This window comes from Drosophila suzukii, chromosome 3, assembly GCF_043229965.1.
Source record: "Drosophila suzukii chromosome 3, CBGP_Dsuzu_IsoJpt1.0, whole genome shotgun sequence".
Classification (NCBI taxonomy): Eukaryota; Metazoa; Arthropoda; class Insecta; order Diptera; family Drosophilidae; genus Drosophila; species Drosophila suzukii.
The window spans coordinates 16796107-17353110 of NC_092082.1; the positions used below are offsets into that span (position 1 = coordinate 16796107).

General features: G+C 40.1%; 74 protein-coding genes, 1 long non-coding RNA gene and 1 other non-coding gene across 110 annotated transcripts in view; 39 read left to right on the top strand and 37 right to left on the bottom strand.

Moving 5' to 3' along the window:
- The first annotated feature begins 748 nt into the window (after positions 1-748).
- LOC108007495 (uncharacterized) lies at positions 749-3665 on the top strand. The gene has a single exon (XM_017071177.4). The coding sequence runs from the start codon at positions 1114-1116 to the stop codon at positions 2047-2049; it is 936 nt and encodes a 311-aa protein (XP_016926666.4). The 5' UTR covers positions 749-1113; the 3' UTR covers positions 2050-3665.
- Positions 3666-14903: 11238 nt separating this feature from the next.
- l(3)72Dr (lethal (3) 72Dr) lies at positions 14904-16986 on the bottom strand. Its single transcript, XM_017071176.4, has 2 exons — positions 16812-16986; positions 14904-15889 (listed from the first exon to the last, which is right to left on the bottom strand). Exons 1-2 carry the CDS (start codon positions 16973-16975, stop codon positions 15013-15015), a joined length of 1041 nt encoding a protein of 346 aa, XP_016926665.4. The 5' UTR covers positions 16976-16986; the 3' UTR covers positions 14904-15012.
- Positions 16987-17529: 543 nt separating this feature from the next.
- l(3)72Dp (lethal (3) 72Dp) lies at positions 17530-19985 on the bottom strand. The gene is made up of 4 exons (XM_017071184.4): positions 19041-19985; positions 18784-18834; positions 18494-18723; positions 17530-18430 (listed from the first exon to the last, which is right to left on the bottom strand). The coding sequence occupies exons 1-4, from the start codon at positions 19247-19249 to the stop codon at positions 17811-17813; spliced, it is 1110 nt and encodes a 369-aa protein (XP_016926673.4). The 5' UTR covers positions 19250-19985; the 3' UTR covers positions 17530-17810.
- A 142-nt stretch (positions 19986-20127) lies between these two features.
- On the bottom strand, positions 20128-21176 carry Hsc20 (iron-sulfur cluster co-chaperone protein HscB-like protein, mitochondrial). Its single transcript, XM_036814585.3, has 3 exons — positions 20873-21176; positions 20708-20820; positions 20128-20649 (listed from the first exon to the last, which is right to left on the bottom strand). Exons 1-3 carry the CDS (start codon positions 21101-21103, stop codon positions 20262-20264), a joined length of 732 nt encoding a protein of 243 aa, XP_036670480.3. The 5' UTR covers positions 21104-21176; the 3' UTR covers positions 20128-20261.
- Positions 21177-21404: 228 nt separating this feature from the next.
- MED10 (mediator complex subunit 10) lies at positions 21405-22055 on the bottom strand. The gene is made up of 2 exons (XM_017071188.4): positions 21820-22055; positions 21405-21757 (listed from the first exon to the last, which is right to left on the bottom strand). Exons 1-2 carry the CDS (start codon positions 21939-21941, stop codon positions 21478-21480), a joined length of 402 nt encoding a protein of 133 aa, XP_016926677.1. The 5' UTR covers positions 21942-22055; the 3' UTR covers positions 21405-21477.
- A 45-nt stretch (positions 22056-22100) lies between these two features.
- PDCD-5 (programmed cell death 5) lies at positions 22101-23093 on the top strand. Its single transcript, XM_036814586.3, has 3 exons — positions 22101-22291; positions 22560-22680; positions 22747-23093. Exons 1-3 carry the CDS (start codon positions 22229-22231, stop codon positions 22968-22970), a joined length of 408 nt encoding a protein of 135 aa, XP_036670481.1. The 5' UTR covers positions 22101-22228; the 3' UTR covers positions 22971-23093.
- Positions 23017-25040, bottom strand: Tmx3 (Thioredoxin-related transmembrane protein 3). The gene is made up of 4 exons (XM_017071152.4): positions 24802-25040; positions 24506-24744; positions 23826-24449; positions 23017-23771 (listed from the first exon to the last, which is right to left on the bottom strand). Exons 1-4 carry the CDS (start codon positions 24839-24841, stop codon positions 23382-23384), a joined length of 1293 nt encoding a protein of 430 aa, XP_016926641.4. The 5' UTR covers positions 24842-25040; the 3' UTR covers positions 23017-23381.
- A 341-nt stretch (positions 25041-25381) lies between these two features.
- On the top strand, positions 25382-27959 carry l(3)72Dn (UTP4 small subunit processome component l(3)72Dn). Its single transcript, XM_017071168.4, has 3 exons — positions 25382-25632; positions 25705-27538; positions 27744-27959. Exons 1-3 carry the CDS (start codon positions 25496-25498, stop codon positions 27861-27863), a joined length of 2091 nt encoding a protein of 696 aa, XP_016926657.4. The 5' UTR covers positions 25382-25495; the 3' UTR covers positions 27864-27959.
- A 4509-nt stretch (positions 27960-32468) lies between these two features.
- Positions 32469-32541, bottom strand: TRNAM-CAU (transfer RNA methionine (anticodon CAU)). Its single transcript has one exon. It is a non-coding gene; the product is annotated as a tRNA-Met (tRNA).
- A 4570-nt stretch (positions 32542-37111) lies between these two features.
- LOC108007473 (uncharacterized) lies at positions 37112-114432 on the top strand. Its single transcript, XM_070996436.1, has 3 exons — positions 37112-37613; positions 40574-41812; positions 114317-114432. The coding sequence occupies exon 2, from the start codon at positions 40826-40828 to the stop codon at positions 41810-41812; it is 987 nt and encodes a 328-aa protein (XP_070852537.1). The 5' UTR covers positions 37112-37613; positions 40574-40825; the 3' UTR covers positions 114317-114432.
- On the bottom strand, positions 55238-55945 carry dls (daedalus on 3). Its single transcript, XM_036814454.3, has 4 exons — positions 55901-55945; positions 55680-55838; positions 55451-55615; positions 55238-55399 (listed from the first exon to the last, which is right to left on the bottom strand). Exons 1-4 carry the CDS (start codon positions 55943-55945, stop codon positions 55238-55240), a joined length of 531 nt encoding a protein of 176 aa, XP_036670349.3.
- On the bottom strand, positions 56416-57140 carry LOC108007475 (uncharacterized). Its single transcript, XM_017071156.3, has 4 exons — positions 57096-57140; positions 56882-57040; positions 56661-56825; positions 56416-56605 (listed from the first exon to the last, which is right to left on the bottom strand). The coding sequence occupies exons 1-4, from the start codon at positions 57138-57140 to the stop codon at positions 56438-56440; spliced, it is 537 nt and encodes a 178-aa protein (XP_016926645.3). The 3' UTR covers positions 56416-56437.
- On the bottom strand, positions 57534-58234 carry LOC108018332 (uncharacterized). The gene is made up of 4 exons (XM_017085873.4): positions 58190-58234; positions 57977-58135; positions 57755-57919; positions 57534-57695 (listed from the first exon to the last, which is right to left on the bottom strand). Exons 1-4 carry the CDS (start codon positions 58232-58234, stop codon positions 57534-57536), a joined length of 531 nt encoding a protein of 176 aa, XP_016941362.4.
- Positions 58710-59416, bottom strand: LOC108007476 (uncharacterized). Its single transcript, XM_036814455.3, has 4 exons — positions 59372-59416; positions 59158-59316; positions 58938-59102; positions 58710-58877 (listed from the first exon to the last, which is right to left on the bottom strand). Exons 1-4 carry the CDS (start codon positions 59414-59416, stop codon positions 58710-58712), a joined length of 537 nt encoding a protein of 178 aa, XP_036670350.3.
- Positions 59680-60504, bottom strand: LOC118877230 (uncharacterized). The gene is made up of 4 exons (XM_070996839.1): positions 60337-60504; positions 60116-60264; positions 59888-60061; positions 59680-59838 (listed from the first exon to the last, which is right to left on the bottom strand). Exons 1-4 carry the CDS (start codon positions 60437-60439, stop codon positions 59680-59682), a joined length of 585 nt encoding a protein of 194 aa, XP_070852940.1. The 5' UTR covers positions 60440-60504.
- On the top strand, positions 86198-86849 carry LOC108007497 (uncharacterized). Its single transcript, XM_017071180.4, has 3 exons — positions 86198-86257; positions 86314-86631; positions 86694-86849. The coding sequence occupies exons 1-3, from the start codon at positions 86198-86200 to the stop codon at positions 86847-86849; spliced, it is 534 nt and encodes a 177-aa protein (XP_016926669.4).
- LOC139353142 (uncharacterized) lies at positions 88240-90127 on the top strand. Its single transcript, XM_070996510.1, has 5 exons — positions 88240-88251; positions 88353-88670; positions 88733-88858; positions 89589-89906; positions 89969-90127. Exons 1-5 carry the CDS (start codon positions 88240-88242, stop codon positions 90125-90127), a joined length of 933 nt encoding a protein of 310 aa, XP_070852611.1.
- LOC108007479 (uncharacterized) lies at positions 90707-91368 on the top strand. Its single transcript, XM_036814502.3, has 3 exons — positions 90707-90772; positions 90831-91148; positions 91210-91368. Exons 1-3 carry the CDS (start codon positions 90707-90709, stop codon positions 91366-91368), a joined length of 543 nt encoding a protein of 180 aa, XP_036670397.3.
- On the top strand, positions 114340-125846 carry LOC108014683 (uncharacterized). 2 transcript variants are annotated; one of them, XM_036814744.3, is made up of 4 exons: positions 114340-114831; positions 123307-123395; positions 123456-124014; positions 124081-125846. In XM_036814744.3, exons 2-4 carry the CDS (start codon positions 123307-123309, stop codon positions 124897-124899), a joined length of 1467 nt encoding a protein of 488 aa, XP_036670639.3. In that variant the 5' UTR covers positions 114340-114831; the 3' UTR covers positions 124900-125846. The 2 variants fall into 2 exon arrangements, with proteins under 2 accessions (XP_036670639.3, XP_070852536.1); XM_070996435.1 differs by lacking the exon at positions 114340-114831 and adding an exon at positions 123187-123237.
- Positions 121590-123237, top strand: LOC108014682 (protein arginine N-methyltransferase 1). Its single transcript, XM_036814747.3, has one exon. It carries the CDS (start codon positions 121627-121629, stop codon positions 123235-123237), a length of 1611 nt encoding a protein of 536 aa, XP_036670642.3. The 5' UTR covers positions 121590-121626.
- Positions 125847-128114: 2268 nt separating the features above from the next.
- Positions 128115-128865, top strand: LOC108014659 (cytochrome b5). The gene has a single exon (XM_017080821.4). The coding sequence runs from the start codon at positions 128282-128284 to the stop codon at positions 128639-128641; it is 360 nt and encodes a 119-aa protein (XP_016936310.4). The 5' UTR covers positions 128115-128281; the 3' UTR covers positions 128642-128865.
- Positions 128648-133478, bottom strand: elg1 (enhanced level of genomic instability 1). Of its 5 annotated transcripts, XM_065864969.2 has the most exons (5): positions 133238-133477; positions 133046-133137; positions 132288-132983; positions 129727-132198; positions 128648-129150 (listed from the first exon to the last, which is right to left on the bottom strand). In XM_065864969.2, exons 3-5 carry the CDS (start codon positions 132842-132844, stop codon positions 128883-128885), a joined length of 3297 nt encoding a protein of 1098 aa, XP_065721041.2. In that variant the 5' UTR covers positions 132845-132983; positions 133046-133137; positions 133238-133477; the 3' UTR covers positions 128648-128882. The 5 variants fall into 5 exon arrangements, with proteins under 5 accessions (XP_065721041.2, XP_036671154.3, XP_036671156.3 ...); XM_036815259.3 differs by having other exon boundaries at positions 132288-133137; positions 133238-133478; XM_036815261.3 differs by lacking the exon at positions 133046-133137.
- Positions 133479-133732: 254 nt separating this feature from the next.
- Positions 133733-134333, top strand: Trs20 (TRAPP subunit 20). Its single transcript, XM_017071175.4, has 2 exons — positions 133733-133887; positions 133945-134333. The coding sequence occupies exons 1-2, from the start codon at positions 133801-133803 to the stop codon at positions 134275-134277; spliced, it is 420 nt and encodes a 139-aa protein (XP_016926664.1). The 5' UTR covers positions 133733-133800; the 3' UTR covers positions 134278-134333.
- A 179-nt stretch (positions 134334-134512) lies between these two features.
- Positions 134513-136121, bottom strand: SsRbeta (signal sequence receptor beta). The gene is made up of 3 exons (XM_036815878.3): positions 135971-136121; positions 135395-135770; positions 134513-135000 (listed from the first exon to the last, which is right to left on the bottom strand). Exons 2-3 carry the CDS (start codon positions 135767-135769, stop codon positions 134803-134805), a joined length of 573 nt encoding a protein of 190 aa, XP_036671773.2. The 5' UTR covers position 135770; positions 135971-136121; the 3' UTR covers positions 134513-134802.
- Positions 136122-136967: 846 nt separating this feature from the next.
- Pgm1 (phosphoglucose mutase 1) lies at positions 136968-139598 on the top strand. Its single transcript, XM_017071182.4, has 4 exons — positions 136968-137125; positions 137196-137442; positions 138054-139272; positions 139336-139598. Exons 1-4 carry the CDS (start codon positions 137048-137050, stop codon positions 139472-139474), a joined length of 1683 nt encoding a protein of 560 aa, XP_016926671.4. The 5' UTR covers positions 136968-137047; the 3' UTR covers positions 139475-139598.
- On the bottom strand, positions 139552-143611 carry Strump (WASH complex subunit strump). Its single transcript, XM_017071181.4, has 6 exons — positions 143509-143611; positions 143299-143444; positions 143139-143241; positions 140252-143079; positions 139820-140191; positions 139552-139762 (listed from the first exon to the last, which is right to left on the bottom strand). The coding sequence occupies exons 2-6, from the start codon at positions 143418-143420 to the stop codon at positions 139609-139611; spliced, it is 3579 nt and encodes a 1192-aa protein (XP_016926670.4). The 5' UTR covers positions 143421-143444; positions 143509-143611; the 3' UTR covers positions 139552-139608.
- A 572-nt stretch (positions 143612-144183) lies between these two features.
- On the bottom strand, positions 144184-153194 carry Taf4 (TBP-associated factor 4). 8 transcript variants are annotated; one of them, XM_017080847.4, is made up of 11 exons: positions 153039-153184; positions 152257-152513; positions 151494-152067; positions 150163-150324; positions 149320-149943; positions 147806-148366; positions 147512-147739; positions 146215-147105; positions 145984-146157; positions 145792-145917; positions 144184-145696 (listed from the first exon to the last, which is right to left on the bottom strand). In XM_017080847.4, exons 3-11 carry the CDS (start codon positions 151866-151868, stop codon positions 145538-145540), a joined length of 3300 nt encoding a protein of 1099 aa, XP_016936336.3. In that variant the 5' UTR covers positions 151869-152067; positions 152257-152513; positions 153039-153184; the 3' UTR covers positions 144184-145537. The 8 variants fall into 8 exon arrangements, with proteins under 8 accessions (XP_016936336.3, XP_016936335.3, XP_016936337.3 ...); XM_017080846.4 differs by having other exon boundaries at positions 152257-152524; positions 153039-153183; XM_017080848.4 differs by lacking the exon at positions 152257-152513 and having other exon boundaries at positions 153039-153194.
- Positions 153195-153652: 458 nt separating this feature from the next.
- Positions 153653-156863, top strand: IleRS-m (Isoleucyl-tRNA synthetase, mitochondrial). The gene is made up of 6 exons (XM_017071189.4): positions 153653-153866; positions 153923-154199; positions 154257-154461; positions 154519-155712; positions 155773-156109; positions 156165-156863. Exons 1-6 carry the CDS (start codon positions 153702-153704, stop codon positions 156807-156809), a joined length of 2823 nt encoding a protein of 940 aa, XP_016926678.4. The 5' UTR covers positions 153653-153701; the 3' UTR covers positions 156810-156863.
- Positions 156823-159042, bottom strand: IntS9 (integrator complex subunit 9). Its single transcript, XM_017080858.4, has 3 exons — positions 158933-159042; positions 157714-158871; positions 156823-157654 (listed from the first exon to the last, which is right to left on the bottom strand). Exons 1-3 carry the CDS (start codon positions 158939-158941, stop codon positions 156857-156859), a joined length of 1965 nt encoding a protein of 654 aa, XP_016936347.3. The 5' UTR covers positions 158942-159042; the 3' UTR covers positions 156823-156856.
- A 152-nt stretch (positions 159043-159194) lies between these two features.
- Positions 159195-160054, top strand: LOC108014685 (MRN complex-interacting protein). Its single transcript, XM_017080859.4, has 3 exons — positions 159195-159303; positions 159371-159458; positions 159521-160054. The coding sequence occupies exons 1-3, from the start codon at positions 159253-159255 to the stop codon at positions 159880-159882; spliced, it is 501 nt and encodes a 166-aa protein (XP_016936348.4). The 5' UTR covers positions 159195-159252; the 3' UTR covers positions 159883-160054.
- On the bottom strand, positions 160050-166667 carry Zn72D (Zinc-finger protein 72D). Of its 4 annotated transcripts, none has more exons than XM_036816521.3 (6): positions 166536-166661; positions 166204-166301; positions 164653-166079; positions 163549-164049; positions 161513-161703; positions 160050-161006 (listed from the first exon to the last, which is right to left on the bottom strand). In XM_036816521.3, exons 3-6 carry the CDS (start codon positions 166058-166060, stop codon positions 160431-160433), a joined length of 2676 nt encoding a protein of 891 aa, XP_036672416.3. In that variant the 5' UTR covers positions 166061-166079; positions 166204-166301; positions 166536-166661; the 3' UTR covers positions 160050-160430. The 4 variants fall into 4 exon arrangements, 2 of the variants coding, with proteins under 2 accessions (XP_036672416.3, XP_036672417.3); XR_005014328.3 differs by lacking the exon at positions 160050-161006 and adding an exon at positions 162777-162995 and having other exon boundaries at positions 166536-166667; XR_005014329.3 differs by lacking the exon at positions 160050-161006 and adding an exon at positions 162750-162995 and having other exon boundaries at positions 161563-161703; positions 166536-166667.
- Positions 166668-167400: 733 nt separating this feature from the next.
- Positions 167401-170124, bottom strand: ATPsynbetaL (ATP synthase, beta subunit-like). Its single transcript, XM_036816219.3, has 3 exons — positions 169942-170124; positions 169470-169885; positions 167401-169021 (listed from the first exon to the last, which is right to left on the bottom strand). The coding sequence occupies exons 1-3, from the start codon at positions 169970-169972 to the stop codon at positions 167540-167542; spliced, it is 1929 nt and encodes a 642-aa protein (XP_036672114.3). The 5' UTR covers positions 169973-170124; the 3' UTR covers positions 167401-167539.
- A 345-nt stretch (positions 170125-170469) lies between these two features.
- LOC108014634 (uncharacterized) lies at positions 170470-172416 on the top strand. Its single transcript, XM_017080796.4, has 4 exons — positions 170470-171320; positions 171382-171658; positions 171719-171912; positions 171980-172416. The coding sequence occupies exons 1-4, from the start codon at positions 170497-170499 to the stop codon at positions 172038-172040; spliced, it is 1356 nt and encodes a 451-aa protein (XP_016936285.4). The 5' UTR covers positions 170470-170496; the 3' UTR covers positions 172041-172416.
- On the bottom strand, positions 172362-177753 carry ClC-c (chloride channel protein 3). The gene is made up of 10 exons (XM_036815205.3): positions 177315-177753; positions 176274-176652; positions 175288-175454; positions 175032-175235; positions 174344-174976; positions 174069-174286; positions 173444-174004; positions 173223-173386; positions 172956-173169; positions 172362-172892 (listed from the first exon to the last, which is right to left on the bottom strand). The coding sequence occupies exons 1-10, from the start codon at positions 177399-177401 to the stop codon at positions 172802-172804; spliced, it is 2718 nt and encodes a 905-aa protein (XP_036671100.3). The 5' UTR covers positions 177402-177753; the 3' UTR covers positions 172362-172801.
- Positions 177754-178701: 948 nt separating this feature from the next.
- CycA (cyclin A) lies at positions 178702-186206 on the bottom strand. 2 transcript variants are annotated; one of them, XM_036815484.3, is made up of 7 exons: positions 185582-186206; positions 184635-184834; positions 184316-184568; positions 180139-180362; positions 179855-180059; positions 179548-179795; positions 178702-179476 (listed from the first exon to the last, which is right to left on the bottom strand). In XM_036815484.3, exons 1-7 carry the CDS (start codon positions 185771-185773, stop codon positions 179323-179325), a joined length of 1476 nt encoding a protein of 491 aa, XP_036671379.3. In that variant the 5' UTR covers positions 185774-186206; the 3' UTR covers positions 178702-179322. The 2 variants fall into 2 exon arrangements, with proteins under 2 accessions (XP_036671379.3, XP_070851756.1); XM_070995655.1 differs by lacking the exons at positions 184635-184834; positions 185582-186206 and having other exon boundaries at positions 180139-180359; positions 184312-184439.
- Positions 181195-182769, top strand: LOC108007507 (RIB43A-like with coiled-coils protein 2). Its single transcript, XM_017071193.4, has 2 exons — positions 181195-181495; positions 181550-182769. The coding sequence occupies exons 1-2, from the start codon at positions 181370-181372 to the stop codon at positions 182567-182569; spliced, it is 1146 nt and encodes a 381-aa protein (XP_016926682.3). The 5' UTR covers positions 181195-181369; the 3' UTR covers positions 182570-182769.
- A 7022-nt stretch (positions 186207-193228) lies between the features above and the next one.
- LOC108007490 (alpha-ketoglutarate-dependent dioxygenase alkB homolog 7, mitochondrial) lies at positions 193229-195564 on the bottom strand. Its single transcript, XM_070996080.1, has 4 exons — positions 195415-195564; positions 195149-195342; positions 194915-195082; positions 193229-194579 (listed from the first exon to the last, which is right to left on the bottom strand). Exons 1-4 carry the CDS (start codon positions 195473-195475, stop codon positions 194235-194237), a joined length of 768 nt encoding a protein of 255 aa, XP_070852181.1. The 5' UTR covers positions 195476-195564; the 3' UTR covers positions 193229-194234.
- Positions 195565-198471: 2907 nt separating this feature from the next.
- LOC108014658 (uncharacterized) lies at positions 198472-199944 on the top strand. The gene is made up of 3 exons (XM_017080820.4): positions 198472-198798; positions 198859-198894; positions 199152-199944. Exons 1-3 carry the CDS (start codon positions 198574-198576, stop codon positions 199746-199748), a joined length of 858 nt encoding a protein of 285 aa, XP_016936309.4. The 5' UTR covers positions 198472-198573; the 3' UTR covers positions 199749-199944.
- A 189-nt stretch (positions 199945-200133) lies between these two features.
- On the bottom strand, positions 200134-201320 carry LOC118877358 (uncharacterized). The gene is made up of 2 exons (XM_070995866.1): positions 201286-201320; positions 200134-201224 (listed from the first exon to the last, which is right to left on the bottom strand). Exons 1-2 carry the CDS (start codon positions 201303-201305, stop codon positions 200342-200344), a joined length of 903 nt encoding a protein of 300 aa, XP_070851967.1. The 5' UTR covers positions 201306-201320; the 3' UTR covers positions 200134-200341.
- Positions 201321-203532: 2212 nt separating this feature from the next.
- On the top strand, positions 203533-203972 carry LOC108007496 (uncharacterized). Its single transcript, XM_017071179.4, has one exon. It carries the CDS (start codon positions 203571-203573, stop codon positions 203853-203855), a length of 285 nt encoding a protein of 94 aa, XP_016926668.2. The 5' UTR covers positions 203533-203570; the 3' UTR covers positions 203856-203972.
- A 1411-nt stretch (positions 203973-205383) lies between these two features.
- On the top strand, positions 205384-206858 carry LOC108007491 (uncharacterized). 2 transcript variants are annotated; one of them, XM_017071173.4, is made up of 2 exons: positions 205384-205529; positions 205728-206858. In XM_017071173.4, the coding sequence occupies exon 2, from the start codon at positions 205734-205736 to the stop codon at positions 206739-206741; it is 1008 nt and encodes a 335-aa protein (XP_016926662.2). In that variant the 5' UTR covers positions 205384-205529; positions 205728-205733; the 3' UTR covers positions 206742-206858. The 2 variants fall into 2 exon arrangements, with proteins under 2 accessions (XP_016926662.2, XP_065720789.2); XM_065864717.2 differs by having other exon boundaries at positions 205388-205529; positions 205732-206858.
- An 8758-nt stretch (positions 206859-215616) lies between these two features.
- On the top strand, positions 215617-217361 carry LOC118877417 (uncharacterized). 3 transcript variants are annotated; one of them, XM_065864616.2, is made up of 4 exons: positions 215617-215715; positions 215973-216013; positions 216067-216506; positions 216624-217361. In XM_065864616.2, exons 3-4 carry the CDS (start codon positions 216282-216284, stop codon positions 217161-217163), a joined length of 765 nt encoding a protein of 254 aa, XP_065720688.2. In that variant the 5' UTR covers positions 215617-215715; positions 215973-216013; positions 216067-216281; the 3' UTR covers positions 217164-217361. The 3 variants fall into 3 exon arrangements, with proteins under 3 accessions (XP_065720688.2, XP_036672031.3, XP_065720689.2); XM_036816136.3 differs by having other exon boundaries at positions 215643-215755; XM_065864617.2 differs by having other exon boundaries at positions 215656-215755; positions 215976-216013.
- Positions 217362-220130: 2769 nt separating this feature from the next.
- On the bottom strand, positions 220131-322124 carry LOC108014645 (uncharacterized). 3 transcript variants are annotated; one of them, XR_011604061.1, is made up of 5 exons: positions 321949-322124; positions 320244-321837; positions 225039-225667; positions 221321-222417; positions 220131-220457 (listed from the first exon to the last, which is right to left on the bottom strand). XR_011604061.1 is itself a non-coding variant. In XM_036815262.3 (4 exons), the coding sequence occupies exons 2-4, from the start codon at positions 321654-321656 to the stop codon at positions 221520-221522; spliced, it is 2940 nt and encodes a 979-aa protein (XP_036671157.3). In that variant the 5' UTR covers positions 321657-321837; positions 321949-322124; the 3' UTR covers positions 220131-221519. The 3 variants fall into 3 exon arrangements, 2 of the variants coding, with proteins under 2 accessions (XP_036671157.3, XP_036671159.3); XM_036815262.3 differs by having other exon boundaries at positions 220131-222417; XM_036815264.3 differs by lacking the exons at positions 320244-321837; positions 321949-322124 and adding an exon at positions 236747-237940 and having other exon boundaries at positions 220131-222417.
- Positions 244335-245139, bottom strand: LOC108014639 (mpv17-like protein 2). The gene has a single exon (XM_036815272.3). The coding sequence runs from the start codon at positions 245001-245003 to the stop codon at positions 244416-244418; it is 588 nt and encodes a 195-aa protein (XP_036671167.3). The 5' UTR covers positions 245004-245139; the 3' UTR covers positions 244335-244415.
- Sprn (Spermitin) lies at positions 254202-256389 on the top strand. 2 transcript variants are annotated; one of them, XM_017080843.4, is made up of 4 exons: positions 254202-254274; positions 254335-255380; positions 255435-255893; positions 255945-256389. In XM_017080843.4, the coding sequence occupies exons 2-4, from the start codon at positions 254351-254353 to the stop codon at positions 256223-256225; spliced, it is 1770 nt and encodes a 589-aa protein (XP_016936332.4). In that variant the 5' UTR covers positions 254202-254274; positions 254335-254350; the 3' UTR covers positions 256226-256389. The 2 variants fall into 2 exon arrangements, with proteins under 2 accessions (XP_016936332.4, XP_070852539.1); XM_070996438.1 differs by having other exon boundaries at positions 255435-256389.
- CCDC151 (Coiled-coil domain containing protein 151) lies at positions 256601-259098 on the top strand. The gene is made up of 6 exons (XM_017080842.4): positions 256601-256703; positions 256761-257203; positions 257451-258145; positions 258247-258499; positions 258557-258812; positions 258874-259098. Exons 1-6 carry the CDS (start codon positions 256634-256636, stop codon positions 258999-259001), a joined length of 1845 nt encoding a protein of 614 aa, XP_016936331.3. The 5' UTR covers positions 256601-256633; the 3' UTR covers positions 259002-259098.
- On the bottom strand, positions 263547-264887 carry LOC108014641 (peritrophin-44). The gene is made up of 2 exons (XM_036815271.3): positions 264794-264887; positions 263547-264741 (listed from the first exon to the last, which is right to left on the bottom strand). The coding sequence occupies exons 1-2, from the start codon at positions 264798-264800 to the stop codon at positions 263717-263719; spliced, it is 1032 nt and encodes a 343-aa protein (XP_036671166.3). The 5' UTR covers positions 264801-264887; the 3' UTR covers positions 263547-263716.
- On the bottom strand, positions 303543-305854 carry SdhAL (Succinate dehydrogenase, subunit A (flavoprotein)-like). The gene has a single exon (XM_017080257.4). It carries the CDS (start codon positions 305679-305681, stop codon positions 303726-303728), a length of 1956 nt encoding a protein of 651 aa, XP_016935746.4. The 5' UTR covers positions 305682-305854; the 3' UTR covers positions 303543-303725.
- Positions 309257-318822, top strand: byn (T-domain transcriptional activator brachyenteron). Of its 2 annotated transcripts, XM_065864631.2 has the most exons (8): positions 309257-309486; positions 309550-309609; positions 314608-314953; positions 316090-316210; positions 316400-316543; positions 316609-317404; positions 317852-318236; positions 318315-318822. In XM_065864631.2, exons 3-8 carry the CDS (start codon positions 314613-314615, stop codon positions 318622-318624), a joined length of 2097 nt encoding a protein of 698 aa, XP_065720703.2. In that variant the 5' UTR covers positions 309257-309486; positions 309550-309609; positions 314608-314612; the 3' UTR covers positions 318625-318822. The 2 variants fall into 2 exon arrangements, with proteins under 2 accessions (XP_065720703.2, XP_036671161.3); XM_036815266.3 differs by having other exon boundaries at positions 309257-309609; positions 318283-318425.
- Positions 322125-325585: 3461 nt separating the features above from the next.
- Positions 325586-327794, top strand: Rpt4R (Regulatory particle triple-A ATPase 4-related). The gene is made up of 2 exons (XM_017080860.4): positions 325586-326378; positions 326717-327794. Exons 1-2 carry the CDS (start codon positions 325752-325754, stop codon positions 327293-327295), a joined length of 1206 nt encoding a protein of 401 aa, XP_016936349.2. The 5' UTR covers positions 325586-325751; the 3' UTR covers positions 327296-327794.
- Positions 327795-328617: 823 nt separating this feature from the next.
- Positions 328618-330014, bottom strand: LOC118877419 (peritrophin-48). Its single transcript, XM_036816162.3, has 2 exons — positions 329865-330014; positions 328618-329805 (listed from the first exon to the last, which is right to left on the bottom strand). Exons 1-2 carry the CDS (start codon positions 329869-329871, stop codon positions 328796-328798), a joined length of 1017 nt encoding a protein of 338 aa, XP_036672057.3. The 5' UTR covers positions 329872-330014; the 3' UTR covers positions 328618-328795.
- Positions 330015-332825: 2811 nt separating this feature from the next.
- On the top strand, positions 332826-334440 carry LOC118877322 (chondroitin proteoglycan-2). The gene is made up of 2 exons (XM_036815586.3): positions 332826-332939; positions 333001-334440. Exons 1-2 carry the CDS (start codon positions 332918-332920, stop codon positions 334398-334400), a joined length of 1422 nt encoding a protein of 473 aa, XP_036671481.3. The 5' UTR covers positions 332826-332917; the 3' UTR covers positions 334401-334440.
- Positions 334441-335215: 775 nt separating this feature from the next.
- On the top strand, positions 335216-337770 carry LOC136116881 (chitin-binding domain protein cbd-1). The gene is made up of 2 exons (XM_065864472.2): positions 335216-335282; positions 335341-337770. The coding sequence occupies exons 1-2, from the start codon at positions 335240-335242 to the stop codon at positions 337713-337715; spliced, it is 2418 nt and encodes an 805-aa protein (XP_065720544.2). The 5' UTR covers positions 335216-335239; the 3' UTR covers positions 337716-337770.
- A 319-nt stretch (positions 337771-338089) lies between these two features.
- On the bottom strand, positions 338090-363339 carry prc (collagen IV-like protein pericardin). The gene is given in 10 exon segments (XM_070996862.1): positions 338090-338971; positions 339026-339122; positions 345150-345902; positions 346391-346516; positions 346576-347116; positions 347176-350853; positions 350922-351092; positions 351153-351256; positions 351312-351388; positions 354235-363339. Coding segments are annotated over 10 exon segments (15456 nt in total). The 3' UTR covers positions 338090-338167.
- On the top strand, positions 340338-342883 carry LOC108014647 (mucin-2). The gene is made up of 2 exons (XM_065864473.2): positions 340338-340389; positions 340459-342883. The coding sequence occupies exons 1-2, from the start codon at positions 340383-340385 to the stop codon at positions 342822-342824; spliced, it is 2373 nt and encodes a 790-aa protein (XP_065720545.2). The 5' UTR covers positions 340338-340382; the 3' UTR covers positions 342825-342883.
- LOC108014648 (uncharacterized) lies at positions 342849-343731 on the bottom strand. The gene is made up of 2 exons (XM_017080810.4): positions 343624-343731; positions 342849-343569 (listed from the first exon to the last, which is right to left on the bottom strand). The coding sequence occupies exon 2, from the start codon at positions 343498-343500 to the stop codon at positions 342919-342921; it is 582 nt and encodes a 193-aa protein (XP_016936299.4). The 5' UTR covers positions 343501-343569; positions 343624-343731; the 3' UTR covers positions 342849-342918.
- LOC108014673 (uncharacterized) lies at positions 344302-344859 on the top strand. Its single transcript, XM_017080839.4, has one exon. It carries the CDS (start codon positions 344450-344452, stop codon positions 344837-344839), a length of 390 nt encoding a protein of 129 aa, XP_016936328.3. The 5' UTR covers positions 344302-344449; the 3' UTR covers positions 344840-344859.
- Positions 363340-363435: 96 nt separating the features above from the next.
- Positions 363436-364297, bottom strand: LOC108014672 (probable chitinase 10). Of its 2 annotated transcripts, XM_070996450.1 has the most exons (3): positions 364150-364297; positions 363517-364091; positions 363436-363464 (listed from the first exon to the last, which is right to left on the bottom strand). In XM_070996450.1, the coding sequence occupies exons 1-2, from the start codon at positions 364250-364252 to the stop codon at positions 363532-363534; spliced, it is 663 nt and encodes a 220-aa protein (XP_070852551.1). In that variant the 5' UTR covers positions 364253-364297; the 3' UTR covers positions 363436-363464; positions 363517-363531. The 2 variants fall into 2 exon arrangements, with proteins under 2 accessions (XP_070852551.1, XP_016936327.3); XM_017080838.4 differs by having other exon boundaries at positions 363446-364091.
- Positions 364298-366100: 1803 nt separating this feature from the next.
- Positions 366101-367302, top strand: LOC108014670 (uncharacterized). The gene is made up of 2 exons (XM_017080836.4): positions 366101-366256; positions 366323-367302. Exons 1-2 carry the CDS (start codon positions 366250-366252, stop codon positions 367261-367263), a joined length of 948 nt encoding a protein of 315 aa, XP_016936325.4. The 5' UTR covers positions 366101-366249; the 3' UTR covers positions 367264-367302.
- A 169-nt stretch (positions 367303-367471) lies between these two features.
- On the top strand, positions 367472-375719 carry LOC108014674 (uncharacterized). Its single transcript, XM_017080840.4, has 11 exons — positions 367472-367631; positions 367687-367952; positions 368025-370280; positions 370456-370620; positions 370688-370867; positions 370928-371095; positions 371152-371340; positions 371409-371591; positions 371650-371841; positions 371899-372648; positions 373257-375719. Exons 1-11 carry the CDS (start codon positions 367625-367627, stop codon positions 375669-375671), a joined length of 6771 nt encoding a protein of 2256 aa, XP_016936329.4. The 5' UTR covers positions 367472-367624; the 3' UTR covers positions 375672-375719.
- A 1566-nt stretch (positions 375720-377285) lies between these two features.
- Positions 377286-383953, top strand: LOC108014651 (anoctamin-4). The gene is made up of 13 exons (XM_036816306.3): positions 377286-377718; positions 378377-378593; positions 379223-379404; positions 379468-380418; positions 380475-380620; positions 381075-381655; positions 381738-381955; positions 382012-382176; positions 382232-382585; positions 382643-382742; positions 382809-383205; positions 383270-383360; positions 383434-383953. The coding sequence occupies exons 2-13, from the start codon at positions 378416-378418 to the stop codon at positions 383758-383760; spliced, it is 3690 nt and encodes a 1229-aa protein (XP_036672201.3). The 5' UTR covers positions 377286-377718; positions 378377-378415; the 3' UTR covers positions 383761-383953.
- A 208-nt stretch (positions 383954-384161) lies between these two features.
- On the top strand, positions 384162-385511 carry LOC108014660 (tubulin polyglutamylase complex subunit 2). The gene is made up of 4 exons (XM_036815980.3): positions 384162-384316; positions 384378-384545; positions 384599-384861; positions 384949-385511. Exons 1-4 carry the CDS (start codon positions 384247-384249, stop codon positions 385312-385314), a joined length of 867 nt encoding a protein of 288 aa, XP_036671875.3. The 5' UTR covers positions 384162-384246; the 3' UTR covers positions 385315-385511.
- viaf (viral IAP-associated factor) lies at positions 385316-386738 on the bottom strand. Its single transcript, XM_036815981.3, has 2 exons — positions 386589-386738; positions 385316-386413 (listed from the first exon to the last, which is right to left on the bottom strand). The coding sequence occupies exons 1-2, from the start codon at positions 386592-386594 to the stop codon at positions 385697-385699; spliced, it is 723 nt and encodes a 240-aa protein (XP_036671876.3). The 5' UTR covers positions 386595-386738; the 3' UTR covers positions 385316-385696.
- Positions 386739-387243: 505 nt separating this feature from the next.
- On the bottom strand, positions 387244-392099 carry Grip163 (gamma-tubulin complex component 6). Its single transcript, XM_017080825.4, has 5 exons — positions 390991-392099; positions 390782-390935; positions 390352-390716; positions 387967-390296; positions 387244-387903 (listed from the first exon to the last, which is right to left on the bottom strand). The coding sequence occupies exons 1-5, from the start codon at positions 392008-392010 to the stop codon at positions 387675-387677; spliced, it is 4098 nt and encodes a 1365-aa protein (XP_016936314.4). The 5' UTR covers positions 392011-392099; the 3' UTR covers positions 387244-387674.
- Positions 392100-392474: 375 nt separating this feature from the next.
- On the bottom strand, positions 392475-397244 carry Pop2 (CCR4-NOT transcription complex subunit Pop2). Of its 4 annotated transcripts, XR_010654052.2 has the most exons (5): positions 396926-397244; positions 395890-396166; positions 394817-395163; positions 393286-394753; positions 392475-393055 (listed from the first exon to the last, which is right to left on the bottom strand). XR_010654052.2 is itself a non-coding variant. In XM_036814795.3 (4 exons), the coding sequence occupies exons 1-4, from the start codon at positions 396932-396934 to the stop codon at positions 392930-392932; spliced, it is 900 nt and encodes a 299-aa protein (XP_036670690.1). In that variant the 5' UTR covers positions 396935-397239; the 3' UTR covers positions 392475-392929. The 4 variants fall into 4 exon arrangements, 2 of the variants coding, with proteins under 2 accessions (XP_036670690.1, XP_065720815.1); XR_010654051.2 differs by lacking the exon at positions 395890-396166 and having other exon boundaries at positions 396926-397243; XM_036814795.3 differs by lacking the exon at positions 395890-396166 and having other exon boundaries at positions 394336-394753; positions 396926-397239.
- A 266-nt stretch (positions 397245-397510) lies between these two features.
- Positions 397511-402935, top strand: LOC108014665 (sodium-independent sulfate anion transporter). Of its 3 annotated transcripts, none has more exons than XM_036814941.3 (6): positions 397511-397635; positions 399762-400366; positions 400422-400697; positions 401269-401941; positions 402008-402187; positions 402284-402935. In XM_036814941.3, exons 2-6 carry the CDS (start codon positions 399773-399775, stop codon positions 402298-402300), a joined length of 1740 nt encoding a protein of 579 aa, XP_036670836.3. In that variant the 5' UTR covers positions 397511-397635; positions 399762-399772; the 3' UTR covers positions 402301-402935. The 3 variants fall into 3 exon arrangements, with proteins under 3 accessions (XP_036670836.3, XP_036670834.3, XP_070852259.1); XM_036814939.3 differs by having other exon boundaries at positions 397512-397635; positions 402396-402935; XM_070996158.1 differs by lacking the exon at positions 397511-397635 and adding an exon at positions 398962-399111 and having other exon boundaries at positions 402396-402935.
- Positions 402936-403039: 104 nt separating this feature from the next.
- On the bottom strand, positions 403040-462576 carry rols (rolling pebbles). 6 transcript variants are annotated; one of them, XM_036814931.3, is made up of 7 exons: positions 461649-462576; positions 425631-425813; positions 424041-424180; positions 408306-408786; positions 407784-408089; positions 403714-407072; positions 403040-403653 (listed from the first exon to the last, which is right to left on the bottom strand). In XM_036814931.3, the coding sequence occupies exons 1-7, from the start codon at positions 462574-462576 to the stop codon at positions 403336-403338; spliced, it is 5715 nt and encodes a 1904-aa protein (XP_036670826.3). In that variant the 3' UTR covers positions 403040-403335. The 6 variants fall into 6 exon arrangements, with proteins under 6 accessions (XP_036670826.3, XP_036670833.3, XP_065720811.2 ...); XM_036814938.3 differs by lacking the exons at positions 407784-408089; positions 461649-462576 and adding exons at positions 455096-455604; positions 456210-456436 and having other exon boundaries at positions 408306-408783; XM_065864739.2 differs by lacking the exons at positions 407784-408089; positions 461649-462576 and adding exons at positions 455096-455604; positions 456210-456436.
- LOC108005073 (uncharacterized) lies at positions 429884-430320 on the top strand. The gene is made up of 2 exons (XM_017068213.4): positions 429884-430000; positions 430051-430320. The coding sequence occupies exons 1-2, from the start codon at positions 429931-429933 to the stop codon at positions 430224-430226; spliced, it is 246 nt and encodes an 81-aa protein (XP_016923702.4). The 5' UTR covers positions 429884-429930; the 3' UTR covers positions 430227-430320.
- LOC108014631 (trichohyalin) lies at positions 440331-442529 on the top strand. The gene is made up of 2 exons (XM_017080793.4): positions 440331-441094; positions 441474-442529. Exons 1-2 carry the CDS (start codon positions 440453-440455, stop codon positions 442527-442529), a joined length of 1698 nt encoding a protein of 565 aa, XP_016936282.4. The 5' UTR covers positions 440331-440452.
- On the top strand, positions 442937-443756 carry LOC108014669 (uncharacterized). Its single transcript, XM_070996594.1, has 2 exons — positions 442937-443001; positions 443063-443756. The coding sequence occupies exon 2, from the start codon at positions 443100-443102 to the stop codon at positions 443484-443486; it is 387 nt and encodes a 128-aa protein (XP_070852695.1). The 5' UTR covers positions 442937-443001; positions 443063-443099; the 3' UTR covers positions 443487-443756.
- Positions 462577-483775: 21199 nt separating the features above from the next.
- On the bottom strand, positions 483776-505295 carry Sema5c (Semaphorin 5c). The gene is made up of 12 exons (XM_036815590.3): positions 504827-505295; positions 504070-504233; positions 503216-503315; positions 489442-489649; positions 489170-489343; positions 488511-488642; positions 488244-488446; positions 486932-487738; positions 485379-486292; positions 485160-485315; positions 484889-485091; positions 483776-484583 (listed from the first exon to the last, which is right to left on the bottom strand). The coding sequence occupies exons 1-12, from the start codon at positions 504829-504831 to the stop codon at positions 484365-484367; spliced, it is 3285 nt and encodes a 1094-aa protein (XP_036671485.3). The 5' UTR covers positions 504832-505295; the 3' UTR covers positions 483776-484364.
- A 7395-nt stretch (positions 505296-512690) lies between these two features.
- LOC108014661 (uncharacterized) lies at positions 512691-513223 on the top strand. Its single transcript, XM_017080823.4, has one exon. It carries the CDS (start codon positions 512794-512796, stop codon positions 513163-513165), a length of 372 nt encoding a protein of 123 aa, XP_016936312.2. The 5' UTR covers positions 512691-512793; the 3' UTR covers positions 513166-513223.
- Positions 513224-542475: 29252 nt separating this feature from the next.
- vers (versatile) lies at positions 542476-545605 on the top strand. The gene is made up of 4 exons (XM_036815853.3): positions 542476-542836; positions 544515-544900; positions 544965-545092; positions 545148-545605. Exons 1-4 carry the CDS (start codon positions 542603-542605, stop codon positions 545540-545542), a joined length of 1143 nt encoding a protein of 380 aa, XP_036671748.3. The 5' UTR covers positions 542476-542602; the 3' UTR covers positions 545543-545605.
- LOC108011435 (uncharacterized) lies at positions 543116-544340 on the bottom strand. Its single transcript, XR_001767534.4, has 3 exons — positions 544181-544340; positions 543688-544108; positions 543116-543626 (listed from the first exon to the last, which is right to left on the bottom strand). It is a non-coding gene; the product is annotated as an uncharacterized lncRNA (long non-coding RNA).
- Positions 545606-548341: 2736 nt separating the features above from the next.
- Rcc1 (Regulator of chromosome condensation 1) lies at positions 548342-550440 on the top strand. The gene is made up of 4 exons (XM_017076581.4): positions 548342-548433; positions 548494-548552; positions 548625-549323; positions 549382-550440. The coding sequence occupies exons 3-4, from the start codon at positions 548660-548662 to the stop codon at positions 550254-550256; spliced, it is 1539 nt and encodes a 512-aa protein (XP_016932070.3). The 5' UTR covers positions 548342-548433; positions 548494-548552; positions 548625-548659; the 3' UTR covers positions 550257-550440.
- Positions 550441-550988: 548 nt separating this feature from the next.
- LOC108011446 (motile sperm domain-containing protein 2) overlaps positions 550989-557004 on the bottom strand; it is a 6735-nt gene continuing 719 nt past the window's right edge. Inside the window, 6 exon segments of the mRNA XM_017076582.4 lie at positions 550989-552060; positions 552121-552453; positions 552517-552620; positions 552838-552910; positions 555637-555866; positions 556050-556535. Of these exon segments, the coding sequence (XP_016932071.4) occupies positions 551407-552060; positions 552121-552453; positions 552517-552620; positions 552838-552910; positions 555637-555866; positions 556050-556535 (1880 nt within the window). The 3' untranslated portion in view covers positions 550989-551406.

Here is a 557004-nt window from a genome sequence, read left to right on the forward strand (position 1 = left end):
TAATAATCCGACTTAGGAGGTAATATCTCCTTTTACTATAATTGATTGGTTTTATATGGAAAAGGTAAATAATAAAAGAACTACTTGCTATAGAATATATATATAAGACCTTCAAAACTTTGCATTCAATTGAGAAGCTTATCGGGGGTGCTATAAAAATCATTATAGGTGTCTAAATTTATTTAAAAACGTATTTTAAACTCAGAAGCATAATAATTCATTCACAAATACGAGTTTCCTCTATTCACTGCACCTCTTTAGACACCTAAAATTACATTTAAAAAATATTTCCTATTTATAGTTGTTTTAATGAAACCAAGGTAGCCCAGTATCCTCAATATATTATAAACGTTTTATAATATCAGCACAAAGTGATTTTCGGGATTTTTAACAAATATGCAAGTAACTCAAATGCATCATATCCCTTAAAAATACCAGGTATTTGACTGCCTAGAAGCTGCTGGAACCCCGTGCATTGACACCACCTGGCGGCCAGCGGCGCAAGCTCCCGGGGCAGTGCAAACAAGAAACAAAACAAACCAACGGCGGTAAACAAAATTCGCTTCCCGTTTTATTATTAGGCAACAATGCAGGGACAAAGGACGTGGCAAGGAGCAGGAGCAGATGCCTTGCAGAAACGAGAGTCGCCCTCTCTCTGCCGCCCTCTCTCTCTCTCTCCTCTCTCCAAGGACCTCTTTGCAGAGTGCCGGGCGAGGCTATAAAAGCCAGCGGCTTCCGATTTGCCGACTCACAAGCGGCAGGACAACGTGCCCAGTCGGTTCTCTCTCGCTCTCGCTGGAAAATAGAAAACACAAGCAAAGGTAAACAGTGAACAAAGACACCGGTAGGGATAACAAAGGAAGCGGAGAGCATTTCAACCGGAAGCGGAAGTGCATTTGCAGTGCGCTCAGAACAGGAAAATCGCTCATACGCACAACCGAAATTACGCATACGCAGGGTTGGCCAGAAGAAAGGAAGTTAAGAATTAAGTGACTGCATCGCTAATAAGGAAATTACACATACGCACGGTTGGCAGCTGTTGGTTAATAAGGAAATTACTCATACGCCGCGGTGGCCTTTGATGAGGTAGAACTCCCTGGAAAAGAACAAAAGATGGGCACTCCTCATGTCTGCTTCGCCGATGAGCAGCAGCAGCAGCAGCAACAACACAAGACCGCCAGCAATGGTAGCCTGAACAACAACAACAACAACAAACTGGATGTGGGCTACAACAACACTTTGGGCAATGGAACCCCCTCGCCGGGCGGCAGTCTCAGCGTTTCGCCAACGCCGCGCTACGAACGCAATCTGGGCTTCTTTCGGCAGCTGAGCCGCCGCTTCGGCCTGAGGTCGCAGGATGACCTAGTTCAGTCGGATGACGCAGCCAGCGTTGCAACATCGAGAAGTGGAGGCGGTGGAGGAGGGGGAGTGGCCGGGGTCACGCTCCAGGAGGAGGACGCGCACAGTTCATCGACCGACTCGTGCTCCTCGGGGCGTGGCCTCAACGTGGCCCATCAGTCGCGACTGGAGCTCATGTCCATGTCGTGTGCCTCCAGCGAGACGAGCAGCACCCTGGACATCGAGGAGCAGCAGGAGCAAGTGCAGCAACCATCGAAGCGGAAGCCGATAAGCCGGGCCAGTTTCTCGCGTCTCCATCGACGCTCCACATCCTCGCTGCGTCGCGCCTTCGAAAGTCTTTCGCTCACCTCGCGTTCGATGTCCTGCAGCGGTCCCTCACCCCCGCCGCCGGCTGCCCATCCTCCCACAATCGCCAGCGGTCCCCCAGCAGCGGCCCTGCCCCTCAAGTCTGCTCTCAAATCTGCCTCAAATGTGGAACTCCACAGGCAGCAGCAACTACAGCAACACCATCATCCGATGGGCAGGTCATCTTCATCGTCCTGCAGTTCAGTGGCCAAAAGCAAGGTAAAGCCGCCGCCGCAAAGGATCCTGCGACAGCCCGTCTCCTACACATATCTCAAGGGCATGTCCGGTCTGCCGACGCAGCGGGTGCCGCGCAGTTCCGTCTGCTGTCAGTATGCCAGGCGCTAAGGACCCACTACTCAAATCGAAAAGGATATCCAGGATAACAAGGCAATGAGAAGATAATAGAGGGAAAGAGAGTAAGCAGTATCAGGAACCACTAATCAGCTAAATAAGCAATCACCCTTATCCTTTTTTTATTCATTGCTAAAAGGTTATCAAGAAAGAAATTTTAGAATTCATATATTTTTTTAATTTCATAAATATTATTAATTTTCAGACGTTTTTGTTTCATTAGTTCTTTTTAAAGTTACATAACTTGTTTATTATCAATTTAAATTTATTAATAATTTATTTCATATGTATAGCTAGTTTTAACCAAATCTAATATAACTTGGTACTTCAGTTTAAGCCAAAAAAAACGATTCACAATTTGCAAGCATAGCTACCTAAGATTTTAAATTATTTTCTAAAATTAATTAATTAAAGTCCATTTCAAGAAAGTAATATGTTAAGATCCCTAAAAACCTTTAAGTAAGTAGATAAAAGCCCCAAGTAAATGCAATGTCAATGCAGGCGCATCTATTGGTATCATCATCTTCCACTTAACCTCCCCTATCCCAATCCCTGAAATTCATTTCGAAATCTGTGATACAACAATCGTAAACCTGTCCCTGACCTCCCATAAAACCCCTTCCCTTCCAACTTCACCATATCCGAAAGTCTTTTTAAAAAACATCGGCAGAATTGGAAAAGATTTAACAAACATACATGACAAAGTTTTATAAAAATTTGAATAACTTTTGCACTTAATATATATTAATTAAATCGTAGATGCGTAGAATTTGTCAGATATAGAGCCTATATACACACATTTGTCACCGCTTTGATGCTAGATCGAGATCATTCCACGCATACCAAAGACTGTAAACGCAAAAGAAAATTGAGAAGAAATTAAGAAGCTTGATTGAATCGATTGGAAAAGTCACAATAGATTTCCTTTTTGTATAAATTCTTATACAATTCGTGCCTTTATCAAAAAGTCAAAGCAAACAATGATTCACGTAAACAACATTTGTTCCAAGAGAAATCACTTAAGAAGTACGATATGATAAGTTTAAGTAAATTTCCTTTCTAAATGTTAAATGGGATCAAAATTTGTCAGGCATTTATCTATGTTCCGCAGTCCTAACTGAATCAGCCAAAAACTCTCCTAGGAATCACTAATTATTTACTTTAAGACTTTTATTCAAATAAAAATAATAATTTGCCAAAAAGAATTAACACACTCCAAAGATATAATAAACCCAGCACTCCAGTAAGTAGAGTTCAGAAGTAGATATTATATAGCAAGTCTAAAGAAGCCGCGAAACTGACTTAAGAGTATTCAACATATACATTACTTTAGCAGTTATACACATTTACAGTTTATAGAGAAGCATATTAAATGAAATGCAAACCAAGGCCTAACTATATATATAAATGCGAACGCATTGAATCCCAAGCCAAAGCAATAAAAGTTGAAGGATTATACAAAACAATATCACCATTATTATACACATATATACAGCAGCATATACTTATTAATAACTATTTACCTAAGCAGCAAACAGAGCAGCAAAGAATTGTAATCATCTGAAAGGCCAATAGCCACAAAGCAAAGAGAGTTCAATAAAAGTGAAATAATTTACACCAAAAATTAAAGTGTTTTTCATTTTTACCAAGGAATTTTTATTACTCAAACCTAAATGATGCCATCTTTCATTTCATAATATCACCATCACCACGCCAACTTTACCATTTAACCATCATAATTATCGTATCCACAGCAACAGAACTTATGCCCTAATATACTGTCTACTTTATCTCCATCTTCATCTTCTGGTGACACCAATCGAAAAGTTTCTCCATAAAAAGTTGGCCAAAAATAGCCACAAATCAATGGCATATACACATTATGATGATTATGGGGAAACTGCAATTAGGAGAGTCTGGCAAGTCCCCAACGCACGGGTGAACCTCCTATAATGGCCCTAGCATCGAACCTATTCTCCATAATAAATTGTGTCCCAGAAAGTAGGTCAACGATTGAATTGCCATCAAGATATCTCTGTTGCTCCGTTACCACCGCTCGAATTCCGTTGTCAAGACGCTGGATATCTTGACGAGGGGGCGATTCATACTGAATTTATAATGAGTCTGAAGTCTGAGGATGTCTGAAAGGCATTTGATTAATACGATTCCAACCGAACTGGCAGACAATAAATATCGAATAACTCGGGTCCAAAACGCATCACACTGACAGTTTGATTTGACATCGGATCGGTAAGGGGTTCATGTTTCGTATTTCGCATTTTGCAGTGATTGATTTGTGGCTGAGCGACAGATTTCAAATTAATAGCGGATTGCCGCTGGGAAATTGAAACCAAACAATTATCATAAAAATCCATCTGTTTGGCAAATGAAGTTAATGAAATTAGCAGGCCCATTAAATGGGAAATCTCTGGGGTGTTGGGCATTGTTTCTCCCCCATGCCAACTTAATGGCCCATCGAAGTTACAACAGTCACGTAAATGTTGATGTTCCTGCTGATTTGCTGTGTGTTTTTGCGGCTCAACAACAAATTACCGGGCACTCACACACTCAATCATTTAGGGGGCTCCATCGTGACGTGACCGAAAAGTTGATGAAATATGTCAGATATTCGGAATCTAAATATTTTTGCAACCCAGACCAGATCAGAAATTGGCATGCCCACTAGTCTGGCAGTCTAAAAATATCCTTTGACCTAATTCTCGTTGACAGTCGACAAATGCGGGGGCATTAAAGTGAGATAAAAAGATACGCAACCAATTGTGGGACGACTACGATGACTATGGGGCGTATGTGTGATTTTTACAGCTTTGAGTGTTGCTCATACGAGGCGTTGGCAACTCTTTGGTTCGCATTTCCCAGTTTCCATTTCCCAGTTTCAATTTCCCAGCTTGCCAGTTAAAATTGCAAATGCTCGTAACAATAAAGTGAGCATTTCCAGCAGTCACGTAATCATTTTGACAGCATTCAAGTCTAGTTTTTCCCCATCTTTTGTGGTATACCGCCTTTAATATGCCATCCTATCCTAGCAGCTGTCTCTTCCGACCTTGGGGATAGCTATTTTTAAGCATTTAATTGAGTGCCTTGTCTTGGGGGGAATATTTTTAGCATTTTCAGTGCTATTTCAATGCGGGTTTCGCTTGCCTTTCCACCCCAATCTTTTGGTTTAAATTTCATCTCCATAAACGACGAGTGTGTATGTATGGTTAAAGTTCCTCTCTGCTTATTAATAATAAACGGAAATAATTTTTACATTCGTTTCTGCGGTGGAGTCTCGAGTTGCGTCCTTTATGGGACCCTCAAGGTAACGCACGGATTTCATGGTGGAAATCGAATACGGGCTTCCTTTTAACAGGCTACGCGGCATTAACTTCTCGCAGGGAGTTGGGGCCCTCAGCCTCCGACTTTCTTGGTATTACCCCGCCTCTTTCTCCATTTTCTTCTGCGGCTTAGGGCCTCTTTATGAGACGGGGCGTGTTAATTTGCTGCACGCGCCGGGCATGAAATTCGAGGCGAAGGAGGAGTCCAGGAAGCGGTCACTTGTTGCCACTTTGTTGAATTCAATTTAAAAAGTGTAAGAAATACCCTAAAAAATATTAATGGTATAACTAGATTTAATTAAATTTTTCATTGTAAACATATATGCATTTAACTTGAAATTCTATATCCAATAGAATATTTATGTAGTGTTTCAACAAACAACTAAACAAGAAATTTTTAATACCACTTTTTAAAAATATACAAAAATAGGAAAGGTACTTTTTATTGTAAAAAAGAGGTATATTCAAGATAAGAAGTCTAATTTTTCATATCAATTAATTCTTAGATCAATCAAATCCTATCCTATTTTGTACATGTTTTATTACTTCATAATTACTATTTGTCTTCAGTAAGTTCCCTTTCTTTCCTAAATATTTTGATATTTTGGTAAACTGACAGAGTACAAGCTCAGTAGTAAACAGTAGCAAAATAATTAATCTTCTTACACATGAGGGTGGGAAAAAATTGAGGGCACAACTCAAATGCGACAACTTGAAGAACAATCTGAACTTGCGGCCTACTTTGTCAACTTTTTGACTGTCTTTTAGTGGCGGCCTTCACTTGTGGCAGCAACAAGATGGAAAAAGAAAAGCCCTGCATCATTTTCATTTTTATTTCCATTACATTCCCTGCTTATATGACTGCCGACTTCCATGTCAATATTTGCTTGTATCTTGTTTACCTTTGCCATCTCATCATCGGAATGGTACTTCCCCTCCATATTTTTACGCTTGTTCTCATTTTTTATTGTGTATTTTTATTGCTCATGTTTCCTGCTCGTTATCTTTGTTGTTTCTGCCGCTTCTTAATGGCACTCTACCCGTAATTTCATTTTTCAAGTAAAGAAATATGGGGGGCAAAATTTAATAAAATTTTCAAGAGTCCTTTTGGTCTTTCCTGCAACACGTGCTGCTATTTTTAGTTCGAATTAAATCTTCGGCTATTGTCAGTCATGCTTGGAGAGGCATGGGAGAATTTCGGGAGGCAACACTTATGCTAATTTGCACTTTGACCCAAATATCGACCTACGTGAGAACAATCAAGTGGCAGCCTGCCAAATACTGTGTGAAATTGGATGGAGTGCCACTCTATGCGGATCCTGCTCTGATTCTCATTAGATATGCAGCTTGTGTGTCGGTAATTGAACTTAATATGCAAACAAAATGTCTACATTTCAAGGAGTCCCGGAAAAGTAGGCTTCGGAAATTGAGCAGGTTGTTTGGTGATTGATGAGGGGGGAATTTTAAGAACATATTCTTAGTTTACTAAGTAATTAAATAATAAATATTTTAATCATACTGGGTAAGTAGTAATACATAATTTATGCACTTGTTTTGCGGACACCCCAACATCCTAAGATTTAGAGTCCTTTGAAGTGCGTACATCACCCCAGCAACATAAATTACAACTTCCCCCTCAGTAATTAGCCATGTACCTTGGCTCTTTAGGCCCGTTTCCCCTGGGAAACTTTAATTATTTATAAGAAGTGACCCAAAACGAATGCATAAGCTGACATCTGCAGTCAGTTCTCGGGAATAACGAGCTGAGCAAACTACGTGTCTGGACCGGCGGCTGAAAAAAGGAATCCGAAATAGAGGAAAAATAAACAAAACATTTATTCCTAACGCCGTCGAGCGGCCAAAAGGAAGGTAATAGACCGCAAAGCTAACTGGGCCAATGCTCGTACCATTTGTCAGGGCGAAAAAAGGCCTAAAGGTGCGCAATGTGGTCAGAACTCGGGTCCCATGTTAATTAGTCCCCCACATGGGCATAATATAATCCCACAAATTGCTGAAATTATATGTGAGGTAGCTGTACTACTAGTTTAAGCTACAAACGTTAAAAATAAAACCCTTGCAAATTTTTACTGCTCTTTATTACACCCAAAAAAATATTTGCACTGAATTATAGAAATGTTGGAGCTATTGGCGATATTTCTATAAACAAAAAACTATCTATGTCTTTAAAAATTAAATATACAATTTTAAATATTTTGGAACAATAAATATTTAATAAATTTTGTACCTAATAGATTTGGAACCCATGCCCAATTTACAGTTGTAGTTTTAGATACTTCAAATATACTATACAAATTTTTCGAAATTGCAATAAATCTTAAAAATATTTGTTAATTAAGCGTGCTAGACTCTTTTATATTTAAAAATTATACAGTATTTTTTAAATTGATTGTGTTTCAATCCTGTTAATACATATATGTTTAATTTTTAGTTATAATGTATTTGTAATATTTTAAGATATAAGACCATGTACTTTCTATTAATTACGAGGAGTTTTCAAATAAACTGGAGAGGCAAACTGGGATCTTTGGCCCTGTTTTCATTCACAAATCGGGTGATGCAGTCATCGCCGGTCGAAGGTTAACGCCTGCCCTGGAGGTCGAGCGATGACGATGACGTTTACCGCAACGGGAGCTGAACCGAGCTGAGCTGGTTGAGCCGGACCAGGAATCCTTGAGCGGCTCCAGAGAGCACGAGGATTCGAGGAGGAGAGAGAGCGCCCAAAGGACCTTGGAGCGACTGCCGGTGGAACGGATTCCGCTCCTAAAAAGGATTTCATTCATAATTGCCGCAAGAAGCCGTCCAAGTGCCGGATCCAGACCTCCTGGATCACGCATCCTGGCCTCGACCTACTTTCACATAGATTCGGGATGCCCTCGGGAAACCCCACGTTCAAATTGGCAACTTTGTTTGCCTCATTGCTCCACACGTCGTCAGGCATTTAATTCGATTTTCGGGATTCGCTCTGGTTCACTGGGCTAGCAGTAGTTCGCCTTTTATTGAGCCAAGGTCCATGGGAGATGCTGTCAATGTCTGGATGGGATGTGGTGGGGGTACTCCCGCAAAGGTGGGTGCCTCAAGGACATTCGACAAGCGAAATACACAGAACTTGTGAATGAATCGAACGTAATTGCCTAAGTATCGAAGATTTGGCTTTTAGCCTTTAATCGAGAAAGTTATGGCCATGATAATAAAAACCGAAATTAGATTTTGAACTATTAATCTTACTGTTTATCTAAATATATATAAAATCTTATGTTCACAATTAACTTGTAAGTGCCAATCATTTCCAAATATCAATTATGATTACCTAAATATAATATATATATTATTTAGACTAAAACTATTTGTATATTTATTTTGTAAAATTAAATATTTAGGAAGATGATATACGTATAGAGCTTCTCAATAATTGGTACCAACTCCAGATATACCCGCTGCAAAGGAATTGCCATCGAACTAAGCTCATTTACGAGTTATGAAGAACACGTGATATAAATTGCCCCATTGAAAGGTGTTGATTTTATCAGGAATATCAGTGTGCCCTTTGGAGCACACTTATGGCAAATGTATCCCAACTGACGCAATCCCCTTTAATTAGAGAAAGTGCAAGGGCAGCTGCATCGCCAAGTGCTGCATATGAATCCTGGGCGGTAAGTGACGCATGGCAGAGTCATAAAAAATCGATCGATTCCTCGAGGAGGTGGCTTCATATCTCAGATGAATCTCTTTGCCAGCTTCTCGACAGCTTCTCAGGCTTTCAGCTTGCAATTCCCAGCGCACTGCCATTTTATTTTATCCATTCCACGCGCTCTCCGCAAATTGAATTTAAAGCTCAATAATAATCAGTTTATTGCGTATACGACCAGTGGTGCGGAAAGTAGACATTTGCATGGCGGTCAGGGGTCTGGCTTCTGGAAACTGGGGACTGGGTTTCAGGGGTCAAAGGGGTCTAGGATGCTGGATGATCTTGAGTTGAGGGGTGGTTGACGGGGGGGCTGGGTGCCTCTGAAGGAGTATCTTTGCTGTTACCGCGGCGATAAGGCAAATGGCAAGGGCATCTGCGCTAAGCATCGTCATCCGTGCACCTAACGAAGGTTCTCCAAATGGTGACGTCGGCACTGTCTCCATCTCTTTCTCTTTCGGTCTACCCATCTCTCTCGCTCCCACCGTATCTCTCAGTCTTTTAAACTGGGTCAGGGGCTAACAGCTCGTCGCCGTCGTTGTTGTCCTTAGAGTCGTTGACGTTTGTCGGTTGCGGTTTTCCGCCGTCATTTCCACACCTATTCGGAAAACCCCTTTTCCTCCGTCGGAACTTTAAAGCGTCATACACGGGAGATAAAGGAAAATGACATCCCAATAGTCGCCTATATTCTTGAAAATAACACTATATTTTTAACAAAATTAAAAAAATTATAGATCGTGCATTGTAGTACAAGATTTCACCCAAAATTTATGTATCTTTATATTATATTGATCTTAAAACGTATAACTAAATATTTTGAGGAGGGAACATTGCTTTTAACAATAGAATATGTTCCATATTTAATTTCTAAGAGGTTTCTTAAACATCTCATTTAATCAAAAAGTTGTTTATCTATCTATTATACCAAACTTTGCGAATGATATTTATTTAGAAATCTTCAACTATCACATTTAAAATTATTATTATTAAAAGTAATAATTTTTATCAATGGAAGATTAGTAAGATACAAATTATCATTTATTTTAAGTAAAAGATAGGAACTTTCAATACTGATTTTATAGGAAATATCACAAAATCCAACTGATTATTAACCTGCAAATTCATTTTTATTATACATACTTATTTTTATTATACACCAAATATATTATATTTGTATTCCTATGTATCTCTTTTTTATTATAATTATATTTTCACACGCCTAAGAAATTGTTTCCAGTGCAGGTGTGATCAGGCTCGTTCGGACGTGGCCTCCTCATCTTTGCCACCTAATTGAATCGGCTGTGAGTAAGGCCACCGGCGAGGGAACTGCATTTGGTACAGTTTCCGTCCAGCGGTTGCTGGTCTGTATCTCTTTTTTTTTGGTTTATTTATATGCAGGCCACGCCCCCCACTGCCCTCGTGGCATTCATGTTCAGCTGAGCAGTCACCCCTGAGCAGTCACCCCCTGAGCTCCCCCCCTTTCGCACTTATTAATAAACCAAAAACCAGGCAAAACCAAAGGCGTCACTGGGGCGCGTTGTGCCCTGCATATAAACCGGGCTAAAACGGATACTTGCAAGCCGAGACATAAATAAACTGCAGCTAATTTGAATGCAACGGCCTTGAGACCGCCCCCTGAAAGACAATTGCAACAATTTGCATTGTGGCAGGCGGGGCAAGGCAAGGCTAGGATTCTTTCGATGTCCTGAGATCGCTGCAGCCAGAGGTCAGAGCTCGAAGCAATTTGGAATCCTTAAGGACACTTGACCCACTAAAAATTCTAAGACACCAACGACACCTCAACGAGATGACTGATGATGAAGATGAGGCCCATATCCTTGGTCTAATCCTTTCAAGGGATGCGGATGCCACATGAGCGCGGGCTTAACCCAAATACTCGTATGTTTGCAAATAATGAAGCTTTTGTGTTGTTGGCCCGCTGTCGATTGGCCTTCGAACATTGCAAGAGCGCGGATGACGTCACCAGCAGAGCACACACACACACAGTCGAATATATATATATATAGAGCCGAATTGCTGAATGTCACGCCCTGCCTTTCAGGTTAAATTTAGCCAAACGAGAGGCGAGAACCCATAATTGCCGGAGAAATGTAAAAATAAAATGCCAAAATCAGCAGCACCTAATAGGCCGATAGCATTTGGGCCTTCAGCATTTAAGAGGCTTACCACACCACACGCGCACCATTAGACCAAAAAAAAAAAAGGAAAACCCCTCAAAAGTAGGCAACGAAAATGGGCCAAACGACAAATGTTTATGGGCCCAGTTGGAGTCAGAGGCCAACAAAAACAGCGTTTGACAAATGAGCGGATGAAAAGGGCAATTTTAATTGTTAAGGGGGCCTCGAGGGACTCGGGGGCGGCAGATAGTTAAAAGCTCTTTGGGGTGGGGCACTGGGGAGATATGAACTTTGAGTGTTATGGTCGAAATTTCCAATTGAAAACGGAATGAAAATTAAAAATAAGTACAGAAATATTTTTAAACGGAAATAATCCCCGAAGTTTACTGGAACACAAATTTTAACTTACCTATATTTTGATTATATCTTTGTTAACAACTACTTTACCCATTTGTTGGTTTCTTATTACACATCTAAACTTATAGTGTGTATTATCAACAACTATTGTTTAGGGATTATATATTGGTTTTATTTATTTTTAGTGTTTTTTTTTAAATTATAATAAAAGGTTTCATACCTTAATTTATATTGCACATTATTATTTTGAGCCTTTAACTTTAAAAAATTCTCTTAGAAACAACATCTAACTTAGGACTGTATGTAATTTGGGATCTAAATACATAATTATGTTCTTATTTTAAATTACTTAAAATAAGTTATTGGAATATCCTTGAAAAAAATGGAAAATTTTGAAATTATTTTCAAACCTTACTATCTTAAAAAATAATATTAGCAATGCTTAAGTAACCAATCCTTGTTAAAACTAGCACCCAAAATACAATCAAAAACCAAGCAAAATAGAGGAAAAGTTCCAGGTCCAGGAAAATCCTGTCCAAGTCACGCCCATTTGTGAAGTCAGTTGAAAGGATTACCAGAGTCAGACGCACACGCACACAAATATCACGCACTCACACACACTCACTCAGCGGCATTTATAAAAGCTGGGTGTGTATCCTTCAACTGCAGTTTAAATGCCAAATCAGCGTAAATTGTTCGTCTAGAGGGGGCTTACCGCACCACGGCTGGGGATACCGAAGGGGAGGGGATACCCAGGGTGTCCAAAGGACCTTTGGCTTCTGCAGAATTTGTCAAACCGCTGTTGTTGTTGTTGTTTCTGTTGCTGCCTTTCGTAATGTCACTCGACGGCAACTGCAATGTCCTTGCAGCCCGAGTTCATTGGCCCAAAACACCGAGCTGCAGCCTGCAGTTGCGCTCTCCGGCGAGAGAAAGTAACCAGAGATTCGGTAGTAAGAGAGGCGAGAAAAATGGTAGGATGTGGGAGAAAGTAGTAGGGATTGCGAGGATGGGTGAAAGTAGCCATGAGAGAGAGATAAAGAGAGAGCGGGCAAGAAGGCCGGTTCAATGCACGGCAAGTAGGTTATAGAAAGGCAAAAGGCCGGCCCTATAAGAAGCATACCTATGACGTCATTGTGAAAGCCGCACAAACACACACACACTCACAATTCTCACAAGGAGAAAGGTGGTAAGACGAAAGGGAGAGAATCTGCATTTAAGTAAATGTGTGTGTGTTTGTGAAAAGGCGGCTTAATTTTCAGTTGAGAAAACAGAAATATGCCAACTTTTACTTTTAGACTTTGGCCCAACTTTGGCCTACCCCAATTTTCCAACCCCCTCTTCCAAACCCCCTTTTTTTACCCCTGCCCATGTGTGAGTGAGTGTTTCTGCTGGTGTGAATACACCCATCCATGTGAGTGAGTCTATAAAATGGGCACAAGGGCATTTAATGCGGCATTTATGCTGACAATTTTTATTCTCACACAATAACGTAAGTGCGCATAAAGCGAAACAAAAGAATCGCATGTAAATATCGTAGTATCAGGATAATATGCAAATCAATGAGAGCTCGTGTTCGTAAATAGATATTTTAGATACAACTTTTCCATTTACATCTCATTTTAAAATAGTAAACAGAAATATTAAGAACCAGCCAAGAAATACAACATAAAAATGTCAAAAACCATATGTATATTTTTAGCACAAAGGTCTTGATAAATTTTTAAAATTAAAATAAAAATTTAAATTATTTCTAGTTACTAAGAGTTTATATAATACTAAAGATAAAAATCTGACGTTTAATTTTTCAACACAGGATCAGGAATACAATATGTTTATAAATTCAAGAAAGGGGAAAACCAAACCACAACTGTAGATAAAGATATGGCTGGACATTTAAAAATGTAAGGAACCAACATAAAAATCAATAAAACCTTATGATTATTTTAAGCACCAAAGATCATAATAAATTTCTGCAAAGGCCCTAGAATCCATGTATTTTTTAAAAGTTTAAGAAATACTATAAATAATAAATTGTCATAAAATTTTCCACAAATACCATAAAAAAGATTAAGGAAAGGGAAAAAATAGAAGGACAACTTTAATAACAATGAATAAGAATCAAAGAAAAGGCTAGACATTCGCATAGACTCATTAGCATACGATTCTAGATCGAAGAAAGAACTACTCACAATAGAGGGGTAAAGAAAAGGCTATGGAGCGAATAAAAAAGGAAGCCAGACAGCGCGGAAAAGCCGGAGACCCAGACGCAGAGATACCAGGACATAACAATGAGAGTGCCAGCACCTAGAAGCCCCACACAATAATGGACATCAGACAAAAACATGTGCCATAACAGCAATAATTCGTGTTCACACCTCAGACTGAACTTTAACCCCGGGCGGGATGAAAACCTTAATAAATAACCAAGCCAGTGTCCGCCTAATGGAATATTCGCAGGAATTTTTACAAATAACCATAAGCCTGACAGGAAAACATTCCGTTCTGTCATGCGCTAATTATGAGCAGCCTACCTTTTGACGAGCCCCCCGAGTGGAAATTTTAAGAGTTGAAGCACGAAGATGGGCCTGCCAAACAACACACCCAATGATTAGACAAATTCTAAAATTTGTTTCAATTGGCACCCTAGGAAAAGTAAGAAAAACTCTTAAGAAAAAACAAAGGGCCCTAACTCTAAGCATAATTTTTAAGATCATTTTATATTGTGATTTTAATATTACATTTATAAAATCAAATTTTCAAGTTGTTATTATAAAAATGTAACCGTTTTTGTAAACATTTATTATATATTGCTCAATTATTTCAAGTTTCCATTGCCTTAACCCAAGTGCTGTTGACTCTATTCCCACATCACTTAAAAATACATATACCCTTTGCCCAAGGAAGACCCATAAAAATGAACAAAAATATTCCATTTGCTTGAGGGAAAACAGGAGGCAACAGAAAATGGCTTTCCACCATGGAAAATCCTTGAGAAACAAAAAAGGAAAAGCGCGCACCAAAATTGAACGGAAAAGTACAACGTGAAATTTGCATGAGACAAATGTGGAAAAGTACATCCAACTACTTCGTGGGTTGAGCACAAGAAATGGGAAATAGGAAAAGACGAGTGGAAAAGTTCAAAGGATGGTAAAGCCAAAATAAATCTGGCTCAAATCAACAAGTTAATGGATAGGGCATAATAAATGTAGACAAAGTTCAGACATGACAAAACATGATTGGATAAATCTGGATAATACTTGTGATAATAATTTTAGATTTCTATTAATTCTTCCACACATTAAGTATATCCACGTTTTTATTTATTGCTTTAAATACTGTTAATGGCCTGAGTAAAATAAGATACATATTTGAGAACAAACATATAAAATAAATTGAGATTTTGATTCACAGCTTGTGGCTATCACAATCCACCAGTGGTGGTAGCATCCAAACTTTGCACAGCATCCTTGGAATCTTCCGGATAGTCCACGTCCTTCTCAAAAAGATAGCACTGCAGCCAGTTGGAGTCCCCGAATTGACCCGAGAAAACGGGCTGCCAGTTCCAGATGAGGTGGCGCAGCTTTACTTTCGGGCTATCAAATCGATTTCTGTTCCTACGACAGATGTCCACAAATCGACTGCTGAATATCTGGGACAACTGGATTCCCGGATAAGAATGTGCCAAGTGGCAGAGATCCTTTGAGGTAATAAGTTGCTCGAAGGCAGCGCGTTCCGGATGAAACTGGCAGCCAAAAATGGGAAACCGCCGGTGCTCGACAATCGTGATGAATTCCAGTCCCGCAGAATCCTTCTGAGTGGCCAGAGGATGCCAGTCCTTGGCGAGACCACAGGTCTCCAAACTCTCTTTGGTAATACAATAGCGATGTTGGTGACAGGCAAAGGGATGATTTTCCATCTCCCTGGCCGCGGATTCCCCCAAATTCTCAAACAATTTGGATTCATGGTAGTCCTCAGTTAGTTTAATGGGCATGGCCTGCCTCATGGGCTGGCAATCGGTGCGAATCTTGGGCTCTTCGGCGGCATGGACGAGGAGCAACTGGAAGCCCAGACAAGTTCCCCAAACGGGGAAGTATCCATCGGCATCATCCTGCCTTCTCGCCCGTTGATTTCGATCCATGGCCAGTTGGTAAATGTGCTCGGCACTCCTTACACAATCGCTGGTCAGATCCGGGCGGGTTTGCCAATCAGCCTCGTCGATAAAGACCGCTCCCCCGGGCAAAAGGATGCCATTTATCTGTCCCATCATCGTCTCGTAGTAAGCTCTTTCCCTACCGATCCTGTAAGGTAATTGATCGTAAGGTTTTCCTTACTTTTTATATGGAAACAAATATATTTTTATAAAACAATATACATATTTAAATCAGTTTTTCGAGATACCTTTTCCTAGACAATTTTCATTTCATTTTAGAAACTATTAGTTCAGAGAAAGGGGAACGTAATTTTTATTATTCATAAAATGAAAGCGAAAGCAAAAGCGTTTGCCAGCGACAATAAATAAACCTTAAATATTAGCACTTTCTTGCCCCATTCTTTAATCGCATTGCATTCTGCCAAAATACCTTGGCACCCCGCCCAATGAGATAATGAATTCTCTTTGCTCCCCAAGCGTTTGTCATTTAGTTTGTTTGTTTATGCAATTTGTTTATCATTCAAGTGGCGGGGGGCTCAACTCAGCAGATGGGCCTTTTTGGGCATATTTATGAACCAATGACTGGGCCAGATCGATGCACAATCCCCGATCATCTTTTGTTTTGGCTCCCAATTAATATTTCGAATTGAAATCAACATCACCGAAAAAGCCAACAAAGTGCGTACGTGACTTCGGAAGACTAATGCTTGGAATGCGCCAGATATGCCATTTTTATAGAATTTAGGCTAACGCTTACCATATAAATCGATACTATACCCTTCACTTATGGAACCCTTGACTTTTCTTTTAACTTTATAGAAAAATATGTTTTACCTTTTTAAAAAATAAGGTATTTCCTGAAATGTAATATAACTTTCGGTTTTAAAACTTTGAAAATTTAACGAATCGGAGTGCCCCAAAGATCGCAGAGCTCCCATTCTGCATAAAATTCTTATCGCTATAATTTTTACTTGTTCCTGCATTGGCAATTAAAAGGTTATATTACTTCTTAAATTAAATCCCTTCACTTCGAAACTGTTATGATTATTAATAACATCATTTCTACTTACCAAATGGGCACCACATGGGCACCGGATGCCTCCAGATATTTTACATAGGACGCGGCTATATAGCTATAGTACTTCCTACCAAAGTTGTGCTGCAGTCTGGTGGCAATATCGATGCACAAAACGCCAATGGTTGGTGTGTCGTTCAGAGATGCATTCTCCGCCATCGTCTTCTTGGGACTGAAGAGCCGCATACAAACTTAATGTAAACAAACCTAGCAAAATGCAGGGTCACTTGGCAGATGTTCGATAGCCCCAAAACAAATGCAAAAATTTAAATCGTTTTAATACAATTATTGGCCTACTTTTGGGGATGTTGTGGGACTTAAATTGATTTTTCTACGCGGAGGTTTTTTCAAAAAACATTTAGGGCGAAATCCGAGCGATACTTGTATTGAATCTTACGAACATTTCCCCGAATTTTGCTGAAAGAGTTTTCTGTGATGTCCCCGATGCTGTTTTTTCTAAATAAATGTTATCTGAAACAATTTTAAAATCTAACTTTATGATGCTTTTCCCATCATCCCTTTTCATTATGAATAAAGAATATCCGATACAAATTTTAATTTATAAAAATGTTTTATTCATAGATACATATATTATTTGTTTCATAGCAAATCAAAAACTTTAGTCACCAGTTCCTGAGCAAAGACGTATATTTATGTGGCTATCTTTATAGATATTGTTGCTACCCCAAAAAGACATAAATAAAAAAGATATCTACAAAAATTAGGACCGCTCTATATTTAATCCACTTATCAAATAATCTCTGCTTGGGAACTACTACCTATTGAGTCACGTTACAAAATCTTTTAATTTTTTTCTGGTACGTCAATAATTTGAACCACAATCACATTGATAACTTTAGAGATAAAGGTATTGAATCGATCAAAGAACATGAAAACTTAATTCCTTATATAGTACATCGAGTGAGTAAATGAATTCCATTTTTAGACATGATAATCCACGCTTACTTGACAAAAGTTCGTGCAATGCAAACTATTAATTAATTGATACGATCAACAGAGTTAGGAGTAACACACTAAAGAGCGGTAGGATGGTGGAACTACCACCACCTGTTTCAATGATGGGGATATAGGGGCCACTACTGCCACCATCGCCATCGCCGCCCTCATCGGGAATTTCTGGAATTTCCATTTCGGCATTGGTAAACAAATATTGCTGGATGTACGAGGAACCCAAAATTGATGTATACTCCGGCTTATAGTTGTAGATTAAAGTCCTGGCCTGTTCCGTGGCATTCTCAAAGCTCTGATAACTCTTTCTAGCCTCACTCACAAAGAAATCGGCGAAGAATTGACCACTTATCACAGCAGCCGCGGTGTGGGGAATACTCGTTTTGGTAAACTCATACATCGGCTTCTCCGGATGGAATTGTACTCCATAGAAGGGGTACTTTTTGTGCTCCATAGTGGAAATAAACTCTTTGCCATTCAAGTCTCGATTTAAGGATATAACCCTCCAGGTTTCGTTTAGCAGATCCCTTTCAAAGTCCTTTTCCGTATAGCAATACTGATGCCAATGATATGTTACGTTCTCCTTGATCATAGTCGTTACAACATCATCACTAATGGAGGCAAATAGACGGCTCTTGTTGTAGTCTAGGTAAAAATAAATATTTTTAGAATGTGCAACTAAGATAATTTAAATATTTGTAACTATACCTTCTTTAAACTCCATTGGCAGGGCAATTCCCTTTCCCTGGCAGTCAATGCGATGTTCAGTGCCATTGGCCAGTTTGTAAACCAGCAGTTCCATGCCAAGACAGGTTCCCCAAACCGGCATAAAGATTCCCTGATCATTTTGTTCGATGGCCAACTGGATAAGATGTTCGCCTGCATCGGCGTAACCATTGCTCTGATTAAACCAAGTGGCTCCGCCGGGCAACAAAACTCTGGCAAAACATCAATAAATTTAGTTGCGGAAAGTTCCTTGAATTCATATTTATACTTGCCCATTTATCTTGTGCATGAGATCTTCATAGTAACTGCGATTGCGACCGATCCTGTCGAGGGTTTAAGAAAATTGTTTATTAATTGATTTCATGTAATCTTATCAATACAGCGCAATTTCGGTCATGTACTATAGATACACGTGTGTGAAATTCATACTACGAATAGTAGTAATAGTAATAGTATAGTATATAAATAATCTTGGCTTGGTGAAATTGTGTGGCCACGATAAGATCTCTCAGTCTGTCTGCTCACTCACCAAATCGGCACAACTCGGGCTCCAGCTCCTTCCAGATACTTCACATATGAGGCGGCTATATAACTAGTCTTGTTATCGAAGTGCCGCGAGATCAATCCACCGGTGTAAACCTCCTGAGTGAGAACCCCTATGATGGGTGTAGAGATGTCTGCTGAGGCTATCAGCAGAGATCCAATGAGGATCAGCAGGCTGGGCAAGAGTTTCTGCATTTTTGTAAGATCTTTCTTCCTTTCTTCTAGATAATTCTTCCTAAGTCTTTGTAAAGACCTTCTTAATCCAAAGATAAATGTATTTCTCTTTAAGTGATTTGATATTCTCTTTAAGTATTTTGAATTGCAAGATTACGGCTTTAAGATATTATATTAATTGTAATATAAATTAATATTTAAAATTGTATTTATGTATAGATAAGCGTTTCCATACGTTGAAAATTATTTTGTATTTACAAAGATTTCCTTGTGGTGATAAGAGGTATTTTTAGGTTTTGCTTATAGTTTTTAAGAGGTATTCCTGCGTAGAAGCGTTTCACAAGTATTTGGTATCTATAGCCACCTCCTTTACCAAAATAAATCTATAGTTTCCGAAGTGTTCGTTTGTTTTACCATATCAGGTGGTATTGATTATTTCAGACGTATTTCTTCTGTAATAAATTAAACCGGAGGATAGTTCCTTAGTTTTGCTGCACTTGTCCGGCCTCCAGAAAAATTTCCCAGCCAAAAGTCTTGGCTATTCCAATCGCCGTCACCAGTTAATAAGAACTGTCCGCTGGGGCAACAAGCGATTCAAATTTATATAAACCGTGCCGTCTTTTCCGCCTATACACATGTCTCCCAGTCTGTGTGAGTGGGCATGAGTTTGCTATATGACGATGTATTCGTTTCTAGGTTCTTCAGGGGGTCTCCCCCTGGCAACTTGAGTCCAACAGATAGTGCGGCGATTAATTGATTACATTATTTCCAAAGTATTGACCGTGGCACGGGGTGCTCGATGGAAAAGGGGGAAACACTCCTAGGGATCCCATCGAAATCTGGATAAAAACCTGTTCTAGTCATTTGGCCACTAATTAACTAATTGCATCGACCAGAAATGCTGTACCGCGATTTTTATTCACATTATAAAACAAACGAAGTCAGTGTTATTGTTTACTTAACAGCTGATAGATAGCAACAGGTGGACTTGTGTGCGTGATCAGAACCGATTGGCAGATCGATTAATGATTACTCAGCTGCCCAGCAAACTTTGCTGCTTCTGTTTGATGCTGTTCTGAATACTCAGGAGGTACTTCATCTCCACAAGGGTTCCCTTGACTCCTTGAAGGTCTTTCTTTTCGAACAGGGAGTTTAACTTCTGGGACATTCCCTCCAGTTCCTTGATGAGTTGGGCATTTAAGTCCTCCAGAGTTTTGGTGTCCTCTGCATCCTCAACCTCTTCATTCCGTTCCATCATGGCCATTAGGAATTCCTTGTTAAGGGCGCTATTATCCTGGGGCATTTGCTCGCCCTCCAATTGAAGGAGGTACTGACCACGTTCTATGGGAGTGGCAAGGGTCTTGTAGGCCTTGTTGATCAGGGAACTCCAATCCGCGGAGTTGGTTTGCTCGCGGGAAGTTCTGAAAATTCAAAGATTATACATTTTGATTGAATTATATCACTTAGTACTATACCCACTTATTACTATATTTATCAGGATGCACTATGGTCTGCAACTGACGAAAACTTTTTGTCAACTTCTGAGACTCCAATGAAAACTGGGTGGGAAAGCTCAGCAGTTTGAAGTAATTCTACAAAACCTTATGGTTAAATAAGATAAAGAAATTTGGGATATATACTCACTATTCCTGCATTAACATCCTGCAAATGTCCACAGTCTGAACATATCATATTCTGTCTCAAAGCCGATTTATTTTGGCAATTCCAACAAGCCGGTGAGGACTCAACTGAAAATTCTCGTATTTCAGGCAAACGAAAACCTTGAAATGGCACTACATTTTTGGCCATTGGTGTATAATTGGTTGCCCTCACAGCGCTTTTAATGCCACTAATTACACCTCGCATGATTAACATTAAATTTAACTATTTCATCCACAATCGAAACTTTTTAAAATTACACAAGCTGACAATAACAATGAACAGCTGTTTGTAAGCAAGTGTGGCAACCCTCTTAAAATAGGGTTGTAGGGTTTAGAATTATTACATTTTGCTTACCTTACTTTAAAATATTTTAAAAGTTTCTTTGAGAAATACTAAACAATAATAGTTAAATAAAAAACGAATATTAAAACACTCTCAATCAATTTTACGTAAACCCTTTTGACAAATAGACTGACAAAGAGCAATCCACCGTACAAACCTTAGTTAATTCCAGTTTTATGTACATAAGTATAAATTTATTCCAGAATGTGGCTTATAAACTAGGATTCAGGTGGCATATCCTTGAGTTACATGGAGTCTTTGCGGTAAGCGCGATAGCTGTTCATCTCGTTGGGAAAGGTTTTGTACAATTCCAGCAGCAGGTTTGACTTGAACTTCTTGAGGCTCTCGATCTTGCCCTTGACCTCCTCGTTTTTGGCCAGGGCCTTCTCCACGCAATCCTTGGTGTACAGCTGGGGGTTCTTGTCCTGGTCGATGTAGTCGAAGAAAACTTCAAAAGGCACATAGACGTCCTGCACTTGGGAACGGAGCTTGTCGATTTCCTGAAGGCCGGTTACCAAGCTGTTGCTGAAGGTGGATATATATTAGTATACAAAAACATATATATTTTAACGATAAGTGTTTTTTACATTTTTTGGTTGAGAACGTTTTGACCCTGCGGCTGAAAATCGCTGACAATGATGCGGATCTGGCGCACATTCTCGATGAACATCTCCAACTGGGTCTCAAGGTTCTCCAAAGGAGCAGACATTTTCAATGATATTTGACGGTTCCTGTTCCTTGTATTTCCTTTATTTGTTTGTTTTTCTTAGGTGATATTTTAGTTTTCTTCTCCGTTCTTCTTCTTCTCGAAAACACCGATTGACCAGGGCTGCTGAAACGCACTTATGAGTATTATCGATAAAAATAATATACTACGGTCACACTGCTTGACGCACACTTTTTTTGTTAAAAAGTGTGATTTAATTTTTATACAAGCATAAAACTCGGGAATTGCTTAATTTACTGCCATAAATATATTAAAATTAAGAAGTCAGAATGTCGGATGGTGATTTGGATGCCTTACGCGCCCAGCGCATGTCCCAAATGCAGTCGCAATTTGTAAGTAAAGTATTTTGATAGGATCCAAACCGGCTAGGTTCCTCTAGAGAATTCTATAAATAACCATAACTTGGAGAAAATATTTGATACTAAAATTAAAAAAATAATTTAAATATTTAATAAAGTTTAGACTTGGTTACTTTGGTTATTTTTAGTTCTTTATAAGAGAGGTCTGAAAGCCCCTATGAGTCATCTTGTAAGGCTGAGACACCTGTTCCTTTAAAGCGCCATCCTTCAATGACCTTTCACCCTTTCCTCCTTTTATTAGGGCGGCGGCGGTGGCAATGATGCGGAAAAACAACAAGCCCAGCAGGAGCAGATGCGCGCCCAGGAGGAGATGAAGCACTCGATATTATCTCAAGTTCTGGACCAGCAGGCCAGGGCAAGACGTGAGTGCATTGAACCCTTCTAGACCTGATAAAAATTATCTAAGGATCACTTTCTTTTTACCACAGTGAACACCCTCAAAGTCAGCAAGCCGGAGAAGGCGCAAATGTTCGAGAACATGGTCATCCGCATGGCCCAGATGGGTCAGGTGCGTGGAAAACTCGATGATGCCCAGTTTGTGAGCATCCTCGAGAGCGTCAATGCCCAGATGCCGCAGGCCAAATCCTCCGTGAAGTACGATCGCCGTCGGGCGGCCATCGACAGCGATGATGACGAGGACTACGGCTGCTGATCCATCCGAAATCCCGCCCAACTTCTAATTTAAGTTACCCCCGCTCTTCGCATCCGCTAAATCATGTTTATTACTTTTACTAACTTAAAACGATAAAAAAAACAAGAGAATCAGACGCACGAATGCGAATGGATTTCTTTGTGTCAAATGGCGGATCCTTAAGCGGTTTGGAAGTTCTCGCCCAGCGGATATAGGACTAGATTTGGCTTACATTTATATGCGGTGGAAAAGTTGATCTAGGGGATGGGAGCGGGACCTGCTACGACTCCTCATGTGAGATTTTCTTAATTTCGTACTCCTTTTGGTTTGCTATCATTTTAATTTTTGTTTTAGGTTCCAATGACCTTCCTTGGAAATTCGCTTCGAGATCATCTTATTTACTTTCTCCATCAGGCATTCCCTCCTATCCTTTTACTCCTTTTTCTCGTGATCTTCATCTGAATCCTCTTCAGTGACCAAGCAATCGCCACAGAAAATGGAGTACATAATGAGCGAGAGGAATCCCAGCGGCAGGCCGAAAATAACAGTGGTCAGCACGGGATTTCCCAGCCACATATCCCTTAGAGCTCTTCGAACCTCGAAAAGAGCACGATTCAAACGCACGAAATACGTGTCTCCTCCATAGGCAACCGCACTTTCGTTACTGATGGATTCCAGGAACAGATGCAGTGCCTGCGGGGTCATCTGCATGGGATCATCGTCGGGTATGAAGTGGTGTTGAGTGCTCGAATTAATGGCTATCAAATGCGGTGTAGGCAGCTGGTCCAGAATGATGGAATGTGCGATGGATGGCTCACCGATCTAAAATGTAAAACTTCCATTAGTTCATAAAAGACGATATGATATACCGCTTACCCATCCGAATTGGAACTTCTCGTGATATCGCGCCCTGTGTTTCCTTATCACGCCTTCGACCATGTCCCGGAACTCCAGCTCATGGGTGGCTATCTGATTGAGCTTATCCTCCTGCACAACAGCCAGAACCAGATACTTGTTCGTCTTCAGCAGCTGATGGATGTTGAATCGCGTAACCTTCGGGAAGAGCGTGAACCTCTCTACGTTGACCCACTGGAAAACGGTTTCGTTCACTTCATTGGGGTCCATTTCATGGGCCAAGTGCCCATGCGGATAGAAGTGGTGCTGTTCCTCCTTGTAGACTATAACCGCTGGCAGTTTCTCAAAGTCAAAGTGCTGCGCAGCAATATCCTCGCTGGTGGCGTAGAAGAATCCATGCTCCTGGTAACCCTCGGCGGCAGCATAGTATGTGTCCCATACCACGCCCTCCTGCTGGCCCACGAAGATAAAGAAGATCGTATGGGATCCCTTCAGCATGTCCACACTCTCCGTTCGCGTGACTAGCTGAACTGGAGGACCAGACATCCTTAGGGCATAGTCCACCAGTTCATCGCGGCCACGATCTCCGTTGTAGGTGAACTCCATGTTGCCCTTGATGAACATGATGGTGGGGTAGCCACGAACCTGTAAGACAGGATGTATTTATGATGTTTCTAATTACATTAAGATGGAAATCCCACCTTGAACTCCTTTGCTGCCGCCGGATACTTGGTGCAATCCAGGCGACCCACACGCACATTGGTGGCATGAAGTGCTTGGGCCACCAGGGCAAAGATGGGTTCCGTTTTCTTGCAGTAGCCGCACCATGGAGCGTAGAACAGAACAAGCCACTGGCCCTCGTGTCTCACATCGATGAACCGGTCACTGAGCTCTAGAACCCTCGAGGAAATCGCCGTTGAGCCCAAGGTCACAAGGAGAGCTGTCGAAATGGTAAATAATTAAGTATTGCCTGGGGAATCCCTCCTTATTTATTTACCACTGAGGAGGCAGAAGGTCCACACAGAAGTTGGCGACATCTTTGCAACTGCTTTTATTTGTACTTCAATGTGTGAATCTATCGCTTCTCCTCTGCTATATCATGCTTTATGATCTCTTATTTGTTCTTTAGCTTAATTTAATTAGTTGATTGGTTTAATTTTCAGCTGAAAATTATTTTCCTTCAAACCGCTACAACAACAAAAGAAAACATTTGCGAAAAACCACCCCCGCCTTTAGAGTGACCATTTGCTAGAGGTATTAAAATACTGAATTTAAATGATAAGATACAAGATACACTTTAACCCTTTGGGTTACTTTAAATAGTTCAAACACAGATATTTTTAAAATAAAGCGTATAATAAATGTAAGCCTTGGTATTAAATTCTTTTCTATAATGTAGTAACATTCCCTTGCAATTATTACGCTTAAAGTAATTCAGCTTTTTGATTAAACAATTAGGATTATTATGTTCTTTTACAATTTAAATTTTTTGATTTACTAGTATTTAATAGTGGCAGCATAAAGGTTAAGCTAGTATATTTTCCAGTGAATGGCCGCACTCCCGGTTTGTTTACTTCGCGCACTCGACCATCTGGCAACTCTAAGGCACACACGTGCAACTGCAGAGGAACTTCGTTTCAGTTTTTATCGCTTAGTTTTACGTGATTTAATAATTGTTTTAACTAAACACAATGTCGAATATTGCCGAGAAGGAACCCGAGGGCGGGGGCAAGCATCGGTTGCACAATGTCCGCTTCTACACGATAAAACCACAAGGCATTCTCAGCATGGCCTACAGTAAAACGAGCAAGTGCCTCGCTTTGAGTCGGTAAAATATGGAAAAAAAAATGATAAACTAAAGATAACTATGCAGATTTCTAACAATTACACTTCCCTCCAGTCAAGTACCCGTTATAGAGCTGTGGAACTTGGAGCACACCCCCTATTTGGATCTGGTAATCCACCTGCAGCCTGATTCGCCAGTGGAGTCTTTAGCTTGGGCGGGAAATCGTCTGTTTTCAGTGGATCTTACGGGAAAACTGATCGAGTGGGATCTGACAAACCTAAAGCCACGTTACGAGCACTCGCCCACCGGCAACGCCCTCTGGAGTCTCGACGTAAACCCCGCTGAAACGGAAATAGCCGTGGGTTCCGAGGAGGGACACATCAACATCCTGAGCATCGAGAATGACGAAATCACCTATAAATCCCTGTTTAACAAACAAAGTGGCCGCGTTCTCTGCCTTAAATTCGATAAGACAGGAACGAAACTAGTGAGCGGAACCGAGGGATTTGTTCGCATTTGGAATGTCCTCAAAGGAACCACGCTACACACCATGACTCTTATCAACAATGATGTGATTGTCTGGTCCCTGCAGGTCCTGTCCGATAATACGATTATTGCCGGCGATTCGGCGGGATATGTGACGTTTTGGAATGCTGAAAGTGCCACACAGATCGATTCCTCACGAGTTCTGGATAAAAACGTATTCGCCCTGGCTGTAAATGAAACGGAGGATCGATTGGTCTGCAGTGGAATGCAGCCACCGCTAATCCGGCTTTTCAACAAGACCCAGATTAGGCGGGAGGAATCCACCAGCGAGCGTTGGATCAAGTTTCTGCAGCGCGATGTCCACAAACACTATGTGAAATCCCTGGTGCTTATAGATGATCAGATTTTCTCCGGAGGCTTGGATGGTATATTGACTGTTACTTCCAGTGAAAAGCTGCGGGCAAAATTTTCGCAGCATGCTCCCTTACTCAAGGGATGCGTTGCCTCATTGGCTATCAGCGAAAAGCTTTTGCTCCTACGTTATCCCAAAAGCTTGCACCTGTGGCGCTTGGGCTCTGCGGCTTCGGAAGACAAGGATAAGATAACAGGATGGGCACAGTCACTTGGTACCTCGGAAGAACTTCTTTTGAAGCAACCTCCCCAGAAACTTCTTGAATTAAATGTCAAAGGGCCAAACTTCATACAAGCTTCAGCCATTTCACCCGATGCAAACTGGATTTGCTACTCTACCTTAAATGAACTTCGTATAAGGCGTTTGCAGAGGGATCCTCTGCAGGTGCATCGTCTGGTGGAGGATCTCCCCAAGGAACTTCAACCAGCAAGTCACATCATATTCACTAAGCAGGAAAGACTAGCTTTGCTGCATCCTCAAAGCAATCATCTTAGCTGGTTTGACTTAAAAGAAGATCGCGTTGTCTTCGAATATAGCGTCGACTTGAGTGATCATTGCAAAAATACCATAAGCCATCTAGTAGTTTCCTCAGGTGGCGATTACCTTGTGGCAGCAACCTCAGACCAGATAATATCGGTTTGGAACCTACACGGGAAGCAGTACAAGCACCTGCTGAATCTGCCAAGACACCAAGCGCGTACCACAGCTTTATCAATGCACGAGGATCTTCCCCGTATGGTGGTGGCCTACGCCAATGGCCAGATAGTGGAGTACGATCTGGTCGATCGGAAATTTACCTGTGAAACTGAAGAGTACCTGATACCGGGCACCCGGTACTATTGCATCAGTGGTATCAGCTTGGATCCAAGGAATCCCAATGTGTTTCTGGTTCACAATGAAACAACCTTGTATGTTTTGGAGAGGAATGACAATTTTGAGCCAAAGGAGGAAGTGATCAAGAGCAAGACGAAGAAATTATCAAAGGAAAAACCCTCCTCAATTGCTGAAAATTCAAAGAGTTTGACCCTTAAGACAAAGCTACTTCGGCAGGTAAGATTGGGAGTTACTTCAAATCGTTTTTGTTATTTATTCTAAGCCAATTTGCTCGTATAGTATTAAAAAGAGATATAAAAGTTAAATGTAAGCTCGGGGACTAGACATTTTTAACGCTTTCCGACCATACATAGCTGCACTAAATCCTATATTTCACCCATTATTTGCAAACATTTTCTCACCTCTATTTCCTCTTTGGCAGCACCTGGTGCACGTGTCTCGGCTGAGCCCTAACGAACTTGTCAACGTCAGCATTTCGACAAACAATCTGTTGGCTCCGCTGCCGACGCCGTTCCAGCGGAAGAAGTTCGGTACCAAGTAAACTGATTGCTGGAGGATGAGGATGTGGATGGTCTCCACTTAGGTTTACCCAGTAGTTTCCACTTAGTTACCAAATAAAATCAAAAGTAGAAAACAATGGTGGAATGGATTTTTGCGAAGGCTTGCGCGGCTCTGCATTCGCACGGAAATTTGTCAAATGTATTGCCAAAAATTTGTCTCCGCCGTCTCGTCGACGACGACGACGACAATGTCTCCTGGCCCCATTCCCGTGATTTTTTCACAGAGGGGTCTACGTGGATTGTGCAACATTTCGTTTCGTTTTGTGTCGCCGGCATTTACTGTAATTGTTGTTGCTGTTATTTTTTGGTTTTACACTGTCTAGCCAATGTCTAGACAAGTGCATACCACACAGACAGTCGAAAACACACGCACACAGAGGCGCTGTGCGAGGGGGGTTTCGGTGGTCCTGGGGGGCCGTCGATGCACAATTCAACTTTTAGCTCAAAACCTCATTGGCCGGCTGGGTCTGCCGTCGTTCCACCATTGTGAACGGATGGTTGGGTGGGTGGATGGGTGCTCTGATTCTGATTCTCGGCACAAAAAAAAAAAAGTCCGAGTATCCCGCAGCCATATTCGAATGCCAGGAGAGGCTTTTACTTGGGCTGGGTCATGACCACTTTGGGATCAGAAAGGTGATTAAAACTTTGCATTCGCAACTCGGAGTGGAGTTTTACATCAGATGGATTGTTGCATCACGGGAAATAAAGAGGATCAAGAGTATGAAATAAAAATCAAATTAGAAATTGTTTATAATTGTGGAAATTTATAATCTACTTTACTAATTAATTATATGACTTCTGTTATTGTATGCCTCAAATTTTAAAGTGCTGATAAAATAACTTATGAAATTTATAGATTTTCCTATAAGCACCTCTTGTATTTTTTATTATATTTATTTCTTAAGAAAGATTTTTATTAAGTATTCAAAATTCGGTTAGGAGATGTATAGTCGTTTCCTTCTTGTTATGTGCATTGCAATGTGCATTTTTCGGCTTTTGCCATTTTCCTTTTTGCATACAATTTTTTGACCAGGACGAAAACCCCATACCGTTTTCCCCCTGGGTTCTGTAACTTTTTCCGATCCTGACCATAACCGACCGACTGGCTGACTGCGGTTGCGGGGGCGTGTCAGTTTTCGAGGGGCGACAGTTTTCGCCTAGCATAGCGAAGCAAGTGGCGAACAGACATGAATAATGAGTGAATTGAGTGAAATATTCAAACTAAGCACACAAACTGTAAATGCACATATAACGCATACGCAACGTGTGCCAATTTGGCTGGAAACCCCAAACACAAAGCTCCACCCTTGGGCGCTTTTGTCGGCATTAAAACTCACTTAGCCGTTGAAAGGCATGGAGTTTGGGTAAAAAGTTATGCAAACTACGCAATGCAAACTACGGGGAAAAGTCGGGCTGCAGTCGAAGGAAGAAGTCGTGAGAGTCTGCCAAAGAAGTCTAGACAGGCAATGGGCGAAACTTTGGCGGTGGCGAAAAAAAGTTTTCCACATGGGACTAAAACCCATTGAAGGTGTGGTGGAGGACGAGATGTTAGGGAACAATGCCTCAAATTGACATTTAATTGGTTTGCAAATTAGCCAAGAAACGGAGCAACAAAAGCAGCAATCTTCGCATGGGAATTTGCACCTCAAATGCACTTTACACCCCCGCATATTCAGGGATGCAAAGCGGTTTCACAAAAGCAATGTAATTATATGGTTTTCACCCTGGAGAACGATATTTTCAGTCACAGTATCAGGACAAAAAATGTATATAAATGTTTAGTGGTTCTTTTTTTGGAATATTAAATATAAATTTTGATTTCAACTTATTAAAATATTTATTTGATGTATGTATCAATAAACTAGTTTTAGTTGACAGTTCACAAATAAATATTTTAGAAATTTTGCCCACAATACCTTACACAAACAATATCTAAATACTCAAAAAAAAGCTTTTTTTTAAAAAAAACATTGGTTTAACATGATCCTTAAAAAATAACTACTAAATATTCTAGGTAGCATTCAAAAAACCCAATTAAGTGAATTGAAGTTACTTAAAAAAGTGTTTTTTAATTGATTAACCAAAAGGATTAGAAACTAAGATCAATAAACCGAAATTGCCATTTCTGTTCTAATCCTAATCGGATCTCAAAAGTCTCCGTAAATCCTTGTACATTTTATATCCGCTTGCATCCCTGTTAATTTCGTGTGAAACCCCAACCGATTCGAGGTGCTAATAAACAAGGACTCTTGCGGGCTAAATTACAGCCGCTAATGAATGAAATGGGATAAAGCTTAATTTGCATTTAATAATATTAACGCGTGGGGGAGTGCAGGGGACTGCTAACTGCAGGGGGTGCTAATTGAGGCAGGGGCGGGGGCCAAAGGGGGGTAAATGCTCGCATCAGCATAAATCGCATGCGGTTGTCATGGCAGTGGGTTGGGGGCAACCAACTCAAGTCTAGACAGGGATCCATGGGATGCAACAGCAATCGACCAGAGGACAATGTAAGGACAAACGTGTCCTGTCTGTCTGCCAGTCTTTGGGGGGGAGGGGGGTTAAAAGGGGGTGTAACCCAAGGGGTAACTGCGCTCTTGTCTGAGCCATCGTAACTTTTGGCTCAACACAAAACTTGATTGAATTTTATGCTCGCCAACAACAATGAATGAAAAGCAATGGAGGAAAGCCAGCACTTAATTGGTCTGAAAGAAAACTCTTTGGGAAGCCGCAACAAAAACACAATATTAATGAAAGTGCAGCTGTGCAGGTGATGACCACCGCTGAAAGGTCATCTGGGAGCAGGCGAACTCAAGTGCCAGCGCGCCGGCGGGTTCATAAAAATCCCTTTTATGACCAAATTTGAAATATAAAACGATTTTATTTTTTTTCTGTCATGATTTTCATTTATTGACACTCAAAATACTTGGGAAAAATGTTAAATTATCGTTTTTAAGAAAGTTTATAAAGTAAGTATTATATTTAACATTTTATTGATACCCATATCCTATAAAATTATAGTTTCAATAAATGTTGAAGAAGAAAATTATTAAAACCGGTTAAGATTGTTTTATGGCATCAGTAGGTCATATAAAAACTAAAAAAAAATATTTAAATATGGAGAAAGGTATTTTTTAAGGCTATTTGATGGGCTATAACTTGAAGTGCTTATTTTAGGCAAGTTACATTTTAACTGAAGTTCGCTAATATAGAAAAAAAAATTGTTAAATAATATGATTCCATTAAAAAAGGTATGAATACCCATTTTAAATTCGATTTTACCCATAATGCGTTTTTTCCAGCTCGCTTCTAAAATTCCGGAAGTCTATTTTCCTAGTGCATCAGCGAAGACAGGAAAACGTTCATTGAATTTTGTCCTTCGCTGGGCTGCCAAAGGACAAATGCACAATAAAGAGAGATACATTGAACGGGGAGTGCACAAGGAGCAAATAAGGAGCAGTAAGGAACTTAGTTGGGGGCGAATGGCAGCCCCCACAAACACCAACATTTCCTGGCTCGACTGGTGTAAGTTTTGCAGTTTCATTGCACTCGTCGGCGAGTTGAGTCGAGTGCAATGTCATCCCGCACATCCTGGCGGCCACCCACCACCCACAATTCACCCCTCTCCCCCTTTGGAAAATCCTGCCAGGAGTCAACTTGTCAGCCAACTACAATTTACGAGCATTTCACTTCGTTTGCTTCGATTTTCATTGCATACTTTTTGGGGCGGCAAATGAAGAGAGTTGAGCTTGCAGCTCCAGAGCATTTTCCCTCGATTTTGTTGGTGTTTTTGAGTTGGTTGGGAGAGTCCTTGGAAATTGCATTTCATTTCCCGCTGGATTTCACTTAAGACTTAAAGCGTTCCCCCATGATTTTCAGATAGTTGCTCTGTTAGATCGAGTAACTCATAGAATTCTCAGCGGAACTCAACACTGCTATTTTTGCTAGTTAACTTAATTGCTGCTACTGGGTTTGTTTCTATTGTTGTTGTTGCTGTGGTTTTGTTTCCAGATTTATGCATAATCTGATGCTGATGATGATGTTAGCCAAGTTTTTACTGCCCTCGTTGCGGTTTTTCTAGATGTGGTACTTCTGCGGTTTACAGATTTAATGAGGGGGAACATAATATATATCGTAGGTCGACCTTGAGCTGCTCTTTAGATGTAAATTCCTTTTTATAAATAAAAAATATATACAAAATACATTTAAAAGATTATTTAAAGATTTCTTGATTTTTCATAATTGTTGTTTTCTTTACGTGCTTGGTTTGATGAATTGGTAAGCTTCTATTAAAAGATGTTATACTAGAACGACTTAGGGATAAACTCTAAACGATAATAATTTTTTTACAGGTATGTTTTGTATAATATAAGTAATGGTAAAAAAGTAAGAGCATTTACAGTTTTTTAAATTTTTCTGAAAAATATTTTTGATCAATATTTTAAAGTTTTAATTTTGGACGACTTCTTGGTTATATCATCAAGTTTGAAAAATAATGCAGATTTTTTTTAGTCAGAAAATTAATTAATTAGTTTGAACTAATTTTAAATGTTTGTTTAATAAAAAAAACAAAAGGAAAAAAAGTTACATGCCCCGGGTGAGGCTCGAACTCACGACCTTAAGATTATGAGACTTACGCGCTGCCAACTGCGCCACCGAGGCTCTAGTTGAGGTGACATTCTAAGCAAGCAGTATGAAGTCCTGTAACTTCCCGCAAGAGGGAAGGGAAGAGGGAATGCATTTCCAAAAAGATCCATGATTGAAATTCCAATTATAGACACCTGAGCTTGGAATAATGTTTTCGTTCAAACATAAAGTACAGGGTGTTCCATGCTAAAAATGGCCTATTATAATCGAACCACAGCCACCGCAGCTAGAACAACCAATGCAATCATAAAGTGGCAACCGCACTCGCTTCTCAGCCCATTGTTGTTGTTGTGTGTGATTTTTGTGTACGCGCTTCGCTTCGCAAGTTGCAACCACAATTTAATTAAGCCAACAGCAACCGCCCAGGAAGGCGGTGGGGTGAGGTGCGGTGGGGCGTGGCCGATGGACGGCGGGCTGGTAGATTGGACAACATTAGCATTGGAAACATTGTTGTTGATGTCAGGGCAATGTGTTTACTTTCTAGCTCAGAACACTAAAAAAATATTAACAATCATTCGATATTGTTCTTTTTTAAAATTAGTATATGTATTAGGTACAATTTTATTACTGGATGTTAGTTTTCGAAATATTTTATATGCTATACATATATTTGTATTTAATTTGCTGTGTTTTTTAAAAACCCGAGATTGTAACAAATTTAAGAAATTCAAATATTAATGTTAAAAAGCCTTGTAAAACAACAGCGAAATCTTGATTATAATCTATCTTAATTACGACCTTACCAAGCCGAAATCCGCACTTAAAGATATATAATCTTATATTAAGTTTTCTCTAGGTGTACGCCTTGTCCAGAAGTGACCAACTCCAGGCCAGGCTATCACTTTAATAGACACGTTCTCATGTGGCCACCATTTCCTACCCCATCCCTTGGGCCTCACCCCTTTATGGAAAGCCACTCGGCGGCGCCTCCTCGAGTGACCGCAAACAGAAAATGTGGAAAATTACTTGTCGTTGCCTTCCATTTATTGTTGTTGTTGTTGTGGTTTGTTCTAGTCGTCAACAGTTTGCTCCCCCCCCACCCCAAACCAACCACCTTTTTTAACCTATTACCATCTCTTTTTTCACTGCCTTTCCAACTGGTTGTTGTAATAATTTGATTAAATTGAACGCTTTAAGTGATTTGCATTTTAAATTTCAATCAATATGACGTGACTTCCAGTCGAGGCTGCAACAGCGGGACAGGATGCAACTACCGCCAAAGAAAGAGAAGGGTAAACAGGGTTAGAAAGAGACGGAGCAAGAGTAAGGAGGGGGACGTAGGAAGTCTCTGTCTGGTCAACTGGCGCCAGGATAGCGCTCTAATGATGTACAACCATCAACGGGTTCTCCCCAGGTTCCTGCATCTCTCGTTCTGTCCTTATCTATTGCTTGCCATCTCTCTCTTTCTAGCTCTCCAAAGTTTTTTCTGCAGAAAACCATTAACTCTGTGGAAAAAATACAGCAAAAGTTGCGACCAAAGTCAGGGTCAGTTTTAAGCAAGTTAAAACTAAGTTGGAGCTTAGTTATAACTAAATTTAAGCGATAGAAAAGTTGGGTAGATATACCAATATATTTAACAGTTTGACTTCGATGAAGACTATATCTATACCATTAATTCCTATTTAATTTAAATAATTATTAAAATGCTTATAGTTAAAGAAATTTGCTTTTGTTTTTGGTTTAGGTACATATGTAAGTTTATTTTATATCTTGTCTTTGTAAAAGAAAATCTTAAAAAAAAATACAAGGACCAATCAATGCATTTTTCAATGAAGGGTCCTACAGTTATCAAACCCTATTTAACTTCGAAAAATAGTTCCCAAGCATATTTCCCCCTTCACAATCACATTACGTATACGCACTGATGCGCAACTGCAAAAACTCTATTCATTACTTGATTTGGTTCTTTTCTTCCATCAGTAATCGAGCAATAATAATTGCCAGAAAAGTGCAATAAATATCCATCTCCTTCATCGTTATATCGTTGGGCTGAACAATAGCCACACCATCAAATTACTGGCATTGCATTCAGAGATCCTTGCCAGTCGAAATATTCTGCTCCTTTGGTTCTAGTTTCGCTGATTGCATTTTCCACGTCAATGTTGATGTGAATGTTGTTGTTGTTGTGCTGTTGCATAAAGTGCAGTTCTTTATTGTAATTATGTATTATTGTTGTTAGGAGGCTGGATGGATAGCTGGTTCTGCTGGAACATTGAAAAAACATTTAAAATATATTTTAAAAAGATTAACTAAAAAGGCACTAGTAAATAAGAAGCATTGCATAAATATATAGATCAAACTTAAACCTATTGAAGTATTATTAATGCAAAACATTTGGTTTAATTACATAATTTTATTTTTATTAATTTATTTATTTTATTAAATTACTTCCTGTATTAAAAATAATAATGTTTTATTTCCCCCCCCCCCCCCCCCCACATGTTATTACAGAAAATAAATGTACATAATATTGATATAACTTTTGAGGACCCTGTCTTAACACTTCGTTTTATTGTTTTGTTATTACCACTATAGGATAAATATTTTTTATGAAAAAAGTCGTACTTTTTTTCAGTGTATTTTCGTCGTCATCAGCAAGTTTGCTTAGTTTTCTCCCTTGGTTTACTTTTTTGTGTGGCCCGGCATTGTTCTTAGCCAGCCAACGTCGCCGTCTGGCAGTTTCCTGCGCTGCATCTTGCAGTGGCAACTTCCTGATTTTCCCGGCCACGCCCCCTTTCCCTGCACCGCCCCGCCGTGCATTATATTTGCCGAAATGCAAAGTCTAAGGACTTTCGTCTGAGTGGATTTTTTGCCTGGCAGCTCCTTCCACGGTTTCATCATCGTCATCATCATCATCATCATCAGCAGCAGCAGAACCGGCAGTTTCCTCTTCCTCGCTTTCTTTTTGTTTTCTAATTCATGCAATTTTCACATTGCAAAATCTCCTTTTTTTGGGCCAGGCGTTACTTTTGTGCGGTTTTGCGAGTGGAAGATTTTCAGCGGTCGCTGGCTCATTGTTCTTTTCGCGGGGAGTACGAGATAGAGAGCGAGGGAGTGAGAGGATCGGCTGTGGTTGAGGGCGAGTGAGTCAGATGGGCCTGAAAATAGCCAAGAATCCCCACACATAGACTCCCTTTTTGGCGACCCTATCCTCGAGAATAGAGAATCATACTTTACTCCCCGCCCTGCTCATCTTTTGTGATATTTTTGTTGCCGGCTTTTGTGTTACTCAAAGATTTCTCAGGTTATAAGGATTGTGTTTTGGAGATCAAGCTATTGTTAAAGCAGCAAACGTTATAGGTTAGGTTTCCATAATTAAATATTATTTATTATAGTTTTCTATTATTTACAACTTAAATTAAAACTTTGATTTTTTAAAAAAGTATATTTTATGTATTTAGTAAATATAATAAATTTGTAGCCATTTTTTTGAAGACTTTTCAAATATTTGTTTGAGGCATATCAATTTTTAAAAAGGTTCCACTCAAAAACATTATTAAAAAAGGTTATACAAAGTAAAAATTAGTACAAGCTAAAACAAAACTAAGTATAAAAAAATTGAACTTTCAATATAATTTAATCAAGGAAATTTAATTCTAATATTCTGTACACTTTAAAATATTATTAATTTAATTAAAATATGAAATATGAGGGCATTTCCCATTTGGCCCTATCCCCAACATAGCTGAAATTTGTGTTTTCGCCCTGTTGGCCACCTCTGCCACTGCTCCCCCTCCTTCACTTATTTGTGCAACAATTTTGCAACATTCTTATTCTCTATTTGAATACAAATTATGCTGCTTGTGTCTGCGTTGTTCATCCTACTCTACCCCACTGTTAGAGGGTATTTTTGGAACGGGTTGTTGTTCTTGCCGCCGATTCTACGTCTCTCCCGATGATAGCGAAATAATGAGCAGGGCCAGACAGTCGGACGGACGGGCAGACAGACGGAGACAGTTCCCGATCCTCGAAGAGAAAAACATCACAATGCACTCAAAAAAATCCTTAAGTTATCACACATTAGAAAAAAAAACCTATTGAGATTTAAATATATTAAATATAATGAAAATAATAAAACTATTATGCCTAGCAACATTTTTAAAATAGAATATCCTTTTACTTACTACTCATATTATTAATAATATATCATTTTAATACCCCATTTGAAAAATTTGAAAATATTTCTATTTGTGTGGCCCTTCAGGGATACGAGTTTGTAGAGTGGAGACTTAAAAGTGGAGAGGAAATTTGGGGGAAAAGGAGTGGCATCACTTTTCACGCTTGATTTTCCTGCGCCCGTTGTTGCAAAAACAGATGAAGAAAATGCTTTTCAATTTATTTTTAAGTACAAAAATAATTTTGCTATTTTCTAGTTCCTTTTTTTTTCATGCCCGCGAACAACAACAAAATGAGCGGTAAAAATAAAAGGCACGCCTGTCGCCGCGTCGGAGTCTCAGACCGCCCAGCCCCCTTCTATATTCCCGGCCAATGCAGGGATATATATCGTCTATATAGACGCCGGGGCCCGAGTGTGTGAAATATTGGAGACAAACGGGCAGTTTTTATGTTAGCTGCGAAAAAAATCGCATTTAGTTCAGTGCGGCGCAGGTTGGCGGCTAGATCGGATCGGTAAAAGCTATATGGCCATATGCTATCGGGGATTACGTGGATAAACGTGTTTATCTCAGAAGTAAATTTAAAGTTCACCTCAAGTGATTCACATTTTTTTCACTTTTTTTGCAACATTAAAGTATGAAAAACATAAAAATTGGAATACAACCAAAATATTACCTATAATCAGAAGAATAAGAGAGAGAGAGAGGGTGAGAGAAAGTGAGTGAAAGAGAAAGCAAGCCCAAATACTTGGTTGTCATGTGTGAAATTCCTTGATTAGTGTGCTCGATATTCGTGACGTGACACGGGTTCGAAAATCGTGCGTGAAATAGTAAAATAGTGCCGTGATCGGGGATCTCGAGGGGCGATTTGCAGCCGTACTTCCTTCTCTTTTACGTTGGGAAAACTTTTCCTGGGCCGGAATTCTTCGAATTTACGTTTGCTCAATGTCAAATCGAGCGTTCGACTTTCTGGTATGTACGAGTACGAATTTACCCGCTTATCTGGCAAATGCCAATGCTCGCTTTTCGGTGTTTTTATCGATAACAGCCGGCTTTCTGTCGATTACTCGCGAATTCCTGGGTTTTCCCCCAGTTCCCCCTCTCTGCTCGATATGTTGGAAATTGAAAATAAAAGAGTTCGATTTTGTTTTTGCCGGCACAGAAATAAATTCAAGAATGTAGCGCTTTGTTTAAAAATAAACTGGAATGTGTTTGAATTAGATGAAAATGCTTATGTTCAAAGTATTTTGTTGTTGTTTCGGCGTATTGATATGGTTATTTCTATTGCTTTTATTGTTTTATGGTTTTTAGTGTGGTGATTCGCCATTTTCAAAGAGTTTGTGCACAGAATTTCAAAAGAACTAATACGAATTATATTAAATGGTTCGTTTTTTGAGGTCAACGATTTAGAATATTTTATTTTTTAATCTTATTTATATTATATACTAATACATTTTTGTATAACGATCAAATATTTTTTATTATTCGAATGTTCATAAAATAACTTGAGTTAAGAAGCACAAGAAAACATTTATTTTTATGAAGGAGACATTTTATTTGAACTGCCACATTCCCGCGATCTGAGTTTACTTTGTATGGTAATTTCTTTTCATAAAGTCCCGCATTCATACCTTTCATTCCCATCGCATTCAGTCCAGCTGGTGCCACAAAAAAGGCCCAAACAAACTCTGTCTCAAAATGATCTTGACTCACGCAAGCCTTTTGTTTGGGGTCTGCAGTTGGATGGCAGAAAACACTTGTCAGCACTTTATGGCCACATTTCTGGGCTTGTTTTTGTTTTGCATTTTGCATTTCGGATTTGGTCTTCTTTCTTTTTTTTTTTATTAATTATGACTCCGAGTCGGAGATCGTGTTTTTATGGCAAACATAAATTTCGACTTAAGGTCTGAGCCAAAACGGAGTGAGGGAAGGAAAATGAAGAGGCAATCAAATAAATTGCTCCGGCTCAAGAGGGCTCCAAAAAGGGGAAACAGTAGCTGCCGTCGAGGGTCCCCCGATCCCCCGATCCCCCATACCCGACCCCCGTTCCGCCGTCTCTGTCTGTCTGTCTGGGCAACGAAAACAGATCAAACACAAACACCACAGCAAAGGTTGCCAATGATTATGATCATGATCGTGTTCATGAGGAGGATATAGCAGGATGATGACGATCTCCTCCGACACTTGAAAGGAATTTCAATAAAGCGAATAAAAATAAGAAAACATCGGACAAACAACAGAATCAGACGGAGATGATGGGGATGGAGTTGATGTTGATGAGGACGATTCGTCTCCACAATGCGATCCATCTTAATGCTTTTGTTGTTTTGTGGCATCAATCTGTCTCTGACACATTGGGGTGCAACATTGTTGTTGCTCTATCAAGACTACAAAAACAGAAAAGTATCTTAAAGTGATTGGAGCTGATAAAAATGTAAAGCTGTTCATAAGAAAAACAAATATAAGAACTTATGTGGTTTAGATTAATTATATACAAACTCCCAATATATTAGCATTACCAATTATTATATTAAGTTTTTGGGGCAAAACCCTGCTCAAAAAAGCCATCCCACTTCGTAATATTAATATTGTTGATGTTTTTATCTTAGAGCTTATTTTTCATGACTTGCTTGGAGTTTTTTGAAATTTGTTCCTTGTTTATCAAGTTGGGGGAAAAGTAAAGTGCATAACGAAGAAGTTCCCTTCTTTGTGTTCTTGTTGATCTGCTTTAAATATAGAAGTCCACAATGATGATGATGATGATGATAATAAAAACAAAGTCGCAAAGAAGTGCAACATAAATTTCTGCAAAATATTACGCATACGCAACGTGCAACAACAACAATGCCGCAGCATTTGTACATATATTATTGTTGTTCGTGTTGCAGTTCTTGGGGTTATTTATGCCCACAGGGCGATGCTCAGACACTGTCTCCTCCATTCGCGCCCCCCTTTCACCGATTCTCTCCCGCCCATGACTCACTGTGTATTTTCGTCGGGGGCTCGGGAGGAATCATTGTGGGACGGTACGGTGGATACTTTGCAGCAGACTTTGGGACAGACTGGCACAAAACAAAAGCAAATGCAGCTAGTAAACGCGACAACAAGAAAAGAAAATAACAAAACACATGAGCCAAGTGGGCGACCACACAGCATAAAAGCACTGCAAGAAACTGTACCGATGTTGAGTTAATTAGGGTAAAATGAATACATAAGTAAGTTATAGCTCTTTTCTTAAGCGAGTACTAGTCACTTTAATCAAAAAGCCTTCAAAACGACTGGCCAATTCGTATGGAAATTTTCCTTTCATTTCCTTATTGATTGAGGTAATTTTAAGACTTTAAGCTCCAACGTGGTTTTTCCCATTTACATGATTTTTCTTGGCTTACGTATAATAGATATACACGTATTGGATAGCCTAAAAACGTTTAAGAACGTAAAAAGTTATATATAAGTATCAATTTAAGTATAGTTTTTCACTACACCAAAATTCTCTAAAATCGAAAAAAAAGAAAAGAGCGAGATATCTTATAAAATTACTCTTGATAAGAGCGAGACAGCAATATTTGAAACGCTCTAAAGAAGGAAAAGAAAGATGGTGAACATATCAGAGTGACAGAAAGAATTGATACTGATTTTAATCAAAGGTATCACTATATTTTATCAAATTTGATTCCTAAAGAACATGTTTTGATAAGTTTTTTAAATTTGTAAATAAAGAATATAAGGTCTCGAATAAGTTTTATCAAAATCAAAAACGAATTTAATAAAATTACTTCTTTACCAATGTTATTTCTATGAAATAATTTTACAAAACTTGGTAGAATATATAAAGTCATATTATAGTATTTCTATAAAATATTTATTTATATTTTTTGATTTTTACAAATAAGAAAATTCCTAGAATAACCAATTTTTCTCCTCTATTGCAGGGATAATCACCGCATATTGATCGTGTGTTTTGGTCGCAATCGACCATGCGATTTGGGGAATTTCCGGACGAAAGCACGGCGTAAACAATCCGATCGCCGGCGGCGGACGACGCTGTGGCCCCCACGCATGCAGCCAGTGGCGCCGCGGGGGCCCGCTGCACATTGTGGTGGTGCACAGTGGTTCTGGTTGCGATCAGCCTGACGACGCTCCTCCGGCCGGGCTCAGTTTCAGCCTCAGCCCTCGCGGTGCCAATGCCGGGATCGGGGACTCCCCGTCCTCACAACTTGCAGCAGGATCAGCATTCGCTACCATGGTCCTTGGTCATTGGAAAACTAAATCGATTTAAACCGGGAGAACGGCTATCAACGAGCGGTGCCAAGTGTCTGAAATGCCAGACAAGCGTTTCGATACCAAATTCAATATCGAATGCAACTGGAAGCGGCGGCGAAAGTGAAAGTGCAAATGCAAGTGCCAGTCGTGTATATAGTGGTAGTGCAATTTTGTGCAGTGTAAATAGTGCAAATAATACGCGTAAGTTAAATTTAATTCTGAGCAAGTCGCGAGGGGAGCAACTCGCTGTTGGCACAAATTTGCAAAATAAATTACCAGCATCGAGTGCGGATTGCCACTTAAGTCCAAGTGCCGAGACAAATATTCGTGCAACCACAGGTCCACCGCGATCCCCGCCCCCCTGTCCGCCGTGTCCATACAGTCATCTTCGTCGTCATCGGCATCGTCATAGCCAGCATCATCATCATCATTATCCCCATCGTGGTTGTCGTTGCCGTTGTCGTTGTCGTTGTCGCGACGCGTCGCAGTCTGCATCCGCATCGCCCGCGTCTATGCTCTTGCCATATCAAATTAATCAACGTGCTACATTGTTGCAGCAATCTGCAACAGCAACAGCAGCAGCAGCAACAGCAACATCAACTACACATGTGCCCGGGGCAACAACAACATCTCTGCGTGCCGTGCCTCGTATTTATAAACGCAAACGTGATACGGTCCAAACAGCGACCACTGCATCACCTTTGACCCCTCAGCAACAACATCCAACAGTCGCTGCAGCAACATCAGCTTCAAACAACACAACAACGACGCGAAGATCGCGACTCGAGTTCATACTTTACACCGAGGTTTATGAAGTAGAGGAGGATTCGATTTCCCCCGGCGAATCCCATTCAAAATCATCGAACGTGGGCAGCAGCGAGTCCTTCTGGCAGAAATACGGTGAGTAGGTAATACATATATATATAAATGAAAAACAGATACCATTATCTATCTATAGAACATATTAGAAGAAAATATCACACCTTCGAAAAATATACAACTAGTATTTGGGTTTGGTTATTATTCTTATCTATGTATCTAGTATACGTAATCTTAATTTCTAGGTGTACCTACACTTCATAATATAAGTTTTTATAATGGTGTTCCTTTACAGAAAACCTAATGATAATTGGGCTTAAATATTTTATAGATTGGTTGGTTTTTGTGGTCGTACATAGAACACATTTTATATTTAAAATCTATTATATTGATAAAAACATGTAGTTTTCTCTGTCTTTTATACTATACTACCTTATACTACCTTAGTCCTGCATAATATTTTATTCATTAAAACTCATAAATTAAAATATTACTATTTTTTTAAACGAACCAATTTTTATATTCCTAATGATACTTTCCTAATTCTACAACATCCACCACCGTGCTCCTTAGTTCATTCACCTGTCAAAACCAACATCCAAACGCAACAAATGTTCAAAAATAAACGAAGCATACCAATGCCAAAAAAACATACTCCACTTGCATGTCACAATTGTTAAAAAAAGTCGGAGAAAGAATAAACAAAGGGACTGAAAATAAACAACGAATCGCAGCAACAATTGCCCTGAAATGTTCCAGTACCAGACATCATATCTGAACATTTTTATGCCTTATGCGATATGGCATTTGTCGTCAGCGAGAAGGAGGAAGAGAATTGGTAGGAGAAAGGGGGATATATGGATATGATGTGGGATTTTTAACACAGCTGGCTGGTTAACATAATTTTCGTGGGCATCTCTTCTTTTTTTCATTTTTTTTTTGCAATTCAACGGAAAATAAAGCGAACAACGACGGTAAAACGACAGACTGAGGGAGGGAGAGGGACAGAGAGTGAAAAAGAGAGAGAGAGATGGAGATTATGGGGAAGAAGAAAGAATAATGCATCAGCTGTCCAGAATGATAGACATAATGATTATCCAGTTTTTAAGATTATACTAAAAGATTTTATTAAAACCAAACTTTAATTATTGGTTACAAAAAACTCGATTGACTAAAGACTATGTTGATTATTAAGATTGGAGTGCAAAAATATTACTTCTTCATACATTTTGTAATGTTGATATTTTCAAAGTCTTACATAAAAAACCTCTCCTCCAAATGGGAATGCTTTTTAAGATCATTAAATCTTTCTAAAATAAAATATTTTTTAAAATATTATTTCCTAATTTCTGTCTCCTATAATCTAGTTAATAATAAACACAGATAATGTTTAATTACCCATATACCCCTCGATTCTATTCGTACCACTCATACAGAAAAATCGAAAAACAAAAAGTGGGCTGAAAAAAGAAGGCGACAGAAATCAACTTTTTCCAACGAATAAATTTCGAGTTTTCGATAGTCTCGGTCTGCCACAGACAGTGGTTGTGGTCGTCGTTGTTGTCGATGGTTGTTGTTATTGTTGTCGTTGTACTCGTCCAGACGGCAAGATCTGGCCATTGGAGGGGCAAGGGGGCGTGGCAGGTCGGCGCGAGGGGGAGGGGGCGGAGAGGGACGGGCGGACGGGGGAACTGGGGCCATTCGTGGGCTCCAACAGCGTCAGACTGTCTGGTATGCCACTTTGCCAGTGCAGCCAGCTCTCTCTCCATCCCCCTCGCACGCTCTCCGTCTCACTCCCTCCCTCGCTCGCCCTCTCACTCTTCGGACTTCTCCCCGTCTCTGTCTTTTTTGCGGTTGCTGCCTTTGCCACATGTGGCTTTGTCGAAAGATAGTTGTAGTAATGCACTGAAAAAATTATATTCTATGATTAAAATAAACATTTCATATTTGGCTTGTAGTGAAGAGAAAATGTTTAAAATGAAATAAATTGGTGTGTGTAAAAAAGTTATAACTCACTTAGTAAGGAACCTTGCCTACTTTTCGGGGAAACTTCGGCCCTAACGAAAATCCAATAGTGTTAAAACTTGAAAGGTGCAAAGAACTACAAACTAATCTTTTTAGGGCAAATTACGAAAATATATAGTTTCATAAACCACTGTCTAAAATATTAATTAAATTTTTTTAAATTAGGCTGAGACACCTACCTTGAACTTTGATTAAATAAATAAAAAAACACCTAAGACGCCAAAAAAACACAAATGATTTTTAGCAGATAGAAAATCCTACAATATTATATTAGTACATTACCAAGCATTAAAATTTAAAAAGTATACCATTCCAAAAACCGAATATTTAACGAGGGTAAGGGAAAGAAAGATTGTTAAAAATATAAAAACTATATTTAACTTCGAAAAAAAATCCATTCGATTCTAAAAGTTTTATAAGCCTTTACAGACTTTATAAAGACTTTATAAATAAAGAGGACACAGTACAGACTATTTTCTCTTAGTGTAGCCATAGTTTCGGTGTCAGCTGTCTGCCGTCTACCTCTTGCGCCTCTGTGTAGGCGTCACCATCATGATCATCATCATCACCATTCGTAATCATCATCAGTTTCATCATGGCGCTTGGATTGGCCAATGCATAAAATTATACAGAGACATGACATGGTTTTGAATAATTAAACACAACGACGACAACGACATCAAGTCGGACTAAATGGCTGCCAGCAGCGGATACTACGGGCACTTGTATTGCTGGCCAAAAACCAGATGAAGGGGGAAAGCCCCCAGACAGACAGGAATGCAATGTCCTGAACTAACCGCCAAATCACTGGCCGGGAATCTCTCCATTTCCACGTTCCAGTCTCGACTCGAGTTAAACTAATTAAGCTGGTTAATTCACTAAAGCGAATTACAGTTGCCGCCTGGGCAAAGTAGGTTGTCATAAAAGGAGGGGAATGCCTGATTTTCTGTGGCCGGGGGGTTTCAGTCGAGACGTTATGGAAATGTATGTCATAAATTAATTAGAGAAAGATATTTGGAATCCTATTTTTAGCTCAAAACCACATATCATTTAGTAACTTTCTAAATGTTTGGGATGCTAATTTTCTCATAGAGATAAGTCAAAACCACATATTATTTAATTACACTACAGTTTTAGTAATGTCATTTATAAAATATAAAAAAAAAAGTATTTCGTGCTTTTCATAATGTATTATAATATAAATCACTTGTAAATATGTTCTTATGTTTCCTACCGTTCTAAATTGATTTTTAACTATGTTATCTTAAGATCTTAAAATTAAAATTGGTTCAAAGACGTCAAGATAATTACAAAATATGGTTTTCAATAGTGACCCATAATTGTATTCATTAGAATTAGCAATGGTATGACACATTTGCTTTAAAGAACCTACACCTAAAAGCAATCCCAAACTAATCTTTCCCCCAGACATGTGACATATTTTAGAAAAACTAATGAAAATGAACAAAGAAAACTGACAGGCCGGCAAGAAACAAAAGGGCCAAGAGTGAGGGAAGGAAAGATGGCACAAACGACAACGTTGACAGGCAATATTGACAGCCGAGAATTGTTCGCGCAGTTTGGCAATGTTTGCCCAATATCTTGTGGATGTGGAGTCGAGACCCATTGTTGCTGCTGCTGCTGCTGCTGCTGCTGCAATGTTGCAGCTATGCAATTGAGGTTGCTGGTTGCAAGTCGCTGCTGCTGCTGTCGGCTCGTTTCAGTTGTTTGAGCTGTCAAAGAGGTCTGCCCGTCTGTTGTCTGCCGGCGTTTCCTGTTGTTTCCTTTTTGCCGTCTGCAGTCTGCAGTCTAGACACAAGTCAAAGTCGAAGTCGGCTGAGAAGACCTGAACGAAACACAAAAAAGCGGCTGAAAACAAGGCGAACCCCAAAGCTCAGGTGCATTCCCACAAAAAGGCATCGGCGACCTGGAAAGCCTCCGCGTGTGAGAAACGCAGACCAAGAACAAGAACGGGAATGGCAACCAGAACCAGATCCGAACTGAAAGTCGAAGCTATGGCCAAAGCTATAGCCATACCTATAGAGCCATAGGTGAGAGCAGACCAGACCCAGACCCAAACCCAAAGAGCAGACATCGCAATCGACATTCACATCAACTACAACGGCGATGTTGTCTGTTTGTCGTCTGGAAAGTTATGGGACAAAGTTGTCGCTGTCGCTGGCTGTTGCAATGATCTGCCTAGGGGTATATGTGCTTAAAAGTTAAGAACAAAAATAATGTAAATGTAAAAGAATGTAACTTATAACTAACTTATAACATACAAAGCTATTTAAACTTTTTAAAAATCTTTCTCTCACATATAGAACATTTTTTATATAGGATAGATGGCGTGGATACTACGTACTAGGTTTTTTGTATTTTTACTATTTTTCATAAACGTAATTGTAAATCAAACTATGTTCCTAACTATATGTTCACATATAGAACATTTTTTGTAAAGGATAGATGGCGTGGAAACCACAAGGTTTAATATATTTTTAATAATTTGCATAATCATAAATTTTATAATAATATAATATAGTATAATCTGTATTTTATAAAAATAGAATTTAAAAAATATTTAAAAATGGAAGAATGTGAAAAATTCTACCTTCATGATTATATTATTATATTATATTATATATTATATTCAATGATTATATTCTTTCTTTCCCCGCCTATTAGAGTTCATATTGGTATAGTCCCAGTCCACATAGAACCCGAGTGGTATGTGATAAGTCGACTTATTTGAAGTGGAATTTCAGTTACTCTGGTTGTTCTTGGTCGCTATCTGTCGCTCAGTCGCGCTGTCTGGCGTCCCTCCGCGCTGACAGCCTTAGATCAGAGTGCAGTTGATTTATGGCGGCGTTGAGTGGCTTTATGCTCACCTCAAATATGACACAAGGCGGACATAAGACAAAAAGACCCCTACATATGTATGTCCATCTATGTGCGAGCGGGTATGTCCAAGTGTCCGCGTGTCCGCCAAACGGAAGTTGTCCTTTTTGCACCCTTTCGCCGACGAAGGAAACCTTCCCCCTTTGTAATCGCCGGCACTTTTCCGTCCGTCCATTCACGCAACAAGCAAATTGTGGCAATTATCGTGGATGTTCACTGAGGAAAAATATCTTTGAATTTTTATATATGAGGTTTAAAATATACGTGTAGATTATCTGTGATATTTCGGTTTTATGCGTTTATTCTCTGGAGTTCTAACACAAAGTATTTCAAAGTATTTGGTTTTTTTTTAGCACGCTTTAAAATACTGGAAATTTTTTAGAGCTTTTAGTATTGGTTTTCCTGTAGATTGTTATAAATGGATTTTCGTAAAAAGCACTAATTACGAGGGACAAAAAGTCTTAAAGAACTTCAAAACTTTGCGAAGAAGTTATTTATATACTCATAAAACTTTATAATTTTTAAAATATATTATATTTTATTATTGATTATTTAGTTCTAAAGCTTTCACAACTATACATATTTTTATTTTGATCTGCATATAATACCAAAAGTAAACCCTATATTGTTTTTTTAACCCTATATGGTTTTCTCCCAGTGTTTTCCCTGTGGGTACTCTTGCATTTGCCTTGCTCCACATCCAGGGAATAGAGACCGATGTCCACTGCATGTCTGCCCAGCGATGCGTGACGACATGTCGCCCCATACCCGCACCACCCAACCCTCTCACGCCCACTCCCTTTTGTCCATCTGTCAATGCATGTTCCGTTTGGCAAACTTCCCCTAGACACCTCCATCCACTTGCACCCACCGGTGACCCCCTCAGACCCCCTCAGACCCCCTCAGACCCCCTCAGACCCCTCTATCCCGGCGACCAGTGCGCTTTTGTATTGCAATAAATGTAATTATGGTCTCGAATTGTATTCAAAAACACCCATCCTCCACTCCGCCGTCTGGCACATCGTCCAAATCGTTTGGGGATCCCATAAGGTGGTGCCTTGTGGCCTGACCACCTGCAATTTGTGTTTAGCTCTCGGGCATTGATTTTGCCGGCAATCAGGAAAATAAATTGGTTATCAAAGTGAGGCGACCGTAAGTGGATGGTGTGTGGACTAAGCAGTTAGAGGTAGTATTTGTGGATAGGGTTACAGAAAAAGGTTAATGATTGCGGGTGGAAAAGTAGATGAGACACAATGAATAACAAATCAGATTCGGAACAACTGATAGCGATGGTAAATTTATTAAAGTGAAGGTGACTCGTAACACTTATCTTAAATATTTAATAGTTATTTAAATATTTAATATTTATTTAAATATTCAAGTATTATTATTTGAATATTAAAATACGTAGATAAACCTTTTTATCATTTAAAAAAATATAAATTTTTGTTTATCTTAATGTAACTTTATATTTGTTTTATAGCATGCAGCTTAAATGTTTATTTTCTTCTTTATAAAGAATTTATTTGAAGAGTTGACTGCATGAATGCTTTAACCTTTAATTAATGTTCTTTCTAATTAAGTACGAAAGACCTATAAAGCAGAAATAAAGTTTCCTTGTAAAATACCTCATCCTTCTGGCACACCATCTAATCCCTGGCATCCTCAGAGGACTTAAAGAGACTTAATAAAGGTCCTAGCAGACTCCTAGACTGCATTTACCCCCACAATTCCCTGGGGTGAATATTCCCTATTCCCAGTGAGCAATTGGATATCAAAGGCAATTTGCCACATTCTGGGGATTTGGTGTTAAATATTCAATTCCGTCTGCAGCGGACGTCTGCGTTTGCATCGCGTTTCCGTCTTAGTTTCATTTCGTTTCCCATTGCAAAGGCATCATGACGATGATGATGGTGATGCTGGATGCTGGATGCTGGATACTGGAGACCCGAGAACCTACAGGAGGAGCAAAAGGACTGCCAAGTGGTCGAGTCTGTGGCCATTCTCTAACAAACAAACAACAAAACGAGCACAAAGAATAAACTTTTGAATGGTTGAGCAAAATAGGAGAGATTTTGAGGAGAGTTGGGAAAGTGCACAAGCACTCTAAAAAAATAGAGAACCACTTATTTTTTAAATATTATGTATTATAATTAATACGGACCAATGATTTTTTTAAATCGCCCCCTCTCAATATTGATCATTTTATTCTGACGGGGTGTATGAAACAAACCCCACTATAAGTATTAAACCATTTTAGTATTAAACCATTTAGTAGTAAGAAATAATAATATTTAAACTAATTTTCTGGGGGTAAAATATACCAATAATACGACAAAATACTACAAAAATTAAATGAAATTATAAAAGTTTAATTGTTTGGAAATTTTTTTGTAAAGTTTTGAATTGAGTTTAATTTATATACCTTTTTAAGTGGGTAAGTTCCTAATATTTCCACTTTTCCATACACTGAAGTCTACTTATTAATATTTTTTAATGTTCAAAAATTAAAGTTGTAAAAATAAATATTTTTTTGAGTGCAAGACTGTGAAACTGAAACTGGTGTAATGTGAAGCAGATGAAACGGACAGCGGCCAACGAACGAGCGAGACGAACGATTTCAGTCAGTGGGACTGGATGGACATTTGGAGGCGTCGAACGGTGGAGAAAGAGTTTTGGTATGTGATGTGGAAGGGGATGGGAAGGGGAAGGGGTTCGAGAAGGGGTTCGGGAAGGGGTTCCAGAAGGGGGAGGTGGGCAACAGCAGCAGCAGCAGCAGCAGCAGTCTGAGCAACAGAAATTGCAACCGATAATAATTATTTTTATGGAGTCTAGTCTGTGTCTAGACGATTTTTTTTCTGCCTTTGCTGCTGTTACAACTGCTGCTACTGCTGCTTACTTCACTTGCTGTCGACCTGGCCAGTAGCCCCGTCTCTTTCTACCGCCGTCTAGCTATCTCCCTCCTTTTACGGCCTCTCCTCGGTTGACTCCCCTTACTAAATGCTCTGCCAAAGCTACTGTGTCATTGTTTTCGCTTTGATTCCGATTTTAACTGGTAAACTGGCATTTAACTGTTTTTCTGTTGCTGTTTGACAAACAAGACAGACGGACTGTAGGGAGGGGTAGGGGTTTTGGTAAGGTGGAAATGGGGGTGGGGGGCTTTCCAAGGAGCCCGAGTGAGACGACAAAACGGCGACGACTGCCATGAGATAGTGAACGTGAGCCAGGCATGACAGACTCCAGCTAAATGCCACAACCGAAATGGACACAAAAGACAGTCAGTCAGACGAATGGGGATAGTTGGTAAAGGGGGGTTTGGTTAAGAGGGGGTTGGTTAAAAGGGGGCTCGGCCAAAAAGGGGGGTAGACCGGGAAGCAAGTCAGGCACTGAGCCAAACATGCGGAAAAGCCAGGCCAGCCCAGCCAAAAGCAGGCGCTCTACCGTGATTCAAGCCAAAGTTATCTTAAAGTGTGACATTATGGAAACAATATTTTTCTGATTAACCCAAGAGCGTAGGATCTACGTTAAATGCTAACTAAAACTTGTAAAAAAAATTATGTAATATTATTTAAACCTTCTTTGAGGTTAAAGTTACTTTCTGTTAGAATATATACATTTTGATTAATTATTCCAAAACATTAAGCAAGAAATGGATCAAATTAAATGTTTCTAAACTGCATTTTAAAACAAAATGGCTTACATCACAAACTTTTTACATCCCTAAAAATTACCTTAGCATCATGGGAAAAATTTAAGCTTCTCTATTAATTTTTAAAGCATCCCTTTAAATTTTTTGAATATTTTTTTTAAGTCGCTTTTTAAAAAACTTTAAATTTACCTCCCAAAAAACGACCATCCTATCATGAGGAACATTTGCAGCCACTGTAATAACTTTTGAAATAGGCCATTTAAACTGTAATGATTTTATTTATAAAGTTGTTTACCAAAAGTCTTTACTCTTAAGTTATGGCATTTCAAATTTAAATTGTATTTCATAATAATATTTAATTTGAGATAATACGTTTTTCGGAACCCTTCTAAAAAGAGGAGGAAAAAGTGTTTAAGCAAAATAAATCATAAAAAACCTATTTATGGATTTTGAAAAAATATATAGAATTGGAAATTCATTCATTTAAGAACTTGTTATATACTTCCATCATCCCTATGAATAAGTAAAACTTAGGTAACTATTTATTGCAACCACTGTGCCTGGTCTACTTTGTAGCCCCTTCTGCTGACGGCGCTCCATCAACTGCATTTAGCTGTTCGCTTCGTTGGGCATGAGAAAAATGTCACCTCCACAGTCCCGGGTCCAAGGCATAAAGCCCGGGGGCTCGGGATTTGGGGTTCGGGGGCTTGGGACCGAGACAGGGACAATTGTCTGGTGCTGTCCGCTCGTCATTCCGGCATTCAGATGCCTTTTTTGGCCTGCGAGGAGAATATGTCTAGGCGAATATGTCTCTCGACACCTTTCGGTCGGGGCTTTTGTTGTTGCAGCTGCTGCCCCGAGATATTATGTTATTATGGCAATTATAGTTACACGACTTTGGCGGCATCTATGGCATTTTTGGCCCGACGACAGCTTGGCATGTCTGCATGTCTGCATACACATATATCCCCGGGTTTATGCCCCGACTTCTATCCCAGATTCCCGCAGATAAGAGAAAGGCAGGCAGACTGCATTGCAATTACAAACATTTTAATGCAATTAACACACACCTGAGACGGGCTGCAAAAGGGGGGGGAGGAAAAGAGGAGGACCATCTCATTTGCCTGGCTCTTTTGCAATCCGAAACTTCCCAGCCCGAAAAAAAATCAACAACTGCAACAAAATAAGCAACTTCAAAAGCCGAAAGGCGACATTCGGTGCGTGTGTCAGTTCCCTGGGCCAATCTCTTGATGACGCCGCCACCGCTGCAGTTACCTGGTTCCCCTCCCGATCCCCGATCCCTGATCCCCATCCCCATTCCCAGCCACCCTTCACCACCTCATTTGTGAGGTTTTCATTATGCCCTTCAAAGGGGTATGCAAATGTGGCAGAGAGGTTCGTCCATGGTCTATGGATTGTGGATAAAACTCACCAGTTTATGGGGTTTGAAGAAATGGAAAAGCAAAACGATAACTCAATTACTTTAGTACATGTTCTTAAAGTTTATTTTGATTTTGTTGGATAGAAAACTTAGGAGCTACATAGAGCATACATACACCAACCTCATTTTTTTAACCATTTCCAAAGAACTCAAAACTTCTTAAGTAAATAAACACCTGTAACTAACACAGCAGAATGAGTAAAAGTTAAAGTTTGAAAAGTGCGTGAACAAATATAATACTGTGCTTACCAAAACATTAAACTTATGGATCAACTTTTTGTGATCTATTTTAAAGTTACAAGGCCGTAAGAAATTGATACATTTGTTTTGATTCAGGTTTGTTGACCAAAAAGAAAACAAACAGAAAATGTGTTTAAGAAGTCAATTACTTCGTTTATCCTTTCTAAAACTTGAAAAACTAATAGGTTTTTTAAAACCAAAATTTAAAAAAATTTTAAAAATTAAATGAGAAAATTAAACTATGAAAATAGCACTAAAATCGTTTTGTATTACACCATATAATGATAAGTACTTGATATTAAAGTGTATAAGAACCTTCGGATTGGCCAAGTAATCTGGCCTCTTGATTTGCCGCTCCAGTTGTTATCAGTGGCTGTGGCGGAGCGGCAGATACAGATACTCAAAACGTTGTCGTCGCTCGGCGGCCTTTGTAGTTGCCGCCTTTAGTTGCACTTACATGTGAAAGGTGGGAATGGACTCGAGGAGGATCCGCCAAACCCAGGACAGGCGGGGGATCGGGGGCAGGGAACTCCCCTTAATGCCATGTCCAGCAAATCGTTTTGACCATAACCCCCTCACCACCAGCGGAAAACGAGCACAATCAGTTTGCGCTTCATTTCATCGGTTTAATATGCAGCACAAAAAAATTGTTTGTCTTTATTATCGCAGGGGAAAAAGGAGACACACACATCCTGGCGGTATGCACACCCTTTTTTCGCATCGACTGCAACTGTCGCCAGCGGCTTTTGAGGCCTCTGATCATCTGCGGCTTCCTTCGACTTCAGCTGCATTGTCTTGGGTCGTCTTGGGTTGCTGGTTATTGGTCATCGGGTGGGGGTTATGGGTATGGGCTACATTCGTATCGATTCGCGACCACGTCAGAGCTCTGACGTCGCGACGTCAGCCAGACATTCAATAATATTCAAATCACCAGCCAAAAAAACAAATCTTGCGCCAAAAACCATGCAAAAAAATTGGGAATTCAACAAAACCAAGCTGGGATACTCTCTTAAATACAGAAATGAAAAATTAATTTATAGTTAAAAGCTAATGTTTTCAGGAAATTTTTTTAAAAATTTTCCCATTTAACGATAGATATCCATATTATATTAGCTTATTCCTAACTTAAATTACAATACACACAAAAACTTTTTGGTAAAATTGACAAACAGAATAGTTAAGTGATCCCAACCCATTGAATTGTCGATTTGACCAACGAAATAGTTACTCTATTAAGAACCATATATTCACAACTTACCATTTTTTGGTAGGTTTACTATTAATAGTAACCAAAGCAGCAATAAATTACACGTCACTATTTGTTGTTGTTAACCTTTTTTATAGTTACGCAACTATCCGTATTGGTCAATTTATTAAACAATAAAGAAAAGGTGAACTGTCCACCATTGAACTAGGTCTTTATTTTCATAAAAGATTTTGAAAAGGTTTTTAAAAATGAAAATTTAAAAATTGTTACCATAATAAATCTGTAACTATAGGTGTAACTTCTCAAAGAGCAAAAAATGAAGATTTGGAAAATCTTACAATAAAAAATCAAATATTATAAGTGTACCTTTTCTAAGACCTAATAACATCAGCTTACGTTCTGCTAACTAGGTTTATTTTTATCGCTCTTATGACAACATTTTATGCCATTTCGCATTCTACAGGCGCTATACCCGCAATATTTGCTCTCGACGAAGTGTAGCGTATGGAAAGCAAAAGCAAAATGAGGCAATAATACATTTATGGAGCTATCGTCTAGACATTCGGCAATGCCGCCAGTGACGAAAGCATTTGGATATCGGAATCGCAGAGCGATAAAGTGCGACCCCAGAACAAAGCCACAGAAAATAAAGCGGCACAAAAAAGCGTTATCAATGTAATCAAATGATATTGATTATTCACTTCTGTCTGACTGGCCGACTACCTGCCTGCCCAATGCCAAATGTTAATGTTCTCCCGGTCTGCTTTCAGTCTGCCTGCCCCTGGCATTTGTGTAGAATTAATGGCAAATCATTTATAATCCGACAGACAAACAGTCGAAGCCACAAAGCTTCCACCTTGACCGTCGGCATCTGCAGTGTGCATAAGCACAGTTGAGCTCAGATGAATAGGGCTGGGAATTTAGAATATATTTTCTTTAATTTTCTAAACTATCAAGTGATTGTTAACTATTATAGGCCAGCCTATCTTCTTCTAATATGATTATAAAGGATATTTTTCCATTGTATATATAATATAGTAAAGTTGTGCTCAGATGAATAGGGCTGAGAACTTGAAATATATTTTTTAAGTTTTCTAAACTAACATGTTTTTACTTAATATTATATGCCATCTTATTTTCTTCTAATATGATTATAAAAGATATTTTTCCATTGTATATATAATATAGTATAATATTAGTAATTCCATTTTACAAGATTATTGATAAATTTTTTTTGTTTTTATTATTCAAAGGGGTTCTTAAAACTCTTAAAAATTATAAGAATAAATAAAAAATAAGGTCGTCTATTAATACATATTTTTTAAAAATATTTTCAAGCCCAAAGTTTTTGGAGGTGAGCTATTATGTTTCCCCAAGCTGTATATATTATGCAATCCGCCAAAGATTGGGTCTGGCTGAGGAGTGGGAACTAAGGAACTTAGTCAGGCGATTAGCTTCCGTTTCAGCGACTGGCTGTGGATGACTTGGCAGCCTTGATAGCCCAGGGATTTCACTAATCGGCGACCGGGGGGCATGGTGGCAGCCTGAATTTGTATTCTAGGTCATTAGGGGAACAAGAACACCAACAACGATGTGGAGGGCACACGAAAACCATTCCAGAAAACCAAGAACCAGACGGAAGGGGAGCGTTGGTGTCGCCGGGACTGGCAAAGGCATGCCAGGGAATATGTTTAATTTATTATTAATGGTCGGACCCACCTCCTCCTCTTACGCACGTTTCTTGATGAATTATTTTGGTTGATGCTTTCAGACGTTCCTGGAAAATACCTTACTTCCAAAAAATTTGGGATCCGAATTAAATTAAATCAAACAGAGAACAGGCCGTCAAGGAAATGGAAATGTTATTTAACACGGAAAACAGTGCTGCCACTTTGTTCCCTTTCCGTATGAACCTGTCTCTTTTGAAACGGATCTTAATAAATAATATATACAAATTTCTAATACATGAACGGATCATAACTTTAGGCTGCTAAGTTACAGAAAAAGATCAATGGTAATTAAAACATCTGGTTTTCTCAACGACTGAATGTAATTTAATACTCCGATATCTTGACATAAAATTTAACTGAGGCTCTCAAAACACTATTTATACTCCATTCGGTGTAAAGGGCATAGGCACCATTTGGTATTGGTATAAATCGTACGAACTCCTTTTCCAGATTACCGGTAAACAACTTATCTACTATGATATCGTGCTATCAAAATCAATGATTAGAATTAGTAGTTACTGAAATATCTTAACTTACATTATAGGGACATGTGTGATTCATATTGGAACTCCTCTGGAATGTTCTATAAAACATTTGAGCAATTATGTTATCCTGTTTCTTCATAAATTTGCAGCCATCATAGGATAGGTCGGGAAAGAATACTTTGTAACCATTGTCAAAACGCCTAAACTTCACCTTGATCTTAAAGCAACATAAATAAAGTGATTTAATATGAAATAAGTGTGTTGATTGAGTCTCAGCTCACCCAACTTTCAGCAATGGGAAACTTGTATATTTTTGCGTGGATGTTGATATACTTATGAGTTCGGTTCACCGCTTTAATTTGACACGTAGGAAAACTTAAATAGTCCAAATTATACGAACTGCAATTCAGGTTGGTAAATGTCACGTATCCCATGCTGATCTGGATAAAAAAGTAAATCTTGCAAATTACAATATTCGGTTTTAACAATTTTTTCCGATTACCGTTGCCAGAGACATCCATAACTTAACCAGCAGTAACTTCCACATCTCGCTTTAAACTGTTTTCGATCATTGGTTGATCCATTTTATACCTAAAAGGTCATTAATTCGACTAAAAGCCGTAAAAATTTGGGTTTTGCTGTTTAAACCTTTTAATTGCTTTAAATGGTTATTTTTATTGCATAGACTTACAGTTTATATATTTTTTTTATTATTTGACCCGATCTCTAATTTTCACAGATGTTATCCTTTCGAGTATGCCCACACAAATAGTTGAAAGGTTTCCTTTCCTAACTATATAATTTATACAAATTTGACATTAATTTATTTCGTAATCTGTGCAATACAATTGAAGATTCTAAGGATTTCGGATTTTCTTAAACAGCGTTATTATTTTAGTACATTTATAGAACCAATTTTTTGGTTTTAATAACCATTTTTTATTCTTACAAAAAAAGATTGTACATACTTAACAGCATTTAATTATTAATGTTTGATCCCGACTTAATCGTGCAAAAGTTTACCATTATTTTTTATAGTTTAGTTTCGCCCTGGCGTTATTTTTACGTAAAAATTTACGAAAGCACGAACAATATTATAAACAGACCATTCGGAATAAAGAGCATAATCACCATTCATTATTGGGATGTGTTTCATGATATCCGAATCAACATTTCCAGTCCAAAGATGATCAACAATTATGTCGTGCTTAGGTAAACTGTTTGTTAGAACGCCACAGGTACTGCGATTTTTATTTACTTACATTGACGGGACATGTGTGATTAAGGTTGGTACTGTTCTTGTATGTATTATACAACAGTTTTAAAATTGGATTTCCTTGGTGTTTAAGGAACCGGCAGCCATCGATCGTAATGTCTACGAAAAATGGCTTATAGCCATGATCAAGACGCATTAACTTCACCCTAACCTGCAAACGTAAGTAATTTAAATTACACGTTTTCCTATATTTTTTTCTAAACTTACCGTTACATTATCCACTGGTAATTGATAAAGATTCGCATGAAGATCAATGTACTTGTGAGTACGGTTCACAGCCTTAATATAACATTTTTCAAAGTTGGTAAAACGAATATCCTTCGTGCCGCACTTTAGATTGGTGAACGTCATATAACTGAAAATCACCTAGGTTATTGGAACGGGTTTATTTACCATCATTTGAATATTCTCTGAGCTTTACCATTACAGATTGCAAAATAATAAATATACATAGAAGAATTTTCATGTCGATATTCCCCCATGAATTTAAATTTGACAATGTCTATATTTTGGTTGAACCATTTGATCAAATATGGTTTCTTATAATGGGCTGACCCTATTACCAAATGTAGATATAATTATAGATTGCTCATTCATCTAGCGATATTATATGATATAATCAGTTCACTGACAAACAAAATTGTTTAACTCCTACGAGATTAAAAGTATAAATAAAACATTTAAAGTTAAACTAAACACTTATACAAAGTAAAAAATATATAATAATAAAATATAATAGCGCTCAACTTTTTGATTAAGTGTAAGATCATCAAGAATTTGCTCAAGTACTATTGATTTTATCAAAATAAGGTACGTTTTAGCAATTTTCGTTTTAAGCTCGTTATATTTTAAATTCCAATTAATTATTTATTATCCGTATGTATATATTTATAATAGCTCGAACAATATTATGTGCGGACCATTCCGAAAAGATAGCATAATCGCCATTTTTTAAAGGGAGGTTTTTCAAAAGTTCTCCTTCAAGGTTTCCAGTCCAAAGGTGGTCCACAATTAGGTCGTGCTTTATTATTTTTTTTAGAAATTATTTTTTGTTAATTAGCTCTTGATCAAGGTACTTACATTGTAAGGGCATGTGTGATTGAGATTGGAACTACTCTTATACGCATCAAAAATCATTTTCACCATGGGTTGCCGTTGGTTTTTAAGGAACTTGCAAGCGTCAACAGTGACATCAACGAAAAATGGCTTATAGCCATGATCTTGTCGCATAAACTTTACCTTAACCTGCAAGTGATTAGCAATTCAAAGCTCAAGACGTTACGGATATTTATTTGAACTTACTGTGGCATTATCCACGATTTTTTGATAGAGATTTACGTGGAGATCGATATACTTATGAGTACGGTTTACCGCTTTTATGTAACATTTTGAAAAGTTTGCGAACTTAATGTCTTTTGTAGCGCACTTTAGATTGGTGAACGTCACGTGGGTGAGGATCGTCTGGTTGTAAATATACGTTTATTTAACTGAAATTAAATATCCTGGTAATTTTACCGTGAGAGATCCCAAAATTGTTATTACAAGAAGACACGTTCGCATGGTGATCTTTCCTAAATGAATTTAAAGCCAACAATGTTCATATTTTTGTTAATTAGTTTTCACATAACGACCATTCACATTACTAACAATATGAAGGTATTTATGGAGAACGCGTATTTTGTTAACGATATGTTAAGATTGTATCAGTACACTGACAAAAATTTAACCAACTTTGGTCAACATTTTTGTATAGGTTTTAGTTGGAGGAACTCTTTTATATTTGGGGTTTTGTGCAGTTTTTATTGTGATTTAGATTAAAATTTACGTGGATCCCAGTCCAAAGCTTGCCTTAATTAATTGTTTATAAATAAATATATTAAACATTAAACAAAAAATTGTTGTAAAGCCAATTTGAAAAACAAATCTATAATTCAATTTGTTTATTATTTGCAGTAATTTTTGTTGTCTTTTTGGCGAAATACCTAATTTAATCTTCCTTGAAGAAACAAGACTATCAAACCCTCGATTTATTATACTATTTCATTTTATCTGATATTCTAATATATATATTTATAAACGCACGGACAATGTTATATGCAGACCATTCAGTAAAGACGGCATAATCACCGTTTATTATGGGGATGTACTTCATAAGTGCCGTTTCAATATTTCCAGTCCAAAAATGGTCCACAATAATGTCGTGCTTAATTTGTTAATATAGTTAGTAAAATGGCATCAATAAATTTGTAATCGAGTTACTTACGTTATATGGACAAGTATGGTTAATGTTGGAACTATTCTTGTAGATTTCATAAAACGACTTGAGAATAGGTTGCTGTTGATTCCTAAGGAACCTGCATGCATCAAATGTGATATCTATGAAGAATGGTTTATAACCGTGATCGTGTCGCATAAATTTCGCCATAATCTGCAAATTAATAGCATCTTCCAGCTTACAATTTTTCTAAACTTTTTTAACTTACTGTAATATTATTAACTGGTACTTTCAAGAGATTTACATGAATATCGATGTACTTGTGAGTACGATTCACCGCCTTGATGTAGCATTTTTCAAAGGTAGCGAACTTTCTATCTTTTGAGCCACACTTCAGATTGGTGAACGTCACATGGGCTTGGATCCTCTAGGTTGAATAAATAGGTTTACTGATCTACGCTTAATGATCTTTATAGTTTTACCGTTAAGGATCCCAAAATGGTCAACGTATAAAGAAGCACTCGCATGATGATCTGTCCCAGTTTGATTGAAAACTAAAAGTATATAGTATTTTGTTAAATCACTTAAGCTAACGAGTTTTTACCTAATGGCCAGGCACATTAACAGTCGTACAGTTCATTATTACAAAAGTTTATTAAGATCTTGTCTGTTGAGCCATACAAAATTTAACCGCAATGATAATAATATTCACCGAACAAAAATCTATACCAACTTTGTAAAACTTTTTTAAAATTTATTTTCTATATTTACGTATCCATTTATATCAACTTCAATTAGTTATTTTAAAGTAAATATTGACAAATAAACGAGGAATACTCGAAACGTACCACGTCGAAAACAATGCATAATCTCCGTTGGGTACGGGAAGATATCGCAGGAACGCCTTTTCCAGATTGCCAGTCCAAAACTTGGTAACTGAAATATTATGCTAAATTGACAATAGTTAATCAGTAAACCAAAATTGAAAATATACTCACATTATAGGGACAGGTGTGGTTTAGGTTTGTAGCATCGATGAACGTTGAATGTATTTCTTTTAAAAATGTCAATGATCTTTCGTTTGGATTCCTCATATACTTGCAAAAATCGTACTTCATGCTCATAAAAAATGATTTGTACCCATTACCAAATCGCATGGGTTCTAAGTTAATCTGCAGATTTATAATTTTCTTAAAAAGTTGTTTTTAAAAATGTAGAACACTTACCATTATATTGTTTATGGGAAGTATATTAAGCGCTATCTCAAGATCTATATACTTATGTGTTCGATTAACTGCCTTGATATGACAAACTTCAAATTTTCCAAACTTCCTGTCGAACATTTCACACTTCAGATTAGTGAAGCTCACATGACCTAAAGAGCCCTTTAGTGCAAAAGTTAGGATATGACTATATTTTTATAAGAAGTAGCTTACTGTTACCAAGCAGGTTAAGATCACTTTGATCATCCACATCTCAAAAGTTATAACGTAAATGTTCCTTTCGAAACTAAAACTTTCCAAATGTTTAGTTGTACTCTTGCTATGCATTCAAATGTTATGGCACTTAAACATGCTAATAATATTGCTTTCATTAGCTATTGATAACAATCGATAATGGATACTATGCAAAAGGTTTTTGTATTTTTTTGTTAATTAAGTAATTATAAAATGGGGCAACGATAATTATATTGCAAGTAGATTTATTTCGAAACGTCATTTATTTTTAAAGAACTGTAGGCAAACGTTTCAAATTTAAGAATCTTCCAAAGAAAATATAAAGCCATCAGGTCGTATATCTCCTAAAACTGAAACAATCATTATTGTTACTGGTTCAGACACGTTTCTACCAACCTTTTGAATTTACATATTTCTACCCAGACAAAAATAAAAACAAACAAATAAGCAATCCAGACAAAAACTAAAGAGAATCCGTAAAATTAATGTGCCCGCCAAAGAGATGACTTAAGTGAGGACCGGCCGAGAAGTTGGAAATGGAAATAAAACTGGCCAGAAGAAGTAGCAGTCCCGTCCACAAAAATACACTCCAGACAAAACGAATTTTATTGGCCTTCACTTAGCGCTCATAAATTTGTCTGCTGCGAAATCTGCGAGACGAGACCAGAAAGCGAGGCAACAGAAATTAAAAGAATATTGTTTATAGTGCCACGCTTCCGCAGATGTCTGGAACTGGTTCGGAAACAGAGAGTTCGCCTCTCGAGGAGGCGAGAGGCGTTTTGTAAGAGTTTCCCATTAAAATATTGTTGCAGAACACACCAAAACCCAGAACCCAGAGCCCAGATCCCGAATCCCTCCCATTTCTTGTTGCTGCCAGTGGCCGCGGGTGAGTGCCGAACTTCACGCACAAATCTGATTAAAACTCGGTCCCAGTTAATGAACCAATACCCCGACTATTGCCCTTGTCCGCTCCCCGTTCCTCGCATCTCTGAGATGCAGTTCGGGAAGTCTGCATCTGGATGGACAGGGACTGCAGCAGGAAGATGGCCAGCCAGTCGGATGCACAGATAGCAAGGCCTCTAAAAATAGCCAACAGAACCACATGTTGGTCAAGTTTTTCACTGCCTTCACCGGATTTTAATACCCTCGAAGAGGAGGCTACGAGAATTTAACTCAGCGTTCGATTAACAACCAAGAAGTCACTGAGAGATACTTATTTTCTAATTTATATTTAACTTAAAAAAATATATAAAAATATTTATGTTGGTTAAAACAATCAGGGTTTACTAAATAAAATCAATTCGAAAATTAAAGATGTGGCAGGAAGAGAAAATTAATATTCTTTCATATAACTAAAACCCAGAACCAATTAAAAACAAGGTTTTAAAAAATATATATTCTTCAATTTATTAACATTACAGTTTTGATAATAATTAAGACATATTACATATAACTTTTTAACTTTAGTTATTATGTCTATGGTTTTGAAATGCCTATTATTTTTAAATTTCTATGCTTTCGTTTTTTATTTATGTTATGTTAAATTGATTTCTGTAGAAACTATTATAATAAGCTATACGGAAAAATACAATATTAGATACCTGACAATATTAATTTAATTGTTTATTATATTTAACAGCCCGAAAGGTTTAGATTTCAGCTCCTGTTTTCTGCCGGAATAATTTATGTGATATAGTATTAAATAACGAAGCGAACTATAGATAGTCGAAATATTTTAAAATTGATATTAAATAGGGTTAGATGAACAGCCTGAAAGAGCATTTATAACTTCGTTGTAAGGCTCTAGTTTTTCCTTTAGGGGCCCATTTTTTGTTGCCTAGCCCGGCAAATGTTACCCACATCTGTCTCCAGCAGCAGTCGCAGTTTTCGCTGCAGTCCGAGTTCGAGTTCGAGACCAAGACCTCTCTGGAGACCCCATCCCATCCCGAACCACCCCGAACCATCCCATACCATCCCATCCCGAGTCGCCGGTGCAACAGCAACCATCTTTTAATAAATGCGAACGTGATCGCGTTTCGTGCGTCACTGCATGCCCAGACAACTCACACAGGCACACAAATGCTATATGCCATGTACTGGAATATAAAGACCCGACTTTTCGAGGCGTTGCACCTTTGGCAAAGGTGCATTGATCGGGATTGGGATCGCTGTCTGGGCAAGTTTCTTCTGCTCCCCCTGTCGGCCATTGGCTGCGCTTATTTTGTGTACTTTTTTTGTATTCCTTTCTTTTTTTTTTTTTGCTCATTTTGTAAAACGAAATTATTATTGTATTATGCACGCGTATACACATTCAAGTATCCGGAGACAGAGCTTCTTTTTCCCTTATTTTTTCTTACATTTTTTTGTTAACGACGCGTGCGTCGAGAGCCGAAAGTGCGTTCAATGAACGCAGCGCGGAGCAACGATCGGGAATGGGCGTACGATAACGCCGGACTTTGGGGGGATATGGGGGATATTGGGGGCGGTCGATCTGGTGCGACTAACTTGAGTCAGCGGTAATGTATTCGCACGCCCTTGGCATGATCTGGCCATATCATAACTGGCTGGTTGGGACTTTTATGAAATCTCTACGGGGAGTGGGGTGATATGGAGCAGCGTCACAAGTGCTTATTATTAAAATAACATTGTACTGTCCAGAGTTATAAGGTCTGAAAAGATAAACAAGTCATTAGTAATAGCATGTTAGTCATATATATATGTATATATAAAAGCCAAGAGTCTAAAAATTCCATCAAAGTCCGACTGATAAAGAAAGATTGGAAAATAAAACTCAGAGAAAATCTATATGGCTTGTGAAAAAAAACCTAAAACGTATCAAAAAGAATAATTGATAAGAAATTACTAATGGAGTTTAAACGAAGATGTCTAAATGTCTTTTATATATATTTTATGTACTATTTGTACTATTCATATATTTGATATATATGAAAATAAATTACTAATGGAATTCATAAGAAGATGCCTAAATGGCTTTTATTTTGTATGTACTATATATATATATTAGATGTATTATATTTACCTTAAAAATTACATCAAAATTGTTTGTGCAGATTTAGTGGGTTAATAAATTTAATACTAGGTTAATTGCTTCCCACTCATTAAGTAGCGCTGATAGGTGGAATTAATGTCTAGAATGCTGATATTTAAAAGTGATTTATACAGTCACAGTGGCTATAAATGCAGTTCTAAGCGGACTGTGCATTATAATCTATATTATTTGCACTTAATTCAGACACGATAAACCCCAGCTATCAGTAGACGACTCCCGCCAGAGATTCCAATGGTGTTCCATAAAAAAAGGCGACACGTGCGCATTGGCATTTGAAATTTTTGGTTGTGACAGTGGGCTATCGCAATCGCAGGGCAAATGCAGTTCATCGAACGAGAACCGCTGATTACGACCCAGAATCGAGTTGATGAATGGGCCCTACAATCTGGATTGCAGGGAGTCCAGACCCCAGATGTTCGCCCTTCTCCCCCAGCCAGCGATGTTGGGTGCCCACAAATCAGTAAATGAAATTAACTCGCTTTCAATCGAGCAACGTTTAAACACTGTCTGATGGCATCAATCGTGGCCACGTCGCCGACGATAATAATAAACCAATAAAATTAATACAAATTGCAATTGTTGTGTGTGTTGTGGCTCGATTGGCGCGACACACTTCAATTGGTTTGCTCTTTTCAGCTTTTCTGCTTTGCCTTCCTTCTTTTTTATTTGCCTTTTATTACGCACATATTTATTTAATGCAGGTCTGGCTGTCTAGAGGCCTTCCCCGTACTCCCTGTACTGCCCGTACTGCCCGTACTTCCCGATCCGATCCCCCATCTACGCCCATGTCCATGTCCATCGACCATCCTGTCTGTCATGTGTGCGTCTGCCTCGTTGCGTGTTTGTTTGTTTGCTTATTTTATTGTTTGCCCTTGTTTTGCCGCTGCTGCCGGCTGGAGCTATTGAGTGTCTGGATGGGCAATATACAACCATATTCAGAGTCGATTCGGAAAATGGTTGGGAACGCAATTTAACTATTGTCATAGGTTCTAAGGATAAAAGGAATAAGCTGCACATCTTAAAAAGTGTTGGATATAGTACTATATTTATTAAGAAGTGTCTTTTTCAAGAGCTGCATATATTTAATAGTGAAAAATGTCTTGTTTAAGAATTCTCTATTAATTTATTTGTAAATAGCATATCGTTAATGATTTGCTAATACACCCGTATTCAGAGTGCTTCGATGATCTGATGCGTTTAGGAAAAATGTTGGGAACGAAATTTAGAAAATGTCATAGGTTCTTAAAAGAATTGAAGAAACTGCAGAGTCTTATATTTTTCATGTAATATTTTGATCAAGAAGTTTCTTTTTTAATTTATTTTATAAATTTCCTACTGCTAATTAGTTTTTTAGGAGTTAAAAGACTTTTAAATGTCAAAGATTTGGGAAAGCAATTTAACTATGGTTATATGATCTAAAAAGATTTTATAATTTTTTCTACAAAACAAATTGATTACTAATTAATTTAATTATTTTTTTTAACATTTTAAATCGATTTGGCAAGGGCTCAAGACTAAGCAATTTTAAGCTTATGCAAATACATATGTATGTTGCCTAATCATTTAATTTTCAATCATATATGTACTTCTTTTCCCTGAGCACCACCCATAAGTAATCCATTTGAAAGCCTAAAAAAAACTCCAAAGTTGAGGCAAACATAAATGCTTTCCCCCAAAAATAAGTCCTTCCTGGGAAATTGAAATCAAACAGTTTAGCATAAATGCGCATAAATGTCTAAAGCTGTCATCAAACACATTTCTTATGTTGTCATTTATTTTCGGTGCGTATTAAAATAAATAGCAAAGCTCAAAATACACACGCACGCTTGCGAAAATAACTAGGATCCCTTTTTTTTTTGCTGTCGAGTGAGGCCACGTGGTATTTGTTTAGGAGGCAAGAACGCATTTTTGTGGCATAACTTTCGATGTATACCGGCCGAGTGCCGAAAATTTAACGTCATCAACAGCGACGACGAGGGAAACACGTTGCGTATGCTTGATTTTTTGTTGGGCCCACACAATCACGTTACGTATACGCCACCGTCTGCGCCAGACCGGAAGAGAGAGTGGGATGCAGTTAGAACGGAAGGCAGACACACAAATAGAGAGAGAGAAAGCACTCAAATATGCGTAGGCCGCATACATACATACATACAAACTCGGCTGTGTCCTTGAGATTCATTCGCAGCAGCACCTTTCCCACATTTTCCGCATTGTAGGCACTCCAAGTTTATCAGCTGCGTTCAGCTCTCAATTGTGAGCCGCCGGCTTTCTCTTTTTTCCCCGCTTTTCCTCCTGTTTTCCTCCTGTTTTCCCCTATATTCCACCCAACCCCACCTGTTTTCAAACTCGGCTTAACGCGTTTGAAGCGCATATCCTTCGTCGTCATCCTCGCTTATGCGTAGTTAGTTGTCTGCCGCTTTTGTGGCCTAAGCTTTTATTTTATTGTGCCACCCGGCCTCGAACTCCACCCCCACCTACTGCTCCTTGGTCCTTGGTCCTCGTTAATCCCATACTCGTTGTGTCTGGTCCTTCCAAAATGCCGATGCCACAACGCACACACAGACAGACAAACAATTGGTGAGGCAGGTGGTGTGTTAAGGGGGTCGGTAGCTTTTCAGGGGGAGAATGTGGACAAGCTGAAGTCCCCGGTGTAATGTAATTTTCTGGAATTCCATGGAAAACAAGGTAGATTTCAGTCACGCTACCTAAGGCCTGGATTATGAAATACATTCAGGTACTTAAGATATGCAAAAAATGCTTCTCTAATGAATTTAAATTATGTTCATATGGAGTTTTAAATAAATTAATATACGAAGAAAGCTACCAAATCTTTAAAATATGTTGAACCAGCTTAAAACATTTTAATAAAAATAATAAAACAAGCAATTACAACCCAATAAAAAATGGGAGTGGGCAGATGTTCTTTTGATGCGGAAATAATACTAAATAAATACATGGAACTAAATTCAATTTCTTCAATTCAAAAATTAACTACCTCAAGAAAACTGTTTTTCGTTGAGTTTACCTGTCAAAATTATGAAATGGTTCCATATTAATATTTAACAAAATCCTAATAACAGCTAAGAATGTGTCATATGCCAAAAGTGTCTTGCCAAAATATTATAAATATCCCTTTGTGGAAAAACATTTGATATGTTTAAATAGTATATTCGTTGGCAAACTGTTTCCAATATTTTCAATACATACTGTTGTAGTTTGCGTGTGTCATATTTTTAGCCAAAATGATATGCAAAAATTAACATATTTCTTGGCTCAAAGAGATCCCAAAATGTCACTTAAAGATACATTTTCAGACCAATTTCAGGGCATTGGAAAAGTCCACGTTGTCCGTTTTTGTGGCAGAAATGTTTGCTGGCATATTTAGTCTGCGGATCTTGAAGGTTAAATATATGTAAACACACCTTTTGTATATCCCATGGGCATTATGCAGTCGCTCTGCCCCCGGACCCCCGAACCCCTGAACACCCAACGCATCCCCCTCCGCCCCCTCTGCGGCTGTCTGTCTGCGCCACTGCCTGCCAGTTTGTCTGGCAGTTTTGACTTGTTTGCCAAATGGCGTACAAGATATTTATGCATATTAAAACAATTTGCTTATTATGCCTGAATAATTGAGTGAGCACCAGAGCCGGCGAGTACAGAAAACCGTATCTCAATCTAAATCTGAATCAGAGCCCCAAAACGGGGTATGAATATACAGTACATGTCGCTTAAATGCTAATCCATAAATGATTTTCTTAGCATGCTGTCAAAATGTAGTGTAATATGGAGTATGCTTTTAAAATATATTAGAAAATGTATGTTAAATGTAATCAATAAATTAAAAAATATTTTTTTATATACTGCAAAATAGTATAAATAGTATGACATGCTTAAATTTATTTTATACATTATTGAAAGGTTTTTATGTTTTATATGAACTCTAGTCTCTTGCCATTAAAAATATAAGTTTCCTGGATAAACAAAAATAATTAAAACAAATTTTTGGAAATAATTTAATTTAACTTATTTGTGTTTAATATCCCCATGCGACAAGACAAAATGCTACTCAATCGATTTCAATGTCAAATGATATTGAATAAATCTACCCGTATTTCGCAGTGTGCTCCAGATTGAAAAATCTCACAATAAATAAGAGCAATATCTGCTGTGCTGAAAAGGGGGCCCAACGGGTTGGCTACGTAATACTCGCCAGGCATTACATTTGACAAAGTCTACGTCAAACGTCTAGGTCTACATCGATGTCTGGGCGGCGACATCGAAGCGCAAACTTCAACAAAGCGTTAATTAATACTCGCAAATGTTTGCGCTTCGTCTGGCAATAAAAAAGTTAAGCGAGACAACGGACCAGGGCAAATACACCCGCCCCTCTCACCCCTTTTTTTTTTTGGTACCAGCAAGAGTCAGTCGCTAGTCGCTGAAATGCTGAAAAAAAGTAAAATAAAATAAAATAATACAGATAGGGAACAAAGTCCCGTCATAAGTCAAATAAAAAGCGCAGCGGCAACAACTGTGTCGGAAGTGGTGGAGTCATCCAATGAATAGGCGCGCACACAATTTTCCGCAGCTCGCGAAATTATTGTGGGCCAGATAAGCAGACAGGTGAGGGGCGGCAGGTGGTTCGGGTGGTTCAGGTGGTTCAGGTGGGTGGTTAAGTGGGTGGCAGGTGTGTAGGGTCTAGTTCTAACCGCTGGCAAAAACGACGGAAGCTGAGTTACAGTTACATTGCCCACACAATGTAAAGTTCTCATGGCTTGTGTTTGACAACTTAATAGTCGAGGGAGGTTGCTACTCAGGGATCAGAAAATAAACAACTCGAACGTTGCATTTTTCAGGGGGGAAGTATGTATGTATGCTCAAGTAACAAGTATGATAAATAATAAAACTGTCTTGAACTTTAATAAATTTATATTAAAAAACATTATTATAACACGAGATGAACGAGTTTCTTTTGGAAAGTTATAAAGTTAGGGTAATTGGTAGTATTAAAAATGGTGTTCTTAACTATATCAACTTTAATAAAGTTAAAAAAAAAATTATGTCAAAATGATTGATGATGATTTTTTTACTGCACTAAAACATAATACCATTAAGAGCACTTTTAAGAAAATAATTAAAATTCCCCAAAAAATATAAAATTCTAAACTTTTTTGAAGTAACTTAACAGAACATACATAGGTATTTAGAGAATGCTGTTCAAAATAATTTAGTCCATTTAGAAGTCTATATATAAGCTTATTATTTATTCTTATAAAGGCTAAAGTTGTATGAGTTGAGTATGAGAGTTGTATAACATTATACCCTTTTATTCTATAAGTAACTGGTGTGAATATTTGCCGAATCGAATTACAAAGCCTACCGCTTAGTCATATTTCTTGTTGATGCATAAGAACTTTTTGTTTTTATTTACCCAAGTACAGTCCCACATTTGGATTCGCAATCGCAGTCGGGTCAGCGAGTCCGGCCGATCCGCTTGCCACTCGCAACAAATTTTTATTTGACGGCATCAATCAGTCTCCTCACCGTCTGCCCCCAACCTCATTCGCATCCCCATGCCCATTCCCATTCCCAATCCCAATCCCGTTCCCATTTCCAATCCCACTCCCGGCTCCGTCTGGTCGGCTTTTGGTCCCTTTTGTTGCCCCAAAAGCGATCCAAAGTGCAGCGGCAGACGGACTCAGACTCACAAACAGACACAGACAGAAAAGCAGCCGCAGTCGCAGTCATTTTTAATGTCTCGACCCCAAAAGCAAAAAGGGAGAAATAAGAAGGTGGAGTGGTGATGGCAGCCGAGGGAATTGCAGACGTGGTGCACTTGAAGAATAATATTTACCTGCCTCAGGTATTGGTAAAAATATGGCAATGAAAATTCTAAGAATTTAAAAAAAATATCAATTATATATCCTCCAAGAAAATATTTTTAAAGAACCTTATAAAAATACTTCATTTGTTTATATAAAGACCAAAAGCTTATATTCGAAAAAGTATTTTGGTATGGGGATAACTATAGTGAATTAGGATTGTATTTTATGGAAATTTGATCCAATGACCAATTAAATTTTCAAAGTGTAAGTTTACTATTCTATTGAGTAAGTACAATGTCTTCCAAGGAAAAATAACCCTATAACCTATAAACCTTCTTAGAACCTAAAAACCTTATACCTTATAGAAATACTTTATTTTTACAACCTCAAATCAAAAGTTTATATTATATTCGAAAAAGTATTTTGGTATAGTGATATCTAGAGTGACTTAGGATTATGTTTTAAGGACATTTGATCCAATGATCAATGAAATTTTAAGTCTGTATTCTATTGCTATTCTAATGAGTACGTACATTGTCTTCCAAGGAAACATAGCCTTATAAACTATAAACCTTCTTAAAACATATAAACCTTATACCTTATAGAAATACTTTGTTTTTACAACCTCAAATCAAAAGTTTATATTATATTCGAAAAAGTATTTTGGTATAGTGATAACTAGAGTGACTTAGGATTGTGTTTTAAGGACATTTGATCCTAAAGAGTCCCCTTAGGTTTCTCTCAATGAAGTTTTCAGAGTGTAATGGTGGTCGCTTTTCTGCAGACGACGCCGGCAATCATCAATTTCTCAGTGTCGCATTAGTTTTCATTAATTTGAGCGGCGTCGGCGAGGCAAGCAGATGGACCAGTCGCAGCCCCGCCCCCCTCCTACTCCGCCCCCTGTGGGCCAGACAACAATTGCAACTCACTGCAGCGGAGCAACAACAATTGGATCCGCTGGAAGCATTATTGATGCATTCGGCGAGCGGCGGCGACACTGGCGGAGGACGACTGACGATGACGTTGACAGCGATGAGAGCGATGGCAGCGATGGCAGCGACGGGGCGAATGAAGTTGACGTGTGGCGGACTCGATGATCCTGGACAGGAGCAGGGGAGGAGGAGCGGGAGGAGGATAAGGAGGCGGAGGACAGGACAGGAGGCAACTAGTCCGCTGCAGCTGCACGGCTGTCAGGGAGCAGACAAACTCATAAATAAAGGCCACGTAACCAATGGAATGGAAAAAAACAAAAGTCGAAGGAAAAAATATAGGGAAAAGAACAAGAAGAAACAGCCCATGAATGATTGCCAACTAACAGTTTAAGTATTTTAACCCGATGGTTTTACATGATCTTCTTAGTTCTATAAATGAAACCATACATTTTGATTTATAACATTTTTCTGTTAAACGAGGGTTACATTTTTAACAGAATTTCCAATGACATTCAGATGAAACCCCAAAACTGATTTTATAGAATTCAACACTTAAGTTATCGGAACTCGATTTAGACCTGGGATCCCTCTATGAGTTTGTATTTAAATTATCTAACGATATATATTAAAAGTGTTCTTATACACGAGGGTCAAAATGTTTAAACTTTTTCATGTTTGTTTTTTTCGTATTTCAAATGGATTTCAGAATGGGATCCCAAAACTGAACTTCTAGATTCCATAACTTGAGTTATTGGATCCCGATTTAGTCGTGGGATACCTCTATGAGTTTGTGTTTAAATTCTCTAATGATATACATCAAAAATGTTTTTATTTACAAGGGTCAACATTTTAACCCATTTTCATGTTCGATTTTTTCGTATTTCAAATGGGTTTCAGAATAGGATCCCAAAACTGAACTTCTAGATTCCATAACATGAGTTATTGGATCCCGATTTAGACGTGGGATACCTCTATGATTTTGTATTTAACTTCTCTTATGATCTACATTAAAAATGTTCTTATTCCCGAAAGTCAAAATATTAACCCATTTTCATGTTCGATTTTTCCGTATTTCAAATGGGTTTCAGAATGTAATCCCAAAACTGAACTTCTAGATTTTATAACTTGAGTTATTGGATCCCGATTTAGACGTGGGATACCTCTATGAGTTTGTATTTAAAATCTCTAATGATATACAATGAAAGTGTTTTTATTTACGAGGGTCAAAATTTTAACCCATTTTCATGTTCAATTTTTCCGTATTTCAGAATGGGATCCCAAAACTGAACTTCTAAATTCCATAACTTGAGTTATTGGAACCCGATTTAGACGTGGGATACCTCTATGAGTTTGTATTTAAAATCTCTAATGATATACAATGAAAGTGTTTTTATTTACGAGGGTCAAAATTTTAACCCATTTTCATGTTCGATTTTTTCCGTATTTCAGATGGGTTTCTGAATAGGATCCCAAAACTGAACTTCTTGATTCAATAACGTTAGTTATTGGATCCCGATTTAGACGTGGGATACCTCTATGAGTTTGTATTTAAAATCTCTAATGATATACAATGAAAGTGATTTTATTTACGAGGGTCAAAATTTTAACCCATTTTCATGTTCATTTCACGGGGGTACAAATTTTAACCCATTTTCATTAGGTAAAATAAAAGAGAAAATTTCTGAGCTTTTTTCTGAAAGTCAACCGCCAAAAAAATCATTAATCATAATTTAAAACTCCCTTGCCTTATTTCAGCTCAGACGAATAATTCCTAACCGAGACAATTCCTAAAAACTCATCTCAATTTAGCTAAAATTTCGTAATGATAATAAGTATCTTTTTTGGCCCGGCCTAAGCTCAACTTTGACATTTTCATTTTCCCGGAACATCAATCCGTGGGCAAAGTCAGTGGGAGCAGCAGCGACAACGACAAACAAAAAGTGTTTGTAATTCATTTTAACTTGGCCCAAGGGGTCCGCAAAGTATTTCTCAATCGAGATATGGACAGGGGCGCAGAGGGGGCGAACCCTTTTCCCGCCACCCCTGTCTGTCTGGCTGTCTGGCCAGACTTTCAAGGCAACGCTTAAAAGGGGTGCAAAAGTCACTTCTTCGGTACACTTCTCCTCAATCCCAATCTCAGTCTCCCGCCCACCACAAAAATATTGAATTCAATTCCGAAAACTCAGCCGCAGCTTCTGATGCTTTAAATGCCCAAAAAGATGACGATGATGAAGAGGGCTAAAAAAAGTTAAATAATATAATACAAAGGAAAGGAGAAAAGAAAATTGTTACAGTGTTAACTTTGTTGGGTTTTAAGGTAATTGGAAAGTTAACTATATATAGCTTAAATCAAAAATTTTCAACATGAAAATTATTTTAAAAAGCAAAACAAAAAAAATGAAAATTATTAAAAAGAAAAACAACAAATAAAATTGTATAAAACTATGTAGCTAGATTCCTATATTTTGTCTGCTCTTTTAACTTTTTTCAATTTTTAAAATATTTTTCTGTAATTTTCCTTTCATTAAACACGTATAGAAATCAAAAATATTTAAACATTGTCTTCTGAGGGATGGCAATTATATTTATTAATGTCAGTTTCACATTTTTATTGGTATTTTTATTTTTGGTATTCGGTATTTTTATTGGATTCTTTTTGAAAACGAAAATATTCAATGGATTTTAAAAGTATATTTTTTTTGGACTTTGTAAGTAAAAACGGACAGGATCCGTTATATTTTGTTTTATATTATTGATGATAAAAAGTTTCCAGGCTAAAGTGTATTTGTGTATTGAAAGTGTATTAATTTTTTTGTTGTACAGATATTATTTTTAACACTTTTTATTATAAGAAGTCCCAAAAAATCCCCTATTTTGGTAGTTCAAATGGTATAATACCACTGTATTATATTTCGTAAATTTCATTTTTCCAACTCGACTTGCTGAGAGAGGATGAAAATCGTCGCCGGCCTGTCAACTTTCCAGGGGCTGGGGCAAAAGGGGGTGTTGTGGGCAGGAGTTTGGGTCCGACTGGACTCGTTCGTTTTTCAAGGTTAAGCACACACACACACACACAGACCGACCAACCAATACCCATACAGTAGCGCCAAGTGGCAGACGGCGAGCCAGACGAAATCGGAAAGGGGGAGTTTTGGGGTGGTGTGGTTTTGGGGTGTTGGGGGTGGTGCCTCGTTGAGTGGGAGCGCATTTCAGCTTACGCTTCACTTAATTTTCGGGCTATAAATGTGCGACTTTATGTGTGTCTGTGTGTCTGCGTCTATGGCCCGATGTCTGTGTTTGTGCGTTTTGCAGGCTCGAGGGTGCAATATTTTCGACTCTGGATGAGGATGAATGACGCGCCAAAGTTTCGCAACGCCTTCTGGCTTTGTTTGCACTCGCTCGTGTCCTCCTCGGGATTTCTCCTCTTTTTTTTTTGATTTTTTTATTTTTGGCTTTTTTTGGAGTGGTTTGCGGCATTTTAGATTGTCGCCGCCGTCTCCTCAAATTATTTTTATTTTTCAACGTGTTCTTGCGTTTGCCCGCTAAAGTGCGACTTATATGTGATAATGTGATATACTAGGTGAGTTCTTGAGAGTTAGGTGCAAAGTTAGAGTGAGAGGGGCAAATAGTTTAAGAAAAGTTTTAGTTTACTTGCAAAGTTCTAAGTTGTGTGAAATTGATTGATTAAAGTAGTTAAAATAGTTTATATAGTCGAAAAGGAGGGGGGATTCCATTTAAAAAATGCGTTTAGCTGAAATGGGTTACTTTATATTCTCTTTTATAATAGTATTTCTCTTAAATTAAATTGTATCTTCAAAGAATTCTTGTTTTATAATTTAAAACTTAGGAAATACATCAATATTAAGATTTTTATTAAGTAAGGTAAGAACATAGATATCAAGAAGTTAAGATACCTAATTATTTAAATGCTATAAATCAAACTGAAATAGCTGTTTAATAAACCAAGGCTATTTCTTTCAAAATAATGCAATAAAAAGCTATCCTCGAGATGGTAAAAATATGTAAAGTAAGGATAAACGTGGCTTGTCAATTCCCAGACCCATAACGAAAAGTTATGCACTCTCTTGACAGTTTTTAAAGCAATTTTAAAACCGAAAAGACATCTTAAAATTATGGCTCTTAAATTCCCCTTTTCGGTGTGGATCCCACTGTAGTTGAGGCCTCAAGTGCCGCCCGGCCAGCAGCAGCAGCAACAGCAAAAACAATAACAACAATGCAAAATCGGCAATAATAGACGCCGGTGCAGACATCGTCAGACTTTCGTCGCTGCCGTCGGCAGTCAAAGTCATAAACTTTATTTTCTGTTGCCTGCACAAAGGCGCAGCGCACGTAGCAATGTGCGAGAGCGAGATGGCACTCAATGCACATGCGACGAGTGTCTCTCATGCTGGATACACTGCAAATAAAAATACTTTTTTTTAAATTTATTACAGCCTTTTGAGTGGGGTATAAAGAGATTCCAATGTTTCCTAGTTCGGATGAAAATATTACTTTTTGTTTATTTATAGCCATATTACACCTACTTTAATATCAACTTACAAACTGTTTTGTTTTTAAAAGTCTTAGGAACTTTAAGGATATATGCTTATACGTTTTAATAATACTCTTAAGCTGTTTACTATTTTAATCTGTGTTGCTATGTCTTTTAAAAATTAAATGTACTCCTTTTGGAAAAGTTATGACAGTGTCATAGGGCTATAAATATTTAATACATTATAAATAAATATATATATAAATATAATTTAATTATAGGTTATTAAAAAAACTATCAAAAGGGCAACTAATCTTATCATATTTTAATTATTATCATTTCCAATTCTATCATTCTCGAGGTTTAGTATATTTTAATACTTTATATGGTATATTACATGGTATGTTATATGGTATATTACTTACTAATGATAGTAATGAATAATACTGAAAATACTGAATTTTCTTTTGCTAATATGCTAGAAATGTGGGTAATTTTTTCCAGTGAGTCCCTTGTCCTACTCCTGTCGTACCTCCTGGACCCCCAACCCTTTACCCCTCTCCCCCCTGCCGGTGTGTGGGCGGTGGAAACATTTCATGCGTTTTGTAGTCTCAATTCGCTTGCAGTTCGACAGCAGCCGCCAGACATTTTGGGATTGGGTAAGAGCAGCGACAATGCCCGGGGAATGGGGACTCTGTCTGGCTTTTGAGGCCCTGTCTGGTCTGTTTTCTGTTTTACTTTCCTTTTGTGCTTGTTGCTGCTCGGCATTATTGTGTATAATCAGCAGCTCTGATTGTGCTCCAGAATCGGAGGCAGACAGAAAGTTGCTACCCCCTTTCCAACACCCTTGCCGCCAGCCAGATATCTCCCCTAATTAGCTGGCCATTAAACATATGGCCAACGTATTTATCTAGCGGGCAACAGGTCCAGCAATTGAAATTCAATTCAAGTGCCGCATTCTCATTCACATGCGAGACAGTCCAACCCCCTTTCGCAGATAGGGTAGTTAATATCGTGATTAATTTGCTGCGGCCCGACGACCTTCAACCTGCCCGCCAGACACATTTTCCAAATCAAATTTAAAAAAAAAAAAGAAGAGAAAATAGTACAGAAAAAAAGAGGTACAACAGGCGAGAAAAAATACCAAAGTGAATTCCACCTTGGGCCCAGACAGTTAGCAACCCCCTCAAAGGCTGGACCAAGCATTAAACCCATCCGAAAACCGTAAACCCCACCCATTTGCGTCTGCCTGTCTGTCTGGGTTTTGGCATTGAAAAGTTTCCCTAATTTTTTTTGGCTGCCTTTTATTTTTGTTTTGGTTTGTGGTTTGTGTGTAGCGTGTAAAGCTAAATAACTAGAAATGGGTTGATATTATGCTTATAATTTGTATTTTGAAATAGAGCAGATCTTAAAAATACATATTACAATGCAATATATTGACAGATTAGTATTGTTCTTGATGTACCTTTATTTTTAAACATTTTCTTGTTGCTAAAAGGAAACAATCAATAATAATTTTAATCAAACGCTTTGAAAGAACATTAAGAACATAATTCTCAGCAATGCATTTCGATGGTCTGGCTTATGTCAGACTTTTTTACTGGCCTATTCTTAACTGGAATGAAATGTGGCCCGAACCCTTTAAAAAAAACCCAAAGAGGAAGCAGGCCAAAGGAGCAAAAAATGGAAAAACAGACAAACGGAAGCCAAGGAGTCTTGGACATGTGAATGTGATTACATTGAAATTTATGTGCATTTGTAACATGGCAACGTGCAACATGTGGAGCGCTTGAAAACTCTTTTTTTCGCGTTTCGATTGCAGGATGTTTGTCTGCGATTCTTTTGGTGGAGCGCCTTTCAATATCCTGTTGCCTGGGCAATATAAATCTTCAGCTCACACACTCTCAAATGCCAGACCCTATCAACTGGAAGATGCAAGATGCTAATTATAAGCTAGCTGCCCCAAAATCAACTTCATCATCGGCTACTGGGCATGCGCGGCGTTCTCGAAAGACAGAATAAAAGACAGCAAAGGTAAAAACAGGTTATTTTGTGGCATTTAATTCACAACTCTTAATCGCCGGCCAATTAGAATAACAACTACCTTCTCTGGGAAATTTATTAACCATAATGGAATGTCTCTCGAACGTTTATCAATTGATTGCTGGCGAATGCAATTACACGATCCAAACTGGAAATCCCCTCCTGCCTTCAGCCCTTTGACTTTCAATTCAATGTATGCCTCTGTCTTTTTCATTTTTTTTACTTTTTGCATGTCTGGCCGATTCTTTTCGACCCTCCCTCCCTCTACACTGCAACAAAAATAGGCGTCTAAAATAGGGGAATGGGGTTAACTAAGAAAGAGACCGAAAACCGAGTTGTAGCCGCCTTTTCAATTTTGTGGCACGCTAAAAAAGATTTTTTGCACCAAATCAACTTCAAACAAACGACCACAAAAGGTACAAGTACAAAAAATAATTGAAAAATTGTTTTCTGGATTTCATTTTATTCGATTTCAGAATGCCCTTCTATAAAGATTCTACAAAACGTACTCAAATTTAAAGCAAGATATTCATGTATTTCAATATATTATAAACACATTTATTCGGAAAATAATATTTTAAAATATATTTAGGTACTTTTTTGAAGAAATAATTCAACCAAATATGTACCTAAAATAATAATAAAGAAACATTTACCAAACATATTGCTAATACATATATTTTAATAAATGTCTTTTAAATTACGTAGTCGAAGGCTTACTTATTAGTTTTAGGTACGTTTTCTGTAGTTATCATAAACTAAAAGTAGGTACCAAAAGGTACCTTTAAAAAATTCAGAACTTAAAGCCTACTTTTAGGTAAGCATGGGGGTTTTGAAAACTATATAAAAATTAATAAAATAAATAAATAAATAATATTTATAATAAAATCTAAAAAATCGAACTCAAAAATATTTTGTATTTCAGACTAACCTAGGATTTTATAATAATTTTTTTAAATAAAACATTTTATATCTGGTCATGCAACAAATTGTGGTACTTAACCTCCTGTGAAGTGTTTTAAAAAATATCAAAAAATTGTATTGAAACCCTTTTAAGGTTGAAAGTGTAGTGAAGCCTATCCAAAAGGTCCTTCAGAGCGGCAACAACAAATTGCGCTCGGCAGACAACAAGGAAAATGCAGACGGCAACAACAACAGGCGAACGCAAATATCGGCAAGCGACGCTGATGACGACAGCGAGGCACAAACACAGGCACAAACGCAAGCAAATACAAACACAAACACAAACAACCACCGACTGAAGCAGCAGACTTTATGGTTTGCTGACATTGTTGTTGTTGCTGCGCTCGCCTTGTTTTTGTTGCTGTCGGTCTGCAGATGAGGAATACTTTTCAAGGTCACGCATAGAATTTCGGTATTTTGTTTCATGCGTCTGCTGCACACACAGACACACACAAACAACACGAGTGCAGAGCGAGCGAGAGAGAACGAGGCCAGACTGCGACTATCCCTATCCCTTTTTGGCCTAAGCAGAGAGCTTTTTGCACACCCTGTAATTAAAAAGTTAAAGGGTATTCCTGGTTTAATCAAAGGATTCCTCAAAACATTCAATTTGATTATATTTAAAAATAAATCAAAAGCTAATGTAAAGATTAATTTATAATAATTTAACCAAAATTAAATATATATACTTTTTAGGGATAGTTCTCGCATTAAAAGTATTGAGGTATTTGAAAGATACCACCAATCTTTCTCAAGTGTTTATTTTTATTACACGATATTAATATTTTAGAATAATCTATTACAAATTTCCAAATATTTTTTTAATGATATGAAACAAATCTTCTACTTACGAAAAAATATACGAACTACCTTTCACTGGAGAAGTGTTTTTATTGGTTTTATCTTCATTGTTTAAAGATGGGAGCTAGATATCTTAACACTTTCGTTTAAACGTACAAGCTTTAAATAACAAGATACTTTCTTCCTTCTAACATTTTTAATTTTGGTTAGACAACACAGATAACAATGAGCAAAGGTTATCTGAAAAGTTAATTAATTGTAAGGCACAACTATGTCAATATTATGTCAGTTTTATAAGAAGTGGACTACCCAGATAGGAAAGAACGTATATTCACTATTTTATATTGATAAGTAATGGGTGATTCTCTTTTTAGTAAATAAAGTAATCAATATTGAATAAAATAGGGTATCCTTGGGTTCGACTTTCGATATGTATCCTCCGAAAATGTCCATGCATTTTGTGTGTTATATGTTGCATCGATGAGAGCGTAAAGAGAGCCTCTGAGTTTGGGCCGAGCATTTGAATCACTTTGAGGCGTCTGGTGTCTGTGTCTCGCTGTCTGTACCCGTGTCTGTGTCTGACATTGAGCCACTTTGCGACCCGTCGCCTGTCTCCTGTCTCCTGTCTCCAGTCTCCTGTCTGCAGTCCCCGATTCTCCCCTTTTCCCACGGATTCTCCCCATATCGCCAGTCTCCTCCGTCTGGCGGAGAAGCTGTAATCGTGGGCACACAGAAAAAATATATATTCCCATTGGGTCTGGAATAATAAGATTCATATTTCATGTCTAACTTTGTATGAGTCTCGGCATAAGTTTATTATTAGATGATTTAAACTTTGAAGGCCTTAAATATTCTGAAATGGTATTTTCTAGGAATGTAAGTTACTTACATTATTAGATTGGGAAAAGTATAAGATAATCATTTCTCAGAAAAAATGCCATTTAATGTATTCGGTTTTTGGTCTATTAAAACATTGGTTTGTCAGTTCCTTTAAAGTAATTAATATAATATAATACTAAGTTTACACTTAAAAGGACATTTTAAAAAATTGATTTATTTAGCTATTTTAATTTTTACTTATCTCGAAAAGGATGTACAATTTTTCCTGTGCAGGCTAAAGTCGTTATGGGAAAGGGAATTTCGGGGGTTTGTTGGATTCCAACCGAAAAAATTGCCTTAATAGCGCATTTTCGTTGATTTTTTTGGCACTTGTTCTTGTTGCTGGCTGTAGTTGTCCTTGAAGTCGCTCACGTTGCGACTGTCTTTCAATCGCCCTTCCCTTGCAGTCTGCCCTGTATCTCTGTCTCCCTCTGCATCTCGCTCTCGGCATCTGCCTGTCCTTGTCGCCTGGTAGGGATTCGAGTTGACTTTAAGGACTTCGTCGACGCTTGGCTTGTCCTTTATTTCTTTTAATGAGACACTTGTGTATCCTTTGCACAGGAGGTACATACAAGTGTCCTTTTCTTAAGCTTTGTTCGACTTTTTCTCAGGTTATTTTGTCGTCTTCTTTCGCTTCCCGTCCTTAATACACTGCGAGAAAACAGAATGCAAAGTTGTTCTACAAGTACACATTTCTTATCTCATAAAAGTCAAACTATTCCTATCATCTATGTTTATTATCAGTACCTCGATAAAATAAATCTTCCAGTCACAACTGGTACTTTTGCTGACCTTTAAAAGATCATATTGAAGAAGAATTACATATATATTCCAAGTAACGAGTTGGATTTGATTGTATTATAATATATCTTCCTTAGTAGATATTATTTGTTTTTAAATACATTATTCATGTGATAAAAACATATCATTATGCTGTTTCATTAGTCGGCTTTCTCGCTGTGTACCTTTTTCGTGACTTTTTTTGGCCTGGCATTTAATAGGATAATAAGCAAATAGGCTTATGTAAGGCATGGAAAAAAGGACACACATACCCAGCGAGGAGCCGTTGACAATGACGTTACTCTGGAGCGTTAAGGGCAGTGAAAAAAGAAACCCAACAGTCAACAGTTCATCTGGGAGTTGGGGGTGGACGTCGAGGAGGATAGGTAAGTGAGGTGAGTCTCTGCCCTCTGGACTGTGTGGCCTCGCCTGCACTTATCGTAATTTTATGCACAGACCGCAGACGTCTGATCTGCCCCTGCCCCTGCCCCTTCTACCCTTCCACACCTCTGCATCCCCACGCCCCTGGCCACAGTGAGCTCACCTCTCAAGCGACCCCTGGTCCGCCAGCCAATTGCTCCGACTGCATTTTTTTGCACTGCCCCCTTTGGACTCTGAGATTGTCTCGTCAAAAATTGATAGGCTGCTTGCAGATGTGCCCCGATGTTTGTCGCACAGTGGGATGGGATTAAAAATAAAAGGAAGTTTTACAAAAAATTGTTTAACCAAATTATTTAAAATGACTCCGAGAGTAGGTAAAAAAAATTAAATTCGCTTCAATAAAATACCAAGGTAATAAGTAGCTAAGATTAAAAATTGATAAAATAATGGTAATATTATAAATGCTTAAAACAAATACAAACCTTATGATAGAAGTATCTGAATAATATTTATTGAAATATATTTTTCAATAAAAATTAAGGTAGTTTACAAAAATAGTATAACCCTCTACAACCCCTATGATTAAATGGTTTTATTTATGATCTGAAAAAAGAAAATCCTTATTAATAAACGATTTCAAAATTTTAAAAATCAATTTCAAAGAGTTTGTCTCACATTTTTCAACCCATTCCTCACCAGTGTGCATAATTTTTTTACATTGGCTGAGAGGATGGAACGACAACAAATACGTTGAAAAAGCGCGCTGAAAACAAGCTGCAAGTCCCCAATTCCAGTGCCCAGCAACAGCAACAGCAACAGTCCCCTTTCCAGGTCCCGATCCCAATCCCAATCCCTATCCCAGGTCCAAGTCCAAGTCCAGCTGCAAGACCAAGACGGCGTCGTCGCGAGTCCAGCAGACGACTGACTGTAATTATGGCCATGTCAAATATGGTCGACGTTGACGCAGCAGCAACAGCAACAGCAACATGAGGCACATCAGCAGCAGCAATGAACGTTGCATCAGCAACTTCAGCAACATCAGCCGAGATGCAAGTGGATTTCGACTAAAAGCTGCGTCTTGAAGGATGCTCACTTGAGGGAGCAGCAAACGGCGGGCAGCAGTTGATTGATGTGGTCTGGCTGCCGGGGAATAGTCCATGGTCTTTGGGTTGGGCTGGGTATGGGGATTGGTTTGGGGATTGGTCTTGGGATTGGGCCTGAGTCTGGGCCTGAGCTAAGTTAAAGCAGCGATCTTTTCGTGTCGGATCTGCTGTGGGTAAGAGTCCGAGCCTCAGTCTGAGTCTCAATCTGAATCGAGGTCTTCGTTCCTGCCCCATATGGAGCACATGTTGCTGGGGCCTTTGGTTTTTCTCTACCCTTTGCACACAAAAAAGATATGGGTATATTCTCTTAAAATATTACATCTTTTGGGATATAAGTACTGGAAAAATAACATAATATTATAAAAAGATCTATCTAGATATTGGGAAAGCTTACAAGAACCACTGAAAAAATTGGAAACGTTAAGATGATGTTTATTATTATCTTTATCAAGTTTAAAATTTATTTTGTTAACCAATGTTTGGGATTCCTTAAGTTTAATTCAAATACAATATATTAAATGGTTGTAGCTGCAGAAAAAATTGAAGATTTATTAATAATAATATGTTATAAAGTATTTTAAAAGAGAAGGAAGGACATTTTTTTTTATTTTTTAATGAATGCTTGATGGTTAAATATTGATTAATGTTTCGGATATTCTATGAATAATCAATATAGTACATAAGAATTACATGCAATGGTGTAGTTATGTTATATTTATCTAAGTTCTTAGTTGACAGTTCTTATAAATTGCATGGTGTGTTAGTAACTCAAGAGCGGGTGTCTTGGGTATCTTGTAGTCTTAAAAGTCATCCTTAAGGCCTTATTTTTTCCCTTCATTATGGTTTTCTTGTGTGTTTGATTGGACATTGCCTTGATTAAATCACTTTTCAGTCACTGACAGTTAATCAAGGCGTAGGGATAGGGCCAAATGAAGCTGGAAGCGAGCAAAAAAAGGGAAAAAACGCATTTTCAAGGTGCACCATGGGGTGTTCGGTCGTGACTCGTCCTCTCTCCATCCCGCCAGCCTGCTCCGTCTCTCTTTGGCCCCGTTCAGCCGGCCATACCGCTCACTCTCACTGGTTGTCCGGACAACCGACAACCGTCAACGGACAGCGGACAACGGACAACGGACAACCGACGACCGAGGCGACGCCGCCATGCAACTTCCGCCTGCTCCAATTGTTTGCGCATACAAAGAAGCGTCGTCGTCGTCGCATCGCTGCAACTGCGTGAGTGTGTGTGTGTGTGTGTTTGCTGCATGTGTGTGTATGTAGGATATAATCCAAACAAACATATTGTTTTGTCTGCCACGGTCTGCAGTTCTACCCCCGCAGCAGCCCCTCTTGTCCCGCTGACAAGTCGCCCTTCTCCGCACTCCGCTTAAAAAAAAACCCTTCGCGACCCCGTCTGTTGTCGTCAGCGACAACCCTGCCCCCTTGCAACCCCCCTTGGATTTTTTCCTGCAACCCCCACCCCCCTCACACCGCCCCTGTCTGTGTGTCGATTGTATTGGGCTGCAACAAAGCGTCGTCGTCGTCGTCGTCGTCGCCGTCTGAAGTGCATCGCCAGGAGAGGTAAGAGCAGCGGCAGCAGCAGCAGCAACAACAGGAGCAACAGCAACTACAACAGCAACAGCAACCAGCAACATCAACAGCAGCAGCAGCAACACCAACCGAAGCAACAGCAAAGCTCAGCATGCAATTTTTTTGTAGTCGCTGCAATGCACTTGGGTTTTTTCGTTTTCATTTTTTCATTTTTCGTTTTTATTTCGTTCACCCTTTAAACATTTTTTTTTTTTATTTCCTGCCCAGACAGTGGGCAATTTTTGTGTCCAGAAAAGATCGGAATTATGGGCATATTGACTGGAGGCCAATGCCTTTTTGCTGCATTGTGGCGTCACTTCAGTCGGCTTAGTGTCACAGCAAATGGCGACTAACTAGGCGATTTGAAGAGGCTTATAAAGTTATGTTTTTAACGAATCACAAAAAATATATATTATAGGAGTTCCATAATGCGTGGATTTTTTCAAAGAGTTCGGCAACAGTATTAACAATTTTATTTGAAGTTGAAACGGTTTTTGGAACAGTTTAAACATTGTTTCAAAGAATAATGCTAGTTGAAGATCCTTGTTTTTAAATGACAAGGCCATATTTTGTAACCTTCTTTTAAATTTTGTTTTTCCCGTTTTTCAAAGTTATACTGCATTTGCTAAAGCGACTTCAACAGAATCTTTTTACCGAACCCATACCCTTCCGTTTCAAATTGAACTCACTCTATTATAACTATCCCGTCATGAACTCTTTTTTTTTGTTCCATAAACTTTTTCTGTTTAGTGAGACCAGTGCTGCAAGTCATGTGACTTTTTAAAAAATGTTCTATTCTGTTCAACAGCATTAATTATTCCCTTTCTATGTATTACTTTCACCCAAGCTTTGCATGTCTCATTTGTCCTGGCAAATCTGTTCCTTCGCTCCGTCGGCCTCAACGTGTTCTTCTTCATTAAACTTTGCAACAAAAGCACTTTTGTGTCAGTCAGTCCAGCCAGCCGTCTACTAGGGCCACCGGAGCTATACAGCTAGAGCTATTCTCCAGCTCCAGAACCGCTCCATTTTGAAGTTGTCTGCGTCTCAGACACCGGCGACAACAACACAGCGGCAACATCGGCGACAGCAACAACGTGGTGCAGCCTTTTAGTTTAAGTTGTAGTCGTCTGGCCCCGTCCAGAAATGCACTGCGGAAAAAGAGTACAGCTTGTTGAAATATTTAAAAAAAATGTTTAAGTTAGGATGTTATATAAATATTATTATTATAGGTTGATTGAGTTATAAATTGTTCAGTTCAGTTCAGGCCATGAAAAAAAAATTGATTAAACTTCATCGTAGACTTTTCAAATGTATTCTTGTAACTATTTAATAATATTACCTTACCTATCTTTAGGTAAAAAAGTTTATTGATTTAAGATCTCAATAAGGAAAAATTAGTAAAATTGTTTTTTTTAAATATCTACAAATGTGTTAAAAAAAATTCTTATAAATTTAACCTACTTGTTTTGTAGCATATATACCTGTTCTGTTTAAGCTTTTTAAAAGTGAAACGCGGTTCATCTCTATTTTGACAATTTCTGACTATGTTTGAAATCGTTGTGGATTTTAAAATCTGGCGATCTTTAACTGAAGGTACATTTTTTTATAAAAATTATAATTAGTATAATATTAGTATAGATTACGTTTCAATAAAAGATCTCTTTAAAAAGTTAAGACAATTATTTTATATATGATTTTGATCTTATTTTTGTCAGTGCAAAATGCTAAATCGGAGACTGGTAAATGGGAGTCTGGGTCTCTAACTGCGGCTTAAGTAGGTTGGCTGGCTAACCACCCTGTGTTCGGCCCTCAACCACCCACCGAACCGCCCAACCACCCACTGAGCCACCGAACCACCGTGCCACCCGCAACGCCCCCTTTTTGCGCCCTCTGATGTGGCCTCTTCTCTCGCCTTCAGTGCCTTCTGCTTTGTTATTCATATTATCCGGCAAATATTTGTCGTTGTCATACGAAAAATGTCTACAAAACGAACGAAAAAACACACACGCCGGTCGAGACAAGAAAAAGGGTTGCTTTGGCATCGACTACCCTACTCAGGCGCATCCTCATCCCGTCATCCCCACTCTAAACCCATCCCCAATCTCATCCTGAGACAGAGTCGGCTGAGATTCAGATCCACTGCCAGACAGCCGCTGTTCGTGCCCCTCGATCCGCACTAATGGCCGCAATTGTGGGCTGCCTCATCGCAGCGGCTTCATCCCGACCCAAATTGTCTGCAACAATTGCATGTGGATGTGCACTGATTCACCCCTCCTGATAATATCTTAATAGATTCTTTTGCGCCCCTGCCCGGGGGTTCATTTGAATTTGAATTCAGTGCGATTCAGTCTGTCAGTCATTCCATCAATGTCTCTGCGGCTTCCAAAAGGTGTTGTCCAGGGGCCTTTGGCTGGGCTGACTTCTTAGCGTTCGCGTTCGCTTTCTCGTTCCCATCTTCTTTTTGAGGCTCAGGATCTTTCATCTCCTTGTGCAATTTGTATAATGAGCATTTGGCACACAACTCCTTTGACTTTCAGCACCTTATTGTGTCCAGCCATCTGGATTTTATTATAGAAATGAAGGCTCTTCTTTTGGCATCCTCCTCTTGGGTTATTAATTTGATACAGACTTTTTGGAATCACTGAACTGTCTTATATTCATTTTAGATTTTTTAAAAAAAACTTTAAGTGTAGAGAATAAATATAAAAAAGCTCCAACTTCTGTAAAATAACTTTGTCTATTGATTTTAGTTTGGCCTTTATACCATAAACGGTTGCTAATTAATTTCCCATTTGAATTATCTTCATAAATACCTGTGATTAACCAAATATATGTCAAGCCAATAGTTTTGTAAAAAAACTATAGTTATTAAAAAATAATTTAAAAATAAATTATGTAAAACTCATTACATTACAATTAAATGTAATTTTGACTTATAAACTCGAAAGGTTACATATGGGAAATTAGTTTACCATAATACGTTGAAGTCAAAAAAGTAATGCGGAACACTTTAAAAGTAGTTGGTATCCTTACCATTTTTTTAACATGGAGATTAAGTGTAAGTCTAATAAATATAAAATTGTTCTGGTAAATCAAGTATCAACTAATTTACAGGACTCTGTCACCTATAAACTTACAAATGTAAAATGCGAAAGCCACAATAAATCCTGGGTCACGATTAATGAGTGCCGCTTAAAGGCGATCAATAGGAATAAAACCGTTTTTAATTTCAATGCAACTTTTCATCACCCAACTAACGATATTTTAATGGACTATCAATTTTTAAAGAGGGAAAACGGATATAAACCATGGTTGTATAGAAAAAAGATTAATGGTTGCCGTTTTTTAAAAAGACCCTATGATGCCTTGTCCATATTGATATACCGTACATATAAGGATGTTTCAAACATAAATCACACTTGCCCACTTTATGTAAGTATTCAAGTATTTTAAACACTATAATCTTCTTAATTTCTTTGATTTATTGATTAAAGGGGGATATTTTGATAAGAGGAATGCATCTCACAACTGAACTAAATTCCCTTCCGTATCCCACCGGCGATTATATGCTGCAAGTAAATTGGTTGTTCTATCGGAAAATTCAGTTCGTAACTAATGTTAGTTACCAATTTGTTGAAAATTTATTATAATAACAACTTTGATTTTAGTATGGTTGATTTTTTTTTTATAATTTTTGTTAATTTTATCAGCACAAAAAGTATATTAAAAATATTTAATTATTGACACGAGGACTTAATCGACTATGCCATTGAATTAATACTATAAATATCGTTCTTATACTGAACACCATTTAATGGGCATTCACGATTAAAACTGCATGGTCTATCTCTAAAAATCATGCGGAACAATACAATAGTGGTCACTTTTCTAATACTTTTATTTACTAGTGATAGAAGTGTAAGTACTTGATATTTATCGATTAAGGATGAAGAGAGTAGAGTGAATAATATTTATTTTCAAGGACTCCATCATCTTTAGAATGACCAATGCGCAGTGCATAAGTCATAATAAATCGTGGGTTCGGATTAATATGTGTCGCTTGAAGGCGATAAGTCGCAACAAAGTGGTCTTCAATTTTAACGCAACCTTATTCCACCCGACCCCCGACATTAGAGTGAGGTATCGATATTTCAAAAGGGAGAGTGGCTATAAACCCTGGCTGATCAATTTAGAGATCGATAGCTGCCAATTCCTAAGACAACCCTATAACTTCGTTGGTGTTATGATCTATAACTTTTTTAGAAACTTCACCAACGCCAATCACACTTGCCCGATGTCTGTAAGTTGTAATCAAATCGAATAACACTATCCGTACAGTTTTGATACTTTAAAGGGTGATCTCATCGTTAAGAATATGTATCTGACCATTGAACCGTTCAAGGGGCTTCCTTGGCCCACCGGTGACTATTTATTCGCTACGTCTTGGAAGTTCTTCAGGCAGCCTCAGTTCGACGTAAACATAAGCTTTCAATTCATTGAGGATTCATTTTAAATCAAAGTATTCGTACGAGATATATTGATAAATGCTTTTATGTTGATTTTATTATCATTGAAAAGTTAAAAAACTCAAGTGATGAAAAAAATGAAAGAAGAGTAAGGTTGTAATCTACAAAACTTTTAAGTTCGGAAGATAGTTTTTTATACGAGTATGCCTTCTATTGTATCAGAATGGAATCACTATATCTGTCTGTTACTAAATATTTAGTTTACTATAATAAACTTGGGCTTAGTAAAATAATAAATAAATCGAAATGACGTAAAGGAATCAATTATAATTATTACTTCTAGATAACAAAAAATTATTTGTTTTATTTTTTTTTTTGAAAATAACGTTTGACATTCGAATTCGACCTTTTTAAACATTTACCTTTAAATGCCTTATTATTTTAAAATTGGGAACAATATCAATTACAATTTATTTTAAATGTACACATGCGTTAAACGACTATCCCAATTAATTTTAAATCATATATATTTTGAATTCGAAGATCACTTGCGCTTATTTAATGTTAGAACATTATGAGGAACTGTGTAAGATTGGCTTTTCTAGCATTTTTATTCACTTTTCATACAAGTGTGAGTTTTTAAATATTCCGATAACGGAGGCAAAGTAATTGATTTCTAATTTCTAGGAATGTGTCATCTTTAAACTGACCAATGTGGTGTGCGGCAGTTACAATACATCTTGGGTACTGATCAATCAGTGTCGATTGAAGGCAATAAGCCGCCAAAAAATAGTTTTAAACTTCAATGCAACCTTTGTCCATCCGACAAACGATATCGTGGTAAAATATCAGCTCTTTAAAAGGAACAATGGCTATAAGCCGTGGATCATTAATACGAACTTGGATGGTTGTCGCTTCTTAAGGAACCCTTATGATCCCGTCGGCATAATGATTTATAATTTTTACAAGGACTTTTCAAACGTAAATCACACTTGTCCGCTATACGTAAGTTAAAAAAATGGCTGTTACAGTCCTATAAGAATCTTTAATGTTTCTTTTTTCAAAAGGGTGATATTCTTATAAAAAACATGTACCTGGAGACAGTAACTCTGGGACGATTTCCTTTGCCCACCGGCGACTATTTATTGGCAATTACTTGGAAATTCTTCAAAAACCCACAGTTTGCGACTAACGTTAGTTTCCAATATGTTGAGAATCTGATCTGATTCATTATTTTAATTCTATTAACCTTTATACATTATATGGGATACAGTTAATAACTAAGGGTGCCTGGACCGTTAAAGAATGAATTATACAAATTAATATATACCTGTTAAATCGAAAGTTTAAAACTGAAATAAAATAAGTAAACTTAATATTCAGATCTGCAAGCTCTAATGTAGAAAACAACGGAAAAAGAGAAGTCATTTTTAAAAAAACGGATTGATTTTCAGGTATTTCTTCTTCTGGTTTTACACAGTTATTAAATAAGATAGTAATATGTATTAGTAGTAGAAGTTTTAGAATATCGCAGTCTTTAAAACGACTAATGATGTTAGCACTTGAAGGTATACTTTATTATTAGGTAACTTTTCGAAATTCGGACATAGTGTTTTTAGAATCTGACAATTATAATTCGATTGGTTGAAAAAATAGAAATTTAAATGAATTATTAATTAGTTTTATAGCAAAAGTGTTAGTTAAAACTTTGTAAAGGGGCACACATGCGTAAAACGACAATCGCAATTAAGTTAAAATTATATATAAATGTCATTTCAAGTGTAGTTCTGTACATTCAAAGTGGCATCGGCATGCAGAACTTTATAAGAGTGGCTTTCCTAGCGTTTTTTTTAACTCTTCATACCAGTGTGAGTTTTTTAGATATTCCAACCGAAGTGATAGTAATTGGTATTTAATTCTCAGGAATGTGTCATTTTTAAGATGACCAATGTAATGTGCGGTAGCTACAATAAATCTTGGGTGATAATCAATCAGTGCCGCTTGAAGGCGATCGGTCGCCATAAAATAGTGTTCAACTTTAATGCCACCTTTATATATCCGACCACCGATATTTCAGTGAGATATCAGCTCTTTAAAAGAGAGAGTGGCTATAAGCCCTGGCTGGTAAATGTAAACATAGATGCTTGCCAATTCTTGAGGAGACCCTATGATGCCATTGGGGTAATGATTTATAAGTTTTACAGCGAGTTTTCAAACATCAATCATACTTGCCCGATATATGTAAGTTGCACATTTTCCATCTTAAATCCTAAAGTAATCTTTATCCTATTTGTATTCAAAAGGGCAATATTCTTATTAGAAACATGTATCTGAAAACGGAACCACTAAGGAGGCTTCCAATGCCAACAGGCGATTATTTAATGACAATGGTCTGGAAATTCTTTAAGAAACCTCAGTTTGCAACTAACGTTAGTTTCCAGTACGTTGAAGATCTGTTGTAATCCACCATCATTTTTGAGTTGAGAATGTATGTGGTATTATGTCAACTGTACATTTAATTTGTTTCGAATTTATTAGTTGTAAAACTAATTAATACTTAAAATTAAGATAAATAAAAATGAGTATAGGGAAGAATACTCTTTGTTGTCCTTCATTTTCACATTATAATATTCATTAAAGAGGGAAGGAAAAATGCATCAAATTTCACAGTTTGTTGTAATCAGGTAGCTTGCATAACTATCAGATACAATTTATTAATAATTAAATAAAGTATTTTAATAATTATATCATCTAAAATTCTTTATCAAATGAATATGACTAAATGAATTAAACTTCATATTCCACAAATATTGTTTATCAAATATTTGCCATTTAAAACATAATCGCAAACAGCAATTTGTATTTCTCAATATTGATTTGTTCTTAAAATTAAAAAAGCATTACTAAAAACAAGCGTAATTGAAAACTGATTGAAAGGGAAATTAAGAACAGACGATGGATTGAACGATAAAAGCAAAAATATAAATAAAGCATAAACAAATAGTGCTAGAACTCAGTAGTTTTTATTAAGTTTTGAAATCATGAAGTCTAGCCTTAAAATGGTCACTCTTTTGGCCTTATTGTGCATAATAATCTTCAATTCCAGTGTATGCTTTCATTAATATTTCGAATTTATAATCCTATCATTGGAAATTTATTTAACAGAACTCAGTGGTCTTCAAACTCACAAATGTCAATTGCGACAGTTACAATAAAACCTGGATTAGGATTAATCATTGTCGCTTGAAGGCGATTAATCGTCACAAGACTGTGTTCAATTTCAATGCCACCTTTCTCCATCCAACTAGGAATATTATTGTTCACTACCAATTGTTCAAAAGAGAGAGTGGCTATAAGCCTTGGCTCATCAATGTTAGGATCGACGGTTGTAAATATCTGCGTAAGCCCTATGATGCGATTGCAATATTTCTATTTAGTATTTATAAGGACTTTTCCAACATCAATCACACCTGCCCGTTGTATGTAAGTCTGTAGGTTTAAAGTATTAAGGCATTTCATTTGTAACTTCATTTTCTCTTCAAAGGGTGACATTTTCATAAAGGATATGTATTTAAGCACGGATGTTATGCGACTTCCCTTACCTACTGGTGATTATTTATTGGCCATAGACTGGATATTTTATGGAAAGCCTCAGTTTGCCACTAATGTTAGTTTTCAATTCGTTGAAGATCTGGTGAGATAAGAATTTTCCTTTGAAAATTTAAAGGTAAATTTATAAATTTGGTTGGTTAAATGGATTTTGTAAATCGATTTTGGTGGAACAAAGTACAGTATTTAATAAATCTATATGTTATTTATATAATTTTTGATTTTCGTATACTTTTATCGATCATATCCATATCCGTTAAGTGTTGCTTGAGATTGTGGTTCGTCACAAAAGACGGGCAATAACCCGTCATAAGCAGGCTCTTCGTAATAGACCTGTCGCCTCGCCGGCCAACTCCAAAAGCCATCCTCAGCATATGTTAGACATTTATGTCTTGCTTTTCGACACCAGCCAATGGACAACTGAGCCACCACCACACTGAGAAAAAATATGTGAATTTTTGGAAGAGCTAAACATTTATATTGGGTCCATTTGGATTTAAATATATTTAAGTATAAAGTAGTTAGAAACCATTTTTTAAAAAAAATTTGAAATAAAACCATCAATTTAAAATATACGTAAATTATAGTAATAAATTTAGCACCCATGATAACAAATATAAATGTTTACGGCGTACAGCGATCTTGACAACGGTCTTAACTTTCTTTTTATATTAGTTATTTTTTTAAAAATCTCTCAAAAACATAAGAATGTTTAATGGAACTGATGGAAAATACCTGTTTTCAACCGAATTATTATTATTGTTTATGTACAACTCGAATGGATATTAATATTTAAAGAGAATCAAGTCATATATTTTAACTTCCACCTTTAGCTGTGATTTTTTCGCTCAGTGCATGATGCGCCTGCCCACCCCCAGAAAATCCCGACCGCAACCAGCGAACGTCGGCGTTGGCCCTCGGCGACTATTATTACTACATTTACGACCCTGCCGTCTGCTGCGGCTGCTCCCCTTGCCCACTTGCCCCACTCCTCCTGCCTTCCAATCTCCTCCAGCTGGTGCAACATCCCCGCCAGCGGTGTCCATAAAAATGGCATTGTAATGGGTCTTTGGAGGCGTCGCCATCGTTGCCACAGCAGAGTCACTGATTGACACTTTTTATGTTTCAACGGCTGCCGGCAAAAGTTCAATGAGTTATGATTCGAGACCGGGCTCTTTGTATTGGCCATTGTTCCATCTTTAGCCAGTCAATGGAGGGCTTAATGAGCTGGCTGCCTTTGAGAGCAGAGAAAGGCGGCAGGAAATTCATTAGCGCAGTGGAATCTTTGGGGTGCCATTGGCCCGGTGCTTGTGTGTACCTGTTGCATTCGATGATAAATCGATGATAAGTCGATGATAAATCGATAATAAATCTATGATAAATGATCATGACCAAAGCGAAAATCATCTAATAGAGGGAATTTTTTTTTTATAAAATTTTATCTATGTCTAAAATTATTAACACTGCTTGTTATGATTTGTTATACCCAAAAAACCATTGGTAAACGATTCGGTATTAGAGCCTCTTCTCAAATTTAAGAACAAATTGCTCTTATTTAGTAAGTATATTTTATTTAAAAACAAAATTCCTTAGATGTAGATTATTTTTTCTAAATAATAGATTAAACTTCAATTATTAAGATTTATTTTTAGGTTTCTTACAAATTTTATGACAACCATTTTAAGGGATCTGCTAATAGATTTGATCACAACAAGTGATACGATCATTTTTGTTTTCCCCATTTTTCCTGCGTGTGTGTGGTAACGCTTCGATGCATCATCAATTGTGGCAAATTTTGAATGAACTGGGTGAAGAATCGTCTGTTTCGCAATCAGCATCTGTATCAGCAAGTGTATCTGTATCTGTATCTGCATCTGAATCTGAATCTGAACCGATGCCCGACTAGACTCATTGTCTGGCGGCATGTGAGGCGATGCGTTTTTTGTGCGCGATGTGCCAACGCCATTTGCCTCCGCCTTTATTTTTTACTTTTTACTTTACTTTTTTTTCTCGTATTATTATTATTTTTCGCCTCGGCAGGCGGAGTGGCGGTGTCTAAAAATATCAAAAGCAGCACCATCGCATCACATCAAAACATCGCCACATTGCTACATTGGTGCAAGTAAAGTAAGTGCAAACTTGTCTGCGATGTCTTTTGTTGTCTCGCCACAGTCTGCTTATCACAATCACAGCAAGCCAAAAGGCTGAGGAATCAGAATCGGCATCGGCATCGGAATAGGAATAGGTATATGTTTAGGTATAGGAATCTGAATCTGAATCGGTTGGATGTCGCTCTGCCAACGGCAACAATGACTCAAAAGTAGTCTTTTTGCAGCAGCCACAACAATAGCAAGTTAATGACTAACACTCTGGCATGCAGACAATGTATGAGCACTTGTGGGCGATACCCTATATAAAGGCCGAGGAGATCAGGATGCTTCTCTTAGTTTCCTAGAAGTTGGCTAAATTGATAAGCAGCGAGAGTCTGCAGTGACTGCCAGGTGGGAAACCATTGGCAACCAATTAAGGTGCAATTTTTGCAGACAAGCTATCATAAAAAGGGTAAATAATGAGTTGTGCAGTGAGCTACAAGCCATGGAAAAATAATCAGTATCCCGAAAATTATAAAAAGCATTACGTGTTCCAACTATAAAATATTATCAAAAAAATAGTTAAAGAAATCATGTCTCTTTGAGACCTTAACATTTTAAAAACCAAGAGGAAACTTATCACACAATTAAGTTTAATCTTACAGATCAATTAAACAAGATAAACATATTAGTTGTTATTATTATTTTACCACTTTCAGCATTATTCAATGTTTCTAAAAATAAATATTATAATAATAACATTATAACCTTATAAAAAAGGTGGCATTAAAATTATCTTCGTGTAATCCTCAGTGATCTATAAACTCTACAAAGATCTTGAGATGATACTTAATCTCATAACATTGTTCGGTACATTAAGTCTCATATTTTGTGTGGTAAGACTCAAAACGTGCTCAGTTTTGAATAGTTTGAAAAAACCAGTAAATGGCTATTTGACACGAGCACTGTTGAATCGATCGCCTGGGGGATGAGGTAATAGTGTAAAGGGTGACTCTAGTACCCATTACGTATACGACACGTGCACCGCCTCAGCACTGGCTGACAATTAAAAATGCATGCATATGCATCTGTTTTATTTATTTAATTGCCACAATTTATTTATAAATGCAGACAGACAGCTCACAGCCTTGGCACGATCATTCGATCGCATCGAATCCAATCGATCAATCGATCGCCCGGCCAGGTGGCTCAAAGCAGCCGCCAAAAAAAAAAACAGTCAACAGAAAACAAATTGCCACCGCATACAACCTGCAGACCCAGAAATCCCCTTTTACCCCACATAAAAAGTGTAAGATAAGAGATACGTCAGCACATATTAGATTATCAACATAAACAAAAATGTTCCGTCTCGTCGTATGTGTACACAATTATTTTTTTTTATTTGGATTTTTTCCCAACTTTTGGGAATATTCATGGTAGGAAAAAAATGAAAAAATTGTATTCCTTTGTATGGCAAAAAAAAAGCAAACACAGACGAGAGACGCGACCAAGTGCCAGTTTTGGGGGAATTGCGGTTGGTTTTTTTTTTTTATTCATATAGCTGGGTGGGTTAGAGGTGGTTCTGGTGGGGCTGCTTGGGGGGCGGTGGGGCAGGGCGGAGGGCTCCTAGTAACCGCAGGTAGGTCGCCAGACATTGGCATACGTGAGAGACCCCGGCCAGACAATGTTAATTAGCACTTCATGATAAGTTGTCTCAATTGTTGCCGTCGTCGGCTGTCGGCATTTGGCTGAAAAGTGCGCAGCGGGGGTGCTGTAGTTACAGGGGCGGAACATGGGGGGGTGCGGGGGGGGGTTTCAGTCGTTTGAGTGTGGGGAGGGGGGGGGGGGGGGGGGGGTTGCTTGGAGGGGCCCCCAGGCGACACAACACATTCGATTAACAACAACCGGCCAGCCAGCCAGCCATCAACAAAATAACAAATCCGCAGACATGCTAATACATTCGAAGTTTCTATTTTAAAACAAAGCAACAATGTCTGGCAAACAAAAATGGTAATCAACCAGCAGATCTAGACAGTACGGGCTACCCAGTATTTATCAGATCGAGATGAAAAGGTATATCAAGCAATCTAAGCATACGAGTAATTTTGGTTGTAACTTTTATAGATACATTAAAAAAAAAAGTTATTGCAAAAATATTACAAATACGCAGATAAAATTATGACGTTCTAATCTGAGTTGAAAATGTTCTTAAAAATTGAACGAAATTTTTAAGTTAAAAATGTTTTTATTTTGCTTGAATTAAGTTGAATTGGTGGTATTTAAGTACATTGAATGTACAAATAAACTATTAGTTCAGTCCTTACTGTATACTTATCAAAAAGTTGTTAAATAAACTCAATTTAACTTTTCTCTTCTCACCATTTCGTTCTTATATTGATACAAATACACGGTTTTTAAGAACAAATGTTCTCAATTCAAGAACAATGTTCTTAGATAGTTTTCTCTGTGTACCCTTGTATTTTTTTTATTCTTTGGGTCTTTTAGTTAATATATTAGTTATTTATTGGTTTCTCTATTTGTTTATTTGCAAATACACTGTGGACATGAAAATAACAATGTGATAATACTTAAAAAATCAAAAAAAAAATTAAACATTAACATATTTATTAAAAGATTTCATTAAAAGTTGAATCGAGTAAATACACCCTACAATCACCCAGTAATTGGGACACTAATAAATCGTCAAGCCGCGTATCATCAAAAGAATGTCACATGTGAATCATATCATTAAAAATAAAGCCGAAAATGAAATAAAATAAAGCTGCATAAATAAATTTAATTAACGTGCGGTTGCCGGATCCCCTCCCCCCGCCGCGTCCCCCCCCCACCACGACCGTCCGTCTGACACTTTAATTTCTTGGACTTTGCACGGCGGCTCAAGTCGGCAAACAGAAAAACCACAAAAAATCGAGTGACAATGAGCTAACCGAATTTCAGCTTAACAACAAGAAAAGTGAAATAAATATTAAAAGGCAAATAAGAGCGTGACAAATGAAGTAAGGTAAAAAAGTTCATTGTACAAAAGTGAAGAAAAAAAAATACAAAAAAGACAGGCAACCCAAAAAAAAATATTTGTAGATAATAAAAAACGTATCAAATAATTTTACAATTTGAAGAGTAGGTCAAGCTAAGTTTTTTCTTTTAAATAAGTTTTACATTTCTTTTTCGGAAATTTCCGTCTTTCCAACACTGAAATTTGCGTTCGACAGATTTTCCAAAGTAACTCTGGTTCCACACTAGTTCGATAGGCAGGGTTAGCTGAGTGTTGCATATCGATTATCTGCCTTTTTCGCTTTTGACCTGATCAAGTGAGGATTATTCTTTCCTGATTAAAGTATTAACTAAGGAGCTTACGATTATTCTACCTAAATGAAATCTGCAAAGATATCGGTCATCCAGGGCTTTTGTAAAGGTTTTCTTTTACTAATAATTCCTGTTTTTTAAACACAGAAAGTTGTATAAAATATTCAACTACCTAGTTTTAAATTAAGTATCTAATCAGTAAATTATCTGAACTATAAGTTTGTAAAGTTACGGTAAACTATCCTTAATTTTAGTGCAATCAAAGATATTGACCCAATACTTGCTCCGAAATTGCATATTGGCATTTTATTCAGCTTTAATTACAATTAGCTAATCTTGAGTTAGATATAACCGTTAAATATTAAATAAGTTTAAAGTTTAAACATGATACGAAAACATGCTTTGTACTCTTTATTACTATTTTTGTTAGTATTACTAGTTAGTATTATCTTATATTATGTAGTATAAACATGCATTTTTTCTAATGGAAGCTTGTATCAACGAAGATGGTTATGAACTCACTCCCTTTTCCGACGAAACAGTAGCCGGAACCAGTGTGTGCCCCACTTGTAGCAACACCCCCATCTTACGTTGCTGTTCAAATCGGTCGTGATATGCTAATATAAAAATTTTAATAACATTAGTAGTAGTAACTAAAGTAAGCAACAAATTAAAAAAGGGCATTCTGTAGTCTTTTAATCAAAACTACAAAAATTGTGAAGTAATTTTCGTAATCAAATTGCAATTTGCCAGTTAACTTTGCGCTTTCTCTCTCCCGCTCTCTGGCTGCATTTCCTCGCCCTTTCGCCACCACCCCCTCTGTTAACAGTAACATTAACAGCTGTGCGCGGCTCTGGCTTCTCTCTCGCTCGCTCCCACCCCGAAAGCCCGTTCCTTTGCCATCGTTTCGTTCGATTCCCACAAAAGTTTACGACACTCTCTCTTGCGCCCTAACAGCACTATTTTCGCTGTTAAAACGGAGGGAGATGCATATTAGTGCCGTTTTGCGCTCTCAATCTCAAACTCTCACCGAAACTCTCCGACGCTGCGGACGTGTGTTTTTCGCTCTCCGCCGAATGTAGCAACAATAAAAGCCAGCGATCGACAACAACAACGACTGGTTAATGTTTGTGTGTGCTTGTGTCTGTGCCTTAGTTAATTCGAAATCAAATGATTGATTCGACAACTAAATAAATAAATGGGAGTATAGCAACAACAAGGCGGCGTTACGTCATGGCTGTCGCTATTGTTGTTGTTGTGCTGGCATACTTTCAATGCAAATGCTAGTGTGTGCGGGAAAACAATTGTTTTGCGCTTTTCGCCAACGATAATTATTAAAATAAAACGAAAACGCTGAGAGAGAGAGAGAGAAAGAGACAGCAAAGCTTGTCCCCGTTTCAAAGCCACTGCGTTCCAAAGAGAGAGAGCGAAAGAGAGTGGAACAGCCGGAATCGAAATCCAATATTGAATCGTGTGTTTTTACGCTGAGGCTATCTCTCTTTTTCACTGACACTTACGGTGGCTTACGTTTTGCTGGCACTTACGTTTTGTTCGTTGCCGAGAAAAGTTCACCGGGATATCGCTCGAAAAAATTCCAAACTGAGTCTCGCGAACCCCAATTGCACCTTTCAAGCAATTAATAAACGATGAAATTGTACAAATAACTAGAAATACCTTCTTTTGTGTTCGTTTCGTGCGCGCTAAAAATAAATACAACTTAAGCTTGAAAACCCCCAGCAAAATAACAACAAAAAGAGTTAAACATCGGGCAGCAAACCAAACAAAAGTGAAGAAAAATAAATAGCACAAGTTAATAAATAAATAAATAAAGCAAACCACGCATTCAACACACACACACACATAGCCAGCGTTCCTGTACTCAAAAGCATTCCTAATCGCAAAAAAAATAATAACACAAAACAAACAACAACAAGCAGCAAAATAACATCAACAACAACAGCAGAAATTAAACAAATATAACCAGCATATAAACAAATGCAAGAAATTAAGTTTATATCGAAAGTAAAGCCATGTATATAAGTGTTGCTTAGATAAATTCGCCTCAAAGTGTCACAAAAAAGTGTCTGAAAATTACATCAAGTTTAAACAAATTTAGGAAATTTACGCCCTTAATATAGCGCAATTCCTAAATCAATTTTAATCTATAAGATATAAGTAAAACCCATATAATACTAACAAAAATTGAAACAAAATACAAAATCACGTCGAATAAAAAGGTGAGCAAATGGGGAAAAACCTCTTTTTAAGCCGATTAGCCCTAAAAATACAACGTAATTGAACTTTGAAGCTGAAAAAAGTAGTCCCAATATTCGGTAGCCGCACTGTAGGCGCTATCTAATTATATGCTATTCATATTCTATCCGAAATCTGCTCTCTATAAATCGCATTCCGGCGACTTCCTGTCAACACTCACACACAAACCCCAAACAAGAAAAACAATAAAAATTCGTAAAACGAGCAACAAAATCCAGTCAAAAACTGTCCACTGTCCACAGAGATGCAATAAATTCTGAAATCAGCTCTGGTATTTTTTACTAGTTCGCACCAGACGACAGATATCACACCCCCTTGCCAGCGATTCCCTTATCCACAGACTGGAATACGAGAAAAAAAAGTATCACGGAAAATATAAAACATTTGTTTTAGAGCAGTTTTGAATGCTTTTAAAACCCTTTAATATTTTTTGTGGCTGTCATAAAGCATCTTGTAATAAATTAGCCGAGAGGCGGAAAATATATAATTGTTTTTTGGGGGTCAGGAATCTTGAAATATATATTCATTTCATACGTAGTGTGGGGTGTGTCTTTGGCCGACTTTTGAGGCTTTAGAATTAATTCCATTTCACCGAAATTATTTAGGAAACTTGAAAAAGAAATTATGGAAATGACAACATTTTAGTTAGGTAAATGGGGTTTACTGAAGAAACTTATATAAAGTGGAATATAAAAAATTGATACATTACTATTTTCATTCATAACAATTTGGACTTTTATACAACTGCTTTGAAAAAATCGAACACTAAATCTAACCTACAAGTACATCTTTGTTTATAAGAACAGTGTAAATATTTACAAAGAGTTTATGAGCTGTACAAATTCCTTCAACCTTCTAACAGCCTCTCCCTTACTATATTATAAACAAAATAGAACGCAAAAAACCCAAGTTTAATTAGAAAGAACGCCATAAAATCGAGATTTTCTCACCTGGAGCCCAAAGTGCCAGGCTTAGCTTTAGATTAAATCTTCAAAAGTCGGGTTTAGGTTAGGAAGAAAGCTAAGAACTTCCCAGAAGAGCTTTATCTTTTCTGCTCTATCGGAGCCACAAGGTTTTGGCTTTGCTCTGGCTTTGGCTTTGACTATGGCTATGACTATGGCTTAAGGTATGGGATGGTATGGTATAGTATGGTATGGTATGGAAACAAAGGCCCGGGCCATGGAGTTTTGATAGAGGAACCAGAACAGAACAGAACAAAACCAAGTCAAAGTCGCGTGTAGTATCTCCCCTCCCTCTCTCTCTCTGTAGGTGTCTCGCCCCCTCTCTTTCGCACAGCAGTAGGCAAATCACTTCCGTTCAATGAACCCGTGCGTAAGCCAGCTCTTCATCAGCTCTTTTGCTTTTGCTCTTGCCTTTTGCTTTTCCTTTGCCATTGCTATGCTATTGCTATTGCCTCTTGGCTATGCCACACACACACACACACACTCACTGGCACACCACTCACACACACAGAGACACATATGTGGCTCAGTCTCAGTTTTTTCTCTTCGCCGTTTACATACAGATGTGGTTAAAATAATAGAAGCGACTGGTAATTTTATGTTTTAACTTTAGTCTGAGTTTTAAAATCGATATTATCGTTCATTGTAGGATCTTTATTCCTTTAAATATACAAAAAAATAGTCGAGTTCTGGTGATAAATAATACAATTTACATATTTATTTTAATAGATTTTTTCTAAAAAGGTTCTCAAAAAGTCTCTAAAATATTTTTCAAATTTCCAAGATCTGTAAAATAATGGGATATACATTACATCAAATAGTTAAAGATTCAGTAACTTATAAAACGCATTTTTATATCCCTGACTAATTTAAAGAAAATTGTTAAGATGCCCATTTAAATTTACTTAGTAAAGTATACAAAACAGTTACATTGCTTCTATTGTCTTAGGGATATTTTGTATTCCTAACTATTTTAGAATTAATTGCTGAGATGCATATTTAAATTTTATTAGATAAGTAAACATAACAAATACATTGCTTCTATTATTTTTCCAACGACTGTTAAAAATTCCCACACTCGCTGGCATAAAAGTAGAAGAGTTCCCATTGCTTTGTCGTCTTTGGCTTACCTTTACAAATCCACCTGGCCTCCCACCCCGGTTTTTTCCCATCTCCCCCGTCGCCAAGCATAAGAATGTTACGCATACGCCTTGTATGCTGTCACGGAAAATTTGACTCACTTGGCCGGCACATTCCGGGCAAAACTTTACGACTGGCCATTAAAATGGTTATTATATTTTAAGTTACCTCCTCCACCCTTACGAAAAATGCCAAAAATTTTGGCTTAAAGCGAGGCGAAAAAAATAAAACAAATTTTTAATTAAAAGTTCATGGGAAAATCACAAAGCAGGGACAACAGCTCGATTGGCCAGAAAATTAATCGAAAGCTAATTAAACAGCTGACGACATACACATATATAGGGCCTAAATCAAGGTCTTTTGTTTTTGCCATAGTGCCGTCCCTCTCGCTCCGTATATCGCTCATACGCCCCATGGCCGCTTATCAAGCGTCTGGTCTGGTTCGTCTGCCTGCTTCTGCGTCGCTTCTTTGGCTTCTGGACGGAGTGAGAAGAGGTATAGCCAGGCAGCCGGTCTTATCAGCAGAATTCTTTTCTCTCATTCTTTTTTCTTTGTTTTTTTTTTATTTTTATAAAAGACCCAACACAAGCACACAATTTAGAGATACCCATGGACTTGAGCACCTGTCCAAGCGGGCGTCGACGTCAACAGCACTTCCCGCGCCACCCACATGACCACCACCACGAAATCAGCACCACTGAGCACCACAGCAGCAGCAACACCACACTCGGAAAAAATAACACAATAATAATAACGCAATTCCGGAAGAGTCCTCTCCAAATCTGAAGTAGTTTTTAGATTTATAGGAAATACTTTGGACTTTAGAAGTGCAGTTTAGTATTTCTAATATCTCTAAAAACTTCCTTAACTGGAAGTTAGGATTATTAAAAAAAATCTTTATGAAGGGGTCTACATTTTAAAGTTGAATATCAATTTTTTCTTTTTCCTATGTTACCTATTTCCTAAACTAATGAAAAGTAGATCTAAACCTTTAAAGGTGCATTAGGAGTAGGAGTTTTAAATTGACTGTAATTTCTGACAGTGCACCACCATAGTGGCAACACCACCACACACAGCAACCGAGCATGAGATTAGAGAACGGACAGCAACTGACGAACGCCAAGCGACAACATTCCCCAAGGTCATTATTAGTGCTGCAGTGGAGCAGCCCCGGGGGCGGTGGGAGCGGCCAGGGGGTGGGATAGCCCCACTGCAGGCGGGTGGCGACTGATTGAGGAACCTCAGTTCCTTCGATAAGAAAATCGCCCAGCGAGATGACCAGCCAGATAATCACGTGTTGCGGCGACATTGCCAGCTGGTGATTGACTGACCCCCAAAATTTGTGGAGTAATCGTGGGGTTATGGTTTATGGCTTCCAATCTTCCACTAAATTACCACTAATTGTCGGAAGAAGAAAAGATTTATGGAGTGCTATTCATAAGAAACATTTTAATTGTTCACCGAAACACTTTTGATTACTATGACTAGACGTCGGAATTTGTGTGTAATTGTTCTATTAACATTTCCAGTATTACGATTACCAGTAACACTCGATTAGTTAAATTTTTTTGTTTATAAAATCATTAATAATGATGACCCTTATCGAAATGTGGTTTTATACAGATATTTGTAATCTTTAAATTTAAAGAAAATTCCTATTGAAGACGTAGCTACAAATAATTCTAAGAAATATATGTTTTTGAAAATTATTTTTCCTTTTTATGCTATTTTCCAAGAAGTACTTGCCCGTAAAGGGTTTGGCATACCCGATTTATAGCTCCCCCATTTCTACCCTATAAACCGAGCGAATCATTAGAGTTCATAATCAAGTTTACTCACACACAACGAATGAAAGCCCCATATAAAGTCATCAGTTCATTCCAATCGGAATCGGCCTGTTGTCTGGGTCGAAGTCTGAAATTTGCCGTTGTATTTTGTGTCGTTTTTTACTGTTTTGCGATTGTTGTTACTACTTTTTTGTCGTTTCTTCGCCATTTGTCGTCTTTTCCATTGTTTTCGTTGGCGTGACTTTCCTACAGACATTCGTGTATATTTGTACATTTTGATCTGCGTTTCTTCTCTTTTACGCCCCCAGTCTTATCTGGCTTTAACTTTTTTTTTTGATATCCGCCAGACGCGAGACTTTTGCGCCTGCATACATTTTCACCCAACCGCCGTCGGTCCGCTAATAAATGCTAATTTCTGTTAGTTTCTATAAAAAAAAAACCTGGAATTTTGGGGGGCTTTCTTTTGTCTAAAGTCTACACACCACCTTATCAGCTTTGTTCATTCAAAAAATATACACAACAAAAAAGATTTACACAAGCAGCAAAAACACTATGATATTTCCGAGGCGGACAGACAAGCGGCAAAATCGCTAATCGATTGACATGCGGTCTTTGCCTGATTGTTTGAAGACGTCTCAAGAGTCCAGCTGAAAAGTTCACATTGAGATTAAGGGATTCGCAGTGCTGGAGATAGAGAAAAAGAGACAGACAGCTTAGATTAGTCAACAAAAATAATGACAAGTTATGACAGCATGGGGATCAGTCAATAAAAAATAAAGCTCTATGTAAAAGAAATTTATTATGAAATTATGATTATGACAAATTGTATTATAATTTTTATAATGAAAATTATGTAATGAAATGGTTTAATTTTTAGTCAAAAAAGCTCTCTGTTCAATGTATGTATAGATTTTAATAAATTTTATATAGTATAGTATAGTATAGACTTGTGGGCGTAACAATGATTTGCAAATCTGGAAAGTCAAAGCGAAGCTAGATAGACCAAAATTGTTCACCTCAGATAAGTGGTGGAAATAATCAACAAATTGGATTTTGCTGATTATAAACTTAACGTATGTACTTATGCGATTTTTTTTAAATTAGCATATCGATAAGGGTAGTTCCCAAGCCTTTCGTAACATACTTCAGTAGTTCATTGAAGTGTGATGAAATTCATTTTTTTTACTAGATTAGAAAAAGAGGTTTTATAATTAAATTCATTAGTTTTCGAATAAGCTATAGGACCTGTAATATAGGTAAAATATTTTGTCTACAGATTTGGTATTTCTCCTTGAACAACAATCTCTTAACTTTGCAATTAGAAATAACTCTACCTGGAGTTTTTCTAGATCTCTGTATAGTTATTAACCTTTAATATATCGTATCCTAAAAAGTTAGAGAATACCCAAAACGTTATAATATCTTTCTCGAAAACTTCGCCTTGAGGAATCTACGAGTGAAATATGTCTGGGACACAGAAGTATCCGATTACTTTGAGCGACCCTGACTTGTGCCACGTCATGCCACTCAGTCTATATGTCTGTGTGTGGTCAGTCTAGGTTATAGCATATATGGTATATAGAAGGCATTCAGCCAGACAAGAGCGGATGCCGGTCGCAAAAGGGGTGGAGCCCACGGGGGTTAAGGGGGGCACCACCTGATAAGCCCATAAAAAGACGAGTTGGGGCCTAGAAATGAAACGGAAGCTGACTATCGCTATGTGGAGCCGTTCTTATGAATGCAGCAAAATCTCAGACACTTGACTAATACACCCCCCTATATCACTTCTCCTCTCCTTACTATATATTTACCACACAATAACGCGATAGCTAAAGAAGAAGAAGTGAAAACGACAAAAACTCTTCTTCGCTTCTTGGAAATTTGTCTCGACAATCAGCAGACTCCCAAGAGCTAAGCAACATTCTTGGGTTTCGCACACAGTCAGAAAAGAATACAAATTTGCTCATTAGATTTATAAAACTCTTTAGTTTGGTACGTGCTTGGGTTTAAGGTCTTTATAAATATAATAACTTTTAAATGGTTATATATGGTTTTTATATTTAAATCATTTTTATGGGTCACCAAACTAGAAATGGGTATATTATGATAAAAGAAAAGATATAATGAAAGTTTTATATTAAAAAACATATAACATTGAACATAAAACGACATAGGCAATGTTTTTTGGATTGTAAGAGTCGATATAAAAATGTATAATCCACTGCTTTGTATTTTTTTCTCTGTGTACATTTATTTTTTGGCTTGGCAACCGCCCCGTGGCCACGCCCCCCGAGTTAAGCTTAGGGCCACTGGCTGCCTGTGGCCTACATTTCCATGAGGCACGAACCCATGACTTGAAGCTCCCCAAGTGCGACTGTGTGTGTTTGTGTGTGTGTGTGGGGACTTCATCAATGATTTATTTGCGTTTCGCGTGTGTCTGTGTCTGTGTCCTGCTGAAACTTCCTGCTCACGCACACAGCAACACACCCTCCTTTAACCCCTTTCCTAACCCCTCAACCCGCTCGAAAATGTAGGTCAAATATTTATCTTCCGCCTGATATTACGTAAGATTATTTCTGTCTACGGGGCACATGAGTTTTAGTTTTTTTTTTTTTTTTTTTGTAGCAGACAATTAAGGCCCATCATAATTTTCTGGGAAAGGAAATCCCTTCAAAGCGCCGACACAAAAGCGCTAAAAACCCATTTATAATCACCCCATGGCGTCATAGTTCAGTTAATACCTCCCGGCCATATATATACTGTATAAAGGGGGTTTTGATGTCTGGTTCCATCGCGAATCGATATGGAATCGCAATGGAAACGCACACGTGCAGTGGAAACTGGAATTTCTGAATCAATGAGCGATTACAAATGGAACGAAAATGGGAAAAAAAAGCGCTATATGTCTGCTGATAGTGCCTGCAGACAGGCGTCAGCGGGGGGAGTGGAGAAATCGGAGGATCGGGGGATACGGGGTTCGGGGGCCTTGCCACACCGCATAATTCCACGTGCTAGAGCCCAAGCAAAACTAACAGTCGAAATGTTGAAATTTGAAATTCAAATTGAACAACAAAAAGCGGCGGCATTTGTTTCTCTTTCCTTCTTTTTCGCTCATAAAAAATCAAAATAAAATTCCGCACAAATTTATTTTTATGTCTGGCTGTCTCATATAGGCCTCGAAAAAAATTCTTTTTTTTTTTTTTGCTGTTTTGCAGATGAATGATCTCTGAGGTGGTTTAAAGGGGAGGGCGGGACTGTATATATACAAAGAAAAAAGTGTTATTCTGTTCAGCCGAAATGTCGGACACAATTTTCTGACCGCGCCAAAGAGCAAGGGAGCCAGATAGACGGATAGACTGAGAGCCTGGTAAAAATAGACAGACAAATTGTCGCGTCATGCTAAAAACAACAAATAGCACAAAAAAAAAAGGAAACAACAAATTCATTTAAAAATAAATTTGAAAACATTGTCAAATGCCTTTGTTGTTTGTTCTTAACTTGTGCAATGAGACTGGCAAAATACAATTAAAAAACAGAGTGACAACAGCATGTTATGTATGTGCAGAGTCGGCGTCCGGCATTTTAACTTTTGTTGTTGTCAGTTTGTTTTTCCTTTTTGGCTTAGCCAGAAATTTATGGTCTTGCAACATTTGGACAGATTAACTAACCGCCTCCCTGTCTCTTGGGTTATAAATGAGTTGACCCTGCTCGAAGTTGGACGCGCCAACATTAATTTCAATGAAATGCAATTAGCATAGATAGATCGAAATTCCAAGACGCTGGCTTGATTGTCTTGATCTCGCTGCCATTGGCAAAAACTTCTCCGAACCCCTTTACTGTACAGAGAAATACATTTAAGATGGTATAGGGTTTTCATTATATAGAAAAAAACATTTTATAAAATATTTTTCCATCTTAAAATAAACTTAACCTAACCAAAATTTAAGGAACTCCACGCCCTTTTAAAATTTAGAGAAATATATTTTAGATCATAAAGGGTTTTCTTAATAAAAAAATGTTGTGAAGTTTTTTAATCTCAAAATAAACCTAACCTTAAGGTATTTACCAACATTTAGGAACTCCACTTAAAATTCAGAGAAATATATTTTAGATCATATAGGGTTTTCCTTATAAATAAAAGAATTTGAAAAAAGTTTAAGTCAACCGTACATTTTTCAACCCCTAAAATAAACCAATCCTCTAAAAAACCACCAAAATTTAACCCATTTTAAGTTGAAAAAGTTTAAATATTTGTGTTAAATATCATTCAAAGTGGTATTATTTTTTTTTCTGTGTTGCACACACCCCTCTCGGCTTTCATCTTTCAAGTGCTGCCGAGTTTGGGCAAAACGACTTGGATTACAATGGCAAGAGAGTGACTTCAAAGTGGAAGCGCCGACGCTTGTCGCAGCTTACTGGCTATCTCTTTCTAACCGTCTCGCCCCCTCTCTTTCTCCCGAGACTATACCTATCCCATTTGTTTATTTTCTTGTAAGAAAAATCGATTATTGCAAGAACGTAATTATAAACCTGGTTGTAAGAGCTAGCTTATATAATATAGGAATTTCTTAATTAACTCTATCTTTGTTTGTAAATACTTTTAACGAGTCGAAAAATATTCGAAAAATTCAGTAGCCAAATGTAGCGAAAAACCATGCCCAACCCAGACAACGTAATTGCCGGGAAACATTCGGCAAACATACAATTAATCTTGCCCCCGTCTGCCTCTGAATCATGACGAACAAAACTAAATTTTAAAAGCATTCCAGACGAGAACTGGTGATTAACGGCGACGATTAATGAGCTATATGGTTTCGTGGTCAACTAATCTGAAATTCCCAAATTCCCAAATACCCATTGATGCCTGGCATCAGTATATGTATATGCATGTATATAACGCTCAGGTGTACAGGATCCCACAAACTTGCGACTTATCAATCAATTAATATTATTTAAAAACCATTATTAGGCTTTCACTAATCATTTTGTTTGGCCAGAATGGTAAATTAAGCCAACAGTTTTATATAAACGTACGATGGTTGAAAATTATAAATTAGCCACACGCGCTGATATCAATTTGCACGCCTCAACTTTATGATAGGCGATAGATAAAAGCTAAAAAGGGGGATCATAAATAATGGTAACGAATAAATGCCAGTGACGATCGCGATGACAGGACGATGACTGCAGACTGATTGATTGATTGGTATACTAAAGAAAGTTTTAAGTTTCTGATAACGGCTATAAATATGATGAAATTAATTGAAATGGGGGTTGCTTATCTGCAGACAATTGCAGTAATGCAACAACGCAATTCCCTTGGAGCTGTGACCCGTGGCGTATGAGTAATCGATGGCATTACGTATACGCCATGCTAAACGCCATTTATATATATAATACCTATCATTCTGAGCCAGAAAATCACCCGAGCTGAAGAAACTAGAGCGCAGACAGTGCTGTAAAACACCAGCAGTTGACACACTTTACACAGGCTGGTGGAAAATTTGCTACTTGAGGATATATATTTTCTATTGTTTGGGAAATAGGGCCTACAAAAATGAGAGAGAAAAAAAGCACAAAAACGTGGCGAAATCCCTACATGAACTAGATTTTTCGGTCTGAGAGCCAGCCACCGCCCACTTTTCGACACGCCCACTGACCTAGTTATACAGGGTAAGCGGGCGTTGAGAACTACAGTCTCTAGACAGAGGGAACCTAAACCAGGTCAATGAGTCATTGGCCGCAAGCAAACTGGAGGGAGGAGACTATAGTGCAAGAAAAAACTAGAGAATAGAATGGGCAAGAACGTGGCAAGTTAAACATGTGAATCTCCCTCAAAAGGCAATTTTTTGCGTAATATTTCGAAGCCTCTGTCAATATTTGCCAGCCAGAGCGCCATCATCATCTGCAGTGGCGCAGGCAAACAGAACAAAAGTCTACATCAACATCGATTTCTGGGATGCGAGACGGGGGCGGAAGTGGCATAATGGCCAGGCAAAGGAAGTGGAACCGAAGCTAACGTCAAGTCCAAATGGGGAAAAAACCAATCGGCAAATAAACAGAAAGACGGAATCAACAAAAAGTATGACACAATGTTGCAATAAGGCAGGGGGCACAAGACTAAGGGAGCCTCAAAGTGCAGGAGGTGGGTTTAGGTTAGATACTTGGGGAAAAAGCTTAGAAAAAGATACCCAGAATAATGGGTAAATTGTTTAAATAGGATTATATAGGTATCTAATACTAAAAATAAGAGAAATATAAACAAATGCCATAAATGAGTTCTAATAATACTATGGTTTTTTTTTGAAAATATAATCTGACTACCTAGTTTACAACTAGAGACCAGGTAAATACTTTTTAAGTACTTTGTTATATTTACACTCGTGCTTGAGAAGCGCACCTTCTAATGCATCAAGAATTTGCCTGCTCCATTATCAAGTCGGCCATACGAAAAAGATGATGAAATCGCAAACACACTGCGTATACGTAACCGCTGAATTATTGCGCATACGAGGTGTTTGCACAATTTGCCACGTGATTTCCCATTAATTAAATGCGTTTGCAAATTATGAAAAAAAATGCAGTGTAAAATGTAAAAATAAACCAAAGACCAGGCCCAGACAGACGCCAAAAAGGAAGTAAAAAATAAAAATAAAATCAAAATGGGATTCTCTCCGCCAGGTTGTTGTTGGTGGAATGCACTCGCTTCGCTTAAAGGTCAAACGACGTCCTCATCATCATCATCATCACATCATCATCATGATGGGAAAACGCTGCTGCCTGGGCGAGGTCGACGTCGCTGTTTTCTCTGTCTGCGGTTTGTTTCAGTTTTTATTTTTCCCTCTGCGTTTGCTTCTTTGCATTTAGCTCATTCATTTGCATTTTCCCAGCCACTGCCTCTCGTTTTGCCCGCTTTTCCGTCTGTTGCCGTGCGCAGTCTAGTTGCAAACAAACAAAAAATGGGGAAAAATGGGAAAAAAAAAGGGTTGGCCTCTCCACAGGGGAATCGAAAAAGGGGTAAAAACGCTGACGGTAGGTGGCTAAAGAGCGGGCATTCCGACTTTTCATCTTCCGCGCCAGACAACATTGTAATATTTTGCACAAACTAGACAAAAATTGTTGCCAGAAAAATAGAATCAGCTAAAATAAACATAAATAGAGAACCGATTGCAGACGAAACTGACGTCAGCTGATGATGCGGCTGCTTGTGCTTCCTATATAAGGGATGTAGAAATCCCTCTTGAATCAAGGCTAACCAAATGTTACACAAGACGATGAATAAAATCTAAACTGAAATCTATCTATGCAAGATTAAAATCATCTCAAAATGTTTATGATAATATTTTTGTTTACATTTTTGATAAGTTTGAAACCAGTTTGGATTTCAATGATTAGTTCTACTTTTACGATTTCATTCTCGGAATAAAATTTTCCATTTCATCAAAAATTAATCAAATTTGTTTATGATTATTTTGTCTCTTCTAAAAAGTTAGTTAAAAACTTTGAGTTCCCGTTTTATCCAATGCTATAAATCGCACTTAAATTGCATCAATATATCACACAAAATGCCGAGAAAATCTAAACTTTAAGCAACAAAGGTACACCATTCAACTGGATTTTTCAAGTTCAATGTCACCTCAATGTATTATGGTTGTTAAAGCTTATGATAATGCCTTTAGTTAGTTTATGTGCGAGCCGAGAATGCGACGATCCTCGCACAACCTTGACATCCAATCAAGGTGTCAATGGCATTGCCTTCAAATGTTTTTTTTTCGGCCCACTGTACCGGGCTTTGTGGGGTTATTATTATTTTTTATATATCTTTTTTGGTGGGGGGTGGCATCAAGTGCTGCACTTGAATGTCATTAGCGCGGTGATCATAATCATTAAATTGATAACTTTTGTTGTGCGCCAGAGCAAGAAGGAAAGTTGATCGAAAGTGATCTTAAAACGCGCACTCAATCAAATGCAATTGTCATCGCGGTGACACCGAAATGAAAGGACAGGAGATTTGATTATATAGAGTACATTATCTCGGTCGGTCAAGGAACCTAGATGGAGAGAGAGATCGAAACAAGTTCCCCCACAAAGTTTTGTAAGCTTGCCCACTGTCCGTTCAATGTCCGTTCCACTATAAAAATAGCCATGAAAGCCGTTTGGTCGCGGCTATGGATCTCGATCTCTGAAAGTGTTAGCCAACTGTCTGATCCGTCTGGTCTGGCTGGTCCGATTTGATGTGGTTTGGCCGGGTATGAGCTCTATCGCCTGCATGGGATGTATGGTATGGGATATGTGATGTATGGGGTCTGCGGTCTGGCGTTCGCCGATTTGCGTCTGGTGTGATCAATTCAAATATTGAATCTGTATTCGCTCAATTATTTTAGCACTTTTTCAATAGTTGGCGGGCACACGTGCGTCAGAGGTTCAATCAAATGGAAACCGGCAGACAGTCGAACAGTTGAACTGTTGCCAGGTATTCCTTTCTCTTTCTCGGCTTGCTTTTATAGGGTATCAGGTGATTTGTCTCTATATATACATATATATATTTTTATGCATGTTTGTACGGCGGCTCCAGACGTAAACGAAGTCCCCAGACGTGCTCAATCATTTCACCTGCGATAAAAATAATTGCAACAAGCTGAAACGAGCGGCACAATTAAAAAATACAAAATAACGATCAAACTGGGTAGTGATCAAATGAACGCACAGTACCCTCTGAGTCTAATGAAACCGGCTTTAATACCACTGACTAGTTAAACTTTTATCGAACTATAAATGGAAACTTCCTAAGGCTCTTAGAAACAGCAACATTAAATCTTTAAATGACTGAAAAGATAGGAAACTTCCGAAATTGCCATATTATGACTGAATACATTATTGGAATAATAAATCAAGCTCATGTCTTTGACCTTGGCGATAATATTTGGGTTAAACTTTTTCGGGGAAAAAACCGAAGTAACAACGTCATTTCCGTAGATATCAGCTTTTGTCACGCTCCACAGTTCGTGGTACAGGGTAGCTGAGCAGGCAAAAATAATTATCAGAAAACAAAGGCCATAAAAGGCAGACCGAAAGCAAATGACAGCCAGCCAGGTTGAGTCACCTGAGACGGTTGAATCCGAGTGACAACGGCTGGGAATGCGCAAAAGTCTAAAGTGCCACTTGTTGTTGTGTTTTTCTGTTTTTGTTGTTTGTAGGTAGATAGAGGTAGAGGTACCTGTTAATATTAGTTTTCTTTTCTTTTTTTTCCCTGTCTCGCTTGGCTTGAAGTCAGACGCGGAGAAAGAGTCATAGAAATTGTTGACACATTTTAATTGCTTGTGCCTTTTCACTACTACGTACTACGTACATTTTAATTTCAGTTGATTAACTCCAGTCTGGCATTTGTTGATTATAATTTGATCATGTCTGTCTCACTGGCTGGCTACTTGTTTTTTTCCACTTAATATATGTACATTTTCTCTTTTCCATCCCCATCCATCAGTGATCATAAACTAATGAAAACCCAAATATTTATGTTTTCATTCAACGATCGTTGATTAGCAAGAGACAGAGATAGGCGACGTTTACATAGCTGCGTCATTTTCGCCTTGATGAAATTGCGCTGCGGATCGGTGTGGCTTTTGCTTTTTTGTTTGTTTGTTATTTTTGTAATCGTATATCAGACGGAGCGTCATGATATGTTCACTATATGTAGTTGTAAAATCTTGTTGCGCAAGCTTTTCGCGTGTATCTGTATCCCAGTCGGCGGGTATCCGTATCTGTGTATCTGTGTATCTGTGTATCTGTGAGCTTGCTCCGTTACAGGGTCTGCGACCGCGACGGGTGGCCTCCGTCTGTCTGCCATTCTATCAGCAGCGTCTGGCCCGGCCATATCGTCTATATAATACCCATTACTAATTGAAGCGGATTGGCTTTGCCAGTGCTGACTTAAAAATAGCACCAAATATAGCAGGGGGATTTTTTTGGTGAAAGCTGGTAAGGTAACAAAAATAGAACTTGTATTACTAAGATCTAAGATTGTAAGTAAAAGCGTTGAATATCACCTGCGAAACAAAAGATCGGAAATTAAAATATTTCTTTTGGGTTCGGGAATTCCCCTTGGGAATTACATTTATAAGTTTCTTAATTGAAATAAAATGAACTATTAATAACTATAGTAATCTCAAAAGCTAGGTAAATTATAGTTGGAAACTATATTTGTTTTTTTTTGTGATCCTAACTCAAAGGTTCTAAAGATAATCTTTATAAAGATAGGTAATTTACAGTTGGAAATGATATGTGTTGTTTTTTGTGATCCTAACTCAAAGGTTCCAAAGACTGGCACAAAGGATCGAAAATATCATTTTTTCTTTGTGATTTGGGGATCCTTTTTGAAGATTACATTTAGGTATCATTACTATTATAATCTTAAAATATGGTATTTTAATGATCTTTGTTTGATATTTTGTGATCCTAACTTTAGGGTTCTGAAGCTAAAACCAAGTCATACCCCATTTTCCCGCTTTTACAGGGTACAACACGTGTCAATCAATCCCTTCAGTGGGCTTTTTTTTATTTATCGAACTTCTGTCCGCCTACATTCGCTGGCTCGCTCGCACTTACTGCGCCGCGATTGCGCATGTGTGCTTGTATCACTTAAGTCGTCTGCTATCTAGTCTAGACGCAGACGCCCGTATATATGTTATGTAGGCATATATACCCGTACCCGTACCCGTGTGTCCGTCCGTAGACGCAGACATTGCACGGGGTCTTTCTACAGGGCGAAATTATCGAGAGAGTGAACGAGAACGCCGCGCACCTTGTAGATACGGCTAGAAATTCGTGCGAGTATCTACGAAATACTCGTACACCCAGCGACAGTTTCATGGTTTTTGCTCTTTTTTCTTAGACTTTGTTTCTCTTTCATTGTTATTTGGTCGGTGCTGTGGGTAGCATTCGTTTTGTTTCGTTTATTTATAGTAATTAAAACCGTTCGTGAGTGGGAATAAGTTATTTAAATTGTACAACAAATAAGCCGAAAATTAAGAACGAATTTTGTAGTTACAATTGAGTGAATGGGAGATCAAATGTTAGAGAAAAAGTTGAAGGAAATGCAATTGAAGGTGATACTTGTATGCGATTTTAGCTAAGAAAGTAATGAATAATAGGATTTTGGAATGAAAAATAATCATAAAGCAATAATAACTAAAATAAATACTTTATAACTTGTAAACAAAGACTTTTTCATGAATAATACAATAAAGTTTATTAAAGAAAACGATTTAAGATACCAATATCTGATATACAAATCTTTGTATAAAACCTTTTTTATAAATATAAATATAAAATTGTTGTACAAAACAAATACAAAACTAATCGGCTTTATATAATAGACTTTACTTTATATATTAACTATGCAAAACCGATAAATGCACAGAAGAGCCCACAACTAATATTTATTTTCCGCTTGGCAATCGTTTTAGGTCGCTTGTTGCTAATCGCCATTAGTTTATCCGTGTGCCTGGCCTGTGGCAGTGTGTTGGTGGCCGCGATTGCCCTGCGCCGCTCAGCCAACGCAACAGCAACATTAGCAGCAACATCAACAACGACGGCAGCAACATCAACGGCAGCAGCAGCAACAGCAGCAGGAGCAACATTGGAAGCAGCAACAACGCGAAGGATACGGCACAAACGTCGCTCGTCGCAACGACGGCGCAGCAACAACAACGCGGTGCTGTCGTCTGGGATTGGAACTGGGATTGGGATCGGGATTGGGATTGGGATTGGCAACGGGATCGGGCCTGGACTGGAAACCAATTCGGCTCTGGCCCTGCCACTAGCAACACCATCAACATCGGGCTCCACAGCAGCGGATCAGACAGCTATAGCCTCTGCAGCAGCAGCAGCAGCAGCAGCAGCAACAACAGCAACAGTATCCCCAGCAGCAGCAACAGAAACAACAACACTTTTGCCAACCGAGCCGGAACATTCTGTACCCGTAAGTACTTTTCCCTTCGCAAAAAAACAAAAACAAAAAAAGAAAGAAAAACAGGAAAATACGGGAAAGGAAAGAAAAAGAAAAGAAAAAGTTTTGCAACTGCCGATGGGCGGGAAAGTGGGTGGTTGTCTGTCTCTAAAATGCACTCGCCGAAATTCTTAAGGAAAACTAAATCTTTTAATGCACAAATCTCCAGACATTTCAAATCTCGTAAAAATGTTACCAAAAGTATGCAACAAAAATGTTACAAAGCCTTGGTTGGCTTACAAAATATCACTGCCTACTTTTGGGTGGTATAACAGTATTAAATTATTAGAGATTTATGTTTTTAAATACTTTATGTAACAAAATATGATGTTTTTATATTTTAGAATATTGTTGTAAGACCTTTACTTTAAATTTCGGTTAAAATTTCTATGGTCTTTATTAACCTACGATTATTTTAACGATAAGGCCGCAAGCAGAGCTGAAAATATTTTTATGGATATTACGTGCTGAGACTTTTATGTGCGCAATGCTAACTAATTACCTCCTCGACACAATTACAGAAATATAAAGTTTTTCTCTCAGTATAGACATAAAAGCAAGGCAGTCAGAAGACACGTGTCAAAAGTTTCCTTTTTCATCTTTTTTCCGCGCTGCCTTTTGCCATTTTCCTTCGCTCTTGCCAATATCCTATGCATTCCCTTTTGGGCGAAACAGAGAGACAGTGGCAGACAGAAAGAGTGGGGAAAGTGGGGGTGAAAGCGAGAGGGAGCCAGCTCATCGCTCACACTGCCAGTGCAGTAAAAGTCCTTGAAAAGCGGGGGGTGAAAGGGCGGGAAAGGGGCGGCAGTGGGTGGCAGACATGCCTAAATTGCTTTCGTCGCCGCCTACGCAAAAAGTCTTACGTAACTGCGCCTACACCGATTTATTCCCTTTACGACTGCCTCTGTGTCTCCAGTCCCCCATTATTTTTCCATGTGTATTCCAAGTGTTATGCAATGTTTGTTGAATGCATAGCACGTCCTTTTTTTGGCGAGGGGGGAAAGCTCCATTTTGGCGTCTGGCACTTGTGTACGTCTTTATTATAATGGACAAGACAAATTCAATTTCTCCATCAGTGCTTTACTTTGTCTATTTACCCGACTTTAAATGCTTTCCATTTGTCTTTATATTTTATTTATCTGCGCATTTGCCTATTGAATTTGCACTAGAAGCCGGCTTTAACCTTGAGGCCAAGCGATTAACTTCAGCGACAGAAAAAGACAGGGTCTTCAAACAAAAAAAAAAACAAAAAAAAATGACACCCACACACATGTGTATTTTGTGGATTCACGTCGTGGGCTCATTGGGCCAAAGTTGTTAAGGCGGCTTTTCAGATTGTGGTTTTAAGATTTCCCATTAAGGGGGGTTGGGGGGTTTAGGAATGAGGTGGGGGAGTGCCGTGTGGTGCCGCTCCGTGTGACGCCCATTACAAAAGATTAAAGTCGGCAACTTTGACAAATTGTTACTCGCTTTGCTGACATCTTCCAGTGCGCATTTGCTCATTTTTCTCCACATCTAGAATCTTGTTTCATATTTTTTCTCGTGTTTAATTTGCCCACGCCAAATGAGCATTATGAATGAAACACATCAAATACAGTGGGGACTGCCTAAGCAGATCAGCAACAAGGAAATACTTTGAAAACAGTGAATTATATCATTTTGAAGATTTAATAATAGTATATTATAATATAATAATATTTTATAATATTATATTCTATAATATAATAATATTTTATAATATAATAATATAATATAATATTATAATATTTATAGATAGTAAAATATTTCCTTTCATAAATGTTCATACCAGAATTAGAACCTAAAAGTAGGCAACACAAAATTTTTGGCTTGGAACTACAATTCTTCGTGTGAAAATGTGCTTGAAAAAAATATTATATTAATATTATTAGGTAATCAATCACCCAAAAAGAACTAAATATTCTAAACTCTCGTTAAAGTTCTTTATGCAATTTGGGATCTCTGGGATAACCCTGATAAAAACTTTAAAGCTACCGCGATAAAAGTCTAAAATTGGAGCCTGATAGTAAGAAGATTATGATAAGAGCGAAAGGTTTTATGGGGGTTCTTGAGCAATAAAAACCAAAATAGAATGCTAGCGAGTTAGTACTGTAGTGAGAACATAATAAATTAATGTTTTTTCAACCGTGGTAAAAAAAAAACATTTAGAAGCCCAAGATGCGGATGGAAATGTGGAAATGTATGTAGAAAATGGATTTCGAAGCGGTGGGGCCAAAAGTGCGTGGGCGAAATGGTTGGGCGGTTGTGGCGGCTGGAAATGGGAAACACAATTGCCGCTAATAACCCTAGGCGTTTAGACAGAAGAAGAAGAAGCAGAAGCAGAGCGGCGTTGTGTTTTAATCGAATTTTATTTGCCGCCGTTAGCCAATGAATAATTCAAATTGATTATTAAAATCCCTTCAGTTCTGCAGTAGGGACGCGGTGACATGGCTCAAGGCAAAAAGCTTTTTTTGTGCCTAAAACGCTGTGCCGCTGTTGACGTCAGCAGAGCAGTCGGCGCAGCGTAGAAGACTGCCCACGAAAACGATCGTGCAACAAAGAGAGGCAGATATTCGGATATTTCCCTCTCTTTCTTGTCTTATAATCTGCCTGCACTCCGCGCTCGCAGAGACAAATTTCGGCTGGTCCGTTATTTTTTTTGCGTCTCTCCGTTATGTTCGGCTAGCGACTAATATTTCGGCGGAAAAATTTTCGTGAAGAAGCGACATGTGAATGCCCTAATATTCTAGGAGCACTATTGTGTATCGAAAAAAACAACTAATATTGTTTTATAAAAGTAAACTATTTGATTATAGTAAAATTTAGTAAATTGAATTTACTTATAATGTTATATTTACTTATTATACATTCTTATTACAATATAATTTTATAGTTAAGTTATAGAAATTTAGTCCGTTAAAATTGATTTAAGTATTTAAAACATTTAAGTATTAACATTTAAAAAAAAATCGTATTGTATTTTTTACTCAAGAAGTAAAAACTATATAGTCGGATATATTTTACTTTAGAAAGGGTATAGGTGCAGTGGCACGCGCCAACAGCGAAGAGAAAACAAAAGAAATCTAGTAAAGGGGTGAGAAGACTTGGTGCATTCTGTTTGAGTTATTGAAAGGGAAGCATCCATTTTAATGGTGCGCAGCAGAGTTACTTTAATCGTTTAGTTAATATAATAAAGTCAGGTAAGTGCTACATTAAGTTTAAGATGTTGTGCATTGATCTTAGTTTAAAGTACGTAAATTTTGAAGGTATTCAATGGGTTCCGTTAGCCGAAAGTGGATGACGAAATGTTTTGTGCCAATAAAAATTCTGCAACAAGCTATAAAAGGTAAATATACAATTAAACAAATAAAACGCATTTTTTAAACATATGTTTTTTCAGGAGCGTTGGCCAAGGATTCAGAGGACCCGGACAAAGGTTTAAGAACGGCGATGTCTAACGTTAAAAATAAGCTTACGAAGCAAAAAAACAGAAACAATAATTGTACAATTTTTGAAAATCTAAATAGTACCATATAATTAAAATGAATTAAAATGAAATGAATTAAGTTCTATATTTTTTTAATTGAAAACTCAAGGAAAAATTCTGATTTTCACAAGTGATTCACTTGGGACGTGTCCCTTGCAAGTGATTTCACAAGTGAAAACTCAAGGAAAAATTATGATTTTCCCAAGTGTTTCACTTGGGACGTGTCCCTTGCAAGTGATTTCACAAGTGAAAACTCAAGGAAAAATTCTGATTTTCCCAAGTGATTCACTTGGGACGAGTCACCGGCACGTGACAGGCCATACGAAAAATGAGTATAAGGAACAAGTGAATTCCCGTAGGACTTCGAAAAATTTTCATTTGAATTTTCACTTGTGAAAATGCGGACATCCCATACAATTTTCTATATGGAGCGTCACTTGTTCTTCACTTGTGCAAGAGGACATGTCCCACGGGATTCAGAAGGTGATTCACAAGTGAAACTTTTTTTTTGGAACTGAAGGGAATGTTCACTCGCATGTGAGTGAGTGTGTGTGAGTAGGTGTGTTTTGGAGTGTGTGAATTTCTGCACACACGCACACACATACGCCCCGTAGGCGTTAACATTAACAGCATTAGGATGTGTATGTGGATGTGTGAGAGCGGAGCGGGCTTTCATTAAAACCGTTATCTATGCCAGACGCACGCACCAGACGCAGACGTGCATAAATTAATTACAATTACATACAGCCAGAGAGAGAGAGAAAGAGAGCGCACGAAACACGCACGCTCACACACACACACAGCTGTTCCTGTTTCGGAATTTTTGGCGGCCTCGAAAACTTCATTCTATCACTAGAATGAAAAAACCCTAGTTAATACCAAATATTATAATTATTTTTGTTATATCGGAAAAATTCCTAATAATACGAACTTGTTATCATACTTTTTCGTAGTATGGTATCGTAATACATACTTTTTAGAACTTTTTTTTATCAATTACATGAAATAAAAATAATTTTATTATAAATCCCTTATATTTTATCAATTCAACTGGAAAAATAAAAATAAATTTGTAAAAATTATTTAATTCCATCAGTTTTAAAATCAATTCTCTAGGATTACATACAAATTACCAAATTTTATAACAATATAGGCACATTTTGAATTGCAAATTTGTAGTTAAAAAATACCATTTTTAAGTTTTCTTTTCAAATAAATGTTTTCCCCTGTGGCAGTGAGCATAGCTTTTACTTCGTATAGTTGCAAAATTTTGAGTTGGCCTAAACAAACAGGGAGAAAGTCGGAAACTTTCAAGGATTCGAACAAGGCCAAAAGCAAACAGAAGCGGGCAAAGAACAGAAACAAGGGTTTACCCTCAATATTATGTCACTTTATTCGCAAAAAAAAAGCACCAAAAAGATAAACAACAACAAGCGACAGATGCAGAGGCAGTCGGGTTGGGGAAAGCATGTTAACTTGTGGCTGGGCTTAGGCCAACAAAAACAAAAACAATGGCAGACATTTCTCTTACGTCAGAGAGTCTGGCCCACACACACACACACGCACACCAGTGCACAAACGGAAAATGAGGTTATTGCCAATCCCGTCTGCAATGCTCGAGTAAACATTTTAACCTAATTTTTTCGCCCTGGGAGCGGGACGTTTCGGGGGCTATATGTGTGTTTGCCAGCGGAGACGCCCCAGACAATGTGATGCGATATTTTCTGGTGCCTCGGATTACCCAAAAAAGAAGGAAAAGAATGCAAAAACAATCTCTAACGTCCCATAATGCAAACAACGCATCTGCTATATCATTTAAGGAACCCAAAAGTTCATATATCATTATAAAATGCTGTGTTTTTCAAGATACAGTATTACTGAATCGAACCCCTTACGAAAACTTTTCAAGTTAAATCGTTTTTTACAATTTGTATCATATCTAATTTGGGAAAGTTTTTAACGAGTATTTAAAATGGTAATCATTTTTGCACCGAGAGAAACTACAAGCATCGTGACCCATTAAAGTTTTTTAAGCTTATTCGCACCAAGTTTATAGATGGACTTAAAATGGTAATTATTTTTTTACTGAGAAATAATAGTTTACCATTAAATGTAATGATGTTACTTTTGTATCAACTTTATAGGGAACTTTAAAATGGTAATAATGTGTGTACCCAGTAAAAATGGTTTTCATATCTAGAGAACGAAGACCAAATTATATTCATACTAAAAAAAAAAGAAAATATTTTATTGGTTCCAAATCTCCTTATAAAGTATGTTCGCCATTCGGCGTGAAATAAAATTAGAAGCTACAAATTAAAATGATGTACTATTTCACAATAAATTCAAGTTAAATAAATTGGCTTGTACAATCAAATTATAAGAAACATGCTTACACACAGAGAGCTCTGACCACATAGTTTCACGAGTTTATAATTTACAAAATTGCATTTGCATATTTGTATAATTTACAAAGTCCGCCGTCGCCGAAAATATTCGTGCTCTATTATTTGTTGCTGTTCGCGCAGAGATTTGTCATTTCTTTCATGCTCGCTTGCACACATCAATCGCCAGGTGGTGTGGTGGGGCACTGGGGTCTTGGGACACACAAAAAAAGTAATACAAAAAACCTAGAAAAAGGTGGCCAACGGAATGTGGAACATGTTGAGTTATGCGAATCGCCTGTGTAGAGAATAATCGGTGTGTAAAAATACAGTAGATTTCAGGTTTCAGGGGATTGGGGACTTTGAAACATTACTGAATATTACGAAAATCATAAGTGCATAAAATAAAAGAAAATGTGTAAACATAACTACTATTTTTTTTAAAACTTAACCGAAAGCAAATAGAATCTCAAACCCCAAACCGCACTTTCCAACACTATTTAAAAATCAAGCGATCAAAAGAAGTTGGTCATACTGTGATTATCGATGTATCGCATTCGCTTTCAACAAATGGTTCAAGAAAAAAAGGTGATAAAAGTTTAATTAAGATTTATTTTACAATGCAAAACATTTAAATTAAATTAAAATGGGTTGGTACCTGGACAATTTTTTAGAAATATTTCTGGGTTTCCCTAAACGTTAAATTGTTTTAACAAAGCTTTTATCAACAAAATTGGACATCTAAGGTTTATTCTTTTGACGTCACAAACTTTTTCTACTGCGCCACCTTATCCCTCGTTCTCTTAATCGTCCACTCTGTCCTATTCCATTCTTTTCACTTGAGAACTTTTTGAGCATATTTGCTCTAAATTTACCGCAATGACTGGGAAGAAGAACAAAAAATCACTCAAAACGGGAAATAAGGCAACTAATGCTCCCAAGAAACCCCTAAAACTGAGTCTGGCCGATTTCCATAATCAGCTAGATAAACAAGTTACACAAAAGAATGGCAAAAAGATGAACACAAATAAATGGGAAAGTTCTGGAATTATCGGTGGAACTCGTGGACGTGGAGTTTGTTGTAAAAAGCTTCCAATAGTTCCCAGACATTTGGGGGATACAACAGTTCAGAATGCAAATATCACTAAATCAAATGGTGACGTTCCCAAAACCACGAGTATCCTGGCAGAGACAAGGAAAACTCCAGGAAAATTGGAGGATCCTAAGCCCAATGGTCTCCATAGAAACCCAGATAAACCAAATAGAGCTGGAAAACCCAGCGATGGAAAAATAACTTTACTGAGAAGAGCAAATCCCCAGGATGCTTCTCGAGGTCGGCCCACGACGCAAGTACGATCCTGTCCCCGGATTGCCACGCCACCAAGATATGTGCCCCAGGAACTAAAGGAAGTGGATCTCATGACATCTGCGGATTTTCGCTATGATTACGCCGCAGATCTGAAGAACATGCGATTTCGGCAGCAGGGTCAATATCACATGCAATTCTTCAAAACTGTTATGCATCAGAATCGGCACCTCTTCAAGGGTCGCATAATTCTGGTTCTATCCTGCGGAACTGGAACCCTGGCTCTAATGTCAGCCCAATTGGGAGCCAAAAGGGTCTATGCCGTGGATTACTCTAAGGTCACTGGCTATGCAGAGTTGGTTGTGCGTCATAATTGCCAGGAAAACGTCATAAAGGTTTTACATGGACACATGAAGGATTTACAATTACCGGAGAAAGTCGATGGCATCGTATGCACCTGGATGGGACATTGCTTGCTCTTCGAATCGGAGATATTGGAGGTGCTCGAAGCCAGAGATCGCTGGCTAAAAAAGGGCGGATTTATCCTACCCGATATGGGTTCGCTATATATCGTTGCATCCGAGGAACACAACCTGAAGAACGATCGCTGCAACTGGTGGCGGGACATCTACGGATTTAATATGAATGCCATGCGTCGATATTCCCTGGCTGAACCTCGTTATGCCAAAACAAGCGGAGAAAAAATTCTGACCCTGGCTCATGGGATTTTAAGCCTAGATTTGAGAAAAGCCAAGCAAGAAGATCTCTTTATAGACCGAAAAATAAGATTAAAGGTGAAAAAAGAGGGTTTTCTCGAGTGCTTTCTTCTCTTTTTCGAAGTGCAGTTCAGTAGTTCACAATTCAAGATGAGCTGCAATCCCTGCTGTAAGACACCCTACAAATCGCTTTGGTTGCAAACCGTACTTTTTGTAGAGCAACCGTTTGTTTTGCGCAGTAATCTTCATTACACGGGTAACCTGAAATTCAAGCCCCTGAAACCGAATAGCTTAAAGGAAATGGAAATACGTATTGACTTCTACGAGGGTCTGGAGTACGATGACGATTGGGACTTGTGTATTCGCCGGGTGGCCAAGAGATGGCTCATGCTGGAGCGCTTTCAGACTTTTAGTGAGGTGGAGAGCTGTCAGGATGAGCTGGGGGAGGCTGATGGACAGAACTTTTAGGTCTCTTCTAGGATTATACTATTAAGTCCCTAACTTGACTGCATACTAATTGAAGGTTTTCCTTTGCAGATGCTATCGGTACAGACGGCCGGCTGCGCGGGAATGGAGCGGCTCGGCGTTCCGACCCGCACATCTTTAAGCTCACCACCCGATGATAGGTAAGATATACGATTTTTTGTATTCAAAACATTACTAATTTATGTTTACTTTTGTTTTAGGGATCAATTTAGATGTAGAATGCGCGTGGATGCGCTACAAGCACGTGAGCTCCTGGCTGTACGTGGCGAGACTGTGATTCGTGGCGCCGGAAACAATCAGCAGCAACATCATCTCCATCACAGCAGCATCAGCAGCAGCAACAAGCAACAACATTCCCACCACCAGCAACAACGCATGACAACTCCAAGCACGCACAACTCCGGCGGCGGCGGCGGCGCAGGAGGAGGAGGAGCAGGCGGTGACCATCACCATCACCAGCTGAGCAGTAGCAGCAACAACAACTATAGTATTAGCAGTAATGTGGCGCGAGGCGGCATTGAGGCCACCACCCTCAAGTACGGCAACACGGGCAGCGGGAGCGGTTGCTACAAGGGCGACTGCGGCAACTCCTCATCCGGATCGTCGTGCAGTTCGCTCCAGAGCCACAGCAACGACCACCACCAACATTACCAGTACCAGCTGCAGCAGCAGCAGACGCCCCGCTGTCCCCATCACGTACCACTGCCGGACAGCGAGTACGGACAGGATCGCCACCTGCAGATCAGGAGCAGCTATCAGGTGAGTTTCTACGACAACTTTATAGCCAACTTCCCTTACTAACGTTTATGTTTTCATGCCAAACAGCAATCGGAGATCACCAGATCGTACACGAAACCGCCGCCCAACAAGACGGTGCGGGATGTGCCCGAGCAGATCTCGGCGGGCGGCTGTGGCGTCTCCAGTTCCAGCTACCGTCTCACCACGCTCCAGGCCGCCTCCTCCACATACACGCCCAGTGGCGTGTCAGTGTCCGCCTCCTCATCGTCCAGCAAGTCCAAGCCGAATGCCATAACCAAGTTCTTCTCGCGGATCAGTTCGCCAAAGTCGCCGCCGAGCTGTACGATGTCCTCGATGGCCACTGCATCCCCTCCATCCTCCGTCTCCATGTCGTCGTCTGCCTCCTCGCTCGCCTCCTCCGCCTGTGTGTCCACCTCGTCGTCGGCCTCCTCGCTGGCTGCAGTGCCGCTGCCCACGCTGCCGGTGTCCAATGCATCGCTGCTGAAGAGCACAGCCTGTGGCTATGGGACGAATCCCAGTGGGACGCATATCTACGCGGGATTGGGACCGAGCACGCAACTGCTGACCAGCCTGGGTACCGGAACGAGCGGCAATTGCAGCCCCGAAAGGATACCTACACCGCCGCTGTCCGTCTCCGTGCCCATTGGAGCTGGTCTGCAGCCACTGAGGAGCAGCAGCAGCAGCGGGAGTAGCAGCAGCACCGCCAGCCTACCCGCCGTCGAGACAAGCACAACAACAGCCACCACTCAGTCTTCCTTTGCCACCGGAGCGACGGGGGATCTCCCGCTGACCACGATGAGCCGCAATAATTCCAACTCTAGCATGATGAGCTGCCACTGCAGCTGCAATAGCCGGAATTGCAGCCACTGTGCGGCCAACTCATAACTGAGCTCGTGTTAAGTTTAACTACATTAAAATATCGGCGGTGGTGCAGAAACCTCTGGAGATTAAACAGCATTAGTAAGGTTAAAAGAGTCCACTAGATGATTTGCTCTGCACAAGAATCTTAAAGGTGTTTTATCGCAATGATAAAATATTTTTAAAAGATTTTTGTAAGGGGAAAACAAGGACTTTTCAACTAGTGTTGTCACATCTCCAGAGTTTTGTGCAGCACCTCCAATATATATATATCTACGTATATATACGCATATATTTTTTTTATGTTAGCCTATGTTTATCTATTATGTTAAAGTTTAACAGATTTATTTTATGTAGGTCTGTCGCCAACTTTTGCGCTGGTACGAAAAGACTGTTTATTAGTCAGAATTTAATTTGTAAATTTGAGTAACAAGAGAGAAGGAAAGCTAGAGAATGATAAATCGTGAAGACATATAGCTGCGCTGCCGCCTTTTAAGCACTCACCACAGACCATAGAAGGTTTTTTTTTAGTTCTGTAACATGATTTCCATTCGTCGCTTGCTAAACGTAAGGAAACGAAAATCTTTTGTAAAAAACGAAGAAAGCAACAAACTTGAAAGAGACAGACACAATACCATTAAACTTGAAGAAGGGAAAGAGGAAAGTAAATAACAAAATATAAGTGAATATGTAATTGTAATTTTATGAATGAATATTGTATACACTTTAGTTTGAATAACTCTAGTTTTAAATCGAAGCCAACCAACTCTTAACTATACTCTATCCCAACCCCTATCCATATCCCATATCCCCTATTATTATTATTATTATTATACGCTTGTCCCATGTGCTGGAACACACGAAAAACACACAAACAATTTTTAGTTCAATTGAAATTCGTATTTGTATATTTGCTAACGGAATTACAATGTAAAAAAAAAAACAAAAAATGAAATGAAATCTATGTAAACCAATTTGTAGAGAAATTTTTGTTTTCATTTTTATTTGGCTAATGCTGCTTCTCATTTTGGATTTTCAGCGGGATTCAAATTTGAAATTCGATCGATCATATAGATTTTATCGATAGCCAAACGTAATCTGGCAACTTTGGTCGATCGTGCTTACTGAATGGCAACTCTGATCGAACGTTGCAGCTAGTGGCAGCACCAAAAGACCTTGGCGGTTTTATTCAAAAGGAGAATAGCATTTAATTTTGGGTGTTTGATTTAGGAAAATAAATTAATTAACGAGTAATCCCACTGCAATGTAAATTATAAGCACAATTTAACACCTTATAACATTTTGGTAATTATAATAATTTTTAGATCGTCGCCCTTTTTTTGTATAATCTCTTATTTTTGAAATTCCAAAGTGTCACTTCCAGACAGCCCAACACATTGTTGCCCCCTAATAATTAATATTTAAATTATCAATGAGAAGAAAAACAAAAAATGGTTTCACGAACTTACGATCCATTAAATCAAATTTAAACAACATTTAACCAACAATTTAGACGAAAAATCGAATGCGAAAAACTAGGAAAATATGATAACAAATGCAAAATAAAGGAAAACACTTTACTACGCCAACAAAGTCCTACAAGCCTACATTTTAAATACATAACAATATAGTTCGATGTCTATGGATCAAAGAATACTTAAAGTAATGCAACCGGAAATAGCCCGAAATATCACAGACCGAAGAGAAAACTGGAGACAATGAATAACTAAATTAAACCCGTAGAATTTAATTAATTAATTAGTTATAAACAAATTAAGTCCAGCTAAAATATCGATGCGATCACGTTCGTCGGATCGTTAAATCAGCTACACATATATACACATTATACAAATAATTATATACATACATAAATATAATTTACGTAAACAGGCCTAATTTCAACTACCTCCAAAACTGTTTTTTAAATTAAACAATTAAATTCTAAACGAAGATCAAGTCTACGAATTATGTTTAGCAAAAACTAAACGGAAACTAAGTAAATCAAATGAAAAAACAAATCGATTAAATTATAGTAAATTTATTGATTGAATTACAATTTTTTAAAATTCAAGCAGATCGATAAATTCAACAAATCAACAATCATTGACAAGTAATTAATTTTACACTTTATATTTACGATATATACATATTACGATATGGTATCTGTACATTTAGATCGAGAATACAAATGAAAGCGCACACGAGCTGCGTTTTGAAAATGCAAAACCGTCGACTGATATTTATAACAAGGTAAAAGTAAATAAAGTAAATTTCAAGGAAAGGTAAAGAGATTAATTTGTAAATACACCGAATGCAGGACAATGCGGAGAGGAGCATTATGTTAATGTAAACAGACCTACTCCCAACAGTCCCCCAAGATTTCCAACCCATCCGAGATCAAAATCTCCCACTCCCCCAAAAAATCGAATTTGCTTTTCGATCCCCCGCAGGCAAAAGTTGCACACAACACTAGCGAAATTTTTTAAAGCGCATTAAGCAAAACGTCTAAGATACATAAATATATATAAAAGTCGATATATATCTAAATACATATATATTAAATGAATACCAATTATTGTTGTTGTCTCATATAAAAAAAAACCAAAAACCCTTAAAACCGAAAACGAAAATGGGAAAAATGAAAGCAAATTTAAAATATATTTCCAAAATATATAGAATATAACTTTGAAAGCCAAAAATATCAAAAAACATTGTTTCTTTTAAGAGGAAAATTTGGTTACCAACGGGGAACATTTTTGGAGTTTTGATTGACAATTATAAGACCTTATCGCAGCTTTGTTTTGACTGATTATATGAACCGCTCCTTTAATGAATCACGCAATTGTCACCAAAAAAGTTGATGGACTCGAGTCATAAATAATTCCCATTACTAACCAGAAATCAATGAAAAATTTCCCAACTCATATTCTACTGATTCACGAATTCAATATAGATTTCGCCAGAGATAGAAAACCACTCCATGCCAACATGCTCAATCAATTTGCATTAATGATTTGCACAAATCCCCGAAAGTTATTGGACATGGCCTAACTTAGTAAGTTGCCTTGGAAGACGGCGAAATTATCACGTACTTCTTATCAGCCGCAAGTCAGACAGATTGTGAAAATAAAACCGCAAATAGTAATTGATTGTCGAGAGGGAAAAATTGAGGTAAAAACAGGGCAAGTACAAGCGATCTAAGCGATATTTTGCCATATTGATAAATGTTAAACATAAGCAAGGGTTGGCCATCGGCACGCGTCCAGTGTTCGCCAGTCCGTCCAACGGTTAACAGCTCCTAAAATTAGCAAATCAAGAGTGCAATTTATTAAACCGCCTTCGCCAAAATTAGTGCAGCCATAAAAAACACTCTTCTACACCGGAAAACAATCAAGCAATCAATTCAATTATGTCACAGTTGTACGAACTCTCCGAGGTGGCCGTGCAGAATGGCAAGAACGGCAAACCCTGCTGGCTGATCATCAAGGGAAACGTCTACGATGTGACCAAGTTCCTCAGCGAACATCCTGGCGGTGGCGAAGTACTCCTCGAATATGGCGGCAAGGATGCCACCAAGGCCTTCAAGCAAGCGGGACACTCCGCCGATGCCGAAAAGGAACTAAAAAACTACAAAATCGGAGAAATTAACTCTGCTGCACCCATTCAAATTCAGCCCACTTCCATTGCTGCATCGAAACCGGCGGAAAACACAATATCAGAAGATCCCAAGCCGGCGGAGAAAAGCTCTTCCGGCTTCTGCTGCTGCTAGTCATCGTTTTTCACATGTCATTTAATTGATTTATTAACATAGGATCAGGTCGTAATTAATTTAGCGTAATTAACTTGTAACTAGTTCTAGGTATATCTCATAATAGCTACGCAACATCATCGTGCCCACAAAACTATCCTAAAAAGATCAACTCTTCTTACCTCGATCTGAATAAATTGCAAATAAATCTGGTGGAGCTGCTCCACCATATTGAGAAAATTAAACTATGTCGCATCCCTAGCTAATCCTTTGGCTCGGCTTCCGTCGGTGGTTCGCTGTTGGGGATCGTTTGGAAACTACTGCAGGCTGCGTCGAAGTACTCCATCGTGAAACTGGTTACGTTCACCGTGTGGTTCCGCAGGTAGTGATAGAATCTACTCGATTTCCGTTCCTGTCCTGCCCTTTCCTTTTCACTGCGGCAGATGGAACGCAGGGTAGGTTCAAAGTCCAACGATTTGGCGGAGGCGGAGCGCATAACTCCATTGCCTAGGTGCTCACAAATTGTTACTCTAATCAAGGTTAAAAGAGAAAATGATTAGTATTTAGATAAGTATTTTAGGAAAATATATAGGAAATAAACATCTGTTAGTCTTTGGTTGGAAGAGATTTCTGTGACAACTCCATATATCAAGTTATTGAAGGTCTCTTCTTAAAAATACAACCTAAAACTATTTCAAGTACTTGAAAGCTCAACTCTTAGCACAAACACTCAACGTTTTTGGGTTTTTCTGATTACTTAACATTCTGGGGAATAACTTAATGTATGATAGTGTTTTTGGGACAGAAATGATCGGTCATATGTATGACATTGCTATTAAATTATGGAATGCTTAAATTATCTGGTGACTGGTCGGTATTACTCCAGCCAGGCGATAAAAAAACCCCGATTTCCTTTTTCCATCGTTTAATTCTATGACAGCTATATACCTAGATAACTGGCTAATCAAAAAGAAGCACTAGTATCAGTCAGCATTTTTTTTCAATCGTGTATAACTTGCTTTTTCTTAGATTACTGCCTTAATAAAAATGTTTCTTTCTATCTTTGGATCCAATAAAGAGTTAGTTATATTTTTCAATCATATTACCTGTGAGCTGGCTTGTCGAATAGGTTGTAGGGACACTCCTTGGCCGCGAGTCCAGTTTGGAGAGCCTGCTCCACCAGCAGGTGCGCGATGTCCTCGGACAGGTGCCACTGCAAGCGATCACTGCAATCGGACTCCATCAGAGCAGCCATCGAAATGTTGTCATAGAAGGAGGCCAGCGTGGCGAGGGAAGAACTATAGCCATCGTTCTTTTGCCCAGTGGCGCTGCTTAGCCAGGCCTTCTTTGGAGAGCGCGACTTTCGCTTGGCTGTGTTTCTACTTCCGGCGCCTGGTGCCTGTTCCTTGAGCAGCGGGGAACTAGACATCAGCTCGGTGAGATTTAAGCGCAGCAGGTTAAAGTCCAAGGGAAAGGGTATCCTGTGCTGGATGTTTTGTGGGCTTGTAAAGAACTCAAAGAATCGTTGATGGATGCGACTGCCATCGACGGTGGCTAGTCGGCTATGTGAGGATTTGGTGGGCGACTTAATGCCACCCGTCTTTGCGCCACTCGGATCTCCACCACTCTGAATGTAAAACTGCAGCTCCATTAACGTCTTGCGCAGATTCTGCTGATTGTACAGATACAGGGATATCAATTCATCCAGCTCGATGGGACAGTTTTCCATCAGCGATAGGACAGCTAGGAATCGGGAGATGTTTAACGCATTCGGAGGCTGGAAGTGGACTACGTTCTGCTGCATAAGACGCTGCAGATGCGCGCAATTTGGATCCGTGGCCACTACAATTACGGGCCTCTTTGAACTGGCGGCCAACGTGTAAATTGCATCCGTAAAACCAGCATCCAAGTTATCGAAAAGGATATCCGCATCTTCTATTAGTATTAGAGATTTCCGCACTTCGGATGGGGGTTCAACGGCGGCTGCTTTTGCCTTTAAACCACTCTTTTGCAACTTTTGGAGCAACTGTTGCGAGGATCCTCCGCCCGTTTTGCTGTCCTTCCTTATCTGATGCGACTGCGTGGCCTCCTGGAGTTCTTGTATCAGTTTCTTACCCGTACGCTTCATTCCTGCATTTATCTCCAGAACATTAAAGTTCATGTCGTTGGCTAAAGTGAAGACTGCATTGGTTTTGCCACTGGACGAAGGTCCCACCAGCACCATTGTGTTGCTATTTGCACCCATGGATGCCGAATCGTTGCTCATGTCGAAGGTGTCGTCCATGCCCTGCGAATTGCGATTGCTGCCACCATTGCCACTCCAGGCAGACAGAAATTCCTTGAGCTCCTGCACGGGCGTTAGATTCACTAGAACCTGCTCGAACAACAGCGGTTTGTACTTTTCGGTGAAAAGTAGCTCTCCATTGGGAGCCGAGGGTGGTGGCTTAGCCTCCTCATCAGTCTGGGCCATGTTCTGCTCCATGGAGCGGCGGGTGCGCCGCGTAACCACCAAGGATTCGCCCATTTGTTGCGTATCCTGCGCACTGTCAATGGCGCTAAAATGGCGATACTTCTCCCTCATCTGATTGTAGCACTTGAATGTGGGAAAGCGATCGAAGTCGTTCTTCCAGAGCTTAACAAAGCCGCGCTTGTTTTCAAGCTGGGGCAAAGTAGCGTAGTTGAACTTGTTAAAACTTTTGCTAGACGTAAAGTCCGCGGGCAGGCAGCTGGTGATGCTACTCGTTTTGGAACGTCGCTTGTTAAAGGGTAAGGTAGTGGCAACCTCTACATACTCCTCTTCTGATCTCAAAGCAAAGGGCAGCTGCAAAGGTTCATTTGAAGAGGCAAAGCTTTCGCAACCTATATGCGCCAATCTGGGGAAAACCTCATAGCTCTCCTCGTACATCTGCTCATAGTTCTTTTGACGGTTTTGTTCCTGCCGAATTTTATCAGGCACCCCCGATTGCAGGAAAGCCTGTCGAGCTTTCAGAACCGACGGATCCGGACTGGGCTTTGGCAATTGACGGACAAAAAGCGGAGCTAGTTTCTTTGGCGTGGCAGCTGCACTACTGCTGTCCAGATCGATAACCTCAATGGACTCCTCTGCCTTTTGCAACTTGGTCTTTTGTTGCTTGACAGGACTCGTTTCCAGGTCGTAGTCGTAGCGCGCCTTTCCCGCACAGGAGCGTCTTGGTCGCGACGAAGGAGTGAATTCTGCTTCTATAATGGGTGTCTCTGCCTGGCTCTTTCTTCGTTGCGTTCTTCGCTTGGGCGTTTCCATGGGTGGAGTTTCTATCGCAATGGTAACCTTTTCGGTCAGCTCCTTGGGCGATTCCACTTTGGCAAAGTAACCAAGCAGACTGTCACGCTTTTTCGTTGGCGACGAAAGCTTCGAGAGGAACTCCTCTGTCTCGGGATTTTGGGATTTGGCTTCCACGACGACCTGAGGCTGCGCATCCACGGAACTGAGGCGTCGGGAGCGGGGCCGACCTCTGGTTCGCTTGACTGTTGAATCTGTGGGCGCTGAGGAAGGTGCCATAACCTCCTTCTGGTCAGTCTTGGTCAACATTTTCCTCAATCTAGGAGAGTAATTTATTAATATATGTTCAGAATCTAATAGGAACTTCTAGTGTATTTAAATATATATCTCAAACTGTTCCCCACTCACCTCTTGGCCCTTTGCTCCATCTGCACTTCGATGTACTCCCCGCGAGACTCATCCGCCAGTCTTCTCTTGGCTCCACCCTTTCGTTCGTTCCACTCCTGGAGGAGCAGCTTCCGCTTCGTCGTTGGCGTGGCTGCTTCACTGGCCACCTCTGGATCCGCTGGGGATTCGGCGCCACCTTCGTTAACTCCTATGGAACGATTGCGGGCATTCATCATGAACTCAAAAACATTGGTGGCTGGTTTGGCTTTGGCGGTGTTCACCGGTGAGGCAGCCAGATTCTCCGGCTTGCCCGCCTTAGCGAAGTGCTTCATGATGCTCTGGTTGTCGGCCACCGGAGTGCTGGACTTTAGAGGACTGGAGCGCCGCCGGCCATTCTTGAGGCCATTTTCTTGAGAGGATTTCTCCCGCAGCGGCTGGGGTTTCTCTTTTTCCGGCCTACCGGCCTCCTGGGAAGATTTCTTCTGGTCCTCCAAGAGGGCCGCTCGGCGCTTCTCCTCCCTTTTCCGCTTGTGCTTCTCCCGGTGCTTCTGCTTCACCGAGTGGAGCACCTCCTCCATATTCTGAAGGATCAGTTTGGACTTGGCGCTGGGCGGTGCTCTCAAAACGAACGGCGAGGTGGGTTCGTCGAGATCCTTGCCAGCATTTTTGGCGGGAGTTCCCGGTGGACTCGCAGTGGTGGCGGTTGCAATGTGCTCACTTGTAAGACAATTTACATCGGTCATTTTATTGGGTGTCTTTTGGTTTTTGTTTTTTATTACTTTTTGTTTAATGCATACTGCTGAGTGTGTGCGTGTGTTTGTGTATGGTGTAGTTTTCTTTTGTAAGATCTAAGTACTTAAGCGATGGAAATCTAGGGATTATACGAAAGCCAAACTCATAAGGTCGCAACTGAAGATCGGTGGGGGCGAAAGCAAAAGACAACAATACAATAATAATGAGATCTGATCTACCTTCGTAGCGATTTTTCGTCTTTCGTATTTGTTACACTCCCGCACACGCACACACACTGCCGCGATCGCACTGGCGTCGCGTTGGTCACGTTCCCCTTTCTAACGGTACTCGGGCCCCAATGGGTTACAATTAATCCGGTGTCCAATTCAGTCGATTATAGTCATTTTAACCGAGTTTTTCGGTGCAAAAATTGTAAGCACAATGTGCCGAGGGAAAAAAGGCGCGAAGAGACGGTATTGATAAGGGTTAACAGGGGATGGTATTTTCCAGCACTGTATGGTCAGGCGATAGGTGATTTTATGTTGGAGTGATGTATTTTTACTAAATCTTTGTTAATATTTGCATTTATGTTATAAAACAGTGATGTCAGAACAAAATCGGAATCAAATATGTATTCTTAAATTGTAAGTTTTCGAGAATTTAACAGTTTTAGAAATTTTCAAACAAAATAAATAATTTCAAGTGTGAATGCGTCATAACTGCTAGTTTGTAGTATATTTTAATAGAATTACTTTTTCCAGTTCGGTCACACTGCAAATCTCACTGTTTTTGTTTCGTGAAAATGTCCACCTACTACTTTGTTATTGTGGGCCACAATGATAATCCCATCTATGAAAAGGAATTCAGCACGGTGAACAAGGAACTCAGGGTTTGTATACCTAGTAGGAACCATATAGCAACAGCTTAACCCATTTTCAATCCACAGAAAGAGGACCACAGGCACCTGAGCCAGTTTATTGCCCATGCCGCCTTGGATTTGGTGGACGAGCACAAATGGAAAACTGCCAATATGCAGCTTAAATCCATTGATAGGTTCAATCAGTGGTTCGTTTCGGCCTTCATTACAGCCAGCCAAATAAGATTCATCATCGTGCATGACAACAAAAACGATGAAGGCATCAAGAACTTCTTCAACGAGATGTATGACACGTATATTAAACACTCAATGAACGCCTTCTATCGGATAAACACACCCATCAAATCCCCGATGTTTGAGAAAAAGTCGGAGATCTTTGGCCGGAAGTATCTGTTATCCTAAACTTGTTAAAAACCTTAGCCACTAAGTACCGTTGTAATATAAATATGATTCCATAACTGTCGACTTTTTATGGATTTCTGTACCACCCGTTTCTTTTAAATTTAATTTATCAGAAAACTTGATTTAAAAGTTAAAAATTTTCCATGTAAGTATTAGATTTCATCGAGCTAAGATTATCCATAAGGTTCTTAAGATTGGTTTATCCTGTAACCAAACCCCAAAGAAATTAAGCAACTTTTTAGTTTACATTTCTTTTAATTTATTTATAAAAGCAGCCTAGGCTCAACTCTTGATGGACATTTTTAAACTATCATTTTACTCGATGCGTCCTCGAATCAAATCTAAAACGATTTAACGCCCGTCTCCAGACGACAGTCCCAGACTGGAGTAAACTAGATGGTGTGGGTTGAATAGATGAACAACGCATGGAATCAATTGGAAAATAAAGCAACAAAATTATACGGAATTTGTAATGGGTGTTCGAAAAGAAATCTCTTGAGGTGAGGAAACCGTCCGTCGCGCAGCTTAGTGCTTCTTGTTCTTGCCAGAGCGCTCGTATTTGCTCTTGGACTGGTGCCACAGACCGAGGGGAATGGCCAAGGAGGGCAGGGTCATCACGGCGAAGGCCACCCAGTCGAAGAAGTGGGAAGAGAAGCGCTTGTTGTACTCGTTCAGGTTGACAATGCCTCCCTCACCAGGCTCAGAGCTGATTGCCAGTTGGAGCTGTAAGAATAGAGGTGTAAAAAAATGTATTATAATGTTAGAAGATTATGTGTAAAGTCTCTATTAAGCGTCCAAAAAGGGGCCATAAAAGAACTATTGATAGTTTTCAGTTTAAACTAAGATGTTTTACAGAAATCTTTAGGAATTATTATGACTTTCTGACAGTAGTCTCTTATATTTTATTACGCTATCTATTGATGGTCCCTAATTTTGTTCAAAGGTCACTTTATTCGGAATTTTTCTAATATTCTTGTGCAAATGTTTTTACATATTATTAATCGATGGGCATTAGATGTAAATCAATATGGTTGTCCATTGAAATGCTCTTAGGAAAATGAATGGGGCAGATTTCGGTAGCACATAGATTAGATAAGATTCAAAAGCTATATCTCACCGTCTCCGACTCCTCGACAGCCTTGTAGGACACCTCGGCGGCGGTAAAGTTGAAGTAGCCAAAGGCCTTGGGCCTAACGACCAGGACATGGGTGAAGTTGGTCTGGGGAGCGATCCTGTCGACGACGGCAGTGGGCTGTCCACCCACCACATCAAAGGCCTCCGGATGGAAGCCGGAGTCGACCAATCGCACCTTGGTGGCGGCTCCGCTGCCCACGTTGAAGATGGTGTAGCGCACCAACAGGTCGCTCTTCTCCACCAGGTATTTGTTCAGGATCTGCTTGGAGACCAGGAGGCGGGCACGGGTCTCGTCCTCCGACAGGCAGGTGCTAAATACCGCGCACAGGGCGCACAGAGCCAGCAGGTGCTTGAACATTCTGCAATTGCAGGGGATTATGAAGTTAGAATTTCACGTTTCACTTTTTTGTTGACGTGGAAGGGTCGCCGAAAAATGCGATTAAGTGCAGAAGGGCGAACACTTTTCCATTGCATTTTCCCTCCATTACGAAAACAAAGGCGCGAATAGAACGCACATCACATAAGCATATGCTTTTTAAGTCATTATTTAACTACTTACTTGGACTTGGTTATATCTTTTTCGAGTATTTCGGTGCAACTAAACAGCAGTCATAGGAGGCGGCCGCTTTCTCGTTGGTTCGTGACGTGGAATAGTTGCGCTGTCAAACTTCGTGCTTGCTGTCAGGGTTGCCAGGGATGCATTGGATATATCGATATATCGGCTGCGTACCGGCGGTATTATTAACGGTTTATTTCTTGGTATTTTATTCGTTTTATTTCGTGCCTCCAATTCCATTTTTAACATTTACTTTGTTTTTCCCAATTAAAAAATTAAATTGTATAATATAACCCTCTAACTAAAACCAAATTGAACAACATGTTGTACCCTTTACATGTCCAGAACTTTGAGAAACACGTGTAGCTGTACTTGTACAAGTTTGAACGTATTTTTTAATTTTTAAGTAAGTATCTCAAACAGCTCAAGAGCATGCCCTTTTAAACCTGTCTAAATCAATAGATTCGGCTAATAAAATAAAATCCTAAATTCTGAGCTTCGACAACTCTACCGCACGGTTACTGCTAACCCACTGTTAGCAGGCGCAGCTGTTATTCAAAAAGCGAATTAGCAAATGTAAACAAAACTAATTTGTTTAATTTTATGACTTTGCTTATGGCTTAAACTACCACCTGTTTAATTTCTCCGAGTTTTATCTGACTTTGTTTTAAAATTCGACATACATTTGGCTTAAAACAGCTGTTTGCCGGTACCCGGGAATGCCCTTGACATGACATTGTACCCTACAGCAAGCTTTTGGCATATCAGTTTGCCCAATCATGACGATTAAATTGCGATAAATCATGGTGAAGTAGGGAAATTCAACGGGACTAAAGAGAGATAACCAAAATTATGGGTTCTTTAGGGGTCTTTAAGACACACCCCCAATTTTAGATTATGTCTGACTGGTAGCACGCATCGAAGATAGGGGTTATCTGGATCGCCATGGCCGAACCGCCTTGGCTTATCAGTGGGAGGCGAATTTCGCTGTGCTGTGTTTGACACTCAATTTTCATCGCACGCAAACGCGGTTCATTCGTCCAGTTGGAATTCAACCAGCAGCCGGAAAACTCCAGTGAAATGTCGCTAACGGTGGAAATTGTTGCCACAAAGCCCTACGAGGGTCAGAAGCCAGGAACCAGTGGATTGCGCAAAAAGGTGGGGTTTTAGATAATACAAAAGCCCCAGGAACAACCTTATAACTTGTAAAATCCATTTCGAATCCCAGGTTAAAGTTTTCACCCAACCGAACTACACGGAAAACTTTGTCCAGGCCATTTTGGAGGCCAATGGAGCTGCTCTGGTGGGATCCACCCTGGTCGTTGGTGGCGATGGACGTTTCTACTGCAAGGAGGCCGCCGAGCTGATTGTTCGGTTATCCGCTGCCAACGGGGTCTCCAAACTGCTGGTGGGTCAGAATGGAATCCTGTCCACCCCCGCCGTTTCCAGCCTGATCCGTCACAACAAGGCCTTGGGTGAGTTTTCCTATAGGCAGACTTCACTGTGCTCGTAAAGATCTTAATTGATAAGAAGCATCTTTATACAATCAACGGGTGGGGAGTTTCGTGACAGAGGTCCCTGGGGTCAAATAATAAGTATAGAATGAATCGGTTAACAGAGACCTTGTTGTTCCTTTTGTTATAAATACCTTTGATTTATAACTTGGAATTTGTTTTTCAAATTTTTAAAATTATATTTTTGCCATTTCATTATTGGCTGAACTGATTACTGATATTACAATGCTTATAAAAAAATACGTCTTATCTTCATTTCACAATAAGAAGTCAGTTTTGAATAAACAAAAAGTGATTGAACTTAATGAATGTTATGAAAAGGTTGAGGTTATTTTTATAGATAGCTTTTAAGATATTTTTATTTATATTTGAATTTTTCAAAAATTGATTAGACTTAATCCAATAATTAAAAAAATATTTATTTTAATTTTGAAAATTCTGTTAACTAAAATCGAAAACTTGAATTCTTGAATCTTCTTGGCAAATTGTTAATGGTTTATTATCTAGTTCTAGTTATATACCTTATACATTTTTAGTACCAGAGTTATATCTTCTTTTTCCATACACATTAGGTGGCATTGTGCTGACCGCATCCCACAATCCCGGTGGTCCCGAGAACGACTTCGGCATCAAGTTCAACTGTGAGAACGGAGGACCAGCCCCCGACGCCTTCACCAACCACATCTACAAGATCACCACAGAGATCAAGGAGTACAAGCTGGTGCGCAATCTGCAGATCGACATCTCCAAGGTGGGTGTGACCTCCTTCGACATCGCCGGAAAACCCTTCACCGTGGAAGTGATCGATTCGGTGGCCAACTATGTGCGTCACATGGAGGAGATCTTCGACTTTGCCAAGCTGAAGGATTTCGTGAGCGGAAAGGCCACTGGAAAGCCCCTGAAGATGCGCATTGATGCGATGAATGGAGTTACTGGCTCCTATGTGCGGGAGATCTTCCTGAACCGCCTGGGTGCCACAGAATCCTCTGTGGTCCACACTACTCCGCTGCCGGACTTTGGTGGCCTGCATCCCGATCCGAATCTGACCTATGCCAAGGATCTGGTAGACACTGTAGCCCAGGGAGATTACGACATCGGAGCCGCTTTCGATGGAGATGGTGACCGCAACATGATCATCGGCAGCAAGGCGTTCTTTGTGACTCCCAGCGATTCGCTGGCCGTGATTGCCCACTACCTGGAGGCCATCCCTTACTTCCAGAAGAATGGTGTCCAAGGATTCGCCCGCAGTATGCCAACTGCTTCCGCTGTGGATTTGGTAGGCAGGAAGCTGGGCAAGGAGGTGTTTGAGGTTCCCACCGGATGGAAGTACTTCGGTAACCTGATGGACGCGGGAAGGCTGTGCCTGTGCGGCGAGGAGAGCTTCGGCACCGGCTCCAACCACATCCGTGAGAAGGATGGCATCTGGGCGGTACTCGCCTGGATCTCCGTCATGCAACACACAGGCAAGGGAATCGAGGACATCCTGAAGCAGCACTGGTCTGTGTATGGTCGCAACTACTTTACCCGCTACGATTACGAGGAGTGCGCCTCGGATCCTTGCAACGAGATGGTGTCTACCATGGAGAAGACTATCACTGCCCCGGAGTTCGTTGGCAAGAGCTACTCCAGCGGCGGAAAGACCTACAAGGTCAAGGAGGCAGACAACTTCAGCTACACGGACCCCGTGGACAAGTCGGTGGCCACGAAACAGGGTCTGCGTATCGTCTTCGAGGATGGCAGCCGCATTGTGGTGCGTCTCAGTGGAACTGGCAGCTCTGGAGCCACCGTGCGGTAAGTTTGGACTCGACTTATCTTAATTATTCCTTTAAATAATCTGTGATCATCATCTTCCAGCTTGTACATTGATTCCTATGAAAAGGAGAACGTTTTGGGTCAGGCCAGCGTTATGCTGAAGCCCTTGATCGACATCGCCCTGGAGATCTCTCAGCTGCCCAAGTTCACCGGGCGCAATGCTCCCACCGTCATCACGTAAAGACTTCCTGCCGGGAAAGAATCCCTGAGATTACCAACCCATCCAACTAAAATCTCCACTTGTACCTCAGCGAGGCATTTCCTTGTTATGTTTTTCGGATTTATTAAAGTTTGTGTAGCCCAAACTATTTGTCCTTATTTTAAGGGTGTGGATAGGTACTCGTACTCGCTGAGTAACATATTGGGAATGCGCTGCTCCAGCACTTTAAGCGGCAATCGAGCGATGCGTATAAAAGCTAGCAGGAAGTGGAGAGCGGTGACCACCTCGGGACCCAAGACTTCCTTGTCCCTAAAAGGAAACATATTGCGTTAATCATTCCTTAATTAACAATTAAAATTCACTTACACTAACTGAGCCTCCGATATGGTCACCACATACTGACTCATGTAGGATATGAACAACATCTTGACGTTCCTGTGGAACTGCTGCAGGATGGTCACTAGACCCACAATGAAAGGCACATTATCAATGCTATCTTTGGCGGATTTTGGCAAAAGGCAATCGGTGTTCGTGGAATGCTGCAGACGACCCAAATGGGCAATAGTAAAGAGAAACAGGAACAACGCCATGTTATGTGTGTTTTTGGTGGTGAGAAAGACCTGCTCTAGAGGTTCAAAGTTGCCCGTATAGAGAAGTGTTTCCTGCAGTTCAGTCAACATGGCCACTCCCTGCTCATCACACAGATCCTTGCTGAGAGAGAGTTCCAGCAGAAGAGCCCTAGGTGTTGAAAGATTTAAATAGATTATAAATTTGTATAGAATATCATATATCACTCACTTGTTTAGGGTATCGGCAGTGTTCTCCAGCAGCTTGGCATCACATTTGCTGCTGAAGCTTAGTTCTCCGGCGATTTCTCGTCGCAGTAGCTGCTTCTGACCAATAGACAAGACCCACTCAAGAAGCGTAGGCCACACCTTAAGCCACCTTTGAGTGTACGATTGGTAATACTTCAATGGCTGCTTGGCCACCTCGGGTAGTGGGAAGTCCCTTGCCTCCAGTTCTTTGGTCAGACTGGCTAAAGTATCCACCCACATGCGATCCGAGGTCAGGTTTCGTTGTAGCCTTTCCACGTTCTGCTTTAACTCATCTGCCAACATATGCGCGTACAGACGCTCCAGTCCTACCATTCCCGCCGGAGCCACAGCTTCTCGAAGGATGCCAAAGAATCCAGAGCCAGCCAGCACTTCCTGGTGTGGAGCTTTCTTCTCATACCATGTGCTTTTGAGGTCTAGAAAAATCGTTTGTTTGGGATCCGTGCAACGTAGGATTTCGTGGGCCAGACGACCAATAAAGTTATTGGAGGGATCTCCAAGCAGCGGTGGAAAATTGGGAATTGGAATAATCTGACTTTGGTGCTCCGATTGAAACTCATGGACTTTGTTGCGCAGAAAGGCGTTGCACTCCTTCTCCACATTATAGTTAATGATCCGTTGCGATTCCTCCAACAGAATGCGAAGTCCTTGGACTCTCAAATAATCCTCTATATATTCGAAGGACCTGCGATATCCTTCAATCGTTTTGGCCAGAGCTTGCAGTTTTTGCTGGAGAAGCTGCACAGGAGTTTTGCCTTTTTCGGGCGTAAAGATGAGGCCCAGATTGTAGGCATTGGCCAGGTGGTTCACCAGTTCCTTGCGTATCCCATCCTCCAATAGTTGTTTGGGATCTAGTTCGATTACACCCACTAGAGTCGTTTTCATCATTAGGATTCCTTTAGTGAAAACAGCAATGGAGTTGGTTAGCTGAGCCACCTTTGCTCGCTCTTCGAACTGGGCATAATCCTTCAAGCGCTCCTTTTCCACTCGCGTGGGAAACTCTTTGATCACGTTCGTCAGCAGATAGATGATCCTTGCCAGAATGCTAAACATGGTCTCTGGAACAATTTGCAGAACGCGTCGCAGGAAGTTGGCCAGCTCTGTGCTGTAGTAGTTCGACACGGAAGCCAGATCCTCGCTCTTGGCCTGATTGATCCGCATCAGAGGCACCTCCAGTGTGCTGGCCAGTTTCAGGAACACTGCCCGGATACCAATCACCGCCTGCGGTTGTCGCTTAATGTGATCCTGCATGAGGGGCGTAAAATCGCGCTGTAGAAGATGCCAGGCGTAGCTGAAGTCGGTGATCATTTGGATGTGGATCTCGATGTCTTCTTTGAGGTTGATAAGCTGCGCCATCCGATTGAGCATATCCCGGGTCTCCTGCAGCTGCTGCTTGACCAGCATGTTGGAATGAAGATTGTGATACTCCTGCACTTCGTCCAACGCCTGCATCACCTGAATGATCAGCCTTCCTGACTTTTGTGGCCTACTCAACTCCAGTTTCTGAAGACGCCCTGCCACTTCCCCAAACCATTGCTGCAACTGAGGATTCTGTTCGATCTTGGTCAAAGGTCTAGAGCCAGCAAAGGCCTCACTTAACTCCTTCAACCTCTGCATGGTCTCATCCCTGCTTTTCGTCCAGCGCTCCTCTTTGGTCTGTTGAATCTCCGTCAAGAACTCCCTGACACTCAGTTCCATTTGGCTGCAGTTGAGCAACAGGTGGTACAGCATATTCCGATCGAATTGCAATTCCTGGAGCACCATTCGCTGCACTTGTCCAGGCAGAGTGGCTGTATGCGCAAAGACGAAGACCTCCTTTGAGGTGTGCAAGCAAAACCAACGGAGAAGAACATTTGATTGCCTCATCATCAGTATGATCTTGTTGGCATGCTCCAAAACAAAGTCATCATCGAGGACTCCCTCACGAACAATTTCCTGGGTCTTTTGCATAATCTTTCCCAATTGCTCCTTTTGCTGCTGACAAAGAGACTTTATCCCCGCCGGACCAATCACATTTTCTATGGCAGATCGAGCTGCCTTGAAGTCCAACCAGGCATCCACCAGATTAACTGTGATGCCCATGTACAAAGATATAGTCCAGTTGTCGCAGAAAAACTTGTCCACAATCTCACGCATCTGGGAGCCCTGGGAATGGAGAACTTTTGGGCAGAAGTACAAGCACACATACAACATGGCTGCCTGGGTGGAAAGAGCCGTGGAGCGATGGGCAGGATGGGGGTATAGGGTCAACTGGTTGTATATATCATCGCACCGGAGGCGGGCCACCACAAGATCCACAAAGTTCTCATCGAAGGGAAAGCGAGAGAAGTAGGCCTCCGGATATCTGGGAACCACCAAGCTCGCAGCTGCAGCAGCTGCCTGTTTGCCACACAAACTAAGCACTTTACTCGCCTCCGTGGGATGGACATAGCCAGTGGAGCGAAGGAGCAGGCAAACGTCATGGATATTGCTCTCGTCCCCGCTGGGCGTGGCATCTCCTCCACTATAACGATAGTAGGCGATCAGCAGACGTTCTCTCACATCGCCCGGCAGGTGAAAATCCAGGAGTAGGAGAATCACTCCAAACAGGTAGAGAGATTCGCAGAGCAGCTGGCGTCCTTCCTCCTCCTGGAGAACTGTCTCCAGGGTCTGCTGGATGTAGTAGCCACTGTTTAGCTCCTCGATATACTGTTTAAGATCAGAGGCATAGTGATGGATGCTCTGGAAGGCCAGGTAAAATCGAGTGATTAGCGGAAGCTGGGCCCGCGCCTCGTCATCCAGTTCGGTCAATTCCTGGAGGAGATTAAGTGGGTTTTTATAATGCTTGCTTGAATATAGCCATTCACCATTACCGGACTCTGTTCGATCTTCTTCTCATGATCCTCGGCCACTTTAAAGTAGCTGAAATCCAGAATAATCTCGCCGTATTTCGCCTTATCTGCCTTGTTGTCCAATCTGCGGGGGAGTGGTCACCCATTAGTCATCGTTTTTAGGCATTTCATTAAAAGTTACCTATAAATAGCGGGCACATAGTCCTTGAGACGCAGGATCTCCGCTATTATGGAGTTACCCACCGACACTATATTCAGCAGATTCTGGCCACAGGCATTGTTCTCATCCAGAAACTCAGCCATTTTCTTGGTTTCTGGGATTGCACTCTGTAGGGAAACCATTTTCTATTATAAAACATATAAAATTTAGCAGCTATGCAGTCATATTTACCTTAAATTAGTCCATTTATGAATATTATCACTTGTTTTTTTGTTTGCAATCACTAATATGAACGTATTTTATTTGCAAGAAAATACTTAAATCGGGTCATACTAAACTCAGATTATAGGGTTGTCAAGCATTCCAATACTTAAGGCGCCAAAGTTTAAATATACTACATATGTGATAAGACTCAATAAAATGCCTATCCTTAAGATCAGAACTCATATTTCTTAACGAGCATATGATCAATAAAAATGTAACACCATTATATTAAATTATACGACCAAAACTTTATGCTTTTAAAGCACATAAATCAAGTAACACGATTTTTTATGAAAATCATTTTTAAAAAAATCTAAAAAAAAACTTTTGAAAAAATTGCCAATTTGTTAGGTGTTTCTAGTTGAATCCAAACGTGAATTTGGTTCTGTTTATTTTGTGTTAGATTTTCATTCTATGGGGGGCTACACAAAATTTCAGTAATATTAATTAACATAATAAATGAATATAAAAATATCAATAAAATTAATTAATTCAACTACATAAATTGTAATGATTTAACTAGCTAATTAACTGAGATACCGTTACATAATCCATCCGACATAAAATAATATTGTGTATAAGAAAACACTGCGCACTTAAATAAATTCTGCATTTTCCCCACTAACAATTTCCCGTGCTCAGTTGAAGTTTTCTGAATTTTTTCTTTTATTTTTTTTTGCTTAATATTAAAACATAATAATAATAATAATATTTATATATATTCAGTTATATGCCTACCAAACTATGCGCTGTGTTTACGGTTGCGTTTGCCTGCTTTTTGTTTTTCATATTAATTTAATGTACACACAAAGAATTTGTTTAGAATTGTTCCTTTTTGCTTAGTTTTACTGAATTACATCAATTGTCAATTTATTTGTTATAATTTGTTTGTTTTGGGATTGTATTTTACAAGATTTATCCGGCTAATTGTATAAAATTTGTCTATTTTGTGTGTGTGTAGGCCGGGTTTGATTGGGGGCGTTTTGGGATTTGGGGGAGCCTTGTGAACCGTGTTTTTCAATGGATGAACGAGCGCCACTAAAACATATTTTATATCGGTGTACTAAGATCTCTGCGTTCCCACCGTTCCTAGCCATCGAGAATTCGTTAATTACGTTTGCGTTTACCTAGTTATCTATTAGAAAAATCGTATCCTAGCATGTATTTACAATTTGTTTGTTGTGGTCTTGCCTAACGATTGGTTTCCGTTTATACAATATAGGTAATTAAAAATTACATCGTTTTGTTTAAACAACTATAACTAATTCAATGTTTTTATGTTTAAATGGATATTTTCTTCGCTTCTGTTTTTGATGTGTTTTGTTTAATTTTTGTTTTAGCAGTTGCTGAACTTGTTTCGATCTTTTGGTTTTAAAAACCATCTATCTGTAATTCGGTTTCGATTTCTCGTGTTATATCGCGCGCGCGCTTACTTTTCGCTTAATATCTATAAATTATGCTTCGTTTTCGTTTAACAAACTAAGCTAAATAATTAAATATTAATATATATGTTTATATCGTTTAGATAAGGCCGTCAATGCAGTTGATGCAAACATTATGATACAAATTACAAATCGTACGCCCGCTGACTGCGCGTTCTCTGTACTTTAATATTCCTCTCTATTATTTAATCCTTTCCTTTACGTTACTCTGGTTTTGTTTTGTTTTTGTGTTTTCTTTTTTTGGATTGGTTTGGTTTAAGTTTTACAGACAATTTATTGGGAAAAATAAACGAGCTTTAAAATAGGCTTAAATCAAATACGATTAGAATTTAGGGTTTAAGTGTGTAAACGTAAATATAGAAATTAAATAGGGCCGCCTAACTAAAAAAGAAACAACAAAGGGGGAGACGCGACGCAGTTAAATTTGAGGCTAAATTATATTGCAAATGGATGAAATCGTAAAGCTGGAGACACAACGACGACGACGACGACAGTCCACGGAGTAGGAGAATCTGCGAGAAGAACACGGTGCGAATGATGGGCAACAGCAGCGATCACTTGAGGTATGTCTTGAACAGCACGGAGCTGCGACAGAACTCGCGCTCCTGCTCCATGTAGAAGAGCATGTCGCGCAGGTTCACACGCTTGATGCGCGGCCTTAACGTTGTTGGCGCAGATCCCGAACTACTGAGCACTCCGCCGCCACTGGAACCCTTTTTTTTAAGTTAGAAACACAACTTAATTAATAACAGCTCTGGGATTTTGTATATCTAATATTATTATTAAAGAATAATAAACCTGTACATACCACTCCCGCACTGACCGCTTCGCCGTCCAGCTTCAGCTTTTTCCGAGGTCCAATCGCCTGTAACGCCGTCAGATTGGCATCTCGCTGACGCAGCTCCTCCATCTCGGCGCGCTGCATCTCCTTGGCCTAGACAATGAGAGAAAGACTTAAGCAAATGGCTCCGGGGAACGGCGATTGCGATTGCGATCCTACCCTCGCCTTCATCTTGGCCTGTTCGGGATCCTCGACGCGCGACCGCGACTTGGCTGCCCGCAGCAGCATCTCGCGCTCCAGCTCCTCGTGTCGCTTCTGCTCGGCCTTGTCCAGCTCCTCCAAGAACTTGATCTGACCGCGCACATCCTTTGCGGGCTCGTAGCGTGAATCCAACTAGTTGAACCAGTTATTTAATAAGGTTATCTCTTTAACAAGTTTGGAAAAACTAACCTTGATGACATCAATGCGGTGCTCCGCTATCACAGCCAACTTCTCCACAATGTTCTTCAGTCGCTCCTGGCAGGCGTGCGATATCAGAACGGCCACATCCTGCGACGGCTCATCCAGTCCCGCCTCCGACGTAATGGCCCGTATCCGGGCTTGCAGGGCGGGCAGATTGAGGAACACTTCATCTTTGCAGGAACGTATCTGCGTGCCGATGTTTTCCGTGCAGCCGAGAATCCGCTGCGACTCCTCCGCCAGGTTAACGCCACCCATGGCGGCCACATCGTTGATATCATCGTCGCCGTACATCGAGGACATGGAGCTCTGCTGGAAAAACGAGTTCGCCGCCGATGCTGCCGCTCCGCTTGCGTTTAGCTTGGCGTCCATTTCCATGGCGTCTCGTTTCTTTTTGCCCAGCGTCTTGTTGATCACTGGCGGTGGCCTCGCCATCGTCTTGGCTCCAATCGGTGTTAGAGATGCATTGATCCGTTCCATGTGCGGCGGATGCAGCGACGGCGCCTTGATCTCCACCAGCTTCGCTTCGAAGTGATTGTTGTTGTGGTTCAGCGAGTTTTGCATCTGCTCTCGGGCTCGAAGAGCTTCGGGTGGAAGGTGGACCGTGGGCAGCGACGGTATCGGCAGCGATGTGGTCGAGGCGGAGTTCAGCGTGGACAAAACGGACAGCGTGGGCGTTGGCGGTGGTCCGCCAGATATGGCGGCCAGCGAGGGCGGGTGCAAGCTGGGCGTGATCGCTTTGATCTGCGTCTGGCCCACCTTGACGGCAGTGAGTTTGTTCGCGGTGGGCGCACTGTTCGGCGGCCGGGTGGTAGCCCGGATTTGCACCGATCCCGTGCGCTGCAATTGCGCATGCTGCGGTCCGCGAATTTGCACTATATTCTGTGAAGAAATATTATTTATATTTATTAGTAGTAATAATAGAATATAGGTGTAGTATTAGACTAAAGCCTGTTTTAATTTTAAAGTACATATGCGCCTCTTAAATACTCAATACAAAACTAAATCCGTGATTCGAAAAGCTAACTTAATGCAGACAGGTGTTGAAAACTACGAAAAGAAGTCGAAATGATCTTTAAATATAGTAAACATAAGTATATAAATGCTGCCAGTTGAGAGCATAATTCAAAAGACAAAGAAGCCACATATTTATTCTAATTGAAACAAAGTATCTGCTTAAAAATCTTGGAAACAATATGGAAACACCTAACATTATTACTTGTTGAGTGAAGTGAAATTTAAACAAATTTAGCTGGAGACTTTAGGTAATAACAAATATAAAACTTACCGCCTGTCCAGGCACCTGCAACGAAGGTATCTGGGTGCGAATTCCTCCCGTGTTGACGAGTCGCGGTGCTGTGGGCAGCCTGATATTGGGCGGTTGCTTCGATATCGTGGTGTGGCCAATGGTGGGTCGTGGCGTGCCCAAGGCATTCGGCGTGATCATGCGCACCTGCGTCTGTCCAATGGTCGTTGTCTGGCTGGGACCGATCGGACGGATTTGCGCTTGTATTTTCTATAAAGAAAATCGAATATAAAATCGAATATTATACTAAAGATATAAAAGATTTCCTTGACTTACAGGCAGCTGTTGAGAGAGTCCGGCCAGACCGAGCACATGCTGCGGCGGTGGTTTAATGCCTTCGATTACCAACTCCTTGGTGTACAGCGCTTGCCGGAGCAGGGGCAAACTCTTCTTGAGGAATCCAATCAGACATGGCTGCGGGCTGGCGTTGAGCAAGCGCTCCAGGCGGTCACAAAACTCCTCCGGCTCCACGTTCGCATTGACCAGCTCCTGGATGAGGGTGCGCACATTTTTCTCCACCGGCTTTGGTTCCCGTGTCGACAATTCGATTAAATTGGCTAGAAACTTGCGACACTTTTCTTTGGTATTGCCCTGCTGCGTCGTCGTCGCTGCCGTCGTACTGCTCACCACCGACGCCACACCTCCCGCGGAACTGACATTGTTCACCTGCTGCTGGGACTGCTGGGCCGGTATCGTTTGGATCTGCGTAATCTGCGGCAAGTGCGGCGCCTGCGCATTCAATTGCGTCAAGTGCGGCGGCTGCGATGAGTTCGCATAGCCACTGCTGGCAACCGAATTGACAATAATGTTGCTGGTGGCGGTCGTGTTGGTCATAGACTATAGAGGAAAACAATAAATTAATTAATACATGGTTTAGATAAAATGTTATCATATATAGTAGTGCAAAATTAAGACCAAAAAGCGTTAGAATAATTATTAAAAATATTATATAGCAGAATAAAGATGATGATGGTTCTTTTTATCAGGATGGGAGGGTTCAGGGGACCTGGTCTCCAAATATGTGTGCAGGGGACAGGGCTATGGCTGGGGCATGGATAATGAGATGAACCGGAGACGTGATATTAAAATGCTCTCGAGAGCCATTTTTCTCGAAAATTATTTATTCCTTATTTAATTAAAAATGTTTTTAGTAGTAAAATACACGACTTTAGTTAAAGGCTCAAGACTAATCAAACAAGTTTGAAGTTTACTTTTTTAATAAAAATATATATAATGGCTTCATTTGTTGAAAACTATTCTCTGACAAAAGTTAACAGTCAAAGTTGTCGGAAGAAATTAATTACAATTCTATGAAATGGGTTCGCATGGTGATACTCTAGTGGATTTTGGTTAAGAAACTATTATTTAAGGAGGGATTCGTCGGGATTAAAACAACAGCCCAGCACACATCGTTGGGCAACCCGATAGCCAGTCCTGTTTTATGATGTTTGGCCTGGAACAGCAGCTCCTGGACAGCGCATTTAACTAAATCGAATTGAAATAAGGAGTATCGAAAATACACAGACAGTTTTACACAACGCAGCATGCAGTACATTTACGTTTATATCATATATATGCAGTCATATACGAGAGTATTCTGGATAAATCAAAATGAAGTGGTGTTCGCATGTTACGAACCAAAACGGAACTGAAGCGTAGGCATAGTTATTATATGTATTGTATAAATAAGATCAAATCCAAATGCATAACAGACAAAGGAGAACAGAGGAGAGAAGAGCAAAAAACAAAAATGTTCGAGTAGGAGATATATCCTGCTGGCTTCTCTTTACGTTTTGCTTGATCTTTATGGTGGCTGCCACATTGGCGGCAGCTGCTGCAGCGGCAGCCGCAGCGGATGCCTGTTGCTGTTTATGTTGCTGCTGCTGCTGCTGGGCCTTGAGATGTTGCTGCTGTTGGAGCTTCTGTTGCTGCTGTTGCTGGTTAGTAGCGGGTTTGTTGTTGTTCTGGTTGTTGTTGTTGGTAGTGGTGGTGGTGTTGGTGGTGGTGGTGGCATTGATAATACTATTATTATTGTTATTATTGCTGGATGGGACTGTGGATGATGTACGGACAATCGTTTTGCGCAGTGCAATGCTAGTGCTGGCGGTAGTGCTGTTGGTTGCTTGTTGCTGCTGTTGCTGTTGCGATTGCTGCTGTTGTTGCTGCTGATGTTGCTGTTGTTGTTGTTGTTGGTATCTACTTACAGCTGCAGCCGGCACAGTTTGCAGACGGATCTGTGTGGTTGTGGGATGGTTTGTGGTGCTTGTCGTGTTGCTGTTATTGCTGGTGTTGGTTATGGTCTGTGTCACCGTCGGCGGACCCGTCGTCGTGCCCACGCGCAACAGCTGGAATCCGTTATCCGTCTTGACCAGCAATGCCGGGGTCTGACCCGTATTAAGTGTGCTTAAAGTTATCTAAAAGTAAAGAGAGAGAAGACAGAGAGACTCGGTTTTCATCTGCTGGACCATGGTGTGTGGTGTATGTGTGGTATGATGTGTGTGCTTGAATGATGGGCTGTGCACATGCGCGTTTTTGTGATAGAGTGTGGTTGGGTTAGGGAGCTCTGTGAGTTAGTAGAGAAGAACCCACCACAACAACCGTAGTAATTAGCCTTCTTCAGCCTTCATACTCACCGATGGACTCTGCGGTCTCACGCCCGCCATGTGGGAGTTGATCACCACACGGCTGAGCGGGTTGGTGGGCACATTCTTCTGCTGCTGCTGCGACGGCGCCTGGTGGCGCATGCCCACCACCACGCCCGCCGGCAGCATCGAGTTCAGCAGCGGTTGACCGGCCTGGGAAATACACAGCGTTATCATTAGTCAATCACTCAATAAATCGATCGCTAGCTTATCTCATCACATAAGTCTATTTGGGGCAGAGGAAGCGTTGAGAGGGGTTGCGGGATTCTAAGTTGGCCTACAACATGCAGCAAATGGCGTCTAACGCTCGTCGGAGGACCCCAAGGAAAGTGGACTTAAGTTGTTTAACCAATTCTTGTTGTGCTAACTGAATTTGAAGGCGTGTGATCTACTATATGTTCTATATAAAGCGAGCATTGAAAGCAATAGTTCTACAAATATAATGGTGTGGATCTTGTTGTACAAAGTAAGCTTATAAGTGGGCTAGTGCTTGCGATTAAAGGAATACGGGGGAATTGGGTTGAGGACTCGACATTTTGCAATGATTTTGGAACTAGGTTTATATAGCTAAAAATGTGTGAACGCAAGGTAATGAAATTGTTTCTAAATTCTGGTTTATCCTTTAAATAGCAAGGGGAAAAGCATAAGAGATTACAATGCGACATTGGCTAGGAATCATAAGGAAATTGTAAATGAAAAATTATGGCTTAAGATTAATTAAAAAATATAACTTGAGCTTTTATAAATAGAAAAGTAAATTAAACCTAAAAAGCATAAAAGCATTTATTTTAAACTAAGAAGTTTGGAGATTGAATAATGTTTAAAACTGAATAAATAATGTCTGGACTTATAGATGTTTTTAATGGTGAGAGAGCGTCGGTTTTACCCAATTTAAACAAGGATTTGGGATTTTCAGACAGCAGAGATGTCAATATTAATTGAAGGGCATAATGAAAAATGGTCTAAAAGGATTACCGATTTTAAAAAATGTTTCAGACAGTAATATGATATTAAAAAAAACAATTTCAAAGAATAGCTAATATTCCTGGATTTATGGATATTTTTAAAAGTAGGAGAGTGAGGATTTAAGCCTGGGTTTACCCCATTAGAGTGAGAATTTGGGATTTTCAGACAGCAGATATAGTTATAAATGAAAGCGCAATAAAAGTATAAAGTACAACCAAAGTGTGTGCGGCCACTACTATCCGATTCGAGCGAGGATTTTAGGAGGTTTCGGATAGGGATATTCAGAATTGGACGAGTGATACGCCCGACTTGCGATCGCCTAGCGCCCGAAGTGGGTTTAGCTTTAATGTGGATACCTGATTGATGGTCTTGGTCATGGTTACGATTCCTGCTGGTGCACTTGAGACTAGACCCGCCGGCAGGGTGACAGCATGGTGGTTGGATTTAATAACTAGGGTTTGTGTTTGGGTGGCACCTACGGATTGCGTCTGCTGCTGCTGTTGTTGCTGCTGTTGCGCCTGCTGCTGCTGCTGCTGGACATGATGGACCTGCTGCAATCCCTGATGCTGACCACCGATACCCGCCTGTATGGTCTTGATGGTGGTGGTGTTCGGCAGCTGGGCCGTTGATATGACGGCGCCGGGATTGCCGGCTATGTTGATGGTGCCATTGGGCAGCGGCTGGCTGGTGAAAGTGATGCGATTGCCGGCAGCTGTCTGGCTGGTGTTCATCGTGCTGTGTGTGGTGGTGGTGGTGTGTTGTTGTTTTGTTTATGTTTTTTGTTGGCGAGTGTGACTCCTTTCCTTTGACTTTTGTTTGGTGTGGGCGAGCGATCCTGTTCCGATCAACTACTAGCGCACATCCTGTCGTCGTCGTGGTGAAGGAGGTGGTGTTGCCGTTGTTCTTGTTGCATGCTGTGCGCTCCCAGAACTGCAAGGCAAGGGGAGGCGCATTTAGTATTTATACGAGAGGCGGCGCAGGAGCAGGTAGGTGGGTGGAGGAGCAGCAGCGGCTGTCTACCTGCCCACCGGCTACCTGGTCATAAACCAGATGCTGGGAAGAAGGGGACACTCGGGACGGGAACACCTGGAGGCGGCGCACAGGTAATCGCGCATTCACCTTGGCCAAAAGAAGCGGGTGCTCCGCTGACTTAGTGCTGCGCTGGCTGGCTCACTCGCTCAGTCGCCTTCGCCGTCGCCGTCGTCGTCGCCTTTCTCCTGGCGCATCCGACGTAGTCGTCGCGTGTGTGTTATCTTGCTAATGCGCTGCTGCCTTTTGTTTAACTCCCTACGGACTTTTCTACACCTTTCCCGATCGGCGGTTTTTCCTGCGCACACACACACACGCGCGCGCTCGCACGGACTGTTTGTTGAGCACTGGAAGAATGCTTTATTTTGATTATTTTGATGTACAAAAAATTTGGCAGCGACGGTGCCAGAACGCCGCCATTTTCACGAATGCGCGTGCAAAGCGAAAATCGAGGGAGGCGGGCGTTGCCAGATGGCGGGCGAAAAACACGTAACCGGCGATCTGGCAAGGCTGCACGTTTATGCGGGCGGATAGTTTGCAGTTACCGCAAATACATCAATTTAAATAGTTAATCGGGGACACTTAAAAATTAATGTTTAGCGAGAGAAAAATTCATATTTATTTTTTTTTGCAATATACGGCCACCAAAAACATTAAACAAAAAATAATAGTTAAACCCTATCTCCAGTGGCAATATGGAGCATCGTGCCAGCCGTAGTATTAGTAATTTCTACTTTTGCGGCCAGCGGGTGGTGGCATAAACCCACGTCCGTGTACGTTCGCCCATGTGTGTGTGTGTGTTTCAGTATCAGTTTTGTACAGCCTGCAGATGTCGGGGGCAATTTGTTGGGGCCTGCGGCCGATGCACTCACTTCAATTCATTTTGCGTTCAAACTCGGTGCACTGGGGCGCATTTTAAACGATTTCCCGTTGCGTTTCTCTGGCGATTTAGCCGAAAACCGAGTAAATATTGTTTACGGACCGCCGAGGTACGGACGAGTGTGTGTGCAGTGTGACCGTTGTGTCGGCGAAACAGGAATCTCCTAAAATAAAACGCGTTTAACAGTTAAATATACTGGAAATACTAAATGTGCTCGTATTTCAAATTATTTCAGGTTCATCATGGGTATTTCCAAAACTGTTGCTAAATTGTTAAGAATTCTTAAAGCTGTGCAACAGATGGACGAACCTAAATGGTTTCTGTTGAATTTACGAAGAGCTGTGAGTATTTGTCAATTTTTTCGGAATTAAAATAATTTATAACTTAATTTAATTATTTTCATTGTTAGTAACGGCTCCACTGCTTCGCAATTGTTAGTTCGAAAAATATATCTCGAATCAAAAATTATAGTCCTTTCAAGGGCATAAAAAATACATTTCTCCGACTGTATTTATTAAATCGATTTGATTAAATCTTGTAAAAGAATTTTTTAAACCTACGATCCACAAGGTGTGCGGAGTAAACGGTCTTTACGTTCCACAAAACATATGATTTCCACTTTACCGGCTGGTGTTACGTTTATATCTGCAGCAAAATGCTTAGGATTTTTAATTTTCGGCTTGGGTATCGCTTATACTCAGTGAAAGCGGCTAAGAAAGATGCAAAAAGGTATACAGACACCATTAACCTGCCAAAGACCAAGTTTCCCAACCGCCTGAGCTCAGCAAAACGTGAGGAACAGGAGCGTTTGATTTTGGAGGCAAGTTCTTGGATATAACTAAATCTTCAATTACATGTATCATATTTCCATTTCAGAAGAAGATCGCCGTTTCCTATGAGTACCAGGAGCAGCATTTGGCTGGGAAGGGGGAACCCACATTTGTCCTCCACGACGGACCGCCATATGCCAATGGACAACTCCACATGGGACATGCGGTTAACAAGATCCTGAAGGATATTACCTTGCGTCAACGAGTGGTCCATGGTCAGCAGGTCAACTACATTCCCGGCTGGGATTGCCATGGTTTGCCCATCGAACTGAAAGCCACCAGCACGGCTCCTGGTCAAAATGCTCTGGAAATTAGAAAGAAGTGTAAGTGTTTTCCTTAGCAATAGATTCCATATAAATCCTTGTTATGATCTACTGCAGCTCGCTCCTTTGCCTTGGAGGCCATCAAATCGCAAAAGGATGAGTTCAGCAGCTGGGGCATCTTGGCCAACTGGCAGAAGGATAATATCTACATGACCTTTCAGCCAGAGTTTATAGTCAATCAATTGAAAATGTTCCACAATCTCTATGAGAAAGGACTTGTCTATCGGGATTTGAAGCCGGTTTACTGGTCACCATCATCCAGGTGAGTTTGAAATAGTTTATAACATAAATATTCTCATGTGAAAATATATTCGATTAGGACAGCCCTAGCTGAGGCGGAACTGGAATATGACCCCAATCACATAAGTCCCTCGGTATATGTGAGATTTGCTTTAAATCCAAATGCCTTCGGCGAACAAAATAAGAAAGTTTTTGCTCTTGTGTGGACCACAACTCCTTGGACGTTGCCGAGTAACCAAGCCATTTGCTACAATGCCTCCTTGGAGTATGTTCTAGTCAGGCTATCGGATCACAAACCAGATGAGCTATATCTCCTGGCCTCAGCGCTTGTGGCAGACTTTGAGGCTAACACCCAGTTAAAATGTGATGTAGTCCAGACGGTTAATGGCAACTCATTGGACAAGCTCAGCTATAAACATCCCATAGACAAGGAACAGTCGAACCTGCCCTTCTTTGATGCTAGCCATGTGCAGGATAGCAAGGGAACAGGATTGGTGCACACAGCTCCTGCCCATGGACCCGAAGACTTCCTGGTTAGCCTAACCAAGAAAATACCCGTGAAATGCTTGGTGAATGAGGAGGGTATTTACACAAAGGAGGCTCCCGAGTTTCTGCGCGGAAAATCAGTACTGGAACAGGGAAATCCTCTTGTGCTAGAGTACATAACAAACGATGTAATATGCTCTACCACGATGGAACACTCCTATCCCATAGATTGGCGCACAAAGCAACCTGTGATAATTCGCGCCAGCGAACAGTGGTTCATCAATACCGAGAAGTTGAAGTCGTCGGCTGCCGATGCCCTGGAGAAGGTGGAAATCTATCCCCGAACCAATGCTGAGGCCAGTAAGAAAGCATTGCTTACCCAGCTCCAAAAGAGGCCATATTGGTGCATCTCCAGGCAACGGGCATGGGGAGTTCCCATTCCCGTTTTCTACAGTCGGGAGACGGGAAAAGTGGTACTCAATTCCGCTCTTATTAATCACCTCTGCGATCTGTTGCGCCAAGAAGGATCCATAGACTTCTGGTGGGCCAAGTCGGTGGATGAACTGGTTCCCTCTAATATACTCAACGAACTGGGCTATAAAGCCGAAGATCTCGTTAAGGGCAGCGACATATTGGATATCTGGTTCGACTCGGGCAGCACTTGGTCTGCAGTGCTGAAAAATGATAAAGTAGCCGATCTTTACTTGGAGGGATATGACCAGTTCACCGGATGGTTCCAATCCTCCCTGCTCATGAGCATTGCTGCCCGAGGAACTGCTCCCTACAAGTGAGTGAAGATGTGGTTTTAACTTAACAGAAACCCCCTATAATCTTGATTTTATTAAAGGGCCCTCTTTGTACATGGCTTTACAGTGGACGAGAAAGGTCACAAGATGTCTAAATCGCTGGGGAATGTCATATCTCCAAAGCATATTACCAAAAAGTACGGAACAGATGCACTGCGCTGGTGGGTGGCCTCCCATGGAACCCAACACATGTCCATTACGGTCAGCGATAAGTTGCTGCAGCAGGCGGCTGAAAATCTGAGCAAGGTTCGTGGCACCCTGCGGTATCTTAAGGGTGTAATTGGAGAGAGGCAAACGGACAAGGAACTGCCAACAACTTTTGATCAAAGCTATCTAAATCGCTTTTTGCTGAGCCAGTTGGTTGAGTTTGAATCGGAAGTAAGAGGCTGATTAATTCGTTCTCTTTTTATATAATAATTGCCTTTCTTTTAAGGTGGAGCATCTTTACAAGGCATACGAGTACAATCGCGTAGTGGCCTGTGTTCAAAACTTCCTGGCAAATCAGGTATCCGCCATCTATGTGCATCTGATCAAGGATCGCCTATATTGCGGCGACGATCAGGAGCTGCTGGCTATTCGTCAGACGCTTACCCAATGCTACGAACAGCTCTGCAAGAGCCTATGGCCCATTGTTCCCTTCCTGGTGGAGGAAAGTTGGAGCTACTACGACGTTGAAGGAGGAGCGTTTCATCAGCACAAAATTCAGGCTAAACCAGAATGGAAAGGCTCTGATTCCACTGAGGTGGTAAACGCAGCGCTTGATGTGAAACGTCTCATTAACCAACAGGCTGGCGAGGTCAACACCTGGCACTTGGCTGTGACCATCAAGGGAAGTAAGCTAGATCTGCTACAGAAATTGCAAAACACTCTTGGAGAGTCTGTGAGAAATTCGGAACTGTGCGAGATATTGCAAGTGGGTTCTGTTACCCTTCTACAATCCGATAATCACGACTTGGAAATAGCCCTAACTACACTCCAGACATCGCTGTGCCCACGTTGTCGTCGCTATAGTTTAGAGAACAATGAAGACCAGGAAACCTGTCAACGTTGCTCCGAGGTATTGGAAGCAAGGAACTAATCGTAAGAATATGTTGTTTTTTAGGTCTAAGGAATACATTTATGTTTTTAAAAACTCTGTAAGCACTTCATTAGGGTGTCCCGAAGCTTGAGACGAGTGGTGGGCTTTCCGCCGCATATAATGTGTGTCTCGTTGTCCTCGAACTTGATGACCGTGTCCTCGTTGACCAGGTTCAGGGTCAGAGCGCCGCCAGTGCGGTCCAACTTTATATTGGAGAAGCCGTCCTGCGCCAGCCGCTTCATCACAGCCTCCACATCGATGCTGCCGTACTCGTACTTCACGTTCTTGAGCACATCCTCCTTGGATGGAGCGCTGGTATTCGAGCTGGTCTCTTCTTTAATGGTGTCCGCACACGGTTGAATGCAGTGGACCTTGTCCTTCACCTGCAGAACGCCGGTCAGCGTTGAGAAGGTCACTCCGGCTGCCACCTCTCTGGGCGATATCTTTTGGGCCAGCTCCGAGGTGATGTAAATTCTATCCAGCTTTCGTTTCAACGGCAGGCGGATAATCTCACCGCACTTGAACGTTATGATCTTCTTGTCCGGCTGTTCTATGAACAGATTCGGCGCCGAGGGATGTGGCTTTGTGTACGCCTCTGGGATGACCAGCACGTTGGGCTTCAGCTCCTTGATCAGCTTATTGGCCTGCTGATAATTCAGGGACGTATCGATGGGGCAGTAAAAGGCCTTCATGGCGAGCGGCTGAAAAGGCGCAAGTACTTGCAAATAGGGGAAGTCCGGCTCCGTGAATATGATAGAGTTATTGGGATTGTTGCCCCACATTTCGATAAAGTGCACGGCGTCGCCAAACCGCAGGCTTGGATGTCCACAGAAAACCACGCAGGGCTAGGAAAGAGAAAATAAATTGAAATAAATGCGCTTATCAATAGTAGATGTTTATCTACCTGCCGGAAATCCTTGCTAAAGCCCTCGGAGAACACATGATTGTAGTGCTTTAACTTATTGTTGCGCAGATAGAAGGCATGCGGGAAAGGATCGTCTGGGAGATACACTTTATTCTGTTTCGCCGAACTGAGCCACTCGGCCAGGATATTGGAGTAGGCCAAGGAGCTGTCTGCCACGGGAGAGATGAAGAACATGGGTACATTGTTTAGGCCAGCGTTCTCCAGATTCTGTGTGAGGCACTCAAACAAGTCATAGACCACTCCAGAGGGATAGCAGGGAATCAGGGCGGATCCATTGTTCCGAATCGTCAGAGCCACGTTCATGCAAAGCTCGCCCAACTTGGTGTCCGGATTGACCGTCGGCGCCTGCGTCAGCCCGGTCATGATGAGCACATCGGCGTGTTTCAGTGCCGACTGATTGATGGGCCTTGGATGCGTGGTCAGTGTGGAGGAACCGCTGACGTAGCAGATTTTCTCGTGGGCCGTGCTCAGCACCCAGTTGCTGGAGCCCAGACAGTAGCCAGAGCTCACGGGCGTGGCAGTGAAGGCGCCCAGAATGTCCAGTTTCTCGTCGTAGCCCATGATGGTCACCTTGGACAGACTGCCCTGGACATCCTTGAGGCTAAAGATGGTGCGCCACTTCTTGGCCCGGAAAGCTTCGCTCAAGGGACTCGGCAGCAGGTGGAGCTTCTCCTTCCACAGCCGAGCGGTGCATGCCTTGGGCGACACCTCGATGTAGTCCACCAGTTCCTCCAGGAAAAACATGCCGATCTGCAGCGTTGGCTCCGTGGCATAGACCTTGCCCTTGAACCCAGTGTTCTCCGTGATGTACGGCAGGGCGAGCATATTGAGATAATTCGAGATAAGTATCACATCCACCTCACTGAAGTCCAGCATCTTGTCCATGGGCAGATTGAACTCCGGCGTGGAGTCCACGAAGACGCGGCCGCAGCAGTCCTTCAGCTCGCCATCCATCTGGGGATCGTGGTCCCGGCTGGGCACGAAGTTGGGCAGATTGGACCACTTCAGGGACTGCACGAACGGCAGCGGCAGGAAGTTGAGCACCGTCTGCTCCGTCAGACCGCAGTCCAGCATAATCCGCAGGCCCTTGAAGGTAATGATGTAACATGGCTTGGCCAGGTCCCCGCTGAGACAGTACTGCAAAGGGGAGTGTCACTTCCACTGATAGGGAGATCTTTATAACCGCAGGATGACTTACCAAACGCATTTTTAGAAACCGCCAGTCGCAATGACGGCGCTGCCGATTAGACGATGCAGATTTGTTTATATTTTGGGCCAGGGATGGAGAGGCGTTGTTTCCAACTGGTTCCCTTTGAACCGATGTCAGTGGTTCATTAATTAAAAAAAATTATGTATTAAAATAAAATCTGTCATACATTTAGAATGTATTGAGCTTAGACGTAAGTAAATTTAGATAAATCTTACTGTTTATTTTACCAGTTCCATTAGTTCCCATGTTCCATCCCTGGTCATTCCTACGCGTCATTTAAATATATATTATTTCCTCCCGGCTTAAAGATGTCCCAGGAAATCCGTGTTTTACAATGCATTCAATGCAAAATGTACCAGGTAAGCACTATAGAACTATAGATAGCTCTATTAAAGCCTAATCCTATATAAAAACTCCTCCATTTAGGTGGACATTGTGAAGAAAGCGAACAAATGGCAATGTAAAATTTGCCGGCAGAAGCAGAATATGCTTAAGGAGTTCTTTAGGGGATCAGGTACTTATTTAAACCTAGTTTAAATTGAAAATCAAAATAATTGGAATTAATATCAATTTAAGGACCAGAATGCCGTGTCAAGGTGCAGCAGCTAAACTTGGAGCGTGGAGTGCAGGAGGAAAAACTGGAGGAGGATCTATTCCTCACAGCCCAGGAGCAACTGGATCAGAAGGAAAACAGCCTTGAAAAACAGAAGAGTACTCCCCAAAGGAAAACAAATAAGTGGGCAGACTATGTGGATGAACCCATTGAAATCCCACAGAAAACTGCAGTAGTACCTCCGAAAATCGATGAAAAGCAAGAGGAGCTTCCCATGAACTTCAATAGATCCAGGAACAAGGTATCAAGGTCTAATAAACGTCTTGCTGAAAGTCCGCAAACTGTCAATAAGAAAAGTTGCTCAAAATGGAACGATTTCCTTTAACATCTGTTATAAAACATTTCGATTATAGCACCTGTTAATTTGTAAGCCATTATTAATATAACCAGGTTCCAAAATACCTCCCCAAACTCTAAAATCCTAAGAACTACGATTTCTAAACTATTAAATGGATAAAACGTTTCTTTATTTCAATAAAAATAATTTGATCATTATAGTTGTTCATTACGTTTTATTAAAATCCGTTTCGTTCTTGTATTTATATATATGTTGTGTGTGAATCGTGTGGGGACCGAGATGTTCACATCATATCAAACAGAATACATTGCCCTCCGTTGCACTAATGCTACAAAAATACAAGTTGCATGATCCGCTAAGTATTGTAAGTTAAAGGGATGTTGTGTATAGGGGGTTAACTAATTGCCAATCGGGCAACATGTTGGACATGCTTGGCTCCACGTGTCCCAATTGGTTTGAATACTCGTGGAGAGATAAGAGTTGGTTATAGTTAAGTGGCGCTTGGGCGCGCGTTAATCTTGAGAGAAATCGTAATATTAGTAGCCGACTACGTGTATATAACCTAAATCCGCCGCCTAGGCGCTACCGGCAGTGGCCCCAGCGCCCTCCTTTTTGGCCACCTTCTCATCGGAGCCGGTCTCGTCGATGTCATTGGACTCGGTCTCGCCACCGGGTGCACCACCAGCCTTGCCCGACGACCTGCGTCGCTTGCGGTTGACGCGCCACGGACGCATGGGAAACTTCATGGCCGGCAGTGGCTCCATGCCGAGCACCTTGTATATCTGGCGGAAAGCAATGTAGCGCAGGAACAGCTGTGCCGACACAGTGAGATCCTCGCGTTCCTGCTTGGTTAAGTCCAGCAGGGCGTCGGTCGGGTCTTTCTCGCAGGGATCTAGCAGGCCAGGTCCATTGATCAAAAAGCCCGAGGACAAAGCCTCCATGATGCGGCGCATGCAGTCGCCGGGAGAGATTGGAAATCCAGCCGACGAGATCACCTTTTCCACGAGCAGCTCCAAGGACCACTGAGGCAGTGCCTGCCAGGAGGCTACGCGCTGGCACAAGTCCCTCAGTATGCGAATGACCATGACGCACGACTGCAGGCCAGTGGCACGGGCCTGGAACCACTTGGCATGTCGCAAGTCAGCCAAAGCCTGTAAAGAGTATTTAAAAGGTGTCAGGTTATTGGTTGAGGTATGGATTTGATGGATTTGATTCATCGTTTTTAAAGCAATAATTCTGTGTGATAAATATTTCGATATCGCGAAGAGCTTTCAAGATAAACGTGAAATTTTAGATACATTGTCATTGAATCATTTTTAAATGGCTGTACTAACTAAAAACTCTTTAAAAATCAAATTGAAATCAATTAAGAGTAGGTTTCTCAATGTCATGTTAACTTTTGACGTTAAATTAAAAAGCTTTTTCGAAAACATACAGTTTCTCAATATCTTAGTGTTTATCTGACCAAACATTCTTAACTAAATAAGTGTTCCAGTTAAATTGGTAATTTGTAACTTTTTAGCTAACTTTCTCTGACAGATAAGAACCTGCAACCTTAACATGACATTGAGAAAACGACTCTTAAACAAGACACTCAAGATCTTTGAACATGAATCTCCTATTATTATTGACCTATGACTTTGAAAAGGCTACTTACACGAAGACAGGGCTCTCGGGCCAAGTATTCAGCATCGCCTTCACCATCTTCGCTGGTGGAAACCTCTCCTGGATTGGTGTCTCGTAGCAAGGGCGAAGTGAGGGTTATTTTAACCGAGACAGACTCATCCAGCACGATTAGGGCGGCATCCTCAGCGTTGACCTCCACTCGATAATTGACCTGAATGTCGCCTGAAATCAAGAGAGCAAAAACACAAAATCTTACTAAGGGCATCTTTGAAGTAGGACTTAGTAACATCGAAATACTAGATTCGACTTGGAAAAAGAGACAAACATTGTGGGTGAAGCAAAATTCCAGTGTGGGCCCGCAAAATGCACGTACATTGTAAAATAGTGATTAGCAACAATACATAAGTATTGTTCAAATGGGGACTTGATGCACGGTATGAAAAGCACGAATAATGTTTGTTTCTTCCCACGATCCTCGTATTCGCTCGGGTCCCAGCAAACAGGAGATTCGATCGACTTGCGTGCTGGGATCGGTATGGTATCGGTATGGTATCTCCGTTTTGGGGTCTCGTAAACGGAATTGCAAGCTCGAGACTCGGACTCGGCGTCATCCACCCGTTGCAATTCCCCTTAGAGCGCGCACACTTCTGTTTAGTTACTGAATTTCGACTTGAATTATTTAACGGAATTGTTTGTTGGTTAGTTTAGTTTTGCATTAAAATATTGAACGAAATTTATGGCTGCGGGAAACGTTGACCAGACGTCTCTGTATTCAGTATTCTCCATTCACCGTGCGCAACGCAAATTTCGCTCGCAATTTTGACTTGCATTTATATATTGGAATTTTCTATATTGGACAATCAAGCTTGATACACACAATTCGACCGCATGGACATATATATGTATACGAGATAATATATTGTATAGATATATTTGCTTATGGTTTCGAGTAAAAGATGGAGGCGCCACACATCAGCGCTGCAATTTTGGGCTCTAGCACTTGCATCTCGTGTGTGGATCAATCGCATATTGCTTCTTGGCGTGCTGTTGTGTGGTTCAACTTCATGGCCAGGCCAAAAAAGGACTTTATTTACACAAAGTTTTGATCATCCGGAGGCGGAAACAAGCGCGCGCAAACTTTGTATAAATATATTCCTTTGGTTTCGAATTTCAGTTGGTTAAGAGTTTTGGTTTTGGTTGTGGTTTTGATTGTTCATCAAGGAGACCACACCACACCACATGATTAGACTGCAGGAGGCTGGACTGACTTGTGGCACCGAGTCCGCGCTTGTTACCGTGACGATCCGCTGGTGGTGATTGGAGTGGAGTGGAGCGGAGAGCAGCAGCAGCAGCCGAGCGGGAGGAGGAGCAACCTGGGAGGGCTGGGCTGGGCTGAGCTACAGCTACAGCTACAGACGGCTAACTGAACGACACACTCTAGACTCAAGACACACGGAGCTTCTAGGCTAAGGCTCAAGGCTCGAGGCTCGAAACTTATCCTGCAGAGAGAGAAGCTGAAAACGGCAAATACGGTTTTTATTCGCAATTAGTTGCTATGTTGGCTGGGGCGTTGGGCGCGGTTTGGCGGGCGTGGCAATCTATATCCACCGCAACAACAGGGCTCAACTCCTAGTTGTCCTAGTTTCTATGTACAATAATTTGATTTAATTTAATTTGATTTGATTTGATTTGCTGACTTTTTCCACACAAATTGCCCGTCGAACGTGAACGTAATGAATAGCGAATATGAGTTGCGTTCATCTTGCATCTTGAGCGCTCCGAAAATCGTTTTTTGCTCTTTTTTTTGTAGTTTTAGTTGACTAGTTAAAGCCGCTTCCAATTTGGCCAAATTCAACTGCGCTGGTCAGTGTGAAATTGGCCAAGCTAAGAACGTATGTATTTGTTTTGATTCAGTGATTCAGTGATGCTTTTCAGCCGCATTTATCACTCAAGCCATTTCTCTGGAAAAAGTTTTCATCTGATCCTCTCAATAGGACAACCGAAATGTCATTCAAGAATATAGGGCTATGCAATAACTACGATGGCAGCTGCCTCATCTCAACTTACCTGCCACCTCCTTAAGTTTGTCGGGCAGCACATTGGCCACACGCTGCAGGAGACCCGCCGTTGGCTTCTCCGCACAGAGGACAACCAATTCGACGGCGTTGTCGCCGTGAAGCAGCAGCCCCTTGGCCAGGTAACCGACTCGCATAACTCCCTTTAGGATGCGCACCACATTGCCACCGTTGTCGGCATCCTTGTGGAACGAGAAGATCTGGTTGTCGCGTCCATCCTTCTCCGACGACTTGTCGCCCTTGTCCTTCTTGTTAGACGCTCCGGCATCGCTGGGCTGCTCCGCCAGGGCATCGGAGACCAGTTTCAGGGCCCGCTCAGTGTGCGAGACGATGCGCTGGATGGTTTGCAGCTCCTCCTCCTTGGGATAGATCTCGGCGTGACGCGCTATGGCGTGGCGATCGTCGGTGCTCTCCGGGCGGCGCACATTTCCGCCGGGCATCATGCCAAAGTGCGGCGGCGGTCCATTGCCCATGCGACCGAAGCGCTGGGCACCTGCGAAAAGAGCATATCAAACATATTTGTGCTTATTATAATCAGCCATGATCTTAATTACAAATTCCATTTAAATGCCGGAAAACAATTAAGGTTGAAATTCCGCTTTACAGATTAATGATTCAAGTTAAGAAAGTTTGACTGGTGGGTATCCTTTCTTATTAAAATATTAAATTTATGTCTATAAAATAAGTAAAATATTCAAACATTGGTATACATCTTGATCAAGAAGCTGGGATAGCAAAAGCACATTAAAAACAATTTTAAAAATCTAAATGTGTCTTCCGAATAGTATAATCGAGATAATCGAGATAGTATAATAGAGATATGTGAAAGAGTATGTTATCCAAGCATTCAATTTCTTTAAAATGGAAGTCAAATAAGCACGACTAATTGGTTAAAAATTGGGATGTTACTTGAACTTAAATTAAATTAATCAATTGAAGTTAGACCCCGGTAAAGTAGTTACGTAACTAAACCACCTTATTTAATATTTACGACTTGCCCTGCAAATGATGCTACGTATTCCTTCAATAGGGGTGGTTTATAACTGGTTTAACTGGAGCACTGACCCACCCCAAAGAATATTGTGTGCGAACTCACCTCCAAAACTGCGGGACATCCAGTTGTTGTAGTCATACTCCTCGTTGTACTGGCGGTTGCGCTGCTCCTCCCAGTAGCTGCCGTCGTGATCTTCGCCGCCACGATGCGAGGACATCATGGCCCGGTTGGCACGGGCCTCGGCCAGACGACGCTGGCGCGGAGTGGGCTTGAAGTCCACCACCAGGTCGGGCTGCACCTTGCGCTTGTACTGCAAGCGATGGCGGCGGCCCTTCATGTGCATCTCTTTGGCGTTGGGGTCGTTGAACTTGCAGTCGCACAGCTTGCAGTTGAAGCTCAGTATCTTGCCCTCCTCATCTTTGACCTCCTCGATATACTCGCCGCCCACCGGCTTAATATTGTCCGTGTTCTCGCCCAACGAATCGTCCAGATTATCATCAAGGTCTCCAGCTGCATCGCTTTCGTTCGAGCCGCCGTCAGTCTTAGCAGCGCTAGCAGCAGCTCCTGCTGATCCGCCAGCCCCAGCAGCGGCGGGCACAAAGTTAATCTTGCCCATCTTCTTGGGCTCCTCGGAGGGAATGGGTTTGCCGAGCTTCTGGTGCAGCTTGACCACCTTCTGGTGCTTGGCTCCGCGCACATGGGCGGCATAGGCATCGGTGCCCGTGCAGGTCACGTCGCACAGCTCGCAATGGTAATTATTGCCACGATTCTGAGTGGTACTGGTGGCACTGGCGGACATCTTTAGCGAGGCCTCGCGCTTCTTGTGCTTCTGTCCCTCGAGATGCTCCCGATAGGTCTGCGGTCCGGCGCACGAGATCTTGCACACCTCGCAGTAGTGCAGCTGCTGTGGGCGTGGCGGTGCCTTGGGACGCATGCCCCTCAGAGCCGGAGCACCGGGAATGTTCGGTCCCATCTTGCGCTGATACCAGTTATTGGCGCCGCCATTTGGCTTCTGGTTGGGATGATGCTGCTGGGCCACATACATGCTGGCGGCATTGTAGAGGGCCGTATCATAGCCGTAATTGTTGCCCGACGGCGGAGCCGTGCTAGGGGGCTTGGGTCCACCATTCGACTTGTCCATCTTGCCCTTGTTGACCTGGTTCTTGACTGGCGGAGCCGAGTAATGCGTCTTGCTGACCGAGGCTGTCGAACCGGAGGCGTTGTAGCTGGCCGACGATTGCTGATAGAATGTTTTGGTGGCATCGTACGATTGCATGGCACTGCGGTAGTCGCCGTAGCCACCGTACCCCCCTGCCCCTGGGCCCGAGGAGGCGCCAGCGCCTGCTCCTGCTGCTCCGCCGCCATAGCCACCCTGTCCGGCGGCCACGGCGGCGTTCTGATAGGCAGCCGCGTTCGCGTAGGTGGCGTTGGTTACCGCCGGGTACGAGACCTGGCCAGTATTGTACTGGGTGCCGCCGTAGTTGAACCCAGCGTAGTTGTTGTTGGCCATTGTCGTCGTCGTCGGTGTGCTGCAATTATTACGGAAATCGAATTTGTTTGACAATCTGTTTGCGCTTTACCATTTGCATTTGCATTTGTGCTATTGCTAACCCCCCTCCAAAATAACATACTATAAAGAGGTGCTCTACTTACATTAGCTATCCTAGCCGACTGTCAATATTTATGCGACTTCGAAATGCGGTTTAAGCCGGGAATTTATATGTGCTTTCCGCGTAATAGCCTGTTTATAGCTGTAAATGCAAAGTGGTCTTAGTCACGTCATGTTGAAAAAGGAGCGCCCCCTCCATTTTCCCGTCCATTTTTTCCCATTCGCTTTTCTCTATCGATTTTTACCCTGCACCTTTGGACGCACTTTTCGCGTGATTAGCCTGCATGCAATGTAGCACACGTGGATAACCCCTTCTAGCAGCACTTTTGGCACAGATTGCACATGTTCTGGGGACAGTTATTGTAATTTTAATTACCTCAATTCGTTGAAATGAAAATTTCCTCTCGTGCGATATGCGCCGGCAATAATTTATGGCTACCGGAATATCGGGAAAGTAGCTATCGATTGTTTGACAGTTCAAGAAATACCAGTATATACCAAAAATACCAAACATGTCACGAAATTTGTGGAACGGTTGGGATCTTGTGATTTCTTGTGATTTTTTCCCACTGACCACATCTTGCCATGTAATTTTTAAATGGGGACTTTAACTGCTTATTTGCTATGCTCTTTTTTTTATAGAACACTGTAAGAAATTATTTATTGTAAGTATTTTTAGAAATTGTTGACTTTGGGAGTGATTTACCTTTTAATCCCCCAATCTTTCTTTGACTACGCCCCTGGCTTTCGAAAATCGGGGTAACGAAGTTTTTAATTATTGTTAAGAAAACATATTCCTCAATATCATATTTTCACTCTGATCCAGGCGACAGGGGGTTTTAGGAGAAATTTTGAAAACCTTGTGCATTATTCAGCAAACATATGACAGATAAATGTAAAGAAAAGCTTCCATTGGCTTCCATAAATTTATTATTGGCTTATTCTTCGATTAACACACATCTTTGATACAGTTTTTATACTTAAGTTGACATATTGCTGAGACACACGCGACCTTCCTCTGCTGATGCTCATTCTACAGAAAAATGTTATGCAACAGATTAACTGATCTGCTATAAATAGGGCTGCCAATCTTCAATCCTACATAAATATTAAATAATGGTTGTTATGGAAATTTTTAAAGAACGCTTTTAGTTTATAATAAAAGCACGAAAACAAAAATAATTTCGTGGAATAAAAAAAAAAAAAAATTAAGTTGTATACAAAAATATTTTATAAATTTTAGCTTAAGTAGGGTTTATTGGGAATATGTTCCTTTTCCGATTATAAAATTACAAACGTAATATTTTTTTGTGTACTTAGTAAAACTAATCTTAAATTAGACGTTTACTAATTTTTCCCATGTGGAATCACCATGCGAATTTACTTGTCCTTCTTTTCCGGATCCTTTGACTTGTCGTCCTTCGACTTGTCATCCTTGGACTCTTCCTTTTTGGCTTCTTCCGGCTTGGCCTCCATTTTGTCCTTATCCTCCTTCTTAGCTTCACCCTCCTTCTTAGCCTCGCCCTCCTTCTCCTTGCCGGCCTCGCCCTTCGGCGGTGGAGGAGCATCCCCAGACATACTGGCGGCCAGTTGGGTGGCCTTGGCCAGGACCTCCTCCGCATCCCCTACCATGTAGAAGGCGATCTCCGGTATGTCGTCGTAATCCCCATTCAAAAGCCTCTTGAAGCCCTCCACACACTTCTCCACGGGCACCAACTTGCCCGGGTGACCGGTAAAGATCTCAGCCACTTGGAAAGGCTGCGAGAGGAAGCGCTGCATCTTGCGGGCCCTGGCCACCGTTAACTTATCGTCCTCAGACAACTCGTCCATGCCCAGGATGGCGATAATGTCCTGGAGCGACTTGTAGGCCTGAAGAGTCTTCTGAACTGCACGGGCCACATTGTAGTGCTCTTCGCCAACAACGTCCGGATCGAGGATGCGGGACGACGAGTCCAAGGGATCCACAGCCGGATAGATGCCCAACTCGGCAATGGGGCGAGAAAGGACGGTGGTGGCATCCAAATGCGAAAAGGTAGCCGCCGGAGCGGGATCACTGAGATCATCGGCGGGCACGTAGACAGCCTGAACGGATGTGATGGAACCGTTGCGGGTGCTGGTGATCCGCTCCTGCATGGTGCCCATGTCGGTTCCCAAAGTTGGCTGATAGCCCACAGCCGAAGGAATGCGTCCGAGCAGGGCCGACACCTCCGATCCCGCCTGAGTGAACCGGAAAATATTATCAATAAAGAGCAGCACATCCTGGCCGTCAACATCGCGGAAATACTCGGCGATGGTCAAGCCCGTGAGGACCACGCGGGAACGGGCACCTGGCGGCTCGTTCATCTGGCCAAAGACCAGCACCACCTTCGAGGAATCATCCTCCGTTGAAATAACCTTGGACTCTATCATCTCGTGGTACAAGTCATTCCCCTCACGTGTTCGCTCTCCAGCGCCCACAAACACGGAGTAACCGCCATGGGACTTGGCTATGTTGTTGATCAGCTCCATGATGAGCACAGTCTTGCCCACGCCGGCTCCTCCAAACAGACCGATCTTGCCGCCTTTGACGTAGGGAGCCAGCAGATCGATCACCTTGATGCCAGTGACCAGGATCTCAGGCTTCACGCTCAGATCGGTCAGTTCCGGGGCTTCGTTGTGGATGAAGGAGTAGTAATCAGACTTGATCTCGCCGCGATCGTCGATGGGATCGCCCACGACGTTGAGGATACGACCCAAGACGGCCTTGCCCACCGCTACACGGATGGGATAGCCCGTGTCGATGACCGGCTGACCACGCCGGAGTCCCTCGGTGGAGTCCATGGCCACGCAGCGCACGATGTTGTTGCCTAGGTGGTGGAAAACCTATGCAGAAAAAAGTGTATTTTAGTTTATTCATATTTTTTACAACTTAATTCAATTTCAAGGATTTAAAATTGATTATTTTTATAATTACAAACTAATTGTTGTTGTATTAACTTAAATTTTTAAGTTTATTTAGATTTAAAAATAACAGTTTTTAAAAAATTTTGAAATATAAAAAATTTTGAAATAAAAAAATATTGAACTTACCTTACGGAGACCATGTTTAAATTAAAAAAAATATTAACTTATGACTAAATAATACAACAGGAATAATAGTAAATACTATTAGTTTACTACATTTTCATATCATGTACTAAGATTTTAAAAATAATATAACAGTTTTTAACAAATTTTGAAAAATATAAAATTTTGAAATAAAAAAATATTGAACATACCCCACGCAGACCGGGTTTAAAATTCAAGAAAAAAAAATTAACTTATGACTTACCTCCAGCACCAAGTTGTCGATAGGAGCATCCTGCACCTTGAGGGCATTGAGCACCTCGGGAACTTCCTCCTCGAAGTACACATCGATGACGGGACCGATGACAGCATGGATAACTCCCTTACGACCCTTGCTCTCCAGAACCTTGCCTCCGCTGCCCGACTTCTCCTCCTCACACTCATCCTTCTCCTTAACCTCACATTCATCCTTGTTCTTGACCAGCTCGGCGTCCGTCTTGCAAACGTCCTTTGGCTCAGGCTCGCATTCATCACTGGATTTGTCTTTATCCTTATCATCCCAAAGCGATGAGGATCCGTGTAAGAAACGGGCATGCTTTGGAAAATGGGTAAAATTACCCATCTGGGTTCCCCCCTGAACACCCTTAGCCTGGCCAATCTTCAGGCCGATCCGTGCGCAGGCTGCCGTGGTTTCTTTTTTTCAGAAAAAGCTAAGCTAGTAATCGGCATTTTCTTACCTGTGGCCGCTTTAGTAAATGTCCCTATCATTTTTATTAAGGTTTTTTCGTTTTGCTTCTTAAACGTCTTAGCTGCAAATAATTTTTGCTTGTAATGGCTTGTAATTCCGTTGACAGATGACAAGAAAGCCTACTAAAGTTAATTTCTTAAAATTTACCATGGGGATTTTTACGGGTTTTCTGGGTTTGGGTTGTCACCTATTTTAGTGCAAGACGATTGGTTTTCTAACACTTTTCGTCTATATTTCAAAAAGAGTTAAAAAAAATGTATTTTCAAGTTTCTTCAGGTGTTTTGGTTTTTGTTATAACTTTACCAGATTTATATTACCAATCCAAAATTTCTTTCAAATGAATAATCGTGTATGAATAAAAAAAGGAAATTTTAAAAAAACAACGTATTAATTTCATAAATTCATAAAAAAATAAAAGTAGATTGGATTCAAAACCGATCTTAAGATAGATTCCCTACTTTTAAGGGTTGAATCATGGTGTTACCTAGGTTACTGATAGCCGATTGCTGAAGCCCAAACATTAGTGCTCGTAAGCTCATGGAAAATGGACGTACTATCGCATTACAGCTCACCCGTTGTTGAATTTCCGGCTACCCAACCGTTGGAGAAGCAGTACGCCCTGGTGGACAACTGCACGGGCACCGATCCACCGCCTCCCAGCAAGGATGCAACCACGGGAACGCAGGAGAAGTTGCATGTGGCCACACAAACGGAGCAACGACTCGTTAGCAGCAAGGATGTGGAATACGACGAAAGAGCTTTGGCCAAGTGGTTACGCCAAATATGTCCAATGATAGAGCGGGAGCTAATGAATCCCACTCCTCTGATGGAGGATCTGGCAATGATCCAGTGCCGGTTGGAGGAGGAGCTGCAGGTGTTCACCTATCAGAAGCTGGCAATGGGTGGGGTGGAAAACTCGCAGGGACTGGCCATCTGGCTCTGTGTCCACACAAACAATGCTCCTGCTCTGGTGGCCACCACGGTGGCTCCCCATGATGACTGGTGCGAGCACGTGGATCAGCAGCTCAAGCTGTTCGTCCCCCAAAGAATGTCCAATGGCAACCTGGTCATCTACGCCGAGGCCAAAACTTTGCCCTTGAAATCATGCCTCCGAAGTCTGTGCACAAATCCCTTCAACAAGAACATGTTCGCGGGTTCCACCATGGATGGAGAGCTCTTCGTTTGGTTATATGAACAGGCGAGGGGTGCCGATTCCAGCATAGATATAAAACAGCTCTACGGTGTATCCTCCACACAGGGAGCTGCAATTGCTCTCGACTGGCCAAGGGAACAGCTCCTGATGGCTTGCTATGCTAATGGCAGTGTTAGACAATGGGATTTGAGCAGAAAGATGACTCTGAATTGGGAGTAAGGACAATTAGGATTTAAAACAGTTGGTTGTTTTGTAACATTTAATGTTTTTCACTAGGTACTCCCTTCCCGCCACCGTTACCTCGGAGCCCACAGCTTTGGTGGCCCTTGGGGTAGATGATTTTGTGCTGGGCACTAACGACGGTGGCGTCTACCGTTGCTGGAGCACTGGTCGTCAAGCGGCAGCCACCAAGCAGATCCAATTGCTGGCCCTTAGGCGACATCGTTTTATGGTCTCCACGCTGCTCCGAACAGAGATGGAAGGCAAGCAGTTCGTCCTCAGCTGCGATCTGAGTGGTCAGGCGTTCTATCACGACATGCGACTTGTGGATGAGGTAGTTACATGACCAACATGACATTGAGGGACTTTAAACATTATTTCTACTACTGAACAGGATATGGCCCAATTGATAGTCCAGATCCCACTGCCATTCAAGAACGTGATAGCTTGCAGTCGGGATGGAAACATCATCTACTGCCCAGGCAATGATGGAGCTCTTGAATACTACCGGGTGAGTGATGGAGCCCATGCCCATGTCAGAGGAGGTCTTCGGGGCAAAGGCAGCCTTATCAAAAGTAGCGACAATGGGTAAGCTAAATACATTAACAATAAAATTAGTTGGAATAAATTAAATCATACATTAATTGTCTTACAGTCGCTGGTTAATTACCGGCCTCTATGGAGATGAGTTCCAGATTTTCTACGTGGAGTATTAAAGAGCCACTTCGGTTTTGTTCTCAGTTTGGAAATAATATATCTTATATTTGCATGACTGCTTATGTCAATATGTACGGTTTCATCTTCTCTTAGGGTTGCTATTTACACGAGTTTATTTTAAAATTTCTCAGATCTCTAACAAATACCACATGTAAATATAGACTATATATTGTATAAACAAGAGTTTTTTCTCTGTGTATAATTTCGAACAAAATGCAAAAATATATGAAATATTGCGTAAAATAAGACTGTTTTTTTCGAGGATCTCGTTAAAACGGCGCTTGTATCAAAAGGATTCATAAAATAAAATTGTATCTATCTCAACTACTAATCATTCCATAGTGTACACTCTTTATCAGGCTCGAAGGCTAGAAAGTAACATATAAAAATAATATGTGGTGTGTAGAAAAAGGTGTTACAATGACATAATTACAAAATGGCAATAAATACAAATCTTTTATAACCATTTGCCTAGAGTAAAATAAATTATACAATTAACATTAACGAGATATATAAATATATAATAGAACTGCACACAATTTTGCTAAATCTCTCACGCTCGAACGTCTGATCCTAACTGTCCTAATCACGCGATTCCACTCTAATCCACTTCAGTCCGATTTGCATCCACACTTTCAACTTTTCACTTAAGCTTAGATTGCAATCTGCACTTTGCACATATCAAATATTTTTTGTTGCGATAGTTCACATAATAATAACTAGAAGCAGCGCTCGCCCAGCTTCTGATTTGCAGATAAATTCAGTTGAAGAGCACCGTGTTTGGGTCTTCATTATCCATCTGCTTTACATGGCGCAGCACATCTTTCTTGGTAATTACTCCGAGTAGGCGACTGCAATGAAATGTATATTAGATAACTTATAACTGGTTTAATAGCAATTACTAAGAAACGTACCCATTGTGTGTCACCAATGTTTGGCGAAGTCCTAGCTTTCGGAACATGTCCACTACCGTTTCCATGGGCGTTTGATCCGTCACTGTTATAGGAGCCATGTCCAAGATCTTTTTCAGTTTAAGCGGCTGGGGTCCCAGATTTTGAATGGGTTGGGTCGAGGTAAATAATACTATAGAGCTGCTGCTGATTCCCTCAATCAGACGCTTGGCGTTGCCTGAGAAAAGATGGTGTTAATGGAAAATAAGATTGGAACTAGGCAAGACCCACCTATGGCCAAGTTAAGATCCCTGCGCAGCACAAAGCCCACCAAATATTGATTCTCCCTGGACACCACCACTGGATATCCATTGTGTTCGGTTTCTTTTAGCAGGTTCTCCACATCGTCTACCGTCATGGAGTCTTGGGTGATGACATTCAAGGTTTCATTGCGCCTGAAAAGGAGTATTTGTTAGTTTGAATCGGAAATATATAATATATATAATACTCACTTGGGCTGCATCACATCCGCTGCCAGTGTTGTGTGCGCAAATTCCTCCTTGCTGTCTAGGAACGGATAACCATTCAGCGCTATGTGCGCATCGTAGATGCCCTGTCTGCCCAGAGCGTCGCCCACCCACTTGGAGGCCATGGCAGCTGCCATCAGAGGTACAATGTACCGCACTCCACCCGTCAGCTCAAACATGATCACCACCAGAGAGACGGTCATGCGAGTGACACCTCCCAGCACAGCTGCTGCTCCCACGACCGCATACAATCCGGGCGTAATGAGATTGCTGTCCGCACACTCGCCCGTAAAGAACCAGATGTTGGGATAGCTGTATGCAAATTGTTCCACGCCGATTCCCACAATGCGACCCATGATGGCTCCCAGCAGGAGGGACGGAATAAACAGACCAGCCGGCACTTTCATGCCAAATGTAAAGATAGTGAGGGCCAGTTTGAGTATAAAGGTAAGCATCAGCAGCCAAATGGAGCTGTAGACACCGGGACCTGGTTCCGTAACCTCGATGATGGTGTTGCCCGTCGTGATATTCATGCGCTTGTAGTCGCTAAAAAAAATAGAAAACAGTGACATAGATTTTCGATTTACGAAGTCTTATTTCATAAACTAACCATAAGGGATTGGTGACATCGCCGGGTGAGCACTTGCTGACCAAGAGGAATATCAGTTCATTCATGTTCATGCGGGTAAATGGGTTGGGGTAGCAAATAATGCCGGTGACCAGGGTGACGAAGAGCACTTCCATGACGGGGTACTGGCCCAGCTTGCTAAACTTCCTGTAGCGGCACCACCACAAATTGGCCTTAATAAAGAATGTTCCAATAACACCCTGTAAATTGAAGCATGTTAATAAAGTATTGTTTTTGAAAAATCATAACGAACTTACTCCCATAATCCCCAGGAACACAAAAGGAATGAGTTCAAAGAAGATCCAGGGCTTGTTGTACTCAACGAAAAAGAGCACGGAATGCTCGTTGCCAAAGGGAGTCAGAGATCTCAGGACGAAAGCAGCAATCAGCGCACAAAAGAAGGAGCGCCACAGCGTCTTTAGGGGGAAGTAGTAGGAAACTTCCTCCAGCGAGAACAGAACTCCTCCGATCGGTGCTCCGAAGGCCACAGAGACACCTGCTGCTGCTGCTGCCGAAAGAATCTCACGCTTCTTGGCCTCATTTCGACCGTACTTTGGGAATACGTGCGAGAATATGTTTCCAATACAGCTGGCAATGTGGACCATAGGTCCCTCCTTGCCCAAAGTGAGGCCAGCGGAAACAGACAGCATTAGGCCCACTGATTTGATCAGCAGCGTCCATTTTCCCAGATAGCCGCGTATAATAAAGCCCGACAAGATGGTCTTTATCTCCGGTATACCTGATCCGCAAGCATATGGCGCAAACATGCGCACTAGTGAGGCGCTGAGCGAGGCGAATAGCAAGGCCCACAGCACATACCAGATGTAAGCGACGATATATGGTCCGGTGCCATTGCGATCCAGGCCAAATATCTCAGGCCAGGTTTTCCACTGTAAAAGAAAGTTGTTTTAGTGTCTTATTTCTAAGAAAAGTAATCGCACTCACAGTCGAGCAGTTGCCTTCCTCAAACACCGACTGTTTGGCCGGATAGCAGCATTGTTCCCGGTTAAACCAGAAGGCGGGTGGGCAGATGCCATGCTTAAGATCCGACATCCAACTGGCTCCAATGTCCACCATACCCGCCACACAACCCGCGGCTATGCCGACGAGCAGAACGCATAGCCAGCCAGATCCGGCATCAATCGAGCCCTGAAAGAATATAGTTGATCAAGTGTTTCATAGTGATATAGTGGAATCTTACCTTTATCAGATCCCACAGGGAGTCCTGTCGCTTCTTCACTATATAGCGATGTCGCATTCGGTCGCGGGCAATGTCCCGCTGCCAATCGATGGTGTGAAAATCTTCGTACTGTCCAATGCCAGGAATATCATCTTGTACATCCGAGGAACCATAGAAGGACAGTGCTCCTACGGCAAGAAAAAAGAATACAATAAGCATTTTTAGTTGACAATTTTGGCTCTGGTTTACATTGTCTAGATTGAGTGGGATATAACTTGATTAATTTAATTTTAATGGTCAAAGTCCATAGAGAAAATAATAATTCTAAGCATTTTACTTTGTTTATAAGTATGTTAACAGAAAAACCATAGACTTTTATAACCTTACTTAAATGCCATATAAGTGATTGTTTATTATTGGCAGTAATATGTATTTTTGACACGCAAATCTGTATATTTTATATGATTACGACAATGTAAACACCACTCATTTTTTCGCTTTAATAAAGTTAGATATTACTAAAGATATTTATCGTTTTAGCGTATCGTTAACATCATAATTATTCAATGATTGCAACCCACATCACACATGAGAATTAGTATTTACCCAACAAATACAATGCATTCATTTTCAATCGAATAAATAATTCCCAATAGAAATGCCAGCTGGTTGTTTAGACAGCTCAGTGATTATTACGCCAAATAGTCATCACGTGTACAAACTATAGTTCTGTGATTCTTGTTTATATATCATGAATTTAACTGGTACTCAACCAGTGTCTCCACAATTATGCACATGTCTGTATGCTAATGATCGTTCGAATTAATTGAATTGCCCAGAGAGCGAGTACAGCTGTGTGCCACGCCACCGAAAACTGGGAACTGGCAACTGGGAGCCGGCGACGAGGCGAGGTGACGTCGCCTTACTCATATGATCATGATCTTGATTAACACCGCAGACAGTGACAGTGGACGCTTTACGCAATGGATCTTTCTCTCTGAACTCACCGTCCATGGGATCGCCGAAGGCACTGTGAGTTGGCACATGCTGGTGGTGAAGCTGGTGCATTGTCCGCTGATTGTGATGATTGCCACCGCCGCCACCGCCGCCACCGCCACCTCCACCGCCACCCAAGTGTCCGAAATCTCTTTCGGTGTCCGATTCGGTGGCCGTTTCCCGGTGATAGCCACTGCTGCTTCCTCCTCCGCCACCGCCACCAATCACATCACCCGGACTGGAGCGCGGTGTGATGTCGATCATGTCCTCGTCGTCGGTGCCCGCCGCCGTCAGCGAGGTGGTCAGTTTGGAGTGCTGGGCCAGCGGGTGATCTCGAAAAGATCCGTCTAGGTCACTGTCGCCGCCAGCTCCGTTTGTGTGGCCGTTCGACTGAAAAAAGCGCAAAATAACGAAAAGCTATGAGGTATGGTTTGTGGATTTGGAGAGGTAGAACCTAGCGCTTTGTTTACCCATCGTCTGTGATAAGATTAAGATCTCGGACAATGCGTGATAGTTAAAATAATACATCTGAGCGTATGAATTACATATGGCAGCATTTCCGCCCCCTTATGCCAGATGTTACTGAGTAGTTTTGTAGAATACTAGTGTAATCAGGCCCTTATCCGGGGTGCTTCAAAAGTCTCTTCCAAAGTCATACTTATTTCGTTGGAATTGAAGAGATTGGTACACTACTTGCCAATCCGGTCTAAAACTTATAAAATAAAGCGATAAATAAAAAATTAGTATGCTTTTTTTGAAGAAAATAACTTTGGATAAACCCTGAGATGTCTAAAATTATATATCTTGTTGTTTTATATAGCTATTCTCAGAAAAAGCAGTAACGAAACCTTATATTACATTTAAAATAAATAATTTGTAGCACTTTTTGAAAGTTCGTAAGTAATGATCGGATATATGATTCAGAACTCGTATTCCCCAACCATATTTATCTAAAATTAACCAAAATTCCATTGTTTTAGCCGTCGTCTTTTGTGCTGCGTAGGTGTTTTGGGAAATCCCCATGGGTCTGGTCTATCACGTACGGTGCGTACCTTTTTCATGACCGTTTGGTAGGCGGTTATGTAGCTGTTGCCCTCCGCAGCGGCCTCCCTGCTGCCCTTTAGCGGAAACTTTTCCATCGCTCGATCCTGAGATCCCGCGGGAATGGTTCTCTAGGCTACCAAAACTGGGGGTTCCTTTTTGCGTTGCAGTGGAGTCCCAAAAAGCAGAGCAGCGGCAGCGCAGTTGCAGCGCAGCAAGCGCACGTCACTAAGTACAAACACACAAACAGTTGTCCGTTGGGCGAATCACCAATCACTTTCTTTCCATTTCACTCGGCCCGCGGATGTAAACTCGTTTCAATTGGCATTGAGATGGCTCGAACAGGTATTTGATCGATTATATAGTAAACATTACATTGGCAAAGTGCTTACTTTTGTGTGCTATGCGAATATTTTATTTTTTATTTGCAAAAATGCAGTGTGACCAGAGGGGCGAGGCAACGAAATCCTGAATTTATAGCCGGATTGCATAGTCACTTTATTGTGAATTCACATTATTTTTAATAGGGTGTTAAAAACGGATATTATTAAATAACATTTTATAAATTAATTTATATAAGGTTTAATCGCAAAAAACGTTTTTAGTAAAAAGGAAAAATACCGATTCCTATCAATACTAGCACTATTTTTTGGAGCAATGGCGCGCCTGCATTTGGCGCACTTTTTAAAAATATTGTTTGTTGCAGCCCTGAAAACTAAACCAAAATATTTAAATAGATCGCTAAATATAATTGAACTTACTTAAAATTGGGCACATGATTAAAAATAAAATGATGTACAAATTACGCTAGGATACGCTATAAGATATAGCTATATGATTTGGATCGAATTAGATAGGTGGTATTGTTAAAAATATTGGATAGAAGTTTTAACTAATTGCCCATCACATTTAAAGTTAAATGTTGATATAGAAATTCATTACATGAACAAATTCTTCAAGAAAAGGCTTTCTTTTTTCCCCATTATAAGCCTACACCCACCTAAAATAGGGTTTAAACCAGGTTATTGTTTTTGTTGTGCATGTCTTTTATAATTTTATTGAGTACAATATGTATATGGAACATTCCGCTTGCGAGCACGACGCACTCGGAAATGCTTTTATCAAATTACATCAAGTAGTTAGTAAAATCATATAAGTTAAATCTCGTCAACTCGGTTTTTGCATTTAGCTAGCGCTCTGTTTATGCTCTCAGCAATATCAATCCGCCTACCGACATGGGGATTAGACTAAGTTTAGTAAACATTTAGTAAGCGTCATTATATTAATGTGAATACAATTCTGGCAGCCAATCCTTGGCTGCTATTTTCATCAGTTCGGGACGATTGTCTATCCTGGTATGGGATGTGTTTTGTGTATTGTTCAGGCGGCTTATGTGTCTTTTGTAAAATTGACGTTTGTATTTGTTTCGTGGTTCACAGAACATTCATGGACTAATAGTTAGTATATAAATATGTTTAGGTTAAATAATTCTCGGAGCTAGCTGTTCCTGCTAAAGACACATTGTATACATCCGTGTGATTCAGTTTATAAATACATAAAAATACAGAGAGAACAGGGATTGTGGTTGGTAACGTAAAATATAAAATATCGGTAGCCTGAGCAGCACAAAAATAGGTTCGGTGTCCGGGGCGGGATCCTCTTGTTCGTTCAGCTCGTTGTTGGTGGTCGTCGGTCAGTTTTTCTTAGACTGCCGCAGTTCCTACTGCTCACGCTTGGCGTGGCAAGCTCTCACCGTGGGCAGACGTGAGTGTTGGATGTTGGAAATGGTGCATACTTGCTGGCAACTAATCTTCTATATGGCGCGCATATAAAATTGTCCAGAACGTGTTACGGGAGCTTGCCAATCGGCCAACCAGTTCAGCATGTTTGTACCCCAGCTTTATGGCACCGAACTGCGATTCTTCCATATTTTGTACACTTAAAATTCTAAAACTACAAAATGTTACATGGAAACACTAAACTAAAATACAATTTGACCATGGCAGAGGCTCAAAACACTTAAAACTTATAAAACAAATTCACGTTCGATTTAGAGTTATTCTCTGGCTGCTGCTGATTCTCGTTTTGCTGCTTGGCGTTGTAGGCCTGGCAGAGCTGATCAATGTCCTCCTTGCTCAACTCAACTGAATCGATCATGGCTACCTTCTTGTACCTGTTATAAAAGTTAGAAAATGCAATAGTTAGAAACTGCATCATTATATTGTACAAGTTTATCCGACTCACGTGTCTCTATTGTACTTTTCCCGCATGGCCTGCGTGTTGAGCTCCTTTGCCGTTTTGTGGGTGTGGCACAGCTGCAAGATCACGGTTTTCAGGTCCTCCAGCTTGTAGGTGGTGATCTCCTCCAGCTGCGGCGTCCACATCTCCATGCCCAGAATATGACGGGCCAAAGCGAGCGAAGCGGACGACATCACTGAGGGCAAATATTGCAAGTACGTTTCTCCCTCCATCAGCGACAGCTCAGATATGTACTATATCAGGAATGGGAATATAGTAGGGAAACTTAGTTTTTTCCAAGGACAGGACATACCAGCGTCAGAAACTTTAGCCTCTCTGGCATGTCGCACAGCACCGCATACGTGTTGATAAAGACATAAGCAGTCGGGGTGCACAAATCGAAGGAGAGGATCTTTAGGATGACCTGCTCCATGCGCAGCACCTGAGCCTTGGTGTAGCTGTCGTCGGTGAGAAAGACGAACTCACCCACCTCTGGGGGATAGATCTCCTCGTATTTACTGAAAATTTAAATAACAAATTAATATAATATTCAGTATTTAACCATGTTTTATGGTCTAGACCCTAAGGACTACTCACGCGGCAATGTACATGGCTGCTGTGCCCACCAGCTGCAACTTGGAGCGCACCACCGCCATCAAGCTCAAGAAGCGATCCAGGTAGAATACAGAGAGGTAAAGCGTCTCCGTGTCCAGCTTGTACTCCTCGGAAACCTCCACCAGCCAGTCAATCAGGATGGAACGCATATTGTGACTGATGTCCTTCTGCCTGCGCATATATAGTGGTTTAGGGCAATGTTTCTTCTGAAAGATTGAAATAAAAGAAGATGGTACCGATAAGTAGGGTCAACAAATTAGCAACAAACTTATAATATTGTATTACTACGGCAAACTTAGTTAGGATATGGATACTGAAATGTTCGGAAAGCGTAACAAGATTCTAATCAACAATATAATTCCCACAAATTTGGGTAATGCTCGATGGCTCTCGCAAACAGCGTGTTTACTTTCATAAATTTGTTTAGTTTACGGCAAAAAAACCTATGTTCTAAGATTTTTCGGAAGTGAAAGAACTAGTTAATACCTCTTTAATTAAAGATAATAATAAGTTTAGTTTTAGGAATAAGTAATTTGTACACTTTAAAGCTTTTGAGGTCTTAAGACCAAAATACATTTTGGTTTAAACTTTAAAGGGTATCATATAAGTCCAATCTTAAACTCAAGTAAGTTTCATGGGAGAAGTGACCAGCGTAAAAGCGAGGGAATCGAGTTTACCAATTTTTATTTGTTTATTGGTTATTTCGTGGTACGTGAGTCGCATTCAAATTACCAGTTCAAACGTGAAAATCTTTGCCAAAACGCCTATGTGGGATATGTACATATATTAGGTGTTTATTTAATGGTGGCTTTAACGATTATTGGACATCCACGGCATGGATGATTGGAGAAAAGGGTATTACCATTTTGCTCTAAATTGGCATGGGAATTCGTAATTTTTTAAGGCAAAATGTTGTTCTTTTAATAATAACAATTGAAAGATATTAACCATATCAAAAACCATCCCAATTAATACATATTTCATTGACAAAAAATCTGTATTCAGTTCAGAAAATCAGACTGTACAAGAGTATTTAATAGAGACAAACAACAAACAAAGCACCCGGCAACCGGGCAAACAAACTCAACCGAAACTCACATAAAATATTCATTTTTTTCCAGGAAGAGCCAGAAATTGTTTAGATCCCACAAATCACACACGTCTGTAGGCATTAGCACTGCATAGCTGTGTATTTCATATAATACTGACCAAGATGACGCTCAAAATCGGAATATGCACAAAGCAGGATCTCGACGAGGCGATGAAGCTGCAGAAGCGGGAGCAGTATGAGGATGAGCGCAAGCGGCGCATCTTCAATGCCAAGCAGCGTCTCTACGGGGTAAGTAATCTTCACCAGACGCGGTGAAACCAATCTTTCACAGAGATATTCCAGCTCGATATCGAAATGCTGGATCGCCAGATCCTCGAGAAAAACAAGCAGCGAACGGCGCAGTTGGAGTGTGACAAGAAGTTCGAGGAGCAGGAGCAGCTGCAGAAGCGCCTGATCTCCGCCCAGGAAAAGGAGCTGGAGAAGCAGCAGCGCGTGGTGGACTCTGATCTCAACTACTATCGCTGCCGCTATCAGCGCAAGGAGCAGCGTCGCGAATTCGACCTAAATGACCCGAATTTCCTGAAAAAGGCACGTCCCACTAGAGTCGCCGACGATGACATCACGCTGGGCGTGTCCAGTGCCCAGATCTTCCACGGCGAAGATCTCTACAACTCTGACCGGAAGTTGCGGCAGCGGGAGCAGCAACGCGCCTGGCTGGATCAGCAGGTGCAGGAACGAAAGAGGGCAGAGGATGCTCGCAAGCAGGCCGATAATCTGCTGATGGACAATGTCGGCTGTCGGGACAAGCATCTCCAGGAGATGGCCAAGTCGGATCACCAGATGCGCAACCAGGTGATCCAGCGAGTGCGTCAGTTCAACATGAATATGGCTAAGCAAAAGCAACTGGAACGCGAACGGGAGAAGCGTGAAAAGTACGAGGACGACATGGCCGAGATCTACAACATGCTCTCCAGCGACATGCTCACTGAGAACCCGGATGTAGCCCAATCGCGCACCGATCCGAACAAGAAGATTGCCTTCATGTACCGCGGCATGACGCCGGAGGAGCTTCGCGTGTTCCGCCTGGGACAGGAGCAACAGCTCCGCTTGGCCACGCAGCGCAAGACGGAGGCCCAGATGATGGACAAGCAGTGGGAGCAGTATGCCATCAATATGGACCGCACCCTGGTGCTCCATCAGATCGAGGATGATCGCAGACGCAAGGCGGAATTCGATGAGCTCATGCGAGCCAACTCTAAGTTGGCCGTGGAGCAGGATCAGCAGCGCAAGGAAGCCCTTGTGGCCCTGAGCAATGCCGTGTCCGATGATTTCTACGATCAGTTCAACAAGAACTCACGTTAGTTGGTTCAAGAAGAAGTTCCCAACGAAAATCTTTCGAGAATGGTGAACTGGACGCGATTGGGAAGTTGCCTCACCATCTGGCCAGTGGAGCAGTTTCGCACACGTGTCCAGGACACATACAATTTCAGTGCTTTCTTGGGAATTTTAATTACAGAGAAATTATTATGTTCAAGTTCAATACAATGAAATAAAAATTAACAAAACGTAAGTCTAATACGTCACTCCATTCAAATAAATAGAAATCTTGTGGCTAACAGAAATATGATTTTGTTTCTCTCTTTTCATTTATATTTTATTACATTTGTTTTTTTTAACTTATAATTTTTAAAAAATTTTTTTGTATTGTTTTTTGAAATTTATTTATTTTAGTTTTAAATTTCTCTTATTAAATATGTAATTGTTTTTTTTATATTTAATTTGTATTTTTTTTTTTGCGCAATCTACAAAACTATATTTAAATTAAAAAAAAACACGACTTGAAAATAAACGACTTGCCCAACAAAGATGACCTAGACCTAAAACCGAGCTGCTTTCAGAAATTAGTATTACTAAAGCGTTTTCACGGCAGTATATTTACAAAAAGCAATATAATCTGTGGACAAACATATCATAATGAAACAAATATTCCCAACTTTAGCGGAAAAAAATTCGAGCAAAACGTGTCAACATCAATTATGAGTATTTTCGCCTTTCGGTGGCAGGAAAAACGAAGCACAAGAAAACATCAGCAATTAGCTGCAAGTCGAATTCCATTAGTTCCGAATGTTCAACGTCTTTCGGAGTAATAGTGCGGAATGCAAAGAGTCGCGGAGAAAAGGTAGAAGGATGGGACGCATGCTAGAGTTTCCCGCCCGATAAACATGTGCCGAGGAGCGGGGAAAAAGGAGGGAACCCAGGGACCCAGAAACAGGCAGCGTTGCGTGAAGGGAATGCCACTTTAGGGTGCGGCAGGGTCCATCTTCCTGTTCCCCTAACCACTCTCCTGAGGAATAGAGAAACTACGTCTGCCTGCATCTGCACACAAACAACAAATATGAAATGCACATGGCCAACGCATAGACAGGGGGTAAGAAAAAAACAAACGAAAAAACCAAGGTACTCGAGGGGAGAATCCCTACCAGGCGACATTTTCGTCTTATCTTGATTTTTCCTATCATGACAATACATGTCTGAAATATGCTTAAAAATAATTATAAGAACCGTCTGTATACCAGCTAAGTACAATTTTTAGTGTTACATAATTACTAATTAAATTGATTTTAGAACAACATTATATATGGCCTACAAAATATGAAAACATTAACATTTTATTTTATATCAAACAACATTTGATTTTTATACTATTGATTAATCACATTACTATGACAACATCACTTGCTTTAAAATGGCCGCTTTCAACTCAATATATTCAAATGTATGTTCCTGTGACCATACAGTTGCTCAAAAGGTCCACAAAATTTACACAAATTTATAAAATGTTGGGCTAGACCCTTTTCATCTTGTCTTAGAAATGACATTTTAATAAGTCCAGTAAATTGGTCGAGATTTAGGCAGTGTCAGTAATGTTAATGGTCAAAGTTTATATTTTTCAACTAAAATTATTATGCTAGTAATTTTAAAAATACTGTAATAATAGGCCATACATATATAATAGATAAAACAATAAAATTCAGTTGGGAAAGGCAATATAAAAAGGAATAAACTAAAAAAATCGTAGTTTCATAATGGAAGTTTGGCCGGACTTACCTCGCTTTCCCGGAAGTTTTCGAGTATGTCCATCTGGTACTGGACCACTTCGAAGAACCTCTGGCGATCGTTACGCGGCGGCAGCTCCTTGAGTTGTCCACCTGGCGTGGCACCCGTTCCAATGACTCCGCTATCATTTGTCTGGATGACACCGAGAATGGAGCGGTCAACGGACATGGGCGAGAGGACGTCGGTCACGGACATAGGCGTGGTGTTCAGATCGTACTCCACACACTCCTTTTGCCCCGCATCGCTGGATAAAGTTGAAAAACATAAGACTTCTGTGAAGTACCAATAACGAGCACCGATGGAAACTTACAACTTGACGGCATATTGATTTTCTTTATCGGCTAGAGATGCCAGGGATTTGCCAGGTGGCGCCACCTGGGTGTCGCAGTTGTCCTCGTATACGGAGAAGGTCTTGAACTGCTCCACCACCGGCACCACATTCGACTTCTTGGTGGCAAACTCAACATTTTCAACGTCGATATTGTGGTTCCTTACGTCACGGAAGACTTGCTAAAAAGAAAACGATACATAATAAAGAATTTGGGACCATAACTTTTATATTATAATTAAATTATCCATTTGAAGGTGATATCTTCTTTTTTTGTAAATATGTAAAATAGTATTAATGTACACGTTTTTAGAAACGTATTCCATCTTTGAAAAAGTTAAATATTAATGATATTTTAAAAATTAAAGTCAATTTAGTTTAAAAAGTTGCAATTCATAAGGCTGCGGTTGTATTTGAAACCGGATTTTTGGTGATCTCATATCATATACCAAAGATGTTAAATAAATAAGTTCCTTGTTTTTTTTTTTTGCTGTGCATGCATGGAATAAGTTTTTGCCCCCATTCCACTTCCAATGGAATGATCCTGCTATTTGGTTGCGCGCCTTTCCCTGGCTTCCCAAGGTGCGCCTGTGTGCGTGGGTAATTGCATTTGCTATTGCTCTCCTCTTTGCCTTGCTGATTTGTTGTTGCAGTTATTTGAAAAAGGCGCGTAATTGCAAGGCTTTGCGCTATTTATAGGTTAGTTAAGGTTCTAGGTTAGGTGCGAATAATTAGCACAAGTAATCTAAAAAGAATTAAAAAGAAAAAAGGATGGGAAGGAGAGGGGAGGGGAAAAGGAGAGAAAACCACCACCACAAGCGCACGCACACAGGCGCAGTTATGTGAAGATCCCACCACCAAAAAACAAAAAACGAGCAGCTGCATTGGAATTGGACTGGAGTTACGGGAAAATAGGCAACGGTACTTACCACTTTCCCGGACGGACGCGTTACATTGTTGTTGCCATTGAGCACGGCGAAATTCGCCCGCGGCGCAAGCGCATTTTTCTCCGACTTCCCGATTACGGCCAGCGGCTGCTTGGCGTTCTTCACTCCGGCCGGAATCTTGATGCCCGGATTCTCCTTGTTGCTCATGTCTTGGTGGATCTGGAAACTGGCCATCGCGTGCTCCTTTTTATCCCTTTCTTCGTCTGTTGTAAAATGGAGGCTTGTTCTGCTCTTCTCTTTGTTCCTCTCTTTCGCTAAGCGTCGCTGTTGTCGTTGTTTTGCGCTGCTTTCTTATGCTCGATGCTCACACCGACACGAACACACGCACACAGTCACAGGCTCATATGCTCAACACATATGTATGTATATAAGCGCAGGCAAATTTTATCATCACCGAATTGACGCTTAAATTACACGCACACACACGGATTTCATTTGACTTTCAATTTCTACAGCATTTTGCGTCACGGGAGCGTTGGAATGTGCTTCCTTGTTTGGCTACGCTCGCTCGTACTTGCAAATTATTTAACAAAACGCTGTAATTTACTCGTACTGGCTCGATCGCGGTTGAAAAGCAATTGCAGGCTTCGTTTGATTTTTTCCCGGTCAACACGTCGTAATTTTTGGATGCAGTGTAACCGGCTCTACACAATATACCAACTTTTAAAATATACTAAACATTAAATGTGTCAAAATGTTCGAAAATGGTCTTACTGAAAAATGGAAAATACTATCGAATATTGGAGTTTCCTGGCGATCGAGCCAGTGTTGGTAACTTTAGCATGGCGGGAAATTTCAAATTTGATTTCAGAATTTTTGTACGTTGCAGTTGAGATCGTCTCAATATTTTATCTGATTCTACATTATAGAATATATGTCAACAAATATAAAATGTACCAAAAGTATAAATTTATATATAAATTTTGTTCCTTCCACAACAAAATTTGTCATACTTAAAACGGCAAAACAAGACTAATCGCTGTTAACCCTTAAATGAGTTGGACAATTTTACTTTCATGTTTATATATAGTTAGAACATTTCAGAATTTTGTACTTCTCAGTTTTTAGTTTCTTTGGTTTAGATCTTATCTGCTTAATGAGAATAGAAAGTGTTCTATTGGTGGTAGCTGTTACCATTTTGGAGACATCTTGGGCTTGTCTTTGTTTTAAATGGCCGGGTTTTTCAAAGGTTACGCTATTTAGGCGCCTTTTGTGGATTGAAACGCCTCGGAAGGACACCATGCTGCAGATGCTTGTAGTCTGCACACAGGACAAAGCGCCCCAGGACTCCTGGTTTTGACATTGTCCTGGTAATATGACAGTAGAGGAGACTGGCGGGCGTCTGATGGACATCTTCGTTCGTTGACCCAGCTGCCATTAGCGATGGGTAAGGTACAACTAGTTAAGGTACTTTGATACCTTCATGTTCTTTTAAATATATAACCAACATGTTTTTTATAAGTCAAAATTCGAAATATATTTTTATGTAATGTTAATTATATTCACCAATTTTCTATTTATTTCTAAATCTATTTTACATCATTTATGTAGTGAATGTCAAGTTGATCTTGACCCTTTTTTCAGTGCAGGCCGAAGGGATTTGTTTCCAGTGTGGTTGTCAACAAAAATTAATATTTTAGTTTAAAAATCGTAATTAAAATGAAGCGGTTTGTTACTATAAAAATTCTTGGAACCAATTTTCTGGTATCCCTATCTAATGTGTACGTACCAGATATTTCCACCACTAGTTGTAGTTACAGGCTCGCTCTCAAATTGCAATTTAGATCTATGACTGCGAGTCCATTGTCCTGCTACCTGGAGTTCAGAACTCCAGAAACCCAGAGGTTGGTTTGCATTTTTGTTGACTCTTCTTGCGAGAAGCGGTTGTGCAAAACGCGGTCGAGACTCCGGATACATGTGCTGTTTTCCATTATTTTTCCGAATTTTTTTCCCTCACTCGCATTGTTTACGCATTTTTGTAATTTTCTTTAGGTTCCGGGGCGGCTGTTGCAAGATACCTCGTGCAAGACAATGCGAAATCTTATATACCTTGCACTCACTGTCTTAAGGCGATTCAGCTGCTCCGGATTCCTCTCTACAAAGAATTTCTGTACATAAATAGTCGAATTAATAATGCACATGGACAACTTCTAAGACCACATAAAGGTTTATTTAAAGTGATTGCAAGTATTAAAAAATTAGCTCTTTATAAACAAGACACACATTTAATAGCACGGTAAATTTTATAAAAAACTGAAAGGGTAAGTAAGTTAAAAATTAATCAAATTTTTTAATCAAACAGAAAAAAGACCAGTGGTAAATTAAAGGAATCAAAAAAGAATCCAATTATTATAAAAATCAATTCCAATGAATATTTAGTACTTTTAATGAAACAACAACAAATTTAATGAGTATACATCATTTGCTCAATATAAAAAGGTTTGAAAAAAATATGTTAATTTAAAACGATTAAAACTTAACTAATGAGGATAGAAAAATTTAAAATAAAAATTAAAAAAGTATATATAGCAAAATGCTTTAATAAGTGAGTGAAATTGGCAGACTGGCCAGTAAAAACTACAGCATTTAAGTTCACTGACTGATTTTTGCACATACGGGTAGGTGGGAAAGCAGACACATAAATATGGCTTTTTATATTTTTTTGGGGAGACACATTTACTCTGGCTGGAAAAGTTCCCACATCCATTTTTTGCAGAACTATTGATTGACATCGCACTTGTTGTAAGCAAGATGGGAAAGTGGACAGACTGGCGCCAGTTGGTTTTGGGGCTTTCGGTTAAACAATCGCACAACCCAATGAAAATAAAAATGAATTAGCCGCAGAGCAGAAACTTTCGACTTGGCCAACTGTTTGAGGCCGGGCGAAGTCAGGGCCAGAAACTGAAAATGAAACTGAAACAAGGACAGCCGCAGAAAGTTTTATTCGCCGGGCCGAACAGGACCTCCTGGGGATCCAATCCAGTCTCCAGACTGCGAACCATCTAATGGGGATTAAAGTGTTTCTGTTTATCAAGCCAAACGTTTGGGCTCGACGCATTTTAGGGTTTACCAACCAAATGAACTTCCATTGTAGTTGGAGATTTTACAATAGATGTTATCATTTTGATTTATGTAAATCTAGTACTCAAATGGGACAGGGCAGAAAATAAACAAAGCTGTTCAACGATACAATAAAAATAAATGTATGATATTGTCAAAAATGTATTATAATTTTTTTAGAGAATATTTAAAATATCATGTAAATTCAACCAACTCTTTGAGGAAAATTGGTTTAAAGTTGTCAAGTTTAAAAAAGATTTGTTATGAGATTGAGAACTGAAATCTTTAAGAAATAGCCCCTTTTTAAGACAATTTAAAATCGGTATAAAATTGAGAACTGGAGAACAGTTGTCAAGTTTAAAAAAGATTTGTTAAGAGATTGAGAACTGAAATCTTTAAAAAATAGCCCCTACTTAAGACAATTTAAAATCGGTATAAAATTGATAACTGGAGAACAGTATTCCTTATTCGAAAATATGTTTATTTTAACAGCTTAACATTTTTGACGAAAATAAGTTAGATTTTAAACTGATTACTTAAAGGATTAAGAACAAAAATAAAGAAATAAATAGAAGAATTACTCTTATTTGAGGGTACATATAAAATGTATATTTGGGTAGTTACATTTTGTAAATTTGTAGTTTTAAAATATATTTATTAAACAGGTTTAAAGGTCACAAAACTGAAAAAAAAAATGTCCTTGTCTTAGGAAATTGTTAAAAGTCTTTTAAAAAATATGTTCAAAAACCTTTTTTTAAGAGAAGTGCCCGCAATAAAATATTAACACCCAATCAATATTTCATGCTCAGTGCGTGTCGAAGTGTGAAAATGTGGCCATCAAACATCGCAAATCCCATCACAACGTGGCCCAAATTCAGCACACCTCAGTTTTATTGGGGGAGCCATTCGAACCGATGAAAGTGTGCCAGGCAAGTTAAAATAATTACTTATTAATGTGAGTAATAGCGCCGAACCGTGGGGAGCATGGCGAACAGGCTGTGGGCCGTTTTCCGATTTCAGTTCAAAATAATCGTGATTAATGGTCTTGATTGCCGGCAGGTGACAGCAGTTAGGGAGTTGGGTTCCCCCTTATAGGACCAACAAAGAATGACTTAAAAGTCTATTAAACATTTCTCAAGGACGCTCTCAGTTGCCATTTTGCCCATCCTTTCTGTGTACATTTTTCACAATTCACGCAATGCCAACGAAGCGCAGTGAAAATTTATGCTCAATTAATCTCGGCAAGCAGAATTCTGTGAAAAGGGGGCACTAAATCGATAGTAAAACCCGCCGGTCAATGATAATGATTGCAACGCTTCTCCTACCACCATGGTCCCTATTTGACAAAAATCTCTGCAAAATTAGTGGGAATTGATGGATGATAATTACATTAAATCCGGAAAATTCGGGAATCGCAATGGGGAGTTAGAAAACCAAATTCAATAATAACGCTCATAAGCAAACGTTAATTGTGTTTGGCAATAACATAATTTCTGTCTCTTTCAATTTATAAATTCAAATCACAATTTAGGTTTGCGGCATTTGTGGATTTTTCAATTACCAAATCACTTTGATATGTATTTTCAAAAGGGAGGGAATTCGACAAAAAGTATTGTAAATATAAATTCTATATTTTCCATTGGTGAAAGTGATATGTTAACATTACCTTTGCATATCAAGTTTTCTGTGTGGTAAGGTAATAATAACAAAAGATTTTTTGTACTCCACACAAAAAAAAAAATTAAAATTGATAAAATAGTGATTTGTATTTAGTTGTTTAAAAGTAAAACTCCCATTAAATACAAAGATGTGTGTATTTTGTTGTTGTGACAGTAACTATTTCATTGGTCAAATTGAAAATTCGATAGGTTGGGCCCATTTTACTATTATAGTGGATTATTTAAACAAATTAAAACTTATTAATTGCTTAATAGAGATGGTTTAACCCAACCAAACCAAATTTCATCAGTGGGCCCTCACATTCAACACTCAATAATTCAGCTTTTCAAAGACTTATCCACCGGTGACATTAAGTGACCAGGTGTGAAGTGCTTTACTTAGCGTATTAATTTCCGCTACCACTGTACTTGGCCGAATCCAAGGATTATGGAACTGTCAGGGTGAGACTTTGTGCATTAAGCTTCTTGTCCATCGCTGATGCACTTTCCCCTCCAGTAAAAGCACAATGAAATCGCTGGAAAAGCGGAAAGGACAACAAAAAAGAACTTCATTTAATTGGATTTTTTTTTGGTCCTGCTGCCGAGGACTTTTAGAGCGGATCATCAGTTGTCCTGCCCAGCGCTGGCTGAAAGAAAATATTTGGCAGCGAAAAGGCGAGTGTCACTACAAGTCCTTCGACAGGCGGCGCAGCACAAAAGCCCCGCCCCAAGCTCATTTTCCGCTTTTCCCGACGACACCGCCTTTGAAGTTTGGTCTGGAATTTCCTAAAGAAAGCGGAGTAATTTTACGGAAATGTAGGATTTCTCCGAGCAGAGATAGAGGAACTTAAGCTAAAAATGTGGGATCTGTTTTATCTTTATAATACAAATTTGATCATATTTTGTTTATATGTATTTCTTAAGCTAAGGTTGTTGAAATCCTTTTTTAAGAAGTCCATAACGCTTTTCTTTAAAGAATACAATGCGATCTATGAGAAATATAAGTCAGAAGGGATTAATATTATTTATATTTAATCGTTTTCGTTTTAAAGAAACATTTTTGTTTCCCATTTTATTATAAAAAAGTAGCCTGAAAACAAACCAGTGAAAAATGTTTGGCGATCATAACAAAAAATACCTGTATTTTAAGTATTATTACTAAGAAATATTATTTAAACCATCAAAATTTGCTTTCCTTTGACCCATTTTAACCGGTCTCCAATTTCGACGGGGTCAAAATCCTGGCAAGTGGATTTCAGGAACTGTTTCAGCGAAATGAAAAACCAAAAGTTGTGCTCAACTTTTTGGGTTCGCCGCACGGAAAGGGTGAAAATGTTGCGAGTGGATGGCAGGCAAATAATAATAATAATAGCAATAACCGAAATAAAGCTCTGAATAAAAGTTCCTAAGGGTTTTGTTTCGCTTTTTTTTTTGCGGGCTGGCTCCTTGAAATTGTCGCCGAGATTATTGTTGTTATTTGTGCTCCTTCTGTTACATACAGTTGATAATTTGTTCAAAACTTCCAGTTGCCACTTTGTTGTTGGGGGAAGTCCCTTTTCTCCCTTTCTGTCCTGCAGATTTTGAGCCCTGTTTCGGTCCGTTTCTGGGGCAAAGCAAAATGTTGATGGCTTTTTTATCGACTCACCTGCAGAAACTGTATTTCCTCATCTGGCTTTCATTTCGAGCCACTCGAGTCCTGCTCTTCCATTTTCTTATCCCTATTCTTAACAGTCCTCTTGCTTTTTAGCCATTTCGCCACTTGAGCCCTGAACATTGTTCGAAGGTTCTTAAACCGTTGATGAACTGAACACCTGAGCAGGTGGAATGAGCAGCAAGTGTTGCAACTAGCCATCAACGAATTGAAGATTCTAGCCTTTTTATGTGATATGCAACTTTATAGGCAATTTTAATTGGAAGTACTCTATGTTCAATTGATTTAAGGCTGAGTTTAGAGTACGGCCGATTTATGTAGTTTTTTGCTTTTACACAGAAAAAAATATATTTACTAAGTAGACTAGCTGCGTATAGTAAATATTTTATTTTAATATTCAATACAAAACATATTAACTTCAATTATAAAATTTCAAAATATTTAAAAAGTAAAAAATATTATAAAAGAATGCCATTTTAGTTTTAAACTTAATTTAAGTAATAATTTTCATATTGAAAGAAAAGTTAAATCTTTAAATTAACTATAATTGTAAAAAGTCAATGTATTTAAAATTATGATTTTCTTAGTTGACTTTAAAATATTTTAACATATTATGTTTTATCGAATTTTTGAAGTGCTTTAAAAATAATGATTTTCTTCTGTCAAGATAAAAAATTTATAATTTTCTCTTTAAACATTTCCCGTCATTCAAAAATTTTAATATTATAATCGAAGTTTAAATCTTAAATCAAGTAAAATTGTCAAAAGCCCATTTATTTGAAATTATGATTTACTTAGTGGACCTTATAATAATTAGAAAAATATTTGAAGTCTAAAATTTTGTATATTAGATGAGTTACTAAAAACTTTTTTGAGACATTACTATTTATAACCTGAGAAATTATTTAACTCGGTTGTTTTTGTCGGACCAACATAATTTAGTTGTCGTATTTTTTAAAGTGTATTGATAGTAATGCTTTTCTTATGTAAAGACCTTGCATATTTGTTATTATGTTGTAATGCCACATAAAGTGGTAACAAACTTGTTTTGAACCATCTTGTAATGCCCATGTTAGTGTTACAGATACTTGAGTGAATTAACAGGTATAGCTTTAGTTAGGGGTTTGAAGGTACCAGGATAACTAACAGCCGTGTGGAAGGCGTTCTAACAGCGTAAGAGAAACTAACAGCGAGCTTTTTCGCCACCCACTTTCAGCTAACATTGCGCCCATCCAGATTTTAAAACCACAACAAATCGCATCAAAGTGCGAAGATTCTTTATTGCCGAATGATATCCGCTTGCCACCCCGGATTTCTGATATACAAAACATGTACAATATATAAACGTGTTCGTGTTGCTTGTAAATTTATGACATCATTTGCGAATCGTCATGTTTTTGTTATCGGGCGCTAAAAATACCGCCGTAAGATTTATATTTGCGCAGGGATTTGCCGGAATGTCTTCAATCTGCCTCTCAAATAAGCCAAGGCAAAACCTCTAATAAACAAACAAATGGGCTGAAAGGCGTTGAGCGCTGTGCAAACGGATTCCACTAACGCTGATTTGTTGTTACTCAAGCCCTTAACTTTTAATCAAAGATACACTTCCCCATCTCTCGTTCAGTTTTTCTCCTTGGTTGGTTGCTTTTTCAATTCGTAATCGGAAAATTCCAGTCAGTCGATCCGAAAGTTTGCCTGTTTGTACCTATACAATTCTATTTAACTGCTCGATGCATTCGAAACTTCAACATCCAAACTAGTTGGCGAACAAATACAATGTTAGAGCTCTTCAGGGGATTTCAATTCTTTCTGTAGTGATTGGCGGAAATTACCTGTTTGACTGTAATTACAGGACAACAATTACTGCCAAACTTTACAACTTTTCAAGACGACTTGTGAGCTTATTAACAAAAATAAGTAGCTTTGTTATACCGTAATCCGCAGTAACTTTCAAGTGTAACAATTGAAAATGTATTTTACTTTTGTAACAAGGGAAAACGAATATAACTTGGTTCCCCAAGGGTCGCATTTTAAAGGGAAATAATATGAAACTAATTTAAATGAATTTCAAAAAGCAAGTTAAACTTTTTAGAACCTATAATAGTATGCTTTCTATGTGTGTATGTACAATTTATAAGGACTACAGACTACATAAATAAACTTTTGGATAAACAACTGTGTTTCGCATAAGAAAAGTAACTAATATTTTGACTTTCAGACTTTAACTGCACCGAAAAGCATTCCCAGCGAATGACAAATGACCCTCTTAGGGATCGTTGCGACAAATGATGGAAATGCGACGTGTTTTTGGCACCGGCGTGCCCTGGAACTCCGAATGCTCCTTGGCCAGTATCTCGTGCGTGAAATTGTAGCGAGCCGTGTGGCTCATTATGTACAAAGAGCGTCGTGGCAGCAGGAGATCAGCGTAGAAGTTGTTCTCCAGTGACGCCGCCGGCTGATGACGATAAGCTGCATCGGGTTCTGACCCCTTGGACTCCAATTCGTTTGCAGTTCCCGTGGCTTGCTGATTGTATCGCTGGGCATCCGTGCGCACCAGTCGCATCACACTGTCGCTGAGTAAGCTGATCCCAGAGATTGTCGTGCCGCAATACTAGTAGGGGGATAAAAATGTGTTTAAAACAAGTTAATAAAGTTGATATTGGAGTTAGACTTCTTATTTAAAATGACGGAAACCGACTCTTGTCAGCATGAAAAGTAATATGGAAACTACCATAATATTGTAATAAGTTTTCTTCTAGTGAAATACAGTGCTTTAAAAATTTGATTGAATTAAATCCTGTTTCGAATAAACGTTTTAATATATGATATTTACCTTTTACAATAAGTAAGTATCTGTATAGCATAGCGAAAAAATGGAGTTGGAAATCTTATAAGGCTCTTAGAACTTTAAATACTTATCTACAGATTAAATGGTATTTAACTCACTCGAGTGCTATCTACATGGGGCTTAATAACGCCATCGGGAGCTAGATCCAGGATATGTACATAGGGCATAACAGCTCCATCGAAGGCTACTTGGCGCACGCGCTCCAGAATTTCGCGATTCTTGGGGAACCACTTCTTCCGTTCAGTCTCCCGAAAACCGTGGATGGCCTGCAAGTTGGTAAACCTCATTTTGGGTACTTGTTATAAGCATTATACATATGTATCTCAACCCACATCGTCCCAGTGATCGAACTCGTATCTCAGACGACTCATATAGGGTTCGATTTCCTCGTGAAGCTGCTGTTCCTCCGATTCGCTAATGAAATCTGTGATGATACGCATGTGCTTCCGGAACTCCTGTTGCTCTATTTCGGGCCATTTTCCAAAATATGCGGTTAAATTTATCTTATAACTACTGCTTTCAGCCGCTAAAAATTATTTTAATAAGAATGATTGCTACAATTAAGTTGTTTTTAAAGTTAATCAATATTTCAACCTACCCTGACTATAGCAACGTCTCAGAATCTGCCTTATAGGCGAACATCTACTTAGGATTATCATTTCTCCAGGTAATTTTATTGTTTTGAAAGTTACGTGCAATTGCAAAAAAAAGAAAACACCGGCGAACAGCTGTTTGATAATGGCCCTGCGTTGCCACCCTTTCTTCTGTCATTAGCTGTCACTGATATCTGCCTTCAGCTATCGACCGTTATTTTTAAAAATTACCCTAAGCAATTAATAATTCCACTCACTCAGCAATACAATTACTTTCAACTGTCATTCAACATCATCTTGTATCTAGATATTTTTCCACTCCGCTGGCAGGAGAAATATTTTCTTTTTGCACGCGCTGCGCCATAGGCACTTTCCAATTTTTATTTTCTTTCGCTTTTTACGGTGGCCCGCACACACACACACCGTTATGGTGTGTAATGAAACCATCAACCATTTTTTGCTTTTGTTTTAAACTTTTCCATCGTGTATTCGTACAGTTTTGTTATTGTTTCAAAAGCCTGTTGCAGACAGCATGGAAATGGAGCGAAAGTTTTTACACCCAAAAATCTAACCATTGAGCGTGCGGGATGATATTCAATTTCGACAGTTTGTTCACACATTCAAGGATGCATCTGAACTGAATTCTGATAAATCCGACCATCCCAAAAACATTCTGAACATGTGGTGTCATTTCAATTTAGGCTTCATTCGCTTAAATCGAAACATTTCAAGTTATGGTTTTGAGTGTTAGCTTTGGAGCTGGAACCAAATTGTAGGCTTTGCTGAAAATTGGAAACATTAAACACCATTAAAAAAAAACAAGCAGAAACAACTGATGGCGCTAAGTATTTCAATTTTGCCTAATTATCGAGGGAATCCATTACTATTTCACCTTTTTCTTTAGCACAAGAATTCCGCGAACCAAAATTCAAATTTCCATCAGAGAGCTGGTGAAATTTATTGGAAATCTGGCTGTATAACGACGTACAACGTGCCACCAAAAATGGATAGAAATTTTCGGGGGAAAAAAAGTCAAATAAAAAACAAAGGCAATTTGTGAGGAAAACCGAAAAAGAAAGGCCACCAGCAAAGTGCATAAAAATGGAGGGGTGCGCAACAATTGAGCGGAAAGTTGGTGGGGGATTTTTAAACCATTTGCCGAACCGACCGCAAAGTGATTTAATCAATGCAAATGACGGGCCGATGTGCCGCATGCGCCGACATAAAGCGTTAATGGAATTTCTGGCGAGGATTTTCTATCCCAGACACCCAACCGTCCAACCATCCAAGCCATCATTTGGCCATGTTCGGACTGTTTTGCCGTGCGTTGGTGTGTAAATGATAAATGAGGGACACAGTCGGTGGCTCCGCGTGCAACTGTTCCGGCCGGAACCACCGGGAGCACCAGCAGACCCAAAAACCTCCAACACCACCGATACCACAACGCACCATTAGGTGCCATTGTCCCTTTTTTTTTGTTTTGCTCGTCCCTTTTCTTTCGCCTCGAAAAGTGCCTCCTTAACCATCGCATCGCCAGGACAACAACGACTATTGTTCTGTCCTGGGCCCATCTATTGTTGCCACGCCCATCCTTTGAAGTCGCAGGATGAATATTGCCCGGCATCCAGGAGCCATCAGTTATATAGACTCCCATTTCAACTGAAGTACGTGGAGTGCTTCGTTCACGACTTTTATTATTAGCTCTGCGATATTTAAGACGACCCCGGCAGTGGACAGCAAAAAACAATGAAAAAATTAATTTAGAGGGCTCTTTATGGGAGTGTGGGGCAAAACCCACCCGTACCTTAAATTTAATTTGAACTTTTTAGTAATTATTAAAGCGAAAAATTAAAATCAACTAAATTTTTATGATTTAGAGGTGATTTTATGCTAGGGTGGGGCAAAACCGACCGGTGATTTGAACTTAAATGTAAGCTTTTTTAAGGTTATTCAAAATAAGGAATAGAATTTAACTAATTTTCCATACTATTTCCCTAAGAGAACCCTTATAAGAGTAACCATAGCAGTTACCTGCGTTTTCTAACAACATATTTCCAAGGACGACAAGAAAACTGAAAGGCATAGCCTTAAAATCTCCTTGTGCTGAAAGCGAACTTTAGATTTGGCCAAGGCAGAGCTTATGATGAGATTTTAGCTGCATCTGTTTTGGCCTTTACCCATTGCTGGCCAAGATTTGTTGCGTATTCTGGTTGCTTTGGCAATGCGAAAGCCTTTTGAGGATTATGGGGGCTCCTACGGCAGACCCTTTTGTGGTCAAAAGTTTTCTTGCCGGGCCAAAGAGCTTTAAAGTTGCCGGAGGATATTGCAAAACAGAAGGAAAACAAGAGTTGGCAGTTTTGCAAGAGAAGCCTCAAAAGCTTCTGTGCAGAACAGATCTAGGCAAGAAAAGGCAAAACTTTATCATACATTTTAAGCAAACAAAATGTGCATAATGTTAATTTTAAAAAGTTCTGAGTATCGAAAAGGATTGAGAATTAAATCACTGTTTAATTTCCGTTTCCTTCATATGTATATTTGCTACGAGGCTTAATTGAAATCGACGCTGTTTCGCATAAATTTGGCACGTTTCTGCTGCCATCGAGTGATCAATATCTGAATAATTAAATAGTAATTAATTTATTTACGCAGCTGGGTGAACAGAACTCAGCCGCAGCCGATACTATCAATCATATTTACTGCCATAACATAACTGTGAGCCTGAGTTGACAGCTGTGCCTGCTCGGGTCGTAAATTGGGGTTTCCCATTAATTACCGGTCATCAGGGGTCGCACATGGTAGTGCGAAACGCTAAATGGGAGAAGCTATCAAATAATTTTATTGATCTTAGTACAAAGCAGGTGTGTATTATGACTAATTAATTGGGGAAAACACAACTGGTAACACGAGAAGCCTCAAAAGCCTATTTCTTGCTTAAAATTGGTTAAATGTATAATTACCATTTCGAATTCGATAAATAGCTACCGATCACCATTTACTTTTTTTTCGAAATCACAGTGCTGCCACTGCGCGCTTAGCGTTATTTAGGTACTGTCAAATATATCACCTTCGGCAAGTCTGGCCACCCTTTAAATCGACAAGCGGCAATTTCTGGCATCAAAACAAACAAAAAATAATAAAACCAAAAAAAATAATAAATAACCATTATGGAGGACATTAATTTCCACGATTTCACGCCCAAGGAGCGTTATGAGATCATCAAAGACTTTCTGGTTAAGATGCGCAAAGCCGACTCCATGCCAAGCAAGGACTTACATGTCCAAAGATTCTTCGAACATTATTTGCGGAAATTCTACAGACTACCTTATAAATTGGTCAACGATATTGCATACTGCCAACGGGCCATGAAAACCCACCTGGCGATCCATCAGGTATATGGCTATATATTACCCATTGGGGCCATCTAAAGTTGTATCTTTTTATTCTTGCAGACAATTGTCAATGTTTTTGGTCAGCAGGCCGATGCTGTAAGTAATTCTAATCTTGTTCCAAATACAATATAATGATACTGAATTTCTGTTCTAATGGGCGGAATACTACTTATTTTTTACCTCTGTGGTGGTACTTAACACATAATTAGTATGGCATTATCTTTTTGGACAGACAGTGGTTATCCTCGGAGGATAACTTAAAATATGATACGAATTTGCATAACACACTTGTATCCTAGTTTTACAAATAAGTAAATTGGTTAATATACAAACTAATTATTCAATTTCCACAGGATCCAGTGATTAAAAACAAATACATAGTCGAACTGGAGGAAATGCTGCACGAATTGAATGCAGAATGCCACTACTTGGTGCTTCGCCTCCAGGACGACATAGATCGTTTCTGTTTGGCTTTCACGGAGCAAGACCTAAAGCCCAACGAGCTGGTGATCAAGGACATTGTGAGTGAAGCTATAGTCCCGCTCGTCGTTGCCCCAGAAACTTCCATTAAGCCGTATTTCGTTTTGGAGCGACCCACCGAAAGTGAATTGCTTAAGAAGTATTTCATAATAGAGGGAGCAGAACCCGCCGTGCAAGTTCCTAATACTGTGGAACCACCAAAGACAAAGACAAAGCCAAAGCCACTTCCATCGTCACACAACAATATGGATGTAAGGAAGAGCCGCCTCAATCTGCAGGCAGCCCTAAATCGCGCGCATTCCAAGTCCCAGCCAGCGGAGAAGAACGAAGATGATGATCAGGAAGACCCGACCAAAAATTCCTTTATGGAATCTGTGGGTCTCTGCTCGCATGCCCAGTACAAGCGACTCAAGTTATCCATGGTTTTGCTCCAGAAGCGTAAACCTAAACCAACTGAGAAAACCAAGTAATAACCGCCACTACTCAAAATGGGAACATCTGTTTTTGTTCTGTTCCCAAGAAGTTTTTATAAGAATGTTTATATTTATATAGGCTTAAGGGACGTAAGCACGTGATAACGTGATTAAACTGGTAGAATAACAAGGGTGTTAACTATCCCTGATAAAGAAAAAGAACAATACAATGATTGGATCTCACAAACAAGAATTTGTTTTGTTCTTTTGGCCAACAATATACTTTTAAAAATATTGTCATTTTGTAAAAGTAATGAAGAAAATTCGAATTTTCATAATTTGGTTAACTGAAATCTGAATAGCTCCCCACATTTTTCATTTTGTTGTGCTCAATCATATTTGCACATTTTCAATTATCAGCTAGCGAAATGAAAAACTTGACTTACGATGAACCAAAGTAAGCTGTATTTTATTGAGAAGATTGTCAAATGTGTACATAATAGAAAGACATTGTAAAATGAATATTTGAATGCAACGTAACAAGTGTTCCCAATACAGTTGATTGGTTCAATGTGCATATGGATGGCTTTGCCAGTCCCAAGTAAGGTTTTTAATCCGGGTTTATTGTAAATGAGACTTCCTCGAATGCATTAAATCTTAACGGATCCAGCCTTTGTCCCCAAAAAATTGGCTGCACACTTCACTGGTACTTTAGGCTTGCGTTTCTCCTTGAGGAAATCCTCCTTGCTGCTGAGTGTAAAGGCCTGAAGGACTTGCTCCGTCAGCTTTTCGTATTCATCATCATCGCTGTCATTTTGGGGCTTTGCAGGAGCAGACTTCCTGAGGAACGTGCTCCACACCTTGAACTTTTCCATGTCGAATTCCTTGCCATGCAGCTTGTACATTTTGATGGTCTTCTTGACGATAGAGGCCCGCATCTTCAGATCCGAAACCGTCTTGATCAGGGCAACCAAGGCGATGTGGCAGCGACTGTGCTCCAGATAGTATCCATCCGTTTGGCAGCTGCTGATGACGGCTACCACGACTTCTTCGAGTGGTTCACCAAGGGCCTCGGCCAGCTTGGGCATTTCGAACTTGGAGAACACGGCTCCGGCCAGAGGAGTGAGCACCACCTCGCCCCGCTTCACCTGGTGGGGAACCAGCTGGCAGTACTTCTCCACCGCAAGCAGACTGGCCTGTTTGAAGGACAGCAGCAAAAGACCCTGCATGACGAAGGGCTGGTTCTGCGGCGGATCACGTATCCAGTGCGTCTGGATCTTTACCTCGCTACGAATCGCTGTCCCCTTTGTATTAACCGCATCCAGGCGCATCGAACATGAGACTTCCTTCTTCTGGGACTTGGCCGCAGCAGCCTCCTTGCTGAAGGTGAAGATCACCTGCTGGGCAAAGCGACGACTAACGGTGGCCTCCTCATAGCTTGGCTCCTCCTTGAAGTCCGGACAAATCTCGACGAACGTCTGTTTCAGCTTCTCAAAATCAAAGACGAATTTCGACTTGGGCGCAGCCATGGTTCTGTAAGTACGGTTTTTTTAAGGGATAAGTAATAAAGGTTTTTTTCCATAAATTGACCTACAAAATAATTCGAAATTTCATAAATCGAGTGTCTCTTTGTGACCAAACTAAATTAAATTGTCTTAACATCTACCATGAAATATATTTATTTTCTTTTAAGGCACGTTCGGGCATTGTATATAAAACAAACATAAATTAGACACGTCTATCCTTGAGGGGTCAGTGGATCAAGTTTATTTTCTATATTGAATTGCTTTGATTGCGGAACTCCAATTTTCAAATCAATCTCTTTTGGATTTGACTGAATAAATAAATTACTTTTGTGAGAGTAAGCATTTACTATCTGGTTGTTTACATATTTCGTATTTATATGAGCTCTACTTTTTCAAGAGTAAGCATTATCCAGTTTTCTCTCTTGTGGTATTTTGATAGTCCCATTGAAAAATGTATTTGAGGGATCAGGATGTTGCTCACGCGAAACCGAAAACTTGTGAAACTTCGGAAAGAAAGACATTTTTATAAACAAAATTTTACTGGGTTATAAGTGACGTATGAGTATTTTTAATTTAAACTTTAGAAACATTTTCTAGATCATTAAAATAAATTTTTTGTTATTGCATACATTTCAATGAGACATAGTATAAACAAGACTATCTCATTTCCGTACTTTAAGGTCCACCCTAATGTACATATGTATGTATATACATACATTGTGCATTCAATTCTTTTTTGCCGGGCTCTCTTTTTAGACATATAGCATACAATCATACGTGTCGAAGGGCTTATCAAAGTGGTCTTTGTTTACATATTTATGTATACTAATAAATAAACAACAAAAAACGCACAAGCATATTTATAAAATATTTCTGAATGCACTATGTGTGAAGATTTTTTTTTACCAACTACGAAATTATTAATTTTCGAATAATCTAATTTATTAGAATTTTTTCCTTTTGTTATAGGCGCAGGCAGCTTTGTTAGTATTTTCATCTTACTATAGAACAAAAGCAGCAACTCAGTGCAAAATTGCGGTTTTGTAATGCTCGCGATCCGATGAAGTGTCGGAATCTGACTAACTTCTGAACAGAGAGTCGAACAAAGCTATAGGCGATCCCGCACCCGAGGGTTACTTACATACATTCACGACCGAAGTGCAATAACACATGGATATAGCCAATATTATACGTATATACATAGTAAGCAGGGCTGGAAAAACAGTAAACAAATCAAGATGGAAAGCTATAGTTGACTATCGGATACCGCGTACTCTGTTAAACATTTCAAAATAAATATACCTCCAGATGGCGTCAGGTGGAAATTCGTTAGAACAAACACCCACCTATCTTCACTGCAATATGTAAAGCCTCTTGACTTTAATTAGTAAGATTTTAGGTCGCGCCCACATATTATGAAATTCTCTGGCGACCATAGTTTTGAGGTTACAATTAAAAATTTTTAACTTGTAAACATTAGTCCACTTCAAAAGTTTGAAAATCGTAAAATTTGGTAAGCTCCCATAATTTTGGGGTTGAAATTTGAAATTAAATGCATTTATTTTTTCAATAAGTAACAACTTTCGTATCTGGAGAGCCTTTTATTTAAGAACCAATTAACACAGTATCGAGTACATATCTGATTTCTATTCTTATATATTTTTTTTGGTTTGAAATAGGGGAATTCCCATAAATAAAAATCACTAAGTCCACAATTCTTAGTTTTTGAGTTCCGACCGTGTAATATCTAGTATTTTTAGAACCGTTTAACAAAGTATAGAGTATCTGATTTCTGTTCTTATATTTTATTTGATTTGAAATAGGGGAAGCCCCGTTAATCAAGATCACTAAGTCCACAATTCTTAGTTGTTGAGCTCCGTCCGTGTAATATCCAGATGAAATGAATAAGCTGAAGATTGTCCTACTGGTGTCTGGATGTGGGTGGTGTGGGCGTGGCGTTATATCCACAGCTCATTTGCATATGTATGTGTGGGTTGCGGCGGTTGGTCGTTTCTTTTTTATTATTGACTTGACAGTCTCCGACTTGCGAGCAATTTGCATACGAAATGTATCTGCACAACCCCTCATCCGCATCCGCATCCGCATCGCCATCGCCTTTCCTATTCCGGGGTATTGATATATCGCAACCAAAAAATGCACAGCATGGGTGGAGAGAACAAGATCCAAGGGCATAACACAATGGACTGTGACCAACTGACAAGTGACACTTTTTAAAATTGAATTTCCCCACCGAACTGCACTCCTCGCTGGCGAAGTGGATACCCGAGAAGATGGAGCTATAGAGCTGAAGTAGCCCCTGCAGGGCATGTCAGGCGAGTTGTCATAAATTCACATGAGTACAGAGATCGAATATTCCAAATTGAGCACTCGTGTTTTATTTTTTAAATTTCCCAATACTGCCGGCGGAGGAAGCACAATGGACGGCTGCCACAACGACATCTTGGCCCCCCTCATCCTGGCCGTAATGGTGGCCAATGGACATCCCCTCACCCTGGACGAGATCGTCGATGAACTGACGGCGGTGATCAATTCTCAGACGGAGCTGGCAGTGGCCCCAGAAATTATTGGAGACGGCAAGCATGGCCATAAGTCATTTAACCCTAGACGAAAGTATTAAGGAGCGTTCCTTGTTCCCTTTAAAGGACAATTTAAATTATAAAGCAAGAACATATGTACATATCTATGACTCGCGTGAATTTATTTCAATAAACTAACTAACAAATCATATAGTTTTGATATTTAAGTTTTAGATACATTGAAACACTTCAGTTAAAACATAGATAACTTTCACTTAACCTATACTTAGGGTAAATAATATCATATCTAAGTGAAGAGAACTCTATTCAAAAATAGTTATTTTATAAAATGTTTTTTCTAATAAATTATTTTTTCAAGCATCTCTTATTACTCTTTAAAGGGGATATGCTATATACATATTACTACCTTATTTATGTTGGTGGAGGCAACCGAGGCAGAAACACGTGTGGAAAATGTACGGACGGAGCGAGTTAAAAGTTTTTCAGCGTCGCGAAAAATTGTTTATGTTCCGCCTTAAGAGGAGGGAAAAGGGAAATCATTTTGAATATGTGAAGATGGCGGTGGATGGCTGGGAAATGGCTGGGAAACTGCGAAATTGCGCCCATGTGGCTAGGGCGGTGCGCCAATGTGGATGTGGATGTGGTCCTGGTTAAGGCGGTGAAGGAGAACGCTTTTTGTGGCCTGGTTCCATGGAGCTGGGGGATTGTCAGCACCTGTAACCGCCGGGTTGGGAATTTTCGGGAAAGAATCCTACACGTACGCTCGTTCGCCTAATAATCACGTGCCGTGGAAGCTCATTAAATTCGAAGGTGAAAAGAAGCCTCGTCCTGTCTGTCGCCAAGTTATGGCACACATAGCCGCATAAATATATCCGCGGGCAGGTTAAGTAAAAGCGACGAAGCTCGATTACATGGTAGGTAACTCACCACGAAGTTTGACAAAAACAACATTTCAATGGCGACATGAAAAATGTTTCGCTCTAAACTGGGTTTTAATATTTTTTAGAATCTTGTTGTTCAAACTGCTCAAAAAAAATATTCATGTTAAGGGATATGGCTGGTAAACAACAAACATTGCTATGGGGAATTGTAAACAGAATATGTCAAGTCTTTTACAGAGAGAGATATATTCAAGGTCATTGTTCTTGAATTGAGAACATTCGTTCTTAATATTAATGCTCTCAATATTAAAACAATATGGTGAGAAGAGAAAAGTTAAATTGAGACTATTTAACAACATTTTGATAATAACAAACATCTGATTTAACTAATATATCAATTGTTGAGATAAACAATTTAATTCCGCTTGATTCTTGAATCAAGCACAATGAAAACATATTCAACTTCAAAAATGTCGTTCCATTTTTAAGAACATTTTAACCCTATGTAGGTAGGGTAGTTTAATGTGATAATTTTTTTTTTCCATTCATAATTATATTAAAATTCCTATAAAATATTTACATAAATATTTTATATATGGAAAAAGTGGAACTTTATTCAAAATTTAAAAAGGCAATGAATTTAAAATTATCGATATATAAGAAAAAACTGCTTTTCGATTGGTTTCTCGATCAGTTTCATAAGAATATCAAATTCCGTTCAGTTGTAGTCCAGTCAGTTGCAATCAGATTTTCCACGAGAACAAAGCTATTCGGAGGAGCAAATAAAAAACGCGGAGCGGCGCAGTTTTCAATTGTTTACTTGAAACTATATACCCTATATAGACCCTCTTCACATACAAGGCTTTCATATAAGTATGTATGATTTATATTCTTTTTTGAGAACTTCTGCATGATTATAAGTACACTTGACAAAATTATCTTGAAATTGGTAAAACGGCCAATAGTATTTAATATATAATGTTTTTATGTTATAAACAATAACAAATGAGTTTAGATTTAATTTTATAGATATTGTATTCGCTTACTTATTTTGTGATTTTTTTTTTCTAGATAGTAATGGCTAGCGGATCCCAAGGGCGTGCCAAAGAGTTCGACTTCAAGATACTGTGCGAGACCTTTGCCGAGATATGTCCAGACTTTCGAGATGTTCCCGGCTTCGGATCCAGATCCGATAAGATGGAGAGCTTGGACTTCGCCAATCGGGTGATATTCGAGTTGGGTCCAACGATGCGGCAGCTGAAACAAAGTGGCAGGGATCAGATGTGGCGTCTGGTTTTCAATGGAGGCGGCAGTGTCTATATCTATACTTATACGTTCCAGAAACCGATCAGCGGACAGCCGCGCCTCGGTGGCGGAAAGCTTTATTTGACCTTGAAGCATGCGGGTTTGCTGGCCGTTAAGAAGCTCTGTGCTTTGGTGCCAGTGTATCACGATCCGCGGGATAAAATTCTGCTGACTCCGCTGGCTAGAGCTGTCTTCGATCCCCCGAATATTCAGAAGATCGCCTCTGGGCTGACCAATCTTCTTGGGCGCAGAGTGGACTGCAGCGATGTGGTGCGGGCTGTGATCAGCAGTTGCCAGAGCGATGGTTTCCACTTGGAGCACAGCGAGAGCCATGTCGCCCTGGTGGCCGTGGGTGCCACAACCCGCGATGCCGCCGAACGCAAAAAGTTAAGAAGGAAAACCATAAAGCAGTACACTAACCATGGCAAGGTCTTTGACCTCAGCCAGTACAAGATCTACTCTAGATATTCAAAGATGGCTAGTCAAATCGCCGAGGAGCCACCACTTCCCGATCCAGAGCCACCCAAAGAGAAACCACCCGTGCGTATCCGCAATGTTAGTGAGGTACTACGTTCCATTGCCAAGTCCACCGATGATCCACTGAGTGGCGAAACCATCGATATGAAGTTCAAGGCTCCACCGAATCGGGAGAAGAGAGCAGAAGTGGAGGCTATGCCAACGTCCATGGATGTCCGTCTGGAAGGAACTAGCCTGGAGCGCATAAGGTCCAAATTACTGGCCCCAGGTCAGAAATCCGGTTGGTCAGCTGGTGGTTCTTAAAAGGGAAATATTAAACATTTTGTAATATGTATTTTCTATTTTATTTCCCATTTATAAATAGTCCAGTTTTTGTATTAAAATTTAAAGCAATAAACTTAAAAGTTTTTATTTGTAAAATTTGAGTTCAATTATCAAAAACTCTGCTGGCTTTTCTTGGACAGTTTTGATAGAGAGAGAATTCCTTACGTATTTTTACAAATTTATAGTTTTATCATATGTATACATATGTTTTAATATACACATATTATATTTTTATAATAATACGATTTATTTTCTTGTAGCATCTTATCGTTATTTCACTGGTTAATGTAAACCTTTTGCTTGGATGTAGTGTTTTTAACCATTTTAAGTATGCCCAAGTATAGATCCCATTCTCTGGCACATAAAAAGCTAAATGTTGCGATTTCCGTCGTGTTCTCGCTGCACTTTGATGGTGTCAATCAGGCATTAATTTCAAGTGTTCAACAATATATGGCACTGTTTGGAGGCAGCACCCCGCAAACCTAAGGAGCCCGTAAATTTTTATGGTCACAGCCTCGTTTTTATCATCGCCGGGAAGTTCAAGCTCCGTCGATGCCAAAATAAACGAAAGTGCAGAAAAAGGGCGAAGGCGGAAGATATGTAAGTTCGCAGTTCATAAAACGGCAGACGGGGTGCGACAACAAAGCAAATTGGTGGACAGCCAGGAAGTGGGACTTTGGGCCCCAGATCCGATGCAGGATGTGGATGTCCTCTCCGCATGAGCGAGTGTTTTCGACCGCAGACTGGATCCTGCGGGCGTTCGTTTTTATGGTCATCGGGTCACTAGTAAAAATAATCTTATGACCGCTTATCTGCCCTTCCGAGTCCTTTGGCTGTCATCCGCAGCGTTCATTCAGCGCGATTTTAGAGTTCTGAAACGCTTCTCCGGTAACGGGCACGATTTTCCCGTATTTTAGGTGTGTACCATGCCTTGTAGCAGTCACATGATTACTAAACAAATGGAAATGGTAATAGATTTCAAGAAAGACCTTAAAAAACTGTTTTACACAGTGGTCGGAAAGGGATAGCCCTATTTTGTCTCCATAAATTTATTTTTTTAATGAAAAAATATAAAAAAACAACGGACAACATGTTTCATTTTGATTCCGCGGAACATAGAGGTATTCCACTCCTATATAGGAATCGTTTCAAGTTATGGATTATAGAAGTGTAGTATTTAGGGTGGTTTCCACTTCGAAAGCTATTGAAAACACGAACAAATCTTACATGAAAGTGGGTAAAATATTTGACCACTTTAATGTGAATATTAGAGAATTCGACCACAAATTTATAGAGGTATCCCACGTCTAAATCGAGATCCAATAACTTATGTTATGGAAACTAGAAGTGCGGTTTTTGGGTTCCCATTCTAAAATCTACTGGACATTTGACCCTCGTTAAAAAAAATTGTTAATACAGAATATTTGAGAGTCCCACGTCCAAAATGGGATCCAATTACCAAAGTTATGGAGTCTAGAATTTAAACAATTGAATTTAATCTAGAAATTTAACAAGCAGAATTTAACAATTTGATGTAGAAAATTTAGGAACCACAAAACCGGAAAGATATATCCACGATGCAAAACTACCTTCTGCATTTTACCATCAAATGTTTCACTTTGTATGTGCTCAAATAGAAATGGTGGAGGCAGAATCCCAGTTCGCCGACCAAGAACATAAAGTACTTCTGAAAAGACAAACCAAGTTTGCAATGTACATCTGTACACATGCGATTGGGTTTGTCGTTGGGCCATTTTGAAGGTGAACGAGTCCCGTGGGCGTATTTTGGAGGTCTCTTAACGAAACCCACGGATGTGCTGACATGGCCTTGGGCTTCCTAGCGATTCGATATTTCAAATTTTCATTGATTTCTTGCACCTTGTTTCACACTTTTTCTATGCGATAATGAGCAAAGATACAAATGACTTTTTCTTAGAAGGTTAAAAGATATTCAGCTTTGCTATTTACTGCCTGATAGAACCATTAAACGTGTGCCATAGTCATTTAGATAATTGAGGCATCAATACGGTTGGACTCACCTACGATGTTTTACGGCCGCTGAAGAGGAAATTGATTAAAATACATAAATTCATCTGAATGAAAAGGCATGCTGGCACTCTCAGCATAAATTATTGGATTTTCTTAAGGCTTTGGTGGTTGATTATATGGATTAAATTGGAAATTCTCCGCATATTGGAATGTGGATGATCTCCCTGATTTATCCAAATTTTTTTATTGATTTGCCTTCGACTCAACAATTGACCCACTCCCGGATAAATTGAAATACTCGTTTGCCCCATTACATTTTATATGTTTTCGCCATGCTCCCCAATTTATTTTTTGTTTAAAGGGAACAATATACCAAAGCCAGGATAAGTGACTACGTATAAAGCCCCGTATATACTATACATACATATATCTGTACTTTTATTGGTGTATCTGCATCTGTGTATCTCTGCGATTTCCATGGCTTTTTTGCTTTGTGTACCACTGATTTCAGCTTTTCATTTCAACTGTCTCGCCATCTGCAATAAAAACTTTGATACGAGTGAATGTCGAGGCAAGAATTTCATTGTCTCATTAAATTCAGCAAAATGGAAGAAAAACCTAGACTAATAAAAATATACTTTACTTTAATCTACAAGAATAATATAGGTTTGTTTAAATTCAGTAATTAAGGAAATAAAAAACTTTTCTTACAAAATAGGTTAAAAGCATATAGAAAATGGTTAACGCACAATTTCGTGAGAAATACAGTTGTCTAAAACTTTCTTTGATTTTATAGAAATCAGAGTGCCTTAAATTATTGTCCAGAGGCCCTTTAAAAATATTGCAAACAAATATTTGATTTAAATGAGATAAATATATTAGGTTATACATTAAAAAATATTATTTTCCCGAAGTGTAGGGGAACTTATTTTGCCACATGCATACCCCACTTACGGAAAATGCCGGTTCACGCTCGTAAATCGCCCAAAAACACGCTCCATGCATAACCAGACCAAGAGGTTCCTCCTCGATTCGGGGCCAAACACGAAAATCAATCGAAATGTAATTGAATTGCAGGCACTTGAGTGCGAAAACCGCCGAGGAAACGCATGCATATTTTACGTGAGCGATTTGCTGGGGCGCTGTGGAAAATGGGTGCCGAGCTAAGGGGAAAAGGGAAAGCCGCAAAGTCGAGACGGCGTAGCAGAGTGTGGAAATCCTTTTACCCAAATTGCCCGCAAAATATGCAAAAGCGAAAAACAAATATCGCCCAGGGATCTCGAAAGGGGCTCGGCGCTCTATGCTCCACGCCGAACGCTCTGCAAGTTCAAAATACATATTTCGCGGACGTGGGAGCTGTGTGAAGTCGGCAGAGTCCCACGATGCGTATGAGTAACGTCGACGGCACGTACTCAACGTATTCGTCATATGCCGACAGGACAGAGTCTCGGGCAATTGGCAAAAAATCGAATCGAAAATGTTGCTTTTTTCCGGACTCCAAGGACCCCCAAAGGCGACATCGAGTTGCCAAAGACGGAAGCGGAAATGTAAGCGTTGCCACACTAGTTCAAAAGATCTAGATTTCCTGGCAAAAGAAAATATAGATATTTTATTCCTTATATCTTAGCAATGGCATTTGACACTGATAAAAGACTGAGGAAGTACATGTTTTTCATGGAAATAGTAATACAAGCATCTTTGTTAATTTATGATTTAAACATTGACTTTAACATAAAATTATGTTTTATTTTTCCTGATTAAAATTTAATATTTAATATTTTATTAACCTTAAATTAATCGAATTAAAACATTGCCTCTGACATAAAATTATGTTTTATTTTTCATGACTAATATTTAATATTTAATATTTAATATTTGATTAACCTTGAATTAATCGCGCTATTTAATATTTCTTGCATGTATTATTTTATTCAAATATTAAATACTTAACTTAAATTTCGATTCAATACGAAGATATTTTTACACCACTTTATTTTTGTTGGTTAATGAAACCTCTTTAAATTTTTTGAAACTTTTTTAAATTTTAAATCGGAATCTTATCTTACAATGATATTGTTAAATGTACATAATACATTATTATATATGCACTAATTATTACGTATATACAAATATATACAAATATAAGAGCAGAGAATATTTTTAGGTAATAGTACCTATATTTTCATTAGTTTAGATTTCTTAGTGTTATAAAGAATTTGATCATTGATTGAGTTTGAGCCCAATGTGCGATGGTAGCTATGAAACCGAATGGGGAGCGAAAGCACTGGCGTGGTCATGCATGAACGGCAAACGAAGGCACAAGGCACGGGAACAAGGACTACGGCACAATGACTACGGCCGAACAGGATTCCGCCGGATGCGCCGCGAGTGCACGAACGCGTCCAGGAGAAGATGAGCAAATTAACCGACTTCACGCGGATGAGTTTTTTGAATTTGCGCCTGCCCGTGTCCTTTGCTTTGTGGGAACCCATTGATGTTCGCCTAATGGAAAATTCAAAGGTTCTGGCAGATAAAAAATCGGATTCCATTTGTGGCTTAGCCGGAATGCTTGAAATTCCGAATACATAAATCATATATATAAAGGTGCTCTTTTTCGTTGTTACACAAATTGTTCATTTTAAATTTTAAATTGTAGCTCAAAGGGTCCTTTCATTGCCGTAAATATTTGAAATATTTAAGCATAGCTCAAATTATTTTGTAATAAATGCGGAAACTAGTTTACATTACAAAACTCACATTTTAATATGCAAGCAACAGTCACACGAAAATATGTAACTCATTTATTTATTTTATTTTATTTACTTAAAAAATCGGAATAAAAAACCCTCTTGCACTTTTTAGACACTGCTGGAAATTTTAATTGGCATTTAATTCATTAAAAAAAAGGGATCTCGGTCGTGAACGCGAGTCAACCATAATCTCACGCTTTGCGAACAGAAAAGGAAATTTATAGAAAAAACATGTGTAACACTTTAAGGATAAACGTGAAAAAAGGGTTAACTGGCAGTGAATTAGCTGCAAACAACTCTGGGCTTGGATAATATATATACCAGTGCTTTCGTATGGTACATAAACATACAAACTTTACCATCCATGGAGTATTTCCCGATGGGATTGGAGGGGAGAATGTGGGTAACTCCCAGCTTCGCGACGTGTTTCTGGGAGTTTGCTTATGTCAGAGTTGGTAATTCGTTTTTAATATTTTCCTTATGAATATTTGCATGAGCTCGTCTCGCACCTATGTATGTATGTCTTTATCCTTTTGGCTCGTGGGTGTTACATTTCGCCCAACTCGATTCCGCCATTATGTTGTCCATAAACGTGCACACCTGAGTGCCGGAGTACTCCAGCCCGGCTTCCTTCCACCTACATTTTAACTTTCCCGTAGATTGTCATATTTCACGATGTAACGACCAGGCAGATGGACCAGTCGACAGCTAGACAGCTGCACATATGTGTACCGGGAAAAATCCTTAAAATAATAATACATTTATGTCATTGGGCCTTGAAAGTATAGATACATTAAAAAAAAACTAAAAACATAAATGCAACCAATTATAATTATAGTTTTCAGCAATTCGTTTGTAACTAGATAAGCCTATTAAGATATAATAAAATAGTGTTATTTACTATGATCTATCTTTATACATTGTTGAATAGTTAAGTCACGTCTTCAAAACAGGTTAGCTGCGGATAAAAATGCTCTTAAGATTAGTGTGCAATGGCTGGTTCAGAAAAGTAAAAATAATAATAAAAACAAAGTAATACTTAAATGAACCTTTAAATATTACCTCAAAGATATATTTCTCTCTGTACATCCACCATTGCTTACACGCTGATGATGGGAGGCTCCTGTCGCATCTTTGTAACGTTTCCTACGACGCGAAGCCGGAGTTTCCTTGGCGAATGCACTTTGCAGGTGGAAAAGCAACAAAAACTTGTTGATAGTTTCCCCCACTGAAAGTCCTTTTTTCACCATGTCATCTCTTTCCGTTTCTCGAAACGAAAGTGTTTAAGTGCGTAGCTTTAAAGTCCTTAGTCGCAGGCGAATTACCATCAGAACGGCCAGGCTCCAATGGCAACCAGGACCAAAATGGCATATGCCGTCAGTTTGATTGCTCCATTTTATCCACGGTGGATGTCAAAGCAACCTGAGGAATGGCTTTGAAGTGATATGAATTCTCGGGTGCTGTTCTATGGGCTGATTGACTCTTTGGATGCTTTAAAAAACAAATACTGCCAACACGAAAGAAAGCCTTATAAAAGAGTTATAAGAAATCAAAATTCATTCTGAAGTTTTGATGATTTTAATGTTATGAAAATGATATGATATAATATCGTATTTACTTGCAATTTATAATTTTAACTTTACTTTTACTTTTTACTTAAAATTAAAAACACATGTATATTTTGTTTTCAACTAAAATGTAAGACATACTTAAGTGAAGTCAACACAATTCAACAAAACTTATGCTTTTGAAGATAGATCAGATTCATAAATTCTTTCAAGTAAGTTAGTTTATGGGAAATTTTAAATTTAAAATTATAGGAAAAACGCATTGCACATGTCTGAAAAAATGAATTATTATTTAAATTAAACTAGGTGGCTCTGCAATCTTAAGTTCAAAGTAGAGTTCGATTGGCCAAAAGCTGCCAAGTGTTTGCCAAATTGAATATGAAAACGCCTCGGGCTAGCTGCTCTCAGCCCACGGAACTCCCTTTCACCTGACAAATGCAGCTTCCGGCCGTAAATAACCGGGCTTACAGACATCGAAACACGGGCAAAAGTCAAATTTATGGCACCACAACATTAACTACACTCCGGGGACACGGCAGCGCTTAATTACGAGCGTATTTCGTTGGGTTGTGCTGGCCAACTCTTACAAGCCAAAGTCATGAGCTGGCCAAATGAGCGTGCCAAATTGGCCTGCAGCAAAAGTAAATCAATTTCAAGTTGTACGCACACGCACGGCCTTAAACATTGGGGCACTGGAGTCCTGAATGCATATTGATAGTATTGTGGGTTGCCTACTATACCTTCAGAAATAACCTTTACGAAATTTAAGGAACTCCTAATTTGTATATTTTATAACTGAAAAATAACGTTAAAATTATTTACAAATGTTCATAAGACTACTATACATAGTTCGTTTATTATTTAACAACATACTTACGAGTATATGTTTTTCTATATGATCAAAAAACGGAAGCTTTTTAAACGTAACTTATTTTTTTAAAAAAAATTCTGATTTGCAACGTTTTTACAATTGTCTATACATACAAATCTATATTCTCGGAAAATCCCAAATATATGCAATCTTCATATATGCAATAAAGTTACTTAGCTGCCAATTACACAAACGTATATCATTTGTAATCCTACACCCAAAATGCTTTGGGAAAATATCGAAGTCTATGGGCAAATATCAATACCGAATACCAAGTGTGCAATGGCTGACCAAGATGAATTATTATAAATGGATTAAGGACGAGATGTGGATGTGTAATAATTAACTGATATTTGTCTGGCAAACACAGTCTATGGCCAAGTGTTCGTTGCAAAATGAGATTCGTTTGTGTGCATAATGCGGTTTCCAACAAGGACTGGCAGCAAGGACAGCGCCAGATTTGCAGATTCATGTCCGGCAAATGGAAAATTTTGCAAATTTCCTAATTACTTACGGCTGGGTGGGCGGTGACCGCCCATCAATGGAGTCGGTCAATGTCAATTGTTCAGGACTCTCGTCCGGGGCGGAACCACAAAATTTACCATCGGATTTGCCCGGACACACTACGAATTGATGTCTTTGACACACCATGGAGTGTGGAGTGTGGAGTGTGGAGTGTGGACCATGCAGTACTGACCACCGAGCGATCCATTAAAGCAAACAGATTTTCTGATAATTTATATTTGTGCTGACCAAACAGTCACCACTTGTTAAGCATATCCCAGTTGTAGTAGTAGTCGCATTTTATCTTACATTTATTTTGGATAATGAACAAAGTCCTGGTTTATATGGATCTTTTTTATTGTCGCTAAAACAATGTAGTGCAAATGATAGGAAGAAGCAAATGCTTTTTGTTTATTTCTATTAAGAACTCCATCAACAATTGATAAATAATATATGTTCATTCACCACTGTTTTTAAATAATTCTGTTCCAACGACCGAAATAATTGAGTCGTAAGCACAAACACAACGATTCATGATTGAATCTTTAAAAAGCTAAACTAACTTACTTTTTGCTCAATTTTTTCTACATTTTCTTGACACATGTTTCGTTGCAATTCAATCAACTAGACCTGCACTACCATTCATCGCTTTTTTGGCTGCTAAATAATCAACACCGAGCGCTAAATCACTGGTGATTTTGTATGAAAAGTGGTGATGATTTTAACATACACATGTCCTACGCTTCATCACTACACTGGCGCAATCATTCATCACAATCACATTTATCTGTGATCACTGCGTGATGATTTTGGGCCAGTGCTGAATTGTGTAACTGCAGGGTAGATTAAAGAGTGTTAAGAATATAATTTTCGCTAGTATTCATTTTAATCAAAACAAAAATTAATTTCTCCTTCCAATTTTTTTTCTTTAAATACAAGTGTATTAATATGTATACCAACATTGATCGTATAACAAATAAAATATTCAGGGATGCCGCAGAAATCACTTGTGTACTAAGTCGTGTAAATTTATATTGCTGCACATAAGAAATTTACGCTGAATAAGCGCTTACCGATTTATGTTGCGCCGATAAGAAATATTTTCGATCAAATTGGGCGCGCTGGTCGTAAGATCATCGATGGCCTAGAACTAAATATCGATTGCAGAATATATTTTAGTTCCATCTCTAGCTTGAAAGTTGAAAGCCCCAACACTTCTTCACTTTGGAATATTCCAGTGAATCGAACGGTTGACTTCGTCTGCACACAAAGTGAGTTTGATCATACAAAAAAGGGAGTTCCCAGAAATATGTAAGTCTTGGAGCCGATTGTAACATAGGCATTATAGGCGAAATACGTTCCGAAAGTGAAGAGGATATGTATGTACATACATACATACACAAAGCCGCCTCAAAAAAATGTTTATCCAAGTTTATCATTCTCAGAAAAGAAGCATACATATTAACATACATATCTACAAAACGGCATTAAAAGATTTATGTTTTTGTTTCATATATACTTTTTTCAGCAGTTTTTTTACAACACGCAAAAAACTAAAATGGATAAGTGGTGAGTATATAATACTAAGCTAAGATTTTTTCCAAATCAATCTCATTTTCTAGGCTACAACCGGTGTATTCAAACCTCTTGGAGAACAAGAATTTTTGCGACTGCCAAATATTAGTGGGAAAAGAATCTTTCGATTGCCACAAGGTGATTTTGTCCAGTGCATCGGAGTTTTTTGAGCGCATGTTTCTGAGTGATTTCCAAGAATCCCAGTCGGGCAAATTCCGCCTGAGCGAGGTGAAACCGGAAACGTTCGCAGAGTTCCTTGCATATGTGTATATGTACTTACAACAAGAAGGATCTGGGGGAGAAACCCAGCTTGATGATAATGGAGCTACTTATCTGTGGATCCACATGGCTTGTGCCTTCTATAGTCTCCGATTGTATGGATATCCTCAAGGCCAAGGCTCCCAGTATGGTGATCAGCGAGCTTGTCGAGCTTTTCCAGTGCGCCCACAACGTAAACAACAAGGAGCTTATCGACATTTCTAAAAATGTGAGTTTTTAGCGGCTAGTAAGTCTTTCAGAATCTAATTTTACTTTGATCAAAAGTAACAGAACCTTGATACTTTTGAGTGCCGATAGACTATTAACTCCCTTTTTATTTTCCAAGAACTTGAGCCGTTTTAAAACCACCATGAATTGCTACGATGCACTGCTTCTGACTTCGGATGTCTTTGAGCAGTATGTCATTCTGGCCGAGGGCTTATTGCCCGAGATCGAGCGGTTCAAGATGATCCAGGCTTACATAACCGTTAGTGGATTGATACACCATGAGACAGCCGAGCCTTCACTGGATGTCGTCGACGACAAGAATAATGAAAATGACAGTGGTGTTGGTGACGTGGCAATACCAAAATCCAATTCTGAAGACAGCGGGGGCGAAGATCCACAAACTGAGGGCGAGCCCGGAACTTCAAAGGCGATTTGCGATAGCAACGTGCAGAAAACAGAAGTGCATAAAGATAGTGATCTCCTGGATGAGGCCAAGGATAGCAAGATAAAACTCATACACCTTAAATACATAAAAACACTTCTGGGCTACATCAAATTCAATAATATGACTAAAAATGATGTTTACAACGTAATTGGCAAGTCCAATTTGTTGAACTTCAAAGAAAAATTCGATGCCCTATACCTAACTACTTACTAAACCATATATTGGCTTATTTCATGTACTTAAACTGGACAGTACTAAAAAACGAAAGTAAAAATATTTAATACATATTTTCCAGAATCAGAAACATTAATCTAAAATTAAGATGCTAATAAGAATTTACTATTTTGTTTCCTATGTTGAACCTTTTCTTTAAATAAAGCTAAACCCTTATGGCAGTCATTACAACTTGAATATTCGACAAAACAAAAGTATTTTAACTACACTTAGAAAGTATTCAAGCAGAACATTATGGTTTTGATTTCCGTTTATTTCCACTATATCTTTTCGGTCCGCGACAGTCTGTCAGATATTTAATCTGTCATCCAAGCGTCAGAAATAATGGCTTTAAATAATAATAAAGCTTTTTGGCTGCTAAATGGTGGTGGAGTAGTGGAGTGCTGAGATTTATTATGCTATGAAGAGCAAATTTCGACCACATGAAGCGAATTTCCACTTATCAGCAGCTCCGCAGCAACAACAAGGGCGAACAGCAACAACATTTTGCTCATTATGAATGTCATCAGGCATTATTTCGTCCATCAACTCGTCGCAGTTGTCGGAGCGCATTGTTTATGGCTTTCTGCCTTGTGGGTCCGGAGTTGGTAGCAGAATCTTCTGGCACTGGCCTTACCGGCCATGCAGAGGGCCATTTATAATGAAAAGAAAAATTAAACGGGAAATTGAAACCGGACTGGCGTGTTAATGAGAACGCGATGCCATGCCACTCGTCTCGTTAACGGCCAGTTCTTAATTTTCGCCTCGGGACCCTCAATGTCCCTTTATAACCTCTCAACTTTCACTGGATTGTCCTGGCTGTTTACGTTGAGGTGTCCGTGAAATTGGGTAATTACTTTTAACGGCCAATGTAACCGTAAACGATGTTATGATGATGTTCGCAAGTTCCGAATCCTTAACATTGCGCTAAGTTAAGTCATCACCGCTTTAGAGTCAAGATTGTTCAAGTATACCTAGCAATTTTTTAATAATCTCATCTTTAATATATATTTTTTTTAATTTTGTACATATTTTTATACCCGTTACTCGTAGAGTAAAAGGGTATACTAGATTCGTCGGAAAGTATGTAACAGGCAGAAGGAAGCGTTTCCGACCCCATAAAGTATATATATTCTTGATCAGGATCACTAGCCGAGTCGATCTAGCCATGTCCGTCTGTCCGTCTGTCCGTATGAACGCTGAGATCTCGGAAACTATGAGAGTTACAATACTGGGATTAGGCACGCAGATTCCTGAGATTCCTGCGCAGCGCAAGTTTGTTTCAGTAGAGTGCCACGCCCACTCTAACGCCCACAAACCGCCCAAAACTGTGGCTCATACAGTTTTGATGCTAGATAGAAAACTTTAACTGAAATGTATTGTTCTCATCAATACCTATCGATTGACCACGCCCACTTTAACGCCCACAAACCGCGAAAACCTGTGACGCCCACAATTTTCATGCTAGATAAAAAATTTTAACTGAAATGTATTGTTCTTATCAATACCTATCGATTGGTCCAAAAAAAAGGTTGCCACGCCCACTTTACCGCCCACAAACCGCGAAAACCTGTGACGCCCACAATTTTCATGCTAGATAAACAAATTTAACTGAAATGTATTGGTCTTGTCAATACCTATCGATTGGTCCAAAAAAAAATTTGCCACGCCCACTCTAACGCCCATAACGCTTAAATCTGTATACCGCCGGTAGGTGGCGCATTTTAATCTCGCTTTGCTACTTGCATATCTCTATTTAGCTGAGTAACGGGTATCTGATAGTCGAGGTACTCGACTATAGCGTTCTTCCTTGTTTATATTTATGTTTGACCAGTAATATAGACAGATATCATAAAGATATTTATCATATAATAATAACAACCATTAACATCTACATTTTCCAATCCCGTATAACAATACAACCTTAGCTTATCTTATCCATAATAAAAGTAAGCCGAGAACTAAGATATGCATATTTCTATCCAGCCTTACCGTTTAGCTTTTGTAAAACTTATTTCGAAACAATATTCGCTGATTTGCTGAGACAGCAAGGCTTTGTCCACCAGTCCCTGCCCAGAACTCAACAATTAGTGACTCTATTAAGTCATCGCAAAATCAACAGAATTGAACAAAAGCCTCCCTCGTGGGTCCCCAGCCGAGCAAAAGCAATCAAAACAGAGACTTGTAAACAAAAAAAAATTAAGAGAAAAAATGCTGGTATTACAACTGGATGGCGTCGCTAGCCGACAAATAAAGTCGGGGGTGCCGATGTCTGGCCCCCGAAAAGTCGTTGGGATATGTTTTCGGATGGGAGGACCGCTTAGTTTCATTAAAATTTAAGCAAAACTCAATGGACTGCAAATGCACGAAATTGGATTGGCATTGGCCCACAGCGAGGAAGCTCCGCTCGAAATGCTCCCGCCGCCAATTTCCGGATCTGTTGGGAGTTCCTTTCAGTTGGCCCAAGAGTATCTGGATATAAATACCGGAGAGAGGACAATAAGACCGAATGGGCGAAAGGACTCCGTGTCGTCGCAAAGTAGTAAAGGAAGAACTTTGCGAACTTTCCCATTGTTGCACAATTTTGATTTACGACCACTTAACGTTTTTTATGTTCCCAGACTCGGCGATTGTATAAGAATTCGCGTGTGTATGGCGGATTTCTCTATAACTAAGCTAGGGTCGACACTCCGGCACTCACTTACCATTCTGGAAATGTAGTATACATAAAAATAGTAAAGTGTTCTATGCCTTGATTGATCAGGCATAAAAGAAAGTTATTTAGTCAGCAGTTATTTATTGAATAGTTCTAGAGTCACAACTAACCTGATATTTTTGCAAATAGAACGTTTTAAATTGGTTGGGAAAGTTCAAGTCTGGTCCGAATGTAATATTGTTCTATCATACAAAGTTTAATAAACGCTTTTAAATTATTCCGCTCCCAGATTAAAGAAAAACCACCCAGAATACAAATGAAAAACAGACTGCAGGCATATATTTTTTTATTTCCGATTTATTTTTATGGAAATGCGTGCCTCTATTCGATTATACGCATTGCTTCTGCTGAAGTTTACTTTTATGTCAGTTTTGGTGTGTGTGGTATATATGTAGCTATGCATACACGAACAACATTTCGTTTGTTTTTGATTTGGATTTTTGTTTTTTTACTAACCTAGTGCAGAAATTAAGATGGATTCACTGCAGCCAGGGTGAAAAATCACTTTTTAATTGCGTTCGCCTGTTGTTTTTGACTTTTGATCCTGGCATTAATGCCAACCAACTGCGGGAAGTCTGCTGCAATTAATACGTTTTGATGATTTATATTCGGGTGTCTGTGTGATGTTCGTGATTAAATATATTGCGCTTAATTGCGATAATTAGCGTGAATCATTGATGTGTGCCCTACATATATAAATGTATAATACAGTCGCAGACAAGCCAAGAAAGATTTCGGTTTGCGGTTCGGTTCGTTACGTCGCGTAGCGCATACGCCCCGTGGTACAGCAACATCGATAAGTATCCGCACTGTGCATAAATTATGCAGTGCCACAACACCAATAAGTATAGCTGCAAACAATTATGGGCTAAATACTAGTACATTTATTATTATTATTTATTCATACGCCTATCAATGCATCCTATGGAAGTAAATTACGAGTACACACTAATTATTCACGAGGGTTGCCACGAGAGTATATTCATTTTTGGTGTGAAGGGCGAGTAATGGCAGGGAACCATCGAGCTCTATAGTTGCCGGAGAAATGGGAAATAAATATATTTACATGTTTAAATATCTAGTAAATATTAAAATACCCTTTTATCTTTAGAGCAGTATTTTTGGAAACTCGATTATTGATTAAAATCATATATTTCGCACCCAATATACATCTTTTTATCAACAGTAGTTAAGAAGGATACTGTTATTTAAAAGGAATTTGTTTAGAATAGGTAGCTTTAAAAATAGGAGTATACTTGACATTTTTCAAACCTTCTCATTTTTTCTAATTAAAATAAAATTGTGAAACTCCTAAGTTTAGGTTTAAATTTAAATTTATAATGGTTTCAAGGGATCGTTCCCAATTACTCGCTCTTTTAACCGAAGACCCAGCCAACCGAACCGCCAACCAAAGTCCCCTGCCTTGACTTGCCATCCAAACCTTTTTACTGGAGCAGTTCGCTGACCGTAAAACTCGTTGCCGTGGCTGCGATGACTGCAGGATTGGAGTGATTGGAGGCGGAGTCCTTGGACTCAGGGCCGCGATTCCAGAAGTGCTCCCCCGCCAAAGTGGCGGTGGTGCGATTGGCCCGCTCCATGGGCGGCTCATCCCGCCGCTGCCTAACCGCCTGCGCCTGCGGTCACGAGGACATGTAGGTGCACTGCGTCTTGGGTTGAGGCTCCGTCTGCTCAATGGGCTGGATGGCCGCCCGCTTCCAGTAGTCCCGCACCGTTTCCACCGTCTCCATGATGCGTAGGAAGTTCCTGCCCGCCAGCATGGCCACATCCTCCTCGCTCCAGTTGTGATCCTCTAGGAGGGCGGCCAGCAGTTCGGGATACTTGGACACATCCTCAAGTCCCAGGGGCGGCAACTCGATGCCGTCGTAACCGGCTCCCAAGCCAATGTGCTGGATGCCGGCAATGGCACGCACATACTTGATGTGCTCGATGACATCCTGGAGGCGTGCCTGACGTCCACATGCCACATCCTCGGAGTCGAAGCTCAGCATGATCAGACCTCCGTTCTCGGCCACCAGCCGCAGGATATCATCCGGAACATTTCGCGTCGAATTGCACAGCTGGCGGGCGGCGGAGTGGGAGAAGATGACCGGAGCCCGGGTCACCTGCAGGACATCCCGGGCGGTGGCATCCGAGCTGTGCGACAGGTCGATCATCATGCCCAGCCGGTTCATCTCACGGACAATGGCCTTGCCAAAGGGCGTCAGTCCCTGCTCCGCCGGCGAGGCACTCGATCCTGCCCACGACACGTCGCAGCGATGGGTCAGGCTGAGATATCGAGCTCCCAGGGAGTAGAAGGATCGCAGCACCCCCAACGAGGAGCCTATTGTGTGACCCCCCTCGACGCCAATCAGCGAGGCGAGAAGTCCCCGGCGATGGGCCTCCACGATGTCCTGTGAGGATGTGGCCAGCACCGTTTCCCGGGCGTACATGTCCGACAGGCGCCGCACAATGTCGATCTGCTCCAGAGCCAACTGGACGGCGTCCAAGCCCTGCGCCTCGCACGGCACATATGCTGACCTGCAAAAGGTCGAAGAAAGTGTGGAGTTTAGCGGACTTATGCCAGGCGTTACGGTGCCAAAAAAAGGAAATATATATAGAGCTATAAAAATAAATATTTGATTTGTAAGTTTAGTTTAATCTTTTTACTTTTACCTCTTATTCTCTTTACATTAATCATTTTCAGGAAATATGTGAACCCAACCTGAAACCTGAATAAATCCAAGCTCCTTCTAATTCTCTCTCTCAACGCATACCATTAATAACCACAATAATTAAAATTGCCAGTTTATAAGTATCTGTTGCCAACGGGTAACTCGGTTAATTCCTCTTGTTCTAAAGAATTCGCGGTATCATATTTTTAGGGATTCCTGGATGGTTTTAAGAACTAACTAATGTCTCTGGTCAAAGGATGTTTTCCTAGCTCTAAAGAATTCGCGAATTTATGTTTTTAGGAATTCATTAATAGTTTGAAATGGTCAACACACATATTTTAAACCTTTAATCAGCACCCAAAACTCCTAACGAACCATGATTGCCGTTTAATTGGAAAATGCAAATTGAAAGTGCCAAAGTGGTTGGTTGAACTTTGCATTTTAGTTGCCATTTGATATGGCAATAGGCGAGCCAGGGGGCATCCAAAACTTCGCAGAGAGCGTCAGAAACCAGATGCCCTGCTGTTTTGGCCCAAAACTCCAAACGAAGTTCAGCAAGGCCGTCCGGCGAATTGAAATGCGAAATTGGCGAAAAGTTACGCTTGCGCCATCTGGCGGTCACAGCAGTGGGTAGAGGGTGTTTCTTTTGGGGGTGGAGTAGTATCCTACCCAAATGAAGTCAAGTCGATTGCCCATCAGCGATTTTCGCAAACTGCAGCTGTCTGCCGCCTGTCAGATTGTTCTCCTCCCCTATTTCCCTAACCAAATTCGAAAATTGTAAGTGGGTGTTGTGGCCTACACAGAAAAAAAAATACTAAATATTTATTGTCCCTCTGTAAAATTCAAAATACTTTGCTTAAGGTAATAATAAATATATAATATATCCTAAACATGTTAAGAATTAGAAGAAAATACAGATATTTTTTCTATATACTTACAGTGTAAATCAATCAATATGAAAACTATATATATCAAAGTTTAATTTTCCAAAATTTATGATCAAATGCCATTTAATAGTTTCCCTAAACCTATTCCCAAATTCCTCAAAATATATGTTTTATATTGGTATATTTATAAATCTTGTTAGGAAAAACATCGAATGATTTTAAATTTGAACTTACTAGAAGTAGTTACTTTTTGTGTTCCTAGAATTCCTAAAAACAAATCCTGGAGGACCAATTTCGGTAGGCTTTTCTTTCAATGTGAGTTTTGTGTAGGGTTAGGCTGAGGAGGAGGACCTACAGCAGACAGGTTGGCTGCTTGCCCTGGGGCATTCAGCCGGTTGCCAAATTTTATTTTGCAGTCAAATTGTTGGCAGCTTTTTATTGCCGCGCGGGGGAAACCGTCGGAGGTCAGGAGTGGGCGGCCGTTTGGATGCCTCTGGGTGGGCGTGGCCCGTTGGCTGTATGTTGCCATGTTTTGGCCAGCACTCGAATGCATGATGGTGGAGGGGTCAAATCTCTGACCCGGGTAGATGTCGCCTCGGCCTGATTGCAGTTTTATGTGACTTTTCAATTTTCATGACTTGGCCGCTGGTGGGCGAATTTTCATTGCGTATACGCCCCATTGAACGTTGTAATTTCAGTTAAGTATCAATATAGGCTCAATTGGTTTTACATCATGGCAATGATAGAAAATATGGCTATACCTTAAACCAGTGGTCGGCACACACATACCATCACAAGTTTGCCTTGCATTAGTGTGAGTGTAACAAACACGAAGTTTGCGCGCGGCGTGCTGAAGCGAGACGTTTCTCTGCTTTGCACTGAGATCCTCTGCCGCAGCAACAAAAAAGCGCGCCGAAGTTGAGACAAAAATGACCCGAAGACCCATGCCGAAGTCACACGAACATGTACGTTATACGTGAGCGAGCAGAGGATGGGCAGAACACTTCCCTATGCTCACTAGATAGGCCGCTGCCGACCACTGCCTTAAACTAATGGACATGTTGTGCAACTATTATTGAATTTAAGGTATTCTTAGTAGAACAGAAAAAGGAAAACGATCAAACTGTAAATTGTTATAGTTGTTATAAAACGAATTTTTGGGGTAAAAAATATACAACATAGTGTAACGTAAAAATTTTTCTTAAATCTATATTGGCTAAAAACGTTCAGAAAATAAAGTTCCCAATATCGTTTCCAAGATGTGCAAAGTCTGCCAAAATCGAGATGAAAATTATTTGGTTTTTAAGAATACATTTTTCTCGAAAAACAAAATCTAGACTACTTTCATCTGAATTGATTAAATATATTCGGATTTTAAGACTACATTCTGCTCGAAAAACAAAATCAAGACTACTTTCATCTAATGTATGACTTCATCTTATAATAAACAAAACAGCACTTCCGTCTTGATTTCAAGAACGTATTTTCTCGAATAAGTGAAAAGAGCTTTTTTTCAAATGTGAAAATATGATCTATTCTTTGTTATTATCTCATTATTTCTGGATTATGGATTTCAATTTGAAGTCTTTTCAGGACTCACCACACTTGGACGCTGACCAATCCCTGCTTGAGTCGCTCCATGTCCGTTTGCGCCCACGCCGGCCGCGCCCACAGTGACTTGTGATCCACGTCGTGGCTGAGATGGAGCTCCAGGCTGCTGTGGGCGTACTTGCGAACGTTCCAGGCGTAATTGTTGTGCCCGTCGACCAGCGGCACCTCGCGAAGGATTCGGCGGACGATTCTCAGTCTTTGGGCGTGCGAGTTGCGGCTGGGCGCCATGAGGAAGTGCTGGTAGGCCAGGGTGGCGGCGATGGCCAGCAGACAGATGGCGCTGACCAGGGTGAGGGCCACCAGCCAGGAGCCCCTTCTGCCCTTCTGTCCGCCATCCGCGCCAGCGTTCGCCTTCCTTGACGCTTTTCCCTTCGCCTTTCCAGAGGCACCGGCTCCCGTCGCCGAATTGAGGGATGTAGGCGATTTGGCGTCCAGACCCACTATATCCCCGCCCACGACCACGCCCCCGGCCAGAGGATTGCCAAAGTTCACCTTGGACTTCTGGATGCTGGCTATCTCGCCGCCGGAATCGCTGTTCGAGATCGAGTTCTGGCGGGACAGTGTGCGGCGGATGTTCGAGTGCTCGGTGACGTCGGGCAGTCCACCGAAACCAGTCGTCTGGAAAGGGGAAGATTACAAAAAATATTTGTTTAAAAATTGTATTTGGATTTCAATTGTTTTTGTATTATTATCCTAGTGCTATAAGTATGTTTACTATATTGTAAATAACCTATAAAGGATTTGAAAACCTTATAATATTTTATAAGCCCTATATTTTGGAAAATGTACTCTGGGAATACTTCTGAAAAATGTATTCTCGGTTCTATCCGAAAAAAAAATATATTATATTCTTCCCTCTTCATGATATATAAGTAGTTTATACATACAAGACGGAAAATATATTTAAAAATAATTTAATGACTCTGCGTTTAAAAAAATTACTTAAGCTTGCTTTAAAATAACTCTGGTATGTGTTTTTTTATTTTAACAGAAAATAATGAATAGGTTTAGTTCGCGGCTCGTTTAGCGGTTCAGGTTTCTTTGCAGCCAGTTCCCATATCTAAAGAATACAATACAATAAACTTCGGTGGGGCTGAAGGGGTGGTGAGGCGTTGACTGCTGGGTGATACAACCGTTCGTCGAAAAGTTGCTTCATTAAAAGTGCGTCAAAGTTTCTTCGTTGATTTTGTGCCCTAATTAAAACTGCAGCAGAAGAAGGAAACTTGGAGCGCTCTGCTATATTCATAACTTGCATGAAACATCAACACGATGCGCAGGGAAACTTTTTAATGAACCGAATAACCATATCAGAATCAATATAATGGCCCAGCCACGTTCCATCTACCCCATCAAACCCATCCACCCGTCTACCCAAAATTTACCAAACCTTTTGGCATTTCGAGTGACGGAATCATGGCTGCCGGGCTAATCTGGGCTCGACATAATTAAGCCTCAGTCATAATTCATGGACTTGGGCCACATGTGTCCCCGGGTCCAAAAAACCAATGTAACTTCTTCGACCCACCTCTGTCCCAAAGGAGAGGGGGGTGGTATACCCACATACGCCCACCCTACGGGGTATACAAAGGGGACAAAACGGAAAACTTTGTCGTGTGAAAGTTGTGACATAAAGTTTGTCAGGGGCAGGCAATGATTTGTTTATATTGCGACTGCCTGAGGAATTATGCCAAAACTGTGCAAAGTACAAATCAAATCTAAATGCGCACATTGTTGAGCACAAGCCAGGGAATTCCGAGATGAAGACATTGCTTAGAATGAGATTGGGAATAAACTGGAAACATTGTCCTCAGATGAAGCCAACTAATTTGTGGATAATTTATTAAATAAATTGAGCACACGTTGTGCATTAGAGAATATTTCTGTCTTATGTTTCCCTATATTAATTAAAATTAGGTACTAAAATATTTATTTCCTATTTTTAGTCTTCGTCTTGTTCATTCGTTTACATTAAAAAACCTTTTTTAATGCATTTCAAATTGAGTTGTAAGGCTTATTAAATATTTATGACCCCTAGCAGTTCAATAAAGTATTTTCACATATTTTCATATGAATAAATAATTCATAATTTAACACCAAGCTATTTCGCTTTAAAAGGCACTTCATTTGTTGTTTATTTGAGTTATGAATACATTTTATTTATTTCTTTTCAGCAATTCTTCAATATATAAATATAAGCTAAATTTAAATGAGGAGTTTCTATTTCAGCTTGAAAGCTTTTTAATACTTTTTCCTCTTTCCCTAATGAAATTCCATATTTTTGGGCGGACAAAGCTGCCCAGTTGTGCATTTTTGTGAAAGACAGTGCTGCACAGAGTTTTCCCTGGGTTTTTCCCAAAAGCTTTGACTCGCCCGGACTGCGGCTAATTAGCTGGAAAATCGGCACCACACGGCGTATGAGCAACGAGCGTGATGGAAAGCACAGCGCTGTTTTTGCCAGGTTTTAATGCACGAAAAATAATAAAATAAATTAAATGAAATATAACGCGGCCACAAAGGGACGATGTTGGCTTTGACCACTTGCTACATTTTCAACTATTTTTTAATTATGAATTTCAAACATCATAAAGCAGGCAACAGTGAAATTAACTTTCATAAAAAGCAGCAAAACTTTTGCGTGGCTTCGCGAAAGTAATAAAACGATAACAAGATGACGGAGGGGAGAATTATTTTCTTTTTGGCAGCGAAAGAAATATTCATCTCAATTTATTCAATTTTTAATAAAAATGGAAATATTTTACGTGCTTCCGCCATAGCACTGGCACCCTCTCACTTGCATTCTCAACATAGTTGCATAATTTTTTCCCCTAGATTTTCTGTGTTTAAAAAAAAAATCAGGCAAAAAGTTTTTTCGGGAGCCACCGTTGGCTGCTTAAAAGGCGCTTCATTGTACACTGTGCACTTTTCCGCTTTTCCGAAAGGGGCGACGATGGGTGGGGTTTTTCCGGGACAGCTTGGTGTGACGCGGGAAAGTTTGTTTGCCAACGGAGGTCGCATCATCGTCATCTCGTTGGCGGCATTGCGGGAGCTAAAGCTGTAATCCGGGCACCAGATTTGGCCACATTTCCCACCGACTTTGCTCGCATTTTGGCAGGCGACAGGGCCGCCCGAAAAATGCATGACCATGAGGGCCCGCAGCCACAGGATCTGTCCCACAGGTTTGCCTTAGTTCCGCCAAGTTTATAATTAGTTTAGCCCGGGTCATGCCCTGCATTGACATGCCACCGAGAGCAAAAACAATTGCATTTATGGGGGGAGTTTGTTAAGGCTACTAATTGCCACCCCACACTTTGGCTTAAATTTTACGAGCTTCATAATTCCTGAGAAATAAGTCAAGTGAAGTGAAGTAAACAAGTGACTGCTTGTCACAATATTTTATGGGGCTTCTTATGTTTTTTTTTGGTAATAAACTTGATTGTGAAAAATAAAAGTGACGATTTTTTGATGTACTGTTAAATGTTAAATGCTTTCCAATGGAGTGTAAGCAATGGATTGTAAATCCTCAAAAAAAATCTAAGGAATGAAAGTGCATTCAGTAATGTTAGCGTTTGGAAATCATTAGCTTTACATAAGCATAACATTAAATAATTAAATTATAATTATAGAAATAATTATATTACTAAAAATAATTCTTAAAGAGCAGCCTTGAAAATGTCTATGGATAAAGAACCTTAAACTGACAAAAAATCTATAGAAAATCCAATACTTTCATATGGAATTGGAATGTTTTCGTTGTTTATTCATTTTAAATATAGAACTTCCATTTTAATCTAAACTACTTCTCATTTAACCAAAAATTCCTTCAGGTCAATAAATAACCATTACTAAATAATAATAATAATTACAAATAATTAATAATTGTTAAGAAATAATAAAATATATAAAAAATTATTATTTATCGAAACATAATAATAATTATAAATAAGTAACAATGATTAAACTAGAATTTTAAATTAAATATTCACAACTTCAACTTCACGTATTTATATTTACTATTTCATTTGTATATCATTGTATAAGTATTAAAAATTTGCATGTTTTTGGCACACAACGCCCAGCTATCATCCTTTTTTAAAGATATCTAATAAAGCTCACTTAGCACTTTGTTTCCACCCACGTTAGGATGGGTTCCGCCCTTAAAGTGAGTGCGATAGGAACGGATGATGATGGTGTTTTGTGCGTCTGGCGGACTTTGTACAAATTGGCTCCATTGTTGTTGCCTGTTGCCTGATCCCCCGACCCGGGGCAGAAATTCGTCCAATTGAGTTTTAAATAAAAATGAGCAGACGATGCGGCAACAACAATGGCAGCTGCTACTCCATTTTCACCCAGCAACCTGCAGCATGTCAGTTGCAGCAGCAGCAGCAGCAACATCAGCAGCAACAGCAGCAACATCTGAGGCATTCAGCTCGCACAAAAGGCGAAAGGAGGCGGCAACAGGACCAACGTCAACAAGGACAATAACAATGAAAACGGCAACGGCAAAAAATAGAAACGGGAGCAGAAAAAACTGTTACGGAATGCTTTATAGTTTCCGCCATTATTTTCCCTTTTGCAGCTGCAGTTTTTAGTAGAACCTCTACTATACTATACCCACTATGAGAATTTAGTCCGAGACTAAAAACAACTAAAATCTGTGCCGCATGTGCAACAGCCAAAGGGGCTTTACAATGGGCGGTGGACAGGAAACGCTCTTTGCTGTATGCTGAAAAGTATTTGTCATGCTATATCTCATCCCCGCCATGTGCAGAGCATATATCATGTTATACGCGGCACTCGGGGGGAAACAAAGCAAATCCATTCCATAAATAATCCCCCAGTAGTTCCATGGGGAGATGTAGATTTGTACTAGGTGCGAGTGCCAAAATATTCTCACATATCCCTGGAACCCAAAAAGCACGAGGTAAATTGGGAGTATCGCTTAATCTCTTCCCCACGACTAGTTTGCTACTGTAAAGGTCCTTTGAATCATAATCGGATTTACATGATTTTACTGATATTTTCTTAAACGTTGGAAAATAAACTAAAGATGTAATCATTTGCTTAAATGTTATATGGAGTAGAATACTTTAGAAGGGATACTTATTATCTAGTTTGTTATAATTTATTTTTCATATTATAGAAACGTTTTTATTATTTATTGTAACCTTGAAATTGAGTTATTTAATTTACGGAGCAACAAAAAGTTAATTCATCTTTATGGTTATTTCACTTTCATGTTTCTGCCATGTTAATATGTTTTGGAGATTTCATGCATCTGGCATAAGACAACTTGTGTGATGGGTAATAACTTTCGCAGACAATGCCATAAACTTCACCATATCAATTTATCGAGTGGCCCTTTGCCTTGATTATGATTGATTCGACCATGAGGGGAAAGTAATGTTCAAAGAATTTGCGGTCAACTTTATCAATTCGCCCCCATTGTGCGATGCTCTGGATGCGATGGAGCTGTCCTGCGATGGATTCCTCATCCTCAACCTCGTCCTCGTCCGGTTTCGGAACCCAAAGGACCCCGGGGAGTGCGCAGCAGGCATGTCGACAGCCCGGAGTTGTCGACTGCGGTCCCTGCCAGCTGCTGTTCCGGCTGCTGTTTTTAGTTTTTCAAATGTCATTTGGCCATTTCACGCTGATGGACATCAGTCTCTGCCCTCCGCACCCGCGTCCCTCTGCCCAACAAATTGCCCAGTGGCTGCCACGTAATTTCTGCCTTCCGTACTGAGGTTGCTCCAGCAGCAGCCACATTCAAATGTTGCAATCGTGGAAGGCAAAACCAAAACCAAACCCAAACACAGTCCAAAATTACACAAGAAAAAAAAGTATACTAAAAAAAATATAGTAATAATTCTTTCTTCATTTATAGATTAGTTAATTTGTCAATCAAATTTATTTAAGACAGGAAAGGTTTTTATAATTTTCTTTAAAAACATATTTTTATTGGCATAGCTTAAAAACGCTGTTGTTAAAAGAACATCTTTTTAACTTAGTACCAATGGTAATAATAATAATTTTTGTAATATATTAATAATAATAAATTTGTAGCTAAACGAATGGTAAATTAAAAAAATATTATTTATCGACAACAGAAAAGATTGTTTTAATATTCTATAAGAAAATGTATTTATATAAAGACTATTAATCTATAAAGATTTTTGGTAATAATAAAAATCAAAAATAAAACGAAAGTAATATCTTAAAAACTGAAAAACATATTCAATTACAAATCTCTTACTTTGTGTTGAAAGCCGAAATATTAGTAACTCAATAACATAAAAACTAAGAATTAAAAAAAAAATTAAAATGATTTAATTAAACATTTTTTTTACATTTTTAAGCAATATCCCTGATTTGTTTTCAGTGCAGGCCCAGGAGATTGGTCCGAAGGACAGCAGACTGTTGGCCATTGGCGTTAGCCACAATGGCTGTGTTAGACCTTCGCATTTTGTTTGTTTATTCTGCCGTCCCGTTGCGACTTATGTGGGCGATGACCGGCGAATGTCCGCACCCCAAGCCCAACCTCCCCAAACTCCCCATTTTTCAGACCTTGTTTGTTTTGTGCCAACGGAATCGAAACGTTCTAAGTGTTCATTAAACAATTTAAAGTTGATTGGCCCTGGCTGCCGAGCACCGGAATGTGTGTGACGTACATATGTCTCAATGGATTTGGCCTTAAATGTAATTTGGCTGCTGATTGCGTTAAGCGGCCGAGCACTTTCCTAATTGTAATGTCTTGTGGCTGAATGGCTGAATTAATTCCTTATCCGATACGGATTGATGTGTGTTATTATCAGCAAATTTCGATGGAGAAATGTTGACTATGCCACAGGCAATCTAAAATTTGTGCGGGCTTCTTGGTTAAAGAAGCTATCTTCAGATGAATTGAACACTATACATTATCCTTAGTAAAGTTCAATATGTAATTTAAATATTTAAACTTTTATTGAGAAAGATAACCCAAAGTGGTTTAGTCCCTAAAATGATTCTATACTTCTTGTTTTATTATTATAAAAATGTAAAGTAAATGTTTTCTTGTTTCTTTTTTATAAACAAAAATTTAACTTTGAATAAGTTTAAGAATAAAAAAAATTTGAAATCAAATTCCTGTAATTTCTAAACTTGATTGCCCTTTCCTTTTAAATGTTCCTATCTTAGTTTAAGTTTTATAAACACCATAAACATTTTAAGGTAAATGGTATTTCTTTAAAAAATTCTCCATTTTAAGATCAATTCGTTGATAATGGGTTTATCTTACTGCGCCAGTAGTTCAATGATGGTGCAATATTATTTTCAGGAGTCACGTGCAGGTCCATAACAGAGTGTTTCATCAATTGCCATTCTTATTCCTGGAGCCTGACAGCCCTCAACACTCGCGAACAGAGAGCCGGAGCCCAGGACAATGGATTTGGAGTGTCTGGTTTTGGCGAACTTGACACGCGGCCACCACGTCCATCAATCAAAACTCACTTGGAGTTGCGGTGGAACAGTGTCTGAAAAAAGTTCTCGATCGAATGGCAGCTCTTGGCCAAAAACTATTTGCACACGAAACACAGGAAACGCTGGGCGGAGTGGAAAGTTTGACTTGAACCCAAAAGTGCGGACTCGACATTTTTGGGCGGTGTCATTGGAAAAGGGGCGGTGTGTTAGGAATTTGGCAAACTATTGGCAAACTCAATGATGGGGAGCATCGGAGCGAAGCTACCGACACGGATAGCATAGGGCACAAAGGGATACACGGAGAAAAATAATGGGAGGTTATGAGACCACTTGGATTGGTCTATAATAATACTAATTCAGATATACAGTTTATAATATTACCAACTAATAAACAGAAAATAGTGTTGGTTATTTAGTTTTGATCCCATTTTTAAGAGACATTTTCGTTTTGAAATTAAAACATTTTTTTTCTTTTTTAAAAATTTAGATATGGAACTTATTGAAATAAATATTATGGTCTTAAATGTCAGAACCATAGTTCTAGTTTTCAAATCTGTATATGTCTGTATAAAATGAGTTATGAGTATAATGTTTTATTGAAACAATTTACTGAAATGCTTAAAACGTAATGGAAATAATCGAATTTTATTATATCTGCCAGATATTATTTGGTAACATAGAGAAGGTAAGTGATTAATATGTACTTTTCCTGATATTTTTCTCTGCATCATCTGAAATCCTGAGAGTGGACAAGGCAACAAAGCGCGAATTGAAGACAGGAGGTGTGGGGCTTGTGGGGGAGCTGGAAAATAATGGCGATTTTTATGGCTTTGGCGGAACGCATAAAAAACCCAAGCTCCGAGGAGCAGCAGCTCGAGCTGGACAAATGCCCGGGCTGGTGAAAGGCAACTGAAACTGAAAACTGAATCTGCAACTGCAACAGAACGACATTTGCAACATTTAATTTATTATTCAAATGTGAACAAATGGCGCCGGCTACCAAAGATGACAGTGTGCCCAGTGAGTAATGGTTTCGAAGGACAATTGTCCCGGTCCCAGACCTTTTATCCCCTGGAACCCTAAAAGCCCGCTGAAACCCCTTGAAACCCCCCAAAAAAACCCACGATTCACCCCCTTTTTTCGGGTTCTTGAGCTTAAGTTTGCCAGAGTTTATTGTTGGTGGCTTTGGCAGTTGGATTGGAATCATGTCCTGGATTTGATTCGCCCTAGTCCGTAGTCCAAACAAATTGAGTTACATGCAAATAATCGTTTGTCCGATTTGGTCACAGGATATGTGTCCCACGCTAGTGTAAATAAAATCGATGGTATTTATCATGAATGGTCTAGTTTACTTTATCTATCGAATTCCGACAGCAAAAAGATACTATTGTGAAAGTAAAGTTTGGACAATCGAGACTTTTACATTTTTATATTTTATGTTGAGCGTTTACAAACATAGTAACAAAGAAATGTTTGTTTTTTCTTGTCTACTTTAACTACCATTCAGCTTTAAACTTGTAATATTTTACAGCTGCTTTGTGAAGTGGTTAACCACAGAATATGTTCATTTTTTGCCACATATCCTGGGTAGACGAATAATTGTTCTTTTTTTATCTAAATCAATATAACCGCAAGTAATTAAACACACCTCAAATTCAAATGCAACATCTGACAGAGCCAATTTGCATATATCAGCATGTGGGGCACTCGTCTAACTAAATAAACCACTGCAAGTGCACTTATCAATGTATGATAAATGTGGAATATATTTCCATAAATTTCGGCTGTTATTTAATTTCCGTACCTGAATATAGGAGAGTATTTCTCTTTGATTTGATTGGGAATTATTTCGAGTTTCAATAAATTGAAATTTATGCTCTATTTGAAGTAATTCCTCTTAAAATCATAAATACCATAAAGAGACCTATAACACCAGTTTACAAAAGAAAATTGATGAAATACGCCTTTCAGGAAACCTTTGTTTTCCGGTAAGATACATCTCCCTGATTAAGAAAAGGGCACTTAAAATTTTTTCTATGGTACCAATTTTTTTTAAAGTGTAAAAAACGTTTTTTGCACTTTTTTATTTTATAACTTGAGTTGTGATAAACCGAATTCGGTCATTAAGGACTCATTTTACAGGTAATAGAATGCCCTTTAACTTTCTTATACACATCATTAAGTTCCATTCATTAGTTCAAAAGCTACACTTCGTCAAAGTTGAAAAATTTGGAAAAAAATCAAAAACGCTGGCATAAATGGCTTCTTTAAAAATACACGCGTAAAAACCGAAATTAGTTTTATGTTTTTTTCTTGATGGCTGAACCATAACGGAGAATATGCGCCATAGATCACGACAATCCGTTGGTAAATCGATTTTTAACAGATTTTTAAACGTATATACCCAAGTTCATTATTCGGGAGCAGCGGCCGTTAAACGTTATTTTAAATTTTCAGTGTTGGGGAACGTAAGAATTTGGTGCAAGTTGTTATGCATAACGTCAGTTTCTTTGCTATAGCGCTGGGCAAGCTAAAGAGTATGCGATTGCAGTTACGAGGAAATCATTTTCATATATTTTTAGCAAGGAAACTGACGTTATGCATAACAACTTGCACCAAATTCTTACGTTCCCCAACACTGAAAATTTAAAATAACGTTTAACGGCCGCTGCTCCCGAATAATGAACTTGGGTATATACGTTTAAAAATCTGTTAAAAATCGATTTACCAACGGATTGTCGTGATCTATGGCGCATATTCTCCGTTATGGTTCAGCCATCAAGAAAAAAACATAAAACTAATTTCGGTTTTTACGCGTGTATTTTTAAAGAAGCCATTTATGCCAGCGTTTTTGATTTTTTTCCAAATTTTTCAACTTTGACGAAGTGTAGCTTTTGAACTAATGAATGGAACTTAATGATGTGTATAAGAAAGTTAAAGGGCATTCTATTACCTGTAAAATGAGTCCTTAATGACCGAATTCGGTTTATCACAACTCAAGTTATAAAATAAAAAAGTGCAAAAAACGTTTTTTACACTTTAAAAAAAATTGGTACCATAGAAAAAATTTTAAGTGCCCTTTTCTTAATCAGGGAGATGTATCTTACCGGAAAACAAAGGTTTCCTGAAAGGCGTATTTAATCAATTTTTTTTTGTAAACTGGTGTAATTTGTTTTGGGCCAGACGCTTTAAAATTTAATAATCTCCCCTGATTTAGCGATTGTTTGACCTTTTTTAAGCCCCTCGTGTCGTCTCCAAATCAAATCAACTGCGGGGAATATCGTTTAATGAACGGATACGGATATGGCGGATATGTGCTCCATAAAAGTATACGAGTTTCTTTATGGGGGAATCTGCATAACGGATCCTATCTGGCTGAAATAAAAGCGGCACATCTTCTTTCACTCAAGACCAGGTCATTCGATTCGGCTGAGGCAGTCGCTGCACTGGCCAAAATAAATGATATCAGCTTTTAAATTAAATTAAATTGAAAGATTCTCTTTAAAGTTTTATGGATAAGCCCATTGTTCTTAAAGTAGTCTGAAAAGCTCTTTAAAAAAAACGATTTTGTTTATCTTCTTAATTGTAATCCTTTTAAACGCATCTTAAAAACCTTTTTCAAATTTAAAATTTTAAAATTGCATTTTGTTCAGTGTTTGTTTTGTGACAGGCGGTGTCGTTAGTGAAATCGCGGCACGAACACAAAGAGCCGGCAATAATCGTAAATGCTTCCCTCTCCTCATCACAATCCTGTGGGATAAACGCCATGAATGCCAATTACAGAGGCGGCAACGGTCTTATCCTTATCAGAGTACCACCCACCTTTGAATTGCTGAATTTCTATACCTTAGTTTTTGCTAATGGTTAGGTTAAAAAGGTTTTTTTTAATATTATAAAAATAAAACTTTATATGTCCATATCATTTGGCTAAACTGCCTTTAAGTCGGAACATTGTTGAAAGCAGGTACTATAAATAAGGAATTTAGAATGTTTTTCTAAAAGTCTTTTAACTTAGAACAGATCGGCGTGGCCTGTTTAAAAAAAAATGGAAATTTCCTTGCTTCAAAAAGTTTAATAGTTGAAAATGTAAGCGAAGTAATTGTTCTTTTAAAAGTCAAGGAACTAATTTAAGGTGAGAATTTTGTAAGTAGCGAATATCTCATAGTAGGGGTTCTTAAATCCAAAGTTATCTCTATTTTTCCCTTACATATAGTCTATGTTCTACCCTTGACTTAACCCACCCACCTGGTAGTCCATGTAGTTGTCAAAGTGCATGTAGGAGCAGCTGCCCGCGTCGCCTGGCCCTGGAATGGGCAGGCCATTCTCGTCCAGCTCGACGGCGGGTGGCGGTGGAGGCGACGGCGGTGGCAGGTTGTCGCCCTTGAAGGACACCCTCTTCGGCTTGCCCTGCCCCCCGGCCAGTCGCCTCCCCCTCCCCAGGGTTCCGGTGCCCATCATGTAGGCCAGCGACCCACAGCCCACCACTGCATCCTGCTGCTGCTGCTGCTGTTGCTGTTGCTGTGGGTGGTGCTGCAGGGACTGAAGGCCGCAGGCTCCGAAGCGGAAGTGCGGCATGCAGGTGGTGGTCATACCGCCCGCTCCGCACTCACTGCCCTCGAAATCCGACTCGACGTCCGTGACAAAGGCGGCCGGTTGGAAGCCGCGCGGCAGAGTGGACGCCATCGAGGGATTCGGATTGGGATTAAGATTGGGATTAGGCCCGCCAGCCGAAGCCGGCATCCTTTGGCGTCCCAGCGTTCCGGTGCACAGGATATTCATTTGCTGTGGATGTGGTTGTGGATGCTGGTGGATGGTGTGTGGAATCTGTTCGCCCGCCAGGAGCGCCAATTCGCCGGAGTTCCCTGTTGTGGCTGTGGCTGTTGTTGTTGCTGTTGCTGGGTTGCTGGCTGGCAGAAGGTGGTGCGTGGGCTGCAGCTGATAATAGTGCTCCACCATGGCACCACCCGCCATTCCTGCTCCTCCGCCACCCACCGCCCCCTCGACGGGAGCCGGTTGTAGAAGAGCCGTGGGTATCACCATGATGGGCATCATGGCCGGCGGCGGAACGGAGGAGGCAGTTGCTCCACCGGCAGCCTGCAGCATCTCCATTTGGCACATCTCCTCGTAGCTCAGGGGACGCAAGTGCTCCATGCCTGGTTTTTTAGGGCGTGGTTAGGTCACTTCAATAGTATTCCTTCACTTTTGTTTATTAACAATAACAGAATTTCGAAATCTCACTATGGTTTTTCTTCGTTTTCCACCTGTACACCCTGTACCAATACATATATCTTTTTTTTTTTTGGGGGTGGTCTGGAGTGGGTGGGAAGTTTTCGCGCGCGTTCCCTAGGTTTTGCTCACATCGCGCCCGACTACAAAAAACCCGTGCGCTTTCGTCCTTTCGGCAAACTTTATTCCGCGACAGTCCTGCAGCTACTGAGTTTGTCTGCCAATCTCTGGAGATTTTCGCACCGCCAATTCGCCGGAGTCTGTGCAGACGGGGCGCATGCGCCGCCCGGAATCCGCTGGCCAGGCTCGGCTCTTCGCCGCAGACACTCCCCCTTTTACCCCCACTTGACGCGTTTTGTTTTGATTCCGTTTCGTACAGAGAGAAAAAATTGATACCAAATAACATGGCCCTAACAGCATTTCTCATTGTATAGTGTATAAATTGGAACCGTCCCATTTATTTGCTGCAAAATAAAAATTAAATCAATATCTATTAAATATTTTTATCTATTTTATTTTAATTTAAACGATTTAACAAGAAATAAAAAAATTTTTTGTTTATTTTTTCATACATTTTTTTTTATCTTTACACCTACTTTTATTATAATCTACATTTTATATTTCTCACATAGAATAAAATTAAGCCTTTTAGTGAAAAACAATATATCAAGTTGTTATTTAACTATTATAATTTATTAATTATACAAATATTTTAACATATTTAAAACATTTATTTGTTTTTCGTTACTAAGAAACCTTCAAATACAAAAAGAAGGCTGGATCTTTTAAAAAAAAATTCTTAAGTTAACTGCAGTGCCATTTCTCTCAGTGCAGGCTTAGCGTTGAAGTTGGCGGAGTTGATTGCTCCCATCGTCTGTTTTGAAGCCATGTTGATTTTCGTACGTCGTGGGAAATTTAAGCTCTTCCCAGCTGGTCCCGCAACTGGAATACAGGATTTTAATTGCCGCTCGTCGAGAAGTGCGGCGCTGGAGTCCCCGGAGAATGGGCATTGCGGTGAGACCCATCCTTTTGGTCCCTTTCGTCCTGCTGCAATGCGCAGATGTGCAACCAACTGTTGGGCTAGAAGTCCAGCCGGCCACCACCTACAACTATTTATGCGGATGACGAGTGGTCCTGGCCACCGGACTCCGAGGGAATGACCTGGCTGAATGGCCGCTGATTGCACGGAGGTGGCCTGCAAATGACTTTCTGATATGGCCAGCGGAATATTGACTGTGCTGAGTTCACACAATCCCACCGCTTTTTCAAACTCATTCGGGAATACGAATATTATATACTGCCGCACACTGAGCGAAATCGTCATGTGGCTGACTTTGATGAAAGAACTGTAAAATCACTCATCTGCAACAGGGTTTTAATGGGCTGTTGTGTGGGCATCAGTGCGGATGAGTAATATTTGCTAGTTTTTCAAAAGGCCAAACTTGGAAAATCACTCATCCGCAATGTGGGCCCGCAAAGGATATGTTGACTTATGATAGCTGAATATTTGTATGATGTGCTTCTTATTTTTTTTTATTAATATATTTTAAATAAGCCCATATAGTATTCAAAATATCAAAAGAGTGGCTTTATGTACGACCTTAAAAAATATTAAATTATAAATATGGTATTAAATGCCATTCACGCTATTTCATCCTATGTTTATGTATTACATTTTTATAAAATAAAAATATGTCATTGTGTTTTGTTTTGGCCGAATAATTCTATTGGCAGCAATACAACAAAAATCAGTGATAATGAATGTAAAACCAACAAAATGGCTGAATTTATATGCGCTAAAAACATTTGTATCTTGACAATGTGGACTACCGGGGCCCGTAAATTTGCACACCAAATAAGTGAATTCAGGCAGCATCAAGATAGAGCTTAAAATATTTGTCATAGTCTGCGGTATCGCACATGAAAATCTAGACACGACCAACTTTTCACTATGTTCGCTAGTATGGTTCCCGAAAACCACCTCGTATAAATCCGCAGACACGCGTCGCGATTTCTGTTTCCTTGTTTTATATTTTATTTTCTTGTTTTCAGGACATGGCACCTGCGGTGATGTTCCATTTGGGACACAGAGGCAAAGGAAAAAACACAGTTGGAGATGTCTTTAACAGATTTTTGAGTCAACGTTTTTTGTGTTGCGATTTGTATTGTGTTCTTTTAGTATTATCTTCTTCTTTTTTTCCACACTTTCCAGTGCAACTGGCCTCCCCCTTCATTTACATTTGTTTCATCCTATTATCCTGGTTAACCGGCCCGTTCTCAGCACTCCAGAGCTATATAGCCATATAGCTCCACGGCTCCACCGTCGTGCCATTTGTCAAGTTCTGCTCCCAACTTTAGCCCGCGGCTTTTTGTAATTACACAACTCTGGGTGCGGAGAAAGACAAAAAGGGGGGAGGCTGTTGGTAGTTGGGGGTAGGGGATTTAGCCGGGTAAATGAAAGCGGCTTAAAAAAGCAGAGCGTTGGGGTTTTGTGGTGCTCGTTAAAATTTGTTGCTCTCATTTCGATTGTTGCTGTGGTTGTTCAACTGTTGTTGTTCGCTTCTGGGGTCTGGATTCTGGGATTGTTGTTTGCGCCGCTGTTGCCGATTTTAGTGCGATTCCGTTGGCCCAGCAGGCATAAAAGTTCAGCCGGGATTGGAAGGTATTACGCTTAAATATGCGAACCGAAACGGATTGGAAAAGCTCGCATGAAGTTGCCCGACCATGATTCATGATTCCCCTTCTCGATGGGCACTTTAATGTTCATTCAATTTTCCAGATCCCAACAATTAAGAGTTTTTAATCATCGACTAGCCCGCAAAATGGTGGAGGCCCAAAAAGTTCCCCAGCTGGTTTTGTTGGATGGCCTTTGTATGGCTCCATTATGCGGTTGATTTACTACCCAAACAGCTGTGAAATATCATGGCTCTCTGGGTGGCCACTTGACCGATGCCAAACGGAACGGAAACGGGTCAAAAGGATTCGCCCATATGCCCATGTATATCTCTCTTTAAAGTTGTTGGAAGTTTAGATACTAGGGTTTTAATGGGCATGAAGTTTTAATAGGAAATGGTGGTGAGGTTTAAAAAAAAATTTAATTTTGGGACCTTTTTTGATATTCTATTAAAGTTTGTTGATACAAATTTGCCTATAACAATAACTCAAAATACACAAGGAAAATATTTTTGCTTTTTAATTATACTATTTTTAATATTTTCTCCTAATTTTTTTAAATTTGTTTATAAATATAAAATATTAGTGTTGAAATCTCAAAAAAATCTTTAATTGAGTGACATTTTAAGCTGGATCCATATAACGCCTTAGGGTTATTTTTGGAATGGGAAGTCTGATGTGGTTAGCTAGTTAGCTCCTCTTTTGGATACGTTTAATATAAAAAAATAGATTTCAAACGCTTAAGATAATGTTAACAAATAATATGGGCTGGTAGAAAAATAGTTTCATATATTATATGTAAAAAAAGTTGAATTTTTTTTACCCCTTCCCATTCGTAAAATCCCCACGTTATGTATCAAACCACTATAAAGATTTAAAAGTCCCCGAGTAATGAGTGCATTTATTATCCATTTACTGTTTCGAGTTAATGCTGTGATCCCGGGCTTATCTTTGCTTGAACGCAGCAGCAGCTTGTTTACACCCATATTTATCAATGCTGTCCGCAATAAGACTTCGACAGAGCTACGAAACGCCCCATCTCATGCTGAAAGTTTTGAGCAACTCGGCTAGATAAATCAAGTGGCATTAGGATGGGTTTTCTGGCGATGCTGCTGCGGCAAGATAAATAAATTAACTCGTTCAAGTTGGCTGACAGATGGACTTAGTGCCATCATGATGGGACAGAGCCATCATTCCCTATCCTGGTCCTGCAAACAAACAAGTCGTTAAAAACGCGTGAATCCCGGCTAATTTATGGCTAATTAAGTTGACGCAACTTTTACGCGTGGCAAGAAGAAGAAGAAGACGGAGGGGAATCCCCACCATCAGCAACATATGCCACGTGCTTTCAAGGCAGTTATGTCATTTGTGTTTTGAAAAGCGGCTTGGAGCTTACATATATGTAGGGTACATTTATGTATGCACCCATTATTCCATTACACTCAGCGAAACAAAGAGCACGTCCTGTACTCGACCTACTCGTGAATACCTACTTAATTAAGTAGCCTGTTATGAGCAGCTTACCATCGTAATACATTTTTATGATCGCAAATGGAATTATAACTGCTGGGCATATGACTACACAGAACTCAACCCACTTTTATTTTCATCCTTGTACCCATTGCGTTTGCAAGCTGCTAAGGTACACTGAGAAAAATATGAAATGTTGTTGAAAAAAGGAACTAAACTTTATTAAAATTAAATATTAAGTAGATCAAAATAAATTTTAAAATATTTTTATAGCCAGATGTAGATATGATTGATTTAATAATTGGATAGCGATGGCAAGATGTTCTTTTAAATCTCTTTTTTCAGAGTATTTTTGCTCTCTGTATTTACACACAATGCCATTACTAGGGCATAGGTTATGGTCGGATGGGTCAGTCGGAGCCCCGTAGACAGACTCCGGGGTGCAAGAGGATTGTTTAGGAGCCTTCACAACATACAGAACTTGTGGGGACTGTGCAACATAACCGTACATCCCGACCCTACTGTCGGGGTAATTTCGTAGACAAACATCATTGGCATTTCTGTTTGAAGGCTCTGAGTGCCAATTAAGTGAACGTGGCTGCCCCACCTGAACCGCCGGACGGATGGGTGAATGGATGAGAGTACTCGACCCCCGATTGTACAGGATTCTGCACATATATAGATGATATCGATCTGAGCCGGAATATATACTCCCATTGGGTGCTGCTAATGTCATTTCTGACTGAAAGTGTGAACATTTTAATCATGTCATTAAGGCAACTTGAACATAATTAGGTTTAAGATATGAATGTTGTCATTGAACTAATATATTTTATCATATTCGATTCTAATTTAATTTCTAATTAATGGTGACCAACCAAATTGGTTGTTATCTGATGAACACAGAAACTAGCAGACAGCTTTATTTTGTAGTCCTGTTTTTCCTAGTTTTCATTGGTTAGCCGTCGGCGGTGACTTGGTAAACTCGGCCATCAACACGTAGTCTCATTTGGAATACTTTAACCACACACACAAGTCATCAAAAACCCCAGCAGAGTTGGCTGGCCACGTGCCGAAAAGCCCCCAAGATTCGCCCACTCCTCCAGAAAGTGATTCCTCTGGGTGGGACTGGAAGAGAGCTTTTAAATTAAATCACAAAATGAGGATAGAGCGACTAAGGCAACCGAGGCTGCCGCTAAGCCAAATAAATAAACCCTTTGGCCGCAGTCCTTGGTGTCCTTGCTCCTTGAAGGCGCATCCTCCTTGGGAGAGATAAAAGTGAGGACAGGAAGTCAACTTGCCAGTGGTTCAAAGGAAGGGGATGTACAGTAGCCAAAATGGTAGTTTTAGTAGCGAATAAATATGGATTATTTATCAAAAACCATGAAACCGTATTCCTATATAATCATTTTGATTTTTTCAAGTCTTTAATGTTACTTTCTATATTTAATTTCGATTTAAGAGCATTTAACTTAAGTGTACGGAGTTAAGTATAAAGTATTTGGTAAAATAAAAGCAATTTCAAATGTTTTTTAGGTGGATATTTATCTATTTTTATACCAGTGCTATAAAAATATAATATATTTCTATCGACACCTAGCCCAGATTTCTCCCACTGTAATACGGTAGAAGGCGAAGTAGATGACTTCTCGATGTGCCCGGCGATTCGGTTGCCAAAAGGACACACGGAGACCGAAAGGGATAATGGCATGAAATCCAGCAAAATGAAAAGAAAGCGGCAAATCATGTTAAGAGATTTAAATTGGATTAGTCGACATGTGTGTGAGTGGGTGTCTATCCTTGGCGGCGTCAACTGGCGGTGGCCGTGAAGCCCGGTTTTTGCCCCTGGCTGTGGATATCCTGGCACGGCCGCCACTCGCTCATCTTGACATCAATTTCGTCACTTGATTTCCCTTTCTTTTTTTCTGCTTTTTTTTTTGCATTTTTCCATGACGGGCCCCTGTGCTTTTATTTATTTTGTATGCTTGACACAATTCTACGTCGAGGGCTTACGGCTCGAGTGTCTCTCCGGTCCTCGATGGCATTCACTCGCCCAGTATCTGCTCTTTCGCAGTCCCCACCGGGGGCTCCGCCCAAGTTCTGCATCTGACAACTAACCAGCCTCCCACGATTCGGGCGGAGGTCACCTTCCATCATCGTCTGTCGTGGAGATAACCGGGAGGTTCCAGTTTGCCACCCGGAGACAAGAAGTCAGGTTGTGTCAGCATTGGAACCCAATAAAACTGGGTTTTACATTCAAGTTCTAATTCAAATTCTGGATAAATGGATGTCAAGTATACAGAGAAAATAGCAGAGCCACAAAGGTAATCTAACATGTGTTTAAACAATATATGTAAATAGGAAAAACCATATTCTGGCAATAATTATAGTAACTATAAACGGCAAACCAATGTATTCCTAAATATTTATTAAAAGTATTTATAATTTATGACTTTAATAAAAAACAGCAGACAAAACTTATATAATGATTTTAGAATTTGGCGCTTAGCTATAAAATTAGATACAAAATATATTCCTTAAAATATTACTCGGTTTTGGGCTCCGGCTTTTTGCGATATTTTACCTGGGACGTATAGATGTCGTATCCCAGACTAATGGTGTTGTCGTAGAACACCCTGTACTGCGGTCTTATCAGCAGGAAGTTTATGAACTGCGCCAAAGGCCACACTGTCCATTCGGCAGCGTATAGGATAAGGGCCTTATCCTTGATCTCCTGCTTTAGCTCCTCCCACGTATTGTCCTCCAGAATGGCCATGGTGAGAAAAAACACGGCGATGTAAAAGGGCGAGCAGATTAACTGATCCAATAGGATCTTGATTATGACCACCTTATAGGTGCGATGGGGGAACAGGTAGTCCAGGTATTGGTACCAATAGTGGCATACCAATCCTACAGTAAACCCGGAAATGCCCATCCGCACAGTTCGTATCCGGTTCCATTCCGGCAGTTCCCCTATAAAGCGTTCGTATGACTGCTCCATGGTATCGCCCACCATGCTCAAGCCCACAGAGATTCCGATGTTGGTGTAAAGGAGATACTTTGGACTAAAGGCAGCCTGGTGAAAACGGTCAAGAGTCTGAGCCAACCGCTTCCATTGCAATCTTCGGGCCATCTGGAATACCAATGATGCCTCTTTGGATGGGCGTTGCCATGCCAATTTATCCTAGCAACACATTATTGTAACCTCAAATTTTGGATTCGACCTAAAAAATATTTTCGAATTTCTAACGACATATACGGCATAGCGACATTTTTAAGATTTGATGTAACTCTTTAAAGTTAATAAAATCGAATTATAATTTTCCGAATAAAGATTTCTCTTGTCCTCTTTTAAATAATATTATCAGCCATAATATTTATGCATTCCCTCAAAAATTCATTGTTTAAATTAATTTAAAATAATATAATGTAATTCTTTTCGTATATTTTAGTTTTTGACACCAATTTAATTTTTGATGACTTTTTTGTTATCAAAAGAAATTTCACGCCAGGCAGACAATCCTTTCCAAAACCGGCAACAAATTCCAATCAAAATTTTAATCAAAATGCCGCAGGAATGCTTATCTATAAATTTGTTAAAGATAAACCCCAGACCGCAGCTAGAAATCTGAACGAAAGGATTCGAAAAGGATGGAGGCAGTTTGGCATTTAGCTGGAAAAACAAAGGCAAACAAACAGGCAATGAAATCAATTTGGCCCCAGCAACACGAAATGAGTTTTCGCAGGATTTGTTGAGGTAGCCTAAGCTTCTACTTATATCTAACGCCTAAGGGCTAAGGACTCCCTCCTCCGATGAAAGGATCCAAAAGGGTAGGCCACCAAAACGGACAGGGCGAAAAAAAAATTGTTTCGCTCGGCATTCAAATGAGGCTTTCCCCCTGCTCGATAATCCCCTACCCACATGTTGCTCGTGTACCATCCCTATATTTCGGGGGATGTGTTTTTGGGGTGGGGTCTTGACGCCTCCGGGTGTCGGGGAGTTAATACTACCAAATCATTTGCACGCGATTCCCAACCGCAGATCCCCCGAACGCAGAACCCCTTTGCACCCCTTGGGGAAATCATATGTGCGGGTGATGGCCCCCCCCCCCCCCCCCTTTTAGGGGCCCCCTTTCGGGGCCAGTGAATTGAAAAATATTTACGGCTTTCTACAATCTACGCTAAAATCCAATTTTATTTTTATATTTCGTCGAAATCCGCCATAAAACCGGCCTCCCCACCCGGTTCCGGCTGTCGATTCAAAAAAGCGGCAACCGTAAATTCAGCTTTGCAGTTTGTTTGCTGGGCTTTTTGGGTTTGTTGGGTGGGTTAGGATCCCCCCATATCAACTGATTCTGACAGAATCGGAGGTCGGGGGTGTCGGCATTTGTTTCATTAGTACCGCGATACACACATGTATTTACTGTTCTCCCAATTCGAGGCATTATTTGCAGGCGTTAAATATGCGAATTTTGGAAAATGACAGAGTGTCAGAGGGCAGCGAATGGAAAATAATATACGTGAATTCAAAATGGAAAATACTAAACGAAAACGTCTGGCACAATTAAAACGGTATGTGTACATTGCTGCCAAAACAATTGGGAAAGATTAATTGGAAACGAAATATAACACCATGGAAGCGTAAAACAAAAATGTTTATAGTGCAAATCATTGTTTTGAAAAACATTTAACTTTTGTTATTAAAGCTTTTGATCCCTTTTTCACAGCAAAACATGTATGAGAAATTAAAGTGTTTGTATTTTAAAGTATATTGAAAACAACAACTTTCTTTCAGATTTTTAAAAATTAAACTATTTTGTTTAAAGTAGATTAAGATATGAAATTGTTGTTAAATCACTCTATTATGTTTACAAACATTTTTCCGTCAAAAATGTAACACAAAGTGTACTCATGTTTTCTCAGTATAGAAACCAGTTTTACGCCCTTCTTTTCAATGGAATGCCCTTAACAACAAACTGTACTTTTATGGTCCCCAATTTCGGTTCTCGAAACAGTCCCAAAATTTGTTACTTTAAAAGGGTCGACAACGATAAATGCTGATTCGGTGGGTTCCGGCTCAGGACCTGCGTCACAAAAGCCTTCTAGGTCTAATTCTTTGTGCAAATGAAATGTGCTTACAGCACTCGGCTATTTACATACTGGCACTTCCAACCGTAACCCTTTGGGAACACCCGAGAGATATGCGGATGCTATATTGTGTCGCCTGTCCCGAGGTCCATGGAAACATGAGTAGGTCTAGCTGGATGGTCGCCAGGTTCATAGAGCGTGGCAAAAAACAACCCAAAAAAAAAGAAAAACAATAAAAAAAAAAAAAAAAAAGTGAAAGCAAAAGCGACCATGCCGGGCGAATGCATTTTCATAGTTTTTCCCACTTTGTTATGCTGATTTTTCACATTTTCATTTCCTTTCGTTTTTCCTGCCATCCAGCCTTGTTCGTTCCGCTCTCAATTTTTTCCCTGGCTCGAAATGTTGCCGGGTTTTCGGGTTTTAGGGCTGTCCAGTTGTGGGGTTCCGAGCATGTGTGCATTTTAATTGAATTTTTCATTTCGCTCAATAAAAGCAAAAGCCGAATCTGCGAGCAGCGAGCCGCAAAAAGTGTCATAATCCTCCTCGTGTCCTTGGACCCGTTAAATTCAATGCACTGGGCTTGGGACTCCTGGAACTCAGTACTCCCTACTCCATACTCCGTAAAAGTCCAGCGTTTTGGTTGATTTACTCGAATGGAACCTAAGCATTTGCTTTAATACATATTGCAAATCACTCTCTAATTGATTTCGAATCGATTTCGAATGGCGTTTTAGTTCATGTTTAGACTGCCGTTCGGCTTCATTTTCCACTGGCTGCCTCGACTTCAATTTATGCAAATTAAATCGAAATGTGATTTTAATGGTATTTCAGCACGACCAGGCCAAAATGATGATGAGTGTGCTCGCCAAATAAATGGAAGTCAAAAAGTTTAGTTAGCTCTGTGTGTGTTCAGAAATCCGTGCAACGGGGAATGAGCTCCACCGAGCCAAAGGAAGCCAACTATAACCGCATGTTCCGTTCCGGAAAACTAACTTATTCAATTAGTGGATGGGAAACTTTGGATGTTTGCACTACACAGAAAACAAAACAAGAGCCTAGCCTCATTAAAATATTAAAAATAAAATCAATGTTATTTTTGATTTTGCAATAATTTCTAAGATTCAGTTGTTTTTAACTTTCAGTGTAGGCATAAAAACCAACTGTTTTAATATTATTTTAATTATGAGTTACAAATGATACTACTTTTTTTACTAACCAAAAATTTGTTATCTTTATCTTATTAAGTTCTTGTTTATTATACCTTTAAAGATTATTTTTATCCGGTTTGCGTTACGATCCGCAATCGATTGGTAAAAATAAAATATTGCAGCCAACCAAACAACTTTATAAATCACATATATATGTATGTATATTTTTGTTTGAGAAATATAAATATCCGGGTCAACATGTTTTATCATCAACATTTTCTGAAAACTTCTTTAAAAAAATTCATGCAAATTGGATTTTATTAAAGTCAAAAAAGTGGGTAAATGCTGTAGCACATTGTTGAAAGATTAAACTATCCAAAAAGCATTGGTAAAACAGTAAATGCACGAAAATGTGGAATTAAATGTAATTGAGCTCTTTCTAATAAACAAACGTGTGTCAGTTTAGTTAAATACTGGTTTTTGACTTCCAGGCAAACGGAATTCTAAAGGATCACAGTGAATGCCAAAGGTCAATTGACTTGACTCGAGCAATCAACCGGTTGTGGGTAAAGGAACTCCCGGCATATTTGAATTGCACCGCCGAGGAAAATAAGTCAGCTCACCGTTAACGTAAACGAGCAAATAGCCAAACAGTCAACACGACAGCCACGCCACCCGCAACCCGCCATTCGTGCCAATTTCGTTAAAGCAAGTGCAAACAAACAACAACTCGGGACCACCCCAAAAACCCAAACACGAAACAAACAGAGCCACCCCATTCTGCACAGGCTGTCTGGTCGATGCACGAAAACAAAAAGAGCAACAGGGCGGGGGAGGGGGGCAGAGGATGACAGGATGACAGGTGTCCTGGCTCGACGTACATGTGCACTTGAAAAAATATTTCACTAATATCAAACTATCAGTAATAAATGTAGTTCATGATTAAAGATAGTTGAATATGATTTGCAGGTGCTTTGAAGATTTATTGACATGGTACGTTAATTGTTACAGTCCGTTGAATTTGTTGTCACTTTATTTTCGGAATTTCGAAACTTGGATTAGCAAATACGTACTCGTATATAACATATAACAACATATTTACCAAATAATAAAAACATTTTAAAAATTAGGACACTAAGTATATTTTTAAAAAAAGTCATTCAGCTTATGCTTTGCATTGACTTATTTCGAATTAAAACGTTTGGGATATTTTCGAAGAATTTTGTGTACTTTCTTTTTTGCTTTTAACCGAAGAATCTGTCTTATAGCAGCAATTTTCAGTTTAGTATTAACTAAAAATATTGGGCAAGAGTTTAAAAAACATCAAATGCTGAAAACCAAATTAAAAAAAAAATTCAAGAACATTTTTTTAAAAACAAAAAAAAATAAGGAACATTTTTTTATGACTTCAGATCAATATGCTCTCATTTTTCGTTTATACAAAATTCCTTTTTGACAAATTTGGTATGGTCTACAAATTTAGTTACTATCTTTTTGGGCTTATTTTTTGTTTTAAACGGTTTTTTCTCTGGGTGTACACTTTATTAACCGGCAGTTTCTCTTTGTGTGGGTACCTTATTATCGTGGGTAGAACACAGCTGTTGATGAGGCGCAAAAATGTCATACATCATGCGACACGCGATGTCGGGTTGGGAGGACATTGGGAGGACATGAAGATGAGGACCCTGGCCGCCTGCTCCACGTCGGATTCGCAGTCTGGATCTGTCCGTCTGTTCCTGATGCGGAACGAGATGAAATTGGCTGGGGTCGGCAAAGCGGAGCAAAACGGCAGGCATGCAGAAAAGACGTTCGCGGATTTGAAACTGAGATGGATCCACTAACGACAGAAACGAAAAGTGAGTGCTGCCGCGGATGGGGCTCTTCGGCAGGCAGGCTGCATTATCACCTTCTGCAGTACTTTACCATTATTATCAGGAGAAACGAATGAAGGTGGAGGAGCAGCAGGATGAGGAGGAGCCTCCTTTCCTTGCCGGGATAGGTATTCACGCCCAGCTAAGTGGCACACGAAGCGTTAAACTATTAAGCACATGTTGCCACTCGGCGGGTGATTCATGAACGGGTGCCGCAGGATCTGCGTCACGCACAGGAAGTGCTCTCTCTCGCCGCCTTTGTTATGCGGCTCAAGATAAATCATGCACATAAGTCCTGGGCTATGTCTCCGTGCCGTGAGATTACTACATAAATTCAGCTGCCATCAAATTTAAAAATTCCATTTTGTCACAGCTTCAGGGCGAATTATTGGGTAGCAATTTCGCTCTCCAGGTGGCAAAAAGTTGTCATGAAGTTTTCAAGGAATAAAAAGTTATTTTCATATTTATTTGTAAATCAATATATATATCACTGGAAATTTTTTCATAGAATAAATGTTAATGCATTTTTATTTATTTAATTTTATTTGTAACAAAAATATATGTTCTTGAAAGATATATAATGATAAATAATGATATAGCCCCATATGAAGTTCCATTACAATACATATAGTTAAAAGGCAAGCTAATGCAGTTTTAAATCCGAAAGATAAACACTTTCCTCACGAAGCTTTTATCCACACACACACATTAGCTCTTTGAAAGGAGTGTAACTGCTGGTAAACTGTAGTGCTTAAAGCCAGAAAAATAACAGACAAATTAGAAACACACACGGACGTCTCTGTCCCACTACCCGTCTAACTGGATAACTTTTCAAAGGCACTGTAAAGGATATCACGGAGCTGCGGGAGGTGGGCCACTCTAATTAGAATAATTTTGCGCTGCGCTGCGCTTGACAGCGCTGCAGAGGTGGCGCCATCTGGCGGACAGCGGCAGGAGGAAGGCTTTGCCTGCAGGACCTACACAAACACACATGCACGCCAAGTCACAAAGCAAACAAACGCACTGAGACAATTTATGTTTACTTTTAAAATATAATCGTAATGTCCTGTTTAAAAAATTAAAAAAAAATGTATTTTATATATTTAAGCTTTAAGAAAAATCGAATTTAAGATTTTTGTTGGCCATATTAACATTTTAAAAGAGCTATCATATGTTAGTGTCAACTTATTTTAATATTAAGATTTTTTTTTTGGTTTGCTTACTTTTTTTTCTTAGGCAGTAGATATTTTTAATGCATAGAAAAAATCTCTTTTAAATTCTAAAAATCAGGGAGAGTATTTGTTTTGAGTATACAGGTAGAATACTCACAGCATATTTTTTTCAAGACTAAAACATTTGAGATCTGAGCTATAATTAAAGCCAAAATTTTTTAATGGGAAATAGTTTTGATAAGCACAAAGTACACTTCTAAAACATAAACGAAATAACCTTTTTGTTTAGTTTTTCTAGAAACTTTTTTTTTCAAAGTGGATATAAATTAGTACACTTCAAAAATTAGTATGGTGGTACATTTTTCTATCCCTGTTTAAAATTATATTTTTTTGCCAGTGAAGGAGGCACATGGACCTGGCCTGCATTCTTGTTATGAAGAGGCAGTGTCAGGACAAAAGGTCATCGAACCCAGGTGCCTCTCAGAGAGGGTTATACTATATAATCATGATAAAAGCATCCCACATATGTACAACACACACGTAACGTGGAGCCGCAGGAGTCGGCAATGCCCACGGGGAGTGCCTTAAATTACAGAATTTAATTAATTTCGCAGAGATTTTTCATCGGAGGCCGCCGCGCACTTGACTTTGTACTTTTGACTCGTCTCCATTGCTCTTTCGCCTGCCACTAATTTCCCCATCATCTGCGGTTGAGTCGTTTTCATGGGGATCAGCCAGGACTTGAGTTCGTTTCGCAGACCTCCATTTCCATTTGCACATCGCACATCCACTCCCATTTTAATTTTAATTAATTTCAATGTGTATGTGGCAGCTGTGACTGTCGCTCGGCAAGAGTCATGGAATGGGAATGGGAATGGGTATGGGGATTGGGATGGGGTTCCCGGAGGCAGTGGAGCAGTAGCCAAAATGATTATGAGTAATTAGTTTTAATGGGCTCGAAGCATGTCCTGGCAGCTGCAGAATGTCACACCTGTGCCAGTTGCCACTCGGCAACTATGTACCTCACCTAGGTTACCTATGTAACTTTCGGCCAGGTTGCCTTGCCCACTTGAGAGATGAAAGTTAAGTGGAGTTCCTGGGTTACCGAAAGCTAAATATTTAAGTTGGTTCTACAAATTATAGTATAAGGTTGGCACTATAATACATTGTATACGTTCTGGGTGGCTGACCAGACAAATTAATGACACTTGAACTAGATATTCTCCTTGAAATAGGTTGGTAGTTAGTAAAATATACTTCTTTTATTAATTTAAATGTCATACACTTAAACAAGATTATTTGCTTAATTTACCAAATTTTCTACCACTTTTCTAACTAATTAAATCAAGTACAGCTTTGCAACTTTTGTGTAGATTAAAAACCTCAATGTCCGACAATTCTGCTGAATATATGTTTATTTTTCCACATTTATCATTGCATTTTAAATCACCTAGAAATTTCTAATTAAAACAAGTACAACTTGGCATTTTTATCTAATTAAAAAAGTAAAAACAAATTAAAAAACCCAATGACTAACCATTCGGATAAATAAATGTTTGCTTTCCCACATTTATCATTGCATATTAAATCACCTAGAAATTTCACATAATTTAAAAATGTGCGTATTTAAAGGCACACTAATTAATATATAAAGAATGCTAATTTATGACTGCCCCGAACCGCAGCTAAATCAAATAAGCAAATAGCAAATAATATCATTTGTTTTCCGTTCATGGTAAATTTAATTAGATTTAAGAGTGATTTAAAAATAACATAAACCACATTTAATCCGCTATGTCGATGAGTTGCGATCTGTATCGCTACGACTAAAGCTGGATTTGCGAAAACAAAGTCATAAATCAAATCCCATTTGTGCTAAAATTTAGCTGACATTTCGCTGTCTCTGCGCTTTGATCGGTTTTGCAAATAGATAAGTGTCACAAAATATTTACAAAGAATGCCAGAAGTTTTAGCCAAAAAAAAAGAGGAGAAAATCCGGCGATTGACTGGGAAAAAATCGAATCACGGATATCAAAGCTTTGAACATTGTGCAGAAAGTCAATTTGGAGCACAAACAAACATGTGAGGAGTATGTATGGAGTGCTGGAAAATGAGAAAATTGCGAAAAATCAAGAGAGAACGGGGAAAACTCTGGTGGAACGAGTACCATACAAAATTTAATGGTGCGCAAATTTTGATTGTTTTACTTTGAGAATGGTATGTTCCTTCCTCCCTTTTTTGTGTTCAGCTTTTTTTTTTGTTATGTTCCATTTTGTTTGCACTCGCTATTTATTTATTTCGCCAAGCTTTGAATTCGTTTTCCCGCATTTTATGCATATTTCAGATTCAAATATTTTTCCAGCGCTATTTGCTTTTGACTGGTCCCTCGCGCATTTGTTTAGCCGGGGGCTCTCATCTAAATTCAGGGCATTCAGAATCCTCATTTCGCCAAGAAAATAATGACGAAACTGGGCGATGTTTTGTTTCGGCCTTCAGGTGCTTTTGTTTCCATTGAAAAGCCAGCGGAAAGTTGTTGTCAATGTAATTTGATTCCCACTCCACGACGAACTGCCACACATGCCAGCTTCCTTTTCCCGTCTCTATGATTACGCATACGCTCCGTTGGGCAAAAAGCAAATTGTAATTAGACACAGGGGCCGACTGGCCCATGCGAGTGGACAACAATGGTCGGAAGTTGTTCCCCAACTCAGTTGTATCTTGTTATGTCCAACTGCACAAAACACAAAACTAACCTGCCAGTGATACCAATGAAAGTGCACACTAGCAATAAAAAAGAATCCGTAAAATACGGAGAAGAATGATGGAAACACAGCTATTTTTATGAATATAATGCGTATAGATAGCATTTTAATATTATAAAAGAAGGTTGTGAATCATAATATATGATTTTGTTATATAAGAACAAAATTGCATAATACCTTTCGATTTATTTAATATATTGATTGAAAATATTTTTCAGAGACTATTAAAATATTCAATGGCATTCAAAAATATTTATCAAAAAATCTTTTCACTTTTAATAATATGAAAAAAAACCTAGCAACTCTGTAAATATCAAAAACCTCACAGAACTTGCTCCACATTGAACTAACACTCAATAAGCTGTAAGTCATTTGTATTTAAAATCTCAGTAAATTTTTATTTATTTTATTTTCATTCGGTAGATATTCAGCTTAGAAAATGTTGGACAGCCAAGAGGATGGATCGAATGCAGAAATGCAAAGTGAGGTCAGCGCAGTTGACAAAATGGAAACGGAACTCAAAATCCAGTGCCCCCTTCTGCACTCACAGCCATCCAAAGGAAGTTCTAGTTCGCCAGAACCCCAGGCCTCGAAGTTTATCAATCAATTAGACGTAGAAACTTCCTTGGCAACTTCCTTGGAAGAGTCCTTTAAAGTGGACTGCAGCCTACCTTGCCTACATCTTGATACCCTTCTATCACCTTTTAATATCATCGACCAATTGCGTAAGCAGAGTGAGGTAAAGGACCTATTGGACTTTCAGTGTGGACTAGGGGATCTTTCCTTATTTGGCAAATATGAACCATCTTTTTCACCATCATGCTCTAAAGAAGACCAAGTGCCATACTTTATTCCAGAATTGGAAATGGCTTGTGCGGAAGTTAAAGTTAACGAAGTTGTAGAAGTAACTCCACCTGAGATTGAGAGTCCAAGTACTCCAGAGATCAAGATTTTGGACATTCCACTCATCAAAGAATCAATTATACAAGGGAATAAAGATGCATCTTTCGAAGCACCAAAATGCACAATATTAAAAGAAATAAGTGTAGTAAAAGTAAGAGAAGTAAATTCCCCTAGAACTGAAGAAGGTATTCTAAAAGAATTGGAAGAAAAAGATAAGCCCAAAAGTGAACAACCGAATCCTCAAGTTTTTGAAAAACTTATGAGTTCCGTGGACCTTAAACCAAAATCAGTGGGCTCATTCGCCCCAAAAACTATACAGATCGATGAACTAATTGCTCCATTAGTTGAAAAAGCCAAGCCCAAAATGGGTATTATTAGTTCCTTGATAGGAAACAAGTTAACTTTGCAACCCAGCGTAAGGCTTTCTTTTGGCGATAGAGTAGTGAAAAGAACGAATATGCAAGAAATACGATCCAAGGAGATTATTCAACAACAGGCATCCAGATCTCTAAAGGCACTAATCTTAAGCTTGACTATGCTAAAAAACTTAGAGGCATCTTATCATGGTAAGTAACTTTTGTTAGCGTCATCACATATTACTATCCTATCTTTATTTTCAGATAACTCTCATCAGAGCAGATTAAACCGATTTGAAAGGGTGAGGAGCTCATTGAACTTTTCTAGGGTATTTAGGCAGAACATTTTTCAACTCACTTCGGAGGTAGAAAGCAGCAAGAAAGAAATTAGAGAGAGTTCGCTGGGTTGTGGAGAACCCATGATTGAAAGTCCCAGCATATATAAAGAACCACTTCCTATACCATACCAACGACTAGATGCTAGTGAAGGATTGACTTGTAATGGCTTGAATGTGAGCAAGGATTCCGTTTTTAGTGAGGTTTCCGAAAGCGATGACTCGGGAATCCACAATAAGTTATGTAACAAGCAATCCTCTCGAGGATTATGTGGATTATCAAGATCCTTAGCCGATCTAAAGGACATACTCAATAGTGGAAGGGTATTGTTCAGCCAGCCTGTGAGGCTTTTCTGTTTCAACAAGTTGAGGGAGTGGAAACGGCAAGGTAAATTACCAGATTCCCATGAGAGTCCTTACCGTTCCCCCTCCTTCTCAGGCGAGGGTCAAATCGAAATCGTGGAGCACCAGGGATCGTATTATATAATACTCCACGACAAGGTCACCGGAGAACTGATCATTCACATGCGGGTGGACGAAAGGTGGCGGATTGACTACATGACCAACAGTTCCTACAGCTGCCGCTGGACCAACATCAACTACGCCTCCAGTAAGGAGGGCATCCTGGAGAGGATCGCCTGCTCCTTCCGAGAACCCAGCCATGCCGCCGAATTCGTTGCCCGGGTCCGGAATAGCGCCATCCAATCCCGCTTCGAATAGAGGTCTTAATTTGAAAGTACTAATTTTTCAGCATTTTTGTTGAGTTCCCAGTGAATTCCTTGGTGTTTCTTGCGTTCGAGGGCGTGTTTCAAGCTGATGATAAATTATTGTGCAATCTTTAAATATATTTTGTATACAATGTGGCTCAAACATTAAATATTATAGCAAAATAACCAGATAACGATTTTTTAATTCTGGTGATTAATGAAAGATGTTAGGGATTCATTAATAATTATTATTTTTGATTTGTAAAACATGATTACATTTTTAAAGATAGGGTATGAAGATGCTAGCAACCATTACAGTTCATTGTTAACTTTCACGTTGCCACAACAATTTTAGTATCGATTAAACAAACAGCATAGTTTGTAAAACATATTTGAAAAGGTAAGCCGATCAGATGAAGTCATGGAATCGGACAAGTTAAACGAATTGAATCGACAAATAAATGAGATTAAAAAGCGCATTTTATTGGCAGGTAAGTAGCAAAGCCTTTAAACCATTCAAGTAGTAACATTAAAACAAATCCTTTTAGAGGGCCAAAAGACGGCTAATGCGGCCGAATGGCAAAAGCAGAACCGCATCAACTGTGACACAATTGGCTCCTTGAAAAAGGACATCAAGGAGCTGACAGTCAAGGCGAGTCGTCTGCGAAATCCCCTCCAGCGACCGGTGGTCATAAAGGAACCCACTGGGGAATCCCGGAGGGCGCAGAGTTGCACGCCCACTTTAATTGTGGGCAAGGCCACATATCCCGTGGGAGCCAAAAATGCCGATGATGCAATATTCTTAACTGATCTCAAAATTACCGAAAGTCGTAAGCAGATGGATCTGCTGCGACATCGTTTCAAATCCCGCCAACAGCACTTCAGTAAACTTGTGGAGAAATACCGGGGTCTGCTGGCCAACAAGGAGGCTCAGAACCAGAATTTGGGCGAGAAACCCCCAGAAACTCTGGAGGAGGATGCCAACAGGAAGGTGAGAAAGCTGCTTCTTGAATAAAATACTTAAAATACTATACTTAAAATTAAAGAAATTTAACAAAACATTTTCAATACACTGCCTTATTTTCCAACCTTTTTCTTATAAATATACATGATTTTAAAAATGATATTATATATTTTCAATTATATCTGTTTTCATTTCTTAAATTAATATCTACATTTTATTTATTCAACATTTTTCTTTCGACATCTAATTCGTTATTCTCTAAAATATTTAACAGCTCGTCTGTCAGCTGGAAAACGAGATCCATCGCACCAACGTCCAGTGGATGGAGGCGGAGCACATCCGCAAGAAGTACCGCTCCATTGAGGCATCTTTAATGACGGATGCGGAGCGTTTTGAGCGGAGTCTGCGAGAACTGGAGGCTTCCCTGAGTGACCAGAAGGCGGAGATCGAGCGACTGCAGCAGGTTCACAACGAGGCGGTCGAGATGAGGGATGCGGCCAAGGTGATCCTGCAGCGGCAGGAGCAGCAGGCCAATCTCTCCCAGAAAACGCGGGAGCGTCAGGCCCTCGACTTTCGCAAACAGGTTGAAGCCCGTAAGCTGGAGCTGGAGCGGATTGGGCGGAAGCTCTTTGCCGAAACCAAGACACTGGTCCATCAGGATAGTGTGGGTTCCAGCTCGGGCGATCAGCACACTGCCAAAACGGAGAACGGCGAGGAGGAGCCGGTGTCCCAACTGGAGAGCGTTACCAGCGATATGGAATCCCTGTTCAAGCAGCTCATGGAGGCCTCCGGAGCCACCTCGCCCTTCGAGGTCTTCGAGAGATTCAGCGCCCAGAAGGAGTCCGCAGCCCGTTTGAATTACCTTCGAAAGGCGGCCGAGGCGGAAAAGGCCAATCTGGAGGCGGAAAGGGAAGCTTTATCCAGCGAATTGGAGGCCTCCAAATTTTCTGATGTCAAGGAGAGTGAAGTGTGGGTATTTTATAATTATTTTTACATAACATCATAAGAAAGTTATAAACATTTTTTGCAATTACCCATTTCCTTATTTTAAAAATTCAATTTATTCACAGAAACCAAGAGGTCATCGAGCAAATCAAGAACAGCATCGCCGCCAAGGAGCAGGATCGCAAACTGGACACTGACGAGGCGGGCAAATCGATGGGGGTATTAAAGTATCTCAAGGAGCGCATCTGCGAGATGATCTTCAAGGTGCAGGAGGTGGACGAGAGCAACATAGAGATACCCGAAAGGAAGCTTCATGTAAGCGTAGCAGAACTACCCAATTTTCTGGCCCATACTGCCGAGGATGAGGATATGATTGAGGTGGGGATATATAAGGTTGTTGTTTTCATAGATATCATGCATGTAACCCCTCATTAGATCCTAAAACTAAAGATCAAGCGCTGCCAAGAGTTGAGCAAATCCGAGGATGTGCCACCGTTTGAGATCCCGAAGTTGGACATAGTTGACGAAGAGGAGGAGGAGATGTACAGGGCGGAGCAGCCCAAGTCCCCATCCGCTCCCGAGGGCGAGAAGCCACAACCCATGCCCGTTTGCTACTACAACCTGTTCGCAGGACGAGCTCAAAGGGCTGCAGGCACCTCCTCATCCTCTCCAGAACAGGCCCCAGCAGCGGGTAAATTTCTATTTGATTTTAAATAAGGCCTTAAGACATTTCGAAAACTTTTCACCGACAGTGGCCACCGCCGATGATGATAATGAAGTACCTTCCCGCAACTTCCTAAAGCGACAATCAGTGCTCATCGTCGATTCAAAATCCCGTCGGAAACCATTTAGACCCACACCCGGAGGAAGACGCAAATAAGATTGTTCAGAGAGAAATGGGATTGTATTGAAATCATTATATACACCCAGTTAAATAAAATATTGGGTGACAATCTATTTTGCAATTGGATAAACAGGAATTTTAAAATGGAAACAATCGAGAAAGCTAAAGCTATTATATACCCGTTAATCACCTAAGCAATTTTAACTTAGGTTTAAAAAAAAAGTTCAAATCAAATAATTTCACTTGGATAGGCAAATTGTCTTTACTAGATATTATTATTTTTATTTATTTATTTATTTATTTATTTTCCTTAAACGAAGCATTTTTTTAAATTTCTTTTAACTTCTAGTTTTCAAACGTAAATCTTTTTTGGAACGAAAACCCTGCGGCAAATTAAAAATACATGCACAGATTGCGGTCATTAAAGAAAATAAGGAAATATAACTCTGGCAGGCAGTGGACATATTTTTGATAATGAATGGAGTTTCAAGAAAAACCATTTGAACATCCGTTTTTGTACATTTTCAAGGCTATCCAAGCGTGCAAAGAAAATTCTTTGCAGTTACTTATTGCCAGGGGGCGATTTAATATCTGCAGCAACATCCTCTGCATATTCATTGTGTTTACTGCAGTTTCTGGATAAATGTCAGCAGCTTCAGTCAAACGACATAACAAATAGCTGTCCCTGCGATGCATCTACTGCAAAGACAACGACAACGAAGTGGGTAAACAGAATTTACTGCCCCGAGGAGGACGACTTGGACGAATGGACGCCTTGGATGCCTTCCTCTAGAAGGACGACTAGGAGGACGACTTTTGGGTTGGGTGGCCTGGTGGTAAATGAAGTGCAAAACGGAACAAAGTGCGGACCGCGACTGTTTCAGACGAAATAACCTTTCAAAAATTGTTTACACCACTGGTGCACAGTGGGCTGAATTGAGTTTTTTCTGTGTTAGATTTTATAATAAAATCAAACCTAAGATCCATTAAACCAAAGACAATATTAAAAGTAAAATCAATGAAAAAACTTTTAAGTCAAGAGGAAAATCAAACTATAAAACTTATAAATTATAGGAATTTTAGTTCGCTAAAAAGAGCTGCATTCAACTTAAATTAAACTTAAAAAATTATAAAATCATAACAAACGTTTTTTCAACTAAATTTTAATTCTCAAATGAAAGACTTATTTTCTACAATTTAAAAAAAGTTGCCACCATTACCCAAATTGAAAAATATATTTTGTTGGGTATATCAAACTTTTTAATTTGTAGGTTTCTTATGCAAAAATCTCCATTCACACCCACTGTGCGGCGAAGGACTTTCTGGAAAGCAGAATGGACGCTCTGGCTTTTCTAGTTAGCAACAATAAAGCGCACCAGCTGACGATGAACAATCAGGAGGACTGCCGCAGAGGCAGCTGCAAACTTCGGTGGCGATGTGTAAACAAAGACGCCGATGATCCATTGCCAGGGCCTGTTGCCGGAAGTCCACGACGAGGACGAACAGGACGAGGACGCGGACGAGGACGAGGAGGCAGGGGATCCGTGTTGTGTGTGTCAACTAAATGTCAACAACGAGGACGTAAACCACAGCAGACGACGCATACAAACAACCCGGCGGTAAGATGGAAAATGGTGGCTGAGGACGAGGAAAGCTTTCATTGGAAACTCCAACTCCGTTCCCAAGAAGGTGGCCCGAGTCAACCAGTTGGAAAAACAAAAGCATAGCCTTTTGCCTCCAGCGAAAAGCAAAGGATCCACTGGAATGGCAATGGCATTGGCCCTGACTGCATTGAATAAACCCTGGGTAACTTGGGGTTCTCGGCTTTGTGAGCGGTTTTCACTGCCACCGGAAGAAAACGCTTGACACTGGAATGTCGCGGCCTGCGGTTGAAGCCGGTCCTCATTGAATTGCACTGCTTAACCCCACCACATCGGTGGGGGTCCTCTGCGCCGTAATTTCCCCCTTAAATGAATATGAATTATTTTTGAATGGGAAAATGCGCATGAATGCAAGGGTAAGACAAAGAAAATTCTTGGAAAATTGTTTCACCACTGACAGGTTGGCGGGAAACGTTGAAATTTAAATGAGGTTTAATCATCCAATGAAAAGACGGAAGGTAGTGAAATAAAATTAATTTAAATGTCCGCTGTTGTTGGATTATAAAGAGATCAGTAAAGTTTTACTTAACTTAATTTAAGAACTTTTGATATTTTATTAGAATAGTATAATAAAATCAAAAATGTATTTTTTTATATCAAAGGTTATGATATGGTAAAGTTAGTAATACTGACTTAGTAAAGTTGGATTACTGGTTTTCATACCTGAATGTAAACTTAATTTACATTTTTAAATTGGCGAATATTAAAGAGGAGCGATTAAAGCGCATTTATCAATCAGATTTATCAAAAAAAATCCTATAATATTATTTTCAGCCAAGAAAAAACTTCAAAAAACATCTTCCTGAACAAGTAAAGTCCACACGATCTAAACCCCTGATATAGCTTTTAGTACCCCATCAAAAGTTCACTCTTATTGAAATTAATTTCCGAGATAAGCAGAATAATGTAAGTGCGGAGTTAGATGGCAGATAACATAAATACCGTCATTACATTTCTCAGCCTCTTTCAGCAAAATTTTCCCATTTTTTTTCTATGCTCTGTGCAGAGAAAGTTTTCGCGGCTTCGGCAACTTTCTTTTGCCATTTACCCGATGGCCTCCAGTTGGGCACAAAGCCGAAAAGTCCTCTACAGCAATTACTAAACTCTAATCCCCGGAGTGTGCCATCGGGTAATCCCCGAACCACAATTGAGGGCGAAGACCTTAAAGGGAATTAGCTAATTAAAGGTAAGTGATGGCGGAACCAAAACGGCTTACCTCCCTGAGCCTGCTACATCGTGTGTAATTGGATAGTCACGACTTTTATCCTGCCATTAAATTCCCTAGCCCCACGCCCCTGCTCCTGCCACCGCCACGCCTACTTTTAAGGCAATTAAGCGATTCAATCTCGGGGGGAGACCGTTAATCAAACGCCCATCGATTCGCAAGACAACGCCACTAATTTTAAGCCCATCGACTAAAGGTGGGCGTGGCCGGGAAGCCCGGCAACCGCAAACAATAAATTTGAATTTCTGCTGCCGCCGCCGAAAACTTTTTAACTGTGCACAAACTGCGACGGGAAAAGCATCAATATTCGGGTGGGGGTGCACAGAGATAAACTTTGAGTAAATATATCTATTGGCAACTTTTCCAAAATGCCATTATATTTAAATAATTTAATAAAAGTATCCAAATAACTTAAATATTAAAAGAAATATATATCTAATACAATTTTAAAAAGATAACTTTTTAAACAATTTAATCTTAAATCAAGAAAATAATTTTTGAAGTAGGATTATGCGATCCATAAACTTCGTAGCTACTACTACAACCCCACATGTAAGTCTTATTTATGTAAAAAATTTTATCATATATATTAAATATATTCATAATTAAATGTCTAAAGTCGGCAAACTACATTCAAAGAACTAAATAAGTTACCTTAAAGAAAACGTAAAACAGAAAAAGCTAAATAAATTATATAATTTATAATGTTAAATATTTCTCTCTGTGCATCTGTGGGTGCGCTTGACAGTGTGGTAAATAAATGAGCGGATACGGAAACGGTTTGGGAGATGTCGGGCTTTCTCTCCCCGTCTCTCTCTTTCCCTGTGAATGTGTCCCTTTCGCTGGGTCGCCACTCTGCAAATGATAAATAACGTAATTTCTTTACAACTTTTCATTCAAATTTTCGCTACTTTTAACCGCACTCCGGGCTGCGATCCCAGCCTGTTGTTAAGTAAAATAAATTGCGATTCCGTGTAATAAAAGTCAATCATAATAATTCAATGACGCGACTCATTGTTGTGCCTCGTCATTGGGCTGCCTGCAGCCATTGCCAGCGAAATATTCGCGCCACCCACAACCCACCCACAGCCGCCCCATTCAAGGGCGTTTACTGCGCCACCCACTCACCCAGCGGGCTTTCATAAATACAGCCCTCCGAGGAATATTTGAATTTTTCGTTGATTCATTTGATTTTCTGGCAGGGAGACTCCAACTGAAAGATGTCTCTTGTTTAACTTGATTCCTCACTTGTGCTCGACTGAATGGAAAAGCTGAAGCGCCACTTACCATAATTAGTTATCATTAGTCAACTGATCAATCACTTGTGACATGAATCAGCATATTTTAAATACTAATTTGAGGGGTATACAAAATATTTTCCATTGCCATTCAAAACATTATATCTTAAGTTTGGCCAAAGTTTTTTCTTCAATTTCTTGTATCTTAAAGGTTAATTTAAAGCCAAATTGACTGGTGGCAGAAGCAAAATATAAATTCTGAAGATGACTGAAAATTCTGTTGTTCTTGAATGCAAAAAAAGCCAAGCATAAATTTTGTTCCAGACTTGTTCATTCTCTGTTGTTTTTTATAAAAGATGTTATTTTTTTTGAAAGTATCTGATGGTTTAAAAAAAGATATACCCTTAAGGCAAACATATTTCTTTTTTCCGCAGATAACTGAAGCATAAACAATCCATTATGAGGGCACATATACCTTTAAAATTTCTTTTTAAAGTCAGGGAAAATAAATTGATTATATTTTGTAACACTGAACCAAAATATATACATACATTATTAAAAATATAATTATTTACATTGCAGAGAACACAAAACCAAGAAATCCCTTCTTCACAAAGTCAAAATTTTTTATCCATCCATGTAGCACACCCTGTGGTTGGGAAACTTATCTGTGCAACGCTGGGAAATCTCATTGAAATAGGGAAAGTCCTCGGGGCACTTTTCCGATCTTCTCGAGCGATAATTCTGGCAGACCGTATACTCCCTGCAACCTGTGTTTATGGTGGTCACCTTTAGTTGGTTCATATTACCACAGCGATCGTAGGAGCAGCTATTATCCTTTGGCTCACCACACCGCTGGCTCCACCACTCAAAGTGCTGTCCCCAGGGACAACTGCTCCATCTTCCCAAGTCCAATTCCGAAGTGCAGGCGTAATATCCGTAGCAGGTCTTCAAATCCGGAAGGAGCTGCACTCCGGACAGATCCCTCTGATAGTACTTGGAACATATATGGAAATTTGTGGAGAGGGGGGTTTCTGGAGCAATCTCATCGTCCTTCGAGCAGTAATCCGGCAGCCAGGATTGGCAATTACCTGATTTCCTGTTAAAGTATCGACCAGTTGAGCAATTCATCTCTATGGCAAATCCATTGTGGCATTTATAATAACCCTGGCAGCTGTTGGGATCTCCCATAAAAGAACCATCTTTCATATAGGAACAGATATTATCCTGTGGACAACCGGAAGTTTCCTGCACACATCTTTGCAGTTTGTTATTAAACACCTGATCCTCACCACAGTCGCCCCATATGGGATCATCGATGGCATCGCACTTGACAAATCTCCGACAATTAGCAGGATCGGCGGCATAGTACCCCAACTGAAGATTTGTGCAAATCTCCGCTAGATTGGAATGACACATCACATCCGCCGCCTTATCGCAGGTTCCTTTCCGGAAATTGTACAGCAATCCCTCGTTGCAGCCATTTCGGTCGATGAGTTTGTTGTCCTGGCAAAATCCCCACGCTTGGCAATCACTGGGATCTCCAATATAACCGTTTCCAGCCCAGAGTTTGCATTTAATTTCCATCAAAAATCCTCTGATTTCAGCCAGAAAGGCCAAAAATATAGCCAAGTGGAAGGCCCATTGCGGAACTACGGTGAGCTTTTTTTAGTCTCAGAGCACTCATCACTTCGCCTTTAGTACCTCTCATTATTTGTCAGACCGTCAACTCTTCCGGAACTCAACGTACTGAACTCGTTTCTCAATCTATTGCTGTACTTAAGTAGGGAAAACTATCTTGACATTTGGTGTCGCGGTCTACTTGTAGATACCAAAAACACGCTGATAAGAAAAACCTTATTTTGCAATGAAATTAGAAATGTTCTGAATATTTGACACGCGGATAAGACCGCGTCGATTACCAAACACGTTCTCTTTAAAGTCGTTTTGGGGAATACCTTCTAAAAGAGTTTGCTAAAGTACGAAAGCCAGATGTTCTCAAGGTAAAATGTTAGTATACTATACTATAAATATATCTGAGTTTTGTGCTACAAAAAGTTTTAACAACTCCATTATATTAAATTTTTCTTCCATAAGGTATGTAACTTTAAAATCCATTTTAAGTCATCTGCCCAATCCATTTTTATTAAAAGAAAATATGTCTATTCACATAAGCTTTGTGCCATCAATTTCTTAACAAGGTAGATGGCAACTTTACGTATTGAAAAATCTCATGCATATTCTGCAACGCCTTGGCAGAGATGCAAAATTTTGCAAAAATGTTGATATAAACTTGCAAGTCAATAAAGAGCAAAGTCAAAAATACGTACACCGTTAAAAGTTAAGGGTGCCAACTATTTTAGTTCGAGTTTTGAATTTAAATATTCTTAGATATATTTTCTTAAAACCCGATTTTTTCCTCCAGCTTTTAATGTTGGATTTTCTTTTCGTTTTGTTACAAATTGTTATTTACATTATACAATTTCGAATGTGTGGCTATTTTTGTACTGTGTAGTGGAGGCGGAAATTTGCTTATCCAAATACGTTTATCGGAAAATATGAGACGCATGCATAAAGATAAGCTCGAATGTGTGTGAGAGTGATTGTGCTTTTCCGTGTCCTTTGCATTGTTAGCGCAGTTCCTGATGGAAATCGGGGATTTCAGAGGGAAAGGACTCGGTAGACGGTGCCCCAGTGGCTTGTCGCAATGTAAACTGCTTAGCATCGATTGGGTGCACTTATTGACATTTTATGCTTAAGGACATGCTTAATATCCACAACGTGCTATCTGAAGCGCGCAACCTCCTCGCCATTTAAGTCCTCAGCGAGCTCCAATGTCGGCACAGTGGGATAAATCGCACAATTTCAATTTAACGAAAAAATTTAATCAATCATAATATGCTAAAGTAATGAGCCATAGGCTTCCTTAATTAAAAAATATTTAATTTTCAGTTTCTGTAGAAACAGAAATGATGCAATAATGGTTTCCCTGCAGATTTATGTAATAATTCCTTAACTAAGAAAGCTTTCCGTTAATTATCTTCATTAGCGATGTATAATTACCCAGGAAGCCTTGTTCAGAAACTTTTTTTTATATCCCCATCTTCTTTAACATAAGCTAAAACATAATTTAAATAAATTATGTGTTTATAAGGCAAAACAGAGCAGAGTCCATTTTACCACTTAGATCTTCAAAGGCCTTTTTAAACTCCACAGTAAAAGTGGGCAAAGAAACCTGCTCTGCGGAGCAGAAAGAAACAGTTGCCATCAGCGGATGCCGTCTAGAGGCATAGACGTCTACATATATACTCCTAAATGCAAATGGCTGGGAGTCTTGTGCCCCTGGCTCTTACCACTTCCGGAATTCAAGGCCCGTGGTCCCAGTGGCGGCGCCGCTCGCTTCCGTTTCCGCTCCCCTTTCGCCCACAGGACAACTATTCTGCTCATCAGCAGTGCTATCGACGTGGAGACCATCTGGCGACCACCCGGCCAACTACTCGCCCGTAATTTTCTTTTCAATCAGTGGCTGGCTGCCTATCCCTGGGGGCAAGGATGAGGCTGGGTCCCCATATCCCTTCATTCTCCTACACTTACAATGGCAAATTGTTCGACAGCGACTTTCACCGAGCACTGGATAAGCTTAAGGGGATGCACAGTAAGAAAAAAATTAGATATATCACATAAATGCTCATTTTTCTTAAGTGATTACGTATAATAACTATGTCGATGCAAGAATTTAATTACCATTTCCCAGAAATGGTTTAACTCTTTAAGTATTTTATAATTAATTACATATATCATATTTGTAGTCCATTTGCTACTTCCAAAATAATAAAGAATTTAAATGTATTTAAAATTAATACATTTGAAAAGCAGGTCCGTAAATCTTTTTTGGTGTACTTTCGTGTGTAATGTCTGTTTAGGATTTCGCCTTCTGTCGAGATTCCGCCTATATATCCATCTAATTTCCACCACCCTGTTTTCCCTGTCTGTCCTCTGTATTTTTGTGCGTATTTCCGGACCCTCTTTGTAATTTTCCCCACATGCTCATGGCTTGAATATTTTATGGGCTTAAGTACTTTCAGTTAGATCCTTTGCCTGGCCTTGTGCGTTTTGCACCTTGCACCTCGTACATAAATTCATTAGCTTAGTTTGCTCCTTGCTGCTGGTCATTGTTTACTGGTTGTCGGACTAGAGGATCCACTTGTTGAGACTTGGGTCCATTAACATACCTGCAATGATAAGAAGCGGGACAAAGGTCAGTTTGGGTAGTGTCACAAGCCTTAGCTGGCTTATCGAAATTTTAAGGCATTGACTTTGTTAAAGCTTAAAAGAAAGCAATTTCATTTTAATTTAAAACTAAATATGCTAACTTATATGTATCAGTTTAGTATAATAATATAATAACACAATTTCCAACAGTGTATATAACATTATTTATATTTAATGCTGGCTTAACCTTTTAACCTAAATGAGCTTTTTAAAAAGCAATTATGTCTATAAATGTAAATAAATAATAAATGTTTCATTGTACTTTTGTGACGTCGCATAAATTAAGGAGGTTGATTTATGCATTGCAAAAAATATTATCGCAATAAAACCAGAAAAATACCTTAATTAATTATCCCTTATTACCATGTTAACAGTCGTTAAACTGCAAGGTGATAAATCTACTAAATATTTTTGCTGATGGTTTTTAAAAAGCTTTAAGGTGAGCATCTAAACGGTGATTACATAAAACACTCCAAACAATATTTAAGTTAAAAATAAACCTCAGAATATGATAGCATAACATCTTCAGTTGAAGGCGCCACTTGGGCAGCGGGGAAATTGAGCTACGGCAAAGTCAGCAGGTCAAGGATTAACACGCTCTCCCCACCTGTCTCATATAACTCATTTTAATTAGGTTAAATATGCAATGGAAAAACGAAAAGTGCTGGGCGAGGGAAAATGGAAAAGGGAAAACCCAAGACCGTTCAGGCAAGACACAAACCCCGGGCTTTTGGCCCGTGTAACCCTCCGAGGTTCCGGAAAAGCGTTTTGGGGTGGGTGGGGGCGTTCAAAAGCGGCAACCAGCTCAATGAGATGCAAAGGACGATAAACAAGTCCGCCAGCGACGAGGATGCTCCGCTAGCGAAATAAGGTTACGGGTCCTCGACTCAAACGCGAAGACACGGCGCTCGGCGGAAAAAGGCTGAAGGAAATCTGCACGGCCAAAGGCAGCCACCAAGTCATATTTCTCTTGGCCAAAATGAAAACGCCAAGCAAACACGAAGGAAAGCCCCAGACCGGGGAAAGCAAAAAGAATAAGAATTATGGTGCCTTCGTTCCAAGTCGAGGTGGGGTTCTAAATGTGGCGAGGGGTGTGGCTGGGCCACGTACTTGGAGTATTTTGCCAAAATTAAAATTTATGAACAGATAAAAAAGCGTTAATGGCCACTCGCAAAGGTCATGACTGGACGGACATACAGTGGGCTGAGATGGAAAAAAAATATTCGTTAAGGATAAATAGATTACTGAAAGAAAAAAATATGAAAAATAATTAAATAGTAATGCCTTGCATAAGGATAAATATACCCATAGGTCCCATATACCTGGTAAATATATCTTTTGTAACAAAGAGTACATAAACTATTCCTTTGTCATAACATTTTTGTGTGTTTAACTTAAATTAAAACACGGATTTTGATAACATATAATATTAAAGTTCACATACCCCTTCAAAAAATTTAATTTTCGCACGCATTAAAGGTTTAAAGCGTTTAACACGCCCCTTAAGTGACCGAACAATATTGTCTTTATATTTATAAACAGAATGAAATAGGTATTTACTTATGTAAATACCTTTTATAACAATATTTTTCAAAAGATTTTTTGTAATATTTTAAATTAATGTTTATCTGAACATTGTCTTTTAAAAAATGCCTACCTTTACATATGCCAACCATGTTAGATGTGTCTTCCTAACTTTTTATATAGGATTACCCTAACCCACTGTGGCACTGTAGGGTGTTAGTATGTAACAGCTTCTCCCGAAAGTGGCAAATGGAGCGGAGTGGAAGTGAAAGTGGATGGAGAAGTGGACGTGGCTGCGAGGAAACCACAGCGAGGCAACGACAGCGACCAGCTATAAACGTTGCATTTTTATTGCACAGTCTTACAAAATACTAGGTACCTCTTCCAAGGTCCAGATGGGCACCAGAGTGTTTCGCCCCCTATTTTTGTGAGGGACAGTGGGCTCTATAAGAGGCGATGAAGGTGCGGGTGTAGGCACTTTGCCAAGGGCCACGTGTTGACTTAGTGTGGCGCCACCTGGGGAGAGGTTCAGGCAGTTCAGCCATAAGTTATCAGGGTCAAAGTGCATGGGTGGTCGCAAGGTAAGACAATAACATATATATAGTACTTAAGGACAGGCTTTGCCTAATTCTGGGCTTACACGCGTTTCTGCCAGTGAATTATTTGGAAAGTCTGCAAAAAGATTAATGAAACAAAATACATAAATAAGATAAAAAAGCTATATAGATCTTAGGTTATTCTTTAATGAAGGGTCCTTGCAATCGAATTTGAAAGTTTCTTGTTGTTTTAATGGAAGAAACTTAAAAAAAAACGGGTTGAAGCTGATAAGTGATTTCACAGAAAAATCCTTTAAGTGCAGTCTAGATCACCTACTTATTGATATAGGCATACGTGTGTGAGGTTTTCCATTTGGGATATCATCCACTTGGATTGTGCCTCCATAATTCAAGACCGTGTTACAAATGTCGGTCTGAATGTTGTCATTTCTCTTGCGATTTCTCGGCCCGCGAATGCAAATGCTCGAGGCTTCAAAGTCGCATTTCTCGCTCTTGAAACAATGTCGACTCGTTGACAACCTCCTGAAGTGCACCTTCGCACACTCCCCAGACTCAGATTCGGATTCAGGTCCAGATGCTTTGTGCCAGGGCCACGCCATCCCACTGCCACCCCAGAGCCACCCAACTCGACGATGCTAATGGCATTCGCCAGTTGTTGCTGCTGCTGACATTTCTGATGTGGCTGCTGCTACATCTATTGCTGCACTCGCGAAAATAAATATGTGTTTAGATAAATACTGCAGCTGTTTTACATTGTGATCTTTGTTTGTTTTTCAAAAACTATTGCCAACGATTTTAAATTCCTAAGAAATGATTTTGTTTTGTTAGCTACTGCAGACTTATAAGCATTTAGAAACCTACTAAAATACTTAGTCAAAGGCCCAGCAGGTAGCCCTACAACCACGTGCTAGCCCTAGTTTTGTAAACTTTACTATCATCTTTAAAAACTAAATACATTTTTGGATCTTTACATTGAAGTATTTTCGAAATCATAAAGAAATGTAAATAGTTCTTAGTATATGTATGGTATGGTATATGTATATATATGGTATTTAAAAAAATGTCGTATAACTATAACTTTAGACTTATAAAAATATCAAATAATATGAAATATTCGTTGCATTGACCTTTTATAAATAAATAGAACACGGATTGTTCTTAACATTTTTAATGAAATCTGTTTTAAAAGTTTCTTTTACTTTAACAAAAGGTATATTTTAAGCAAGGAAACAAAGACATTTTTGCTTATATATAGAACATACTTATATGCAGCTAAGTTCCTTCTTGATGATATAATTTTTTTATGAACCATTATTTTTGGTCCTTGCGTATTGATTTATTTTCTCACCTTTTAATGGAAAAGGGAGCAAGAAAGCAGCTCAGAAAAAAGTTCTTGGCTAAAAAAATATTTATAAAATGTTTTTCCGAGTGCTTTTTGCCATCCACGTGCTCGGCAGTTTTCCTTTTTCCCAGTCACGCGCGGGCGAAGGGCCCGAAAGGAAAGCCATGGGCAGTGGCAGTGGCAGCCACTTTGGCCAGATGCAAATACGCGTGAGTGGCGCCTGGGTCAACTTCTCGCTGGGCGGGAAGGGGTTCCTGAGATGGGTCTCCAATGGCTTCCCCGGGTGCTTTGGTCGTGTTGTTGTGGCGTTTAACGACCTTTTAAATGTGCGTCTAATTATGTATACGTGCTGCCCCCATGCGACACCCGAAACCCGAGAATGGATGGCTAAATTGGCGAGCGAACGGCTGAAATGGGTTAGTCGACTAGGTTGACTTTGCACAAATCCATTTGCTCACAACTTGTTAATAATGCGAGTTTACGGCTATTCGGCCCAACGTGACCTCTCCTTGGCAAAAGGTATTGTTTTAATTTTTAATTGGATGTGGACCCAAGTGGGCGGAAACATAACCTTTATTGGCACCAATCTTAGGGTTTCCGAATTCAGGGTCTCTGGCTTTATTGCAAAGGGTATCAAATCTCATATTGCAAATCTCATAGGTAACTTTCCAACTAAAAATCCCCAAAGTGTTGTAAAGCATAGGTCATTAAACTGAATTCCCCTTTTAAAACCAAACATTTCTTCCTACTCTAAATTTAATTTGCTTGAATTTCCAGGAGAGCAATTTCAATTTAAGATATTCGTACTCGGTCACTCGGTCGTTCAAAGAAGAGAAACTTATACTCCTCAAGGACTTTCCTTCATTCTTTTCCAATGAACTAAACAAAGCGCTATCAAATTACGACAAGGGTATGAAAATCCTTCACGTGCCACCGTAACCTTCCACCCACCTGGTCTTTTACCTTAGCCTCGTTACGGCGAGCAAATGCTGACCTCTGACCTTCGTGGCAGCTGCCTCGGGGTTGGATATTAATTTCTTATTTTAAAAAGCGGCCCTGCCATTTCGTACAGTCCGCCCTCAAGGGGTTTTTTCAATGTCGCGATGCATTTTAAAATAATTTCCCATATTGCCACGTTGTGTAAATTAATAATCTGCATATTGGGGGTGGTGGTTGAAGGTCTTCAGCTTTTCGCAATGAGATGGAGTACACAAGTACAAAGGAAAGCCCGCCTGAATTATTCATAAATTGAGGACGGTCAGGGCGTAATATTGCTTTTTAATAACCAGCGAATTGGGTATTGGCGCACTGCCGATGAAATCGAATCTTTTACTTTTCGCCTGCCCCGAAATGCATATATCTTCAGGACACCGCCCAATTTTATGGGCTTTTGGGGGAAATTCAAGCGTGAATTGTGGATTCGCCAATATGGGAATAAAACGATTCCACTGCGTTTATTGCAACGCCCGCAACAAAATGTTTTATTCGCCAGACAATAAAACCATAAATGCAAACATGGAACAGAATCCGGAAAATCTGTGCTGGCTGAAAGTGAAAACAGCTGGAAGGTTGCTGCCGGAATATATATCATTCGTTTTCGCTGCGGGTAATTAGAGACTCACAGTTAATGGAGCGCATTAAGTTTATTGGCTCATCTCGTTCTTCACGATTCCTTGGATTTCCGACAAAGTTAAATGCAAATGCCAAGACATTTCATGTTTATGTGAGGAATTATCACAACGCTTCGAGGGCTTTTAAATCCCTGAGAGCTAATTTAAATTTTACAGTCATGTTCAACGAAACACGAAATTCTGGTAGCCCACGTTCCAGATATTTAAATGAAAAACAAATAAATAAATAAATGGTAAATGCCCCAGAAGCCTAAGGATAAATTCAATAAATTCAGACCCGAGTTAAGAGAATATGTCATATAATCACTAATTAAATGACATATTCTCTTCACTCGGTTTGAACTAAAGTGAATTTATCCTTAGACTTCTGGCGCTTTTATCATTTATTTATTTGTACAACTAAAGAACATTTACCTATTAAATGTGTACATAAATAAAACATTAGTCAAAGCCAGAACTTGCAAACCACTTTTTAATCAATTAAAAAAAAACCACTAGAAAGCCTTTCATAAATCAAAGTCATTTTACATATATATATACCTTTCGTTGTTCTAGTATTTTCACCTTTAATTAAATTTCTAGGTTAAAATTTCCCTGAAGTAGTATTTGGAGTCTATAATTCCTGCTCCTTTGGTAATAATACCATCAAACAAAATGATGCAACAATCCGGAGTGGAAGTCCCCAAAGTAAGGGCGGTACTCTAATGAGGGAAACTCATTTGGGTAAAAGCACAAAGCAAAGCATTCCGCCCATTAAGAGGCATAATAATAAATACTTATCACAGGAGGAGTCCAACGAGGAGTTTAGGGGGAAAGCGCAGCAAACATATTGTCGCCGCACCACCGCCCACAAGCCACCCAACCACCCACTTTCACCCACATTTTTCACTTTTCTCCCGCAGAGCACAGATGTGTGGCAGCAAATGCCGTAAAACAAATGTAAAGTGAAATTGCTTTCGCTGTTGCCAGCAAACAGCGACCACGCCCACCGACCTGTTCGCTCTACGCCCCTGAAAAAAAATGAATGAATTTCTGGCAGTGTGGCCGTATGCGTATTTATGCAGAGAGAGAAAAATTTGTGAGCAGTTACTATTTTTTATACACAATTTGCAAATGTTGTATGTTTTGCAGAAATAAATTCTTCTGTTTCGAAAATATAATATACATAAAATATTAGCAATCTCAATACATTTTTTTTTTTTAACAAATTTTAAAAAAGGAAAGAAAAAAAAAGTTAAATAAAGTAATGAGGTATAATTTATTAATTATTTTAAAGTGATTGTCTCTAGATGTACTTATATTAAAAGATATAAAGTGTGGGTTTAAATTAATTAAGATTTTTTTCTCTGTAACGCCGCATACATATGTGTGCGTGTCGACAGACGAATGCGGAAACGGAAGTGAAAAGTGCAGTCATAAATGTGCCGCCGCCCTTTTGGTAAGACGTTAATAATTGTCGACCAAAGGCGCTGCGGTGGTTGGGTGGTTCGGTGTTTGGGGTTGGATGTTTGGCATAAAACATATTCGGTAGCTTTTTGGCCCTCCAGGCTGCCAAGCCAACGAAAAGGAGATGAAATTTTCAAATTCGCGCACTTTTTCTCCACTTTATGGCATTTCTCCTTGCTCTTCGGCATCCCACGGGCGTGGCTTTGTAATTATGACAAATGCTAAAATATGGCTTCTGTGTGCACATACATATTTGACTCAGTGTGTGTCGTTTGGGGATTTCTGATTTTTTACTTTGCTTGTTTCTACGGCGGATCCAAGTTAAGCCCTACTGTAAACATAAAAATCCCCAGGAAATCCGCATGCACATAAACTACTAAATCAAAATTCAGAATCGCTTCCAAGGTAAAAACTAATTTAAAAAAGAATTGTTATGCACATTTTTTTGCAGGATTACAGTATATTTTGGTTTTTGCTGAAACTGGGGTTTCTCGTTTAATTGCTTTGCAGGCTATATAAATATTTGATTTCAAGATTATGTGCTTTAAGTTTACCAAATATATTAACCCTTTCAAATAAAATAATATTTATTGCATTCACTTTACATTTTTTCCAGGTGGTCTTTTTTCTATTATTTGTTTTTGATTGTATGACCCAATTTTTCATGGAATCCTCTGGGCCTGTCAATCATAGCTATGTATTTCTATAAAGACATTTGGATGTAGATGGCCGGATATCAATTGCCAGGGTTTTATCGAAGGGATGTATGAATTTTGCATTTGCTTGCTTACTGTTTCTGACTTGGCTGCAATGAAACTTTGCTCTCAGGCATAATAAATTTGCCGTGTCGGGATTCCTTGGCAGCGGAAGGGAAACTTGTTCACAGTTCAATATTTTCCAATTACATGCACGTATCCCTTGGCACTTGGCTGTATGTTCCACCAACTAACCCCTTTTCCACGCAAACCCATGGCTCGGCATTGAAATACAAACTTTAAATTGAATTTTTGCGGTTTGTCATTGTTCACTTCCGGATTCTATATACGGATGGTAGAGTTGCTTGCATCTCCATTCCACACATATGAACAGTTCTAGGGATGGTTAAGGTGAAGCCAAGATGGTGATAGGAATAAATAAAGTTTTGGGTAAGACATCTAAAATAATAAAATAACAACAAAATCTGCATCACTTTCTCTAGAGAAACGTTGGAAATACTATAAAAGTATTAGAAATAAGGATAAACTTGTTTGATATTCGACTAGAAAACTGGAATTACTGAAACAGTCAAGATAGCCTAATAACGAATTTACTAAATGTTGTTACTCTCTCTTTTGGGTAGCCTCTTTAAAATAAATCCAGACAAAAATCAATCAAGAACTTGTATTGTTTATACCCATACCCATCCAAATAATGAGGAATATATCACTTTCAATTTCTGTATACCTATCCCAATCCCTGCGTGCCTAAACCAAAATCCAATTATTTATATCTCTTCTGGGTGCCACTTAAATTGGTCGAGTTATGGTAAATTAAATATCTCATGTCCAATTTATTCAAGCACAATCATATATCGATATTCTGCCATCGCTATGTCCCGCAACCCATAAAAGCGGTCACTTTTGTTCGTGAAAATGCGTTTCTAATTCAATTTGCTGTCAACGCGGTGGCCAAAAAAAGAAAAGACCCGCCAACGCCAGTTGCATTTTCAGCGGACAAAAATCGTGTGGGCGTGTCATGTTTGCAATGCCATCCCGCCCCCCGATGACTAACTTTTTGCGGTTTTGGAAATTATTTTGCTGTAAGTGATATCTTTTAATTTGCGGAAATTGCACAACGAATGGTTGCCGCTGTCACATGGGGCAGCCTTTAAAAGCCATCGACATTGCCATTGCCGTTGGAATATGTTTGCATTAAGCGGATTGCGAACGCGAATCAAATAATGAATTGCTCCTCCTGGTCCTCGCCCCCCTGTTTTAGTCATGTAATGCGATTGCCGCGAAACAATAGAAATTTAATTAGAATTTCAGGTTATCGAATTAACCCTGCGATTTACGGCTAACGAGCAGCGAAAGGGATGTCCTACGGCTTTCTAAGCCTGTATTGTACCTAATTAAAATACTACAGGAATTTAATAATGTTTAGTGTAAGCTCTTCATCCTTTTTTTAAGTGCTACTTTTGGCAAAACACCATAATTACTTAGAAATTTCTGAAAGAGTTCTCTACTTCAAACTTTAAATTGTATAATCGAGCTGAAGTTAAAGTTGCCTTTGTGAGTTCGCAAGCATTTACCAAGTGCTTTGCACACATTATCCTTCGTTCATATCAGCCATCGTTCGGATGACGCTGCGTATGCGTAATTTTGCAGTCATACTCGGGTGTTTACAGAGCAATTTGCATATTAAGCCAACTTAAGCAGTCGCAGACCAAGCATTTGTGAAATGGGGGTTCCTATCTTAACGTCTTAACAATGGAATTAAATAAAAGGGCAAGATCAAGATAAATGAAAACTAAATGAGTTGTCTCTGATGTGGTTATATTATAATACATATTATAAGTGCTTTCATAACTATCTGACTCTTAATGACTTGCTTCCATTACTCACTTTCGAAATCCTCTTAATCGCACATTAAGGATTTATTAAAATCAGAGCAAGGGATTTTAAGCACACTCAATTTATTCTCAATCATTAAGAGGCTTTTGGGATTATCGAAATATTGTTCGCAGGCGGAAATTTGATTGTTGCCTTTTAACTTCTTCTTTTGGAGCATTTCATATTTAACTTTTAAATATTGTTTATGTTATATTAATTATTCTGTTATATAAGACATTTGGTGATAGATAGATAGCTATAATTGCTTAGAGACTTGCCCTTTAATACACATAAATTTATGATATAACTTTGTTTTATATTACAAAAAACATTCCTTTCTGTTAAAAATGTTAGTATTGAAAATATCTTATTGATCTCAAAAGTATAGTAATATTTTTTTTGAGTCAAAAGTATAGTCTTATTTTCCTTGCCCTTTTCTTTTTACTTATCACTTGGGGGTCTTTGCTCACCTTTTCTGCGGTCCTGAAAAAGTTTTTCATCAATATAAATTGCAGACATTCAAAATGCAAATGAAATTCGCGGAATTAAGGCGAGAACTGGCAGGAAACTCCTTCGGACTTCCTTCACCAATGATGCGGCGTCTGGAACGTGCCCGCAATTGTGAGTCCTGAATTTGAATTTCAATTATTTTCGGTTCGTCAATCGTCATTTGAATGCGATGGGAACGTCTACCTCACCCTCTGTCCCACGCTGCGGGTCGATGCCATGGCAATTAAGGAGCATAATTAAGTGTATGCCAACCAACGGCATCGGGGTTTATCACGGACGTATCACCCGGTTGTTGTGGCCGAGTTGATGCCAATTTAAATGCAAAAAGCCTTTTGAGCCAGTGCGAAGGATGGCAATGGCAGCCGAAATGTGCCAAACTGGCAGTTTCACTAATTGCGAGGTGAGGCAATGGGTGCCAAACAGGACATGACTTCTGGACGAGTCAGCAGGACAAACAATGCTAAGCCAGTCGATACACGCGAAAAAACAAAATGATCAATATAATCATTACTCATTATTAAAGGATTGTGGTACCCTAAGAACTAAAATACAATCCATGTGAAATGAGAATGTATTCTAAATGTCTGATTTTTTTTTAAAATATCAGAAATATAACTTTATTTTACTCCTAAAAATCAAAATCAAATAGTTTTTTAATCACGTGGACTATAAAAATTGTGAAATCGCACTTATCATGTTCGTATCAATACTTTTTATATGTTATAATACTTATTATTACAGATTCTTAACAACACTAATTTAGATGTTCAAGGTTTGATCATTTTAGCCTCACTAAAAGGTGCTTTAAAGTTGAGAAATGTACTACTGAACTCATATTGTATTATATTTTCTAGAGACCTATCACATACTTCTATTTATTTCTTCGAGTGCAAAGTTTGGAGTACTGAAAAGTATGCTACGTTGGCCTTACGAGGCCTGTAGAAAGTGAATTTAATGGGGATCTCGAGCTGTCTCTGTTTCTGTGACTGGCTGCCTTTCCTTTCGGCCACTTGACGCTGCAGCCGGCGCTTAAATGGCCGAGGGCCTTGTGGAATTTTGTAATTAAAACGACGGGGATTACATTAGCACGTACTCGCCAAGGGCGTCCACTGGCACTCGCACACATGGGACAGCAACTGGTGGTCAGTGGTTAATTAAAGAAAGGAGGGGCGGGGCTGGGGGCCTGTCCAAACAATTGGGATGCCTCGTGGACCACAGGGTCAAAGTTGTTTTCTCTATGAAATATTCGCATTGACAGCCAGTTGGCCGCAGGACATGGCAAACATGTCCCGCACACACTGCGTCCGCACTTCCACTTCCGCAGGACAACGAGGGTAGGCCCAGCGAACGAACAAAAAACAAAAATCCGAGGCGGTTTAAGCTTTCACTTTGTGAATCTGCCAACGTTTGCACATCAAAACGGACAAGTTTTTCGCAAAATCCCATTAACCTGAGGCGCAAAGTTTGCCAAATAAATTAAAGCTTTTGAACAATTGTTTTCTAAAGAATTAGGCATTGTTTGCGGTTTTTTCTGTGAATTATTGAGGGTGGAAACTTTAATCAACTTTGCAACTACTACTACATTCTGTACTATCCAGGAATTACCAATATTACGTCCACCTTAGTTTTTTGACATTATCAATGAGAATTTCTCATCCTAATTTTTGGGTTACCAAGCTTAACATGCTTATAATTATGTCTGTTCTTTAGTTATAATGTAACTCATTTTTAAAGGTTAAAGGGTTTGCACATAAAATACCTAATGTACCTTTTTCCGTGGTAAAAAAATATTTTTTGTAAACTTTTTTAACTCTTATATCATGAACAAGGATCAGGAATTACGTTACCATACCTTGGAGAATTAAAAAAAAAATATGTTATGTTAGGATACCTTAATAAATACCAATGTTAATATATATATGGCCCAATTACTTGTAGGCCAAAATATACTTTAATTCTTGTTTTTAGACAATTTGTAATCTGTTTTTTTCTTGTGTAATAATTCAGCAAACTGGTTATTTTCCGAGAAATTACTTTAATTGTTTCTACCAGCTGCTAAGCGCATTACAGTCAATTAAAAAGTATTCACTCGATACTCACAGAGCTGCCCTCGCAGTGGCCTTTGCCTTTGGGACAGGTGTTGTTTTTGCTTTGCCAACGGTTATGCGTGTGCAGGTGGGCGTAAGTCCTGCCCACCGCTGCAAGGATGCACTGGATGCAAGGATGTGTGAGTGCTCGTAGTGCACATCCTTCCATGCTGCCGCTGCTGTCCATAAGTTTACCTTTCAGCAGAAGTAATCATCAGAAAGCTGGCATCGGACATGACATGCGATCTGCTGGAAACATCCAGTACGAACTGCTCCTGTCGGCCAGCAGATAAAAACGTCACTGCCGATGGCGGGAAATTGAAAATGCTGCATGACGCCTCTTTTGACGACTCACCCAGTGCGGTGTATTGAATAGCCCAGAGCAGCCTTTGAAAAGGATGCCTTCACAAGGGTATTAATTCTATGCCATTTCCAAAAGTCATGTCAGTTTAATAATTCATTGTCAATGCAAATGTTATATTCCCAAAGAATGTCTCTATTCTCTAATAATTTTGTATTCCATGTGTGGCTAGAACAAAGAACAAAATACCTGGAAATAATCCACCACATGTTTTCATTGTCAGAAAAATTCTGATGGCTTTTGGCTTTATGATTTTAAAATGATTGTAGTATGACAAGCATTCAACAAAGGGTTTATAAAGCACGAAAGTTTTAAATTTGAAAGATATTGTATGAAAATGTATCCTCCAAATTTAAATGCTTTATGTTACGTAATGTTCAGTGAATTTTGGTGACCGATTTCTATGTAAGTAGTTGCATAAGCTTAAGATTAATTCATAGGAATGACATGCCAATTATATAACCACAGCTCCCGCGACCTCCGACTTCATATGCTAATCCCAACTAACTAGCCAAATAATCGCATGTATCCACAGAATACGTGGCCCGTGGCAGAATTGTTACGGTGTTTGTCTTACGTCGCAGATACATTGAAGGTCGCAATCCCCACCGCAGATACTGTGGCAATTTAGCGCGGTGATAACCATAATTAATTCCAGAAACACATTTGGCCTGCGGTCCTCTTTGACTTGAATGTTGACATTGAGGCAATGACAGACAAACAAAATCAGGATGTTCCTGGTAGAGCTGGGAAATGAGGGGGCATAAATGTTTTCAAGATGACATCAAATATGGAAAACACATGATAACAAATATGCAGACCGCTAATAATGGGAATACCTGGCAGACTGTAGAACTTGCCAGAATTTATACATTCATAAAAGCCCTGGGAAGACAAAGAAAAGAAGTCATTGGTTGGTGCTGACATATGTGCAAAAACACTTTGTTTTATTAGATAGAGGGGCAGGCTTGATGGGGATGAAGGAAATAAAAAATAATATATTACATAATTATTATGGAAATTATAATACATAGGTATTAAATAAATATATAATATATTTATATATATAATACAAAAAAATGTATGTTTCTTATTACAAAATAAATGATTGTATCAATCAATCTAACAATATCAATCAATCTTAAGACCCACACGTCGTATGAGTGGTCTTATCTTGAAAGTAAGAATAAGGACTTGGGTTTTCATTTAAGTCTCATTTAACCGTTTTACAATAAAAGAGTATGACAATAAATAGCTCTTATTCAAGGGGAACCACAACTAAAAGGCAGATCAAAAGGGAGAGATAGATAATATCCATTAGATACTTTTGAACTAAATTCCAGATGGCTTATGTGGCGTATGCGTAATTTTTACAAAACCAAAGAAATGTTAAGTTTTTGAAAAAATGTAAACACCTTATCCATTTTTTTTGACAGTGAGAGCGGCAATATCTCTTTCTAACCAGTCATAAATATCCCTTTGGCTTACTACGCCCATGTCCTGTAGTACAAAACGCGGACGTGAATTGTACTTGGCGATAAGTACGTACATGTGACTGGGTGAAACGTCTGTGCATTTGTGTTCTTGTTTGTGCCTGTGTCATGTGCGGTCTTGAAGCTTTGTAAGTTTAAGTGGTAGATATTATTCAAAAGGAATTAAGACTGAAATGAAAAGCTTGTCGACGACGACAGCGACGAGGCCAAGAGGGAAATGGGAAATGGGAAAGTGGGAAAGTGGATAAGCGGGGACTGCCAACCGCAGGACGAATGCTTTTAATAAATATGAATGCTCGGTGTGCGTGTGTGAGTGTCTTGTGTGCAAGTGTGCGGCTGTCTATGTTTACCTTTTGTTTGTCTGTTGATTTTGTGTGGCTGCTTGTGATGCAAATGTCGAAGGAAATGAGCAACAGCTGCCTCTGGTGGCTAAAAAGGGGGAGGGGGTTCCGGAGGCGGAGGTCGAAGGATCAGCAGAGTGCAAACTAGGTGACTAACTTGTGTACACACAGACTAAAGTGGCCTAAAAATATCCTTAAATAAATTACTATTTTTGGCTTTTTAAAATGGATTTAAACTCAAGAACAACACAAATGGTAAAAATTCAGTATGTCCCATACTTTAAGTAGCGCTTTTTGTTTCATATTTAAACATTATCCTATTATAGCTATTTAACCTACTATTTAAGAACATTTAATTTGAATAATTTTCCCAAGTTTTAATAAAAAGACCCTTATATATGTTGTCTACTTCAACCTTAAAAGTACTAAGTTCATGATAACCTACTATTAACACCTTTGGCTTAAACTTTAATTGCCCATCAAATGTCCTTAAAATGATAGCCGTATTTCAATATTATTCCTAATAATACTCAGTGGTAATATAAAAGTTTGTTTTTCTGGGTGTAAGTGTGTGTTTTTGGGGAGGGGAACCGCCGAACCAGCCAACTACAAAGATGTGCGGTGCCAGTTGCGGTCCGCTTAAATAACGAAGTCAAGTGTCAACAGGATAAGTTCATTCCAGCGGGAGCGGAGCGTATCGGGGTCACCAAGTGCCACCGAATGCGATTGTGGAGGATGCGGATGCACTGCCATCGCCACTTGCACAGCCACCAGCCGAAGCCAATTTAAGGACAAACAGCGCCAACTTTGCCTATTGCAGGACGAGAGGATAGAAGCCCCATGGGAATGGGGGGTCAAAGGATCGTGGTCAGAGGTTGTAGGTCGGAGCTTGGGGGTTGGGAGCTCGGCTGTGTGGCTTTAACCGGCAATGCGGCTCAGTGTCTGGCCACATATTCGCCTCGCTGCGTGCTAAATGAGTTTAGATTGCTGCACATAAATTACCATGGACTGGCGAAGCGACAATCGCAGGCACAGCCCTTTGGAACAGACATCCATGTCCATGTCTGGATCCAGAGGCAGAGACTCCGACAGAGACGGAGGGATGCCATTAAAAATGAAAGCCAAGGGAAGGACCAAGTGGCAGGTGGCCCAGGCAGATTAGTTCCTGTCGTACAATGGGCTGTGTTCGGGAAATTTATTTGAGTCCCATCATTAAACTAACCACTATTGATTAAAGGGTCTTTGGGTCGTTTTCCCGTCCGCAGTTTAAACTGAAAGTAGGGTTTAAACCTATATATCGTATAATTTAGTTTTTGAAACGAAAAAATCAGCTTAGGTTCTATTAAATATTTAATTACTCGAAAATCCCCATCTAAACAAGGGTAAAAAATGGAGTTCAGTTGCAAAAATAATTATACTTCTGGTTCTTTGTGTGCACACAAGCACATTAATGACGTTCTATGCCACGATGTAATTAAAAGCTACAATCAAATTAGTTTAATTTCACTTATCAATTTCAGAATGTGTATTATTTTGCAATTTATTTTCAGCTCACAAAATCAATTTGATTGGATTATCGGAAATCAGATACCTTACAGACCGAAACTATTGAAATATTTCCATAGATTGCTGCCTAATTTGTATGAAATTTAATTTTGTTTACGTTTCATTGGACACATATTATTAGTATTTACAATTCTGTAATTACATTACAAGGCTTGCGAAGCAACAATCAAAATAGGACGAATTCGTATCTGTGAATACGTCTGGCGTAATTGGTTGCCTAGCATATAAATCAATGCCGGAATGTGCGAGATTTTCACCCCCCAAACCCCACTGTGCGGCCACAAGATGGTTTCCCCTCCTGGGGATTTTCCTACCAACATGCCCCCCCAAAACACCCATGGAAAAGCTGCTCAAATGCCAAAAACTGGTAAGCAGGACAATACAAATAGTCACATACGCACACATCCATCCACAAGCACTTGCACACACTAACAATCGGCACAAGGTTGCTCTTATTTACACAGTGGGCGGTGGGTTTTCTAGGGGGGGAGGTGCAACTAACAAACTGCAATCCTGTCAGGAGCATAACCCACTCATCTCAATTCATTAGGAACCAAGATAAACTGCCGGTGTCCAAATGGGAGTTTCTCACTCGGAATAAATCGTACTGAAGGGCAGTGTGGCTACAAAAAGCTATAGTCCCTTTAAAGGATACTTAAAGAAAGCATTTACAAATATTATTTTAAAGCTTCCTTAAAATAGAAAGGATAATATCCAACATTCATCTCTAATTTAGGTACAATTTATGTATCTCTGCTTTATAAATACCATTTAAAATGCATTTACCAAAATCAAGGAAAGTCTTATTTATATAAAAACAAATTTATAATGATCTAAGTAATTTAAGATGAATATAAATAAGAATGTTTTACGATCAAAAAGTTCCTTTACTTTATTATATTTTGTAACAAGTTTATTACACTTGTATCTTCAATATTAAACTTTAACATTAATCATAGGAAGGTTTAACTATGGTATTTTGCAAGTATTTTTCTAAGTGAGGATTATGAACTCGCTCAACCATCACCTAATATTTGAAATTCCATTTGTGCCACAGTTCGTGCTGTTCGTAATTTGTTTTTATGGCACCCGATGCTCATTAAAGTTTTACTATTTTTAATTATTTATCGTTTATATATATATTTGCCTGTGCAAATCGCAGGGGAATCGTAAAACCCTAACTCGTTTTATTGCCGCCTGATGCTGACGGTGATGGCCCAAACCCAAACCCAAACCCACTAAAATTCGCAGTTTAGTTGGGAGTTTTGGCAGCCAGCCGGTTTGCAAGTCGTTTACACGCCTCGCTTTTTAAAATTCGATCAACAGTGCGTATGCGCAATGTTAGTCTGTCAATTACACTCGACTGTAAAATGTACGAATGGTGGCAGTCGCGAAAATCAATTCCCCCGCCCCTGACGCCTTCGATGGCACTCAATCAATCATAATTAACTTTCGAGCACTTTCACTGAATCGCTTTTTAAATTGCCTTCACGCGACCAAAGTCCCGAACTCCCAAACTACCCAACGCAACTTATTTGAAATAAACTTGGGAGGTTCCGGCCTTTAAAGGTCGCCGTCCTGAAAGGGTTGCCATATCATGCGCAAGGCAATAAATCTCCATGTAATACGATTAAATTAGAACAAATGAGTTCATTTGTTCCAGAGGCCAGCTGACGCAGCGCGAAAGTCGTTTGAACTGGAGGCTAATGGCCAAGGCCAAGCCTTTTGAGGGGCTTTTAACGGCTTGAATAGTAAGCAAAGCTTTAAATTGGCCCACGTCACAGGTCAGGGCATAAGCTGCAGGATACTTTAAGATCAAAGGAAGAAAAACAGTAGGTTTTTTTGAGGCCCATTCACCTGTCTTTTATTTGACAAACTCAAAATGAATTGAATTTTAGGCCTAAAGAAAAACCACACAAAATTTGAATGTTTTTCAGGGCAAATATATGCGTAAATGCAAAAGAGGATTAAGTGTCCTGCAATATTTTAAAACATCAACAAATTTAAAGGTACTTTTTAAATCAAAATCGGTTCAACTCTTTGTGTTATATGATTTATGAAGAGGCTTCAGTGTCCTGCCACATTCTAAGCACTAAAATGCTTTATATTTCTTAAATATTAAATAAACATGTTTAACAATTCTTAAAAAATGTAATTCATGAACTTTAAATTTCCTTCAATGATGTGCCAAGTCTAAAGTAACTCAAATCCTTTTTGGCAACTGTTGCCGAGGGGACTAATCGGGGTATAAGTTCGAGGACGTGTCAGCTGCAATGTCGATAAATTCGAATAAAAATCACTTACAGAAACTGTCATGAATAAGCCATGTGGATGTGGATTGAACCCTTCCCTCTGGCCAAGCATACATATAGGTGGAATTATTCCCTGCAGACACATTCCAAGTTATTCGTCGATGGTCGGTTATGAATAATACGTATTGGATGGCGAATTATTGACAACGGGGAAATTCATTGGCATCGCCTAATTTCATTAATTTCATGCGCATTCAACGGCATCTGCAAATTTCACAGATTGCCAACGTTTCCTATTCCCTTAGGGGCTGGGTAGAAAGGAGGTACATCCATCCTCCGAACCTCCTGGAAGATTTATGCCTCGGATGGTTAGGAGGCATTCTGAGCCATTTGACCGGAAGTGACAAGTCAGCAAAATTGGCCCACTTACCTTTGGGGGTGTTGGGTGCCATTTTTCCCCCATCATGGGTACTGATTCACTGGGGAGTGGGGGGAAAACCCAGGCAATACATAATGTATGCGTTGGTGTGCCTGCCTAATCATCCATGGAGGCAAATGGCAAATGTCATACGAGTTATCGAACTGTCCTTCGTGGGTTATGGTTTGGGTTCGGTGGTCCTTGTTGTGTTTTGCCAGTCTCCTACTTCCGCATACATTAAGGAATCGATTCATTTCGGTTCTGTTCGGTTGGGGGCAATAAAAATTGAACATTAGGTCACCGTTCTCCCCCGCAGAAGAACCCCCCGTTTAGCATTTTCTCGACTCGATGGCGGGGCACGTTTATGATTTTGATTAATGTTCTCCGGTAGTCACCCAAATGTTTCTGTCCATCAGCATAATCATAATGTCGTGGCTAATGTTGATTTACATTTAATGTGTTGTGCTCAATTTTTTGTAACATTTTGTTTACTCATGCACTCTGGCCCCACACCACAAAGTCACATGTGGATGGATGGATGGATGGATGGATGGTTTTTTAAAGAGGTTTCCCTGCGGTTTGGGTAAGTGGATAAAGAACACAACTCCTTGCCAACAGAGAAAAATTTATGCAATGTTAGTTTATAAGGTAAAATATTTACATACGTGATTTTTCAACATTTCTGGGCACAAATATATGGCCTTGGGCTAATTTACAATCCTTTGAACAGAGTAAGCTTAGCATATTGTTGTATATATTTTGCCATTAGCAAAACATATTTTTTATATTTTTTGACATCAAAGCATATATTTCAATGACTTACCGTTTAAGTTTTTCTTAAGAAAGCTGAAATGCCACCGAGTATGATAATGTTTACCATCCACTTCCGCTTTTCCCAGAATTCAATGGGTGGTTTCGGGGGCGTGGTCCTGCCACCGTGTCCTTTATTTCGCCTGCCGTAATGTTTGACACTTGTCCGACGTTGGGTAACTTTTTGTTTGGGCCTCCGCCGGAGTCGCCGAACCCTTCTTCTTGCCCCCATCCTGCGGGCACGTCCTCGCGGACAAACAGGGCCATTGTTGTGGCATGTCCTGTACGTCCTTGCTGCAAATTGCTGCCTCCGTTGTTTTTCATATTTCCCGCACTTTTTGCTTCGCCCCATTTTTCTTCGTTGCCTTCATTTCGCTGCCTTTCTTCATCACTTTTTCCCCCCATTCCCATTTATCTTTAAGGGCACGACAGCGTCCGGAGATGGGGACATTAATGGGCCAGAGGAGCTGCAGGATCTTAAGGATGCGAGTCTCGCTGTGGGTCGAGTGCAGTTTTATTCTCTTAGAAATAAATAAAACTGCATTTAGCACTCGATTGTGCGCATAATTGCCTAACTCTTGTTGGCCCATTAGAACTGGACCTCATAGATGGCAGAAGACCAGTTTACAAAACTGGGAATAGTTTAAAAAATAATTTAAAGAACATTACCATTCCGTACATTTCAGAAATTCTGTCTGAATTTTGTAAATCGTTTAAGCGATTTGTAAATGTACTATGATGTATTACAGAAATTCTGTCTGAATTTTATAAATCGTTTAAGCGATTTGTAAATTTACTAGGATAGAATGCTAAAATTCTAACATATTTTACTATTTTTAACAAAAATTAATATACCATGTACCAAAATATCTTTAAAACTTGGGAAACATTTTGTTTAAATCGATTTCAATGATTCTTTTTTCCTGTGCAGGACCTGTTTGGCATCATCAGGAACCCAGACGGCCTGCTAGCCACCCGACCCGACGATTAATCAAACAAATCAATAATTCATCGAATCAACGTCAAGGACGACAATCAAAGCGAGTCCTGGATGGACGGGGATGGTTTGTCTGGACATGAAAAATCGAATCACTTGCATTTTCACATCAATTTGCTCACTTTATCCTGGCCAGCAAGGGGTTAAAGTCGACTCCGCAAACATTTAGAATTCGTGCAAACATCTCGAGATCTCTAATTGCGAGGGGGATTCGGTAGAGTGCCTGCATCCATCAGATGCAATCCTTTTTGTAGGACTCTCCCCTTCGCAGCCGAGGTACAGTGATTGATGAGGCTAAGCCTTTTCCTGTGACTGCGACAAGAAAACAAGTCGGGGCATTTACATTTGATATTTATTTCGCTTTCACTCCATCATCGGTTTAACATGGATTTTCGATTTCATTGACTGCAGCGCTGTGTCGTAACAATCGAGTCACGTGGTCGACAATTGAATTTCAAATCATATTTTCAATAACTCTATGTGTTCAGCGGTTCGGTGACGGAAAGTTGCAACGGCAGAAAGTAAAAGTCGTGGTGCGTATAAAAAACTGGGTTTTTATGGAAATCCGTGACTTGACAGGAGGATATATCTCATAACTTCGTTTCTACGTGAGTTACAGTGGGAAAGAAAGTACATTTTTGTTGGATTCCTTGCAGTTTATTTTCATAAGCCACAAAATGTGTAACACAATTCTAGTTACCATTTAAGTCTTTCCACATTTCTTTTGTACGTTCCTTACCTAATTCAATCATATTCTCTTTATTGCAGCACTTTCTGCAAAAATACACAGTCAATTGTGACTTACTTTTCTTCTGCAAACACAATTCTATTTCTGTTCTATTATTTCAATCACAAAATTTTCCACTGTTTTCCATCTTACAAAACGGAACGTGAAAAATGACTTGTGATGTCTGCCAGGGGGCAAGTTGTGCATGTTGCACATGCAACGGCAAAGCTCAAAGTTTTCGGAGGAAGGGGCTTTCGTAAAATATAGGGGATGTTGGGGGCGGCAGGAAAACCGGCAGCGCGTAGCACATCGTTAAAGGGGAAAATCAATTCTACGAGTTCTGCAACCTGCGACTTTCGCGTTGTTTGCCGGCTGCCCCGCATTGCAACTGCTGACGATGAGGATGATGATGCTAGAGATGGGGATGCTGATGACTACGACTACAGTGCTGACTGCACTTTAAAGGCAGCCCACTGAGTTTGATCAGTGGCGAGGGCAGAAATGGTTTTTGAGGGGTTTGCATACAGGTTACTTGAACATGTTCCCAAAATTCCTTCCCTGTCATCTATTTCTTTTCTATCTATTTACTATAATATATCATTAAATGGTTTTTAGTTGTAGATAGTAGCGTATTACGTTTAAATTTGAAATATAATATAAGTTTGACTTTAATATTTGATAATGGTATACATTTCACATTAAATAGATATATTAGGCTCTGACATTTGTGATCAAAAATGATATATGTAGTTGTAAATATCAAGCTTCAAGATATCGAATTGATTAAAAGTCAACATATAACTTAATAATTAAATTCCCCGGAAAATAATTACATTATTCTGTGGGCTGTGCTTTTAAAAATTATCATACCCAGTAAATATTTGCGGAACCTCCTTAGCTGCGTCACAGCCGACAGATGGCGAGTTGATGCTGACTTGCAAAATGTTTGCAAATTTATGCAACACTCACCTGTTCCGAAGCCGTAAGCTGAATTACGGTAAATACACACACACTCTTACCTCGTGCACACACACAAACACGCACTGCCAACATGATTACAGTGAAAACAGAGTAAGGACGCGAGGTCCGCCGGGGGCGGGGGATCAATCCGCTTACATAGCGAAGCCAAAGGAAAGTGTTCCCACACAGGGAGAAAAAATAGTAAAAGAGTTCAGAACCTAAGTTCTATAAAAAGGTACAATTATTGATGTCATAAAAATATAAGCCCATTAAAAAAAGGGATATCCTATGATACATTTAAAATGTAAGATGAGATAAATTTTTAAATAAATATTAAATTTTGTTTGTTCAAAATGAGAACTGATGAAAATACAGATAAAAGAAAGCGTTCTATGGTTTTATTACAAAAGCTTTACCTTCTAAATATTATAAACAAAATTTTTTTTTCTTGTGTAACTCCAGTTTACCCCCTTTTTCCACCGACCGCCCCGCGTGTGGGTGGCAATGCCTTTAAAGCAGCTGTAAAAACTATTATGCAAAGCTATGCAAACGTAAGGCATTGCCACACCGCACGCCTCTTAAATACGGGGAAAGAGGAGCCGCAAGAATGGGAGAAAGTGGGAAAGTAAGGGCCTGAAAGAAAGGGCACTGGCGGTAAAAATTTAAATTTCATTATCTCCCCTCGGCAACGCATTGCTGCGGAGCCCATTGAGGAAAGTCATAACGGTCAAAAAGTCAGGCAGCACAGTGGAGTTGTTTGGAGGAAAAGATACTATATATTCTACGAAGGAACAGCACTATTCTAGAAACACCTCATATTTATTGTTTCCTAAATTAGCTTTATTAATATTTAAGCTGCTATTATAAAAGATTTAATTCAACTTTTTTAAATTAAACAGCTTAAGAAATATATTCTTCAATACAGTTTAAAAACTTATTGTCTTACTTAGTTCCTAACTTAATGTAAATTAAGTCAAACTGTAAAAAAAAACACGATATTTTTCTGCTTCATTAACTCGAAAGCCTGATATTGGGTTATACTATATATAACCACATGGCAGTAAATAAGGAAATACGTCGTGAATATTTGCGCAATGGCACTACATATTCGCTTGCCACTCAAGTTTCCCTCAGCTCAAGGATCCTCTAGTGGAAGATTCCACTCAACCGCCATTGTGCCCAGTTGTCTGTGGAGAACTCACAGCACCGATACCGCAGTCATTCTTATTATCCTGCCATTCCAGCCGAACGGGCTGTTGTTGGTAAATATGCCGACCAATTGAAGGCGAACCCAGGAAAAGGCCTCGATGGCCACTTCAGAGCTCGAGCGGCGATTTATGGGACGGCGGCTTCAAGGGGTTGAAAGGCCCCCGAAGGCAGGACATCTTGGATTCAGACTCGTCGTCCTCAGACTTCCTTTCATTGATTTTCAATTTGTATGGCGGCACGTGAAGTTCTTCCGCTTCATTTGCTGAGTTCAGACAAAGCGACGGATCGAAGGAAGTTACCTAAGTGAGTAAACACGCGCTGCTCGCGTTTATCTGAGTGCCCATCCCGAAAGCAGTGCTGCCAAATCTGATTTTTCTACAATTTTTATTTGGATAGAAAATAAATGCATGGTTCTACGACTCTGGCAATTTAAAATAAGTATGTTTTATTTTGAGAAACTGCTTTTTCTTTTTTATAACTGTTTTAATAAATTAATATTTTAACATTTTTTTTCAAAATCAATTGGTTTAAACTAGGATATTTTCTATATAGTTGTTATAACTCAATTCAGCATTAAGTTTTGCTTTAGTTCAACTAACTCTATCCTAGATCTAATTGTATGCAAATTGAAGGATATTATTTAATTCTCACTTTTTATAAAATGTTTATACCTCGCAAGACTTGGCAGCACTGCCAGCAGACCGCAACTATCCTGCGATTACTGCCAGCCAGTCGAGCGGTGATTCAAGTCCTAAACCAAATAGACGCCTATCATCCGGAATGCGGAGCACGGAGGATTCGGCTTCAGGTTAAATTGAATTAATTTGAGCGCATCCACTGAGTAGCTTCCTACCATGGAGAATGCTTTTCCGGAAGCGGAAACCTGCATGCAAAGATCAAAAGGAAAATGGGGGAAAAATGGAGGCCAGTGCGCCCCGAAAACTAGGCAATGCATTTTTATTTTCACGCTTCTGGGCATTTCATACACACACACACACACACAAGCGGTCACGGCTCTTGAAACTGCATTCATGCGAAAGTGTAAACAAATTAGTGAAAAATGCAGACGGTATTCCAAAAAATTTCTACGTTACCTAATGAAGTGTATAGCGGTTAAGAGTAAAACCAATTTCAGACTTTACCCTTCATATTTGCATTTACTTTAAACCAATAAGTATAATTTTTTCATAGCAACCACTCACTGAAATTAAAATCTTCTTAAATTAACGTAATAGGCTTTTTAACAATGGTAACTACTTAAGCATAAGTAGCTTGAAACAAATGAATGCATCATGCAAATTTAAAATAAGAAGCACTTCACTGTTATAAATTACCGAAACATTTTAATAGCAAATGTGGATTACATATAAATTGATAATTATATATTGGTCGAACGGTTTTCCTTCCTGATTCATTCGTCGAAAAGGGCATTTTCAATCAGCTTTTCGGAATCGGGCCGGTGGTAAAATTTTCAGAGTTCCCTGCGAACCGGCAATTGTCTGTCACATCCATTCCGGTTTTAATTGGAAACCACATTTAATTTGCCTGCTTTCTTGTTGTTGCCACCGTCGCAGTTACAGATGCGTTGGCATTGGTTATTGTTTCATAAAATATGGAATTTTCGCATTTAATATGTCGTTGATAAATGGATTTCATCGCATGCCCAAACACACACACAAAATAATTATGTAGTGGGCGAATTTAAATTGAGTCTCCTCGTTCTACAATTTCATTTCATTTATAAGCTTTAACCACAGTCAAGGTTTTTGTCCGTTTTTGAATGCATCTGTATGTTGCTTATGGCTGCATTTAATTTTTAATTGAATTATTCGACCAAATGGGCGTCAACTTAATGCATCGACGATCAGCAATTTGTATTAAAGGCCCTTCCAATCAAAGCTGCCTGCATTTGTAATTATTTAATTTTACCCCCGACGTTATTAATTATTTTGCAACCCAAAACGACGGAACCAATATTGAATGTCATGGAAATTATAATTCTATGTGTTGGGCTCGAAGTAAAAAATGAAAAAAAATTGTTTTGAAAACAGGTTCATAGGTTTAGCACTTAATTGAAAATGTTTGCCAGCTGAAATATGTATCACAAATACATACCACAATATTGAAATCCTTATAGCATAGCGTTGCCTTTTGAAATATTCCCTGAAAAATTCCTTACCATTTAGTTTTAGCTTGCCAACAAAATTCCTGTCACAGCATTCCAATTCAAGTACAAAATGGCCAGCACAAAATACTTTCGCTCAATAATGGAGAAATGCTCGGAAGGTCCTTCGGTTTTAAGATCCGCTTGGCTGCGAAATCAATTGACAATGAACTTTCTGCCCCGAACGATGGTTCGAAAATATTTTCGATGCCAACGAAATTTATAAATAGAATTTTTCATCTTTTCCCTTCACTTTTCGTTCATGCTGGAATGAGTTTTGTCCTCACAACGAAAAGGCAAAGATGAAAACAACAGAAACTGTTGGTTCCGATAGTTTTCCACTTTCTCACTTTTTTTTCCCCCATTTTCCATTGTGGGTCAAGAGCAGAGCCCTTTTTCCCTGTCCTTGCCCCTTGCCAGCCTTCCTTTCACAGTCTCAATTACGAAACTAAGCACAAATCATTAAACAAAATAATAATTTCCGCAACAGAGGACCGAGGACGAGCGAGGTCGAGTGGGAAACTGACAAATTGCACCCCCACATGGGCGGGTTGCCATCCAAAAGTCTGAAAAGGGGGTGGTTAGGGGGCTCCGGACACACCTAAATCGGATGGGCAGGCCGGGTCCGGCCGAATGTCAAGAACAGGGCATTAAAATGTCGGAACGTGAAAGGCACACTAAGCCAAATTTAAGAACTTCTCAAAAGAATAATTTAATTTATAAACTATTTTTTTCGAAAAATATTTCTAATGACTTAGAGGTCGTGAGAATACTTTATAATTTTTTTTTAATTACGTGACTTGACGGTACATAATAATATTTTAAACTTGTTTTAAGGAAGAATAAATATAATACATTTAATTTTCTTGTAAGCAAGTTTTTAAGCTTTTAATAAAATTGTATTCCTTTGTAACAAGACTTTTATTCTTGATTATTATAAGATATTTCTTATTAGTAAACGGAAGCCTTAAGAATAAATCTAATTGAAATAAATTTCTGATGATTCATATCCTTTAAATTTTTTTAATTATAAAATATGTTAGTTGTTGAACTAAACTTTAAGGACCCACTTAAAGTGAACCCCTTTATTTTGCAGTGAAGGAGCAAACACAAGAAGGATGTGATGGACAATGGGCCCGCAGACGTCAGCTGCTGTTGGCCAGCCTGCGACTCCTTGTGTGTATCCTGGGGGGCTGAAGGAAATGGCTAGTGGGGAACATTAATAATTTAGCCTACTTTTGTGCGCACTTAGGTCCTCTTTTCCTCTGACGCTCAAGATGTGGCAACGAGGATTTCGAAATTGTCAAATGTGAGAAACGCAGTGCCAGCAAAAAGCAGTGAAAAATGTGAAAAACTTTCCTAATAATTTGCATACTTTTCGACGCGTAGGGAAAACTTTGCCGCACGCACGATTTCTGCCATGCACACTGAGGCAAAACTTAAAGATTTACTGCATTTCTCACTCACTATAAAAATATTGTTTCTTTCAAAGGTTGGAGGATCCTTTGAAGTTAGTAAGAAACATGTTAACAATATTTTTGAGTATGAGAAATATGTTGAAACCCGATAAAAGCCATATTAATAAAAATATTTCACAGTTGATTTTATAAAGGCTAAAAATTGAATCCTTTTTAAGGTTTCTCTGCGACCTTAAATTAGGTAAAGCGATGGTACTGATATCATTATTTAAGTTTAAAAAAGTTATTTTTTTCGGCTAAAATGTAACATTATTAAGACATAACTTTTGGATACTTTGCTGAATACCAAATCTAATCGATTTGGCCCACTGTGTGGTATAGACCACAGAAATTAGAGCGGGCGAGAGCTTAGAATAAATTTTCACACTCTTCGCGAGTGCAAACAAAATTAACGGGCACGCAAACTTTAAGGCAGCCAGCTGACACGCCCCCCCCCCCCCCCCCCTCCCATTTGCACCCCCCTATCTGTTGTGTTTTCCCTCGGAAAACGCAGTGCAGCACAAAAAGTTGCACGAATGCAAAAACCTTCTGCGAAAATGTCACAAAAAGTAGCAGCGGTAGGAACGGTGAAAGCGGTAGAGGCGGGCGGAGCCGCAAGTTCAAAGCAACAGCCAGCAGGAGCCCCCCTTTTTCCAATCCCCCTCAACCGCCTTCCATGCCTTGAAGTCCGGACAGCAACAGCATTTTTACGGCAAAGAGCGCTAACACACCCCACAGCCGACGGGTGAATGCCGGTACTCTTTGTTGCCATTCCGCTGCTTTTCCTACTTTCCTGGGGTTTCCACATCCCAAAAAAAGTTAAATACTCAACGGATAACAAGTAAGAAGGCTTTAATCGTGTGAATCGACTATAAGATTCCTGGTACTGGCTTGGTAAACATTTAGATAGCCTCAAGAAGTCTTTCTGGCTAACCGAAAAAAGTCCCAAAATCATGATTAAACAAAAAAAGTGTTTAAATCTCACAAGTGTATTTAGCATAAAAAAGAAGAGATGTACCATCCACCCTATAGCATATATATATGTATACCCAAATTCGCCTGCGATCTACAAGTACCAGAAGTAAAAACGCCACAAGAGTCTTCAGTACTGGCACTACTTTGGCCACATTACAGCGGTAACTTGCCCAACTTTTCAGTGGTCAAGACTTGGTGGGTGGATAGAAGTTTCTGGGTGGCTTGTGGATTGAAGGACGCTGGACCGTAGACAGGCAGCTTGTTGCTTCTTCCCTGTGGACAAACTGCAATTAGCAATACTTTCCCTTGTCCAAGGCAGATGCGGAAATCTTGAGCACAGTTTGCCGGCTGTCCGGTTTTTGTCGCTCGAAAGTTTCTCATTTGAAAGTTGTTGGAAATAATGAACAAGGACGCAGTATTTGATGGTGCTTAAGAAGTTCCCCCAAATAAGTTTTGTTAGAGTTGAAATGTGAGCTCGAAAAAGTTCGATCTTCTATCATGGGGAATTAAAGTTTTATATAAGTTTTTTTTAAAGAGATAATGAAAAAAGAGAGGAAAATTTATGATTATTTGGAAGCAAATTTGGAGCAATCAAGATTTTTAAATTTAATCAAAAATCGAAAGCCACAGCAGTTATGGCTGTTTTCCCATCCTGTAGCTTAATTTGTATAAGTAAGCCTACAGTGTACAAATAAACAAATAAATTTAATCGTTGAAAGGTTGTAATTATTATTTAATTAATAATAAAACAAGCAGTGGTCGCATGTTCCTATTAACGAAACCCAATATGTGTACACAAATTAAATGAGCCTGCAGAAAGTGGAAAATACAATCTGAGAAGACCGGAAAATATTTAATTTAAATTCTATCCTACCCCTACGACCCTCTGATCCTTTTTCGACCTTCCTGGAGTATCCTAAAAATATTGCTTGAATTCCCCGCCCAGTAAAGCCAAACAAATACCCAATTAATTAGTTGGGGCCCACAAACTTGGTCATCGCGTTTGGGGTTTCAACTTTTTCCAGCAGCCACAGGAAAAATATATTCGACGATAACTTGGAGAATGAATTTGCTTCGCGTCGCTGGTGCTACCAAAAATTTCTAATGCCAGAATTTTCCCCTCGGCTTTCTGTGAAAATTATACATACACCTAAATACACATGCACACACTCGTATAGTTTGTTGTTCTTGTTGCTGCGGTTGAGCTGGGTAAATAAAACGGAAAACAAATGAATATAAATGTGAAACAAACCAAGTCCAGAGAAAAAAGAAAGCCCGATGCAGGGCGAGCGAAATGAAATTGCAACGGAATTTAGTTGTCCACTGCACAGAAAATAAAATCATACCACTTAGGATTGTAATCTAAGGGCTTTGTTTCTAGCTAGGTTGATATTTTATTTTACTTACAACATGTGAGATAATTTAAAAAGCATAACATCTTACATTTTATTCAATTCAAGAGATCTTTAGTGCGCTAACTATAACACAATCTTGTACACTAAGGTAGATAAAGAAAATATAAATAAATAAATAAATTGTATTAGTTTGTATTTTAAAGAACTAAACTTTATTTTCTGTGTATCTTGTGGGACTGTGCTATCATTGTTTCGAGTTTTTCCTGCTCATATTTGCTGCCACCGAGCTGAAAACAAAGGAAAAGAGCAAGGCGACTGACCATTAATGGAAATCTGCTCAACGAAATTCGCATTGCAGAGCGGGTGCTGTAATAAGGAAACTCCGGCAGACAACCGAGCCAAACTTCAATTCCAAAATCGAGTTTTGTGTGCACAATGTGCTCGCATTACTCATGCGCCCCGTTGGCCAGCACGTAATATTCGAAAGTACGCAAGAAAACAAGAAGGACCAGGGTGAAAAAACCGGTCCTGCCTTATGCCTTGCCATAATAAAATGATAAATGAGTACGTGCACTCCAAGCTAAACGTATTTTAATTTGAAAAACGGAAGCAAACTCGGCTGCAGGAAGTACTTTCACATTGTGGGAAACAAAAAATAATCTGGAATGGCCGGCGAGGGCCTGCTCATTTTTCTTGTTTGCCTTAATTATGCATTCCCAGCCAGAGGACTGTGCTGATTCTTCTCCTCAAGAGTCCCGACAAAGTACCTGGTACTTTTATAATAGTATGATATATTGCTCATTTGAGGACTTTTTGTAGAGGTTCTCGGTAATTTAATTTAATGAATAAAGTGTATGGTTAAATTTTATATTTTGTTTGTATTTATATAATATTATTAGATTTCCAATTGTATTTAATTGGTTTGTAAATATTATCTTAAAATTCTCATTAATCTTAACCTTCAAAGTATAGGTAATTTTCCGGATAATTAAGGTTTTTAAAAATAGTTTCACGTATGATCCAACCTCTGCTTATTATAAACATTTATTGTATACCTTTCTAGTAAGAAAATAAAAAGAATTTGTGGGTCCAAAGAGTTATTCATGCCTCTTGATGCGGCAACATCTGGTCGTGGCACTCAACTGTGCCTCCTCCACTTGTTTTCTGAGCAGCAGGTGGCAAGGGACTGGTCGGTCGACCATGTTTGTTTATGCAAAACTCATTTGACTCCCGAGAGCAAGGCAAACGCACTGTATTTCCAATAGTGTCAACTCGATGTGTGAGTGCAATCATCTGCACTTTCCCCAGCACTTTCTCCGCCAGCCCCCAAACATTTGCACAAGCAAAATGTTGTCAGACACACGGAAGAGCCTCCACATGGGATGGCCTATTCAAATTTTCTGCCTTCTCCCCAGGAATCCTGCCATCGTGACTCCTGTTCGACTTCTGAACCAAGGAAGCTGTCTGCCATGTCACCACGTCCCACCGAGTATCGACATTAAACTCTTGATTGACATTCGATATAACGACAGGAATGGCCGGCAGCTATGAAATGGTTAATACGTTCATTTATGCTTTCGGTTTGTGGTCATTAATAATATGCCTTTATAGTGACTTTTATAAAGTGGCAACTGATTAGTATTGCATTAAACATTTTTGTGGCGAAATAAACTGAGGTTTTCATTGTCGAATCCTAATTAACTCTATGTAAATCAATTCTTAGGTGCACACTAAGAGCCCATATCTGCTTGCAAAAGTCCCGAATAGCTCTGGGTTTCAGCATGGGAACCCAAAACGGCACTTCTAGATTCCATAACTTGAGTTACCGGATCCCGATTAAGACGTGTGATACCTTAATGAATTTGTGGTTGAATTCTCTAATATTCCACATTTAAATATATCTTTTTACGGAGGGTCCAAATTTTAGCCCATTTTCATGTTCGGTTTTTCCGTAATTCCAATGGCTTTCAGAATCGGAACCCAAAACTGCACTTCCAGATTCCATAACTTGAGTTGTAGGATCCCGATTTAGACGTGGGATACCTCTATGAATTTGTGGTTGAATTCTCTAATATTCTACATTTAAATCTATCTTTTTACGGAGGGTCCAAATTTCAGCCCATTTTCATGTTCGGTTTTTCCGTAATTCCAATGGCTTTCAGAATCGGAACCCAAAACTGCACTTCCAGATTCCATAACTTGAGTTGTAGGATCCCGATTTAGACGTGGGATACCTCTATGAACTCGTGGTTGAATTCTCTAATATTCTACATTTAAATCTATCTTTTTACGGAGGGTCCAAATTTCAGCCCATTTTCATGTTCGGTTTTTCCGTAATTCCAATGGCTTTCAGAATCGGAACCCAAAACTGCACTTCCAGATTCCATAAGTTGAGTTGTACGATCCCGATTTAGACGTGGGATACCTCTATGAGTTTGTGGTTGAATTCTCTAGTATTCTACATTAAAATCTATCTTTTTACGGAGGGTCCAAATTTTAGCCCATTCTCATGTTCGGTTTTTCCGTAATTTCAATGGCTTTCAGAATCGGAACCCAAAACTGCACTTCCAGATTCCATAACTTGAGTTGTAGGATCCCGATTTAGACGTGCGATACCTCTATGAAATTGTGGTTGAATTTTCTAATATTCTACATTTAAATCTATCTTTTTACGGAGGGTCCAAATTTCAGCCCATTTTCATGTTCGGTTTTTCCGTAATTCCAATGGCTTTCAGAATCGGAACCCAAAACTGCACTTCCAGATTCCATAACTTGAGTTGTAGGATCCCGATTTAGACGTGGGATACCTCTATGAATTTGTGGTTGAATTCTCTAATATTCTACATTTAAATCTATCTTTTTACGGAGGGTCAAAATTTCAGCCCATTTTCATGTTCGGTTTTTCCGTAATTCCAATGGCTTTCAGAATCGGAACCCAAAACTGCACTTCCAGATTCCATAACTTGAGTTGTAGGATCCCGATTCAGACGTGGGATACCTCCATGAGTTTGTGGTTGAATTCTCTAATATTCTACATTCAAACATTTCTAATAAATGCTAGTACTACAAATTTTACTTACAAAGTCGTTGACGTCACAACTGCGCCACCTTGCAAACGTACATTGGCTAAACTCAATTTCAGTTGCATACTTTTCTGCATGCGGCTTATAAAAGTAACATTATTTTTCGACATCATGCTTCTGGGCTGGATTAAAAAATTAATACCATATACCATTTGTTGGTTTCACAAGCAGGCACTCAAATCGTTTTAGATTGTACCATCAATTTACCGAAAAACAATCGTAAGTACCCAGATACACGATGGAAATTCTATTTTCCGGACATTTTTAGTGCACCAGTTTATTGCATTCTCCCGGCCGGAACTTACCTGCAAGTAAATAAATGGAAAATGGAAATATATGTTATTTTTGTGTAGAGAGAGTATAATTTATTAATAAATCAAATTTATGCGGCCGAAAGTTTGTGGGCGCGTGTTTGTGTGTAGGAAAACACACATTTAGCCCAAAACCAAAACAAAACCCAGGAACAGAAACCATTAGCCAAAACAAAATCGAGCCAAACCAAAACAAGAGAACAGATCGGGCCGAAATGCAGTTTGGCATGTCCAAAATAGTTGGCTGCCAAAGTGGGCAAACTGGCCGGAATCGTAGGAATTTCGGACTGGTGGCCGCCTTTGACTCGGTTTTCTCCCGGGGCAGTTCTAATGGAAATTATGGAGCTCCTGCTGCCTCCAAACGAGCAAATGATTGAGTCAAAGGCACGAAAGGCAACATATAAATGATGGCCCACTCGAACGCCTGGGGCCACGAAACAGATCTATTCCACTACTCATGTCCCTGGCAAATCCTTCAAACGCCAAACCCGATAACGAGCTAGAGCTCAGTGCAGAACACTCGGAAAAGAGGGTGTTTAAATTCAATTCATAAAAGTGTGACTTCCATAAAGGAAAATAATAAAAATAAAGGTTTACCAAGGAAAAAAAGGAATAATTTTGCATTTAATAACATTTTGTTTTTTCATAAATTGTAATAAACTTACTGGAGTTATTAAAAAGTCATGGTAGGCAACCTTTTAAGAATTTAAATTTGAAATACAAAATAACATGTTACATACATAGGTTTTTATGACTTCTTAAAATAAATCCAGAAAATTAGTCAAAAATATTACAGAGTCATAAGGCCACAAGTCTAAAAACCTTCAATTTTCACCCCAAAATTTAACCCAATTAAGGATTTTTCATCACACTTAAGCTATTTTTAATTTTTCTCAGTGCCTTGTATAGCACATTCAATTTTCGTACTCCATCTTCCTGCGGGGCAAGTGCACTGTACTCGTTCACAAGCTGAAGTGACTGGGAAAAAGCTTAAACTGAAACATTTTGTTTTGTTTTCCGATGAAGTGCAGAATCAACTTTGAGAGTTTCGCCAAACTTGCTATCATCCTCTGCAGCGAGTATAAGCCAAAAGGGGAATCTAAAGAGCCAAACGGCAAAGTAAAGACATTGGAGAGCTACAAGATAGATTGCCCCTAGCCGTCGCTTTAAAACGGATTAAATAATATCAAATTAGAAATTAATAAATATAGTTCAGTGTACTGACCGATTTTAAATGGGGCACATAAATATTTTGATAAAGAAAGCCAGCAACAAAAGAAATAAAATTCTTATCAAAAACCCACATGCCCCAAAAAGTTTCATCTATTTATTGCACTCAAAAGTTAGTTTCCATGAAAGCAAAAGTTGGTTTTAATATTGATTAAATACAAACTGAATACTTTTTTAAATAGAGATCTAAAATGCCCTTCTTCTTTAATGCGTTTAAGTTCACATTATGATTTAATAGAGGGCTCCAGCTGAACTATTTGAAACTAGAACTTTAACGAAGTACCACAAACTTTCCCCTAATACTATAAGCAGCAAAAAAGAAAGTTTTGCGTTGAATAGATATCAACAAAGTTGTGAGGACAGTTTTAAGTTTTGCACCCACGCGAATAAATACTTATAATACTACTTTAAGAAGCCAATTATGGTAGGGAAAATATGGTAATTTCCAATGTAGAAGGTAAATGATGAATATGGCATGCAGAGTAAGCATCATGAACGAAAAATCCTTCATCAGGCACAGATATAATATTAAATGGGCAAACAGATTTCCCTTCCATTAGGCCCAGTCTGAAATAAACAAATTCAAAAAAACATTTTATCCAGCTACCAGAAATCCTCTTTGGGTCGTAGTTACCAACATTTGTTGCCGCAGGAAAGTTGAATCGAGCGAACTATTTTTTATGGCCAAGAATGGGCGACTGGGCGGGTAAATGGGAAATGGCTCGAAGGGGAGGGGCCATCATAAAAATAAATGAAAAGGTCACTTTGTATTGGTTGTGGGACAATTTAACAGAGGCAAATGTGTATGCAACTGTAATTTTTCTGTCGGTGGCAGCCGCCCAGCAGCAAAACCATATGAAACAGCAACAATTGTATCCACACTGGCACACGAAATACATACCAAATAGTTGGGGCATGTCCTTGGTGTTCTGGGAGAGGGTTGAAGGTGGGGGTTTGGGTGGCTGGATGTGTCCTGGCAAAGTATTCGTGTGGCCCTGTTCGCTTGGCCTTTCATTTGCTGTCCCACACACGCACACACAAACATTTACTCATAAGCCTTAACAAGCGCCATTATTATTGGACCCACACACCCCAACAATTTCCCATTTTCCCCACTTTTCCACTTTCCCCACTCCCCCCGCCACGCACACACATGTGGCCAAATGAACATGTTAAGTTTTCAACAGCTATAAATTATTTCTTTACCAGGCACACGGCTTTTTCTCTATGCTAAATGCCCCTAAATGAAAATAATTTATTGTGGTCATTAGGGGAGGTCCACCCATCGGATCCTGCTTTTAGCATTCCTCGCATAACCTACAACTTATTCCTGTTGCGGGCAATTATTTACACTCAGACATCGGCAACAGTCGCACTAGAACAGCACCAGCAATCGAGTTACACTGATGTCTATCTGAATCTGATGCTAATGACCTGTTAGTGCTCTGCGGTGGCAACTGTACTGCTCGATCAACTGGTGTCATTTTAAAGAAAAAAATAACCCATTGTGGTATTTATTTGGTCGGGATTTTATCAACAGTTCCATTCAATTTTAATTGTCGGAAATTTAAGCAGTTCTACTACCCTGAGACCGTTGAATCATTTTAAGGCAGAGTTGTCTCCTTGGTATGGTCACCTTGTTTGTGGTCACTTTGCGACATGGTCACCCTGTAACATTTTAATATCACATCACAGTACTAACATTAAAATACAAAACGTACTTTTTTTTAGCTCTGAATCTAGGCGCAGCTGATTTTAAATTCATTAGTAATCATATTCTCAGTTACGAATGACTTAGTAGACTTTCAGTCTTATTCATATCAGATACCTATCTATCCTTTTACATTACTGTCACTACGATAACGCACATAACAACAAGATATTTAATCGAAAAATTGAAAATTCCTTTGAGTTTACATAATGACTTCGAAGTTTCTCCTGCTTCTACTGGCCTCTGGGTCAATGATCCCGTTTCACGAAACCGATGACTCCATTACTACAGGACTCTGTCCCCGGTACGGGTCAATTACCATGATCGATGAGATTAACTGGATGGAGGTGCTAACCGGCGAGTGGCTGGTGATTATCTGTTCGCAACAGGAGCCGAAGTGCAAGGATCTGAAATGGAGCTTATATAATTTGGCGACCACCTCCATGGGTTGCCTCGATGTTGGACTGGCCGTTTGCGATCTCTCCATGCTTTCGACGATGAAAAAACGATTCTCCGCCTTTACCGATGAGACCATATATCATGTGATAGATGGGGACTTTCGTAAATTGAATACTAAACAGGACGTGATATCCTTTCGCGATCTCCTGCATCTGCGTGAATGGGTGGAGATTCCCACAATGCCGTTTTGGAGACACCCAACTTCCATATATACAAATTTTTCCGTTTTTGCTTTCACTTTACTGCGTTCTGGACTTTTTGGTCAAAACATTTTGCTGGCCAAAATTGTCCTTGGTTTGTTGTTTATCAGTGCACTGGATATTGTCATTATAACCATATATGTCTTGAGGCCTTTAATCATGAAAATTATTTCCAAATATTATCAATCAAAAATAATGCACTACCAGTTAACTCCCTATATCAATTAGACAACTGAAAATTATACAAATATCAAACATTTATTAAACTTAATAAAATAAAATATATATCTTTTAACTATAGTAATTGATTCAGATTTTTAAAGTGTATATGTAAGATAAATATTTTTCAAATTTTACATAGTTGCGAACTACTACTATTTTAGTGTTTTAATATAATTTGCAACACGTGGAATATCACAAACGGGGGTGACACAGAAATCTGAGAGAGGCTGAGAGATTTCTGTGTTACCCCCGCTACAGATATATTACTTTATTAAGGACAGACATGTATACATTCGGGATAGTCCCTTCATTGTTTACATTAATATTAAGATCATGTTCTTAGAGATAAAATAAACCTGGTACTGACTCCCGTAATCAGTATACACGCGGAGCTGGAGGAATGGAGGCCACCGAGTCGTCCAAAGTAGTGTCCACCACCGGACGATATTTGATCGAGGCACAACCCTTGTTGCCCAGGGCAAAGGTCATGGTGTGCTTACGCCAGTGCTCGTCCATTGGCTTCTTTTTCTGCCCGGCCATGGGTGCTCCATAGTCCAGTTCATCCACGCGCTTCTTGAAATCCTCGCGAGCATGGGATCCCCTCGACTCCTTGCGATTCTCCATGGCCGTAATTATGTGCACCGCATTGGCCAGCATATTCTGCAGCTCCAAGGTCTCGACTAAGTCTGTGTTCCACACCAGAGTGCGATCGGTGACCTTAACGTCCTTGAACTGCTCACATAGCTCGGCCACCTTAAGGAGACCCTCCTTGAGTAGTTTCCCATCCCGGAAGACTGCCGCATGTTTGGTCATGGTCCTCTGCAGTTCCATCCTCAGCTCGGCCGTCGGAGTGCATCCTTTAGCGCTGCGCAGGCACTTGAAGTTCTCCAGTGACTTCTCCGTGGCCTTGTCCTCCACCTCGGGCGGCTTATCTCCCGGACAGCTGTTCTCGGCGATGTCAAGGGCACAGACTCGTCCGAAAATAATTAAATCCAGCAAGGAGTTGGCCCCTAACCGATTGGCTCCGTGCACCGAGGCGCAGGATGTCTCCCCGCAGGAGTACAGCCCCTGGACCACCTGCTCCTGGCCATTCTCGTCCACAGTGACCACCCGACCCCTGTGATCCGTGGGTATTCCTCCCATGTTGTAGTGGACAGTTGGTAGAACTGGCACCGGTTCCTTAGTAACATCCACCTTGGCAAAGATTTTGGCAGTGACCAAAATACCCGGCAATCGCTGCCTGATGATCTTCGCGTCGATGTGATGGAGCTGTAGATGCACATGATCCTTAAGGGGACCGCAACCATTGCCGGCCAGGACCTCCATGGTCATGGCCCTCGCCACCACATCCCTGGAGGCCAGATCCTTGGCTTTCGGGGCATAGCGCTCCATGAAGCGTTCTCCCTTGGAGTTCAGGAAGAAGCCGCCCTCTCCCCGAACTCCCTCGGTGATCAGGCATCCTGCTCCATAGATGCCAGTGGGATGGAACTGCACGAACTCCATGTCCATGAGGGGCAGCTCTTGGCGGGACACCCAGGCATTGCCATCGCCAGTGCATGTGTGTCCAGCGGTGGTGGAGAAGTAAACCCGACCACAACCGCCGGCGGCCACCACTGTGTTGTTGGCCAGAAAGCGATGGAAGGTGCCATCATCCAGTTTCCAGGCCAGGCAGCCCACACATTTGCCATGGGACATGATCAAGTCCAGGACGAAGTAGTCTATGAAGTAGTGACAGTATTCGGCGTATTTCAGGGTCTGTCCATAGAGAGTATGGATGAGGGCATGGCCCGTGCGATCTGCGCATGCGCACGCCCTCTTGGCCACACCGCCCTTGCCGTATTCCAGGGTCTGACCCCCAAAGGGTCGCTGGTAGATCTTGCCGTCCTGTGTCCGAGAGAAGGGCATCCCGTACATATCCAGCTCGAGCACCGCCTTCTCTGCCTCCCGGCACATGTAGTGGATCGCGTTCTGGTCACCCAACCAATCGCTGCCCTTGACCGTGTCGTAGAAGTGGTACTTCCAGTCATCCTTATCCATGTTCGAGAGGGCCGCATTCACTCCACCCTGGGCGGCCACCGTGTGCGATCGGGTGGGAAAGAGCTTCGATATCAAAGCCGTCTTGAAGCCCTTCTCCGCCAGCCCAAATCCAGCCCGCATTCCCGCTCCACCAGCTCCAATCACAATCGCATCGTACTTGTGATCGGTTAGGGAATAATCGTCCTTGCAACTGGAATCCCTCACGCAGGTCCCTCCAAACAGGCGACTCACCCTGGAACAGAGGAGGGTTTTTGTGATAGGGCAGACAACCCTTTTGACAAACAGCCGATTCATTTTCTGTGGAGTTCCTGGTCTTTCTGCCCGACTAGATCTAGTTTTGCGCTGTATATTCTAGGTGTATTCGAGTTGGGATGGAAAACACAATGACGATTAGACTATCGCAGATGTATTTCTTAGATTGGCTTTAAAGAAACTCTCTCAATCAATAGAAAATATTTTATTCCTCGAAAGTGAAGTGAAGTTTTTGATATTGCACACCAAAGTTCCTTGGTAAGGGAAAATGTAAAGTCTGCTTTCCTTATTATACATATATTAAAAAACAAAGTTTTTAATAAAATTTAGATATTCTACAACTTGAACAACAAAATACATGTAGAAGATGCCACGAAATAGTATAAATTATTGTGGTAAAAAAATCATGAACGAAACTACAAAAAACAAGGTGTTATATTTTTCCGTATGTTTTATGAAAATGTGCTTGATTCAGACAGCCACGATAATGTATTAGTTTACGTTTACACTACAACAAAATATTCCATATCACAAGTACCTTTTACACAAAGTAGCTCAAAAAACTTGTAAAATTAAGAAACTAATTGAAGCAGTTTATTTTCAAAGCTAAGTTAAGCTTTTACTAACTTGGTTCTGCCTTCCATTGTTTACCAACTCACGCCATGTTCAAGTTTATAGCTCGTTAAAGCTAAAAATTTCCACGAAAATCCTGCAGCGGCACCGCAGAGCAAGAAGTAGGCAAACGGCAAACAGGTCGAGATGTTCGAGATGGTCGATATGGTAAAAGATGGCCCAAAGCAAACACGGTGAGATCGGACCGGGCAAACATACTTAAGCGCAGCGAAAACAGAAGAAAACGAGCAATATGTAAATGAGTCTGGGTTTCGGGTTTGGGTCTGGGTTTGGGATTGGTTTTGGGATAGGGACTGGTTCTGGGTTCGAGCAAACAGACTCGAAAGGGGCGAACCCATGGGCGGAAAGCCAAGAATGGCGAACGAAAGACTTCGGACACGAACTCGATCGCTGGGTTTGTGCTCTGGGATCGATATCGTAACGTATCGGAATGGACTGGGATTTTCCCGGCGGCTAATTGCATCCAAAAAGGACATGCGTATTTGCGCGTATCCTGTGCAAACGGAATACCAGCCCCGATTTCTTCCTTTTTCCTCCTTTATTTTGCCGGCTGCCTGCTCCGCGTTCGCACTCTCGCGTGTTTGTTTTATGAGTTTACAACCTCAGCCTAATTGAGGCGGGGAAATTCGCTTAGGCGGCCATAAAATCGAATTGTTTGCAAACACACAAGCAGAAAGGATTGGCCATAAAGCGGCTACAATGCCGTGCGGTGAATATTTAGGGCAAGAACGCTCTCGTCCTCGAAAGGGTTAAGGATCGTAATCGTAGAATCGCAGGATCGCGGAGGGTTGTGCCGCATTTCCGCGTACTCCTCCGCACGGATTCTTAATGAAAACCAGCGGCACCTTTAATGAATGACTATGGTATGTCATAGGTAGCCAGACATCCGTCACTTGTCCATCTCCATCCGTCAGATACATTCCTACATTAGCCAACTCTCTGGCCTCCCCTCCATTTTCATCTGCCATCGTCTATTTTATTGAGTTCCCTTGGTCTGTTGATTTTTCTCATTTACCCCCGACGGGTTGCCGTGGCAGACCTTAAACTAATGCCCATCGATGCCCGCTAGCTGTTTGTCTTTCGGCCCAACTTTTCGACCCTTCCGTTCCGTTCCCAGCCCCCCGATAAAGTCGGTAGGTCCATTGACACTCGGCGATGACTTGAAACCGACTAAAATGCGAGCCCGAGATGGGATCCACTCTAAAATTCAGTCGGCGACTGCAAGAGGCGCGTGATCTTCAAAAATCACGGAAAAGCTATAAATAGTTGCCGCATTGTTGCTCATAATCTACGAATTCGAAACAACCCAGCAAACTTTCAATGAATCGGTTTATACTGCAGCCTAGCAAACAGTTCTTCGCCTTTTATTATATTCCTTAAAATTATCACTTGAGTTAAGGCTATCATGAATGGTTAATTTAAATATATATTTTTAGATATTTGTTGTCTCTAATAAAACCCACAAATTGTTATCAGAATACAATTTGAGCTGTAAATTTATAGAAAATGATTAAAATAAACAAATGCATGAAAACAAGCTTATAAAAGGAGGAACTTTATTTGATTTAACCGGCACAGTTATCCCTGACTACGATATCCCATATCAAAGAGACACTCAATCCCGCTTCGCTCTAATTTTGATGCCCAATCTCGTTTGCCAAGTGCGGTCACGCACCGCCCCAAAAAGCCAGCAACTCCGCCCCGGGCCAACTTGTATTTTGGCCACATACACAAATTGACGCACAGAGTCAAATGTTTACAACTCGAAATTCAGCTGAAAATTTTACCTAAAAAAAAAAGAGTGTTGGATCGGCAAACCTGTTTCTGACGGCAAACAGACCCCATGGAAAAAATACAAAGTTTTAATTGGTTGCGCAAACAAAACATGAAACGAGCGTCTAAACAAATCAAAGCCAGTCTGCGGTGGACAATGGACAGTGGACGGACATCGACGGAAAGCAAATCCAGACACATTCACACTGAAAGAAGTATTTATCGGTTCAAAATATTCATCTTAGTTGTTGATCTACCAATGGAAACCCTTTTCGATCATGTTACAATAGAAAATCAAGTCGAATTCAATTTAAATTTGGCCGAAAAGAATTTTTGAGTCACCCCCGGTTACTATCTGTAGATCATTTTGAAACTGGTAAAGGCTTTGTGGTTTAAATAATTTACATATTATTTATGTTTCATATATTTTATATTTATATGTATATTTTCATATTTTTTTAATCAAAAAATTGTAACGTTTTTTAGACAGAATATGATTATTTATAGTAAGAGAATACAATGTAAACCAATTTGATAAAGTATTGTTATCACAAGTAAAGCTGGTTCTGTTTTAACCTGCCCTTGTATAGTGGAATAATTTTAAAATTTATACATTAAATGAAAAATTGAAGATTGTTTGGTATTGATAAAAAAACCAACACAATTATACTTGTGAATTCTAAGATTATAGAGATCATAACGAAGACTTTATAAACATCACAGGCTACGATCAAAAGTTAAGATACTTTTTTCTCTGTGCCCTGATTTTGAGCGACTAAAACACGTTTCACTTAATTTTTGGCGCATGCAATGCTGAACGATTATCCACGGGGGCTACAGCAGGGGCCGTGAGATTCCCGCCCAGGACTTGGGCTCCAGTTCTGGGAGGTGCGCTCGCCCCGAACGATCCGACCCACCTGAGAGCCCCGACCAGAGCGAAGCTGCTTACCTGTGGCCGGTTCCCAAGCGATGGCCGCAGACTGACCCACCAAGGGAGCGAGCGAGAGGCGAGATACCGCCGCGGTCTTACCTGTTAGAGGGTGTGGCCTAACCGAGCGCTAACCGATCACAGATCGGGCCAGAACGGGACGGCCATATGGGTGGGAATGGGAACGAGTTGCGCTAGCCGGCCATCACGGGCCAAAACAACAACGATGTCGGCCAAAGACGAGAAATGAGAAATAGAGGCCCCGAAAGCGCGGCTTGTGATGGTTGAAAAAATTAGCACCGACCGTTGATCATTAGCTCGGGAACGGTGGCAACGCAAACACACGATCGGCGGCAGCGCACAACTCGGAACTCGATTCGAATCGAAAATTTTAAAACCTAAAAAATAAAGGCACGCGGTTCGCGGCTGTATCTTCCTCCTTTCATCTGATCCATTTCGAGCATAGTGATTCGCGACGTGACCCCTTATTAAGTGAGCCCAAGTGTTATAAAAGTGCGTGATTTAGCCGTATTCCAAACTAAACTTAAATCAAAAAGAACCCATCGTTACGCTCAGGTTTCCCACTGGATTATATCGAGAACGCCGATTTACGGCGCGGAGAAGTTTTCCAAATTTGTAAGTTTATCTCAACGTTAGTCCTTTGATTAGAAATTCTGAACTTAAAAGTCATAAGAGATCTAAAGAACAAGAAAAATGGGGATACAAAAATTAATTTGTTCGAAAATTTCGGTATTTTCATATCATATATGAAAATCAAAAACTTTAACTAAGAAAATAAAAAGGGGTAGTCTATTGTCGTCTTCTTGATAAAGTATGTAAGATAAATACGATATGAATATTTATCATTTTTTTAAGAAGTATATTGAAATTTTTAAAACGATCATTGATCATTGATGAACACAATACCTTTTAAAAATTCTAAACGTAATATAAGTGGAGGATCCAGAATTTGAATGTGAGGGGATTTAAAATAAAGTATAAACCAAAAATCTTTCTGATTTGAATGACTGATTTTGAGATGGTCGCATTTTTTAATAACTTCCACTACCTAACGTTTGGCTAAAACACAATATTACATTTATTTCGAACGATTTTGTTTACCTTATGGATGACAACAAAAATAAATTATATTTCTTATCCACAAAAAAATCTGGATATTAGCCAATCAACTTTTTTAATACAAACGTTTCTCATTAAAGCACACCGTCGGCAAACTAAATATTAAAGTTTTGGAATATGCCACAAAGTAGTTTCTTAATCTTATCAATTTATGTTCATTCGCATTAAATGCTTTGAGGTAGGATTCTACTTTACAAACACCCAAAATTGTGAAAAAATCAAAAACTGTTTGAATTTTTTCTTATGTTGAGTATCAAATTTTGCGATATCCCAAATCCAAAGTTGCGGAATGACATCGAATTTAACCCACATCGATGCGCAATCCCAGCCATTGACCCCAAAACACAGATGGCGCCCAAAAAGTGCACATCACCATTTATATTCGCTTTCCCGAATGCAGAGTTGCGAGATCATAAAATGTCACTGTTTATTCCCCTGTGTGACATATGACCATAAACGTAATCAAATAGCAAATTGGCAAACCTATTTAAACGAACGTGTGAAAATCAAATGCCGAAACCAAACAAAACCACCAAACAGACACTTTTTGACACTTGGCCAAAAAAAAAAAGTGTTGACGAGCCGCCCGAAATCCAGCGGGCAAGTGACAAAATCCCCCATTAACGATCCTAATAATACCTCTAATGACATAAAACAGCAGCCGAGAAGGGGGCGGGAGAAGCCATCTCTGTGGCCGTGGGCGTGGCAGATGTTCACACGCAAATTAGTGGGGACATAAGAATTTCAACGCAGACTTTAGAGGTGGATTGCCAAAAACACCGACCGATCGATCGAACGAACGGCCAGTCAATTACGACGCATGTGAAAATTATCCTATTAAATGCAAATCAAAGATGCCCATAAACAGACCAGAAGGAAGCCCCCCTCCCCCTCTTCAGCCCCCGCAGATCGTTTAGTACTTGACAAATGCTTACTAATTAATTACAGTTTGTACAAAATTTTAGTACGCCGCTCATAAAGTGCGCCTATCAGTGTGCCGTGGAGTGCAGAAAACAAAAGTGTGACAATCGGGTTGTATATAGTAAACCCACGCCCACAACGCTCCAAATTAAATGGAACAAAATCAAGGTTCTTCCTGTTTCATCAAGGAGCGACCTTTGACATTGTCCTCCGGAAATTCGGAATCGAAATTACCCTACTTCGGTGCTATTTCCGTTCGTTAGGAGGCTCGATTTAAGTGCGCCCCCGCGGAGTCTAAATTTAAATTCGGTTTATTTTCATGCGAAGTGGTGTGTGAAATTTAGCAAATTTGGTTTAATCGCCTCCGCCGGGCTACCAGCAACTTGTCATCGGTGCCACCCGCCAGCATCCTGAGCACCTGAGCAGGTGCGAAATGTAGTCCTTTTCAGCAAAGTGCGAATCGGAGTAGATAAATCGATTTGCGTGGCAAATAAATAAAAATAATATTACACTTGAGCGATTTTTCAAAGGGAGCTAGCGGTCATTGCTTCGTCAGCTCATAAAGCTAATAATAAAGGGAATAAGCAAGGTATTTAATATTAAAGTATGAATGATTTATAGAATTATATTGCAAAATGTGAAGCCTTTGATATCTTAGAAATACTAATTCAATAAGAATTTTCTTTACATACCATTATCAAAGTAGAATTTGATAATTAATTTTATGCACAAATTTCTGATAATCTTATTAAGCGTATAAATGGTGGTGTTAAAATAAATTGACGATTTAATTTATTCACATATTTTATAAGCTTATAAAAAAAACCTTTTTAAAAGCCATTTAAATAGGAGCACACAAAAGAAATATTAAATTTGTGGTGCATCCAATTCAAATTCAACTGCCATAATAAAATACAGCAAATATATTGCTAATTTGAAGTGTCTCTTTGCTTTTTCTGTAGTTTATAAAATGTATACGATATTTTTAAACAGCTGGCTTAAATGCGGACACTACCTCATTCAAAAGTTGTAAGCTGAAAGAAATCAAATGTATCTGAGATTTGCCGAATGGGCTTTCATAGACGACCATTAGTACGTGTACTTTGAGTACGTAAGCGCCATATTACAAAAGGTTCGGTTCGATTTCGAATAGCGCGCATATTTCATACGAAAAAAATAGCTCTCAAAGCGTCTGGGTAAATATCAAAGTCACGAAATGATTCAAAAATCAACAAAGCCAACAACAAAGCGGATGGGGAAAGAGTCCAATGCAAAGCCCAAACCGAAACCCGTCATGGCTGCCATCAAAAGTCAAAGTATATACCATATACTATATACACATGGGCAAACAGTCACACACGCTTCCTCTGATGAGGAGACAACATACAAAAACAGCTTTTCATTAAGCTTAGTGATGGAGACGACGGAGCTGGGATCCCAAAAGTGTGGTGTGGAGTGGCGAGGTGGTGCGGATCGATGTGGAACACAAACACGGCCATGGGATGGGATGAGCCGTGTGGGGAACCATCGGCATCGACATCGACTTCGGCGGCACCCTCATGAAGAGTGAATTTTTATGATGTCGTCTATTGGGCACATGAGAAAAACGCGCCAGAAATCGCGTGAAAATTAGGATAATGCGGTGCGAACACGAGCTGGGAAAACGGAAACCTTTGAAAATCCATAAACAGAGTATAACTTTCCAATAACCGGCTGAAGTGCTTGAACTTTTAAACTCAACTGATTGAAGTCAATTTAAAACTTTTAATTGGGTGTACCATAAGGGTGGTAGATGAAAGGATACACATGGGTCATAGGCCTCAAAGTTCTATTAACTTGCATTAAATATCGCGCATAGTTTTTAAATGTGATTGAGTGTTGACAATAAACAAACACTAGAATTTAATACTTGTTATTAAATTGGTTCGTATGAACATTGAGAAACTGATAGCGATGTTAATATAAGAAAATCCTAAGAGAGTATAAGCACAGATATTATGACCTTTTAAAATAATTTTGTATCCCACATAAAACGTGAAACACATTAAACATATCTAAAGCCCCTCTTTGATTGATTTGCCCATCAAACTTTAGAAGCCTCCAGAGGTACAAACATGTGTATCTGATGATTAATTGTAGAGTTTATCTCACCTAGAACCCGAGAAAAACCTGTTCGCCTGACACCATCAAATTAAATGGTTGACAAATACGAAAGACATCAAACCGCATTCGGGTATTGCCATTTTATGATGGAGGATGGGCAAAGACATTTTCAATAAATCAAATCTGGATGCAAGAAGAAAGAGCAATCAGTCTTAGGTATTTGGGAACGATTCCATAAAATGAATCCTAGACGGCGGCACTTGGCCTCCAATTGGTGGCCCAATAAAAACAAACAAAACAATTAATACATTTTGTTAATTTATGATTACAAAACATTGCGAGAAACACTTTCGGTGGACGGGGCCCCAGAATTTAGACATCACCCGAACCGGCACATCTGAGGGGTTTTTCGAGCATCCGAACCGAACAAATGACCCTGGCCCGACCCCGACGCAAAACAGAGGTGTTTGTTGCCGCGGCCATAAATAAAAAGGGTGCCCGTTGTTTATGGCCAGCCAGCATCTCAGTCGACTCAGCCTCAATCCCAGTACCAGTACCATTCCCATTCCCATTTCCATTCCCAATCCCCGACAGACCCACTCGCAGACAAAATCCCAGGCATGGCTAAAGTGTGCAATATAATTAAAAGCCGACAAGAGAGCTGGACGAGCATTCTTCTAATGCTCCTGGGACAGTGCTGTAAACGCATAAAGCCGACACTTCGTCGGCCAGCCGGGTGATATTGCTTTGATGTAATGCCCAGGCACACTGACCACGGCCACGATTATATTCCAAGTCGTACGGAAAATAATGTTTTCTGGTATTCCGATCGAACGGATGAGTCTGGGAACATAAAATTAATGTAATGCAATCTTTGATCGTGTCATTATGTCTTGTATTTATAGAACCCTCTTTATATTTAAAGGTAGCGTAAAGAACACCAAAGAAATTATCTAAATTTGTATAGCCCAATAAGTTTCAAAGTTAATTGGATTACGCAAATTATGTTTATTTCGCAGCATCAAATATATAAGTAACTGATTAACAGATAGATAGATGAAAATATTTCTATACTTGTATAAGCTAAAGAGTTGGGAATTTAAAAAACAATTAAATAATAGTTTGTCCAATTTAAAAATTAATGTATTAATAAGTAAACAAAAACAGTGTAGTTTATAAAAACTTGATCGTAAAATAGTCGTAAAATGTGTCACATCTAGACAGTTTTCTAACCCACTGGGTAAAAGGCTTATCAGTTTTATAAGGCGTTTAGCCTATGACGAGTTTGTTATGCTCTCTTCTAATCGTTAGATATAGAAATTCTTTTTTTATCGTAGCACATATATTTAAGTTAATACATAAGTTATTTATTCCCAAATGAGATTTGAACTTTTTTTTAAAAACATCTTAAAATGGATACTTTAGTTTCGAACTTAAAAATTGATTAAATATTCTATCTGTGCCTTGCAGCTGACATGACCACATCGCACATCTTGTCCGCCGTGGATCCAACAACCGGACTCAGTGGCAATGTGTCGGGTGGAGGAGGAGGCGGTGGTGGAGGAACTGGTGGCAGTGGTTCCCCACAGCATGTGACCCACAATGGACACGGGCATGGTCACGTTGGATTGGGGGGCGTGGTGGCGGTGACCGCAGGCGGTTCCAGCGCATCCGGAAATGGCGGACATCGCGTGGTCGGCGGAGCTGGCAGTCCCAATGAACTGGACCGCAATCTTCGCATTTCTCTGGACGATCGGGAACTTTGGCTGCGATTCCAGAATCTTACAAACGAGATGATCGTCACCAAGAACGGCAGGTGAGTGATTCAAATTTTCTGGGGGATGGGGACACTGGGGATGTTCGAAATTCGAATGTGTTAAATGGCGATGGCGGCGCATTTTGTTTTCCTATGCAAATTGGCAATGAGGTTTTGCGCTTTTGTTTTTGCTGCATCGGTTTTCCATGGTTTTCATCTCGCTGCTCGCCGTTTGGAAGTCATAATGAAGCGTTAACGTTTCTCCAGTTCAGTTTGAAAACGATACACTCAAATAAAAGTCGTAGTATTATAAATTTTACAAGATATTATGCCCTTTTAAGGATGCGGTCTCAATAATACATTATCAGAAATGGCGAAATTATTCAATTTGAATTTAATTAAAGAACAAATATATTCTTAAGGTTTTAGGTTCCTTTAAAAGTAAGACTACTTTAAAATCCATAACCAAAGAATTCGTATTCCTCTTATAAAACTACTGTGTTAAAATATCATTAAAAGGTCTTAAAACAGACGCACTTAAATAAAAACCAGTAAAATTTAGGATTATCTTTAATAAAATGTTAAAGAAAAACTCTGATTCCAGTAAGAACATTTTGAGATTGTAATATCAAGTGATTATAAACCCCTTTATAAATGAATAACATAATAACAAGGTATGGTCTTGCTCTTTTATATGCATTTTTTCGAGTGTATGTATATACGTCTATACCTGTGTTTATTTACATGCCAACATTTGTTGAAATAACTAAAAATATTTACCAATTTACGGGCATATGTACGGGGAGTCTGTGTGTGTGTGCGAAACGCGCGTTTAGAACTTGGAACCGGGCCGAGAGTCGGGTCTGCTGGCCTGGTCAGGTGCTAATTAGCGTGGCCCGGCAACAGCCGCCATCTTGTACTAATTGTTGTGGAACAGAGCCCGCATGAGCGTTCCAATATTTGCCCACAACGCAATCCGTACCCTCCTCTCCTTACCGATTCCATCTCGAGATTTGGGTTCCGACTTAGGATGGGGGTTTTAGGGGTTCAGGGACTTAGGTCTGGGCCAAAGGCAAAGGTAAACGCTTTGTGGCAGTTGACCATTTGCGCTCACTGTTTGCCCACTATTACGAATGCATGGCGACTGTTATATAACTGTTATAATTGCTAATTGCGATCTCCGTTGTCACAAACAGGCGCATGTTCCCCGTGGTGAAGATCAGTGCCTCGGGTCTGGATCCCGCCGCCATGTACACCGTCCTCCTGGAGTTCGTTCAGATCGACTCACATCGCTGGAAGTACGTCAACGGTGAATGGGTAAGTCTACCGACTGATCTGAATCATTAATACTCTAGATTAAACACCAAGTTCCACTCCCTCTATTAAAAACATCTTAGAATTTAACGAAATTTAAAATTTAAATAGACTTAAACTACTGTAGTATATTTCTATCAATAAGTTCTATAATTTACGTATACTTTATATTATATCTATCCCATTTTTCAGGTTCCTGGTGGCAAAGCGGAGGTTCCCCCTTCAAACCCCATCTACGTACACCCCGAATCTCCCAACTTTGGGGCCCATTGGATGAAGGAACCTATTTCGTTTGCCAAAGTTAAACTGACCAACAAGACCAATGGCAATGGACAGGTGGGCAATTCATATAGAACCTCAACTTATACAACTGAGATAACATCTATTAATTTCTCTTCTAGATAATGCTAAACTCTTTACACAAGTATGAACCACGTGTGCATCTGGTTCGTGTGGGTTCCGAGCAGCGTCACGTGGTCACCTATCCCTTCCCAGAGACCCAGTTCATCGCGGTGACCGCCTATCAGAACGAAGAGGTCACCTCACTGAAGATCAAGTACAATCCCTTCGCCAAGGCCTTTCTCGATGCCAAAGAGCGACCGGATACGCTGTATCCCCATGACACCCACTACGGCTGGCTGATCCCACCGCCCACACATTATACAACTGCAGCTGCCGCCGTGGCTGCTCCCCCACTTTCCATCGCCCAGGGTCATGGTTTGGTGGCCTCCTGTCCCAGCGTTTCCTCGGCCGCATCAGTGGGTCCTTCCTCGGGCGCCAGTTGCGATCGTTATGGAAGATCCCTACCCGGACGCAGTGTGGCACCCACTCGCACTACGCCATACAGTCGACCCAGGGTCGTTTCCGGTTCCGGTTCCAATGGCAGTGCTGGAAATGCCTCATCTACGTCGCCCCAGCCACCGTCGGCTCCTCAAACGCCCACCAGCCTGCACTCCTCGTCCACGGGATCCGTGAGCACCAGTGTGAGCAGCTCCAGCGCCGGCGGACTGGGTTCCACCTCAAGTGCCGGCTGCTTCAGCAGTTCCTACGCCCAATCAGGGTTTATGCCGGTCGAGGCCAGTCCCACGGCATCCGTGTTTTCGTACCCCAGCAGCTGGCAGAGCAATGGCAATTACTGGAACGCCACCAGCGTTCCAGGACCCATGCCCATGAACGTGTGTAGTGGCCGCAACATCTGTGAGTACTCCATTGGAGGTTAAAGAGATGTTCTAGCTTGTATCCTTGCTCTGTACCCTAAGGGTACCATACCTTAGCTTTCAAACTACGTGACCTTTTAACTTGAATAACAGAAATATAATGACAAAGTTCCTAGTGTACTTTTGAGGAACGGTGCTCTTTAATGTTTTAAAGTTCTGACGAGAAATATCCCCTTGAAGAGTCGTCTGTACAAATTTAATGATTTATTTATTATGGCTTTTTACTACCTACAAGGTCATGAAGTTTTAGGTTGCCTACTTTAACAATATAAAATAGATTTTAAATTTAGTAGTTCACTCATTTTCATATCTTGGTTAGTAAACTTTTAATACTGATGTAATAAATTCAGAGATCTTTAAATGGTTAATAACCAACGACATCGGCAGAAGTGACCCCTGATTGACCACTTTCCCTGTCCACTTGCAGCCTCCCACAACTCGCCGTCGCCCACGAACGGATCCCCGAGCTACACGACCTCCTCGCCCAGCTACACCATCCACCACCTGACGCCGCACAGTCACCAGTACAACATGACCCAGCCGGACATCTATGGCACCGGCGTGGGCGTTGGAGGCGGGGCCGGGGCATCGGGATCCCCGCAAGCAACGTACGGAGCAGCTGCCCACCAGGTGTACCATCCCACACCCACCTCGCCCACCCACCAGCTGTACACGAATGCAGTGCTCAATGCGCCCTCGGCGCTGAGTTATCCCGCCAGTGGGTGGCACAATGGATCTGGGGCGGAGTACGGACTGTACCAGAATGCCGCCGCCGCGTACTACCAGCCGGAGTACATTCCTCTTGAGATCGGGTAGGTTGAATCGGTGGGGAACTGTGCGCTCTTACCGCTAACGTAGCTATCAATGATTCCCCGCCACCCGCCTTGCAGCTATGCCACCCATCCGCTGGAGCCCGTGGAGGTGTCGAAGACGCTGGACGATCCCCAGGCGGCCATGTACAAGCCGAGCGACGAGCAGGGCTCGGTCATCACGCTGGAGTGCGCCAGTTCCGCCCTGAAGAGCTCCCACGACATCAAGATAGAGTCCTCATCCCTGGAGCACTCGGTGGAGCGGGGCGCCGTTTCCGTTTCCGGCGGATCTGCGGTCGTCTCGGTGCCCACCGCCGTGGTCAATGGAGCCCCTTCCGTCAGCGCCGACACCTGGACGCCCCTCACTCCGCCCCAGAGCACGCTGCAGTGAACGGATTCCGCGGATGAAGACGAGTCCCCAGCCTTTAGACGCATGACCCCAAGGATGTTCGATCGAATTAGATGTAACGCCCTACGTTAGTAACGCTATTAGTAAAGCACCCCAACCGCAATCGCACCTATTGTAGACTTATCTATTATATATATGCTGTAAAACACTCTCCTATAAAGTCGTAATCAAAGTACACAACGGGTTGGAGTTTGATTTTTGAATAGTACTGGGTTGTGTTTTTCAACTAAGAACATTTATGAATACATTGAAATATATAGAATTACATTTTCTAATTTTATATTCAATTTCTAAAACCCATGAATGGACATTTTAAGCCAAATACCCAGAGAGAATTAATTCGTCTTATCAACAAATACGTATTTTGGGAGACAGCATAGTAGCATAAAATATTTACCAGAGTCTAATCTGGATGTTTTAGAATAGAGTGCAATATTTACTGCTAAAATATTTGCTCGCTCTAGACTCCTGCCAGGATTTGAACAGTTTGCCAGTCAGTTTGTTCCTGGGTGTTGCACAATAAAAGTCACACGGCCCTGGGGCCACAGAGTGCAGCATTGCAACGTCGTAGTAAAACAAAAGATAAAGTCTTGAGTTTGCGTGGGGTCAGCCGAAGGGACTCGAGCAGTATTTGAAATGGCAGCTATTAAACCTAAAATCGTCTCAACAATTACGAACAATAACGATGTGGGAAGGCGTGAGAGCGACCCAGAGCCCAGCTTAATCCCGACTCATTGTTGGATTCAAAGGGGTATTCAATTTAGTTTGAAAGTTTGCCCCATCCTGCGGGCCACTCGCAGCTAGACAATGGAGCACTTGGCCAAGTCAGTGCCCCCAGGCCGATCTCCAGGCGGCAATCTGGCAGGAGCAATCCAGCCGTGAACCTGGAGTGCCCACAAAGGGCCTCGCCTCCATGATAATGAGTTTGGGTATTACGCGTGTGTTCTGGAATGGCCAATGCACAGTGCATTAGAAACTGGAGGACCAAGCACACTGAATGTGCCGCCATTCACCTGAATTGCCGGACACCCGCACTGCAGAAATAGTTGGTGCAATTAAAATTACACGGCACAATCATTTGTGGAAGAGTGCCCACGGCAGGGGAATAGGAGAGGTTTCGAATTGAAAGGACTACGGTGAAAAAATCATTTCTTCTGTTTTTAATTAGCATACGAGGAAGAGGCCATTCTCACATAATAGCTATCGATTTTATTTAATGACTTCAAGCTATAAGATTAAATGGTACTATAAGCTACTTTTAAGATTTGCATACTATTCCAAACAGAAATAGACTGCCTCTAAAAATTATTCTGAGATGCCTGGCTTAATAATAATAATAATAATATAAATTAAGTGTTCTTAAAATAAAATTCCAGATTACTTTCATCTCTATTTTAAGATCTTTTCATCTCGAAAATCAACTCAAGAGTACATTTATCTTGATATCAAGAACGTTTACTCTCGAATAAGTAAAAAAAGAGATATACTTTAATAAGGAGCATTAAACCTTTGTTTTTTATTTTGCTCTCCATTATTCTAGTTCAAGAGTCAGGTCCCAATCGACTTCACTTCTTTTGTTTTTAGAAGCAACGTAAGCTCACCTGATAGTCCATTGAGTTGCCGTAGCCCATGTGATTGCAGGAGCAGGAGCAGTGCTTGATATGCTGCTCCAGTTCGTCATCGATGACAGTGGCACCGTGGCCTGTGAGATGTCCGATTCCCTCGTGATGGAAGTGGACGTGCTCCAGATCCCAGTGATCCCGGTGCCGGAAACGCGAATCGTTGGCCTGCTGTTCCACCAACTCCAGCTGATTTGCAGCCTGATGTGGATGTGGATGGGTCTGCGGCTGATGTTGCTGCTGTGATTCCCCGGGCCAGTCCAAGGAGGAGGACTTGAACATCCGCCTGCCACCTGGGACACCCATCGTTGTGGATTTTATTTCCCTGGCTGGACTGCTCTGGGGACTCAAAGCACTAGCTTTACCGTTATCGCTCTCTTGCGCTGTTAAACTGCCGACGCGCAAGAGAGCGTCGCGCTCAAAGCTTTTGGCCGACTGGTGGAATGCTTCGTACGCAACAGTTTCGTCCTCCTCAACATCGCTGGCATTCTGGTAGCGTCTCACTTGCAGGGCGACACCAGTTGCTCCGGTCACGTTTCCGCTTCCGCTTCCATTCCCGCTCACATTCCCGTTACTGATTGCCGCCGCCGTTGGCGTGACTGTGACCGCCGAACTGGCCGCACTAAGCATTAGTCGCAGTATTTCGTTGGTGTCCTTTGAGGGCAGCGGTACACTGCAGGAGCCCGTTTCCGCCTCCGAGAATTCTTGAGGTTCCGAGTTCACTTCATCCGACCCATTGGACTCCTCCACATCGATCTGTTGGCTTTGGCGTGCACGTTGTCCCACTATCGAGGCAGCCGTGGAATTAGCTCCGTACTTCCAGTATGTTTTTCCGGTGCCAGCGATCCTCTGCATGTGATTTCCGGCCGCCTGACGTTTCCGCTCATGCAACTGCTGGAGATTTTTGAATGCCTTTCGCACCGGTTGCGTGTGATGCAGTGTGGCACATCTTCGCATGGGCGGGGGCGTGTATACCGGGGACACACTGTAGCTGTGCGAGTGACGACCGGGCGACAGTGAACCACTGGATTTGGCGCCCACCAAGCGGGCCTTCAGCTTGCGGCCGAAGCCAAGGGCACTTCCGTTTCCGCCTGCCGTACCGCTTCCGGTTCGGGAGGTCAGCGAGTGAGCGGACAGGGAAAGGGCACGACTGAATCGCAGGGCCGCCGATCTCTGCTGCTTGACGGCCATCAGCTGGCACTCGTCAATCGTTGGCAGCTTTAGGAGATGGGGATGCAACTGGGCGTAGGTGAGCGATGGCTTCGCACTGGCCGCATCGGAAGTGGGATTGGGCAGCGGATCGAAGAGGTTCTTCTGGCTGAGGGCCAGGAACTCGCGCTGCTCCTCTTCCTCGAGCGCCTTCAGCGCTTTCAGGTCCCACTCCCCGGAAGACATGATTGTGGGAATTATTTAATCACTCGTTTGGTGGGATAATACCTAATGGGTATCTCAATTACAATCACTTTTTTTAGTTGGGTAGTGGCATAGGTAGCACACACATCATCACTCATTCTTTAGGTCTTGTTTCTTTTAGTATTTGAGGAACGGTACCATTTTTTCACGACTAAAACGACGACTAAGTAAATAAATAAAAGATGTAGGGTAAAAAAATAATATTTTTTTAAAGATTGTTAATGAATAATTTTAAATAAACCAACAAACAAAATGGGCTATAAGCATGAAATACCTATTCTCTCCTTGTTAAACTAACAACGGTAACGATATCAACGCGTTAAATAAAGAAAAGAAATTATAACACGCATAAATCCCGCCAATATTCCGTCACATTTTCCGATAGACCGTACCGTTACCGTTACACGATTCGATTACCGTTGCCATGCGGCGCTGATAGCACACTGGCCTCTATATGGCTGCGGTACCGTTACTTTATAACGGCACTGCTAACAGCAACAGCAACAGTTTCCGCATCGAGTGGATCCACTGTGGATCGTAAGTGACCTGGCCCAACAAAGAACTAAGGCAGTGGGTCGCCATGTTAACGCCATGTAAGGCATTGTAAATGTAAAGCAAATGTAATTTAACTTGAATGTTATCATCATCATTTTATCATTTTTTCTGTGAGTATTGATAAACCAAAAAGTAATTAAAAAATTAGACTATACCATATATGCGATTGAATTTGCATATTCACATTCCCCAGAATTTTATAACTCTAAATAAACTGGGTTTCGTTTTTATTTTTGCTTTCAAGATACCTTTGTAATCAAAGTTACGAATGCCACTAACAGAAAAGCCAACGTCCATTGTTTTTATGATGGGGTTTTCCCGACTTGGAGCCAAAGGTGGCCCCCAGGTGAGACCGCAGGTGACAGGGCGGCAATGAAATATGCAAGTGCATTCATTTGGCATCCAAAGCAATTTCGCAGTCAGCAGGACGACGCATACCCATTTTTGTTAACCTCAACTCAAAACACTCACCGCCCCTCAAGCGAGCACTGGAAAAAAAGGGTGGTCACAAAAATACTCTTGTTCTTACTCATCAATTCAAAATCTTACAAATTTAATTTAAAGATTTAGGCGTTGGACAATGGATTTAAAATATCCTTAAAAATAACTCATAACACACTCATGACATTTTTTCATGTTTCTTGCCTTCCAATTTTGTAACTTTTAAAATAATTTTTAAAATTATGGAGACCAAAAACAAAAGATTAAAATAAACTTCTGATCAAAGGCAACAGTACGTATGAGTGATACACTTTAAAGCCAGAAGTAAGATCTTAAAGTGCCACCATTTTTATAGTAATTATGGTTTTGGGTAATAACATATGATTTGATATTTACTAGTTTCTTTATAAGTATTGTTTACAATAAGAAGAGCTTTGTTTTTTTTTTTGGAGTGTGGTCATTTCTTGCATCTTGACAGCGTCACCAGTTAACGTTACAATGCATGGCCACATTTTTGCACACCTGTACTTGCGTACATATGTAAGTACTTGCACATACATCCTCTGGCACATACATCCTCTGGAGTGCTCATCCTTCATCCTGATGTACGGCCATCAAACATCGGACGGAATGAGTGCCGGGAAATGGCGGGGAAGCATGTGTTTGCACCGTTGCACTCCCAGAACTGTGTTAATGAAATTCAAGCCGGGTCTAAAATTTGCATTAGCACATCCTACACCCAAATGCAAATCATATTCCAGATATGGGGCCACACATAATTAATATGATGATCGATGGAATATTCTTTAAAAATAATCAACATATGTAAATATACAAAACAAAGTATAGAAAAAATGGCGGAAATAAGCAAAACTAAATTTAATACTGATACCCTTGAAATGTTTATTAACTCCAAATAAAAGTTTCTAAACATTTTTAAAAGTTCTTTACTTTGGAGCTTAAATTTTGAAATGCCACCCAAAATTTGGCCTTCAAGGGGTACAACAATGTCGGAGTTAAGCCATAATTTTTCAGGAACATGTTGGCCAGCCACGCCCATGTCCTCGACTCCATTTCCCTGTCACAGAGAAGGCCAGAAGTCAAGATCGAAAACAAGCGAAAGTTGCAACAAGCCGTCATGTTCGGGGTCTGCGTTTAATTTCTTTCATGGGGACTCTGGAGTAAGTGAGCCGAAATCGAACAGACCTCTGCTTCTTGGTCTTTTGGCCAGATGGCAAACTTTGGCTGGATGGTGGCGAACATCTGCGGCACATGTTGTGCCACACAACAAAAATCGGGACCACCAAGCAGCCAAACTTTATTCAATAGAAATTCAGTTTCATTTTCAGAAAACTTCATACTTCTGTTTTTTGTGTTCCCCCTTCCCCATAAGATACTTTTTTATCGAGTTACGATGTATGGAAGGGATTTGGCTTCCAAGTCTTCACTTTACCCTTCTCAACGTTCAACGTTTGAATTTAAAAACTCTGCACAACAAACAAACAACAAAAGTTGGATAAAAATAAAATAGAAATATCTTATATTCAATGTATAAACTTAGTAGGAGTCTCAATATCCATCGTTAAGTAAAATTCAGATGCGAAAATGTTTATCGGTGATGGGTCCTATTTCCAGATGAAAAGGGAAGAAACACTAGTAGTTACAGTGAAACACCCACCAATTATTTCCCTGGGCTGGGAACAAAATGGGACCCGGGGTTCCAGGAGCTTTCAACCACAGCCAAAATACTTGGCAGCAATTGGCGATTCGATGCGAGGCGAGCCCAAAATTCATTAAACATTTTCAAACTGCATATTTGTCATGGGCCCCAAATGCGGGGCATTCCGACCCGCGGATGCAGTTGTCCCAGTGGTTATCTCGATGTTTGGGTCGTGGTGGCCACGCCACTCGAAGCAGCTGGGCCCGTGGCACAGAGTGCTCCCAATGTATCCTGATTTATTGCCTGGATGCCATGCTGACATTTGGTTCCCGGCCAACACCTTCCGACGCATTCGATGGTATTCACGTGCCAGCGGAGCACCAAAGTCACCGTAAATGGGTGTGTACATTTCTCAATTTTTTTAATTTTGCATGTTAAAGCACTTAATTCCTTGAAATATTATTCTTCCTAAAAATAAAATTATTTATAAAGGAATAAGCCCCAGTTATAAAGGAATAAAACCCACTCATACCTTATTTTTATATTCTAAAAGAAAAACGTTGTTCACTTACCTGATATATGCTATTAGTTCTCTGGCCTAATATGCCGTCGATTATTGATTAATTTTAGGATTGCTTTTATATTAAAAGTCCATTACATTGGTGAAAATATATTTTATTTATATTTGCTTTCAAAAAAGGTGGGACCACTTTTCGATGTCTGAAGTACACACAATGACCTGATTTAAAATTACATACAAATATACAAAAAAATTTCAGCCGTTACTTGGTATCTCCTATATACCGCCTTGATCTCCGGCTTCTCATCCTTGTCGGATGTAGACCCCACTTCGGGAGCTGCATTTCCGGGCTTCTCGTTTTTTTTAAATGTGTAATTAGTCGTCTACTCAAAAATTGATAGGGACAAAAGCAACAATTTCATTTCACGACGTCACGTAGAACATATGTAAATCTATATTTGCCAGTATAAAAGCTTTTACAGCCTTTACAGAAACAGTTTTAATCGTACATTCACAACAAATATTAACTTGACCTCCAGAATTTTTAAAAATGAAAATTTAAAACTATTTGTTTATAAAAAAAGAGTTTTTAATTTGTTTCACGTCAACTGCATAGGCTTGACTTGCCCATTATTGATTTTGTTATCCAGTAAGTTCTTGAATTTCAAACCTGATTTAAGAATTAGCATTAGATTGCTGGAATTTTTACAATTAGATGTATTTTATCAAGAAATTATTTTGTTTCGTGAAAATGTTCCATTCTTTTGTTCCAATTTAGTTCCGAATGATGGTATTCCTAATGGAACTAGTTCCTTTCAGCTTGACAAACGTCAAAATTCTAACGTGAGTTGGCACATTTTTGAAAAGCCATTCGGGTGTAGAGTAAAACAATTTGAATTCGATGATGACTGCTCCAGCTCCACAAGCAAAACCACAAATGGACGACGAACGGGTGAAGGCGCTGACCAGTTACCGCACCAAGCTCCTGGAGCACCGCGAGATCGAGTCGCGTTTGAAGGCTTTGCGGGATAAGCACAAGGTCCTGAATGCCCAGTACGAGAAGTCCGAGGAGGACCTAAAGGCCCTGCAGAGTGTGGGTCAGATGCTCGGGGAGGTCCTTAAGCAGCTGACCCCGGACAACTTCATCGTGAAGGCCTCGAATGGACCGCGCTACGTGGTCGGATGTCGCCGGCAGATAAACAAGACAAAACTGAAGGCCGGAACTCGCGTCGCTCTCGATGTGACCACCCTGACCATCATGCGCTATCTGCCACGAGAAGTGGATCCGCTGGTCTACAACATGACCCACGAGGACCCGGGCAACGTGAACTACGCCGAGATCGGAGGTCTTGGTGAGCAGATCCGCGAGCTTCGCGAGGTCATTGAACTGCCGCTGCTTAATCCGGAGCTGTTCCTCCGCGTTGGCATCAATCCGCCCAAGGGATGCCTGCTCTTCGGGCCACCTGGCACCGGGAAGACCCTCCTGGCCCGCGCCATCGCCTCCCAGATGGACGCCAACTTCCTTAAGGTGAGTTTTCATATCCATAATATTTAGCTATACATTTTTGGATATTTAAAATATTAAGATGTTTATGGGTCATTAAAAACATACATACGTATTCAAAACTTTACATAAAGTTTTGAGTTGATTTTTCAATTTTTCAAAACCATAAACCAGGCATAAGGGGATTTAAATTAAGTGTTCATTCAACTAAATCTTAAAATATTTATATATATTTTAAAAATTTATTAGTAAAATTCATGACTATTCTGTGCAGTCCATTTTACCATCTTGATTGTCTTGTTGAACGTGATCGTTATTTCAAACCACTGATTTAAATATATTTCTGACAATCTCACCGGAAGGTGGTTTCCTCGGCCATTGTGGACAAGTACATTGGCGAAAGTGCCCGCCTTATCCGCGAGATGTTTGCCTATGCACGTGACCACCAGCCGTGCATTATATTTATGGACGAGATCGACGCCATCGGAGGTCGCCGCTTCTCGGAGGGAACTTCCGCCGATCGCGAGATCCAGCGCACGCTCATGGAGCTGCTCAACCAGATGGACGGCTTCGACGCTCTCGGCCAGGTGAAAATGATCATGGCCACCAATCGGCCGGATACCCTGGATCCTGCCCTGCTGCGTCCCGGGCGTCTCGATCGAAAGCTGGAGATTCCACTGCCCAACGAAGTGGCCCGCATGGACATCCTGAAGATACACGCCGGACCGCTGTCCAAACAGGGGGAAATCGATTACGAGGCGGTGGTTAAGCTCTCAGATATGTTTAATGGTGCCGATCTGCGGAACATTTGCACCGAGGCCGGGCTTTTTGCCCTGCGCTGCGATCGGGAGTATGTCATCCAGGAGGATTTTATGAAGGCTGTGCGCAAAATCGCTGACAACAAAAAGCTTGAGTCGCGGTTGGACTACAAGCCCATCTAAGATCAAATTGAATAGCTACAGTCATCCCAAAGTGTTTATAAAAATACGTCATACGATTATTTATGAACATTGTTCCTTAATATGTACTTCAAGCTATCATAAAAACCAGAATGAATAAAAATGATCACGCAAACTATACAATTTCAGTCAAAACCATGTCTTAAGGAAAAAAAAATTGGTTACGATCGCACAGTACACAAGAGCTTTGGTATCAACTTTTCTGACGATAATGGTTTATACAATACACTAAATAAATACACTTTCTAAATGTTTCTCAAGTTTCGTTGATTCGATAAATTGGTGGTGATTTGATTTCATTTAACTTGGGTAATTGAATCCCGATTTAGAGTGTCAAATTTGTAGCCCACTTTCATGTCTGATTATTTCCTAATTCCAATGGCCTTCAGAATGGGACCCTAAGCCTGAACTTCTAGATTCCATACCTTGAGTTATTGTGGTCTGATCTCGACGTGGGGTAACTCTATGAACTTGTGGTTGAGTTCTCTTATATTCTACATAAAAATATTTCTTATAAGCAACGGTCAAATTTTTAACCCATTTTCATGTTTGATATTTCGTTATTCCCTATGTCTTTCAAAATGGGAACCCAAAACGGGCTCTTCTATATTCCATAAATTGAGTTATCAGATCCCGATTTAGACGTGTGATATCTCTATGAATTTGTAGTTGAATTCTCTAATATTCTACATAAAAATATTACTTTTAAACGATGGTCCAAATTTTAACCCATACTCATGTTCGATATTTTCGTAATTCCCAAATGGTTTCAGAACGGGACCCCAAAACTGCATTTCTAGATTGCATAACATGAGTTATTGTAGTCCGATTTTGACGTTTAATACCTCAATGAGCTTGTGCTTGAATTCTCTAACATTCTACATCAAAATCTTTATTTTGAATTTTGGAATTTCCAAAGGCTGCACTTCTAGACTCCATAACTTGAGTATTTGGATCCCGATTAGGACGTGGGATACCTCTATGAATTTGTGGTTGAATTCTCTAATATTCTACACTTAAATATTTCTTATAAGCGATAGTCAAATTTTTAACCCATTTTCATGTTCGATACTTTCATGATTCAATATGGCTTTCAGAATAGGACACGAAAACTTCACTTCTAGATTCCATAACTAGAGTTATTATAGTCCGATTTAGACGTGGGATACCTCTATGAGTTTGTGGTTGAATGCTCTAATATTTTACATTTAAATATTACTTTTAAACGAGTGTCCTATTTTTAAGCCATTTTCACGTTCAATGTTTTCATATTTCCAATGGCTTTCAGAATGGGACTCCGAAACTGATTTTCTAGGTTATTGTTATTATATTAAATTATTTTTTTGGTAAACGGATTTTTCGGAATAAGGATACAAAATATGGAAATTAAAAAACTTAAAATTTACCGAACGCCGAATTGAAACCCTGATTTTAAATTGCAACTTTTTACATTTTTTTTAAAAGCTTGAATTGTCTGGGCCACTAGGCGGAACAAGCTCCATAAGTTATCTGAGTTGCGGTGCAACTCTGGGTGGCAGCATTGAAGTATTCACTTCCGCAGCTCATAGGAGTAGTCTCCCTGCCGTCGACGCATTCGATGTAGTTGTGGCAGCCCTCATCCTCGGCCACTACGTAGCCATCCTGGCGGCCATCGCACCGATCGTAGTTACACTTCTGGCTCTCGCGAGGCATGCACCCCTGCCGGTCCTGGTTGAAGAAGGTGTTCTCGTCGCAATGCAGATAAATGGGATCCGGATCCGGGACTCCAGAGCCAAGGTCACGGCAATAGTAGTAGCCGCGGCAGGTGGCCTGATCCGCGACGAACTTGTTACGCATGGCCAGTTTCTTGGTGCCACAAACGTCCTCTGGAAGAGGATGGTTATCGCAGACAATATCCTTCTTTGGGCCACATTCACCCGTGGCCACATTGAAATATGTGCCAGTTTCGCAGGTGTAACTCTTTATTTTGTAGCTTTCGCAGGTGTTGTACATGTTGCAATTGTTCTCGTCGCGGAAGCGAACACCTTTGGGCACAATATTGCACAATTCGTATGAGGCGGCACAAACCGTATTCTCTGGATAAACGCACTGCCCGTTGACTTGATCGAAGTACATTTTGTGGGGGCAGATTCCATTCTGTTTTAACACACCTGAATCACAGTAGTACCAATTGGAGCAGTTTAAGGTATCTCCGATATAACCCGACAATCCCTTGCAAGAAGGTGACGAACAGTAGGAGTCGCCTAAACTTTTGTAGCATTTGTTTTCGGATAGACTGAAATACGGCGTATCGCCCGAGCAGCTTCCGCTATCCGAAACCTCAGAGTTTTGGCACTCAATCCACTCGTTGCAAGCTCCAGGTTTTCGGAGCTTGGTTCCATCCTTAAAAAGTTTGCAGATGTCGTCAGTGTCGCTTAAGAGCCGCGTCTGGGTGCTTAGATGAACCATCACGACCAGCAGCAAGGCCTGCAGGACCAAGGAACTTAAAAGTCCTGGAACATTACACAGATATTAGTATTCACTTCCATCACTCCGAATAGAAAGCCACCACCTCGCATTTTGAAACAAGTACACCGTCACTTTGACTTTAATAGGTTCAACTAGCATTTTGCAATTGCCAGCTGGGCCTTTTATAGCGACAAATGCCAGATTTTTGTAATCGGATGACATTTATTTACTACACCCAAAAAAGATAAGATTTGGTTCGTGTCATAAACAGAGATCAGTGGTTTTTCAATTAAATTTGGTGGTGACTGTATAGCATACACGGGCAGAAATAAGTTTTTAACTGATTTAAGTAACCATTTTGAAGTCATTGACCAAAGAATCTCACTTAACTAAGGTGTTGAGTGTGTTTAAATGTAGGTACCCTTTTGCTTCAATATTTTTGATTATATTTCTGTAAAGCACAGACCTATAATTAATTGTTAACATATCCAATAAATTGGTTGTTTTCTTAATTTATCTCTTATTTTGAAAAATTATAAAAAGTTTTTTTGGCACATACTTTTATAAGAGAATGTGTATATTTTTGGCCTAAAGAGATAAGCGCGCTAAGCAACATAAATTGTTAATTGAAGCTTTCCTCAAAAAAATGGAGGTTTAAGAGTAATCGTTATACTGCTTTAATAAAAAAGTAAGATTACGTTTTATCTTAGTTAAGTGACACCATAATAAAATAGCTGTTAAATGGAAAACGCTAATCAATAAGAGCCAATCGATAGTCAATTTTCCAATTCAAGGTTGGAGATATATTTTGACTTGTTACGTTAAAAACAGTTGTAAATTACTTATAAGTATCCATTCAGATAAGAATACCTACTATTAATTTAAAATCACCCCAATACGCAATTATGTATGGAGTAAGCAAACTAATATTACTTTTTAATGAACAACGATAAATCTTTCTCTTTTTTTTGCAAAGCATTCAGTAATCCGATCTATTTATAAAAACTGGAAATTATAGTGTTCGACGAGAGAAGCCAAAAATGTTTCCACTGATAGTAAATACTTTTAGATGCCTTTTTCACAATCAATAAAAACTTAATGTCAACTATGAAGTCTTGCGACAGTTTTCGTCTCGGCTGCGATAAGAAATCTATTTCCATTGATGACAAAGCAATTGTTTACTTGTTCTGATCGTCGATCGAAGACCCGGTCAGAGACACGCCTGCACTTTATTGGCTTCCTTCAGCAACGCGGTTGCAACTTGGCACTCATTACTTGTTAATTTATATCTACTCTTTGCTTTATATTAATTTGTTGAACGTTCTTATTTTAGTTCGCTAAAGGCACCGTAAAAAATCACTTCAATCGACACACTCTGCTGATTGTTTCTTATCAAAAGCACTGATTTCGAATGGTGCTAGAGTTGAAATGAGTGGGTTTCCTTGATATCTATGCACCAATCGATCTCAGTTCTTCGATTCGAAGGGTAATAATGCTCCTGACTGCGATCCTGCACCCTTTGGGCTGAAGATCCCGACTGAAAGGCGTATTAACGATCGGCAGCGCGACGAGTGTCGCTGATGACTGTGTGCAATACAGGCGCGACCTCTGTTTAAATCTGAGAAACCTGTTACACCTGAGAAGATTTTTATAATAGAGGCTGTATGGGTGCGATGGCAGATCCACTCATATTTCCGCTGGCCCGTCTTTTGTTGCCCCTTAAGGCCTCAGACACAGCAGGGGCACAGGGCACTCGTCTCCAGGGCGATGCGTGAAGTGTAATGGACACCCGAAGAGTCTAAGCCTTTCCAACTCAAGTGCCCAGGGCCTAGCACAACTTTTGCTCTCCTTTCTTCCATTTAGATCTCCCCAAGTTTGGTAATTTAATTCAAGCGTACTTGGCTAGCATTTGAATAATTAGAATTGCATTGTCTTGAGTTTCATCCCAACTCGAGAGTGGGGAGTCGAGAGTCGCGGAGCAGGAAGCCTCTCACCGCAGTCTTCAGCTATATGTTTCTGGTTCTTCTAAGCCCATAACAGTACTTGTCATGAACCGATTGCATTTCTGTGACAAATAGACTTCACTGCCCCCCGCGGTTGGTATGCTCGAGTGGCCCAAGTGAAAAGACAGGGAAAAGTAATTATCGTCATTAAAATTCGCATCCGAGCTAAAGACGCATCTCCGATTGAAATGACAAGTTCTATTCTATTTCCGTTCTGAATGGGTTGTCTTATCGGCACATTTGAATCGGCGAGATTGCATGCAATTCCAGGAATTTAAGAAGTGTATGCCATAGCGGCTATAAAAAGGTTATCTATAATTACTACCCGTTTGATTAGGAACTGTAAACTTTAGAATGGAATTTATGACACGATATACGGGACACATTTTATTTATTTAAAAATACATTTTTTTATAGTACTAGAATTTAGATTTTTTTAAAAATATTATGAAATCTTTCAGTCCCCAAATCGATATGTCATCCAAAAAACATTAGCTCTATACAGTAAGAAAACCTAGTTCATTATTAGTATTATATTATTATTTAATTAATTTAAAATATCTACTTAAAACTTCTATAATTATACAAATAATATAAATTAAATTTTATATAGGAATATAAAATAATGTTTAAAGAACCAAGTATCCCAAAGTCGAGGTGGGTGATTTGCCCCTTTATCGACAGTATCTGGCACTTCATTTTGAGCGACAATAAACGTCATTTAATTTGAAGTGTCAATAAAGCGATCCTAATGATTAGGCATAGGTTTTTGCTTATCGAGAAGCGTGCGGAAAAACATAAATTAGGCAGACGCCACGGCGGGACCCATTTAACAGTGGAGAACCCGCAGACCTATGCCAAAAAATCTGGGTACCCTCTGTACGGAGGGGGCGTGGTGCATGTCGTGATAAGAATCCCCGAATCCCGGTCCCGAGTTCGAGACACGCACACCTAATTACACCTGCGATAGCAAGGGGCACGAACAAATCAGTTGCTGAACTAATCGAGAGGTAGATATGGTGATTGGTATTATCAAAAGATTGACTACCGATTCCGAGCACCCGAGGCAGTTAAATGAGGCTACTCTGCCTGGTTGGCCACTTAGTCGTTCGTGAATTTTGGACTACTTCAAAGGTGATCGGAAGAGAAAAGAATGGTAAAAATGGGCTATAGTGGTGAGACAGTAAAGGGCACGGTCCTCTTAACTAGTAACCCCTATTCCAATTCACTTCGTAGGTCTCTGGACGGTTCTGCTGCTGACCGCAAGTCTTCAAGTGGCCTTCGCCCAGTTGGCCAATGTCTGCCTTGGAGAGGAGGATGGCACACGACTTCCGTTGGCCACCCACTGCTCCCGGTTTGTGGTTTGCCTCAAGGGTGACGTCTCCATCATTGGCAGCTGCCCTCGGGGCCTGCACTTCAATCGGGAGCTGGGGGAGTGCGACTTTCAGTGGCGAGCCAATTGCCTGGGACTCTCAGCCTTTGCCGGAGTGGATGATCAGTGCACCTGCGACTGTTGCGCCGAGGAGTGCCAGGATCCCATCGAGGACATCGATGAACCCACCACAGTCACCGAGGATTGTGACCCAGGTACCCCCACTGCGGTCACGGATCCTACGGACTCCACTGATTCAACGAATGAAAGCACAGATTTCGAGGACTCCAGCAACTCCTCCAATACGACACCTTCCACTCCAGGTGTGGTGCCGTCAGATTGCAAAAGTACTCTCACTCATTGTGTAAATAAAACAACTGGCACCTACATTGACTTGCCCGGGATCTGCGTCAGGTTTATCCAGTGCAACAACGGATGCTCCGAGGAGTTCCAGTGTCCCTCCGGTTTGTACTTCAACAAGGAGATCAATGACTGCGATTACTGGTGGAACGTGGACTGCACACCCACTGCGGATTCTTCTGATGAAATCGAGGGGCCCTCGGGAACCCAGTGCTCCAATTCGGGAAGATGCGCCGGTGAGAAGGATGGAGTGCTGCTTAAGGACCACGATTCGAATGGATTTTTGGTCTGCCAGTGTCAGTGCCCCATTCCAATGCCCTGTCCCGATGGCCTGGAGTTCAACGAGTCCACTCAGGTGTGTGATCGGGTGGGGAAAAATGCCTCCGCGAGCGTTTCCTCAGCGGATATATGTCCCGATAACCTGGTCTACAATGCCACCGCTGATCAGTGCGACTATCCTGCCAACTATGTGCCGGACGTGGCCTGCAATACCACCATCACCGTGTGCCAGAATCAGCCGGAGGGAGAGCTCTTTCCGGTGGAGGGCAAGTGTAATATGTTCTACAAGTGCAACTTCAATTGCGCCGTGGAGCAATATTGTTCGAACAACCTGATCTACAACGAGGATACGGAGAAATGCGATTATCCTCAGAACTATAAATGTAAATGGGACTACTCCCCGCCCACGGGTCCCGATGCAGGCCCCTCGGGAATTGCCTGCCAGAGTAATGGACGTTGTTTGGGCCAAGCCGAAGGTACTTTCTTCCGTTCCACGAAAAGTTGTGGTAACTATGTCGTCTGTCAGTGTGAATGTGAAACCGAGATGGAGTGCCCCGATGGATTGTACTGGGATCAGGACTTGCAGACCTGCAACTACGAGTACGACGTAGCCTGCACACTCTAAGTGACCGATTCTCGAATAAAGCAACTCTTTTTCAAAGCAACTGGGATCTTACCCTATCGGCCTCTTCACTAACAAAATTTTGGGTTAGTAAATCATTCTAATCTGTACTGCGGCGGGCACAGGCAAGCAGCTTTGGGCACTCGATCAATAAGAGTGGCATGGGCTTAACGATTAGGAATACCCCTTCTTTAAATAGGGAAGGGGTATGTTCTCTATAGGGTGTATCCGTTGGCTGAAAAGATCTTTTTGAATTTCAAACTAATAATGAGTCTATCCAACTATTATATAATCTTGATATCTGTTATACTGTATATTCATACAGACTTATCATATGCGATCCGTAACAATAATTCAATTATGTAGGTATCTATTAAGTATTGAATATGTCATAGACGTTACACATAAGAATGCAAGTTGTAGAAACTAAATTCAGAATCAAAAAAACGAACTCATTCCATATTATTAATTGCAAAGAGAAACGTGCGAAATCTATTTCGTTCTGAGTAGACATCTTCCATTTGGGCCACCCCAGTTGCGGAGATCTGAGTCTCAGCAAAAACCAAAGAAACTTCAACCTTCGCAACTGGTGACTGACTTGCGAAATTTTGACTCTTCTGCAGTCTAAACATTTTCGGACTCACCGTTACGTGCTGACTTTTATAAATAGGGACAATATCGATTGCTTGTATAACTACTGTAAATATATGCTGATAATATCACGGATGGTTCGACATTATCACCGGCACATGCTGTGAAGCAGGAAAAGTCATTCAATTATTTTAATTGCCGGTAAATATAAAAGCCGATATGGACCGAAAAGGCACCAGTGAGCGATCGATATGCGGACTGAAAAGATGGCTCAATCCAGGAGTACGCACTATGGTAAGCGCGGAGGATCGATTAATAAGTGGATGGACCTTGTACCAGAGTTTTCTCTTAGGAGTTGCCCTATGTCTGGTGGTTTCCCTCTGCGTGGGATCTCTAAATGCGGCGTGTTGCAAGGACGGCGAAACGAAAGCCGACGAGGATGACTGCACTAAGTATCTAGCCTGCTGTCACGGTGAATTCGTGTCCAAGTCCTGTGAAAGCGGGGAATATTGGGACTCATATTGGGAACTCTGCGTGGAGGATAATGGCGAGTGCAAGCCGCCAACCTGTGAGGATGGCGAAATCGAGGCGAATCCAGATGATTGTGCAGGGTATTTGGAGTGCGTGAACGGAGATGTTGTGATCCTTACTTGCCCGGAGGGAGACTACTTCAATGTGACCCAGAAGAAGTGCCTTCCCGACACCTGTGGAGTGTGCGTAAATTGCACCGAGGGAACCAAGAAGCCCGACCTCGACGACTGCGCAAAGTTCCAGATATGCGTCAACGGAAAGTACGTGTCCCAATCTTGCAGGACCGGATATTACTGGAACTCGAAGAAACAGGAGTGTGAATTGGACGAAGGCCAATGCAATGGGACTCCGCCTTGCAAAGATGGAGAGCTTGAGGAGGACCCCACAGATTGCGCAGGTTATCTGTCATGTTTGAATGGAAGCTTGGTGAGCAAGCAGTGCCCCGAAGGAGCTTACTTCAATACCGTGTATAACGCCTGCGTTGTCGACACTGATGGAATTTGCGTAAACTGTACCGAGGGAGCTAAAGAGCCCGTGGAGAACTGTACCCAGTACAAAGTTTGCACAGATGGCAAGTTTGTGACCAAGTCCTGTCAAAGCGGATATTACTGGAACAAGAACGCATCAGCCTGTGAAAAGGATAATGGGGAGTGCAATGGCAATGGAACATCGTGTACTGAAGGTGTAATTAAGGTGGACCCCACTGATTGCGCAGGTTATCTGTCATGTTTGAATGGTAACTGGGTGGGCAAGCAGTGCCCCGAAGGAGCTTACTTCAATACCGCGTATAACATCTGTACTGTCGACACTAATGGAACTTGCGTAAACTGTACCGAAGGAGCTAAAGAGCCCGTGGATGACTGTACCCAGTACAAAATTTGCACAGATGGCAAGTTTGTGACCAAGTCCTGTCAAAGCGGATATTACTGGAACAGGAACGCATCAGCCTGTGAAAAGGATAATGGGGAGTGCAATGGCAATGGAACATCGTGTACTGAAGGTGTAATTAAGGTGGACCCCACTGATTGCGCAGGTTATCTGTCATGTTTGAATGGTAACTGGGTGGGCAAGCAGTGCCCCGAAGGAGCTTACTTCAATACCGCGTATAACATCTGTACTGTCGACACTAATGGAACTTGCGTAAACTGTACCGAGGGAGCTAAAGAACCCGTGGACGACTGTACTCAGTACAAAGTTTGCACAGATGGCAAGTTTGTGACCAAGTCCTGTCAAGGCGGATATTACTGGAACAAGAACGCATCAGCCTGTGAAAAGGATAATGGGGAGTGCAATGGCAATGGAACATCGTGTACTGAAGGTGTAATTAAGGTGGACCCCACTGATTGCGCAGGTTATCTGTCATGTTTGAATGGTAACTGGGTGGGCAAGCAGTGCCCCGAAGGAGCTTACTTCAATACCGCGTATAACATCTGTACTGTCGACACTAATGGAACTTGCGTAAACTGTACCGAAGGAGCTAAAGAGCCCGTGGATGACTGTACCCAGTACAAAATTTGCACAGATGGCAAGTTTGTGACCAAGTCCTGCCCAAGCGGATATTACTGGAACAAGAACGCATCAGCCTGTGAAAAGGACAATGGGGAGTGCAATGGCAACTCAACGTGCACCGAGAACGAAGTTGAGAAAAATCCTGCTGATTGCGCAGGATACCTGCAGTGCATAAATGGCGCCTATGTTGCGAGGAAGTGCTCCGCCACGCAGTTCTTCAATGCCACACTGAAGGAGTGTGTCGTCGACAAGGACAACGTGTGCATCCCCAAGACCTGCGATCCCGATTGCTGCGATGTACCTAACAACTCCATCTGGTCTGTCCAGAACAATTGCTCAGCCTTCTACCAGTGTGTGAATGGCAACAAATATGAGCAGAGATGCTCCAACAATTTGCAATATAACAACAAAACGGAGCAGTGCGATTATCCCGAAAATGTTGACTGCGACGATGGATCTGCCCCGCCAAGTGGTCCGACTGCCGGACCTTCGGGAACCTATTGCGAGAGCCACGGACAATGCGTTGGTCAGAAAGATGGAACCCTGTTCCCCGCAGTCAAAGGCAACTGCAGTTCCGCTTATGTCATCTGCCAGTGCGAGTGTGAGGTCAAACTCAGCTGTTCCTCTGGACTGCTGTACAATACGGAGGTCGAATCTTGCGATTGGCCCTATAATGTTAAATGCTGAATGTTTTTAATAAACAATATTTAATGGAGCGCATATTTGTGGGCGACTTATAAAATGATTTTGGTTTTTTATTGTCAAGTCAAAGATACATTCATAGGTGTCAAAGATAATCAGAAATAATAGTATGTATAACAAAAACTACAAGTTTTAGCAATCGAGATGAGATGAGAGAGATGATTGAATGTTCTCTTATATTCTAGAATAGAACTTTTAACAGAACTTAAAGGAAATAAAAAAAAGAAACGTTTTTTAACAAACAATTTGTAACTGGCATTCTCTTTTTGAGCATAGTATAAAAAGTACTATTTTAACCTCCAGTTCAGGCCCTAGAGCCCGTGACTATCTCTATAATTAGGTATCAATAAAATATGATCTTGAACATTCAAGTTAATATTAGATCAGGCACCAAAGATCAATATCAACTACTTTATTATTGGTCTTGCAAAGCAGAGTTACAACAAACGAGATTTGGCCTTGCGAATACGCTTTCTCGACTTTGATTCTCTCTTGGTTTCCTTTTGCTTTGTCTTACATTTGGCAATTTTGGGATAGTCACATCGCGAAGATGCGGTGTTGAAATGCAAACCAGTGGGGCAGTCCATCACCAAGAACACCATGTTGCTGCACAGCATAAACTTGCCACAATCACTCCGATGGGCTACGAGTGAGTTTTGCTTTTCATCTGAACATACTCCTCCTGTTAAGGCAGCTCCATCCAACATTTTGGTTTCCTGCGAAGTAACTAAACACTTTGCTTCTGAATCCTTCATGCAAATTCGTTGCGTTGGACTAAAATGTTGTTGACCAGAACAAGAGCGAAGATGGGGTTTCCTCGACTTGCAGACAAAGTATTCCTGACAGGATCCCTTCTTTGTAAGCATTACTCCATCCCTCTTGCCAGCACACATTCTATCTGTCATATCCAAAAGCCCTTTATCCTGTCCGGAGGGTCGATGATTTTTCACTGGCTTGACAGTAACTGGTGGATCAGTCATAACGATCATTTCCCCATCATCTTCTTCACTTTCGCCACTAAATGTCTTTTCACTGTCCCTATCGTTTCCTTCGAAAATACATTCCACTTTATCGGGATCGTCGCAGTGCAAAGTCAATGGATTAAACAGGGTATTCGGTTCACAAGTCCCGATCACAGCTTTTCCATCTGCACACACATAGTATCCTCTGCAAGTTCCAAACATCGGCAAAAGTCCACCATTTTTACCCTCGCATAGAGACGTCTTGAAAGCAAATCCGTTCTTTGAAAGAAACTTTGTTATTTTTGATATTTTTAATGAGGTTTTTCAACATACTTGTAATACAGCTAAAGTACATTCTTGAAATATGAATATTCCCCAAAGCAGTCCGAATACCTTCATTTTGTCTGATGCTATCGAGTGTTTTGTCGAACTGAAACTTTCCATTCATAGAGCTGCGCTTTTATAGACTATCTCGTGTGGGAAATTTGCATGATTTACCAAAATGTAAAGTGTTAACATTCGATTTTATCGGTCAAAAAAGATAGGTGCACGCGTACGAGTACTGTCTATATTTTTACCCTTGCAGAGGGTATTATGATTTCAGTCAGAAGTTAGCAACGCAGTTTCCGTTACTTTTATCAAAATCGGACGACTATTTTAAGGAATTTGGAATTAAGTTGAATAAAAATCTGACGAATTTTTTTTAGGAACTTAGAATTAAATTTAATACAAATCGGACGACTCTAGCACATAGCTGTTAAAGAAACGGTCAGGAAATAAAGAAATAATTATTTTTAAAAAAGTTTTGCTTTGTTATATTACGAATTTAATTTTACACAAATATCACTGAAGCTAGCAACAATCCTTAAGAATTTAACATGGTGTTACTAACATTGATTATTTCTTATAACTGCAAGGGTATAAAAACTTCGGCCTGCCAAAGTTAACTTCCGCTCTTGTTTCTTACTGAGAATTGATAAGAGTTCATATAAAACATATGTAACGTCTGAACAAAAGATACATTTATGGTTGTGTACGTGTGCCAGGGGTAATGTTCGCAGCCTAAGAAAGAACAATCATGAAATAAAATTATGAATGTATGTTTATCAATTTTCTTATTTGATGTTAATGTCTGCAATGTTAAATGGTAAGCAACATTACAAATTCTTGGTTTCAACAAATTATTCAGTTGAAAAACTTAAGCAAATAACATGATTTAGTTAGTCCAGATATTTTATTTATACGGTTTTAAGTTTCATTTATATACCTTTATGATGAAAAACATCACCAATATAACTTTATCTAACGAAGCCTAAAAGTAGGTAAGGTATATCAGACAATGAATGCGAATGTAAAATACCCAGTTCGCTGTTGAAAACTTTACCGCTGAACTTTTTTCGTATCACTGAAATTAATTTAAGCGAAAACAGGAGGGGAAAGATGTTTATCATCGCTCATTATTAATAAGCTGTTGTCTATTTTCTTGACCAATACGTATGTTGATATTTTCTCAAAGCTTCTAAAACAATGTTATCATTCTTATTAGTCATTATCAGCGGAAAAATATAATCGTTTGATTGGTAGCCCTCTAACAGCTATTACTAAGAAAATGAGATCACATTTCAGTTAACTTAAAGACGTGAACATAACCACACGAAGTTTTCAAAAAATATTTATAAAAGAGCCTACAATGAAAGGTTTTTAAATTTTTTAAACATAATGTAAACCAAACCGTAAACCTAAAAAACATTTATTTTTATTCGTAGAGTGTGCTGTGTTACTATTAATTACTTGGCTTTTGGGAACCCCAATCTGTGAAGCTAGTGTGGAGTCCCCATCGAGTCGTGGGTTCCATTATAGTGGATGGAATACTGTTAATCAAGAGTGCCTAACATCTTCAGAAACCGATACCTCCTTTTGCCAATCCTTATCAAATGGATTTTATAAATATCCCTATGACTGCAGCGCTTATATATCATGCAATAATTCATGCGCTGATTTAGAGTACTGCCCCGGTGGTAAACTTTTCAACAGTCCTCTCGATATTTGCGATACACCCGAAGCTGTCGTCTGCGATCCATTGCCATATCCAACACCTCCAACTACCGAATTACCACCGAATAATCCTTGTGAGGATATACAAAACAACACTTTACTGCCCTCGGCTGAAAATTGTAATGAGTTCTTCGTGTGCGTGAATCAGCGAACTGAGCTTTACCACTGTCCCGCCGATATGCTTTTCAATCCCGATTGGAAAATTTGTGATGATAAGGATAATGTGCGTTGCTATAGCGACCTTACTACCCAAGATCCGTTGGATCCAACACCGACTACCGAGGCGTCTTTTACGAAGTGCGAGGGTCAAAAAATAGGAACTTCCTTTCCGGATACCCAAAACTGCCAGCAATACTATTACTGCTGGGGTAACAACTCTTATATTATCTTACCTTGCCCCGTTGACAATTGGTTTAATCCAATGAGCGGTAATTGCGGTCCCAATATTTCACCAGAAGCTTGCCGGGCAGTTCTAACAACCACAACTTCTATTATTACGACATCACCTTCAACTACAGTTGCGCCGACATCAAAGGAAGATAATGAGGAAAATCCCTGTGCAGATCAAGAGCTCGGTACCAGCTTCCCATTGAAATCCGACTGCCAGTCGTACCTTTTGTGCCTCAATAATGGCCAATCGACGACGGCAAGGTGTCCAACAAATGCCTGGTTTGATCCAAAAACGGGGGATTGTGGTCCAAATGTTTCTCCCACCGCTTGTCTTGAGTCCTTAGCAACTACCACGCATGCTCCCACAACCGAGGATTCGAATGATCCTTGTGCGGATAAGGAATTGGGAGTCTCATACCCCCTGGTGACAAACTGCCAGCAATATATTCTGTGCATGGGAAATGGAGAGTCCAACGTGGCCAATTGCATTTATAACGCCTGGTATGATCCAAAAACCGGTAATTGTGGCCCTGATGTTTCTCCAACAGCGTGTAAGGAAACTGTAGTTTCCACCGATACCCCCACAACTCAAGCCACATCTCCTCTCACAACACCTTCGTCCACCTGGCATACAACTTTATCTACGCCTAATCCGGAAGAAATAACCACCTTACCTCCGGATATTTCAGGTATCTGCTCTGGACAACGTGATGGCTATTATGCCAAGTATCCGGAGGACTGCAGCAAATACATAGTGTGTGCAAGTCCAGTTCCTATAGCATTTTACTGCCAGGAGGACTTGTTCTTCAACGAGGGTCTTCAGAAATGCGTAGAATGGGAATCGAGTGATTGTCCAAATGGGGAGACTACTACATCATCGCCTGGACTTACGACTCCGAACCCAGATTCTTCAATATGCTTTAATAACGCTGGAAATAATTTGCCGTACCCAGAAAATTGCCAATGGTTTATAAGCTGCGTAGATGACTCCTCCTACATGATGGGTATTTGTAGCAGTGAGGAGTTCTTCGATCCGTTGACTAGTAAATGTGGCCCTAACGTCTCAGCGGAAGCCTGTCGGGAAACTTACACCACTTTGGTTACGGAAACCACGGAATACTTATCAACGATGACAACCCAAAGTACCCAAAGTACTGCAGGTCCTGTAACAGATCCTTGTGAAGGAGCTCCTGATGGAAAACTAGTTCCCTATCCGGACGACTGCACCAAATTTATACAATGTGTCCAACCCAACCCAATTGTCTATAACTGTCGCGAAGGTCAGGAGTTCAGTGCCTCTTTGGAAAGATGTATGGCCCCGTGGTTTGCAAATTGTTCTATTCCAGCTACAACTACCCCTACCATTCCTATAACAACAACAACAACTACCATATCACCCTCACCGGACAGCTTCTGTACGGATAAAGCTGAAGGATCAGTGGTCCCCTATCCCAGAAACTGCAGCAAGTACATAGTCTGTCAGTATCCCATTCCGGTTGGTTACGCTTGTCCCGAGGGCGAGCAGTTCAATCCTACGGTTTTGACCTGTATGGATCCTCAGTTGGCGGGATGCAATGCCTTCCGCCTTTTTCCATTTAACTTGTCAACAAAAGCTGATTCCCAAGACTCAAGCTCTTCTCTTTGGCAGTCTATTAAAATGATTGAAAGTTTTTTTGTAGATTTTTAATGCAAATTATCTGAACTGTATGTTTTTATAAAAATAATTATTAAAATGTTGTAACTTCATGACTTTCGCTTGGTGGTTTTTAGATTTCGTTCCACTAAGGGGACTGGGTACAACCAGAGCTCGATACAGTGCAGGAAAGTTGTCCTGGATTCCAATACAAGTTGCCTGGACAGGTGAGCACAGTCACAGTTGGTCCGCAATGGATGAACTTCTTGCAGTCTGCGGGATAGGGAATGTACGCATTGGAAACACTGTTTTTGCACAAAGACTGTACATCAATTGGTAGGTAGTTCGAATCCGTTGGAGTCCAGGTTTCAGTTGGCGGAGTGGCAGCAGTGGGTGTAGGATCGTAGGGTGGCAATGGCACAGGTACAAGGGAGTCCTGACAATTGGCATACTGTGGGGCTACGCAGCGTTGATACAATGAGCTCCACTGAAAGTTTGACTCACACCGAAGGACACGGGTCTCGTAAAATCGACTACAGTCTCCGGGAAATGGACTGTATTTCACATCATCGCTGGTATTTGGATCATCTGAATTGCAGTTGGAGTACTCCTTATAGTCGCATCGATAGGTTGTCTGGCTCCAGTACAAATTAGCTGGGCACTGGTGCTCAAAGGCCTGCCCCCTTTGGCATGTGTAGTATTTGCGACAGTCGTTGGGATACGGCAACATCACAAGATGATTGGGATCGTCGTACGGTGGGCATTTTTCAAACAAAGGAGGCGAAACGGTAGCTATGGGCTGTATATAACGATTTCTTAGATAATGTCGATTTCAATCTGTTGAAATACTTACCGCACCAATATTGTACTCCTCACTGTCAACTGTTGACAAGGCAGCCACTAAGACTACGGATAAGAAAACAGATCCTAGCCACACTGAGAAAGGTTGGGTTTAATAATGTTTAAAAGTTAATTGTTTTTCACACTTGTCTTACTTTTGTTTGAATCCAGTGAAACCGAACTGAAAAGTGAATGCTAGGCCTAGGTGCAAGCCCTTTTATACCACAATATGCTGTGAATCTTTATCAAGTTGAAGTACTTAGCTTTTGTTTATCGTACAACATTCTGCTTAAGCAAAGAATGGCAGTTCTTATGAACAGCACACTATGGAGTTTAAGATAAACCATGCAATAAAATGGAAGGATCGTTAGTTCTTGACTGGCTGAAATAATTTTTGAAACATATTCTTTTTAATTTTCTTCAATTTAAGTTTTTACATTTCAGAATTTATGATTTTGATCGTATACCTAAGGCTTTGGTTTACAGACACTTTAGAGGTATTATTATTCTTACGCGTTATTTTCTCTTCCACTTGACCAGTCAAGCGTATCTTCATTATCAAGGACAGATGTGATATGAAAGCTGATAATTCAACTTCCCCTGAATCTAAAGAAGCGTAATCAATTTGTCAATAATGTGTATTTGTTTAACAACGATATATAAGAACAAAATCGAACGGGTAATGAGTGTCAGATTAACTGGTGATTTTCCGCGAAACAATAAAAAAGTAATACTTACTAACGATATTTTTTTATACTACCATAACATTCTGAATTTTTTCAGTGGCCCAACCATTTTGGCTGACTATCTCACTATGTTTGTTGCTCTGTGGCTTTTGCATGGCACAAAGTGTGGTAAGAGAGGCTGTTCCTTATGACTGCCATAGATTTTATGAAACCCGATTGCTGACCTGTCCTCCGGAATTTCATTGGAACTCGAAACTGCAACGATGCGATCTGCAAACTACCGCTGATTGTTCCTCCACCAGTGCGGTGCCAAATTGGAGTAAGCCCATACAAATCGCACCTATTCCCATTCCGGCACCGGTCAAAAAACCAGAATTCAACAATCTTTCCCAAGTTTGTAAAGAAAAACTCGGGCAGTTAATAGCTTTCTCGGGTGACTGTACACGCTTCATTGTTTGCGATTATCTGCCCTTTGTGAAGTCCTGTCCGCAGTACCTCTACTGGAACTCTTACCTACTAACCTGCGATAAAATTTGTGTTTAATATACCATCCAAAAGACCATCCCACAACCAGTTTTTAATAAAGAAATCATATAAACAACTTTTTTTTTTGTGATTTGTTATTAAATATTAATTACAGTGGCAAATCGTACAAAATATTTAAGAAATGACAGTGAAATCTAAAATTACATGCGAAAAACACTTAAATGCTTTGGGTCAAGCTGCATCAAAATACAAATTGGTGTTTGTAGATGGCAGTTGGTTAAGCTGTTCTACAATTGAGCCCCTTTGGAACTGATCTATTATTTATAATATAGCTGGCGCATGGGGGTTTTAAAATATGACCCCCTAGCACTTGCCATTGGTAGGTGCCTTGGGCCGGCAGATTTTGTTCCTTCCATTGGGACCGTAAACAATGTTGCAGGAAAAGGTGAAGTAGCCGCAAGTCGAGGACTTTGTATAGTATGTGGACTGGAAGTTCTTGTTCTCCTGGGGAGGACTCTTGCTGTTGTCCATGCTGCCGGTCACCGACTTGGTGACGGTGACATAACTGTCCGGAGCACGTCGAATCGGCTTGTCACCTCGAACCGGACCCTCTTCTTTGGCATCGGGAGTAATCTCCACCCTACTGGGAGTTGGCAACTCCAGAGCCTTGGTGTGGAACTTCTTTTCCACATTGACGGTGCCACGGAATCCTGGTGGTACGGCTTCGGTGGTCGAAGGTTCAGTATGGGTGATGACCTTACCGTTCTGCTTTTGGACCACTTGGAACTTATCACTTGATCCCGGTGCCACGACCGCCTTTTGACTTTGCGAGGGCGATGACTGTTCGTAGACCTTGGGCTTCGGAGTCGGTTCTAGTTGCCTAACAATGCTATCCGACTTGGGGCTTTCCTCTATTTTCACTGGTTTCTCGTTGTAGTACTCATCGTCATCGTATTCCTCGGTATCGTCCTCGTAATGAATGGGCTCCGGCTGGTCTACCTTGCTTTCAGCCTGCTCAGCTTCTTTGGGCTTGTTTGACTTTAACTGGACTTCTGGCACACTGTCGGATTCCTCAGTGAGCGATGGTCCACTGTAGACAGTATCAGCACGATCAGTAACTCTAAAAGTTTAGAAAATTTAAAAAAATATATAAAAATTTGCGATTGAATAATGTGCAAAGTTTATTTTTTTCGGAAATTCTTCAGTCTATTTAAAAAAGCTATTACAAAAACTTAAGGACTTACAATATCTCGTACTCCACTTGTAAATAAATGCTTTTGTCAAGGTTTTTGAAGATTTATTCTTTTAAAAATTACAAAAACATAAATTTGACAATTCTATAAATAATAAATAAGGTTTGTTTACCTAGAGATTGACAAGAGATTGTACATTTTCTGAAAGCTGGTATAACCTAAAAGGGTTAGCAAATTAAGGTCACATTAAATAAAAAACCTGCCCTTAAAAACTCCAAAAACTAAAGATTGATTTCAAACAAAAATTTAAAACATTTTCTGCCAAATTTAAAAGCGTCTTATAACTTTCAAGAACGAATTCGTACGTATTAAAATAAATAGTGATTTTTGGTTATTTAAGTGTGGAGCTACTCACGCATTGCCATTGTTGCCGAACTGACTGATGGTGTTAAAGAGTTCCCGGTTTTGTTCCCTGTAAGTCGCCACCTGCTCCTTGGTTCCAGACGCGGATTGTGCAGCACCATGGTACGAAACGCCAAAGCTGAAATACGAACCCCATTATAAGGCCCTTCTTGTACTACCAATCTTAGATTTTACTACCTGGAGGTTCCGTGAATCTGGGAGCTACTCTGACTTGAGTGGGTGCCAGATGAGGAGGAGGCCTGGCCACCCCCATTGGCCGCTGGCGGATTGGCCTCCTGACCGGGACGGAAGCCAATCTGTGCTTGGGATGACGTTTGTCCAGGTCCGCTAGACTGGGCGTCCGCCAGACCGCCCTTGTCGTTGGCGTGCACCTCGCTCTGGCTCTGTTGGATGATGCCACCGCTCTGCGATGAGGCCTTGGTGCCGCCGTCCTTGGCCACCTGCACCTGGGCCTGCGACTGGGCTGGACCTCCTGATCCCTGCGACTGACTCACGGCGCCATCGGCGTTTCCGGTGACCTGGGCACTGGCCGCGCGATCCGCATCCGATGTCATCGCACTGGCGCTAAAGGTTCCGCCCGAACTGTATGTTCCAGAAACCTGGGTCTTGGCCGTGCCTCCGTTCTTCTGGCCCTGAGCACTCGCCGAAGCCTGTCCATCGCCAATAGTAGATTCGGCTTGGGAGTAGGCGTCATCAGCTCCACCAGCGCCTACAGGAACTGCAATACCTTTGATTAATAACTTTGTCTAAGTGCTTTAAACTTCGTCAGGTACTTACCAACTCCACCAGTGCCTCCAACACCACCAGTGCCTCCAGCACCACCAGTGCCTCCAACACCACCAGTGCCTCCCACACCACCAGAAACAACTCCTGTGCCATCTGTGTAGCGTCCAGGTGCTCCAACTTGACCTGTCTGGGTTCCATACCCTGGCTGACCAACTCCAGGGCCTGTCGTACTGGCAATTCCAGGCTGAGATCCGTATCCCGGTTGGCTGCCTGCTCCTGGCTGAATTCCATATCCAGCCAATCCACCTACTCCGGGTTGTCCGCCTCCGACTCCTGACTGTCCACCAACTCCAGGTTGAGATCCGTATCCTGTTTGAACGCCTCCGACTCCTGGTTGAGTTCCATATCCTGGCAATCCACCAACACCAGGTTGAGTCCCAAAGCCTGGCTGTCCGCCACCAACTCCTATCTGACCACCCACTCCGGGCTGAGTTCCGTATCCTGGAGATCCACCAACTCCAGGTTGAGTTCCGAAGCCAGGTTGTCCTCCGCCGACTCCAGTTTGTCCACCCACTCCAGGTTGAGATCCGTATCCTGTTTGAACGCCTCCGACTCCTGGTTGAGTTCCATATCCTAGCGATCCACCAACTCCAGGTTGAGTTCCGATGCCTGGCTGTCCGCCACCAACTCCTGTCTGACCACCCACTCCTGTCTGTCGTCCGTATCCTGGAGATCCACCAACTCCAGGTTGAGATCCGTACCCTGGTTGAACGCCTCCGACTCCTGGTTGAGTTCCATATCCTGGCGATCCACCAACTCCTGGCTGTCCGCCACCAACTCCTATCTGACCACCCACTCCGGGCTGAGTTCCGTATCCTGGAGATCCACCAACTCCAGGTTGAGTTCCGAAGCCAGGTTGTCTTCCGCCGACTCCAGTGTGTCCACCCACTCCAGGTTGAGATCCGTACCCTGGTTGAACGCCTCCGACTCCTGGTTGAGTTCCATATCCTGGCGATCCACCAACTCCTGGCTGTCCGCCACCAACTCCTGTCTGACCACCCACTCCTGACTGAGGTCCGTATCCAGGAGATGCACCAACTCCTGGTTGAGTTCCGTATCCTGGTTGAACGCCTCCGACTCCTGGTTGAGTTCCATATCCTGGCGATCCACCAACTCCTGGCTGTCCGCCACCAACTCCTGTCTGACCACCCACTCCTGTCTGACGTCCGTATCCTGGAGATCCACCAACTCCAGGCTGAGTTCCGAAGCCTGGTTGTCCGCCACCAACTCCTGTCTGACCACCCACTCCAGGCTGAGGTCCGTATCCTGGAGATCCACCTACTCCAGGTTGAGTTCCGTATCCTGGATAAACGCCTCCGACTCCTGGTTGAGTTCCATATCCTGGCGATCCACCAACTCCTGGCTGTCCGCCACCAACTCCTGTCTGACCACCCACTCCTGACTGAGGTCCGTATCCAGGAGATACACCAACTCCTGGTTGAGTTCCGTATCCTGGTTGAACGCCTCCGACTCCTGGTTGAGTTCCATATCCTGGAGATCCACCAACTCCAGGTTGAGCTCCATACCATGGTTGTTCTCCGCCAACTCCCGTTTGTCCACCCACTCCTGGCTGAGTTCTATATCCAGGTTGACCGCTTCCGACTCCTGTCTGTCCACCAACTCCAGGTTGAGTTCCATATCCATATCCAGATAACTTGCCAAGCGGACCTTCCAGTGTGGGTTGTCCGCCTCCGATTCCTGTCTGGCCACTAACACCAGGTTGAGAGCCAAAACCTGGTTGTCCTCCACCGACTCCTGTCTGTCCGCCAACTCCAGGCTGACTTCCGTATACTGGTTGTCCTCCACTGACTCCTGTCTGTCCTCCAACTCCAGGCTGACTTCCGTATCCTGGATGTCCTCCACCGACTCCTGTCTGTCCGCCAACTCCAGGCTGACTTCCGTATACTGGTTGTCCTCCACTGACTCCTGTCTGTCCGCCTACTCCAGGCTGACTTCCGTATCCTGGTTGTCCTCCACTGACTCCTGTCTGTCCTCCAACTCCAGGCTGACTTCCGTATCCTGGATGTCCTCCACTGACTCCTGTCTGTCCGCCTACTCCAGGCTGACTTCCGTATACTGGTTGTCCTCCACTGACTCCTGTCTGTCCTCCAACTCCAGGCTGACTTCCGTATCCTGGATGTCCTCCACTGACTCCCGTCTGTCCGCCAACTCCAGGCTGACTTCCGTATACTGGTTGTCCTCCACTGACTCCTGTCTGTCCTCCAACTCCAGGCTGACTTCCGTATATTGGTTGTCCTCCACTGACTCCTGTCTGTCCTCCAACTCCAGGCTGACTTCCGTATCCTGGATGTCCTCCACTGACTCCTGTCTGTCCGCCTACTCCAGGCTGACTTCCGTATCCTGGTTGTCCTCCACCGACTCCTGTCTGTCCGCCAACTCCAGGATGACTTCCGTATACTGGTTGTCCTCCACTGACTCCTGTCTGTCCTCCAACTCCAGGCTGACTTCCGTATCCTGGATGTCCTCCACCGACTCCTGTCTGTCCGCCAACTCCAGGCTGACTTCCGTATACTGGTTGTCCTCCACTGACTCCTGTCTGTCCGCCTACTCCAGGCTGACTTCCGTATCCTGGTTGTCCTCCACCGACTCCTGTCTGTCCGCCAACTCCAGGCTGACTTCCGTATACTGGTTGTCCTCCACTGACTCCTGTCTGTCCTCCAACTCCAGGCTGACTTCCGTATCCTGGATGTCCTTCACTGACTCCTGTCTGTCCGCCTACTCCAGGCTGACTTTCGTATCCTGGTTGTCCTCCACCGACTCCTGTCTGTCCGCCAACTCCAGGCTGACTTCCGTATCCTGGTTGTCCTCCACCGACTCCTGTCTGCCCGCCAACTCCAGGCTGACTTCCGTATCCTGGTTGTCCTCCACCGACTCCTGTCTGTCCGCCAACTCCAGGCTGACTTCCGTATCCTGGATGTCCTCCACTGACTCCCGTCTGTCCGCCTACTCCAGGCTGACTTCCGTATCCTGGTTGTCCTCCACCGACTCCTGTCTGTCCGCCAACTCCAGGCTGACTTCCGTATACTGGTTGTCCTCCACTGACTCCTGTCTGTCCTCCAACTCCAGGCTGACTTCCGTATCCTGGATGTCCTTCACTGACTCCTGTCTGTCCGCCTACTCCAGGCTGACTTCCGTATCCTGGTTGTCCTCCACCGACTCCTGTCTGTCCTCCAACTCCAGGCTGACTTCCGTATCCTGGATGTCCTCCACTGACTCCCGTCTGTCCGCCAACTCCAGGCTGACTTCCGTATACTGGTTGTCCTCCACTGACTCCTGTCTGTCCTCCAACTCCAGGCTGACTTCCGTATCCTGGATGTCCTTCACTGACACCTGTCTGTCCGCCTACTCCAGGCTGACTTCCGTATCCTGGTTGTCCTCCACCGACTCCTGTCTGTCCGCCAACTCCAGGCTGACTTCCGTATCCTGGTTGTCCTCCACCGACTCCTGTCTGCCCGCCAACTCCAGGCTGACTTCCGTATCCTGGTAGTGCGCCACCGATTCCTGTCTGTCCGCCTACTCCAGGTTGAGCTCCGTATCCAGGCTGAGAGCCACCAACACCCTGTTGTCCGCCACTTCCTGGCTGTCCTCCAATTCCGAGCTGACCACCAATTCCTGGTTGTCCTCCCACTCCCACTCCTCCTAGGGTACCTGCATTAGAAATAAGGAAATTGGTAATAATCAGATTTTGTGTACATATAATAAGGATGACGTTCTACCTTGACCTGCACCGGGTAGGCTTATAATTGAATCGGGTCTGCCGCCTCCAGCCGACCCACTTGCATCCAGAATTCTACCGGAGGAAGGGTAATCCGTTTGGTAGCCAGAACACCCGTTGCAGTCTCCGGACGAGAACTGACTTTGAGCCTGACCCATTCCATGGGTGCCAGCTGAAATGGTTTAAGTTCGGTCAATAGGGTGACTATAGAAGATAATCGAACCGAACTTACTGACAGTTGAGCGTGATCCATTTTCGTTGGCCTCCGCCTCGGCCTTTCCATCCTGTTCGGGCTTACCGAAATTTAAGTACTGAGACTGGGTTTGTCCCCTTGAACTAACATAGATAGTTTTTACTTTTCAAGGCTTAAATATTTTCGAAAATCACTTACTAGCCTTTGCCGCTTCTTTTATCTCTATGCAAATCGGTCAGACCAGTAACCTCATCTTCGATTGTTGACACATTTTCCTGAAAGTTATTGAATCGATTTAAGTTCAATGCTAATGCCAGCCTTATCGTAAAGCATTCGACATGTGTCTGCAAGTGTCCCCAATTCGATGCTGGTTCTAAAACTGACCTTGGTCAAATTAGGTCTTATCGCCTACAATTCGAGCCGAGTTCAATTGCATTGAACTACCCTAGTTCCATTCAGCCAGTGACACAGGCAAGCACACAAACGCGAATTCTTGTGATTCATTAACAATTCGGAAACTTACGATGGCAGCTCCATTTGCGCTTGCCACTAGAAGCACAGCGCCAAGTAGCAGGCCCAAGCGAATGGGCAACATTTCAATAAATCAAACTCTGAATCCAATTGAAATGCGTCGACGTCGTCGCAGCACAGCCAGCAAACTGTAAGATGAAATTAAATTGTATTATCAACACATCATATACGTGCGTGTTATTGTTAGTTTATACTCCTTCTCTGTGTTTTCTTGTCCGTCACTTTCAGGGGTTATCACTTTTCTTTTAAATGAGCACGCACGATGCTGTTAGATGCCAAAAAAGCAATCGATCTTAAGATGTATTTCAGTTTTAGAAATGATGTAATCACTAAGGCTGATTAGTTTTTATTAATACTTTTTAAAAATAAATGCTTCCGTGCTTGAAGCTTGTCTTGGGAATGGGAAAACAATTAAAAGGAATTCAATAGATATTATCCTTTTATTATCTCTCACTTTTAAGTTTTGTCACTTTCATTTTTTTTGTTTAGCTTTTTTTAATTAAACAAATGTTCGTCCTTAAAGGATATCTTGAATAAGTACACATGCCATAAAAGGATAAGGATAATAGATTTTTTATCGTTACACCATTTTCGATTATTTCATATATTAAAATAATAAGCTTTTTAAACTTATTTTAACAGTCACAGCACAGCACAAACTTTAAGAGACACATTTTTCTGAAGTTAAAATTCAAAAACGGATTCTACAATAACTTTGAGCAGATCACTGTTGTTAAGTTGGATTATCTTAATCCGTCTTTAAGTTTATTTCTGAATTTATCCTTTACCCACAGAATTATAAGTCCTTGCTTCGGAGTATATTCCTTGAGCACATACTTCTTCGCCTGTGTGTTATAGGATTCCAAGGGAGATTTTCCGATTTGCTTCCGATCGCGACAACTGCTGGATTGCGAATAACACTGGGCTGTCCGAGCCTCAAAACTCTAGAGCTTGAGCAGAACTCAAATTCATTGAAGGCGAGCAATTTTCAATACATTTGCATTTAGCCAGCGGCAGCATGAATATTTATGTAGGATCCACACCAGCACAGAGTGCTGGTATCTGTGAGTCGGATCGAGGCACATAGAGCCCCGAGCTTGGGACTCGTTGCCAGTGCCATTCATTCGAGTGTCTATTCCATTACATATCAGCGCTTTGATCGTGTCAATCGATCACTTGGTCGCCTGGCTATGGAAGGGGCGGCACTGACGTCCCCTTCGACAAATGAGTTTCTGGGGGCATTACAACATCAGAGTCTTCGCCAACGGATGGGGGACTCTTTTGACCCATTTTAAGGAAATGTTCTGGCATTTATTAGCATATAAAGATACTCAATTGTATATCTCTTGGCTCAATTTTTAAGTGTGTCCCTGCCCCCGACTCATTTTGGTCTCTTTGAGTCTCTTGAACGGCTAATCCATTTAGTTTTCGATTTCCCAATCCCCTTATGTATATATACAAATCAAAAATTGGCGGAAGTAATTCACTTTGATAACCTTTGAGACCAAAAATTGGCTTTAGCTTTCTGGTTAGACTGTCCATCGTCATATCTATATATAGAGCAGCCTCTACAAGCCCCCATTCAATGTTGAGTTCGGCTATATGCTCTTATCTGCTGAAAGCTTCTATGAAACCATGTGTCAATTTAAGCACTCAAGCATTAAATTTCCATTTTAAAGTCCCATCGTCTGTATGGGGTGTGTTTCAAGGCTAGTAATATTTTTAATTGAAACCTAGTTTGATAAGATCTTCAAAAAGCCTATGAATTTTAAGAAGCAAGTATTAGGGCTTTAGTATACCCATTGATTAAGTCTACCAGCTACTTTATTATCATACTAAAATATGAATATTTGCTTTATTTTTTTTATTTTGTTTTATTAGACTATTAGAATAATATGACAAAGGCAAAAGTCCTCTGACAGCTTTTTGTAAATTGGGATATTCTTTTTATTTATCCATTTATAGGGTACAATAAAGTAACAAAGTGCCTAAGTCTGTTGAAATAAATTTGCATGCATCCGAAAAGCAAATCTATGTAGAACATCTTCAAAACCTAATGAAATTGAAACGATTCTGTGCATATATATTTTTTTGCAACATATAAATATATCAACATGTAACCGGACATTAGGTCTGTTTACTAGGAATGTTTACATTTCGTATTTAATAACTGTAAGGGTTATCCGTAATAAGGAAAAACAGCCTTCACCGTCGAGTTCTGTTTAGCAACTTAATTTATTCTAAAATGTATTCTTTTCAGTAGGTAACATGAAATTATTATTCTAGTCTTATCGCTGGCTTGTTTAGTCGTAACATGGGAAAACATACACGTGAGGGAGTGAGAACAAGATTTGATTTTTGGTCCGCCCTAGTGTTCATGCTTGAACAATAACTATTTAATACATTTGTTATTTGTAAACAGAACGTAATCCTAACAGAATAAATATATTTATAACACTTTTACTATTTATTTCGCCTGCCTATTTTGTTGGTTTCAGTTAGTTGTTGGCGAAGAAGATACCTGCAATGATTCTGTAACAAAAACATTAGAATTATAACAATGATATTACAATAGAACTTACAGTTAAGTGCAGAACCGCTGTGACTTTTCGCACACATTACTAATGGGGTTCCAGTAAAGCCCTGCATCACAACTCATCACAATACCTCTCAAACCGAAGCATTTGATGTACTTTGAGCAATCGTTTTGATAAACATCAAAATTCATACCCACTGCGCAGGAAATCGATTCACTTGCTCGTAGATTGTTGCAGTATTTATTTGACCAATCGCAGACTTTTATCTCAGGGTTCCAGTACAAAGGATCGGGGCATTTGCGCTCAAATGCCTCGCCGTTACTACATTGAAAATATTTGGTACAGTCGGTTGGGTGAGCTAGAAAATCCACACCAGGGCCGCAAATATTTTCCTCTGGATTCGAGCTCTCATCATTATTGTAGCAAGCACTTGGATCTCCACAGCAATATAATTTCTGGTAGTCCCAATAAAGATTACCTGGGCAGTCCATAATTAATTCGTTTCCATTACTACATTGGATGAATTTATGACAATTCGTTGGATGGGGTATATATTGATACCCACTACTGCAAGAAGGCAGAGGTTTATTTGAATTCGTGGTGGCAGGGAAAGAAGTGGTTGCGGACCCAGTGCTTGTGGAACTTGAAAAAGACGGTGTCGAACTGCTCGTCGTATCGCCTGTTGCTGTGGTATTTTTATCCGGATTCGGTGTAGAACCCTCAATCGTGGTGCTTTCTCCTGGATTCTTTGTAGGGCTTATGTCCGCTGTAGTATTTTCTTCTGGTCCTTTAGTAGAAACTTGATTAGTTGTACTGCTTTCAGCAGGAAGCAAAGTTGAATCGTCAACCGTAGTGCTGTCTTTATTAGTAGTAATCTCATTTGCAGTAGTACTTTCTTCTGGCGACGTTGAATACTGTTTTGTTGTGCTGTCTTTAGGTGTAGCTGTAGAAGTTTCGTTTGGAAGCTTTGTAACATCCTCTATGGTAGAGCTATCTTCTGGTGTATTCTTTGTAGTGTTTTGGTCTGGAACAGTTGTAGCATCCGCGCTAGTGGTGCTATCTTCAGGATCAGTCGTTAAGTCCTGGGTAGCTGTGGTAGTTTCGTCAGGAATCGGTGTTGAATCCTCTACGGTAGAGTCTTCTCCAGATCCAGCTGTAGTGCTTTTATCAGGAACAGTTGTAGCTTCCTCGATAGTGGAGCTATCTTCAGGAGTTGAGTCCTGGGCAGCTGTAGTAGTTTCTTCAGGAATCGGGGTTGAATCCTCTACGGTAGTGTCATTCCCAGATCCAGCTGTAGTGTTTTCATCAGTAATTGTTGTAGCATCCTTGATGGTGGTGCTATCTTCAGGAGTTAAGTCTTTTGCCTCTGTGGTTGATTCGTCAGGAATCGGTGATGAATCCTCTACTGTAGTATCATCTTCAAATCCAGCTGTAGTGTTTTTGTCAGGAGCAGTTGTAGCATCCTCGATAGTGGTGGTATCTTCAGGAGTTGAGTCCTGGGAAGCTGTGGTAATTTCGTCAGGAATCGCTGTTGAATCCTCTACGGTAGTGTCATCTTCAGATCCAGCTGTAGTGTTTTCGTCAGGAGCAGTTGTAGCATCCTCGACAGTGGTGGTATATTCAGGAGTGGTAGCTGTGGTAGTTTCCTCAGGAATCGGTTTTGAATCCTCTACGCTAGTATCATCTCCAGATCCAGCTGTAGTGCTTTCATCAGGAGCAGTTGTAGCATCCTCGATCGTGGTGGTATCTTCAGGAGTGGTAGCTGTGGTAGTTTTGTCAGGAATCGATGTTGAATCCTCTACGCTAGTATCATCTCCAGATCCAGCTGTAGTGTTTTCATCAGGAGCAGTTGGAGCGTCCTCGATAGTAGTGCTATCCTCAGGAGTTGAGTCATGGCCAGCTGTGGTAGTTTCGTCAGGAATCGGTGTTGAATCCTCTACGGTAGTGTCATCTCCAGATCCAGCTGTAGTGTTTTCGTCAGAAACAGTTGTAGCATTCTCGTTAGTGGTGCCATCTTCTGGAGTTGAGTCCTGGTCAGCTGTGGTAGTTTCGTCGGGAATCGGTGTTGAATCCTCTACGGTAGTGTCATTTCCAGATCCAGATGTAGTGTTTTCGTTAGGAACAGTTGTAGCATCCTCGATAGTGGTGCTATCTTCAGGAGTTGGGTCCTGGGCAGCTGTAGTAGTTTCTTCAGGAATCGGTGTTGAATCCTCTACGGTAGTATCATCACCAGATCCAGCTGTAGTGTTTTCATCAGGAACAGTGGTAGCATCCTCGATAGTGGTGCTATCTTCAGGAGTTGAGTCCTGGGCAGTTGTAGTAGTTTCGTCAGGAATCGCAGTTGTATCCTCTACGGTAGTATCATGTCCAGGAATCGGTGTTGAATCCTCTACGGTAGTGGCATCTCCAGATCCAGATGTAGTGTTTTCGTCAGGAACAGTTGTAGCATCCTCGATAGTGGTACTATCTTCAGGAATTAAGTCTTGTGCAGCTGTAGTAGTTTCTTCAGGAATCGGTGTTGAATCTTCTACGGTAGTATCATCACCAGATCCAGATGTAGCGTTTTCATCAGGAACAGTTGTATCATCCTCGATAGTGGTGCTATCTTCAGGAGTTGAGTCCTGGGCAGCTGTAGTAGTTTCTTCAGGAATCGGTGTTGAATCCTCTACGGTAGTATCATCAACAGATCCAGCTGTAGTGTTTTCATCAGGAACAGTTGTAGCATCCTCGATAGTGGTGGTATCTTCAGGACTTGAGTCCTGGGCAGCTGTAGTAGTTTCTTCAGGAATCGGTGTTGAATCCTCTACGGTAGTGGGCTCTCCAGATCCAGCTGTAGTGTTTTCATCAGGAACAGTTGTAGCATCCTCGATAGTGGTGCTATCTTCAGGAGTTGAGTCCTGGGCAACTGTAGTAGTTTCTTCAGGAATCGGTGTTGAATCCTCTACGGAAGTATCATCTCCAGATCCAGCTGTAGTGTTTTCATCAGGAACAGTTGTAGCATCCTCGATAGTGGTGCTATCTTTAGGAGTTGAGTCCTGGCCAGCTGTAGTAGTTTCTTCAGGAATCACTGTTGAATCCTCTACGGTAGTATCATCACCAGATCCAGCTGTAGTGTTTTCATCAGGAACAGTTGTAGCATCCTCGATAGTGGTGGTATCTTCAGGAGTTGAGTCCTGGGCAGCTGTAGTAGTTTCTTCAGGAATCGGTGTTGAATCCTCTACGGTAGTATCATCTCCAGATCCAGCTGTAGTGCTTTCATCAGGAATAGTTGTAGCATCCTCGATAGTGGTGCTATCCTCAGGAGTTGAGTCCTGGCCAGCTGTGGTAGTTTCGTCGGGAATCGGTGTTGAATCCTCTACGGTAGTGTCATCATCAGGTCCAGCTGTGGTGTTTTCGTCAGGAGCAGTTGTAGCATCCTCGATAGTGGTGCTATCCTCAGGAGTTGAGTCCTGGCCAGCTGTAGTAGTTTCTTCAGGAATCGGTGTTGAATCCTGTACGGTAGTATCATCACCAGATCCAGCTGTAGTGTTTTCATCAGGAACAGTTGTAGCATCCTCGATAGTGGTGCTATCTTCAGGAGTTGAGTCCTGGCCAGCTGTAGTAGTTTCTTCAGGAATCGGTGTTGAATCCTCTACGGTAGTATCATCACCAGATCCAGCTGTAGTGTTTTCATCAGGAAAAGTTGTAGCATCCTCGATAGTGGTGCTATCTTCAGGTCTTGAGTCCTGGCCAGCTGTAGTAGTTTCTTCAGGAATCGGTGTTGAATCCTCTACGGTAGTATCATCACCAGATCCAGCTGTAGTGTTTTCATCAGGAACAGTTGTAGCATCCTCGATAGTGGTGCTATCTTCAGGAGTTGAGTCCTGGGCAGCTGTGGTAGTTTCGTCAGGAATCGCTGTTGAATCCTCTACTGTAGTATCATCTTCAGGTCCAGCTGTGGTGTTTTCGTCAGGAGCAGTTGTAGCATCCTCGATAGTGGTGCTATCCTCAGGAGTTGAGTCCTGGCCAGCTGTAGTAGTTTCTTCAGGAATCGGTGTTGAATCCTGTACGGTAGTATCATCACCAGATCCAGCTGTAGTGTTTTCATCAGGAACAGTTGTAGCATCCTCGATAGTGGTGCTATCTTCAGGAGTTGAGTCCTGGGCAGCTGTGGTAGTTTCGTCAGGAATCGCTGTTGAATCCTCTACTGTAGTATCATATCCAGATCCAGCTGAAGTGTTTTCATCAGGAACAGTTGTAGCATCCTCGATAGTGGTGCTATCTTCAGGACTTGAGTCCTGGCCAGCTGTAGTAGTTTCTTCAGGAATCGGTGTTGAATCCTCTACGGTAGTATCAACACCAGATCCAGCTGTACTGTTTTCATCAGGAACAGTTGTAGCATTCTCGATAGAGGTGGTATCTTCAGGAGTTGAGTCCTGGGCAGTTGTAGTAGTTTCTTCAGGAATCGGTGTTGAATCCTCTACGGTAGTATCATCTCCAGATCCAGCTGTAGTGTTTTCATCAGGAACAGTTGTAGCATCCTCGATAGTGGTGCTATCTTCAGGAGTCATGGCAGCTGTGGTAGTTTCGTCAGGAATCGCTGTTGTATCCTCTACGGTAGTATCATCTCCAGATCCAGCTGTAGTGTTTTCATCAGGAATAGTTGTAGCATCCTCGATAGTTGTGCTATCTTCAGGAGTTGAGTCCTGGCCAGCTGTGGTAGTTTCGTCGGGAATCGGTGTTGAATCCTCTGCGGTAGTGTCATCTTCAGATCCAGCTGTGGTGTTTTCGTCAGGAGCAGTTGTAGCATCCTCGATAGTGGTGCTATCCTCAGGAGTTGAGTCCTGGCCAGCTGTAGTAGTTTCTTCAGGAATCGGTGTTGAGTCCTCTACGGTAGTATCATCTCCAGATCCAGATGTAGTGTTTTCGTCAGGAACAGTTGTAGCATCCTCGATAGTGGTGCTATCTTCAGGAGTTGTGTCCTGGCCAGCTGTGGTAGTTTCGTCGGGAATCGGTGTTGAATCCTCTGCGGTAGTGTCATCTTCAGATCCAGCTGTAGTGTTTTCATCAGGAACAGTTGTAGCATCCTCGATAGTGGTGCTATCTTCAGGAGTTGAGTCCTGGCCAGCTGTGGTAGTTTCTTTAGGAATCGGTGTTGAATCCTCTACGGTAGTGTCATCTCCAGATCCAGATGTAGTGTTTTCGTCAGGAACAGTTGTAGCATCCTCGATAGTGGTGCTATCTTCAGGAATTGCGTCCTGGGCAGCTGTAGTAGTTTCGTCAGGAATCGCTGTTGAATCCTCTACGGTAGTATCATCACCAGATCCAGCTGTAGTGTTTTCATCAGGAACAGTTGTAGCATCCTCGATAGTGGTGCTATCTTCAGGAGTTGAGTCCTGGGCAGCCGTAGTAGTTTCTTCAGGAATCGCTGTTGAATCCTCTACGGTAGTATCATCACCAGATCCAGCTGTAGTGTTTTCATCAGGAACAGTGGTAGTATCCTCGATTGTGGTGCTATCTTCAGGAGTTGAGTCCTGGGCAGCTGTAGTAGTTTCTTCAGGAATCGCTGTTGAATCCTCTACGGTAGTATCATCACCAGATCCAGCTGTAGTGTTTTCATCAGGAACAGTTGTAGCATACTCGATAGTGGTGCTATCCTCAGGAGTTGAGTCCTGGGCAGCTGTGGTAGTTTCGTCAGGAATCGCTGTTGAATCCTCTACGGTAGTATCATCTCCAGATCCAGCTGTAGTGTTTTCATCAGGAACAGTTGTAGCCTCCTCGATAGTGGTGCTATCCTCAGGAGTTGAGTCCTGGCCAGCTGTAGTAGTTTCTTCAGGAATCGCTGTTGAATCCTCTACGGTAGTATCATCACCAGATCCAGCTGTAGTGTTTTCATCAGGAACAGTTGTAGCATCCTCGATAGTGGTGCTATCTTCAGGAGTTGAGTCCTGGGCAGCCGTAGTAGTTTCTTCAGGAATCGCTGTTGAATCCTCTACGGTAGCATCATCACCAGATCCAGCTGTAGTGTTTTCATCAGGAACAGTGGTAGTATCCTCGATTGTGGTGCTATCTTCAGGAGTTGAGTCCTGGGCAGCTGTAGTAGTTTCTTCAGGAATCGCTGTTGAATCCTCTACGGTAGTATCATCACCAGATCCAGCTGTAGTGTTTTTATCAGGAACAGTTGTAGCATCCTCGATAGTGGTGCTATCCTCAGGAGTTGAGTCCTGGCCAGCTGTAGTAGTTTCTTCAGGAATCGGTGTTGAATCCTCTACGGTAGTATCATCACCAGATCCAGCTGTAGTGTTTTCATCAGGAACGGTTGTAGCATCCTCGATAGTGGTGCTATCTTCAGGAGTTGAGTCCTGGGCAGCTGTAGTAGTTTCTTCAGGAATCGCTGTTGAATCCTCTACGGTAGTATCATCACCAGATCCAGCTGTAGTGTTTTCATCAGGAACAGTGGTAGCATCCTCGATAGTGGTGGTATCTTCAGGAGTTGAGTCCTGGGCAGCTGTAGTAGTTTCTTTAGGAATCGGTGTTGAATCCTCTACGTTAGAATCATCTCCAGATCCAGCTGTAGTGTTTTCATCAGGAACAGTTGTAGCATCCTCGATAGTGGTGGTATCTTCAGGAGTTGAGTCCTGGGCAGCTGTGGTAGTTTCGTCAGGAATCGCTGTTGAATCCTCTACGGTAGTATCATCTCCAGATCCAGCTGTAGTGTTTTCATCAGGAACAGTAGTAGCATCCTCGATAGTGGTGCTATCCTCAGGAGTTGAGTCCTGGCCAGCTGTGGTAGTTTCGTCGGGAATCGGTGTTGAATCCTCTACGGTAGTGTCATCTTCAGATCCAGCTGTGTTGTTTTTGTCAGGAGCAGTTATAGCATCCTCGATAGTGGTGCTATCCTCAGGAGTTGAGTCCTGGCCAGCTGTAGTAGTTTCTTCAGGAATCGGTGTTGAATCCTGTACGGTAGTATCATTTCCAGATCCAGCTGTAGTGTTTTCATCAGGAACAGTTGTAGCATCCTCGATAGTGGTGGTATTTTCAGGAGTTGAGTCCTTGGCGGCTGTAGTAGTTTCTTCAGGAATCGGTGTTGAATCCTCTACGGTAGTATCATCACCAGATCCAGCTGTATTGTTTTCATCAGGAACAGTTGTAGCATCCTCGACAGTGGTGCTATCTTCAGGAGTTAAGTCCTGGCCAGCTGTGGTAGTTTCGTCGGGAATCGGTGTTGAATCCTCTACGGTAGTGTCATCTTTAGATCCAGCTGTGGTGTTTTCATCGGGAGCAGTTGTAGCATCCTCGATAGCTGTGCTATCTTCAGGCGTTGAGTCCTGGGCAGCTGTGGTAGTTTCTTCAGGAACAGTTGTACCATCCTCGATAGTGGTGCTATCTTCAGGAGTTGAGTCCTGGCCAGCTGTGGTAGTTTCGTCGGGAATCGGTGTTAAATCCTCTACGGTAGTGTCATCTTTAGATCCAGCTGTAGTGTTTTCATCAGGAACAGTTGTAGCATCCTCGATAGTGGTGCTATCCTCAGGAGTTGAGTCCTGGGCAGCTGTGGTAGTTTCGTCAGGAATCGCTGTTGAATCCTCTACGGTAGTATCATCTCCAGATCCAGCTGTAGTGTTTTCATCAGGAACAGTTGTAGCCTCCTCGATAGTGGTGCTATCCTCAGGAGTTGAGTCCTGGCCAGCTGTAGTAGTTTCTTCAGGAATCGCTGTTGAATCCTCTACGGTAGTATCATCACCAGATCCAGCTGTGGTGTTTTCATCAGGAGCAGTTGTAGCATCCTCGATAGTGGTGCTATCTTCATGCGTTGAGTCCTGGGCAGCTGTGGTAGTTTCTTCAGGAGTCGGTGTTGAATCCTCTACGGTAGTATCATTTCCAGATCCAGCTGTAGTGTTTTCATCAGGAACAGTTGTAGCATCCTCGATAGTGGTGCTATCTTCAGGAGTTGAGTCCTGTGCAGCTGTGGTAGTTTCTTCAGGAATCGGTGTTGAATCCTGTACGGTAGTATCATCACCAGATCCAGCTGTAGTGTTTTCATCAGGAACAGTTGTAGTATCCTCGATAGTGGTGCTATCCTCAGGAGTTGAGTCTTGGCCAGCTGTGGTAGTTTCGTCGGGAATCGGTGTTGAATCCTCTACGGTAGTGTCATCTTCAGATCCAGCTGTGGTGTTGTCGTCAGGAGCAGTTATAGCATCCTCGATAGTGGTGCTATCCTCAGGAGTTGAGTCCTGGCCAGCTGTAGTAGTTTCTTCAGGAATCGGTGTTGAATCCTCTACGGTAGTATCATCACCAGATCCAGCTGTGGTGTTTTCATCAGGAACAGTTGTAGCATCCTCGACAGTGGTGCTATCCTCAGGAGTTGAGTCCTGGCCAGCTGTGGTAGTTTCGTCGGGAATCGGTGTTAAATCCTCTACGGTAGTGTCATCTTCAGATCCAGCTATGGTGTTTTCATCAGGAGCAGTTGTAGCATCCTCGATAGTGGTGCTATCTTCATGCGTTGAGTCCTGGGCAGCTGTGGTAGTTTCTTCAGGGGTCGGTGTTGAATCCTCTACGGTAGTATCATTTCCAGATCCAGCAGTAGTGTTTTCATCAGGAACAGTTGTAGCACCCTCGATAGTGGTGCTATCTTCAGGAGTTGAGTCCTGGCCAGCTGTGGTAGTTTCGTCGGGAATCGGTGTTAAATCCTCTACGGTAGTGTCATCTTCAGATCCAGCTGTGGTGTTTTCGTCAGGAGCAGTTGTAGCATCCTCGATAGTGGTACTATCTTCAGGCGTTGAGTCCTGGGCAGTTGTGGTAGTTTCGTCAGGACTTGGTGGTGAGTCCTGTACGGTAGTGTCACCTTCAGTTCCGTCTGCTTTTGTCAAATTGTAGACTGTTGTTGCGATTGTTAACCTTTGTGACCCGTCATTGTATTTATGTGATTGGTAACGATTAAATTTTTGGGTTGGCAAAACTTTATTAAACGAATCACTTATAGTTAGGCCATTATCATTTCGATAACTCCGTTTGTGTAATGTTGCTTTATTTTCAGCTTTTATCTGCACTATTAGTACCACTGTTAACACATTGAATATAATATAATGACTTAAGGATTTATTTGTTTTCATCGCGGCCGATTTACGTTTGAGCTTTACAGAGGCATTTGGCTAACTGACACCTTAGCTCGGTGCATTCATATTTATAACCCCAATTGAAGCTCATTCGCCATCTTATCTGTTCTTTTTTGCGAAGCCCGTTATCTTTAAGAGGAACCCAATTGAACTGCCGTCGGCTGAAAATCAATTACGTTGAATTGGTATTTCTTTATTTCGATTAGTATGTATGGACATTTTTGGTGTATTACAAAATACTACCTCAATTATTGGCGGTTATTGCACCTGAAATTCATTGGAAAAGTCGACTGCATTGTTGCAGCTATAGTCACACGTTTGAAGCGGTTGGTTCCAGTACAGCCCGCTTGGGCAGCTCAATTTAATCCCAATGTTATAGACACACTGGATGAATTTGGTGCAATCGGGCGGATAGGGCAAAAATTGCAAGCCAGATGAACAGCTCAGGGCCGGAGCCTCCGTGGACTTCTTTTCCTCGTCCGCACAAAACTGTGAGTCCCAGGCACATACATTCAGTTCACGATCCCAATAGAGACCATCAGGGCATAGTTTCAAAATTCCCTCACCATAGAGGCACTGATAATACTGCCTACAGTCAGGTGCTGGAAGAAATAATTCTCCATCAGGACACAGGACTGGAGGTGGCAGTGTTGTGGTAGGAATCTCCGTAGTTACCTCCTCCGTAGTTGCCTCCTCCGTAGTCGCATCCTCAGTGGTAGATTCATCTGTTGTATTCTCAATGGTACTATCCTCTCCCGATGATGCCGCCGCACCTACAAGTAGTGCAAGCATTCCAAGTATTCCAACAAGGTTATAGCCTTAAATTAATAAAAATATTAGATGTTTCGCTATAATATGTTAGCTTGATTAAACAACCTCTCATGTTTTGCAATGTGGACGGTCTCGCAAAGTACAACTTTTCACAATGTTCCTTGCTTATATAGCAATTGCTTCCAGTTAATACTGAACTACTCTTCATTTTATCTACCTAATCTTTTACATTTTCACGTGTATTGACTGCCATAGTAAATCAACTTTAGCGCTCTTTATCAATTTATTGCCTTGCAATTTTAAACAATGCCCGTAAGAAATGGTATAAAGTTAAAAAGGCTGAGTTATACAATTTGTGACAAGCACTAAAGAAAATAATAGTGGATTTAAAAATAAACAAGGAAGAACGCTATAGTCGAGTACCTCGACTATCAGATACCCGTTACTCAGCTATATAGAGATATGCAAGCAGCAAAGCGAGATTAAAATGCGACACCTACCGGCGGTATACAGATTTAAGCGTTATGGGCGTTAGAGTGGGCGGGGCAAACTTTGGGTCAATCGATAGGTATTGATGAGAACATTACATTTCAGTTAAAATTTTTATTCTAGCATCAAAACTGTAGGAGCCACCGTTTTGTGCGGTTTGTGGTGGCGTTAGAGTGGGCGTGGCACTCTACTGAAACAAACTTGCGCTGCGCAGGAATCTCAGGAATCTGCGTGCCTAATCCCAGTATTGTAACTCTCCTAGTTTCCGAGATCTCAGCGTTCATACGGACAGACGGACATGGCTAGATCGACTCGGCTGGTGATCCTGATCAAGAATATATATACTTTATAGGGTCGGAAACGCTTCCTTCTGCCTGTTACATACTTTCCGACGAATCTAGTATACCCTTTTACTCTACGAGTAACGGGTATAAAAATATCAACTAATACAATTTATTTACAATCTGAAAAGATTTTAGGTGAAGCATAAATTTAAAAACAAATCTTTATTAATTGGGTCACTGTTTTTAATTGTTTTCTTTTTACAGTGTATTGGTTTGTTGATACTTTAAATAGTTCGCTTTGTTATTATTACTAATATATACCTACTCATGTTCGAACACTTTAAGTGTTCTGGGAAAATAATACGTCTGTCCTGATTATTTCAAGTACATCCGGAAACTTATAAACTGCGTGACACAAAGGAGATTAGAAAAACTACTACTTTTTTAAGGTTCCATTTAGATGTCTGTTACGTTTTAAAGTTGGAAGGAAAATTGAAGGTTAAACTTAAACATAAATGAAGAAGGTTTTTGTCTGATATTGGGGAAAGTGCAAAAAAGACCGAAAAACATCTCTAATATTTTCGACTTTTAGTTAGTTCATTAATAAATAAATCATTTAATCATGCTTATGTAGGCGCATTGAATGTCAAAATGAATTAACTACATATAGGTACATTGGTCGTCCAATCTTATCAAACAAGACAGTAAATTGCTATTAAATGGTCATGGCAGAGATATGACTGGTACCAATGAATAATTGGAAACCCCTTAAGTAATAAAATTCAAGTTTTAATTAGGTCTTTATTTTCCCTTTTACAATCCAACGTTGAACGTTAACTCATCTTATTCTTATCTCAGAATCGCTGAAGTTATCGTACATTTTAACAAAGCATTTACTAGGCCCTGTCACTCTTATCAAATGGTGTTGTTATCTAATTGTTATCGATTGGTAATTTATTAATGATCTAAAAACATGATATCTTAGATTTTCTAATTACTGTATATATCCCCAATAATCGAATAATAAAAATTATTGGATTTTGCCAGAAGTATTTGTGCACATTTTGATTTAGCTGGGTCATCTGTTTAAGTTAAAACTCCTGGACACTTGACTTCTACGAAATAAATTTTAATATAAACTTAAATATATTTTTAATGACCAGCATAAATTTTAATTTTTTCTTAAATTTTTTTGTGTGTATGCCAATTGTGTTTTCTTACCTTTTCGTTTAAGCACAATTGTTTGAACTCCTTATCAATCAAGGTTTTGCGGTTCTATCATAATTGGTTAAGAAAGTAATAATAAGAACATTTTAGTGTCTTGTTGTATGCTAATTAAAGTCTGAATCAGATGCAGTTCGAATAGTATAAATGCACTGACGATAGGGAACTTTTCATTGGTCTGGTTACTAGTCGACTGATCGTTGCTACGATGAGATGTAAGTACAGGTAGAGAACCATATCAATATCCTTTAACATTAAAGACAATCGTTTTTGGGTTTCAGTGGTCTGGATTTTGATGTCCTTGCAGCTTATGCTGCTAGCAACTGCTCTCAGTGCCAGACAATGTGTTAAACCAACTGCTGCCCCACACCCCACGGAGGATCCCGATGACCCCACTGACGATCCATGGGATCCCACGGATGACTCATCTGAGGATCCATGGGATCCAACTGATGAGCCCTCGGGTCCCACGGGAAAGCCCACTGGAGTGACAACTGAAAGTCCTTTAGATCCATCACCCACTAAAGAACCTTCGGTACCAACGGGAGATCCCACTCCAAATCCGTCGGATCCCACTGAAAAACCATGGGAGCCAACAGGAGAATCAACCGATAATCCATCGGATCCAACGGAAGAACCCACTGAAAAACCATCGGAGCCAACAGGAGAACCAACTGATAACCCGTCGGGTCCCACGGAAGAACCCACTGAAAAACCATCGGAGCCAACAGGAGAACCAACTGATCATCCGTCGGATCCCACGGGAGATCCCACTGGAGAACCATCCTCTCCAACGGGTCAACCCACTGAAGATCCAACTAGAGAGCCTAATGATCCGACGGGAGAGACAACAGACTCTCCTTTAGATCCTACTGGAAAGCCAACTGAAGAGTCATCACCTTCTACAGACGAACCCACTGACGAGTCCTCAGTTCCTTCGAAAGAGACTACTCGAGTTACATCAGAAACAACGGTCGAGCCGGGAAGTTCAGAAAAACCAACTGACGAACCTCTGAGTTCCAGTGAATCAACGTCCCAGACTACACCCAGCGTTGATGCGGACGCCTCTTGTAGGACTCATCAGGGAGTCCAGTTCCTGCCACATCCGTATGATTGTCATCTATACATACACTGCAATGGGGATGTGGGATACGTCATGGATTGTCCAAGTGATCTATTCTGGAATTCGGTCAACCAGACTTGCGACAAGACCTGCGCCTAGAGAAATAAAGAACTTAGAATAGTATGCTCTCAAAAATGATTCCTCTACCCGTTTTCTTTGTTGTTTTAGAGTGATCTTGAGCTTGAACACGACCACGTTTGTGACATTCATTCATAACATTGCGAATTCCTAGCATCGAATTTTGGGGAGTGGTTACACTGCGATAGGTGGTTACTTCCAGGAACTACGGGGCTAGAAGTTCACACCTCAATTAGACCAACATGATAGGCACGTGTTTAACATGATCAACATAATTGATAGAGATAAGATCAACTAATATGTATATAAAAGGCATCAAATTTTTGGCAATGATGCAGAGTACATCTCGAACATCACAAGTGGAATAATACAAGTGAACAAGATGAAAGGTGAGGAAGTTCAGGATTTTAATGGTAACCAGGACTCAGAGCCCCTTTTCTCCAGTTACTCTGCTAGCTGTGGTGGCACTCACTACAGTGGCATCCTTCGTTGGAGCCGCCGATCCTGAATGCATATACCGGAAGATACGAGGACTCTCGCCGCACTGGCCAAAACCCTTGAGCTGCTCCACCTACTACCGTTGCTCCTCGAAGAACACCGTGCGCACGGTGACGTGTCCGTTGGGCAAGGAGTACAACCCGAAGAGTGGCCGGTGCTCCAGGGCAGGTCGAGGCCTCTGTAAGCTGAGTCTCATAGCTCCACTTGCCGAGGTAATTTTCAAATCCTTCAAAATGTCTAATTCATAATCCCCATATCTTTATTATTATCCACTTATTCTCCAGACCACCAATGTGTGTTCCTTAGAAGTGAATGGAGCCTATCTGGCCAAGAGTGGCTATTGTGCCGAGTTCTACATCTGCGACGAGCAGACGGCCTACCCTCAGAAGTGCGACGCAGGAAGCTACTTCAATAATACCCAGGGTGCCTGCCTTCCGGACACGAACTCCACCTGCTGGCAGAACCTGTGCGTCGGAAAGACGAGCGGTGTCTTCTTGGCTAACGAGGAGAACTGCGGCAGCTACTATGTGTGCTCCGACTCGGAGGCCACTCTTCAGACCTGTCCTCTGGGCAGCTTCTTCAACACCACGGTGGCCGCCTGCACCGTCGACACTGGAAATAAGGAATGCTGGACTAACTTCTGCATTGGAAAGACTGATGGATCGGCTGTGGCCGACGAGTCCAACTGCTCCGCGTTTTACGTGTGCTCCAACAACACGGCCACCGCTCAGGAATGTCCTGAAGGTAGTCACTTTGAAGACACCAACTGGGGTTGTGTTCCCGGGGATTGTACCACGGAGTCCCCAACCACAACCACTGAACCCTGTGATGAGGTGACAACCACCACCACCGAGCCCTGTGATGAGGTGACAACGACAACCACTGCACCCTGCGATGAGGTGACAACCACCACCACCGAACCCTGTGATGAGGTGACAACTACAACCACTGCACCCTGCGATGAGGTGACAACTACAACCACTGAGCCCTGCGATGAGGTGACAACCACCACCACCGAACCCTGTGATGAGGTGACAACTACAACCACTGAACCTTGTGATGAGGTGACAACTACAACCACTGAACCTTGTGATGAAGTGACAACCACAACCACTGAGCCCTGCGATGAGGTGACAACTACAACCACAGAACCCTGCGATGAGGTGACAACCACCACCACCGAACCCTGTGATGAGGTGACAACTACAACCACTGAACCTTGTGATGTGGTGACAACCACAACCACTGAACCCTGCGATGAGGTGACAACCACCACCACCGAACCCTGTGATGAGGTGACAACGGAACCTCCAGTCTCCTGCGATTGTGGTGACATCAAGAACGCCGAATTTATTCCCGATGTGGATAACTGCCGCAAGTACTTCATCTGCAGCAATGGTGTCCTGGTGGCCGAAGATTGCGGCAAGGGCAACTTGTTCAATGCCACTCTCAGCGTTTGTGAGGTGGATTCAAAGAACGAATGCTGCGTGGCGGATTGCACAGATGGTGAAGTAAAAGTGGATCCCCAGGACTGCACCAAGTACTTCAAGTGTCAAAGTGCCGATTGGACATCCACACCGTGTGCAGCAGGAAGCTATTTTAATGTAACTCTGCAGACTTGCCAAGTGGACAAGGACAATGTGTGCATTGAAGCTTCGACCCCCACAGAGCCCACAGTCTCTACTATTAACCAATGCAAAGCCCGAGATATCCCAACCAGCGGTAAGAATTGCTGGAGCTACAAGGCCTGCATCGATGGCCAGTGGGAGGATGAGTCTTGCATGGCGGACTACTACTTCAACGCCACCTTGGGCATTTGCCGCCCGGATACAGATAACATCTGTCCGGAGAACAGATCAAGTGGATCGCGTCAGAGGAGGAGCGTGGAGGATTGCACCTGCGAGGGCGGCATCGCCCAGGGAAGCATTATCAGCCATCCCACCGATTGCGATAAGTATCTGATCTGCGAGAACGGAGAACTGGTGGAGGGCCTGTGCGGCGTGGGCAATATCTTCAAGAATTGCAGCGGCGTCTGCGCTCCGGACACCAAGGCCACCTGCTGGAAGTGCATCAACAAACCGAATGGCTACCAGATGCTTAATCCGACTGACTGCACCAGCTACTTGACCTGCTGGAATGGCCTGGCCACGGAGCACTCTTGTGGATCCGGCGAGTGGTACAATGGCAATGATGAGTGCGCCATTGATATCTATGGCAAGTGTATCAACCCATGCTCCTGCACCGCCAACGGCAACGTGGCCCATCCCATCTGCACCGATTACTTCAAGTGCACGGACGGAGTCCCCCAGGTGGTGCAGTGCCCCGCCGGTGAGGCCTTCGATTCTGAAACTGGTCTGTGCTCCGCCACCGCGGAGTGCTCGGCCAAGAGCTGCGCCACCGCCTCTGACGGCACCACTTACCCCGTGGCAGGAGACGCAAGCAAGTTCTACGTGTGCCTCAACAAGGAGCCCACCATTGTAGCCTGTCCGGCTAATACCGCCTACGATGCCGACCTGGGCTTTTGCAAGACTGTACCCAGTGTAAGTTAACACATTGACTTTAAAGACTTTATAAAAATTGCCTAGATTCACTTTTAGGCGATGCCTCAAATTGTTTTTAATTTTTATAAAAATTAAGTACTTTTCTTCTGGCAGTTCTACAAGGGCTATTAGTATTAATTAAGATTTTACATCTCCCTGTTTTTAACAAATCTAGCCTTATTGCGACCAGACTGTGTGCAAGACTGCCACTGAGTACTCGACCTACCCATCGCAGAGTAACGACTCTTCGACTTTCTGCCTGTGCGAAAATGGTGGAGGATATCTCAAGTCCTGCGCCACCGGATTGTTTTACGACGAAACTACAGAGACCTGCTCTTTTGTAAGTCCTTGTATAAATATATATGTGAGGGATTTGCAGTTATTAAACCATTCCTTTCCGTTAACAGTCAGGAAACTGCGATCCTCTGATCTGCACCGGTCAGTCGGAGTACTACGTGTCAACGGACTACGAGGACCCCAATAGTTTCTGCCTGTGTCGCGCTGGCGATCCCATCTCAGTGCCCTGTCCCCGAGGCTACACTTTTGACAGCAATGAGCTGGAGTGCGTACTCATTTCTCAGCCAGATGTAAGTGTTTAGGGATATATCCTGGAATTTGTAATCATTACTATTCTAATATCTTTAAAGCCACGTTGCTCATGCAATGCATGCGCGGGCAAGACGGACTTCGATACTGTTTCGGCTTTGGATACTACCGATGGCTTCTGCCTCTGTGTGGATGAGGTTCCTAAGTACGTCAGCTGCCCCGATAATTCCCAGTATGACAATGATCTGGGTTACTGCACCAGCACTGCGGTAAGCCGTTTCCAGGACTAGAGTTCAGACATCTTTAATGGATATTCATCTTGCAGGAAGAAACAACTTGCGCTGTGAATGCCTGTGATGCCACCACTTGTGAGACGGAATCGGACTACAACACCTTCCCAGTGCAAAGCGATCCATCCGGCTTTTGCTACTGTGTTAACTACTGTCCAATCTATCGCGCCTGTGGCGATAATCTGGAATACAACGAGAAGTTAGGAATCTGCACGGAACCAGAGGTGAGTGATGGGATCACCAATATATTACTTACAGTATGTTAGTTTTGTATGGATATAATCATTATTAGGATTCATGCGTTGTCCCCAAATGCAATGAAGAGAAATGTGACGTCCTGGCGGAGTACACTCCATACGAGCCCAACGAGGGATCGGATGGATTCTGCTATTGTGAAGGCGGTCTGCCAACCTTCCGTCTCTGTCCCGATGGCCAGGAATTCGATGCCTCTTTGGGAATATGCAAAAAGCCTGTGGTAAGACGACGTCCCAGTATAACTAGGGTACGTTGAGTAAATTCTGAATTATTTCCAGGATGGCTGCGTGACTACCTTGTGTGATGTTGACAAGTGCTCTACCTTAAGCGACTATGTTCCCTTCCCAGTGAACGGGGCTACCGAGGACAGCGATTCCTTCTGTTACTGTGAAGATGGCGACGTTGTCCTGACGCAGTGCAGCGCCGAAATGGTGTACCTTGCGGATCAGGGGCGATGCGGAGTGGTGGCGGTAAGGATATAGATAGTTATGATGTTTGAGGATGGTCATTGAAATAGTCTTTCGTAGGCATCAGAGTGCATTTGCGAAGCGGGTCAGTGTGGCTCCTCCAGTGACTACTACTCCTATCCGGCTCTGAGTACGGTCGATGGCTTCTGTTTGTGTGTGGCCGGAACCCCGGTCTTCAAGGATTGCCCCGAGGGTAACACCTACAACACCGCCGTGGGTGCCTGCCTGTCGCCCTCTTCCAAGATCGCCGAGGCCAGCCTCTGCGATGCCAGCCGATGCCACAGCCGTGCCGTTTTGGCCTCCACTTTTGCGGCCGCCAATACCAGCAGTGGATATTGCAGCTGCCAGGATGTGGGAGTTTCCACCTTCACCAGCTGTGCGGATGAGCATGTTTACGAGGAGAGCGTGGGATCTTGTGTGCTCGAGGCTTGCGATTACACCTACTGCCTGAACAAAGTCGCCTCCGAAACCTTCGAGGCGAAGAACACCACCGATGGCTTCTGCTCCTGCAATGGAGTGGCCACCTTCCAGCATTGCGAAACGGGACACGTTTTCGACAAGGTCCAGGGAATTTGTCTACTGAAGGACACCATGGCTATGATCTCTTGCAACCTCAAGGAATGCCTGAAGCGAAGCCAATTCGAACCCTTCGCTGCGGAAAACACCAGGTCTGGATTCTGCTCCTGCGATGACCAGGAACGCATCAGTGTCACCTATCATCCGTGCGCCGAGGGTCATCTATTTGCCCCCGAACTCGGCGTGTGCAAGGACCACGACATCCAGAAGCGCTCCTTGGAGGCGGAGGAAAACGTAAGGTCCCTGTCCTTGTTCAAGAAATTCTTCCCGAAACTCTTCTAGGCCAGTATTGAGCCGCTTTTTATACTCTTATACACTACCTTACGACATTAGTTGTTATTTATGAGTTACGGTTTATGTGAATGTTCCGCTTGTTCCACTTCTATACGTATTAAATACCCAATAATGTACTCTACTCACATATGCGCTACAATAAATTCAAAATAGATGAATTACAAAATTTCGGCTTTTTATTTGTGTGCCTATAGAATGGAACATGTGGATTTTGCCAAGTTTCAGAAAAAGTAGGGTGATCAAGGTAAAGGTGGTTTTTATTTAGAGGTTTATTTTGACTTCGTAATGCACTATCATGTTTGTAAAGATAAATTTAAGTGTGGGTCTACAGATTTAACATCTAGAAGATGCATGAGAGAAATGATCTTTTTTCTAAGAAGTGTAATTGAAATCTCAGGTAATACTTAGTTAGCTCAAATAGTATTTGCCATTAGCCTCAGCAAAAAATATTTTAAAGTAGGATGGTTACTAATCTTAAAATGTTTAAATATTATATTATTAAATATAGGTTTGGAATATCATTTAATACCCTTACTTCTATTTTTTAGATTTGTTATATGGATGAGATGCGCTCGGTGCCAGCGAACTGTTCCCAGTACGAGGTGTGCATCGATGGCCACTGGCGGCGACGCACTTGCTCCGACCAGCGGTACTACAACCCGGAGCAGCAGCGATGCCTGGAACCCCGGGACGACCTCGTCTGTGCCTACGCCCGGGTATCAAATCTACCGCCCTGCAGCAATATCAGCGAATCTCGGACGGTTGTGGCCAAAAGTGGGAACTGTCTGCAATACTTCCGCTGCTCCGGTGGCAAATGGCGCCTGCGCAACTGCCCCAAGCAGCACTACTACTCCCCTTCAATAGGATCATGTCTGCCCTTGCCGAGGGGCCTTGAGCAGGAAAGGAATCAAACCATGTGCGGTTTGGCGAGGAGCAAGTCTGTCAGTAACTCCTCGCAGGATTGCCAGCACCTAGCAGTGCGTCCTTCGTTGGCAGGAGGCTGTCAGAGTTACCTCATGTGCCTCGACAACTCCTGGTGGCTGCATCAGTGTCCCTTGGGCATGTTCTTTAGCCGGGAGCACAACTACTGTCTGCCCAATGATGCGGGTCAGTGCTCTCAGCCAGCGGAGCAAAATGCGACGAACTGCTCCAATGGAGACAGCCGGTCCTTGGTGGGCAGTTGCCACAGCTACGAGTTGTGTGCAGGTGGTCAGTGGACCAGGAGACGCTGCCAGGAGAGGGAGCAATTCGAGCCCATGCTGGGATGTATGCCCAGTGATGGTAGCTGTCATGACAATGGGATGAGGCGGATCTGCCAGGAGGGGGAACTACGAGCTCGGTTCAGAGACAACTGCTCCCAGACATTCCTCTACTGCGAGGCGGAGGAGTGGCATTTGGGCAGCTGCCTGAGAGGGCACAGCTTTGCCAGCAGCCTCAACAAGTGCCAGGTGCAGTCACAGTGCCATCTCCAGATGAGGGATCTCCCCTCGGAGAATCGGTGCCTGGGTCAGATGGATGGCCTAAGTGTCGCCGATCCCTCGGATTGCACCCGATTCTACCTGTGCCTCCAGCAGACTCCCGCCATCCTGCAGAACTGCGTCTCCGGCAGCTTCTTTGACTCTAGCCAAGGATACTGCCGACCAAATGATGGCTCTTGCCAGCTGGCCATTTGCTCGGGTCTGGAAGATGGCAAGCTGGTGGCGAATCCGGAGGATTGTCGTTCCTACTACAGCTGCTCCAGCCAGAATGGAACCCGGTTGATACAGTGTGATGAGGGGCAGTACTTCCACAGCTTCCTCTCGATTTGCCGGATGGATTATGGCCAGTGCCGAAAAGCTTCCAATGATGAGGATTCTGGGACCGCAACCAGGTTGTGCTCTGGACTGCATGGAGTGAGAATATCCCACGAGCGCTACTGCAATTTGTACTACGCTTGCGTCAAGGGACTAGCGATTCCCGTAGAGTGTCCAGCAGACCATCAATTTAACCCGGTGCTGTCCACCTGCGAACCAGAATCACAGGCGGTACAACCATGTCCCAATGGTCAGCTGGAGGGGAATATTACCCACGTATACAGCTGTGGAAACCTCCAGGATGGCAGCTTCCTGGCCAATCGGACTGACTGCACCCGGTACTTTATCTGCGCCGGAGGAGTGGCCACTGCCCAGCGATGTGCCGCGGGCACCTTCTTCGATTCGGAGCAACAGCTCTGCCTGGCGGATGATGGCTCATGTCCACTGGTGGAATCAGATACAGATGATGATGACAGTCCAAACAATCAGCATGTGCCTCCAGATCCGGTGGTTTGTGAGGGCAAGCATGGATACATCATGCCCGATCCGGCCAACTGCAATAACTTCTACATCTGCGTCTCTGGAAAACTTCGCCATGAGCTTTGCTATACGGATTACTTCTTCAACGCCACGTTGCAGCAGTGTCAGGCCTACGAGGTCTTGTCGAATGGGGATTCCATAACAGAGAAATCTGTAGAGTCCCGTCAGGTGGAGATAGGTGGTCAGGAAAAGGCAGCGACGACTGGGATCTGCAAGGATGCACCCACTACTTTTGCTGGAATATGTGGTGTCATCGGAAATGGCGCTTCAGTGGCGGAGCAGGGTGACTGTAGAAGATACACCAGCTGCGAGGATGACGAACCCGTCTCCCAGCGATGTCGCAACGGAGAAAGCTTCGACAGTCTCTTGGGAATCTGTCGACAGAGCGATGGAACCTGCCTCATGGAGAATGGCGAAAGGGTTGGAGTCTGCAACGGAAAGCATGGACAATTGACTCGGGATGCCGACAACTGCCGGGGATACTTCACCTGCGTCCATGGCCAAAGGATCGAGGGAGAATGCGCCCAAGGAGAGTGGTTCAACCGACTGACCAACAGCTGCGAAGTTGATGTCCTGCAACAGTGCATAAGTTCTCCAGTGAACGTAATCAGCGGCGATAGCTTGGGTTAAATGAAGGATTGGCAGTCAATCTTATGGTGGTGGTCTAATACATATACTACAAAAATATCAGCTATTTTTTAATTCCGATAAATATATTTGGAGAGTAATTAAAGAAGTGGATTTTAAAGGTTTGAGTCCGTTAAAAATGTTAAATAGTTGTATTAATCGATGGTTTAATATAAAATCATTGTGCTAAGGCAAACAAAATAAGTACAATGATCTTAAGTGTTTCAAAGAAATGAATAGATATACCACTTATTCATATGCACAGTCAATTGAGACATTTCATATTGAAACAAATAGATAATCCGTTCACTTTACTAACAAAGGTTAACACACCAAAATAATATTTAATTATTTGACGAGTATAAATAAGTAGGGCATCCCGTTTTAGAAAGTATAGGATACGTATTCTGAATTGACATTGCCACCAAGCAGTAAAAAAAGATAAAAAGAAAACACGCAATACCTTCTCTAAATATGTTATTATAAGTGGGCTCAAATGTGACCTAATCTGACGCAACGTCGACCACAAATAAGTGAAATTTGCCTACTTCAATTCTCGGCCTGAAATTGTTCTTTACTAACAGTAAGATACTGCCAATCAAAAACAATGGAGGCCCAAAAACGGTCAAATCAGCACGCACTAAACCCCGAAATAACAAAATTAAGCAAGGATACCACAGTTATAAATGACGTGCATTCAATCAAAATAGACTCCCAGCCGTACAATAATAGTACCTATAACATACGAGTACCAGACAATGTCGCATATAACTCTATTTTTATGGTCCCGAATTAAAGGTAGTAATCGTCAAGGGTGCGTTGCTTAGGGTGCCCCTGGGATAGCTTCATTGAAACCTTAAGTTAATTTTACCTATAGGTCAACCTGCATTACATATGTAAGAGTCCAAGTACTATAACGACCGTAGACCCTGTGAGTAACTGACGTCATTGACAACTATCAATGCGATGGTCAGGATACGTTGGCCCGTATAGTCGGCCTGATTTAAAATTAGAAAGTCATCACGAAGAGCCTCGTGCAACAGCGAGTCAAATACCATATTAATAGGATATTCGTGTTAAAAGTACCCCAAGACCATTTGGAATGAGTGTTAACTATGGTTTAGCCAGTGATGGAAAAGTACTGATTGTTTATATTTACCTCTAATATAAATAATAAAACATTTTAATTATTTACTGCAAGGATAAGGGGTCAATAAGTTAGTATAGGTACTTGGTATCATCTAGGCATATTGAACCAAAAACACCTCTCATTTTAGTTTTTCTTATCTTAATAAAAAAAGAATTATAATTCTTGTTAAAGTATCATTTAAAATAAAGCAGAATTATTGATTTCTCATCCATCAGAAGATCTTACAGATGATTGGGTTTCTTAGACAGAATTATAACCTTAAAAAAGTCCCCATAGAGAATAAACGTAGGTTCCAATATAGGTACAAATACCGCTCATCACTATCGGTAGGACTACTTCCATAGACCACTGCTCGAGTTTTACACATCGAGAGAACCGCGACTACGAGTACTACTCACCGTGATTAACTATCTGTCCCAGAGTGTCACTGTCCTGAAAGGAGGGTCATAGCTCCTGGTGGTCGGTCAATCGGTCGGGAACCGTCGTGGTGAGCGGTACTCCATATAGAGAGCGGAAAGTGTCCAAATTAAGTGCTATTAGAGGTGGCCAGGATGGACGTGCGAGCGTGTGCTTGGATAATGTGAACCTTGATTGAAAGATAATAATTATAAGCCACACAAAATCAATAGTGGGTCCGTTAGTTTGCATTGGGAATCCAAAAACATATTAGAGTACCCGTACCAGATCTTAAAAACGATCATTTATTGTGAAAGTGATAACATAACACTCCAACTGCATCTGAATAGAAGCCGCAATCAATAATCGATTACTCATATACGACGGGAGCGAATCAATAAACCTTCAATTGTTGTGATTACTTCAATGGCATGGGACTTTTCACAACTGCCAACAAACGCTGACATTTCCAGGACGTCCGTCGCACGCTTATTAGTGATCCAGGTACGAGTTAGAATGGATTTATTTGTCCCTCGTCCAGTGTCAGTCCACTACTGGCCACCACATTCCGATATACATGCATTGTACAAACATATATCCCAATACGAAATCTAGGGCAATTATTTAGAACTATTGTCATTCGTTCGTCTGGGAAAGTGTTCACCACTCGTAGCAACAAGTTTGCTTCCCCTCCAAGGAGCGACCCAACTGGACTCGCTCTCATAGTGCACCAATGTTAATGTGAAGGCATTATTCCCAATGACTGTTGTTTTTCCCCGATCCCAACCCACTGAAGCCCACATCGGGCTATACAAACACCTTCAGCGGGTCAATGTCGAATGCGTGGCCGAGTTCACCTTTTGATTGGAACGCGTTTGCAAATGAAGATACAAATACTCTTAAGGGTATAAATTAACGCCCTGCTCGAGGCCAGTAGTATAAACATACATGAATAGTTAATGGCTTTGGGGAATCGGGGCATAAAAGTATGTGCAGCCTGACAACTCTTGAATGACGGCCCACAAAGAGCCCCCTCCCCTTAAAGTTTACGAACTTGTGACTTTAAATAGTTTATCATGGGTAACGGAGCAGGTGCTCCAAACTAGGCCAAATTAGAAAGTGGCCCCATATGACCTGCGTCCATCCAATTGACCGTCCACAGAGTTCCATGACGCCATAGTTCCGACGCAGAGGGAAGACGATGAGCAGTCACGAAGGAAGGTCCGGCGAGAGGTCACACATCTTTCAGATCCGCATCGACAGCGTCGAGGATGAGAGCACCGCCCCCATAACGGAGGCCAGTTCTCGAGAGGATCTCATCGGCAGCGCCGCCCGCGAGGGCGACAGGACCAGCGAGCAGTCGGTCTTTCAGTTCCCCAGTGAGTAGTTGCGTTTTATCCATTAAGAACATCAAATAAATCATTTAGATTATACCTATAAAAACAGTCAAACATCCTTATGGATATGGTTAAAAGTTGTAAAAGTCTTCTTGGTAATTTCCAATAAAACTTAATTTATTTATAGGGACCTCGAAATAGGAAAGCTCTATCTATGAAACAGTGAGGAAGGATAAACCCATTTAAGATAAACATAAAAAAGCAATTAAAAATAATTTCGACCTTATAAAGAGTATTCTCGTAAAGAAATTGTTTTGGCTCTTTATTTTATATGAGTGCACCTTACATATATAATTATTATTATTTTACTTACTTTAAGGGACTTCAAAAGATCGACTGTAGCTTACAAATACTAGAAAAATAAAATAAAATGTACTGGAAGATACATTTTTCAGGACTTGCAGCTGCTACCTTATAGACATAATTAAGTAATTATCTTCTACGTTTTTATTTATTATTATTATTATAATTACTTATTTAAAAAGTCACGATACACATAATACTCCTGAGGCTTAACGTTTTATTCTTTATTTAGCTAATAATATAGTAATGAGAGTATTCTTAGTAACCTGAATAATTAGTTGAGTAAATTATTCAAATTCCCTCTCCAGGATTCCTTTCGGTGCCAACGCTGCGAAGTCCGCGCCAATCCCCAGATCCCTCCACCAGGAGGCAGGTGATGTCCAGTCCGGCCAAGAGCGAGCGCATGAGCCGCCGGAGCCAGACGAAGGTGCGACCACGAAGACTTAGCCAGGATAGCGGCATTGTGGCGGGAAGATTGATAGGATACGGGGTGAGCTCGATTTGTACTTCAAATAACAGATTATATTAATAACTGCGAAACTTATATTTACAGGAGGGTACCTTTATTGACTCCAACCTCCAGTCAAGGCATCCAATCGAAACGGATCCGCCAGATAGCTTATACAGCTGCCAAGGGAACGATAATGTTGCGGTGGGAAACATCAAGCCCGCCACTCCGATTCCGCCAAAATCCAAACTGAGTGCCAACCGGGCTCGAGCTGGATCGGCTGCCTACACGGAAAAGTGGCTCAACTCCTCGGTGATGCGGACTAGCAATGGCAATCCCCTGTTCCCCAAGTCCAACTCGATTGCAGTGCCACTGCCCACGCATCTGGAATCCGAGTCGGCGGAACCAAGTCCCACGCAAGCATTTGGTCCCAAGATCGTGGGCAGTAATGAGGAAGATATTCCTGGCACGGCCATGCGGCGCAACCTGGGTCTAAACTTGAGTCCCACACTGGGCTCCGGTGAAAGGGTGAATCAGTCCTATGAGATTATGGAGTCCTCGCATTCCAACGTTTTGCCCGACCAATTTGGCTATCGGCAACTTATTCCCACGGAACGGAAGGCCTCGGATAGCACGAGTTCCGTGAGCGGAAGTTACTATGGCAGTCGAAAGGCCAGCAAAAGCAACAGCTTGGGTGGAGAATCCGCAGACGAGAGGAGGGTCAGCAAGCAGGATCGGGAGGGCTTGGATCCGGAATCGCTGATGTTCCGTGATGGCAGGCGGAAGGTGGACATGGTGCTGGCCTGGGAGGAGGAGGACCTGGGCGTCATGACCGAAGCGGAGGCCAAGCGTCGCGACAACCGACGCTGCTTCATGGAGAACCTCATCAAGGAGGGACTCGAGGTCGAGCTGGAGGACAAGTCGCAGTCCTTCAACGAGAAGACCTTCTTTCTGAAGATTCATTTGCCATGGCGGCTGGAAACTCGACTGGCTGAGGTCATGAATCTAAAGCTGCCCGTGAAGAGATTCATTACCATATCCGTTAAGCCATCTTGGGTGAGTCCATGTAAAGTTATATTGCCCTTGGAGGTATAATTGGTTTTTAATCTTAGGATGAAGAGAATGTTGTTCTGAGGAATGTGCAATATTGGAAGGATGTGTGGCAGCGCCTGACCAAAAAGATTCAGCTTGACCAGACTCTTCTAGAGGGAGAGACTACTTTTAAGGCTGCAACAGCTAATGGCAATCCGGAAGAGCAGTAAGTAGATCAATTAATTAAAAAACTTTGGTTGTATAACCTGACAATAAGTGATTCAGATCTTACATTACCTACTTAGAACCCAGTGATTACTTTTTAAAAAAACGTTTAGAACCGATTTCTCAATGCATATTAAAGCTCTATTTTGTTTTGGTTTAAAAAAAGTTAACATTAAGTTTAATTGATTTGGAAGACACATTGTAATGTTCTTTTTACAAAGTCAATTATTTTTACGAAACAGCAATTTAACTCAATAGCAAATTCCAAAGTGTGTTAGCTGTGGACACTTTTGTTACAATAAATTTAAGAACCTTACAAGCGCATGCGCGTATACTTTATATTAAGTATACGTAGTGCCATGTTTAGTAAACGTGGATGGGTTCGATAAGTAAATAATCAGTAAAGGTATATTATGCATGTGATATTTTTCTAAAGTGGTTTTCCTCACCCACAGGTTTATAGTCAAAGACCGAGCCACGGCTTTTACCAGTGCCCAGCGGTCGCTAATGGTGATGCAGGTGCTCATCCGGACGCCCTTCGACGAGAGCGACCGCAGTGGCATCCGGCGCTTAATAAACGATGGTACATATCTGGGCTGTTTTCCGCTGCACGAGGGGCGGTACGACCGACCCCACTCAAGTGGGATCTCGCTGGACCGCCGGGTGCTCTACCAGACGTGGGCTCATCCCTCCCAGTGGTACAAAAAACAGCCGCTGTGTCTGGTGCGCAAGTACTTCGGCGATAAGATCGCCCTGTATTTCTGCTGGCTGGGCTTCTACACGGAAATGTTGGTCTATCCGTCCGTGGTGGGCACTCTCTGCTTCATCTATGGACTGGCCACCCTGGAGTCGGAGGACAACACGCCCAGCAAGGAGATCTGCAATGAATATGGGACCGGGAACATTACCCTGTGTCCACTTTGCGACAAGGCTTGCAGCTACCAACGACTCTCGGAATCGTGTCTCTTCTCCCGGCTCACCTATCTCTTTGACAATCCCTCGACGGTGTTCTTTGCCATCTTCATGTCCTTCTGGGGTAGGTGGTTTTTAATCTTTGAGAGTAATAAAGAATAATAATAAAGAAATAATTATGGATCGACTTTGTATCTTTAAAATAGCCACCACATTCCTGGAACTCTGGAAACGCAAACAGTCCGTTCTTGTTTGGGAATGGGACTTGCACAACGTCGATATGGATGAAGAGAACCGCCCTGAGTTTGAAACGAATGCCACTACGTTCCGCATGAATCCCGTCACAAGGGAAAAGGAACCCTACATGTCCACCTGGAACAGATCCATAAGATTTGTAGTTACGGGTAGTGCTGTGCTTTTCATGGTGAGAAATGTTTTCTATAAGTAATATTTGTACTGCTAATTGTGATTTTTCATCAGATATCAGTGGTTTTATCTGCTGTGCTGGGCACCATATTGTATCGCATAACTCTGGTGTCGGTTATATATGGTGGAGGTGGATTTTTTGTTAAGGAGCATGCCAAGCTCTTCACCAGTGTCACGGCTGCCCTGATCAATTTGGTGGTCATTATGCTACTTACAAGAGTGGGTTAAGGTTTTGAGATCCTAAACACCGAAGCTTATATCTATTCTATTACAGATCTACCACCGCATGGCCATTAGGTTGACCAACCTGGAGAATCCGCGCACCCACACGGAATACGAAGACTCCTATACGTTCAAGATCTTCTTTTTTGAATTCATGAACTTCTATTCTTCGCTCATCTACATCGCTTTCTTCAAGGGTCGGTTCTTCGATTATCCGGGTGATGATCAGGCCCGCAAAAGTGAGTTCTTCAGGCTGAAGAATGATATCTGTGATCCGGCAGGATGCTTATCCGAACTTTGCATCCAACTGGCCATCATAATGGTGGGCAAACAGTGCTGGAACAATTTCATGGAGTACCTATTCCCCAAGTTTTGGAACTGGTGGCGTCAGCGGAAGCACAAGCAGGTTGGTTGAAAAATATCCTCACAAAAAAATCCATTTATGTGTATTTTCTTTTTTTAGGCCACCAAAGATGAGTCCCATTTGCACATGGCATGGGAGCAGGACTATCACATGCAGGACCCTGGTCGCCTGGCCTTGTTTGATGAGTACCTGGAAATGAGTAAGTTTTCCTTTTTGAAATATTTAAAGTTGGAATATTATTATATAGCAACCTTTTTCCCGCCAGTTCTTCAATATGGCTTTGTTACCCTTTTTGTGGCTGCATTTCCATTGGCACCGCTCTTTGCCCTGCTGAACAATGTGGCTGAGATCCGCTTGGATGCCTACAAAATGGTCACCCAGGCTAGACGTCCCTTGGCGGAGCGTGTTGAGGACATTGGGGCTTGGTATGGAATACTACGGATCATCACCTATACGGCCGTCGTATCGAATGCATTTGTGATAGCCTACACCAGTGACTTTATACCACGAATGGTTTACAAGTTTGTTTATTCTGAAACCCACACTTTGGCTGGCTACATCGAGCACTCGCTGTCCATCTTCAATACCTCGGATTACAAGGAGGAGTGGGGTGCCTCGGTCAGCGAAAGAGATCCAGACACCTGCCAGTATCGCGGTTATAGGTAAGTTCCGCTTTTTCCCAGTCTCCTAGACCTCTATTTATAACTAAATTCTTATTCCTTGCAGAAATGGTCCCAAGGATTATGAACCTTATGGACTGAGTCCCCATTACTGGCATGTCTTTGCAGCCCGCTTGGCTTTTGTTGTGGTTTTTGAGGTGGGTTTTATAATAAAGGATATATTTTACGTCTTAGAATCTGAAGCTATATTTTATACGTATCCCATTCCAGCACGTGGTCTTTGTCATAACTGGCATCATGCAGTTCATCATTCCGGATGTCCCGTCCGAGGTGAAGACACAGATGCAGCGGGAGCAGCTGCTGGCCAAGGAGGCCAAATACAATCACGGAATAAAGCGGGCCCAGGGCGACAGCCAGGACATTATGAGTCTGTTCCGGGACACCAGCAATCGCACATCGATCGCCGGAAGTCAGGGGACTGCCCGAGGAAGCTGGGCTCGCCGCTTCAGCCGAATGAGCGACGGACTGGATGCCCATGTGGAAGTGGCCGCCCGACCGCGAAGATCGGTGGAGTCCACGGTGTGGGAGGTTTCCTGACACGAGGAGGAGGCCGAGAGTGAGGCCCAGGAACAGAACAAAAGATGAACCTACACTCGTCTCCTTTCCAACAACTTTAACTTATATTATTTCATGTGTTATTGTCGTTTAAGCTCCACAGTTTATAGTTTTTGGTTAAACGCAAATATAAATACTGTAAATAAATTATTTTCATTGTTGTCGTGAAATTAAATTGTTTGAATTATTAACTCTTTGTAAAGAATTTGAAAATTTATAAGTAAATATACAATCCTTAATAATCAAAAATGTATCTTTAAAAAGGAATGAATTTAAGGAGCTTCTAGTCATAGAAATCCTAAGTTAGGATTCCTAACCATTCCAGCACATTATAATTTAAACAACCATCCGCACCGTTGCCACAACAACCAATCCAACATGACTTTGTTTATACATTCATAAATTTATAGAAAAAAGCCTGACGTGTAAATTTATCAGATTTTTTTCTGAGACATACATTTTTCGATAATGAACAAGAAACTATCCCCGGAGGATGCATTTTACGAAAATTTGACATTGGGCCTTATAAGGACACTCTGTGAGTATGTGATTATCCGAATTGCAGTGTCCTGTAAAAATAGGAGCTTCTGAACTTCCAGCCAGTGTTCCAAGGGTATGTAATGTGACTCTGGAGCGCCGACAGCCACTGAATGCCTGCCAGGTGGTCAATTGGGAGCAGAGGCACTGCGTCTACCTCCCTGAAGATATGAAGAAGTTCTACCTATCCTCGGATGGATTTATTCTGAACTGGAGTTACCAGTACGCACGTGAGTGGAGTGTCTTTATTACCTTGCTATTTGGATGTATACTTTCATTCCAGCTAACGATATTCGGCGAGTGGGTCACATCCACTTTCCACACCTGCTCCAGGTGACTCTTCTCCGGGAGAATATTGAAACGACTGCGAGCCACTCCAGCAATTCAAGTGCCTTGCCCAACTCGGATGGCCTGGGAGCATCCAGCAGCTCGCAGTCCCTTCCAGCTCCGATGGCCAACGGGAAGGACAAATGGGGCAATGCCACGCCCATTATAACGGCCAAGTCAAAGATATTCGAAATCAACAATGTCAACGAGGTGGCCAAGGTGGGTTGAACATAAAAACTATACAATTTTAGTATGTAAATTCTTGGAATCTCTCACTTGATAAATTGCCTAATATTCTTCCAACAGGTGTGCATGCTGTACGAATCCACAAGTTCCAACAATCCAAAGTTCTATCTGCTGGAGCTGAGCACCCTAAGCTGGCAATTTCTGGCGGACACTTTCAGTGAGTACCTCCGCATGGCCATTGCCCACTTGGGACTGCCCTACTGGGAGCTGTGCTTCTCCACCTGCGGCTTGCCCTCGTGGACGGAGCAGCTGTTCCTTCTCCTGGCGCCGCATCTCTTAGAGGAGCACGAACAAAGACGTGGTCGGGTACTAAATCCGGCCTGCGAACATCCGTACAACATCATCGATCCCAACATATTCCGGGGCAAGCCGAAAAGCGTGGCAAAAGCGTCGGCCAGCAGCACCAAACAGAACCATAATAAGTGACTTTCGGTAGAAAAGTAAACAGTTTATTTGTGAAGGTACGTAAATGCCACAAAACAATGAGATGGATACGTGCAAGGGAGTCCCTGAGGATAGACTGGGTCAATATGTGCAGATGAAGGAAAATTACAAATCATGACGGCAAATTAAAGTTATTTATGAATCAATAAAGTTCGCCTTCGAAAGCGGATTTCTAATAATATTGTCGGGGCTTACATCAGCTTCATTTTGATAATTCGCAATTTGTAAATAATCTTTTAGATTACTTTAAAACACAGATCCAAAGACCTGTTTAAGGTTGTATTGTGCCCCATGATTCATTCTTTAGATATTGGCCCATTCCAAATTTCAGGAAGTTGGATGAGGTTTATGATTTGCCTACGGCTCAGTAGAAGTCCGCACTCTTGTCCTCCAGATCGGCCAGCATTTTGTCCCTGATCTGTGGTCGCGGATCCTCCGAGATCTCGGTGGGCACAGCTCCGGCCTGGCCCAGCATGAACTCCAGCTCCTCGACGGTCAGCTTGTCGCCGCGCAGCTCAAGCGGACCGATATACTGCTTGCGCAGCGCTCCCTCGTGGTAGATGAAGATGGTGGGCAGGTTCTTCTCAGGGAAGTTCGGTATGCAGGTGGTGGCGACGGAGCGCAGGAACTTGGTCTGCGGGAAGCGGACGGCAAGCTGCTGCATGTGGTGGTGGATCAGGGCGCAGAGCGGGACACCGTTGGCGTACAGGTGGAGGACCACCCAGATGCCTTCGCCGGCCTTGGTGACCTCGTTGACATAATCCTGGCCAGAAATTTCGCGCACGGATCCAAATCGCGCCTTTTCAGCGGTGGCCCTCATCTCGGCAATGCGCTTGAGACGGTATTGCTCTAGGACAGCCTCATCCTCGGAGTCCTCCAGTTCGTCGAGTTCGTCCAGCGACATGTCGTCGATCTTCTTGTCCCGCTGGCCCTCGTTTAGAGGAAGATCTGTCCGCTTCTGGATGGCATCATCCATCAGCTTCTGGATCTGATCCTCCGTGATCTCCGCCTCCTTCGCCTTGGGTCCAATGATTCCCTTGGCGCGGAGCACATCATTCCACTCGGTGTCTTCATTGGGGTCCTAGGGAAAACAAAGCCACGTGAGTTTCCGTTTTCATTCATCATTTTCATTACCAAATATGGAGTTTATTTTTGGATGCACCAAAAACACACCCACAGTCGCGTTTCCCCAAATACAACCCATTGTTGCTTGGAAAATAAATGCAACCTTATTTAACCATAGAATTTCTTCTTACCTGCATTTTTATTGATTATTCTTTGATAATAAATACTTAAATATATTTAAATTCCGAAAGCATGCACCGTTTTTGTTAACTAAAAATAAAACTGAATTATTCTAAATGACTCATGACCAGGGATGGAGTGAATTCCTATTCATCGCATGCTATCAGCCGTTTAGAGATGATAGCGTGAGCGATGTTTTGTATGTAAGTAATTCAAAACTTTTTTTAATTTGGTTACATTTTTAAGAAATTTAATTCTAAAAAAAATAAACATAAGTAAAGTAAGTAAACAAATATTATAATGTGTACGTTTCTCGAAAATAAAATGCTCTATAAGGGTATATAAAACACGATATTTATAATGTCATTCTTTTGCCATTTTACTATTTTTATTTTTATTTTGATACCGATATTATTATATTTTTAACTATTTAAAACAAATGGGTCTATGATATGGATAAATATGCAACACCAACGAAAATAACTTCTTTTGTCCGTTCTTTTTGTCTGTTCTTTTTAAATCATTTAGAATATTACTTTAAAAAAGCCAGTGCGGTAAGCAAGCTCATCCTTATTTAGCCTTACATTAAAAGCAGTTGGTCATTTGTTTCCCTAAAAAACATTGATGACATTTTAAAGCATGGATAAATAATAAATTATAGACATATTTCGAAAACGTAAACTCCAAAAATGTTTAAAGTCTACTTATATTTTAACATGCGGACGAGAAATCGACCGTTAGTTTTTAGAACAGCAAACACAAAAACTTTTTCTTTCAAAAGTTAATTTGTTGATTAACATTTTGATTTCAGTTGAACTCAACACACATTTTTGAAAATTACTTTTAGTAATGTTTTGAATAAATTCTGAAATAGATTGTTCGAAATGTATATTAAATATCTTAGATTAAAACATAAAACGAAAATAGTTAAAGAAACATATTTTAGAAATCCCTGTTGTTATTCTCGGGTTGCTTTAAGGATGCTTTACATTTAAGAAAAATCGATTAAAAACTTACTAAGCTCAGCTTAATGGCAAGATAAATTTCCCTAGCTACTATCCTTCACAGATTCTTTGCAAGCAGTTCTGAGATTCTACTTAAGACCTAGAACTCTCCTCAGATACATTGTAGTAGTTGTTAAAATTAATAATACAAATCAGGTCTCCGATTTCTTCCTGGTAACCAGAAGCGGCCGCCTTGTTGGCCAAATAGATGAGATACTGCATAAACTTCTCAAACTCAGCCTCCTCCTGCAGCAGTCGTTTAAAGCGGGGATGCACAAACTGATTATCTTGATCCATTATAAAAGCCTGTGACTGAAGGACTCTAAAATATATATAAAATAGTTGTATTAAAAGAATGTTTACTGCAGAAAAGAAAATAACTTACTTGCAGAAGCGAAGTATGATAACAAGAATATTTTCTATGGTTTCTTTGACCTTGGCACTCCTCCGATTTAGTAGCGCCAGGAAGGCAACCCGCTTCAAATAGGCGGCATGCTGTTTATACAATCCCTCGATGGAATCAGCGGCGCACAGCTCCTCCTTAAAACTCTTCCAGGTGGCCTGCAGGGCTTTGGCCACCAGATGCGTCTGGAACGAGGTCATAAAATGCGACAACTTGTGGCGCATTACCTGCAGGTGCCGGAAATGTGCACACCTCCGGAGTTCCGTTCCCAGAAGTTTTCCCATTTGCTGCAAATACTCGTAGGTTCCCTCCAAAACGAAACTAACATGGCGTAGCTTCAGCAGATACCCGAAGATCTGACCGTATTTGGCCACCGTTTCCGAGCTGATCACAAGGTTTAGGGGCCAATCTATCTTGCAGTGCAGTATTAGCATTGAAGTGGCTTCCACCGACAGGAAGTTCAGTGTGTCCGGTATATTGGTGCAGTTGAGAGTGAGATTCTGTGACACGGTGGTCTCATCCGCCGAACAAGCCGACAACGCATTGGTTAGCATGGTATCAAGTATACCCTTCTGGCAAAGGCTTCGTGGTTCGATGCCCGCCTTTATTCGTCCCAAGATATCACTGGTTAGTAAAGCTCCAAACTGACCGTCCAAAAGAAAAAAGTAGTTTCTCAGCTTGCGGAAATGCTCGTAGATACGGAGCTCCTGGAAGATCCTTAGTACCTCATTCCGGAGCAGGGCGTAGTGCGCGTTTACAGGAGCCATCACGGAGAGCTGCAAGCAACGGCGGGCCATGAAAGGATTGCAGGACTCGGGTACAGTGGAAACTGCTTTTTGGCTTTGAACTTCCTGCTCCAGCTCCTTTCCCATCCTAAAGTGCGTGGGCAGGCCGAAAGTCGGGATGAAAACTTCCGAAAATACACTATTTGGTTTAGCTAGATCGGACTTTGGTGACTCAGGACACACAATTTCTCTGCACTCAGTGATATTGTTATTATTAGCAGCATCGTTGTCAACTATAGGTGTAATATTTAATTTGAGTAGTTCTGCTTTTTCAGGTAATTCTCTGGGTGACAGACCACCGATATCCATGTCGGAAGTGGTGGACATGGGCGTTAGCACCGCCGTGGGTACTTCGACGTGAAGCTTGTTAAGTTCTAGAGGCAGGCAAGGCAAAGTCTTCTTTTCTAAGACGTTATCTGCTAGGCCAATACCAAACTCGCTGTCCATAACCCTCCGCCGGTTTCGGCCACGATCCGTATTTGAATTAATTTGGCAACGCAATCGCTGCGTGTGCTGATCCTCGGTGGAATTGAAGCTGGAAAAACCATCGTGGTGTTCATTGCGTTGGCGGTTGCGCTGCATTTCGCTCAGTTCCTCTGTACCTGGGCGATTTAGATTAGCATTAATGTCGGGAGGAAGTCGAGCATGCAATCCCGAACTCAAGTTGGTGGTCATTTTTTCCGAGTTCAACTCTGTCTGGCACTCCTGAAACTGTTCAGAGGAGAGACCATGCTGGCGATTGCGATCGAGTTCTGTTTGACAGGTTGGCTGCTCATTGGAATTCATCACATCCGAGTGGCTTCGTTTAAACTGAAGCTCGTTGGGTAGTAAAGGTTGCAACTCCTTGATTTCGGCTTGATCCGATTTCGATGCCACCTCTTCTGATGGTTTCTCTGCTGACTGCTTCATTATAACATCCGGTAGCTTCTCCGACAGTCCAGCTGCCTCCTCTGTTTTTTCCTCATCTTTGTCAGACGCCGAATCTGTTCGACAATCTGGTCCTTCGAGGCAGGATGTAAAACTTAGATCGCTAACTGTGCTCTGGTCAGGACTAATCGCTTCCTGGGTGTCTTTCTTTGTTACTTCGGCAGCAAGCTGCGCCACTTCCCTCTGCAAAACTAGCTTTTCCCGCTCTAGGCGTATATCCTCCAGTCGTTCGCTTTCCCGGAGAAATCCGAGCTCATTGACAATCTCCTGTTTTCGCTTCTCCAGGCGATTTTGCTGGTTAAGTTCGAACTCTGCATTGAATTCATCGTACATCAGCTTCTTCTGAGCATTCGCCTTAAGCTGAAGAACGCGTTGCTCCTCCTCCCAGTTATCCAGATAGGCCTTCGTTCGTTCCACCATGAGGTTCGCAAAAACACGTTTGGTGGCCATGCGCTCCTCGAAGAGGCTTTGCATGCTGCACCATCCAAAGCGTTGGTAGATGATGGCATACTTCTCGGCCAAGCTGCGACGCATATCCTTGAGCTGCTGCTCGGTTAGACAGACTACCATATCCGGGTACTCCACATCGAAGACGGGGTGCTAGGGTTGAGATATGATGAATACATGATTTGAATCGGTGTTACAATCTACAAACCTGAGCGTTATAAGCCTTTAACACCTGGTTGTACTTTCCGCAGTGGAGGATTTCATGCTCGCAGCCGGATAAAAAGTCTGGAATCGCATCGTTGACCACTTGGTAGCCCCTATCAAAGAACTCCTTGCTGCACTCATTCACCAGCGACGGTGAACTGTTCAAGTATCGACTGATGAAAATCTCGTTGACCGTCTTGTCCAGTTCACCCTGGTAGATCCATCTCTGCAGCTGCACAAAATAGGTTTGGGATATGCAGCGCAGCATATAGATGAGCAGCTGCAAGAAGTCACTGTTGCCGCAGGTGTCGATGGCTAGCCAAATGCAGCTCATCAGGAAGGATCCGGATACCCCGGTGTCCAGATTTACTATGCAATTCAATTTTAATAAGAGAAAGTCAATTTCTGAATTCCGACACAAAGTTAAATCTTACATCTCGGCTCGTTCTCGAACATCTTATCCAGCTGGTAGATCAGTTGAATGGCTGGACGGGAGTTGTTCAGGAGTTGGGAGAGACTATTGGCGGGCAAGGCGAGCAGAAACTGCCGATTGGTGGCTAGGAAATCCACCAGGAGCTCCCGAAAGGCCTGTGAAATAGCTAAGATTAACCAAACATTCTGCAGATTTTGTTTAAAGACCTACCCTGTTTAGAGGCCTCTCTAGCCGCATCATAGTGTTCTTGTTCCACTTGGTGCGCGCACTCAATCGCCGAAAGGCACAGCCGGCGTGCAGGAAGTGACCCGCAAAATCCGCCATTACCTCGGGCAGCACAGTAGGCACTGTAGTGTTGGGCCTGAATAGCAACTCCAGGTTATCTTTTGGCGAACTGAGGAACGTCTCTGACTGAAGACCTGCTGCTGCCTTCTTTAGGTGATCAATCAGGGTCGCCTCCTCTAAGTAGTTGAGCACTAGGTCCTTGTTTTGGAGGAGCTTCAGCTCGTTGGTCATCATGTGGTCCGATATGAAATGCTTCTCAGCTCCAGGCTTGGCCACAAAAGGCTCTTCCGCCTGGGCAGCTGTGATCTTCTTTTTGAGGACTGGCAGGCGGGGAGTTGGGTGCATTGGTGGCTCGCTGTCTTCCCGCATTCGAGTCATTGACTCCGACATGCCGATGGAGCCTACATAGGATGGGATGATCCTGGAGCGTGGCTTTGGCGTGGGAGGCGTCGCCTTTATGTTGACCATGAGAATATTACTGTGGGGCTGCAACTGCAGGGGCTTTAGAGCACGGTGCATCTGATCTAGTGATTTCAGACACTTTGGTTGATCTGGCTCCGGCGTAGGGTCTACGGATTCATGCAGCTGCAGTACTCCGGGTTTTAATCGTCGGATTCCAAACTTGTACTGGTTTTCCACCTCCTCCGTTGTCTTAGGCTCCTTTGAATCATGTTCCTGTTCTGCGAGCTGACTCTGGAAGGTGTGCAGCCTGTCCCGCTGTTTCGGGTCTTTCGTCATCTCGCTGCTAACCTGTTCGATCAGCTCCAGTTTGGCCTGGGTAGACATCGTTCCTCTGCGAAGCAACGCCTCATAGATCTTGGAGCGCCTCCTGGCCACCAATGCAGCTGTGGGCATTTTGGTAGCCTGCTCCTCCGAGGCCAACAAGGTGGCCAGGTGGGTCACCACGTCGAAGACGCTGTGGTTGCACTCAGCCACGGTTGCCATCGAATTGCCGTTGAGACTCCAAAATCAAAAGATATTTCCCATAAACTAAACCAAACAAAAACTAAGGACTGTGGCTCGGTGTGACCGCAGTTTCTGAAAATACCATGTATTGGTATTTATATTGATTACCGTTATATTTAAAAATGTTTAGGGGATTCATTTCTTTCTAACTATATAAAAGTTTTTCAACTCGACCTCGAAAATCACAAAATAAACGAAGCTTAAAGATTCGGTCTTGATATTGTAGGTTTTCTATATCGGCATGATTGGTAAAGTAGTTTCTGAGTTATCCTTATTTTTTCTCTTTTACAGAGTATATTAAAAAAAAAAGGAATTTTCATATTGTTACTATACTTACCCATTTTAATTGTTGATAATAATGAGTTCCGATTAATCGAGTTATATAATTGTTTCTGCAAACCATTTATTTATTTACCCCTTTACCATTAAAAGAACAAGGGTCATTTACACTAAATTAAAAAGTTTTAAATATATTGTTCTTGTTTTTTTTTTTACAAATACACAATATTCTATGTTTGCCCTTTGGCTTACAATATTAGCTTAGTTACCTTAGTTTTGTATTCGTAACACATTTAAGACATGCAGAATTTGAAATTGAATCTATTTTAGTTTTGCAGGTTTCTCATTTCTTTTGCGATTTACAATTATTTGTATGCCATTTTTGTATTTTAGGGATGTGGTTTTCAATCTAAACTTGCGTGGGAACATCAAGAGAGTAGCTATATGGCTAACGGGGTAAGTGTTTATAAACGGGAACGTTTTGTGACTACAGCAAAGGTGTGGTTGCTGCGAGAAGCGGTTGGCCAGGTGATGTGGCCTGCACAGGTGGCGGCGGAGCCGGTGATCCCTCCTGCTCGAACTTCCTGTCGTGCACCACCACGTTCCCCATCAGCACGAATCATGAGGCGCTGTTCGTCTCACCGTTGCTCTCGTGGAAGTTTGTGCCATTTACGATGAAAGAGGTGCCCAGGCCGTACAGGTGTCCGGAGTACTTGGCGTGGTCGATGTTGTCCTCGAAGAACATCTGAAAAGGGTGCAAGTTCCATTAGGCGGGCATATAACATATGTGTTTGGAATGGGACAGGACAAACGGTTCACAAAGCAGTTGCTGAAAAATCGAAAGGTATGAATGCTCGTTGAGCAATGTTAGTTTCTAAAAGCGTTAAAATCACATGCATATCTACCGCAGCAAATCTTACTAGTAACCCCAATCAGATTGGAGAGACCTACTTATAAATGGGTTTAGTTACATACCGTATATCAAAGTGGTTAGATGAGATTATATACTAGTGATTTTCTTATTATTGATCGTTAGTATTTGGGGTGGGGTTTATTCTGCAATATTCTTGTTTTTTCAGAACTATTTTGCAGTTCTCTAGAAGGGAAAGGTCTTGCTACGCTGATACACACAGTGCACTGTGTGAAAACATATGTCAGTATAGCGCTTGAAATTATAAAAGACAAAATATTATTGAATTGTTTACAAATTAAAAATTAAGTCAAAACTTAAAACTAAAATAAAGTACATATCAAAAACGCAAGTCTACCAAGTGCAGTTAATAATAGTTAGAGAAATCAGACAAATCCTCCATGGAATTAAAACGGTAAGCAATGCCCAGACACCAAATATAAATAAAAATTTAAAAAGAAAATTAATTCCAATTCATTTAATTTTCCAATCAAATTCAGCAAATCTTTCAATTCATATTGTCTCGCGAGCTTTAAAACTAAATAAACATGTTTCACATGGTCTTAACAGTTTCAATCTAACTAAAAACACTTCAAATTATGGATTTCATTCATAAATAGTGGGTCACTGGCACTGCAGGTGCTGCAGGCAATAAAAACTAAATACATATATAAACTATATATGAAAATGAGCGAGTTGTGACAACCATGAAGAACCTTAAACCTAATGGATGTTGATGGTGATGATGGATGGAGGCAAGTTAGTAGTGGCAAGGGCTGGGCAACAACCGTATGTCTTGTTTAGCGAATTGGAGAAGACGCGAAGCAAGCGCGTAGCGACGAGCCATCGCGCTCCGGCGAACCAGGAGTGTTTGGAGGCGTGACCATGTAGGCGCTCGAGGTAAGCGGCTCCCAAGAGGAGCTGGTGTTGCCCGTGCCGTTGCCACTGCTGATCATCGCAGACTCATCGGGAGGAATTCCTCCGATGTAGGCCGGACGGCTCAGCAGGTCGATCCGGCTGACCAACGGCTTCAAGTTCATGGTGTGCTCAAGCAGATAGGGAAAGAGTACAACGGGCGCTGGTAGGTCAAAGTGCAAATCATTTGTGTGCTGTACCTCACGCATTTTGAAGAAAGCCATGCCCGTGAGCAGGGCATCGGAACCGGCCTGATGCTGGGGGCCCACGCGCCGCAGTTCAAGTTGATCGGCAACCTCCTGCAGACCGCCCTTTAGGTTCTTGCACGACTTCATCAGATATTTGATGTCGAAGATATTGGGGAAGTATATGTGCAGCAGCTCGAAGAAGTCTCCCTCGTCCGAGGGCAGGTTCTGATCGGTGAGCAGCTTAAGAAGGTAGCCGAAATCGTAGCCGGAGTGGAAGCACAGCCACTTAATGTTGTCCACCAGAACGATGCCGGAGCTCATTAGCAGCTCGGCGAACTCAATGGGATCGATGCCGTCCTCCTCGTGCTTCTTGAACTGAATGCCAGAGTTCTGCAGCAGATCGATCGAGTCCTGCGCATACATATCCTCGCTAGGGAAACAAAAGATGATGCATGTAAAACCCCCTAAGATAGTTTGAGCTGGGCAATCTTACCTCAGGTTGAACTTGAAGTTGAACTGCCAGGTGGAGTAGCCAGGCGGCGTCTTGCCATCGTCGTCCATGAAGGTCAGGCCCAATTGGATGATCCGCAGCAGGTCGACATTGCAGCGCAGCAACTGGTAGTGGTAGTCCGCAGTGGAGCGAAATTCGCCGACAGGACGAGCTACCACGCCCGGGAATTCGGTGTCCATGGCCACATAGTGGTACTTCTGCACCACCTTGCGGATTGTGCGGAACTCCTCCTCCAGGTTATGCTTCCACACGTCCCTGATGCCGCACTCCTCGTTGCTGGGTATGTGGACTTGGCCATGTGCCGCGCCACTGATGGCCGAGGGCATTGTCTGCGAAATTAATCAGTTTGGGTCAAACGACATTGTAATGTATATACTTTTAGGGGATACAGTTTGTTCTTAATGTGTGTTGGATTGTGTGGTTTGGAGCCCCATCTAAGATATAAAATACTTTATTTATTGATTATTATTATATTACAGAAGACTGTAATAAAATAAAAAACGAATCAGTACCATAAATGTATAGAGAAGGCTACTTAAATTATTTAAATATATAATATAAACGAAACATCTTCACAACTCATAAAAACTGTGTTTTGTTACAAAATTTTTAAAGTGGTTTTTTCTTATGGAATTGAAATCTATAATATTAAAACTTAAGAGATGTACAACGCAAAGACTAGTGTACCAATATATGAAAACTTTTTGGAATTCTCCCCATACAAATTTTGTTTAATTTCCTAAATGTAGTAAATAAATAACGAAGAGTCGTACAAAGTGTCTTGTGTGTTTGTGTATTTGTGAGGGGGTGAGGGTTAGCAACATAAGAATAATAGCTGGTCCAATTGGTTAAACACGTTAGCGCAACTGAACAAGAGTTTGTAATTGAAGTTTGGCCAATTTCGCTGTTAGAAGTGCTACAATTTTGCTGCTGATACGAAAGAACAACGGAAAATCATAAAATAACGAAACAAAGGCACGTGAAAGAAACGATTTTTGGAAATTTGCTTGGAGGTGGTTACTGGAGTGATGGGGATTACGATGGGCGCTACTTACATCGTCGCCGGTCGTCGCCTGGTGCGCACTCTTTGCCGCCGGATCAGCCACCTCTTCGCACTGACCTACAACCAAGCCTCAAGCAACAAGTTCCACTTGGGTAAATGGTATTACGTTTTACGTTTTTGTTCTGGTGATCAAGGCTCTTGATCAAATGCAGGGGAATCGGAATATGTACAAGTGAATCTGCCTTTACAATACTTTATTATACCTAAATCGTATCGCATTCATTAACACACTTATCAGATATAATAAGACAAGACACTTAAAGCTGATGCTGAAAATAGACAGCATTAAGCAATGTTTAATTCAAATGATTTTATTAACTCTTATGAAGTCAATATATTGAGAAAACGAACTTAGAGGAAAGTTAAAGCCTTCGGAATATTATAAAGACTGTCATAAAATATATGATTTGTGAGCGTTGCACTCCCCCTATAACCTTAAGTTTTGGTATGCGAGAAAGTCGTGACCCCATGATTCTATACCCCAAATCTCGAACCCCTAGCTCTGCTAGTTCCCAAGATCTACATGGTCATACGAACAGACAGACAGATGGACATGCTGATCTTTCTATTGTAGAAACTGCCGTTCATCTAACACACAATTACTCCATAAAAACTAAGAAATCTTTTCATTTCGGTGTCAATATGGGCCCAGTTTTATCACTCATGTCACAGCAACCCATGGCTTGTCATTATTTTTCCACCAACTCAAGTTACACTGACAGTTTTAAGGTGCAATTTTCCACTCATTTCGAAATCGGGTTTACAATGGAGGATTTTCCCAAAAGGTGACCGTGAAAATGGCACAAATACCGTTTTTTTGAGGAAACTGAAGCACCCTAGAAAAAACAGTTAGAACGCCCTATGAAAAGTGCACGAACACATACGGCAGACACTCACACACACGCATGCAGCGGCATTGAAGATGCATTTGCATTTGCAGTTTTTCTTGCCGTGGAAACCCAAGGCCCTGGAAATCGGCGCAACGGCGTGAAAACCCGTACACCCAAGCGTTTTCCCTCGCAGCTTACCCATTTCATAATATTCGATGGCGGACTGTGTGGATTTTAGCTATTTGCACAATCTAAATGTTTCGGTCGGCGTCTGCTCGTTTCGCGGGGGGCGAGGGGGAGGCAGCGGCGGTGGATGAAATAGCTGTTTCCCGGCACTTCCGTTTTCTGCGCGGCGATCCTTTTTCGCAGAAACTTCAACTTGCAGCGTCCTCGACGTTCGGCAATGACCTTTTATGGATTTCAATCAGCAAATTCTGTTTGCGAGCCGCGCAAGTGCCATAATAAAAAATTGTTCGTGATTCAGGCAGTGTGGGTAAGCGCTGGCCTCTCGACTCCAGTGCTGGTAAACGTCAGGTTACAAGAGTATCGATAGTTTTGCCACTATTTTGGAGCCCTACTTTTGAATTTTGAGTTATCTCCATATGTATATGTGTATATGTATAGAAAAATATTACATTTTTAAAGTACATAAAGTTGACTGTTTGTAACCAATAATAATAATTAGTTAAAATAACTTATTCGCAAATACAAAAAATAATCGGTTACCCATTTCAGTGTTGTAAAGTAGTTTTATTATAGTTCACTTCCATAGCCGCCTAGAGGGCGCTAGCGTACCTGGACTAGGAGCGGAATCACCCTGTGTACCAGTTTTGCAGCACCGCCCAAGTCACCCTGTGGACCAGCTGTTCAGTGGAAAGCAAACAAATTTATTTATTCCAATTTCACCGGTAAAAGTGCTTGCATTGCGTTTTTTAACTTAAGTATTAAGTGATATTAGTTAATAAATAGAGAGTTCACAACAAACAAGTAACACGGGCTGCTGAGTTTGATTGTTCGGTTTTCTGTGTTTGTGCCACTAACCCATTTGTTGTTGCAAATTCTTCGGGAATTTAGCTCGCGTTATAAATAAACAAGCAAAACTAAACAATTGGCTTCGCTGTCTTCGTATTTTTCCCCCTTATTTTGTTTACTTTTACTCAAACATCAGCCTTAAGAAAACTAGTTTTTTGAGTAATGCCAAAGTGAAAAGAAAGCAAAGAGCGATAAATAATGCTCAGATTCCTTCACGCCGTCTGTCAACAACCGGCAATTATGTTTATACCTATAAACTTGCGTCTGTATATATCTCAGTGATCTCTTCAATAATATTGGTTTCGTGGACCGGGAAAGAACGGATTTCACCAGTTACTTCAAAGGGTTAACAAACTTTTCACGCCTTACAGTTTTTGCGTTTTATGCTCCATTGATTCCGGTTACAAATTGCGGATGAAAGCACTTGAAATAAACGTTCCCATACTGATAAGGGGTTTCCTTATCTCAATTTTTGAAAATTAACCTCTAATGAACTTACAAGGTTACTTAGAGAGGTTAGGAACTATTTTCTTTTAAATTTATTTTGTATTTCACTAAAAAATGTTATTTTTGGTCAGTACTACTTAAACCTTAGTTCTTAGTTGAGGTTTTCCTATTAAACTTTTTTCGCACTTACAAAGCTTGATCGCTTTTTAGTATCCTACTTTTTTTATGATACCAATTTATCGCTCTGATAAATATTGCATATTATTTTACTTAAAAAAAAATTAAAGTTGATTTACTTTGTATGTATGTTCTCTAACATTTCAAATTGAATTAAATGTTAGAGAATTCAAATTTAACGCTGTTAAATTGCTTACATTGTACCAATCGCATTATCTTTGCTTAGCGGAACTAATGGTATGTTATCCAATTTTTCAGCCCTAGAATCGATTAAAATTACATTTAGGTAAATAAACAAAGCAAATATTTTCCATTTAGCGTTAACAAATGACATAACCACCAAACAATTTCCCATAATTATTGGATCTAAATTGTAAATAAATCGTTTGCATAAAAAAGCAAAATTCAATTTACGTGCACACATCTCGTGCGCGTATTTGTTTTCATCGATCGAGCAATTTGATCACGTTTTAAGCGACCCGAACCAATACTTTCAACTCCGCCACTTGCCGAGCTAATTGAGGAGGTCGTGTGATCACTGATCAGCAATTCTTCGTTCACGCGATCATTCTTCAGTCTTTGGCCAGCTCCCGAACCGACCTGAGCTTCTCCAGAGCTCCCCGCTCTTTTACTGAAAATCATTTAGACTGAAAGAATTCAGTTCTCTGGTAATTCGAAAGAACGTGCCCTTCGAACAGACAACAACATCAAAACATTTGTTTAAATACGTGAGTTTCCAACAAAATAATTTGGAGTGCGCTTAGATAGGAGACATTTGTGGGTTCCACTCTGAGAACAGCTAGTCAAATATATATTGTAACTGAAAAAATGTGCAATATATAAATAGTAATATATGATTCAAAAATTGTCAGTTTCAATGCGATTTTTATTTTAAAAAGTCTTGTGAAGAATAAAGTTTTGTAGTATATCACATTTTGAAGAATTAAAAATTCATTAATAATAAATGATACATTTTTTTGATTCTATCCCATTTTAACCAAACCTTTCCAACTGGTTTGTTTGATTTACACAATCTAGTTTATTCGGTGAGCCTTTTGTAATCATCAAGGTTTGGCAGATATTCTTTTTTATTTACCATAAACCCGTATTTTTCCATTCTTTTGGGTTCTACCAGGCTTATTTATGACTTGCTTTTTGGTAATAACATAAGTTGACGTCTCTTTTTCTTTGGGCTTGTCTGTCACGCAGACGTCTTATAATCAAATGTATAATTATGCAAAATTGGACAAGTCGTTGAACTGGCGATCCTCAATTTATTGCGACGTAATTTTCTATAGATCTTCATATCAATAAAAAAAGAATATGTATTAAATACCATTACAAAGTTAGTACATTTTTGATTGTCTTTAATCCACAGCTAAATCCACAATGACCCTCAGGGACTGGGGATATCGCCTGCTGCCGGGTCTAAAGTGGCTGCACGGCTACACCGGCCAGGATGCAGTGGCGGATCTGATAGCCGGTGTGACAGTTGGACTCACGGTGCTGCCCCAAGGACTGGCCTATGCCACTTTAGCAGGACTACAGCCACAGTATGGCCTGTACTCGGCCTTCGTGGGCGGAATCATATACGCCATGCTGGGCAGTTGCCGGCAGGTGACCATTGGACCCACGGCTCTGCTCGCCCTGATGACCAGCCGGCACACGGGATTCGGATTGGGTTCTGGACCAGCTTACGCGATACTGTTGTGCCTCATCTCCGGTATCGTTGAGCTGGGAATGGCAGTGCTGAAGCTGGGCGCCCTGGTGGATCTAATATCACTGCCCGTTACCGTGGGATTCACCTCGGCCACCGCCGTCATCATTGGTACATCGCAGCTAAAGGGTTTGCTGGGTCTAAGTGGGGGATCAGGCTCTGATTTCATCAACACCATGCGTTCCGTGTTTGGAAATCTCAATAATGTACGGCAGGGCGATTTTACCCTGGGACTGGTTTCCATCATTGTTCTGCTGCTGCTAAGGGTAAGCATACAAAAATTGATTCTAAAATCCTCCTAAACAATCTTAATCCCAACAGAAACTCAAAGACGTGAAGCTGGACGGGCGAATCAGGAACTTGCGGACGCAGCAGCTAATAAGCGGGAGCATCTGGGTCATAGCCACCGGACGGAATGCTCTGGTAGTCCTGGTGACCAGTGCCCTGGCCTACAGCACCTGCGAGCAAATGGACAGCTGTCCGTACATCCTCACCGGAAAGGTCAAGAGCGGCCTACCCAACGTCTCGCTGCCCAAGTTTGAGACCACCATTCTGGACAGGAATGGCACCGAGATCAGACAGAACTTTGAACAGATGGTAAGTGAAAACAAGTTGACTAATTACCTGACCTAGTAAATGAAATATCAAGGTTCATCACATTTGTTTAACTTTGTATCCCAACTGGTTTGTTGTTGTTGTGTTGAAGTCTTCAGCTCAAAAGACTTGTAGCAATACTTGTTTTTAATTGTCTCGAAGAATTGTTTTATTTTTGCCACTCAGATTATATAAATAAATTAAAACGATTCAAACTTGGTTTATTTTTAAACTGGATGTTCTGTCTGGTGCAGTGCACAGGTCTTGTTAGATTATTTGTTTATTTATTTATATGGTCATGAGCTATAGCAGCTATAGGCCTTCAGCTCTTCTGGTTTAGTATAATTTCATTTTGTTTTCTTTTTCTTGTTAGATTAATTTTACTCGTTACCATAAGATTCAAATATTATTATATAATGCGTGCAGTATTGACAATCCTAAAAATTTTAAACTTCATATGTTTTATGAAAGATTTGTTAAAATATTCTATGATAATATATTATATTATTTTTTCAATATTATATTACTCTTGCTTAAAATCCCTGATTAAATGTATATTTTTTTTCTTTTTCAGCTTTCGGAATTGGGTCCATCCATGATAATACTGCCCATTATTGCTGTGCTCGGCAATGTTGCTATTTCAAAGGCCTTCGGAGGAGCTGGACTGAGTCCCACACGGGAACTGGTTGCCCTATCCATAAGTAATATCTGTGGCGCCTTCTGCAGCTCCATGCCGGTGACAGGATCCTTCTCTCGGAGTGCTGTCAACCACGCGAGTGGAGTTAGGACTCCCCTTGGAGGATGCTACACGAGCATACTGGTTCTCCTGGCCCTGGGTCTATTGGCTCCTTACTTCCAGTACATCCCAAAGGCTGCCCTCAGTGCGGTGATCATTTCGGCGGTGATATTCATGATTGAGTTCGAGGTGATCAAACCGCTGTGGCGATGCAGTCGACGAGAACTGCTACCAGGTGCCATTACTTTTGTGATGAGCCTGGCGGTGGGCGTCGAGATTGGACTTCTGCTGGGCGTGAGTTCCGATGTGGCCTTCTTGGTTTACCGAGCCGCTCGACCCGTTCTAAGTGTCTCCAAACTGCAGACCACTAATGGGATCAACTACATTTTAATCCGTCCCAAGCACAGTTCACTGTACTTCCCGGCCATCGAATGGGTTCGCTCGGGAATCTCTAAGGCCCTGACCACGCACGGCACCGCTCCTGTGGTCCTGGATTGCGCTCATGTGCATGGTAGGTTTTTTTTATATAGAATGTTTTGTAATTGAATTAACTAAATATATGTAAATTTCCTTACAGATTTCGATTTCACGGCCGCTCGAGGAATGGGATCGCTGCAAAAAGAGCTCGCCAAGGCGAATGTGCCTTTATTCCTAATGAGTGCCGATAAGGACATTGGTGTTATCCTCAAGGAATCGACCAACCTTGATTTCCCCACGATAGACTGCCCCGATGATTTGGAATACCTGTTGGACCAAAGTGAGTCTGGTTTTAATAGTTCCTTCATTCACGCTGATCAGCTTACTCATTGCACCAAATGCTTTTGCTTTATATTTCCTTCGCTTTTATTCACAGCTTGTTCTTCTGTTTGAGTACTCTCAAAGCTACAATGCCACATCTCGCACCCTCCATCTCTATTTAGTCCCGAAACTGAGATCTTTGTGTAACTGAAACTTTGTTTTTCCAGCTCCCGACTATGTTCTGCATTTGCAGATCTCGGCACCGCTTGTCGATTCGCGTCTAGGACATCGCGATTCGGGAGAACCCACTGAACTGAGTAAACTTAATGGAAAATCCACTTAGATAACAGAAGGCTCTTATTGGAGCATATCAGGATATTGTTGATTTTAGAAGTACTTAAGTATACGTTGCGGCACAAAATCTTATTTATGGCAAGTGCAGCCCGAAAGTTGTTTATTGAAATGCTATAATACTTTGAAGTATGTGAAGCTCTCTAAACTTCCTCTAGTATTTAACTCGAGACACATTTCATTTCCAACTGTTCCATTCCTACGTTAAACTCTGCCCTCGAATAGGTTAAGTTTAAAATGTAAATACATCTAAATAAGGTTTCTATGATTGTTTTAAATTTTGTTAGTACTAACTTTTAAATGTGTTCTGAAATGGAAAAATATTATTATAATCCGTTCGTTGAAATTAGATGCGTCTATTTTGGTATATTTTGTGTATATTTTTATAACTATAATAATAATTTATTAAAAACCAGCTCAAAGCTTGCACACATAATTTTAAAGATAGATTTCAAAAGCATTTCTCAAAATGTCTAAGCATATCCCCAAAAGGCTGCACCGAATAGCAAAAGCTGACCAGTTTTCTTTAAAAGTTTTTTATTCAATCTTAAAAAAATTCGCATTTACTTAATGTTTGTTATGAATAAGAACTGATGCTAATGGTAAATCAGCGTATAAAACTAATTTTTACATGCGTAGACACAATTAAAAAGACAATTTTAAAGGAAATTACAAAAATAGTTGCAGTTTGTTTAAATTAAGAACATTCGAAGGCAATAAATAGCAAAAAGTAAGGGTAGAGTAGCACTTAAACTAGAATAGGGATTAATTCGAAGGGGGTATACGAGGAGTACAACATTACACAACAATCGACATTTACAAATCGGTGATCTCGTGATGAGATTCATAAACGGCGGATGCCCCGACGCCGATGCTCGACATCCGGCCGGACTGATCCTCGCTGCTGATGGAGATCCGGGTGAGCAGCTCGGTTTGGATGCGCTTCAGAACCTCGACCACCTCGCAGAGGACTCCGCTCTGGGCGGCCTGCTGCATCGCCTCATTGGCATCCACCAACGCCTCGTTCAGGGCACCCAGTTCCATGCGCGCCTTCGCCCGGGCGTAGTATCCCTCGTAGCTGTGCGGCTTCTGGGCAATCGCCTGCGTGGCCAAATCTATGGAGGCGTCAAGTTCCTGTAAATGAGATAAATGGTTAACCAGGTTTCTAATAATTATTATCTTACAAGTACTCACATTAAGTTTTCGCTTGCAGCGCGACAGATTCAGCAGCAGATTGGTCCGCAGCTGGGCGAAGATGGCATTCCTCTCCAGCAACTGCTCCAGTCCGGAGATCTTGCGCAGGGCATACTGGTACCGATGGGCCGCCTCCTGGAAGCGATTCTTCCGGTACAGCACATTGCCGTCCTCCAGCAGTTTGTTGAGCAGCACCACCAGGATCTCCGGCTTGCCCATGGCCATGCTCCAAGTGGTGGGTCCCAGTTTGGCACCCTTGCGTAGGAACACCTGCACTGCTTGGATGTTACGGCAGGCAATGGCGCGATCCAGCGGACGCATTCCATGTACATCGATGTGTTCCAGGTTGCCGCCCTGGTCGAGGATGTAGAGCACAAGACTGGCGGCTCCCTGATATGCGGCCAAATCCAGAGCAGTGCGTCCGTTATGATCCTCATGGTGGCGATTGCAGCCATGTTCGATGAGCGTCTTGGCCGCCGCCAAGTGTCCACGCAAGCAGGCCCAGCTCAGGGCCGTAAATCCCTCGTGATCCTGTGCCTCTCGTGCCGATCCCCGTGCCAGCAGGAGCTCAACCAGCTCCAGATGTCCCTCCTCCGCCGCGATCATCAGCGGCGTCTTGCGCGTCTGACCCAGTGGCTCGTCCAGCAGGGCACCTCGTTGCAGCAGATGCTCCACCACGCTCCAGTGACCCTCCTTGACGGCCAGCCAAAGGGCCGAGTAACCCTGGCGATTCCTTGCATCGATCTGGGCGCCGCGGGAGAGCAGGATGCCCACGACATCGACGCATCCATGACGGGCGGCGGCTGTGATTGCCAGTTCTCCGCTGCTCGGCTCCATGCCATTCACATCCAGGTCAAACTCGCTCTCATTGAGGTCTAGCAAATCCTCGAGGATCTTGCAGTGCGCCTGCGCGGCGGCTCCAATCAGTGCCTGCTGCAGAGCCACCGATCTGGTGACATCCTGGGAGTGCGGCCGTGGTGACCAGTCGCAGGCCAGCAAGTACTTCACCACGCTGAGGTGACCCATACGGGCGGCATGGACCAGGGCACAGCGCTGCGTGATGTCCAGCTGACCGAGGCTGCTGCCGGCGGCCACCAACGGACGCACTACGTCGCAGTGGCCACGCATGGCGGCCAGAATCAAGGGAGTACAGCCCTGACTGTTGGTCAGACCCACATCGGCGCCGAATTCCAGCAGCAGACTCACCATCGGCAGGATGCCCTCGTGAGCAGCTATGCAAAGGATCGGAGCTCCTCCCATGTAATCCGTGCGGTGATTTGGTGAAGCTCCAGCCAAGAGGACCAATCGGGAGACCTTCAAGTTCGGACTGTAGACATTGCGCAGGGCGCCCAACGAGGAGGAGATATTGTCCGCCGCTCCGGCCAACCAATAAGACTGCAGATCCCGAGGAGAAAGCAGAGTCAGACTTGTGCCCCCGTACAAATGGGCCTTGAGCATGTGGTGACCCAGTTCCAGAGTGAGCTGCGGTGACAGTGGAGCCTGCAAGCGTGACAATCTGAACGCGATGGCCGCATGACCCAGCCGGGCATCGCAGAGGAACTTGTTGGACTCGCCCTCGTCCCGACGCATCAGCCACTCCCTCAGGGAGCTGTGAAAGAACATGTAGGTGTTGTCCAACCTCTTTATTAGGAAGCCATCCAGCAGCTTGAAGCGCTGCATAAAATCCGGCCAACTGAGTGCCTCCCGTCCATGGCTCAGTGCCTCCATGCTGTAGAAGATCTCGTCCAGCGTCAGCGGGTACAGAGCAGCCAGGCAGACATTAAGGATCGGAGCAGCCTGATCGAAGCTGCGGGCGGTGGGAAAGCGCAGATTGAAGTGCAGCAGAAAGATCTGGGCGAGCGAAACGGGGAGCACCTTGTAGCTGGAGGACTTGATGACCAACTGGCCGCGGGCAATGAGATCCAGGATGAGCTTGGCGTACAGCATGGAGCCCCGGCTCAGGGACTGCAGGTGGGACACGAACTTTGTCTGTGGTTGGCTTCCCGCCTGCGAGTTCTGGCCTCCTCCTCCGCCGATGTTCATGCGAATTTCTGGACTGTCTGCCAGCCGGGCGCCTATGTAGTCAAGCATATCCTGCTGCAGCGTCTGGCTGCTTGCCCAGCTATCCAGGGTGAGTTGCGTGTAGCTGGGCGCCTTGACCAGCTCCAGCATCTGGGTCCTCACGGTGGCCACCAGCTTCAGCCAGGCCGGAAAATGCGGCGTGAGTTGTGCCAGGAAACTGGCAATGGTGTGCCCATGGTCGGGACGATGGTACTCCGCTTCGCATAGGGCATCCACCAAGATGACAGCCACCTTGGCGGGAATCTTGCCCGCCCGGTGAAGCTGCGACAGTGGCTCCAGAATGGCCAACTTCATCACTCTCTCCGCATCCGCGATGCACTCGCGCACACTGAGAATGTCCTGGAGATGCGGCTCCGACAGAAGGTAATCCCTGTATGCGGTCAACTGAGGAGCCTGGCAAAGCTGGGCGGCCAGGGAGTGCACAAAGTCCGGCACCTGGCAGGTGAGATTGGCGTCCGCCTGGCAGAAGTGGTAGCCAACCATGTGAGAGGCCAATCCGCGCATGCGCTCACAGTGGGCGCCCAACTGTAGCTGGCTGTAGATGCCATCGGGATCGTCCTGCATCTGCCGGCGGCCGAAACAGGAGTACTCCACCAGCTGGAGACAGAATGCGGTCTTTCCCGTACCCGGCTGTCCGTTGATAAGCACGACCCGTGTCTCGGTTCCGAGGAGGATGTTGGACAGCTGCTGCACCAGCCATTGGCGACCCACATACGGAGGATCGGGCTCCTGCAGGGGCACCTCAAAGAACAAGGGCTTCAGGGCCAACTGAACTGCCGCCAAAGTGGAGGCAGTGACTCTGGATCCCACTGCTGCTGCTGCTGATGAACTGGAACTGGATGCCTGCTGACCACGCGTCGTTCTCCTTGCGTTTCCCTTGCGACTCTTGCTCGGCAGTGCCTCGTACACGTGCAGCATGGAGCAGCCGGCCTTGAACTTGCCACACAGACTCAGGGAATCCTCCTTGACCCCGACCCCATGACTGGTGGCGACCGACAGCTGGCTGCCGCTGAGCATTCCGGCTCCGCTGGCCAGCGTCTGCTCCGGACTGACATTCTGCGAGGAGCCACTCGTTGTGGTGCTGGCCGCTCCCACTCCACTGCTGCTGGTGGTGCTCGTGGTGGAGTGGGCCGAGATGGGTTCGCAGCCACTGCCGCTGCTGCTGCTGTTACCATTGCTCCCGGGATCGTTGAGCAGCAGGCCGAGTCGGGCGTGGAGCTGGTCCTTCTGCAGCTTCTCATTCAGCAGCGAGGAGTGATGGTCAAGGGCGTCGCTTCCTGGGAGAGGAAAAACAAAAGTAATTTTAGATTTTGAATTCTCCGTAAGCTTAACATGCAAATAACAAATGGAACATTTTTTAGAAAGTTAAAATTGTATACCTGTCTTTTGCTTAACCTTAAAGAACTAAATTGGGTGACTTATGGATAGTAAATTAATTTAAATGTTAACATTTAATATAAGAATCTCAAGGACACCTCAAGTTACGATTTAAAGATGAAATAATTTAAGAGTTTTGAAATTTTTAAACCAAAGAACTTATTTTCTTGTATGATAATTTATCAGTGATAAGTAAATTTTCGTAGTAAAAATTGAGAGCGAAAAAAAAGTCAATTTAAGAATTCATCTTCTCACTATTTTGAGAAGAAGCATTCTTGAAATCAAGACGAAAGATCTCTCGAGCTTGTTTTTGAGATTAATTTTCAAGTAGGGATAAAACTTATATCGCTTTTTGTTTTGGAGAGCACATCATCCCAATTTGGAGAGCTTGAGGTTAAATTGATATTGGCTCACTTTTGAGATCGATAGATCGGTTTTGATAACTTTTTTTTAAGTGTAACAATAACTTGTAAGATGTTGATAAATAATAATATAAAAACATGCAAATCGCTGGAATCAAGACGACAACTGGGTTAATGGACGACAATGAGGATGTAACATGCTAACGTCTGAAACTGGAGGATGCACAAAGAAAAGGAGCGGAGCCATGCCTGCTAGTTGATTCAGTCCCGCCTCGCTGGAAGTGGAGGAGTTTACGCTCCACAGGGACTTGATCTTGCCGAAGACCAGAGAGGACAGATGACCCGCATAGACGGAGGTTCCAGCTAAACTCAGTCTGTTGAGGCGATTTTCGCTACTCGCTCCATGGCGAGCCGAGGTCTTCAGGTTGTGGTTGCTGACGTTCTTCCTTCGCCTTCTGGTGACCGCCGAATCCGAGCAGGTCGATGTGTTAAGGGCATTGGATTCCTTGCCCACCGTCTGGTTATCATGGTGGTGATGGTGCTGATGAGGATGATCTAATGATGGATGCTGGGTGAATTTTCTTTTCGAGGACGTTTGTTCTTAAGCAATAAACATTTACTCTTTTTATACCTATACCATTGTCTATTAATAATATATTCTTCAAATAGCTAGATAGATGTTTAAAACCCATTTCTTTCCTTTATAACAGTGGCTCTTTTCTATGCCAACTCTTGAACCTGACCCACACTTGAACCCCACACTGAACTTACCTCCGGACAGGATTGATGCCGTGTCAATGGGACAACCCCCATTGGAGGCAGTGCGTCGATGGCCGCCGCCCACACCTCCAGCCAAGCCTCCTCCTCCTCCTCCGCCTGATCCCCCGCCACTTCCTCCGGTGAGGGCGCTGCGCAGATTCTTGTGGTTAAAGAACCGCCTCCGCGTCGGCGGTGTGGCAAAAGCCGGTGGTGCGGCACTCAGCTCGCTGTAGGCCACCGCATGGATGTTGTGGCTCAGGCTGCTGCTGCGGCTGTGGCCACTTATACCATTGCCGTTGGCCATCAACTGCTTGGCAACGGAGGAGGAGGCGACTCCTCCACCGAGGTGCTGGTGGTGCACATCCACGGTGACCGTCTGCGTGGTGCCGGTGGAAAAGCCATTGCCATTGGTAGAGGCCGCTGCCCGGGGCAGTTTGCCATTGCTCGCATAGCGGTGGTGGTAATCCGGCGACTGCGACTCCTGGCGGTGCTGCTGCAAAGAAATTTGTGGCAATAGAGTTAGGAACTTATCAATGATGAAAGTTATTATGCAGGGGAAAAAAAATTTAAAGATTACTCTAGCCTCTCCAAATTTTACTATAAACTAATAGTCGAGTTGTGCGTGAAATCGTTTTTTTAAATCCCATTTTCAGTATACCCTGATTGATTACTAATAACAAATTTAACAAAATAAGTTAAGACTTTAAATATAAGGATTCAAATTTCAAACCAATTAAATGTTGCTGGAAATCGTATTTTAAGAAATCGATTTTACATAATATACGGAGATCGTAGTTTAAGAGAACGATTTTACACAATATTTGACGTTTTCTTGGAATATACAAAAATTTTAAAACCAAAACAACAAAATATATTGCCAATTTTTCAATAATATTAAACCAATATTACTACTTTTCTTTCGGTGCAAAAACTGAACAGCTTTCGTCAAAGTTGAGCAGGCCCCAAAGCAAAGGCGTTACCATTTGATTGGTCACATGTGTGGGCCATCCCAAGACGAAAGCCTTCCAATGGCCATAGATTCATAAAGACAACGAGGTGGTGCTGCTTCTAGGCACAAAAACCCACCTAGTTGCAGCCCTAAACAAAAATATTTTCAGGCTTATCGGGTGAACAGCTTTACCACCCGGTGCAGACATAATTATCATGTCAAGATCAGCCCGGATTGGTGGGCACACACTTTGAAAATTTTCCATTGGACAAATCATGCACTTGACGAAATTATGCTTTAACCTTGATCTCCTAAAAAACAAAGTTTGCTTTCGTGTATACTTTGTCACACATATATGGTGTTTTCCCAACCCATAAGTGTGGAAAGCCAAATATGAGGGCAAACAATTAGGGTGCTAAAATATGCTGTGAAAATTTTGAAATGGCAGGTTAACAAAGCTTTTACGAGCTAATAAGCCCAGCAAATATTAAATCTCCATTATTCCGATTTGAAAGAAAGGCTTGTTAAAATCAAGTAATATTTGGCTTTATGAAATATGTTCAATGGCATATAATTTCCCAAGGACTTTCTATTCTACAAATGTTTTCTCTGAGTGCAGCTCCACCTTATGAAGCCTAGTGATTGTCCAGTTTGTAGACTGTTGTCCTCCGATCCGTCGGGACTCGAACCGAAACCAATTTCATTCACATGCGCCACAAAAGCCCCTCGATCGAGGTCTTAGTCATCGTCTAGTCTCTGACTCTGGCTCCTTCGGATCGGGGGATTCGTCTTAATGAACTGCAAATCATTTTCTGTCTGCGTTGGTTTTCGCCTTCTCTTGTTTTCCTCGGACTCTTTTTCTTTTTATTATTATTTTTGGGTAGGCTGAGAGACTGGACATGGCACAGAAAAGCTAAGAAACGTGATTTGCAGGCCAGAATCGGTAACAGAAAAAGAAACAGAACCCGAGAACCAGTTTCTGGGTTCTGTGTGGGATAATAAGATGAAATTGGTTGGCTCCGCCAGACGGAGTCGAAAGGCCATTAATTGACAGGCAGGAGGTGTACACATGTATGTGGAGGCAGGCAGGTGGTTGGAGCCCAGGGAGGAGCTTTGGACTTTTGAGCCAGCCAAAAGAATCGAAGGGACTGTTATGAAATTAATTGAAGGCGAAGAAACTCAAGGATCGATCTTTATTTTTAGATCATCGATTAGGGGTTTAACAGAGCTGTTGAAATTATGGTTAGCTATTCAATTTGGCCCCTTCGATGATTGTGATTTGGCTAAAGAACCGATCTGACAAGTTGGTACCGCCTGCGGAAGTCTGAGTGCTCTGGTTCTCCTCCTCCAGCGGATGTCTGGGTTCAGGTTCTCTGCCTTCCAGTCACGACCACGAGTCGCCCACTTCCGCTGGAGGATGCTCGAATGAGCCAGTCTGCCCACAGACTGTCAACTGCCTAACTATCTCTACAAGACTTTATTCTACTTTGCATTTTCACGAAAAAGTACTGACAATTAGTTTTAGATTATGTAAAAAAAACTTACAAAATTAAAAAAAAGAGGATAAAAAAAGAATATAATATTTTTCAGGTTGAATTAAATTATTTTAAGGTTGAATTAAAGGTATTATATTAATTTCAATAGATCATAAACTAAGAGTTCCCCAATTTTCAACGTCCTAGCTTATTTTAACAAGGACTCATAGTTTCCTAGTTTAAAAATCACAATTTACTTTTTATAAAATCTTTTCTAAACTATAAAGATATGAAATCGATATAAGTGTAGCCATAACTTTCCTTGATAAACTATCTACTGTCTCCGTATGTGCGTATCTCTGATCGGCAGGCTTCAATCTGGGATCTCAGAGCTACCGGGATCATCTGGGGAATTCCGTGACGCTGATCTCGTATCCATCGATCTGTGGATCTATTGATCCGTGGGCTGGGTTCCGCCTCTATCTCATCGTAATTAAGCTGCGGTTCGCTTTGGTCTGTTTCGATGCGCTTCAGACGAACCCAACCCAACAAAATCCAATCCAATCCCAGTGAAAGACCCCACCCAACCCCTCCTTTCTTTCTTTCACTCGCGTGGTGGAAAGGCTTTCTTTAAACTAGTTCGTCGTGGGGTCTGGGATCTCTTATCGCTTCCCGCGGCGGCGTTTTAATTGGCCCCATCACTTTGATTAAGTTGTAGCCGGCACACGAGCTGTGCTTTGGAAAATAATTAACAAATTATGCTTGCCATACATGGGGTCCATGGAAAATTTGAAAATTGAAAAAAAATCACATCTGAAAAGGTGATTTTCACTTTTCCCGCTCGGCAATTTGTCCACGCGGCGGACTCACAGAGAAAGAGGAGTTGCCATGGCTACCGTGAAAAAAGCGCCATAAAATTTGCACCGCTGGATGGAGATGATCGAAGTTAGTGAGATGGAAACAGGATGCCAATAAATAGTGTAATTTGTTAAGGAGCGCAGGTCGTTGTCCGTTGAACGTATGCGATCATAATGTGTTTAGACAGGGTTCCATTTTTAAGTAATTTTAATGGATATATTTTGACATCATTACAGATAATAAAGATTTTAGGAGAAGTTTTTACATATTTGTCTGAAAATTAAAGTTTAAGTAACCCCCTCAGTAACTTTAAATCTTCCATCTGTATAAAATATTTACCCAACCCACTTCGGAATCCAATTTATATATTGCCAAATTATAATCGTGAGAACACTCCAACATTTTTTAGGAGGAACAAATCATGTTGGAGACTTATGAACTGTCAACCGATTGGCTGAACTTTGGCCGCTCCCAGAGGGGCAAACAAATGAGCAGAACGAGCCAATTGACCAACTGACTACTTACTATAACTATGTATATCCCCAGAAAATATATCGAGCAGAAAGCCCCAAGACCGAACCGGATCGGATAGGATAGGAACCCCTGGGGGAGTCTATCCGCCCCTCCTCGCATTGGGGCGCAGGTGTAATAATGCCAGCTGCCACAGAGTCGGGCCAGAAAAAGCCAGTAATTGTAATATGACAAACCCGCATTAATTTGCTCGCAAAAACTAAAGCGAAACCGAAACTGAGAAAATCGCCAAGGCAGACACCGAGACTCACACTGAGAAAAATAATAAACGGTGCTTTTCTGAATTCGATTTATAAAAAAACTAATTCAGAAATGATCTTATTTCAAGATAATATTTCTATGAATATTGACGAAAAGCTTTTCTTTGAGTTAGGCAAAATAAATCGAACGTAAAAATCAGAAAACGCTTTATAATAATATCAACTGATAAATATAAACTATAAATACATAAGATTTATTGTCGAACACAGTTCTCTTTAAATGAAATTAATTTACTTGTTCCTTGTTCCTTGTTCAATATGAAAGTTGTCTCATTTAAATACAGAAATGTTTTATGTTTATATAAACATTTTTTTTGCAGTGCCTGCAATGCAATTACAGCGGCTGTATTTAATGACCGAGTCCACCGAGCTGGCAACAAGATTAATGGTTCATTCAAGAATTCGATTTTCGGGCACAACAACAACAGCAGGTTCATATCAAAACTGTTTTTTCCTCGTTTTTTGGCCACGTAGTTTTTCCTTTAAATTATGAAAAATAAAATATACATCTCATGTTTAGCTGCGGGGCGTTTGCGAGAACAACAACGGCGTCACAGAATTCGGCGGTCCCAGACATTGTGACACCAGCAAAATGCAGCCACCACCAGCAGCTCCAATCGCAATCTGGCCAAGACTCGTTTTGGCCACTTCCACGAGGGTGTGGGCCCGGCCAACTGGCTGGTTAAATCAAATGATATTTCAACAACGGTTGCTTGTGTTGAAAAATAATTGTTTAAATGTCATAAAATAAACAACGCAGACCCAGCGGAGGGTCAACAAGTGTGGAGACCTGTTGGAAATTGCATTGAAAACTGGCCAAATTGAATAGAGAAAATTATTTAGATTATATTTTGGGGGGTGCCAATTAAAGTGCGCATAATTATATAAATAAAGAGAAATGATTAGAATGGTAGGCACTTTAATTTAATTGAAATTTAATAAAAAATAGGTGGTAATAAAAATGTTTTTAATATAAGTAGTTATTAGTTAGTTCCGTTGAACTAGATTTTAAGATACCTCTCATAATTCATCCAACGATTCTCATTTGAACCGCCCTCTAAACCTTGAAATCATTACAAACACCACTCAGCATTATTCATCCATGACAAATGTTTATGATCACGAATCGCATATGGATGCAAATGTTCGAGTACATCATTTAGTGAGAAGCATTAGCGAGTCGCATGCAAAAGGTTTTGCGCGATTTTAAACGCGCTGGCATTTTAAAACCGCCAGTAAAAATCGCCCACTTTGCATTCGGCATTCGGCTCTAGTATCTAATGGAAAAATCGTCGTGCTCGTTGGCGTTTTTAAAAAAAGTGCCCACAAAAACGAGGGCCCAGCATTGTTGGTAGTCTTATACCAAATCCTAAGTTTTTTTGGCTAATGCATGCGGATTGGGTTGCCAAATCTTCTGGTTGGCATTATTAAAACATATTTTCTGTATTGTAATCATGCTTAGAATGTTGGCCAAGTCCGAGGTGTTGGCTCAAATTGATTTTCCTTGTTTGGCCAAGTGCACAGAGAAAAAATCAATTAGGCACTGATATCAGATCGGTAAATAACATTTAATCTGAACTGCATAATAAACACAATTTTTTTCCCGTGGAGTGCAAAACAAACATTTCAATGCAAAGTGATTTCGGCACTCACAAGACGTTGTTTAATTAAGATTTTGCATTAGGTTGGCCGATGACAGCCCAATTTGAATACCAAATTTTATGGGGATCACCGAATCATTGAAATGGATTTGCCATTCAATTGCATTCAAGTGAAAGCCTTTGCTTTCTGCTACTGGTAAGTGAAAAAGCTTGCCTAACAATAAGACAGAGCCAAACATTAATCAGTTGGGTAAACAAATCAAACTGGAATAAATGTATAGTAAATAAAGAGTCGAGATAAAGTTGTCAGGTAGTGCGGACATTTCGACAATTGCAGCCGAATTGAGTGGGAAATTAAAGGCCGCAGCTCTACATGATCATAATTAATTGACAAGCTGGGAATTTGGTTTTCCACTGGCCAATATAAATCAACGCCGGCCAGTCATGCTGAGCCTCTTTACTTCTGCGAACATGGCCACGAGCGGTGAGAAAAATTAATGCATTTACTTAACGATCGATAAATCGAGTCGAAAAAGCCGCTCGACGACAACCGAATTGCGCAAAAAAATATTATGACCATCGCCGTGTGGCATATATCAAAGGCCCCCGCCAACTCTGGACCAAGATAATCCCAACCAATCCAATCCGGCCAGATCAACAAGACCTGAGAAATTGTTTCTCAACATGCAAATGCCGTGCGATTTATTTGAGGAAGCGGCTAGCATGCCAAAAACCGAAAACTACAAACTAAAAACCAAAAACACCCAGAGATAGAGATACGAGGAGATAAACGGGTGAGATATGGATATAGAGACGGCCACCTGACTCGGTGAAATGGGTGAGAAAATATATTCACAGTATGCTAAAAATGCAAATGCATTTGCCAGGCGAAATTAAGTTGTTATTTGCCTCGTTCATGTATTTATGGCATTTCGAAAGTTGACAATCCTTTCGCTATCTGTCATCTGCCATCTGACCCAATGGACTTTGGACATCAAGAAGCTACTGCCTTGGTTCAACCATCGAGTTGCAAATTGATTTTCCCATCGGCTTTCACATGAGCAGGCCAGAATAATGGTGCACTTGCGATCATCTTCCCACAGTGAAATCTCATTATCCAGAGGTGCTGGATTTTCACAACAGCCCATAAAAATTATAACTACGTGTAAGAAGGCGCACACAAATCATAAAGGCAAATAAGCCAAGCTGGGAGAAAATCACATAAAAAAGAAGTTCGGTTGGTGCGTTAATCAATGAGAAGAGTAGCCCCATAATTGGGCAACAATAAAACTGGAGTTCATCACAAAATAAAGCTTTCTTTTTAATTTTCAATTTGTAAAGCCGGTGAACACTACGATCTCAAAGTTATATTCATCTTTCCGGGACTACACTGATCTTTTGATCATACTTATAAGATAAATATAATTTTAGAAAACTTATGTTAGCTATTATCATAGTATATAGTATAGTATACTAAATTATATAGTATTATCATTATTAAAAAATCATTTTCCTATGCGTAATTTTTAGAAACAGCATTATCATTTATAATTTATTGGTTAACTAAGGTCAGTTTTCTGGTCCGCATGTTAATCTACGAGTAGGGCTTTAGCATAGATATCGTATGGAAATTTGGTGTTGAAAATACCCACTATGCAGTCCGAAAATTATCAATAAATTGATGTAAAGAAAACCGAAAAATATATCGAGTATAGTCTATTTTTTTATTTGAGCTTTTGAATAGTTTGGCTTGGGGTTTCATCACTTGGGATTGATTGGAGCAGAAAGGCACTCTCACTCTTCACACGCGCGGGGCGTCTTCAATATCACGGCGTTATTGATTTCTGGGAAAGTGAAATGCACTTTTGGTGCGGATCAGTTGGGACTTGATGGCGTTTACAGGGGGCATGGGCACTCGAGGAAGCGCTAACGTAACGAGAACAAGTTGGGCATAAAATGCATTGCATGCGCACTTTTTGAGGCGGCTTTCTAATGCCATGACCAATATTTGAGAGCCGTGGTCAGGTCGGTCATTTAAGACCCTGCTAGCTGGATTTCCCTGGGAGTGTGAAACGTGCTCGGCATGCCGAATGCAAATGCTAATAGCAATCTTGGGGGAAATGGACCAGGCACTGCGGCAAACATGGGTATCCGCCAACCACATCCATCCTCCAGTCGGTTAAGTACTCCACTTGAGCCCGACTTAGTTGAGCGTTAATAATCTTGAGATGCAGGCTGCCACCATGGACTTATGGGTCAGGTGGAAAGATGCATTGGGCATGCTCACGCTTAAAGGCCTTAAAACCAACTACAGAGTGCGGCCCTTGTGATAAGAAAGGCGTTAGAGGTTAATGAATTTACGGGCACTTCACAGTAATTCGCTTTAAATAGAGAATAACCTTAAGAGACGTTTACTTGACAGGTAAATAGGCTGTACAATTAGCTAATGTTGAATATAATATACTTCAACATTTTTTACAGATATATATGAGTTATCAGTTGATTTCTTTTTTTGTTCTCAACACCTCATCTACAAGTACGCTACAAATCAACGATGCAACACATTTCCCAATTTAATTAGCAGCATTTTAAGTAAACAAACCGCCGACACTTTAACACCTTTTGCCAGAAAAATCCGGAAATGGTCTAAGGGCTCTTCAGTTTTTGTTTACCTTTGGCTGAAGCTTAGAAAGTGAAAACTTTCATGATCAATCCAAATTATAAAACCCAAGCCAACGTGGACCGTTAATTGAAGTTCGTCTCTATTTTAATTGTATGTGTTATTGAAAATGAGGTAAAATTGAACATGAAAATGGTTTTAAAATTGGACCATCCTTTAAAGTAATATTTAAGTGTAGAGTATTAGAGAATTCAACCACAAATTCATAGAGGTATCCCACGTCTAAATCGGAATCCAAAAACTCAAGTTATGGAATCTGGAAGTTCAGTTTTGGGCTCCCATTCTGAAACCCATTAAGAATTACGAAAATGTTGAACATGAAAATGGGTTAAAAATGTGACTATCGCTTTTAAAAAATATTTAAATGTAGAATATTAGAGAATTCAACCACAAATTCATCGAGGTATCACACGTCTTAATCGGGATCAAATAACTCAAGTTTTTGGAATCTGTAAGTGCTTATTTTGTCCTTTAAATATTTTTCATAGTTATTTGGGTTCTCTAAGGTGAAACATAGGATCTCGTAAAAATTTGGATTCTCTAAGTTTTATGGTTTGGGCAGTGCGTTGAATCCCTTAATTTTTGCTGTTTTCTTTTATATATCTTAAGATGCTTTCCGGTGACTTTTTTTCCCTGAATATTATGCAAATCTTTTCACCCATTTCTCCATCGCTCCGTCTGCTTTCATCCAAAAGTGTCTGCATGTTTTATCACTTTTCGCACAGCCCGCAGTCAAATTAATTTCAGTCAAAAACTGTTGCCCTGCCCTTTTGGGTTTATTTTGAGTTGGGTTTGGGTAGGTGTGTTTTATCTTCTTGGCTCTTTCTTCGCCCGACTTAATGATTAATTTGGCTACATGTATGTTTTATATTTCGCATTTATTGTGCTTTGGCTTTTCTGCAAGACATCTTGTACCCGACAATGTGGCTCATATTTCTGCTGACAAGCCAACTGATGTCCAGGTCTTGTCTTTTCTTTTATTATTATTTTTTTTTATTCTTCCCTTTGGGGGCCCGATCGAAAGCGACTTTCTTTCGATTTATCATGGTACTGAAATTTGGTTGTGGCCTTTGTTTTAATCGCTAATTGCACTTTGTGGCAGGCCTCAATTTACTTGTTGGCAAATTGAAATTTGGGCCAATAAAGATAGGCCGTGTAATTTGTTTTATATTTCTGCGGCCTGATGTGTGGGCAGTTCATTTATATGGGTATTTGGTTTGTTTTGATTTTAATTACGGGCCAGCTGAAGTCAAACTGAGTTAATTTGATGTGGGTGTGTTTATGATATGGCATGGATTTTTATCAGAATTGGTTCGTAAATTATATTTTGCCATTAATTGAAAATGGCATATAGTTGGCATTTATTTTTATTCAGTATTTAATAAATGGCTTAAGAAATGGGCAGTAACTACCAGCAGATTGTTGATAATCCATTTTATAGCCGCCGACAGTTGAGCGGTTTCTTAACAGGATTTTGTAATTAAGATTAACCATTAATTACGCTGTAAATTAACTATTTTATGAAAGTGTCTTGTGTGATAAAGTATATGGACTGATTACGGCGATGTGTGTTCAACATTATTCTATATTATCCTAAGTTGTGAAAAGATTTGTCTTACAATTTGACCCATTCCGTTGAGCCAAACTAAATTGCCATGCCTTCGTTTAGTGTAAAATAGATAAATGTCAAAGAGGCGGCTAATGAACATATTTCGCGGCATTTATTGAACAATTCCAGCAATTTACGTTTATTAGCGACCCACAACTAACTCGCAAATCGCTGCGAAGCCTTTGACTCATTTGCATTTTGCATGCAAATGTGGTCAGCACACATACAAAGTGTTTTTTTTTAGTTTTTCAGTGGCTCAACCTGAAGCCAATTAGCGACTTATAGTGGTGGCCTTTTAAATTGACTCCTTGGGCGATTTTCCAAGTACAAATAGCTACAAATGGCCAAAACAAAAAGTTCTCTATATGCCAGCCTTAATTACAGTCTAATTCTGATGAAAGATATTCTGAAAATTGATAAATTGTTGGTTAACTGGCCGTTTTCAAAGCGCCCAGCAGGTGGCGCTTCAAGTGTGCGCTTGCGCGCGTTTTTTGTCGCCCGCAAGTCGCGCTTGGAGTTCAATGACGCGTTTGTGGCTTTGTTGGAATAATCAGTCGCTTGTTCAACATCGGATTATGATAGTAAATGATATGTTGGCTATGGCTATTTTCAGTGTGCATTTAAGCCTGATTGCAGCCATTGTTGGGACCGTAATTAAGCGAATGATTGTGTTGAGTGAGCGAAAGTCAACGTGCAGTCGGTATATAATTAATAAATGACGGTTAATTAATGGTTAAAACATTCTAACAAAGCATTTTATTTAGAGCTAGAAAAATACATTCTAGTTAAGTGAATACTAATTATAAAGTAATTTAATTATTTCCTGATAGGAGTTCCTGAATATTGATTTAATTTGTGAGTTTTTACGGACTATTTGAAAGTAACTAAAAATTCAATTTGAAGAAATATCTTAACATTAATTAATGTGCAACTTTGCAATACTAACATGCTAAACAAGTTAATTAAAAAATTAAAAATGGAATAATGTAATATAAAGAAAACGAGTTTAATAAAAATGGAATGATATACTGACACTTAATCGATTCTTTGTATAAATATTCCGATTTGCCGTCTATATTAAGTATACGCATAAGGTCACCTCAAGTGAGATTTCTTTACATACAACTTTGCTTGTTCAAATTGAAATGAAATCACTGGATAAGTTGCATATCTTACTGACATCGCCATCGATCGAGAATAAATCTGTTTGCATTCGAGTTCCTGGGTCACACCCTCAATCCAGTTCAAACCATGAATATTCGCAGATATGTCGCTAAATCACGGCCAATCGAAAGTCATCGCGAACAGCAATGAATAATTGCACAGCGGGTAGTGAAAAAGTAAGACAAAGAAATACTTCAGGTGTCTCACAATCGGAATCAGTTCGAGATGCGGCGATTCAGGCAGGTGTCGCGCTATTCCGCGTAAATACATAAATCTCTTGCGAAATCAAAAAAAAAACAGCAGCCACTGGCAGAGCTAATGATACACGGCTACTGCCACACATCCATCTATCCAATCGAATTCCAATTACAATGTTTGACATTCCGCAAAGTAAAAGATACACAAGAGTACTCAAGGTGCGCTCCATTTGATTGATTGCCTTCCCCGACTCTCGTTTTCATTTTTTTTTTGGCTCTTGCTAATCATTAATACGTGATGCTATCGAAATTGTGGATAATTAACGCCATATTTGTTGCCAGCAATGGACAATTAGACGAGGCACAGACCAAAAGGAAAAATAAATTGCATGCGAGATAAAAATCGCGCTTTTCGTGCGGCCTAATGGCTTGAAAAACGCGCTTGAATCGCTCGCGAATCGTTGCTCGATATCGGCTTTATTTGGCACTTTTAATGCAAACTATTTCGCATTTGATTTGTCGCCTGTGCATGTCAATCACAAACTTTGAGGTATACCTCGTATTTTTTGCGCCTCGATATGCTTGCATTCACAGCAGTGGTCGAAATAATACGTTTAATTAATGGGAATTAATTGAAAAAGTAGCAATTAAACAATACAGATTTTTTTAAAATTCTTGTTTTTAGAAATATTATAAAAATATGACCGTTTTTTATAGACAGAATATGTCGCTATAAAAAAAAGAAGCACAAGGTTTGAGATATATACTTTAAGCAAACAAACTAATGGATTAAAAATATGGCAATCTGACGATTTTTTTAGTTTCCTACGCGAAAGATCTTTTTTTTAAGACAAGCTTGTTACTAAAAATCTGTTCATGGCTGTTGTGTTTTTTTGAGCAGCTTATAACACGATTTCCAAACGATAATTAGACAGAGACCACGGGGCCAGCTGCCACTTAATCTAATGACAGTTCTCGGACCCCAAGCACACCTCGCTTGGGAGCCAACTCCCCGGCTGATCGGCAATTGCCTAAACGACTTCTGGTTTGGCTTAGATAGATAGTTATGTAAAGTGCTCGGTGGCTATGGCTATGGTAACAACACAGCCTTTATAGCTGACACACTTCCGACATACGGGTATCGCTGGCATAACCATATCCACCATATCCACCATATCCATGTCATATCCATCGCGGGGAAATGGAAAATGGAAAATGGAAAATCAAGGCAACTCCGCCACTTTTGCGGACGCTCCAATTGTCGCTGGCCAAAACAGAGACAGGCACTCATTCTCCGGCCATAAACTCAATTCGCTTCAATTGCCTGCCATTGAGCAAGTTTTTCTGGACTCATCTCAAAATCAAATCAAATCAAAGCGATTCGAATAGTATCGCGACGAGTCGTATTAATCAGCAGCGCGATTGTAAAAGGAAACTTTCTTTCTTGGGTATTTTCTTGGCTGGCATTTTCAAAGGCTTCGGCTTGTTTGTGCATTTGGCTTAATGGCACTTAGGTGTCGAAGATTTTATGATTTTACGATCGATGGTGTTATATGGCAGTGCCTGCTGGCTGATTAATTCAGGCAAATTGGGGAAGCCAACAAATGTGGTCTTTGTTTGCCATGTAGTATCTATGGAGGCGCCAATCTTAAGTTTGTTATCGAAATGATATGTACAGCTTTTTCTCCATATCTATTTACTTTTATCCTTTCTCTAACATATTAATCCCATAATCACTTGGCCACTTTCGCAAAAATTCAAATCAAATCTTTCGGCCCCACAATATGACAATAATTAGAAATCAATTTACACGTCGGATTTGAGATCACCACCGATCTCTCCCGACTTGTGGAGCATTGTTTGTCTAGTCCGTCCTTTTTGACTGTCGGATCAGAGTCCGCGGCCGAAATTTACATCCATGTCCATGTCATGTGTCCGAAAGACTTGGCACGTTTATGTTTGCTTATGCGCCAGTATTAAAGTCTTAAGTGAAATCCCATGTCACGTGTCAGAGAGCGGACCGAAAATACAACCCCAACCAAAATTGAAATCGAAAACTGAAAACGGAAATCTGAAGCTCAGCCCCCAGACCGAAATCAATTGAGAATCGCTATGAAATAAATACTTCAGCAAATGCGAATGTTAAAAAATATGCTGCGAGAAGTAAAAAGAAGCATGCAGAGGAAAAAAATATTTTAAGATTATATGAAAGTGATATATCTAATTAAAAAGTTGACAAGATTACTTTTTGTACTTAGAAGGAAGACATTTTTTATAATATATGTATATATATAGTACCTACTTTGTTATAAGTAAATGCCCAAACATTTCATAAAAATTAATAAGTTCTAAGAGCAGATTTTATGTTTTTATGATTCTGATTTAGATTCTCTTATAGGAAAATTGTCATAATATAATCTCGGCTTAAGAGAATGAGAACATTATTGGAAATTCTGTTTTATAACTCTAATATTTTAAGAAAAACTCTTGAATACTGATCCCATTTTTTCTCCGTGCAGAGTGAGTATTTTGGTCTGGCTTAGAAAGCAGAAGACACTGGACGATGTTTGGTGCCCGAGGCGACGGCCGTCCGCCGGAGTGACCCAGTTTCCCTCCATCGGCATCGGCATCGGCCATCGCCATACCATCTCCATCTCCGCATCTCGGATCTCCAGTTCCAGCTTTATAGCTGTTCCTCCTGCTCCCAACTCCCAGCTACCCAACTTCGTCTGCTGGCAAGCGGTGGAAAAACAAACTGTCAGTTTAACCATTTGACAGTCGCTTTGAGATACACAAGCGCAGATATGAGATACGACTATGGGTTCGAGTATCTGCAGCTACTTCTGCGGCGACTGCATCCTGCCAGACAAGCTATCTGGCACTGGCGATCGCCTCCAGCCCGTCCAGACCTCATCCTTACCCCAATCCCCATCCCAATCCCAGTCCCCCTGATCTTCCCAATACACAAGAATTGGCTCCCAACGGCGCCCGACAATTGAAACTTTTGCGCCGTTTTGGCGTATTTAAAGTGACATTTGCTGACAGTCGGTCGGCGATGATCCCGATGGAAAAGACTCGAGAGGATCGGAGGATGCGGAGGAGGAGGAAAAGCCTGTGATCTACGATACAACCCATGGCGGATTTTTAATCGACGAGCCGATCAGCTCAGTGGGAAGAGTTATTATCGTTATTGTTAAATCAAATTCATTTAATTAAGAGGAAAGTGATGGCTGTAATTGTTTTGTAGATTGCTTGCTTAAGATTGATGATTTCCAGAAAATCGATGGTTGAATTGAAAGAGACTTGGTTAAGTTGGAGTGAGGTGCTCTAAAAACAAAACTATAAACCTAAGCAGTATAAATAATAAGTAATAAATGGTCAGGGTGTGTTATAAAAAATATTTCACATAAATTTAATCCATTAGGGTAATCCACTTTTCTAATATACGTTTTATCAACACATCCCTAAAAGCTGTCTGGTACCACCCAGAAAAGAATAGTTATAACTTTTATGTTTCCTGAGAACCATATTTGAACATAAAACAAATTGCTTCACACTCTATTATGACTTGATTAAAAGCAGATCAAACCGTTTTACGATCAGCTATGCGCTTTTACATAATTTCAAGGCCCAGAAAGGTGTTCCGCCTACGTTTCGTCCAAATTTCGTCGAACGGGAACTTTGGGTAAAACTCTTTCGGAAATGTGTCAAAGTGGCGCTGTAGATAACCCAAATGGGCGACAAAAGAGGCGCTTGGAAAGATGAGCGGAAATGGGAGTCGATGAGATATAAGTATAACAAAAGTCGCTTCACCGACCGTTTTACAAAAGAGATTTCTTTCTCTTTTCCATTCTTCTGCGTTGATTTCTTTTGCCTTTTCTTTTCTTTCCCCCACTTTTCCACTTCTTTGATGGAGCCTCTTCATCTCTAGTGGCAGCATAATCAAGAGGCCATTAAAGTAAACACACTAAAGACGACGCCGATTCCCCGGGATCGCCAGCTTCAAATGCTGTCAGTGATATGAAAAGGTACTATTTTCTTACGTGGGTAAAATACTTATAAGATAAATACCAAAAGCCTGCCTAGATGGAATAAACTTAATGATACTTTGACATGACTTCTAATGGTTCATTATAATAAATATAATAATACATGTTTTTAAATTCACAGTTCTGTATCTAGATACAACTATTAATATAGTTCCACCATGGTTAAAAATATATTACTAATTATAATAATATAATAATTCTGATTTGAACATTAGTATAGTTGTAATGGTTGAAATGAACTATATTGCAGTGAGGTCCATGGATAATATCTTGCGCCTAGCTTACTAAAAATGCGTAAACTCCCAAATATTGTTTTCTAAATGGTATAGCTAAGTATTATCGGTTTCGAGGAGTATCTTAGAGTACGCACTCACCTGCATATAGCGCGCCAGAGCCGCGTTCCGTTGCGCATGCGATCTGAGCTGCGGCTGCGGGGATCCAAGAGGACTCACAATCGTCGATGTGGATCCACCGATTCCGGTGTCGTAGCCCTGAGCGTTGGCGCCATCAACATCTGTGGGGGAAAAAAACGTATAACAAATGCAAAACGATGTTAGTAATCAAGTCAAGAAATGTTTGCACAAACGCACTCGGCAAAAAATGCAAAGTTTAATTGTGGAAATGTGTGAGTGCAAAAAGTCGGGTGAAAAGTGGCACACAAATGTATGTACAATGTGCATATGTGGCCCTTGAGAAAGACGCTTTTCCTGCCGTATGCATTGGGTCAAAGATGACTGAAGTGGGTCAAGAAGTCATCGGCTATTCGTGGATCTTTATTGAACTGGTGGGAAAAGTATCGTGCTAAATTTCTTAGTTGGAGACTAAGGAAAAGTAAATAAGGAAAAGCTTTAACCTTTATATTTCATTTAATTCAAATAAATTGGGTAATAAAGATAGAACTTGTTAGAACAACTAAAAATTTAAGAAATTTCTCTAATTTATTTAGGTAAGACTTTTTTACTTATGCTTTTTGATAAACTTGTTACCTAAACTTGCTTGACATTTTTTCGAGTGCTTCTTTGAGTCTCACATAATTATCCTACCTAAATACCGTAGCAACAACTGGTTGAGGTAATTTCCATTCTACGAACTGTATCACTTAATTAGGTATGCAAATAAAGCAGAGCCCTGATCATAAATAAAGAGCAACCCACCGAACTCGCTGCCCAGATCGTAAATTCACACAGCCAGAGGCCTTAAAGCAGGTGACACGATCGTGTACGATTGGCAGCTAATAAATCCAGTGGCCGGGAGTTGGGCCTATGGAATCGTGTCAGCACTTGGCTTAAAGACGGACATAACTTTCGGTTTTCATGGGCTTGTAACCGGTAGGAGTTGGCAGCTTAAGTCCCCAGTTCAGTGGGCTTCTTATTTTTATGAAGTCAACCGACAATACGATCTCTGCATGCCAAGCAATTTGTACACAATACGAATATTAATTTACCAGAAACAAAAGGTGAGTATGCCAAGACCGGGTATCACACGATCAGTAGCTGCATTTGCAACTTGAACCGCTATTTTAACGACCGAGAAAGAAATTGCCAAGCGCTGCGAATTCTTAGGGGATCTATTTTAGGTAACGGTTTTTTGAAATACATCTTATAAAATGTAAGTTATAGATCAAATCGTCTATAAATATTACCATTTTGATTTCACTTTTATGTTCTGATAGCATAACATTATTAATATAACATATATTATCATAATGATGGCTGATGCTATACAATTCTGATACCAATTTGGTATAGTTATATTTTTTGTGAACCTTTCTCGTCCACCACTTAAATATCCATTTGTTTTCGGCATTCCTTCACATAAAAACAAAAACCCGGCAATATTATGGTCCCAGTGCAATTTCTTTGGCATTTTGCACTCAACATGTAACAAAATATTTTCCTGCCTCATATGGCATATCCGAGTAGTCGAGAGATATGCGAAAAGAGCGACGAGATACACCGACTCACCTTTCAGCGAGCTGTTCATGCACATGGGGCACTGGTCGTTGCGGAACATGCAGGAATAGCACCGTTCGTGGCCGCAGGTGTCGATCAGTTTCCGTCTCTTGCCCTTGTCGAAGGATATGCGGCAGGAGGGGCACACGGATCCACTGGCATCGTGTTCCAGGAGACGTCGGATGGACTGGAGATCTGCAAAGGGAGATTGTCGGAGGGTAGACATTATGAGTTGTGAGTCTGCAAACAGGTTAATATATAAAGTGAGCCGGCATAAAAAAAGAAACAGTTTAGAGCGTTTCAAAATGGTAATGAGGAAATTACGAGAAGCCCTTCAAAGGGTTCCACAAGCAGGTGTTTATTTATTATTCCTGGAATCAGTATTAGTCGGAGAGATTATCATAAGCTGCTCATCATCGTTGTGAGCTCGCATAATATAAGTATAGGAAATATTCATATAATCAAGTTAAAGAGGGTAATTGAAATAAGCACTAGTATTATCTGGTATTATCTTTTCCAATACCATTCTGCATGGGGAAATCGTATGTGTAATATTATTATAATTTAAATAACATTATATGTTTATATGGAAACCATTTAACAGTTGTTATCCTAGACAATTTTTCAATTATTTTAATTAGTCTAACATTGATATCGCTAAGTGAACAATCCCATTAATTCCGATTCCCTTCTCGGACTTCAGTTTTAGATGCCATTTTCCAGTTTCCACTCCTAACCAGATCAAATGGTTTTTTGGCCAGTAACAAATTCAAATCTAAATACACAAATCTCGTTGCACTTGTTTTATGGCCACCGTTTGCATAAATTGACTCTGTCAATTAAATCTCGTTTGTGCAACTGTCAATTGTCTTGGACCCAATCTCAGTTGGCAAAAAGAGGTATTCGCCTGTTCAGCTTATTTCAGCTTTTTTGTATAGGATCGTTTATCGTTTGTTTGGATTTTAGCTGCACCTGCTCTCCTCCTTCAGAGTTTTTTCCCCACAAACCAAGCTATTTAAACCAATGCCAATCAGCGGAATTCTTTTCTTGACTGCACTTGGATCGAGCTCGTAATTGATTTAATCTACGCCGCCTGCCTGGTTTATTATTTCTATTAGCACTTTGTCTTTCTGTGTCAATATTATGTAAAAATGCCGGCCACCAAACGTCAGCGTTTTCATTTGCCTTGGTTTATATGTTTTTGTTTACAAATTTTGAGTGAAAAAAAGTGCTGACAATCGATTGGATTTGGCGGAATCAGAAGCAATGGGAAAAATATGATTTCTTCATATGGATACGTAGAAATTAATTTCTTAAGCATATCGTGAAATATACCAGAGAAATAAAATAGCAAGACCAAATAAATATAATTTCAGGTGAATACATAATTTTTTGCATATAATGGGAACATCGTAAAAAAGAAAAACTTTTGTTTGTTTGTCTATACCAATATTTAACCCTCTCTTCCATCCAATTTGTGGCTTTAAAAGTGCCTCTTTTTTGCTATCTTCTTTTTAGGATACTGCATTCCCCAATTAGTTAAGCAATTTCAGGACGTCAGTTGCAAGTTGCAACCCCAACATGCATTTTGCCACCCCTGAGACGACGTTTCCCTCGCTTTTGCGGCATCTGGTGCATTTGCTGCTGTTGCGCCTGCGCACACGACATGCATTTGACATTTTTCGCAATATGCAAATTGCCTTTTGTCTGCGGCCAAACAAATGTCAGGCGGGTTGCACTTGTTGATGGAACAGTTGTTCATAAGTTGTGCCATGTGCGGTTGACTCTTGGGAAGGGGTCACACATTGGCATGGTCAATTGTATGCCACACCATAGCATACCATACCATCCAACGCTGCCTTTGCCTGTGAAGTTCAAAGATAAGCCAGTCCATGTGGGCTGTGAACTGTGGTTACCTCCTCCTCCTTTTTCCAGAGCCTCCTTTTGGATATTCCTCTCCAATCCAGAGGACTAGCAGCTGCGGCAGCCCACGCGGGAAAAGCAGAGAACCGGCGAAAAATATCAAATGGCGGCTATGGATTTGCAATAAATAAAGAGAAAATAGTCGACTGTTTTCATACCCTGGTCTTGAAAAGTGAAAGGATAAATTGGACTTGTGGAAATGAATCTATGAAAGAGAATATATGTTCTTCCCATTCATATATTTAATCAAAAATATTATGTTCACTCTGTTAAATAAGTGAATAACTCATAATTGCCTTGACTTGGAGATCTAATGATGGTAACTATAAAATTTGTCATATTTAATACCGATTTCGTTATATTAAAAATAAAATAATATAATATAAAAGTATGTCTTTAAAGGATAATTTTAGGTTACTAAAAAATATGGTATTATCATAAAAAATACTAATCTTCATTTTATTTTATTTAAAATTTCAATGCTATTTGCATTACTTATTAGGTATCCCTTATTCGAGTTGATCATATTTTGCGCTCTTTCTCGTTTTTGTCAAGTGGGCTTGAATGGCTGTGGATATGGATATGGAAATGGAAGTTGGAGTAGAAGTCGAAGCCCATGCGCTTGTAATCCACTTTGGCAAACCGACCGGACGTGGTTCTCGTTGGCGGTTGTCGAAGTCGTTGTTTCCCACTCTCGAAAACCCCGAACAGGAATGGCACAGCCATCCACTTGGTCTGGCTTTTGGTCAAACGAGGCATCTTGGCCAGAGAAAAACTGACTGTCCGTCGGCCATTTGTACTTATGCAATCGATAAAGTGCTATCTCCGAGTCGAAGTCAAGTCACCTGCTGGACATGATGATTTGTTGGCTGTCCTCCCAGGTTACAGTTTTCTGTGTGGGCTGCGAAAGACAGCGAAGAGGTTTCGCGGCTATTGATAGTTAAGAGTCTTGTTTTTGCAACATAGCTATGGCTATTTTAATCGGGAAATCATAAGCATTTTTCATATATCAGCATGTGTCTGTTGATATCCTCTTCTCTTCTAATAACAATTCCAACATACTAATGACTGAAGACTCCAATTTAACATTTTTAGGACCCCTAGTGAATATATATATTTTAAGTTATGCATTTAGCTTGTTATCTGCCCTTAAATGGATGGCATCCTGCAGTAATATGTAAGGGTTTCCTGTCGCAAAACCCAGCTGGTTAGTAAGCCATGATCTGATTATAAAGTGTGGGCTGCCAGGAGGTACTTAGTTGTAAAAACATTTACATTTTTGTATGCATTTATCAAGCTTAGACACGCACCTTGTTCTATAGACCGTGGAAATATACTTAATTTCATGGGTATTAAACCAATTAATTGCGTGGATGCAGTTTCGCAATTCTTGGCTCGTAAATTATGGCCGAAATGAGAAAGATCCCAGCTGCGGTTGATTTATGGGGCCTTTGGCGAAGTCCAATGCACTCTCTTGTTAAAAACTAAATGCAACAATGGGGAAAAAATGTAAATTGCTAAATTATGCGAGGTTAGCTACTGCTAGGGATTGGATCCCCTTCCAATTTGCCCCTTTTTTTTCTACGCATGCGCGGCACAATTCTGGGCTGCTGTTAGTCCATTGGATTTATCCATGGCAGCTAGACTCAAGTTGCGGTCTGCGCTAAATTGATTTGAATTTTCCGCCGCATTTTCCTCTCTCTCTGGTCGCAAATAAATGTTAGTGGTTGCCGGTTTGCCCCCTCAAAGCTTCCAAGTTTCTGCGTCCCATGTGGGCGTTTATTTCTGCTAAATTGGCAAACCACGATGGATCGTACGGCTATATAAAAGCAGTAGGTGTGTGGGCGATATATCTGCGTGTCTGCATCTGTCTGCGCGCTTGTGCCGGCACTTGTTTTCCTTTATGTAATTTCTTTGCAAATTATTTTCTTAATACCCAACTCGGGCCTAATTCAATTTGCGGTTTTCTCCTTAACCCAAACGTTCCCAGCGGAATGCATTTCGGAATGCCGAATGATGATGCCCGTAGTTGTGGCGGGTTAGCCACAAAATTCAAATTTGTAAGTACATAAGTGGTAAAGTGGTTCTCAGAGGAATGTGGGAATCTAAGAAAGGGAATTCTCGGTGAACAGAGTTCATAGCAATGTAATTGCAATTATGACGAGATAAAATAACCTCAATAGAATTTAGAAATATGAGTAATAACTTTTTGAGAAGATCAATGATATTTTGAACATATAATTTTAGTTTTTTTTTTTAAATCAAGCAATTTAAAAAATAGCGTAACTCCGAATTTCACTAGCTCTACCGCTTCAAATTCTAAATAATTATATTAGCTACACCATTTCTCAAACTTTCTGCTTAATTTAAAAACACTTCTCTTTCAAATATGGTTCTGTTATGGCTTATAATGGGATTGATACTATTCCCAAATATTGCGGAATTTATGTTTCTTAAGGGTAAGCTTTTTAAAACTGTAAAAGAAATTTAATAAAATTATAACCCTCAGTTTGCAATAATGGCGGGTCCTGTGTTAACGAGAAATGGAGAAATGGCACTCATTGGAACGTCAATTGTATGGAATGGATGGAACTAAAGGAAGACGAAGTCGACAAATGTCGTAAGCCCTGGAAATGCTGTCACACTGCGGAATACGAAAAAAGAATTAAATATTCAGAGGGCTAGCCGTGAAGCCCTAACTTTAATATCAGATATGTGACAATATCTCAGAAACTGGTTTCTAATTTTATGACCCATTAAAAAATAAATATAGTCAAAACAAAAGGGCACGAGCTTCTCTTGTTCTTCTGCGAAATGACATTAAAAATGCTATTCAAAAACCTCGTTAATGTTAAAATAACACTTGCAAAACGAGTGTAATATAAGATAACATATAAATTTAGCTGGAAAAGTGTCTCATAATACTAAAACTTTTTTAAATGCCACTTTTAGAAAAGCTTTTCTTATTGAATTGTGTGTTATAAATTGAGAATTTATTGAAAAAATTATTTAAATTACCATAACAATTATTCATAAGTAGTTAAATTTATAGACAAATGGGATGAATCGTTAGGAAATCGCTAGCGTTTTTAGGCACAGTTTTCAAGGCACTGGGTAAAAGTATTTTTGATAGTTTCATCTGATTTGCAGGGCAGGTCAGGGTTATTCTAAATGGGGTCTTGCTCTGCTGATTGGACAGCTCAGGGTTAAGTGGAGAAACGTCTGACCCAGCGGGGGAATGATGTTGAGGGAGGGGGGTTAACACTCCCGCCGAGTTCCAATAGAAAAATGCGTATTCATTACAATTGATTGACAGACGACTGGACTCGAACCCAGACCAAATCAATTCATGCTGAAGTGAGCGCCCAACGGACCATGGACCATTTACCATTTACCATTTACCAGTTGCCACCAAAGGAAAAACACCAAGCACCACTGACCACCAGCACAACCACAATGGACAGCTTTTTGCAGCCTCAATTAGATCCCAGCAAAAAGCCAAAAGCAAGCTCACACTTAGAGTAAAACTTCCGCTAATATGAAAAAAAAATTCTTAGGTATGAATAAATATTTTTAGGATCCTTAAACTTTCTTGGTATTATTAAACTCCTTAATAAAATTTCTATATTTTTCTCAATCTTGTAGATTTTAGTACATCTTTAATGAAGTATACAAGAATATTAAAAAAAAATGTATATGGTTGAAAATGACTGGAACGTTTATTTTAAGTCTCTGGAAAATTTGTAATATTTTTCTAAGTGCTTTGCAAATGATTCTCCAGTGACATGGAACATTTTCTTTCCACTGCTGCGGTTTTCCATTGTCCAAAGTTTTAGCAAATGTTGTAGTAAATTGCTTTGACTTTGGATTTTGTTTTGTTTATGCCTAATTGCTTTTATTATCTATTTTAAATTATTTTTTAAATTTGATCGTTTTGAAGGGCTTTGTTTGGATAAAATATTTTCAAGTTCACTGCGTGGGTAGAAAGTGTTGTGTTATATTTTTTATTTTTTTACACGATTTCTTGTTAGTATGGTTTTTTTCTTCGACTTTTGTTGTGAACATTTTGCGTGGGTCATGGTTGGCATTGTTGTGATTTTCAGAGTGGTATCCGTGTGGATAGTGTTTGTCATCGTTGGTTTTTGAGTGAGTCAGCTTCCCGGCGAGTCGGAAGTGAATCAAAGCGATCTATAATTATACCGGTATTCCAGAGTACTTCAATTTGCAGTATTCTGGGGAACCAGTGGGATATGCATGGGTGTATTTGTTTTTTGTACTTTCTTAGTGATACTTTTTGTTTGGAACCCCTTCCCACAGGGAAATGGTGACAAAATACACGAGAACCCCATTCAAGAAGAGAAAGGTAAGCATAAGAAGAAAAACAAAATCGGTAGACGGGTAAAACAAAATAAAACAAACAAAATCGAGCCAAATTAACCGCGAAATTGGATGTTTCTCATTGATTTTTTCGTTTCTGGCAGTTATGCGTTAACTTTTTATATTTTTTCGAAAGCGCGACCAACGAATTGTAAAGTAAACCCAGAAACGAACTGTTAAATGTGTCATAAAACCGCGAGAGCTGTCCGGTTAAATGAGTTGCAAACAAATCGGCGACCATAAATAACCCAAATGGCCGCTCGAATGGCAAATTTCGTGAGATTCTGCACTTTGATGCGCTCTCTAGCAGTTCGTGAAAACGTGAGTTGGGTTGAGTTTGGGTTGAGTTTAAGTTGAGTTTAGGTTGAGTTTGGTTGAGAAGAGTTACCTAAGCGTAGCCTGCGGGAAAAACAACTGGAAAACTGGGCAGGAAAAACGAGGCGTTGCCAACTGGCCAACTGAAAACTATGGACCACTGCGCAGAGGGCATCGCTCAGTACTCAGGAAAAACCCAAGAAATAAAAACAGTGAGAAAAATCCGGCTAAAATTGGTAACAGTTCTTTTTTTCCTATATATAATGCTATGCTATATTTTGATTAAGGTATTATATTATAAGATGGTATGATATTATTTCTTTAATAAGATAAATTCCCTAAATTTGACTTCTAACTATTACAATCCGATCACTAGGTTAAGACTATATTTTAATATATCAAAATTAGTCCGACAAATTAAATTTCTTATATATTTCATCAAAACCACAAAAAAACATTTCTTGGTAATTTAATAATGTTTAAAATCATTTTTTAATATGATGCTACATCTTATAAGATAGTCATGTCAGTATAAGCTTCCTCAAGACTTCATTTTAAGTATCTTTTTTAGCCACATGTCTCAAGCCATCCACAACCTTAACACTCAACTTCTGCTCTCCATTTTTGTACTTCATTTCTTTTATCTATCATTTAGCATTGACCCAGATTCCTGGAAAGGCGGTGCAAGACAACAAGTTCAGGCCATATGTGCCATGTGTATAAAGACAACATCTTGAGGTGATTGCCGAGTGAAATGTCACCATTAGTCAAAGCCAAATCAAATGTATAGCCGTAAATTAATATTTATGGCACTTAAAAACTTGTGCGACACATGCAAATCCGAATGTGTGTCAAGCCGGCCGGAAATTTGCCAACACACACGCAGCAAAAATACACAGAAATAAAAGCACCCAATGCGAATAAATCAAATGGCACTTCCGCTGCAACGTGGGCAGTACGATTTTAAAGAGCTGGAGAGCCCGAACCGCCAGCCGAATGAAAAGTGACAATTTCATTGTGGAAGACGTCGAGTATTTCCAGCCCCCAGACAAGCGCCCAAGTCAATGCCGCGGGATTTCGTACTTGTAAACAATTTTTACTCGTTTTTTGCCTGCTTTTTGCTTATTTTTTGCTATTTTTTTGCTTTAGAGTGGAGTACGATTTAGGGAGGGGGCAGCGAAGCCCACGCACTAAAATTCGGCCCAGACAAGCTGGCCACCTCGTCTATCAGGTAATTCATTCATTTCCAATACGCCCCAGCTGCATTCACAGCTGATTCATTCACTCGATCATTCGTTCACGTTCCATTCATGAGACATTTTTGACAAACAGTCTGCGGAGTCGCGGGTTTTTCTTTTGGGTCGTCACTGCAGTCATCATGGTCGTACGGAGTATTTTGGTCTTAGCCGTGGTCCAGAGATCACTGTCCATAATTGGCAGCGACCATCGATCAGTCGCCTCGCTAATGCGGGCTTGTAGGTTGCATTTAGCCAGTGATTCGAGTTCCCAAAGATTTAGTGCATCGCCTTCGTTTTGGTTTGTAAGGCGGATCGGAATTGGGCAATTTGTTGGGCTATAATTGCCTGCATTATGCGGGTTGGAGGTGGGAATGAAAAACAGGTGATAAAAGCTAATAAATCTTGGTATAGCTTTACCATTGACTTATAGAAACAAATAAAGTTATAGAAAGGCGAACAAATTTATATTTTATTTTCTTTGGTTTTCAAACAGATGTATTAAAAATGCTTTTTATTAAACATTCAATATATTAACAACATAATAACGATGAATTTATTAATATTCTTATCATTTAAATGTCCTTTGAAAACAGCTAAATATTTCGATTTTGGTTCCTATTCTTGCATTTTTAATTTTCTATTAACCTTATAAAATATTTTTCTTTAAAAACGGGAACCAATCTTAAAAAAATTATATAAAGATTAAATTATTCATTCGTTTATTGAATACTAAAAAAGAAAATCTGTAATCCCACATTCCTTTCCACTAAAGCCATAAACAACTGATAACTGCAACTTAAGATCTGTTTTTAAACGCATTTCATAAACCAAAACGTTTCGTATAAATACAAAGGCAAGTCATGGGTTAAAAATTCAATTCAATCGATTCAGATTAACTTTCCATCAACAAAAGACTACCAAACTAAATCGACCTTGGAGCATTAGTCTTATGCATAATCGGTTGGTCTAAAATGCATAATTATGCAGATGAAATATCGTCTGCCCAAAAGTCTGTTTTTCTATCTGCCTAACTAGGCTTTGGATTTGTGTCCCCCCTTTAGGCTAAAAAATTAGATTGAAATTAATTAAATGAAATTAAGTGGCTAATTTGGGATTCGAATTTCTTTAAAAGTAAAAACAAAAAACCAAACAAGCCGCCCAAATTAATTACGCATTTTCATCGAAAACGTATTAATTTAGTGGACTCGAAGACAGAAAACAAAATAACAGAAAAATAAAGAAATCCTAAAATATATTTGTCGTGATGGTTCGCTCAACTTTAGAATTTTTGTAGTTTTTTGGTTTACCCATAAATCTGCAGAAATTTGCTTTGCTAATGCTATGTCAAACATAAATTTACGATGTTATCTTAATACTTTATAAATGTTGCTAATGTGCTAAAATTAATTTTGGATATGCTAAATTCGCGAGAACGTGAGAATTGAGGCAATTTATGGGAACTAATATTAAATATTTGCAGAAACTAAGGAAAGCAATTATTTATTCCTAGAAATCTTCCTCTACTCTATTATATATTGGAAAAGTAAAATAAAATAAACAACAAGCATTTTCGAATTAATTTATCTTTTTGTATCATTAAGTTTATGGCTATTTGATTTGAAGTGCCCCTTTGGCACAAGTCTTCTATTTTGGGTCTATCACCATAATTTGTTAAAACAATATTTCTGCTTTGGTTGTCAAATATCGTTGGCGACACTAGCACATCATTAGCGGTATTTGTTGCTACTTCTGGCCAAGATTTTTCTACCATTTCTGGTTTTGGCTACTGATCTAAGATCGTCCCTCTGGCCAACATTGGTCCATTATGCTAATGGCTCAACAGCGGCTTTGGACTCCACAGTGGTTGCAGAAGTTTAAAATAAATTATAAAATATTTCTCTCAACTGGATTGGGCATAAATCTGCATAAATTACCCATCTGGAAACCCTACATCCCATTCCCCTCCAGGAATTGACAAGTTTTCAGCATTTGTCTGGCGCGTTACGCGACGCCATCGATGGTAATCTGCCACAAAGACTGCGAAGGCAGCATACCAAATGAGGATGGCCATCACGTGTGGGCGCCACTTGGAGTGGATGCCACACACTCGGCATTAAAATGAGAAAAATCCAGAAGATCGGAACAAAAATAAACAGAACTTAAAAATATGTTTACCAAAAAAATTAAACCTTAAGTTGGAATTGATAGAAAAGTTTTCAAAAATATATTAAGATATTTCAGGAATTTCGGGGTAAAGTAACGTTTAATCGTTTCAGAATTAAGGGTTATTATTTTTTTAAATAAATAGAATTTTCTAAGAGTTATTTCTCTGAGTGCACTAAAATGCATTCCCTATTTGTATCTATCTCTTTCAAAAGGTGTCTTTAATGTGTGTAAGATTTAATTTCCCCTTTCGACCAACAGCCGTTTATTGCGGCGTTTAAGGCACTTTCTCAGCCCAGTTCTGGGGATCATTAATCATTTCTTTCTCTGGGCGGGGCTGGTAAATATTTTGACCAATATTTGTACCAGTTTTATCGTTCTTGTTTTTTCTCGCTCGGCTTTTGTTTTTGTAGTTTCTGAATTTTTAATTTGCTGTAAATAGAGCGTGTGATTGGCCCCGCCGTCGCCGTCGAAGTTGATTTAAACTTTTTTCGGTTTTTGTATCTCAAAATATAATTTTTAATGCCTTTTGATTGATTGATTTCGCTTTTTATTTTGTAAGAATCAAAGAGAATCAGCACTGTGAGTATTTCTTTGTGAAATCAATCCCTGAGATAGAGTATTTGGTTACATTTTTGTAATTGTTTGATTGACAGATTGAATTGGCATCGTTGGCAAAACAAAGATTGATAAAGTCAATAAAGAGTTTAAAAATATTTTAAGCAGTCATTGTTTTAAATGAGTCATCAATTGGTGAGTGGATCGCAGTTCATGAGACTTTTACTAATGCTTTAAGATGAAAATATTTCAGTGATCAGTAAACCTCTCTCATAACTGACCTTACATCCACATGACCCAATAATTACATGGTTAAAGCATCTTGAAATATTAGCTGCCCATGATTAATGGAGCACTTGAAAACCAAGCCCAACCAGCTAAACCTCAGATTATCGACGAACATGAGCAGCAAGTACGCGAAAAGAAGATCTAATAGCTCGACTTACAACCAACATCGAGTGGTAATACGAAGTTACCCAATCGCAGTCTCAGGTGTTCGTTTGTCAATGGATGACAAAACCAGTGTAAAACCTCATGTAAGACGTTGACTTTCCACTCCCCTTAGCCCCTTTACCATTTACCACTTGGGCAATTTGCCACGCTCTTTAGAGTGTATCAAATTCAAAATAATCCAGCAACAAATTGCCTCCAAAAACGTGATCGAGTTGACATTGAAATGTTGTTTTGTTGGCAAACTGGCATGGAAAACTTAATAGCTGCGCCACACACATATCGCCCTATGAAATCAACAATTCTATAATGAACTAAACAAAATTGGACTGTCAGGCGTATTTATGGTGAAAAGAACGGAACGCTTCAATTGATAATGAAAATACACAATTAAGAGTTCAACTGATTTAACCCGACAAAAATTGAAAAGCCTCAACATAAATTTACGTCCCGCTTCAATTGAATTTTGGTTTTGGGGACTCGAGAATCGGGCACAAATTGTTATACAATTACAAGTATATATATATTTTAGTTATTACCACAAGATGACATAAGCCTCGAAGGTATTTGGCACTTATTGTTCTTGACTTGTCATGTAAATCGTTTGAACGACAGGTTTATAAATCAAACCACAATTTTAACATGGGTATAAATGCTCCGTTACGATCGGGTCTTGGCTCTCTCAAGATTATAGACAAGAAATGGCAATGTTCTCTTATATAAGATGCCTATCAAAACTGTAAATCAGTTGTTCAAAAAAGCACATGACAAGGCTAAATGATAGTGTCCAGAAATAGAACTTGAGAATTTCAAAGGTACTTAAGCATGGAACATGTGAAACGCAGTAAGATGAATGTTTGATAGGAACTAGGGTGTGTGCCGGGACTCAATAGGTATCTGATTGATGACTGATCGTATGGCAAAGTTCTATAAATTATAAATTACCCACACATTTTTCACATCGCTTCTGTGTGTAATTCTTTTGGCATAAACATCCAATCAATTTCCTGTCGAAACTTTCTATGGAAACGCTGCTTAACGATTGGAACTTTATAATTAGAACCTTCATAAGAAGCCAGATCGGCTCATCAAAAGTTGTGGCCTGCCACCGCTTAAAGTGTTTACGATGTCTTTGGCCATGGCTCTTGAGATTGAAACGTCTCTTAATTGCATGTTAATTGCTCTAACCACCTGAAAAGAGAGAGAGAAAAACTTGCAGATCGACGGAAGATACAGATGCGCAGAGAGTCTCCGAAGAATTCACTGGGGATTGTTCTGTTTTCTTCTTGTCGTTTCTTTTCTTTCTGCTTCTGTGTAAACTGGACTGCAGGTTCGGGCTAAAACAGTTGCACTCATTTGTTGGCCCAGTCGTTCTTGCTGCTCTTGATCTTCCGTTGTGGTTCTGGGTTCTCCAGTTCTTCAGTTCTTCGGTTCTCAAGTTCCCGAGTGCAAGTACCCAGTAAAGTACGTGTGGCTGTATGGCTGCGTCTCTGCCTTTTGAACCAGCCTCTGGCAAGCGGAGACAAAGACAAGTTTTTCAAGTTTTCCGACGGGGGCACATGAAGTCATTCAAGTGGAAGCAACGAACTGGACGGTAGTCGTGGACAGGCGAAAGGCTTGTGGTCTCTGGTCTCTTGTCTTTCCTACTCCAAGCTGTCATTCGCACTTGAAGATCAAGTGATATATGTCTGGCTATCTGGCTGTCTGTCTGTATGTGCTACGTCTTTGGGCACCAAGACAAAGTAGATCCACTGGCAGTCGTATATTTACATGGTATCAGGCAAAGTCTATGGGGAGCCAATAAGTTTCGATTAGATAAGAATCGGGTACTTGACGCACTCGCAGTCTCCTTTCGAGGTGTTGTTGTTGCTGTCGCTGTTTGGATGGTGTAAGTGAGCAAGTTATAGACCACTTCACGTCATAAGCATTGGGAAACTGTGAAGTGCTCTAAATGCTATAGAAATTGACTAACTGTGATCTTAAGTGGTGGAAAAGGGGTTAAGCGGTGGAAACTTTGAAAAGAATTAAAAAGTCCCATTTTACTTTACCACCTTTTAAACATAGAATTAAATTTTTAAAATGTTTATTATTTACCATATAGTAATAATGATAGAAATAGTTCCATTGATTGTATATTATTAATAATAATAATGATGGGATACTATAAAGTCCTCTAAATGTAAACAAAAAAAAACCAGAATATGATGCAAAATGGGTCAAATGTTGTAACTTACAACTTCTAACTAGATATTATAAAGGCGGTAAATGATAAAAATATAAAAAGTATTTAAATTTTTTTTTGAAATTTAAATCAACTGCTTAAAGGGCTTTCTCTTTGTCTTATAATAACAATGGAACCATTATTTTGATAGACCTAGAGAATAATAATCAACAAAGTCCCAGCTTAAACCTTAAACTTAATTGCCACTAAAGTTTCATACTTCTAAGAACTTCCCATCCCATCCCTACAAACTGACCGCATTGTAACACCTTTAAAGTTTAAACTGACTTGCGTTGCGATAAGGTTTGTATATAACCTGGATTTTGGTGTAAATAGTTGGGCATGCCCCTTTATCGTCCCGTCGTGTGTTTGTGTATTTTGAGGGGCTTGGATAGATATGTATGTATGTTGGTTTATATAAAAGCCACCACAAAAGCGGAGCACTGACCCAATTCAAAATAGAAATGAATATTCCTAAGGTCTGTAAAGAGGCCATTGTGCCGGTGTTTTTGTACGGATTCACAGTGAGGTGTTAATTAAATTTATTTAAACCCTCTTGGGGTAAATCTACGATTTCCAAGCTCCGATACGAGCCAAATGAAGCGTGCCCAAATAGAATAGCCCTTTAGGGTTTGGCTACCAATTCGGGAAATGAGTTGACAATTTGAATGGGAAACTCAAAGCGAGCCCAAAACCAGAAATCTAACCACACCAGATTGGATCGGTTCGGCTTGGATAGTCATAGCCATAGCCCCCAGAAAAATTTCAACTAAATGTAATTGCCAAAAGCATCAACAACTTTTATCACAAAACCTGTCACTTGCGCCGACTATGTGTACGTATGCCAAATGGCCACAGCATAACTTTTGGACATAATTAAGCCATCAAACCAAAATCTTTGCCATTTGCGTTGACAGTCACTTGTCGCTGTGTTGGAAAACAGTGAGCACAGCAGACTCTGCACACAAAACTAATTAATTAAAATGAACTACTCAAAATGTTGGCAACACTTGGCAATTTTCGTTTTGGCTGTTACGACACTTGTTGGCTGATGAGTTGGGATGATTTAAACGGAATTAAGCGATAAAATCTAGCATTACCAAATTTTATTAGCGGCTTTTTGGTAACTGATCATGAAATAAAATTTTATTACGTTCCTATTAACCAACTACCTAATAAACCGTAACGCAGAAAATATAAAAACTATAGTAAAGTCCCACAAGCAATACAATGTATGTAATATAATATAAGATTTATAAACAGCTATGTTTTCTAGCTCATCTTAAAGTAAACGTAGTCCAACATAGAACTACTGATCTATCAAAACAAATTGTTATACAAAATCATTTTCAAAATCAATCAATTTGACCTTTAATACTTAGGAATTTTTAAGAAGATAACAATTCTTTCATAGCTGTTTTAAAAAGCGAAATCGCAAAATATGCTTTTTATAACCTAGGTTCTGGAAGCTCCAAGGTTACCTTAAGACTTTACCCTGGCTACCAAACAAAACCAACATCCATGGAAACACCATAACTCCCAAAGACAAAACTTTAACAAACATCCAGTCAATAAGTAATCTCGGAATAATGCAGTATTGCTGGCTTCCACAGGAGAGACGAGAGCCCGTTTTCCGAGAGAAACCCCCAGTGGTCCTATCAAGCAGCCGATTCCAACGCATCCGGGCAAATGCCACTCAGGCGGCCAAACAGGAGCAACTGCATCAGCAGCAGCTGCGGAACGAGGCGGATGAGAAACTTCGCATTGGAGGCGAGGAGCTGCTCCGTAAATTTGCCGGTCGGAATCTGTGCATCTCGCGGGAGGAGGAGTGCGCCCGGGAACTCAAGCAGCTGCAGGATGAGCATCTGGAGGCCAAGCGGCTGGCGGAGGAGGAGGCCAAGGCCTCGCGGCTGGAGCACCAGAAAACCAGAAGAGAGCGAATCGAGGCAGCCCAGAAACTCCTGGAGCAACTGCGTCCTGGTCCGCGGGAACTACAGTGCGCCCGTCTCCAAAGTGAAGTCATGCGAAGCATTAATGCCCAGCGGGAGGTCCAAGCGGAATTCGCCAAGGCAACCCGGCGGCAGGAGGAGCTGGACAGGAAGATCTTCCAGGAGCAGGTGCTTCGTGGCTTCGAAGAGGCCCAACTGCGTCACAGGGAGCAGTGCCAGCAGCTGGCCGAGCACAAAAAAGAGCTGCTGCAATTAATTGCGGAGAGGGAAAGGGAACGACAGGTTGGTTTTTTAAAAATATACTATAGCCATCCATCATATAGCACACTTTTTGCTTTAAAATAAAAGGGTAATATCATCTAGCCCTATGTTTTGAAGTTCTGATTTTAGGGTCTACAATATATGTACATATAAATTTAAATATGTTTAAATGGTTGGTGTAAATGGTTATAATGTACATTTTTAATTGGTTTATTTTGTTTTCTATATTTTGATATGAAATGGTATTTATTATGTTCAGAGATTTGGAATATGTTTTGTAACCATGTTTTAATTTAAACCAGTATGGTTTTTGTTTCTAGATTTCCCGTACACCTCATTGATATTATGATCTAAAGAGATATTTAAAAATTAGTTTATTTAATTCGTCTTATATTTTCAGGCCACCAAAGCCAAGGAGCTGGAGGAAGCTCTCCAGGAGCGGGAGCGAAACCAGCGCATGCTGAAGGAGCAGCAGGACAAGGAAAAAGAGCTGCAGGCCTCCAGGCAGCGCCTGAAAAAGGAGGAGGCCCTGGCCTCCTTGGTCATGTCCGATCAACGCCAGAAGCGCCTCTTGATGCTCGAGGAGATAGAGCAGGTTCAGTGCGATATCCACAACAAGGCCAAGGGCCATCTGGAGCAGCTCAAACGGGACAGGGCCAAGCAGCGAGTAGAGCAGCGCATCCGAAGGAATGAGAAGCTGGCCAAGGAACTGGCTCCTCGCCTGCATTACAGTGCTCGGGAGGATGAGGAGCGTCACAAGCGGCAGTTGGAGGAGATGCGAAAAGTCCACAGTGCCGAGCAGGCCAAAAGAAGGGAATCCCGAGAGCAGGCCAACAATGCCCGTTTGGCTGCCCAGCGAGAGGAGGAGGAACTGGCCAGGAGGATGAGACAAAAAGCTGCAGAGGATCGCAAGGAGGCAGAGAAGCTGCGTCTCCAAAACGATCTCACCAATGTCAAGTTTATGAAACAACAAAGGCAGGAACACCTCGAACGCATCAGGGAACTTCGCCGAGAACTCGATGATCAGGTGAAGAAACGCATCGAGGAGGAGACCCGACCAGGTACCAACTACAACCGGGAGGCGCAGTTGGAAGAGCTGCGCGAGGATGCCTTCTTCTTCGACTATGCCCGCCAGCTGATGGACGAGGCCAAAGCCAAGGGATGTCCACTAAAACCATTCATCAGGGCTGTTGGCCAGTACAAAAACGATAATCGCATAGGAGCTGAGATACGAATACCTCGACATATGATCACCCGATTGCCCATGGGCCGGAGAACCCAGGGAGATAGCCAAGCGGAGGGCAAGGAAAAATCTTTGAAGGATCAGGAACCCAATGCCAATGAGCTTAGTAAGGAGGAAAAGCTGCTAAGGCAGAAAATCCAGGAAAACCTTAAGAAAATTGAAGATTTGGTGTTGCAGGAAGGCGAGGGTAAAAAGAATCCAAAAACTTCATAAGAAATAGTAACTAAGGTACGATTAGATAATATCATTGAAGCAAATAAAAGTTCTATGATAAAGTTAAGCCTTTATATTTGTTTTAAACCCTGAATAATCAAAAACCACCCAAAGAAACCTCAAAACAAAATGGTTGAATATAAAACCCCTAACTTGACATGAATTGTGGTTAACTTTGTGGGCCGTAACTCGAAGGCAAAGTATTCGAATGATATCCATTACAACTGGAGAGTGCTCATCAACTGTATTGAATTGCAATTAAAGGTGCGAAATTCAATTCGTTGGCGATCGATTTCCAATGCCATTACTCACTGGTGAGTTTTTTCTTTGGGTTTTAATTTCCCAAAAAGATACTTTCAAGAATTGATTCAGTTGGTGAAAAATGCTAAGTAGGCAACAGGCTCTGACATTTCAGTTTCTCAACTTTTATTATCTGAACATTTCAGTTTTGTAGAACACGTAACAGGAGAAGGTCGCTCTAGAGAATACCGAAAATATTTAAAATAAATAATATCTGTAACTTTTTTCAACAGACTAAATTACTAGTAGCAGTAGAGTATCAGAAGTAAAATGGAACCAAATTTTGTGCGCAGTTCTGGAGTTCTTACTTTGAACATCGACGAACTGAGGAAACTCGTTGAACCCGCCGATATCGAGTGCTTGGAGCAAATAAAACAGGAGGAGACCAGGTTGAAATCCAATCGCGAAGTCATCCAGAAGAAACTGAATCAACTGCTGCGTCGTATCAACGACCTGGACGAGGAGGTGGAGAGGGAAGAAATTACCGAGCTGGAGTTCCAATCCATGAATGCCGTAAGGAACTTTCTAAACCTGCGCCATCAGCAGATGGCCGAGAGACTCGTTCGCGTTGGAACACAACTGGCCAGGACAAAAATAGATCTCAAGCGTCGAGAGGTGGCCATCTTTAAGGACGTTAAGGCCAGGGGATTGATATAAAAGGGTTGTAACAAGCTGAGCAGCAAGACCATATTTGTTCCTAACTTGGGTGACTAAAAGTACCATCAGCAGTTGTTCGAGAGAATTGTTTTCTGGAATCCAACTGGCCTTTGCAAAAAAAGAACTGAAGTAAAAGAATATGTCGTGTCTACCAAGATGAAAGAATGTATCAAAAATATTTTTGGAGAACTTTATAAAATCTACTTTTTACATATTTTCATCGGCTTATCTGCGGGCACACAGGAGTGGTATTAAAAACTGTTAAGAGTACCTATTGTTCTTATTGTTTATTTTTGATAGCACTGGATAGCCATATACCATTTAAGTTTATAACGGAAACCTACTGATATGCAAATGGAATATTTTTTGTATTCATTTTGGAAAGCAAGTTTCAATTAATTTTCTGAGGAAATCCCAAATTTTACATTGGAAATTTACCTCCCTAAAGATTTGATTATTGCCACCCCCAAAAAGAATTGAGTAGGCCAGTGAATTATCTGTTTTGAGTTGTCACTCAAATGGGTTTTCAGAGGTTCAGTATTACTTTATGTTTGGAGTTCTATTTACCTTCTAAGCAAAGGTCTGGCAATGAATGGAAGGCATTTGTATTGGTGCTGGTGGTTTTTTTTTTGGTGTTTAGGTATCTTTCTGTATTTGCCCGACGCTTAAAAGTTTTTTATCTTCTCTGTTTTGGCTGTGCTTGCGATGTCGTCGTGAACTTGTTGATTTTAGATACAAACTCGAGTCGTTGTCGCTGTTGTCAGTCGTTGTAGTCTTTTTTATTTGCGCAACGAAACGAAAAATACATTTCAGAAAATTGTCAAAAAAGTAATACCTACCAACGAACCCAGTGACTTGAAGGTTAATGTGGCTTCTTCCATGCCTTGTGCACTTTGTGTTTGATTGCAAATAAAGCCGAAACAAAAACGAAACTTCAGCCAAAAGGAAGTGGGATTTGAGGGGAGCTTCGGCTTTCAGTCGCCAGACATTTATGAAATATTGTGTCCACACTCGCTTCTCGGAATTGATGTTTGAATTATGAATTTAGACTGACACAGGTAGGAGCTTCTTTGTTCTTCGCTCAGTTTGCCAATTAACCGAAGGATTTGCCAGCCAAGAAAACTGGTTATGAGATCATATCGTGTTTGCCGGCTAATTATGTTAAATGATTTGGCAACTGATGTCCGTCTAATGGAGTGTGTCGAGCGGTTTTAAAAAGGTTTTACAACTTAATAAATTGAGATTATTTGTCAAGCCTGGTTTCGTTTAATTCTCTTCAAGTGGACATCACACTTGTGATTTTAAGTACCTTAAAAATGTATTACCCATTGTTTTGCAAATGATCTAATCGTTTTACCTCTATATTTTGCTTGAGTATATTTACTTACAGATGTGTTAATCAAAGCAGAGCGATTGTAAACATCAAAACTTACCTGTAAAGAAAAAATACACAAAATTAGTTATGTCATAGAAAGGTACTTTAGCTTTTATCTATGGGATTACAGAAATATAAAAATAGAACTGATCTCATTATATGTCCAGTACGGGGAAGCATCAACCATAAAACAAATCCTCTTTTTTCTGGTTTTCTTACACGGCAATTTGCTCTTACACATGTCCTACAAAATTCCCCAAACATTTTAATAGCTCATTAAAACAGTGGCTACAGAAAACAACGAGAATTCCGTGAAATTTAAGTAGCACACAGAATCATTAAAAGCAAACACACATGTGACATCAAAAGTCTTATGTCTCAACTTCTTGCGGCATCGCAGAGCGACAGAAAAACAAATTTGTATCTAGCGCGAGTCGATTGGAATTAATTGTTTTGACATTTTACTGGATAACCCCATAATACCCCACCTCCACCACCCTTCTATCTTACAGATGAGATGCCAATTTAGGGTTTTGCAAAACACTTGACAGCAATTAAGTGTAAGTACGACTGACATTACTGCCCCCCATTGTCACTTGAGGTTTTAGTTTGTCGTTTTGCATTCCGTGGGTAATTTAAAAGGCGCCAGACTTTAAAAGGCGCCACATCTTGTAATTATATGGGCTTACAAAGATAAAAATTCCATAAAGAACATGTGATTCTTAAGATGAAGGACTTTTGTTACCCCAAGCTGCCTTTTTATTAATTTTATTCAAAGCTGATATTAAATTTCAATGATACTTTGGTAATACAAATAAGTTTTCCAAATAGTACCATTTTATTACAATATTATTAGTGGAATTTTATGACTCTAAATATTTATAATTGGAATCTTTTCTGGGGTTCTTGGTGGTTGTGTCTGTTACAGCCATAAAAATAAGTGTTCAAAGCAATTAAACATTTTTATTGATTCACACATTTGCACCACAAATTTTCCAAGTGTCAGTGGTGTCAGTGTCATTTAGATAATGCAGAAACCTTCAGAGCGACAATAAATAGAACAGCAATTAAAGAATCGTGGCCACAGCAAATCACGAAGCCCACAATCCATGATTTGTGCTTGTTGTAATAAAAACAAAATTGAAATAATACAGAAAATTAAGCTTGAAAAATGAACCAATGAACAATAATCGTAACAAAGTGTTGGTCTTAGCCCAGTTGGATTGGATCGGCAACTCTTCCGCTTTGTAATTAATCAATTTCAACCTCGCAATGCATACAAAATAAATCGCGCGCATTGTGTGAGAAATCAGCAGCCGTGCTGCTTGGTTTTATAATAAAAATGTTACAATTTACGAGACAAAGGCGAAACATTGACGGCGGCAACATGTATCCGACGACTCCGTCTCTGGATCGGATCGGATGGGATCGGGAATGGGACTGGCGAACTCAAGAGCCCCAACATCCGCAGTGGAGGGAAATTTTGCATTATACGACCGGTGAAGTTCCTGGGCACATGTATTGTGTTTATGGACTTTCGTTAAATGTTTGCCAACATTATGAAAGTAGTTGGGGCCAGAAAAGCTGCTGGGAAATGCGAGATACGGTGGTATAAGTTGCATAAAATATCGGAAAAAGCTAAAGAAATTTGAAGTTCAATTATATCTTTAATATAAAGTTATATATATAAAGCATATTTACAAAGCAGAACCCAAACGAAACAATAAGTTTTGAAAATTCAACCTTAGTGTATAGTAGAACATATTTTATAATTTGATATCCACATATCATATAACAGCTGCAATGCCTATCTTGATCAGAACTTAATAAAATGTCATTTGAAATAGGAATGATTTATTTTTCAAAATGTCAAACAAAACTATCTAAATCAAAAGAGGAGATATTAATCTGAAAATGTTTTGACCCACTTAACACATATTTTCAGATGAATGGCTAAGAAGAATTTCAATGTTTGTGACTCGTTAAAACGAAGAATATTCTGGGTTGGAGCCTGTGTTATCTCTAGTTTTTTCCACCTTTCCACTGTGCCTTGCTGGGCCAAACAGTTTTTCCTACTTAGCCATGGCCTATAATTTATGTTGGCTGCATTTAACCGCCAGGCAACCGGCGAGCGCATTTGGTAGTCGTGCCGTTTGGGCCTGGAAATTTGACTGCGGTTACTTTACTTCCTTGGCCGGGCCCCGTATCGCCCATTGAGCATCGCAACGCATAAATCAAACTTTGGTCTCGGCACCGAGGTTTTCCTCGCCAGAAATTGTGGGTATATTCAGAAACGTTTGGCTATATCAAGTGGCCAGCTTCTTGGAAGTCGGATGGGTATGGGTCCAAAGCCAGGCCAGTTGTCCAACGAATTTATGGGCTTTTAATGTTGCAAACTTCTCTCAGTCTCTTTCTTGTGGCGTTGACACTGTAGCGGTAAATGTTGATAAATTAATTCGAAATGTTGCAACGTTGCAGGTTCCAGGTGAGTCAGAGGACCCCGAAAAGGGTTCCACAACATACGTCCTAAAATGTCAAAATAACGGCAGAGGTTTCTTTACGAAACAAGCTTTTTGTAAAGCTAAAAATTCAAAAAATGTTTGGTATAATAAAGAAATTTCACATCCATCAAAATCAAAATTAAACTGCCTTAATCCTCTTTGAGGTCTCAGGTGTCAGATCAATTTACCTGATTGCCAAATTTTTGTAATGAGTTAAGATTAAAGATTACACATTCACAGAGTTCAAGAAACTTTTCTTGTTCCGCCCTTTTATAATTGTTTCGGTTTCATCTGCGCGATGAATCTTCTAATTAAATGAAATGTTTAGTCATTAGGCCGTAATTTCACTTTGGCGAGGTGAAAGTCATAAGAAAAGACAACAAGAGGAAAGGCAGAAAGTAAAGGCACTAAATCATCTGAGCGGCAATTAAACAGAGTGAGAAAAAACACTTCATAAATTACCGCAATGCGACACGCCCACTTTGTAAAAACGAAGTTAAGGCTTTTTCGTAAAGCGGAAACCATAAGTGAATAAATGACAACACTCAAATCCCTTATTCATTTGCCAAAAAATTAGTCAGCCAAGGAGTTAAGCTCAAAATAACCCAAAAACAATGTCAGATATTATGACAGCAGCAAGCTTATGTATAAATGCGGAAAAAAAATGTACTTATCACATGAGTGCACTTCAAATTTATTGATTTTTTGTGAACGCGTGTTCAAATTTTGCAAACGAAATATTTATTTGTTTTGTGACAAGCTGGATGATCCAAGAGATAAGGTTTTATTTTATGCAGAGACTTTGGATTTTATTCAAAAACAAAAAAAAACAAGGAAGAACGCTATAGTCGAGTACCTCGACTATCAGATACCCGTTACTCAGCTATATGGAGATATGCAAGCAGCAAAGCGAGATTAAAATGCGCCACCTACCGGCGGTATACAGATTTAAGCGTTATGGGCGTTAGAGTGGGCGTGGCAAATTTTTTTTTGGATCAATCGATAGGTATCGACGAGACCAATACATTTTAGTTAAAATTTTTTATCTAGCATGAAAATTGTGGGCGTCACAGGTTTTCGCGGTTTGTGGGCGTTAAAGTGGGCGTGGCAAACTTTTTTTTGGGTCAATCGATAGGTATTGATGAGAACAATACATTTCAGTTAAAATTTTTATTCTAGCATCAAAACTGTAGGAGCCACAGTTTTGGGCGGTTTGTGGGCGTTAGAGTGGGCGTGGCACTGTGCCGAAACAAACTTGCGCTGCGTAAGAAGCTCAGGAATCTGCACGCCAAATCTCAATAGCCTAGCTCCCATAGTTTCCGAGATCTCAGCGTTCATCCGGACGGACAGACAGACGGACAGACGGACAGACGGACAGACGGACATGGCTAGATCGACTCGGCTAGTGATCCTGATCAAGAATATATATACTTTGTGGGGTCGGAAACGCTTCCTTCTGCCTGTTACATACTTTCCGACGAATCTAGTATACCCTTTTACTCTACGAGTAACGGGTATAATAAGAAACAACAATTATTAAGGTTTAAAATATACCTAATAAAAATAAACTTGATTGTATTGTATTATTTTGTCGTTAAAGGAAAATTCTTAAATATGGTATAAAATTATATCGATTTTGGAAATATTTTTGAAGCAGTTTGTTTTTGCTTTAAAAGTTGTCCAATTTTCTTAGAAATATAGAATGGTACGCTTCCCATTTCTCATTCCAATGGAATTTGGCACGCGAAGTTTGAAGACCTTTGAGATTAGATATTGTGGTGACATATATATGAACATTGTAAACATATATATTATATAAGTGGAAAGGTTACGCCTTGTTGTGGTTCGCACCTTGCCCGCTGAGGGGCGCACCTGTTGCCAAATCGATAAGGTTTTCGAGGGTTTTTTTGCTTTTTTTCCTGAGCGGGCGCCAAGCGAAAAGTCGGTCGAACTTTTCAATATTTACAAATAATTAAAAACGGTAATTGGCTTTGCTGGTTGTTGTCGTTGGCTCACTCGGGTCTAAATAAACAATTGTTTTGCCGCTATCTGAACGCAAAAAGTTTGCTTGGCAAATTGTCGCGGCGCTCGAAATAATAAAACGAAAAAAGAAATAGTTTATACTGAACTGGGCATGGAAATAGATGGCTTGGGTTTGTAGTGCAAATATTATAGGTAAATTTGCATTTGTAAACAAAAGTCAACAAATGTTAGCTAAGCGCTTTTTGCACGTCTCTTTGCACTTTGGTTTCTTTTCAGACGAGATCTATCGCATGTTGATCTTAACTTTTATGCAGGGGAGGCTTCGAAGAAAACGTGACTTTTGGCGACTATTCGTTGCGAGAGTTTTTAATGGGGAAGATGGGCTAACATTAATGGAGATCGCAAGGTCTGATAGGGCGATGTGCTAGATGCAAAAATCAGATATTAGGTATAGGTATACTAGACATGAGGCCAAGGCGGCCTACCCACCATCGAGGAAATAAACGGCGATCCCATTGAAACTCCTCAATGAGTTGGAATTATTATCCATAAATCAACAACACACTCCTTTTGAACACATTGTCCCCATATGCTTAAGCCATTCAAGGTTTTTTCCCATCGCCAATTAAATTTCATGAATGTAATTGCAAATCCATTGAACAGATCGCCACGAGATATACAATTTTGTATCTCTTCGCTACTTCTTGTTTGCCACTCCATTTGAATTCGATGGCCATGTCCTCGGCTACTTGTTCACGTCTCTTTTCGAAACATCTGAAAAAGATACCGACAGACCCAGAGACATCGGCAAACTACTCACGCCTACAACTTCACTGCGATCGCCACAATTCCAAGCGGATACTCTACGAGTACAGTGGAAACCAACTATAGTATACAAATTAAAATTTAAAAAAAAAATTAAAGAATTGGAAAATTTCTAATTTAATAAACCAGTGTATCATATTACAGTATTATTAGCAATACTTTAAAGTACTAAAAAAAATACATTTTGAAGATGTGTTATAACTTTAAGATAAAGATAAGACTTTAAAAAAATTGAAATTGATCTGGTAACAGAATATTTTAAAATTGATATACAAAGTTTTTGTGGAATTACGATTTTTTCACAGAAGTATTCCAAAACATATTTTTACTGTACCCAGTATAGATGAGATGTGAATAGTTTTTAGCTGTATCTTTTTTATCTCTGTGTTTTGGCCGCCTCACTACAACAAAATGTTACGCAGTAAAAGGCAGTGGCGTTTTTTGTTGTTCCTTCGATTTTGCAATCTACAAAAAATAACAGCCAAACAGCAACCGCAGTTAAATGGGAAAATAATTAATTGGTTTTGTGTTTTTATTGAATGATTTTTAAGCATTTATGATAAAAGTTTCAGAGTCTTAACCTTAAATCTGAATAAGCGGGCCATTCAAAATTGGTTTTGTTTAAAGTTTTATGCCAAGTTTTTATGCGAAAAGCGGCGCAAAACTACTGAATTTTTATGAATTTGTTAATTTTGTTTTCGAAGGTGTGAAGTTGATTGTTATGTATGGTTTGTGTGATGGAGATCAACCGAAATGCGGTTTCCTTGGGAACAGAAAAAAAAGTAAGAGACTCCTCCGATGGAAGATATGCCCACAATTATTGATTGCCTCAATTAAGAGCGGCATGACTTCTTCTTGTGCCCAATTGCGGTAGCCAACAGTTCGTATAACATTTTAATGAATAATATTCGCTCGCTAATGGGTGAAAGAGTGCCGGAGTACTTAATCAACAACAAGAGGAGAAAAGTTGTGCAAGTTGTGCCAGTTGCACTTGCAACACCACCGCCAGCAGCAACTTCATGCAGAAACTTCTGCAACACGTTTTGCCTGCCGGGCCAAGTTGATTTCAAAATAATGAGTTAATAAAATGCAAGAAGAAAGACCGAAGGGGAAAGATGATATGCGCCTGCAAAGTGTCAAATAACTCAAAATGTCACAGCAAATGCAAAAACAAATGGAAAGTCATTTTTCCCCCCAGCTGCGGACATGTTTATTTTGTTAGGGAGCAGCCAACTCGTTTCACTGCACATGGTGAGTAATAATCTTTTTTTTTCGACTTATCAATTACAAAAGTTGTATAGAATTTAAGAAAATGAGACCACTGTTGGGTGAAATAAATTTGTGGCAGAATACGATAGTACAAAAGTTTGGTTTTTAATTTAAGAAACTAGATCAAACTATCAAAAAAATATTTACACAAATTTTAAAATTAATTTTCTTTAAGAGTAGATAACTTTTCTAATCAATAAAAAAAGGATCATGACTCCAAATTTTCAAAGATTAGTGGGAATACTTTTTCAAATTAAAACCAGTTACAATGCATAAAATATTTTCTAAACCTTATTTGGTTTTGAATTTTAAGTGGAACTGAGTTCCAAGACAAAGGCTTTTTAACCTAGTACATGTAAATATTCTTGTAACATAAAGCTGTCACCTTTTTAAAAACCAATTAAAAAGGGCGTTACCAAAGTTAAGCCCTTTAAGTACTCCAAATTGGAAAAGGAAAACTGCTTAGCACCGTTTATAAAATACGACGGGCAAAATGTTTCTTTTATGTTAATGGTCCTAATACTTGAACTAAGTTTGCCATTTTTTGCTGGCCCCGCTGCTCATTATTCATGCTCATCGGCGCTGCCATGTGGCTATAATGCAATCTTGGCGAGCTTGGCCAACACTTTAGGCGCTCATTTAGCCGGGCAACCCGCAGAGCGGCTGCTGTTCCGCCCCCTTTTGTAGCCAGCCCCCGCCCTCCGCCCTACGCCCATGTGCTTGACCCTCAGGGTTTTTGCATTTCCAACTAATTCCCCGGCAGCTCGTCTATAAATCTCACTCGGAGTGCAGGCTAATGAGGCCCGAGGGTGTGTTTTGGCAGCAAATTAACTCATTGCCACTCACAGCTCGCTGTTCTTCATCTTCCTCGCCGATCTCCCTTCTAATTTGAATGGATTGCACTTGGAAAAAACATACAATCGATTTGGAATGGAAGATGTTGTTAGAAATAAAAATGTTTTAATAAAATGTTAAGGTTAAATGGAATAATTTTGAAAATATGTTTTACTAATGGTAAAAGGCGGAAGTAATCTATAGATTATAATAGGAAGATTCCAATCAATCCTATAATTCCTTCAGTGTACATCTGGCATTGAATACTGCCGTCTGCGAATGCAAATGCCCAGCTGGTGGATCTAAAAATATGCAAGATATTTGTTCGGCCGCACAGACATCGCCTTAATTAGACTTGTTATGACTGGTCAGTTTTGCAATTTGCAATTAAAACTATGCACCCGAGTGCTTCGATGGATCGTCTGGCACTGTAAGTGGAATTGGAAGCGATTTGCGGAGTCTGGTGCCCCACACGCGTCGAGATTCGAAATGGCATCGGATTCGATGGTGCTGGCTTTGAAGGCTGGTTACCAGATCGAATGAGCTATTGGTTAGCCATGCTCTATGAAGAGTGGCTCATGAGCGTTTCTGAACGGGTTCTACTGACTTTATAAATCATTTTATCGGGTCTAAAGTGTGCAAAGCCGGACTTATCCGAGTTACAATTTTAAATGATCTTCACATTCCTTGCGGCTTTCATATCTTTAGTAGTCAACAAATAATATATGAGTTTAGTCTTAGTTTAGTTTCCGGTTAATACCGTTTTATTAATTTTGTAAAGACCTCTGTAATAATGAATATATATTGATATTGAATCTCATATCCTCTTGGCATTCCTTAGAGTTTGAAATCCTTGAAAACTGCCAAAATTGCTGTCAAATTGAAGAACACTTTTATCCATTCAATTTCTAAGGCTCAAACAAAGTCCTGACCGGCAAACCTCTGAGAAATCCACTCAAACAACAGAACTCTTTCTAATTCAATCGAAAGGCTTCAGCTCAGTCCGGATCAACTTTAACCTTCAACTTGAAGTCTCTGGCAGAGAACAAAGCTGGAGAAAAAGAAAAGAAGCTAACCCAGCAAACACTTGATACACTTCATGGCCCAGGCCAAACAACAAACAAAAACACAGTGTTCCCTATGTATTCGAATCGCTTCTGTTGTTGTTGTAGTTGTTCTTGTTGTCTGCTTGTTAACAAATTTCAAAGTAAAATATTTCTGGGAATTCTTGCCAACACACAGACACACAGTAGAAGTGACCCAGTACACGGAAGAAATTTTTAATAGATTTTTTATAAGATATACAAATTTAAGAATTAAGAACCTAATATCACCCACCAAAAGGTAACATTTTTTGGTACCAAAATACATAGTTACATTAATATGATATAATTATCTTGCAAATCTATCTATAAGACAAAATAAATATTATTTTTCTCAGTGCAACAACAGACAAACAAAGCGCATGTGCCGACATCCCCAAAACCTCTGTTCCACCCCCTCCTTTTCCACATGTGTACAAGTTTGTATTTGCGCATGCGCAATGAAAAGAGCGCAGAAAATGTGAAGAAGCTTTTTGGGATTGCGCAAGCGCAACATAAGAAGCAGAACAAGTAGGAACGAGATGAGGTTTTCGAAACAAAGATACCTTTTAATTTACACTTAAATGTAAAATTGAATTTAATTTACTTCAATTTCAGCTAAGATACAATGATAATGGCAAACATAAGTTACATAAGTTATTCACATAAATTTAAACATGATTAAAAAAAATTATTGGTGTAATCCTCCATAATATCCATATACATTTTTAAGTAACCAAGGCAATTCAAATAATACTTATTAAAATAATAAAAATTGTTAATAAAAATTTAATTGAAATGAGTTCACAAAGGTATTTCGCTTATACCGTGTAAGACAATGAAGAGGAAGGACCGGGCGGACTCTGGAATTTTTATGGCATTTCATATGGTTCAAGCTCACACTTACACATCCACCCCCTCCACCAGACTCACACACAGATACCAAAGCAACCGATTCGTGTGTGATCATCACAAAAGACTTCCATTGTCTCTTCGGGAGATTTTATGGTGGAAGAAAGGAAGGAAGGACGGACGGGCGGGGGTCTACATACATTTTCCACTGCAATCGTCGGCGCGACATGTAAATTAGTGCAAAGTATTTGCATTTTAATGTAAAGACAACAACAATGCCGCAACAGCAACAGCAACAACAAAAGCAAACTCAATTTGAACAGAAAATTGCAATTAATGCAATTTGCATTGTAAATTGCTGCTAAAAAGGGAACCCTTTAAAAGTTGGCGACATTAAAGCGACAATACGGAAAAAGGTAAATGCGATTTGTGAAATTGCAGTCATTCCAATGAAAGAGATGAGATGGTCATAAGATAAACCTCAAGTGATCAAAGAAGCCGACTTAATCGAGATTGTACGAAAAAGTTTTAAGGGCAATTGGCAGAGTCTTACTAATGGAGCATTATTTCAAGGGAAGATACTTGGGAAAGGTTTTGATTATAATAGTATTGAATGTTATACATTTCGTTAGCCCATGCAAAAGAACTACGTAATGTTTGTTGTTTAAAAATGTTCTGTGTCTTGAAAAATGTTAACATATATTTAATTGTTTTTAAAAGGATTCCATTTTTTAATAATAATATTTTCTTCGTTATCAATAATTAAAAATCCTTATAAAGAGGGTCCACCAAATATTAAGTTCCACATTGCAATAACTTTTTTAACGATCCCCAAATAAGGGAAACCTTAAATTAACGGCAATTTTAATTGCCTTAATTAAAATTTACCTAAAAAACTGCAGCTATTTCCACTTCCAGATCGACGACCGGTTGTTTTATTGCAGCTCCAATTATTTTCAAAATTTCCTTTATCCTTAGCGTTGCTTGTGCCACCGATCTGGCTGTTGTTGTTGTTGTTAATATTGCCGGTACCGCCGATTATAAAGCTCGTGGTCTGAGTGTTGTTGTTGTTCGTATTGAAGTTGTTGGTGCGATTGCCACTCGAAGAGCGGTTGGTTAGTGGGAACATGGCATGTATCTTTTGTGGTTCGTTGCCTGCCTCATGTATGTATCCGTATCTTGGTGGGCACTGGTATATGTATCTGTATCTGAATCTGTAGCTGGATGGATGTAGTTCCAGCTGCGAATCCTTTCAAGTCGACTTTGTCCAACTTCTTGGGCCAATTCCTCGCTTGTTCTGCCCTTCTTTTGCCACTTTTGGCAGCACGTACTTTTGTGGATTTTTCCTTTATGCTTTTTCGTTAAATTCGTTTTCGAAATACATCATCTGAGGGATGCTTTACCAAAAAAAGCAACACTTGTTTAAATGTATTATTTTAATTTTTTTCACACTTTATTGTTATCTGAATTTTTTGTGCAAAGAGTTTTACTGATTCATAAGTAATTAAATGAATTTAATGATTACAAAATTTATTTATTATTTTTATTTTTCTTCTCTATTTTATTTTAAACTTTAAAATAAATCGGTAACATATTCTATCAATGTTTTTAAAGAAAGTTAAATATTCCAAGAGGACCAATTTTGTAAACTGTGGGAACATTATACATTTTGTCAAAGTTGTACATGTCTAATAAATCTAAAAATGAAATATCATGGTTTAGCAATACAATTTCTAAAAATAAATAACTTTCTTTAATCTAGCACATCCTAAACTTTTGCATACAATGGCGAAACTTGTGTAAATCCCATTACCTCGATTGAAGGTTTTTAAATGGTTATCTAATCTGCTGTTGTCTTAACCTGTGAGTCAACTGGAACACTTAGAATTTCGCCATGTAAACATTAAAAACCTTTGCACATTTTTCAGACCAAACAAAATTCCTAGACAATGACACACACACACAAAGTCGTATTTAAACTCAGGTAAATATAATAAATTACATTTATTCGCACTGTGGTCACATTACGCATACGTCACATGGGAGCTTGGCTTAATTTATCGATTTTCGCCCATTTTCCAGGGAACTTGTCACGTTTTGCGATTTGAAACCGTATCCAGAGTGGCGAATGAGAAAATGCCGGTTGATCGATTGCGAGTCGTAAAGATTTCCCGATCGGAGGCGCTTTCTTCCGATTCACATGCGGTACGCTTGCGCGAGCTTTGAAGTGCGTTTCGAAACTGAGCGCAAAAAGCCAGAAAAGTGCCGGAGAACCGGAGAGAAGAGTCGTCGAGTCGCGCAAGTAGTCTCCACTCTGAGCCAGCTGAGAGCACAACTCTCCGCAACTCTCCACACATACCGGTTTTCCCGTACCGCCCTCTCTTTCCCAGCGATACGCGATCTCAGCACGGCGCTCGCCGCTTATCAGTTCCACTATCACTATCACTCTTTTTTCAATTTGCGCCGAGGAAATTCATTCACGCTTCGTTGTCGTTGAATTTGTATTTATTTTTGTATACCCATTACTTTTGGTGGGATGGGGTGTGTTACTTATAATGCAAGTCTCCTTATAGGAGTAAGTAAGTACATCTTTTGTAAGACCCCATGGATCTCAGAGACCTGAAGAGCTACAGCTACCAATTTTGGTATGTGGGCTTATATTAATAGTACAATTTAATCCTACCCATTTGAGCACTTAAACCCGTAAAGGATTTAGAAACCCAAAGGTTTTACTTAGCAAACTTCTTTTGTAGGTATACAAGGTATCTTTTAGTCGCTACACCTAAGCACAATATATACAACTTGTGGATTTTGTATTTGTTCTTCATGCGTTTTGACTGATTGAGGTGCTGACTGCAGCAATTGCCGCTTATCGCGGTGTCAGTCCGAAATAGCAAACATAAAAGCCAGGGTAAGGGCCTAGTGTGTTCTCTTCCCCACTTTCGGTTTAGAACCTTCTTTATTTTCAGCTACCCGATGACGCAAGCGTACGTGCCTCTGGTGCCTCATTAACCCACAAGATACTTTCCCCGCTGTAGGAGTTTTCTTTCAGATAAGGGAGACACTTTTTTTGAGGGAATGTGCCAGGATGTTGTTCCGCTGATTGGTGTCCGAGATTTGAGGAAATTGCTTTTCAATAGAGTCATCGCTCACACATACCGTAAGTACTTAAAAAGGTCTAGAGAATGTATAAACGGAATTTAAAACTGAAAGAAGTTGTCGAGGGCCTTCGAAATGTGTTTGTGCCGCTATGAATAGTTTTTTATTCACCTGTTATGGGCTCATTAACAAATAATACAAAAGAATACATTTTTAAATTGCATTCAGTATAAAGTAAGAATTCACAATACACAGTTCCTGTTCAAGTGTTTCACAGTTACGTGATCAGTGTTTTGGCAGGAATTATGCTATAGAAGATTTGAATGAGAAGTGTAATACCTCGTTGAGCTTTTTATTTTATTACCATTTTATTTGCATTCAATCATGGAAATTTTTGTGTAGTAACAAATTGGACAATATATACATTAATCACAATGTGATGAAGATCGTGAACATGAACTTTAAGCTTCTCAAAACAATCGGTCTTTCAGCTGTACGCCAGGATTTGGCTAAACTACGATTTAAAAACTGCAAAACATTTTGTTTTAAATATAACAAAATTCCTAAATATAAAAGAATATGTTTTGTATTGTAAATATGAACGTGTGCATAACCGGTGTGTCGCTGTCTTCGAGAACCCAATAGCCGTGCCCCTATTCATTAATATTGTTGCAACGCTCCAAACTTCATCAGCAATATCAGCTTCGTTACCACCAATTCTGGTAGCTTTCCAGCCCATTACCAATCACTCTGCGGTTGCCCAAGCCACAAACACTTCGATAAGCGAAAGCCGGGTACCGTTTCAATTACATTAGAATTAATCTAGTCATTACGAGGGAAAAGAAAAAGAGCACGGGGCTCACGTAATAAAATGTTACCGCTTGCAGTTGACAACAGTAATAGTTTGTAGTCGCCCAAATGTTCCAATGTTGGGACCAATCCCCATAGACCCTGAGTTGATTTTGTGTTGAGCCCCCAAATGAGCTAATACCTTTGACACAATCTTGATTAATGGGCACCGATAAGGGGAGCGGGACGAGGTAGAATTAGAAGTTGAGCCATCTGGTTCAAGTTTTCCTTTATTTTGTTTGAGGAAATCTGTGCTAGGCAAAAATCTAAGAACGACGTTTAATTGCAAGCATTTATAAGATAAGAATGTCATACATATTGTAAGAGATTAGATTACAACACGAAAGAAATATATAAATGATTGGACATAGTATTTGTGTATTAAAATTAGGGCAGAGATTATTTTCGTATAGTAAAAGATAGGGGTTTTCAAAAGTCTTTCATTTTTCTAAAATTCCCAGCTACAATTCCTCAATTACCACAAATAAATTACTTGGTAAGTATGCTCCCATTATCTTTCAGACTTTAAGTCCCAGGAATCCCTTGCTGGCAGCAATTTCATTATCGCAGCCTAAGGAACTAACTACAGGGTTCAACTCATAAATATTGAGAGAGCAATTGCGGATTCAAATTCAAGTGCAACGTCGATTGTGGGAATCGCCGACTGGCGATTTATCGAACACACAAAATGCATTCGCATTCGCCGGTGCGTGCGCGGTAATTTTATGGGGCTCCTATCTGAATCTGCGACTGGGTCGGAGTCCCGAGATCCATTCCAATAAATAGTTGGCCGTCCGAGGAGTCCATGCTGAGCCCACGGGCAACAAAGTTGCATTTGCGACTGCGTTCGGGATGGAGTTTCAGTTGGAGTCTGCGCCCCGTATCCGTCAGATGCAGATACAGTTGAACTTCTCTACAAAGAACTTTCCTTTGTATAATATAAATAACTATTATAACGTTAAAGGATTTTCTTTGATTATAAATAAAAACACTTATACTAATACTACTAATACATTTAGAAATATAAACTCAGCAAATTTATATGCGAAGGTAACAACTTATTTTTTTAATGCCACAGTAACCTCTCAATTTTCTCCACCTACATAGTATTACAACCAATGGATTGACTACTGTACTTCCCAGCCGGTTTCGAGTCTGTTGTCCATTCATGGCAACTACCGTTTGGGTCTTTTGTTTGACTTTGTCTTGCGGCCGTCAGTCCGGGTCTATTTGTAGATACAAGCCACCAACAGCTCCTCCATCCTCGAAGCCCCCTTTCTTCGCCTCTGTGGATCTTTCTCTTGGCGGTGTGTGCTTAGGCTCTTCTGTAGAAGAGCTATACCTGTTCGTAGACGCGTCTTTGGAGCGCTCTTAGCTTTGCCTCGGCCACCGCGCTCGTTCTCGGCACAATCTCAAGTGTTTTTTAAAAGTTTTCCAGCGATAAGCCATGTAACTTTATGGCCCAACCATTCGCATATCCGATGCCCCGGCCGCTGCAGCTTCATCATCATCACCATCCATCCTAGTTCGCCATGGTCGTGTGGTGTGGTTCGCTCTGGTGTGATCATGATGTATATGATTCATGACTTTTCACTTTTCCGCACAAACACACGCACAACACAGCCTGAGTCGCGAAAATGCAGCACAATGGGGTTAAAATGGAAAATCTTAAAATTTATTTGAAATCTTTTAAAATCTCTTTATTTTCAATGAACTGTTGAAATCTCTTAGATGATTTTTAAAGGAATTGCAAGTCTTGTCTCTTAACAGAAATTATATTTGGTCGAATCTCTTTAATTTAAATGATTCTTATGACTAAATAAACAACTTGTTGATTAAAGTAACAATCAGGAACACCATGAATATTTACTACCTACTAAAAATGTATTAAAAATAAGCTCAAATTAAGGTTGCCGTCTTGATACGACTGTAAAAATTAACGTTAAATGAATTTTTAGTATGAGCCTAACTAGAGAAGTATGATCTCATGCCGAAAATGGTTGAACACATTTTAATGACGCCAGTCAGCGAAACCACCCACTATGCAAATATTGACGAGGCTGACACTTAACCCTTAGCATAAATTCTCATCAGCTTTGTGGCCGTTGAGCATTTTGCCATTGGAGTGGCACGTAAATTACTGTGACATTGCACTTTGCAACATCATTTGGCAATTTGTTGAACACTTTTGTTGCTCTCGCCACCCGGTTGGCTGTGCCAGTTTATTGATTAGTTTTAAATTAAAATGGAAGTCAACAGCACGAGCATAAATCTTGGCCAATTTTCTTATTAGAAACTGTCAATGTCAGCGAGTTTTCACCCCGAGGATCTACTCGATCGCTAGCTCGGTCATATGCTAACCAATTGGGAGGTGGATAAACGCGGTGAATATATATCCATTTGGATGATTTATGACCCGGGCCGGCTTGTTAAACATCTGTGTGAAATGGGCAAAGTCTGGCCACTTGTTTGGCTTTCACTGGCTTTGTTTACTCTATTGCCAATCGAATTGTATACACTAAAAAAAATGTACACACGAAGGACTCTCCTTTTTAAGAGTGTGCAATCTTAGTTTTCAAACCATTCATGTTTTTTAAATATTTCTTTCTTTAAGAACCCCGATACAAAAATATATCATATATATTAATATGCTCTTTTTGTTCAAATTTCAAAAGAACTCGAAAACTAAAGGTATGCCCTTACTGATAATAAAATTATTCCAACTTTGGTAAGCTCGCTATATATTTCTCATAATTTTTAACCGATATACTGTTCACATTTATTTATCTTGTTAAAACAAAATAAACATTAAACCAAATAAGTTCAAATTCAACTTTCAGTTCAATTATAATAATATATATAAAACGTGATATATAACAGTTTTACGATCTATATCTTGCAACCTCTTTTGTTCGAGTGTTTATAAACCTCCCCACGGCCATTGGAAGTTTGTTAGTTTTTCGGCGGAGGATACTGCTGATGATGTTGCAGTTGGAGATTGGGGATCTAGGGGACCTGGCGGATTTGGGGACTTTGAGGGAAGGTGGATGTGGAAGTGCTGGGGGTCAGCCGCCGCCTCGCGGGCTGCCTTTCTAATGGCGAGCAGAGCGAAATGGGTCCGCTGCGAGTGGGTCATTAAAACGGTGCGCCTGTTTGCATGTCCGGTAATGAAGGATTGTAAATGAGTTTAATGCCCTGCTGCATTGATGGATTACCTTCCCAGCCAGAAGAAATCACCAGAGAAATCGCCGATGTGATCAATATAAAAATCAAGTTTTGTTTACAATTTGCAGTTAATGAAGTAGTTTTGGGTCTACAGGTCATGGCACTTGATTTAACGGTTTTTTTTAAGGCCTAGCAAAAAAGGGGTTAACAATCTTGGCGATTAAAAAATCAAGTGTAGAATCAAATGATGTCTTGGGGTTTTTAGAAATCAGTTCCCTAGTTAAGGAACAGGTATATGTAAGATATTTTTTATTTCATCGGTACTTACCACTTTCTGCGGCACTCAAACACTTGGCGGCCATTTCCTCGGTTAGTTCCTCGGCGGGATTTCCCTCGCCGGAGTCCAAAACACAGCTGACACTGGCCGATCCCCAGTCGATGGCACTCACTCCATCGCTAGACATCATGGATATATCCATTGGGGGCACTGAAGTTCCCCTCAAAGTGCTGGTTCCACTGATTCCCCCGCTGGCCGAATCTCCACCGCCCAAAGAGGAGTACTTGAGGTCCAGCGAGGAGTTCATAGATCCTCCGTACAAGGAACTAGTCAAGGAGGCACAGGTGGAATCGAAGCTCCGATTACTGGCCCTACGCTTTTCCGGCGTAGCATAAACGGGTTCCGCCTCCTTTCTTGGCGTGGCACACTCGGAATATCCCGGCAGAGCAGAGTTCGAAGACACCTCACTAGTCAGGGAACTATTAAGAGCCCCATAAACCGACGTCATCATGATATCGTTGCGATTAAAGCTCGGCTGCCAAAAGTCCTCCTCCACATTTCCCGAGTCCACGAGATCTGACGACTCCTCCTCTTCATCCTGCTCCTGCAACTGCTCCTCAGCCACCAGTTCGTCCAGGTAATCGGCCTCCAGAAGACGCGACTCATCGATCATGGCGATGGTGTCGTTCAGATTCTCCATTCCCTCCTCCTCACTACCCGACTCATCCTGCTCCTCATTGGCATTCAGCTTCTGAAAGGTCTCGTCCGCCTGCTGCATCATATCGTAGGCGTGTGGAATGGACGATCCGTGCAGCGAGTCCGAGTCGTTCTCCTCGATGCATGACAGGTGACGGGTGCGGAATCCATAGACGATTCCATTGGCCATCACCTTGGGTGGCGGGTTTATCGGCAGCGGGGGCGTCTGCAGCTCCGTCTGATCGCCGTCCATCGGGAGCGCAATTTGAGGCAGCGTGGGCATTCTGAAAAATATTTTAAGTTGTTAATTAATATTATTAATTATATCTTTGATAAAAATAATTTTCAGTAAATATTTAAAACATATTTAAAATATTTTTAATTGATTAAAATTATTATTGTATAGTTTTAGGAATCACTCTAAGCTATAAAGTCTAAAAGTTCAAAGGTGACAATAAATATTCCACTAAATGAAAAAATATAATGGTACGGCTTTAAGCAATAAAATTTACTATAATGCATTCTTTGGGACCCTCCCCAATTATCAGTACAGTGGCTTCCCCAAACATCACTACTGTACCTGGCTAATGCCCCACATTAAACATAATTTGACATATGTAGTTTTGGGAATGTCTTGACTTTAACGATCCTCCATAAAGGCGCACTCGAATATATGGATTTCCAGCGGAAATGAGTTGAGATCAGATAATGACACAGAGAAAAACTTTTCTTAGTGTTGCAATCCAAAATGGATAATATAAAACTGATAAAATAATAAAACTAGACGGAATACATGGATATAATAACATAAATACATAAATACGAATATGAATTATGGATCGGATAACTATATATTTTTTAAGAATGGAGAACAATTTCGTTGTTGGTACATATCTTTTCCAGTGTAGGTGCATCTTGAGGTGCGAGCTTGTGCTTGTGAGCGATAAGCCCGGACAACTTTAATGCCACTTAATGCCCGGCTAACAGGAGGACGTGGAACTGTCCCAACATCAATCTCCAGCCCCAGCAGTTCCCACATGTGAGGGGAGGCAGAGGGAGCTGGGAAATGGGAAATGGGGTACACGGCAACTGCAGACATGCAGGGCACTACGGAGTACACAGATCTGGAGACGGAAGTGTCCCCCGAGCGATAGACAACAACTTCCCCTCGGTTTTATGGCCACATGCGCATCTCGCTCACATTTGGTGCGCGTGCGTATCTGTCTATCTTTTTGTGTTTGTGCTCAAGTGTGAGGGTGCCCCCTGCAGCGATTCTGCTGACGTCTTCAGCTGCTTCTTCTTCGGAGCAAGGAACTCAGAAGACAGTAGGAATTGCATAATATGAACTCATATTTGAAGTACAGATAATGTCATTTATAATATATTTTAAGGATTTTAATAGATTACAAATATGTACAATCGAAATGAGTATCTCAAAAATGGTAAAAGCATATTAAGTACTTGACCAAGTTTAATTTGAATTTATTAAATATAATATCCACTTTTATTGATAGCCTCAAAACATATTTTCGAAAGTAACATTTTCACCAAAATATCTACTTATCTATATATATTTTAAGGGAAATATAATAAGTTGATAAGGAAAGTGCACTTAGGGAAGCTTGACTGTAGCTCTGCTGCAATGTCGTCGGCCTCTTGACATTCCCCAGTCCCCCGCCCCTGATCCTCCTGATTTTCCCCTCGAGTAGGTGTTGCAATAGTTATTGTTGCTGCCGTTGCTCCCCCCAATCCATTATTTTAAATTCGCTGGGGAAAAACTAACGTTTGGCTTGTGCCACTGCCACCGCAAGTTGACTTTGGCAATGCGGAGTTTTAAATAAACATTGCCATCGGTTTGTTTGAGGGCGAATTTTCTTTAGTCAGGGCTGAACTTGGTTTTTAGTTTGCTTAGGTTTGCCGAATCTGCACTGCTCATTTTTATGTGGCGAAATGTGTATATGATTGTATTTCATAAAAAGGTTTATCATGACTATTCCTAGCAACACTAACTACTTATATTTCTGAAACATATTCGATAAACTTTAAAAAAATCTAAGCACTTAGATTTTAATTAACTAGATATAACTCTAAGCAAAAACATATATTTTGATGGATTAAGCCAAAAAAAAGGTATGTTTCTGCAATTGATTCTATAAATTATTTTATTTTATAGACTTTTACTTATGCCTTTATTATAAACTTTCTAGACATGATGGCTATTTTTGAGTAGGGATATTTTGAGAGGGATTTTATTATTCGGTATTTTAGTCAAAAGCATGAATCTGAAGAGTCGAGTTAGAAGCTTCATTTGATTTATTATAAATTTAAGAGAATAGGAGAGGTTTCTTCCTTTTTGGTGGTGATAGAGACCACTTAATATTTCATCCTGTACTTTGTTTGCAGTGTAGATTTTCCACAAAACTAATGCAAGAAACAAATTACTCGAGGCGACGAAAAACTACACATCCCAAAGCGGTACGAAAATAGATCGGGGAAACGATCGGCGGAGGAAAACTAAGCGGCGCGACGTGGTCGCAGTTGTTGTATTTGTATTTGTTTGTCGTGCGCCAAGGGGCGTGGTGGAAAGGGGGGAGGGGGGAGGGCGGTGGGCCAGGGTGATGGGGAACCAGGATCCCCAGCAAACTGCATTAAACTACTTTCCGTGCAGTTTATTGCTTCGTCTGCGCGCGTTTCTACTTTTAGCTATTCCACCGATGAGTTTGTGTGAGTTTCCGAGTATCTGTGAGAATCTTGAACTTGCGCTTCTTTCACTCTTTTTGTGTTGTTTACATTTTGCCGCCTCTTTTTTTTACTCATTTTGATGCCAATGGGCGCCCCATCGAACATGCGACATTTTTCAGTTGGTTCCCAATTTAAATTCAGCTGCCTTTGTTTCGGCTCGCCGCTCCAGACATTTCCACATTTCCACTTAAATGCTCTGGGATGTGGTCACTGAACGATGCTCCCTTTTTAGGACCCGATCTGAAATCTGCGATCGGGGAGATATTGCGCATTCCACCAGCTACTTAGACGACATCGAGTTACTTTGGCATTACTCATTGGTGGCGATTATATTGAGTTCTGATATAAGAGGGAAGTCACAGAAAAGTGGAGTGGAGGGACTATATAAATTTGGCTATAATATCTAGTCTTGTCAGGTGTTTAAAATGTATTATAACTATAACTATTTTAAATTCTGAGGTACTGAATAAAACTGTTTCTCTTATATGAGGTATTGATTTATTTTACCTTTTGAAAGATTGAATATGCCTAGATATTTCCTTCTATATTTATCAAGGGGTATATAAAAGCAATAACGTTTTAAGAACATTTTTAAATTATTTTATAATTATTATAGTTATTCTTAGTTTTATATACTTAAAAGATTTACTAAAACCTTAATAATCAAAAAAGTATGCTATATTATTTACATATATTTTAAAGACAAACCTTTAACAGATATTTGTATTCCTCTGCTTATACAAGATGGATGAGTTCTAATTGGAACAATCTTGGAATTACTATTTTTATTCAATTCACTATCGATGTTTATCTTAGGAACTTTATGCAATCACTTTGTAAGATTTTAATAGTATTATGCCACCGCTCTCTTTAGGTTTTCTTTCACTTTCACTTTTTCACTGATAATCCAATGTGGCAATTAATCCGATTGGCGCTGCTGTATCCGTATCTTTTGTCCGCCGTAACCGAAACCGTATCCGTACCGAACGCGCGCTGGAATGCAATTGAGACGAGCGGATCGCCGAGCAAACGGCTACTGCATCCGATGGATGGAATGGAATATCAGAAGTAAGGCAGCGCAGCCGCAACAGCCCTCGGCAACAGGAGGATATATACTATACTCAGATACGCAGATACATCCGTGCCTTCGGATGTACGTGTATCTGCCCCGATGCTAACTAGACGGAGAGCCAAAGACGTGGCTAAAAATAGTTGCGGGCAGAACGTGCAGTCAGCGCCGGTCCATCACTTTTGTTAGATTCCGTTTCCAGAGCTGGGCTGCTTATCCAGACATTTTCTAGCCAAATTAAAAACGATATACCCATGTATTTACCAGGAATTACCAGGAATTAAAATCTGTATTTAAATATCAATAAATATTTTAAACAGTTTTATGTAGGTATGTCTAAAAATTATTTACTATTGTGCTAACTTACTTATTTTCATATTATAAACATTTTTTTCCTTTAAGAAATTTAAGGTATGGTATTAATCTTCTAATTATATGTAGATCTTGTTTATTTTTAAAAAAGGGTCTTAAAAATGTTAATTTATATATAAAAATGCTTATGTAATTAAGTCGATTTAGCTTTTTTACATTTCAGGTAGTACGCATCTCTGATACCAAAAGCAGACTCTGCGTCTGTTTTCGCTGCACCCCGCGAAGCGGACTCGGTTTCTAATGTACCCCAAGGGAAAGGAGAAGGGGATGGAATTGGGTGGATGGGGCGGTATGGCAGTCGCCCAAAGTTTGCCAGTGGAACCAGAGTGTCGCTTGCTTGGTTGCCATTTAATTGCACTGCGATCTTGTCCGACGGACTCCCCTCAGTCCTTAGGGGAGTGAATAGGCTTTTTAATGTTCCAAAGTATCCCTGCCCTAACATGCCATAACTTTCAAATACATCCTGTACAGCCAAGATTACAATTTTATATATTTTAGTTATTATTTTAACTAACCATTCAAGGGTTCTTTGGAAAAGATCTTAGAAAAATTGTATATATATCTTAATATAGAAAGATGTACACGTAAAATGCTCAATCAAGAAGTGTATTATCTAAAATCATACTTAGCTGTAAATGAACTGCCTGTAAAAACTTTTAAAGCTGTGAAGCTCATCGTTAAAACCTGAGATATGGATACCTTGCTTAGGTGTATCTTTTTCCGATTAGCTTACTTCCTGGTGACTGTACTCGGCATCCAGAACCACCTCAACCACAACCCCAATAATTTATCCTAATCCCGAGTTCAATGCACCTAGGGTGGGATACTGTAACGGCAACAAGTCTGCCCTGCAGGACTGGATACAATTGCAGTTCGTTCAACCCGGGGCCGAAGGATGAGACGAGGTGAGCACATGGGGCTGCCATCTATGGATCTAGAGCTCTGCGACGGAAATGGACTAATTTTTCATGTTTTGAAATTGGATGACAGCGACAGGAGGACACACTTCCCGCGAAGCAGCGACGCATGCGCAGAGCGGAGTTTGTTCACCTCGCGGATCGAAGATACAAGATACAAGGTACTGCATTGCATCCGAGTACTAAGTAGTTATAGTTACGCACGGATTGTATTACACGATATATAAACGCTTCACTGGAAATGTTCTCACTCGGCCCCCTAGAATTTGGGTGATATTTCCAAGCAACTGTTTCAATCTCTGGCTTTTCCTGTATTTATCTTTGGTCGTTTTAATATGACTTTTACTTTCACCGTGTCGCCGCTCATCTCTCCCTTGTCGTGTGAATGATTTGTGACACCTTCCTGATGACTTTTGATGGTGCGCCTGCGCGCTAAATCCCCTTAATCTTGGGTGATCATTTGAGCAGTCCACCAACTGCAGAGGCTCCTCGTTTCAATTGTCGCTTGTCGTTTTGATAAATTATTGTGGGAACCTAACATAAATATGGGTGATCTTGAGTCTTCGTTGCAATTGATTGCTCCTTTAAGTCAATATGTTACCGTCGACTTTGCGTATTATATCGTAACACTTTTTCTTAAATATATATTTGAATAAACATAAAAAAGAGGTTATATTGACACTTAAATAATTGTCTTATAATAAGGGAAAAACTTTTAAACTTAAATACCGTATCGTAAGTTAACAAGTGGCGCCTTAAAATGTGTATTCTGTTCATTTAGTGAACTACGAATCATTGGTTGATGGCCTTGCTGATCTTAGGTTTGTGTATTAGCTGACTGGAATGTGTACTAAAAATTTTTGAATCTTTATTTGTTTAAAATTATTTATTTATTATTTATTTACTTTATAAAAACTAAATAAATTTCAATAATATAAGCTAGAAAAACCATCAAAATTACCTAGCTGGGAAACGCTTACTTGTAGTAAAAAACGATCTTAAATCAAGAAAGTCGTCTTGAAACCAAGGTACAATCGAGACAAAAGCTTATCAAGACGAATATTTATCGTTGTATATATTACGAATATAAAGAAACATATTCCTAAAACGTAACGATGTCAGTTATTTTTGGAATGCATAGTTTGGTCAAAAATACTATTTTTTTTGTGGTTTTTCAGTCGTAGTTTAGTCAAATTAAGGCGTACAGCTAAAAGACCGACTGTTTTAAGCAGCTTGCTACAAATGCTATCGATCCCCATCACTTTAAGGAACATTTATTTTTTGACCCATTTTCGCATTTTTTAAAGGGGGTACATCCGTTATTTTTGGAATTCAGATTTTGGTCAAAAAAAAACACATTTTTTTGTGGATTTTGAGTCGTAGTTTAGTTAAATTAGGACGTACAGCTAAAAGACCGACTGTTTTGGACAGCTTGCTACAAATGCTATCGATCCCTATCACTTTAAGGAACATTTATTTTTTGACCCATTTTCGCATTTTTTATAAGGGGGTACATCAGTTATTTTTGGAATTCAGATTTTGGTCAAAAATACACATTTTTTTGTGGTTTTTGAGTCTTAGTTTAGTTAAATTGGGGCGTACAGCTAAAAGACCGACTGTTTTGGACAGCTTGCTACAAATGCTATCGATCCCTATCACTTTAAGGAACATTTATTTTTTGACCCATTTTCGCATTTTTTATAAGGGGGTACATCAGTTATTTTTGGTCAAAAATACTCTTTTTTGCGCTTTTTGAGTCGTAGTTTAGTCAAATTAAGGCGTACAGCTAAAAGACCGACTGTTTTGAGCAGCTTGCTACAAATGCTATCGATCCCCATCACTTTAAGGAACATTTATTTTTTGACCCATTTTCGCATTTTTTAAAGGGGGTACATCCGTTATTTTTGGAATTCAGATTTTGGTCAAAAATACACGTTTTTTTGTGGTTTTTGAGTCGTAGTTTAGTTAAATTAGGGCGTACAGCTAAAAGACCGACTGTTTTGAGCAGCTTGCTACAAATGCTATCGATCCCCATCACTTTAAGGAACATTTATTTTTTGACCCATTTTCGCATTTTTTATAAGGGGGTACACCAGTTATTTTTGGAATTCAGATTTTGGTCAAAAATACTCTTTTTTGCGCTTTTTGAGTCGTAGTTTAGTCAAATTAAGGTGTACAGCTAAAAGACCGACTGCTTTGAGCAGCTTGCTACAAATGCTATCGATCCCCATCTCTTTAAGAAACATTTATTTTTTGACCCATTTTCGCATTTTTTATAAGGGGGTACATCAGTTATTTTTGGAATTCAGATTTTGGTCAAAAATACACATTTTTTTGTGGTTTTTGAGTCTTAGTTTAGTTAAATTGGGGCGTACAGCTAAAAGACCGACTGTTTTGGACAGCTTGCTACAAATGCTATCGATCCCTATCACTTTAAGGAACATTTATTTTTTGACCCATTTTCGCATTTTTTATAAGGGGGTACATCAGTTATTTTTGGGATTCAGATTTTGGTCAAAGATACTCTTTTTTTGTGGTTTTTCAGTCGTAGTTTAGTCAAATTAAGGCGTACAGCTAAAAGACCGACTGTTTTGAGCAGCTTGCTACAAATGCTATCGATCCCCATCACTTTAAGAAACATTTATTTTTTGACCCATTTTCGCATTTTTTATAAGGGGGTACACCAGTTATTTTTGGAATTCAGATTTTGGTCAAAAATACACATTTTTTTGTGGTTTTTGAGTCGTAGTTTAGTTAAATTAGGGCGTACATCTAAATGACCGACTGTTTTGGACAGCTTGGTACAAATGCTATCGATCCCTATCACTTTAAGGAACATTTATTTTTTGACCCATTTTCGCATTTTTTATAAGGGGGTACATCAGTTATTTTTGGTCAAAAATACTCTTTTTTGCGCTTTTTGAGTCGTAGTTTAGTCAAATTAAGGCGTACAGCTAAAAGACCGACTGTTTTGAGCAGCTTGCTACAAATGCTATCGATCCCCATCACTTTAAGGAACATTTATTTTTTGACCCATTTTCGCATTTTTTAAAGGGGGTACATCCGTTATTTTTGGAATTCAGATTTTGGTCAAAAATACACGTTTTTTTGTGGTTTTTGAGTCGTAGTTTAGTTAAATTAGGGCGTACAGCTAAAAGACCGACTGTTTTGAGCAGCTTGCTACAAATGCTATCGATCCCCATCACTTTAAGGAACATTTATTTTTTGACCCATTTTCGCATTTTTTATAAGGGGGTACACCAGTTATTTTTGGAATTCAGATTTTGGTCAAAAATACTCTTTTTTGCGCTTTTTGAGTCGTAGTTTAGTCAAATTAAGGTGTACAGCTAAAAGACCGACTGCTTTGAGCAGCTTGCTACAAATGCTATCGATCCCCATCTCTTTAAGAAACATTTATTTTTTGACCCATTTTCGCATTTTTTAAAGGGGGTACATCCGTTATTTTTGGAATTCAGATTTTGGTCAAAAATACACTTTTTTTTGTGGTTTTTGAGTCGTAGTTTAGTTAAATTAGGGCGTACACCTAAATGACCGACTGTTTTGGACAGCTTGCTACAAATGCTATCGATCCCCATCACTTTAAGGAACATTTATTTTTTGACCCATTTTCGCATTTTTTATAAGGGGGTACATCAGTTATTTTTGGAATTCAGATTTTGGTCAAAAATACTCCTTTTTGCGCTTTTTCAGTCGTAGTTTAGTCAAATTAAGGCGTACAGCTAAAAGACCGACTGCTTTGAGCAGCTTGCTACAAATGCTATCGATCCCCATCACTTTAAGGAACATTTATTTTTTGACCCATTTTCGCATTTTTTATAAGGGGGTACATCAGTTATTTTTGGAATTCAGATTTTGGTCAAAAATACTCATTTTTTTGTGGTTTTTCAGTCGTAGTTTAGTCAAATTAAGGCGTACAGCTAAAAGACCGACTGTTTTGAGCAGCTTGCTACAAATGCTATCGATCCCTATCACTTTAAGGAACATTTATTTTTTGACCCATTTTCGCATTTTTTATAAGGGGGTACATCAGTTATTTTTGGTCAAAAATACTCTTTTTTGCGCTTTTTGAGTCGTAGTTTAGTCAAATTAAGGCGTACAGCTAAAACACCGACTGTTTTGAGCAGCTTGCTACAAATGCTATCGATCCCCATCACTTTAAGAATCATTTATTTTTTAAACCATTTTCGCATTTTTTATAAGGGGGTACCCATTTTCGCATTTTTTATAAGGGGGTACATCAGTTATTTTTGGAATTCAGATTTTGGTCAAAAATACAAATTTGTTTGTGGTTTTTGAGTCGTAGTTTAGTTAAATTAGGGCGTACAGCTAAAAGACCGACTGGTTTGGACAGCTTGCTACAAATGCTATCGATCCCCATCACTTTAAGAAACATTTATTTTTTGACCCATTTTCGCATTTTTTATAAGGGGGTACATCAGTTATTTTTGGAATTCAGATTTTGGTCAAAAATACACATTTTTGTGTGGTTTTTGAGTCGTAGTTTAGTTAAATTAGGGCGTACACCTAAATGACCGACTGTTTTGGACAGCTTGCTACAAATGCTATCGATCCCTATCACTTTAAGCAACATTTATTTTTTGACCCATTTTCGCATTTTTTATAAGGGGGCATCAGATATTTTTGGAATTCAGATTTTGGTCAAAAATACACATTTTTTTGTGGTTTTTGAGTCTTACTTTAGTTAAATTAGGGCGTACAGCTAAAAGACCGACTGTTTTGGACAGCTTGCTACAAATGCTATCGATCCCTATCACTTTAAGGAACATTTATTTGTTGACCCATTTTCGCATTTTTTATAATGGGGTACATCAGATATTTTTGAGATTCAGATTTTGGTCAAAAATACTCATTTTTTTGTGGTTTTTCAGTCGTAGTTTAGTTAAATAAGGGCGTACAGCTAAAAGACCGACTGTTTTGGACAGCTTGCTACAAATGCTATCGATCCCTATCACTTTAAGGAACATTTATTTTTTGACCCATTTTCGCATTTTTTATAAGGGGGTACATCAGTTATTTTTGGTCAAAAATACTCTTTTTTGCGCTTTTTGAGTCGTAGTTTAGTCAAATTAAGGCGTACAGCTAAAACACCGACTGTTTTGAGCAGCTTGCTACAAATGCTATCGATCCCTATCACTTTAAGGAACATTTATTTGTTGACCCATTTTCGCATTTTTTATAATGGGGTACATCAGATATTTTTGAGATTCAGATTTTGGTCAAAAATACTCTTTTTTTTGTGGTTTTTCAGTCGTAGTTTAGTTAAATAAGGGCGTACAGCTAAAAGACCGACTGTTTTGGACAGCTTGCTACAAATGCTATCGATCCCCATCACTTTAAGAAACATTTATTTTTTGACCCATTTTCGCATTTTTTATAAGGGGGTACATCAGTTATTTTTGGAATTCGTAGTTTAGTTAAATTAGGGCGTACAGCTAAAAGACCGACTGGTTTGGACAGCTTGCTACAAATGCTATCGATCCCCATCACTTTAAGAAACATTTATTTTTTGACCCATTTTCGCATTTTTTATAAGGGGGTACATCAGTTATTTTTGGAATTCAGATTTTGGTCAAAAATACACATTTTTGTGTGGTTTTTGAGTCGTAGTTTAGTTAAATTAGGGCGTACACCTAAATGACCGACTGTTTTGGACAGCTTGCTACAAATGCTATCGATCCCTATCACTTTAAGCAACATTTATTTTTTGACCCATTTTCGCATTTTTTATAAGGGGGCATCAGATATTTTTGGAATTCAGATTTTGGTCAAAAATACACATTTTTTTGTGGTTTTTGAGTCTTACTTTAGTTAAATTAGGGCGTACAGCTAAAAGACCGACTGTTTTGGACAGCTTGCTACAAATGCTATCGATCCCTATCACTTTAAGGAACATTTATTTGTTGACCCATTTTCGCATTTTTTATAATGGGGTACATCAGATATTTTTGAGATTCAGATTTTGGTCAAAAATACTCATTTTTTTGTGGTTTTTCAGTCGTAGTTTAGTTAAATAAGGGCGTACAGCTAAAAGACCGACTGTTTTGGACAGCTTGCTACAAATGCTATCGATCCCTATCACTTTAAGGAACATTTATTTTTTGACCCATTTTCGCATTTTTTATAAGGGGGTACATCAGTTATTTTTGGTCAAAAATACTCTTTTTTGCGCTTTTTGAGTCGTAGTTTAGTCAAATTAAGGCGTACAGCTAAAACACCGACTGTTTTGAGCAGCTTGCTACAAATGCTATCGATCCCTATCACTTTAAGGAACATTTATTTGTTGACCCATTTTCGCATTTTTTATAATGGGGTACATCAGATATTTTTGAGATTCAGATTTTGGTCAAAAATACTCTTTTTTTTGTGGTTTTTCAGTCGTAGTTTAGTTAAATAAGGGCGTACAGCTAAAAGACCGACTGTTTTGGACAGCTTGCTACAAATGCTATCGATCCCCATCACTTTAAGAAACATTTATTTTTTGACCCATTTTCGCATTTTTTATAAGGGGGTACATCAGTTATTTTTGGAATTCAGATTTTGGTCAAAAATACACATTTTTGTGTGGTTTTTGAGTCGTAGTTTAGTTAAATTAGGGCGTACACCTAAATGACCGACTGTTTTGGACAGCTTGCTACAAATGCTATCGATCCCTATCACTTTAAGGAACATTTATTTTTTGACCCATTTTCGCATTTTTTATAAGGGGGTACATCAGTTATTTTTGGAATTCAGATTTTGGTCAAAAATACACATTTTTTTGTGGTTTTTGAGTCTTACTTTAGTTAAATTAGGGCGTACAGCTAAAAGACCGACTGTTTTGGACAGCTTGCTACAAATGCTATCGATCCCTATCACTTTAAGGAACATTTATTTGTTGACCCATTTTCGCATTTTTTATAATGGGGTACATCAGATATTTTTGAGATTCAGATTTTGGTCAAAAATACTCATTTTTTTGTGGTTTTTCAGTCGTAGTTTAGTTAAATAAGGGCGTACAGCTAAAAGACCGACTGTTTTGGACAGCTTGCTACAAATGCTATCGATCCCTATCACTTTAAGGAACATTTATTTTTTGACCCATTTTCGCATTTTTTATAAGGGGGTACATCAGTTATTTTTGGTCAAAAATACTCTTTTTTGCGCTTTTTGAGTCGTAGTTTAGTCAAATTAAGGCGTACAGCTAAAACACCGACTGTTTTGAGCAGCTTGCTACAAATGCTATCGATCCCTATCACTTTAAGGAACATTTATTTGTTGACCCATTTTCGCATTTTTTAAAGGGGGTACGTCCGTTATTTTTGGAATTCAGATTTTGGTCAAAAATACTCTTTTTTTTGTGGTTTTTCAGTCGTAGTTTAGTTAAATAAGGGCGTACAGCTAAAAGACCGACTGTTTTGGACAGCTTGCTACAAATGCTATCGATCCCCATCACTTTAAGGAACATTTATTTTTTGACCCATTTTCGCATTTTTTATAAGGGGGTACATCAGTTATTTTTGGAATTCAGATTTTGGTCAAAAATACTCATTTTTTTGTGGTTTTTCAGTCGTAGTTTAGTCAAATTAAGGCGTACAGCTAAAAGACCGACTGTTTTGAGCAGCTTGCTAAAAATACTATCGATCCCCATCACTTTAAGGAACATTTATTTTTTGACCCATTTTCGCATTTTCTATAAGGGGGTACATCAGTTATTTTTGGAATTCAGATTTTGGTCAAAAATACTCTTTTTTTGTGGTTTTTCAGTCGTAGTTTAGTTAAATTAGGGCGTACAGCTAAAAGACCGACTGTTTTGAGCAGCTTGCTACAAATGCTATCGATCCCCATCACTTTAAGGAACATTTATTTTTTGACCCATTTTCGCATTTTTTATAAGGGGGTACATCCGTTATTTTTGGAATTCAGATTTTGGTCAAAAATACAAATTTGTTTGTGGTTTTTGAGTCGTAGTTTAGTTAAATTAGGGCGTACAGCTAAAAGACCGACTGGTTTGGACAGCTTGCTACAAATGCTATCGATCCCCATCACTTTAAGAAACATTTATTTTTTGACCCATTTTCGCATTTTTTATAAGGGGGTACATCAGTTATTTTTGGAATTCAGATTTTGGTCAAAAATACACATTTTTGTGTGGTTTTTGAGTCGTAGTTTAGTTAAATTAGGGCGTACACCTAAATGACCGACTGTTTTGGACAGCTTGCTACAAATGCTATCGATCCCTATCACTTTAAGCAACATTTATTTTTTGACCCATTTTCGCATTTTTTATAAGGGGGCATCAGATATTTTTGGAATTCAGATTTTGGTCAAAAATACACATTTTTTTGTGGTTTTTGAGTCTTACTTTAGTTAAATTAGGGCGTACAGCTAAAAGACCGACTGTTTTGAGCAGCTTGCTACAAATGCTATCGATCCCCATCACTTTAAGAAACATTTATTTTTTGACCCATTTTCGCATTTTTTAAAGGGGGTACATCCGTTATTTTTGGAATTCAGATTTTGGTCAAAAATACACATTTTTTGTGGTTTTTGAGTCGTAGTTTAGTTAAATTAGGGCGTACAGCTAAAAGACCGACTGTTTTGAGCAGCTTGCTACAAATGCTATTGATCCCCATCACTTTAAGGAACATTTATTTTTTGACCCATTTTCGCATTTTTTATAAGGGGGTACATCCGTTATTTTTGGAATTCAGATTTTGGTCAAAAATACTCTTTTTTGCGCTTTTTGAGTCGTAGTTTAGTCAAATTAAGGCGTACAGCTAAAAGACCGACTGCTTTGAGCAGCTTGCTACAAATGCTATCGATCCCCATCACTTTAAGGAACATTTATTTTTTGACCCATTTTCGCATTTTTTATAAGGGGGTACATCCGTTATTTTTGGAATTCAGATTTTGGTCAAAAATACAAATTTGTTTGTGGTTTTTGAGTCGTAGTTTAGTTAAATTAGGGCGTACAGCTAAAAGACCGACTGTTTTGGACAGCTTGCTACAAATGCTATCGATCCCTATCACTTTAAGGAACATTTATTTTTTGACCCATTTTCGCATTTTTTATAAGGGGGTACATCCGTTATTTTTGGAATTCAGATTTTGGTCAAAAATACAAATTTGTTTGTGGTTTTTGAGTCGTAGTTTAGTTAAATTAGGGCGTACAGCTAAAAGACCGACTGTTTTGGACAGCTTGCTACAAATGCTATCGATCCCCATCACTTTAAGAAACATTTATTTTTTGACCCATTTTCGCATTTTTTATAAGGGGGTACATCAGTTATTTTTGGAATTCAGATTTTGGTCAAAAATACACATTTTTGTGTGGTTTTTGAGTCGTAGTTTAGTTAAATTAGGGCGTACACCTAAATGACCGACTGTTTTGGACAGCTTGCTACAAATGCTATCGATCCCTATCACTTTAAGCAACATTTATTTTTTGACCCATTTTCGCATTTTTTATAAGGGGGCATCAGATATTTTTGGAATTCAGATTTTGGTCAAAAATACACATTTTTTTGTGGTTTTTGAGTCTTACTTTAGTTAAATTAGGGCGTACAGCTAAAAGACCGACTGTTTTGGACAGCTTGCTACAAATGCTATCGATCCCTATCACTTTAAGGAACATTTATTTGTTGACCCATTTTCGCATTTTTTATAATGGGGTACATCAGATATTTTTGAGATTCAGATTTTGGTCAAAAATACTCATTTTTTTGTGGTTTTTCAGTCGTAGTTTAGTTAAATAAGGGCGTACAGCTAAAAGACCGACTGTTTTGGACAGCTTGCTACAAATGCTATCGATCCCTATCACTTTAAGGAACATTTATTTTTTGACCCATTTTCGCATTTTTTATAAGGGGGTACATCAGTTATTTTTGGTCAAAAATACTCTTTTTTGCGCTTTTTGAGTCGTAGTTTAGTCAAATTAAGGCGTACAGCTAAAAGACCGACTGTTTTGAGCAGCTTGCTACAAATGCTATCGATCCCCATCACTTTAAGAATCATTTACTTTTTAAACCATTTTCGCATTTTTTATAAGGGGGTACCCATTTTCGCATTTTTTATAAGGGGGTACATCAGTTATTTTTGGAATTCAGATTTTGGTCAAAAATACTCATTTTTTTGTGGTTTTTCAGTCGTAGTTTAGTCAAATTAAGGCGTACAGCTAAAAGACCGACTGTTTTGAGCAGCTTGCTACAAATGCTATCGATCCCCATCACTTTAAGAATCATTTAGTTTTTAAACCATTTTCGCATTTTTTATAAGGGGGTACCCATTTTCGCATTTTTTATAAGGGGGTACATCAGTTATTTTTGGAATTCAGATTTTGGTCAAAAATACTCATTTTTTTGTGGTCTTTGAGTCGTAGTTTAGTCAAATTAAGGCGTACAGCTAAAAGACCGACTGTTTTGAGCAGCTTGCTACAAATGCTATCGATCCCCATCACTTTAAGGAACATTTATTTTTTGACCCATTTTCGCAATGTTTGTAAGGGATTCAGTTATTTTTGGAATTCCGATTTTGGTCAAATATACTCTTTTTTTGTGGTTTTTCAGTCGTAGTTTAGTTAAATTAGGGCGTACAGATAAAAGACCGACTGTTTTGAGCAGCTTGCTACAAATGCTATCGATCCCCATCACTTTAAGGAACATTTATTTTTTGACCCATTTTCTCATTTTTTATAAAGGGGTACATCAGTTATTTTTGGAATTCAGATTTTGGTCAAAAATACACATTTTTTGTGGTTTTTGAGTCTAAGTTTAGTTAAATTAGGGCGTACAGCTAAAAGACCGACTGTTTTGAGCAGCTTGCTACAAATGCTATCGATCCCTATCAGTTTAAGGAACATTTATTTTTTGACCCATTTTCGCATTTTTTATAAGGGGGTACATCAGTTATTTTTGGAATTCAGATTTTGGTCAAAAATACACATTTTTTTGTGGTTTTTCACTCGTAGTTTAGTCAAATTAAGGCGTACAGCTAAAAGACCGACTGTTTTGAGCAGCTTGCTACAAATGCTATCGATCCCCATCACTTTAAGAAACATTTATTTTTGACCCATTTTCGCATTTTTTATAAGGGGGTACATCCGTTATTTTTGGAATTCAGATTTTGGTCAAAAATACAAATTTTTTTGTGGTTTTTGAGTCGTAGTTTAGTTAAATTAGGGCGTACAGCTAAAAGACCGACTGTTTTGTACAGCTTGCTACAAATGCTATCGATCCCCATCACTTTAAGAAACATTTATTTTTGACCCATTTTCGCATTTTTTATAAGGGGGTACATCCGTTATTTTTGGAATTCAGATTTTGGTCAAAAATACACATTTTTTTGTGGTTTTTCACTCGTAGTTTAGTCAAATTAAGGCGTACAGCTAAAAGACCGACTGTTTTGGACAGCTTGCTACAAATGCTATCGATCCCTATCACTTTAAGGAACATTTATTTTTTAACCCATTTTCGCATTTTTTATAAGGGGGTACATCAGTTATTTTTGGAATTCAGATTTTGGTCAAAAATACTCATTTTTTTGTGGTTTTTCAGTCGTAGTTTAGTCAAATTAAGGCGTACAGCTAAAAGACCGACTGTTTTGAGCAGCTTGCTACAAATGCTATCGATCCCTATCACTTTAAGCAACATTTATTTTTTGACCCATTTTCGCATTTTTTATAAGGGGGTAGGTACATCAGTTATTTTTGGAATTCAGATTTTGGTCAAAAATACACATTTTTTTGTGGTTTTTGAGTCGTAGTTTAGTTAAATTAGGGCGTACAGCTACAAGACCGACTGTTTTGGACAGCTTTCTACAAATGCTATCGATCCCTATCACTTTAAGGAACATTTATTTTTTGACCCATTTTCGCATTTTTTATAAGGGGGTACATCAGTTATTTTTGGAATTCAGATTTTGGTCAAAAATACTATTTTTTTGTGGTTTTTCACTCGTAGTTTAGTCAAATTAAGGCGTACAGCTAAAAGACCGACTGTTTTGGACAGCTTTCTACAAATGCTATCGATCCCTATCACTTTAAGGAACATTTATTTTTTGACCCATTTTCGCATTTTTTATAAGGGGGTACATCAGTTATTTTTGGAATTCAGATTTTGGTCAAAAATACTCTTTTTTTGTGGTTTTTCACTCGTAGTTTAGTCAAATTAAGGCGTACAGCTAAAAGACCGACTGTTTTGAGCAGCTTGCTACAAATGCTATCGATCCCTATCACTTTAAGGAACATTTATTTTTTGACCCATTTTCGCATTTTTTATAAGGGGGTACATCAGTTATTTTTGGAATTCAGATTTTGGTCAAAAATACACATTTTTTTGTGTTTTTTGAGTCTTAGTTTAGTTAAATTAGGGCGTACAGCTAAAAGACCGACTGTTTTGAGCAGCTTGCTACAAATGCTATCGATCCCCATAACTTTAAGAAACATTTATTTTTTGACCCATTTTCGCATTTTTTATAAGGGGGTTTATCAGTTATTTTTGGAATTCAGATTTTCGTCAAAAATACTCATTTTTTTTGTGCTTTTTGAGTCGTAGTTTAGTCAAATTAAGGAGTACAGCTAAAAGACCGACTGTTTTGAGCAGCTTGCTACAAATGCTATCGATCCCCATCACTTTAAGAAACATTTATTTTTTGACCCATTTTCGCATTTTTTATAAGGGGGTACATCAGTTATTTTTGGAATTCAGATTTTGGTCAAAAATACACATTTTTTTGTGGTTTTTGAGTCTTAGTTTAGTTAAATTAGGGCGTACAGCTAAAAGACCGACTGTTTTGAGCAGCTTGCTACAACTGCTATCGATCCCTATCAGTTTAAGGAACATTTATTTTTTGACCCATTTTCGCATTTTTTATAAGGGGGTACATCAGTTATTTTTGGAATTCAGATTTTGGTCAAAAATACTATTTTTTTGTGGTTTTTCACTCGTAGTTTAGTCAAATTAAGGCGTACAGCTAAAAGACCGACTGTTTTGAGCAGCTTGCTACAAATGCTATCGATCCCCATCACTTTAAGGAACATTTATTTTTTGACCCATTTTCGCATTTTTTATAAGGGGGTACATCCGTTATTTTTGGAATTCAGATTTTGGTCAAAAATACACATTTTTTTGTGGTTTTTGAGTCGTAGTTTAGTTAAATTAGGGCGTACAGCTAAAAGACCGACTGTTTTGTACAGCTTGCTACAAATGCTATCGATCCCCATCACTTTAAGAAACATTTATTTTTTGACCCATTTTCGCATTTTTTATAAGGGGGTACATCAGTTATTTTTGGAATTCAGATTTTGGTCAAAAATACTCATTATTTTGTGGTTTTTCAGTCGTAGTTTAGTCAAATTAAGGCGTACAGCTAAAAGACCGACTGTTTTGAGCAGCTTGCTACAAATGCTATCGATCCCCATCACTTTAAGGAACACTTATTTTTTGACCCATTTTCGCATTTTTTATAAGGGGGTACATCAGTTATTTTTGGAATTCAGATTTTCGTCAAAAATACTCATTTTTTTTGTGCTTTTTGAGTCGTAGTTTAGTCAAATTAAGGAGTACAGCTAAAAGACCGACTGTTTTGAGCAGCTTGCTACAAATGCTATCGATCCCCATCACTTTAAGAAACATTTATTTTTTGACCCATTTTCGCATTTTTTATAAGGGGGTACATCAGTTATTTTTGGAATTCAGATTTTGGTCAAAAATACACATTTTTTTGTGGTTTTTCACTCGTAGTTTAGTCAAATTAAGGCGTACAGCTAAAAGACCGACTGTTTTGAGCAGCTTGCTACAAATGCTATCGATCCCCATCACTTTAAGAAACATTTATTTTTGACCCATTTTCGCATTTTTTATAAGGGGGTACATCCGTTATTTTTGGAATTCAGATTTTGGTCAAAAATACAAATTTTTTTGTGGTTTTTGAGTCGTAGTTTAGTTAAATTAGGGCGTACAGCTAAAAGACCGACTGTTTTGTACAGCTTGCTACAAATGCTATCGATCCCCATCACTTTAAGAAACATTTATTTTTGACCCATTTTCGCATTTTTTATAAGGGGGTACATCCGTTATTTTTGGAATTCAGATTTTGGTCAAAAATACACATTTTTTTGTGGTTTTTCACTCGTAGTTTAGTCAAATTAAGGCGTACAGCTAAAAGACCGACTGTTTTGAGCAGCTTGCTACAAATGCTATCGATCCCCATCACTTTAAGGAACACTTATTTTTTGACCCATTTTCGCATTTTTTATAAGGGGGTACATCCGTTATTTTTGGAATTCAGATTTTGGTCAAAAATACAAATTTTTTTGTGGTTTTTGAGTCGTAGTTTAGTTAAATTAGGGCGTACAGCTAAAAGACCGACTGTTTTGTACAGCTTGCTACAAATGCTATCGATCCCCATCACTTTAAGAAACATTTATTTTTGACCCATTTTCGCATTTTTTATAAGGGGGTACATCAGTTATTTTTGGAATTCAGATTTTGGTCAAAAATACTCTTTTTTTGTGGTTTTTGAGTCGTAGTTTAGTCAAATTAAGGCGTACAGCTAAAATACCGACTGTTTTGAGCAGCTTGCTACAAATGCTATCGATCCCCATCACTTTAAGAAACATTTATTTTTTGACCCATTTTCGCATTTTTTATAAGGGGGTACATCAGCTATTTTTGGAATTCAGATTTTGGTCAAAAATACACATTTTTTTGTGGTTTTTGAGTCTTAGTTTAGTTAAATTAGGGCGTACAGCTAAAAGACCGTCTGTTTTGAGCAGCTTGCTACAAATGCTATCGATCCCTATCACTTTAAGGAACATTTATTTTTTGACCCATTTTCGCATTTTTTATAAGGGGGTACATCAGTTTATTTTGGAATTCAGATTTTGGTCAAAAATACTTATTTTTTTGTGGTTTTTGAGTCGTAGTTTAGTCAAATTAAGGCGTACAGCTAAAAGACCGACTGTTTTGAGCAGCTTGCTACAAATGCTATCGATCCCTATCACTTTAAGGAACATTTAATTTTTGACCCATTTTTGCATTTTTTATAAGGGGGTACATCCGTTATTTTTGGAATTCAGATTTTGGTCAAAAATACACATTTTTTTATGGTTTTTGAGTCGTAGTTTAGTCAAATTAAGGCGTACAGCTAAAAGACCGACTGTTTTGAGCAGCTTGCTACAAATGCTATCGATCCCTATCACTTTAAGCAACATTTATTTTTTGACCCATTTTCGCATTTTTTATAAGGGGGTACATCAGTTATTTTTGGAATTCAGATTTTGGTCAAAAATACTCATTTTTTAATGGTTTTTCAGTCGTAGTTTAGTCAAATTAAGGCGTACAGCTAAAAGACCGACTGTTTTGAGCAGCTTGCTACAAATGCTATCGATCCCCATCACTTTAAGGAACATTTATTTTTTGACCCATTTTCGCATTTTTTAAAGGGGGTACATCCGTTATTTTTGGAATTCAGATTTTGGTCAAAAATACACATTTTTTTGTGGTTTTTGAGTCGTAGTTTAGTTAAATTAGGGCGTACAGCTAAAAGACCGACTGTTTTGGACAGCTTGCTACAAATGCTATCGATCCCCATCACTTTAAGGAACATTTATTTTTTGACCCATTTTCGCATTTTCTATAAGGGGGTACATCAGTTATTTTTGGAATTCAGATTTTGGTCAAAAATACAAATTTTTTTTTAAGAATGTTATTATACCCGTTACTCGTACAGTAAAAGGGTATACTAGATTCGTCGGAAACTATGTAACAGGCAGAAGGAAGCGTTTCCGACCCCATAAAGTATATATATTCTTGATCAGGATCACTAGCCGAGTCGATCTAGCCATGCCCGTCTGTCCGGATGAACGCTGAGATCTCGGAAACTATAAGAGCTAGGCTATTGAGATTTGGCGTGCAGATTCCTTCTTACGCAGCGCAAGTATGTTTCAGCAGAGTGCCACGCTCACTCTAACGCCCACAAACCGCCCAAAACTGTGGCTCCTACAGTTTTGATGCTAGAATAATATTTTTAGGTGAAATGTATTGTTCTCATCAATACCTATCGATTGAGCCAAAAAAAAATCGCCACGCCCACTTTAACGCCCACTAACCGCCCAAACCTGTGACGCCCACAATTTTCATGCTAGATACAAAATTTTAACTGAAATGTATTGGTGTCGTCAACGCTTAAATCTGTCTATCGCCGGTAGGTGACGCATTTTAATCTCGCTTTGCTGTTTGCATAACTCCATTTCTCTTTGGTTTCTTTAGCTGAGTAGTAGGTATCTGATAGTCGAGGTACTCGACTATAGCGTTCTTCCTTGTTTTTGATTGACATGTTTATAAAATGAAAACGCCAAAAAGTCTGTTAGTAGAACTTTAGCTTTATTTTATCGGTTTAAGCGTCTTAAGCACTTACTTTACAGCACTTTAAGCACTATTTATTATGACAATTCAGTGATAAGTTAAAGGTATGGTACTACAAATAATTAATATTATACATTTTTTATTTCGCTGCATGGCTTTAATTTTGGCAAATTTTAGCAAATTTTCTAAAGAATTATAAATGGTCAGTCTCGTTTGTTGGGCCATATTATAAACTAAAACAATTCATACAACAATTTCAAGTGACGGAGTATCTACAATACTAAATGCAGAAAAATATGAACCAGATTGATAAACAAATTTCGAAGTTTTTGGGATCCAACTAAAATACTTTTTTAACTTAGCTCTAGGCAAACTTAATCTGCTACGTATTACATGCTATAACTACTTAGGTCAAGTAACCTCAATAAGCTTAACTAAAACGACTCAATGTGAGTCAAGAAGGAACTTTTGCATCTGCATCGATATGGCGCAAAAAAAAACTTGATTATCGTTGTAACATTTCCATAGACAGTTGGTTGGTCATGTCAAATGATGGCACTTGGGGGATTCTAGAATGGCTGGATCTCTAGAACTTTTCGTCATCGATGTTGCTCCGGCAATTGTTTAGCGCCGACTGTCGTTTAAGCGTTCCCGTTTCGCAATCGTTATAGGTCTTGGCCAAAACCTTGGGCGTATTATTGTGGTGCATGTTGTTCCGGTTGAGGGTGCTATTGCCGTTGCCCAAGTTACTGGTCTTGGCGGGCATCCTAAAGCTAGACTGCCGTTTGGGTCGCTGATCGTAGTACTGCAAGGAAAAAAGGGTCTTTTAAAAACAGTCTCAAAGGTAGCACTTAACACATAATTTCCTAAGATTTTTGTTTTTTATATATTTGATTACAATTTGTTCAACATAATAATGATTTTAAAAATGAGGAAAAACGTTCATACTTTTTCATAAATTAATTATGCGATAAAAATGTTAATACCTAATATTTTTCTCAATATTACACTAAAAATTAAAATAAATTTGGTCATTAATATTGAAAAATATAGTCAAATATAGTTCAATTTATGAAATATTTCTGTTAATTTTTCAAGACTTTTACTTACATCCTTGGTGGGCAGGCTGGAATACTGATTGGGATACGTGTCGAAACTGGCCGTTGTCGTTGTGGTTTTGTTCAAGGCCTCCTCGGCACTCAGGAGGAATCGCTTTTTGGTGAATCGATAGGTGGCCAGGCAGCAGCCCACTGTGAACAGCAGGCAAACAGTGACTACGATGGGCAGGGTGGCGGTTGAGGCGGTCTGGGTTTCTGTAGGGGATTTGGAAAGTGATTAGTACTTAGATCATTCAATTAAAAATAATAAATTCGGTATTTACCCTCGCATTCATTGGGCACACAGGCGGTCTTCTCAAACTCCGCACCACGGCACTCCATCGATCCCGGCTGTTCCACCAGGCAGCGTCGATGTCTCAGGCGAATGCCATCACTCGAACAGCTGGACCACTCGCTCCAGGCACTCCAGCCCAGGAAATCTAAGAGAAAAATGAGGTAATAAGTATTTGGGAAGACTTCCTCCTCAAGCAACAAGGACTCACCTTCGCAGGGAACCATTTCGCACTTCTGCTCGTCGAGGGCGCGACCCTGGCAGAGCCTCTCCTGGCCCGCCAGGCAACGTCGCGTCCTCCGACGCAGACCCAATCCGCAGGTCACCGAGCAGGCGGACCACTCCGACCAGCAGCCCCACTCGCCGTGCTCCACCTCGTTGTCCAGGTTGTTGCTACTCAGCTGCTGGTCATCCGTGGGACAAGCCTGCAGATTGCAAACCCTGCTCTGGGTTCCACGTCCTCGTTGGCGCTGCTGGGTGCCACCTCCGCAACTCACGCTGCATGGCGACCAGTCCGCCGTATCCGAGTCCTGGGAATCGTGGTCACCCTGCCGCTGGCAACTTCCGTCCGCATGGCAGTTGCGCACCTCCTCCTTGGCCTGCCCCACCCTGACGGAACTGGCATCCGGACTGGTGGCACGACACACGAATCTAAACCTCTTCTCCGTGTGGGGTTCACTCGCATTTCCGCTTCCGGGAACTGTCAACCAGGGCGTCCAGGCACTCAACTTGCGCACCTCCTGGCAGCTCTGCATATTGCACTCCTCGTAGTCCAACCGACAACCAGGACACTCCATTCCACCGTTCAGAGGAGCCGGATCGTTACACTCCCTTCTGCGCATCCGGAAGCCACCGCCGCACTGGGCACTGCACTCGCTCCACTCGCCCCACGGACCCCATCCTCCGTCCACGGACTGCGGCTTGGCCACCGGACAAGGTGGCAGGTGGCGGCAGTACATCTCCGATTGCTCCGATCCCACGCAGGTGCGACCACCGTAAGCCGGACGGGGATTCCCGCAGGTGCGTCGCCGGATCTTCACGGCAATGCCACAGGTCTGCGAGCAGGGCGACCATGCCGACCACTCAGTCCATCCGCCATGCTGGGTGCAGTTCGTCACCTGGGTGCTGTGAAAAATATATAAATTATCAGTATTTATTTCATTAAATTATAATAATAACGACTAGGGGGAAATACCCTCTGGCAAAAGGCAGGAAATGATATTTTATAATTCGTTTTTTGCCAAAACCAATTTAATTTATTTTTCTATGTTTTGTATTAATCATCAAAAATTGTGTATTTTCATTTTTATTCACTTATCATCAAAAAGCTGAAACTTTAATTTCTGTAATTATAATAATTATTATACGTTGAATCGCTTTTTCAACGTCTGTTTTCAGCTATTCTTGACTGACTAACGTTTTTATATAAAACCATTACTAATTACTTTAAACTTTATTATGATTTTATAAAAAATATATGGAACCAATCAAATATATGTATGGGACTGAAAATCAGTTGTTTAAAATTCATATGTGGAAAAATTTTGTAGCTATTTGGATTTTATCATGCTTAGGTGTGAAATATTAATGGAAAATGTACGACTCAAAGATCAAAAACATATATTTTATCATCTCTAAAAAGGTTGCTTTTACTAATTTACTAATTTGTAAATATAAAAAAATTTAATAAACGAGCAAGTGGTAGCCATTTTCAAAAGTAAACTCTTTTTTAATTATGTATTAATTTATATTATTTTAATTTACCTTATTCCTTCGCAAGTGGAGCCTCCATGTTGCGGCTGGGGATTATTGCAGCTGCGCTGGCGGCACTGACAGTTGCTATCAGGCTGCTCGTGCTGCTGGCAAACGGCCCAGGGACTCCAGGTGGACCAGCCACCGTCGATGGGAGCATTCAGCACGGGACAGGTGATCTGGGGTGCTTGATGCCAGTGCTGCAGGACCGAGGAGTCCAGTGGCTGGGGCGTGCAGCGCTCCATCAGCTCGTTCCAGCCGCAGTAGGGATCCATGGAGTTGAGGCAACTGGACTGCGAGACATGGCGACTGCAGTGCTGGGCGGGAATTCGGGTGAGGGCCAGGTCGGTGCCCAAGTAGAGGGAATCGCTGACCTTTAAATAGGCCATATTCAACAGGGCACTGGTCCCCGTGTCGTCTGCCTGCCACAATTCCACCAGACAGGTCTGAACTCCTTCGCCGCCGAACTTTACAGACAATTTCTTGATGTGATTCCCACTGCTGGCCACGAATAGCACATGGACCTGTTCCGTCTTCGTGTTTATAATGTCCAGAGCCAGGCGGCCAAACTGCTCCAGCTTGGAGTGGTACAGTGGCTGATCGCCAATCGGCTGCACTGCCTCGTCCATCAGCTGGTACCGGGAGCTCTCCAGCCAGTGGCCAATGCTGCTCGATCCGCACTGGAACTGGCTGCGCTGCTTGGTGTTCACCGTCTGCCAGGCGGCATCCGCGTGCTCCTGGTGCTTGAAGGACCCGTCGAAGGCCTCGTTGATGGAGCTCAGGTTGTACGCACAGACGGCCGATCCGAAAATGCTAGATCTATCAAGGGAAAATTAATAAATTATTATAAGTTAAGACTCAATAAACCCATATTAGGAACAATTTTTAAGTCAAATAAAATATAAGTAAACCTCATGAAATTCTGAAGATCTGAATGCGATTTCAGCATAGATGGAATTGAATAAGTAACATTAGACTACATTTACTTTAATTTTAAATTTCATTCAATATGTTCCTTTTTTAATTACATTCTACTACTATTACTACTACTATTTTAAATACTACTCTTGACTACTACTATTTTCAAGAGTAGTTAATATACTACCTTTTTAAGTAAGCTGCTTTGAAAAACAGAACTAACATTTAGATGACGTATGTTGTAAGAGTAATTATCATATTAAAATGTTTGTAAAATTTACGATTTCAAGGGTTTCACACTTTTCAGTATTTTTTGGACAATTAATTTTTTTGTTCCTTAAGTTTTTAAGTTTTTAAAAAGTTTATAGTCCAACTTGGTTAATTATAACTGGTTGTATTAACATACCCTGAAGTTCTGAAGGTGGCATATAGAACGGACTCGGATTCAGCGTAAGTCATACCCTGGATCTCGTCAAAATAGTAGGGATACTCCCCAGGAAGCGAGCAGTTTAGTCGAGCCTTTAGGAATGAAGTCCAGTTGTCCTTAAGCAGCTGACCACTGCCGCCAACATCGTTCTTGCACACCCGCGCAATCCTCGAGTAAATCACCTGAAAAAGCATATTTAATTTTTAGCTATAAGATAAATTTTATAAATCAAAAGTAATCACTCACCTTGCCGCAACTCATGTGCTCAACGGCCGATTCGCGCAGCAGAAAATATACAAAGCTGCCAGCCTCGAAGCTTCCCACGAATTGGGCTCCACTCAGCCAGTTGTTATTATATTGCTTTGTTCGGAGAAAACGCTGAAAATTCGATAATAGAACCATTAGATGTGTGGGCAGGGGTGTGGTTTTACTAGGCCAGCGTGTACAGCTTATAGAATTTTATATTATTATTGAACATTATACCGCATTTGAGGCATAGCCATTGTAGAATTTTTAAACGTTTTAAAGATTATATGTGGTCTAATATGTGTTTAAAAACATATAATAAAATTTATTAAAAAATCGAAAATGACATCCTACAGTGGAGTAACCCCTTGAAAGAGAATATGACTATTTAAAATAAACTTTGTTGTGTATGAATAATCCTAACACTTGAAAGAATGAACTAACTTATCAAATGAAATTACCAAGCAAACTTTAATAAAACGAATTAACTGATAATATGATGATGCTGAGCTGATACTATTTTCGAAAATAAATAGATTAATCATCCGCACTGTGTGCAGACTATCCACAATCATTTCATAGGCAAAAATTAGTCATCCGCCGTGTGGGCCAAGAAAGTAGATATGTTAAATAGCTCAATTCATAGCCAGTAAGCCCACCTCGTTGGCCTGCACTCCTGTTCGCAGGATGGCCACATCGCTGCCCGAGAAATCGGTGGCGGTGCCCACGAAGAGCTGGCCATTGGCCTGCAGCAGACTGGTGCTGTTCGCCTGCGGATGGAATGGACACTTGACCACGCCGCTGTCCACACCCGTGACGTTGAGGTTCTCCATCTGCAATAGAAAAGGGTTGGGGTAAATGGCGCGTCAGGCTGGCGACTCCAAAGAGCTGGACAACTCGACCGACTTGGTCGACTTGGACGATCACTCACCTGGCGCCACGAACAGCTCGGCTGGAAGGCGTTCGTCCCACACGCGTACAGCTGGTTCTCACCATAGCTGTGGAGCACGCGCACGTAGTTGCGACACCATCGCTCCGACTGGCCTTTTGCCTGGCACATGGCAATCTCCGACGGAGTGGCCCCCCAGCTGGCCCGCTCCAGCGGCTCCAGGTCGAAAGACATGCGGTACAGGGTGTCCCTGCAAGGAAACAATCAACAAATTCCATGTATTTCTGATTTTACAGAGAGAGAATTTCACACCCCATTATGATCTTATAAGTTAAAGTAGTATTTTCTATCTCGTTTATATTAATCATACGTGTCGAAATTTAAGGATTAACTGAAAAAATACTTTGTGTCGTTAGGGCACTTGTTTGTACTGATCTTATTATATCAAAATTTAAAAATATATATATTGATACTATACTATATTTTAGAATTGGATATATTTGCATACAATTAACAAGCTTACGTGAATAAACCATTTGGTAAGAAAATAAAGTTATCCTATCAGAAAAGTCTTTTTAGGATTGTTTCCCAAGTTGTCCTTCCTAAGTCAGCTATAAAATGGTATACTATTATAAGTTAGTCGGTTATAAAGAAACTTTCTTTAACTTGTTCGAATTTAAAGTAGTTTATTAAATAAATTTAATATAACTGAAGAGATATCACACCTTAATCTAAACAGGATACAGCTTAAAGTTCCTTTTATTTTTCGTTCAGTGTAATAATGTTGAAAGACGGCCGATTGGCCAGCAATAACAGTTAGAGAGGCGGCCCACAATTGTTTACAAATAAGGCTGACTCCGGCTCCAGCTTCAGTTAGGCACCCCTCGCTCCCTCTTGGCCATCAGCTGTCATAATTTTGAACTGGTTGGCCGCCAGTGCATTGAACTGCAAGGCAAACAGGTAACGAAACTTGGCCCCGGCACAGTGGTTGCCAATTGCAGTGGGCCAGTTGGAAAAGCTCGGAAAAGTTTGGAAAATCAAACGCTTGTGGGCGAGCTTGAAGGCTGAGATATCGACAAATACAAAGATAAGAATGTTGTCATGGATAAATTCAAACACACACTTCAAGCTCTCTTTTTCAGCAGCCCAAATACTTAACAGATGCAAAATTCCTGATTTTAAAAACATTCTAAAAATATATTTCAAGTTTTTAGAACTCTCAAATCTTACTTACTTTAGGGAGGTTGATAAGCTCATATTTTTTGTATTACTCTTAGAATGTTTCTAGCAGTACCACTGTACTATTGCAGCAGTAATTCTTAGACAACCACTGTGCTACGCGCATTTGGCGAAACGAACACGAAGATCAATAGATCAAGTGCATTCGAATGCGCGAAAAGCAATTGCTAAATGGTTACATCTCGAGTTGGACAGCGGCATTTTTCCAGCTAAGAGGTGGCGATGGCGATTTGGCAGGGGGATTGGAATGGAGAATGGAAAATGGAGAATGCCGCCGTGCTTGGGCTTGAGAAGGAATGCCGCCGACTAGACGTCGCCAAAGAGCCGGGCGAGAAAAGAGATCACTGCCCACAGTCCAGCCATCTAATGGTCACTTGCGGCTGTTTAGCGGCCTTAGGATATCAATTGAATGCGGAGCTGGCCAAAGACCTGGTACACTAGGAAATATGGGGAGTAGTTTCAAAGTACTATTTGATAGGGTATCACAGAAAGCCTTGGAGAAAAAGATATCCTATTTAATTAAAAGTTTGGAGTGCTTTAAAGTACAAAAATATTTGTAATTCCGAAAGTCATATCAGTTTAATCATATCATCTTAGAGGCTTTTGATTATCCATAGAGTGTTATGATAAATTTCTAAATTTCTGTTAAACTATAGACGCATTTTAAGTGTTATGATACATTTCTAAATTTCTGTTAAACTATGGACGAATTTTTCCCTGTGCAGATACTGGATCGTCAGCCAGCTCGCCCAATATCAATCATTTGGATTGCAGCTGGCGCAAGGCGCGTGGCACTTCGGCCCCCGTCCAGTTGTAACTCAGGTAAATATATAGGTGTATCTCGCTCAGGTGTAACCCGAGCTCCACGCGACGCTTGTGCGTCTTAAGCGGTACGTGATGAGGTAATAAACACGCCAACATTTGCGAAAAACGCAGCTCAAACATTGGCAAGTCGCCCTTCCCAAACATTGGAACTTCCAAGTGAGATCCCAATAGCAGCTGTCAATATCCCTGGGGATCGGCTAAGTGCAAAGGTGTATTTTAGGCGTTGGCAGATGCAAATATTATATGGCTTCAGTGGCTGTTTCATGCTTAAGTTACGACCCTTGATTAAGTGATAATTAATTGATCTGTCACGATACCACCCATGAAATTGCAGACCTAATAGATGTAACATTTAAAATTCATAATGATACTTTTACGAGTACTGTATATTAAAGACAGTTATTAGATTTCATAAATATTGCTTCTAATGGCCAACATCCTAGATTTATACCACTTGAACCTTGCTTTTTACTATTTGACTTTGGAGTATTATCAAGTTTTCTACCGGGTAGTTGTGTGAGGGTTATAACAGCTTAAATACAATTAAGTTTATAGTCCCATAAGACCGGCAGTGCAATAGAGCTGCATTACAACCCAAGATTACAACTCATCCGTCTACAAAAGCCTTGTATCAATCGATGAGTGGATCTCAGGTGATCGGGGTGTGTTTTTAACGTCAGACAATGAGGCGTCACCGGAAATCGAATAACCAACACCCCACGACACCAATTCATTCGAATGTCCATGTGAAAATGACACGACAAAAGCCGGGGAATGCAAAAAAAATCACTTTCTGGCATGTCATGTGTAAATCTCGCCTAGACTTAACGGCTGCGAAAATTAATTACTGCTGATTGTGCTCGTCACAGTGAACAGTTCTTGGTAAGTTGAGTTGGGTACGCCGACAAGTGCGGCCCCAACGAAATGATTACATTTGCCATGCCTATTTATACGAACGCGGTACAAATTTAACAAAACGTTCGAAATCGTTTACCTGGTTCCACATGTTATCGGTTCCAAAAATAATAAATAAATCAAAGATGGCCAACAAAAAGAACAGGCACATAAGATAGCTAAAAATCAAATGATATAAGCCATTTAAGCCAAATATTTATTTATTGATTCAATGAATTGGAAAATAATAGGAAATGTAAAAAAATCTCAAAATAAATATCCATATGTAAAACTTCATTAAATAATTTACATATTTAGAAATTTATATGATAGAATTTAAGACTAGGACTAATTTTAAAAAATCTTTTCATTCATGTAACAGAAAACTAGAGTATTTACGCTCCTTTTATAACCATTTATAATCGATTTGAAAATTATCTTAACTTTTTCTGTGGTTCTGCCAGGTTCAATGTGCTTTTCCTTAGCAAAACCAACAAACACCGCCCAGTGAGCGATAAGCAACGGCCTTGTCAATTAGCATTGGCTTTCGAAAACCTCTCCACACCCCTTTTTTGCACCCATCATCAGCCGCCTCACCTGATTTTATCTTTCGTTTCACCTGGCAGCAGCGAAAATTCCGCTTAGGTGTGAAAAAAGGCCGAAACACATGTATCGCTTTTCTTTTTGCGGTTCTACTAGCAATCTTTAGTGCTGTTTTAGTTTGTTTTGTTAGTTGTTTAATTTGTATTTGTCATTATTCTTTGCCATACGCTATCTTCATGGAGCGCGTGCGTGCAAATATGCCAACTTCGCACATGGAAATACTCGGATGTTTGCTCGCTCGATCATCATATGCAGGTTGCGGTATCTTCTCTAACTTCTTTCAGAGTCTAGAAAAATATCTTAATATTTTTGAAACGGACCCGAACAGCACGTAACGAGTCTTTGGTTGCTAGCCAACAATAATTCTTGTGAAACCCTCAAGGGAGTGGGGCAGAAATTAGTGGGCGTGAAAAGATGTAAGAAAACATAAAAAAAATATATTTAAAAATTTTTATAGCCATAAAATAGCGCAAAGATCACAGATCACAACAAAAAGACGCTTTAACACTTGCAAAATCTTAATTTCAAAAAGCAATAACTTAAAGGTGAAGGTTTTAATAGGTATGCTTTCCCTTTTCAAGCAAAAAGTTATTAAAAATGCAATACATTCAACAAAACTAGCTGATATGATTGTAATACTCAGAAATAAATGAAGAAAAAACTATACAAATTGGGTAAACTGAAACGCTTTTAAATTCACCATGACCCATTTGCATCACCGACATAGCCGCATTAATGATCTACATGTCTCCAAAAGGTTATATATATCGATATCGTCGAGTTTGAGCACCCCTGAGCATTCGCAATTCGCATTTCGCATATTTCGCACACCTTGCGCCGCCGCCAACTTTTATTTGAACGACAAGCGCGACAAGATAACAAAAAGGCCTCTTTGTAAGCTCAGTGGAGCAAGTGGAGTTGGTTAGTTGGGGTGTCGGGGAGTCGGGGCCCCAGATACGGATACATATGTGTATAGCTGGGACTGAGACTGCGATTCAGACTGGGGCTATTAAAAATGCGGTGTCGCCGCCGCCTGTCGCCTATTGCCAGTTATTTTTTACCTGGGAGTTAGCGCAAGTTGCTCAAGTGGCCACTTGCGTGGGCGTTCTGTCTGCCGCTCCGGCGGCAAATCTCACTGGCCGGGCTTAAATGGGTTACTTGTAATTAAAATTTCCGTTGCACTGGCCGTCGCTAATCTCTGCTAAAACTGCAGCAGCCACAGACAAACCACCAAAAGTATCATTATTAACCTTTATCGAAGAAAATCGAATTGAAATACAGAAGTTGGGTAACGAACCACCTTTAATATAGGCATTAAAGAGGTGCTTTTAAGACAGCTATTTTAAAAAATTCCGTTTATATTCCTAAACTTGTTTATAAAAATATAACTAAAGTATAATAAGTATTAATTATAGATTTCATTGCTGTATCTGTCTTTGAAATATCGAATCCAATCCAATTATTCCAATATCAATATTTAAAAATAATTATAAAAATAATTTTTTGAATCAGTTTTAAACTTAAGTAATTAAAATGTTTTTATTACTGAGGTTTGCCTGTAATCTTTTCTGAGCTCTGCCTACGCTACCGCATTCCTGGCTCTCAGTCTCAATCCGCGTTCGAATAGCTATGTGTCAGTCTGGAGCCGCTCAAGATTTTTTAAATAGAAATATGCAAAATGCTTGCAACAGTTTGCAGAACGCCCTGCCCCCCTTTAAAATACGCCCCTGCCTTTAAAGGGGGCCGGTGCAACACAGTTTGATTAATTTTGATTTCAATTTCGGCATCCGTGTGCTCCAGTAGCCGTCGAGCTGACGTCGACTGTCACAGGTGCATTTTTGTATCTTGTAGTTCAGAGATTGAGTTACAAGTAATTTGGGCATTTTGGGTGGTTCCTAACCAACGTTCATGGTGATTTATTATAGTTTTATTCATATAAAATTAGGAGTGAATTATTATAGTTTTACTTTTAAAAAACTTACTGAAAATCGTTAAAGTGTTATGTATTACAAGTGCTTAAATACTTTTTTAAAAATCGTTTCTGTATTCCCATTGTAATAAAATCCCTGCCTAGGGAGACCTCCTGGCATCGTCCACTCGGCGATATTCGAGTGGAAAAACAATATTATGGTTAATGCACAACACACGAAAATAATTTCCTTGTTTATATAACATTTTGTCGGGCCATATGTATAAACATTTCAAATGCTTCCCAGCAGGTCATTTGCATGCTCCATTTGCGACAGGCCACAACACAAAAAACCAGCGCCTAAGCGACCCCTCTGAAAAGTAATATGTACATATAAATACTATATGTACTGGTAATGTAGGATTTCATAAAAAGGTTGCTCGCAGGCCAGCGAACGAAAGCAAAAACAAAACGCAATATTATTTTAATGCAGTCTATATCAAATTTCGGCCAGTTGCATGGGACCACGAACCCAATGCACTGTGATATACAAGACAATGAGGGTTTAGTTGACATTTTAAAAATGTGGTATTATCGATTTCCAACCAAAAATGCAACCATATAACTTTGGCTCTTAGATAATTTTAAAAACAATTTTAGAATTTTGGAAAAATTTTGAAATGAATTTAATGTATAATAAGAACATATGTTATTACATAATATAATAATAATGTGTTACTATATAATATTTATATCTTTCAAGTATTTGGTGGAAAAACTTAGAGGTTTCACCTACTTTTACTAATATTTTTCCCAGTGTACCCTAGCCCCTCTACAGTTCCCTGTTCATGACAGAAAATTACGCGATGGTTACCAACCGACCAAGTTGCCTCGTCACTCGTCATGGGACACGGGCAAAAGACTCGAGGAGTCCCATATCCATGCCCATTCCAGTCCCGATTCCATGCCCATTCCACTCTCGATTCCATTCCCATTTTCCAGAGCCCGTCAACAGGCGGCTGGCAGTAATCCGATCTTGCAGTCGTGTCAAGTGTGCTGCAGTCCAGATACAAGGAGCATGCACTCACCAGTACATCTGCACACAACAGTCCCCCACAGATACAATGGTCTACGGTACATATATAGTATGTATTACCACTACCAGTTCTTCGGCAATTGCCCATCTTAACCACAAAAATCATAAAAACCATTGTACAACTAGTTTAGATATGTTCGGGCGGATTGCCACAATTAAAATGCGGTCTGCGATTAGAGATGGTTTACGTTCATGAGGGTCATTCGGTGGCTTTCGACTTGCGGGTCTTCAAAGTGAGTTCTATGTTTCTTTTTTATTTGGAAGAAGCCTTATCGCAACCGCTTTAACAAGGATGATTGTTAACCTTTGGTGGTTAACTAGAGATTAGAACGGAAATTGGGAAAGCACCTGGGTAGGTAGTTGAGCACTGGGGAGAAACCCGCAATCTAAAGTGTTCTACAAATATATTGATTTTTGATTTAAGACGGTATTTTGCTTGAGAGTACATTGTAAAATAGTACATATAGTATTTAATTAAAAGTTTGGAGTGCTTTAAAGTACAAAAATATTTGTAATTCCGAAAGTCATATCAGTTTAATCATATCATCTTAGAGGCTTTTGATTATCCATAGAGTGTTATGATAAATTTCTAAATTTCTGTTAAACTATAGACGCATTTTAAGTGTTATGATACATTTCTAAATTTCTGTTAAACTATGGACGAATTTTTCCCTGTGCAGATACTGGATCGTCAGCCAGCTCGCCCAATATCAATCATTTGGATTGCAGCTGGCGCAAGGCGCGTGGCACTTCGGCCCCCGTCCAGTTGTAACTCAGGTAAATATATAGGTGTATCTCGCTCAGGTGTAACCCGAGCTCCACGCGACGCTTGTGCGTCTTAAGCGGTACGTGATGAGGTAATAAACACGCCAACATTTGCGAAAAACGCAGCTCAAACATTGGCAAGTCGCCCTTCCCAAACATTGGAACTTCCAAGTGAGATCCCAATAGCAGCTGTCAATATCCCTGGGGATCGGCTAAGTGCAAAGGTGTATTTTAGGCGTTGGCAGATGCAAATATTATATGGCTTCAGTGGCTGTTTCATGCTTAAGTTACGACCCTTGATTAAGTGATAATTAATTGATCTGTCACGATACCACCCATGAAATTGCAGACCTAATAGATGTAACATTTAAAATTCATAATGATACTTTTACGAGTACTGTATATTAAAGACAGTTATTAGATTTCATAAATATTGCTTCTAATGGCCAACATCCTAGATTTATACCACTTGAACCTTGCTTTTTACTATTTGACTTTGGAGTATTATCAAGTTTTCTACCGGGTAGTTGTGTGAGGGTTATAACAGCTTAAATACAATTAAGTTTATAGTCCCATAAGACCGGCAGTGCAATAGAGCTGCATTACAACCCAAGATTACAACTCATCCGTCTACAAAAGCCTTGTATCAATCGATGAGTGGATCTCAGGTGATCGGGGTGTGTTTTTAACGTCAGACAATGAGGCGTCACCGGAAATCGAATAACCAACACCCCACGACACCAATTCATTCGAATGTCCATGTGAAAATGACACGACAAAAGCCGGGGAATGCAAAAAAAATCACTTTCTGGCATGTCATGTGTAAATCTCGCCTAGACTTAACGGCTGCGAAAATTAATTACTGCTGATTGTGCTCGTCACAGTGAACAGTTCTTGGTAAGTTGAGTTGGGTACGCCGACAAGTGCGGCCCCAACGAAATGATTACATTTGCCATGCCTATTTATACGAACGCGGTACAAATTTAACAAAACGTTCGAAATCGTTTACCTGGTTCCACATGTTATCGGTTCCAAAAATAATAAATAAATCAAAGATGGCCAACAAAAAGAACAGGCACATAAGATAGCTAAAAATCAAATGATATAAGCCATTTAAGCCAAATATTTATTTATTGATTCAATGAATTGGAAAATAATAGGAAATGTAAAAAAATCTCAAAATAAATATCCATATGTAAAACTTCATTAAATAATTTACATATTTAGAAATTTATATGATAGAATTTAAGACTAGGACTAATTTTAAAAAATCTTTTCATTCATGTAACAGAAAACTAGAGTATTTACGCTCCTTTTATAACCATTTATAATCGATTTGAAAATTATCTTAACTTTTTCTGTGGTTCTGCCAGGTTCAATGTGCTTTTCCTTAGCAAAACCAACAAACACCGCCCAGTGAGCGATAAGCAACGGCCTTGTCAATTAGCATTGGCTTTCGAAAACCTCTCCACACCCCTTTTTTGCACCCATCATCAGCCGCCTCACCTGATTTTATCTTTCGTTTCACCTGGCAGCAGCGAAAATTCCGCTTAGGTGTGAAAAAAGGCCGAAACACATGTATCGCTTTTCTTTTTGCGGTTCTACTAGCAATCTTTAGTGCTGTTTTAGTTTGTTTTGTTAGTTGTTTAATTTGTATTTGTCATTATTCTTTGCCATACGCTATCTTCATGGAGCGCGTGCGTGCAAATATGCCAACTTCGCACATGGAAATACTCGGATGTTTGCTCGCTCGATCATCATATGCAGGTTGCGGTATCTTCTCTAACTTCTTTCAGAGTCTAGAAAAATATCTTAATATTTTTGAAACGGACCCGAACAGCACGTAACGAGTCTTTGGTTGCTAGCCAACAATAATTCTTGTGAAACCCTCAAGGGAGTGGGGCAGAAATTAGTGGGCGTGAAAAGATGTAAGAAAACATAAAAAAAATATATTTAAAAATTTTTATAGCCATAAAATAGCGCAAAGATCACAGATCACAACAAAAAGACGCTTTAACACTTGCAAAATCTTAATTTCAAAAAGCAATAACTTAAAGGTGAAGGTTTTAATAGGTATGCTTTCCCTTTTCAAGCAAAAAGTTATTAAAAATGCAATACATTCAACAAAACTAGCTGATATGATTGTAATACTCAGAAATAAATGAAGAAAAAACTATACAAATTGGGTAAACTGAAACGCTTTTAAATTCACCATGACCCATTTGCATCACCGACATAGCCGCATTAATGATCTACATGTCTCCAAAAGGTTATATATATCGATATCGTCGAGTTTGAGCACCCCTGAGCATTCGCAATTCGCATTTCGCATATTTCGCACACCTTGCGCCGCCGCCAACTTTTATTTGAACGACAAGCGCGACAAGATAACAAAAAGGCCTCTTTGTAAGCTCAGTGGAGCAAGTGGAGTTGGTTAGTTGGGGTGTCGGGGAGTCGGGGCCCCAGATACGGATACATATGTGTATAGCTGGGACTGAGACTGCGATTCAGACTGGGGCTATTAAAAATGCGGTGTCGCCGCCGCCTGTCGCCTATTGCCAGTTATTTTTTACCTGGGAGTTAGCGCAAGTTGCTCAAGTGGCCACTTGCGTGGGCGTTCTGTCTGCCGCTCCGGCGGCAAATCTCACTGGCCGGGCTTAAATGGGTTACTTGTAATTAAAATTTCCGTTGCACTGGCCGTCGCTAATCTCTGCTAAAACTGCAGCAGCCACAGACAAACCACCAAAAGTATCATTATTAACCTTTATCGAAGAAAATCGAATTGAAATACAGAAGTTGGGTAACGAACCACCTTTAATATAGGCATTAAAGAGGTGCTTTTAAGACAGCTATTTTAAAAAATTCCGTTTATATTCCTAAACTTGTTTATAAAAATATAACTAAAGTATAATAAGTATTAATTATAGATTTCATTGCTGTATCTGTCTTTGAAATATCGAATCCAATCCAATTATTCCAATATCAATATTTAAAAATAATTATAAAAATAATTTTTTGAATCAGTTTTAAACTTAAGTAATTAAAATGTTTTTATTACTGAGGTTTGCCTGTAATCTTTTCTGAGCTCTGCCTACGCTACCGCATTCCTGGCTCTCAGTCTCAATCCGCGTTCGAATAGCTATGTGTCAGTCTGGAGCCGCTCAAGATTTTTTAAATAGAAATATGCAAAATGCTTGCAACAGTTTGCAGAACGCCCTGCCCCCCTTTAAAATACGCCCCTGCCTTTAAAGGGGGCCGGTGCAACACAGTTTGATTAATTTTGATTTCAATTTCGGCATCCGTGTGCTCCAGTAGCCGTCGAGCTGACGTCGACTGTCACAGGTGCATTTTTGTATCTTGTAGTTCAGAGATTGAGTTACAAGTAATTTGGGCATTTTGGGTGGTTCCTAACCAACGTTCATGGTGATTTATTATAGTTTTATTCATATAAAATTAGGAGTGAATTATTATAGTTTTACTTTTAAAAAACTTACTGAAAATCGTTAAAGTGTTATGTATTACAAGTGCTTAAATACTTTTTTAAAAATCGTTTCTGTATTCCCATTGTAATAAAATCCCTGCCTAGGGAGACCTCCTGGCATCGTCCACTCGGCGATATTCGAGTGGAAAAACAATATTATGGTTAATGCACAACACACGAAAATAATTTCCTTGTTTATATAACATTTTGTCGGGCCATATGTATAAACATTTCAAATGCTTCCCAGCAGGTCATTTGCATGCTCCATTTGCGACAGGCCACAACACAAAAAACCAGCGCCTAAGCGACCCCTCTGAAAAGTAATATGTACATATAAATACTATATGTACTGGTAATGTAGGATTTCATAAAAAGGTTGCTCGCAGGCCAGCGAACGAAAGCAAAAACAAAACGCAATATTATTTTAATGCAGTCTATATCAAATTTCGGCCAGTTGCATGGGACCACGAACCCAATGCACTGTGATATACAAGACAATGAGGGTTTAGTTGACATTTTAAAAATGTGGTATTATCGATTTCCAACCAAAAATGCAACCATATAACTTTGGCTCTTAGATAATTTTAAAAACAATTTTAGAATTTTGGAAAAATTTTGAAATGAATTTAATGTATAATAAGAACATATGTTATTACATAATATAATAATAATGTGTTACTATATAATATTTATATCTTTCAAGTATTTGGTGGAAAAACTTAGAGGTTTCACCTACTTTTACTAATATTTTTCCCAGTGTACCCTAGCCCCTCTACAGTTCCCTGTTCATGACAGAAAATTACGCGATGGTTACCAACCGACCAAGTTGCCTCGTCACTCGTCATGGGACACGGGCAAAAGACTCGAGGAGTCCCATATCCATGCCCATTCCAGTCCCGATTCCATGCCCATTCCACTCTCGATTCCATTCCCATTTTCCAGAGCCCGTCAACAGGCGGCTGGCAGTAATCCGATCTTGCAGTCGTGTCAAGTGTGCTGCAGTCCAGATACAAGGAGCATGCACTCACCAGTACATCTGCACACAACAGTCCCCCACAGATACAATGGTCTACGGTACATATATAGTATGTATTACCACTACCAGTTCTTCGGCAATTGCCCATCTTAACCACAAAAATCATAAAAACCATTGTACAACTAGTTTAGATATGTTCGGGCGGATTGCCACAATTAAAATGCGGTCTGCGATTAGAGATGGTTTACGTTCATGAGGGTCATTCGGTGGCTTTCGACTTGCGGGTCTTCAAAGTGAGTTCTATGTTTCTTTTTTATTTGGAAGAAGCCTTATCGCAACCGCTTTAACAAGGATGATTGTTAACCTTTGGTGGTTAACTAGAGATTAGAACGGAAATTGGGAAAGCACCTGGGTAGGTAGTTGAGCACTGGGGAGAAACCCGCAATCTAAAGTGTTCTACAAATATATTGATTTTTGATTTAAGACGGTATTTTGCTTGAGAGTACATTGTAAAATAGTACCCATTTCCTTGGACATTTTGATTCCATTTCGATAACAATTCTACATTATGTTAACATTTTAACTTATATTACTGACTGACATAAATCCCTAATTAATAGTTCTGTCAAGCAAACTCATTTTATTGACTATATTTCCTAACAAGCCCCACTAACTTTCACAAAGTAAAAAGTTTATCTCTCATCGACCAGCTCAAAGGCATTAAACGCAGACTTAGGCAAAAAGTTAAAAGAAATCCCAGCGGCTGCTGCAATCTAAAAACCCGTCTAGTCCCTTTGATTAGTTGCCTTTATCAACTAAGCCCACACATTATAAAAATAAATTACGTTTTATGTGGTTAATGAAGCCCACTTGCCTATCTGGCCGCCTACTTACAAGCAGCCACATAATTCCCTATGTGCAGCAACTGCCCTTCGCTAGAAACGGTTTTTATATCGGGCCACTCTTATCTTACTGCCATAATTTCAGAGGTTGGTAAATAAGAGTGTTAAAAAATTGTAGGGTAAAGCTACGGTCGAAGTGAAAATAGTAGGTTATAAAGAACAGAAAAAAGCTGAAAAGTCTGACAAATGATTGACGACAACAGCATGATAAACGACTTCCCCTGGGCAGCAATGGGTTAAGGGCCCTACACGTATGTATATTGGTGGGTTTATCAACATGACGACACTATAGACATCTGCGTCCATGTGTGTACCTTATCGGTTTTTCACTGGAGAGGTGTCGCATCTATATATGTATCTATGCGAAGCAGAAACAAATAAACTTCGAGACCCGAGTTCTCAGCGCGTAAATGAAAAGCAAACTACAAGAACCAAGTAACCCGGCTACAGATACAGATACGCGTACTCGTATATTAAATTGCTCAACAAACAAATGGAGTATACCTCTCTCGGCCCTGCAGTATTATTTGGTTACCTTTCGTTTTTTTCTGTTTCCCCTCTTTTCTTAATTTTTTTGAATTTTTTTTTACACTCAATTATCTTTATTTATTCCCTTGCGCACAGCAGGTACTCGAGATAAGTTCTGTTCGAGGGTTTTTTTTTCGAGCTTCGCTGATTTGTATAAGATTTTTGGTATAGCAGTGCGTGCACTTTCATTTTTATACGATTATATTATTTTTAGCTTGCGTAACATGCCAAAAAAATCCCGAAAAAGAACATTATCAGTACCCGTTTCGAGTACGCAATGCATCTGTTTATTTTCTTTAGATCGTTGAGTTTTACGTAATACCCTTAGTTGATAAGCCAAAGCTAACAAACGCATAGAAAAGATTTTTTTAGGGGTGTTTTCCCTTTCGTTTGTTATCGCTATCAATGTTCAAAATAATGACCCACTTATCGGTGCGACTAATTAAAAAGTGAGTCCTACAAACAATATCTTTGGGGTTTTGAAGTATATACATAGAAAAAACAGTCATAATGACTAGGTATACGGCTTAGCCGTGACTCAATGGGCCGGAAACAAAATCTATAATAACTATAATAATAATAGGCTCCCGGTTTTTACCTGGCGCCGACTATCACTTGGTTCCTGGCCACGTCGAACAGCATTTCCGAGTACCAACTCGTTTCGGGATCGTAAAATCGTTTTGCCGTTGACATTAAATCTGAAAAAAAGAATAACATTGTAAGTCAGAGTTTAAAATTTTGTCAATAATAACAAACAGATATTTATCGTGCTAGGGAAGTGGAACTATCAGTAAATCTATAGTTTATTAACCATGAAATATTGTATCTGAAAATTAATCACCCATTTCCCTCAATGATTTTCACTTATTTCTGAGTCACTAGTAAAATATGTATTTTGTAATATTTAAGTCCCACTGGAGGGCTCTTACTTTTCATGGATAAACAAAAAATTTCTGTTGAATTTTTAATTTGATGTGAAAAAAACGTTAAACAAAAATTAAAAATATTCATTGTCAACAAAACGTAAAGCTGAGTTCACGTTTTAAGACGGACTTCGAGATACATTTCATTGCAAAAACCCGAAAAAAATGAACAAATATTTAAACAAAAAGCAAAACACGAAGCTTTTTCTGATTAAAAGCAGCAGATACACGGATGTATTGGGGTGTCATAAAATCGGCTGGTGGGGGAATTCTTTTAAATCGAGATCATTGTTGAAATGCCGGCCAAGCAATCAACAGGTGGGCAGATGGGTGGAATGGATGGAATGGCACCTGTTGACCGAACATTGCGCAATCGAGTGCAGACTCTCGAAACCCCACTTAGAACTCTGACTGACATCAACCCAATTTACAGTTCTTACAGTTCTCAAGTGGCCAACTTGATTGATTGCCTTGCAATTGACACAGTTTCGTGTAATTTTTGATAATCCCCACCTCGAATGGAACCTACCTTGATAGGAGATGTATCGCGAATCGTTTTCCAGCAACTCCACATTCGATTGCGTCTTGTAACCCATGCCGGTCGAAGGCTGTGGGCCTTGAAGGGTTAAGAGTGATAAAAGCAGTAGAAGCCATAGTTGGCTTAGCATTTTGGGAAGTTTTAGAATTAACATGCTAAAAAGAAAGAAAATAAGGTTGTTATGGCAAGAGTGTCATCAATTTTGTAACTTTATTACAACAATTTTAAAAAATATTATTTTTTTCTAGTCTTTTTAAGAGATTGAAGTGTACATTTTTACCACAATTTAACTATCCAACTCAGAATACTCTCATACTTATATAAGGTATTGGTACGAGTTTAGTATATTAATTTAAGAGCGAAAACGGATTTGAAACATTATTTAAGCAAAATCTCTTCATATAAAGCTTTGTTTTTGAAGCATTTTATTTTAATTGTTTAAAATATGTTGCACATATAGCGTTGCATATACTGCTTGCTTTAATTTCTCAGTGTATTTTTAAAATAAAACTCGAATCTCATATTTTGGTCCTTTTTATATGGTTTCAACTAAAAGTATAATTTCTTATTTAGATTTATGTGATACAAGTTGACACAGTCAGGAAATAAATAAGGCCAAACATGTTAATTTTTCATCTCCATATCAAAAATACATGTCTGTTGTAAAAATTTACACTTCCTCAAAGAATATTACAAAAAATGTAAACAGTGAAAAATGCCGATTACAGAAGAGACAATCGAAACTTACTTCATTTAGTGTCACGTACGGTGCAAAAAAGCAGATTAAAATTTATTCCATTCAACTTTTGCGGTGAACAGATTGTACCAGACTGTTGGTAAATTGTATAATATAGGCATGTGCTTGATAAGCAGGGGAATCGAGTTAAGCGCGTGTTTCTTATTCTTCAGCTGATCTTTTCACTGATCACTGATGTTCACATATCACACTACAAACACACACAATTTTGGAATTTTCGATACGATTTTCGTATGTTTCAAGAAATTTTTAGAAGAAAGGCGAAACGGCTTCCCCTTGAGTTGGGTTGAAAACATTGACAAAAGACACAGATAGACACAAACAACACGGTCGACGAATATAGCGAGACGGGTTTTTTCTTCTGCCTCAATTTCCTACTCTTATGATCTTTCAGATATAGAGTCGCGCATGCCCGACGATCGAAGTTAACCGCGCAAAGAGTCCCAAGAAACTGAACTACAGAGCGCAGCGCATTGGAACTTCAAGTCAGCCGATATTGCGCGAAGAGAGTGGCATAGGGAGAGGAGAATGAAATGAAAACAAAAACGTAAAAACGAAGCCCGAGCACAAAACAAACAACAAACGCTGGAGCAAAGCGAAGAGCGGAGAACAGGCTAAAAGGCCGACGCGCAATCGCTGCCCACGTCGCAGTCGCAGCGCAGCCAACGAAGATAACCGGCCTCGACTTCGGCTCAACATCGGCTGGGCTTCGAACATGCACTGAACAAAAACTGTAGCACACAAAAGGCAACAAAAAATAAATATATAAAAAAATTTTTCATAATTTTTGAAGAAATAGTTATTGAGAGCTTTATATAAATAAATTTTGGTATGTTCTGAATATGGAAAACTAACCCTAGATATAATCAGAAATAGTTCTTTATTTTTTAAAAAATAAGAGCTTTGGGTAATGAACCCAAGCCGTCCTAACTTACTACAAAAAAAAATAAAATGAGGCGTATCGGTGTTAAAATATTTTATTCGTTCATTTACTACATTTTATTCTATATTATAACTTTTCATTACATATTTTAAATTATTTTTCTTTTCACATTTTTTTATGACTTTATGAAAAAATATATATTTTTTATAAGCACCTGTAAACAATAGCAATAAAAAGGATATCCGCGTACACAATTCAATTAAAAAGTGTGGCACACTTGTAAGCGTCTCTTTCAAATCTTAAAATCCTCTGTTATACAAACAATTAAAATATCTTCGAAAATGTGATTTTTGTATTACTTAATTACTAAAAACTTAGAAGAATTTTAAACAATATATTTTTTTTAGTAAATATGTTTTTAAAATGACATATTCATTCAAATCATATTTATTCAAATCCTTATGAACTAAGAAATCATTTCCACGTCCCAATCTTATGATATAACTTATTTTATTATGTAAATGAAATTAAACTCAAAAACTGACTATACTATTTACAAAACCTACTAGGATTCAAAAACTAATTTTTTCGAGTGTCTGCTTGGGAGTTAAGAGGCGCGGTTACGGCAGCCACAGCGACCGTGGCAGCAGCAACTGGGCAGGGCGCTCATATATCATACGACAACGACAACGCGAACGACTCTTCAGAATCTCCGGGATCTGCAGCCCAGAGAAGAGGAAGAACCCACAGGAGGGTGGGACGGGCACTTGCTGTGCCTCGATTTGGTAGCCTGACAAATTGACATTAGTATTGCCGACGTCGCGGTTCGAGGACACAAGATATCCCTCTCCAGACGAGAGACTAACTGATCCTATCTTCTTCGCTCTTGAAGATTGGGATTCATCAGCAAAAAATTGATGAGCTGATCATAGAAATGGCGCCAAAACAAATGAATTTAATAGATCGGATGGTGTCTTGAAAAATGATCTTTCACTTAAAGCAATTTATTTTATAAACCAATTCTAGTACTGTCAAAGGATTCCTTCAAATTACAAAAATTAACTTATTCAGGTGAATGAATCATTTTTCGTCTTTATTTGTTAAAATCAAAGAGAGTAAACTTAAAGTTATACAAATTCTGTGAGATAAGAAAAGACAGAAAGTACACAGAACTTGAAACATTCATCTTAAAGCCAATACAATAAAATTCTTATTTAAGGAACAACAAGAGATATAACGCGTCTTCTTGGGATTAGTTTTGCTCATGCATTTATTAGGGTCTTGTATTATTTTATTATGGGTTCTGCCAAGGTTTCGCTTTTATTCAAGAAGTTTTAACTGCAGTCGTCATTGTTGTGAACTGCATCCCAGGCTGAGCTATTCAGATCATTGTCAACCTTGACTCGAGAGTGAGTGTGAAAACACAGCTGGCTTCGAGAACAAATACCACCATCAAATGGACCGTCGGTGCAGTAACCTCAACTTAAATGCAACTGCAACACGATCCTCCGATTTTGTTTATGCCACAGCACGAACCCGAGGGAAACACAAACATGAGGAGCGTCTCACAGGCAGACCGATCCCATACCATCCCAAAGTATCGTATCCTATCCGATCCGATCCGGCAGTTGATTGTGGGCAGACAACGATCGACATTAGCATAGGCCCAAAACATTGCCAGCCCATGACAATTTACGGCTACCTAAGCCATTGTCGGGTTTAGTTTCTTGTCTTGGCCCACAAGACACAGTGGCCAAATATGCTAATTCTGTTGGTATCACAGAAGAAACCATTTCCCCGAGAACCCTGATAATTTACAGCTTAACTCTCCGACCGACAATTGTAATGTTAATGTGGCATCGGCGGGTTCCGTCAGGTAGGTCTAAGTGAATTTTCCCTTTGTTATTAAAATATCTTGACTCGGCTACCGTGAGTCACTTGCCAAAAATCGAAAAGGGAAGTGTCCTTATTTGGGGCAAATCCCTGAATAGCCAGACTTCCTTTTCCGGGACGGTTTATGGTTTTCACCTGTCAATATTGTTATTAACCCACAAAGGGTTTCATTTAGCTGGGTTTTGGGCAAAGATAGGGAGGTTTTTTGAACGAGGGAGATTGACAGACAGTTGGTTCAGTTGGGCCGTTTGTCAATATTTGCATTTGTCATATGTTTGAACCAAAAGTGAATTATTATGGCTTTGACAGGAGATAAGGAAGGGGTAAGCATAACGCAGAGTGCACGGAAAAAATTTATAAGCATTCTCAATTAAAGTTGATACTATATAAAATATATAAATATAAATATTAGTAATCTGTATGACCATTTTTGTATGGTCTTTCGAACTTAATATAAGTATTAAATATAACGATTCCCATGATAAATTATAATTTAATATTAAAGAACTACAATTTTCTTTCTGTGCTTGAAGGGGATTTAAGATTGTTTGCCATCGAACTTTCGTTTTTTTCGCTTTCAATCAATTGGGGCTTGAAAATATTTATGAATTGTTCAATTGTTGCGAGAACTTCGAATGACAGTTAGGATCACGAAGAAGAAAACGTCATTGTTCCCCAAAGTGAATTCAATTTATTTAATTGTTCCAGTAATCTGATCTACTTCAAGATCCAATTATAACTAAATGAAAATCTTTGTTGCCAGTTTGGAAAGCGAAAAATAAATAAAGTTTTACAGCCTAAAATGCTCCACAGGAAGTCCAGACTTTCCAGCACTAAAATTCAACTCCCGGCCAATAAATTCATAAAAAATCGAATCGGAGAGCGTTGAAATATAGTCCAAATGCGAATGTCTGTCCGGACCAATCAAGCCCGCTGATGATCATCGATTGGGCATGCAAATTGAAAAGACCTTAAAATAGAATTGAAGCCAATGAAAGGGGGATCGAATCAAAGTGCGAGTGCATTTCGATTTCGATTTTGATTGGGGACACAAGGCAAGCCATAAATTGTGGCTCGTCGACAAACAATTAAAATGCGTTGGTGTTGCACAGTTAATTTCGGGGTGATTAAAAACTGTCAGGGGGCTAGGCAGTGAAAGATGAAAAACCGAATACGAGTATGCTAAACAACTTTCCACGACACACAAATAACAATAAAACAAAGTAGACATCTCTTTTATTGGCCTTCAAGAAAATGCCATAAAATATTACAGGCCGAAACATAAATTCTAACACAATAAAAAGAATTCAATTGCGCGACCCTCTCAAATTGAAATTGAAAATTAAATCGGCTGCTGCTTATCAATAGTCGAAAACTATTATAAATATACGGTTCAAGCTCAAGCCAAACTATATTTCACAAAATTTATGACATCGCACTAGGCGATAAGCAAAGGTCAAGAAATATTCCAACCGGGTTCAACATACAGCGGCATATTTGGAAACTGTTTGATTTAAATTGGAATTACATTTTTCATTTGAAAATTGTGTAAATATTCCAAATCGATACAAATAATGTGTCGAAAATAAATAAATATGCCAGATATGGTAATCAGAAACTGCCAGGTGATCGAAATAACCATCTTAAAAGCTCACTCATTAATTTGAGATTTTTTTGGTCGTTTAACTTGGAATTTAAGCGAATAAATAACGCAGAATAAAAATTATTAAAGGTATTCAGAGATTTTTTTTACCAAACACATCTGCAATCATAGAAAATATTTAAGAGCATAGTAATAATAAATTTTAAAATGGAATGAAAAATTAAATATTTTTATTTTATTTTTAAACAATGAAATGTTTATCTATAACAATAAATTTAGCGGAATACCCCTTTTGCACTCAAAAGCCCAACAATTTCCATATTAAACAGCTTAAGCCATGATTTCATTTTGATCTCGATTTATTGCAATAAAACAAATTTATTATAATCTTCGTGTATAACGCTTTTGACCAATTCCGCGTCGGCCAAAGAAAATTAATAAGTTTTAACACAATTTCTACTGGATTGGTAGCAGGAGACTGGAGGGGGGGATCTATGCAAATGTTTCGCTTTAGCATTTGTAATTTATGAAAACATTCAATTCGACGAAGTCCACCTGCTGTGGCTCTTAATGATCTCAGTTAGGAAATTATATATTCCGATCATGCTGCGAGCCAAAAGGAAAAACATTTCGAACACTTTGGACACACTCCCCCCAAAAACCCCGAAAATGGAAATATTTCGCCTAGATTTATTACTCAAAATGATCCATGAATGATTTTTATGTGTTTCTTTTATGTTTCTGTTGCTTTGGCGAATTTATAAATAACAAGAAATTTAGAGCGAGCTGTCTGCCATATTTGGTGGCAAATCAATTTACAACTTTTGCTCCGGCTCCAAAGTGAGCACAAATATGTTTCTTGATTTCGCTCGGAACGTTCTTTATTTAGACAGATTAATGAGTGGCCTGGTCGAGCTGTCTGGTACTGGTATCATTTCATGCCTCTCAGTTGTCAAATTAAGGCCTAGGCAATATGTGTTTATTGTACTTATGTTTAAGTGTATAAAACTGCAAATGTCGCGTCGTCTTAATGGTCTCACTTCAGCTTTTCGCCTCAACTGACAGCGTTACAATGGAAATTAGCTGGAAATTTGTATCTCTTTTTAAGTGCGAATTAAACGATCTCAAGTGCTGAATGAGGCAATCGTCTATGAAACAACAGAGCATGTAAAAATATTGTCTTTGGTTCTCGGGTAATGGATGCCCATATAAAGGGGGCAATTTATAGAATATCCATTATTTATTTCTTTTGGATTCTTGTAAAGTGGGTGTTTTGATTTTTTCAAAATGCCGGATATTGACTTAAGAACTTAAGGTAACATTAAAATGGAACAATGAATGTCTTACATTCAGTAGTTAATAAATTTAAATAAAATTGCAACCTCGCAACTTGTATAATTACCCATAATAACTAATCTAATTGATTAATTGCTTTGAATATGTTTGCTATTTCCGTTTCAAGCTTAACGATAATTGCAAATTTCCTTTAGACGAGTTTACCAAGTTCATTAATCAAGGAAGTTGTGTACTTAATATTCATTAGAAAGTGAGTTAAATCCAGTTTAAGTCACATTCTATGGAGAGTGTTTTATTTTAGTGTACTCGCTCCAACTTTCTGGGGACATTTCATTTGGCAGCCTGTTTAATAGATTTGTTCCAGATCTTAGTATTTGCCAGACCAACCGGTTAAACAGTAGCTCGACTTTTACATGGGTCTCTTGTAGTTCCCATTTATGGTTAAGTTGTAAAAAAATACAACCCGAAAGAGTGAAGGTGAGTTCTGCATGATTGTAAGGGTTTTGCCCCTTTTAAAAGAAAAGCAAAGGCCACACACGTTGTGGTCTCGGTTTTTTGTTTTTCTACTTACAAGTAAAACGAAATTAGAGAAATTTTCTGAAGAGCCATACAAATGTGTAAAGGTAAATATAAATAAAAAACTTTCAAGCGTTAAAAGCCCTGCACAAATCGGAGATTTTACCATGGCAACTTATTGCTAGGTCAAGCATAAAATTAAAAGAGTTTTTAGGAGGTGTGGCGGATTCGACTAATCCAGAAGCCAAAGAAGTTTATCAGGAAACGACCAGTGAAAATTAACATAAATTTGTGTTTGGCACACCTTGCCTCACATTTGAATGTCTTCATTTCGGTTTAATTTTCACTGCTGTGGGTGTTGCACTTCAAAAATTATATTTATGTGCGACAGTGAAAGCCATAGAAATATGAATCGCCCTGCGATCATATAAATCAACCTGAATGTCCCCTGCCACACGAATGCACACCCTTTTTTCTTGGGTTTCCGCTTGATGTAGTTGTTTTCGGTGTGGTATGGGCTATTGTTGGGTTGCCCAAAAGGATTAAATGATCATAAATGGCACCCAAAACGCGTGTGGTCTTTTGTGTGTTCGGTTATGTGAAATCAGAGAGCAGGAGAACTTGTTTCATAAAGCAAGTTCAAGCGTAATTCCATTAAAATGAACCGAGAAAGTTCAAGGAACACTTGAGACACGCCGACTTATAGCATATATCTACATGCTATGTGGGTTTTAAAGGTAAAATATTACCATTACCTTTATTACTACCCAAACTATTTGCCTCAAATATAAAATCATATTTTAAGGGGTTCTCTAGAATTTAGTTACCATTTTTTCACAGATATTTCTATAAATGTTACGTAATTTAGACTAATTAAACAAATATATAAAGCTTATTTAACTCGCGGAAACCTATTGAAATTTATATGAAAAATCAACTACCACTTTTACACTTCTTAAATCAATTTATTTCCTTAATTGTATTAATTGAAATTCTCAACATAACAATTTAGGGAATTTTGCTCAAATGATTTTGCAACCAATGCCAGTTCACAAATGCATTAAAAACCCATTTAAATAAGTCTTCCCCCCCGCTGATGTCAGCCAATTCCAACTAATTCACAATAGTCATAGAGTACGCTAAATTCCAATAAACTCGAGGAATTTGTACTGCCATTTAGCATAGTGACAGAGTCAACAACAAAAGGCCATTAAAAATAATTTGAATAAATCAAGGGAGGGGAGCGAGAAAAATTAATGTTTAGCCACTGCAAATGTCCAGCCGTGAATAAGACAAAAACAATTCCCCCAATAGAATATTTCATTTACCCGAACACACGATCAAAATCAATAGAAGCGAGGCTCCAACCGGAGGTGCGGATAATTTATTAATGTGATTAGCATTGCCATTGTAGACTCGACAGAAGATCTCATGGGCCTTCTTTGTTTCGCCCAGATGAAATCATAATAGTTGTTAACTCAAAGGTGTGAAGAATCATAAAAAGATGTGGGACAAATATGAATCTATTAAGTTACATTCGAAGGTGTCCAAGCAAATGGATTTGACAATGGACCTTTCAAAAATCGTACTTAAATATTTAACTAATTTATGATAAGTAACGTAAGTATATTTGAAATATTTTTTATCTTAATCGGATTTAAAAAGGCATTTTGTAGTGTATGTCAAGTAACTTAAAGTCAAAGTCACTACAAAATTAAAATACAAAATTCAATCGGTTTAAAGCAAAATTCACAGCTTGTACAAAAAATGTCAGTGGAAGAGGCCATCTCAAACATTCCCGATGAGGTCATTGATTACCTGGTGCAGCAGAGGCGGCGTGAACGAGAACTGACCGTTGAGAAGGAGGTTCTCAAGGAGCGCATCAAAAAGGTTCAAGACATCTTGAAATTACTGGAAGGTCGCGATAATGGACTTCCTTGTATGATTTCTGGGGCCAATATCTACCAGCAGAGCACCGTGCAACAGGTGAAGGACAGTCTGGCTGCCAATCTATCCATCTCCATGGCTCTCTTCGTCAAAGCCCATCGGAAGCTACTGAGATTACAGCAAGATCTTAACCAGGATTACGAGACGGTCTGCGACAACGTTAGCAGGATCGGGTCTACCAACTTACCCTAGCTGCCTAAACTAAGAGGTTCTACCAAATTAAACACGATACTAAATGCAAAGTTAAGTAAAGAGATTTTTTTGAAACTGACTTGAAAACTAGTTCAAGATATTATTATATTATTGAATGTATCGATGTTTAGACTATATAAATATTAAGACATAGGCTTAACCTCACAAATTATTCAATAACCACCATTTTCCACTCCTCTGATCTCATGTTTCCAATTAAATCACGTAATGTTTCCCAGAGAAACTCGAGGAGTTTAGCCAGTCACTGATGGAGTTGATAGTGCTGACGACAGAGCCCAAAGACAATGGGGAGTCAAATGGCAGCTTTCAACTTGAGCGACAACATGGATCATTAAAGGCATTAGTGTCAGCCAAAAGTCAGCAAGCCAAGCAACCGAATAATATTTCGACTGAATTTTCATAGCTGAATTTCCCTACGATCCGAAGCAGTGGCGGAGAAGAAGGGGTGGGCCCAAGAGGGGCAGAGGCGTAGCCGAATCACCTTGTCATAATTAAATGTGTAATATTTGTCTACGCTTTCGACACCTTTCCCTGTTCCACGAACTCTTCGCAGCCCCACTCGTAACACCCAACCCCTCTTACCTGATCTCATCTCATCTCCCCTTGCTTCTTTCAACGCCTCCACAGATGATCTTGTTGTTCATGCTTAACGAACCATGCCCTTTGGATTGGGCCTTACAAATTAAACAACATCAATATTTTAAAAATTAAATGATAAAGCTTCATAAAAATGTTTAATTTTACAAAAAATATTCTCTGCTCTGCAGAATGATGATATTTTATTTTTAAAAAAACTTCCTTAACCTTTTTTTAGTAAATGTTTTTAAAATATCAAAAGTTTTCCAAAATAAAAAAAAAATTTCGAAAAAATCTGTACGATTAGTAATTCCTGTGCTTCGGTAAGTTTTAAAGGTGAAACCTATATTGTAAATGTTATATTATAATTTTTTATTGATATTTGATATATTTTTATTTTATTGTATAATATTTTTGCATATTAAAGACCGGGCCAACTTATAGAGGATGAGGAAGGGAAAAGGGCTTACCCTCCCTATTTATGGGGGCTACACATGTAACGCGATAGGCGTAAATTGGAAAAATCATGGGCATTTCATCAGTTTAAAAACTCTATTTTTTTTTTATATTACCGAAACTGGTTCCGCTTAAGTCGTCTTAAAAGCGAAAAGTGCGTCGGCTCTGGTAAAACCCCCTATAATACCTACGTATATATTTTTCTCTCATCTTGGAAGCCCCTTTTGCAGCCTTTGTTGTTTGTGCTTTGTTCGACTTTCTTTTGTGTTGGAGTTGGTTTATTGTTTGGTTGCATTTTGCTTTGCACTACGCTTCGTTGCTGCTATTGCTATTGTTGTTGTTATTATTCTGCAGATGTGGTTTGGTTGTTGTTGTTGTGTTGGCACGTGCGTTAAAAGCGTGCCCATGTGGAAATTTACTCCTCGAACTCGTTACCAAAGTGGTTAGTGGTATAATTAAAACTATGTTAGTTAAGGGCCAACACGATTTTATCACATTGAAATTTAATTAACTAACATGCTTTTCCATGAGTCTACCTTTTCTTAAGGAGTTTGGGAGGCAAGACTTTTGGTCATGCAGTCCTTTCTGATAATATTATTAAAAGCATTTTAAGAATAAGCTTGTATCTTATTTTTATCAAAAAGATTATTTTTATCAACAAGTTTCTTATATCTCTTTTAACAATTATTTTTTCTATACAGAGTCTTTTTTTGGCCAACCTTAGCTAAAGATAATTTAATTTATTTAATATATCTTAAAGTTTAAAAAATATTTTTTCGTAAGACATGTTTTTCTATATTTTTATAGATCATCTCGGATTTCCCATGGGGCATTCCAGCATTGATTGTTTTGTTTGGGAGGCTTTGTAATCTTTTGAACATTTTTCTCCCTCTCTCATTTAATAATCCATCAATTTAAGTTACGAAAAATGAAGTAATTTCGGTGCGACTGCTGATTTGTTTGGCATTTACGGCGGAGACGCAGTCGACCCCTTGAGACTCGTGCTCAATGTTGTTAACAAGTCTGATTAATGTCCCCGATTAGCATAAGTAAACATTAAGCAAATTATGTATGGAGTACGGGTTCGGCTGCTGGTTCGTTTGCCGCCCGATTTCGTGATTCAATATTAGATTTCTTGATTTGCTGCCTATTATTTTACTTGATCTTTTTCCTTTTTTTTTTTTGCGCTAATCAGTAAACAGCCGAGCGCCAACGAAAAATAGGAACCGCCAACGGGGCCCAAAGTCAAATGAGTGCTGGAAAAACTCCAACACCAATAACGGCTGTAAACAACCTTTAACGTTAATTAAAAGTGTACACAAAAATTTGCATTCACGACAAAATTGGTTAACGAAACATTTACACAGTGCAACATCAATAAAATGGAGAAATGAAATTGAAACGCCATTACTTTTGATGTTTAGATCTATCTTAGATACGATTTTTCTAGAAGCTGTAAGAAATTACAGTCTCCAAATTTAAAAAGCCATTCTAGTATTAAAAAACTTATTGAATAAAAAAATTTTCGCAGTGAAAACGGTTGGACATTTACTATTTCTACACTGAGAAAATTCTGTCGTTTTCATCCAAGTTAAAAGTGTTCTTAAAAATATAGCGACATTTTTGAAGTAGAAAATATTTTTATTTTGATCGAATCAAGTTAAATTGGCGGTACTTACATTGTATATCTCAAAAAATAAACTATTAGACCATTAACTAGTGTATACTTATGAAAAAATTTATAAATAAACTCAATTTAACTTTTCTCTTCTCACCATTTCTTTTTAATATTGAGAGCATTGATACCAAAATGTACTTACGCGGTTTTTTAAGAACGAATGTTCTCAATTCAAGAACAATGTACTTGAATAATACTCTCAATGTAATGAACTAAAGTCAAAATATTTTTAAGATAATCTTGAAAATGAATTCCTACCAAAAAGAACAACCTAAAAAAATAACAATAAAAATTTAATTAAATAAAAAATGCAATGTATTGGTTTTAAGTTGGGTTTAACAATAAAGTGTAAACTTATAAAATATATGAATTCTTTTAAATACTATTTATATGTTTAATAATAATAAAATCAGAATTTGTTGGTATATATTTGTTTAATTTTTAACTCTGTGGGCTTATGCTTGTTTTCTGTAGGGAGTTTCGCCTGTACCTGTGGCACACACATAAAAAATGAGCTAGGCAGGCCAGTTCGCCTTTTTGATTGAGTTTGTCGGCGGATTTATGCGCTGACCGCTGCTGGCGGCGTTTTGGCGGCTTTAGCAGTTTTGGCGTGTTGAAGCTGAGCGCCGTCCCAACTGTCAGCCGTGATAAATGCCGCTGGAAATCGGTATTCTGTATTGGCCGCATAAATAATTCAGATGTAATTGGAAAAAGCCGCTGTGATTATTTTGACATTCGTGCCAGCGCGCAGGTGAACAATTTCTGCATATGCCTGAAAAGTTTTCAATTAACATATTTTTTTGTAATTTCCCATGATGACTGTGACCTTTCAGTGAATAATTGCATTGGCAATTAGTATCTTTATGATTGAAAAGCTTTTAGGAGCTTTGATAAGATTAATGCATTAATTCAGTGATTGTTATTCAAGATTTGCTTACGTTACTTAATGGAAGCCGTTTTTCCATAAGCCGTGTTCTAGAATTAATTAAGCTCATATTAGCTCATGGAAAAGCGATTATTGATTGTCATTATAAATAAATACTTTGTCAATAGGATTAGGCTTTAAGCCAAGTTTCTATAAAAAATAAAACAGTTCAATATTGTAAAACCGTCTTAAACCAAAATTGATTTCTTATCCATATTGTAAGTATTTCGTTTAAATTACAAATTTGTATGATATCTTTATATCTATCAACCTAAAGCAGACATTAATTAGCCCACTAGACGACACCTTTGCTAATTCACACATTAAAGTTGTCCATATTTCATATGATATACTACCAATAAGGAAGTTTGAATCCCACTCACAAGTCAAGTTCAATGGCAAGCAGTAGTTCGCAGGCATTAGTTATGCTGTCACTCACCTTTCTCTACCGATCTATTCATTCATTAGTAAAACTAAATTGTTTCGGTTTTGGCTATATCATGGAATTCCCCGCGAATTTGGGGGCTGTAACGTAATGGAACCAAAATAAAATGTAAAGCTGTTTGATTAATGGCATTTACCAACTGGTGAGCAACATTTACGATAATGATTGTTCGAACGATTGCGGGTCGAGAATAGCTAAATAGGTGTACTGCTTGGTATATGGTATGGTAGGGGCATTAATCAAAACCTTATGAAATCGAAAAAAATCGAAAGAGGCCAACAAGACGTTCCATCTTCGAATCGAAAACCAAGGCGGCACGTTCTGCTCGTGCGACACTTGCCAAGCGCCCCCATATTCGGGAGAGCTTATATTTATGCCCATTATAATATAGGCACGATCCCACTCACATTATAATGATTGCCATGATACCGCAGAGGTGGCATTTTGATATGCGATGTGCTGCCAACGCCAATGACGCCCCCATCGCTCTCAAGCCTGGCCTAATCTTTTTTCTTTTTTTGTTTTTTTTTACTTTTTGACTTAGTCTTGGATATATGGCTTATATGGCTTTGTCTTAGTCTTCGATTCCGCATCGAAATCGAAATCCACAAGTTTTCACATCGCTCCGGTGGCGTTTTTCGTGCTAAGCGTGCGTCTGTGCTCATTAATAAAACCACTGCGATGCGATCCTATCCCAGCTGATATATATCCATTCACACAGATATATTTGTATATCAGCCTTGCACGGTGGGGCCAATGAACTGGAAAAGCGCGCCGAGTGGCTTTGCATTGGAAATTGGATACCAAATGCTCAAACAAATTCTTTCACAGTAAATGAAAGTGAAAACCCAGCCTGGAAAGTAGATGATCTGGTTACAAAATTGCGAAGTGCAATTGAATAGAAATTCTAGGCAGCTAGACAAAAATATATCGAGTATAATATCTGACAACACATTTTTTAGTATTAACCCAGGAAATAATGCTTATTCAAAATAAGTTTTGATAGTCATTTAAATGTAATGTACTTTTAAAATGGTTGTAACTCAGTGTTTATTAATTGCAAGTTAAAAAAAATATATATACACTAGCACTTTTTCAGAAAAAATCTCACCCTAGCTATGTTTAAAACTTTCTTGAATTTTCTATAAATACTTATTGTAATAGATTTACATTTTTATAAAATAAACAAAAGATAAAAAACGTGGTAACTTGTAAATCACAAGTTTAAGCATTAGTTTGACAAAATGAAATGTGATATCCATAAATCATAACTTTTAGTTATTAATTGCCATTGGCTTCCAGGAAATCTCAAAAGTGTAAATCAACAGTTCCACTGACTCTCGAATTTCACCCAATTTCCATTAGCCATGGATCCCACTGTGCCGCCCGCACAGCTCCGCCGAAAAAAAAGAAATAGAGTTTAAAGTAAAACCCAACCTGAGGCCCCTGCGTTGGTGTTGCAGTTTTCGATTCGGGTTCGGATTTGAGTATGAGTTCGAGTTAAAGATGGAGATGAAGCTGAAGTTGGAGGTGCAGTTGCAGTTTCGGTGTTGGCCTGGCCAAGCGATTTTAAACGGATTTGTACGGCGAGCGCCGCCAGTTTTCGTGGCTGTTTTTGTACAAATTTCCTAAAGGGTTTAGTTTTTGTTTCTCGCTGCATTGCAGTTGCGTGGGCCAAGCCATTGAGCAGCGTCTTTTTCCATTTTTCCGTTTTTTGTCCGATGTGAGCCGGCTGCTGCTGTTGTGGCCATAAATTTGTTGGCTGAGGTTTTTTCTTATTTTTTTTTTGTGGCTGCTTGGTGGCTGCCGTGAAAGTTGCGTAAATCAGCGTGAAGTAGAAGAAAAGTTCAATAGTATTGAAAATAATTGTAGAAAGTTTTTATTTTTTATTCGCCCCCACCTTCGCCCTCCCAGCCGCAAAAGTGTTTATGCAACGACCAAGATACATCGATAGATACGCTCGAAGGCGTGTTCCAGACTCGGCGATCGAACCTTAATTGACTTTCGTTTGTCTCGCGATATTTTTTCAAATTTTACATAAACCAATTGAGATTTCAACTCCAAACGCAGAGCAGATACTTGAGTCTTTTGTTCTCGTAGCCATGGTTGGTTATCAATTCTGCGACATGTATTTCAACATGACATCTTAACAAAGGCTGAAAATATTTTATATTTTTTTATTTAAAATAAATATTATAGAAGTAAAATGTAAAAACTACGAAATTACAATGAATAATTAAAAAAATATATATATCATATATCAACAATTACTTCTTCAAATGTAAATATTATATATTTCACAATTTCCCCTTTTTTAAGTACAGTTTAGCTTCATAAAGCAATAGTATAGCATTGTCTTATTCACTTTGCTTCCATTTCCGTTAATATGTTAATAACTAAATTCTTTTCCAAGGCAATTAGCTTCGATGCATATCGGATCAAAAGTATTTACAAATAACTCGTCTGGGGCAAGATCTAAATTCTAAACCTAGGCGCCATGTCAACCGGGAATAGTTTAACATGCATATATGGTTATGTAATTAACATCAGGTTTATTTATACTGAAATCGTTTCGAACTAATGGCCCACAGACAGATATGATAATTTGTATGTTGTCTCAATCAACTCTACTAACCTTTGACGAGTTTGGGTTAAATTTAAATTTTCAGGGGTTAAAACGAAGATGTTAGGTCAGATATCTTAAGGTCTAAGGTTACGGATCTGTTATCGGATACGTTCTTTGTTGGATATTAAATCAATTAAAAATTGACCCCTAAATCGGAATCCAATAACTAATGTTATGGAATCTCGAAGTGCAGTTTTGGGTTCCTATTCTGAATACTTACATTAAAGTACGGTCAAATTTAACATTAAAATGGCTTCAAAATTTGACCATCATTAAAAAAATATAAAAATATATAATTATAGGGAACTCAACGACAAATTCATAGAGGTATACCACGTGAAAATCGGACTACTATACCTCAAGTTATGGTATCTGGAAGTGTCTTTTTGGGGTCCCATTCTAAAAACCATTGGAAATACGGAAAAATCAAACATGAAAATGTGACAATCGATAAAACAAAAAATGTTGTTGTAAAATTTTAGAGAATGCAACCACAAATTCAAAGAGATATCCCAGGTAAAAATTGGACAACAATAGCTCAACTTATGGAATCTAGAATTGCAGTTTTGCCTTCCCAATCTAAAAACCATTGGAAATACGGAAAAATCGAACATGAAAATGGGTTAAAAATTGGATTCTCGTTTAAAAGAAATATTTTACTGTAGAATATTAGAGAATTCAACCACAATTTCATAAAGGTTCACACTGACTACAACAACGATTAATCTGGCTTACACTTTTTTGGATTCCATCGTTAACTTTAAATTTATTTATTTATTTAACAAATTAAGCTTATCATACAATGTTAAACTTAATACTAAATTTCCGAGCACTGGCTGCGGAGGCCTTCGACTAACTTTAAATTACCTTGATATAGGTATTGTTTATTAGCGAAATTTCTCCGTTTTCTTAGCCCACTTGATTATGGGTTCCGCAAGATAAACTCATGAATAAAGCAAGACTCTGATTCGAGCACATTAAGCTGTCCATTAGCGTAATACATCAGCCGTCAACAGTCTGTAATTTCGATCTGAAATTAATGCAGGACAGAAAGTTCCAGCGTGGTCGACTTATTTCATATTCCCCAGCGATAACTGACACCTCTTATCCAAGTTGGTGGACCCCGAAACCGGCAGCCACCATCGGGCATACGTGTCCGACATCCAGGCATGAACCGTGTAAGCTTTAGTTACCGATCCAGTCCCAATGGCCACGATCCCAGGCCCAATTCGGCCACATCCGTGGTCAGCCAAGTGTCGCAGCTGACCCACATTCCTGGGGAAAAAACGAGCCACCAAACTACTACCCAAATGAAATGTTAATAAAATGAAATCAAAAAATAAATTACACAAAATGGCAAAAAGAAAATCCCAGCCTCGCCTCAACTGACTGACAGAAACGGTTCGTCGTCGTCGTCGATGCCAAAAAAAGGAAACCAGTCGACAACTTTATGATGGGAACAAACCAAAATCACCAGCCAAAAAAGACAAAAAAAATGGTTTTGAAAATCGAAAACTGCGTTGACGTCCGGTACAGGAGCAATTAGGCGGCGGTCTTATCAACGTCGCTCAGTTTCGTAAATAAATCTCAGCACCCAACTACCGTAAGTAAATTTCGTAGCAATTAAGGGAGGGTTAGATCGAATTCTTAATGCTCTCTAGTGTCTTACCATATAACTACTATATATCAAGCCATTTTATACAGAACTTAATAAAAGATTAACAATACTTAAAGTTTCGACCTTCAAAATGTTTTTAAAACCTTGTTTGACAGACGTTTCCCTGATATTTAGCTTCGTTTTTAACGTTTTTATCAAACCCTACACCATATACAAACAACGACCAAGGATACCCCACAAAAAACATCTCTCGTCGTGTTTCGAAAAAAAAGAAAAAATATCTGAGAACTAAAAAAGTAACGTACGATAAAACGGCAGAAACAATACCCCCAAAAAAAAAGAAAACATCAACTTTGCATTGCCTTTGAACGACCTTCGCCATTATTTTCATTTTTTTTGTTTTCTGATCGGTTACCTTTAAAAGTATTTCGCTGTTGTTGCTATTTTTTCTTCAACATACAAGTGGCTTATATATACTGCTATATGTGTGTATATAAATTTGTTTGCGGATGCATAAAACATGTTACCGATCTCCATGGAGTTGCCTTTGCCTCCAGGTAAGCCCAACTCGAATTAACCCATTATCATCATTTGTATGCCACTGGATGGAAATTAAATAACATACAATTTTACTTATCATAAAATTTGAATAGTTTGAGAAATTATATATCTATAAAATAAATCAATTTTAGGTAACCTTTATTCTAAAAATAAGTATTACACATGAGGTACTAACCATTAATTATCAAATGACTTCTTAGAAACTATAGGTTATATATGAATATTCTTAATGACTTGATACTTACGATCTGTAGGTTTCCTTTCAAATGAAAAGTCCCAACATGACTGGTTAATTTCCGACCAATGATCACTAATGGGTTAACACATCTCCAGTCAAATAAACTCAGCTGACGGTGCGTGTTCATCCGCTGGGCCAAGTTTCCATCAAGCCGGGTTGGCAACATGTAGCCAAGAAGATTGGCAACACCGCTTCCATTTTGCCAATTTCCAAGAGTGGCGTGATTTCTCTCCCCCAAATGTGGATGTGTGTGAGTGTGTGGAGCATTTGAAGGTCGCACAATGTTTGTCCGCAGGGAGAAGAGGGGGTGGTATCAGGACACAGAAAGAAATGTTTTTCAAAACCATTTGATTTTATAAATTTAAGAAAAATTAACTTTCAGCAAAAGCCATAATATAAATGTTTTTAAATTGGGAAATTTAAATTGAACATATGTATAATTATTTCTTACTGATACTGATCCTTTAATGGTAGTTAAGGTAATACTAAAAACCTTGCCTAAGAGGCTAAATATATTTAAGCCTTTTAAAACTACATATTGTTTTTAAAATTTCTTAAAAATAGTTTTTTTTTGTGTATTAAAAACGCGCCAAAAAAACTTTGAAAGAACCTGAAGCCTCCTTCAGTTCAATTTTCAGTTGCACCTAATGAATCTTGAGATTTATGGCCTTATGGTGGGCTATACATTTTTTCCGTTTTGGTGTTTGGCTGTTTTAGATCTAAGCCAAGTTTGGGATCTTTCAATCTGATGATTTATGCATTTGGAAGCGCTTCAAGCGCATTGGAAATTGCATTGATTGATGCTGGCAACACTTTTCCAGGAGAAAATCGCATGCGAAAGAAATTGTCTAATCTCTATGAATTATCTTGATCGGAAAAGTGTGAAATTATGCTTGAAGAAAATTGTAATTCACAATAATTTTTTGCAGCTCTGCAATGTTCGAAGATGTGTATATATAGAAAAGGAATTTTATTTCAGTGATGAAATTTTGTTGTTACATTTTTTGACAACCTAACCTAATGATTGCTCAATATAAGTGCAATAATATATTAGAAACCATTTTCACTGAAAAGATCACTTTAAAAAAATGTGATCTTTAAAATAATATGATCTTTATTTACTAATATATGTTCCCAAACATTATAGTATTGTTTTACAGACTAAGTACATTTGATTTACCCTTTAAGGATCGCTTAATATTAACTAAATTTAATAATATAGGCTTTCTTTATTAAAATTTGTTTTAAATTGTTAAAATTGTCTTGTAAGATTTTATTTTAAGGTGCATGTTATCCCCAATATTTGATTGACTTGCTCAATTTGTCATTTAAAGCGCCAAGCAGCGATATTTATGCGCTTATTTATGTGATTCGAGTGGCAAGTGATATGCGTGTGATTGGAATCCATCGCAATGCGAATTGACACCGCCTTTGCACTTGGCTGCCACAAAAAGTTGCTCGAGTGGCCAAAAGGCCCCGATCTCGAATTCACATGGCCGCTGCATTTCAGCTTGGAAGGCGTATCGGGTTTCCACTTTGCCTTCGCTGCAATCGTTTTCAGCTCACTTCCAGTGTATCTCAGCTTGTCAATTTGTATCTCAACACGGCTCGCTGATAAAATGTTAAACTAAGTGACAAGCGCTGGTCAAAAAATTAAGAAAAAATCAAAAAAGATGAGAGGCAGAGGCGCCCCAGGGTCGTTCACTTGTCTAGCTACGAGTATTTTGGTCATTTTAGGTAATCCAACAGTGTTTCAAAAGAGCCGGGTAGCCCTTCATTTGCCAATTAAAGCACAGTTTGGTGGGCTCTCTGAAGGTCGGATCGCAACGCTTCCCATGTAAATTACTTCAATTACTCCGCTCGGTGGTCTTTAAGCGTTTGCATTACTTCAGTTGTCACGACCTTAGTTATCACCTCAGAGCACTTGGTAAAAAAGTGTTAACAGCAAGCTTTACCTTCTGGTTTAGACGTCTTTTTTGTCTGTTCGACCTCTGCACTCTGACGTGCATATTGTAAATTCTGGAAAATTAAGCAAAAAGTTACAAACGACCAATTCGTTAAAACTGCCACAAAACTGGCGAAAGTCACAAAAATAAATCAAGCGAAGGTCGGTTTATATATAAAATAATATATTATATATAAAACAATCAGTAAAAACTTTACATGTAAGAATAATATATTCGAATATTAATATTTTAAAGGCCATTTTTCAGTTTCTCACAGGAAATACAAATTCACATCTTTGGGAATATATGGCCTTATAAGCTCTTTGGAACTCCGATCTTTGGCCAACATGTGCGATGGATTTTGTATTGAGACACTCTGGCTGAGTTTAAAAGATGTTTTGTTTTACATTCGAAACAAAGCTGGGGCATTCATTGAATAGCAAAACTGGCACATAGATACGAAATACATGTACTATTTATACGTATGACTGTATTTATTCACAAGTTGAGTGTTATTGAAGCGGAAGTGCAGCGTATGGCCACATTTTAGTCCATTTTCTTGTTTCTGTTGGGGCAGCAAATGTGAGGCATGCTGCCAGATGATTTAGTAGGCGTTGCAAACATTCGCCATATGCGTGCAGCATGCGGCAGGCGGCCACTTAAACTTCTCTCATGCCACGGACAACAAAAAATAACACAAACAGAAACACTAAAAGAAATCAACAGCAGAAGAACAGCGCGAGTTTTCACACTTCCCCCGACTTTTCGCACTAGCAGTTACAAAAAATACTTTATGTAAAAAAATATTTAAAATAAAAATGAAAAAAAAAATTTGACTTCTTGAAAATAAAAAATAATATAATGCCAATCTAAAAGAATTTTATAAAACTATAGCAACTGGAAGATCTTTTAATTCATATATCAAATTCGAAGAGTTTTTAAATAAAATACTTTTTAAAATAAAATTGATTTCGATTGAAATTTTAACTTATTATTAGTATTGATAATTTATTTTTAAATACCCTCTTTTATCTTAACTGGTACTTATTTCTCACAGTGTTTCATCCTGTTGGATTATATGGACTGTCCCCCTTATGAATCCCTTTTAACCCCCTCATCTTTCAGATCGGGCTCATTGGAGGCAACGCATGCGCAAATTGCTCGCCGACTGCTCTGGCAATAAATTCATAAAAAATCATTAAGCAGAATTTAAGCATCCACAAGATGCAAACTTCTTTGCACATATGAGCAGGGATTGGAAAAGGGATCGGAATCGGGATTGCCATTGGTATTGGGATCGGGATCAGAGTTGGGATGGGCTGTAAGAGCTCTGTAATATCGATGCCGGAGCAGTCGAGATGTCGCATTAATTTCAAGCTTAAGCAAAGCACTGTTGGACATCCCCTATATAAATGGTATCTCAAGCACATGGACCACTCGTAAATTTGGCTCAGCAGAAGCGAAACGATCGAGTTGGAAGAAAATCAAGGTGAGTCAGGATAAAGATGTTAGACAAACCCATAAACATTATTAAAAGTGTGCTTTTATCTGGATTTCAGCTTGTTGATGTTATAGCTTTAAAATGGCATTTTAAGGCTTTGTTTACTATCACTTGACATTTTATCAAATAAAATGGCTTGACTATAAAATGTGAGGTAGGTCAACATCTGAGATATGACAAAAGAAGTTATAAAAGTGTACTCTACTAGAAAAAAATATATACATTTATATAACCTTATTTTAATCAAGAAACTCAATGTTTGAGTCTTTTATTGTAAGAGATAAATATGTTCATGATTTAATATTTGTTTAAATAAAACATTATAAAGTAGTGATCCAACCGATTGTAAGGCCCCTTTAAAGTCTGCATAACCGATTGGAGTTTTACAAATGAAGCGCGTGTATTAAAAAATACAATAAAAAAACAGAACGGAAAATTTGCATTCTGAGCATGAAGAAGATTGTTAAAAAGTCAAGGTTCCGCAAGAGACAACAAATGACACCACAAAACAGAAACGGAATGAAAACAAAAATTATTTTAATTTTATGCTGCGTTCTGTGACTGTTTTTTGGGTGTTGTTTTTGAAACCTTAAGCCCAGCTTGGGCAGGCGTCAAGCGAATTGTTTGTTTATGCGAGTTGACAGACCAAACAAACCGAGGATAAAATTTGAGATGAGCCAAGGGAGTGGCAAATATGCCGAGCTCGATGCAGAAAAGATACCGAAACGACTCCGCGGACCTAAAAGATATAAGTTATAGAGATAAAAAAATGTGCATATGAGAAATTTATGCGATATTCGCGTGGTGAATTAACATACAGACATCTTCAAATTAATGTTGACACTTGTCTCCACCCAACATCACTTTGACCTTCCCCACCGCCACTCGATTTTATCTGCCCAAAAGAACTCATTAGAATCCCCATCCAATTTAACTCAAGGTTAAATTTGCTGGTCCTCAACCCTCTGCAAATTTATTATTTTTTAATTTTTTCCTCTGTCTTCTCATTCCGATTCTTCCTTGGGACTAAAGCTTTATATGTTATATACACAGAAGCTTCTCCTTCAGAGCAAAAACAAAAGAAAAAGAAGTCTGAGTTCTGATAAATCTTTTCAGCTGCTGCTCCATTCAGTCGGACCTATTTGCAATTAAAAATACTTTGTTCTAAAGATAACTAGTTTAAATTCTTATAATACTCAAAATGAAAAGATTTTTCAATTCGAATTCTAATCAAGAGCTATACTACGTCTCTCAAAGATTGATCTACCTATTTGATAGTATAGAACCGAACCTTCAGTCATTAGAGGTACAGAGTCTAATGCAAATCCTCTCAGTTCAAGTACCTCCCACTCCCAACCAGCCATCCCAACTTCCCCTTATTTTTTCCCCCCGTTGGTTTGTTTATGTTACACCATTTAGGTTGAACCAGGCTTTGTGACGCAGATCTTGTTGCCTGCACTCTCTCTGGCTTAAGTGGCCGACGTCATCACTCCACTCCGATCCACTCCCATCCAAGCGACCCCAGCCCCAACCCATTCCATCTGATCCGATCCTATCCTATCCTAACCGATCCGATCCGACCACATGTGGAGTTTGTTGTGCACACACACACACCGTGGCCAGCTTAAATCTCCATGATCATGGAGATCGAGTAGCTTCTTGCTTTGCTCTCACTATACAGAGAAAAAATTAAGATTTATATATTTATACGTATTTTAAAATCTTCATTATAAAGAACTCATTATATCATTTAATAATGTTTCATGTATTTAAGATGAAAACGTTAAGATAAAAACTATAAAATGATGTTTTTCCAATAATGTTAGCCTTTGTTAAAGATAGACTTCCATACAGATTTAAGGAATGAGGGGCTACCATTGTAATACCTTCAAAAATGATCAATTTTTTCTCCAAGTGCCTTCTGTGTTCTCGCAAATGTTTGCCATTTGCAACAGCAGCCCCGAGTTTCTTCAACCTCGCTCTCGAGTTGAATCGCGGCTGCCGATCTTCAGACTAAGACAACATTTCTATTATTTATACCCGTTCGCAGGCTTTGCAGATTTCTTCCAGTTTTCACACTTTCCTCGGGCTCTGTGAAAATGGTTGCTGCGGTGCATGTAGCAATTAAAAATAATTTGTTTAGCTTGTTTTGTGTCAAAAATCATGAAAATACATCATAATAAAAGTAATGTTGTTATCAAAGGTGCGGCTTTTACACTGATAGATGCGATATCTATATCTTTGTTGCAGATTAGTTGTTTTTATTTTTTGTAGCTTGTTCAGCGAATGGGAATCATTAGTTGGGGGAAATTCGCTTGGAGAAACTATTGAGATATGGGGGAGATTTTCGCTGGGATTAACCTAGATTAGGGGATAAATATTTTATATCTTACATCTTTTAGGAAATGTTTATCTTTGGGATTTGCGAAACTTTAAAACAATATTTTAAATAGTTAAAAATAAAATAATTTTCAAAATTATTTAGGTGTTTAAACAGTTTCTGAAGCTTTTGGGTATTATATAGTTTTATCAAAATGTTTAAAAAAATTATAGTAAAGTTAGAATGTTAGAAACAGCATGTATAATTATTATTAAAAGAAACATACCATTTAAATTCCTCTAACGTGGATTATATAACTTTCCGGGCTCCGACCCAGACCTTCGATATAAAGTCCGGAACTGGTTTACTGACTGCTAAGACGGATTGAAGTGGCTCTTGAAACAAAACAGCACAAAAAATATATCAGCAAATTCAGCCGAATGTAAACTTATTTCCCTCGCCCGAGTGGCTTTGATTGAAAGGCAAATAAGCTGCCGGATTCAATGAAAACAGAGTCTACTCACAATCCATGGACTGCGGACGGGAAGATATATGTGTATATATGATGGAAATCCATTTGACGACGGCGCTGACAGCGGCAACAACAACCACATCGGAGAGCATAAATCATTTGCACAGACAGAAATGCAAATCTTTGCAGATTTAAAACAAAAACAAGGCGACGGTATAAATAAACATCAGGCGAGCCAGACACAAAAACCTAAACCTGTCAAATCCGCGATATCGTGAAGATAAACCCCTGAGCCGGACAGTACCCCCTTGAGTGCGTTTTCCCCACCCATGATATTTGTTTTAATTAAATGCCAATCGCCGAACGTAATTGCGGCACATTAGGTAAAAAAAAAACCCAGAAAAAAAAACTCTCAAGCAAATCACACAAAATATTTTCAAAAATATCTCTGACTTTTTATCTGCTCAAGTTGAAATCGAAGCGGACATTAATTGACCAGCAGAGATTAGCCTGGCAAACTTGAGAGGCTGAGATACCATCGACCATATAGAGATCGTGGGGAGAATGTCCAATCGCCAAATCTGAAAACGCTTAAAAGGTCATAAAGATTGTACAGGAGATCAGCAATGGTAAAAATCCAACTGAGGATGAATATAAAATGCTTTTTTGTCAATGACACCCCTGAAAAAGGATAGAAAAAAAGTGGGATATATAGAAAATTATATTTTATTTAAGGAAGTTAAGCAGATTGTCGTAAAAGTTTTTGACATTGATTAATCCGTATATTTATATATTTAATTATTTAAGCAAGTCATCATATTGTTATTACTTATTTAAATTCAAAATGCTATTCACAAACACTTCATAAAAATATTAATTATTAACACCAAGAAAAAATAATAAAAATCAAATAAAAGGCAAATTGATTGCATTTATTCTCAGCTTGCGAATTTGTCTGAAAAATACAAACTGATGGATAATGTCCAATAAAATTCTACCAGTCATTACCATAAACTTTAATAATCTGAAAATGTATTTTCGCTCTGTTATTAAATTCAATAATCATTATAATTATAGGGAACGCCAAGGCGGCACAAAAAAACAAAGCCAAATGCACACACAAAAACAGCACAAAAATTGGTAAGTAAATGAAACCTTGACTTTAAAAACGGCTGATCTTTTGCATAGTTGCGGCCTGATCCGCAACGATCATATTAAAATGGCCAATTGAAGGTCCACCACACATAACTCCCCTCAAGACCCCATAAGGCCCCATAAAGGCTATATCTCACTTGCCATTGTGCCGACTTTTGTTTCGAGGCAATTAGGCGAGAATATTTTTATTTGTTATGGTAATTACATTTGCCGCATTTCATGCTGCCAGTAAAATAACAGCCATGGCAATATTTTGTTGATTTGAGCTTGAAAACTTGAACAACAGCGAATGTCGAAAAGGTCAATGATGGACCGACCAAAGATTTGAAGTCGATTTTTTGGGGCGTCGCTAAGTGATTTCTAATAATCAGCTTCAATCGTGTCTGCCTATAGAAGGTTGAGTTTCTTTTTTCAAAAAAGTTCAAAGATCGATTTTTTACTATGGTATTTCTTGGCTTATAAATTAACGAACACTATTCTTTTTAAAATTTTATTAATATATATAAAAGTTGCAATAGGAGTATCTTATTGTAAAGCCATTAGAACAAAATATTCATATTCTACTACTACAATCTAAACAAATTTATTCCAATCCGATTTGCTTATCAGAAATCTCTGTTATTCTCATAAAAAATGGTACTCTCCCGGTAACACTCTTTTAGCCATATCAATTGAAACAAAGTACTCTTAAGGCCCACACACAATATTTCATTATAACTAATGAACGTTTCGTGGCGCATTGACAATTAATCAAAATTTAATTAAATAGACAAAATGCCGCATTAAAGTATGCACTTTACATTGTTGCTTTTGCCATGGCAAACAATTTATTGTGCTTGCATATTCAGATGCAAATCTGTCGCCAACGTGCAAAATGTTAAATTGTTTTTCCAGCCACCGAACAGGCAAGTGTGTACTCGTACTCGTACTCGTACTCGCACTCAAACCCGTACTTAGACTCACACCGGTACTCAAACTCACACTCATTGGAGGGGTTTTGGGCCAGGTTCGGTTGGTGTGTGGGCCGCAATTAGTGGGGAAGGTTGAATGTGTGCGGGCCCCAGCCACTTCGAATGACAGTGACAGCAAAGTTGACCAGAGCGCCTTCTTAGCTCCCAGGCTTAACTGAAAAATGTAGTACATTGTTGCTAGAAATCAAGGGGATAATAAACATTACAAAAAAATAAACATATATGCACAATTTCAAGACTAGCAGAATTTATCTTCAATGTAATTTTAATCATTGTTTATTAACCATTGAAATTTTTACAAAAAAATAAATAAAAGATTTTAACTTTAATTGAATCAGTAGTATTACTTTGATGATCATGAACTTTGATGTGAACTTAACTTTCTTTTAAACTAAATTTTTATAACTAAATTAAGTTCATATCAATAGATAAAATATCAAATAGATCAACATGAAAATTAAGTTGATATCAATGAAAAGTACTCCAAAAGTTATAGGAAAAGAGCAATAGATCATAGCTTTAATCAAATCGCTAGTATTACTTTGATCCTAATAATGCTAAATTAGTTCATACACGTCAATACAAAGTACTCGTATCTGAACTGGGTGCTAATATACATTTTTCTTATAAGAGAGTTTGAACCATTGAACTTTTAAATTAAATTCTTAAGAATTGTATGGACCAAGAAATTATTAGACGAAATGGAAAATCTGACTTTAAGCCAGTTTGAAAAACTGAAGCAATCGCAGTGTGAGCTAATCCGAGGCACAGATCCACATGTTAGTCGTAATACCCCCTATAAGCAGGCACACTCATCCATGGCCACTGACTAAGAGCTAGAAGAGCATTTGGAACAGCGATCATTATCAACGACATGCGATCGAAGCGTGCAATTTGAGAATTTATCGATTTCCAATGGTCGAATGCGATCTGCATAAAAGGCGGGGAGATGGGGATTTGGATGGGGACGGAAAGTTGGCTAGAGCATGCAACGTTTCATGCAAGAATTCTCAAACATGATTTCGTGCTCTCGGCCAGATGCATTCATTAATGCATAATTATAGACAATTAAGTGTCGGCCAAGTAGGAGATACTGAAGAGTGGGGTTCGCTAATGGTGACGCTGGAAATTGCCGATCAGAGGAAATTGCCACAATTCGATCGTAGCCGAAAAAAGTGTCTCAGATGAGCTGCAATCGATGCTCAGACGAATGTATCTTTGAAGTGGATGTATACCTTGTATCTCGTAGCTTTTGTGGTTTTCCTTTGGCAACTCATGCAACGCGTGAGCGATTTGCCTGTTGCAATTTTCCGATCGATGCACGGCAAAAAAGGGATTTTTTAATATATTCAAGTTTTAGTAGAGATGTTTACTAATTTTACAATATTCTTTCTTTTCTGCAAACTTTGATCATGACTTTCTAGGGTTCCTTATTAAAAATTCTAGTACAAAATCTCTGATAATTAATTTCGTTCGCTAAATAATTTTTAAATATATGTGTTTCCTTAAGAAATGTATCGATTTTCCCTAATTTGTCTATCTCTATTATATCTGGATCACATACATCTTATTTCTTCGCGTGTTTCTTGTTGTTTGTTTAAGCTTTTAACGCTTTTCAGCTTGACTTGATTTCGGGGCGATGTCGAACTCGTTTTCCCACGTTGGAAATTCTTCGATTTGCGTGCAATCGCAATCTCAACTGACACCTTTTCAGATTTCCCCCTCCCAGCGTTCTCCTTTCCACTTGAGATAAATACCTTGCCATGGAGCAAAATATATTTTGTAGCCACATATGAGCATAAAGGAAATTCTTTGCCAATTGTTTGATTGCAGAGTGCAACGATTAAAGAAAAGAATGCCATAGAAATGCCTTTTATGAAGGGTAAACCTGCTTTATGGCTAATTCCAGCAGAAATATTTAAGTAGCGGGGATTTTGGAAACAACAGCATTTTGCAATCGCCAACTCTCTAATTTCTTCCCACACTATTGGAAACTTTTACAAATTTGCAATCCCAAGCTGTCCCACGTTCCAAAAAAAAAGTACAAACCAAATAGACCAAATCCCAATGATTGAACAATGAGAATTCAATAAAAAATGTACAAAATCATTAAGAAAACAACTGAACAGAAATTTCACACATAATACAAGCTCAGACTTAAAAAAAAAAAACAAAAAAAGAGAGATATACAAAAAACAATTGCGAAAAATAAGTAAGACCATCGATGAGAAATCACAAAATCTGTGTCACCAAAATGACAATATTTCTCAGTGAAAAACGTAGAAAAACAAACAAAGACAGGCAAAAAATTGGCATACATTTTAAAGCCGAAAATCCCATTGGCGATTAGATATGCCAAGATGTGGCAGAGTAAATCAGTGCTATCGAAGCTAATCAATTTCGGAGGGCTTTCTATTATGTAAATTAGCTAATGACTACCTTCAAACGACTTCCTTCTCTCGGTTATCTAAATGCGATCAAATATTTCAACAAGAATTTATTCTCACTCTCCAAGACGGCAAAGAATAAACCAAAGTCAGTGACAACTGGTTCCAACTGAAGATCAACATTGCGTGCTTTCCGGTTCATTTTCTGGGTCCCCAAAAACCGTGTTAAAAACAACACTACTAACTTACTCACTACTGAATACATGAATATTAAATTACGATTTATACAAATTTCAAACGCGCTGCTTAATTACAGCAAGTGACTTTGCCTAGGCCTAAAGGTATATAAGTATGTATATATACCAAATCATGAGCTCACTCCGGGTTCACTCAACTCGGCTAAAATAAATTCATAATTATTTGATGAATGTCTCGCGGCTCATTAAATCAGGCACCACATTTTTGCCGGTTTTTCCACCATATGTTTTTAATGTTCAAAGTGAGAGTGACCGTGAATATATGTATTTTTATGCTTTTCGGGCATTTCGCCTTGTGGTTCGTATGATTAATGTTAATTAGTTGCCACAGGAAACTATGCAAATTAAACCCTAAAAAAAAAGGTAATAATTAAGATGTATGTTTGGTCTTTGCAGAAAAATTATGATTTCATTTGTAGATAATCCCATTTGCTGTAAGCTCTTCTGTGGTCTACGGTCAGTTGGTGGTATACTCATCTATCTTAAATGGGTCTCGCAGGGAGACAAAAGACCCGAAAGCCAATGATTTATGTTGGCATGCGAATTCGTTTGGTTTTTGACATAGATTCATAAGAAAATGGGTTGCGTTATTAATCAATGCTTAAATGTGGGTTAAATTATGAACGTTTTGAAAATGAAATTGGGTATCAAACTTGTGTAACTATTTATTAAATGTCACTGAAATGCGGGCACATGTCTGTTTTCAGTTTTAAAGAAAGAAACTTAATAGAAAACGGCTAATCCTAATCATTTTAGCTTGATTCTTTTGATAAATTTCACTTTTTAATTTGAAGGTATCTTTTATATATCTACTATATGCTATCTACATCCAATACTACAAAATTATTTCAACCAGAGACGATGTACTCTCCCCGGAATTCGATATTGCATAAGTAATGGATACCAAAATGTTCCATTTTTAATGCCCTTTTATAGAAAGATTTTGAAAATTGCCGCCCAGCAATTTGCAGAATAATAATAATTACCAAAGCGAACTCATCAGCATAATTAAGCCGTCAATAAACGATGCGGAGACTGGACAATTTATGTCATTACCCAGCCATCAAGAGTGGAAAAGAGATAAAAAGACAGTGAGTGAAAGAGAAAGAGCTTGGACAGCAGAGCTGCAAACGTTAAGGCTTAGAAATATAGTGTTAGTTATATTTTTACCAATGAGAAAAAACAAATATAAAACTTCCTAAAACCTCTTTTTTTATTTTTATTCAACTTGAATAACCAACTTACATTGAAGCAACAGATTATTAAACCAGAAAAATAAACGTGAATCAGGGTTCTTATGTAACTCCCCTTTTAGGCTTATCCAGAATCCTGTAAAAAACATATCAATTCAAAATGCAATTTAAATTTCCTATTATATTGTAGTTCTTAAAGTAACTTATTCATTAATAAATAGGTAGAATGAAATTATTTCAAATTACGGATAGTACTCCTACTGTTTTGACCGTAACTCCCCTTTTAGGCTTATTCAGAATCCTGTAAAAAATATATTAATTCTAAATGCAATTTAAATTTCCTATTACATTGTAGTTCTTAAAGTAACTTATTCATTAATAAATAGGTAGTAAGAAATAATTTCAAAATACGGATAGTACTCCTAATGCTTTGACCGCAACTGTAAGGGGGCACTGCCTTCCTATATGGCGTTGCATAAGCGACAACAATGTGCACCGTTACCCGGATTGCTAATGAGGAGGCAAGGGGTGGGGGAAGAATCGGGAGAGGAGCTCGTAAGTAAGCAACGCACGTAACAGTTCTCTTCTGATCCGGAGATCCAAAAGAACCAGAAGCACGAAGAAGAAATGTGCATATTAAGATAAGAATGCAATGGTCAGCCGGATAACTCGGAGAATGAGCAAAAGAGGCGGAGAGTTACCGAGTGCCCCAAAAGAATGTTTCCAGGCATGTATCGGTTGTAGTTGAACCTACCTATGTACGTTGTACATGCACAAGTCAGTGCAACTGGTTGAGACTTGCCTCCCCCATTGCATCCCAAGATTCTGCTTCTAAGCCCGTCAGTCTGGTTTTCTGGCTCTTCTCCCATCTTTTCTCGCCGCATCTTTTGTGGCATCGCCTCAAGCCCCGAAATGGGTCAATTTAGTGACAAGCGATGCGATGCGATGCAGTTCCACAAGTCCCAGTTTCTCGGGCAGTGACAAGTCGCCATCTCCGGACGATTGACACATTGCGCACAGCAAAAAATGGAAAATACCAGACCGGATCAAGAGCAACACCATACAAATGTCATTCTAATACAATGTATTTTGTAATCCTGTTTATGAGAAGACTTTAAAAAAATGCATTCTTTTTTTCGACTTTTCAGGAGAATTTTAAGAAGTTTATTACCCTAACGAAATCAAAATTTTCCTATGTGCAGACATCGAGACAAGAAGTCGGATAGCAGATGATGTTAAGGCATGTGGCATGAGCTTTCTCTCATCGATAGCGAATATCTCAAGTTCATGATTGACACTCTACAGAATTTTAATCAGATGCGTATATCAGTTATGTTTAACTTTGGACTTGCAAAAAAACAAATCATTTTTAAATAACTTTTTTCAACTAAAATAAAACAGTATTTTTTTAATTCTTTGTAAATTCTTTGTAAACATCAAGCTATGATGTCATACTTATGAATAAATGCGGTTTAACTTATCAAAACAAATAGTTATATAGAAATTCATTCCCCTAGCGGATATTTGCGAAAACCGATAGTGTTTGTTTACAGGAAATACAAATTACTAAAACGACTCTAAGTTCAAGATCGCAGCTTTTAAAACAAAGAAACGAGAAAGCAAGATAAACAAATTTCAAAGCCCAGACTGCCGCGCATTTTAGGAAGTCTAAAGATACTGACCATTATCAGAAGAAGATAGTGGTGTGGTCTTCAAACGAGCCTAAAATATTTTACATATTACCCAGAAACATTAATGCCAGTCATCCACCCACCATCGAACCTCAAGGCAATCAATTAAGACCGAGAATTATGGGGTCAATACATGTCCGACTACCGGGTGGACGTGGGTGCCACTTTATTATAAGGCTTAGCGCATTTGACTTATTCGATTTTATTGCATTCTGCTGACCAAAAACAAAAGCCGTCGATAATAGAGGGGCGGGAACTTCAAGGCGCAAATAAATTAGACCAACATGGCCGGGTCTCAGGTCGCTGCCAGCTTTATCAATCGAACAATTATATCTTGAGCACCGAAGGTTTCTGGGGTCCCATTTTCCTGGTTTTTGGTTTTTCTGCCCACCGAACAGCCACTGCACGCAAAACGAGTCACGATCCGAGCCAGGAAAAAGGAACTATGGAACCAGCCAGAGATTGGCAACCAGCCCAAAAAGATGACGCCAATTCCACCCAAACTGAACCGAAACCGCCTTAACTTATTAATTTAACCTACTTTTCCGCTCGTGTCGCAGCCTAATAAAGCAGCCAAGAGAAAAGATTGTCTTAGAAGATCTGGGATGCTTTTAGAAAATGGAGACAATAAAGGAAAGTCTAGTTGGGTCACATTGGAAAAAAAAAATCTGGGAAATCTCTTAAGTAAAATTCAGTATTTAAATCTTTCTTTTATTTAGTAGTTATATTTTATCTACCAAACTAATTTCCTAAACAATAAAAGAAGCTCTTAACTCAAAGCCTTGTTGTCTAGGTCAGGTTTTTAGATACAAATTTAATTCTGTTTAGGCAGTCCAATAAAAATGGACTTTTAAGGCATATAAATTTATGTTTTGATAGCTTAATAGAGTTTAGATCTTAAGTTTTTACCTAGAATTGCTTATGAATGTATAATTTAAGTTTTTTAGATTAATCTTTTTATTTTTTTTAGCATTTGCATATGGAATACATTTCCAACTTCCTCGAGTTGACTATTTAGAGAAACAAACTTTATTCTTAAATGGATTACAGATGGAATATGTTTGAATAGCAAACATATTGTTATTAATTTTCGCAAAAAGTATTTTGCAAAAACGTGAACAGAAAGAGACGTTGAAACCCAGAGAACTTGGGAAAGAGAAGAGTTGCAGAGCGCGTGATTGTCTTCGCGGAGAAGAGAGTCTTCTCGCAAATGAGAGTCTTCGGAGATATGAGTGTGTGTGAGTGGAGTGGGAGTGTAAAACCAGTTTGTTTGTCGGTGCTCCGTCTCTTTCCCTCCTTGTATGTTTTATGGGTTTATGCTGTGCCAGCAACTTTTTAAATTAAAAGCCGTTGTCGCGTTTTCCATCGTTTTTCTTTCTTTCTTCTCTTTGGTTTCTTCTCTCCTCTGTCTCTCTTCCAGGCACTGTCTTTGTCGCACAATCAAAACAAACGCGCTTTTCGATCGTTCTGTTTTTGTTTTGACTTCTTCTGGTTGAATTTGTTGTTGCGGTCGATATTGTGGTTGGTGTTGTTGCCTCTTTTCTTCCTCTTCGCAGCTCATTAAACTTTTTACTGCTACTGTTTCCCCCAGTCGCAAGAACCCCCCTTCCAATCGAACGCACTCTAAAAAAGTTCTACATATAAAGAAACTCCGGCAAAGGTTTACAAATCCGAAAGATACAAAAAGTATTTCAAAGAATATTTTTTTGTGATTTCGATTAACATTTAAGAAACATGTAATAAAACTAAATTTGTTTTTAAATTGCATACTTTTTAGCGTATAAGCCAGATGTCAATATAAAAAATTTTTAGTTTTAGGCTATAGTATCGTATTGTATACAAGTTTCTGATCTACTTGAAAACTTAACTCTTTTAAACCAACAATAAAATGGTTCCAATTTATGTTCTGTGTACACACGTAATTAATTTCAATGGCCGCGAACTGTTTGGGGCACGCTCAATCGTTCTGATAAAGTCGGCTTTTTGGTTTCGTGCTTTCAAGGGGTTCTACGGTTAATTGACTTTTCTCAAATCGAATTAGTTTTTACCCACCTTATAGGGTCTACTTAGAGATGATCTTAAAATGTTCTCAAAGTAAGGGGACCCAAATTATAATTATAAAAAAAACTTAATTTAAGAACAAAATGCACTTCAGGTCCCTAAAAATGTTTTGCTTTCCCCAATAAAAATCATGCCAAACTTCAACCAAATTGATGTAACGTAATTCTTATAACTTTGAAGTTACCACTATAAATTAGGTATCTCAAAGTCGGATATTCAGTTCTTTAAGAATTTTAACCGAAACTGATTTGTTGGGGATCTTCTCCCTCTCAGAACCCCAGTTCATTCTTGGCTTATCTCTAAACCAGGCTTTGTATGTTAAAGCGGCATAGTCTCATTTAATGTTGTTCACAGTTAGATTCAAATGATAGCCATAGGAAATTATTTGTTATTTCTTTCTACCCAGAACTTTTGTGCCGCGATGAGATGGTCGGTTAAATTGGGTTAAGCTCAGCCCACGGAGTTAACAGATTTTGTTGGGCTTGTCCGCCTAATTGATACGTCTACGTATGAGAAAAGGTTGGGTGTAGCTGCTATCTCAAAAACAACTTCATCTTAGTGGAGGGAGTAAAACATAAAAATCGCTTGAGTTACTAATTAAACAAGTTTCTAAGTTTTACATCTAACCTCCCACTACAGTATCTTGTTATAAACAAATCTTCTTTGACTTAATGAATTAATTACTTGTTTAGTTAAGGATTCTTGTATTTTAAATACCATACAATTTTCAATGTATTTTAAAAGAAATCTTAAATCGTTAGTTAGCCATGTGAAAGTAATATGACTACTATCTGATTGTTGTGAAACCCGTCGAGTTTACCTACGTGTGTCTGTACTTTCGGCGACTTCTTTAGGCCGAAAAATAACACTTAAGCCTCGTTGGGAAGGCTTCAGCTGTGGCACATTTATGCAGATTTTGTTCGGTTTAGAAGGCATATGCACATATCTTATCTGGCTGCACCACCCACCCACATGGCGCACCGCACACCGTTCGCATAAGTTGTGTTTCTTTATGGCCAGACTTGTGTCAATATAGTTATGAGCTGCTACACAGAGAAAAAGTAATGGTAAATAGAATTTGGAAAAAAGATACAATTTAACCATACAAGAACTGAACTAGAAATTAAACACATTTTCATAGTTTGATTGTATATTTTCGGTGTACAGATGCAACTCCCGACCGCCAGCAGAGTTGTCAGCGTGATCTGAAACCGATTTAGAGATGGAAAATGCAATAATATAATACAATCCAGCAAATTGTGGGCACACCACCCCGCTGATCTGAAAACCAGTTGAGGAAACTCACGTAAGAACCGACCGACATCGACCCACGTCAAAAAAAGGGACATGGCCAACATAAATGCAATTGGAGAGACACGCCGGTCGTTGGGGATCCTACATATAGGATGTGGGGATCTGCGGATCTGTGCCGTCTGTCAGTCCTGACTGAATGGATGCGCGTCGAGTGCGCCGAGCCCATGACAACCTGCAATCAAGCGCCAGCAGGCACATCCAACGGATTGGGCCATATCATCAGTACACCAAAAGAAACCTAAGGAAGCTTAAGATATCCGAAAGTTGGAATTTAATTTCTAACGCTCAAATTTTTAATACGAAAAATACAAACAATTTTAAATAAATTTTTATTAAATGTATCTTCTCTTTGAGAACTAGAACTTTTACAAACATATACCTTCAAGTATTGAATAAACCATAAATAAAAATTAAAACATACACATCTTGCGATCGTAAAGCAAGCAAAATTTTGTAATGTTACTCTTTAAATACATTTGCATAGAATGGTTTTGAACATAAATAAAGGAGGTTATATAGTAGGATACTATACCTGTTCTTTTGTATGATTCCATGAATCCTCATTTAATTTAATTGTCTTTTTCTTGGCAATGCAACAAAACGCGTAGGCCAGCAAAAGCGAACGGGCAACTGGCAGCATGCAACATGCAACAGGCAACGGACAACATTCAACAATGCGACATTTGCACGGGCTTTAACTTAAATTATGCGCCAAACAAATAAGGTCTCGCCCAGTCTCAACTTCGGAGCCAGACTCATAATGATGCCAAGGGGCCATCGGCAAGTTGTTAATGTTTCTGCACTTGGAGAAAAAAAAGATGTATTCCGTCTCCTGAATTGATTAACAGTTTCTACTTTCAAATGATCTATAAATGTTTTATTATATAATATATAATTTGAATTTAGGAAAATATTGTTTTAAGATTTCTAAATATGTTTGTTAATTGTGAATGTGTATTCATTTTTTTTCCAAGTGCTTTACAGTGGCTCCGATGTCGCCAGTTGCACAAAGTCATGGCCACAGTTGTCGGTTTTTTTTTGTTTAGCTGGGATGGGGTTCCCAAACGGATGGCAAAAAAGAAACAATGTCAGCAACCACAAGAAACAATTAAGTTGGCTCGACACAATGAGGAAAGCTACGATCAACAAGACAGTTGGATCAGCGTGTTTATGCGCTGCTGCCTGAATGGGATTGGGATTGAGGGGGAACCATGGTCCATGGCATCATAATTGCAGTTCCAGTTGTAGTTTCCCATTGGAGGAAATTGTTACAAGTTTCCAGGCCGTAAAATTAAGAATAGGCTATTGAATGTGCCAGCTTATAAAATAAATCCATTATGTATGGAAAAAGTACACTGTATAGGATTTTATCATTATATTTAATTGTTTTAAATAGTTGAAAACTCACACTTATAGGAATATATATGTATATATTTTTTTAAAATATATCTAACACCTATTTTGTATTCCTTGAAAACCCCTTTTTCTGTTCAATGTCCTTTTTAATATGCTTTCTAAATTGTATATCACTTTATTATTTACGCCTTTGAAATAGTATAAATTTTAGATTTCAGCAAATAATACATTTTTTATTTTCCTTAATCCCATATCACAAAGAGTATAATGCTGGTGTAGTTCGATAAAACCAAAAATGGCTTAAACACATTCTAAAGTGTGTTTAAAAGAGCGTTTGATAGGTTGTTAAATTCTTTCAAAATTGCCCTCGTAATATTTCGTATCTGGGACATCTAACAGTGGGGAACCAGTGGAACCTCTTGCTCCAGCAGCTGCTGCAGCACGAGCCAAGAGTCATTAAAAAACTTCTGGATGGCAGAGGGCAGCTTTTTCGATTAAGTGACAGGTTAAATGCTAAACCATAAGTTTTGGTCACAAGCAGCTGGCAATCACCGAGCACGAGCCACGAAATTTTGCAGCCGGCCAAGAGCAGGAGCCAGGAGTCTCCACGCAGAAAAAAAAATATATTTTTGATCCGCAATAAATTTTAAATTCTGCAGAAATTCTAATTGTATACATAGTAAATATTAGTTTTATTGGTTTCAGCATTTAATTTATCTAAGAATACAATAACACCATTTATATGGATTTATTGTATAAAGGAATGTACCCCTTAGGAGATAGTCCTTCTAAAGTGCTAAATTTAAACGATTTTTGGTGATATTTTTCTCCGTGTGAAGTCTGGAAGAGTCGAAAGACAGGAGAATCATCGAAAACCGGTCGAAAATCTCCCACAGGCACCTTCTGTCTGATGCGACGACGTGCGTCGGCCAACCATTAGCCGCAATCTTTGGGCAATTGTCGCTGATTGTTGTCGTCCGCTCTGCCTTGGGCTCGTTCCCAGATGCAGATGCAGATGCTGTTTCCAGTTGCAGATGCAGATACAAATGCCGGCTGACCTAGCTTGTGATTAGCTAAAAGTGCGTGCGAAATCCACATAGGAAAACATCTGGAGCAATTGCAACTCCAACAATTGATTCCAATTAACTAGCCTTTAATGTTTTTAAGGGTTGTATCTAACACAGAAAACTAAACCAATCTCAAAATTGTACAAAACCTAACTCACTTTATAAGCGAAGTCGATAGAATTTCCACCAACAAAGAATCCCTTAAACATTAGTCAATACAAGCAAAAAATGTGGTTCTGCATGAATGAAATTGTTAATAATGTATAAATACATTTCCTGCCTTTTTTTCTTTGTTCCCATATAAGATTTTAATTTAATTACATTTCCTTCCTTTTTTTCTTTATTCCCATATAAAATTTTAAAATTTTCCCGCCAACCCGATCCAGGGCTGCCACATATCTATGTTAGTCTATCGATAAGTGTCAGTGTTGGAAACTCATTTTTCAGCTCTTATCGATAGTATCGAGTAATTATCGTGGTTTGTTCCACCTCTAGTGACGAAAACAAACGCGAGGATATTACAAAAGAATTTAAGACAATTTTCGTAATAAAATAAAAACAATTGGCGTCACCAAGTGGAGGACATCGAGGAACACATCGCAATGCCGTCGAGAACGAGTGGAGCTAGCGCCAGTGCCAAGGAGGTGGCCCAAGATTCCCGGAAAGTGATCATCGGACCGAGGAGCAAGCGCATTGCCCAGAACAATCGCAACAGAAGTCTTGGCGGAGAGAAAAAACCCATAGGTGCCCAGGCGCAGCGAACGTTCCCGCCAAAATCCGAGTACGAGAAGTTCTACGAAACCGTATTCCTGGCCGAGGATTCCCAGGCGGATGAAGTGAGTCTCGGTTTCGTTATAGGCATATGAACCTTTACTGTATCTAAAGGGGAAGTTATTTGCATTCCCTTGAAGAGCCACATGTTCAAAAACCACATTGCTTCCATGCTAATATCTTACTAAATTTGGAATATTCTGATGTACAGATGTAACTTGAATTTTTCAGTAATTTTCAGAGCCCTTAGTTCTATTAAAAACTAGCAGAGAATACCTTCCGACTTAGATTAAAAATCTAGAAAATTGTGTCTTATACAGTATACTAAAACACAAGTGTAGCAATAATTTTCTTCGGGCAAAATAATCTCTTTTATTGTTTTTTTTAAAGAGAAATCAGAAAGAAAGATACCTTTTAATTTTAAGAAGGTTGGAACCCATTGCATCTCGATTGGAACCCATTGCATCTCGATATATGCAATTGAGCGGGGCCTCTTTTTTTGGCCATTTTATACATTAATTCAATTTTGGCAGATTCCGTCAAAAGATTTGACTTTGCAGGGCCTGTGTAAAAATCATCCAAAGACATTCTCTCAAAGTCAATGCTATCCAGAAGAACAGTAATCTTATCATGATCCGATGTGATTGAACTTGGATTACGTTTTTGGACATTTTTCCCATTATTCATGTGTAAAACCCTATGTTCCTTTGGAATATTTTTTTGTATCCACATATCTAAAATAGTAAAGCGCTTCAATTGATCCAAACCTTTCGTACACGAAAAATACTCTACAAAGCAGTCCATTTCCAATTCCATAAATTCCGGACAGTCGAAATGGTTATGGCGTTGTAATATCTGTAAGGGTTAAGCCTATCATTAGCACAAAATTAGTGATTAGATTGCTAAACATTCTTACCCCAACGGCGTGCGACATTAACGATTTATTGTCCAGAAGAAATGATACGGCATAAAGTTGAATCCATTGCTTTGGTTCCATAGTACTTTCTAAGAGAATTGATTCACATACTTGCTGAACTTCGCATGCCAGCCACATATTTGCACACTTTAAAAGAGACAGCAATAAGTATGGTTTGGTTTGCTTCAATGGAAATTTATCTTTTGTGTATATGAAATCAAGAAATATTTCAAAAACTTGTGGTGTTGTATCCCGCAATATCACTTCCCCCGTTTTTAAACCCTCTTTCTGTAATAATATTTCAAAAAACTCGGATGCCGAGGCCAGAACTATCTTGTGGCATTGGAAGGCGGAGTTTTCAACTCGAATAATAATATCCGAAAAAAGCCCTCTTTTACGCAGTGCAGATGCTCTATGCGCCCTGAAAATGAGATGAGATTACCTCTCGGATTTACAAAAATTACATCTTACGGTTATATGTTAAGATATTTACCATACTCCGCAGTCTTTTTCCATAATTCAATAGATTCAGAAGTATATTTACTAAATATTTATATGTAATGTTTTGTATTTTAATTTATTGCGCGGATGATTAAGCTGTTGGTTGCAATATGACTTCCGCAATGACCAGATAATGTTGGTTTGAGGGTATATAATCTAGAATTCTAAAGAAGTGTGACCGACTTTGGGTTGGCAGAACATGCGACATTTGCATTGCAACTCCGAGTATTCAGAAAAAAAGGATGCCTTAAAGATTATATTATATCACATCCTCTTTGTTGATCAGAGTAAAGCACAAAAATAAACAAACTTGTTAATTTCATAAGGTGACGACGGAACGTCGAAAGGCAGAACCACGCTTAAAGAGACCCCTGCACGCCCTGCTTGGTAATGAGGAGGAGCAGCCGCCAGCTCCACGAGTATCAAAGACTACCGAGTTGCAAAAATCCGCTGAACCAGTCGTTCGAACCCATATTACCAAAAAACAAGTTAAAGAGAAATTTGAGGATTTTTACACGAAAACGGATCGTCACGTGTGGAAAAAGGATGCCGAAAGAATGTTATTGCAAGTTTGGGCGCAACATATAAAGGACTTCCGCGGCGAGGCAAAGAACATCCTTATCTACCGGCAGATGGCCAAGGAGATGAGCCAGTTTGGGCCGAGTCACACGGAAGTCAAAACCAAAATGGACAATATGTCGCGAAAGTATCGGTAAGTTTACAGGCTTTAAGGTTTAAAGGTAACTTTTTTTTAATTTTTACACATTCTTTTGCAGTATAGAAGCTGAGAGAGTCCGTGAATCTGGAGTTCCATCCAAGTGGGAATACTTCCACAGACTTCAGGCACTCCTAATTGGCACTAAAGCCGTAAATGTGTTTGAGGATATAATGATCGATGATCCAGGTAAACCTATATAGTAAGAAACAAGCGACTCTTTATTTACAAATTCTGCTTACAGAACAAGCGCTGTTCAGCAATGGGGAATCTGAGAATGAGGAAATGGCTTCGATGAATGATGATTCCATGGCTGAAGATCTTCGGGATGAACCCGAAATTCAGTTGGACACGAAGGAAAAGAGGAAGAGAGCGCGGTCTCCGTCGCCAATTATCCCAGACATGCCAGAAGAAGAGGAGGATGAACCGCTGGAACAAAGATCCCCGTCACCCATCTCAAAATATCGCACCCAAACGAAGATAGCTATTAGCCATTCAGAGAGAATCCTTCAAATAGAAGAGGAGAAACTGATTATCGAGCGAGAAAAGCTGCAGGTGATGAAAGAAGCTCTGCTAGAGCTTAACTCCTTCCACAAAGATATAGTTCATTTTCTTAATCATAAAAATCAGTCAAATTAAGTGTTATTAATAGAAAGCGGTTTGTACTATCTCAGATGAATATACAACAAAGATGTTACTGAATATTTTGTGTACTGCATCAGTTATAATTTTATCGAAATAAACAGTCTAGTTAAGTTAAAATCAAAGAAGCATTTACCCCTGTGACGGTATTTTTAATATGCCTCCCAAACGGAAACGATTTTAAAAAATAGTCGTCCTAAATTTCCTTTCCCTTACACAATACGGACCGAATTTTGGAACACGCTTTGTAAGCGGCATTGTTGTAAATTTAATTTGACAGTCCTTTTTGTATGGGCTGGTTCAAAATTTTGACCACTGCTCTGCGACATTCTTATTTATTTTCATTTTTGAAATACGCGCCCAAAAAGGACAAAATTTCAATTATTCTAAATTCCACCGTTCCGATAAGCACTCTACGCTTGTTTAGAATACTGTACCTGGTATATTGGTATTTTGTATTTATTTTTATGTATTTTAATCGGTCAGTGCTGTCAGATTAGTATGGAAATACGGTAGAATCAACTATTAAAAATCTGAAAAACTAGAAAAAGCTGACTAAAGAAATCATCACTTCCGCATTGGATTTGCACAATTGCAAACACATGGCTCCTGTCTTTGTATTGTAAGGCCCATTCGAAAATGTTTTCTCTTCTTAAATTTTATTCCATCCCTGCAGTTCCACATTTGAGTTAAGCGCCCAATCATCACGAAGCCGACTGCGACGTCAGCAGAGCAGCCAGCGACGCCGGCAGAGCTGAGCGCAACGGCAGCAAAGCGACGCGCTCTCAGTCGGGTCCGCAAAGAGAACGCACAAAAAGTAATTTTGGGCCCTCCCTCTCTCGCCATGTCTCAGACGGAAAAGTGCGTGTGAAGGGAAGGAGGCCCAGAAACTAAAATATATAGACTATTGTGCACCCTTGCCTTTTGAATAATGCGACATTTGTTCGTAAATGATAAAACAACCATTTAAAATAATAGGTTTCTGTTTTAAAATATTTGTACTTCTTAAAAAAATTTATATGTTTATTAATATTATTTATTAATACGTGAAGTCTTCAAAATATATTTTTATATAACGATTTGCATAGTCGGATATGTCTATAAATACCCTGCTTTTATGTGCAAGATGCATAGACCAAACGGGACATGCCAAAAAAACAGAACAACAACGGATTAGCGGAACCGTTGTTGTTGTTGCTTGTTGTTTTTCTGGAAGGCACGCGACTTTTTTCGTCTATTTCACTTGAGTTTACTTACGAGTTAGAAATACCCGCAATTAACGTAGTTAAATGAAATAAACCAGTGGTTTAAAAGTGATACCTAACCTATACGATTCCCAGGTAAGTCTTTCGCAGACCAATATTTATTTAAACAGTGAGAGTAAAAACAAGTTAATGTACATTAAAAAAATGGATAATACAAGATTCCCAAAAAAACACGTGGCGGAAAAAAATAGCTTTGAAAAATATAATTTTTTAACGTGAAAATAAATAAATAAACAAATGAATGAATCTGTGAAAAAATTTGAAAATCTTATTGAGTGCTAAGTTCCTAGGGACCAAAAATCAGAGATGTTATGTTTTTATAACTTATGTTTTTTTGTATTAATAACATTAAAGCACAATTTTTTTTTGTGTAAGTTATTAAACATGGCTATTTAAATACAAATTTCAAACATCTCTAATTTTCCGTCCCTGGAAAACTGGTATTTTTTTCCGCATCTGCAAAATAAATAAATGATTTAATAAATAATAAAAAAATACATGAATAATTTTTTACAACAAAATAAAATAAATCAAGTGACCGAAAACAAAAGTTTGCAAACAAGAAGAAGCTCAGACTACCCACATTTCGTCCGCGCTTTATTAAGTAAGTTTTTATTGAGGCTGAAAGTAACTATTGTTTGTAAGTTTAATTTTTAAAAGACTTCTGAGATTTTTACATTGAATGCCAAAGATAACATTTCATTTATTATAAATAAATCTTACAAATAACGATTACTTTCGGTCACTCGTTTTTATTCTCGTCTTGTTTTATTTTTAAAACTAATTTTTTTCTAGTACTAGATGCAATCGCCCTGGTGGAGCCGTCGGAGCCTCCCGAAAAGGCGCTGCAGAAGGCAATGCGGTGCGTTAAAAACTTGAGTTGTACCAAAAAAAAGGCAACACCGGCACCAGATGCTGAGGAGGAGGTGCCAGCGACCCCAAAAACACCGAAAACCCCCGAGCTCAAATTTTAAAATAAACAAATAAAAATAAAAATTACAACTGAAATTTTATTTGCTGCTAAGCGCTCAACGTGTGCTGAATGTGCGCTTTTTCGCTGCTTGAATGAGCGCTCAACATGTGCTGAATGTGTGCTTTTCCGCTGCTTAATCGAGAGCTCAACGTGTGCTGATTGTGTGCTTTTTCCGCTGCTTAATCGAGCGCTCAACATATGCTGAACGTGTGCTTTTTTTGCTGCTCAAAAAAGAGCTCAAAAAAGCGCTCAATGCGTGCTAGTTTTTGTGCACTGATGAACCCTAGGACATGCCTATGTTAATTTAAGCACTCAATTCCATACAAATTGTGCGCTCATTGAGCGCTCAGTGATGAACATTTTGCAGTGATTCAGTGCTCAATAAGCGCTGAATGGTACTGCAGGGATCCTACTAATGTAATTTCATCGACTAAGGCTCATGGATGTAATATCGACGTATATTTGTTAAACAAGTCAAACTTAAAAACTAAAATTAAAAAAGGCTAGTTTTCCCGCTGCCCGCTGTTTTCGATTGTTTTGCGTCGATTGACTCTGATAAATGCCAGATTTGCCGGTAAAAAAGTTGAATGGGCATCACTGCTCACTGAAGGCCAGCTGCCGCCGCTTCCCGCGCATTTTCTTCGACCCAGGTAGGTCGAAATCTGTTTGGCTTGCATTCCGTGTTTTCACTCGCCGAAAAACCTCCGTAGCAACACCATCCAGACAACGTGGAACTCCCGCAGAACCAAGGACCGGCATTATTTCCATTGTGAGTGCAAGAAACCATCGACGGCATCATCGGCGTCCCTAACCTTATATATTAAATACACATTTTTCCCAGTTTCGGAGACAAAAATTGTGAAAATACAAGATAAAATGCCGCGCAGAAAGGCCCTGACGAACAACAATAATGCCGGAGAGTCGGAGCAGCAGCCGCCAAAGGCGAAGCGAGCCAGGATCGCTTTTCATCTGGAGCTGCCCAAACGGAGGACCATTCTGGGCAACGTGCTGGTCTGCGGCAACGGGGATGTGGGACAGCTTGGTCTCGGCGAGGACATCCTGGAGCGCAAGCGTCTCAGCCCGGTGGCTGGAATCCCGGATCCCGTGGACATCTCCGCCGGTGGCATGCACAACCTTGTGCTGACCAAAACAGGAGACATCTACTCCTTTGGGTGCAATGATGAAGGAGCTCTGGGTCGCGACACCAGCGAGGATGGCAGCGAAGCCAAGCCAGGACAAATCGACTTGCCCGGCAAGGCTTTGTGCATTTCGGCGGGCGATTCTCATTCCGCTTGCCTGCTGGAGGATGGTCGCGTCTTCGCTTGGGGTTCGTTCAGGGACTCTCACGGCAACATGGGCCTTACCATCGATGGGAACAAGCGTACGCCCATCGATCTAATGGAGGGCACTGTCTGCTGCAGCATCGCCTCCGGCTCCGATCACCTGGTCATCCTGACCACCGCGGGCAAGGTCTTCACCGTGGGCTGTGCCGAGCAGGGCCAACTGGGCCGGCTCTCGGAACGTTCCATCTCCGGAGAGAGTAAGTCTTGGTCAATACGCTGACAAAGGCATCCTTACTAAACTATATCATTTTGTAGGTCGCCGTGGCAAGCGCGATTTGCTGCGGCCCACCCAGGTCTTCATCACGCGGGCCAAACCATTCGAGGCCATATGGGCCACCAACTACTGCACATTCATGCGTGAATCGCAGACGCAGGTCATCTGGGCTACGGGGTTGAACAATTTTAAGCAGCTGGCTCACGAGACGAAGGGCAAGGAGTTCGCACTGACGCCCATCAGGACTGAACTTAAGGATATCCAGCATATTGCCGGCGGACAGCATCACACTGTCGTCCTGACCACGGACCTCAAGTGCTCGGTGGTTGGTCGTCCGGAGTACGGACGCCTGGGCCTGGGGGATGTCAAGGATGTTGTGGAGAAGCCTGCGCTTGTGAAGAAGTTGACTGACCGGATTGTGGCCGTGGGCTGCGGCGAAATCTGTTCCTATGCCATCAGCGAGGATGGCAAACTGTATTCCTGGGGCTCCGGCGTCAACAATCAACTGGGCGTTGGCGATGGCGACGATGAACTCGAACCGGTCGTGGTCGTCAGCAAGAACACACAGAACAAGCACATGCTGCTCGCATCCGGCGGTGGCCAGCACGCAATCTTTTTGGTCCAGGCGGATAAACAGGAGCAGAAAGAGAATGTACCGGTGAAGGCTTCCGGCAGCAATAAAAAGGACAAGACACCTCCGCAGGATGATGCCGACAAGGAGGGCGAAAAGCCGGATAAGCTGGAGCAGAAGGAAAATGTGCCGGCGAAGGCGTCTGGCAGCAGCAGCAGCAGTAAAAAGAACAAGACTCCGCCGCAAGATGATGCCGTCGAGGAGGCTGAAGAGGAGCCCACTCCGGCTCCGACTCCCAAGAAGGCCAAGAAGCCGGCTGTTAAGCGAGGCGGCAAAAAGACATAAGAATAGGTATACAAACGCTGACTTTTCCCACTTTGTTTTTGGTCGCATTAAGTTACAAACCCGTACGCTTATCTAACGCTTAAGGATTCGTAAGATAGATCGGAAGTTTTGCCTATTATACGTTAATTGAATCCTGTTAAGTTCTTATAATTTTGATAAAGAGATGCCCGCTTAAATCTTACAAGTATGCCTAACGATAAAAACTTCTTTATCAACCCAACTAAATGTTTATTAATTACATTCGCTTGAAATACGAAGTCGTAGTAAATTTGTATTTCAACGCAAAATTAAACTAAAAGCCTATTTACACTAGGGTGAAGTTATGTGGTTATTGGCTTAATCCTGTGTTATTACAGGTTTTGCATATGCAACTAGAAGTGGGGAAAAGTAGGGTCTTGGTTAGTTGTTCGGTATTGGGATGGGATTAAATTCCGGTACTACTCAGAATTTATTATTTATATACTTTAAGCTAAATGAACACATTCAATATACCCAGTGCAAACACTTTTTTTTGGAGTAATCGGGATATTGCCTCTCTCGTTAGGTAACCCTACATAGTGTGACAAGGCTTTAATTGAGATTTATTTACAAACTAATCAACTTGAACCCGACATAAGACCATCGGTTGTTTGTTTAAATAATTTACAAATATATATCCTACTCACAGTGTACTAGAAATTCTTGGCTCAGGCGGGGAGGAATGGGAGCTAGCCGACAAAAAGCTACAAAGGGTTGGGCAGTAAGCATGGGATACCATTTACTTGAAACTCGAAACAATATCAAGAAACACGAAATTGTTACTCTTAACATAGATCTAAATATGTCTTTATAAATGTGTATATTTTAAGGGTGGCTCGATTCGTAGGGACACAAAATGGAAATATTTTCAAAAGCGAGGGTATATGTTCACAATTTGAAGAAACTAGTTATAATTTGATGTTTGCGTCTTCGTCCTCTTGGAAAGAAAAACCAGTCTAATTTCATGCAGGCCTTTGAAGTAGGTATAAAAGATTTAATATTTCCCTACTTGCACTGTAAAATACCTGGCAAGGGTCGAAATGGAGCTTAGACATACAGAATGGTATAAATTGCAATTTCTGGTGAACAAATCGAACCACCCTGGCTTATATAGGTGTGGGTTTTGGCTTGACTACGAGTAGTAACACGGCTGACGATTGCCTCTGCCTGAGTCGACTGTGGCTAGGGAGGTGGTGATGGTAGTGGTGGTGGTGCAGTTTCCGCCGTAGTTGCTGCCCAGGTAGAAGCTCACGAACAGGATGCCGCACAGCAGCGATAGCGAAAGGACGACGCGCACCAGCTTCCTTGCGAAGGCGATCAGTCCCAGCAGATGCCCGCCGGCAGCAACGCCGCCCAGCTGCCGGTCGCCGATGCCTTGGCAGCTGCGACACAGCTGCAGATGCGTCTGAATCAGAGCCTCAAGACACTCGCCGTCAATTTGGTCCATCGTATCGGCGCAATCCAGACCCATATCCATCAAATCAAAAGCACAAGCGCAGCTCTCCAGCTCTGGGCAGTCGCAGTCGTGATCGTTATTATTGTGGCCTTTGCGAGCGGCATCGTTCAGCTCCTGCCTGGTCAGATTACACGGTGAAAGTAAATATTATTTGCGCTTGGCGCACGAATACGCCGTCGCCTTGGGGCAGGTAGAGGCGTGGTGTCCCAACTGTTGGTACATTAGAAATCCGAAGCCCGCAAACAGCAGCAACAGTAGCGCCAGCGTCACGTATTGCAGATTCTGGGTGAACGCCAACTGGCGCTCCATCGCCGAGGCTGGGTCATGTCCCTGGAATTAGGATGCATTACTTAATATATTCAAGGCTTTAAATGCAGTAGGGGGACTCACCACAGCGGACTTCTTGCAGTCCACACTGGCCTTACTGGCCTTGGATGCGCAATCCGGTTGCGCTTTGGGTTTGTTCTCATCGAAGCGGCAGACCAACCGATGCTGCTCCACGTCCACCGCCGAGGGAGATTTGTTTCGCCACAGCTCGGCCACATCGGAGCCGCCACATTCACCGCCCGGCGCTAACATGGCCATCACCAGGAACTTGTCCTTGCTCTCGCCACTCAGCTGGTGCTCTGTCTTCAGCCATATATTAATGGAGGCCTCCTGGTTGGGTTGGATGATGCCGCAACGTGGTCGCACACGAAACTTCTCCGGCGATGTGGTTTGGATCTGCAAAGGTTGCGAAAGTTAGTCTGGAATGGAAGAGTCTGGACCTGTAGAGGATTCACCCACCTTGTAGGTCACAGCCGAGGTGGCTATCGACTTGAGGTTCAGCGTGGCCTCCGCATTCTTGGAATTAAAGTTGACAAACTCCTTGGGATTAATATGCAACATGCCTAATCAAGGAAAGCAATATAAGGGCCCCCTCTCGGTATTAGTAGGGACTTTTAGAATATTTTCAATTTTGGTGGGGACCAAAAAATTTTGTTTAATTGGGATAACGAATTAAAATGAGGCGACTTGATGCTACGATATGTGTATATTTGTGACATAATGAGCAGTGCAGATAGATAGATTTAGGGGTTTTTAAATAACTATGGGGTGATTTCTTACCCTCGGATGGAGTGTGCATCTCGTTGATGTTGGACTCCTTGAGGACCAAGGGAGCGGTATTGGCAAAGGTGACCTGTCGATTAAAGAGAACTCGTTCAAATGACCGTCTATTCTGGTGGGTAGAGGATAGTTTGGCGCCGCCCTCTTAATCAGCCCCCTCCGAACGTGCTTTTGGGTGCCATTTTCACAAGGGCCGCCCCACTATTCTTGGCCCCCTTGAGCTGGCATTATTGGCGAAGGTTCCACTTGTACCGGAGGTCGCTTGGTGAGTTGCTTTGATTTGGTTCTCAGCCGGATGTAGGTTGTCTGCTGCGGGTCTTTTAAATTTCGTATGCATTGCAATTACGAGTTTCATCTGGGTGTTTTATCCGCCCTTATCGCTGCCCTTCGGATGTAATCTCCAACTCACGTAATTGAAACGCCCGGGCTCAGACATCGGTCACATTAGTCAGATTCCGCAGATAGTTTATAACCGTGCTGCGACTTGAGATATAAAACATATAGCATATAGCCAAAGCCGGACTTTTAGACCCTTGGAGATTAGTTTTGCAGCCACCACAATAAAAACAGCTGGCAACCCTGAAACGGTGGATTACCCTGCTTCGCATTAGGGAATTCTCAAAACGCGTTAGCGCTTTAATTCCGTTTTGAATATTATTAAATGAACAAAAAGTTTTTCTCGTAAAAAGGGTTAGGCTCGCCTTTAAAACCGATATTATTCGGTTCAACTAGTTCGAAACTTCTTTAAAACGTTTTTTCATGATTTATACTGCACTTTTCCGTATTTTTTACCATTTAACGTTACACTTTTTAAAACTTTTAACTTGCCCTTTAATCTGGGCTTAAGCCTTCTGGAACCAGTTTACTGGTTCACTTTTACAGCTGAAACCTCAAACGGACACAAAACAACAAATTCTCTTTAATTTAAACTGAATAAACAACAGTTGTCATTTTAGCACAAAGACAAATATGCAAGGTGAAGTAATCGTCTAGTCAATTCGATCCGTTTCGGGTTTGTTGTTTTGTTGTGCTTTTGTTTGGGCTTCCACGTAACGCACACATGATCATGATCACAGACAGTCAACTTTCAGTATAATTAACCGGATAAAGTCTGATTAGCAGTAAATACTTGGGGTTTTCAAAGGTTTATTAACGATTTATTGGTTCTTGAAGGATTGACACAGATTTCTTGAGCACAATTCAATGAGTATGAAACACCTTACACAAAACACGTACTACGCACACACACATACCCTGGGCATTTTGTTCGAGGAATGAATATCAAATTGGTATAATAACAATGCAGCCTCAGCTTCCGCCCTCCGATTTCTCTTTTCTCCTTTGTCTCGCCGCTTATTTGTTAATATAAAATAACAATTAAAGATGGGAAATGTCCATGACGATTAGCACAAGTTTGGAACACAAACAACGAACGTAAAATGAGGTTGCTTTATGGGGTTTTAGTGAATAGTTCGCGCGAGTGTGGAAATTCAAGTGAATTAAATAAAAAGCACAACCGAAAAGCGATGAGCTTTTGGTTCTCCCGCTGCTCTCTCTTCGAGCTTTTTGCTCGATCAACTTCTTCCAGCTGTTGTTGCTTGGCCTGGCCCGGCTCGCAAAATGAACTGAAACTGTAAATGAAAGTGCCGTTGCATTAGATGATGACGTCGTGTGGGTGTGATAACAGAGAGTGGGTGTGCTGTTGTGGTTGTGTGTGGGTGTGTGCTCTCGAGTGGGTGTGGGTAAAATGCTAGAGTCGCCGGATAATATTCGCTCTGGGAATCATTTACACATACGATACAAGTACACACACACAGAACATGTTATAATCCCTGTGACAATGGGTGTTCTACTTTTTTCGGGTCAACGCTTCGGGCCTCGAACTGACCGCTAGCCACTGACCCAAGCCAGAAACCGAAAGTTTAGCAATATGTCAAATAAAAGACTATAAATAGCGGTCGTAATGTTCTGCCCACAGACTGCTGCGGGGGAAACGAGCAGATGCACTGAGAAAAAATCATCAAAGCGTGGAAAATGGTAAAATTAAAAATAAAATTGATATTCCATAGAAATAGAGCAATGTTTTTGTTAATGCATTTCCTGACTATCTGAGCATACACATACTGCACTACTATTTTCATGGTCGTAACTGTACATTAAAGAGAAAATAATGGGTTGAAAGCAACACCCATAATGTTAAAAAATCAAGACTTTAAAGTTTTCTAGTTTTTGATTGCTTTCTGAATACAACAATAATTACAACAATATCAAGAATACAGTTATTTTTAAAACCTGCCCTCAAAAGTATACAATTATTGTCACAAGTATATTAAAAGGATTTGAAAAGAAAATAGAGCCCCAAATGATATACAAATTTAACATGGACACATAATGAATATGAAAAGTATTACTAGTAATATAGTTCCGATTTCAAGTTTTTAAACTACAAATATTTTTTTTAATCTTTCGCTTTTAATCCCTGAGTGTAATGGGTCAGACCCTCGCTTAGGTAAGCTTAGTGGTCAGTTGGGGACTCACGCAGGACACGCAAACAGCGCACCCTAAATCAATACGTCCCAAGAATGTGAATCAATTATGGAGAGAGCGCCGTAAGGTGGCTCGCGTGAGGTTTCGAAAAAAGCAATTAGGCGACCAAGGGACCGAAGGACCGACTCCTTCCGGGTGCAGCCATGTCACAAGGAACACGCCCCACAGCCGAATACCGCTCGAGATTTGTTCTGTTGTTGGTGGTGTCCTGGCAATAGTATTTGTATCTCCCACCCGAACCCCCTAACTCACCTTCTTGTCCACGTCCGCGAACTGCTCATCATCGCCGGCATTGGCAGCCAGTGGCTTGGATGTAACCTGTTTGGCCTCCGGCACGAAGCTAAATTCGTAGATATCCTCGCCACCCCAGATGGCCAGGCTTTTGTCCTTGGTAATGTACTGGCCAATGTCCTTTTTCGATATCATTTTCAAAATCTCGACCGCTTTTGGTGGCAGCAGGGCCTTAATGACCTTAAAAGCAGCTGGGAAAGGGGATATAGAAAAGGTCATGGTCACGGTTAGTGGTTAATGGTAGGTAGGCAAAAATCAATTGGCAAAGTCAATACAAAAGGGTTTTAGAATTGAACAAGTTTTAGGTCAGATATCGCACAAGGTATTGTCAGTAATTGGATTTTATGTATAAGGAATATTTATTTGCTCCTTACCATTTAGCACCCAGGCCAGCTCATATACCAAAATGTAATTCAGGGTATTGGGATAGTACAGCTTAAATGTCTCCACAATGCGCCTAACAAAGTCCAGATCCATGGTGGCCAATCCCGTCCCAGCCATGTCGAAGAATATGGTCAGTTGGGTCAGGTGTTGCTGTCTCTGGGTTCTCTCCACCCAGTACACTACGATACGGATCAGCTCATCCAGATTTTTGGACTTACTATGCAGCTTAACGCGGAATATCAACAGGGGTTTTCCATCCACATCGTTGCTGTGCACAAAAATCGATCCCTCATTCAAATACTCTTGGTTCAACTGGCTTGGCTCGAGGTCATTGGCCCCATAGGACTGGCGCCAGACACAGGTCTCCCATAACTTGTTGAAGGACGCCTCCATGTCGAGATCATGCATTTCCAGGAATCTCTGCAGCCAAAGATGATCGTTGCGAATGCGATCAATATCGGTTGGATGGAAGGGTGCTGGCAGCGGATCATGTAAGATAATAAAGATACATATTATTGGAATCTTATCTGTCTTAACGAGATAGGTCAGTGTGCATAAGTAATACCATTCTGCCTAAGTTACAATACAATCTGTCACGAACTGTTATTTCTTATCTCTGCTCTTTTGGTGTTTAGCCATGCAATTTTTTTTTCTAATCTCTGTTTACTTAAGAGGTGCCAGAATTTAAATTCCGAGAAGATAAGAAATAGGTTTTGATAACAACATGGAGTAAAATTGTTGGCTAAGGTGTGTTGTAAAGTTCTTTTTAAAAGAAATGTAGAACCAACATTTAAAAATTTAAAAACTCATAAGTTAATATAATAATCGGTTTGGATTAAACTTTGGCCCCAGCTCAGCTACTTAACCTTTTGTCACTGATTGTCAGTAGTACGGAAGTCCATATACTATATGCCATTTCTATATATAGCTCTTTAGGTAGCTCAG

Bases quoted from the DNA above. Each gene is read 5' to 3' on its own strand.
- LOC108007495 (XM_017071177.4), top strand. From the start codon at position 1,114: ATGGGCACTCCTCATGTCTGCTTCGCCGATGAGCAGCAGCAGCAGCAG.
- Hsc20 (XM_036814585.3), bottom strand. From the start codon at position 21,103: ATGTTAATCATGCGAGGTGTAATTAGTGGCATTAAAAGCGCTGTGAGG. The intron at 20,821-20,872 runs GTGAGTATATAT...AAGGTTTTGTAG, and splicing joins AGGATGTTAATGCAGGAATA to AATTACTTCAAACTGCTGAG. The intron at 20,650-20,707 runs GTGGGTATAGTA...TTGAATTTTCAG, and splicing joins CCTGATAAATATAGTAATAA to AACTTCCCGCGAGCAAACCA.
- MED10 (XM_017071188.4), bottom strand. From the start codon at position 21,941: ATGTCTGCTCCTTTGGAGAACCTTGAGACCCAGTTGGAGATGTTCATC. The intron at 21,758-21,819 runs GTAAAAAACACT...ATCCACCTTCAG, and splicing joins AACGTTCTCAACCAAAAAAT to CAACAGCTTGGTAACCGGCC.
- PDCD-5 (XM_036814586.3), top strand. From the start codon at position 22,229: ATGTCGGATGGTGATTTGGATGCCTTACGCGCCCAGCGCATGTCCCAA. The intron at 22,292-22,559 runs GTAAGTAAAGTA...TCCTTTTATTAG, and splicing joins CCCAAATGCAGTCGCAATTT to GGCGGCGGCGGTGGCAATGA. The intron at 22,681-22,746 runs GTGAGTGCATTG...TTTTTACCACAG, and splicing joins CCAGCAGGCCAGGGCAAGAC to TGAACACCCTCAAAGTCAGC.
- Tmx3 (XM_017071152.4), bottom strand. From the start codon at position 24,841: ATGTCGCCAACTTCTGTGTGGACCTTCTGCCTCCTCAGTG. The intron at 24,745-24,801 runs GTAAATAAATAA...CCATTTCGACAG, and splicing joins GACCTTCTGCCTCCTCAGTG to CTCTCCTTGTGACCTTGGGC. The intron at 24,450-24,505 runs GTGGGATTTCCA...CCTGTCTTACAG, and splicing joins CGGCAGCAAAGGAGTTCAAG to GTTCGTGGCTACCCCACCAT.
- LOC108007473 (XM_070996436.1), top strand. From the start codon at position 40,826: ATGCCGGGATCGGGGACTCCCCGTCCTCACAACTTGCAGCAGGATCAG.
- dls (XM_036814454.3), bottom strand. From the start codon at position 55,945: ATGTGGAAGTTACTGCTGGTTAAGTTATGGATGTCTCTGGCAACG. The intron at 55,839-55,900 runs GTAATCGGAAAA...TTTTTTATCCAG, and splicing joins TATGGATGTCTCTGGCAACG to ATCAGCATGGGATACGTGAC. The intron at 55,400-55,450 runs GTAAGTTAAGAT...TGATTTTGATAG, and splicing joins ATCACACATGTCCCTATAAT to CACGATATCATAGTAGATAA.
- LOC108007475 (XM_017071156.3), bottom strand. From the start codon at position 57,140: ATGAAAATTCTTCTATGTATATTTATTATTTTGCAATCTGTAATG. The intron at 57,041-57,095 runs GTAAAGCTCAGA...CCAATAACCTAG, and splicing joins TTATTTTGCAATCTGTAATG to GTGATTTTCAGTTATATGAC. The intron at 56,826-56,881 runs GTAAGTTTAGAA...TTACGTTTGCAG, and splicing joins TACCAGTGGATAATGTAACG to GTTAGGGTGAAGTTAATGCG.
- LOC108018332 (XM_017085873.4), bottom strand. From the start codon at position 58,234: ATGCGAACGTGTCTTCTTGTAATAACAATTTTGGGATCTCTCACG. The intron at 58,136-58,189 runs GTAAAATTACCA...ATTTACAACCAG, and splicing joins CAATTTTGGGATCTCTCACG to ACGATCCTCACCCACGTGAC. The intron at 57,920-57,976 runs GTAAGTTCAAAT...AATCACTTGCAG, and splicing joins AAATCGTGGATAATGCCACA to GTTAAGGTAAAGTTTATGCG.
- LOC108007476 (XM_036814455.3), bottom strand. From the start codon at position 59,416: ATGCGAGTGCTTCTTTATACGTTGACCATTTTGGGATCCTTAACG. The intron at 59,317-59,371 runs GTAAAACTATAA...TATTCAACCTAG, and splicing joins CCATTTTGGGATCCTTAACG to AGGATCCAAGCCCATGTGAC. The intron at 58,878-58,937 runs GTAAGTAACTCG...TAACAAATTAAG, and splicing joins ACCATACTTGTCCATATAAC to CACGACATTATTGTGGACCA.
- LOC118877230 (XM_070996839.1), bottom strand. From the start codon at position 60,439: ATGCATAGCAAGAGTACAACTAAACATTTGGAAAGTTTTAGTTTCGAA. The intron at 60,265-60,336 runs GCTTGGTAACAG...AGGGCTCTTTAG, and splicing joins GATCAAAGTGATCTTAACCT to GTCATGTGAGCTTCACTAAT. The intron at 60,062-60,115 runs GTAAGTGTTCTA...ATAAATCTGCAG, and splicing joins TTCCCATAAACAATATAATG to ATTAACTTAGAACCCATGCG.
- LOC108007497 (XM_017071180.4), top strand. From the start codon at position 86,198: ATGCGGAACACTTTAAAAGTAGTTGGTATCCTTACCATTTTTTTAACA. The intron at 86,258-86,313 runs GTAAGTCTAATA...ACTAATTTACAG, and splicing joins TTTTAACATGGAGATTAAGT to GACTCTGTCACCTATAAACT. The intron at 86,632-86,693 runs GTAAGTATTCAA...TATTGATTAAAG, and splicing joins ATCACACTTGCCCACTTTAT to GGGGATATTTTGATAAGAGG.
- LOC139353142 (XM_070996510.1), top strand. The intron at 88,859-89,588 runs GTTAGTTTCCAA...TTTAATTCTCAG, and splicing joins ACCCACAGTTTGCGACTAAC to GAATGTGTCATTTTTAAGAT. The intron at 89,907-89,968 runs GTAAGTTGCACA...TGTATTCAAAAG, and splicing joins ATCATACTTGCCCGATATAT to GGCAATATTCTTATTAGAAA.
- LOC108007479 (XM_036814502.3), top strand. From the start codon at position 90,707: ATGAAGTCTAGCCTTAAAATGGTCACTCTTTTGGCCTTATTGTGCATA. The intron at 90,773-90,830 runs GTATGCTTTCAT...TTTATTTAACAG, and splicing joins TAATAATCTTCAATTCCAGT to AACTCAGTGGTCTTCAAACT. The intron at 91,149-91,209 runs GTAAGTCTGTAG...TTCTCTTCAAAG, and splicing joins ATCACACCTGCCCGTTGTAT to GGTGACATTTTCATAAAGGA.
- LOC108014682 (XM_036814747.3), top strand. From the start codon at position 121,627: ATGACTGGGAAGAAGAACAAAAAATCACTCAAAACGGGAAATAAGGCA.
- LOC108014683 (XM_036814744.3), top strand. From the start codon at position 123,307: ATGCTATCGGTACAGACGGCCGGCTGCGCGGGAATGGAGCGGCTCGGC. The intron at 123,396-123,455 runs GTAAGATATACG...CTTTTGTTTTAG, and splicing joins AGCTCACCACCCGATGATAG to GGATCAATTTAGATGTAGAA. The intron at 124,015-124,080 runs GTGAGTTTCTAC...CATGCCAAACAG, and splicing joins AGATCAGGAGCAGCTATCAG to CAATCGGAGATCACCAGATC.
- LOC108014659 (XM_017080821.4), top strand. From the start codon at position 128,282: ATGTCACAGTTGTACGAACTCTCCGAGGTGGCCGTGCAGAATGGCAAG.
- elg1 (XM_036815259.3), bottom strand. From the start codon at position 133,009: ATGACCGATGTAAATTGTCTTACAAGTGAGCACATTGCAACCGCCACC. The intron at 132,199-132,287 runs GTGAGTGGGGAA...TTACTCTCCTAG, and splicing joins ATGGAGCAAAGGGCCAAGAG to ATTGAGGAAAATGTTGACCA. The intron at 129,151-129,726 runs GTAATATGATTG...AACCTTGATTAG, and splicing joins TTCGACAAGCCAGCTCACAG to AGTAACAATTTGTGAGCACC.
- Trs20 (XM_017071175.4), top strand. From the start codon at position 133,801: ATGTCCACCTACTACTTTGTTATTGTGGGCCACAATGATAATCCCATC. The intron at 133,888-133,944 runs GTTTGTATACCT...TTCAATCCACAG, and splicing joins CGGTGAACAAGGAACTCAGG to AAAGAGGACCACAGGCACCT.
- SsRbeta (XM_036815878.3), bottom strand. From the start codon at position 135,769: ATGTTCAAGCACCTGCTGGCTCTGTGCGCCCTGTGCGCGGTATTTAGC. The intron at 135,001-135,394 runs GTGAGATATAGC...CTATTCTTACAG, and splicing joins CTGTCGAGGAGTCGGAGACG to CTCCAACTGGCAATCAGCTC.
- Pgm1 (XM_017071182.4), top strand. From the start codon at position 137,048: ATGTCGCTAACGGTGGAAATTGTTGCCACAAAGCCCTACGAGGGTCAG. The intron at 137,126-137,195 runs GTGGGGTTTTAG...TTCGAATCCCAG, and splicing joins CCAGTGGATTGCGCAAAAAG to GTTAAAGTTTTCACCCAACC. The intron at 137,443-138,053 runs GTGAGTTTTCCT...CATACACATTAG, and splicing joins CCGTCACAACAAGGCCTTGG to GTGGCATTGTGCTGACCGCA.
- Strump (XM_017071181.4), bottom strand. From the start codon at position 143,420: ATGGCTGAGTTTCTGGATGAGAACAATGCCTGTGGCCAGAATCTGCTG. The intron at 140,192-140,251 runs GTGAGTGATATA...TTCAACACCTAG, and splicing joins ACTGCCGATACCCTAAACAA to GGCTCTTCTGCTGGAACTCT. The intron at 139,763-139,819 runs GTAAGTGAATTT...GTTTCCTTTTAG, and splicing joins ATATCGGAGGCTCAGTTAGT to GGACAAGGAAGTCTTGGGTC.
- Taf4 (XM_017080848.4), bottom strand. From the start codon at position 151,868: ATGAACACCAGCCAGACAGCTGCCGGCAATCGCATCACTTTCACCAGC. The intron at 149,944-150,162 runs GTGAGTATGAAG...CTTTACTTTTAG, and splicing joins TGAGACCGCAGAGTCCATCG to ATAACTTTAAGCACACTTAA. The intron at 145,697-145,791 runs GTATGTACAGGT...CTTAAAAAAAAG, and splicing joins AAGCGGTCAGTGCGGGAGTG to GGTTCCAGTGGCGGCGGAGT.
- IleRS-m (XM_017071189.4), top strand. From the start codon at position 153,702: ATGCTTAGGATTTTTAATTTTCGGCTTGGGTATCGCTTATACTCAGTG. The intron at 154,200-154,256 runs GTAAGTGTTTTC...GATCTACTGCAG, and splicing joins TCTGGAAATTAGAAAGAAGT to CTCGCTCCTTTGCCTTGGAG. The intron at 155,713-155,772 runs GTGAGTGAAGAT...ATTTTATTAAAG, and splicing joins CGAGGAACTGCTCCCTACAA to GGCCCTCTTTGTACATGGCT.
- IntS9 (XM_017080858.4), bottom strand. The intron at 157,655-157,713 runs GTAGATAAACAT...TCTCTTTCCTAG, and splicing joins TTAGCAAGGATTTCCGGCAG to CCCTGCGTGGTTTTCTGTGG.
- LOC108014685 (XM_017080859.4), top strand. From the start codon at position 159,253: ATGTCCCAGGAAATCCGTGTTTTACAATGCATTCAATGCAAAATGTAC. The intron at 159,304-159,370 runs GTAAGCACTATA...TCCTCCATTTAG, and splicing joins TTCAATGCAAAATGTACCAG to GTGGACATTGTGAAGAAAGC. The intron at 159,459-159,520 runs GTACTTATTTAA...TATCAATTTAAG, and splicing joins GGAGTTCTTTAGGGGATCAG to GACCAGAATGCCGTGTCAAG.
- Zn72D (XM_036816521.3), bottom strand. From the start codon at position 166,060: ATGGCCAACAACAACTACGCTGGGTTCAACTACGGCGGCACCCAGTAC. The intron at 164,050-164,652 runs GTGAGTTCGCAC...CTCTTTTCGCAG, and splicing joins GATGTCCCGCAGTTTTGGAG to GTGCCCAGCGCTTCGGTCGC. The intron at 161,704-163,548 runs GTAAGTTGAGAT...TCTTGATTTCAG, and splicing joins CAAACTTAAGGAGGTGGCAG to GCGACATTCAGGTCAATTAT.
- ATPsynbetaL (XM_036816219.3), bottom strand. From the start codon at position 169,972: ATGATAGGGACATTTACTAAAGCGGCCACAG. The intron at 169,886-169,941 runs GTAAGAAAATGC...AAACCACGGCAG, and splicing joins ATTTACTAAAGCGGCCACAG to CCTGCGCACGGATCGGCCTG. The intron at 169,022-169,469 runs GTAAGTCATAAG...TTTTCTGCATAG, and splicing joins TCGACAACTTGGTGCTGGAG to GTTTTCCACCACCTAGGCAA.
- LOC108014634 (XM_017080796.4), top strand. From the start codon at position 170,497: ATGGACGTACTATCGCATTACAGCTCACCCGTTGTTGAATTTCCGGCT. The intron at 171,321-171,381 runs GTAAGGACAATT...GTTTTTCACTAG, and splicing joins AAGATGACTCTGAATTGGGA to GTACTCCCTTCCCGCCACCG. The intron at 171,913-171,979 runs GTAAGCTAAATA...ATTGTCTTACAG, and splicing joins ATCAAAAGTAGCGACAATGG to TCGCTGGTTAATTACCGGCC.
- ClC-c (XM_036815205.3), bottom strand. From the start codon at position 177,401: ATGGAAAAGTTTCCGCTAAAGGGCAGCAGGGAGGCCGCTGCGGAGGGC. The intron at 175,455-176,273 runs GTGAGTTCAGAG...TTCTTGCCGTAG, and splicing joins CTTCGGCGATCCCATGGACG to GAGCACTGTCCTTCTATGGT. The intron at 174,287-174,343 runs GTAAGTTCGTTA...TTCAATTTACAG, and splicing joins TGTTCCTGGGGATTATGGGA to GGTGTTATTGGAACATTCTT.
- LOC108007507 (XM_017071193.4), top strand. From the start codon at position 181,370: ATGACGCTCAAAATCGGAATATGCACAAAGCAGGATCTCGACGAGGCG. The intron at 181,496-181,549 runs GTAAGTAATCTT...GAGATATTCCAG, and splicing joins CCAAGCAGCGTCTCTACGGG to CTCGATATCGAAATGCTGGA.
- CycA (XM_036815484.3), bottom strand. From the start codon at position 185,773: ATGGCCAGTTTCCAGATCCACCAAGACATGAGCAACAAGGAGAATCCG. The intron at 184,835-185,581 runs GTAAGTACCGTT...TTTTCTTTTTAG, and splicing joins CGCGTCCGTCCGGGAAAGTG to CAAGTCTTCCGTGACGTAAG. The intron at 179,477-179,547 runs GTGAGTCGGATA...CTTTTATAACAG, and splicing joins GAAAAGTACAATAGAGACAC to GTACAAGAAGGTAGCCATGA.
- LOC108007490 (XM_070996080.1), bottom strand. From the start codon at position 195,475: ATGATAATCCTAAGTAGATGTTCGCCTATAAGGCAGATTCTGAGACGT. The intron at 195,343-195,414 runs GTAGGTTGAAAT...AATAATTTTTAG, and splicing joins GAGACGTTGCTATAGTCAGG to CGGCTGAAAGCAGTAGTTAT. The intron at 194,580-194,914 runs GTGAGTTAAATA...TCCCCCTACTAG, and splicing joins CCCATGTAGATAGCACTCGA to TATTGCGGCACGACAATCTC.
- LOC108014658 (XM_017080820.4), top strand. From the start codon at position 198,574: ATGGAGGACATTAATTTCCACGATTTCACGCCCAAGGAGCGTTATGAG. The intron at 198,799-198,858 runs GTATATGGCTAT...TTATTCTTGCAG, and splicing joins CCCACCTGGCGATCCATCAG to ACAATTGTCAATGTTTTTGG. The intron at 198,895-199,151 runs GTAAGTAATTCT...CAATTTCCACAG, and splicing joins TTGGTCAGCAGGCCGATGCT to GATCCAGTGATTAAAAACAA.
- LOC118877358 (XM_070995866.1), bottom strand. From the start codon at position 201,305: ATGAAATTTCGAATTATTTT. The intron at 201,225-201,285 runs GTAGGTCAATTT...CCGTACTTACAG, and splicing joins ATGAAATTTCGAATTATTTT to AACCATGGCTGCGCCCAAGT.
- LOC108007496 (XM_017071179.4), top strand. From the start codon at position 203,571: ATGAGTACAGAGATCGAATATTCCAAATTGAGCACTCGTGTTTTATTT.
- LOC108007491 (XM_017071173.4), top strand. From the start codon at position 205,734: ATGGCTAGCGGATCCCAAGGGCGTGCCAAAGAGTTCGACTTCAAGATA.
- LOC118877417 (XM_065864616.2), top strand. From the start codon at position 216,282: ATGTGTATATGTACTTACAACAAGAAGGATCTGGGGGAGAAACCCAGC. The intron at 216,507-216,623 runs GTGAGTTTTTAG...TTATTTTCCAAG, and splicing joins TTATCGACATTTCTAAAAAT to AACTTGAGCCGTTTTAAAAC.
- LOC108014639 (XM_036815272.3), bottom strand. From the start codon at position 245,003: ATGGCCCGAAGATTGCAATGGAAGCGGTTGGCTCAGACTCTTGACCGT.
- Sprn (XM_070996438.1), top strand. From the start codon at position 254,351: ATGTTGGACAGCCAAGAGGATGGATCGAATGCAGAAATGCAAAGTGAG. The intron at 255,381-255,434 runs GTAAGTAACTTT...CTTTATTTTCAG, and splicing joins CTTAGAGGCATCTTATCATG to ATAACTCTCATCAGAGCAGA.
- CCDC151 (XM_017080842.4), top strand. From the start codon at position 256,634: ATGGAATCGGACAAGTTAAACGAATTGAATCGACAAATAAATGAGATT. The intron at 256,704-256,760 runs GTAAGTAGCAAA...AAATCCTTTTAG, and splicing joins AAAGCGCATTTTATTGGCAG to AGGGCCAAAAGACGGCTAAT. The intron at 258,500-258,556 runs GTGGGGATATAT...ACCCCTCATTAG, and splicing joins AGGATGAGGATATGATTGAG to ATCCTAAAACTAAAGATCAA.
- SdhAL (XM_017080257.4), bottom strand. From the start codon at position 305,681: ATGAATCGGCTGTTTGTCAAAAGGGTTGTCTGCCCTATCACAAAAACC.
- byn (XM_065864631.2), top strand. From the start codon at position 314,613: ATGACCACATCGCACATCTTGTCCGCCGTGGATCCAACAACCGGACTC. The intron at 316,211-316,399 runs GTAAGTCTACCG...CCCATTTTTCAG, and splicing joins AGTACGTCAACGGTGAATGG to GTTCCTGGTGGCAAAGCGGA. The intron at 316,544-316,608 runs GTGGGCAATTCA...TTTCTCTTCTAG, and splicing joins AGACCAATGGCAATGGACAG to ATAATGCTAAACTCTTTACA.
- LOC108014645 (XM_036815262.3), bottom strand. From the start codon at position 321,656: ATGTCTTCCGGGGAGTGGGACCTGAAAGCGCTGAAGGCGCTCGAGGAA. The intron at 225,668-320,243 runs GTGAGCTTACGT...TCCCCTTTCCAG, and splicing joins GCAACTCAATGGACTATCAG to ACGACTGGTTTCGGTGGACT. The intron at 222,418-225,038 runs GTGAGTCCTGAA...GACCTTTTGCAG, and splicing joins TTGGTCAGCGTCCAAGTGTG to GTCAGCATATGTGCCGTGCG.
- Rpt4R (XM_017080860.4), top strand. From the start codon at position 325,752: ATGATGACTGCTCCAGCTCCACAAGCAAAACCACAAATGGACGACGAA. The intron at 326,379-326,716 runs GTGAGTTTTCAT...TCTCACCGGAAG, and splicing joins TGGACGCCAACTTCCTTAAG to GTGGTTTCCTCGGCCATTGT.
- LOC118877322 (XM_036815586.3), top strand. From the start codon at position 332,918: ATGGTAAAAATGGGCTATAGTG. The intron at 332,940-333,000 runs GTGAGACAGTAA...TTCACTTCGTAG, and splicing joins GGTAAAAATGGGCTATAGTG to GTCTCTGGACGGTTCTGCTG.
- LOC136116881 (XM_065864472.2), top strand. From the start codon at position 335,240: ATGCGGACTGAAAAGATGGCTCAATCCAGGAGTACGCACTATG. The intron at 335,283-335,340 runs GTAAGCGCGGAG...GTTTTCTCTTAG, and splicing joins ATCCAGGAGTACGCACTATG to GAGTTGCCCTATGTCTGGTG.
- LOC108014648 (XM_017080810.4), bottom strand. From the start codon at position 343,500: ATGTTGCCGTATCCCAACGACTGTCGCAAATACTACACATGCCAAAGG.
- LOC108014673 (XM_017080839.4), top strand. From the start codon at position 344,450: ATGGCACAAAGTGTGGTAAGAGAGGCTGTTCCTTATGACTGCCATAGA.
- LOC108014672 (XM_070996450.1), bottom strand. From the start codon at position 364,252: ATGAAGAGTAGTTCAGTATTAACTGGAAGCAATTGCTATATAAGCAAG. The intron at 364,092-364,149 runs GTTGTTTAATCA...TATTAATTTAAG, and splicing joins CACATTGCAAAACATGAGAG to GCTATAACCTTGTTGGAATA.
- LOC108014674 (XM_017080840.4), top strand. The intron at 371,842-371,898 runs GTAAGGATATAG...AGTCTTTCGTAG, and splicing joins GGCGATGCGGAGTGGTGGCG to GCATCAGAGTGCATTTGCGA. The intron at 372,649-373,256 runs GTAAGGTCCCTG...TCTATTTTTTAG, and splicing joins CCTTGGAGGCGGAGGAAAAC to ATTTGTTATATGGATGAGAT.
- LOC108014651 (XM_036816306.3), top strand. From the start codon at position 378,416: ATGAGCAGTCACGAAGGAAGGTCCGGCGAGAGGTCACACATCTTTCAG. The intron at 380,621-381,074 runs GTAAGTAGATCA...CCTCACCCACAG, and splicing joins AATGGCAATCCGGAAGAGCA to GTTTATAGTCAAAGACCGAG. The intron at 382,743-382,808 runs GTAAGTTTTCCT...TTTTCCCGCCAG, and splicing joins TGATGAGTACCTGGAAATGA to TTCTTCAATATGGCTTTGTT.
- LOC108014660 (XM_036815980.3), top strand. From the start codon at position 384,247: ATGAACAAGAAACTATCCCCGGAGGATGCATTTTACGAAAATTTGACA. The intron at 384,317-384,377 runs GTGAGTATGTGA...CTGAACTTCCAG, and splicing joins GGGCCTTATAAGGACACTCT to CCAGTGTTCCAAGGGTATGT. The intron at 384,546-384,598 runs GTGAGTGGAGTG...CTTTCATTCCAG, and splicing joins CTGGAGTTACCAGTACGCAC to CTAACGATATTCGGCGAGTG.
- Grip163 (XM_017080825.4), bottom strand. From the start codon at position 392,010: ATGGCAACCGTGGCTGAGTGCAACCACAGCGTCTTCGACGTGGTGACC. The intron at 390,936-390,990 runs GTAGGTCTTTAA...GCTATTTCACAG, and splicing joins TAGAGAGGCCTCTAAACAGG to GCCTTTCGGGAGCTCCTGGT. The intron at 387,904-387,966 runs GTAAGTTATTTT...TATATATTTTAG, and splicing joins ATCATACTTCGCTTCTGCAA to AGTCCTTCAGTCACAGGCTT.
- Pop2 (XM_036814795.3), bottom strand. The intron at 394,754-394,816 runs GTAAGATTGCCC...TTGTTTCCCTAG, and splicing joins AACTTCAAGTTCAACCTGAG to CGAGGATATGTATGCGCAGG. The intron at 393,056-394,335 runs GTACAGCACACA...CACCCTTTTCAG, and splicing joins CTTTCTTCAAAATGCGTGAG to ATGTTCTTCGAGGACAACAT.
- LOC108014665 (XM_036814939.3), top strand. From the start codon at position 399,773: ATGACCCTCAGGGACTGGGGATATCGCCTGCTGCCGGGTCTAAAGTGG. The intron at 401,942-402,007 runs GTAGGTTTTTTT...ATTTCCTTACAG, and splicing joins GGATTGCGCTCATGTGCATG to ATTTCGATTTCACGGCCGCT. The intron at 402,188-402,395 runs GTGAGTCTGGTT...TTGTTTTTCCAG, and splicing joins GGAATACCTGTTGGACCAAA to CTCCCGACTATGTTCTGCAT.
- LOC108005073 (XM_017068213.4), top strand. From the start codon at position 429,931: ATGGTTCTGTTATGGCTTATAATGGGATTGATACTATTCCCAAATATT. The intron at 430,001-430,050 runs GTAAGCTTTTTA...TATAACCCTCAG, and splicing joins GGAATTTATGTTTCTTAAGG to TTTGCAATAATGGCGGGTCC.
- LOC108014631 (XM_017080793.4), top strand. From the start codon at position 440,453: ATGCAGTATTGCTGGCTTCCACAGGAGAGACGAGAGCCCGTTTTCCGA. The intron at 441,095-441,473 runs GTTGGTTTTTTA...TTATATTTTCAG, and splicing joins AGAGGGAAAGGGAACGACAG to GCCACCAAAGCCAAGGAGCT.
- LOC108014669 (XM_070996594.1), top strand. From the start codon at position 443,100: ATGGAACCAAATTTTGTGCGCAGTTCTGGAGTTCTTACTTTGAACATC.
- rols (XM_036814931.3), bottom strand. From the start codon at position 462,576: ATGCCCACGCTGCCTCAAATTGCGCTCCCGATGGACGGCGATCAGACG. The intron at 424,181-425,630 runs GTGAGTCGGTGT...TTTCCCCCACAG, and splicing joins CATGAACAGCTCGCTGAAAG to ATGTTGATGGCGCCAACGCT. The intron at 408,787-424,040 runs GTGAGTGCGTAC...ATTTCTTTGCAG, and splicing joins CTCTGGCGCGCTATATGCAG to CAGCACCGCCAGGAGTCGCA.
- Sema5c (XM_036815590.3), bottom strand. The intron at 503,316-504,069 runs GTAGGTTCCATT...TCTTTTTTTCAG, and splicing joins GCGATACATCTCCTATCAAG to ATTTAATGTCAACGGCAAAA. The intron at 489,344-489,441 runs GTGAGTGATCGT...TTTCTATTGCAG, and splicing joins CGAGCTGTTCGTGGCGCCAG to ATGGAGAACCTCAACGTCAC.
- LOC108014661 (XM_017080823.4), top strand. From the start codon at position 512,794: ATGTCAGTGGAAGAGGCCATCTCAAACATTCCCGATGAGGTCATTGAT.
- vers (XM_036815853.3), top strand. From the start codon at position 542,603: ATGCCGTCGAGAACGAGTGGAGCTAGCGCCAGTGCCAAGGAGGTGGCC. The intron at 542,837-544,514 runs GTGAGTCTCGGT...TAATTTCATAAG, and splicing joins AGGATTCCCAGGCGGATGAA to GTGACGACGGAACGTCGAAA. The intron at 545,093-545,147 runs GTAAACCTATAT...TTCTGCTTACAG, and splicing joins TATAATGATCGATGATCCAG to AACAAGCGCTGTTCAGCAAT.
- Rcc1 (XM_017076581.4), top strand. From the start codon at position 548,660: ATGCCGCGCAGAAAGGCCCTGACGAACAACAATAATGCCGGAGAGTCG. The intron at 549,324-549,381 runs GTAAGTCTTGGT...ATCATTTTGTAG, and splicing joins ACGTTCCATCTCCGGAGAGA to GTCGCCGTGGCAAGCGCGAT.